General features: G+C 47.6%; 8 protein-coding genes and 1 long non-coding RNA gene across 22 annotated transcripts; 6 read left to right on the top strand and 3 right to left on the bottom strand.

Moving 5' to 3' along the window:
• Positions 1-14,818: 14,818 nt before the first annotated feature.
• Positions 14,819-128,871, bottom strand: ADAMTS14 (ADAM metallopeptidase with thrombospondin type 1 motif 14). 3 transcript variants are annotated; one of them, XM_061161732.1, is made up of 22 exons: positions 128,784-128,871; positions 109,259-109,701; positions 85,244-85,400; positions 79,798-79,988; positions 48,230-48,313; positions 47,409-47,565; positions 45,317-45,422; positions 43,177-43,320; positions 42,421-42,553; positions 40,776-40,889; positions 38,759-38,907; positions 36,641-36,816; positions 33,625-33,758; positions 33,124-33,247; positions 32,100-32,180; positions 27,593-27,756; positions 25,997-26,165; positions 25,387-25,519; positions 23,207-23,414; positions 19,306-19,435; positions 19,076-19,186; positions 14,819-16,826 (listed from the first exon to the last, which is right to left on the bottom strand). In XM_061161732.1, the coding sequence occupies exons 2-22, from the start codon at positions 109,478-109,480 to the stop codon at positions 16,357-16,359; spliced, it is 3,357 nt and encodes a 1,118-aa protein (XP_061017715.1). In that variant the 5' UTR covers positions 109,481-109,701; positions 128,784-128,871; the 3' UTR covers positions 14,819-16,356. The 3 variants fall into 3 exon arrangements, with proteins under 3 accessions (XP_061017715.1, XP_061017712.1, XP_061017713.1); XM_061161729.1 differs by lacking the exon at positions 128,784-128,871 and adding an exon at positions 111,492-111,663; XM_061161730.1 differs by lacking the exon at positions 128,784-128,871 and adding an exon at positions 111,492-111,663 and having other exon boundaries at positions 47,418-47,565.
• A 21,189-nt stretch (positions 128,872-150,060) lies between these two features.
• PRF1 (perforin 1) lies at positions 150,061-154,681 on the top strand. Its single transcript, XM_061161728.1, has 3 exons — positions 150,061-150,193; positions 151,725-152,264; positions 153,047-154,681. The coding sequence occupies exons 2-3, from the start codon at positions 151,729-151,731 to the stop codon at positions 154,173-154,175; spliced, it is 1,665 nt and encodes a 554-aa protein (XP_061017711.1). The 5' UTR covers positions 150,061-150,193; positions 151,725-151,728; the 3' UTR covers positions 154,176-154,681.
• A 21,201-nt stretch (positions 154,682-175,882) lies between these two features.
• On the bottom strand, positions 175,883-277,010 carry PALD1 (phosphatase domain containing paladin 1). 10 transcript variants are annotated; one of them, XM_061161722.1, is made up of 21 exons: positions 257,177-257,659; positions 251,056-251,164; positions 215,402-215,615; positions 212,717-212,819; positions 211,277-211,456; positions 210,083-210,247; positions 209,065-209,225; positions 208,791-208,866; positions 207,942-208,093; positions 207,500-207,599; positions 207,199-207,291; positions 205,233-205,328; positions 204,678-204,806; positions 204,085-204,201; positions 203,849-204,004; positions 203,358-203,540; positions 202,435-202,575; positions 202,123-202,194; positions 197,491-197,631; positions 179,514-179,669; positions 175,884-177,690 (listed from the first exon to the last, which is right to left on the bottom strand). In XM_061161722.1, exons 3-21 carry the CDS (start codon positions 215,584-215,586, stop codon positions 177,538-177,540), a joined length of 2,559 nt encoding a protein of 852 aa, XP_061017705.1. In that variant the 5' UTR covers positions 215,587-215,615; positions 251,056-251,164; positions 257,177-257,659; the 3' UTR covers positions 175,884-177,537. The 10 variants fall into 10 exon arrangements, with proteins under 10 accessions (XP_061017710.1, XP_061017705.1, XP_061017704.1 ...); XM_061161721.1 differs by lacking the exon at positions 257,177-257,659 and adding an exon at positions 256,777-257,038; XM_061161718.1 differs by lacking the exon at positions 257,177-257,659 and adding an exon at positions 252,000-252,119.
• A 10,329-nt stretch (positions 277,011-287,339) lies between these two features.
• NODAL (nodal growth differentiation factor) lies at positions 287,340-294,278 on the top strand. Its single transcript, XM_061163014.1, has 3 exons — positions 287,340-287,535; positions 291,818-292,509; positions 294,124-294,278. Exons 1-3 carry the CDS (start codon positions 287,340-287,342, stop codon positions 294,274-294,276), a joined length of 1,041 nt encoding a protein of 346 aa, XP_061018997.1. The 3' UTR covers positions 294,277-294,278.
• A 3,177-nt stretch (positions 294,279-297,455) lies between these two features.
• EIF4EBP2 (eukaryotic translation initiation factor 4E binding protein 2) lies at positions 297,456-329,360 on the bottom strand. Its single transcript, XM_061161717.1, has 3 exons — positions 328,987-329,360; positions 304,967-305,152; positions 297,456-303,990 (listed from the first exon to the last, which is right to left on the bottom strand). The coding sequence occupies exons 1-3, from the start codon at positions 329,129-329,131 to the stop codon at positions 303,959-303,961; spliced, it is 363 nt and encodes a 120-aa protein (XP_061017700.1). The 5' UTR covers positions 329,132-329,360; the 3' UTR covers positions 297,456-303,958.
• Positions 329,361-357,268: 27,908 nt separating this feature from the next.
• Positions 357,269-432,469, top strand: LRRC20 (leucine rich repeat containing 20). 3 transcript variants are annotated; one of them, XM_061161714.1, is made up of 5 exons: positions 357,269-357,373; positions 365,640-365,778; positions 397,947-398,096; positions 409,285-409,452; positions 429,982-432,469. In XM_061161714.1, the coding sequence occupies exons 2-5, from the start codon at positions 365,697-365,699 to the stop codon at positions 430,134-430,136; spliced, it is 555 nt and encodes a 184-aa protein (XP_061017697.1). In that variant the 5' UTR covers positions 357,269-357,373; positions 365,640-365,696; the 3' UTR covers positions 430,137-432,469. The 3 variants fall into 3 exon arrangements, with proteins under 3 accessions (XP_061017697.1, XP_061017698.1, XP_061017699.1); XM_061161715.1 differs by lacking the exon at positions 409,285-409,452; XM_061161716.1 differs by lacking the exons at positions 357,269-357,373; positions 365,640-365,778 and adding an exon at positions 397,577-397,664.
• An 18,020-nt stretch (positions 432,470-450,489) lies between these two features.
• NPFFR1 (neuropeptide FF receptor 1) lies at positions 450,490-469,801 on the top strand. Its single transcript, XM_061161317.1, has 5 exons — positions 450,490-450,554; positions 450,743-450,804; positions 463,674-463,988; positions 466,754-466,853; positions 468,937-469,801. Exons 1-5 carry the CDS (start codon positions 450,490-450,492, stop codon positions 469,799-469,801), a joined length of 1,407 nt encoding a protein of 468 aa, XP_061017300.1.
• Positions 469,802-483,667: 13,866 nt separating this feature from the next.
• On the top strand, positions 483,668-515,846 carry PPA1 (inorganic pyrophosphatase 1). Its single transcript, XM_061161713.1, has 11 exons — positions 483,668-483,869; positions 486,078-486,136; positions 496,629-496,682; positions 497,509-497,628; positions 499,906-499,992; positions 500,857-500,983; positions 508,811-508,938; positions 509,341-509,426; positions 513,639-513,708; positions 514,724-514,766; positions 515,503-515,846. Exons 1-11 carry the CDS (start codon positions 483,806-483,808, stop codon positions 515,532-515,534), a joined length of 870 nt encoding a protein of 289 aa, XP_061017696.1. The 5' UTR covers positions 483,668-483,805; the 3' UTR covers positions 515,535-515,846.
• LOC133070068 (uncharacterized) lies at positions 483,879-484,529 on the top strand. The gene is made up of 2 exons (XR_009696068.1): positions 483,879-484,214; positions 484,317-484,529. It is a non-coding gene; the product is annotated as an uncharacterized LOC133070068 (long non-coding RNA).
• Positions 515,847-523,907: the final 8,061 nt, after the last annotated feature.

The following is a 523,907-nucleotide window of genomic DNA, read 5'->3' as shown; positions in this document are numbered from 1 at the left end:
CAGAAAAAGAAGTAAAAGGAATCCAGATAGGAAAAGAAGTGAAACTCTCACTGTTTGCAGATGACATGATCCTCTACATAGAAAACCCTAAAGACTCTACCAGATAATTACTAGAGCTAATCAATGAATATAGTAAAGTTGCAGGATATAAAATTAACACACAGAAATCCCTTGCATTCCTATATACTAACAATGAAAAAACAGAAAGAGAAATTAAGGAAACAATACCATTCACCATTGCAACAAAAAGAATAAAATACTTAGGAGTATATCTACCTAAAAAAACAAAAGACCTATACATAGAAAACTATAAAACACTGATGAAAGAAATCAAAGAGGACACAAACAGATGGAGAAACATACCGTGTTCATGGATTGGAAGAATCAATATTGTCAAAATGGCTATTCTACCCAAAGCAATCTATAGATTCAACGCACTCCCTATCAAGCTACCAACGGTATTTTTCACAGAACTAGACCAAAGAATTTCACAATTTGTATGGAAATACAAAAAACCTCGAATAGCCAAAGTAATCTTGAGAAAGAAGAATGGAACTGGAGGAATCAACCTGCCTGACTTCAGACTCTACTACAAAGCCACAGTCATCAAGACAGTATGGTACTGGCACAAAGACAGAAATATAGATCAATGGAACAGAATAGAAAGCCCAGAGATAAATCCACGAACCTATGGACACCTTATCTTTGACAAAGGAGGCAAGGATATACAATGGAAAAAAGACAACCTCTTTAACAAGTGGTGTTGGGAAAACTGGTCAACCACTTGTAAAAGAATGAAACTAGAACACTTTCTAACACCATACACAAAAATAAACTCAAAATGGATTAAAGATCTAAATGTAAGACCAGAAACTATAAAACTCCTAGAGGAGAACATAGGCAAAACACTCTCCGACATAAATCACGGCAAGATCCTCTATGACCCACCTCCCAGAATATTGGAAATAAAAGCAAAACTAAACAAATGGGACCTAATGAAACTTAAAAGCTTTTGCACTACAAAGGAAACTATAAGTAAGGTGAAAAGACAGCCCTCAGATTGGAAGAAAATAATAGCAAATGAAGAAACAGACAAAGGATTAACCTCAAAAATATACAAGCAACTCCTGCAGCTCAATTCCAGAAAAATAAATGACCCAATCAAAAAATGGGCCAAAGAACTAAACAGACATTTCTCCAAAGAAGACATACAGATGGCTAACAAACACATGAAAAGATGCTCAACATCACTCATTATTAGAGAAATGTAAATCAAAACCACAATGAGGTACCATTACACGCCAGTCAGGATGGCTGCTATCCAAAAGTCTACAAGCAATAAATGCTGGAGAGGGTGTGGAGAAAAGAGAACCCTCTTACACTGTTGGTGGGAATGTAAACTAGTACAGCCGCTATGGAAAACAGTGTGGAGATTTCTTAAAAAAACTGGAAATAGAACTGCCATATGACCCAGCAATCCCACTTCTGGGCATACACACTGAGGAAACCAGATCTGAAAGAGACACGTGCACCCCAATGTTCATCGCAGCACTGTTTATAATAGCCAGGACATGGAAGCAACCTAGATGCCCATCAGCAGATGAATGGATAAGGAAGCTGTGGTACATATACACCATGGAATATTACTCAGCCGTTAAAAAGAATTCATTTGAACCAGTCCTAATGAGATGGATGAAACTGGAGCCCCTTATACAGAGTGAAGTAAGCCAGAAAGATAAAGAACATTACAGCATACTAACACATATATATGGAATTTAGAAAGATGGTAACGACAACCCTATATGCAAAACAGAAAAAGAGACACAGAAATACAGAACAGACTTTTGAACTCTGTGGGAGAATGTGAGGGTGGGATATTTCAAAAGAACAGCATGTATACTATCTATGGTGAAACAGATCACCAGCCCAGGTGGGATGCATGAGACAAGTGCTCGGGCCTGGTGCACTGGGAAGACCCAGAGGAATCGGGTGGAAAGGGAGGTGGGAGGGGGGATCGGGATGGGGAATACGTGTAAATCTATGGCTGATTCATATCAATGTATGACAAAACCCACTGAAATGTTGTGAAGTAATTAGCCTCCAACTAATAAAAAAAAAATAATAATAAAAAGAAGACATTCTGGGTCTGGCTTCTTACCTGTGTATTTTGAGGGTAGACTGTGAACAGATGAGATCTTTCTCAGCAGCTCTGCAATCTGTTAGGAGAAAGATAAGGGAACCGAACTGAACCAAGTGCACATAGAAACACTGTGGAAATAAACACATGACATGCAAATGGGAAACTGCTCTGTTGCAAAAACACAGATGGCTAACCTCTGGTTGCCTGGAATGATCTGATCTCATTCAGGGCTCACAGCGACCCGTGGGTAGATTTCACAGGTAGAAAAATCCAAGGCTCAGAGCAACGGTAACATCAAAATTCACACAGCCAATAAGTAATGGATTCAAACCCAGAGCTTTGGACTCCTCAATCAGTGCCCCTTACATCCTGCCAGCTGCCACCTCCCAGGCTTACCCCAAGGCCCACTCGTCTCCAAAGAGAGAAGTGGACCCATCCCTCACTTCTAGTCACTTCACTCCCTCTTCCTCCTGGTCCCTCTTCCTCCATCTCTGGAATATGGAGCTCAGCAGGGTTTGCTGACTTCCTGGCCCTCTTTAAAGTCCTCCAACAGGCTTACCTACTTTCTCCATGTTTTAAGGGAGTTACTGCTGACTGCCCAAGGGGCAGCTAGCTGGGGGAATTGGAAGGTTCCAGACATCTCACAAAGCACAGTCGTCACTGGCCTTCCTGGAAATGCAAGTGGCATCAGGCCTGCCTGCATTGTCACTTGCACAGAGCACCCTCTTGACCTCAGGTCCTGGGCAGGGTGGAGGCCAGGCTGGTCACTGGGCTGTGGTGTGTAAGCGTGACTTGTCTTTGCAGAGCCTCTGTGCTCTGCTTAGCAGTGCTCTCTGTCTGAGCCCCTGTTTGGCCATCAAGGGGACTTCTGCTGGGTGTCAGGAACCCATGGCCACTTCTGAGTCACTTCTAAATTTTCTTTGGCTCACGCCCTGGAATTTCTCCTCTCCCTACCCTCTGCTGCTCTGACTGAAGCAAGAAGACAGATTTTCCCTTCCAATCTTCTCTGCTATTAGGTCCTCCTTGGGATCCAGTCTCCTTACCCACTGTGGAAGCCCCTGTTGGGGTGCCCAGATGTCCCCTGCCCTCCTTCCAGGTGGGCCTGAAACTTAGCTCCATCCAACTGAAGTATCACATCCCTGGGCATAGGGACTGGCTCAAGGATTGAATAAACATATGACCCAAACTGGAATAAACACTGTCTGTTCTTGGGATTTTTTTGTTGAGTGGGAAGGAATGTCAGCTTTTGAGATGATACCATCATTGGTCATCATTTTTCCAAGAGGCAAAGCCATGGATTCAGTCTCACTTGATGATTCTGATCCTCCCTCATTCTTCCCCATTACTTGAGAATAAAATTACTTCTTAATAGAATTGATTGTTACGTACTTTTAATATAAACTTACCGTTTTAACCATTTTTAAGATACAGTTCAGTAATATCACTCATGCTCAGTGACTCAGTGTCCGACTCTTTGCAACCCTATAGGCTGCAGCCCATCGGGCTTCTCTGTCCATGGGATTTTCCAGGCAAGAGTACTGAAGCGAGCTCCCATTTCCTTCTCCAGGGATCAAACTTGCAATTTCTGCATCTCCTGCATTGGCAGGTTTCTTTACCACTGAGCTATCTGGGAAGTGACATTAAAGACATGCATATTGTTGGGTCACCATCATCACCAACCATCCACAGAACCCTTTTCATCTTGCAAAACTGAAACTCTATACCCATTAAACCATAAGTCCCCATTCCCTCCTCTCCAAGCCCCTGGCAACCTCCCTTCTAGTTTTGGTCTCTACGTATTTGACTGTTCTAAGTACCTCCTATAAGTAGAATCAGGCAGTATTTATCATCTTGTGACTAGCTTACTTCACTTACCATAGTGTCCTCAAGATTCATCCATGTTGTAGCAAGTCCCAGAATATCCTTCCTTTTTTAGGTTGAATAATATTTCATTGTATGTAATACTCCATTGTGTTTATCGATCCATCCACCGATGAACATCTGGGTCCTTTTGCCTTTTGGCTGTTGTGGATAATGCTGCTAAGAACATGAGTGCACAGTGGGTACAGCATCCCTGGGAGGTGTGTCGGCTTCAGCAGCACAGCCACGACTCAGGTTCCAGGTATGACCTACTGCAGGCTCTTATTCACTAAGACCATCACAATCACTCACTGACTCATTCATATATACATTCATTCAAAACACACTGTTTAGTTTCTCCCCTATACCAGGCACTTCCTGTGACCATCCGTTCTCAAGGGCTTCTCTGCTCTCCCCCACTGACCAGGTGGATACACTGTACGCAGACAAAGCTGGCAGCTTCCAGACTCTGGATCTGGCCAGTCTCCATCAGATGCAGCTCGAGTCTGAGACAGCACGGGGGCAAGGGTCAGGAGTGGTCAGCAACACCACAAGGCCTCCTGCCTGCCTGCCGCCCAGGAGATGCTCTGCCGCCCTTGGCAGAGATGGGAGCCACAGAAGAAGGTAACCTCACACAAGACTGCCCTCTCACAAGAGTCCTCAGATATAAATGGAGGAGCTTGGCCAGGTGATTTTGAAGTCCTCTGAGAGCTCCTGTTCTCAAAAGTTCTAGGCTCTCCTGAGCTAAAAGTTCTAGGCTGCTTCACCTCTCTGGGAAGGTTGGTGTCTTTTTCCTAAGATTCTACAAGTGCCAGACTTTTATATTTTGGCAACTGATTTAAAAATCTTCTTATGCTTCAATACTTTTGCATATCAGGGGGAAAAAGGACTGCCCCAAACAAAAGGACATAATTAGCCTCCACTCAAGTTACAAGAGTGTACTGCCTCTGGTGATAAGAGGCAGAGTGCTATTTTCACATGTTATTTTTCATTTTAAAAATAACCCACGCTCATTGCAAATATTTGGAAAACAGAGAAAACTGGGAAAAGTAAAAATAGAGTCAAAACACTAAAGAAAACTACTAGTATATTTTTAATGTATTTTTTCATTCTCCAAGTCATAATGGTAAATAAAAGAGCATCGTGCATTAAAACGCGCTTTAAAATCTTACACTCCGGTGATTTCCAGAATCCCAATACCAAGTATTTCTGGGATCCTATGATTCAAACACCCTAAGATTTCACAATTTTAAGATTTCCTGGCTTCAGGGAGACCAGAGTCCTCTTTTCATGCCCTTGTGAGCTTCCACTTGTGCAGAAGGGGTAGAGAAAGGGTCATTCCATCCTCACAGCTCCCAAGAACTTGGTCAGGTTGTCTAGGCAGCTCATTCATGCCCACACCACCCCTCTGAGGGCCCCCCACCTCCTCTGCACCCTTTCCCCACGACTCACTGAGGGTGGGCTCTGGTGCTTGCCTCTCATAAAGTGCTTGAGGGAGCTGGCTGCTCTGGCGCCTCAGCCACCATGGCCTTGGCAGAGCCTGACCCCTGAAGCGCTGGCCCAGGAGGACCACACTCTTTCCTTCACTCACCCATGGGGGCTAGAGACACCTCCAGGTGGATGCTGCCCACCAGAACCAAAGGTCTAGATTAGGCTGGCGGGGCAGGGGCTCTGGGCAGACCGAGAGGACTCACCCAGGAGCTCAGGCTTTGGGCTTTCCTGAGGTAGGGTCAGAGGACTGGCGGTGGAGGAGGGTCTGTGCAGGCTGCAACCCACCTCCCCATGAAAGAATGTCATCCTCTGCTAACAGCTAGGGTGGCAGCGCTGGGGCTGGGGGCTGGGGGTGCCTGATGGGTGCCTTCTCTCTGCCGTTCTCCATCCAGGCAACACCCAGAGCTTGTCTCTTTATCTGGGGCCAGCTCAGTCAGGCACCTCCAGGCAGAGCATGCAGGAAGCCCTGGCAGCGACTGGGCAGCTCTCCCCTACCGCCACCACCAGCCAGGCACGAGAGGCCCAGCCGCCTTCCCACCCCTGGTGTTATCTCGCCTGTCCCTGCCACCCCAGCCTCTTCCTCACTCTGGGTTAAGAGCCACCCAGCTCTGCCATAGCCCACTGGGTGACCCCGAGAATGTACATACTTCCTCCCGGGGCCCATCACCCCATCTGCAAAGTTGAAGGTCCAGACAATTTTCAGGCTCCCTCCAAGTACACAAATGCTTACCCTGGCTCCATGGGACAGGAGTGGGGTCTGCTTGCAGGGAGGCCCTACTCCAACTATCCCAGCACAAATACTTGCCTCATCAACAAAGCTGCTAAAGCAGAGGTGACTTCTCTACTGCAACTCAGATGTCAGTGTGTGGTTCCCGCTCCTTGAGCTCCTCACTGCCTACAATCTCTGAGCAGTTTGGTGCACTCCTCAGAATTCCTGTGACTTCCTGGAGTGTGGGGGGGTGGGGGGGCCACTTGCTCAGCACCTCATTCTCTGCCCTGTCCCCCTCCTACTTTCCAGGGCTTTGCTCACTATTTTATCTTCAACTGTGCATCGTTTCGTTTTTCTCAATTTTTACCAAAATAAACACAAATCCTGACTCCTGCAAAGTCCTTAATGTGGGGGGGGGGGGGGTGTGGACATTCCCCAATGACTGAGGGGACAATGCCAAAAAATAAACTATTAGACCCATTAAGCAAACTGTATCCCCCAAAGTCCCCATCCAGCCATTCCTCACTGTCCCCACTGCCATCTCGGTCTTGTGGTTCCCTCACCCCTTCTCTACAGCTGTTTTTTCTCCCCATTAAGGGTGCTCCCCATGGTTACAAAGGGCCCCTTCTCCAGCCTCACTTTCTCCAGTGCCCCCAGCAGCACAGACCTACTTACTCTGTGATATAAATTCTGCTGCTCCCTTAGAAGGCAAAAGCGGTTGCAGTCATTTGCTCTCAGTGACGTTGCTCTCTTCTTCTGGTCAGTGGTGATCACTTCATCAAAGCCTCTCAAGATTCCTTAGTGAGCTCCCCTAGTTACATTTAGAACAGCATGATGTTTTCATACATTTGAATTCCAAAGAGTTTTTTCTTTCCTGCAGCACCACGCTGAGATAAAGCACAATCCTGCAATTCAGGGCCTCGGAGAAGAGTGAGATTTATTAACCTGCAACCTGATGGAAGCCTCATGCCAGCCTGGCAGCGCCCAGCACGGGTGGGAAGGTCGAGGGGCCACAGGAGGAATAGTCTACCCCAGGACAGTGAGTTGAGACCAGTGCACCCTGAAGCCCCAGCCCTCCCAAACTTGGGTGCGAGGCTGCCTCCAGCACCCCTCTTCTCCCTGCCCCAGCTCCAGCATGCCCCCTCCCCACACCAGCAGAGGCTGCCATGTGGCGGCTCTATTCAGGAGCCTGCAGAATTGAGGGACCACCTCTCCTCACTGCTTACCCAGCAGATGCCCCTCACCTGTCTCTGCCTGACCCAGGGTACTTGGCCACGTCCCTTCACTCACTGGCCTCCTGGGGGTAGAGTACAGATGCTCCGGGACAGAATCCCCACCTGGGCTCACATTCCAGCTCTAGATGCCGTCCTCGGGCAGGTCTCTTGACTGAGTGCATCTGTGTCCACGTCTGTAAAGCAGAGGCAAACAAAGAACGTGGTTACCTAGAGAAAGCACCTCACAAACTGGCCCTCTGCCAGTGTCAGACCCGAGCACAGTAGCAGCGAAGGACATCATCCCAGCTCCCGGTTCAGGTCTCCTGCCCAGTATTGAGTCCCCTGGGACTCTGGGACCCTCTATTCCCCTGCCCATGGCTTCTAGGTGAGAAATCCTTGATCTGTCCCAGTTCCCATTGTCTAAAGATTTCTGGGGCTCCTGGAGACATAGAGACTTGGGGGGCTTGCTGCCTCTGACCCCAGCTCTGCCCCTCATATCAACCCAGATGCAGAATTTGGCTCCTGCACAAATCACCAGGAGGGATCCAGTCATAATGAGCATTGGGGATTTCTGGAGATTTTGCAGTTTTGTGGGTCCTAGGGAAGAGCTCTGCTGTTAGTCCCTGGCATTCTACCACTAGGTGGCCCCCCCATCTCTCTTCTCCCATTGCCAGAAGCCCCCAGATAATACCCTCGCTCACAAACCATCATTCCCAACCTTCGGCAGTGTTCATACTAGGGGACCCTTGCCTTGAATCAGCATCTTCCCAATGGATGTTACCAAGAGCTCTCCCTGAAAGGAACCTCCCTCCACCTAACTGCCCAGAAATAGACGAACCACTCCCCCCAGTTCCCTCTGCCCAGGAGAGGACCCCAACCAGCATCCCTGTGCGGCTGAAAGCCTCTCTCACCCGTGCCCTCCTTCTGCTTTCTCAGTCTGCACAGTGTGACCCGGCCCGCGCACACCCCCACCCCTTCTCAGGCTGCCTCTGCTCAGTCACGCAGGAAGTTCCCGGATGTCAGCAGCCCGCGGCAGGACAGCCTGCTGGAGACAGACGTTCCTGTGCCCCCGGCCATCTCTAGTCCCTGTGAATCTGCTGCATGGGACCCTCACCACCACTCTCCCCTCAGGAGGCTGGGGGAGCGGGGAGTGAGACTGGAAACAGCAGCTAACACTCATGTAGCACTTACCATGTGCATACACTGTCCTAAGGGCTTTGCATGGACCGCAACTATGTATGCAATGCAGGCAAAAATAAGCCATTTAATACTCACTCTAACCCTGTGAAATATGTATTATTATCCCCATTTTATAGATGAAGAAACTGAGGCTCAGAAAGGTTAAATAACTTGCCAAACGTTACACAATGAGTGACAGAGTTGAAGCTAGAACCCAGGGACTTTTCTGGTGGTCCAGTGGTTAAGATTCATGCTTCCAATGCAGGAGGTGCGGGTTTCATCCTTGGTCTGGAAGCTAAGATCCCACATGACTCACAGCCAAAAAATCAAAACATAAACAACAGAACAATATTGTAACAAATTCAACAAAGACTTTAAAAATGGCCCACATTTAAAAAAAAAAATTTTTTAAGAGGTAATCACAGTGATGCTTCTGTTTAAAAAAAAAAAAAAAAAGAACTAGAACCTAGTAATCTGGTCTCTGCTCTTTTCCACAGGAGACTCCTGAGGCCACACCCCCATCACCTCCCCAGGCCTATGCTTCTCCTCCTGCACAGATAGCACTTAGACTTTTGATGGGACAAAGGGTGGGAAATTAGAGCCCAAGAGACTTGAGATCTGTCAGGAACATACTGCGTGACTGTAGGCAAAACTTGACTCTTGGCCTGGGCCCTGCCACCACTGGCGTGGTTTGGGAATAGCCATTTGCTCTCTCTGGGCCTCAGTTTACCCATTTGCACAGGTGGGTCAGACATCTATACACTGTCTCCTGCTGCTAATCCTATATGAATGGAAGGCCTAAGCTTCCAGTCACTGATCCAGCCAGTGACTGTGTTCTCCAAGGAGACATAACCTCCAGCTGCAAGACCCAGTGGGCTCCCCACCCCCACCCTTGGCTTCCTGCTGCCTCTTGGTTTCTAGGGCCTGGCTCCCACGGAGAATTTCGGGAGCCCTGTGGGGCCCTGCAGGGAGGCAAAGAACCTACCACCTCTGTGCATCCCTATTTACTTATCCTGCAAATGCTGCATTTATTAAAAGCAAGTCCCACTGTCATTGGCTTATGGTCTAGGGGGAGGACAGGCCTTATTCAGTCACTATGGAGATCAACCCATAAGTGCACCAAGTTTCCTGAAGCAGAGGTGGAGAAACATCCCCTGAGGAAGACCACCAGGGCCTCAGCAGCCAGAGGAAGGATTCTGGTCTCCTCCCTAAGGGCGATGAGAGCCAGCAAATGGCTTTAGGCAGAGCCTCTGTGAGGCAGAACTGAACCAGGCCCCAGTCCAACTCCCGGCTCCCTGCAGGTCTCTTTTATGTTACTATCCATCACCAGAATTTTAGTAGCAACCATAATCCCTCACTTGCTAAACACTTTCATAGACATTGTCTCCTTTGCTCTAAACCAACCTGTGAGTCATTTCATATTCCCTTTTTGCAAATAAGGGAGCTGAGGCTGGAAGGGGGGTGGTGACTGGCAGCCTGCACATGAAGCCAAGTGCTGGTGTGGAGCCTGAGCTTGTCCTGGGCCTCTGAGCTTAGGCGGGTACCCTCTTGCCTCCACTTCTCTGGGATGAGGCGCTGCCAGCCCTGGATGGTCACCTGCTCCCAGGGAGTCCTAGCAGCAGGAACAGGTCCCTTGCCTAGGAGCCGAGGGCTTGGCCTGGGTACCTCTGGCTGTCCTTACAAATTACTTGCAGCATCATGCAGCCAGGAGTCCCAGAGGCCTCTATTGAGGCCCGTTGGGAGGCAGGGGGTGAAGAGAGAAGGACACAAATAAGAAAAGAATTGTTACTCTCCTCCTGCAGCCTACCTCCTAGGTAAGCAGAGACACAGCACTCAGCACCTCCAAGAGTGATGAGCAATTCTGATAGAAAGAAGTATGCCCATTTTACAGATGAGAGTCTAGGGCTCAGAAAGGTAAAATAACTCTTCCAATTCCACCCAGGTGGTAAATGGTGATGCTGGGAATCAAATGGGAGAGGGGAGCAGATGTTTTCTCCAGGAAAACAGTACAGTGTATTTGCAGAGATCTTGAGTGAGACATCTCCCATTACCTTCATTATGTGATTTAATATTCTCTACTGATACAGAATTTGCATATAGGAGAATTCACTTTAAAATTAGTGTGACCACCACAATCAAGGTACCTCTACATGTCTAGTTCTCCACAAAGTCCTCCCATGCCCACTCACAGTCAATCCTCCCTCCCACTCCCAGCGCTGGCAACCAGTGATCTGTTTTATCTTTTCCAAAATCTCCTATGAAGGGACTCACCTGGTGGGTAGTCTTTGGGGCCTGTCTTCTCTCAGCAGAACGCTCTGCAGATCTGTGCATGTTGATGTGTGCACGTACATATGAGTGGTTCATACCTTTTTGTTCGTGAGTAGTATTCCATTCTATGGATATGTCACAGGTTATTTATCCATCCACTATTTGGTAAATATTTGGGTTGTTTCCAGTTGAGGTCTATTTTGAATAGAGTTGCTAAGGGACATTTGCATACAGGTTGCTTTGTGGACAAATGTTTTCATTTCCCTCATGTGAATACATAAGGCAGTCATCACTGAGTTGTAGGTAAATGTATGTTCAACTTTATAAGAAGCAGACCGAATGTTCTAAATGGATGTACCACTTTGCATTCCTACCTAAAAGAGTGAGAGTTCCAGAAGCCCAACATCCTCCCAACACTTGATGTGGCCAATCTTGTTAATTTTAGCTGTTCTGTGCTGTGCTTAGTCACTCAGTTGTATCCGACTCTTTGCGACCCCATGGACCATAGCCTGCCAGGTTCCTTTGTCCATGGGGATTCTCCAGGCAAGAATACTGGAGTGAGTAGCCATGCCCTCCTCCAGGGATCTTCCCAACCCAAGGATCAAACCCAGGTCTCCCACATTGCAGGCAGATTCTTTACCATCGGAGCCACCAGGGAAGCATTTAGCTGTTCTAATGGCTATGAAATAAAATCTCTTTGCCATTTAAATTCCCCTTTCCCTAACAACCAGTGATGTTGCATATCTTTTCCTGTACCTATTTGTCATTGTACATTTTCAGTAAAGTGTCCAAATCTTTTGCGCATTGGGGGGGGGATTGTTTAAGAACTCTTTATATATTCTGGATACAAGTCCAGGATCAGATATATTATGTGAACGTATCTTCTCCCAGCTTGTGTTGTTGGTTGGTTTTCTCCCATTGTTGTTTTTGGGGTTTTTTTGGTTTGTTTGCTTTTTGTTTCTTGTTTATTTATTTATTTATTTATTTATTTTGCCTTTTCATTTTCTTACCACTGTCTTTTGAAAAGTAGAAGTTTTTAGTTTCGATCAAGTTCAACTTGTCAACATTTTCTTTTATGGTTTGTGCCCATTTAGTGCCATCTTTGTCTAACCCAAGGTCACAAAGATTTTTTACAAACATTTTTCCTCTGTAAGTTTTGGTTTTAGCTCTTACCTTTAAGTTGATCACCCTTTTTGACTGAGTCAATTTTCACATATGATATGAGGTGAAAGTTGAGGTTTCTTTCTTTCTATACAGAGCTTCCATTTTTATAACATCATTTATTGAAAAGACTATCATCCTGACTGAATTACTTTGGCATCTTGTTAAGAACTCATGGTTGTGTGGGTCTATTTCTGGATTTTCTATTCTGTTCCATTGTTTTGTGTATCTATTACACCAATGCCAAACCATCTTAGTTAATGTAGCTTCACAATCAGTCTAGAAATCAGGTAGTATAAATTCTCCCACTTTGTTCTTTTTCAGAATTGTTTTGAATATCCTAAGTCCTCTTTATTTCCATAAAAATTTTATGATCAGTTTGCAATTTCCAAAGAACATCCAGCCGGCTGGAATTCTGAGTGGAACAGCATTACCTTTACAGGTCATTTTGAGAACTTGACCATACTGAGACTTCCTTTAGCTACTCTTACACTTCTCTGAGCAAGACTTTCTAGTTTTCCGTGTACAGGTAGCCTGCATCCTGGTGCACTGTGAATCGGAACTGCTTTCTTAATCTGCACTCTCAGAGTTAGTCAGAGCCCCAGAGGGTCGACTCAAGGCTCACCTGTTCTGCCCCAGATCGTCCTCGTGTGCATCCAGCTGAGGACCATGGACAAGATTGGATGAGTAGGTGCAGGCTCCCCTTGGGCACAGAGCTCCCAATGATTCCAAACTGTCACCGTAACCTTTAAAAGTGGTTTAAAATTTCAGTTGCATTTTCTTACCTGCTTCTCTGTTGACCACTTCCTTCCATGCTCTGCCAGAGGTAGATGAGCATGTGGAGCCTCTCTTTCTTTCAGTCACCCTCTGAAATTTAACCCACCTGCTTACCTTGAAACCTCAGCCCCGTAACAGGCTAAAAGAGGCATGACACTGCAGCTTACTGGCTTCTTATTGTAAGGGTAGAACTTATGTCCTCCTGTAGTTTTCTACATCCTAAGCAGGGTATGGGTAACTTTTGGTCGGGGCCGTGGCCTGGGTTTCCAAGAGCAACAGGACCCACAGGGATGAAAGGGCTACAGGGAGACTGGGAAAGCGGCAGGATTCCACAGGTGGAGGTTGGGGACTTCCCCAAGCCCTGACTCTGGTCTACTGTGGCGCAGCAACAGCTCATCCATCCTCCACGCTGACTGGATCCCTCAAGCCCATTCCAGGAATAACCCAGTGACCAACGTCACCCCCAGGAGACCCCTCATCCACCATCTCTTGCATTTTCTGGTCACGTTGTTTTCACAGGTGGGCAAGGCAAATGCTTTCACTGACACTTTTTCAGATGAGCAGAAGGGCTGAGGGCCCCACAGAACCTTAGAGCGCACAGGCTCCCTAGAGCTGTGTCGTCCACACACAGGACTCTGTGGGGTCCTTGAGGTCAGAGGAGGGTTCTTGGGGCTGGTTTCTTGGTCCCTCTTCCTCCACTTGGGCCACTGCAGTCCTGCTTTGAGATGCTGAGCCTGAACAAAGGTTCCCAATGGTGTGAAGGTTTAAATTCACTGACCCAGTCTAATATCACTGTTTCTTGTCCTGGCCATGGCAACTCATCGGAGGTCAGTACCTGGAGCACTATGTGAAGGCCTCCAGGGGGAGTCTGGGCTCAGTGGGGAAGAGTGCAGTGATGGGTTGCCAATATCTGCCATGGGCACAATACAGGGCAGCATTGGCATTTTCCATGTGCTATCCCTGCCCCACAAAATGTGCCAGCACTGCTGTTAGAACTGGGGTGTTGGAGATCTTAGAGGGCCCCACTCCACCCATACTACCCACCATGGCAAGGTGGCTTGCACCAAGGTCAGGTACCCTCCCCCAAGGTCCATGAGTCCCCTCCTGCAGGCTACACTCTGAGCACACTGGCCTACAGTATTCCTTACCCCAACAGTCCTGAGTGTGGTTCCAGGGACTGTGGTAGCATCTCCCTAGGCAACCCCTATGTGTGATTGGGTCACCACGTATGCACCCCTAGGTCCAAGTGACAGAAGTGTTTAGAAGGGCTAGTTTCTAAGGGGAAGCTATTTGCACGGGGATAGAAATGGAGCTTGGACTTGAAAGCTAGACACATGTGGGCATGTGAGGTCCCTGGATGGGGCCTCTGGGCCCCACAAATGTCAGGGAGGGGCCTATGGTACACTGTGGTAATGGATTAGTGATGTCTGTCATGGGCAAGGAGTAAGGCATGGATCCATATTTTAAATTATACAGCAACCTCCACATGAGCCCTCCCCGCCCAATAAGACCCATCATGTTCCTTCTGCCTCCTGTCCGACATCCATGTCCTGCATGGACTTTTCCAGGGAAAGAGTACTCAACACCTTGCAAAGAAGCCATCCCCCATGTGTTTGAATAGCTCTGCTCATGAGCACGTCCACCATATGCAGACCCCAAAGTCCTCCCAGGTGCTTCCACCCTTTGGGCCAAACTCTGGATAGTGACTTGCCCAAGGCTACACAGCTACTTGATGGAACAGCCTAGGTGGGACCCCCAGGACCCCAGCCCTGCTCTTACCTCTCCACCGAGGTGATGTTCAGAGGAGCCCCAGAACAAGTGCAACCAAGGTGAGGAAGCTGGGGGCCAAGTCTTCTTGTGGCTCCGACCCCTCCCTGTCCACCCGCAACCCCAATCATCTTACCCGCCCAGAACAGTAGAGCTCTGACTCTGCTGTCCCTTTTTTGCTAAAACGGAGAGAAAAAGAAAAACACACCACAACTTTCTCTGGTCCAAAACAAACACCAAGGACAATGTTAATAAATACGTAAAAATTTAAAGATCTCGATCTCAAAGGCACTTGACATAGGTGGGCTGGGTCGCACAGGAATGGGTCAGTGTGTGTCCCAGATGCCCTGGGAGGGGTAGGCAGCGGGTGGAGAGGGTACCTGGGGAGCCCCTCTAGGGCCTCCATTCTCCAGGGGGTTTCAGGCCGGGGCCCGCTGTCCCTATTCCTCTAGCCTGGCTCAGAATGGCCCCTTTGCCCTGGGAACAGAAGAACTGGCCAGCACCTTACGGCCTGCTGAGGAGTCTGGGAGACCCTCTGCATGCCTCAGAGTGAGGACCCCTGGGAGAGGTCCTGGGAACTGGGTGGCTTCCAGAGAGCCAGAGGGTCCAAGGAAGTTACCTGCCATTGGAGATAACGTGGGGTGGGGGGGGGGGGTGGCTGAGCCCCTAAGCACCGTGGGCCAGTGTCTCCATGGGGCAGAGGTTCATGTCCTGCCCTGGGGCACTTGGCTCTTGTCAACCCAGAGTCTGGCTATGGGTGGACTCTGGTTCTCAGCCTTGGAGTCTGGTCACCCTCCTACCCCTACCCAGCACCACAAATACACCTCTGGCCCAGCTTAAGCCAGGTGGGAGAAGACCCTTGACTCTAGCAGGAGTGGTCTTTGATAGAGGGCAACGGCGGATGGGGCTCAGCCTGAGAACTCATGTCTCCGCGTGCCCCAAGTCACCTTCCAGGCCGCGCTCCCTTCATGCACCAAAGCGATGACCACAGTTGCCATTCCTGGTCCAGCCAGGGGTCTAGCACCAGTTGGGAATCCCCTGGATGGTGAGGACACATGCTCCAGTGCGTCCAGAGCTCCCTTCTCAGGGGGTGGGGGCTGGGGTGAGGTTAGGAGGCCCACCTGTAACCTGGAGGCACCAGAGTCACAGGAAGTGCCATCTGCAGGTGCAGACGTGGCCACCAACACTGCCCTCCCGCCCGCACACTCAAGCTGGACTCTGCTCCTTGGCCTTGGCCGGAGGAGCTGTCTGGAGCTCTTGCTACAAAGAGCTGAGTCTGAGATGAACTTGCCTCCCACCCACCCTAGGCCTGTAGCTGAATTCCCCCAGCCCGCTTCCTCTCAGACCACCTCCGAGTGTTCCCTCCACCCTCCCTGTCCTGCTTTGCCTCTCTGGGCAGAGGGGCCCAGTAGACAGGGCCTCCACCGGGGTCCTCACAAGTCCTGGCAAAGGGGTCTGGTGTGGGGCCCGGTGGCCAGGGGTGAGGGAGGGGTGGTAGCAGGCCCTCAGTCCCGGCAGGAGAGACAGACAGGAGCCCCTGAGAGGTTCGGTTCGGTCACCTGGGCTGCTTGCTGAGGTATCTCCGGTTAGGACTTTCCCTGATCTTTTTCTTCCTCATACACCCATTTCACAGGGTGCAAAGTGTCACAGCCCCAAACTAGAACGACAAGAAGGCAAATAATTTAAAAGGCAGTCCGTGCAGGCCCCTGCCCTGCTGTGTGTCCTCTGAGCCGGGGGTCTTGGGGCAGCACAGATTGTAAACTTGACTGGCAGGAAGGGCGAGGTGGGGCTCATGTCACCGGGGCCGTGGAGGGAAGGCTGGTGCCTGGGTGCTTCGGGTCTTCCCTGAGCTGCCCTTTGTTTTCAGAGGCTGGGCTAGGGGCCCCGGTCCAGCCCCAGGGAGCACTCGCGGAAGTGTCCCGGAATGCGGTAGGGGTTGGTTTCTGGGGAGCAAAGTCGCTTTGGGTCACGGGGGCACTGGTGCCCAGAGGTCCTGGGAGCGGTGTGGGTTGGTCTCGCTGACGGTGGTCTGATCCCGTTGGCCCCACAGAGGGCTCCACAGCATCTGGAGGGGCCACGGGTGCTGAGAAGGGGCTCCCAGGAGTGGAGAGGGGTGGTGGTGAAGCCAGGCCAGGGTCTAGGCTCAAGGTCTTCTTGGTGCAGGACTCGCAGCACAGCCGGTGGAAGCCGGGGATGGAGCAGTAGCGATCGAGCTCTTCCGTCTGGCAGAAGATGGACCTGTCCCGCACGCAGAGCTCCGCTGCACACACAGCACAAGGAACCGATGCTGGAGGCGCCCATCCGCCAGGTCCCACCGCCTACTCAGTCCTCCAGCACCCACCTCCAGTCTCCCAGTCAACCCTGAGGAATCTGATCCGCTCCAGCCAGGCCCAGGCAGCTGGTAACCCAGTGTGACAAGCAGCCTAAACGTCCTGCCACCAGTCAGCACGCATGTGAAACACTAAGCCCCCTTACCACTAAGTGTGGAATCAAGCCAATCTAGGTTCCATTCAGGGCTCTACCACTTAAAAGTTGCGAGGCCTTAAACTCTTCAACCCTCAGTTTCTTCTGTAAAATGGGGATAAGGCTGACACTTACCAAATAATAATAATATTATTATTGAAAATAGCATTTTAAAAGTTTCTGGCATAGAGGGGTGCTCACTATATTAGTTTTGTTTGCTTTGGCTTAAATGTCATCTAAAAATGTTTTTGCATTTCTGTGATAACTTCAGGTAGGTCTTTCCAGACAATGTGAAGTCAGGAGCTTAGCTTTCTACTAATTTATGCCAGGGAAAGAGAAAAGGAGGAGAAGGAAGGGGAAAGGGAGGGGACAAGGAACAAGAGGGGATGGGGAAGGAGAAGAAGAAAGGAGAGAAAAGGTAGGGTGCAGGCTAAGGGGAATGAGAAAGATTAGAGAAAATGGAAAACAAGTAGCCTCTAGATGGCGCCAGAATTCTAGGACCAGAGTAAGAGCCTCCCTTCGCTCCCAAGAGTGAAAGGAAAGGAAACCAGACACTTGCACCACTTGAGCCTCAGCAAAGGAGCAGAGCAGCACACACACATTAGTAGGACACCCAGTACTAGTCATATAATTTCATAAACTGTGGACACAGTAATAAATGAAAGAAAGGATGAAAATTAGTATCTTCTTATATAAGTGTCCATTTCCTTGAGCATTCATGAAACTAAATCAGGTTTTTTTAATGTTTAACTATTAATGTTCTGTAGCTTGCATATTTATATCTTTTGCACATTTTACTATTCAAAATTTTTTTTCCATGGCTGATTCATGTCAATGTATGACAAAAACCACTACAATATTGTAAAGTAATTAGCCTCCAACTAATAAAAATAAATGAAAAAAAATTATTCATTTATTTATTTTTGACTGCACTGGATCTTCACTGCTGTGTGTAGGCTTTCTCCAGTTGTGGAGAGTGGGGCTACTCTCTGGTTGCAGTGCTTGGGCTTTCATCGCAGTAGCTCCTCTTGTTGCAGAGCACAGGCTCGAGGGCTCATGGGCTTCAGCAGCTGTGGCCCACAGGCTCTAGAGTGCGAGCTTGGTTGTTGTGATTGCAGCAAGACTAGAGCCAGGAGATAACCTGAAGACATTTAATCAGACCCCTTTGTTTTACAGATAAAGTTGCTGAGCTCAGAGAGGTTCACAGATGTGCACAAGGTCACACAGCCAACCAACTGGTCCTCTCACTAGGAGTCAGGGTCTGGGATCTTTCTGCTACTCATCTTGACAGACCCTGGTCCTTGGGACAGTGAGAAAGGGAAATAGAGAAGAAACCGAGGAAGGAAGCACAGAACATAAAGCCTGGTAGGTTCTTGGTCAATATTTATTAATAGATGGATAGGTGGATAGATGGGTGGACGGGCAGATAGATGGAAAGATGAGAGGATGAAAGATGAGAGGCTCAGGATCATGAAGCAGAGATAAATGACTGCTACTGTTTTTGTTGCTGTTAGCTGACAGCTAGTCAGGAATGCATGCTTTATCTCATTTAATTCTCTCAAATGCCCTATAAAGACAGCTCAGAACTACCACCGCCATCCCCAAACCTTGGTACCAGATATGATTCATAATTCAGAACTTTGGAAGTTAGAAAAGTAATCTTCAGTGTATTCATATTATATAACATCCCCGGTGGGCCTGGGAGGTCACCTTGTAACCAAATGTGGCAATGTTTCTGTAGCAAAAAAATAATCTCTTGTTGGTCCAGTTTAGATTTTGCTGCCCAATGAGTCTGCACCAGATTCAGGGAGACATCTGCAGCTTTCAATTACTTTGGAACAGCAGATAAGGAACTGTGGACCAATACAAGCATCACCCCCTGCTCACAGCTGAAGAATCCAAGGCTGTGAGGTGGTGATGGTCACCTCAGGAGGCTAAGGTCATACGGACAGACTGGAAGCAGGGTCTGCTCCACTGCATGGCCCATGCTGGTGATGCCAGACACTGGGAGGCTGGGAAAGGGATAGGGTCCAGAGATATACTTACTGGATGATATCTTGTTGATGGGATCCACGGGCCCAGACTGTGGCACCCACTGCCCCTCTGGGGTCACAAGTTCCCGGGTGTCTGCCTTCACTGTGGAGTTCTGGAGGTTTCCTGGGAGAGGTGGGGAAGAAGCGCTAGTACTGGGGGGTACCAGTGGGCTGGGAAGCCAGTCAGGCTGGGCCTCAGGTCCAGCTGACCTGAAGCTGGCAACCCCCATCACCCCGGCTCACCTCCGCAGGCGGGCAGGCTGCAGGCCTGGACTGTGTCCGGCTTGTCCCCCTCACACTGCCCCAGGCTGTTGGCGCTGGCCCGGCACACCACCTGCCGCTGCTGGATGCCCTCTCCGCAGGTGACGGAGCACTGTCGTGGGGGGTGGGGGCAGGCCGGGGTGGTGGAGAGACACAGGAAGGGGATGGTGAGCTCCGAGGCCCAGCCAATGTGCAGGACAGAAGTGTACAGAGGAGGGTGCCAAGTCTCTGCTTGACCAAGGGGACGTGCAAGGACCGCACTCAACAGCCTCTCCAGGTCACTGCAGCAACCTCAAATACTCCTCTGCTGCTGCTGCGGCTTAGTCACTCAGTTGTATCCGACTCTTTGTGACCCTGTGGACTGTAGCCCGCCAGGCTCCCCTGTCCATGGAATTCTCCAGGCGTGAATACTGGAGTGGGTTGCCATGCCCTCCTCCAGGAGATCTTCCTGACCCAGGGATTGAACCTGGGTCTCCCACATTGCAGGTAGACTCTTTACCATCTGAGCCACCAGGGAAGCCCAAATATTCCTCAACTAGGTGGGAAAGAGCCACTGTCCTGATCTTAGACCACCCCGAACCTCCCCACCTCCTGGAGGGGGCCTGTGGGACCCCCTTCTGGCACTATCGCTTATGTTCATTGTGTCCGGTTTCTGCCTGGGTCCTCAAATAATTTGTGTATCACCCTGGCACACTCCCTGTTGCCATCCACCAGTCCAAGGGACCTGGGGCAGGTCTATGCACTTGATGATACCTTGTCAAGGGGATGCAGGAACCCAGACTGTAACACCAGCTAAGCCAAGAGAGCTAGGTGTCAGGGTCCCCATGGACCCCTCTAGCTCTGACATTCACTGACTTTGCTTTCCAAAACTCAGCATGCAGAGACATGCTCAAAAGTATCCTGGCATGGGTGCCAGAAGCAGAAGGCCATTGGTGAGGACTGCCACACACACCATCTCCTGGAACCCCCATGCTCTAATAGATCAGTAGGGTCACTTCAGGAAAAGCAAGGGAGGGTGCCCCATGTGACCAGGCTTGTTTGTCTTGGGCTTTCTTTTTGGCCACTCCACACGGCATGCAGAACTTCCCCAACCAGGGATCAAACCCATGCCTCCTGAGGTCACTGGGTTTTGCGAGCACTGAGCACAGCCTCTCCTAGTGGGATGAAAGGACTAGCAAAGGTCTACTTTGCATACTGGGGGCAGGTGACAACCCAGGGAGACACAGGGGTCACACACCACACAGAACCACAGGACAAAGACAGTTCATCTCCCAGGATGAAGAGCTACAAGCACCCACAGCTCTGGAATGTTTCTGCCAGTCTTACGGGGGCAATGATCTTCCACCAACTGTCACCTCTGTTTTATGTAAGGGGTCCCTTATGGACCAGCAATCTGTCTGTTTAACAGTCAAACAAATAAAGCTATATGTTACAGAGAAGAATATAAACCCTGCATGGGTTGTGTGGGGATTTTTAGTTAAAGATAATCTGTTTTGGACTTCTCTGGTGGTGCAGTGGATAAGAATCCACCTGCCAATGCAGGGGACATGGGTTTGATCCCTGGTCCAGGAAGATCCCACATGCCTCAGAGCAACTAAGCCCATGGGCCACAACTACTGAGTCTGAGCTCTAGAGCCTGAGAGCTACAACTACTGAGCCCTTATGCCCTAGAGCCCGTGCTCTGCAACAAGAGAAGCCATCGCAATGAGAAGCTCATGCACCACAACTAGAGAGTAGCCTCTGCTCACAACTAGAGAAAGCCTGCATGCAGCAACGAAAACCCAGCGCAACCCACAAAATTAATAATAATAAAAATAAAATACTCTGTATTGTGTGATATTTCAAGCCTGCAGAAAAGTATGAGGAAGTTGGTCATGAACGCCTGTTCAAACAGCCCACTAGCAATGTTAATAAATCAGCATTCTGGCATATTTTCAAATATTGTGCTGTGTCTTTTTAAACTGTACATAAATGGTAGCCCCATTGGAAGTGTTTTTGTCCTTCATATGTCAATGCTTTTTCTCACCTATTTTTCTGAGGTTTGTCTATGTTGATAAGTACAGTTCAAGCTTATTTATTTTTCTTGCTGTATAGTATTTTATTATGTGAACAGACCATGGGGGGTTTTTTGGTATAATTTCCTATGAATGGATATATATATATATATATATATATAATATTTCCTGGTATTTTTCTATTGAAATAAGCATTATTGTGCTTATCTCTGTGATCAGTTGAGGTTTCAAAAATTATAGTCAAACATACAGACCATACAATTTACATTGAGACCATTTTTACATTCATGGTTCAGTGGCATTGAGTGTATTTACACTATTGTGAAACCCTCACCACCCAGGTCCAGAACTGATTCTTCTTCCCAAGCAGAAACTCTGCGCCCATTAAACATTAACTTCCCACCCCCTCTCCCCCAGCCCCTGGCAATCACCCTTCTACTTTCTGTCTCTATGGATTTCACTGTTGTGGGTATCTCACGTTAAGTAATCATACTGCTACTGCTACGTCACTTCAGTCGTGTCCAACTCTGTGCGAGCCCATCCCTGGGATTCTCCAGGCAAGAACACTGGAGTGGGTTGCCATTTCCTTCTCCAATGCATGAAAGTGAAAAGTGAAAGTGAAGTCGCTCAGTCATGTCAGACTCTTCACGACGCCATGGACTGCAGCCTACCAGGCTCCTCCGTCCATGGGATTTTCCAGGCAAGAGTACTGGAGTGGGGTGCCATTGCCTTCTCCGAAGTAATCATACAGTATTCATCATTTTGTGTCTGGCTTATTTCACTCTACGTAATGTCTTCAAAGCTCAAACCCAATGAATTTTTAAGAAAACACAAGACCCCGTGGTCCTTGGACCACTCCACAGCCTTCTTATTGTCTCCCTTTTCTTTTGCTGACCTCCCAACAATGAATTTGCTCCAGAGCTGCCAGAGTGATCTTTAAACCTGAAAACAGAGCTTGTGATACACGTTAAAACCTTTCAAGATTCCCACTGCTCTTAGAATAACTAACTCTTCATAAAGCCCTGCAGCATCTGACCCCTGCCCACCTCTCCAAAGCCATCCTACAACCCCTGCCCCTCCCATTCAGCTCTAGTCCCTTTCTGTTTCTGGAATATAACAAGGTCGTTCCTGCCTCGGGGTCCTCCCATGACTCATACCTCGGGTCACAACTCAAATGTCACTGCCTCAGAGAGGCCCTCCCTGATATGTGACCCTGCTTACTTCTGCTCAGATCCAACTGCAGCTTGTACACGCTTTTGTCTCGCCCCATGTTTCCCTCACTGGACTGTAAGCACCACAAGGACACGAATCAGGTCTGTTGGTAACGGGTTCTAGGCCTTCTTAGCACAGTAGTTGGCACTCAGTAAATATTTCCTGAATGCAAGAATGTGCTTCAGGGACTTCCCTAGTGGTCCAGCGGCTAAGATTCTGTTCTCCCAATGCAGGGGGCCTAGCTTCCACCCCCTGGTCAGGGAACTAGATCCCACATGCCACAGTGAAGATGGAGGATCCTGGTAAGACCCAGGACAGCCAAAGAAAAATAAATATTAAAAAGAATGTGCTTCAATTTGCGTATCTAAAATACAGGGATATTAGCCCAGGCCTCCCAGCTCTCAGTGAAGGTCAAAGCAGATACTGAATAATACAAAGGCCAAGCACAGACCCATGTCCCAGCATACATGGAAGCTGTTGGACTTAGTTTTGAGAAAAATCAAATCAGATGTGGGGAGAGAAATTCAGTCAGAAACTCTGCCTGCATGGACAACCAGAACTCTCGGCAGCTCCCCCTCCCAGACCCACCTCTTTCTGGACTTTCCAGGGTAAGTGCCTATCAGCCCAGCCCCTTGCACCCTCTGAAAACAGCTCACCTGGGACCAGGCTCCTGTCCGCCACTGGAGTGGACAGGGCACGCGGAGGCAGGGCCGACGGGCCTCAGGCCGGTCCCCGGGGCAGGCCTTGGCCGGCATGGCCTTGTGAGTACCGTTGGTGAGAGGCAGCAGGCACTGCACACCCCGAGTCTGCACCCCGAGCTTCCCACAGCTCCGGCTGCAGGTGCCCCACTCCTCCGTCACCCACCTGGAGACAGACAGGGAGAAAGGTAGCGGGAAGGCAGGACTGTGGCATACTTTCTCCCAGAGCTGCTCCCACCCTCTGAACCACAGGAGGCAGGAGCCAGAGAGAAGGTCTGGGCTTCAGAATGCTTGGGGCCCAAGCCACCCACCTGACTCTGCAGCCGCCAGGTGTGTGGCCTTAGGGAGGTCACCTACTCCCTCCTCAGCTTCCTCGTCTAAAAAACGGGTATAATGCCTATTTAAATCCTGCCACTCTGCGTGTCCTTGCACCCTGTAAAGCTTTTGACTGCTCTAAGTCACAGTTAGCCCACCTTTATATCAGGATTGTTTCAACACTCGATTTTCCTGGTGGCTGAGTGGTTAAGACTTTGCCTTCCAATGCAGGGGACATGGGTTCAATCCTTAGTTGGGGGACTAAGATCCCACATGCTGCAGGGCAACTAAGCCCATGTGCTGCAAACCACAGATCTCATGAGCTCAGGAGCCCACACTGCAACTAGAGAGTCTGCGTGCCACAAGAGAAGCAGAAGTACCCCCAGCCTCCGGGGACTCTTGGACAGTTAAGGACATGCATACGTAAAGCATGTGGCAGGGTGCAAGGCACACAGCAGGTGTATCATAAATGCAGGCACTGCCGCTATCACCGCCTGCAGAGCTTTGGCTGATCAGCCAAGCTGGTGGTCTCCGAGCATATTTCAGCCACAGAGCAACTTCCCAGCGGCATCTTAAGCAGATGCCCACTGGAAGAGTTAGACCAAAGCAAAACTGCGCTTGTCTAGAAAGAGAAAATGCAAGACCTGTGGCAGGATGGAGGGAGGGCAGCCCCCAAATGCCACTCCTCTATTTCCTGAGGCATTGTTTAATAAGCCAGGGATTTCAATCAACCCCTTCATTTAGAAAACAAAACCAAAAGCCCTCTAACTTCACTTGGCATTTAACACATGAAGAGACAAGCCATGTTTCTGGCGGGCAACCTGCTGAGGGTCATGAAGGCGTTAGCCCCACACACTCTGTGCCCACCAGTGTCTGTGGGGAAAGCGGCCGGAATAAAAAGTAACGCGTCAAAGAAAAGCATGGAGGGCGAGGGGGCTGGGGACCATGGCCTAGAACTGGACACGAGGAGGCCATGGCAGGCTCTAGCACCAGTCACCAGCTCCTGCCCTGGCCCCAGGCCCCTCCAGCCTACAGGAACAGAGCTGCTATAGGTCAGCAAGGATGAACTGGAATCCCTTCCCTAACCCTGAGAGGACTCCAGGGAGACAGGAAGGCGGACTTGGTTCTCTGTGGTTTCCTGCTGGCCCACTAACCTCGGCCCTGCCTGAGGGTCACTAAAGAAGCCTGCCAGGGGCTGACGGGGTGCTAGGCAACAGTCTCAGAGGCCAGATCTCGATGCTACACCAATCACGGCTCTTTTCTCCCCTTAGCCCCAAGAGAAGAGAAAAAAAGCCTCTCTTTTCTCCAAATAGCCCCAAGAACATGACCCTGTTATCAAAAGAGCTAGGAAATCCCAATCAGGGGCTAGAACATGGCTGGGGGCTGGCAGGCTGGGCCGCATCCCTGGGCCCCAGATGACTGCCCAGAGGAGCTGATGGACATGCCCTGGCCTAGGCCCTAGAAGCACTGAGCTCCTCTTCACCTCCATGGACCCCCTGGATCATGGAGAGAAAGCTGGGTCCACAGATCGGGCCTCAGCCTCTCCACCTGTAAAAGGATGCTGGGAGGGACAGAACAAAGGTGACGTCTTCCTCTTTCTGGGAGTGAAAGCTAATCTAGAAACCTCAGAGGGGACGGATGGGCAAGGAGGGCAGTGCTGGGCAGGGGCAGAGTCTTGTGTGTGGGTGCCCTCTGCTCAGAGTCCCGACTGCAGGGTCTGTGTGTCCCCACACTCCAGTGCTGGAGGAGCACCCCTCATCCTGAGGTCAGGACTGCGGGACGTCTGTGTTCAGCCTCCTCGTCCCTCCCCTGGAAGCACTCACCCAGGCTGGGCGCATGGGTGCTGGTTGCAGCGCCGGCGGATCGGCTTGGGCCTCTTCCTGTGGTCACACAGGTGCCGCTGGACCATGTGGTGATCTCGTCGGCGCCGGCAGCCGTATTTGGTGAACTGGATCCCTGGAGGGAGGGCAGCCTGTTGTGGGGGCTCGGTTCTGCCAGGCCCCCCACTATCCTGGCCCAGAGCCTCAGGGACTGTGAGCTCTGGAGGGCCAGGAGCTAGTCCTCCCTCCCTCTGTGCCTTTGCAACATCTCCTCCCAAAGTCACTTTCTAAGGAAGCCACCTGACCAGCCCATCTCAGGTGTCCCTGCCATAGTGCAGGTGGGGATATGGCTCTGCACCACAGTCCCTCTGCACAGAGGGGGGCCCTTGCAGGGCAGAGACCCTGCCCCAGGTTTGACTCTAGCACCCCCAGCCCAACCCCAAGGCCCTACCCAGGCAGGCTGGCACACCCCCAGAGACCTTCAAGAAGAAACTGAGGCATGAGCTGGGGACACGGTAAATGGAGACAATTTCAGGCCCCTGACCCCTCCTGCTCCTCTCCCGAGAGGCCCCGGGCTGCCCCACAAGGGCACTGCAGTCAGGCAGGCTGGTACCTCCTCCACAGGCCTTGGTGCAGGGTGCCCAGCTCTTGAGCGCCCACTCGTAGGTGTCTGTCTCCTCCAGGAGCACGTTGTTGCTCCCGATAAGGGGCAGCAGGTCCTCGTGGATGATGTACTTGTAGGCCAGACTGCTGCGGGGGCCGCTTTCAGCGGGGGGGAGCACCTGAGGGAAGACGGAGGAGGTGGCACAGAACTGGAGAGGCGGGGAGCAAGGCCAGCATAGGGAGACCAGAGAGGAGGAGTCACCCCGGAGGATGTGGGGTCAGAAGCAGGACCAGTGGAAGCCAGGAGCGGGCAGCACCAAGGATGGCCTGGGGAGGACTTTCAGACCCATAGCCACAGGGAAACTCAGGCCAAGCACCTACTGTGTGCCTGGCCTGAACAGCCTGTGTGCCCATCGGTGATTCTCCTTCCCATGCTCCTAAGTTCCAACAAGGGCAGGAACCATGTCTGCTGCTCTGTCCTGCTCACGAGAGCACTCACACTGCTTGTCTCCAGAAGATATGGTCTACGATAGAGACTCTTATCAGATATATGATTGCAAATACTTTCCCCTATTCTGTTCAGGTTATCTTCTCACTTTCCTGAAAATGTCTTTTCATGTACAAAAGCTTTCAATTTCCATGAAAACCAGTTTATCTCTCTTTTTTTTTTTTCTTTCATTGCTCATGCTTTTGGTATCATATCTAGGAATCCAAGGTCATGATTTATCCCTCTATTTTCTCCAAGAGTTCTATGGCTTTAGCTCTTGTTCTTGGGGCTTTGATCTATCTTGAGCTGATTTTGGTATATGGTGTGAGGCAGGGGTTCAACTTCATTCTTCTGCCTGTGGATATCCCGTTGTGCCAGCATCACTAGTTGCAGAGATTCTTCTTTCCCCATTGAATGTTCTTGGTATTCTTGTTGGAAATCAATTGGCCATAGGTGTATGAGTGGGCAGTAAATAGAGGGTGAACAGGAAGCACATGTTGGACTGAATTAATATATTGACACCGATTGGCTTCAGACCCTGTCCTCCAGGACCTCCCTGACTAGCAAGAGTATCACCAAAGACAAAGCATGTCCAGGGTCTCCCTGCCACCAGCCGGTGACAACAGAGCCTCTCCTGGTCTGGTCTCCCAAGTTAACAATCCCTGATCCATAAGCTCTGGCTTATGGCCTAGGAAGAGGAGGTGTGGGCAGAGGTGGGCCCCAGCTGGGACAGTAGCTGGCAGTGTCAGACAGCACCCTTGAGCCACAGGCCACTGGATTCACTTGCTGGCAAAGTCACAATGCAAGTGAACACCAGAAGATGGTAGAATAACAGTGGGAACCAACCCAGGTCCTCCAGCTCCTCCTGGGCCCTACCTCTGAGTCTGCATTATGGAGAACAGGCTCCCTGAAGGGGTGTCTCTGATCGGACAGTGAGACAACAGATTCTTTTTCCCTTCTCACTTTCCATCCCACCAGCCTGGAAGTACAGAGGGCAACTTGGCCTGACACCTGAACAGGAAGAGGAGTGTTGGCTCGGCAGCAGAGACAGTGAGCTAGGGGACTGGGCTGTGGCAGCAAGGGGAATGGGCAGGGGCCACCACGCAGGCGAGGGCTCACCAGGACAGTGACGGCTTCGGGCAGGGGCCCGCTGGTCTTGAGGCTCTCCTTGGCATCCTCCACCGCGTACTCCCACTCCAGCCCCATTGCGGTGAAGGTCCGGCTCGTGGCTTCCTTGCCCTTGGGGTTGAGGATGAAGCTGCCTGTGACCTGGTTCTTCACCGCTGGCCATGGGGAGAGGGTCACACAGATTTCTATCCCCCTCCACAGGAGCACGAGCCACACCTCGGGGCTTCAGGGCCGTCCCCGTGGGCCCCTCGGACTCTCTGCCTACCTGTCACTCCTTCCCCACCTGAGCCTTTTCCCAGTCAGATGGGTCACCCCACTGCCCCCACACAGCACCCCTGCCTCTGGACCCTGGTGCACACCATTCCTCTCACCTGGTCTCCCCTTCTTTCTGCCTGACAGATCACCCACATTTAAGGTTCAGCACAGTAACAACCTCTATGCTGCTGCTGCTGCTGTTAAATCGCGTCAGTTGTGTCTGACTCTGTGCGACCCCATAGACAACAACCCACCAGGCTCCTCTGTACCTGGAATTCTCCAGGCAAGAACACTGGAGTGGGTTGCCATTTCCTTCTCCAATGCATGCACGCATGCTAAGTCACTTCAGTCATGTCCGACTCTGTGTGACCCTATGGACAGCAGCCCACCCGGCTCCTCTGGCCACGGGATTCTCTAGGCAAGAATACTGGAGTGGGTTGCCATTTCCTTCTCCAAACAACCTCTATAGCAGAGCATAAAGGCTAATAGTATAGACTCTGGAGTCAGATTGATCTGGGAAAGTTACTTAGCGTCCTTGTGCTGCCTCAGTTTCATCATCTATAAGTTGCAAATGCCCTCTGAGGATAATCACAGTATCCCATGCTCACCTACCCTGCCATGGGGCTCTTGGGACAATTAAAGTTGATATATATAAAGAACGAGGCAGAGTGCATGGCATGCAGTTGGCACATAATAAATGGTAGGCACTACTACTGTCATCAAAGTGGTATCTGAGTTATAGTTGCAATTACAGACATCCTGTCTCTCCCACAGCCTGTCAGGATATCTCCTCTACCTTGGTGTCCCTGGCCCAGAACAGGGCTGACCACAGAGTGGGTGGATTAAAAAAAAATCTGTAAATGTCTACCCTTTACAGTCCAAGCCAGTGAGTAACTCACAACCTATAACTGGAACTGGCTGGCGGGCAGGAGGTGTGTAGGCTGCAGACACCCCAGCAAAGGCCCCGGTTCACAGCCTTATTCACCCTGGAAGCACCAGGGGTTGGAGAAGAGCTGCACCCTGGGACCCAAGCCCCCAGTCAGGTGGGGAGGGCAACGGTTCTGGAGCCCTGGGGTGTCCCCACCTGGGGTAATTATAACCTAAGAGCCAGGGATCCAGGGCACCAACCACAGGCTGGTCACTCTGCCAAAGTGCGACCCTCACATGCATTCTGAGGTTGGTGCTGTTATTAATCCAGATGGGGAATCAGAGGCTCCGAGATGGGCAAGGGTGTGTCCTGGACACGCAGAGGCTGCTGGTCCAGCTCTCAAGAGGGCCAGCCTCTTTGGTGAGCAGGGGGAAAGATGCCCCTACCACCCCCCCCAACCTCATCTCTTCCAGCTCCAGAATGGTCAGACCCTCCGGGCTAGTGCCAAGTATCGCCTTAGGCAGGGCCCCTGTCTGTCCCCACAGCTCACAGCTACTATCGTCCCCCAGCCCCTGGCTGTACACCCCACCTTCCAGGGGATGGTGGGCTGGACTCTCCACCATCCAGATCCTACCAGCTCTGAGCCCAGGCCCTACGACTGACCCACTCCATACTTCCAGCAATTCTCTTAACCTCTCGGGGCCTCAGTTTCCTCAACTGCAAAATGGGGTAACAAGAGGGTTGTCATGAGGCTTCAAGCAATGAAGAGTGCCAGCTTCAGGCCCCGCACACAGTGGATGTTACCAGCATAGCTTCTCTCCATTCACTTCCTTTCAGAGTCCATGCCCCTAAATTCCAGGAGTGCCAAAAGTGTTTGGACAGGGCCTTGGCCTTCACTGCCAAGGCGGCCACCTGTCCCAGGCTTCTCCAGAGAGCACACACCCTGTCAGCACACATGTGCACACAGGGGCACATGCACACAGACTCACACATACATATTGTGCACATTTTTCCCAGGGTTGCTGTGGACCTCACACATTTAATAGTCACACAATCTGTGCCAACTACAGGTCTCAGTTCTGCTTCCTTCCCACCCAAGCTCCTGGAGAGCTCTAACCCTCAGAGACTCCCCCCACAAACACATAGTGAATGTGCCCACCCCGGGCCTGCCCTGGATGCCAGGAGCCTCTACCCCAACCTCCGCAGAAGCCCATCTGCTACCTGCAAGCCCATTGAGCTAGCTCCCTGGGAAGGCTAGACATTTGCACAGGGTAGGGAGGGATGGCAGGCGCTGTGCAGGCAGCCCAAGGGGCTGCTGAGAGTATGGAATCATTCGTAGGGCTGCAGTAAGAAAAGTATTTGTAACCACCGTCTTTCAAGGGTAAATGACCTTCTCTCCCTGCCCCTGTCCCTCCCCAGCCCCTGTGCTGGCACAATTCCCCAGAGCCACACAGGCAGGTATGCAGGGAGATGGCCAAGCCAAAGCCCTCCTATCTCACAGCCAGAGTTGTGGCTGGCAGGGGCACACGGCTGGGAGATGGGAGACCAGGGTCCAAATAGGCTCATCCTGCAGGTGAATGAGGGTACACAGATCGCCCACAACCTACTTAGGGCCTCAGTTTCCCCTTCTGCCTTCTGCCTACTTCAACTCCACTCAGGTGCCCTCCAGAGCAGGTGAGGAATTTCTACAGTTGGGCTAATGTAGATGCACAGGGAGTACAAGTTCTCCAGGAGACTTTTAAAATGTTTTCTATTATTTTAATAATAACCTAAAAATACAAACGTTGGCATTTTTGTAATATATGAACTTTCCCAGAGATATTACATTTTGTGTTTGTGTTCATGATGAGCTGGTAATAAGCAGTGCATCTTGGTGGCTGTGGTAGGTTAAGAGGGGGTTCTGGGACCTGCCATGGCCCAGGGACATCACCACCATGCACCCTCTGTAAGGAGTCTGAACACAGACAAGTGTGGGGAACCCAGCACTGCTCAGTGTGTGGGCAGCAGCCTTCTGCCCACCTGCTCACCAGGAGCCTGCTCCAAACCAAACTAATGTGCTTTCAATCGAGATAAAATTCACATGGAATACAACACTGCCTTTTAAAGGGTGCGATTCTGTGACTGTGTAATCATCACCACTATCTAATTCCAGAACATTTTCATCACCCCCAAAAGAAATCTGAGACCCATTTGTAGTCTCTCACCATTTCTCCCTCTCTCCAGCCCCTGACAACCATTAACCTACTTCCTGTCTCTATGGATTTGCCTATTCTGCACATGCTCATTTTTTGATGCCAATTTAGTTTCAGCAAAAACAGAACGAAGCAAAAAAACACACAAAAATCTCCCCTTCTTACATTTATGGTCTTAATTTTAATTCTACTGATTGATTTGGGGGTCTGTCATTTTTAATGTCTTGGTTTTATAGCTGTATAACTGGTGTACATATAAAGGGTCGGCATCTAGCTTAGAGATTATGTGTTTAAGCATCATTATAATAAGAATAATTGAAGGGTCCCTTTGATAGACTGCAAAAACAGCCACAAATACCTCCTATTCCTGTTGGTTCACCTCTTTGCACTGTGACGTACCACATCTCCCATTAGGAGATATTCTGTTTCTACCTCTTGAGTCTGGGTTTGGCCATGAGGCTTGTTTAGACCACTCGGACATGAGAAAGCAGGACGCAAGCAGAGACTTGAAATGGGCTTGCACACCAGGGTTTGCCTGCTCTTGCCACTCCTGAGGACCATGCAACAGATCCCACGTGCATAATCCCAGGCTAGCCAGCTGGGGACATGACCCTGTCACCCCTGTAACCCCTGTAATGCCAGCTGACAGCCAGTACCAACCAGGTCCCTACAGACCCACCAGCTGACTGCACTTGGGTGAGTGAGTTTCCAGGAGGATGAGTTAGAAGAAGTACCCAGCTGATCCCCAGCCCAAACTGGGGATCCACAGAACTTATACTAATTAACACTTGCTGCATGAAGCTGCTAAGTTCAGGGATGATGTATTATACAGCAAACATTAACTAATACATTCTATGAAAATGGGTTACCTTTAAAAGGTACCTATGTGCACAAGAGATGAACAGTGTTTGCCCCTGGGGAAGGAAAATGCTCCTGGGGTAGAGGGTAGAAGGAATCTCCCCTGGATCCCCTTTCATACCTTCTGAAATCTGAAGCATGGGGCCTCTTTCCAATTCAATACAAATGAAAAATCAACCAATCAACAAAAAAGCATTCTCTCACATTATTCAAATTCAAGAAATGCCCCCTACATTAGAATCTTCTCTTCCATTCTCCCAGCTCCCCCACAACTGATGGCAGGTCCCAGGGGCTGGCTGCCTATCACCCAGCACCCCGTACTCACCAATGTGGTGGGGGACCTTCTCCAGCTCCTCAATCTGGATGTGCCTGGCACCTGCTGGGATCTGCACCAGTTTGAGAGTCCCTACCACAGAAGAGGTTCCAGAAAAATCATGAGCATCCTGAGCTGGGAACACCACGCCCAGCATCTCCCATCACCCCCACTCCTCATAGGTACCCAGGAAGCTCAGTTTCCTTATCTGTAAATAGGAATGGGCCCTTCTTCACAAAGTGCTGAGAGGATCACAGTTTACATAGCTTAAAATGCTCTATAAAATCTATGGACTCAGTGCATGTGTCACTTGCTACTATTTCCCACTGTCTTGACCCTCCTCTTCTCTCCTGAGGTTCCACTCTCCCATTCCTTCTCACACTTAAAGCCACTGTAGGGATTTTGATGAAACAAGCCATGAAGATCCAGCATTAGGGGGTCCCCATGATCCTCCCAATCCAACGCCTGAAAACTAACCTTTCTCAGAACCATCAACATTCCCCCAACAAGGACAGACAAGGCAAAGCTGAAATACTCCCAAAGAGGAAATGAATCTAATTCAAACTAAAGTGTCAAGGACTAATATCTGGCCCTTTTCAATAACGGTATGGAGAGAAGTCAAAGAACTTAAAGGACCAGGAGTTCAAAGCGGGAAGCACTTCAGTTAAAAAAAACAACAACAAATGAAAAAACAAGGTAAAAGATGAGGATGAAAAGGAAAATTGCTAGTCCAGCCTGGGCCTCATCTTTAGACCTATCTCACCCTCACTCCCACCAACAGGCCCAGGCCAAGCTCAGTTCCTATGACCCACAGCGCCGAGCAAGAAATGGTTCTGAGCTCCTGAGCCCAAGCGCAGGCACACCTGGATGGTGAGGGACCACAGTCAGGGCAGAGGCTCCAGGACCCCCTCTCTCCGCCTGAACTGTGGCGTGGCTCAAGCCGGGAGGGGCTCATCTAGGGATGGCTCATTCTCTAGGGCCCTGGCTGGACCAGGACCCCACAGCTCCTGGTCATCCGCCACCCCCACCTGCTCACCTGCCTGCTTGGAGGCCTTGCCCAGCGTCCCCTTCACAGTCCTGCAGTGGGAGTTGTCGCCGCCACAGACCCCACACTTGTCATCTGCCTTCATGGACCCCACTTCCTTGTCACAGCCGACGGGCTGAAGTCAGAGATGGGGTCAGCAAAAGAAGGCTTCCACACCCACACAGCCACATGTGGGCCAGCAGCCCCTGGCCCGCTCTCCAGTCCCCAGACATGAAAGGACCGTAGACTGAGACACATTCCTGGACGGGACTCTGCCACAAACATGCTATGTGACACAGTCAAGCTCTTAAACCTAGCCACGACTCTCTCCTTGAATGGAGTTGGGCAGTGACCCCTTTCCAGCACCCCAGAGTTATGCTGAGGACAAGAGGTGTCATGGGTAGGGAAGGTGAGGTGATGCCTGTCTTCCCAGGGAACAGAAGGAGGGGGAGGCGCTGCAGCCCTCCAGTCCCCTGGGGCAGGCAGAGGGTGGGTCCAGAGGGGGCCACCTACCACACACTCGCCGCGGGCACAGACACTGTAGAGGTCCCGGTAGCTGCAGCGAGTCCCATCATGGACCACCTGGTTCATGAAGACCACATCCCCTGTGTCCTCTGACTGGCAGATCAGTTCACACTTCTGGGCGTCTGTGGGGAAAGGGAACACACTGAGTCGGCTGGGCTCGCAGAAAGTGGGTTGGCTTAGACCAACACTAGCGCATGACCTGGACGGGAAGTCCCAGGGGCCAGCTCTGGGCAATGCAGGGTGAACTAGGTGTGGAGCTGGGCATAAAAGCCCTGCTATGGCACTTAGGAGCCATGTGACTTTGGGTAACTTATCTGACCTCTCTGAACCTCAGTTCCTTATTTATTACCCCCATCAGTAAATGCCACATCACACTGTTAAGAAACAGCATGTGATAAAACAATAACAACAACAATTAGCCAACACTTAATGAAAGCTTACTATGTGCCAGACTTCAAAAACCTTTATACATTCTTGACATACAACTTTTTTTTTTTAAATTTTTTTATTAGTTGGAGGCTAATTACTTCACAACATTTCAGTGGGTTTTGTCATACATTGATATGAATCAGCCATGGATTTACACGTCTTCCCCATCCCAATCCCCGCTCCCACCTCCCTCTCCACCCGATTCCTCTCGAAACATCCCACCCTCGCCTTCTCCCACAGAGTTCAAAAGTCTGTTCTGTATTTCTGTGTCTCTTTTTCTGTTTTGCATATAGGGTTATCATTACCATCTTTCTAAATTCCATATATATGTGTTAGTATGCTGTAGCTTCTTGAGAATTAGCTAATTTAAACCTCTCAATACTCCCCAGGAAGTAGGTTCTAACATTACAGAGGAGGAAACCAAGGACCAAAGAGGTTAAGGAATTTGCTCACGGCTACTCAGCCACCCAGGAAGTGGCAGAGCCAGGATTCTAACCCAGGCTGTCTGTTTTGGGCCAGACTCTGCTCTGATCTCTACATACACATCACCAGTCACACATATGATAGTGAATCTCAGCATGTTTGTGAACATTAGAAGGCTTCATAAAAGTAAGGCAGAACAGTGGTCTGGGTTTGGGCTTACAAAATGGAGCAGCAGTGATGGAAGGAAGGAGGTCCTTTCCGGAGGTCCTTTCTAGTTTTAACAATCAAATGTTCTCTGTCTTGGAGAAGGCAATGGCACCCCACTCCAGTGCTCTTGCCTGGAAAATCCCATGAACAGAGTAGCGTGGTAGGCTACAGTCCACGGGGTCGCAAAGAGTCGGACACGACTGAGCAACTTCACTTCACTTGTTCTCTGTCCAGGCTATTAATGTCCTATAAAAGTAGGTTCTGGAGAACATATAAACACTTGCTGTGTTTCTTAGAAAAAGGGAGGTTTGGGTTTAGCTAACTTCCTGGAATTTGTGTAAGAGTCCTGGGAAAACCCAAAGTCCAACTGTCCCACTGACCTTACAGCCCTTCTCCACCCCATGTTACAACAGCCTGTGTGGGTTCTGGATGGATCTGCAAAGCTTCCAAAGCAAAATTTGTCAGGAACCATCTGGCTCCTGGCTCCTCAACCCTAAGGTCCCTGTTGCCCAGTGACATCACATCCCAGCACTCAGGACTTGAGTCTAGAGACAACATCCAGTATCATTTTGGATCTCACACACAGGAGCAGCCATACTTCCAGTGGGACCTGGGCCAGGGGCTGAAGGGTACAGAGCTTTCACCCTCCCAAAAAAAGGTAAGACCCTAACCAGTACACCTCAAGCAAGTGGATTTCCAGGCAGCCCTGAAAGCCAGCCAACAGTGGCATGGAAGTGGTGAGCTCCCCAGACTAGGGGGAGTCTAAGCAGGGAGGAGACACTCCCTGCAAGCACGTCCTAGAGGGATCTGTGCGCTGGGGGGCAACACACAGGCCCTCTGAGGTCCCTTCCAACTTGAAGACTCTCATTCTAAATGAGAGCTGAAGAATGGAGGGTCTTGCCGTGGATGCTTTGAAGCCAGGGCTACAAGGAGGAGGCCCTGGGCTCAGAAGAGCAAAGGCCATTCTGATCAGTACTGCCTGAGGCTGAGGGCTGGGTGGTAGGGGGTGAGCATCAGGTCATGGAAGGACCATGGAGAGGCCTGGCCAGGTAAGGGAGATTCAGAGGACAGCTGAAGGTCCTTCCAACCTGAAGGCACTAAGATGGCATGAGTCCCAGCCCTTCACTGGCTTCTCTCTGCCGCTACGAGTTACTGTTGGTCAATCACTAAGTCATGCCCGATTCTTTGAGACTCCATGGACTGCAGCACACCAGGCTTCCCTGTCCTTCACTCTCTCAGTTTGCTCAAATTCATGCCCATTGAGTCAGTGATGCTATCTAACCATCTCATCCTCTGCCACTACAAGAGACATCACTAAAAAAAGCTCCAAAACAGATAGGCACTGGCTTAGCTCCAAACTCCTGACCCTCTGCATGAGTCCCAAGGCCTGTGTCCAGGGTAGTTTGGAGGGGCTCAGTGGGAGGATCTCACAGGCTCCCACTGACCTGACTTTCCAATCATTTTCATTAACGCCTGAAACAGTAGTACAATCAGTAAAAACCTAAAAACATGGTCAGTTACAGGACTGAGCTTCTCTGGACACTGGTGATGCAACACGAGGAAGCACCTGTACCGGACCTTCCGCACATGCAGGACAGGTCTGAAAGCACCCGCCCCGCCACCAGCACTGCTGCCAGCCTCAACGGCACTTCTGGGCCAAGTGACCCCTGCTCAAGACATTGCTCTCACATCTGCCAGGAAACAGCATAAGAATTCAAATCCAGGATGATTTTCATGAGGATGGTGGGCCCTCAACATATACAGTGCAAAGGCCTGCACAAAGGAATGGGCAAACCTGCCACCTGCAATGCCCCTTTGGGTGCCGCCACTGTCCCTCCACCTTCACTGGTGGGCCAGGCATAGAAGGCCCTGTCTGGGAAGATAAGGACCCAGCAGATGTCCAAGGCCATGGGGCGGGAGGTGGAGGGAACAGGGTCCCACTCACCATCATCCGGCTCATAGGGGATCCAGCTGTGCTTGGCGTTCTGGTGGACGTAGTAGGAGTTGCGCTTGGCACACTGCTGGGCCCGGAAGTCCTCGTAGGGCCCCGGACACTCCTCGCTGTTGCAGATCTGGTACTGGAACATGGGCCCTGAGCACATGCGGCCTCCGTAAGCTGGGCTGGGACAGGCATAGAGAGACCGTGCTGGCTGGAAAGGCTGGACGGGTGGCAGGCTTTCCCATACCCACCTGGGAGACTCAGCCCTTTAGAGGAGCATAAAAAGGGGCCCCACTAACTTGGAAATTGGGGGGAGTCCCACTGTGAGGGCTGCTGAGCTCAGAGTCTTCTGGTCCCTTCAGGCATATGCCACCTATTTTTGTGTTTGTGTTTGTGTGATCAGGCAGAAGAGAGAACGAAAGAAAGAAACGGGGCAAGAGATGGGGTGGAGAGGATGAAGACAAGAGGGAAAGACTAACCGCTCCAACTGGGCTGGAAGAGAAATCAGTCTTACTCATCTTCGCATATTCTTTCACCCGTTGCACAGGCCTGACATACAGTAGGCCCCCAACACACGACTCAACTGCTCTCATTTGCATCCACCTCCATTTACTATCACCACAAACTAAGGAGTGGGAAAAGAGACTTGGGTTTGGAGTCAAAAGATCTAGCTGAATCTACACCCAAGTCCTGCTATGCCTTAATTTCCCCTTTCAAGGAGGGACCATAACACCTCTTATTTTATCTACCTCCTGGTGTGTCTGTGAAGAATAAATTTTAAAAAGGTATCCTTAAGCAATCTGTACTCTGGTCCCCATTAAGTTAAAAGGATTCGGTAAGATTACGGGTACAAAGTATTCAAGTGAACGGGGTTACTGGAACTCTGTACAGAGGTGCTGGGAGGGTTATATGGGTTTATGCACAGGAGTGCTGAGCACCCCACCTGGTGCAGAGAAAGCGGTCCATACACTGGAGTAATTAGAACAGAGGCCGTCCTTCATTAGCGCTGAAACTGTGCCGGGCATGGTGCTGAGAGTACACACAATGTTTCATTTAAGCCTTATAAAATAAAAATAGTTATTTCAGAGCAATTCAATAAACAGGAGCTTCAATCAAGGGAATAACTATGTGCCATGACCAGGAGGTGGTTTATCCAGAGTGGGCACCGCTGGCCCTTTCTCTAACCCAGCTTTCATACCCTCAACAGGCTGAAGTTACAAGGCTGTTCTCTTTGGCTCCTACTTGTAAAGGGTCAGTACAGCTATCTGACACGGGAACAGGCTGCTCCAGGAGGCACTGAGAGTCCCATCCCTGGAGGGATACACACAGCAGAGTAGGAAGGACTGCTCCTGAAGATGCTGGAGAGAAGATGACAATCACTGAGCCTCTGTGATCCTAGGACGCTGCCGTTCTGAGGTCCCCATCACATCACTCATTGCTGTGAGGGCTAGGCTGGCCCCGCCCCACAGAGGTTCTGCATCCCTGGTTCCTGGGACCAGCAGACCCACAGGGCCAGACTGGGCCAGCCCCCAGCTCCCAGGAAGCGTTCTAAGCAGACTGCATCAGCTTGGGAGATGGAGGCCATAAAAAGCTGATGCTCAGAGGTACTAAAACCACTGGAGGGGAACCCCATGGAGAAGATAAAAGGGAGAAATAGATTGCTCCCCCAGAATGCTGAAAAATGGGGGGTGGGTAAGGAGAGGATTTGACATTAGAAAGAGATAAGAAAAATTGAAGGAAGTTTTGCTTCATGTAGTAGCAAACAGATTTGGGGAATTTATTCTCCTAAAACATGGCTAGTGAACAGTGTTTTTTCAAAGTTTAGCTGGAGGATCAGGGTCACAGAAGGGCTTGTTAAACTGACCAAGCCTTGGGCCCACCCAGACTCTCTGCACATGAGATACTGAGAATCACCGGCTCAGACCCGTTCTCAGATGTCAGACCCAAAGGGAGATGTCTGACCGAGGTGGAAGTGATTTGGTGCCCGCAACAATTTTGGGTCCTCATCCACTGGAATACGTAGCTACCTGCAGGGGACCTTCTTTCTTGGGCCCTGCCCCCCAGCGCCTCCCCCTCCAAGCCCCTCAGGCCCCTGCCCTGCCCACCTCAGCCAAGTGCACTCACGGGGGATTGTCACAGCTCCGGCTACGGGATCGAACCCCGCCCCCACAGGACCGTGAACACGACCCGAACTTGGTCCAGGAGCTCCAGCCTCCGTCCTGGCCATAAGTCTGCTCCGGCGACTTCCAGATGCAGTGACCTTTGAAGCACCACTGGGATGGAGCAGAGGGTATGAGGTCACCCTGGAGCCACTGCCATAGAAAGTGCCCAACTGGGCACCGTGGGTGAGCCCAGAGAAAGGAATGCTAAGAGCACCAGCTGCGGGGTCACACAGAATCCAATGCCTCCTGTGAGCTGAATGACCCTCAGCAAAGGATATCCCTTTCAGAGCCCACTCCTCAGCTGGACAATGGGGATAACAGCACTCACCCACAGGGCTGCAGTGAGCACTCACACACAGCCCTCCAATAACAGCAGGTGATATAATAATGATGGCAGGAACTGCAATTATTTGGTTTACCACCCCCAGAGGCACAAAGAGCGGATAAGGGAGAGAAGACACAATCTTCCCACACAATCTAGAGTTGATCTTGGCTCTGTACCTCAAAATCACCACCTGGGACCCCAAGCAGGTATGTTCATGGGAGAGAAAGCCAGCTACCCGGGAGGTCCAGCCACACAGTGGAGGGTGTGTGCCTCCAGTTCAAGAAGCCTGGGTTTGAATCCCGGCTTGGCCATTACTAGCTGTGTGTGGCTTTGGCAGAGCTTCACCTTACTTCCCCTGTGGCTCAGGCGGTAAAGCGTCTGCCCGCGATGTGGGAGACCTGGGTTCAATCCCAGGGTTGGAAAGATCCCCTGGAGAAGGAAATGGCAACCCATTCCAGTATTCTTGCCTGAAAAATCCTGTGGACGGAGGAGTCTGATAGGCTACAGTCCATGGGGTCGCAGACAGTCGTACACGACTGAGCGACCTCACTTCACTTCAACTTGCTGAACCTCAGGGTACTTGCCTGTTAAATGGGACTGTTCTCAGAACTGAAGGCAGCCACACTCACAAAGGCCTCAGCACAAGGCCGGGCACAAAGGAGAGCTCAACCCAGGTTAACCCCCTTCCCTTGTCCTGTGGGGCCATAGGTAAGAATTACAGTAAAGCCCTCCAGGTCATTTTCAAGAGAGAACTCAGTGTTTCTCAGCCTCAGAGTCACTAGGGGAACTTTTAAAACTCCGGATGTCTCAGCTGCACCCCCAGACTGAGTCAGACTCTGCAGGGATAGAGATTTTTAAAAGAAGCTCCACCCATCTGTGAAGGGACAGACCATTTACAGACGCAAGCCTGCTGAGGGCCGAGGGTGAAGGGCAGAGGACAGGCTGGTGGGGGCAGCACCCTGCTTCTTCCCAGTGCCCTCATTTGCTTTGACAGGGCTCCTAAGTTCACAAGAAGCCGAGGAGAGGGACGTGCTTAGTCAGAGGATGGCCCAAGGTCACCACACAGAGCTGCGGGGAGAGGCAGGGCCAGTGATAGAGCAGAGGTGGGTTTCAGACCTCAGCTCAAGACTCTCAGACCTGGGGACGCCTGAACACCCCTCCCCAACACACACACACACACACACACAAGAGAGAGTGCAAACATACACCAGAAAATAGTGAATGGGCAGCTTTGGGGGGGGGGGGGTGGAGTGGTGACAAACAGTATGGAAAGCAGTGAGGAGGTGAGCAGGCAGAATACCCAGAGCCTTGCCTTCACCTCCCTCTCTGCTAATCACCTTCTGTCTGACCTTCACAAGTTCCCTAACCAGTCTGGGCCTCACTCTCCTCATCTGTAAAATGGGAGTAAACATGCCTGTTGATGCACTATGAGACGAGGCCAAACTCTTGCTCTCGGTAGAAGCCAAAGACTGTGGTCCCGGGGAGGAGAGGGGGTGTGTGTGAGTTCATGTGAGGACTCCACACCCATCTGCCTGCACGCAAGGCTCACTCTTGCCCCACACTCCCACCCCACCCACACTGGCCAGAGGGGCAGGTCCCCCCGGGGGCCGGCACCCAGGAAGGCACTCTGCCTGCAGCCCCAGCCCACAGTTACCTTGCCTGGCGCGCACTCAGTCCCGTCCAGTGGGGGCCCCTTCTTGGTCTTGCAGAAGTATGGGTTGTCGGGGTGGCTGCACCATAGCTGCTTGCAGGCCTCGAAGGTCCTGAACTGTGCGGCAAGGGGGAGGGGATCACCGGGCTAGACTGGCCCTCCAGCTCTGGCGAGTTGTCCAGGGGAACCGACAGTGATAGAGAGGGGGCAGGGTATGGGTGGGCACTGGGGCCAAACACCACCACGGAGGCAGGAGGGGCCCATCCAACCAGAGCCCCACATGTCCACCAGCTCAGCTCCCCGCCAAGTGCCAGTGGCCTCCAGCCACCCCAGCGAGAAGGCGCCCCCCACAACCCACATGCCTCTACTCTCCCCTCCAAGGCCTCCGTCCTTGTCTTGCAGAGGCCGCTCTGTCGCTGAGCAGGGACCACGGTTTGAGGCTGTGGGGAGGCTGGGTCTGCTGATGGTCCCTGAACGCTGTGCATGTGGGGGGCTTGGAGGGAGCTGCCAGTCTAGCCCAGACCCTGAAGCACCCAGACAAGGTCAGGACTCCCATCTCCCTCTCATATAAGGTTGGGGTGGTGGTTTAGTCACTAAGTCATGTCCAATTCTTGCGACCCCATGGACTATAGCCTGCCAGGCTCCTTTGTCTATGGGATTTCCCAGACAGGAATACTGGAGGGGGTTGCCATCTCCTCATATAAGGCTGGTAACCTTATAGTTCACATTGTCTAGGAAAGCCCCAATCTCCTTTTCTCTCCTATCATCCCCTGCCAGCCAGACTCATGTCCTACAAACACAGCCTCTGGGCACTGAAATCCCATTTCCCAGCTGCTTCTCCACCCTCAAAGTGGAGACCAGGTGTCCCAGTGTGGCCTGAGCCATGCACAAGATGGCCACACACAGGGCCCGCAGGTCCTGCAGAGCTGAGGAGGGGGCTGCGTTCCTGGATGGGGGAGTATGACGACGTACTCAAGGCACCAAGGCCTGACCCCTTGGGACATCCTCCTTGCCCTGGGATGTCCCCTTCTCTGAGCCTCTGCCTGGGCCCTGCTCAGCAGCTGTTTGATTCTCCCCTGGGAGGCTCAGCTGACTGCCAGGCTCCAGGCTCTCCCTGCCTTGTCCTGCAGGGAAGAACAGGACTCTGCTCCCTTGTATCTACCATCTCAGGCACAGGGCAGAGGGTGGGGGAGCATGCAACTGACCCCCTGGAGAAAGATTAGGTGGGACACAGGAGAACTTCACCAGGGTGGGAAGTCTGCCCCAAACATTCTGCCAAACACCCATACAGGAGAAGGTAGCAACTATTTCTCTACCAGCCCAGAGCTAGTACCTGATCTGACACACGAGCCACCTGGCAGATAAACTCCCCCAGTTGCCAGCCTGGCCCGCCAGGACCCCATTGGTGGCCCACTCTCTGTGTTCTATTCTGTTCCCATCCTTCTAGGCATTTTCCAGCACCCCCCCGCCCCCCACACACACACTGTCTCCCACCCCTCCATGGGACTGGGTGCAGTGGGGACATAGCAGAAGGTGGCAGGGCCTGGACCCTGGTCATCCTGTATCCCCCTATGGTGGCTCCATGAATGACTAGCTTGGGACCCAGGAGGCTGACCTGGCATCCCAGCTGGCAGAGATGGGAACTCACCGCCGAGCAGGTGTGGTAGCCGGTGCCAAAGTCGAAGCGACACTGCTCATCCATTGAGTAGTCAATGCCAGGCAGCTCCGGGGGCTGGGGCCAGCCAGGCGCAAAGGGGTCGTCAAGGAGACAGTCGTAAGAGCTGCCGGCAGAGGCAAGGAGGTGAGCCGGGTGGGGCAAAAACGCCCCAACTCTCCCTTCACAGAGGAGGGGGCAGGAACCAAGCTAGAAAGGCCTGCAGGAACCCGCCTGCTGCTCTGTGCTAGCTGCTGCATTCTCCAGGAAAAATGGACTACCCCGCAGTTGCCCCTGCTTCCACTCATGACCATGTCTGGGCTCCAAGGCAAGGGCACCAGGACCAGCCTTAGGCAAGCAGCTCGTGGCTTTCTTATAGGGCCCATTTCACCCACATTACAGAGTTCATGCCATGGCCCAAAATAAGGGCTGGATCTCAGACAGTTTGAGGGCTCACTGCACTGAGAGAGGAAGACAAATCAGCCCACCATGCAGGACGGACGCTGGGCCCTGGCTGATTGCTGCAGAGGTTAGTGACAGTATTTCTGCTGGCACCTACCCCACCCAAATCTACTCAAGGCCATCCTTGGCCTTGAGCTCCAGAATCCAACACTCGTCCTGGGCCTCCACATCCCCAGAGGCCCAGGAACTGACCAGCAAAACCAGACTGGAGCTTGTGTCAGGGATGGGATGGTGCTGGGAGGGGAGATGATGGGGGAGGCGGAGAGGCAGAGGGCGGAGGTGACCTACGGGAGGTAGCGGCTGAGCTCCAACTTGCTGCAGCGAGACCAGTGGAAGCGGTGGAAGGCAGCCTGCACCAGAGGCGCCATGACGCTGCCCAGGCTGGTCTCATCCGCGCAGCCGTTCGCCTGACCGTCGTGCTCCATGCCGAGCCTGGAGGGGGGGGCGCAGAGAGGGCAGTCCTGAGTCACACCCAGTGAGCCTACCCCTGGGAAGATGAGCAGGTGGGCTGGAGACTCTGCCCTGACCAAGCTTCAGACTGTGCCTTTTGACCTCAGTTTCCCCACTGTGCAGTGGGGAGGGCCACCCCACTGGATGGAAGCTGAGGCCACACACTGCCCCTCAATGGGGCTGAGCTCATTCTGCCCTCCAGCCCCCTCCTCAAACCCTCCCTAACGTCCTCACAGTGTCTGAAACCAGCTCAAGCCCCACTCTGGCCCCAGGACACCCTTCCTAGCCACCCTGCCCAGGGGCTATCTGCCCACAGCAGGGGCTACCTGCACCAAGGTTAACAACTCGCACACCATGCGCTATCTCCCCTCCAAACCTGAGGCCTTGTGCGCAAGGACCAATTTCATTCTGTTCAGTATGACCTGGCTTACGGCACTCTCCCTGTGTACCAGCCTCTTTAGCTTCTCCTAGACCTGGCCTTACAGAGCTATGTGTGTGGTACTCACCTGCCATAATGATAGTTTAAATGTAAAAGTTTGCTCTTTATAGTTAGTGTCCATGCTAAGTCATATCAGTCATATCTGATTCTTTACAACCCCATGGACTGAAGCCCGCCAGGCTCCTCTGCCCATAGGATGCTCCAGGCAAAAATACTAGAGTGGGTTGCTGTGCCTTCCTCCAGGGGATCTTCCCAACCCAGGGATCGAACCCACATCGCTTACGTCTCCTGCATTGGCAGGCGTGTTCTTTACCACTAGCACCATTGGGAAGCCCTTTATAGTTAGTATCTAACACTGAAGGCCAAAGGTTCTAAATTCTTACACATTCCCAGACGTCTGCATCTGGCCTTGACCACTAGACAGACACCACTAGACAGAGCCTCTGGGCCTCTGGGGATGTGGAGGCCCAGGACGAGTGTTGGATTCTGGAGCTCAAGGCCAAGAGTGGGCCTCTAAGCTTGATCTTGTCTCTCTGCAGGCAGCGGCTCTGTGAGTGAAGAGTACCCCCCACACACAGGAAGACAAACTCCTGGCTCTAGAGTATGTGTAAGTATTGGCCGCCAGGGCAGGCAGGGCCCTCGCAGATTTCCCCAGTGCCAGCCTCTGTATTGCAGCTGAGGAAAAGAAGGCCCTAGAGAGGAGGTGCCACCCACTCAACAAAGGGTACGGCTGGGGTGAAACCACGGGGGCAGGCAGATGCAGAGAGGGGCATGGCTGACCATGGGCGGCAGGCTCACCCTTGCAGCTGGCCCACTCCTTCCCATGTCCTTCCAGCTGCAAAAAAATGGCCCTCACTCTACGCCTTGGCGGGGGACAGACAAGCTGGGGGCATGTCCCTAAGCTCTGCCCTGTGGACAGACAAGGTCAGGAGGCGTGACTGTGACAGGTGTGCATCACCACTGGACACTGGATGGTGGATTATTTGTTTTTCCTAGCACATAGCGTCTTGCATGCTTTTGTGTCCCGTTCTCCACGGAAGCCCTATTTCTAGAACAGGGCCTGGCACACAACAGGTGTTCAAGAACTACTGGTTGATTGAATGAATGAATCCCCTCTAAACCAAATCCAAGTCCGAGGATCACGTAAGCCAGCCACCGGCCTGGCCCGAGTCCTGGATCTACATGCACCTGTCTAAGATGGACAGCGCTCCACATGCAAGCAGCAGGGAGGGCCTCGAGGAGTGACTGGACAGAGGGACAGAGGCCACCCAGAGAGCACAGTGCTGCCTCTGAGGGGACACTCACTGAGCTGCCAAAGGCAGGGCCATGTCTGGTCTCCCACAGCCCTGGGATTTGGAGGCTGGGCCCAAGGCAGACTCAGAATTGCTCTCTGGGCCCCGGGGCTCCCTGCCCCCCAGGGAAGCTCCTCTGGCATCTCCCAGGAGCCTGGGATGGGAATCAGAACTGGGACAAAAACCTCCCATACCCACAGACCTGCTTGGAGTTCAAGGCACAGCCCGCCCCCACGGGGCCACTTACACATGGCCGGTCTCATGGGCCACCACAAAGGCCGAGGAGAAGCCGTCTTCGTGGTTGAGGGCACAGCTTCTCAGGGGGTGGCACATGCCAGTGACAGGCGCGTACCCTGCCGGGGATGGGGAGAGAGGGCAGAGAGAGGTCACATGCAGGTGAGGCAGGACGCAACGAGGTCTGTGCTGAGCCAGCCACTGCAGGCACACCTGGATCGGGTCACTGCCAGAGGGTCCCGGGAGGAAGAAGGATTCTTGCAACGTCCCGCCCTCTATGTATGCAGCTGCAGTATGGCACCTGGGCCAAGCTGCCCCCACATCCTAAGGCATGATGCCTTCCCTCCTAGCCTGCGACTCCCTGCGCCTGTCAGCCCCTCCTCTAAACAAGGCAGCGTGCCCAAGCCTGCACACACCCAACTTCCAAGCTGCAGCCTTCCAGCCAGCCAGTCGGTCAGTTGACAAGCTCCACATATCTGTGCAGTGTGGTAGCTGGCAGTGTGTTAGACACTACGGGGAGAATAGAGGAATCAGGGGCCAGCCCGCACCCCCATCTTATAGCGCATCCACACCCGTGAGCAGCAGACAGCTTTGCAGGCAGACCAGGGTCAGCAGGTTACTTAGGGGTGGGCCTGGAGGGCCAGAATTCCAGGAGCACAAAGGGATGTGTGGGGATGACTGGGAGTCACCCAGGGAATGGGTCGAACAGAAGGGGTTGAGGGGACCAGGTAATGACTTATGAGGGGCCTAGAGCTGGGGCTGGGGGAGAGGTGAGAGACTCTGGGGAGGTGGGGGTGGACACGTGAAGGGGAGGACATGGGCAGAGTGAAGACACGACTGTGCAGGCCTCAGGAGACGCGGGCAGTGCAGGGGGCCAGCACATGGCAGCCACGGTGAGGCCAGCACTGGCTGAGTGGCTTTGTGTGAGAGGCCTGTGATCTAGGGGGCTGCATCCCCCACTCCGTAGGGCCTGTAATCGGCTGGGAGAGCAGCCTGGGCTGGGGAAGACCTCTGAAGAGGGGGCAATGGCAGAGAACGCTCCCTGCCCTGGGCTTTCAGCCAACCAGGGCCAGACACTATTCTCTGTCTTCAGAACTGCCAAAACCCTTTCCTGAGATGGTCCTTGGGGTATAGAGGTTTCTGGGGTCCTACCTGTCCTGGAGGTCTGGATGTGCTCAACAGCACATGCGAGTACATACGTGTGTGGGTGTCTGTGTGCACGTGTGCCTGGGCAAGAGTACATGTTTGTCTGTACATGTGTGTGTCGATCTGTGTGTGTACAAGCTCGCCTTGAGGATTTCATGGATTCAGACAAGCAGCCCTGTTGGGTACAGGCTGACCCTCTTCTAGCATCAGACCAGAAAACACTAAGAAGCCCTCAACTTGGTGTCTGGAGATCCAGTCTGAGTTTCAGCTCTGTCTCCTCTCTGCAGTGGGGCCTGGGCAAACCTTGTTGCCACTCTGGACCTTAGTTTCCCCTCACAAAAAGCTAGAGGTGGGGGGAGGTGATCCAAGCTTCCTGAGTTTGCAGAGCGCACTCAGCCAGCCTCTATCACAGACACTGTTCATGCATCCTTCGGGCCTTTTAGCAGCCTGGGAACAGAGGAGCAAATATACAACTATTTCCTCCACTCCACAGTAGGGAGAGTTCTGAGGATGAGTAAGCTCAGCTCACTGGGCTGCAGAGTCATGGATAAGCAGGGAGAGCAAGGCCTTCCTTCCAGAAGACCACACTGGCCCTGTTGCAGGTTCCCCACCACCAGCTTCTGAAGACGGAAGGATATAGTGTGGGCAGGAGCACCTTGAAGGTCACTGAGACCTTCATGCAGCCAAGTCCCAGGATGGTGAGCACAGGGCCAGAGCCTGATGCCCAGCCAACTGCAGGTTCAACCAAAGCAGCAGGGACCAGAGTGGGACCCCTTCACTCTCCCTAGTCCCTAAGAAACCACTGCAAAGCTTGCCCACCTGTCCGGCCAGGTCCTGCTCCAAAGTCCCAAGGATATTTTTGTTGAAAAAAATTCCTCCAGTCCTCCTAGGGCGGCCCCAGAGACAGCCTCAGCCCCTGCCCTGCAGCTGCACACACCTGGCCATGGCAAATACAGTACCTTGCATACCTGAGGGTCCGAAGTCCTGCCGAGTGAGGAAGACGACGTGATCATGGTGCTCTGCGTGGCCGGGGTCCTGGCGCTGCTGAGAGTGGGCCCAGCGACACACCTGCTCCAGGCTGCGAGAGGGGTTCCCTCGCTCGATCAGGCTCAGGGACTGTGGGGCCAGAGAGCGGGGTGGGTGGTCAAATCCCGCAGACGACAACAGGCTCCCATCAGCAGCGGACACCAAGGCCCAAGAGATAGCAGTGCCTTCCCCAGGGTTACTGACTCTGGCTGCCGCAGGCACAGAGTCCAACCCTGCTTCAGGGAATGTTCCTGTGCCAAGCCCTGTGTCAAGACCCCTATCTGCTGAGAACTGATGATCTCTAATCCCTCGACAGGCAGGTGCTGTTCTGAGCCTTTCCTCTCTACATTCATTGTCACTTAATCTTCACAGTAGCCTCTAGAAGAAAACCCTGTTTTCACTCCCACATGGGGAAGAACAAGCAACAGAGCCTGGGGCCCAACCCTAGCAAGACTCATCTTGGTCGCTGTTGCCTCTCTAAGCCCCACTATCCCTATCGATTCAAGGAATGGGACCTCCAGGTATAGGGATCAAGGATTGTCCATTTATCTGACTAGGGAAACTGTAAGTCCCACTGAGCAACCCCAGATGCCTCTGCCACTGAGACCTCAACTCTCATGGTCTCTGGGCTCTGATTCTGGAAATAAAATGTTTCCTAGACACTGCTCTCCCTTCCCGACACCCTAGCTTGTCTGATGTTCTTGCCTCACATGCCATCTCCCTCCCAATCCTGCCTGCTGACAAAGAGGTTTACCTGTCGGTAGCCAACCATGATCAAGCGGACAAGGGCGATGTTTATGTGGACCCCAAGGGACTCATCGTGGTAAATCTCATCCACCTGCAAGAAGAGACAAGTATATGGTGTTGGGAAAAGCCAGTGTTCATTAAAGGCCCACTGAATGCCAGGTACCTGACATGTTATCCTACTTCATCCTGACCATGGCCTTATTCAGCAGGCATTCCTATCCTCAGATGAAGAAACTGAAGCAGAGGGAGGCAAGAGAACCTGCCCAAGGACACACAATTAATGAGTTGCAGAGCTGGGATTCAAATACTGGCTGGCTGAATTCCAACACTGAGCTCTCTCCATAAAGCCATAGTGGGAAGTGGCCTGTTCTCAAACCCAGCAACTCAGACTCTTATCTTTTTACATCTCTGAAGAGGCCTTTCAGAAATGCCACTCAGCTCAGGTCACTCATCCTCACAGCCCTGTTTACCTTTCCCGTGACCCCTGGCATCATCTGCTTGCTCTGTAATACCTGGGCACTCCTCCATAGCAAATCCAGGGGGAAAGTGCTTCAGGGCCTTGGACCAGAAGCTTCAGCATCACTTGGAGCTCATTAAAAATGCAGAGTCTTGGGCCCACCTCCTGAATCAGAGTCAGAGTTGGAACGAGCTCCCCAGTGATTCTCAGGCACGGTCAAGTGTGAGGAAAGGAGCAGTGCATTGGATTACTCCCTTCTCCCACAGGCTTAGGGACCTGTGGGGCAGTCCCGACACAGTTCATCAAAGAACACAGCCCCTGTCCACTCGCCTGTTGAAGAAGTCCTGGAACCATGTCCATGACAGATGGACACCACCTCTGCTTGTCCATCTCCAAGAACAGGCAGCTCACCTGCTCCTAAAGTTGTCCATCTCCTGAGTGGTCCCACTAGACCACTCCAGCTTTTTTGTCTTAAATAACTTTTATTCCTGGATGTAAAATATTTCACTCTAAAAACTCTGAAAAGCAACTCCCCCCGAAAAAAAAGAGAAGAAAAAAGTCAGAGGTGATCCAGAGATGGAATAGTAAGATGAAGCTCACCTCCTCCCATAAGTACATCAAAAATACATCTACATGTGGAACAATCCTCACAGAATATCTACCAAGCATTGGCAGAAGACTCCCAGCCTCTGAAAGAGCAAGACAGTCTCATGCAATTGGGCAGGACAAAAAAAAAAAAAAACTGAGGAAGGAAGTAGAATTGGACCTGTGCCCCTTGGAGGAAGCTATTAAAGAAGGAAGGTTCCTGCACCTGGGAAGTCCCCTCACCAGCAGGGAAGTCAGCTGGGACAGAGGGGAAGCTTTGGAGCCTTGGAGGAGAATGCAGCAACTGGTTTGAAGCAGCTAGAATGGAAAGAAACCTGTACATACGGTCAGTACCATCACTCTGCACTCCCCAGCCTGAGACACGTGGCCACCAGCGTGGACAGGGGCTGGGTGCAGAAGCTTGGGCTTTGGAGATTGGGCCTGGGGAGGGGACCACGGTGGGCTATGAGCAAAGGGGCAGGAGTTTGGCGTGACCCCATCTGAGGGTTTATGCAGAGGAGGCCTGGGCTGCCTTAGAGACCAGGTGCCGCTGTATGGGCAGTGCACAGAAGCAGGGGCAAAACTCAGCAGTATAGCCTTGTTCCCTACATGAGCTCTCAGGTGGCAGGACACTACCTACAGGCGCTCCAGGCGTGTGTATGAGCTGCCATTATTGCTCCCCTCCACCCAGAGACTTCAGGTGCAGTCACACGCCTCTACCATCCTCCCCAACACCTTGCCCCAGGCTTCAGGAGCTATCTCAAGCCACTGCTTTCACCTCCTCGGCTCCAGAAGTGGTCGCAGACTCCCTCTGCTCCCGTGGCATGCTCCAGGGGCACACGTGAGCCGCCACTGCCACAGAGAACCCCATGACCGGCACCAACTGCTACATCTGCACATCCCCATCAAGGGGATCCTCAACACACACTGAGGACAGAGGCAACAGGCATCCCTACTAAAAGCAGCCCTCGCACCAAAAATACTAAGCCCACACAAGCTACACAGGGATAGTCCTACCTATAAATGGCCCTCTAAGACCACAGTAGACAATTGTTTCTCCTAAACTCACAGAATAAGAGAAATATAAGCAAAATGAAGAAGCAGAGGAACCATTCCCAGTTAAGACCAAGATAACTCCCCTGAAAGAACAAACAATGAAACAGACCTTGTGAGTCTAACAGACATTGACTTCAAAAAGGAGATACTGAATGAATTAAGAAAGACTACTGACAGAAATTCAGAGTACTGTAAATAGGAACTAGAAACTATAGAGAGGAACCAAGAAAAATAAAGCTCATTTGCTGAGATGAAAGTGAACTAAAGGCACTGAATAGCAGAATAAATAATGCAGAAGAACAAATAAATGAGCTAGAAGACAGAATGATGGAAATCACCCAATAAGGACAGTAGACAAAAAGCAAAATGAAAAAAAAAAAATGAAAGCAATATAAAACAACTATGAGATAAAATAAAGCATGCCAACTGATACACAATTCTGATTCTAGAAGGGGAAGAAAGAGAAAAGGGGATTAAAAATGTACTTGAAGAAATTATGACTGAAAACTTGTAAACCAAAAGACAGAAACAGATATCCAGGTATAGGAAGCACAGAGGGCCCCGAACAAGGTAAACCCAAACATACCTACACAAAGATATAATAAAAATGGAAAGAGTTAAAGAGAGGATTCTAAAGGCAGCAAGAGAAATAATTACAAGGGAATCCCCATAAAGCTATCACTTGATTTTTCTACAGAAATATTGCAGAACAGAAGGGAGAGGCAAGATATATGCAAAGTCCTGAAGGGAAAAATAATCTGCAATCTACAATACTCTACCCAACAATATTATCATTTAGAATAGAAGAAGAGAGAAAAAATTTCTCAGATAAGCAAAAACTAAAAGAATATAGCAACACTAAATGTATTCCAAAGGAAATATTAACAAGTCTTCTCTAAATAGAAAAGAAGTAAGAATATACAGGAAAGATGGGACTTCCCTGGTGATCCAGTGGCTAAGACTCCATGCTCCCAAAGCAGGGAAACTGGGTTCAATCCCTGGTCAGGGAACTAGATCCCATATGCTACAACTAAGTCCCAGTGCAGCCAAATAAATAAATATTAAAAAAAAAAGAATATACAGGAAAGAAAATCACAATTGGAAAGCAAATCACCTACATAAGACAGTACACAGATTTAAAAAAGAAAAAAATTTCTGTGGAAGCAATGATAACCACAATTAACAGCAAAGGGATGAACATGAAGATGTAAAAAAGGTCATCAAAGTCATAAAATGTGGGAGAGGAGAGTTAGAAATGATTTTTTTCATTTCTTAGAATGTGTTTAAGCCTATAAGACTATCAGTCTAAGGCAAGTAGATATAGGATGGAGTTAATATACTTGAAAAAGAAGGGTAACCACAAATCAAAAACATGCATTAGATTCACAAAAATTAAAAAGAAGAGAACATGAGTATAATACAAAAGAAAATCAACAATCCACAAAAGGAAAAACAAACAAACAAAGGGATAGACAAGAAATATAAAATCAACAGGAAAACAAGATTTAAATGGCAATAAATACATACTTATTAATAATTACCTTAAATGTCAATGGACTAAATGCTCCAATCAAAAAATACAGACTGACAGACTGGATAAAAAAAACAAGTGCTACAATATGCTGCCTACAAGAGACCCACTGCAGGGCAGAGGACACACATAGATTGAAAGTGAGGGGATAGAAAGAGGTATTTTTTGCAAACAGAAATTAAAAGAAAGTGGGGGTCACAATACTCATATCAGACAAAATAGACTTTAAGGCACAGACTATAAAGAAGAACAGCAGATAATGACAAAAGGATTACTATAAGGAGAGGATCTTACACTTGTCAACATATATGCACTTAATATACGAGCTCCTAAATGTGTAAAACAAATAGTAACAGACCTAAATGGCCAAATGTGTAAAACAAATACTAACAGACATAAATGGAAAAGAAGACAAGAATAAAAAAATGGTAGGAGACTTTAACACCCCATTGACATCAATGGACAGATCTTCTAGACAGAAAATCAATAAGACAGCTCATATCCTAAATGATACAATAAAACATACTTAATAGATATTTTTAGGATATTACATCCAGAAAAAGCACAGAATACACATTCTTTTCAAGTGCATATGGAACATTCTCTAGGACTGACCACATAAAAGGGTACAAAACAAGCCTCAACAAATTTAAGGATATAGAAATTATCTCAGGCATCTTTTCTGACCACAATGGCATGAAACTAGAAATCAACCACAGGAAAAAAGTGAGGAAGAAACAATTACATGGAGACTAAACAATATGCTTCTAAAAAAATAATGGGTCAACAATCAAGTCAAGGAGGAAATTTAAAAATATCTTGAGACAAAAGACAATGAAAATACAACCATACAAAATCTGTGGGATATAGCAAAAGCAGTTCTAGATGGAAGTTCATAGTGATATAAGCTTTCCTCAAAAAAATGAGAAAAACCTCAAATAAACAAGCTAATCTACCACTATAGGAATTAGAAAAAGAAGAACAAACAAAACCTAAAGTCAGAAGAAAGGAGGAGTAATAAAGATCAGAGAGGAAATAAAACAGAGAGAAAGGAAAACAATAAAACCAAGAGGTAGTTCTTTGAAAGGGTAAACAAGATTGATAAACCTCTGCCCAGGCTCGTCAAGAAGAAAAGAGAGAACTCAAATGAACAAAAAAGAAATGAAAAAGGAAACTAACAACCAATACTGCAGAAACACAAAAAACCATATGATAATATTATGAACAATTATATGCCAACAAATTCGATAACCCAGAAGAAATGGACAAGTATCTAGAAACATGCAGCCCACCAAAATTGAATCAAGAAGAAACACATAATTTTAAAAGACCAGTCACTAGAGGTGAAATAGAATTTTAAAATTGTAATTTTAAAACTCTCTACAAACAAGAGTCCAGGACCAGATGGCTTCAAGGCAAATTATACCAAATATTCAAAGAAGAATCTATATTGATCCTTCTCAAACTCTTTCTAAAAAGTTGAGGAGGAGAGAAAACTCCCAAAGACATTCTATGAAGCAACCACCACTATGATTCCAAAACCACAAAAGACACCACCAAAAAATAAAATTATGGGCTGGTATCATTGATGAATATAGATGCAAAAATTCTCAACAAAATATTAATAGGCTGGAGAGGATGTGGAGAAAAGGGAACCCTCTTACACTGTTGGTGGGAATGTAAACTAGTACAGCCGCTATGGAAAACAGTGTGGAGATTTCTTAAAAAACTGGAAATAGAACTGCCATATGACCCAGCAATCCCACTTCTGGGCATACACACTGAGGAAACCAGATCTGAAAGAGACACGTGCACCCCAATGTTCATCGCAGCACTGTTTATAATAGCCAGGACATGGAAGCAACCTAGATGTCCATCAGCAGATGAATGGATAAGGAAGCTGTGGTACATATACACCATGGAATATTACTCAGCTGTTAAAAAGAATTCATTTGAATCAGTCCTAATGAGATGGATGAAACTGGAGCCCATTATACAGAGTGAAGTAAGCCAGAAAGATAAACAACATTACAGCATACTAACACATATATATGGAATCTAGAAAGATGGTAACGATAACCCTATATGCAAAACAGAAAAAGAGACACAGAAGTACAGAACAGACTTTTGAACTCTGTGGGAGAAGGTGAGGGTAGGATGTTTCGAAAGAACAGCATGTATACTATCTATGGTGAAACAGATCACCAGCCCAGGTGGGATGCATGAGACAAGTGCTCGGGCCTGGTACACTGGGAAGACCCAGAGGAATCGGGTGGAGAGGGAAGTGGGAGGGGGGATCGGGATGGGGAATACGTGTAAATCTATGGCTGATTCATATCAATGTATGACAAAACCCACTGAAATGTTGTGAAGTAATTAGCCTCCAACTAATAAAAAAAAAATATTAATAGGCTGAATCCAGAAACATATAAAAAAATTATATACCACAACCAAGCGGGATTCATCATCCCAAGTTCACAAGGATGGTTCCATATATACATATTAATCAATGTGATATGCCACTTAAACAATAGACAAAAACCACATGATCATCTCAATAAATACAGAAAAAGCACTAGACAGACCACTCATGATAAACATCCTTACCAAGGTGGGTACAGAGGGAATCTCTCTCTACATAGAAAAAACTATTTATGATGAACCCACAGTGAAAAGCTGATAGCCTTGCTACTAAAATTTGGAACAAGATAAGGATGCCCACTCTCACCTCTTCCACTCAACATAGTATTAGAAGTCCTATACACAGTTTTAAGATAAGAAAAACAAATAAAAAAATATCCAAATTGGAAGGCAAGAGGTAAAACTGTCATTATATGCAGATGACATGATTCTATATACTCTAAAGACTCCACACAAAAGCTACTAAAACTGATAACTGAATTCAGTAAGGTAGCAAGATACAAGATTGACATACAGAAACTGGCTGCATTTCTTTACATTAATAATTAAATATCAGAAAGGGAATATAAAAAAAAACAATAACTTTCAAAATCACACCCCCAAAAATAAAATACTTAGGAATAAATATGACCAAGGAGGTGAAATAATTATATGCTGAGAACTCTAAATCATTAACAAATGAAACTGAAGATGATTCAAACAAATGGAAAGATACACCATGCTCTTGGATTGGAATAATTAATATTGTTAAAATGGCCACACTACCCAATGCAAACTACAGATTCCATGCAATCCTTATTAAACTACCTATGATGTTTTTCACAGAACTAGAACAAATAATCCAAATTAAACTTACATGGAACCATGAAAGACCCGGAATTGCCAAAGTAGCCCTAAAGATAAAGAACAAAACAGGAGACATAACCCTCCCAGACATCAGACAACACTATAGATTTACAGTAATCAAAACAGCATGGTATTGGCACAAAAAAGACATACAGATCAATGAAACAGAATCAAGATCCCAGAAACAAACCCACATACCTATTGTCAATTAATCTTGAACAAAGGAGGATCCTAATCAAACTTACAAGCTTTTGCACAGCAAAGTATATTATTAAAAAAAAAAAGAAAAGACAACCTATAAGAGAAAATATTTGTAAACAATGAGATCAACAAAGGCTTGATTTTCAAAATGTACAAACAACTCATACAACTCAACAACAAAAAAACTATCCAAAAAATGGGCAGAAGACCTAAACAGACATTTCTCCAAAGAAGAAATACAAATGATCAATACACACATGAAAAGATGCTCAACACTGCTAATTATTAGAGAAATGCAAATCAAAACTACAACGAGGTACCACCTCACAACAGTCAGAATGCCCATCAATAAACAGTCTACAAATAACAAATGGTGGAGAGGATGTGGTGAAAAGGGAACCCCCCTCCCTGTTGGATGGAATGTGAGTTGGTACAGCCACTATGAAAACAGTATGGAGGTTCTTAGAAAACTAAAAATAGAACAACCACATGATACAGAAATCATTTCACTCCTGGGCATGTATCTGGACAGAACTATAATCCCGAAAGATGCATGCACCACACTGTGTTCATAGCAACACTAATCACAATAGCCAAGACATGGAAACAATCTAAATGTCCATCAACAGATGAGTGGATAAAGAAGATGTGGTACACACACACACACACACACACACACACACACAAAGGAATACTACTCAGCCATTAAAAATGAAATAATGCCATGTGGAGCAACATGGATGGATCTGGAGATTATCATTTTAAATTAAGTCAGACAAAGATAAATACCATAGATACCACTTACATGTGGAGTCTAAAATATAACACAAATGAACTTATCTATGAAACTGAAATAGACTCAGAGACTTAGAGAACAGATTCGTGGTTGCCAAGGGGGAGGGGGTTGTTAGTAGATGTAAGCTATTATATATGGAATGATAGACAATATCCTACTGTATAGCACAGAGAACTATATTCAACATCCTATGATAAATCATAATAGAAAAGAATATTTTAAAAAAGAATGCATATATGTGTGTGTGTGTGTGTGTGTGTGTGTATAACTGAACCACTTTGCCATACAGCAGAAATACAACACTATAAATCAATTATACTTCAATTAAAAAAAGAAGCTCCCAAGTTATAAAAAATAAGAAAAAATAGTTAAGTCTCCTATTAGTATCACCCAGATATATAGTAAGTGCCATTAACACAGCTTCCCGTCAGCCATGTGTATGCATGTGTGCCATTTTACAAAATTAGAATAATACTGAATATACTGCTTGCAATTTTCTTATTTCACGAAACATCATTCTGTGGATTTAAAAGCATCACCTCTAACGTCTACATGTGATGAGCCATCACTTATGTAACTACTCTCCTAGGAGAAGTGGCTTATCCAGGACGAGAAATGATGTGTTCACTGGGTCAGTGTCAGTACCCAGCAGTGCAACTGCCAGGAGTCAGAGTCCTGGGTTTAATCCCCAGCACTGCCCCTTAGCAGCTGGGTGGCTTGGGGCATGTCAGGTGACTCCTTAGAATCTCTGTTTCTGTAGAATGGGGACCACAATGGCTGTCATGGGCTGGCATGTGGATACTCATGCCAACTCAATATCTGGGGATGACGAGTGAGCACCACAGGCAGAGAGGCCCATGGGCACAGTCAGTGATGGAGCAGAAGTGGAACCCAGCCTCTGACTCTTGCCGGCACGGCTTCCTGGGAGTGAGGATGGAGATTTGTGCATGACCCTGTTCGCACCACTTTACCCCGCCATGCCTTTCAGCTCATGAGCAAAGGAACCAACCTATAATCCACAAAGGGATTGCTGTCCAGCAGATGGAGGAGTAACGGCATGGCCAACCCTACACATGAGAGTCCCACGGGGATGGGAAGGTGGGGACGGGGACCAGAGATCTGTTCCTGTGCTGACGCACCCCTCCTGGGCCAGCAAGGACAGAGCCTGTGAGCACAGGGCTGCAACAGCAGAAGCCTGGGCACCATGGAGTCCCAGCCCATTCTCCCAATCATAAGTGTGTAGACCCCAGAGGGGCCAGCATCAGGCTTCCGCCCTGCCTGGCACCCAGGTCTGGACCCAATTAGGACCAGAGACCAGTGCCTGCTGTGGGACAGCAGGCCCCCCAATGCCCAGCACACATAACAGTGGACAGCGTGATGGGCAGGGGGCCCTCCCTCCACCCTCCTTCCCTCTCCGGTAGGAGCAGAGACATCATGGGAGCCAAGTGCTCAAATGCATAAACAGATTAACATCTGTCTCTACCGCCTGCCCATGACTCATCCTAGAAGACCATGCACATGTATTCTACCTCACAGGATTCCACCCTGAGGACTCTGATGACCTGCTGAAATGATATTCAAGCAGCAGTAGGATGACACAAAGAACCCCAACATCTCAGCCCCTCCAACACCGCTACAGGGTCTTCCTGCCACACAAGGGCACGGTGGGTGTCTCAGATCCCACTGATGTGCACTGTAAGAGTGCAACCAAGGATGGGGTGACAAGCAATGCACGCTCCACACAGCCACATCTGGGCACCTCGTATACACATGTAAACCCACCAGTGACCCCAGGACAGGGAAAGCGGAACTAAGATCCCGCATGCCTTGTGGCATCATGGCCAAAGGAAAAACAAACAAACTAGAGTACCCAGGCCACTGCCTTCCTGCCCTCCTCTTTCTCCAAAGTGGACCAGGCAGAGTGCTGCCAGAATCCTGCCACGTTACTCATTTGTGTCCCTCACGCAGCAGGCCAAGCTCGCCGATCAAAGGCCGCAGTGAGCCCTGCTCTAACACTGCATCTCCAGGCTGGCACACTGGGAGAGAGGGGGCTGCTGTTCTCCGTGCAGGAGGCAGAATCAGAGCCAAGTGTTTGATACAGGTGGGAGGTTGAATGGTACTTCCTGACGCAAACTCCCAGTCCCAGGTTACTGTCCTAAATGCAAATACAGAGCTACAGAGCAAGCAGGAAGGGACATGCCATCTGGAGCGACCCCTCGGTGCTCTAAAATAATCTGGACACTAAAGGGACAGACAGGTGTACCAAGCCCTTGGTGCAGACCCCTCATGCCCCACCCCAGGGGTCAGGAGAGAGGAGGACAGTGAGTATGGGAAGGAGAGGTCAGACAGGTCTTACTGTTGGATCCAGAATAATCCTTGACTGAGAAGGTCATCAACTCTTCACAGGAGATGGGCAGAGGCTTGATGTAGGGGAGGGGAAGTCAGGAACTACATGAAGCCACCATGACAGTCCCGAACTTATTGGCAATCAAGGTAACTCAGGCCACCTCCACAAGACAGGGAGTTTCTTCCTAGCCTATCAAGGCACTCTTGGCCCTTAGAAAGCTCCCCATGCCATGAGCCCCATTCATTCTTCCTGTGCACCGCCCCCACTGGCCTCAAGTCTCCCTCTTGAGTGCATCGGCTCCACTCCTGGGGACAGACAGTGACCACAGTCTCAGGAATTTCCCTCCAAGCTCACATCAGTCAAAGAGAATGTCTTGTAAGACATCTGTAGGCAGCAAGAGAGAAAGAAGACAAGTCACTCACCAAGGAAGGACCACTGCCTTGGGAGTAGGTTTCCAACAGTGACTAGGGAGACCCTGAGGTAACACCATCAAAGCACCAAGAAACCATCAACCTAGGATCCTGGACCCAGTAAACCATCTTCCAAGAACCATGATGAACTGAAGACATTAGCAAGTAAAAGAAAACTGAGACAGGCACATGGAACCCACTAAAGGATCCATAGGAAAGGAAGATGGAAAATGAACCCTGTCCCCGAAGACAGCCTAAGTACAAGACTGGATGAAGGGTTTTGAGGCTGTGATAGGTGCATGGTTCAGCAATGAGAGAAAGTCTGATCTTTTCTTAGATTAAATAAGGATAATGAAAAGAAAGCACTAAATTTTCTCTCTTATTCCACCCTCCAAAAGTAGGGTTGGCCTTGCCATTTCAGGTCCCCCAGTCTGACTGTCTCTGGGGCTCTGGCTCATCTATACACACCCATCTTGGCCCTTGAGTGGGACCTCAGTGGCTTTGATTCAGCTGGAGCTACAATGACACTCCACATAGGACAAGGAGGTGGCTGGACATGACTGCCATGCTCAGCAGAACTGCAGAGGCTGCCAGGCACACAGGTTCCACCCACAGCCCTGAGCTGGTGCTGGAGCCCCAGAGAGAGGGTGAGGCTGCCTGAGTGGCCCAGGACCCCAGCCTTCTGGCACACACACAGGGCTGCTGCCCAACAGGCTCTGGCCTGGCTGTGCACTCAAGGCCTGGCTCTGTTGGCCTCCGCCCCCCACAACTACTTCTCAAATGCCAGAGGTGAGGTCAACGAGCCAGCTCAGGGGAGATCAGGAATTGCTTCCCGTGGTTGTACGCACAAGCATGATTGCTCCAAGACACACCCATGGGGCAGAAAAGAACACTGTGTCTGGTCTCCCTGCTCCCCGCACCTCAGCCAAATTCAAGGTCATCTGCCAAGACCCCCCAGGTTAGAGTTCCACATAACATATTGGCCTGGGATGGCTATTGGCTGTGTACCAGAAAAATAAGCAAAGGTCAAGACTCTGATCAAGGGGAGGCAAAACCACAGAAGGGAGACAGTGGCTAGAGAGAACTAGGGTTGGAGGCAACTCTGGTCACGCAACACATACAATGTATCAGGCACCCTGCTGAGGGCACTCTTATGGAGGGAGGAATTATTCTTGTTTCACATGTCAGAAATCCAAGGCTCAGAGAGGTTAAGTAAGTAACTCGCCCAAGGTCCCAGCTAGAAAGTGGGAGGGCTGGGATCAAATCTTTGTGGCTCTTAGCCACTATACATGGCAGCTATCCAGAACCAGTTTCAGTGGCAGGCTGGCTGGGGTGGTGGTGAAGATGAAGGGAGGAAGTTTCTATGTCCAGTGAACAGTCATACAATCCAGTGAACAGTCAGGGATTGTTGTAAAAACTCTTTCTCTGCTCTCCTGTAACGTTGCATGGCCAGGCCTCCCAAGGGCCTTGTGGTCAAGCCCAGGGAGAAGGAAGACGGGAAGGAGGGTCTACTGGGTGGGAGCTCTGCCTGAAGGCAGGGTCAGACTCAGGGTGCCTGCAGCAGAAATGCCCATGTTTCAGGCCATGGTTGGAGGGAGAGAGCTAAGCCTTGGGGAGCCCATGTGAGTGGGCCTTCCCTTCTGGACCAAGCTGGCAGCTGGCAGCCTTCCCTTCTGGACCAAGCTTAGATGGGCTTCTTCTTGCTTCCAGCAGAGACAGTTCCTGGCCAACCCCAAGGGGGCCAACCTCACTCCTAGGGACCATTGCTTCTGAGGGGCTACAGAGCACAGTGTTCACCTACTGCTTGGCAGCTAGGTCCAACAGGGCTCCACAGGGAGTTACAATGTGGAAAAAGCCAGTCTCAGGCCCGCCCTGTGCTCAAACATGACAGGGCATACACTGCCACCCAAGGGCTGACACAGCCCACACTTCCCAGCATCATCTCCATAAACCCTCCCAGCAACCTGCCTAGAAAGAAGTTATAACCCTTCTCTCCTTTTAAATCAATATACTTCAAATTTTAGAATAGCTTCAGATTTTCAGAAAAGCAGCATAGAGAGTGTGGAGTTCCCTGTGATTAATATCTGCCATGACTATGATACATTTGTCACCATGCACGAACCAATACTGACACACTCTGTGTGTGTGTGTGCTAGTCGTTCAGTCGTGTCCAACTCTTTGTGACCCCATGGACTGTACCCCACCAGGCTCCTCTGTCCATGGGATTTTCCAGGCATGAGTACTGGAGTGGGCCACCATTCCCTTCTCCAGTGGATCTTCCCAACCCAGGGATCAAACCCGGGTCTCCTACATTGCAGGTAGATTCTTTATCACCTGAGCTAACATGCAGGTACTTACTAAAGTCCATATTTTTTCCAATTTTCCTAATTTAGGGGTGTTGTCCCTTTTTTGGGCTCCAGGATCCCATCCAGGTCAGCACATTGCATTTAGTCATTTTATCTCCTTCTCAGACAGCAAGGAGATCAAACCAGTCAATCCTAAAGGAAACCAACCCTGAATATTCATTGGAAAGACTGATGCTGAAGCTGAAGCTCCAATATTTTGGCCACCAGATGGGAAGAATCAACTCATTGGAAAAGACCATGATGCTGGGAAAGATTGAAGGTAGGAGAAGGGGATGACAGAGGACAAGATGGTTGGATGGCATCACCAACTCAATAGACATGAGTCTGAGCAAACTCTGGGAGATGGTGAAGGATAGGGAAACCTGGCATACTGCAGTCCATGGAGTGGCAGAGTTGGACACAGTTTGACCACTGAACAACAACAATTAACATCTCCTTTTGCTGCCTCAGACTGTTTTTCCTCTCTGATTTCCCTCACACTTTCCTGGTTTTTGATGGCCTAAATGGTTTCTAGGAATATTGTTAAGTATTTTGCAGCTGATCCTTCAATTTGGGTATGTCGGATGTTTTCTCCATGGTTAGACTGAGGATATGGATGTAGGGAAGAAGACCACAGAGGTGAGCACCCTCATCACATTATGTCACAAGTCCATGCTATGGGACTTGCCTGGTGGTTCAGGGGTTAAGACTCTGTGCTTCCACTGCAGGGGTCTTGGTGGGGGAACTAAGATACCACATGCCACGTGGCATGGCAAAAAAAAAATAAATAAGAGTGCGTGCTACAAACATGACATCACTGTTGATGTGGACCTTGACCACCTGCAGAGAAGCTGCTTGCCAGCTTTCTCCACTGCAGAGTCACTACCTCCCCCGCCACTCAGTCCGGCTTCCATGCTCTGCTCTTTAGAAGGAAGTCACTATGTACCATCCACACTTGAGGAGCAGGAAGTTAAAATACACCTCCTCGAGGGCAGAGGATCTATGTCAGTTATTTGAAATTCCTCTGCAGAGATTTGTTTCTTCTTCTCCATTTATTTATGTATTCATTCATTTATCAGTATGGACTTGTGGATATTTATTTTATACTCTGGGTTATAATTCAACACCTCATTGTTTATTTTATTGCTGGAATTGTCCCAGCTTTAGCCATCAGGAGCTCTTTCACTTGGCTCCTGTCCTTTTAACACATGCCTATCATTTTTGGCTTGGGGGTCTTGAGGGGTACTTCCTTACTTTCTGGTATTACAAGATACTCATCTCGGGTATTCCCGGCCCTAATTCTAGAGTCAGCCATTCCTCCAAGGAGCTCCAAGGAACAAGGTATGCTATCCATGTCCTCATGGCTAGAAAAGCAAGCCCAAAGTGATGGAGGCATTTGTCTATGGGCAGCAACTGTAGACAACACACAACTGTAGCAACCACAGTTGAAATTCGAGGCCAGTCATTTGCCTACCTGGGCCCCTCAGTGCCTCTGAACCTGAAGAGATGCAAGCAGCATTGCTTAAAGTCAGGGGAACAGTGACAATAACACTTCTGGCCCTTTCTCAATCCTGGGCCCTGGGGCCAGCCCTACTGTCCCTCAAGCTCTAACCTTTCTAGCAAAAGGGCATGTGGTAACTGCAGATGAGGCGCTTCAATGTAGGCTGCATCTCATGAGGCTGGGATGCTTGTCCTCCCTGTTTACGGCTGTAGAAGGCCAAGTGGCAGTTCTGGTATATTGCTACTGCCTGTTCTAGCAAGAGTCTTTTGTTATTCCCGGTGGCTTCATAGTATACTGCAATTCATCGACATTTCAGATAATGAACTGTTCAGGAACTATCTGAGGAAAGTATGCAAACCATAGTTGTCTGAAAACCTGCACTGCTACCTTCCAGTAGGATGAAGAAAACACCATGTGGATTTATCTCTGGGCTTTCTATATTGTTCCATTGATCTATATTTCTGTCTTTGTGCCAGTACCATACTGTCTTGATGACTATATCCTTGTAGTATAGTCTGAAGTCAGGCAGGTTGATTTCTCCAGTTCCATTCTTCTCTCTCAAGATTGCATTGGCTATTCGGGTTTTTTTTGTCTTTCCACACAAATTGTGAGAGTATTTGTTCTAGTTCTGTGAAAAATACTGTTGGTAGCTTGATAGGGATTGCATTGAATCTATAGATTGTTTTGGGTAGTATACTAATTTTCACTATATTGATTCTTCCAATCCATGAGCATGGTATATTTCTCTATCTGTTTGTGTCATCTCTGATTTCTTTCATCAGTGTTTTATAGTTTTCTATATAAAGGTCTTCTGTTTCTTTAGGTAGATTTATTCCTAAGTATTTTATTCTTTTTGTTGCAATAGTGAATGGAATTGTTTCCTTAATTTCTCTTTCTGTTTTCTCATTGTTAGTGTATAGGAATTCAAGGGATTTCTGTGTGTTAATTTTATATCCTGCAACTTTACTATATTCATTGATCAGCTCTAGTAATTTTCTGGTGGTGTCTTTAGGGTTTTCTATGTAGAGGATCATGTCATCTGCAAACAGTGAGAGTTTTACTTCTTCTTTTCCAATCTGGATTCCTTTTATTTCTTTTTCTTCTCTGATTGCTGTGGCTAAAACTTCCAAAACTATGTTGAATAGTAGTGGTGAGAGTGGGCACCCTTGTCTTGTTCCTGACTTTAGGGGAAACGCCTTCAATTTTTCACCATTGAGGATAATGTTTGCTGTGGGTTTTTCATATATGGCTTTTATTATGTTGAGGTATGTTCCTTCTATGCCTGCTTTCTGGAGGGTTTTTATCATAAATCAATGTTGAATTTTGTCAAGGCTTTCTCTGCATCTAGTGAGATAATCATATGGTTTTTATCTTTCAATTTGTTAATGTGGTGTATCACATTGATTGATTTGTGAATACTGAAGAATCCTTACATCCCTGGGATAAAGCCCACTTGGTCATGATGTATGATCTTTTTCATATGTTGTTGGATTCTGTTTGCTAGAATTTTGTTGAGGATTTTTGCATCTATGTTCATCAGTGATACTGTCCTATAAGTTTTCTTTTTTTGTGGCATCTTTGTCTGATTTTGGTATTAGGGTGATGGTGGCCTCATAGAATGAGTTTGGCAGTTTACCTTCCTCTGCGATTTTCTGGAAGAGTTTGAGGAATATAGGTGTTAGCTCTTCTCTAAGTTTTTGGTAGAATTCACCTGGGAAGCCAGATAAATCCACACACCTATAGATACCTTATCTTTGACAAAAGAGGCAATAATACATAATGGAGAAAAGACAATCTCTTTAACAAATGGTGCTGGGAAAACTGGTCAACCACTTATAAAAGAATGAAACTAGAACACTTTCTAACACCATACACAAAAATAAACTCTAAATGGATTAAAGATCTAAATGTAAGACCAGAAACTATAAAACTCCTAGAGGAAAAATAGGGTGAACACTCTCTGATATAAATCACAGCAGGATCCTCTATGACCCACCTCCCAGAGTAATGGAAATAAAACCAAAAATAAACAAATGGGACCTAATTAAACTTAAAAGCTTTTGCACAACGAAGGAAACTATAAGCAAGGTGAAAAGACAGCCTTCAGAATGGGAGGAAATAATAGCAAACGAAGGAACTGACAAAGAATTAATCTCAAAAATATACAAGCAATTCCTGCAGCTCAATACCAGAAAAATAAACGACCCAATCAAAAAAATGGGCCAAAGGACTAAACAGAGATTTCCCCAAAGATTACATACAGATGGCTAACAAACACATGAAAAGATGCTCAACATCACTCGTTACCAGAGAAATGCAAATCAAAACCACAATGAGGTACCATCTCACACCGGTCAGAATGGCTACTATCAAAAAGTCTACAAATAATAAATGCTAAAGATGATGCAGAAAAAAGAGAACCCTCTTACACTGTTGGTGGGAATGCAAACCAGTACAGCCACTATGGAGAACAGTGTGGAGATTCCTTAAAAAACTGGAAATCAAACTGCCATATGACCCAGCAATCCTACTGCTGGGCATACACACCAAGGAAACCAGAATTGAAAGAGACATGTGTACCCCAATGTTCATCGTAGCACTGTTTGCAATAGCTAGGATATGGAAGCAACATAGATGTCCATCAGCAGATGAATGGTAAGAAAGCTGTGTTACATATACACAATGGAATAATACTCAGCTATTAAAAAGAACACATTTGAATCAGTTCTAATGAGGTGGATGAAACTGGAACTTATTATACAGAGTGAAGTAAATCAGAAAGAAAAACACCAATACAGTATATTAACGCATATACATGGAATTTAGAAAGATGGTAATGATTACCTTATATGCAAGACAGCAGAAGAGATACAGAGATAAAGAACAGACTTTGGGACTCTGTGGGAGAAGGTGAGGGTGGGATGATTTGAGAGAATAGCATTGAAACATGTATATTACCATATGTGAAATAGATTGCCAGTCCAAGTTCGATGCATGAGACAGGATGCTCAGGGCTGGTGCACTGAGTCGACCCTGAGGGATGGGATTGGGAGGGAAGTGGAAGGGGGGTTCAGGATGGGGGACACATGTACACCCATGACCGATTCGTGTCTATGTATGGCAAAAGCCACTACAATATTGTAAAGTAATTAGCTTCTAATTAAAATAAATAATTTAAATTAAAAAAGAAAACACCATGTGGAAGCTTGAAGAATGGGTGTTGGTGCCTTGGATGACATTTCAGAGGAAGAGTGGAGTGCTTCTCCCTCATCACTCATGCTCCTGATGGCACAGGGGACAATACTGTGCTAAAAAGCACAGATTTTGATGATCCTACACTGAAAGTGACTTAGACAAGTAATACTCTAAATGTGAAGAAACTATGGGAATACTTTACTTCCCCATATTGTCACATCTATGTATGTACAAGAGTAATGTATGATCAAGGGGACTTCCCTGGTGGTCCAGTGGCTAAGACTCCATGATTCCAATACAGGGGGTCGGGTTCAATCTCTGGTCAGGGAAGTAGATCCCACATGCTGCAACTAAGAGTTCCCGTAGTTTATGCCACAAGATCCCATGTGCCATATGAAGATAGATGGTCTCAGTGCCACAATGAGGACACAGTACAGCCAGATAAATACTCAAATTATAAAAAAATGAGTAACATATGATCAAAATCTAAGCCTAAACAAGGCTAAATAAAGAGCTCTTACAATAAGTACAAATATAAATGCTAAGTGATAAGAAAGCATTGTGTCTGTGTGTGGTGTGTTAGTTGCTCAGTTGTGTCCGACTTTGTGACCCCATGGACTGTAGCCCACCAGGCTCCTCTGTCCATGGAAATCTCCAGACAATAATATTGGAGTAGGTTTCCATGCCCTTCTCCAGGGGATCTTCCCAAGCCAGGGATCAAACCCAAGTCTTCTGCATTGCAGGCAGATTCTTTACTATCTGAGCCACCTGGGAAACCCAAGAAAGCATTATATCAGAATTTAATTAGTAGTATTTTTCCTCTTCCTCAAGTTCATAAAATAACAGAGCATCTGACAATTGATGGGGTGTTTGATTTCATCAAAATGGTAATAGGCATGTGTTTACACAGATGTCTAAACTCATCTATGTGTGCACATGTGCATGCATTTGTGTCACACACATAGATGTGGGCACATGTACATGCACGTGTGTAAACACTTGTACTGTACATGTGCTTGTATGCATACACATGTATGTATGCCAGTGATACACTGCTGCCCGCAGCCTGAGGTCCCTGTTCTCCCCCAGCCCTCAGACGCTGACTCACTCAGGAGCCAGAGCTGGGCCCTGCTGTGCCCTGGGCTAGCACTGAGACCTCACTAGGGAGTCACACCGACTCATATGCCATGTTGGGAGGCCCTGCCTTCGAGGTCACCAGTGAGATCTTAGAGGTGAGGCTGCTCTCTGGGAGGTGGGAAGAGGGTGCTCAATCTCCTGTTCCTTTCTCAGCTTCTCTATCCCCACCCCACAAGTTCACGATCACAGGCTGGTGTGGACTACAAGCCTGTGCTTTAAGCTACCTTCTAACCAGCACACCTCTTCAGGTGCTACTGTCCCCGGGGTTCCCAGCACCTCCTGGACCCATCCATTCAGGTCCAGGCTGTTTGTGCAGGCTGATTCCAGAGTGCCTAGGGCCTGGCCTCCCAGCCCAACAGAGTCCCTGTTACGAGTCCACAATATTCAGCATTTCTCTCCCATGACTTACTCCAAAATGCAGGGGCCATTATGGACTGCCTGGTTGGACTGCCTGTGAGGGAAGAGGGGCTGTGAGGGGGCCTGGAAAGACCCACACTCTGAGTGTGTGGAGGCCTGAGGACAGAGGGTGGGGCAGAAGTCAAGTGTTTAGAACAGCACCTGGGACACAGCATGGGCTCAACCAACAGCGTCAGCTATTTAGTTTTAAATGGCTACCTCCCACTTTGGGGACTGACAAGCAGCCTAGGAGATCACCCCAGAATCAGGATTTCAGGAGTCTGGCCTCCAGAGTGTCCCATACCTGCAAAGGAGAAGCTGGACACGAGAGCCTTTGGTGAGCTGTCAGGCTCTCTTCACACAGGAGCAGTCCTCTTCATTACGTCTCTACCAGGAGTGCCTGCCAGAAGTTACAGCACTGGGCCTGTGGGGAGCACTGTTCTCTACCCAGTGGACTTCTTGTGTGGGGCAACTGGAGATCATAATCCAGCCCCCTCCCCGCACCCCGTTTTTTTGCTTGCATCACATGGCTTATGGGATCTTAACTCCCTGACCAGAGATCGAACCCAGGTCCTCCGCAGTGAAAGCGTAATTCCTAACCACTGGACCACCAGGGAACTCTGGATTTATACTGTAGGGTGAGGGGGCGGGGGGCAGTTCACACGTGGTCACTAAGGTCACTCTGATGCTGATGGTTCTCTCCTGTGGGGCATCTTGTGCACTGGAGGGTGCTTGGCAGCATCCCCAAGCCCCTCCCATTAGATGCCAGGAACACCCCACCTGTTCCAGCTGTGACACCCAAAACATTTCTCCAAACCCTCCCAAGTGTCCCCTGGGGAGCAAAATTGCCTCCAGTCAAGAACCACTACCTTAAAGTGAATGAATTTTTGCTTTTTCGGGGGGCGTGGCCTCTGAGTGCCATCCAAGCACTGGGAAAGCTCCTTGGGGAAAGACAAAAGAAGAGGAAGGACATAAACCGAGGGAGGAAGGGGATTTGCATCCTCCCAGTGAGCAGGGAGCTGGAGCTGCTCACATATCCCTGAAGGGAAGAGGTCTGGCAGAGCAACACTCTGTCAGCAGGAAAGAGGTCTTTGTGCTGTTCTGAACCAGCTGGTATGATGAATATCTAACATAGTTAGTGACAACAGAAAGCCATGCTCCCGGGTGAGGCACCAAGGTCTAGGTCTGACAGCCAAACCTCCAAGATCTAGAAGAGGCACCAAGCTTCCAAGTAGGGCATCTGAGAGGCCTTGGTGCTCTGCATCTTTGTAGTATCATCTGAGTGGGGCAGGTAAGGATCGAGGTGGGCAGGGGGCCTACCACCCAGACAGAGGGGATGCCAAGAGAGGTCCGGCCACAGACTGGCTTGGGGAGGAGGGATGAAAGGGCCTCTCTGCCTTCTCACCTCCCTCTGCTCTTGTTCTGGGCCTGAGGAGGATCTCTGAAACTCATATCCACATGATTCTTCATCCCAGAGAGGATTCGGTGCATCACCCCAGGCAATGAGAGGGTACCTGACGGCACCAGCCAGTCCGGCCACAGTCAAGATCAAGAATGTCTCATGGTGAAGCTCATGATCCTGACCCTGCCAGGGAGACCCAACTCAGGAAGTGGCTCCTTCTGCAAAGGGGCAGCGTGCTTCCCACCTCCAGGGCTGGAAGCCCAGCAACCCTCCCACCTCAAGGCCTGCCTCAGCAGCAGTGGAACAAAAGAGCTAACTTTGGAATCAGACAGTGAAGAGTCTGAATCCCAGCATGCCATTTGTCACTTGGCTTCTGAGACTTGCAGAACATCACTTGCATAAGGCATCAGTGAGGATTCAAGGAGCCTGCCTGTCAAGTCCTCAGCCCTGCATCTTACATGCAATAGGAACAGGAATGACACTGTGATATTTGAGATACTCACAATAGCTTGGAGTCCTGGAGTCCTGGTTCTTTCTGCTGCCCCATCACAGCCTCAGCTGGCCTCTGGCATCCATGTGCCCCTGTCATATATCCACCTGTGTGCCACCATCAGGCACTATTCTTCATGCATTCTCTCCATCTGAGAGTCCATGCTACTGCCTGATGGACCATCCTGCCATAGCTACCCTCCCGAGAGTTCTCTGCAGGCATTTGCCACCTCCCCTTCACACTGCTGCCACCATTCTTGGCCTGTAACACTCTTCACCTTACCAGACCTCTCTCTGCCAAGGCTGGCTCAGCACCAAATGCCTCCAGAAAGCCTTCCTGTTTCCAGAAGTCCACAGGGACACCATCTCCTTCTGCACTGCCCTCAAAGGTCCCCTAGAACAGGAGTCCATATGTAATACTATGTACACACTATGTGTGTACTGTCTACACACTATGTAGATACTCACTAAATGCTGAAAACTGCCCCTTACATTTCAAGTGATTCCCTTGGTCAACAAATCTTAAGAAAGAAAAACAGAGCTGGAAGAAATCAGGCTCCTTGACTTCAGACTATACTATAAAGCTACAGTAATCAAAACAGTATGGTACTGGCACAAAAAGAGAAATATAGACCGATGGAACAGGTTAGAAAACCCACGCATTTGTGGTCAATTAAGAAGGCAAGAATACACAATGGAGAAAAGACAGTCTATCCAATAAGCAGTGCTAGGAAAACCAGACAGCTACATGTAAAAGAATAAAATTAGAACATTCTCTAACACCATACATATAAATTCAAAATGGATCAAAGACCTAAATGTAAGGCCAGACACTATAAAACTCTTAAGTGGAAAACATGGGGAAAACACTCTTTGACATAAATCACATCAGTATCTTTTTTGATCCACCTTCTATAGAAATGAAAGTAAAAATAAACAAATGGGACCTAATTAAATTTAAAAGCTTTTGCACAGCAAAGGAAAACATAAACAAAGTGAAAAAACAACACTCAGAATGGGAGAAAGTATTTGCAAACACGGCAACTGACAAGAGATTAATCTCCAAAATATACAAACAGCACATGCAGCTCTATGTGGGCAGCTCTAATAGGCAGAAGATCTAAATAGACATCTCTCAGGAAAAGCAGAGACATCACTTTGTTGACAAAGATCCACATAGTCAAAGCTATGGTTTTTCCAGGAGTCATGTACAGATGTGAGAGTTGGACCATAAAGAAGGCTGAGCACCAAAGAATAGATGCTTCTGAATGGTGGTGTTAGAGAAGACTAACACCACCTTGAGAGTCCCTTGGACTGCAAGGACATCAAACCAGTCAATCCTAAAGGAAATCAACCCTGAATACTCATTGGAAGGACCGATGCTGAAGCCGAAGCTCCAATACTTGGGCCACCTGATGGGAAGAGCTGATTGGAAAAGATCCTGACACTGGAAAAGACTGAAGACAGGAAGAGGAAGGGACAACAGAGGACAAGACGGTTGAATGGCATCACTGACTCAATAGACATGAGTCTGAGCAAACTATGGGGGATGGTAGGATAGGGAAACCTGGCGTGCTGCAGTCCATGGGGTCACAAAGAGTCAGACATGACCAAGTGACTAAACAACAACAAAAAAGGAATTCCCTGGTGGTTCAGTAGTTAGGACTACATGCTTCCACTTAAGGGACAAGGGTTCCCTCCCTGGTCGGAGAACTAAGATCCCACAAGCCCCGTGGTATGGCCAAAATATATAAATAGATATTTCTCCAAGGAAGACATAAAGATCACCAAAAAAGCACATGAAAAGATGTCACATCATCACTAATTATCAGAGAAATACAAATCAAAACTACAAGGTGTTATCACCTCACACAGGTCAGAATGGCCATTATCAAAAAGTCTATAAACAATAAATGCTGGAGAGGGTAGGAATGTAATTTTAAATAACCACTATGGAAAACAGTATGGAGGTTCCATAAAGATAGTTCCAAAAAGAACTATCATATGACCCAGCCATCCCACTCTTGGGTGGGTGTATATCCAAAGAAAACCATAATTCAAAAAGATACATGCAATCCATGGCTGATTATCCATACATGATATCAATGTATGGCAAAAACCACTACAATATTGTAAAGTAATTAGCCTCCAACAAATAAAAATAAATGGAAAAAAAAAAAGATACATACACCTCAATGTTCATTGCAGCACTATCTACAATAGCCAGGACATGGAAGCAAACTAGATGTCCATCAACAGAGAAATGGATAAAGATGTGGTAAATATATACAATGGAATATGATTCAGTCACAAAAAAGAATGAAATAATGCTATTTGCAGCAACATGGATGGACCTAGGGATTATCATACTAGGTCAGACAGAAAAAGAAAATATAGAGAAAATATCACATGATATCACTCATATGTCAAATCTAATTTAAAAATGATATACATGAACTTACTTACAAAATAGGAACAGACTCACAGATTTTGAAAACAAATTTATGGTTACCAAAGGGGAAACATCGGGTGCTAGGGAGGGATAAATTAGGAACTTGGAATTAAACAAACATACTTTACTATCAAATAAAATAGATAACCAACAAGCACCTACTGTATAGCACATGGAACTCTACTCAATATTCTGTAATAAGCTATATAGGAAAAGAACCTGAAAAAGAGTGAATATATTGGGAGCTTCCCAAGTGGCTCAGTGGTAAAGAATCCACCTGCCAATACAGGAGACAAGGGTTTGATCCTTGGGTCAGGAAGACCCTCCCCCTGCCCCGAGAAGGAAATGGCAACCCACTCCAGTACTCTTGCCTGAGAAATCCCATGGACCGAGGAGCCTGGCAGACTACAATCCATGGGGTCACAAAAGAGTCGGACACAACTCAGTGACTAAACAACAAATAACTGAATCACCATGCTGGACACCTGAATCTAACACAACATTGTAAATCAACTATATTCTAATAAAAGTTTTTAAAACATGATCCCTTGCCCTGAGATTTAAGAAGCCTTAAGGAAACATCCTCTACACGGATGGGTAAACTGAGGCACAGAGAAAGCCAAGTCCATCCAGGGCACAGCAGCATGTGAGGGAGGGCTGAGAAGGAGTCGTTGCCCAACATCTGAAGCTCTATGAATATTTATGGTACATCCCCAGGTTGACGCAAAAGAAAAGTGAGAGGCAAGAAGCCCCTGAGAGCCGCAGTGACTGGGGCCTGATCAGATCATTCTGAGTTCCACAAAGGGCTCTGCCCCTCCTCCCTGGGTTAGCCCCATCCACCCTGAGAAACAGATCTCTTCTCTCTGATCCCGCCAGGCCAGCCCTGGCCCTGGAAACCAGGATCAGAAATGGTCACAGGCAGACAGGTGCCGTGAGGGAAGAGCAAAGGGACACCCCTCTTTTCCCAGCTTCACGAAATCCTAAAAGGAAGCGGGACTTTGAGGATTCCAGCCAAATACAGGTTTCCACACAATGGACAGGATGAGCTGCTGGTCTCCTGGGAGGGAGAGGTTGTCTGGGCCCCTCCACTCATGGTCACAGGTGGGATTCTGGCTGGCTGGCTGCTGTCCCCTAGGAAAGTCAGAACCCCAAACTTCGCTTTCCCCCTGTGGCAGCCGAAGGTCTGCAAGGCAGCAGCTCCTTAAGCGAGGTCCATCTCAGTGCCCTAAGCCTCTCTCCCGAGAGGAAGGAGCCCCTGTGGGAAGCTGCACCCCTCTGTTCCCATACCCACAAGGGCAAGGCAACAGTGAGCAAGGAACCAGCCTCCAACAGCACTGCAGAACCTCTGAGAAGACACAGAACCGAGGCCATGGGAAGAGGCTCCACGGCAGGCCCCCCTGCAGGGTCTTCAGTGCCCGTGTGTCTGGTGGGGGCCTTCCCAAGGGTACACAGTGGTACAGAACCTACAACATGTGAGTTTCCACCCAAGCAGGCACCTCACGAACTGGCCATGGTCCCTCCAGGACACACACACATCCAATCACTCACTTCCTGGGGTCACTCCCAGGGTCCCACTCCTGGCCTGGGTGGGGACCCACTCAGAACTCAGAGTTGGTATAAATATTATTTTAAGCTGAAGACACTTGAGATTCAACAGATGTGGAAATAAAGCATCTCAGAAATTCCCGGGAGGGAGATGGGAGGGAGTTTCAAAAGGGAGGGAATATATGTATAACTATGGCTAATTCATGATGAGGTTTGACAGAAAACAACAAAATTCTGTAAAGCCATTATCCTTCAATAAAAAAATAAATTATATATATATATATATATATATATATATATAAAGAAACTCCCTTCTTTGACAAAGCAGTAACTCCTGAGAAAATGAGCTACTATAAATCCTCTCCCCAGGGGAATTTCATGGCCATTAAAACTAAAAAAGAAAGACCACTTGCACCGGAATAAACATGTATCACCACAAACTTTCTTATTTTCTACTTGTTCTCCTAAAGTCCACTTGTCTTTCCTAAAGAAACCTATCTGCCCTTCCCATGGAGCCTCTTCTCCCCTCTCTTTCCTTTATTAAGTTAAGCATCAGTTCAGTTCAGTCGCTCAGTCGGGTCTGACTCTTTGCAACCCCATGGACTGCAGCACACCAGGCTTCCCTGTTCAACACCAGGGACCTTGCTCAAACTCATGTCCATTGAGTCAGTGATGCCATCCAACCATATCATCCTCTGTTGTCCCCTTCTCCTCCCGCCTTCAATCTTTCCCAGCATTAGGGTCTTTTCAAATGAATCGGTTCTTTGCCAAAGTGTTGGTGGCCAAAGTATTGGAGTTTCAGCTTCAGCATCGGACCTTCCAATGAATATTCAGAACTGATTTCCTTTAGGACTGACTGGTTGGATCTCCTTCCAAATTGGGAAAGGAGTACCTCAAGGCTGTATATTGTCACCCTGCTTATTTAACTTCTATGCAGAGTACACCATGTGAAATGTCAGGCTAGATGAAGCACCAGCTGGAATCGAGATTGCTGAGATAAATATCAATAACCTCAGATATGCAGATGACACCACCCTTGTGGCAGAAAGTGAAGAAGTAAAAAGCCTCTTGATGAAAGTGAAGGAGAGTGAAAAAGTTAGCTTAAAACTCAACATTCAGAAATGAAGATCATGGCATCTGGTCCTATCACTTCATGGCAAATAGATGGGGAAATAATGGAAACAGTGACAGACTTTATTTTGGAGGGCTCCAAAATCACTGCAGATGGTGACTGCAGCCCTGAAATTAAAAGATGTTTGCTCCTTGGAAGAAAAGTTATGACAAGCCTAGACAGCATATTAAAAAGCAAAGACATTACTTTGCCGACAAAAGTTCGTCTAGTCAAAGCTATGGTTTTTCCAGTAGTCATGTATGGATGTGAGAGTTGGAGTGCAAAGAAAGCTGAGTGCCGAAGAATTGATGCTTTCGAACTGTGGTGTTGGAGAAGACTCTTGAGAGTCCCTTGGACTGCAAGGAGATCCAATCAATCTATCCTAAAGGAAATCAGTCCTGAACATTCATTGGAAGGACCGATGCTGAAGCTGAAACTCCACTACTTTGACCACCAACACTTTGGCAAAGAACTGACTCATTTGAAAAGATCCTGATGCTGGGAATGATTGAAGGTGGGAGGAGAAGGGGATGACAGAGGATGGGATGGTTGGATGGCATCACTGACTCAATGGGTATGGGTTTGAGCAAGCTCTGGGAGCTGGTGATGGACAGGGAAGCCTGGTGTGCTGCAGTCCATGGGGTCACAAAGAGTCAGACATGACTGAGTGACTGAACTGAACTGCAAATCTTTCACATGACACCTGTTTTTATTTTTGTATGAAAGTCATGATTTTGCTTTTTTTCTGAAAATTATCTTTTAGCAAACTCTGGGGCTGTGAATAGAGCCCATTCATACTCCTGGGGTCTTCAGGATCCAGGATGGAGGATCCTAACACTGAGGGCTTCCTAAGCGCTCCCCTGGCCCCTTCCCCACTCCCTTCCCCCCACTCCTGTTCTCCACCTGCTGGCTCCAGGGGCCAACTTGGCTCTCTGACTAATGGGATTAGTATTCAGCTGTGTGGTCTTAAGTCAGACTAGCAATTTATAGAGTCTGGGTGGGTGGTCAAGTGCTCCAATGAAGTGGGTGTGTTCATATACATAGTTACCCTCCCTCTCTTTCTCAAAGGGCACAAGTGGTAGCCTTTGCTCTCTGCATTGCAAACCACAGGCTGTGTGTATGTGTGTTATTCGCTCAGTCATGTCCAACTTTTTGTGGCCCTATGAACTGTAGCCACCAGGCTCCTCAGTCCATGGGATTCTCCAGGTAAGAATACTGGAGGTGGTAGCCATTTCCTTCTCCAGGGAATCCAGGGATCGAATCCCAGTCCCCAGGAATAACAGGATTAGTATTCAAACAAAGAAGTGGCAAGGGGCAGGCTTCCTGGCACTCCTCCCCTCCCTGGGGCTCCTGTAATTGGAGCTGATCTCTACCCTTGCCCTTTTCTTAACAGTGGCATTGCAGACAGAAGTATACTGTTTCCCCCTTTTCCCATGCTGGCTCCCTGCTTCTCCCATAGACACCATTCACTTCTACATTTACTGATCACCTATCAGGTGTTGGACTAAATACCCATGCTGTGTGCTCTTGGGGATTCAAAAAAAGTCTAAGTCAAAGTTCTCACCCTCAAGGACTCCATCTTCAGAGACTTAGACAAAGAACTACACACACTCACAAAGACAATACAAGAATACAAAGACAATGTAAAAATGCAGAACACACTGCTTGAGGACTCCCTGAGTGCCGAGGGTGTGCTAAAGACTTTATACACAGTCAATCCAAGAGCAGACAATATTATGAAAAATGGAGGCTTTCAGGGATTAAATATTCTTATAACAGACACCGATTGGGGTGCCTGGTGAGCTCAGAACAATTTCTTCAGGGCCCATGCCTGTGTCCAGTCCCTCCTGTCCTTTGGGAAACTCTGTCTCCTTCTCCAACATATAGTGATTGGCCCAAAGGGTGGTCGTGTGACTCAAATTTCAGAGTCCTGCTCCAGGAACTTTTGCCTGAGAACTCAAGGGGAAACTTCTTTTGTCTCTGGTCAGGGAGCTATAGCAGTAAGAATCAGCTTCACTAAAAAGATCCTCAACATTGCTAATTATTAGAGAAAAGCAAATCAAAACTCCAGTGAGGTACCACCTCACACATCATTAAAAAGTCAGCAAATGACAAATGCTGGGAAGGGTGTGGAGAAAAGGAAACCCTCCTACACTGTTGGTAGGAATGTAAGTTGGTGCAGCCACTGTGGAGAACAGTAGGGAGGTTCCTCAGAAAACTAAAAACAGAATTACCATGTGATCCAGCAATCCCACTCCTAGGCATATATCCAGACAAAACTATCAGTATAATTCAAAAAGATACATACAACTCTATGTTCATAGCAGCACTATTCACAAGAGCCAAGACATGGAAACAAACTAAATATTCATCAATAGATGAAGGGATAAAGATAATGTGATAAATACGTAGAATGGAATATTACTCAGCCATAAAAAAAAGAAATAATGCCTTTGCAGCAACATGCAACTAGAGATTACCATACTAGGAAAGAGAAAGACAAATATCATATGATATCACTTATATATGGAATGTAAAATATGATACTGATTCATATGTAGAATGTAAAATATGACACAAACAAAGCTATCTATGAAACAGAAAGAGAATCACAGACATAGAGAACAGACTAGGGGTTGCCAAAGGGTAGAGTTGAGGGTGAGATGGAGTGGGAGGTCAGGGTTAGCAGATGTAAGCGTTCATATACAGGATGGACAAACAACGAGGCCTACAGTAGAGCACAGAGAACTATATTCAATATCCTATGATAAACCATGATGGAAAAGAATATTTAAAAAATAATGTGTGTGTGTATATATATATATATATATATGTATATATATATATATATATATATATGTATAATTGAATCACTTTGCCATACAATAGAAATTAACACAACATTGCAAATTAACCACGATTTTTTTTTCCATTTATTTTTTTTTTTTCAGTGGGTTTTGTCATACATTGATATGAATCAGCCATAGATTTACACGTATTCCCCATCCCGATCCCCCCTCCCACCTCCCTCTCCACCCGATTCCTCTGGGTCTTCCCAGTGCACCAGGCCCGAGCACTTGTCTCATGCATCCCACCTGGGCTGGTGATCTGTTTCACCATAGATAATATACATGCTGTTCTTTCAAAACATCTCACCCTCACCTTCTCCCACATAGTTCAAAAGTCTGTTCTGTACTTCTGTGTCTCTTTTTCTGTTTTGCATATAGGGTTGTTGTTACCATCTTTCTAAATTCCATATATATGTGTTAGTATGCTGTAATGTTCTTTATCTTTCTGGCTTACTTCACTCTGTATAAGGGGCTCCAGTTTCATCCATCTCATTAGGACTGGTTCAAATGAATTCTTTTTAACGGCTGAGTAATATTCCATGGTGTATATGTACCACAGCTTCCTTATCCATTCATCTGCTGATGGGCATCTAGGTTGCTTCCATGTCCTGGCTATTATAAACAGTGCTGCGATGAACATTGGGGTGCACGTGTCTCTTTCAGATCTGGTTTCCTCAGTGTGTATGCCCAGAAGTGGGATTGCTGGGTCATATGGCAGTTCTATTTCCAGTTTTTTAAGAAATCTCCACACTGTTCTCCATAGTGGCTGTACTAGTTTGCATTCCCACCAACAGTGTAAGAGGGTTCCCTTTTCTCCACACCCTCTCCAGCATTTATTGCTTGTAGACTTTTGGATAGCAGCCATCTTGACTGGCGTGTAATGGTACCTCATTGTGGTTTTGATTTGCATTTCTCTGATAATGAGTGATGTTGAGCATCTTTTCATGTGTTTGTTAGCCATCTGTATGTCTTCTTTGGAGAAATGTCTATTTAGTTTCTTCGGCCCATTTTTTGATTGGGTCATTTAGCAAATTAACCACAATTTTTAAAAATTGGAGGAAAAAAAAGTCAGCTTCATAATGCTCATAGCCAGAATCTGTCTTTTTGAGAAGTTGGTCAAGAGAATTAGAATGTCAGACAGAGAAGAGGACTTGAAGAGTCCATGTAGGCCTCTAGTACCAATTACACTTAAAACAGTTCCATCCTGTTCTCCCACAACCTGGCCCATATGTTTAGCCCTGTTTTCCTTAGTCTAGTTCGAGTTTGTTTTGCATCATTTGTAAGTTACAGAGTCGGAAGGATACAGGTCCCTTGCCTGAGGTCACACAGCTAACAAGGGACTGGCCGCATGCCCTCCCAGCAGCTACCTCACCTCCCATGTGGCTGGATTATGGACACCAGACAGCACACGCAGCATCACACTATTTTATTTTACTATAAATGTTGCCGGAGGATTGGCATGACCGTGGGGTTGACACTTCTGCTCATCAACTGTTCCATTCCCAGAGATGTGTTATCACTCCCCTCATGAAAGTCACATTATCATCAATGTCCACCGTTGGCCCCACTTGCACCTAGACTGGTCCCCTCTTCCCAGAGCCACAGCCACAGGCACTTCCGACAAAGGCCTCTTGTCAGAAGAGAACCCATGCAGAGCCCACCTCTGATGTTTTGCACCTCCCTTTCTTTCTGGTCTCCCTCATCTCTGCACCTTTAGGTCAGAGCTGCCCATCTGTAGCCCAGAGGCCAAATGTGACATGTAGATAGGTTTTATTCAGCATTCACAGCATTTTTATTCTAGCATTTTAAAAATTAGGAGTTTCACTTAGATATCACAATTTAAATTTTCCATATAAAAAGTTAAAAAAAAAAACTATCTGCATTTCTGACTTTAAAAAAAACAAAAAAATGGGCCTATCCATGACAAGAGCCCTGCATCTCTGCATGAGCACCTCTGGCAACAACTGAGCAGTAAGTAACCACTCACTGTGAACAGTGCATGGCCTCTCTGCTTCACCTGTCTCAAAATTTACCCAGAACCCTCATTTTCCCTGCCTGCCTGATCTCTGTGAACATCCAGGGCCACACACTGGGGGGCTGGGATCTCTGCTAACACATCGACAGCCCAGTGGCCAGTCTCTCCAGGCTAGGATTGGGCATTTTCCCCAGATGATGAATCTCAAGGAAATCCCTTCAACTCTAAGACAAGTGGGACCCCTGGCCTCACCTAACCCAGGCTCTGAATATGTTCAAGCCCAGAAACCACTGACCACAAGCTCCAGTTTGCCTGTAGGTACCTCAGCACAGTCACATGCAGCTGACACCAGGCCAAGGTCCAGGATGGACACCAGGCCAGCTCAGGCTCATCTTAACATGGAAACCATTCAGCTGGATGTGGGAGCAGGCAGTGACTTCCCTGAGCCCACCCGGAAAACCAGCGCCACCAAACCAGTGGCCCCCACCGCAGCCCCGGCACCCAGCCCCGGGCCTTGGGCACACTCACGATATTCATGAGGGTGAGGACGTAGTTCTGCACGTGCTCCTTGCCGTGGAAGCGCACCACTGAGTCGTCCACCACCAGCAGCACCTCGATGCTATAGCTGCCCGGCGTGGCGTGTCGCCGCTTCCGCTCTGCTTCTCCCAGCCGGTCCCCCACCAGGCCCAGCAGGTTGGGAAGGTCGCCCAGGCCAAAAGCTGGAACCAGGACGGGAAGAGACGGAGGTTCAAATCCACGTGAGGAACTGTCACCATGATGCCGCCCGCTGAGCGACCCCTGCCTCTGACAGCATGAGGGTTTGTGCCAGGCCAGGTAATGGGTGGGCATGAGCCCTCCCCCTGACGTGAGGATGTGGCAAATCTCTGAGGCAGTGAGGAGCGGAGAGGTGAGAACTGGCCCAGGCTCCAGTTCCCGCTCAGTTCTATCTCCCTGTCACATCCCAGCCCAAGCCCCTCCACCTCTCTGCGCTCCCCTCCCCTCCTGTGACATGGGAAGGAATAATCCTTGATCTCCTGCCAGACATGCTTGCTGTAAAAATCAAAGATGGCAGTGGGTAGAAACATCATAATACAGGAAAAAATGTTTTGTGATATTACCATGGCCTATGGAGGGCATTTTAGGGACCCCTGGAGGATCCCCCATGCCCCTCAAATCCCTCTCAATCATTGCCAGCAACTCCAAATTTCCCCATCACAGCTTTGACCTTTTAGCTAAGGTTATTTATTTAACCAGCATTTATTAACTTGTATGACATAATCTAGGAGCTGTCAAACCTTTTCTGTAAAGGATCAGATAGTAAACATTTTAGGGTTTGTGGTTCATCTGGTCCATCTCAGCTCTTCAATTTGACTACTGAAATATAAAAGCAGCTACAGACAATATATAAACAAATGAGTGTCTCTGGGTTTCAATAAAACTTTATTTACAAAAACAAGTGGTAGGCCTCATTTAGCTCATGGACCTCAGTTGGCTGACTCCTAATCGAATCCAATCCAATCGTTAAAGACAACTCTGTCAGATTATTGACTCCATTATACAAATAAACAGGCTAAGGTTCAAAGTAGCCTGTCCAGGTCTGTCTGAATCAAAAGGTCATGCTTTGAGACATATGGCTATTTAGAAAGGTAACATCTCAAGCAGTTATCAGTCATTTACACCATAGCCCGAATAAGGGCTGGAGCAACATTTGTTGGGGCAGTGGAGTGAGGAGTACATGAGGACAGCATAGGGGAAACTTTGGAAGCAGGATAGGAGGCAAGGGTCTCTCAAAAAAGCTGCAAATGTCTTAATGACTTTCCTGCCATCCCGCCCTGAAGCTATGATTCTTGTGCACTGATTTCTAAGAATTTTCATTTATCCACAGTTATTTGAAAACCCCTCTGCCTGCAAGATGGAGCTGAGGCTGTAAAGATGCCACCACTACAATCCCAGCACATATCCAGAGGTGTGGCTGCTGAAGGGGCCCCATACTTACTAGACAGGAGGGTTGACTAGGGCAGTCTTCCACACCAAGACCCAAACCAGGATTGGGGAGCTGGGAGAGGCTTCTGGAGGAGGGCACGCCTGAGCCTGAGCCGGTCGGAGGGGGAGCAGGAGACCTGCTGCAGCATGGGGACCAGAGGGTTCTGAGAAGAGGGAGATGCAACTGCAGGACCCATTGTGAGTGAGGGTAAGGAGCTACCGTCCACAGTGTGGTAACCCTCAGGGATGACTCGATGGGTGCCCAAGTTCTGCTTCTAAGCCTCCATGCACATGGGTACTCCAGGGACTGAAGGCTGAGTGTGGAGCTAAAGGAAATCACAGTGCTCACGCTGTTTCTATTTTCCCTTTGGTTAGTGGCACTGCCATGCAAAGGAATCTGCCATGCCCTAGATTTAAGAGTTGGGGAATGTACGGCCACTGTGCCTAGAGGAGAGAGCAGAAATGGGCAGCTGGCCCTCTGAGCAATGCACAGGTTGGTGAGCAGGGCTTGGGCCAGCGTCCGCCCTCACTGCCCCTCAGGCCAGTGCCTCTCTCTTTGCAGATGACACTGCACCAGAGCTCCTGGGGGCCCTGCTATCTGAGCCCAACAGTGAGCGCAGCAGCCCAGAGACAAATTCCTGGGGGAGAGGGGAAGAGACTCCCAGGATGGGAGGAGGAAGGTCAAAGGCTCTCTCCATGGAGTGAGTTAAATCATAATAGCCACTCCCAACACACGAGCAGTGCCTCGAGGTTTCAGCACTGCAAAGGAAAAGGGGAACTCGACTCCTCACAGCTCTCTTTACCAGGTCTGTCAAAGACAGGCTCAGAGAGGTCACCTGACTCATCTCAGGTCACACAGCAAGTTCATGGCAAACATCCAGAAAGTAAACCCAGGCCTGCCCCTCCCCATTATCACACTCTAACAGGGTCCACCCAGATTTTTCTCTCAAAAAACCATGAGAGGCACTGGGGAGGGCCTGCTGACATCAGCCACAGACCTTGGAGATGATCCATTCACACCCTCTTCTATGTGTCTCTCATCTTTCAGGCCACATATAGGGAATTCTCAAAGCAGGAAGGGTGGGGGCAGGAGGTCACCAGAAACTTTCAATGAGCCCACCCAAGAAGCCTCAAGAAAATGTAAAATGGTGCAACTGTTTTGGAAAACAGTTTGGCAGTTCCCCCAAAAGTTAAACACAGTATTACCATAGGACCTACATCTTTACAGCATCTTACGTATATACTGAAAACAATGGAAAACATGTTCGCATGAAAATTTGTACATGAATGTTCACAGCAGCATTATCATAATAGCCACCAAATGAAAACAACCCAAATGTCCACCAACAGATGAACAGATAGACAAAATGTAGTCTCTCTATGGGGTGGAATATTACTCTGCCATGAAAAGGAGTGAAGTACTAATACATGCACCAGCAGATTGACCTTACTTACTCAGTGACAGAAAGCCAGTCACAAAAGGCCACAGACTGTACGATTCCATCTGTAGGGGATGCCCAAAAGAGACAAAGCTCTAGAGAGAGAAGGTCGATTAGTGGTTGCCAGGGAGCTGAGAAGGGGAAAATGGGAGTGACAGCTGATTCATCGGTATGTGGTATTTTTACAGGAGCGATGGAAATGTTCTAGGATTAGATAATGGTGATGGTGATCCCATTAATGTGGGATGTAATTGTGATGGTGTTCACAATAATGGTGATCCCACAAAACTGTGAATATAGTTTAAAAAAAAACTGAATTGTATACATTAAAATGGATTTTCTCCCAATTAAAAAAAGGCAGCAACAGCAGCCTTAAGCCCCAGGCTGGCTGGCTGCCTGCCCTTGAGGGGATGAACTGTACTGGTATTTGGTAGCCCCGAACTCCAGCCAAAGAGCCAGAATTCTGGCTACAGGCACACAAGCATCCAGGTTCCAGTGACCTAGATGGTGGGAAGGGGGCTACAGAGCAGGACTGTGGATTGAGGGAGGACAGGACAACATTAGGAGCATGGGAACATCCAGGGCACAGCCTTCGAGGTCAAACCTTTCATCTTAACCAAGAATGTTAAGTGGAGACAGGCACACTCAAAAGAACTTCACATACCAGGTTCAGACCCACTGCTCGCCTTAAAATAACAGAGTGAGTCACAGGTTTTCCAGAAAGTCCCCTGTCACCCTTGTCTTCCTAAGGAAGAACCCAGATGGGCCCAGGGCACAACGCTGCCCACAGGAGGCAGAGCCAGGCAACCCGACAAGGGGAGACAGAGCAGCGTTCAAGGCGTGAACCCCACCCGGAGCTCATCACGCTGATGTCATCAGTTTCATTACGTGATGTCATTACACTCATCAGTCGCTGAGCATGCTGGCTGGCTGTGGGGCTGGTTCCAGGCTCACAGCCCTGGAGCAGGACTTCCCCAAGGTCTCTCTCAAAAGGGAGGATTTGTGGTCTTTAGATTCAGAGCTGGCCTCAGAAAAAACAGAGCCCAAGGGAGACTCCATTCCCTCCAGCAGTGGTGGAAATAACAGTGCGGGTCACCACCGAGCCCCTGAAACCCTGCCCAGCCACCCGAGGCTCCGCCCAACCCCCCCGTCATAACATAACTGCAGAGCCCTCCCCCATCATAACATACATGTGGCATCACTTAAGAGCAACATGGGGAGAGCAGCCGAGGCTTCAAAGGACACACTGTATGTGGGGACAACTGGTTTCCAGGCATTCCTTCACGCTGGGCCCAACTCTGCCAGGACCCAGGCAGAAGGGCGTGTCACTCATGGCTAGATTCCACCCAGGAATGAGGGTGGAATCCACGCATGTCCTCATGGCCAAAGGGGCTTTGAGACAAAGCTCAGCTGGACTATGAAGTTGGCACAGGCCTAGGACCAGCACACAACGCATTCACCACTTCACTGGCTCAACCATGGGTCCTGCGTACGGCTGGTGGGCAGGCTCCGGTGCCGCTCACCGGCTACATAGGGGCCCCTCTCAGAGACTCTCACCCCAACACGGCAGCAGTTACCTTAGAAACAAAGCCTTACCAAGAGCAACCATTCATCAAACACCTACCACACGCCAAGCTCCATGCTGGGAGTTCTATACACATTACAACATTTATAACATTATAACACATAAAACCTCAGCATTAGCAATGATCACCCCACTTTATAGATTAGAAAAACAGGTTCAGAGATGTTAAGCAACTTGCTTAAGGTCACATAATAAACAATATTGGAGGTAGGATTTTTTTTCACATTTAAGCTGTTTTTTTTTTAAATTATTTATTCACTTATTTTTGGCTGCACTGGGTCTTTGTTGCTGCTCATGGACCTTCATCTAGTTGCAGCAAGTGGGGGCTACTCTCTAGATGTGGTGCACAGGCTTATCATTGCAGTGGCTTCTCTTGTTGGAGAGCACAGCCTCTAGGGTGTGCAGGCTTTAGTAGCTGGGGCACATGGGCTTAGTGCAATCTTCCCAGACCAACAATTGAATCCATGACCCCTGCATTGGCAGGCAGATTCTCAGTCGCTGGACCAGAGGGAAGTCCCTGGAGGTAGGATTTTTAAATGGTCTTTTGGACACAGAACTGACTCTGGTGGCCTGACCCCAGGCAGTCTCCCTACGAGTGCCCTAAGAACCTCCTTCCTGTGGTTCCCAGGGGTGGAGATGATTTCCAGGGCGAGAAGCTAACTGCAGTCATCCCACCTTCTGTCCTGGCAGAGGAATAGCCTTGCAAAGCAATGCTGAGCCGCTCCGAGACTCAAGGACCACTGTTCAGGGGCTCAAGTTGCTCTTCTAGCCCCTACTCCAGCCTGCTGTGGTAGCCCCTAAAATGGAGGGCAATTTCCCTGCTGGTACAGTAGATCTATGTGGCCCAGACCCATTACACCAAAGAGAAGACTGAGGCCAGGAGTTGAAAAGCCCAGGCCAGAAGTTACCTGAAAACATCCCTGCAATGTGGAGGGAGGTAGACCTGGCACCCCTGACCACAGCCTACCTTCATTGTGAAGGTCCCCGAGGGGCTCTGTCCATGGCTGCCTGACAACTTCCCGCCGGTACACCACGTGCTTCCTCCCGCCGGCCTCCGTCTCCTGCTGCCCGCGCTCAAAGGGCTCGATGAAGTAGTCAGTGCTGTCCGTACGGATGAGGCCGGCCTGAACCAGGGATGCAGCAAGCAGGGGGGAAGAGGGAGAGAGCAGAGATGTGAACACACAGCAGAACAGGTGTGCGTGTGTGTGCAAATGACTGTGACCACACAAGAGCAGGCTCTTCCTCTAGAGGCTTGGGGGCCCTCAGATGCCAGCAGGGAAGTGGGAAGAGGGTGTTAGGCCGCCAAGCAAAGGCCCGCATGCCCATCACAAGCAGAGGAGAGCCACTTTTCTTTTTCTTTGATTGATTTCTAATTGAAGGATAATTGCCTTATAATATTGTGCTGGTTTCTGCCATACATCAACATGAATCAGCCATAGGTATACACATGTCCCCTCCCTCTTGAACCTCCGGCCCACCTCCCTCCCCATTTCACCCCTCTAGGTTGTCACAGAGCCCTGGCTTGAGTTCTCTGAGTCATAGAGCAAATTTCCACTGGCTATCTATTTTACATATAGTAGTGTAGATGTTTCCACGCTACTCTCTCCATTCGTCCCACTCTCTCCTTCCCTCCCTCCCTCCCATCATGTCCATAACAGATCCACTTTTACTGTGCTGTGCACTCATGGGGTTCCATGTAACATTTCCTCTAAACAAAGGTGCATGCATGCTAAGTCACTTCAGTCATGTCCAACTCTTTGCAACCTCATGGACTATAGCCTGCCAGGCTCCTCTGCCCATGGGATTCTCCAGGCAAGAATGCTGGAGTGGGTTGCCATGCCCTCTTCCAGGGGATCTTCCCGACCCAGGGATTGAACCTGCATCTCTTATGTCTCCTGCATTGGCAGGCGGATTCTTTACCATCAGTGCCACCTGGGAAGCCCCCCTAAGGTGAGCACTGGACCCCAATTCCAGCAAAGAGTGCTGTTATTTCAGATTTAAAGCATGTGTGTGCGCAGCTCGTGTTTGCTGACACTAAACGAGCAAGGACAGTGCCCCAGGAGCGTGTGCTTGATGTTTTAATCTGATTTTTCACCTGCATCAAAATAGTCCCTTAAAAATATCAAGTGCTGGCTTTGGAAATAAAAAAACATAAAAATATAACCTGGGCCAAGCCCAGCCAACATGTTATTAGGTCCCAAAGAAGGCAATATTCACAGGGGTAAATGAAACATATAACGAAATGTGTGTGAATACATGTGTAGCTATACAGTCTCCCGCCCCCACGCACACGTCAGCTCTATAAAGCAGTGAGGGACACCCACCACGGTGCCTGGAAAATAGGAGGCAATCCTTAATAAATACTTACTTGTTGAATTCCTTCACTCATTCAACAAACACCTATGGAGTGCCTACTACATACCAGCCCTGTGCCAGACACTGGGAACGCAGCTGTGAACACAAAACAGGGAATGAAGGAAACCATTTTTATAAATCTATTGGGCCTTCCTGTTTGAATAGGAGCTGCCTCTTTTCAAAGCAGTCATTACTTTACGCAACTAAATTCCACCAGTTTTCCCACCTCAGCCTGTTTTGAGCTTGCTTCTTAGGGAACTCCCTTCAAGGCTTCCCGCACACACGACATCGAACCTCCCAGAGCAGCCCATCTTCCTCCTGTCCTTCCCAGCAATGTCTCTTCATCAAACTGCCAACACCGTTTTGGATCAAAACCAAGAGAGCTGCCTTCTGCACCAATCGGGAGGCCAAAAAATGTTCTAGGGAAATTAGCAGCATTACCGGAGTAAGTCTGGAGCTCCTCAAGGTAACCATTTTATCAAGAGACACTCAACTGTCTGCAAAAGCTCCAGTCTGCTTATTAAAATGTCAACGTCAAACTCTATATTAAGCAGGTGTGCTTTCTTTGAAAGTGCTCTCTCAACTTCTGTACCTGCCACGTGCCCAGGGCAGTGAAAAACAGATGATGAGGCCCCGCCTTTGGCTATGAGTTGTTCATCATCTGGACGGAGGAGACCACAGAGAAGCAGAAGATGGCCAAACTGCTGGGCTTGGTGGTCTGGGAGGTGTCCCTGATGGACAGGGACCCACCAGGCTCATGGTTGCAAGGGGCAGAAATTCAGCTTGCACCCTCTTGGACCAAAGGGGAGCATGTAGGTCCCTGGACAAACCATGGCAGGTACAGGCGCTCGAAATGAGGGGCCCAATGCCTTGGCTCTCTCTGCACCCTCCTCATGGCTCCTCTGCATCAGCTTCACTCCCCCAGACAAGGTATGTTCTCACAGGTACATCTCTTCTCTGACCCCAGAGATAAGAAGGCTTTCCTTGCATAGTCCTATCTGGTACAGCCCAGGAGACCTGTGGTCAGTCTGGCCTGACTCACATGGTCACCCTGGGATTGGTAGTTCTTGCTCGATCCCCATGGCCAGAGGGAGGGTAATTACTATGGTGAAAGAAGGAGAAACTGATGGGGTGGCAAAAGAAACCCACATGAGCTGGAAAGGACACAGCAGGTAAGGGACCTGGATGCAGATGTAGGAGCAGGAAGAGCCGTGTGGGGTTGGGGAGGCATTCAGGCTCATGGGCAGAGGCTACGCAAAAACCTGCACAGAAAGTGTGTTAGTCAGTCGGTCGTGTCTGACTCCATGCGACCCCATGGACAGTAGCCTGCCCAGCTCCTCTGTCCATGGAATTCTCCAGGCAAGAATACTGGACTGGGTAGCCATTCCTTCTCCAAGGGATCTTCCCGACCCAGAGATCAAACCCGGGTCTCCTGCACTGCAGGTGGACTCTTTGCCATCTGAGCCACCAGGGAAGCCCTGCATAAGTGATGGCCAAGTCGAAGAGCCTCTGCCACTGCACAGCCCCTGAAGGAAGCCAGTCTTCCAGGGTACACAGGGCAGCAGGGCCCAGGGCTTTCCACCAAAAGCCACTGCAGCTCAGCTGCCAAGAGAGACTCTCCACCAAGGCCCCCACCCATCCATCCCATCCTACCTTCTGTACGCCCGTCTAGTCCCCAAGGTCAGTGCTCCCACCCCACTGAACCCCCATGGACCAGGCAAAGCAAGAGACCCTTAAAGCAGTAGTCAGATGACCTGTGCTTCATCCAGGCCAAACTCACACAAACCCAGGCTCACCGAGTGTTGCAGCTGCTCTCTCTCTGCCCATCATATCTCTCCTCTAGCAGAGAAGAGTTCTCTAGACCAGGGGGGCAGAAGACTCCATTCAGCGATCCCCCCGCCCCACACACACACACACTGGGTCACTTCACCGTAGCCTCCCCTATTCTGGAACTTGGTTACCCCACTGCCCCAGACGATTCTTCAGAATCTGGCATGCCCTGTGCCTCGCCACCCACTGAGTCACCATGGCCACCAGACCTCAGGGCCTCCCATGAGGGTTGCAGGGTACAGAAAGATGCGCACAGAATGGGCTGGGCTACAAGGCACTCCCTTCCGGCTCATGTTCCCCGTTCAAGATCACCAATGTCTGCCCCAGTCTCAGGCCTCAATATCCTAGTCAGGGGACCTCTGATATTTTCCTGGATGCCTCTAGTGACAGAGAGCTCCTCCTCTCAAGATGTAACCTGTTCTCTGCAGGGACACTCTTACTGTCTTACTGAGCTGAACACACTTCCCCGCATTCTGCCCTTTGTGAAGTCTTATTACCATCGCTAGTAATAAGTTAGATAGCATCACTGACTTACCGGACACAAATCTGAGCAAACTCCGGGAGACAGTGAGGGACAGAGGAGCCTGGTGCGCTATGGTCCATGGGGTCGCAAAGAGTCAGACACGACTTATCGAATGAATAACAACACTAAGAGTGTCTGCCACTCACATTTACACATCTTAATTCATCTTTACAACAACCCTATGAGGTAGGCACTGATATTAGACCCATCTCATGGATGAGGAAACAGAGGTACGGAACGATTAAATAACTTGCCCAGAGTCACTCATTGAGTCAGGGACAGCACTAGAACAGAGCTCAGCTCCATGTGGCTCTTCACCACTAGGCTCCATCACCTCAGGCCATCCCGGGGCTCCCTCCTGACCTGGGGGCCCATTTGGAGCAAGGAGACGTTCCTCTCATAGTCCCATCTGCAAGTCCCTGGGCCTCTGATTCTGACCTTGCAGAGCAAGCAGGTTGTTCACTTCCCACCTCTGGGCAAAAACACTCGATGGAAACCAGTCCACCTTCTACCACTGCCGTGAGGATGAGCAAAAGCTTCAGCATTCAGCCCTAAAGGGAGCCAACCCCGCCCACTGCCCAAGTGACTGCTCCCCTGAAAGGACTCCCACCTCACACACCAGCTCTGCTCCACCAGACAAGGAAGCCGGGGATTCCTGGAACTAGCCTAGTTCCCCAGGGAACAGCTAGACGAACCCCTATTTTCCCACCACAGTTAACTGTTTAGGGAGAAGACCCAAGGCCCTGACATGCAGCCTGGAAAATAAGCTTCAAACCTCTTTGTAACTGAAGGCAGTTACACTGCCTGGCACTGAAGGCAGACCTCCTTAGTGATCATCTTCATGTATTTTGGGCGTCACGCCCAGGTCTTGACAGGCAATTCCAATCCAGGTCTGGGCTCTCTCTTAGTGTCTAAGACCCTCCTGCTGGAGAAGGGATGGGAAGGCAGGCCCAGCAACCAGATCAGGAGGCAGCCTGGGCTGGTCCCTTCTCAAGACCCTCGGTTTCCCTGTCTGCACCAGGAGAGGTTTGGCCCATGCTCCCCTTCAGCACCGCCCTGGCCAGGAAACCAGGCACCACTCAGGGCAGACAGACTGGCAACAGGAGCTTTCCGGCTCTCCTCCTCCTCTCCAAATTACTCCTGTCTCTCAATTTATAAAATGTTTATACTTCTGAAAAGTGGTAGCTAATTTTAAGACACTAAAATCAAATCAAATTTCTGTATAAGAAATCAAGAAAGGGGGAGAAAATAAATCCTGGTAGAATGGAAAATAAATGTCAGCCGTATCTGTTTGCACCCATAATTTATTCTTCTGGAAACAGTAAGCAGGAAATATATACTGGAAAGACTTCATGCAATAAAAACAACAACAACAAATAGCTGATTCTATCCAATTGGGCCACACATTGTACAGGCCCTCAGGCAATTTCTCCAAATAGAAACCCACCAGTGGGCAGGCCTGGCCCCGCTCTGCCCTGGTCTGGACCCTTTAACACGGCTGCTTCTGAGGGCCCTTTCCTGAAAGGTGCGTGGCCAATGGAGGGGCCGGTTTGAATTTTCTAATATGGCTGTGACATTTTTTTGGTTGCAAAGGTGACACCTGCTGCTGCAATCTTCATCCAGAGGCCTTCAGGTCATGTTAACTGTGGTTTTCCAGTCCGGTTTCCCCTCAGGAAAAAACCCAAGTCCAAAGCGTAATTCCTGGTCACCTGAAGGAGACAGGTGATGCTTGGGTAGGTGACTTCTGCGGGTCATAAATGAGTTCACTCGGTTACCAGCAGCTATCTGTCATCAGGGTGAGGTCTCAAATATTTTAGCACATAATTGAAGTCACATTATTTTGAAATTAGTACGTACATGTTAGAATAACATGTTTATTCTAAAATTGCACATACTTGCATGTAAACTGGGAGGGGAGGGTACAATGAGCTAACAGACAGATCTCCAGGGAGGCCACAAAAAGAGATCCCCAAGGGATGCCTTGGACAAGGGCAAGGGTCCATCTGTGCTGAGTCAGGTGCAGAGACAGTGAGCAAGGGTCAGCTTGGGTCCAGGCAGAGCCAATGACTTGGCTCTGAGAGGACAGCTGCAGGTCCTCTGGGAAAAGGGAATCCTGAGGTCCCTTGCTGCACCCTCAGATTGGCTAACTTGTGTCAAATGCCCAGAAGGAGGACCCATTTCAAGATGGAGTAGTGGGCCAGTCTTCCCTTCCTTCTCCTTCCAAAGCCAGTCTCTGTGGGGCCTGCCCAGAAGGGAATCAAGCAGTGCAGGCCACCCCCAACCCAAGCATCCTGCCACCTCCCAAGGAGAGTGTGTTCTCAGGCTTGAACTTGTTCTGGAAATTCCATCACGAGGCTTTTACTGCCAGCTCTGCTGCCTTAGGTTCTAGGCTTCCAGCAAATTTAACCTGAAACTATACCACTGGAGGAGACAAAAGATAACCCAGCAAGTGAAGGCTGGGGTGACATACACAACTAGGAGTGGCATGAGAATCAGAAGTGGCTTCCACCAGGTTCTCCCCCAATATAGCCACCTGCTTCTATCCCCGGTCACTGCCAGCCAGGCTCCTGCTGGCTACAACCTCAGAAACTTTGACTGTGGGTATCTCCTTCTCTCCCTCGATAACTCTAACATGCTGGCTCCATCTACCATTAAACTTCATTAAGACTTCCAACACATGACCCCACCATTCCACCACTGTCAATCTCCCCTCCAAGTCCTTACTTCCCTTCTTATAACCTTGGACTTCTCCATCATGATACATAGTAGTTCTGCAAACACTCATAACTCTCTCCCACCCTTCCCTCCATCCTGCTCTCCCAGAGAAGCCTCTCTCCTGATTCAAGCCAAGTCTCCACCCACTCCATGTCTGCACACTGACAGAGGAAATGCACATGGTGCCCATGGGTCTCACTTGAAATCAGTGGCCAGAGCTCTCAGGTGAACATGATGCCGACTGGGGAATCCGCAGCACTGCCCAGTTACACTGGTGTTCTCACTTTCCCTTGGGCTTGCACGTCTAACACTGTCCCCACCCCCACCCTCTCCTGTTTTCAAGGAGAAAACAGGCACCATCAAGCACACTCTCCCATCGCAGCATGAACTCCCATAGCCGTGCCCTCCCTCTCCTCCCACCATACACTGAACTCAGGACCATCCCCATCTCACCTCCTCAAGACTTAACTCCTGCAATTAGCATCCCTCTTTACAGCATCCAGGTCCTCCCTCTCTCCTGGATCATTTTGCTGACACATGAATGCACCTGATCTCTGTGAAATTCCCTCCCAGCTCTGCCCAGCTGTTGCCAGGGTCTCTTTTTCCCTCCACAGCATAGCTGTGCACACTTCTCACTGCCTCCACTTCTGTGCCTTGTACCTCTCCTCTATCCACCCCACAGGGGCTTCTAGAACCACTGCTTCCAGGAAACTGCCCTCATCATAGTCACCTGAGACCTCACGTGTTCAGAGCCAGACATCATTTCTTTGTCCTGGTCTCTCTCAGCTCCTCCAGCCACACACATGCTCCCTGGAGACTTCCCCTGATCCCATGGCTTTACATACCATGTATTTGCAGATACCTCCCAAATTACATCCTCAGCCCTGACCCCTCCCAGAATTCCACGGAGGAATGTCCAACAGCTTCCCTGATAGAGACCCTGGGCTTCCGCTGGGCACCTCAACCTTTAAAGCAGACCTGTTCCTCCCCTTGCCTTCCCCATCTCAGCAAATGACACTCTTTTCCCTAGCTGCTCAAGTCAAAAATCGAGGGGATGGGTGGACCCAAGGATTAGGTTTTTGCAAGTCTTCCATACTCCCTCATGGTTTTGTTAAGTCAGTTGGACGAAAGATGCATCCAACATAGCCTGCAGGGACCAGTCCCTCTGAGAGGTCATCCTGGGCTATTGTCTCTGATTCACGACAAGTGTTGGGGGGGCAGCCCTACCCACAAACCCCTAAACCCTGAAGCCATCCTTTCCTCCCTCAATAGGTCCTCGTTTTCATGAAGCATCTACTGCATGCTGGGCTTGATGGTGGGGGTACAAAAACATAAGAAATCCACCTCAGCTCTCCTTATGAGTGACATATCTAACATATATAAAGAACACTTACTGCTCAATAATAAAAAGACAGCCCAACTTAAAAATGGGGATAGAGGGACTTTCCTGGTGGTCCAGTGGCTAAGATGCCATGCTCCCAATGCAGGGGGCCCAGGTTCAATCCCATAAGCCACAACTGAGATCCTGCTTGCTGCAAATAAGACCCGGCACAGTCAAATAAATAAATTAATAAATAAGTAAATTTTAAAAACAAAAAATAAAGCAAAAAAAAAAAAAAAAGAAAGAAAAATGGGGAAAGAATCTGAGCATTTCTCCAAGGAAGATATACAAACGGCCATTAAGCACGTGAAAAGATGCTCAGCATCATTAGTCATTATGGAAATGCACATCATAACCACCGTGAGATACTACACACCCACAAGGATGGCTAGAATCAAAAAGTCAGACACCAACAAGTGTTGACAGGGATGTGGAGAAATTCTAACCCCCATACATTGTTGCTGAGAGTATAAAATGATGCAGCCGCTTTGGAAAACAGTCTGGCAGTTCACAAGATATTAAACAGAGTTTCCACACGAGCCAGCAATTCTACTCAGTATAAACTCAAGAGAAATGAAAACATAAGTCTACAAAAACCTTTACACAAATGTCCACTGCAGCCAAGACATGGAAACAACCCAAATACCCATCAGCAGATGAATGGATAAGCAAAATGTGGTGTATCCGTACAATGGAATGTTATTCAGCCATAAAAAAGAAAGAAATGCTGAAAAATTCTACAACATGGATGAATCTTGAAAACACTATGCTAAGTAAAAAAAGTCAGTCATAAAAAGTCACATATTACACAATTCCATTCATGTAAAAGTCTAAAACAGGGAAATCTATAGAGACAGAAAATAGATTAGTCGCTGCCAGGGGCTGAGGTAACGAATTTGGGATTGGCGGGTGCTGATAAAAGACACAGAGCTTCTTTTTGAGATAGTGAAAATGTTCTAAAATTGAACATGGTAATAATTACATGGGCTTCCCAGGTGGTGCAGTGGTAAAGAATCTGTTTGCCAATACAGGCGATTCAGGAGACGCAGGTTCCATCCCCGGGTCAGAAAGATCCCCTGGAGGAGGAAATGGCAAACCACCTTAGTATTTTTGCCCAGAAAATCCCATGGAGAGAGGAGCCAGGTGGGCTACAGTTCATGGGGTCGCAAAGAGTCAGACAAGACTGAGCACACATACACGATAATTACACGGCTCTGTGCATTTAATAAAAAATCCACTGAACTGTACACATTAAACGGGTGATTTGCATGGTATGTAGATTGTATCTCAATAAAGCCATTAATAAGGCTGGTATACACAGAGAGATACGAGACAGGCAGAGAAAGGACATATAGACATGGAAACAAGGGACATGCAGCCCCCGGGGCACAGAAAGGGACAACACACGGAGACACAACACACATGCCCTCAGCCGACTCATGCTGGAGGCATACGGGCTGCCTGCTACCACGGAAGCGTGACTCAGCACAGCCAGGATGAAAGCCTGCGGACGCTGAGGTTCCACATAATTCAATCCTGATGTGAAGCCCCAAGCCACAGGAGCTCTGCTGGACGCTGGGCTGCCAAGGCCTCAGCCCAAGCCAAGGCGAGTCTGAAAGCTGGTTCACGCCGAGCTGCAGCCCTGGGGACAGGCCGGAGGAAGGCACCCTCGGAGGATGGAGCCGGGAGCCGCCAGGCTTGGCCCCAAAGGGCTACACACACCCCACATGGGCGGCATCAGAGCTCCCAGAACCGCCGGAGGCTCGGAAGAGACACGGGAAGCAGACAGCCTCCACCAGCTGGAGGCAGTTATCTGGGAGGAACGCTTGTGGGCTCGGCCCACTCCCAGGGTCACAACCTCTGCAGGCCCCATACCATGCGAGCTGCCGGGTGAAAGGCTAGGGAAGCTGTGGTGGGCCCAGTCCATTAGCAGCAAAGATCCTTCTCAAGGAGAAGCAATGTGGTGGGTGTGCTGGGTCAATGCGGAGACCCTAGAGCCAGGACCCCTGGGGCCTGCCATGGCTCAAACCATGGAGTCCTGGACAAGTTACTAAACATCCCTGTGCTTCAGGACTATCAGGGCACTGATCTTATGAGCTGCTTGGAGAAACACACATGGAGAATCTAGAACAGTCCAAGCCAGCAGCAAGTCTGTGTAAGTGTTAAGAGTTTGCTGCCATGATTAGCACAACTATGATTCAAAGTGGGCCTGGGAGTACCAGTGGCTCATGAAGGGAGCAACATTCTGGAACTACGGATGGTTCGCCCCTAAGTCCTGGCTCCATTGCAACCTGGCTTTGACCTGCTCAGATCCCCTGTCTGTACACAGGAAGAAATCCCTGAGAGAAAATACCAATGGTTAAGCATCCTTAAGGAAAAAGTCGTCACTAAGGAGAGGCTGGTTCACAGGAATTGTAAATGTGAGAAAGAACATGGGCAGACAAAGAGTCACAGACGCAGAGAGCAAACTTATGGTTACCAAGGTGGGGAGTAGAGGGGGGGATAGACTGGGAGATTGGGAACATACACTACTATGTATAAAATAGATAATTATTTATATGATATAAAATAGATAACGAGGACCCAATGCTCTGCGGTGATCTAAATGGGAAGGAAATCTAAGAAAGAGTGGATATATGGATAGTATAACAGATTCACTCTGCAATACAGCAGAAACTAACAAGACACTGTAAAGCAACTATACTCCCAACAAAAATTTTTTAAAAGGAACACAGGCAGACAAAAGGTTAATGGAAATGCACCACCCAAGTGTGCAGTTGTAGGCAATTTCCTTCTCTATAAATGTTTAGGTGTCTTCTAACTTTTCTGATTCCCCTATCTAAACAGGAAAGCTGATTCTGCACAGAACGCTTGCCTGCTACAATGAGCAAGTAAAAATTACATAACAATGATTTTAAAACAAAGTTTAAAAGGAAATAAACCCAATGTCACCCCTATCTTCTATCACCCAACCTCCTTGTAAAGGACGTAGCAGCTACACTTGGCAGTGAGACACCTGTGGCCGGGACCCAGCCAGCACCCTTCCCAGCTGGGTTGCTGTTGTTCCGTCGCTAAGTCGTGTCTGACTCTCTACAACCCCACGGACTGCAGCACACCAGGCTTCCCTGTCCTTAACTATCTCCCGGAGTTTGCTCCAACTCAAGCTGCTGGGTGATGCTTTCCAAGCCTCAGTTTCCACTCCTGAAACTGAAGGGAATGACATAATGAGAGGAAAATATGCCCTCCTGAGGCCCAACCTAATGGCAGGCAAGGCAGCCTTTCCCTTCCCTTCCTTCTTCAGCCTGGCTCTCCTGATTCCTCAGCTTTTCCATCAAACACAAAGCAGACTTTGCCAGAATGCTACTGCAACGGGTCTTACCCCTTGATGCCCATTAGTATCACCTGTGGAATCTGCAGAACGCCTGATGCCCAGGCCACAGCCTAGACAAATGAATTACATCTGTGGTGGGGTTGGGGGAGCAAGCATCAGTAGGGTCTCAAAGCTGCACAGGTGATTCTAATGTGCAGCCAGGGCTCGGAACCCCTGGCCTCAATTCTGGAAGCTTCCAAATGGTGTAATGGTACGAAATGGATGTTTAAGTGATCATCCATGTTTCACAAAGAGAGCAGTAGCAGTAGGCAGGGTTCGACCAGAATTATTTTGCCATTATACAGGAAATGGGCAAGAAAGAGAGGGGACACAAGACAATGAGTCCACACCCTGACCGAACGGGATGCGGGGAAGGGGAGTCGGGACAGGCTGGGTGACTGCATACCTGTTACACCGCGAGCATCTCCCTGGGCTGAGCACAGCCAAGGATCACCTGGACCAAATGTGATTTACGCCTTAGGTGCTGTCTCAGAACCTCACCACCCTCTCCCCTCAAGGTGCCACTCCACTGTGAGTGAAGAGTGAGTTGCTAAAACTGCCCTGAGCTGAGAGCGTCTGGGAAGCAGGGAGGGAATCTGTGACCTACTGGTGTGGCCAGTGGCCAGCCAGTGATGTCACAACCCCCCCAGCTAGGAGCCCACGGTGCAGAGATTGAGGACAATTGTTATTAAACGATATCTTTTCTATGATGCTGCTGCTGCTGAAAGCAGTGAGTGATTCTGTCTTCTGGCCCCATGGAGAACAGAGTTGCTTAGATCTTCTTGCAACTTTTTCCAGCTTGGCAAATGTGCTTAAAACTGAGGGCATTCGCTTTTTATGATACCCCTCCTCCCAGCAGCAGGGGTCCTGGCCCAGCGACAGGGCAGGGCCTCACCTGCAGGTGCTCAGAGAGTCCCCTTGTGCAGCAAACCCCCACCCTGGAGCCCAGCCAGAGTCCAGGGCAGACCTTGCCAGGCTGGCAGCCGCCACCAGTTTCCATTCCCCGTGCCCAGGAGCCACGTGGCTCTGAGGCTTACCCTTCTATCACCACCATGGATGGCCCACCAAGCTTGGGCTGGGAGCTCTGCCTGGCCCCCTGGTTGGCCCAAAGTCCTGGCAGCAGTGGGGGCTTCAAGACGAGAAGACAGGAACCAGCCCTCAAATGCCAGGAGGCAGTGTGGCTGCCAGGCCCTGAGCTGGGGAATGGTTCCCCGCATCAAGGCCTGAACCCTACAGCTCAGAGGCAAGCCAGAGGATGGCGGGGTGGCACCAGGAAAAGGTGCGGCTGCAGCTGAGGGCTGGGCCCCAGCAGGTCACTTGTCCCAGCCAGGGCTCCCCTCTGATCCACCCTGATCAGCCTACTCCAGAGGGCCCTACAGAAGGCACATGAGCACAGGAGAATGGAAAGATGACTGGACCTAGATGCCTGAACTCCTGACAGGCTCCTGACAACATTTAGGCATCACTGCCTTCCTCTACCGGAGAAGGTAATGGCAACCCACCCCAGTACTCTTGCCTGGAAAATCCCATGGATGGAGGAGCCTGGTGGGCTGCAGTCCATGGGGCTGCTAAGAGTCCGATACAACTGAGCGAAGTCACTTTCACTTTTCACTTTCAAGCACTGGAGAAGGAAATGGCAGCCCACTCCAGTATTCTTGCCTGGAGAATCCCAGGGAAGGGGGAGCCTGGTGCGCTGCCGTCTATGGGGTCACACAGAGTCGCACACGACTGAAGCGACTTAGCAGCAGCAGCAGCAGCCTTCCTCTACAGAGGGGACAAGTGCAAAAAGCCACATTAGCTAGAAAGTACCATCAAATGAGGCCCATTGTTATCTTTAACCCTGCCCAGGGCCTGGCACCATTAGCATGTTTTCCAAATCTTACAGAACTCTGACACTTCCCCAGAGCTTGTTTGTGTTAACCCCTATTACTAGCAGTTCAAATGCCCACGTCCCAGTCACTCAGGCCACTCACCAGGTTCCCCACTCACTCTACATGTTCACTTACATCTCTGCAGTTTACTTCTCCTAAACCTCTGTCTGTAATACTACTCATTCATTCCTCAGATGACTGCTGAGCAGACCCCATTCCAGATGTGCAGAGGACACAGCCAAAAATCCCTCCTCACCTGGGGCCGACCTTCACCAGAGGTGAGACAGGCGGTCCATAAGAACATGGCACACCAGTAGAGAAACAGGAAGCAGAGGAGAGAACTGGAGGTTGAAATTTTAAATAAGGGAGTCAGGGAAGATGTCACTAAGAAGGGACCCCAGAGGACAAGCAAGGGGTGAGATGAGGGGTGGGTGCATGCAGCATCTGGGGAGGGAGGAGAGTGGAGGGGGCCATGGAGGGATGGCAGGGGTGTCACAGGCAGCCTGGAAGGAGGGAGGCCGCCCAGGGCCTGCTTGGCTTCTCCGGGAAGAGTATCATGGGGAGGACTTGGCTCCCACAAGACTGCTCTGGCTGCTGATGGTAAAGAGATGGCCAGGGGCATGGTTCCTGGCAGATGCTCTATCCCTCCCAGATAAGTCTGTCTGTCCCTCTTCTAGATGTTAGCTTCTCCACAGAGGGGACAAATAATGATCCACAACACAGGACCAACTTCAGAACAAAATCACCTTCAGCAGACATCCTTGAATCTAAGTTTCCAAAATGAACCCTCTTGGGCCCTTAATGAGAGATCTCTCTCACAAAATGTGGCTGTGGCTCAGGGGACAGCCTCGGGACTGTGAATTATGAGGTGACGAAACATCAAGGGCTCAATGAGGTTTCTTTGGACTGGAGGAGCTAATTCAGAGTGTAGGTTCCTGCCAACCTCAAGGGACGGAAATGAACCTCTGCTGCGGGGCGGGGCAGCCTGGGGGTACAAGTGTCTTCTGGACAGATCAAAGGTACAAATATTTGGCTGGCTTAAAAGCAAAAACTGACAAAGGGCTTTAAGTAACCCGTTGGGAATAAGGTTTGCATTCAGAATGACCGTGCCCTAGCAAATACTCCTACCTTCAGACGTTTCTCTAAAAGGGCCTGTTCTACTGACCTCTCCGCCACGTTATGGAAAGCAGAAGAAAAGGAGACCTCAGGGTTTTCATGTTCCATGACAAGCAGTGTGTGCAGAACAGCAGCCCACTGCCCTCCAAAATTATGAAAATAGATAAAACAGTGGCAATGGCCACTTGGAGCTGACAAGCACCAGGAGGTTTCATTTGAGCTTAAAATCCTGCTAACAGGGAGCCTGGCATTTTTTTTCTCTTAAGGGGCTTCCCAGTATTCAGGACAATGACTTGAAGAAGGTGAGCCACTCACATTTACAGTGGGAGCCTTACAAACACCCCCAATCAGAACCCGGGCACAAGGACTCCCAGGACGCCCCCCATGGGGCAATTGATGGACCAGTCCCTTAAGCATCTGTGTTCTGAAGTCGTTGTCATGGCCACCGAGTCCTGGCCTTACAGGGTTTATGACCTTGAGGAGCAATTCCTGTTTACTAACTCAGGAGAGGCTATGCGGGATCGTGGCGGGGTGGGTGGGGAGCACTTGACTGGGACTCAAGGGCCTGAACCCCAATGGCCCTGATGGTAACCACTGTGTGACCCTGGGGGAGTCTCCATTCCCTGAGCCTCAGTTTTCTTGTCTGGAAAGTGAGGAGGGGACCGAGAGGCTCCCAAAGTCTCTTCCAGTTATAGCTGCCCACACTCAGGCCAAAATTAGGGTGAACTCTGGCAATGAAGCTGAGCTGGAGGTGTTCATAACATGAGGGTTATTTATGCTGATAGGGAGCTCCTTGGAGCTGCCAGAGATGAGGCAGTCTACAAATATTACTACTCTTCTTCCTCTTGTTGTTGTTCTTGTTGTTTCTAAGGCTTTAGAGGCAGGGGAAGGCCTGCATGCTGAAGATAGAAGGCCAGGCCTGGCAGATGCTTTGGGAACTTTCCACTGCAGGGTCCAGGGAATGCGGAAATTCCCCGAGTCCTCACCAAAAGCCCACCCCTGGGCCTGGACCACACTGAGGCTGGAAGGCAGATGGAAAGCAAGCGCAGCCCCCATCACACTCACCAGCCCACAGAGCAACCCAGAAGCCACCCTCCCTCCAGCCAACCTGAAGATGCCAGGGAAGAAAAATAAAACCAGCCCCCAGACCAACCCTCCCTGGAATGGGAGGCCAGCTCTGCTTGGAAGGAGTGGTAGTGAGCTGATGTCTGGCTTCTACTCCATATCCTACGTACATTATCAACCCAGGGCAGACAGCAAGGCACAGCCATGGGAAGACTAGAAAGATGAGACTACAAGATCAGATACCTTGAGGAGTAGAAAACCACCCAGGACCCAGACCCTGGGCCACTCAGACAGAGGGCCCACTGGCCTTCTGGGAAGCAAGAGCACTAGAATGAGCATCCAGGGGTCAGGGAAAAAACCCACCATGGAACCTGCCACAGTTTTTGTATTTATCCCAAGAGATCCACAATCATAGTGGCAAATGCTACCACTTACTGTTGTGGGCACTGTGGCACCACTTTTAAGTGCCTGATTTCTAATCAACAAAACTACAAGGTAGGGACAGCCACTTTACAGATATGGAAACTGAGGCTCAGAGAGATCAAGCCACTTGCCTAGGGTCTGTATGGGAGAACGACTGCAAAGATGGCTACACAATTCCTCCTGTCCCTGAGCCCAGGCACGCTGTTCCTCTCTCTCTGTTGGGGGTGAGAAGATGCCAACATGAGCTTTATGCTGCTTCTGAAAGCAAGACGTCCGTGTTCCCTCTCCCCATCCGTCGGCTCACACGGCATCCACTGAAGGTCTACCCTGCGGCAGGTGCTGGGGTCGCAGAGACACACAGGTCACTAGGCTCAGACCCTGGCCTTCAGGAGACTGATGGGAATGTTGCAGGGGAAGAATGCAAACTGGGGCAAGGAGCAAGCTGCAGCCTGAGGAAAAATGAACAGGCCTGAGTAAGGCTGGGTGCAACAGGCTCTGCCCTTCCAGCTGAAGGCCCAGAGACCCCTCTAGGGGTGTCACACAGAAAACTAGGGTGCTCTTGACTTCCTCTCCTCTTCTTTCCCACACCCAATCCCTCAGACTGGCAGACTCAACCAATAAATCCACATCATTCAATAGCAAGGGCTGAAGCCTATCAGGTACTAGGCAAAAAGAGCTCTTTGCACACATGACAACTCTTATAGAGTGACTAATATTATCCTCACTTTACAGATGAGGAAATGGAGGCATAGAGAGGCTCAGCAATTGCCAAAGGCCACAAAGCAGGGAAGAGGTAAGGCTGGGATTTCAACCAAGGCAGTCTGGTTGCAGGGGTCATGCTCTCATACCCTGCATGTACAGCACACTGGCCAAAAAAAAAACCTGCCATATTGCTATACTGGGCCCACACCCTGTCTTAAAATATAGAATACTTTGCTTAAAGATCTCTATTTCTGATTTCCCCTTAAAATACTCAAATGTGAGAGCAGACTGGCACTCCCTTCAAACAGGAGTTTGCCGCAGCCCCACCTCTCCCCTGGCACTTGGCCCTCTTCTCTTTATTGTGTTACGCCCTGCTCCTGAAGCATGACCTCCCTTGTATCATGAGCCCAGCCCTGTGCTCAGCATGCAGAGAAATCAGACAGTTCCTGACTTCTGGGAACCGGGTGGCCAAGAAGGCAGACGCCTCAAGCAGAGGGAAGGGGAAGGCAGTGGGAGGTGTGAACAGAATGAGCAAAGGCAGGGTCTGCAGAGTGAGGTGACAGCACACCAACCCGGCCAGGAAGGGTTGGGGGTCTGCAGAGCAGACGCCACCACCAAGGCTGGAGAGGCACATGGAGCAAGGGGACAGTCTCTGCACCAGTGTGGGGCCGGATATCCTCTGCCCCTCCCATGGCTGTTGGCACGGACGTGTAGAGATAGGCAGCCCGCAGGTCAAGATGTATGGGGACAGGCATGCTGGACAGTTGGATGAGGGCTTCTCTGAAACTCCAAGCCTCATACTCCACATCCCAGGACAGGCACAGACAGCAAGGCAGGGCCAGGGGCTTCCCAAGGAGCTGTCAGGAAAGCTCGCTTAACCCCTAACCAGCAAGGAGCAAACCCAGGGCAAGGATGGATATTGGCACAAAGACACTGATGAGCCCCAGGCAAATCTGCTACAATGGCATTGTGCTGGGATGCAGCTGGAAAGATTATCATCTTCCCAAAGTACAAATATGACTCCTGCTTACAAACCTCCCATGGCTCCCTATGGGCACAGGGGCAAGGCTAAGCTCCACAGTGAGGCACAGCTTCTCTAAACCACATTTTCATCACTCCCCTCTTCCATGGAGAGCTGAGAAGACTTGCCATTTCCTGAATCCTATGAAGACACAGGATTTCCCTCCCTATGAATGCCTACAATTCCTACCTCTTGGCTTTAAAAGCTCTTAGTGATGCTTTGCGACCCCATGGACACCAGGCTCCTCCGTCTATGGGGTTTTCTAGGCAAGAGTACTGGAGTGGGTTGCCATTTCCTTCTCCAGGGAATCTTCCTGACCCAGGGATCAAACCCAGGTCTCCCGCATTGTGGACAGATGCTTTACCATCTGAGCCACCAGGGAAGGCCTTTATGCTTTTATACTCAGCCCAAAAGTACTCCCCACTGTGAAGCCTTCCCTGAGTTGAGTTAGTCACTCAGTCATGCCCGACTCTTTGCGACTCTATGGACTGCAGCTTACAAGGCTCCTCTGTCCATGGGATTTCCCTGGCAAGAACACTGGAGTGGTTTGCCATTTCCTTCTCCAGGGGATCTTCCCAACCCAGGGATCGAACCCAGGTCTCAGCTCAGTTGGTAAAGACGCCTTCCCTGAGTACCTCTCTTTACTACTCACCTGCAGGCCACCTACCAAGTACCTTATGCAGAACTTTTTTCATGCTGTCCACTGTGCACATTTGTCTTCTCTTTAAATGGTGGATTCTGGAGTACACGGAGAGTGGTGTGAGTTCCAACCCTGCATCAGCAGAGCCTGGTCAAGAACCTGGCTGGGGGAAGGGGCCCACGGATTGTTAAGAGAATGCTCCACTTGGCACCTCTCAGTATCTGCCTGCCCTGGAAAGTATCTGTCCAGATACTTTGAGATCCGACTAAAAGTCGGATCTATCCAGATAACGACTGGTATTACAGACCAGTCGTTATATACTCCCATGCACTGAATAAGCACCGTTTGACTCATTCTGCAGAGAAAGTTGCTGTAGCAGAGGGCAGGCCGGGCTTGGCCAACCTGGGAACCAGAGGTAGCCTAGGGCTCAGATCAGAGAGCAGTGATAATCTACATACCGTTGCAGTACAAGGGACTTTAACAATATTTACAGTTATTTCTCTCCATTAATGATAACTGTAATTATTGTAATTACTATAAAAACAATAAATGTTACTATTAACAATACCCATATTTTAAGGCTGCACATGTATCAGACTCTTCGCTTTTTTAGTTATCTTATTTAATCCTCTGAACACCTATAGATGACTATTCTCCTTGCCTCCTTACAGATGAGGAATCCCAAGCACAGAGAGATTTAGACATTTATTTAAGATCACGCAGCTAATCTGCACTAGAGTAGAACAACCCCACAATTTCTGCCACCCTAAAGACTAAAAATCATTTTTTCTTCCTAATGACTAAAAATGTCTGTTACAGGGCTTTCTATAGGCCAAGTACTATTGGTAACAGCTTTATTGAACCATAATTCATGTACCATACAATTCACACACTTAAAGTACAGAATGTGATAGTTTTTAGTATCTGCATAAAGTTGTGCAACCATGACCACAATCAAGTTTAGGACGTCTCATCACCTGATTAAGAAATTCTGGACCATTTAAACTGTCAATCCCCAATACACACTCCCTCTACCAGGCACTGTGATTGCATTTTAAAGACAAAAGGACTGAGGCTCAGAATGCTGCTGGGACTTGCACATTAGGCAGAGGCAGGAAGCAGAGCTGCACCGGCCTCCCCTGCCCTCTCCCCACCCTGCCTGCCAGGGGTCTGTCTCCTCTGTAACCCGTTAAAAATGCACATTCTACAGAGGGTGGAAAACAGAACCAGATGGTGACAAATCTCACACGTGCGGCTGCTTCCACGCCAGGCCCGTGACTCACAGGGGCACTGAGGGCAAAGGCAGGACATGAGGCCGTCCGGCCCCCATCACCCAGTGCAGAGGTGGCAAGGCTCAAGCCCAGGAGGCAGAGACAGGAGTGGGGAAAGAGGCCTTCAGGAGGCTGGCTGCCTGGGTTCCAGATGGTTCACAGGGGCCCCACTCTGCTGACCCCATTCCTGCAACCCACAATCCCTCCAGGACTCACAAAGTGGCCCCCACCCCAGGCTTTCACGCGCTTCCCAGGACTTCAGAGGCACAGTTGCTAGCACAGGGTCTGCACCTGCTCCCAGCCAGGGGTCCTGAGATGACCCAGGCCCTCCCTGCCCACAGACCCTGAGGTTTAGGGTCACAGAAGCATTGAGGGGACTGTCGCTTTGATTGCTCAGGCTCCCCAAGGGAGGCCCTCCAGAATGGTCCAGCAGGTTGCTGCCACTGCCTGGGCCCACCCCCAATCTGGGACCCCAGTGTCTGACAGCTGCCCCCCACCCCAGAGGAGACCCTCTACAGGTGTGACTGGGCCTCCCCACATCCCTTATTCCCTTCCCCTACACATCCTCAAGGCTGCCCTGGATCAGCAGTTCTCTCTTGCTGACCAAGGGCCTGACACTTTCTTTTGTGTTTATAATGTCTGAACAGTCTAGAGCCAATGCCACCTCCTCTAGGAGACCTCCTTGATGACCTAATGAAAACAAATAGGTCTTCCCCCTGCTGCCTCACAAAAGATTGCAATCTGTCTGCTTTTATGTCTGAGTCCCATTACCCTCCAGATTCATCCAGGGCAGGGATCCTAGCTTCCTCATTCTTGGGTTCCTCCTCTGACCCCCTTCTGACTCTGACACGCCAGGTCTCCCAGCAGAGCCAGAAGGAAGTAAGATAAAGTGCCTGCTCCTCAGTTTCAGGTATGAATTTAACCGCAGTGCACAGAACCCACCTATGCCTGTCCTGGTGCCCATGGTGAGTGACTCTGGGATGACAGAAGAAGTGGAAGAGGTCACGGTCACTGCCTCCCACTGCAGATTCCAGCTGGAAATGAGGATCAAGTCACCCATTTAGACAGCACTTCTCACCAGAACAGCTCAAGGCCAAACGGCTGCAAGTCTGTCCACGCAAAGGAGGGTTTGTTCAGAACATTTACAACTGGAAGGTCTGCCCAGCCATGAGGGCCAAGCTCAGGACTAATGTCCTTCATCTCTGCACCTGCTGCCCTGCCCAGACCTGGTAAAAACAGGCCCCAGGCCCCGCCAGGAAGGGGCAGTCAACTACAGACTTACAGCAGCCTTGCTTCAAGCTTCTCCAGCAAGGCCTGCCTGTGCCACAAAGTACCAATGCCAGAGGCGGAAGGGCTCTGAGCTTATCCAGTCCAGGCTCCAGGACTCACCCAGGAGGCAAGGGAGGCCCAGAGGGCAGTAGCTTGCCAGGGATCACACAGTCATGTCTCCCAACACGTGGCCCAGACTCTTCTCAGATGACAGATGGCCACATCGCTGCCCTGGGCCCCTCTCCCAGTCTGTGCTTCCTTCAAGGTCAGAGCAAGGCCCACCTGCCCAGTGTGTCTTCTAGGATCCCCTCCCTGGCCCCACCACATGCTGCTCCCTCACTGGCAAGCTCTTTCCTCTGCCCAGAACGCCCTCCTCACCCACTGGCCCTAACAAACTTCTAGGCATCCTTCAAGGCCCAGTTCAAATACCATCTTCGCTAAGACAACAATAATAGTCACTCCTACTTGCCAAGTATCCATCCCCACTATGTTATGGAAAACCAAAAAGTTAATGTTGATGCTATTTGTGGGGTACCCCAAGTTCCCTAAGGGCAGGGACCTAACTCTGCAAGGCAGGGCAACAACACTATATGCATACACAACTCGTACAACTGAAAGTTTTACAAACTATGAAACCCTGTGCCAATAGAAGCTATCTGTATTATCTCCATGTCTCCTCCCCATGACTCAGTTTTCCCGCCTACGTAACAGATAAGCTTAATGAATGCACACGACAATATGTGTGCTGCACCTGGGCTACGGCTATGACTTGTGACTGTCACTGTTCTTCTTTGTGTCACTTGCACTTTCTTCAGTCTCCCTGTGGACCCTGCCTGTGGCCAACTCTCATTACATATTTTTCTGGAATGAATGACTGTATTTAGTATTTAAGATATGGAAGAAGATGGGGTTAAAATCCAGAGGGCGCATAAAGATTCAGAGTTAAATCTGATCATCAGAAGGACTGCACTGTGGCCTCTGAACCCCAAGGTGGCTCAGCTGGGTGAGGGCGAGTAGCATCTGATCTCATGGGACACAGGGCAGTTTTCTGGAAGGGACTGGAAGTGAGGAAATTCCTGCCTGGGCAGGGGGGCCTCTGTGCTGGACCATGATCCCTGTCAGGGAACCGGGAGGGGAGATTCCCGAGAGCTGGACATAGGGACTGGTCTCTGGGGACAGCTGAGGGCTATCAGGGACAAGCAGGGGCCCAGCCCATGACGTCCACTCCTTCCTCCCACCACAGGAGAGGGGACCAGGCATGCCACTCCCAGAGCCTCGGTTCTACTGTGGAACAGGCTTCCAGAAGCCTACCTGTGGACAGCCTCTGGCACCGGACCCAACTTCTGCAAATGTCATGCAGAATTGATTTCCATCTGCCAGCAAGCAGCGAGGGCAGCCCCTCTTTGGACAAATGAAAAGAATAAGCCCAGAGAGGGGGAGTGGCCTGCCCCGGTCACACAGCCAATGAGAACGTTTACTCAGAGGCCACAAGTCATCAATGTCAGCATCCACTGACCACTTGTCAACAGTGGCTGAGCTGGTTCAATGACAAGGTTTCCAGAGTGCAAAGAGGGTGAGTAGCTATCTATTACTAGCAATGATCACCACTCATGCCTTTGTTTAGATGCCCACAGACATTAATCAAGGTGGTTAAGGAGACCATCTCTGTCACCGAACAGCTTACAACCCATGTGACTGATGACTTCAGGTAACCTTGTCATTCAGCCCAAGCCACCGACGTGCACTGGTGCTTTTGTCTGTAAAGACACTGCATCTCTGGGTGACTTCCCATGTCACTCTGGCTTTTCAACCAAAACCGGTGGCCACAGCATGGTGCTAGCCAAGGCCGACTGAGGGCTCCTGCTGAGGAGAGTCCCTGGACTGCTGAGCCAGGGTGGGCCAGCAGCCAAGCCTCACCCTGGCAGCAGGACAAGGTCTCAGCCTCCTCCAGCTGGCCTTCCTGTCTGGGTTCCTCCAAGTCTGCTCCACAGAACCCTCACATTCCAGGTGATTCTGGTGTACACTCCACTCTAAGAAACAACCACTGCCTAGACCATGCCTTTCAGTGGGGGCTCTGGTGTCTCCAATGGGAAAAAACTGATTCTTTGGGAAGCAAAAAAATTCACTCATTTCATACATAAAGCATAGATATACAGAGAGTTTAAAGACATATTCAATATAGTTATGGTATTAGGGTTTCATCGGGGAGCAATTAGAGGAAACGTATCTAAAAGGCTCCTCCGGAGGATGATAATGAATAAAAAGATTGAGAAACACTGATCTAGACAAAGGAGCCATGACATTGAGCAGGAAGACACTTCTTAAGAATGGGAAAATGATAAGAAGTGCTCCCAGCCCTGCCAGTGAGGAAAGAACCCCCATTACAATTGCACCATCTGATTCATCCCTCTCTTAAAGCTGAAAGGCAGAGGGGCGAGCAGGTCCTTTCCTGGACACATCAGCCTGTGCCTGGTAAAGCACAGACCATGAAAACAGCACCCATCCAGGCCCTGGGGCTGCAATGGAGGCTCGCAAGGGCCTGACACACATCAGACAGAGCAGCGAGGGAAATGGGATCCAGCAGGAGTTGAGTGTGAGGAGGACAGAAGCCACCTGTGGTTTTCTGGTTTGCAACATGGAACCAACTAGCAGGAGGTTCCCTTGCCTGGGAGGACGGAGTCCTAAGAAAGGGAACTCAGAGCAGAGAGCCACGGGAGAGCAGGCTGGCTTCGGGGCCAGAGACAGTGGGGCACGAGAAAGGACAGAGTAGTAAAGATAGTAACAGCAGCTGATACCGACAGCCTTGACCATGTGCCAAGCAGGTGCCAACCACTGGCCATGCTGCCTGGTGAGGTCAGTCATATTGTCATCACCAGCACTTCAGGTCCCGGAGGGCAGGGGCCATGTCTGTCTTAGGCAGTGCCATATCTGCCAGGCTGGACACAGGAGCACGCACAGTAAATATGTGCAGATTAAACACTGCTCCACGTGTAAGGGAAAGGACCACCAGAGGGCAAGTAACATATCCAAAGCATGGTGGCTCATGAGTGGCGCATCCAGGACCCAACCCCAACAAAACCCACCTGCCTCACATCTGCATGCGTCTGTACTCAGATCCCTGACAGGTAAGCTGTGGTCCTGGTGTGTCAGTAGATGGTGGGGGATCAACAGGATAAGGTACAATCCTATCTTGGCCACTTTAAAGCCGACAGAGTGTGAACCTGGTGGCCAGTGGGGTATGTGGGGTTCTCTCTGAAAAGCAGCACAGCCCCCAGCTTGGCCCAGACTTCAGGCCATGCCCAAAGGAATCCCAAACACATGGGAGCCAAGGAGAAAACCACATTGGTCTGGCTCATGGGTGGAGGGGGGGACAGCGGGAAGTGAGGGAGAGGATGAGGGGGTGGAGCTTGATGACAGGCTTGTCCCTTACCAATCCATCACAGTTGCTGATGGCGACAGCTGCCCCTGGCATGCCCGTGACACCCCCGGTGTAGACACACTCTCTCTGCAAGGGCTGCCGGAACAGCTCCTGAAAATCCTCCTGCCACTCCACTGCGGCTCCAGGCACAACCAGCCGCCGGTTGGGCCGCAGGTGTAAGTGCAGTTCCTCCCCGAACACAGTGACATTGAAGTAGAGGGAGGAGCGTCCCATCCTGCCAGGCTGCAGGGTCACTCCCTCAGGGCGCAGTGGGCTTCGAGCCACCCGCAGGTGACTGGAGTGTGATGGTGGGGAGGGCCGCCTGTCCCCCTTTATACTCCCTGCAGAGGCTGCCGCTGGTCCGGACACCACATGGGAGAGGAAGCGTCCCTGAGAATCTGTGCTGCAGGGCACTGTCACACCATAGTCACTGAGTTTTCTTGAGAAGCGCAGCTCTGTTGGAAATAAAGAAAGAGTTACTGGATGGCTTGGCAGTAAAGAATCAGCCTGCAATGCAGAAGACACAGGAGATGCAGGTTCAGTCCCTCGGTCAGGAAGATCCCCTGGAGAAGGGAATGGCTACCTACTCCAGTATTCTTGCCTGAAAAATCCCATGGACAGAGAAGCCTGGCAGGCACAGCCCATAGGGTTGCAAAGCTGGAAACCCCATGGGGACAGGAAAGGATCTGCAACCTTGACTGTCACTTTGGAGGGACCCCTTTAGCCCAAATTCATCCATTTCTCTCCCAGTGCTTCCTCAGCTCTTGGATCTCTGCACTCAGATGATCAATGTTCAAGTTCATAAATTGCCAGACACAAGTTGCTCGCAATAATCCCCAGGTCTTTGTTACAATTAGCAGAGGAAAATAAATGATGCCAAACAGAATCCTGTCACTCTAGCAACAAACCTTCCAACTTTGGGCACTACAAAGGAAATTCCCCAAAAGCCCCTGGGCAAAGAGAGGGGTGGCCGGATGTGCCCAAACTCCCCAGGGAACTGAAGTCACCAGCCCAGCCTGGGGTAGGGCCCTCCTCCATGAGCTCCTGGAACACAGCTGGCAAAACAAACACACCTAGAAACTCAGGGCATCCTGGGCACGCATCAAGGAGAAAAGAGGAGCTGGAGAGGGAAGGGAAGGAATACAGGTTGTATGTTTTTCCAAGTTTAGAAAGGAAACTTTTTTAAGCAGCACAGTGGCTGCCGAAATTTCTACATGGCCCAGCCCCAAGCTGGGTAAATATAGATCTTCAAAAATAAAAGGAGACGCACGGGTGACCTGCCCACTCGGGCTGAATTAAGTGTGAGGTCATGGCCCCATGCTCCAGGCTACGTGCCAGCGGCCCGTTCTTACACAGCTCTCGCTAAGCCCAGCCAGGCCGGGCAGGAATGACAGCTCCCTGGCTTCCAGGCCGAGTGATTCATGGATAGGAGCTTGGGAGGAATTTTCATTTCCACACGGCTCTATCTCTTGCCTCCCAGCCCCCTTCACGGCACTGATAAAAACCTAGAAAATAATGTGTCCTGAAAATCCCTCATGCCCAAGGCAGTTATGAGGGGTGGGGGACAACGAACTCTCCTCTGGTTCTACCCAGCCCAGCAGAAGACCCTCAAGACTTCAGCCAGAGGGATCCTGTTTCCTACATGAACAGAGCTCAGACAAGCAGGCACTCTGTGGGGGAAAGACCAGAGCCCCCTCCCCATGCTCAGAGACACCAGAAGGGCACCCCATACTGCACGGGTGATGGTGGAGTGCGTCTGGTATCCTTGAGAGAGTGTCTGCAAGGCACAGGGTGACAATACCGGGGGAGAGAGATATGTGTGTGTTTGTGCAGGAGTGTGAGTGTCTGGTGTTCACTGGGGTGCGGGGCAACTGCTTGACACACACCTACACGCACTTATCTGTACACACATGCATACAAGCTAGAGACAGAGAGGGCAGTGAAAGAGGAGAGAGAGGAGAGTGAGAAAGAAACGCTGAGACAAAGAGACAGATACACGGCCCCTCAGAAAAGGCTTCTATCCCCCAATCCTCTCCTGGGGGTCTCTTCGGAGTCTCGCACCAGAAAAGGAGAGAAATCCCCGACAGCTTCGGCGGCACTGGGGGAAGAAAAGAGAGCACTGCCAGAGTGTGCGCACAGCCTCCCACCCACTTCAACGCTGCGGGGCACCTCGGGCACCCTCGGGCCACCCCGACCCGCGTGCATACCGAACCGGTGCGCCCCCGCGCACCCCACCCGCACGCACCTGGAGTCCCGCTGCCCGCGGCGGCGCAGAGCGCACACTGCAAGAGCAACAGGCAGGACAGCCGTGCGCAGAGAGGAGCCATGTGGCTGTGGGCCGCGCGGGCGCCGAGCCCCAAGCTCTGGGCTGCAAGCGAGGCTGGGGCGCGATAGGGGCTCCGGCCGGCCTCCGCCTCCTCCGCCGCCGCCGACTGCCGCCCGATCCCGGCCCCCTGCGCGGCGCCGCCGCCTGGACCGCTGGCTCCGGGCGCCCGAGGCTGCCGGCAGCAGAGCGGAGCAACCGACGCGCCAGCGTCCCCAGTGCCAACTGCCGGCGGGTCGGTCCGCCAGCGCCTCGACGCTCCGGGACGCTCCGGGATCCAGGCGAGGGGACTACGGGGCGGGCCGGGGGTGGGCACACTGGCGGGGCGGGGCCGGGCGCGGGTCGGAGCAGGGGGCGCAGAGCGCCCGTGGGCGGGGCACAGGGCGCGGATCGGAAGTGCCACGCGGAGCCAGAGCTGGGGCTCCGGGCGCCCGGGGCGAGTGTCCCCTCAGCCTCCTTGGCTCCACCGGAGTGACGGCCCTTACTTTCCTAGGCTCCTCCGCGCCACTTTACTTGACGGCCCCCCTTACTTGTTTCCAGAGCCACTGGGCCGACGGGATGTCCACTGCCTGTGGATTGGAGATAGTGAACACCCCACCCCACCCCCTGCCCCGAGAGGGTCTCCTTTCTCTCCTAATGGTCTTGATGCCCCCAGTATTCTTCCACCCTTTGAATCTATACATTTTGGAGTCTAGTCTCCTGCCCACAAGTGCAGTGACTGATCTGTGTCCTAGTCCAGAGCCGGGCTGAGCAAGGTGGGCAGAGAGCCCTGCCTTTACAGTCAAACAGCCCTGATTGAAATCCTAGCTTTGCACCTCAGCGTCCTCATCTGTGAAATGGGTGTTAATTATAGCACATAGTTAGGTTTCAGTAAATGATAACCATCCTCTGCTTCCAAACTTAGCACCCATGTACCCGCCAAACAGCCTTCAGTGGGAAAAAATGAGTCTAAGAGAAAAGAATGGGTGCTGGTTTTGCAATGTTGCTGAGACCCGTTCAGTAGTCAGGCAAAAAGCCCAACTCCTGCTTTCTTTCCTGCTTTACTCTATAAATGTGCTGCGAACAATTTGTAAATGCACGTGAATCCAGAGATGGGAATTGAAGACAGCAGTTTTGGTTTTTTGTTTTGTTTTTAAGAATTGCCAAATAAAAGAATTTTTCTGTAAAGTGTATAAAGACCCCGAATCTTTCTGCTTCTGAGTTCAGACATTTTGTCATAGGGCTTTCTTAAAGGGAAGCCAAAATATGGATGGAAATTCTCTGACCTGACTTCTCTTAGGAATTTCCGGGTCCCCTGAAAGAGAACTTGGGTTCCTGCTGTTTTCTCCCCACATGAGGTTTCCTAGTCTATACCCTCCCTGGGCTCTGACTATGTTCCCGATTTGTGGGCAGAGAGCTAGAAAACTCATCCTCACAGCTCCAGGACCTGACTCAGGGCCTCCTCAGAGGCAGCACTCGTGGAATGAATGAAATGACATCAGGATTTTGGAGGGCCAGTACATTTATGAAGCAGGTTCAGAGAGCTGAAATGACATGTCTCAGGTCACACAGCTCATGTGCAGCTGAGCTGGCATTAGAACCCAGAATCTAGTGCTGAGTGGGAGAGAGAGACAAGGGTAGGGGTCAGAGACTGTTCTGGGCTAGACTCTGCCCAACACAAAGTGACCAAGGGCAAGTCATTTTTCTCTGTATTGCACTACCTCATCTGTCAAAGGTGAGGTCAAAGGGTGAAGATACTGGGAGCCACAGACATAAACTCTAAAGTCCTGTGGAAATGCAATGTGTGTTCTATTCCACGCAACATCAGAGCATCCAGTTATTTGAAATGTCATTACCAAACTGATCTATATTAAGTCTGGGATAGAGTTCTCTTTCTCCTCTTTCTGGTTCTTTAAGATCTGTGAAGTCAAGGGCCAGAGTGTGGTTTTGTGTGTGAAGGCTGATGAAGCAAGAGTGTGAGGGGGACCCATATGTTAATGGGAGCTTGCAGGAGAGGCAGTGAATTGTCTCCATTCCGGCCCTCCAGGAACTCAGCAGGGGAGCTCAGGATAAAATGGCCTGCCTCCCTTCTCGGGGACTCAGTTTTCCCAGCTGCAGAGTGGGGGGCCCTGTGGTGACATAAGGGAAAATTCATAGTATGTGATTGATAATTTTCTCCCTCTTTGGGGCCATCCCAGAGAAGCTTGCCTAGAAACCTCAGGGGCCCAAGTCTCCTCCCTGGACTCCACCCCCTACTTCCTGCCTTAGACTTGGTTAAGTCAAGAAAGAGAGACTACAGCTGGGACCCCAGCAGCCTGACTCATGAACTGTGGGCTGGGGCCTTCCCTGGAGCCAGTCTTGGCAAGCAAAGAGCAAAACCTCACCCTGGCTCTCTACCCCAACCCCCTTCCCTGGGGCTACAATGGTTGCTTGTGTTGGCAAACAATGTATGTCCAAGCTCTTTTCTACTGAGGAAGCCTTTGTTGGGAAGAGGGGACATTGGAGCAGAGTGCAGTCTGGGCCAGACAGTGGGGGAAATGGCTGGGTGGCCAGCCCTGTTTCTGGAGAAGATCAGAGCCAGAGCAAAGCAATCTACAGGCATCTGCTGGCACCCCCCAAGGAAGGCAAGTTCTGGGTCCCCAGTCTCTCACCTGAGATCCTACACGGGTGGGGCAATGGCTTGGATGTTTCTCGTGCTCACAGCCCTCCGACACTTGCCCAATACTCCTCCCATCCAAGGCCCTGGCAGGGGAAGAGGAGATGCAAACAGCTCGCACTGAACAGTCAGCGACCCCCTGGAAGATGTGACAGGTGTGTGAGAAAGCCTGACGACCAGGGGAGACGGGGATGGCAAAGTGGCCTGTGGATGAAGGAGCAGGGTCACCTGGGAGCAGCCCCTGGGGAGGAAGGCAGCCTGTTCTCCGAGCACAGACAAAACCCCGGAGACTTGAGCTGGAGATACCCAGAGACAGTCTCCAAGCCAGTGCCCCACCCTCCATTTCACAGGTGCCCTCTAGAGAGGGAGGGGACCTGCGTCTACTCACCCAGCTAGAGGGAGAATGGACCCCGTGCTTCAGAACCCAGGCACCTGCTCGCTCACTAGCAGGAACACAGCCTCTCTCCTCCAGGCACCAGTTCTTTCCCTCCCCTGCTCCACCTTCCAAAAGGAGGAGGAAGTGGTTTGCAATTGAGACAAAAACATCTCCCCTCACAGGGGGAGTCACAGATGCCCCCTAAAACAGTAAGAGTCTCCGCCTGAGACGGGTCTCCGCAGCAAGAAGCCAGGAAGCCCCTGGGAGGGGGGAGGGGGGACAAGAGCAAGACACAGCGGAGGTGCGATGTTGTCACAGTTCAGGGGCGCAGCAGGGGGCTGCCGATTGTTGAGTGCCAGCTGCTGTGCTTTAGATGTTACCCTGAAACACACACAGAGCATCCCTTTCTTATAACTCCTGGTGTGACCAGTGACCCGCTGGGCTCCAACACACTCAGGCGAGGAGAGAGGGAATCCTGCCCTAGTTCGGTGAGAGCCGCCACCATCCACCCAGTTAGGAAGCCCGACAGCCAGGCCACCTTAGTCACCAACTCAACTCCAAGCCCTGTGGAATCTACTCCAAAGGACTCCCAAATACAGCTACTTCCGTCTCAAACGTGCCCCCCAACCCCAGTAGGTCACCAGCCACTGTCACCATCAGTCACCATCAATCACCACCAGTCACCATCCCTTCACTGGCCACTGCTGTAAGTTTGTCCGAACAGATCCTTCTCCCCCCAGCTCTGCCCCCTGAAACCTCTACTCCAACTGCATCCAAGGACATATTTAAAACACACCATAGGTCATGTAACTAAGTGCCTCTGCTATAAACCTCCAGAGGCTCTCTTACTCTGGGGATGAAGACTAGACACCCTAACACAGCTTCTGAGGCTCTGCACAGGGTGGTCCTGCTGACCCTCCTGCCTCTATATCCCCCCTAAATTCAGATAGAAATGATGGTTGCACAATTCCATGAATATAACAAAAACGCTGAACTGTACACTTTGGAAGAATTAATTTTATGGCATGTGAATTATACCTCAATAAATCTGTTTTAAAAAAGAAAGAAAGAAAATTTGGAGAGTTTAGTATTTCTCAGAATAATCATTCCAGGGGGAAACCCGAGACATATACATTCACAGCCCTCCAGCCTCGCTCCAGGTATGCACCATGCTCGTCTCGCCTCAGGGCCTTTGCACAGGCTGTCTCCTCTGTCCTGGATGCTCTATCCTGCCTCTGCCTAGACAATCCCTGTTGTCACTGACTGAAGCCTGTCCTGCCCTCCCAACTAGGTCACGTCTTCCTGTTATGTATAACACCATCTCTGTCTTCTTCACAGCACTTCTCACTGTTACGTTTTACCTCTTCGGAGTGATTCACAGATAACATCTGCTTCCCCCCAGATCATGAGTTCCACAGGGAGCAGGGAGCTTGTCTGGACTTTTTTCCATCTTGCATCTTCAGTGCCTGTCCTGTGTTTGGCACCTAACGGACCCTCAATAAATATTAAATAATCAAATGAAGGGGAGCTGGAGAAGGAACAGTTCATAGAAAATTTGGTGAGATATATATAAAAACTGGCTAGAACAGATAAATCTGTATAGAGATACTAAGTAGGTTATCTGCTGCCAGGGGTTGGGGAGGAAAAGAATAGGGAGTGACTGCTAATGGCTATTTGGGACTTCCATCTAAATTCAGATAGAAATGATGGTTGCACAATTTTGTGAATATAATAAAAACACTGAATTGTACACTTTGGAAGAACGAATTTTATGGTGTGTGAATTATATCTCAATAAAGCTGTTTTAAAAAAAAGAAAGAAAGAAAATTTGGAGAGTTTAGTATTTCCCAGGATAATCATTCCAGGGGGAAACCTGAGACATATGCTTGCAAGTTCTGATTCCACCATCAACATGAAGGTCACTAGGCTCCAGGAAGAGATGGGAGAGAAGAGTTGCCTTTGTGTCTCCCCCAAGGCTTGAAAACATATTAAAAATAAAGTAGTCATCACAGCTGCCACTTACTGACCAGGCACTTTGCATACTTGCCTCCATTCTCACAACTGCCCTGGAGTCTATATCCTCAACCCCCTTGAAAACTGTAACACATACAAAAAAGTGCCATCTTCTCATTTTATAAAGCACTAACCTGAGGCCCAGGGAGCAGACATGATCTTTTCAACTCACGCAGCAAGATGACTCAGAAGCAAAATGACACCCCAGGATTCCAGGTTCCTGGTCAGATGATTTTAGAGCATCACCACTCTAGGCTCCTCCCACCCTGGATGAGCCTTCTCTGGCCATTTATCATTGGTTCCCACCTCAGCCCAAAGTGACGACAAACAAAAGTTCGACTGTCTTCTTCCTGATACCTGAGGCCCACTGTCCTGTCAAGGTCTAGGCCAGTGGCTCTCAAATCAGGGTTCCCCAGAGCAACAGAAGAGGCATCACTTCCGAGTCCATCATCAAGGCAGATTCTCAGGCCCTGGACCTGTTCAATCAGAAGCTCAGAAGGTGGGGTCAGATAATCTGTGTTTTAACAAGTCCTTCAGGGGATTCTGATGATCCTAGTTAAGAATCACTGTTGAGGGCATTCCCTGATGCTTCAGTAGCTAAGATGCCACACTCCCAATGCAGGGAACCCTGGATCAACCCCAGGTCAGGGAACCAGATCCCACATGCCACAACTAAGATTTCAAATGCTACAGTTAAAAGATCTTGTGTGCTGCAACTAAGACACGGCACTGCCCAATACATACATATATATACATATTATATATATATATATATATATATATATATATATACACACACACACATACACACATGAGAAGACTCTTGAGAGTCCCCTAGACAGCAAGGAGATGCAACCAGTCAATCCAAAAGGAAATTAGTCCTGAATATTCACTGGAAGGACGGATGCTGAAGCTGAAGCTCCAATACTTTAGCCACCTGATGCAAACAGCCATCTCATTGGAAAAGACCCTGATGCTGGTAAAGACTGAAGGTGGAGAAGAGGGTGACAGAGGATGAGATGGTTGGATGGCATCACCGATTCAATGAACATGAATTTGGACAAACTTGGGGAGACGGTGAGGGACAGGGAAGCCTGGCGTGCTGCAGTCCACGGTATCTCAAAGGGTTGCTACAGTCCATGGAATCACAAAGAGCTGGACACAACTGAGTGACTGAACAACAAGATATGTGTGTGTGTGTGCGTGCGCGCGCTTGTGTGCTTAGTCACTCAGTCATATCTGACTGTTTGCAATCCCATAGACTGTAGCCCGCCAGGTTCCTCTGTCCATGGGGATTGTCCAGGAAAGAATACTGGAGTGAGCAACCTATCCCTTCTCCAGGGGATCTTCCCGACCCAATGATCAAACCGGTGTCTCCAGCATTGCAGGCAGATTCTTTACCAGCTGAGCTACCAAAGAAGCCTACAGTCACTGTTGTAAACAAAGCCTTGAAAATCAGGGCCAAATTGGGGCTGAAAACAGACTCACTGAGGACTTGGGACCTGTTCCTTATAGAAGGCTGCCCCCCTCACCTCCCATCCCGTCTCCAAAGCCTGGGCTTGAGTTTATGTGACCTCTGAGTCCTGGGCAGAGCTCTGGGGCATCCAGAGGAACCAGACACCGTGCCTTGTGGCCCTTCCCCACATCACCTTCTCCTTTTATCCCCCAGAATTCCCTCTGCATATTTCTTGGCAAATGTCTAATGACCATATCTAGGAGACCCGGATGGGTTAAGTTAACCACAGTGATTTGTCATACATTACAGAGCAGCTGATACCCCTGAGACCAGCTGAACCATGAGATCAGTTAGAAACAGTGCTGTTTGTGCCGTGTGTGTGGACGTTGTGTGGTTGTGGTTATTGTGTGTTGAGGGTTCAGGGAGAAGAGCTCTCTCTGTCCCTGCAGGGAAGGATGCCAGAAAGGCCAGCTGTCCTTCAGTAACTCTGCTTCTGCCATTTCCTCTCCAAAAACTGGCAGTCTATGATTGAAATATTAGCATCCCATCCTTCTGGCCAAAGCCCAGTGCAGCTTGACATTGGCCCTTTGGGGTTCAAGAGAGGTAGGTCACAAGCAGAGACTGCTTCCATTTCCTGGAGCCACTTGGATCTGCTAGAAGGACTCAGAGTTTTGGCAAGGACCCACTTCTCACAAACCTTTCTCACAACCCTGGTGTGCCCTTAGATGCCATGGTGGCTCCCTGCAGCAGAGAGGAGCCAGGCCTCCATTCTGTTCCCCTTTCTAGATCAGCAGAGTTACATGTAACAATAACAAAATTAAATATAGCTTAATTTATTACCCCACATAATATGGAATACTGAAGCAGGCACATTCTGGGCTGGTTAAGCTGGCAACCCAACAGAACCATCCAGCGCCCTGTTCCTTCCTCTTTTTACTTTGCCAAGCTTGGTGGTTAATCTCATCCTCAGGCTTGTCCCCTCTTAGTCACAAGATAGCTGCATTAGCGCCAGTAACATATGTTCACCAGATGCAATGATAACCAGAGGCAATGGAAGAGGGTGTTCTTTCTTGTCCCAACTTTTAAAAAATTTTACTACCCAAATTTTCAAACATACACCGAAGAAGATAAAATAGTATGAAGATCCCCACCCTATTGCCTATAACCCAGCTTCAATCATTATCAGCACACGGATGGTCTTGTTTTCTTTACTCCCTCTCTTCCACACCCTAGAAGGTGGTTGGATCTCAGGCATAATCTCCCATTTAGTATCAGAAGTTAATATAATAAAGACTCTCTCTTCTTTTCTTCCAAGGAGCAAGCATCTTTTAATTTCATGGCTGCAGTCACCATTCGCAGTGATTTTGGAGCCCAAGAAAATAAAATCTATTACTGTTTCCACTTTTTCCCCATCTTGGAAGAAAGGCTATGACAAACCTAGACAGCATATTAAAAAGCAGAGACATCACTTTGCCAACAAAGGCCCATATAGTCAAAGCTATGATTTTCCCAGTAGTCATGTATGGATGTAAGAGTTGGCCCATAAAGAAGGCTGAGTGCCGAAGAATCGATGCTTTCAAATTGTGGTTCTGGAGAAGACTCTTGGGAGTCCCTTGGACAGAAAGGAGATCAAACCAGTCAATCCTAAAGGAAATCAATCCTCAATATTCATTGGAAGGACTGCTGCTAAAGCTCCAATTCTTTGGCCACCTCATACAAAGAGCCGCCGACTCATTGGAAAAGACCCTGGTGCTGGGAAAGATTGAGGGCAAGAAGAAAAAGGGGCGACAGAGGATGAGGTGGTTGTATGGCATCACTGACTCAATGGACATAAGTTTGAGCAAGCCCCAGGAGATAGTGAAGGACAGGGAAGGCTGGCATACTGCAGTTCATGGCGTCCCAAAGAGTTGGACATGACTTAGTGACTAAACAACAACTCTCTTCTTTAAAAACAAAAACAAAACAACATCAACAACAAAAACCATCATGTCTCTGTCACACCTAACAAAATTAACCACAATTCCTTAAACTCATCCTAAATCCAATCATTGTTCAAATTTCCCCAACTGTCACAGAATTTTTTGTTTTGTTTAGTTTTACTTTTAAGATTTGGTTTGTTCAAATCAGGGTCCAGACAAAGTCCACACAAGGCATTTGGCTGATGCGTCACAGAAGAGTCTTTTAATCTAAACCAGGGACAGGCAAACTACACCTGTGGCCAAATCCCGCCACCGCTTGTTTTGTAAACACTCCCAGCCACCTCCTCTTGTTTACATGTTCTTGGGATCATTTCAAGCTACAAAAGTGGAGGGGACTGGTTTCTCAAGAGCCAGCATGGCCCACAAAGACTGAAATATTTATTACTTGGTCTTTCCAGAGAAGTTTTGCAGATCCCTTATCTAAACAACTTCCTTCTCCTTTTCTCCTCTCCATTTTTTCAACTGAAGAAACCAGCACATTTGTCTTGCAGAATTCTGCATTTTCTTATGTCCCTTTTGAAGAACAAGGTAATGGCTTCCAGAGGCCCCCTTGGCCCTCAGGGTCCAGAATTTCCCTAAGCCTGTTCCTCAGTCAGTCCCCAACAAGGGCCAAGGCCCTCCTCGGAAGACACAGCTGCTCTGAGGAAGATGGACAAATCAGTTTTCTATGAGAAGGAGGGAGGGGAGTGAATGGTTACTAAGGGGGGAACTCAGGATGATTCCAACCTTCCAAAATGGGCCAGATGAGCAAAGGGCCACAGCTGGTCCCACCTCCCTCTGTGGCTCAGAGCAACCTCCCTCACTCCCAGGACATGGATTCTCATTGCTCCAGCTTCCAGCTCATGGCCAACATCTAACCTCCCCCTGGCATACCCACATCCCAGCTCTGTGCTGGGCACCAGGGGTCCAGAAGTGACTGTGGCAAACCAGTCTGGGTGTTCTGTGCTCACCGTCGAGGGCGGGGCAGACAGACAAGGGGTGACCCCAGGGTGACCTGGGCAGTCCAGGTCGGGGGGTGACCTGCTTGGAGGGGTGTGGACACAAATGCTTGGGGGCACACAGCAGAGACTCCAAACCCACAGGTGAGCCTTCGGAAGACGTTTCCTGGAGGAAGTGCCCTGTGGCTGGTGGAGAGAGGTGAGCAGAGCTGACCTCGAGGGGCCTGAAAGGTCATGTCCAGGGATTTGGCCCATCCAGAGGGCTCTCAGCAGCCACTAGAAAGTTTCTACGAGTGGACAGGGGCAGCGTTAGGATTTAGAAAGTCAGTGAGACTTAAAAACTGCTCTCAAATTCCTCTCTTACACTGTGGCACTGAGTACCTGAGGGTTTAGCGCCCAAAGGGATGAAAACGTTAAGATACAGTGGAAGGGGGTGCTTATCACAGTATCCTCTTTCTGAAATGTAGCAGATATACATATATTAAGGTGTAGATCTTTACATTATAGTTTATATTTTAACATATAATTTATATAATATACACTATAAAATGGGAGATGGTGAAGGACAGGGAAGCCTGGTATGCTGCAGTTCATGGGATTGTAAAGAATCAGACACAAGTAAGCAACTGAACAACAACAATAAATATTACATATCTTATATACATATAAATTTATGATATTATGTCATAAGCTATTATATTAAATGCATAACTTATATTTAATGCATAATATAATTTAGTAACATGTGTTATATAATTATATATCAATATAAACTATAACATAAAGATATACACTTTGGTTTGCATATTTGATACACCTTAGAAAGAGAATACGACTCAGTTTTTATATGTTATCAAAACAGTGGAATAGCAGTCTGATGGTAAAATTGAGTCTCTCAAACACAATTTAGGCAGTGGTGATTTCTCTCTCCTTACCCAAAGCCAGCTTTGCTCCAATAGGTTACCCCAGGCTGTAGCACCTTTGAGTTTCAGTTTTCCAAACTTGGACAATGAGACTACAAATATCTATCTCCCGTAAGAATGGACACACACCATACCAGTCATGTCTGAAAGCTCTTTGATAACGAGGACAGAGAAAGCATAATATTACTGGCACTTCTGCTGCCTTCTTAGGCCCTGAAACTGAAAGCCCTGTGTCACTGAGCAGGCCTCACTCCCTGCACCACTCAAAGGGCAGAGCAGCTGGAGGTGCATCTATGTTCGCTCATTTCCAGGATGACCTGCCCCCTTTCAAACTGAGGGCAACTCAGGTGCTCACGCTTGGCCTGTGAAATTCTTGCCTTTGAGTGCACAGAGCGTTCCCAAGCCCTAGCTTCAAGCCATCATGAGTTGAAAGCTGTCATCGTGTGCCCTCCAAAAGAGGGAGAGGCTGTCACCCACCATCTAGTCATGGAGCAGCCCGCAGACATTTACTGAGCACCAACTCTGCAATGAAAAATTGAGGGCAGGAGGAGAAGGGGGCAACAGAGGATGAGAAGATTGGATAGCATCATCGACTCAATGAACGTGAGTTTGAACAAACTCCAGGAGGTGGTGGACAGGGAAGCCTGGTGTGCTGCAGTTCATGGAGTCGCAAAAAGTCGGACATGACCGAGAGACTGAACACCTCTGTACAAGGTACCGTGGAAAGCACTGCACAGACCCCAGTAAACGTCAGCCCCTCCAGTTCTGCTGTACAAACTCTGAACTAAATTCAGATCACCTGAGTGCATACCCGCTCATGATTCAAGTCAGGAAGATGATGTTTTGTACAAAGCCTAGTGTTTGCTCAGCAAGAGGAAACACTTGGCAGGAAAGTTAGGAGGCCAGGTTCAGAACACAGCTGCTGATTGGCTGGGTGGCTCTGAGCAGTCCCTGACCCCTCTGCACCAGGAGTGGGGGGATGAGGTCGTCTTCGTGGTGCCTCTGAGCCCTGACTATCCCTGATTCAGCCCCTAGGCCTTTGCACAGGCTGCTCCCTCAGCCCGGGGAGGGTGGGGTGAGACCTTTGGCCCATCATTCCATCCCGCAGGCCAAGACTCTTCCTTCAAATCCTGTATCAGCAGTCACCTCCTCCATAAAATGCTCCCAGAAACAAAACTACTCCCACTCTCCCAGCTAGCAAAACATCTAATCACTCCCTCTTCTGCTCCACATCTTTATCTTGGAAAGTCCCTATGCTGAAAGCACTTATCAGTTTAATAACTATGAACTAAAAGTCTCATCCCACCTTTACTTACTACCTAGCACATAGTCTGAAACGGTAAATGCTTTGTAAATGTTTGACGAATCAACGAATGAATGCATCAATTAGTCATTAGTGCTTTCTAAAGTCTGCTGTGGTGTTAGGAGATTCCTATCGTGGTCTGGAAAAAGACACCTATTTCTTATTAAATCATTTCTTATCAACTTCCTAAGGATGGAGCAATTCTTGGCTCAGGTTTTGTCTCAGCAGGGCTTGGCTCCCAGTAGATGCTCAATGGATGTGTGTTTCATGGACCAGCATCAAGGTCCCCTCCCCTCAGCCCTCCACACTGGGTGAGCTGCACTCTCCATGGGGCTCAGTGATTTCTCTAAGAGTATGAACTCATTGCCATGAAGGGCATGTGGATTCATATTAGATTAGGATAGAAAATATCTACAGTGGCAGCAGTGTAGGGAGGTGCAGGTCAAGCTCCCATTGGCTTGGTGGATAATTGCAGAAGAAAACACACCAGTTCTACAGTGTGCCCAAGAGGACCATCACCACCATGGTTTATGAACCTGGGCTTAAATAAAAAGTCCCCAATGAGAGAGCCTCTCCTATCTCCTGTTACTAAATAATAATGATAATGATATGTTGGTGGCCCAAATCGTGGGTACCACAGGCTGCTGTTAAGGGCCGGGCTAGGTCAGCTCGGCCTTCAGGCAGGGGGATGTTGGGGGTGGGGGTGGGGTGGTGGCTGCATATTCTAAGTGTGACCCAGCCAGGGATAACATCTCCTTCCCATAGGACCCAATGTTGGGTTAAAATTTATTTTACTATCCTGATTCATGTAATCCCCGTTGGGCAGGGACTGTTCCACTTACAGATGAGACTTAGGTTGAGGTCCAGAGAAGTTAATAACCAGCCCAAGTAAGCAACAGTGCTGGGACCTGGAGTTATCTCTTCAGACTCCAAAATCCACCCTCCCCAAGCTCCTGGGGGTTCTGCAAGCACACCACCTCTCACCAAATCATTAGGGTCACAATGGCTCCTCCTTGCGCATGGCTTCCTACGGTGCCTAGAACAGGGCTGCACCCATGGCCAGCTCTCAGTGGCTGTGGCTCTGCAGGTCACTGATTAAGTTCTACGCCTCGTTGAGTTCTGCGTGTTGATTAAGCTCTCAGTGGCTTAAGCAACCCCATTTAGAAGTTGAGAAAGGCTATCGGCCTCCAGGGACACTCAGGCCTTGGGAACTGAGTAAGGCTGAATACACATCATCTCACAGCTGACAGCCACACCCCCAGCGGTCACCATTAGTCACCCCAATGCCACTGGCACTTCTGTTCTTTTTATAACTCCTAGCAGCTGAGGCCAGTGAGCCCCACAGCCAGCCGTGCACATTTACACTCCGCAAGCCTCCAGGATATGTTTTTTGGCAAGGCCTCCAGATCAATTAGCCAAGTCAGCCTGGGAAACTGGGAGGCTTGTAGGGGTGGGAACCGGGTCAGAAATCCCTCCCAGGGCCCCTGACTCAGTCACCACATGGTTACTTGGGGTCAGTGGAGCTGTGCCTGGGGCGGAGGGGTAGAGACACAGAGAAGGTCGTAGAGAGAGCAAAACCCAGGGAGAACTGAGGTACGGAGGGAAAACCCAGATCCACAACAGGCTAAAAGCGGACCCGAGATTGTACAGTCCAAGCTGCAAAACCAGGGCTCCCGAGCCACGCACTTCCCTGCATCCACTCCAGCGGGCCCAGAGAAGGCTTCTCCCACTCGCAAGTGACTGACCTCCACCAAGTGGTCAGAATATGTCCACACATCCCTGTAGCCCCGTGGTCCGGAGAGCAGCTGAGAAATGAGCCCTCTCTGGAGGCAGCCACACCCTAACTGCCTCACGGAGGGGAGAGCCCTCCCTCTGTCCCGAGGGAGCGGCTTTTGGAAGGTGCACTGCGGTCATAGGGCAAATGGCCCAGGAAGCAGGTGGGTTGAGCCATCACCGGAAGAGATGCCCACAGCTGCGGTCCATCCCACACTCTGGGTTTGCACCAACACTGCAGCAGCCTGGGCTCAGATAGGATCCAGCCAGCGCTGTCTGCCAGCCTCCGGAACTCCTGGCCCTCCTTCCTCCTGGCTGACGGAGTGTGAACAACAGCCAAAGTGACAGGCAGAGAGCACACTTCCCTCCTCCCTTGAGCCCTACGGCCTCATTAACAGGGAGGACAGTGAAGGACCTTCACTCCCCAACCAGCTGCCAACACTTGGAGAGCCTCTGCTACCACATCCATGGGGTACATCCCCAACTCTGCCTTCATCAGGCGCTTAGCGTTTCCTCTGTGAGAAAGACATGTCTCCATCTTTACCATCCTCATCACCAAACCTATGAAGAGCTATTAAGGGTCTGAGATGTCACCCTTCTTGGAGGCTAGTCCCCACTTTCTTGGCATGCTAAGTCATTTCAGTCGTGTCCAAGTTCAGAGTAGCCCGCCAGGCTCCTCTGTCCATGGATTCTCCAGGCAAGAATACTGGAGTGGGTTCCATGCCCTCCTCCAGGGGATCTTCCAGACCAAGGGATCAAACCCACATCTCTTATGTCTCCTGCATTGGCAGATGGGTTCTTTACCACTAGCGCCTGGGAAGCCCCTAAACTCCTGGGTTGAAGACCAAGAACCTGGCTGCTCATGGCATTCTTAGCAGCATGAACTTCACGTCCCCTCGTCCCCAAGCCCCACCAGGTTGGACGCAGGCCTAGATGGATACTGTGCCCACAGAGGCTTGTTCACAAATGAGGAACCCTAAGTTTAGGGAATTCCAATCTTACAATAAGGGACTACTAGCAGGTCTGCCTCATCATTGCTCTGGGGGCACAGTGGACAAATATGCCCTCTGCCCTCGGAAGAGATAAGATCTTCATCTTGTTATACAGAAATCCTCGAAAAGACAGTCATATACAGATACTCGGGGCTTCCCAGTTGGTACGAGTGGTAAAGAATGCACCTGCCAATGCAGGAGACTTGAGAGAAATGGGTGTGATCCTTGGGTCAGGAAGATCCCCTGGAAGAGGACATGGAACCCACTCCAGTACCATTGCCTGGAGAGTCCCAGGAACAGAGGCCTGGCAGGCTACAGTCCATAGCATCACGAAGAGTTGGACACGACCGAAGCAACTTCGCGCACACGCGCACACACACACACACATACAGAGACCCACAGACATCTCCCTAAAGATACTGTGGGGGCTATACAAGACTATAAGCTAAGCAAGAGAGCCTACCTGCCTCGTAAGTACAAGGGCAAGCCATGAGCCACATCCTTTTCTTCCCTTGGCTGAGCTCTACCTTGGACAAGAGCATCTGGAAGCAGAATCCAAGACACTCCAGGTGACAGCTGGTGGTAGAGCCAGGTGACTGCAGTCTAGGAGAGGGAAGGAGCCTAGAGACAGAGTGGGCACTTCCTGCACCACATCAGACTGATAATGGAGCCCCTGGAGTGCAGCCCCTGACTTACTGCCAACAAAGGACTTCTACAGTGGGACTTTTTTCCTACTTGATTCGAACTACTTCCCTGACCCTAGCAAGAGAGAAAGCCCCAAAGGAACCCAGATCTCATCCAGCTGGTAGGAACCTGAGGCCTCCACACATTTAGCCCAGAGGTTAAAGTTTTGGGCTCTGGAACCAAACAGACCCAGGTTTAAGCCCAGTACATCACTAACCAACCACCCAAGTGACCTGGCACAGGTCACTTCACCTCTGAAGTGTCTCACTTCCCCTATCTGTAAAATGAAAAGTAAAAAGGTACTTACTCATGAGGGATCTTACAAAGATTAATCCGATAACCCACAGAAAATGCTAAGCTGTCACAAAGTAGCAGCGCTGCAAATGATGACTACTAGTAGGCCAACAATTTCTCTGGTGGGAAAACTGAGGGCAGAAAGTGGAGGTGAACTGACCAAAGTCAAGCCTCAGGAGAATGTAAGTCTAATATTCCAACCTGGGTTCCCCCCTCATCCTGCCCAGGGCACCTGCAGTAACTGGAGGTACCTTATCAACCACCTCCACCTCTTTCTTTCCATCTTCTCTCCAACCTCAGCAGCCTGGGGCTCCCAACTCAGGGAGTAGATACTGTGGCAGGGGGATTCTATGGACTGTTACTGGTTTGTCCCTGTCAGATGCAGGATCCAGAAGGGCTTAATGAAAATAAGCGATGCTGGCTCACCACTTACCAGCTCTGCGACTTGGGGACTATTTCTTGAACAATCACCCTGCCATGTCTCAGTTTTCTCATCTGTAAAGTGGGAAAATCACAGAGCTGGTTTGTTGGACCGTCACTGTATGCAAAGTACCTAGCAGAGTGCCTGGCACATCATAAGGACTTGATAAATGTCCGCTGTTATTCTGATTGCATTTAGTATTCTTGCTGTAAATGAGGATGACAAAATACTCAAATATGTGGGTCTGGGGGCTTTGGTATAGTCTGTGCTCTGTAAATGAAAAATTGAGAAATTACCAAATAAAATTGAGCATGGATGTGAAAGCCCCTTTAAATTGTACTAAGCTGTACAAGAGAGAGAGGCAATGATTAAATGGCCCACAAACATGCTTCCATAAGAAAGGCCTGGAAGCAGAGCAAATAAACAGAGCTGCAGCAGGGTACGGACACGGTGACCACAGGCTGGGCTGAGTTTTCTAAGCTCTCCCCACTGAAATGAGAACAGGGGTGAAGATAACCAGAATGCCAGCAGCCACTCGTCAGAGGTCCCCATGAGGTCCTTCCACATCCACAATGATCCAGTGTGATTTGCTGGGCAAGTGTTTATCAGTGCTCCTGTTTACAGACATGAAAACAGAGGCTCTGGCCCACGGTCACAGAGCCAGAACTGGAACCCATTCAGCACAGCACCCAATGTCTCAAAGATGCAGTGATCACAGTGGGGCCAGAGCCACGTGGGTCTAGAGGGCCTCTGCCCTACTTCTCACAGATCAAATGTTGACTGAGTGGGTGACAAGGGTGAGCAACTCCTCCTGGTTTGCCCAGGACTTTCCCAGTCACAGAATCAAAGTCCCTGTTGGGCAAACTGGGATGGTTGGTCATGAAATTGAGCAGGACCAGTGGTGCCTTCCCAGGACAAACCTCCCCTGTCCCCTGCATCTTGCTTATAGAAAGGCATTCCCCAAGTTCCAGAGAACAAATGTAATGAGTTAATAATTAGAGGAGCACAAAGGAAAGCAGTCAAACAAAACACAATAATAATAGCTTAGCCATAAAACAAAGTCAAGGACACTTAGTTCCTCCTCAAGGGCTATAGATAACATCCCAACACATATCCTTGAGTTGTTTTGCAGAAACTAAGACTCACCCCCACCCCCTCGCCAGGTAGAAGAAGTTAACTGCATGATGACCACCAGAACGCAGACCCAAGACTGGCTGGAACTAGAAAATTCACGATTGAGCTTCCCGAAACAACACCCTGTCACCTCTCCACCAATCAATCAAAAGAACGTCCTCGAGCTGATCAACATACCCCGCGCCCCTCACCCCTAGTGTGCCTGTGGAAACCCTGGCCTGAAAGCCATCAGGCAGTTTGGCTGTTTTGTGCGTGAGCCGCCCCTTCTCCTTGCTTCGCTCCCTGCAACTCACGCTGTATTTTCCTTCACCACAACCTGGTGTCAGCCGATTGACTTCACTGCTTGTCGGATGAGCAGACCCAAGTTCAGTTCAGCAACAGTAACCAAGACCCGCTGGCTTCAGAACGGGGCCTATTTCCTTTCAGAGGGCCCCGAGAACACTCTGCAGAGCCACGCTCAGCTCCTGCTTTGCACCCGACACGCGCTCTGCTGTTGCCAAGGAGACCTACCCCTGCTGGAGGTGGAGGTGCTAGAAAGAGGGCAGGTGTGATTGAGTCAGTGGTGCGTGGAGAGGCTGAAGAGGGAGGGAGGTGAGAAGCACAGAGACCTGCTCTTATACTTCCTTCTCAGGCTCAGCTCCCCGTGAGCTGGTGACCCTGACTCCACAGCTCTTTCAGGCACCCACCTCCTGCTGTGACCCTCGGGCCCAGCTGTGGCTGGTGGGGAAACACATGGATGTGACCAGCCTCTGACACCTGGGCTCCTTCCTGGAGGACACATAGCACTTCTTGTGGCCCAGTGGCACACGCACCCTCTGGTCTGATGCCCTGCAGCAGGCTACGCTACAACACCTGCATTAGGCTGTCACCCACTGGCCTACCCAGGGCTCCAGCTCCCAGCATTACCTGGCCAGGGCCAAAACCAGCTCTCCCACTCTCCCGAGAAAGTGACGCAGGGCTTGGCCGATGTTCCAGGACCAATACAGCGTCTGCATGCACTCGGTAGAGTGCCGCTTCTTGCAGAGGTGAGGCCTGTTGGGTGGGGGAAAGGGCAAGGAGAATGTAATGCTGGGGAGGAAGGAGTAGCCATGTTCCATTTGCAATGAGAAGCATAGAGACAGAGGGGGATGAGCAGAAGCCACTTGGGAGGTCTCAAAGGAGCCTTCCTGGGATAGGATTGACCCCACAGTGCTAGCTTACTAAGAGGGGAGTCAGTGATGTGGCTGGAGATGGAGATGGAGAACTCTGCTGAGAGAGCATTTACTATGTTGTTTGAATAATTTTTCTATACTTTCTAAACTTTTAACATGAGTAAGTATTGCTTTTATAGTCAGAGGGAAACATTAAACAAAATCAAAGCTATGAGCTCATCCATACCCACTGCCTCTTGCACAGAGCTTTTTCTGGCTCCTGGAGGGACAGTGGAAGAACCCCAGTGACCTCTGCCAGTGTGTGTGCCATGGCTTGGTGGCCACCAACCAGGACTGCTGTCCCCAGCAGAGGGGCCCGGACTGGTGGGAGGTCATGAACTTCCTGATGACAGGTCTGCAGGGAGACTGGTTCAGTGCCACGGATGCCCATCTGAAGGTCTTCTTCAGTGGCCAGGAGCAGAGAACCATCACACTATGGAACGATAACAACCCCAGGTGGACAACATGGCTAGACTTTGGGGACGTGCTCCGGGCCACAGGGTGGAGGGAACCTGAGGGTGCAGGACTCTGGCTGGGACAATGACTGCCTTGGCTCTTGTGACCCCAAACTTACTGCCCAGAAGCCAGAGGTCAAAGACTCCTGTTCCCTCAGTGAAGGGTCTCTGGAGTTCGTACCTGAGGTTCCTGGTGCCCCACACCCGAGAGTAGTGGGTGACTGCACTCCAGCCCTCAGGAAGTCTGGGGGGAGCTCCCAGGAACTGTGGTGGGGTTTATGGGGAGGGTTCATCCCACTCAACCCAAAGGCTGGGCCTGCTGCCTTTCCCAAAAGCAACCAGGAATGCCTGGGTTCCCAGGAAGCTCCACTGAGGTCCTTTGTCCAGGAAAGAAAGAGCTAGGAGGTGGCTGACGGGGCAGATCAAGAGCTACTGGGAGGGGGTGGGTTGGGGGGTATGACCTCCCTTGCTTTTTATTCTACCAGGTGCTCTGTGAAGGTGCCCTGGCTGTGCAATGAATTCATGGCTCATTATACAGCCCTTAGCTGGCTCCTCCAGTGCTCTACCAGGCACTGAGATCCATGCTCCTGGGCTCTGAGAATGAGGACAGCCTGCTGTTAAGTACACGGACCCTGTAAAGTGGGCTCTGGGTGGCTCTCGGGCCTGACCTGTCCTGCTCAGAGCCCCTTGCTGCACAGGGAGTGAAGGGGCTACAATGAACTTGACTTTGCTCTAGTCCCAAATCTTCTCAGACCACTTAGGGGCCTTGTTTCCATCCTCCTCATCCTGGAATGGGAACGAAACAAGGCTGTCCTAGCCTCCTCCTCACCCTGCTCAGTCCTAACCACCTGTCCCAGGTGGTCAATTCATGGAAAAGTTTCATATACCTCTGAAATCAGTAGAAGCTGCTCTGAGATTCCAAGGAACAACAAACATGCCTGTCATGAGTGTATTTCTTTTGACGGAAATTCTTTTCAAGGAGAAGAAAGAGATGTACCAGTCACTGGGCTGCTAACGCTCAACAAAACCATTTTATAATTCTCCAGAGGGCCTTCTGCTACAGCAAAGACCACTTTCAAACCGACACTGGCCTGTGGACTCTGCTGGCCGCCTCTGTGGAGGCTCCTGACTTCCTGTCCCTCAGATGTCCTCTGCTTGCTGCCATGTGGTGGGTTGCCCACCCTGGGTGGGACTGGAGACAATCACACTTCCAACCCCACCCCCGGGGCCGGGCTCTGAAGCCTCCTGTGGGTCTCAGTCAGAGGGAAGATGACTCCATCCCTCACTGCCCACCTCAGGCCCATAGGCCTGATCCCAGGGCCCCTCAGAATCTGATCCATTCTCTTCCTCTTCTCCAAAGGCTCATTGTAAAGTGGATTCTCTTTTTAACCAAAGCTCCATCTTTAACCGAAAGATAAATTCAATCTTTCAGTTCTTTTCCAAACCAAATGAAGAACAAAAACAGTAAAAGATCTGCCAGTCAGAATGGCCATCATCAAAAAGTCTACAAATAATAAGTACTGGAGAGGGTGTGGAGAAAAAGGAACCCTCCTACGCTGTTGGTGGGAATGTAAATTGGCACAGACACTATGGAAAACAGCATGGAGGTTCCCTTAAAAACTAAAACTAGAGTTAGCATATGATCCTGCAATCCCACTCCTGGGCATATATCTGGAAAATATGGAAACTCTAATTCAAAAAGATACAAGCACCCCAGGGTTCACTGCAGCACTGTTTTATAATAGCCAAGATATGGAAGCAACCTAAACATCCATCAACAGAGGAGTGCATAAAGAAATACGGTAAATATTAATATATACAATGGACTATTACTCGCCCATAGAAAAGAATCTAATAATGCCATTTACAGCAACATGGGTGGACCTAGGGATGATCCAACTAAGAGAAAGATAAATATGATACCACTTATATGTGGAATCTAAAAAAAAAAAAATGATGCAAGTGAACTTATTTACAAAACAGAAAAGAACTCACAGACACAGAAAATGAATTTATGGTTGCCAAAGAGGAGAGGAGCAGTGGGGAGATAAATTAGGAGTTTGGGATTAACATACACACAGTACTATATATACTATACACTATACTATACTGTGTGTATATATATATGTATATGTATATATATATATATATATATACACACAGTACTATATATATATATTACTATTTGTAAAATAGATAAACAACAAGGACCTCCTCTATTGTACAGGGAACTAAGTTCAATATCTTATAATGTAAAGGAATCTGAAATATATATATACATGTAAGTATGTATAAGTAAATCACTTTGCTGTGTACCTGAAACATCATAAATCAACTATTCCTCAGTTAAAAAAAAATCTGCTAGTAAACCTAAAATAGCATTTTCCTCACTCCTTGACAATAAACTTTCAAACATAGCAGGGTCTGCCCCCAGAACTCTCTTTGCATTGAGAAGCACAGCCTTTCAGAAAGCTGGACTCTCAAAATGAACTGGTCTTGGAACTGAGATGACTCATGTCTTGTCCACCCCAGGGCACACTCTCTATCAGCTGCTTGCCTCTCCCCAGGGGTGGGAGCTCACTACCTCTGAAGGATGCTCATTTCATAACAGGATGATTCTGACTTGTTAAGACAGTCGTTTCTCACCTTAAGCGCAAGACTGCCCTCCTCCCTCATGGTCTAATCTTTTCTGCAGGCACCCAGACGCCCCCTTCCCTCAGCATCACGGGACAGCAATAAGGACCTCTGACGTTTGCTCACCAGCCTGTGTTCATGCATAGCATGCTCCTGCTCCCTGGAGTGCTAGACCGGCTCTAGCTCCTTGGGCCTCACAATAGCCCTGGCAGTAAACAGGGCTGGCTTGAGAACACATGAAGAGGTGACACCTTCCCATCACCTCCAGGTTATGCATACATGGGTGCACCAGCCTGGAAGCTGGGCCTCCCCGTTCCTCGATCAGGGCTACTACCTTCATCACATCGGATCCCCCTCCCAGGAAGCTCTGAGGTCTGATGTTCTGTGTCAGTCCAGCTCTGCTTTCTGCTGGCTGAGGGACCTCTGAGTCTTATTTTCCTCATCTGCAAAACGAAGAGCTGGACAAGAAAATGCAGGGTAAGAGGATGAGTGACTGTTCAGGCAAGAATTACTCTCCTCCCTGGTGTTTCACCCCAGCTGCTGTGGTGCAGGACTGGCTGCCCACAACCCTGCACGGAAGCCATCTGGTGGTCAAGTACAGGGTTCAGACCCAGCTCTGCTGCCTCCTATGTGACCTGATGTAAAGATTAAATGAGATAATGCACATTAAGGGCTTAACACAGTGTCGGCCCCAATAGAGGCTCAAATATTTTTAAACTCGATCTTTAATCCTCCACTATCCACAGTATGCACCCTCCCCCACTGCCAGCTCCTCTGCCTCCATGATTCTATCTGATTTGCCTCTAGATGCCTAGCTCCTATTTGGCGTCCCTCCCAAGTTGGATGTTTATCCCTTAGGTGGTAGGGGGCATGGAAGGTGGTTGGATAGGGGAGCAATCTGTTTACCAGGAGTGTATCTGAGCACATGAGGGGCTGTGCAATAAGCCACAGGCAAGATTTGGAGGCCTGATCCTATTGTCTTTAGGTCTAGGAAAGGGGACACAAACCTGAGAAGATGAGTGACTCTACATTGTTATTGATGGATTGGAGGGAGGGGTGAAAGGAGCAGCAAATAAAGATGATTCCATTGGTTCTTGCCTTGGTGATTGATAGCCGGTGGCAGTCATCCCCTGAAACGAGGAAGAGAAGTTCAGAAGGGAAAGGGAAGAGTTGGTTGGGACAAACGTTTGAGGTTTCTGGAACTCAGTCAAGGGAACCCATCCCAGCTCCCTGGGCGGCGGAGAAATGTGAGGCTCATCAGCCTCTGATGGCAACAGAAGCCACAGGAGAGGGTAAGCTGACTCCAATGCCAGTGCACAGTCAGAAGAGAAGCTTGATGATAGAATTAAAACACTAATAGTAACGGAGGTCTTGCTCTTTGAGAATGCCCTTCATAAGGTTCTTAGGTGTAGCACAAAGATAGACATATTATCAATGAAATAAAATTGAGGACCCCAAAATAAACGCATGCTTTTTTTTTTTTTTTTTGGCCATGCTGTGTGACTTGGGGGATCTTAGTTCCCCAACCAGGGATCAAACCTGCACCCTTGGCAGTGAAAGTGCAGAGTCCTAACCACTAGACCACCAGGGAAATCTCTAAATACATGCTTTTATAGTCAATTGATTTTCAACAAGTGTGCCAAGATCAATCAATGGAAAAAAATTAGTCTTTTCAACAAACGTTCTGGAACAACTAGCTATGTGTGTGTGTGTTTGTGTTAAGTCATGTCTGACTCTTTGCAACCGTATGGACTGTTGCCTACCAGGCTCCTCTGTCCATGGGAACCCTCCAGGTGAGAATATTGGAATTAGGTTGGATTCCTCCTCCAGGGGATCTTCCCCACCCAGGGATCGAATCCATGTCTCCTGCAGCTCCTGACTTGCAGGTGGATTCTTTACCGTTGAGCCAACAAGAAAGCCTCAACTAGCTATACATATGGGGGGGGGGGGGGGCGCGGAGGAATGAAGTTGAACCTTTACTTCACATCATTTATAAAGTTAACTCAAAATGGATCAAAGGATGCTAACCTAATCATTTGTTTGAAATGTGGTAATCATTTCACAGCATAGGCAAGTCATTACGCTGTACATACACCTTAAACTTACATAGTATCTCAATAAAATTCAAAGGGAAAAATAATAGTAAGTAGGAATTCTCTTATTCCACCATTACATCATTCAGACTGTATGCGTTAGGATTAGATTTTTCATATCCATACTGTCTTTTGATAGTAACCATGTTTTTCTCACAGTGGAGATTTTCTTAGGATATTTAGCAAGATTAATTTATCACCTGAAACAAAGTGGATCAAAGACCTAAAGGCAAAATCTGATACCACAAAATTTGTAGAATAAAATACAACTGTAAATCCTCATGGATTAGGCAATCCTGCCTTGTATTGAGCAACTGTCTCTTAAACTTGACACCAGAAACATAAGCCACAAAAGAAAAAAATAAATTGAACTTTATCAAAGTTAAAAACGTTTGTACTTCAAAGAATACTATCAAGAAAGTGAAAAGGACAACCCACAGAGTGGGAGTGAAGTTTTGCAAATCATATATCTGAAGAGAGTCTAGTATCCAGAATATATCAAAGAAATTTACAACTAAATGGTAAGACAAATAACTCAACGCCACTTAACATGCACTAGGATGGCTATAATCAAAACAACAGATAACAGTAAGTGTTGAGAACACTGTTGGTGGGGATGTAAAATGGTGCAGCTGCTTTGAAAAAATAGTTTGGTAATTTCTCAAAAAGTTAAACATAGAGTTACAATATGACCCAGCAGTTCTACTCCTAGGTATATGTCCCAAAGAAATGAAAAAGTATGTCCACACAAAAACTTGTACCTGAATGCTCATAGTCCCATTGTTCATAATAGTCAAAAAGTGGAAACAATCTATCACGTGATAATTTGATAAATAAAATGTGGTACCCATAACTATGCGATGGAATATTACTTGGATATGAAAAATATAGAACACTGGTAAATGTTACAACATGGATAAATTTTGAAGGCTCATGCTAAGTGAAAAGCATCCAGACACACAAGACCACATATATACATCACATGATTACATTTATAAGGAATTTCTAGAAGAGGCAAATCCACAGAGAGAGAAAGCAGATTAGTTGTTGCCAGGGACTGGCACTGGGAGGGGAGGAGAAATTGGAGAGTGACTGCTAACGGATACGGGTTTCTTTTCAACGGTAATGAAAGTGTTCTGGAACTGATCATGGTAATGGTTGCACCACACTGCGCATATACTTAATGCCACTAAATTTTATACTTTAAAAGGGTGACTTTTGTGGAACACAAATCTTAATTATAAAAAGGAAAAACATTTATTTTCTAGGTATGAGCTTATTCCAGTTTTTTATTTCTTTCCATGTTAGCTTTAGTAAGCTATGGTTTTAAGAAAAGTATTGATTTTTATCTAAATTGTCAAATTTATGGGCATGAAATTATTCCTAATATCATCTTATGATCTTTTTTATGTTCATAGGCCCTGTAGTGATATCACCTTTTTCCATTCCTGATCTTGTCAATTTGTGCCTTCTTTCTTTTTCTATATATCTTGCTAAAGGTTAATGAATTTTATTTGTCATTTAAAAAAAAACTATAGTTATTGATTCTTCTTTATAGCATGTTTGCTTTCTAGTTCATTAATTTCCCCTCTTTATTATTTCCTTTCTACACTGGATTTAATCTGCTACCCTTTTATACAACTTGAAATATATACCTTAAGTATTGATAATAAATCTTTCTCCTTATCTGATATATGCATTTATGACTGCAAATTTCCCTCTAAGCAAGACTTTCATCATATCCCACACATTTTAACATATTATATTTTTATTATCATTAAGTTTAAAGTATTTTCTAATTTATTCTTTGTCTTAGGGTCTATTTGCTGATTTCCAAACATCTTGGGATTTTTTTGTTGTTGTTCTTGTTACTGATTTCTAGCTAAAACCATTAGATAACAGTAATCCCTGTAAAATTTCAATCCATTGAAATTGATTCCATTTCTGAGACTTACTTTATGGCCCAACAGATAGATGATTTAGAGCAATGTTCAGTGTACACTTAAAGAAGATGTATTTCTTCAGTACATGAGTGCAGTGTTCTATGTATGTTAACTGGATCAAGCTTACCAATTGTGCTTTTCAAATCTTTTATATCTTTACTGATTTTACTGTCTATTTGTTTAATTAGTTACAAAGAGAAGTAAATTAAAGTCTTTCATTGAGATTGTGTATTTACTCTGTTCTTTTTTCTGTTTCTTTGCTTGAATTTCCCTCAGGTTCTCTTTTATACACAGATTGGATCTTCTCTTCCATATCTATAATTTTCTCCCATATCCTTTTTTTTCCCCATTCTCCAGTTTATTTTTTATTTCTTTTTAACTTTCCTCCTTTTTAATCTTCTGTTTCTCTTATGATGTTATTTGTGTTATTTACTCCCTCCTGTATTCTCATGCTTTCATTTCTGAGATGGTTTTTCTTTTTAAAGGAGAAAAACAGTTTTTCCTTACTGGATTCTACATGAACTCCTCTTTAGTCTTTCTTTGTCCCATCATCTCATTTATGAATTTTTATTATCCTGTTTTATGCTTTCATTTCATACTTTTAGTCATTAAAAATTTTTTTAGCTTATTTTGAAATATTAAATTACAATTTTCGTTAGTTTTATAGGCATGCTTTTCTAGAGAACTTCATTGTCTGCTGGCCTGTTATTATGCTCATCAGCTCCTTTTCTTATATAAGAACCCTGAGTTTCTCCCTTCAGCCCTTTGCTGTTGCCCATGTTTTAAGTGGGGCAGATTTCCCTGTGCTCCTGAATGGGAAGAATGGGCAGATTTCTTGGCCAAGATTCATGTCTCTAGGGCTCCCCCTTCTGTTGTACTGGAAAATGTCTTTAAAACATGACAGGAATTTAAGAACTGCTTCCTGTTGTTCAGTCACTCAGTCGTGTCCGACTGTTTGCCACCCCATGGACTGCAGCACACCAGGCTTCCCTGTCCTTCACTATCTACTGGAGTTTGCTCAAACTCATGCCCATCGAGTCAGTGATGTCATCCAACCATCTCATCCTCTGTCACCCACTTCTTCTGCCTTCAATCTTTCCCAGCATCAGGGTCTTTTCCAGTTGTTGGTTCTTCGCATCAGGTGGCCAAAGCACTTGACTCTTCACTGTCCCATTTGATTCATATTCCACTCCTAACCATTTCTCTTCAGTATATCACTTTGTCCTAAAAGAGGTATTTGGCTGGCAAGTTTCAGCATTTCATGGGGATACTTCATGTGGTATTGGGAAGATTAATTTACATCATAATTTTAAAGTACTTCTCAAGGTGCCTGGCAGATAGTGAGTATTAAATGTGTGATATTTATAATATTTATAATCATTAATACCTACTTATCTTTCCCCTACATACTAGGCCTACTCATAAACACAAGCTATTTCCTTGATGTGAGTCTTTTTTCTGCCATTGCTCCTGCTATTCCAGTCCCTGAAAACCTCTGCAAAATGTCTGTTACCTGCCAATCCTTCAAGAGCATCTTAGTCTAGTGACATCAGTGGGATAACAGAATCTAAAGCCACCACTCCAGACTATTCTAGCTCCTCATTTCTAAGCCATACATCCAAAACCCTCTTTAAGATTTTATGCCAACAACCTACCTTTTATTTAGATATTTCACTCTGTGCCAAGCCCTTTACATACATTACCTTTTAATCTCCATGGCAATACTCTGAGTTACAGGCACAGCTGAATAGGAACAATCATTGGCCTTATTTTACACATGAGGACACTGAGGCTGAAAGAGATTACTTATCCAAGGCTGACTGTCAATTGGGATCGAGCAGTGGTTTTTGACCAGGCAGTTCACAAGACTATAAAGTCAACTAGGGTGCTAAAACTTCCCTGGACTATAGTCTCCATTAAAGATAGAGTCTTATCTTGTATGGTTCTATTGCTGCCAGCACCTAGTTTATAGTAGGTATTCAGTAAAGACTTCATCATTGAGTTACAATAGATGACTGTGCACAGTACAAAGTTTTGAGATGAAATTTTTCTTGCTGAAAGGCACGTGGAAAAATCTCAGACACTGTTCAATTTCTTCCACAGAGCCATTAGTCAGACTCTTACTCAGAAATTCTTTTTTTTTTTTTTTTCCATTCAGGTTTAAGCTCAGTGAGACGTGTATATTTTCACAAGCCCTTGGCCACTAGTAACCCACTGCAAAACTCCCAATACGGCCAAGCATAGCCCTCAAGACATTCACTAAACCCACACTGGTTTTCTAAACTCTATAATCTGAGGCCACCATTCTCACAAAGAAATCCCAGACCTTCTGTTCTTTAACAGAAATCTCAGAAAATTGGGAGCTTCCTGATGAGTTAGAAATTCAATTTTTCCAGACATTGGAATTTCATTTGGATGTGGACTTACCAGGCAGCTGTATATGAGCTGGGCTCCTGAGAAAGACTTGGTCTCGAGCCAGAAAACCTGGGTTTGGTCCTTGCTCTGCCAATTGTTGGCTGTGTAATGGTGAGCAAGTACTACTTGTTGGGTTTCAGTTTTTCATTTAACAAAATAATTAGGAGAACAAGATTCTGCTTATGTCACAACACTGTTAGGTATAGATTCAATAATGTATGTGACAGTCTTGGTAAGCATAAAATCCATGCTTACATGGATCAAAAGGATGAGCCCTGGGAGCCAACTGGGAAGGCTGGGCTGCCATGTTTGCCGGCTGACCCACCAGGCTTCCCAGGGCTGCCATGTTTAAACAGCCATGATGGAACCACTGAAGCAGCTGAGTGAGCCAAAAAGGCACCTAATGAAAGTGAAGAGCGGAGCAGAGAAACAAGAGGAGATGAAAGAGGTGCAAAGTCTGAAAGAGAAATGCAGAAAGGACGGGAGAGAGGAAGAGCCTGACGTCTTTGTAGTTTCAACATTCTGAGAGATTGCCACAGTAACATATCTTTAGAGCAACCTTCATTATCTTCAATGATTTTTTTTTAAGGGACTTTCCTAGCAATCCAGTGGTTAAGACTGCACTTCCAATACAGGGGGTGGGGGTTCAATCTCTGGTTAGGGAACTAAGATCCCACATGCCACATGGTAGAGCCAAAAAATAAAAAAATAAAAAAGAATTTTTAAAAGAGATTCTACTTTTACTACTCATTTGTGTGATATACACATTAGCATTCTAGATTCCTAGAATGTTTTATTAACATTGTTTTATTAATAGAGATTTATCAGTAGAGATTAGTGTGGTGGGGTGAACCTCAAACAAGAGTGTTACAAATGCCCTCTTAGTGCTATCCAAGTTGGGTTGACTTCACATGAAAATGTCAACATCCACCATGCTTAGATCTCTTTGTTAAAATAGGAAAGAATTTCCCGTTAATTTAATAGTGTATGAATTAGCTGGTGGTTGCTATACTAATAAACATAATCTTTTGAACCTTTTGGAATTAAATAGAAAAAATAGAATAGCCTAGCACATGGTAGGTGCTATTTTATTTGAATAATATGAACATTTGAATACTTACTAAATGAATATTTGTGAGATCAAATATAGAATAATTATCCTTAAAATTTCCCCTTCTGCAAAACACCAGAAAGGCCAGAGTAAATATAGTAACATGTATTAAACAAAGATGAAATGGACAATAAGTAAGAGAAATCCCAAGGTGCCAAAAACCAAAGAAGTAATAATTAGGGGGAAAGCAGGCAGACCAGCAGTGGATGCCCTGAGGGCATGTGTCTCTCCAGGAAAATCAGAGCTTAAGTTACAGTGACCAGAGCTGTAAAAGGCAACCATGTTTTTGGGGGGGCGGGGGGTGGAGGTAGAGAAGCTGAAATCATCTCACATAAAACCTAAATAAATGCTCAAACGGCTAATAATGTAAATGAAAGTGTAGACTAGAAAAAGAAATTTATTTACTGGGAAAGGGAGCCAAGAAAGATACTTGTTTGTTTCACTCTAAAATCTGAGTGGAAAAACACAATCTCTCCTAAAACATCATAACCACAGATCTACTCTCCCTTCATTCGAGGTTCACATTTGTGCCACATGTATGGATCAGAATATGCCAAGGCCAAAAAATAAATACAAATAGTTGGGTTGGTCAAACTGGGAAGTGCCTCACAAAACCAAATGCAAACCTAATTTGGAGGAATTTTTCAACCCAGGTGAAGACAGTCGAGCATGAGCCCACAATCTCAACTTACAAACAAAACATTCAAAGATAAAAGCCACTAAGAGGTGAGATTCAGCTGACATAACAACACAAAAAAGTTGATGCACCAAGGATGACAGGTATTGGCATGACTTGACATAAAATTTTAAATGAGTATGTGTGAATGTTTTAAAATTTTTGTAAAGGAATGGAAAACATTATCACAAAAGCTGGAACAGAATGAAACAGAGTTTATAAGTAAAAAATAAATCATTGAAAGCGAAAAATGAGGGACCTGGCAGTCTAGTTGTTAGGACTCCATACTTCTCCTGCAGGGGAATCAGGTTCAATCCCTGGTCATGGAACTAAGATCCCACATGCCATGTGACATGACCAAAAAAGAAATTAAAAATGAACTGAACAAAAATCAGGAAGTTTGAGCACATATTCTATAGATAAGAATAAGGAAAACAGGCCTACATATGCATTGCTATAAGAACAAAAATTGATGTCAAACCTATGGAGGGTATATATATATATATATATATATATACAAAAATTGATGTCAAACCTATGGAGGGTATATATGTGTATATATATACATATATATATATATATATATATGTATATATATTGTTGTTGTTTAATCATTCAGTCTTTGAGACCCCATGGACTGCAGTCATGTGCATATATATATATATATATATATATATACACACTCTATATGTATATGTGTAATATATGTATGTATATGTATATGCATGTGTGCATGTAAACATAAAATGAACATATATAAGTTTCTGATCTAGCAATTCAACCTCTGGAAATTTATACACAGATACACCTACAAATATCCAAAATGAGATATATACAAGATTATTCACTGCAGCATTGTTTGTAAGAGCAAAAGACTATAAACAACTCAAATGTCCATCAACAGGAGGCTGGCCAAATTATGGTTCATCTACATAATAAAATACTATGCAGGTGTTTGAAAAATAAAAGAATGAGGAAACTCTCTATATGCTGATATGTAAATATCTTCAAAGAAAATTATTTAATAACAAAATCAAACTGCAAAGCAAGATGTATAACATGTTTTCTTTTGTATGAGAAGGAGAGAAAATAAAAAATTTTACAAGTATTTGCTTATATTAGTGTGGAAAAAAATCTGAGAAGATACCAAAAAAACTCAGAAAATAAAAAAGCGGCACCTGTGAACATAAATTAGAGGGTTAGGCAGGTGGGGAAAGGATCATGAAATTTATTCACTGTATATCTTTTTATTGTTTTGATTTTTGCATCATGGTGAATGTATTACCTAGGCTAAAATCTCAGTTCTAGATATCCCCACAGGCAGTGGGGACTTATCATGGATTTTAGATAGTAGCTGATATTTTGTATGTTATACCTGGTATTATGTTATGTGTTTTTCATGTGTTATTTGGTCCCTAAAATAACTCTGTGAGCTACATGCTACTGTTACCCCATTTTTAAGATGAGGAAACTAAAATTGACTTTACTCCAATAATATTTTTTTTAATTTTGAAATAAATAAATTTCACTTTTAAAATGTTAATTTAAGCAAGTCATAATAATAAGAAAAAGTCAAATGTTTACTGAAGAAAAAATGTATATTCATATCTAACTTTTGCTCTTGTAGGTTTTTTCCTTTTCTTTTTTTTTCAGATCTCCACAGCTCTCCAAACTAGAATTCTTCCTCACCTGCCACAGTCTCTAGAAGTTTTGCTGATGTGACTGTAACAGGCTTCTAATCCTTAAACATATCTCATAACACAGTGGAGTAGTCCTTTTACTCAAAACTATAGATTACACCTCAGGACATTGGTATTTAATGATGAAATAACATTAATGCATCAATTTTATCTTTTTAAAAAATAAGGAAACTAAAAAGCTTAAAGAAATTAATTCACTTGCTAAAGTTGAATCACAGAGCTGGGTTCTGAGCTCCAAACCAACTCTAAAACCCATACGATTTATCAGTTCAGTATACCTGTGGTCCTTTAAGAAAATATGAAACTTGTCCAAACTGCCTTCTGAAAAATAAAAAGAGAAAAACCTAATAAAAATAAATAAATTCAGCCATACCTCAAAACAAAAACTTGATGGATGAATTAAATAGCAAATTAGACTAAGCTAAAGTAAGAGTCAGTGAGCCGAAACAAAGAACTGGAGAAAAATAATGAGAACACAGTACAGAGAGACAAAAACTCGACAATAAGAAAGAATATAATGGACCAGGAAGAGAGAATGAAAAGGCCTATTCTGTTGCTAATTGGCATTCTAAAAGTCAAAAATAGAGAGAGTGAGGGAGATGGGATATATGGGATAACAGCCAAGATGATTTTTAGAATGATGAAAGATGTGAATCCTCAGGTGCAGGAAGAATAAATCCCAAACAAGATCAATTAAAAGCAATTCATATCTGGATACATACTTTGCTGTGCAATTTCAGAAAATCAAAAATGAAAAGCTCTTAAAAACAATCCCTCCCCTGCACACAAAAAAAGACAAATTCTCTATAAAAGGAATGACAATTAAACTATAGCAACAATGGAAGCCAGAAACAGTGAGAGAAAAAAAAAACTTCAAAGAGCTGAGAGGTGCCAACCAGCAATAACTTCAAAGCATCAGTCAGCCGAAATTGTGATGCAAAAACTAGGGTGAAACAAAGACATCTTGGGTAAACAGAAACTGAGAGTGTGTACCACCAGAGACCCATTGAAAGCCCTCCTAACGGGCACACTTTAAGGAAAAGCAGAATTATCCTCAAAGGAAGCCCAGAGAATAATGAGCAAAGAAACTGGCAAATGTGTAGGGGAATAGAAACAAACTTTGAGTGTATTAATAGTGATTGATTTAGTAGAGAAAAAGTAAGCTAGAACTAAAATACTGGGAAAAAAATAACCCTCAGAATGAGAAAGGGTGATTTTAGGTAATAGCATACTAAGTATCCCTAGAAAGAAGAATAACAGTAAAGAATGTTAGATCTTGCAAAGAATGGATGTTATTAGCATTTTTATTGGTAACCACAAAAAATCAGGAAGATTTTAAGAGCTAAACCACTAGAGAAAAAAAAGAATGTACTTTTTCTTTTAAAGTTTAGTCAATCTAAAAGAATTGATTGGCAGGAAAGGAGTGGGGAAAGGGAAGCAAAGAAAAAACAGTACAAGGAAAAGAAATATAACCCATGATGGTAGAAATCAACTCTTAACAGAACAATAATCACAATAAATATAAATGGACTTAATGCAGTTATGTAGTTACTCAAATTGGATGACAAAACAAAATCTAATTATGTTTAGCAGAGACCCACCTAAAACATAAGAATACAGAGAGTTTGAAAGTTAAGATAGAGGATCTCAGTGTGTGAGTGTGTGGTCGTTTCAATTGTGTCCCACTCTTTGTGACCCCATGAACTGTAGCCCGCCAGGTTTCTCTGTCCACAGGATTCACCAGGCGAGAATACTGGAGTGGGTTGTCATTCCCTCCTCCAGGAGATCTTCCCAACCCAGGGATCGAGCCCACGTCTTCTATATCTCCTGCATTGCAGGAGGATTCTCTATCACTGAGCCACCAGGGAAACCCAATCTCCATAGTGAGTACTAATCAAAAGAAAGTTGATACAGTTAAAAATGATTAAGAGGGTAAATTTTATGTTACATGTAATCTAGCACAGTTAAAAAATATAATTTTTTAAAAGTTGGGATAGTTTTATTAATATGAGACAAAATGGATACTGTGGCAAAAACATTATTTGGCATTAAAAGGGCAATTAAACAATTAAATTCACTGAGAAGATGAAATGACACTACACTTGTTTCATAAAACAGCCTCAAAACATAAAGCTAAAATTGACAGAACTCTAGATGCAGGGAGAAAGTTACAGACTGTCTTCACAATGGGAGATTTTAACATGCTTCTCTCAGTAATTAGTGTTATCAACAAAACCAAAGATTTGAATATAGAACCCTATATCCAAAAATTAGCAAATAGATATTCTTCTCAAGTACACAGAAACATTTACAAAAACTGCATATTTAGTAGACCACAGAGAAGATTTCAACAACCATCAAAGAATGGTTGTCATATAGACAACATGTTTCCAACTACAATGCAACTATGTTAGAAACCAATAACCAAAAGAAAGCATTTAAAACTCCATTTTCCTGAAAATGCAAAAAGCACACTTAAAAAAAAACTCATAGGTCAAAGAAAAATCATAAGGAAATTTAGAAAATATGAAAAAACTAGGCAATAATGAAAATACTTCAAAACTTTAGAGATGCAGTTAGAAAGATTCATTGAAGCTTAAGTGCTTACATTAAAAAAGAAGAAAGTCTAATCCAGTAATTCCACTTCTGGGTATTTGTTCAAAGAAAACAAAAATACCAACTTGAGAAGTCATCTGCATGCCCATGTTCATTGCAGCATTCTTTACAATAGTCAAGATATGGAAACGACATAAGCGTCCACTAATGGATGAGTAGATAAAGAAAATCATATATATAGATAGATATAATTTTATATACATATATAATTATTATTTAGCCATAATGAAGAAGGAAATTTTGCCATTTGCAACAGCATGGATGGATCTTAAGGACATCATGATATGTGAAATAAGTCAGAGAAAAAGACAAATACCATATGATCTTATTTATAAATGGACTCCTTTTAAAAAAAAAAAGCCAAATTCATATATTCAGAGAATAAACTGGTAGGGGTTGGAGGGTCAGTGAGATGAGTGAAGGAAGTTAAAAGGTACAAACTTCCAGTTATAAAATAAGTAAGTCATGGGGATATAATTTACAGCATGGTGACTACAGTTAATTGTATTATACTGTGTATTTGAAAGTTAAAAAAAAATAGATCTTTAAAGTTCTCATCACAAGTAAAAAAAGATTTTGTAACTAAGCAGGGTGACAGATGTTAATTAGACTTAATGTAGTAATGATTTCACAATATATACACATCAAATTGTTATGTTATACACCTGAAACTAATGTTTACATGTCAATTATACATCAGTTAAAAAAAAAGACTGAAAACTAATGAGCTAAGGATGCAACTCAAGAAGTTAGAAAAAGAACAACAAAAGTCCAAAGAATACAGGAAGAAGGAAGCAAATAAAAAGATAAGAATAAAATGAACAAAATGGAAAATAATGATACAATAAAGAAGATGAATAAAGCCAAGAGCAGATTCTTTGAGAAAAGTAATGAAAATCTTTAATAAAACTGATCTAGAAAAAAGAGAAAAATCATAATAAAAATTATAATCTTTTAAAGGGGTATCGCTGCTGACTCAAAAAAAGGTTTTAAGAGAGAGACAATTGTAAACAACTTCATGTCAACAAGTGTGAAACTTTACAGACGAAGTTTCCTAAAAAAAATGTAACTTGCCAAAACCAATACCAGATTAAAAAAAAAAAAAAAAAAAAGCCAGAAAACCAGATAGAGCTATTGAAGACATGGACCCTACAGTTACAAATCTACAAATCTACCCAACTACAATCACTGAGCCTTCTACAAACTCTGCCACAGCGTGGAGAAAGTGGGAAAAACTCGAATTTATTTTATGAAACTAAAGGTGGTAATTCGAGCATAACTATGGATAACTCATTTGAGGAAGAATCCCAAAATTTCACAAATCTGTAAAGAAAAGGGAACAAAGAATGACAACAGGATGAAGTGAACAATATCTGGGACTATATTTTGGATCTCTAAAATAAGCACAGTAAGTAATCTAAACACTGGATTTGTTCAAGGATCTCCGTCTTTGATTATGGTTCATGTCTACTGCAGGTATAGTTTATGCAGGCAGATACCATCAAGATCAATATCTTTCTCATGCATTCTACTAGAGTATCCATGAAGTTTTTCTGTCAAGAGTAAACATTTTGTAACCTTAATATATACATGTATACATATATACACACACACACATATATAACATAGATAAATATAAATATATATAAATAAATATATAACTCCATGAGAGAGATGAGATGATAGTCATTAAGTCGTGTCCGACTCTTGCAACCCCATGGACTGTAGCCTGCCAAGCTCTTCAGTCCATGGGATTCTCCAGGCAAGAATACTGGAGTGGGTTGCCATTTCCTTCTCAAGGGGATCTTCCCAACCCAGGAATCAAACGTGGATCTCCTGCATTGCAGGCAGATTCTTTACCAACTGAGCCATGAGGGAAGCCCATATAAATCCATATCCACATGCAAAAGAATGAAGTTGGACAATACTCCAAGTAGATCATGGGCCTAAATGTTAGCTATAAGACTCTTAGAAGAAAACATGATTAAATCTTCATGACCTTGGTTAAGCAAAGATTTTTAGATACAACATTAAAAGTATAAACAACAAAAGAAAAAATAGGTAAGTTGAACTTCATCAAAATTAAAAACATTCGTGCTTCAAAAGATACCATCAAGTGAGTGAGAAAACAACTCATAGAACAGGAGAATATATTTGCAAATCACATTCCTGAAAAGGGTCTAGATGCTGAAGTAGAAAAAGAACTATTATAAATCAATAATAAAAAGACAAATAACCCAATTCAAAAATGGGCAAAGGACTCAAACAGACATTTCTCCAAAGAAGACACACAAGTGACCAATAAACAAATGAAAAGATGCTCAACATCATTAGCCGTTGGGGAAATCCAAATCGAAACCACAATGAGACAACACTTCATATACACAAGAATGGCTATAGTCAGAAAGTCAGATAATAACAAGAATGTGGAGAAACTGGAACCTCATTCGCTGCTAGTGGGAATGTAAAATGGTGCACATAGGAAAATCGTTCCTAAAGAGTTACTATAGACCCATCAATTCCACCCCTGCAGGTAGATCCAAGACATATGAAAACATATGCTCACACAAAAAAATTTGTATGCAAACGTTCATAGCAGCATTATTCACAATAACCAGAAAGTGAAAACAACCAAAACATCCATCAAATGATAAATGGATAAACAAATGTGGTATGTCCATACAACGGAATATTATTCAGCCATAGAAGGCAGGCAGTTTTGATACATAGGCAGTTTTGACACATACTACATCTTGGATGAACCTTGGAAATACTATGTGGAATAATACTACAGATACAAAAAGTCATACCTTGTATGATTCAGTTAAAAGGAAAATCCACAGAGCCAGAAAGTAGATTGGTATTCGGGGAAATTAGCAGTGACAGCTAATGGGTACATGGTTTTTCTGACAATGATGAAAATGTTCTAAAATTGATGGTGGTGATGGCTGCACAACTCTGTGAATACACTAAAATGCACTGAATTATATACTTTAAATGGGTGCATTGTATGGTATGTGAATTATATTTCAATAGAGTTGTTAACAATAAACCATACAGATGGTTTCTGAAAATTGCAACTTATGTCTCTCGGGACAAACTGTGATTAAAACACATTTCAAGTGAGAAGTTTCAGTTGGAGAGGACAGCTGTCATCAGAAGTTGCAAATGTCAATGTCATCACTGCTCTTTCATGGACTGCCCCTCACCAGTATCTCTTGGACATTAGCTACTTTATATACCAGATGAAAACTGCTAAATGCACATTTCATCATTAGGAGCCTAAGGATCCCTAGAAACTTCAAAGTCCTCCCTTTGATTTTATAGATGAGGAAACTAACCTAGAAAGGTGTGAAAACTCTACGGTCAAGAGTCACACAGCAAGCCTGCACTGAAGTTGGGATTGGAACCAGTCTCCCCATCTCCCCTTTGTCTTCCTACAGATTTTCTACAGGGTTCCACGCTCTTTGAGCTGGTCTTCTGAACACAGGCAAAACTAAACTCCACAGCCTGGATATCTGATCTTGGCTGCGGGCAGGAGCTAGAAGGGGGTCAGGAGGCTGCAAATTCTAGGAGAGAAAGGGGGACATTGTGGAGAGGAGATAGGGTTGGGTTTCGAGAAGACAGCTTAAGCCCTAGTTCCCGTAAAAGCAGGGGACGCAGCAGGGGGCATAAACTCAGAGGAATGAGCCATCCCGTGGTGTCACACGTGGTCTGGGGCCTGTGGCTATTTTTTCCTGTTACTGATGCGGTTGGAGGGTGAACTCACAAGAACAGCCCCCCACTTACCGAGCTATCTCCACCTCAGACAACTATGATGTTGCCCCCCACCCCCAGAAGCTGCTCTGTGAGTCACTCAACCCATGGAAACCTCAGGTAAAGACAAAAGCTGGAGAAGACCCCGGGCCCCTGGTCCCACCCACATCACTCTCCCCAGCAGGGTCACACAGCTGTCCACCCATCCACGCTATGGGTACTATACCAGACCAGGGCTAGCGCGCAGGCCGGAGATCAGCGAGGCCACTGCTTCTCCTCACAGACTGAGGAGCAGGAGACGCTGTCCTGGCACATGTGTGTGAGGTCCAGAACCTGGCCCTGGGGCTGGGCTTCAGGTGTGGGCAGCAAGTGGGCAAAGAGGTCTGAACAAGAATTTATTTTCTCCCCACTGCCCCAGGAGGAAGGAATGGCCACATGCTTTAATATTCACGGAGGGCCAGGCTCTGGTCTGAGCACTTCACACATAGTAACCCTTCAAATCTTCATAACCCATGGGGTCTACACTAAGAGTACCCCCATTTTGGGATGAGGAAACTGAGGCACAGAGAGGCTAAAGACGCTGACCAGGCCACACAGCTATCGGGCAACCGAGCTGGCCCAAGCCGAAGTGGCCTGGTTCCCAAGCTCCTACTTTATACTGCCTCTTACAGCTCACACATGCGATGCTGCGGGGAGAAGCAGGGAAACTGTTCCTGCTGGCCTGTCATCAACTCCGGAGTCGAATCTCAAAGCTCTCAGACCCCTGTGTTCTTGCTCCACCCGCAAAACCCCACCTGTTTGCCCCGGGTCCCCATGCCCCAGGCAGCGCTGCTTGGCAGATGAGCCTCTGGCCCTCACCACTTGTTTCCTGAGGGCTGTCAGCAGGCCGGATGAAGAGGTGAGGACAGGGTGGGTGCCGGTGGGCGGGGGGGAGAGCACAAGGGACCCGTGACTAGAGCTGGTGGGGGCGGGGCAGGAAGCAGAAATGATGTGAGCTGTGGCCTGGGTGATGAGCTGTGTGGTGAGCCTGCCTGGGGGGCTGCATCACCATTTCAGGAGCTGTCCGTGGGGAGAGAAGGTGTCTGCATAGGAGCATCTCAGCACAGGACTCCAGGTAGGGAGGAAGCAGGGGGCCAGGGAGGCTGGGAGCCCCTGGGTGGGGACAGAGGGGCACAAGAGCCTGTCTGGGGAAGAGCCTGATGTAGCAGGAAGTGCTGTGACCCATAGACAAGAGGCCTGTGTCTAGACTGCGCTCTACCACTGACTCACTAGGCAGCCTCACGCCCTCCCAGGGCTTCAGTTTTCTGTTATACAAAATGAAGGCCCCTTCAAATGCTTGTTAAAACTAAAAAAGCCCAGAAACAGGCTCGCTGGGAAATAATATGACGAGGGTCAGGGTGGAAATGAGTAATAATTTTTTTTTTTTTTTGCCACGTCACGCAACATGTGGGATTTTAGCTCCCCAGCCAGGGATGGAACTTGCACCCCCTGCAGTGGAAGCACAGAGCTTTATCTGCCGAACCACCAGGAAGGTCCCAAGACTCAGTTTTTTAAAGTTATAAACCATGCTGGCTCCCTAAGTGAGATGATCTGAGGGCATTCCAAAGACTCCCCTTCTCCTGTTTACCTCCCCGGGGCCTGCTGTGTTGCCTGGAATTTTGCCACTCCTTTGGGGAAGGCATGGGAGGCTCCAAGCTAGAATGCAGGGCAGATTCCTGCCCTCCATAATCCCCCGGACCTCCGACAAGCTGCTGTCCCTGGTAGGTGCTAGAGGAGAGCGGCCTCTGAGGAGCTCAGTTTGGACAGGGATAGAGTGGAGATTCCAGTTCATAGCAGCCCCGGTGAGGCTCCTGAGCCACCTCCAATTGAGGAAGAACCTTTTAGCTAAGCATTTAGTGATAGGCAGCTCAAAGATATGAGCAGAATTCTGCAGAGCGGGGCAGGGAAGGCCAAAGACGAGACGAGCAGCAGGAGGAGAGCAAACTGAATGACTCCTCCCCACACTGGATCTAGGCACGCAAGTGCTCAGGCAGCGTTTATCCTAGAATTCAGGCTGATGTTCTTCCATGAGCTCAGAGAGAGGCCCCCACTGTGCAACGGGGAGGAAGATGGTGATGCACAACCTCATTTCTTTCCCAATACTGCTAAGGGCTTAATGGGTGAGTGGGGCAAGGGGCAGTGAGAAAGGTGGGGTGGGTAAAGAAAGCACGGCTTGTTCTTGAATCCAAAATGATCCCTCTCCAGAATCCAGGCTCCCCTAGACTCCCCAGATTCCTCCTCAAATCTGCTCCAACTACTCTCTGCCCTCTTCCTCTGCACGCAAAACCCCTTTCCACCAACAGTAGCTGCGGTCCCGGGGACAAAACCACCCATCTGGATTCCTATTCGAAATCCTAGCAAGGGTCTCCGCCTGGCTGTGTGACCTTGGGCAAGTCCCTTCCCCTCTCTGGGTCCAGCTGGACAATGCAGGGGGTGGACCAGACTTGTAAAGGCCATACCAGCTCTGACATTCAGTGACTTGAGGATGTACCTCCATCCCTCTCTACTGCATATGTCCTGATAACCTACAGCTGGAGAAAGCGTTGGCCACCCTCCATGCCCCTGCCCACAGCTTCTGGGAGACCAAATGCCCCCTGTCTCCACAGCTCCATGGCCGCCCGAGGGCTCCTCCTCGGCATCCTCCTGCTTCTGCCCACGCCCGCCCCTGCCCCCTGCTACACGGCCGCACACTCTGAATGCCAGCGCGCCCGCAAATTTGTGCCAGGCTCCTGGCTGGCAGGGGAGGGCGTGGACGTGACCACCCTCCAGCGCTCAGGCTCGTTCCCAGTGGACACACAGCACTTCCTGCGGCCCGACGGCACTTGCACCCTCTGCCGCAATGCCCTGCAGAAGGATGTCCCCCAGCGCCTGCCCCTGGCGATCACCGGCTGGCGTGCCCACGGAGCGGGCTGCAAGCGCAAGGTGGTCAAGTATGAGGGCCGCTCCACCGAGGATGTGGCGGGGGAGGCGGCCAGCAGCATTCGCAACGACTGGAAGGTGGGGCTAGACGTGTCTCCCAAGACAGACACTAACGTGCGCGTGACCGTGGCGGGCTCCCACTCCCAGGCTGCCAACTTCGCCGCCCAGAAGACTCACCAGGACACGTACCGCTTCAGCCTGGACTTAGTGGAGTGTCGTTTTTACAGGTGAGCACTGGGGGTGGAGGGGACTTGAGAAAAGGCATGGGAAACTCAGGGTGATCTGGGAGTCCTGGAGGTAAGGTGGGGACCGGAGGGTGCTTCCACCAGGAGGAGATGCCCAGCCCCCTCTTTCTCGGGCATCGTCACCTTCCAGTGGCTAGGAGACCCAGCTCAGTCCTTCTCTCCTCTGGGCCTGTTTCATCCACTCCAGCACTCTTCATTTCTGCCTTCTTAGGCTCTGTGCTGGGAATTATGACTACAAGTTGAACAAAAGTAGACACGCCCCAAGTCCTCAGGGACCTCGTCACCCTGAGAAAAGCATGTCTCCATGGGACCTAGAGTCACTGACCCTGATTTCTCTCATGGAAGGCCATGTTTCCCACACAGTGAGAGAGGGCACCTCCTGACTGCCTGGCCAGAGCTGTCAGGAGCCTGGGCACACAGGACCCAGTCCAAGAGACAGACAAAGTCCACAGGACTAGGTTCCAAAGCCAGAAGGTTACCAACAGTAAGGTATCATTGCTTTTAAAATTAGAAAATAAAGAGAAAAAACAAACTTTTCTGAGTAAGAAAAACAGAAATACCTATACAAACTATCTAGGTTGCCAAGGGGCAATGGGCAGAGTGGGTTTCCCTGTGGGATTGGTGATTCAGAGTTTGGGCTTTGGAGCCAGGCCACCTGGGTTCAAGTCCTAGCTCTGACACTTAATACGACCTTGGGCAATCTCAAGGGGGTTGCTGAAAGGGGCCCACCACTGGGCTCACCTGCTGTTTTCCTCACCTCTCAGTTTCCACCTGGTGCACACTCCCCCAGTACACCCTGAGTTCAAGAGGGCCCTCAAGATGCTGCCCCCCCACTTCAACACCTCCACCGAGCCCGACTACCGGAGGCTTATCTCCAGCTACGGAACCCACTTCATCCGGTCCATGGAGCTGGGCGGCCGCACCTCAGCCCTCACTGCCCTGCGCACCTGTGAGCTGGCCCTGGAGGGGCTCACGGCCAACGAGGTGGAGGACTGCCTGGCTGTCGAGGCTGAGGTCAGCATAAGCAGCCATGCCAGTGCCTCGTCATCGTTCAAGGAATGTGAGGAGAAGAAGAAGCAGCACAAGTTGGGGACCTCCTTCCACCAGGCCTACCGGGAACGCCATTCCAGTATTGATGGTGGCCACCACTCAACCATGCATGACCTGCTCTTCGGGAACCAGGCTGGGCCCGAGCAGTTCTCAGCCTGGGTGGCCTCATTGCAGGACAGCCCTGGCCTGGTGGACTACGCGCTGGAGCCTCTGCACATGCTTGTGGAGAGCTACAACCCACGGCGGGAGGCCCTCAGGCGGGCCGTGAGCAAGTACGTGACTGACAGGGCACGCTGGAGGGACTGCAACCGCCCGTGCCCCCCGGGGCAGCACAAGAACCCAAAGAACCCATGCCAGTGCATGTGCCCTGGTTCAGCAGCCACCACCCAGGACTGCTGTCCCCGGCAGAGGGGCCTGGCCCACCTGCAGGTCATGAACTTCAAGGCATCAGGTCTGTGGGGAGACTGGATCACTGCCACGGACGCCTATGTGAAGGTCTTCTTCGGCGGCCAGGAGCAGAGGACCGCCACAGTATGGAACAATAACAACCCCACGTGGATGACACGGCTGGACTTCGGGGATGTGCTCCTGGCCACTGGGGGCCCCCTGAGGGTGCAGGTCTGGGACACAGACAATGGCTGGGACGATGACCTGCTCGGCACTTGTGACCGCACCCCAAAGTCTGGCTCACATGAGGTGTCGTGCCATTTGAACCACGGTCACCTGAAATTCTCCTACCAGGCCAAATGCTTGCCTCACCTGATGGGGGAGAGGTGCCTGCAGTATGCCCCCCAAGGGCTTCTGGGGGACCCTCCAGGAAACCGGAGTGGGCCAGTGTGGTGAGAAGCGGGTCCTGAGAGGACCAGTGTGCAAACTGGAAAGGTTCCATGCAGGAACCCAGAGGGCCTGTATCTCCATTTCTCCATTAGACAGATGGAAAACCGAGACTTTCTTTTTTTTTTTCCCAGTGAGGTGGCTGAATTTACAGGCCAGCCCTCAGACCTGTCCAAACCGCCTTAGCTCTTCAATATTCTCGAGCCCAGGAAAGGAGGTGGAGCTGAGTTAGGCCCTACGGCCATGCTACACTTCCCTACAGGTCAGGAACAGGGCGGAAAGCCAGGAGGGCTTTCCCGCCAGGCTGCCTGGTGTCATTTGCACCATTCCCTTGCAGCCCCTCTTTTAGCATGGTGAATTCTTCATCATATTAGACCTAACCTCTTTGGCCCCAGCTGCTCCGTTTACTCTGTTTTCTTGGCCCACCGAGCTTTGCCTCTTAGCCAAAATCCAAGTCTGTCTTGACTCGTCTCGTTGTGTACACAGTCTGACCAATAAATGTGATGTGATGGTGACCATGATGGTGGTGGTGGTAGCAGAGGAAAGGACAGAGACCAGACACAGCCTTGGAGATGAACTTCGACCTTAGCAACCCGACCCAGCAGAACAGGTGGTTGACCCCAGGGGCAGGCAAGTAATATAACTGTTTTCCCAATTTTGTTGGAAATGGGGAGGACCCAAAATATCTGTCTCCTCATAACTCTCTGATTCGAGAAAGAGTAGCGTAAACAGTAATAAACACAAGTGGATGTTCAGCTCTAGCAGGGAGATATGAGGGAATGGTGAAGACTAGTATGAGCTGAAGGGCATGTCTTATCCAGGGTCAGGGGAGGGGAGGGGCATCTCTGCAACAACCAAAGGTTCCCAGGCAGGAATGTGAACCCGGTGATGCCAAGTTTTCTAATTCCTTAAAGTAACCAGAAATCCCAGCTTGACTTCTACGTGTTGGCAATTCACTTCACTTTGTAAAAATAAACCAACATGGGCAAGCAAGCACAGTACAAGCCAGGGGACATGTACGCAGGTCATGATTGTTCCAGAGCAATCGTTTGAAAATTCTAATTTCAGAACCTGGCTGACTTAACAGCTCTCTGCATCCTACAATTCTATGGGAGAAGGCAGTGGTTTCAAGGGCTCCTGGTCTTGGCATGAAGAAACCTTCAGAGCCTCAGGCTGTGATGTAACATGACCTGGTCTTAGTTTCATGTGCCTGGAACACAGGCCTCAGAACACAAGCCCATGGGGTGGGCGGCCTCCTAGACCTGGTAGGATTTGGCTGTGCAGGGCCGCTATCAGTGGGGATCAGAGTTGCTGGCACAGGCCTCCTGGATTTCTTTGAAACTCCCTACAAATTAAGCCCTTTGAGCTCTGTGAACCCACAGGCTCAAAAGCCCAGCAGTGACATTACACTGACCCTGAATCCCCAAGTGGGGCAGGGGGATTGGCAAGCTCTAGAAGCCTGGTTGAAACTGCTGTTCTTACACCTTTCCCTTCACAATCACACACACACACACACACACACACAAGAGCACAAGAGAAATCATGCAGCTTCACTCTGGCTGCTCTAGTTGTTGAAAATAAACATGGCTATGGGCCATACCCTTGAAGAGAGTGGGGCCAGGGCAGGTCTGGCTCCGGAAACAGCTCTGACCAGAGATTGGCAGTCTGGGTCTAGGCCCCACATGGTCAGTGCCCTCCAGAAAGTCCCCCTGAGCCTTGGTTTCTCTGAAAGGACGATCTGCGTTTTACTCCCTTCCCAGGACTGTTTGGAAGGGGGTCGTGAGCCTTCCCAGAAGGTCAGTGCTATAGAAGTGATCCTGGGAGGTCATCTGATTAACCCTTCTGGTTTTGCATTTAAGGAAACAGAGGCTCAGAAGAAGCGTCTGGGCCGGAGCTGCAGAGGTCAGTGGCCAAGCCAGGCCTCTGTGAGTTGTGGGCACTCCATTGGAGTACAGCTCTGGAGAAACCAGCGGGACTCAGACAGAAGGGCCCACAGGGAAAGGGGTGGTGTTACCAAAGGAAAGGAACGGTTGATGCTGTTGCGGGGCAGCCAAGAAGCCCTCAGCTCCAATGCAACACTTTAATTGACATTCCACTGACACTTTGTCACACTTGGGGCCCCTCGCTTGTTCAGGAAATTCCTTGCTGTGCCTGATGTCTCCCATCCGCCCTCCACATCTCATCCTCACCCTGCTCCATCCTGCTCTGGCCCAGAGGCTGGCCGATCTGAGCCTGTCAGTGGGCAGGAGATGGGAGGGAGTGAGGTCTCAGAGACAAATGAGGTGGCCTTGGGCTAACTGTCTCTGTGTCACCACTCCTCTCTGGGAGGTCTGTGCATGTCTCCTTCTGTGTTCCAGACATTGCTCCCTCCCCTCATCCCTTCAGACCTAGGGATGGTGACTGCTCCACCACTACCATTCCTGAGTTATTACACTGTCCCTTCGGCTTCTTGACAGCCCCCTACACCTTTGCCAAGAGGCCCTTTATAAATACATATGCACATGCTTAGTTGCTTCAGTCATGTCCGACTCCGTGACCCTATGGACTGTAGCCCACCAGGCTCCTCTGTCCACGGGATTCTCCAGGCAAGAATTCTGGAGTGGGTTGATATGCCCTCCTTCAGGGGATCTTCCCAACCCAGGGATCGAATCCTTGTCTCACACGCTCCTGCATTGGTAGGCGGGTTCTTTTACCACTAGGGATACCTGGGAAGACCCCTTTATAAACCCTCCTCAAATTATAATTTGAATATGCCCAGGCTATAGTCTAAATGTTTATGTCTCCCCACAAATCATGTATTGAAATAGCAATCCTCATGGTGATGATATTAAAAGGTGGGGCCTTTGGAGGCAATTAGTCATGAGGGTGGAGCCCTCTTAATGCAGGTTAGTGCCCTTATAAAAGAGGCCCCAGAAAGATCCCTGGCCCCTTCCCCTATGTGAGGACACAGTGAGAGAATACCTTCTATGAACCAGAAAGCAAGCCCACTGAATCTGCTAGCACCTTGATCTTGGACTTCCAGAACTGTGAAAAATAAATTTCTGTTGTTTATAAGCCACCTGCTTGTGGTATTTTGTTATAGCAGCCAGAACAGACTAGGACAGCTTCCTATAGGGGCGCTGATGACATACCAGTGAGTCTGGTAGGAAGAAGGACCACTTCGCCCCAGAAGCTGAAAATGCCCTATTCTTTCTTCTCTAACCTCCCCTGCAACTAGAAGACATGTGACTGGTTTACCAGTTGGATGCAACTGGCTCTGGTATGGGATTCCTACAGAAACTGATGCTGAGACCAGGCAATTATGTGGGCAGTGACCCCAGGGAGCCCAGTAGGGCAGAGGGGTAGTAGGCCAGGGGAGGGATGGTGGCCATAAAAGAGGCATGATCCAGCAAGTTACTATGTGGGCAACCAGAGCCAACGAAGAGTTATCCCGGCTGGGAGGGAGGGAGCTGGGCTTCCATACATCACCTCCCACCCACCACTGGTTAGGGCTAAATTATTTCCCTACTTATTTCATCCAGACTTGGCTTCTATTTCTGGCAACTGAAAACCCTGGTGATGACACCATTCCATCTTCTCCCTTGCTGCTTCAACACGCCACCCCCTTTCCCAACCCTCCTCCCACTCCACTCTGTAGGCTCTTGTCCTTAGAGTCACACTCAATTGCTCCCAACACTCCCTTCCCCAGGGTATGGAGCACAGAAGAGCAGGGACTATTCACAGATTCCAGCATTCATCCACGGTTACTGAGCATTTTCTGTCAACCGGGTCCTAGGGCCAGTGAACAAGCCATGCGGAGCGTCTGTCTTCTCATGGCCTGTGTCTGATGGGGAGATGATGCGTGCGTGGAAGTGATTCGTGGAGCAGGGCGGCACTCTGCTGGTGGCACTGGAGTCCTTCCCCCCTGTCCCTGCCACCTGGGCCCAAGTGATCTCTTCCACGACTCGGGGCTCGGGTTGACAACAGCCGAGGTTTTGTTTTCTAAGCAGTTACCACAGCACACTTATCTCCCTGCAGACACACTTCGTGGTCTCTGAGGTGTGGCCCCAGCTGGTGCGGCGACCGTGTCAGTGTCTCTGACATGTGTGAGCAGGGGAGGATCTGCTGGAGAGCAGCCATGTGGGGGTGGAGAGAACCCGATGGGAGGCACAAGGGCCCCTTGCAGCTTTGAGAGGCTGTGAATCCTCTCTACAGTGATCATTCCCCCACATCTGTCACCAGAGTCAGCCAACTCAGCCTCCTGGCACGCGCCCCCTTCTGCTCACAGTCACAGCCTCTCCAGCCCAGGCCATCCACATCTCTTGCTTGGACAAGTCTTCCTGTGACCTTCTCACTGATCTCCAGGCTCCTGTCTACCCCTCATTGTCCCTCCAGCCGACAGCCACAGTGATGCCGGCACCCTGCCGGATCCCCCGAGCCCCACTGCAGGCTGGCCCTGCCTCTCTGCCTGAGGGCTCCAGGGGGAGGCCAGAAGTGCTGGGGAATCATGCCATGCCCCACTCAGCCCAGAACAGCCCTCAACCAATGCCTGATGGGAGGTGGTATATAAATAACCCAGCTCCCTCCATCTCAGGGCTGGAGCGGAGGTGGGGATAACTCCAAGGGATATAGTCAAATTCAGCGACTCCCAGAGTTTCCCAACAGGGTTAGGCTCCAGTATCCACAATGGTGACCTGCTTGGCTGTCTCCCTTCCCTGGCTCAATTCTCCACTCCCCTATGGGGTATTTTCTGGGATCACTTCCTACACAAACAACTCATTGGCAAATCCCTGTCTCAAGGTTTGTCTCGGGAAACCCAGCTAAGCAAACCACACCACTGCCTCACTTAAAACTCTTCATTGGTTCCTTGTGGCTCCTGGGATAAAGTTCAAAGCCCCTAGTGTGACCCACATTCTGCCCTGATCAACTCTGCCCCCACCCCGTCCCCCACCAAGCCCTTCCTCACTGAGCAAGTGAGGCACTTGCCCCCTTGGGGCAGCACTTTCTCTGGGCACAGCTGGTACCCACTTGGTCTAGGCAAGCTGTGATCCCAGAAGGGCCAGGCCCACCACCTTAATCTGCTCATGGAGTTCTCCTTCCCCCATCCTCCCCTGCCTAAAAAGGTCCTTTCCAGCCAAGACTTCCACAGCCCAGGCAGCCACACGCACAGACAGGGGCAGAGTGGGCATCTGCCTGGCTTCTCACTGTTAGGGAGGGGGTGATAGGGTGGCGGGTGGGTGTGGCACAGATGAGACCAGGGTCACAGGTGAGATTCTCACGGGGTGATGAGGGTTAGTGTTGCACAGAAAGAGACCAACCTCCATCACAGACAGGATCCTCAAGAGCAGCCAAGGACTGACAGCCAATCCAGGCGGCACTGAAATGACTCCAGTCACAGGTTCGCCCCAGACTGGCCCTAGAGACTCAACCATATGAACCTTGGCTTTGACCCAACGCTGAGCCCCAACCCCAACCAGTTCTCTTTTGTACCTCATAATCACATAAAACTCCTTCCAGGCCCCCAGGTCCTAGCTGTAGAACAAGGTGCTAGAACAATGATTTCTGTGTGGTTTTCCAGCTAGGAGGGACTTGACCCTAAGTCCTCAAGTTGGCTGTTCCCTGACACTCAGTGGGTGTGGCTGAAGAACCCGAGAGCCCTGTTACCCCAAATCTGCTGGGTGGGCAAACCCCACAAGCACTCCCCCCACCGCCGTTCCCCCCACCATTCCCGCCCCCCCCCCCCCCCACCAATTCTCAGAAGTACTGCTCCACAGGCGCTTCTCTTCACAAAGCCAGATTTGCAACCCTGGCCGGCCAAACCAGAACAGCTGCTATTGTTTTGCAGACTATAATGGCAATCTGTTTACTGCAGAGCTTGACTGCACATCTGGAGCTCGCAGTTAATCTCCACAATAGCCGGTCCCCTGTTTCTTCTTAAGAGGCCCATGATGTCAGCTTACTGGCAGGACACTGACTTTCCCCCGGGAGACCCAAACTCCCCATGAGACCCATCACCATGAAAGAAGGCTGGCCCCCCAGGAAAACATATTTGTCTCCCTCTCTATTCAGAGGAATCATCACCTGGTGGACGGGGGACCTTCCCCCAAGGTCCCGCCTCCATGGAGGCCGTCACTAAGGATGTCACTCCCACCTCTGCCAATCCTTTTCCCACGGGAATGTGGGGCTTCATGAAACTTCATTTTGTGAGGCATTTTTCCAAGTTGCAGTAATTGAGAGACCCCCTACTGCCTCTCCTTGCCTCTATACTACACTTATTTTTCTCTTACTAACACTACAAGTAAAATACTAATAAGTGCTTGAGTGCTTATGGTAGAATTTTGATGGCTATACGTGCATTAGCACATTTAATCTTCCCAGCAGCCCTACAAAATGTATGTATTCATCCCTGTTTTATAAATGAGGTCTCCCAGAAAGCTGAGGAGCACGCGTCTCTGGCTGTCCCACTGTATGACTCCTGAGATGTCCAGAGTGTATTCTGCACCATCTCTCCTAACGTCTTGTCCTCATAGTCTTCCCAACCATCACCACACAAAGCCCTCATGTGAAGAAGACTCACTTTAGGGGGATGCTCTCAGGAAGAGCAATTCCCTGATGCTACCAGCCACTCACTTTTTTTTAAATTTAATATGATAAGACAACATACAGAGCATAGTAGGGCTTCCCTGGTAGCTCAGACAGTAAAGAAGCTCCCGGAGACCTGGATTCTATCCCTGGGTTGGGAAGATCTCCTGAAGAAGGAAGTGGCAACCCACTGCAGTATTCTTGCCTGGAGAATCCCATGGACAGAGAAGCCTGGTGGGCTATAGTCCATGGGGTCCCAAAGAGTCGGACATGACTGAGCGACAAAGCACGCACGTACAGAGCATAATATTTATCATTTTACCCATCTGAAAGCATACAGTTCAGTAGCATTAATTACATTCTCAATGTCGTGTAAGCACCACCTCTATTTTTTGTTGTTCAGTTGCTAAGTCATGTCCGACCCTGCAACCCCATGGACTGCAGAACACAAGGTTTCCCTGTTCTTCACTATCTCCCAGAGCTCACTCAAATTCATGTCCATTGAGTCAGTGATGCTATCTCACCATCTCATCCTCTGCTGCCCCCTTCTCCTTTTGCCTTTGATTTTTCCAGCATCAGGGTCCTTCCCAATGAGTCTATCTATACCTGAAAGAAAGAAAAGTGAAAATGAAGTTGTTCAGTCGTGTCCAACTCTTTGCAACCCCGTGGACTGTAGCCTATCAGGCTCCTCCATCCATGGGATTCTCAAGGCAAGAATACTGGAGTGGTTTGTCATTTTCTTCTCCAGGGCATCTTCCCGACCCAGGGATCGAACCCGGTCTCCTGCACTGCAGGCAGACGCTTTACCCTCTGAGTTACCAGGGAAGCCCATCTATACCTGAAACTTGTTCATTATCTCCAACAAAAACTCTGTTCCCATTAACAATAACTCCCCCTCCCTCAGCCTCTAGTAACCTCTATTCTATTTTCTGTCTCTATGAGTTTGCCTACTCTAGGTACCTCATATGATTGGAATCATACAGTATTTGTTTATCATTTCTGGCTTCTTTCATTCCACATAATGTTTCCAAGGTCCATTCATATCGTCAGCTGTGTCAGGCCTTTATTCTTTTATGGATGAGTAATATTCCACTGTATGGATATTTCACTTTGTTTATCCATTGTTCCATGGATGGACATTTGGGTTGTTTCTACCTTTTGGCTATTGTGAATAACGCTATGACGAACGCTGGGTACAAGTTTCTGTTTGAGTCCCTGCTTGCACTTCTTTTAGACAAACAACAAGGGGTGGAATTGCTGGGTCATATGGTATTTCTGTGTTTAACCTCTTGAGAAACCACCACTCTGTTTCCTGCAGCCCGCCACTGGCTTCTCAGCTGGCCTCTGCCTTAACCTTCCTGTGTCTACCTTCCCATCTGTCAGGTCAGGACCTAAAACAAGATCCAACTCAGCTCTCCACCATTAGGGAGACCAACCTCACGCTCATGGTAGGGTCATGAGACTCCAAGCCTTCCAAGCACCAAGGACCTAGCCCCACTCACTGCTCCGCCAGCCCTCCCAGAACTCCCTGTTAGAGCAATGCTCCGCCCCGGGGTGGGGGTGGGGGCGCAGTGAAGAAAGCCAAATGGGTGGGGCTGTCACTAGGTTTTGAGACTCTTTTGCATGGTACTGTCTTGATATCACTGCCTCCATGTCTCTAATAGGACCTGGCACTTACCAAGTACTCAACAGATACTGCTGAATGAATGAATGTTGGCATATATTCCCCCCTGCTTCATGTAACTATGAGCTTGTGGGGTGAGGGGGAGACAAAGAGACCAGGGAGGATGGGAGAGCGAGCACTGGAGCCTTGCTCCTGGAAAAGAAGAGTTGAGGGTGGGCTGGAGAGAAGGCTTCTGCTCCTCCCTTCCCACTGGCCCCCATGGCCCCAACCTCCCCAAAAGGCCAACTCCACCTCTACTCTTCCTCCTTTCACCTTGAAACAACTTGAGACCCCCAGTGTGGGGAGCCAATATTTGGGAGGAAGGGACTTCCAACCAGAGCCAACCCCACTCTCATGCACAAGCTCATGACAAACACCAGGGTGAGGATGAGACTTCAAGGTTTCTAGTTTGGTTTTAGCTTTATCGACCACTTCTTAAAGTGCCTACTATGAGACACGTGCTGTGTAAACATGCATGATTTATTTTTTCTAAGAGCCCTACTTTATAAGTGAGGAAATCGAGGCTAACCAAGATTTGAGAACTTGTCCAAAGTCTCCCAGTCGCTTATGCTGGGAATGGAGAGATTCAAACCAGGGGTTCTGCTGCCAATGGCGCTGGGCATGTCCTGCTTCTGCTCGCATTTCCCCACCTCACCATCTGTCCTCCCCGGGCATCCACCCCTCACTACTGCAGGCCTGGAGCAGTGCCCAGGTGCTCTCAGTCACCGCTCCTGTCCTGGCCGGGGCACAGGGCGCTCACCAGAACCCCTCCCCTCTGGCTCCTCACTCCTCCACTCTGGTCCACATTACACCGGAGCCTCCTGGCCCACCCTGGTGTCCCCTGTTGTCTTCCTGGGCATTTGGAAATGACACCTGCAGTTTTGTACATCGCTTCTCCAGGGGCTAGAACGAGGGGTGCACTTGGTTCCCCTCCCTGGGGCACTCAATGAACCAGACCCCCAGCTCCCACGCCCACCCTCTGGACCAGAAGAGGGTGGGGAAGGCTGGCTGGGGGTTCCCGGGAGCCTGGAGGGAAAGCAGGGGGCACGAATTTCCTGGGCATCCTTGTGTCAGGCACCGTGCTTCTCCGTCACTCTAACCCCCTCGGCTGCCAGGCAAAGACCCCACAGACAGGGCAGGACTGGGACTTGCTCCAGGCCACATACACTGACCTAGAAGGCCGCAGTCCTCATCAGCCGCTCCCTTCAGTTCCTACGACCCTCGCCTGTCCCAGGAGGCCAACTGCTAAGGGAGCAACCAGTTGCTGAAGGCAGCTGACAGGAAGGGCCCAGGGACAGGACTCCGACCCAGCTAGAACCCCCCTCCCTGCCCCTTAAAAGCAAGCTGGGCAGAGAAGAAACAGAAAGCCTGTGTTTAAGCTGGAGCCAGCAGTCTAAACATAAGCATCTGTTTATGATTTCAAAAACAAAACAAAAATACAGTTTGCTGAATCAATTTGCAGGGCGAATGACATGGCGGGGGATTCTTTAACTTTGTTAAGAACGCAAACTGCTTTCAAGTCCTTTGGAAACCATTTAAAACCATGTAAGCGTGCTTATTAAGCAAACCGTGCAAATCAGCTTACAAACCACGAGTAATCCTGCATGATTCTTATCTGGTGTTTAAGCAGGTGCTGCAGGGCCCTGGCTGGGTCCAGACAGTAGTTTATTCTTGGTTCTCATCTGTAGTGTATTTGAAAATAACACTAGGGCTTTCCTTGAAAAAGTTCAATGATTTAGATGCTCTGGTCCATTCTTCCCTAATTACGTCCCCCAACTGCTTCCAAAAAGCATTTGTTTACTGTTTCATTGCATCAACAAACTGGGCAGAAGGGCCTTTATTGGTACCACCTGGAGTGAAGCGCATTTTCACAGCCCTCCCAGACCAGATGTGTGTGGCAGGCTACACCCTTGCTTGCTACGTGACCTTGAGCAAGCAGGTTCCCCTCTGGGTCTGCTGTTCCTCACGTCGCCTGGACACACTGACAGCTCGGGCAGGGTCTAAGATCACACGTGGGCTCCTGTGAGGGAGAGGACCGGATGTAGAAGCACCTTACAAACACGTCGGGTGCAGCAGCAGTATCGGGAAGGGGCCCAAGTTACAGGTGGATGCCTGTCCTGCCCCAGATCCCACAGGCAGCTAGGGAATCCTGCTGGCGCAGCCAGTCAGGGTGCGGAGCAGGAGAGCACTGTCAGCTCCTTTCAGAGACGCAGGAACAGGGCTGCAGCCATTTGTCAGATACACAGGAGATGCTCAATAGCACCTGTCACTCAAGAAACACTCACAGAGATGCTACCGAGTGTGGTACCACAGGAACCACAGAGCCACCACCAACTGCAGCAGCCTGTGCTGCTCCCACCTCTGCCCCGAGACACTCCTGCTTGCGGCCAAGTCCCTCCTCAGTATACCTTCCCTGGAAAACCTCTTCATGAAGCCGCAAGCCTGCCCGTCCAGCCAAGGAGAGGGTGCACCTCGCCAGAGAGAACACCACCCAATGCCCTGATAGAGGAATCTGAGGCAGGAGGGACAAAGGCCTGGCTCCTGCATCAGCAGAAGATGGACACAGGGACCCAGGCAACCCTAAGGGAGCAGGGTCATCTCACATGGCCACAGCCCCCCGCCCCCACCCAGGGCTTCCTTTCCCAGGGAACTGGGGACAGATTGCTTTTGTCACTTAGAGCATATATTCTTCAGAATTTCACCCAAAACTCTTGTGAGAAAACTTAAGCCAACAGACAATAACATAACCTCCCCATGTGACCAGAGTTCCTGTCAATTGGCAGTCAAACTGGTGGAAATGCCACCCAGGGATCCAACAGAACCCACGCCCAGTCACCTGTAGGGGGTGCCTTTCAGGAGAATTCTACACAGCCACCAGTACACAAGCTCTAAGCAGCTGCTTCTCGGGGGAGGGCAAGATTTCCAAAGGCTGGCCCACACTGACTTCAGTCAAGAGCAATGTGAGCAAAATAAGGGCTATGTAGGGTGTTACAGCTATTGCATCTAATTGGAAGGCCCATGATATTTATCCCCCAGAGAATTTGTCCTTGTTTGGAGGGGTTAAAAATACCCTTTTATGATATGACAGTGTTGTAAGAGGGGTTCATTCCTTTTTAGTGGGGCAACTTTGCGAAAATTTACAACCTAATATTCTTTGAAAAATTCTATTTGTCTCTGCAATCAAGAAGTTGGGGGGAAAAAAAATAAAGAAGTTGGGGAACCACTGAAGAAACACATAAAGGAGCCCCCACCCACTTTTGGGGAGTCACAGTTTTTGTATTTGCTTTGAAAGCCTGCTACAAACACTGGATCCCCTCCTGAGCTAAGTATATAAACAGAATTTCACACACAACTTCAAGCATCTGAAGCCCATGGGGATCTTCAGTGAAGAAGAAGAAAGACAGGCGCTATGAGCTAGGGCCTGGGAAGCCTTAGGAAATGTGGCTTCTGTGGGTCTCCAGGCCCTGGGTTAGTGAGTGGTACCAATCCAGATGCTCAGATAGATCTGGAGAGGAAGGGAAAAGAAAGAGCACTGCAGGGAGTCAGCACACTGGTCCCTGCATGACTTTGGCTGTCATTGCCCTTCCAGCCTCAGATCCCTCCTTTGCTAAGTGAAGAGGTGTACGAGCTCCCTTTAGGTGTCATATTCCCATGGCGAATGAATATCCAGCAGCGAATGACATATTCCAGCAGTATGAAAATACTCAGGAAAGGTTCATTCATTCTTTCTTTCCAAAAACATTGAGTGTACCTGCTAGTTGCCAGGTCCTGGGACATTCAGCAATGCACAAACACAGCCCCCAGCCCCAGGCAGCCTCTAGGCTACAGAGAAGGCACTGAGTCACCAGCATGGGTTCGAGCGAATCTTGGTGTCCTGAATCCCAGATCCCTTAGGGATATGACGTGAGCCTTGAGTAAATTACAGAACCTCTCTTGGTCTCGTAAAACAGAGATCGTAATCCCAGCCTCGTCTGATTTGGGCGGCTCTGGTGAAATAATGAATTCAGTGCTCCAACATGATGTATGAAAACCACCCATAGGCATTCAATAAATAAAACTTTCCTTCCCTTTTCCTGAGAAACACCAAATGCCTTGTGAATTATCAACTCATCAAATATACACTGACCACATTTCGTGTACCAGGCCATCACAGACCCAGAGATACAAAGAGTCCCCAACCTCCGGGATCTAATGCCTGATGACCTGAGGTAGAGCTGATGTAATAATAATAGAAATAAAGTGCACAGTCAGTGTAACGTGCTTGAATCATCCTGAAACCATTCCCTCCACACCTAGTCCATGAAAAAACTATCATCTGTGAAACCAGTCCCTGGTGCCTGAAAGGTTGGGGATCGAAGCTTTAAGGAATTGACAAGTTAGAGGAGGTTTAGACAAGTTGATGGACAATAGTGTGAAAGTGTTTTTGAGAAATGGGCACAGAGGTACAGACTGTTCTCCATATAATACTTCCAACCTGACTGTACTTTTGAAATTTTTGTAATGAAACGCTGGAGGTAATGTGTGCACAACATCTTGAGAAGTCAGAATCCTTTCTCTAGGTGTCTTAAGGGCACTTAGATGGCAGGGGTGAGCAGACCTGAATCAAACTGAACTTGAACCGTAAGGAGCAGTGGGCTAGAGAAAGGAGGAAAAGCAAAGGGAAGAGCAGAAGGAAAATACCTCCAGATCAGGCACTGGATCACGGTGCCTGAGCTTCCTCTTTTATAAAATAAGGAACGTGCCTACCTCCTTGGGCTGTCGTAGAACTACTGGAGGTGATGGCATATAGGAAGCACTTGGAAGAGGCTGCACTGGCCCTCCTGTTTGTCTCTCTCCACTCCCTTTCTCCAGAGGCTGACCCACCCTGTGGACCGTGTCACTGGTGCCCCCTGCAATCAAAGGAAGGTACTGATGGGAGATCAGAGGACAGGAGAGCATCTGCCCCTCTCCCATCAGTCGCACGTTCAATGATGCTGCTCTGGCCGTGGTTACCCGCTCCTCAACTCAGTTTGTTGGATGGTCCCGAGTCCACTGAAGATGCCTGTGGCAGGCGCAGGTAACACAGTGGCATCCATTTGCCCCCTTAGGTCTAGGGACAGTTACAGCTTCCCCCTGTAACTAGTTCCTGAGCACCTTAACCCTGCCCACACCTCTGCAAGTGGTCCTTTCATCAAACTCTCTTCACAGTCGGACCTAAGGTTTGTTGCCAGAATCCTAATTGTTACAGGGCAATAGCTACATAGTATGAGTTATTTTTATACATAAATTATGATTGAGCATATGTTCTCATTTCCCCCTCCCAACCCACAGTCCTCAAAATATCATTTAAAGTATTTATTTGTTAAATTCTATGCCAGTGCTCGAGTAAGAAGGGGTCAGAAATGGTGAGGAATCCCTGAGAGACAGAGGTTGACGGAACTGGATGGGCAGGGGAGATGACAGCCCACAAGTCATGCAGGTGAAAGCCTCTGAGAGAGGAGGAACCAGCTTTGAAGAAGATTTCGGCTCAGAGATGCCAAGCCAGGAGGCAGGAGGAAGCCTGAACTCCCATCAGGACATAGGTTGGAGCATTTCAGCAGAGGTGGCTGGAGAACTTGGCTCTCCTTGTGCCCCCTGAGGAGCCCAGGTCAGGTCAGGGTAGTGTGACGTCAGGTAGCAGCAGTGAGTGGGGCACTTGGGCAGCAGCCCAGGGCTGATACACACCCTCGGCCAGAAGGACAGCCACCAGCACACACTGTCACCAGCACCACTCATCCCTGCCCAGTAGTCAGTCGCCTGGGACATGCTAAAGAGTCACAGGTTTCACAAACAGGATAACCTCAAATCTCAAGACAAAGATGAGCGCACAACCAAACTCAGCAACCACTGAGGAAAACCAGCTACATGAAAAACAAACATCAAACTCAACAAAGAGAAGAAGTAACATCCAATAAAACAGAGCTAACAGAGTAAGCCTTCAAATACAAATAACTAATGTCTTCAAGGGGATTCCCAGGTGGTATAGTGATAAAGAATCTGCCTGCCAATACAGGAGATGTGGGATCCTTGTGTTGGGAGGATCCTCTGGAGTAAAAAGTGGCAACCCACTCTAGTATTCTTGCCTGGAAAAAAAAATTCCATGGTCAGAGGAGCCTGACAGTCCATAGGGTCACAATGAGTCGGACACAACTGAGCATGCATACAATACCATGCTAATGTCTTCAAAGAGATGAGGCTTATAGTGCTTTTAGGCTTCCCTAAGAAATGAACTGAAAATCTTAAAAATTAAAAATGTGACCTGGGAGGGTGGTGGTAGGAAGTGAAGTGAAGTGACGTGAAAGTCGTTCAGTCAAATCCAACTCTTTGCAACCCCATGGACTATACAGTCCATGGAATTCTCTAGGCCAGAATACTGGAGTGGGTAGCCTTTCCCTTCTCCAGGGGATCTTCCCAACCCAGGGGTCAAACCCAGGTCTCCCGCATTGCAGGCAGATTCTTTACCTGCTGAGCCACAAGGTGGTAGGAAACATACCCATTACACACCTATTAGAATGACTAAAGTTAAAAAGATTGACAATCCCAAGGTTGGTAAAGGTGTGGAGGCACTGGAACTCCCAAGTGCTGCTGGTGGGGATGAAACCATCTGGAAAATAGTTTGGCAGTTTCTTGAAAATTTAAACATACATACGCCACATCATTCATTCTCTAAGTATTTATCCAAGAGAAATGAAGACATATGTCCATACAAAGACCTCCACATGTTCATAATAGCTTTACTTGTACTAGCTAAAACAAATACCCAGCAACAATTTGGATTAACAAGGTATGGCCATATGATGGAATACTATGCAGCAGCAAAAAGAATGACCAATTGACATATATTAAACATGGATGATTTCAAAATAATCATGCTGAGCGAAAGAAGCCAGATAATAAAGAGTACAAATTGATGATTCCATTTATATAAAATGCTGGAAAAGGCAAACAAATCCATGATTTCAAAAAGCAGATCAAAGTGTGCCTGGTGAGAGGGATGGGGAAGGGGGAAAGGAGGAATAACAAATGGACCTGAGCAAACTTTTGGAGATGATGGACATTGTTCAATAACTTGACTTCATTAACTTGAGGATCATTTCACAGGTGTGTATATATGTCAACACTTAAAAAATTATATACTTTGTGGTTTAGTGTATGTCAATTATACCTCCATAAAGTTGTTTTTAAAACTTAATGGAAGTGTGAAAAAAGAAAGATTGGAGTATTTGTAAAAGAGGTTTTAAATGAACAATACTCTTCTCATCTATTTTGTGTATGTTAATTTATATAGGGTGTAGGGTACCTCAGAGTGAGAGATATAATTAGTAGTCACTTGACAAATCTTAATAAACTTTTCAAAGCATATTTTCCAGAAAATGAGAGAGTTAAACCCAGGTTATAGATCCTTTTGCAATTCAGGTGTTTTCCAATTCTCCGCTTATAAAAAAAAATTACAGGAAGGCTTCCCTGGTGGCTCAGTGGTAAAGGATCCGCCTGTCAATGCAGGAGGCAGGAGTTCGATCCCTGATCCAGGAAGATCCCACCTGCCATGGCACAACAAAGCCTGTGCACCACAACTATTGAGCCCATGCTCTAGAGCCCAGGAGCTGCAACTTCTGAGCCCACCTGCCTCAACTACTGAAGCCAAGAGCTCTATGGCCTCTGCTTTGCAACAAGAGAAGCCACTGCAATGAGAAGCCCACACAGTGCAACTAGAGAGTAGACCCCGCTCGCTGTAACTAGAGAAAAGCCCATACAACAATGAAGATCCAGCACAGCCAAAAATAAATGGCTAACAAACACATGAAAAGATGCTCAACATCACTCATGATCAGAGAAATGCAAATCAAAACCACAATGAGGTACCATTTCATGCCAGTCAGAATGGCTGCTATCCAAAAGTCCACAAGCAACAAATGCTGGAGAGGGTGTGGAGAAAAGGGAACCCTCTTACACTGTTGGTGGGAATGCAAACTAGTACAGCCACTATGGAGAACAGTGTGGAGATTCCTCAAAAAACTGGAAACAGAACTGCCATATGACCCAGCAATCCCACTGTTGGACATACACACCGAGGAAACCAGAACTGAAAGAGACACGTGCACCCCAATGTTCATCGCAGCACTGTTTATAATAGCCAGGACATGGAAGCAACCTAGATGCCCATCAGCAGACGAATGGATAAGAAAGCTGTGGTACATATACACCATGGAATATTACTCAGCCATTAAAAAGAATACATTTGAATCAGTTCTAATGTGGTGGATGAAACTGGAGCTTATTATACAGAGTGAAGTAAGCCAGAAAGAAAAACACCAATACAGTATACTAACACATTTTTATGGAATTTAGAAAGATGGTAACAATAACCCTGTATTCGAGACAGCAAAAGAGACACAGATGTATAGAACAGTCTTTTGGACTCTGTGGGAGAAGGCGAGGGTGGGATGATTTGGGAGAATGGCATTGAAACATGTATATTATCACATGTGAAACAAATCGCCAGCCCAGGTTCGATGCATGAGGCAGGGTGCTCGGGGCTGGTGCACTGGGATGACCCAGAGGGATGGGATGGGGAGGGAGGCGGGAGGGGGGGTCAGGATGGGGAACACATGTACACCCATGGCTGATTCAACTCAATGTATGGCAAAACCAATACAATGTTGTAAAGTAAAATAAATAAATTAACTAATTAAAAAAATAAAATAATTATAGGTGTACTCCCTTGATTGACAGCTAATAGAAAATTTTTTTAAATGTTTTAAAGAGATATCATGATGTGATTTTTGGCACATTACTTAGAAGAGGTTCGCAGAATCAAGCAGCATTACTATAGCAAAAATTCACCTCTATTACACTTTATGTGATCACAAATTCTCAGTGTTCACATTTATAAGAATTAAAATAGCTTATTTGAAAGCAACAATTGAATAGAAAAACCTGCAAATGTAACCAAGAAAAATATGTAAGATATTCACAAATATTAAAATTGAGAAAGAAGATAGTCACAGATGAGACTCTTTGTGACCCCATGGACTGCAGCCCACCAGGCTCATCCATCCATGGAATTCTCCAGGCAAGAATGCTGCAGTGGGTTGCCATTTCCTTCTTCAGGGTATCTTCCCAGCTCAGGGACTGAACCCAGGTCTCCTGCATTGCAGGCAGATTCTTTACCATCTGAGCCACCAAGGAAGCCCCACAGATGCAGAGGAGGCTTTTAAATATTTAAGAGGATATTACATATGACTTTACATTAATAAATTTGAAATTCTTGACATATGTCCATATGTTATTCTGGGAAAATGTTGGTGTTTTACCAAAATTGACCCAAGAAAAAGTAAAAGGCCAGAAAATAGTAATAAAGATTTAAAAATTAAAAATCCAGTCAAGATTTTTTAAAATTAGGACGGAAAGTTAGAAATGGTGGCTGGATGATGAACGAATGCTACAGGCAATGGTAACCACATGTCTATCATACGGACCCATCAAATGACGAGGACTGCAGTTCAAGGAGTAGAGAACCTTGGCTACTCAATAAATTAACGTGGGCCAACTGGAAACCCATTTTAAAAAAAATAAATTATATTCTGTACCTCATGTCACTCACAAACATTTATTCCAGATCAATTAAAGAATGAAACATAAAGGACAACACTGTACAAGTGATCAAAGAAAAACAGAAATTAGATCAATAATCCTGGGTAGAGAAGGTCTGCTGACACAAGACACAAAATACAAAAATTTGACAAAAGACACTCCAAAAGAATTACGAGACCAGATAAACTAGGAGAAAGAACTGGCTGTAGATCTAGCTACCTACAAATGAAACAGATTATGTTAATATCTTATGCCTATTAATTTTTTAAAAACCCAGTAGAAAAATAAGCAAACATATAAGAGAGCAAATCCAAATGGCCAACAAAGGACTAAAAAGATGTTCCATCTCATTTGTAATTGGGAAAATCATATTAAGATAAAAATAAAAGTTTTCTCCCTTATCAGATGGGCAAAAATTAAAAAGACTGGTGACCTCAAATGTTAGGGTGGGAACAGAGAAATGGGTGTTTTCATAAATTATTGGTGTCTAATTCAGCCCAGAAGACCGTCTCATTTAGTTCAAAGAAAGAACGAAAATTACTTTTGGATAGCATGGCCACTCTGTCATGTACGGCATGTCAATGGGTGAGGTGGGCAGATGGTAGGGAAAAAAATACGCTAAGGGGAGGCACAAAATGAAACTCAAAAGCCCCTGTAACAGATAATCTATCAGAGTGACTCATAGGAAACAAGCCCTTCTTGTGGGTGTTGAGGGGAACCTCTTGAAAGGACACAAGGGTTTGAAAAGCATCGAGTCTGAGAACCACAAGACCTCATGGGAGGGTTTTCAAAGAAATCATTCTTTCCCTTCATCCCCCTCCTAACCCGCCCCAGCAAAGGCACGCTTCCAGCAGGACTGACATTTCTCTCCATCACTGAGAATGTCAGAGGATTCCAGTACAGAGCTGGCACCAGTATCCATCTCTAAAATGAGTGCAGGCTTGGAGTCAGACACTCTCTGGGCACACAGATGAGTGGGACAGAACAGAGAAACTAGAAACAAACTCAGGCACTTACGACCGATCAGTCTTCAACAAAGGGGGCAAAACTATCCAATGTAGAAAAGACAGTCTCTTTGATAACAGTATGGAGGGTCCTCAAAAAACTAAAAATAGAACTACCATATGATCCAGCAATTTCACCCCTGAATATATATCCAGAAAAAGAACAAAAACACTAATTCAAACAAATGTACCCCAATGTTCACTGCAGCACTATTTACAACAGCCAACACACGGAGGCAATCCAAGTGCTCGTCAACAGACAACTGGACAGAGAAGATGCAGTCTGTGTGTGTCTAAACACACACACACACACACACACAATAGAATGTTACTCAACCATAAAAAGAATGAAATTCTGTCATTTGCAGAAACATAGATGGACCTAGAGAATATTATGCTTTGTGAAATAAATCAGATAAAGAAAGACAAATAGAGTATGATACCATTTATACATAGACTCTAAAAAATGACAACAAACCTGTGAATGTAACAAAAAACAAAAGCTGACTCATGGACGTAGAGAACAAACAAGTGGTTACCAGTGGGGAGAAGGAAGTGAGGAGGGGTAATACAAGGGTAGGAGAGTAAGAGGTACCAACTACTAGGTATAGAAAAAGCTACAAACATACATTGTACAACACAGAGAATATGGCCAATATTTTACAAGAACTCTAAGTGAAGTATAAGCTTTAAAAATTATGAAAACTAATATAACATTGTGAAGCAACTATACTTCAGTTAAAATTAATTTTAAAAATTATGAATCCCTATATATCTTAAGTGTCTAATACTGTACAGCAACTATACTTCAGTTTTTAAAATAAGTAAATAAACAAAATATAAAATTAAACATGTATGAAATTCTATTTTGAGCCACAAAACCATTAAGAACTTTTAAAATAAATGTAATAGACCTGGATGGGAGGGGAGCTTGGGGGAGAATGAATACATGCATATTCACGTATGGCTGAGCCCCTTTTGTCCACCTGAAACTATCACAACACTGTTAACTGGCTATACTCCAAAATAAAATAGAGTTAAAAAAAAGAATGTAATAGCAGTGCTGGCCAGGCGGGAGAAACATTAAGCTCATTAACTGCTATTTGAGACCATCAAAGAGGACATTTCTGGAGGACAAATGAGGTGCATCTTGAAAAATCTTCATAATGGGCATTCCCTTTATTTAGAAAATAATCAGAGGTTGGCACTGCCATATGCAGATTTGGGGGTGATCCACCCAGATCACACTGAGCGCCTGTCCTGCCTTCCCCACCCCACCCTCATCTATAGGGAAGATGAGCAATCATTTCCTGCCCTTCCAGCCACAGTCCACAGGCTCAGTGGCCCCACACTTGAGATGGAAGGGCAGGGTGGTGCAAAGAGAGAGAAAGACAACTGATTCTGGCTGGAACTATACCATATGAAGTTGGAAACTGGGCTGGTAGCTTCCCTAAGCAATGCCAGAGAAGGCTGCCTTCACCAGAAAGAAAGACAAAGCAGCTGCCCAGAGAGACAAAGATGAGGGTGAGGGTGTGTCACTCAGATCCTAGAGCAGCAGACACTAGGGTGGGATTAGACTTGCAAGAGATTTATTTGTGGAAACCCCCGTGAAGGATGAAGGAGGAAGCAGAAGAAGGCAGGAAGAGCCTACAGAACCACGAAGCAGGTCTGACACCCATGAAAATAGAGGGGCAAGGAAGAGCCCCACATAGCAGGGTGGTCTGAGAAACGCCCAACCAGACCAGTGGGGAGGCTCCAGGCAAGGCTGCCAAGGCAGAAACAGTGTAGCTAGTAGCTCAGAGTCCTGCCAGGCTCAGTCATCGTCTGGGAGGGCCCAGTGGGGAGAGTGCTGTACATGGAGCGCAGCCTTGGCAAGCGCTGGATCGAAGCTGCAATGGCTGGAGGTTGTGCCGACTGCTCTTGCAGCTGGTCCTCCTGAGGGGGGACCAGAGCAGTGTACCCCATGGATGCTGCAGAGGGCTTTTGGGGCTCCCTGGGCAGCTCTCCAGTTCCCAGTCCAGGTCGTCCCAAGAGCCTGCCGCATCTCTGTCAAGAATCTTTGTACTGATCATGTTTTTATAATCCCTTCATCCCAGGCAGAGAAGTGCAGAACCACCTCTCACACTTACACACACACATGGGTATACACACCACTGTACTCACATTCAGAAGCCACACAGAGCATCCTTGGACTCAGAGCGCTGGGAAGTAACCCCAGGAGGCCTCCCTTCACCCAGGCTGGGGAGAAAACCAACCCTAGTGCAGTAGGGGCTCTGGATTCCATTCTGACCTTGGAACTTCCATTCCAGCTAACCTCAGAATCACAGGCCAGAGGGTCTGATTCCCCCTAATCCTGGAAGAGCCTAGGGAGAAGCCTGGGTCTGCACTCTGCCTGCCTCACTCTCCCTCCTGCCTCTTTACACATCCATTTCTCAACACAAATGTGTTCGAGCCTTTGGGGGCCTAAACGGACTAAGAAGAGCCTGCAGGGATGTGAAAAGGAAGTAGAGGCTGAGGACCACCCTGCTTTCACTCTGCTTCATAGCCCATGAAATTCAATTTTGTTCCATCTGCCTAACTATAACAATCCTTCACACTTTAGTGTGAATTAGCCTGTAACATTACTTTCTTCAAGGAGGGGCTCCTCAGCATGTCAGCCCTCGGCATCCAGAATGAGATGGGCATACATGTGAAGGAGAGAGAATGATATCCAGGAAAACCCACCTTCTCTGAGAATCAGGCGCACAAAGGGCAGGTGCTCTTGGCTCGCCCTGCCCTCCTACCCTTACTCTGAGGGAACAGGGACCCCAGCTTGATCAGTTCTGTAATACCTGCCCCACACAAAAGAACACTGGCAGCCAGGTGCACTTCACATTTAGCCATTTTTAATGCTCAAAAGTTCTGTAAAAAAAAAAAAAAAAAATCACGAATGAATCCTCACAACACCCCTGTGAGGTAGGTAGGCAAGTATTATTCTCCCATTTTACAGATGGGGAAACTGAGGCAGAGAGGTGATGTGACCGGCCAGTAGTCCCAGCACAGCTGAAAGTCAGGGCCAACACAAAGGATCCCTCTCAGTTCAGCCCTGACCTCTGACCCCTCATCTAGACCTTGTCTGCAGAGAAATTAACACTTTTTACTACATGCAAAAATAAAACCAAAAACAACAAATCTAAAAAGGTAGTGAAAAGACATACAGTAGATTTGCAAAATAATTCAGCCAAAATGGTCATAAATTTTCCAATGCTAGGTAGACATGAACAACTTTGGCCTCATCCGCCTTTCCAAAATACCACGACCAGTGATACATCATCTGTTTTTCTGCCCAAGTGCTGGTGTCCAACCAAGAGAGGCCTGCCTGGCCCCAGTGAGCCAGGCCAGGGGGACAGTGCCCACACCGTTCAGCCCCTCCATTTTAGGGGGAGACCAGTCCCCAGAGGGAGAGCCACAGGCTCAGCTCAACACCCACCTGCCTGTCCGAGCAACCCTCCCACCATCCACACAGAGTTGGTCCCAGCAGCTGCCAAACTGGCAGGGCTTGGCCTCTTCTGCTCCCATCACAAGGCAACTCGAGGGTGCTCAGCGAGGATGGCCTGCAATCCAAGTGCCCCCTCGTGCCATCCCTGGCCCACCTTCACACACCCCACTGCTCACTCAGGGTCACCCAGGAGTCCCCACGGCTTCTGCCACACCAGGTGGGGGCTCAGACCACTGTTGGGGGGCCAGGCAGGGCAGGGAGGAGGTGCGTCCCCAGACCTCCCCCCCATGCTCCCAGGGAAATGGAGCAGGCCTCTCCCAAAGGGCGGCATGCACCTTCTGGGAGCTCTTTCTTGCCCCCTCCAACCCCAAGAGGGATTCCCTTTTGTTTTTGGCTCCATGGAAACCTCTACAGTCCTGCCAGCCCAGGAGAGGGGAGGGGGCAAAGGCAGGAGGGGCAGAGGCCTCCACTGAACCCATAGGGAATGTGGTTGTCCTTCTTCATGGCTTGGGGTTGAGACAAGGAATGAGAGGCAAGAACCCTGGGGAAAACTGCATTTAAGGTAACACATCTAGCCAGAGTGACGTCCACCTCCCAGGGAGCCCAGGGCCACCAGGCAACGCTCAGGCAGCAAAAGGGGAAAAGCCACGTGGGAGAGCTTCGAGAAAGGAACCAGCACTGGCTGGGGCTGCTCTAGGCCAGGGGCCATCGGAACTGCTCAGGGCAGAGGGGAGGACAGAAGTGGCAAGAGGTTTGGCTTGGCAACTTGGGGAGTGAGCGCCTTGGAGAGCTGATGCCACCCCAGGCCTTCCTGCGGGCCCTCCCGGAGCGGCCATCCACAAGGCATCACTGTGCGCCAACTATCCTATAATAACTCTTTCAAAAAGGGGATCCCCACCCACCCTGGTCTCTGGGAAGCCGAGGAGTTGTTTTTCAGGGCCACTGCCAGCAAAGAGCATCGGGTACCCCCAGACCACGTGGGGAGGGAGGTGGCCCTGCGGGAGGCGGTGATAGCAGGGGCAGGGGGAGCGCACCCCACAGGAAGCCCCCTTCCTACAGGAAGTCCCCTGCGGCGGAGAGCTCGGGGCCACGGTTCTGCTCCTGCCACCGGCAGCGCAGCCTGGAGAAGGGCTGGTCCTCCGCGCTCTCGAGCTCGGGGAAGCCCAGCTGGTTGAGGATCTCGTAGACGCCGGCCTTTGCTGCCACCTGGTGAGGAGAGGAAAGTTTGGGGCAGTGCTCGCGGGGAGGGAGGGTGTCATCCGGGTCCCGTGCCCTCCTGTCACACCCCTCATTGGGCTCCGCTGACACATGTGTGAGTCTGGGGCCCAGCGCTGCCTCCCACCAGCTCAGCCACCTGCACGAGTTTGCATCTCGATTCCTATTAACTACTCCGAGCTCCCATTTCCTTGTGATGGCAGGGCATAGCGTGGAGGGCTGCACAGAAAGCGCTCGGCAGGCAGTAAGAGCAGGTAGGAAGCGGACAGCAGAGGGGGAGGCCAAGCACGCCCCGTGCCTTCAGCCCCGGTGCTCCCAAGGGCACACTCAGGAGCACAAGCCCAGCTGCTCCTGGTGTTACAGCTGGGCCCGCGGGGAGCGCTGGGGAAGCCAGCGTGGAAGCAGCAGCCGGCAAGAGCCCTTTTGCTATGAGTTCCGACTGTGGACCCAGCAGGCCCACCAAGGGCCTCAGCTCAGGCCGGTTCACTGAGGCCTCCCTAGACACTCTCCATATAGCCGTAGGGCCCGGGCCCTGGCCCTAGACTCAAACCACTCAACGACCAGCCTTCTTCTCTCCCCACCATCCTGGGGATGGCGAGGATGCAGGCTCCACTCCAAACTAACATCCCCAGGCAACCCTCACCCCCTGCCCCTCCGCTCATCCCCCGAGGCTAGAACCTCTACATCTCCCACGACCCACCACCCAGGTTCAGCTGGGGAGGGGATCAAGCTCCTTCCCAGCCCCTGTCCCACCCCCCTATTTCAGCTCTCCAAGCAGAAGTGTCCTAGGTCCCCTACTACCACCAAGAGGAAGCTGAGCCCAGGCCTGCTCAAGAGGGTGGCCCCACATCAGGACCACCAAACACCCAGCAGCCACCTGTGCGGGCACTGGGCCCTGCAGGGGCCTCCCGGCCTCTGTCCCCTCGCAGCTCCGACCCCACCTGCACAGCTCCCGAAGCCCCACACCCTCCCTACGCCTGTCACTCCTGCCTTCCCGTCCACCCTGCCGACGGGAGCTAATTCCAGCCTGGAGTCCAGATGTCAACCACCAGGACAGGCCGGTGAGGTCAGCAGGGGCCAGCGTCCCAGTGGAGGGGTAATTACAGGCCCCCCTGCCAAGCAGGAAGGGAGACCTTTCTCTTACCCTAGAGGTGCCGAGGCGGCAGCTCTGCCTCTAAAACCAGCCAGGCCGGGAAGAGCCAAGTGGAGGGGAGGGAGCAGGTGGCCCGAGACATGTCTGTCCCAGGCTGGACATGGTGGGCTCTGGAGCCAACAGCTCTAGCGCTGACTATGAACACAGCACTGAACCCCTCCGCGCCCAGACTCCTCCTCTGCAGAGCGGGAGCGTGCAGTGGCCACGTGAGGCAGGCCCGCTGACGCGAGCTGTGGCAGAGGCAGTGCCCATATCTCAGAGTCCCCGCCACGGCCTCCTGAGGTGGTGCCCACTGCGCCAACAGTACTTCCGTGGTGACGCTGAGGACAGCGGCTCAGAGGGGCTCAGCGCCTCGTCCAGGGCCACGGCTGGAAGGCGGCGGGGAGCAGGAAGCCAGGGCACAGGTGAAGGATGGACACAGCGGCGGGCGTGAAGCACCCCGGTGACACGGCCTCGGGGACGCAGGGAGCAGGGGCCCAGTCCAGCCCCCACCCCGCTGTCTCCTCCTCCTCATCCCTCGCTCACGCCTGCCGAGCGCGGACGCTGTGTGCGGGCCCAGAGCTGAACGGGACACAACCTCGGCCGCGGGGAGGAGTGACATGGGAGCTGTGCCCGCTCGCCGGGGACGCCAGGGAGCCTGTCCCCGGCTCCCCGCCCTCACCTCCCGCATCCAGGCGCTGAAGGGCCTCTGCCAGGAGCCGGCCTTCTCCAGGTGCAGGTACGCACTGAAGAGCACCAGGTAGACGTAGCGCTCCAGGTACTGCAGGCTCCGCAGCCGCAGACTCCGGGCCTCCTGCTCCGACTTGGCCGCTTTCGCCTGGAGGACGGACGGCACGGGACGGGGGTCAGAGTGGGGGCTCATCCCCACCCCAGCACACTGCACACCCACACGCTCTACACAGGTACACACGCAACATCCTCACACCACACACGCTCTACACAGGTACACATGCCCCCCACTCACACACACACCACACACGCTCTGCACAGGTACATACACCACATCCTCACACCACACACAACACACACGCTCTACACATGTACACACGCCCCCACACTAACACACACACCTCACACTCACACACACACCACACACACTCTACACATGTACACACGCCCCCCACACTAACACACACACCACACACGCTCTACACATGCACACACGCCCCACACTCACACACACACCACACATACCAAACATGCTCTACACATGTACACATGCCCCATCCTCACACCACACATGCTCTACACAGGTACACACGCCCCCCCCACTCACACCACACACCACACACATTCTACACATGTACACATGCCCCCCACTCACACACACACCACACATGCTCTACACAGGTACACACGCCACATCCTCACACCACACACCCCACACTCACACACATACCACACACGCTCTACACATGTACACATGCCCCATCCTCACACCACACACACCCCACACTCACACACACACCACACATGCTCTACACATGCATACACGCCCCATACTCACACACACCACACATACCAAACATGCTCTACACATGTACACATGCCCCATCCTCACACACATACCACGTACACCACACATGCTCTATACATGTACACACGCCCCATCCTCATACACACACCACACACACTCTAAACATGTACACACGCCCCACACTCACACCACACACACTCTACACATGTACACACACCCCACACTCACACACACACCACACACATTCTATACATGTACACATGCCACATCCTCACATACACACCACACACGCTCTACACATGTACACACACCCCACACTCACACCATACATTCTACACATGTACACACATCCCATACTCACACAAACACATGCTCTTCACATGTACATATACCCCACCACACATACCATACACATGTACACACGCCCTATCCTCACACACACACACTCACTCTACTACATGTACACATGCCCCATTCTCACACACACTCACACACACCACATACCACAGTCTACACATGTACACACATCCTACTCTCACACACACACCACACACTCACAGAGCCTCATAGTCACACACACCCCACACACACACACCCCCCACAATCACAGACTCTCAGTCCTTTACACCATACACTCCACATACTCTACACATATACAAACACACCACTCACACACTCCACACAGACTCTCACAATCACACACACTACACATACACTCATACACGCACACCACTTATACACCACATTCTCATATACACACCACACTCAGATCCTCACAATCACACACAACACACATACACTCATACAGACACACACCCCTCACACACCACATGCACCCAGTCACACATACCACACACACTCACAGACTCTCACAATCATATATACACTCTACATATACATTATACACACTCTACATATATACAAACATGCTACTCACATAACCTCACACACACTCACTCTCATAATCACATACCCCACACACTCAACACACATACACACATCCCACACACACAGACTCACAGTTGTACACACCACACCCACACTCATACATATATATGTATACACAGACATACCACACACCCTCACACACACCCCACACAACCACACATACCACATACCCTCACTCACACCATACCACACACCCTCACTCACATACCACACCCTCACTCACACACCCCACACAACCAGAGTCACACACACACTGCACACATACACACACACACACACAATCTCTCTCTCACACACGCACTGCACACACACACTCTCCCCAAGGCTGGGGACAGGTCATAGAAAGACCACAGAAACAGAATTAGCAAGAGGTACAGTGCTTCAGGGAAGGAAGAGGCTGGGATGGGACACAGACTCTTTTAAAGAGTGACCCCCAAGCACAGTCTAGGAGAAGAGCATGAGGCCCCTGCTAAAGGGAAAAGAGACAGGCAAAGGATTAAAGATAGTTTCCCTGAAAGCATGGATGCAGCTGGACCGTGAGGGCTTCCATGGACTTGGATGGACAGTAAGCACCAGAAAGGGAAGACAGAGGTGAAGGTGGTGCGAGGCAGGTGGGCATCAGGAAGGGGCCAGCTTGGCTGGAAGGAAGGTGCGAAGGGATGGGTTGGCACCCACTGGAAGCTGCCCTGGGCTGAGACAGCCGCCCTCTAAATAGCTACCCTGCATGCAGATGCCTGGGCCCCACCCCAGACCAGACGAGCATCTCCATAGGCTGGGCCTGGGCTTTGGATTGTGAGAAGTTCCCTGGGCAGTTCTACAGAGCTAGGGTTGAGCTCTGTGGCTTCAGCACTGGGGAGCCACTGAAGGTCTGAGAGTAGGGGTGACCTGTTAATGGAGGACTCCCAGGAGACTGATGCTCAGGAGGAAGGAGGCTTACTTGAGGGCCTCTCCAGGTTCTCCTCAGCACGGGGCTTGGCGGGCAGCTGGGCCACAGGCCCAGGACATACAGGGCCAGCTCGCTCCCTGTAGGGTGTCCACCCCAACACCTGAGTGTGCCCCTTCAGCCTACCACAGACGGATCACCACCCAGGGGGAGCCCCGAGGACTGAACGCCACACCTCACCTCGCACCCTCCCTCTTCTCACCACCGCGCCACCGTTCCAGGCCTGGCCACCATCCAGGGCCCACAGCAGCCCTCTCTGCTCCAGAAAGAGGGTGCGGCATAGTGGCTGTACCTTCAGGCACCAGGAGCACCAGGGGAGGGCATAGATGACTCCCAGCCCCCAGGAACCAGGAAGGACGGTCTCCTAACAGCTGGGCCACAGCTGGAAGCCTTCCCATGCAGGCACACAATGTCAGCCTCATGCATCTCCTTCGGGAAGGCTCCCAGGCGGGCCCTTACCCAAGACGTGACACAACCCACAGCACCCTGAACAGTGAGCCGGAGCAGACCTGCTCACGGGGCCTGTGGCCCCTCCCACTTCTGCCTCAGGTGATTCAGCCTTTGGGGCCTCTGCCCTCATTGCTCCCAGGGTCGGGAGTGGATGGTCACTTGCACAGCTGGCCCCTCCCATTACCTTCCAGAAGCAGCTCTGGAGCCTTGGGAACGGAGCAGGGGTGGAAGGCAGACAGTGAATGGGGCTCCACTGGGGCGAGGGGACCACAGCCAATGCCTTGACTCCCTAGGAGATGGGACTGGGTTCTGGTCCCAGTTCTGCCATTTAAACTCTCAGCCCCACATCACCAGGGGTCAGATAGCTCAGTAAGGTATGGTACGAGGAAACACCTATAAGCCCTGGGGAGCCACATGGGTCCAACCATTCATGGAACAGGGGTGGGGGCCTGGCACAAAGGTGGGGCACACACAGGCCCTACCTACAGAGATCCTGTGGTCTGGGGGAGGCAGAGGACAATCAGCAAACACCCAGCACAGCCGGATGGCAAGATTGAGGCAAGACGGGTGCCTGGAAGAGGAAGGGGCTCTGCCCAGGGGCACAGCCGCACCAGCCCTTATCCTCTTGGTACCCTCTGCGGCTGGGGGGAACACAATCCTGCTGTGCCCTGAAACTCCAGCAAGGACTCTGAGGACCATCTAGGGTGGAGAGGTCAAGTGATTCCTTCTGAGTCCTACTGGGAAGGTAGGGTAGAATTATCTCTAAATTCAGACCACTGGGTCAAGGTGACGCCTGATACCCGCCGGAAGGTTCCTTAGGTGCATCCTGCCAGACCATAGTCCATGATTTGAGACAATGACTCACCTTCCTTTAGCAAAGCCCTGGTTTCCTCAAAATCACCCCATGTCGGCACTGTCTGGGGAGGAAGACAGGCCAGCTGCCTTCAGTAGATAAAAATAGTGGCTGTTTTTAAGTGGCCTGGCAGGCCAGGCTGTCATTAGCTGTGGCGGAGCAGACAAGGTTTCTTCGTCCATTGGGGACTGAGCACTTAAATAGACAGGGCCCAGGAAAGCTGGCCCAGGCGCTGGGTAGGTCAGGTTTCTCACGCCTCCATTCTACCCAGCATCAGCACGGGCCCAGGGGCGCCTGCAGTGGCTTCCCTGAAGTTCTGGGGCTCACTGGACCCCCTGGGAGAGCCCCACAGAGGCAGGGCCAGAAAGCCTCCCCAGGTGCGTACAGGGCCCCTGAGTGCAGGTACTGGGTTGAGCATGTTCATGCAGATCTGATGATGAAATTCTGATATGCCCTGCAGCGATCCCATGAGGGAAGAGGGACATCTCATGTTGCAGATGGGGCTCAGCAAGGTCGCAGCGTTCTAAGCTGGGACATGAATTCCAAAACTCCAGCTTTCCTACCAGCACCCTAGCCCCCTTCACCACAGTCAAGTTCAACCACTCCCTGCCTCACTCTTGCAGCTGTACTTTTACCCTCTTTCTTCCTCTGTCTGAAATGCTCTCCCTTCGCCTGGCCAGGTGATGTTCATCTTGTCCCTCCAGGCCCTGGACAAGCCCCTGTTCTCCCAAGGCTCTGAACCATCCAGTCCCACAACCTTCCCTTCTTGGCTCCCATTCTCTGCACCAATTCATTAACTACTACAATACATTCCATCATGAGGGTTTCTCTTTTTTTTTTTCCCATAGGCCATGTCATACGACATGCAGGATCTTAGTTCTCAGACCAGGGATCAATCGAACCCATGCCTCTTCATTGGGAGCTCAGAGTCTTAACCACTGGGTCGCCAGTGAAGTCCCATCATGAGGGTTTCTGACTGCTTCTCCAAGGCATGACTGGTCTCCTCAAGACAATGATAAGCCGGGGAAGACATCAGATTATAACCAGGTTTCCATCTCTGCCTCCCTACCACAGCACCAAGTGTCTGAACGGGGCCCAGTGTGCAGAGGGTGCCTGACTAGTCAATGGACACTCACTTCCTGGTCTTGTCACCCTTTCAGTGTCACCTAGGACCGAGAGTGCAGGTAGGACCCTGGGGACTCACACACACACACACCTGCATCGGGACTCAGACATGCAACCGCTGCTCATGAGCTCCACGTGGATACAGTTCAGACTCCACAATTCCACCCGCACCCCAAACGGACCTTGGGAATCCTCCCCAAACCTGACCCGCCCATAACTTGTCCTCTTAGAGGAAACTCCATCCTTCCTACTGCTCAGGCCTGAACTTGAAATTCCTCCTTGACCTCTCCCTTTCTCAGCCCCAGTTTCGTTCAGTTCAGTCACCAAGTCATGTCCAACTCTTCAAGACCCCATGGACTACAGTACACAAAGCTTCCTGGTCCCTCACCGTCTCCCAGAGTTTGCCCAAGTTCACGTCCATTGAGTCAGTGATGCCATCCAACAACCTCATCCTCTGTCACTCTCTTCTCCTTCTGCCCTAAATCTTTTCCCAGCATCGGGGTCTTTTCCAATGAGTCGGCAGGTCTCAGCCCCACATCCAACCAATCAGAGAATCACACCGACTCTCCATCAACACACCCCCAGAAGCTGCCCACCTCTCATGCTCCAGTAAAGCCACCACATCTCAGGGACAGCTCCTGCTGGCCTCCCTGCCGCTGCCCTCACCCCCGTCCCTGCCATCTCTTCTCCCCACTGCAGCAGAGTGAGCCTGCAGGAACGTGGAGTCATTACCAGAGCCCCCTGCTGCCCTCTCCTGGCCTGCTCCCCAAGAACAAGCCCTCCTTTGGTAACCACTGCTCTCCAGTTGAAGCAGGGTCCAGGTTGGTCAGGTGACTGACAGCCCTCAAAGATGGTCAGTTTCTGGACTTCCCTGGTGGGCCAGTGGCTAAAACTCCAAGCTTCCAATGCAGGGGGCATGGGTTCAATCCCTAGTCAGGGAACTAAAATCCCACATGCCCAAATATGCGGCCAAAATATTAAAAAAAAAAAAAAAAAAGAAAGAAAGAAAGATGGCAGTTCCTAAGGGCAGGGTTCCCGAGTTCAGACCCCACCCTTCTTCTCCAAGTTCAATACTACCCTCTCCTTGGGGGCTCCACATGAGTCCCTACAGACTCCATCCTCAGGCCTGTGGGGAAGACAGGGCTCAAGCCCAAGGAAGCTTTCCACACCTAATCCCCAAGAGGGATTAGGCCCTCAGCCCAGATGTGGGTAACTGGCTTTCTGAAGATGTCATATTTTGAGCAGCACTTTCAAAGCATGAAGGAGCTAAACTTGGCACTATGGGCTTCTCTGTGTGCTGTTCATTCAATAAAACACTGTCACCCGTAGGCGAGGTTCTGGGATTCAGGGCTGACCAGATACGGTGCCAGCCTCAGGAGCCCACTGTCCCTGCACACGACCCAGGGAATCTGCCTGGTGTCCCAGCTACCCTACAGCCCACCCCCACATCGCCCATACCCAGGCTGGGGCTCACCACCACCCCTTAAAGCAGGCTGGGCAGCAGTAGTGAACCCAAGTGACAGATGGAAAAACAGAGATCCAGGCAGGTCAAAGCAATGGGCCCAAGGTTGCACCGGAAGTTACCAGCAGAGCCTGGGCTAACACCCAGGTTACCAACCCCCACTAGGGCTCTTTCAGCCTCTGCAGAAGAGCGCCCTCTCCTGGAGACCAACAATGTGGACAAAGAACCAAAAGGTACAGAGATGGTGGGGGCCAGTTTCCTATTTAATCACACAGTGACTATTCCTTCTTCCCCCTTCCATCCACTCATGGGCAGACGTTCATGGAGTCTGCTCGAGCCAGGCAGGGTCTGAGTCAGAGTTTCAGAGATGAGCCCTTGTGCATGGAACAGAGACAATCAGCAGAAAGAGTAACAATCACAAACTTGACAACAGCAGCTGTAGGCACACAGGCTAGGTATCAGGAGAGGGGGGAATATCCTGGGGTTGAGATGTGAACCCCTTCTAAACCACTGAAAACCCCAAGTCTGATGGTGCCTGCTCGAAAACCATGCCTGATACATCATCAGTGCTCACTGGATGGACGCTGTTGAAGAAACCAGGAAAGTATGCCTAGAGGATGGAAGCAGTTCCAGCTCAGCCACATGATGGGAAAGAAGGAAAAGCAAAAGAGGTCTCAGACTGAGAACATGAGCCTACTCACACTCATTCATACATTCACGCTTACACACAGACTACAAACACCCACTCCATCTGAAAGCTGCTCACCAATCCATTGGCTCTATTTTGGGCCGATGTTAAACAGTCTCAGGAACAATCCTTCTGTCACGTTTTACGTGACAGCTCACAGCACTCCAGGACTGCTCTAACTGCACGACCTGAGACACTTTACCTACCGGAATGAGGTCTCCAAGGAACAATTTTGGCCAAGCCAGAGTCTTGGAGAGACTGAGAGAGACCCCATGTGGGGGTCAGGGCCAGAGCTGTCTCTCTCTACATTTTTCTTAAGAAATAATCTTAGTCCTTGGGTGCTGAGCTGGACCTCTCTGACCTCTTAGCAACCCAGGGTGGTGCATCCAGAAAGGGCTGGTGGCTTCCTTGCCAACGCTTTTATTCTGCCACAAGAGAACCATTCCCTGGGTTGTGGCAGTGAGGGAAAGGAAGGTGGGCCGAGGAGTTGGGAGACAGGTTCTGATCCTGCCTTCAGCTGGTCACAAAACTTCATTAGGCCTTAGTGTCTTCCTCAGGAAAACGGGTCTAATAAAACCCACCCTCACCTCCTCACCAGCTGTTCTGTGGACCCAAGGAAAGAGAGGGAAGTTCTCAGGAAACTCAAAAGAACAGCTCAAAGTTAAAGCATCAGTCTATAAAAGAAACCTCAATTTGAGACCAAGGGACGTTTTACATCTCCCTCTGTGGCTACCTTCACCTCAGATTTTCCTCAACCTCTTTCTGAAGGGACAGAAGAGAGACACACCATACTGCTTTAAACACAGAACTAATACAGAATTAACATCACTAGCCAAGGCTAAGGAAAAGTACCCCTGGCATTAATGATTCTAACAGGACTTCCTGCAGGAAGTTTTCTGTCACAAATATTGTGGTTTCTGTCACAAATATTTTCCCTTTCCAGGCCCAGCAGGAAACAACTCATTCAGCAGATGGTGTCACCACTATGGGATGGTGGCCATCTTGGATTCTCCTCAGTCAGGGGCCCAGCCTTCTCACCTCTACCCCAACTTCATGAAGTGGCTTAGCTCAAAGGATTTTCTCTTTAATTTTTCCATTTGAGGTACTCTTTTTGAAACACCCTGAGCATTCTGGCCCCTTCACATACGTGGGGTGATCGGGCCCTGACCCAATCTCACTGACGCTCTGGAATGGAGGAGGCATCATGAGCTGCAGCCCAGAGGCCCGGCAGCCTGAAGCAGGCCTCAGTGGAGAGAGTTGCCCCGGCTGCTATATCAGGGAAGGTCTGTCTCTATGGAAAATGTGTGTGCAGGTTTGGTCCCATGCCCTTCTATAGCCATGACCTGAGTCTGAGATGGGTTCTTGTCTTCTGGCCTCCTTCCCCTACTCAGGAATACAAGGGCCGGGGCCGTGGTTTCCAGGTCATACTATTCTCCCAGTGGGGCTGGAGGCGGGCAAGGGAGGGGAAATGGTGCCTTCTCCTCCTTGGGTAGCAGTGGGGCACAGTGGACAGGGCCTGACCTGGGAATCAGGGGCTGGGGTCTCGCGCTCCTCCCACCGTCATCTACCAGCTGTGCGTTCTTAGGCAAGCCCAGTGCCTCCCCTCCTCAAACAGAGGTAATGTTACAGGCTGCCTTGGTCAGGCACAGCCACACAGTGAAGCCTGAGCCAGACCATGGATGTGAAAATGTACAGTCAGCTTGGCAAGGATACCTCCCAGTCGGCCAAGGACACATGGGGCCTGGGTCCTCCCACCTCTAGCAACTCCCAGCCTCCCGTCCACCTCCCCTTTCTCAGACCACCCCCACCTAGTCAGCCCCAGACCCTCAACACAGACTCCAGGGCCATCCGAGTCTGCAGGAACATTAGGGCTCACCAAGTCCCTCCCTTCGGCTTCAGAGAAGCATCTCCCAAAGCTCCTCTGGGAATGGCAAATCTAGGGAAAAGCAAGCACTGGCCTTGCCTTCCCGCCCTCACAGCATTTGCGGGGAGTCCCTTTCTGGAAGCACTGCAATCAATTAATGCAGAGGGAACGAGAGAGCCAAGATATCACCGTTGTGTAAACCCTCAATAAAATAAGGGATCCAGAAGATGAGCGCCAGAGGCTGCCAGCTCACAAGAGAGACCACAGGGCCTTCCAGGGCAGCGGCAGCACACAGCATCACCCACGACTGTGCCGGCCAAACACCAAGCCAAATCTGATGGAGCCAATTTTCTAGGTTTACAGGAAGCACAGAGACTGCAGCACAGGCTCAACCAAACCCTGTGGAGCAATCAACAAGATCTAGACTATGGGATGCCCGGGAAGATAACCGGTTACCTCATCACATTCACTTCAGGGGAGGGAAGGAGGGGAAACGTTCTGTATTCATTGAGACTTAGGTCCCAACAGATAAATGCCACCTGTGGATCTTTTGGGTCCTGATACAACTGCAGAAAGACCTTGGGAGACCAGTAAGAAAATCTAACACCGACTAGGTATTGCAGGCTGAGAAATCACTGCTGTTTTGGGTGTGATAATGGAATTATGATGGTCTTTTTTAAAAGATCCCTTCTCTGATGTATATGCTGAAATATTTCAGAGAAAGTAATATTCAGTCTAGGACTAGCTTCAAAATAATCCAGAGACTGTGGTAGGCGGCATTGGCAGGGCCTCAGATGAGATAAGACTGGTCTTGATTCCTGAAGCTGGGAACACAAGGGTTCATGGAATTATTCTCCCTACTTTGAAATTTTCCAAAATAATTACAAAAAATAAGTTCCTACTTTTCAATTCAGTCAATAATCCTACTTCTAAGAATCAGCCTACAGAAACAAGCCACGTGGATGAAAGAGCAGCACATGCTGTTGATCCACGGTACCATCACCTGCTCAGAGAACAACAGGACGCAATCTCATGGGCCACCTCCACAGGAAGAGCAGGGGATGCTGGGACATGTCCACTCCACCACGTTATCGTGCCGACATCACATATGGGGATATAATGGCTATTAACAGACAGGCTAAAAAGTCCATGAGCCCCAACTATTTATTAATGAGCCTCTCCTCATTCTACCAGAAGGTAATCCCAGTGAAGCTTCACTCACTACTCCATCCCCAGATACAGGACAGGCACTCAGTAAGCATGTGCTAACTGAGTGCACATTTCAATTCAAGAACATCATCCAGGTGAATACACAGGACCGCCTGGGCACATATCACGATCCTCCTATTAGAGGAAATATGTGCACAGGCACAAAGGCTAGAAAGGGAAGGCAAACTGAAACCATTCCAGGGAGACTGGGTAATGGTCTGATATCATTCCCATAACCACAAAAAAAGCAACAAACAGTCCTCCTCACTGTTGTGTGACCTCACTGCGCAGAGACTCACACACGCTCCAAGCCCTCCCTCCTGATCCTCAACAGAGCAGCGACTTCCACATCCTCCTGCTTGTCTCCAACGAGGGCCCTGAAATGGTTTTACTGCCAGTAGAAGTGCACTCGCCAAGTTCCAGGAGCTGTTTTCTTACTTGCTTGGGATTAGGGTGTAAGCCGACTGTTGGACCTGGCACGGAAGGGAAATGCACTGTTTGGGGGTTCTGGGGTGCAGGGCAGGAAGCCGAGGAGCCATGTGCTGCAGAGGGTCTCAGAGTCCCAAGGCGGTGGGCTCCTGGGAGGAAACCTTGAGGTGAGCAGTGTGTGGACTGGACCTGGAATGTTCCCAGGCAAGTGGAAAGCTGATGTAGGTGGTACACCCATTGCCAGGCAAAGGTTATGGGGCTCTAACTGGGCAAACAAGCATATACTTGCAGCACCATGGCCTGCTCTGAGCAGACAACTGTGGTCTCCATTGGAGCGCACCTCAGGGCTTCCAGCTTGAAACCAGAGGGCAGGGATCTAAATACAGAGCCACGTACCAGAAGTGAGACACAGCTGCCAAATTCCAGAGGAGTTAGTCCATCAGGGGGAAGGCGAGACGGAGCAGCTGCCTTCTGGAGCCTCAGCAAGCCCCCACAGCCCACCAGGGCAACAAGGACCAAGACTGGAGGTCAAGGGCATCAGGGGAGGGGCTCAGGGCTGGGAGTGAGGGTCTTTGCCTCTCACCTCTGCTCTGCCTATGATAACTCATGTGGGACCCTGGGCATGCCATTCCTCTATTCATCTGTAAACAAAGGGTTCAGATGCTCTCTAAGTCCCCTTGGCACCAAAATCTGAGAGTCTGTTCAGGGGGTTTAAAGCTAGGAAGAACATCACAGGATACGCTGCCCCACAAAGATCCTTGGGGCTCCCTTTCTGGAGCATTTACTTTGTACCAGCCAAGCCCTGTGTGTCCAGTCCCCTTGCCACTCCCACACACAGCCCTACCAGGAAGCAGCAACAGTCCAGCCTGGCAGGTGGGGGACACAGGCGGCCAGAGAGGATGAAGGCGGCCCTGTCAGAACCCGGCTCCCACCAGCTCCCACATCCTCATTCCTTCCGCCAGTCCACCCAGGACAATCTCACTTGCTTCTTTCCCAGCCACACAGGGATTGACGTTCATAACTAAGTTCATTCCAGGGTGCATGCACACACGCGCGCGCGCGCACCCACACACACACGAGCAGGAGGCCAGATGCTCCAAGTCTGGAAGCCACTGAGACAGCTCAGGTCACCCTGCCCCCAGGCAGGACAGGGACTCTGGGTCCAGTCCGGCCAGGGCAGGTACAGGGTGACCCTGGAGGAGGCATGCTGCCTTTCGAAGTAAACAGCGGCCTCGTTGCCAAAAGCTGCAAGTCCCAAGTCTAGGTTTGTGACCAGTTCCCCAAGTCCACAGGCATTTAGACATACAAATCTCTTCAAGGCCTGTCCTCTATTCTGAGAACACTCACTCTACTTTTCTGGTATTAAAATAACCTTTCTTTTATAAAACACCAACCATGTTAGATAGTAGTTGGGTTTTTTCATTTTCACTCCTTTCCTTCCTTTCTTCCTTTAAAATGAACACATTTAACAACATCACGTGTTGGCAACCCTTGAAAGGTCCTTCCCTTTGTTTAAACTGGTGTGTGAAATAAGGAGTAAGGTCTTCCGGCCCTGTCTTTTTTCTGTAACAGCACTTCTGGAGTCTATGATTAGATGGCCTCTGAGATTAGCGTCCTTATAAGAAAGGAGACCAGAGAGCCTCCTGCCTTCCCCCCGTCTCTGCACACACACACAAACACACACACACACACACACGCACACACACGCAGGCCATGTGAGGACACAGTGAGGAGGCAGCTGTACGGAAACCAGGATGAGAGCCCTCACTAGAAACTCAATCAGCCAGAATCTTGGTCTCGAACTTGCCAGCCACCAGAACCGTGAGACAGGAAATTTCTCTTGGTTACGCCACGCAGTCTGTGGGATTCTGGTATGCCAGCTCAAGCTGACTAACACACTTGGGATACCCTCTCTCCCTCTCTAGGCTACTGTATCCCCATCTGTAAAAGTTAGAGGGTAGCATTGTATAGGTGTCTTGCCTGGTGGCTCAGACGGTAAAGAATCTGCCTACAATGAGGGAGACCTGGGTCCAATCCCTGGGTCAGGAAGATCCCCTGGAGAAGGAAATGGCAATCCGCTCCAGTGTTCTTGTCTGGAGAATTCCACAGACTGAGGAGACTGGCAGGCTACAGCCCGTGAAGTCACAAAGAGTCAGACATGACTAAGCAACTAACACACACACATACACAACATTGTATGAGGCCAGCATCACCCTGATGCCAAACCACACAAACACATCATAGAAAAAGAAAACCACAGATCAGTAGTTTTTATTAATTTGATGCAAAAATCCTCAACAAACCAAATGCAGCTATACATAAAGAAGATCATACACCGTGACCAAGAAGGACTTATCCCACAGATGCAAGCTTGGTTTAAAAACCAAAAATCATTTCCAATAATACACTCCACCAACAGAATAAGGGCAAAAGCCAAAGAATCATCTCAATGGAAAGAGAAAAGGCATTTGATAAAATTTAACATCTCTTCATTAAAAAACACACTCAATAAACTAAGAATGCAGAGGAACTTCTTCAGTCTAACAAAGGATATCTGTGAAAAACCCATAGCTGACATTATACTTAGTGGTGAAAGACAGAAAGCTTTCCTCTTTAGATCAGAAACAAGACAAAGATGTCTGTTCTTGCCACTTCTAGTCAACATTGTACATGAAGACCTTACCAGGGAAAATTAAATAAAAGGCATGTAAATTGGAAAGACAAAAGTATATATCTCTGTTTGCTGATGACATGATCTTGTATACATAAAATTCAAAGAAATTCACTAATAAAAAGTATTAAAATTAATAAATGAGTTCTACAAGATTGCAAAATAAAAGATCCATATATATATATTTACATATAAATACCACTTATATTTCTATACAGTAGCAACTAAAAATAAAATTTTTATAGCAAACTAAAAAATAAAATTAAGAAATCAATTCCATTTATAATAGCATAAAAATAACACACTTAGGAATAAAATTAGCAAAGGAAGTACAAAACTTACACTCTGGAAACTGCAAGACATTGTGTAAGAAATTAAAGAAGACCTAAGTAAATGGAAAGATACCTCATTTTCATGGGTTAGAAGAGTGACTATTGTTAAGATGGCAATACTCCCCAAACTGAATCCCTGCCTCTTCCCAGCTGACTCTGTCAGCAAGAGCACCCCACTTCCCCTTCCTCTTGGATCTGCTTGACCCCCACTCATGGACCTTAGGGAAACCCATCACTCCACACTGCCAGAGCACCCAGTCACTGCCTCCTAGAGGGGCAGAGAGACGGACAGTCTCCCATACAGGAGGCAAGGACTTCAGGTCCTATTTCACTCACAAAAGTCCGCAGTGACCAGGTAAGAAGCCACCTAATCGTCTGGACCACAACTATCATGGGTGGCTAGACTCAAAAAGGACAATTTCCAGGGAATTTCCTGGTAGTCCAGTGGTTAGGACTTCATGTTTTTACTGCAGAACATGTGGGTTCAAGTCTCTGATCAGGGACCTAAGATCCCACAAGTCATGCAAAGGAAATATGCCAATATGGCCAAATAAATAAATAATTTTTTTTTAATTTTAAAATAAGGCCAATCACCAGTAATAGTGAGGATGCAGTACATTGGAACCTTCACACACTGCTGATGGGAATATAAAATGGCACAGCCACTTTGGAAAACAGTCTGGCAGTTTCCCCAAAAGATTAAACCTAAAGTTATAATATGACTCAGCAATTCCACTCCTACAAAAGACGTCCACACAAATACATGTCATAGCAGCTTTATATTCATAATAGCCAGAAAACAGAAACAGTCGATGTCCATCAACTGATGAAGAGAAAGACAAAATGGGATCTATCCATACAACAAGAAGAAGGTTTAGTCATAAAAAGGAGTGAAATACTGATACATGCTACAGTTTGAATAAACCTCAAAAAGACTATACTCAGTGAAAGAAGCCAGTCACAAAGGACTAAATATTGTATAATTCCAAGTATATGAAATGTCCAGAATAGGCAAATGCCCAGAGATAGAAAGCAGACTGGTAGTTGCCTAGAACTGGGGGAAGGGAGGAATTGGGGCAATGATAACTAATGGGTATGGAAAGTTTCTTTTTAGGGTGATGAAAATACTCTAAACTTGATTATGGTGATGATGATTATACAACTCTGTGAATACACTAAAAACCATTGACTTGCACACTTTAAATAAGTGATTTGTGTGGTGTATGAGTCATAGCTCAAAAAAACTGTTACGAAAGGAGAGAGCAAGGAAACTACAGCTAATATCTTATAATAACCTGTAATGGAAAATAATCTGAAAAATAATATATATGTACATGTATAACTGAATCACCTTGCTACGCACCTGAAACATTTTAAGTGAACTATACGTCAATAAAATATATATATTTTTTAAAAAGCAAAGGACAGAGCAAGAGGGCAAGACACGACATGTTAGACCCCCCGTGTGGCCCCCGCCCAAAAGTAGCAACAGCATCTAGGAGCTTGCTAGACACCCAGACCTACAGAAGCAAAAGGTCAGGCTGGGCCCAGCAACGTGCATCTAACATCCTCCAGGTACTCCGGAAACTCCTAAAGTTGGGGGCCCTGGCTTAGAGTATGCAGTGCTCAACCTTAACTGCTCTTCGGAATTATCTAAGTTACTTTAGGAAAAGATCCATGCCCTGGCCACCCCATCCCTAGTAGACCAACTGAATCAGACTCTCTGGGGATGGAACTCAGGCATGGGCCTGTTTTAAAGCTCCCAGGTGAATCTATTGTACAGCCAGGGTGAGAAGAATTGAACTGGAGGGTGTCAGGCCCCTCGAGGAGAAGGCAATGGCATCCCACTCCAGTACTCTTGCCTGGAAAATCCCACGGATGGAGGAGCCTGGAGGGCTGCAGTCCATGGGGTCGCTAAGAGTTGGACAAGACTAAGCGACTTCACTTTCACTTTTCACTTTCACGCATTGGAGAAGGAAATGGCAACCCACTCCAGTGTTCTTGCCTGGAGAATCCCAAGGACAGGGGAGGCTGGTGGGCTGCCGTCCATGGGGTCGCACAGAGACAGACACGACTGATGCGCCTTAGCAGCAGCAGCAGGCCCCTCAGCTCTTCAGCTCTTGAGTTTAGCCCGAGTGCAGCTCACCGGGGCCACCTGGTGGCCACATTGGGGAATGACTCTGTACCCTGCTTCTGTCCCAGACCCTTATCCCCCAACCACCAACACCAGGGATGGGGTTCAGGGGTTCCCCTCTTCCCACAGCAGAGGTTGGCACCATCCTGGCCTTTGGAATAGGGGTAAGTGGCCAGATCTGATGGGGAGGGAACGAGAGTCCTCCGCTGGTTCTGTTTCCATTAAAACACCCCAAACTCCAAAGGCAGCCAGAGCATCTACTATACTCAGTCCCAGCCACACCATCCTTCCCTCCCACTACAGACAGAGCAGAGCCAACTTACCCATCCAATCCCATCTCTGACAATTTCCAACACAACTGTGTTCGTGGGCACCGAAGCACCATCACCACCTCTGAATTCTCTCTGCACTTTTCCAGCTCCTGGTCTTTGCCCATGCGGTCCCTCCCATCTGAAGCAACTTCCCCTGACTCTCATTACATCAGGACGGTTCCAGGCCTGCTCTGTGGGACCTCTCCTCTCTTCCCGAGGCTCATGCCCCCCGGATGCCCCCTGCTGCACCCTCTGTGCGCCCCACAGTGAACATCCATGACTGCAGAGCTCAGAGGAGGGGAGGGTCTATCAGCTTTGGTGGGGTGGGCGGATCCCTGGATTGCCCGAAGGCAGTGAAGAGCTAGCAGGGCCAGAAGGAAGAGGCTGCGAAGAGGGGTACTCTGACTGAGTGTGGTCAGCATCGGGAGGGGACCTACGGTACTTTGAAGCAGAGCTAGGCATTCCCTTCCTACGACTCAGGCCTCTGGCTACAGACAGAAGTGGAAGCTTGGTTCTCTGCTCTCTCAACGTCTCCGGAGCAGCTCAGGCTCCCAGCTCACTGCCGCCACCTGGTGGCAGAGTGCCAGACCGCCATGAGGGAGACCCACAGGCGACTCCAAAGGGCGGGGCTGGCAGTGGGGAAACCGAGTCCATCTTTCAAAGCTCAGCAAAGGCTGAAGCTCCTTAACCACTTTCCCCACCCCAAATTTGGTATCCCTTCCAACTGACCGCTGACCCTGGGCATAACCTGACCCCAGATGGCCTGCCTCCAGACAAACACCCTTTTCCCCCAAATGTAGTCTGATCTGTGACCCTGAGCAAAAGTTGGCCTGGATCAGACATTCACAACGCGTGCCCAGTGAAGGCCGAGCGTGGGGCTGGCTCAGAGCCGCCCCTTCTTGGGGACCGCTGCCCCACCGCAGGTCAGCACCCAGGGGGTGCTCACTCACTTGGGGCACAGTCTTCTCAAAGCTACTCCCTTCACAATTGTCCCCTCCCACGCCAGCACCCACCTCTGCCCAGAAGACAATCATATTCACTGGGTCAGAGAGGAACAGAATTAGACAGGTCAGTATGCTCCACACAGAGACCAGGGGCCCCCGAGTCTGATGGCCAGAGCAGCCCCCCTGGGCGGGGTAACTGCACCAGCCAGGCAACGTGCGACAGAGTGCCTGGGACCATGGCTGCCGAGAGGGCTTGTTTTTTCTAGATCAGCTAAAACTCTGAATTTTTATATGAAATCTGGACTTTTACAGAAAACTTCTGATTTGAATAATTGAATGTTCAGTCCCTCAAGCAGCATCAGCTGTGAAAACACTGGATGGCTTTCCTGCCGGATATTAAACAGCTGCTCCCCAGGACCCCATCTACCCACCTGCGTCCTCCCTAGGACCCCCAGGGCCTCCTGTGGCCCAGAAACTGGAGGGTGAATGCCTGGCACTACAGGGATGAGGACAGGGTGTTCTTTCTAAGCACTCACATCCTTGACGGGTCCCAGGGCCACAGCAGCTGCCGAATCCTCTGAACCTCACCCCTGCACACACCCCACCGAACACTGCGGAATCCAGTGGGGAAAGTCAGGGCTGGGCATGCTTCCATGTCAGAGATCACCCTGACTTCCAGGAGGCGGAGGAGGGGCTGAGAGCCCCGGAGGGTCCTGTGGGGCGCCCTAGCCACCTCGCACGCAGGTCAGCCCCCTCCTGGGCTGTGCACGCGGGGACGGCACGTGGGCCGGGGCTCACCTGGCGGTAGGTGCAAATGATGATCTCACGCAGGTGGTAGTGCATGGGCGTCATGGTCTCGCTGACCGTGTCCAGCGCCGCGTCCACCTCCCTCTTCACCCGGTGCCCATCGGGCAGCAGCTGTACCACCTTCATTACCACCTGGGGCCAGAGGCGAAGGATGAGCCAAACGAAAACCAAGTCGGGGGCCTCCAGCACCAGCAACTGGCTCGCCCACACTAAGGGCCGTGCTGGCCTTAACGGCCCCTCACTTCTCAGACAGGGACGGGGCCCAAGGGTGTTCCTGGGTATCTCGGAGGTCAGGGCTCCCAAGGGGCTTATTTTTTCAAGCAGTAGGAAACTTGCCTCAAATGGAGCTTTAGCCAGGACTCTAATCCATAAAATGGATAACTGTCATGTAACTGGGGCTGGCGGGACGACCAGCGGGTGTATGATAAGCCTAAGATGGGGCCCCACGGGCTCTCCTTCCACCCTGCAGGCACTCTGGGGACACCCAGCTCTGGGAAACCCAGTGTGGACAGCGTTCCCTTTACCTGGGGAGGCTGAGGCCAGTTAAGGACGCTCTGCAGTGCAGGGCTCCTCCCAGCTACCCTCCCAGTCACTTGCTGTGGATCTTGCTCTGACTGTCTACCCTGCACCCCCACACCCTGCGCCAGCAGCGATCCAGGCCTCCAGCACCCCCAACCCACTGCAGCAGCCCGGCCTCCTCCCCCTCACTGGTAGCCAGAGAGGCCTTACAAAAGTATAAATGTGAGAGCTTCCTATTTGGGCACCTTCAATCTCTTCCTGGCTCCCTTACACTCAACATAAAAACCAAAAGCTCCCCCACGTCTTACAAGGTCCCCCAGTGTCTGACCCCACCTGCCTCCCAGCCTCACTCAAAACTCCTCCTATGGGTCCAATGCCTTCCTGGAGCCCTCTGAGTCTACCCACCCCAAAAGCCCACATAGTCCTTTCAGAGCCCCAAAGTCGACCGCCACCTACTTATCCATCTCATGCAGCCACGTGCTCACTTGCTCACATCCACTCCCCACCAGATGAGAAGCTCCCTGACCCCCCCAAGAGCAAGATTTTCCACCTAGGAGGTGTTCCGTGGATGATGCTAAATGAACAAAAGACCAAAACCCGACTAACTCAGCTCTTCAGCTCTTCTCTTGATCTGACCCACCTCCACAGCTGCATCCTAGTGGGATCAGAGTGGTGGTTGGGCTGGGGTGTGGAGGTAGATCTCCCTCATCCCTGTGTTTCTCAGAGGGACTGGCCCTGAGCTGGCACACTGGCGGGGGTGGAGATACAGCCCAGTGGGAGGAGAGGGAGGACCTCTGGGCTAATCCACGCCTGGATTCCGAGCTCTGGGTGGGACACTTCACTGGAGAGGAGTATGGACCACAGGCAGACCCCCAGCATGACCCAGGGGCAGCTCCCCAGCAGAGGGCTGCAGCTTTTTCAAATGCAAGGCACCAAACTCTTAGCCTCTCCTGGTGAATCGTTCCTCCCCTTCCTCTCCTTGGCTGTCACCAGCTCCAGCCAGAAACCCAAGGTCATCCTGCTGCCTCCCTCTTTGCCCCACCACTACTGGTCCTCAAGACCAACCAGTGGTAACTGGGCTCCTGTTTCACTGGGCAGGCCCATCCTCACTTAGGCCCCAGCTTCCCCTCCCCATGCCTTCCTCCACACACTGGCCCTCCAGCATAAGACTCTGATCCCGACCTCCCCTACTTCCCTGCTGGCCTCGAGGTTAAGATCAAACACACAGTAAGGCCCTCCAAGGTCCTCACAATCAGTGGCCCCCACCTCAAACCCTTCCATTCTGCCCAACCGCAGCTTCCCATAGTCCTGCCCTTTCCAGACGCCCTCCTCTGCACACTTGATCCTCTCTGCATACTACCCCTCCCCACAGCCCCAAGCAGACTCATTCGTCCTTCTAAAATGCACTCAAATATCACCTTTTCCACGAAGCCCTAATGGACTCCCCCAAGCTATACCCTCAGCCCTCAGCACCAATGTCTATTTCAGCCCTCTTCACACTCTATTAAATGCTCCCCACTGGACTGTGGGCTTGACAGACCTGAATTAATCACAGAGGAAGTTGTCTAGACATGAGGATGCTAGAGATGGGTGAGGGTGGGTACAGAGTATCCTTGGGTCACAGGAGGCTGACTTCCTGGCTATGCTCTGGTCCCATCCCATCTCTGATGCGGTTCTAGGGTGATGAGCTTGGCTCCCTGCATCAACTGGGAGTAGCCAGGGCACCTAACCCATGGGGGCTGTAAAGGGTGGAGAAGGAAGCACATACAGAGCTCCTGGCATAGGACTGGATGTGAATGGAGACAGTTCTAACTATCACATCTGAAGGACTGGCAGACTTGGAAATTAACCATCGTATATACGGTCAAAAGATTTTTGCCAAACCATTAGGTGGGGAAAGGACATTCTATTCAACAAACGGTGCTGAAAATACTGGATATCCACATGCAAAAGAATAAACTTGGACCCTTAACCTTATACTATACACAAAAATTAATTCAAAATAGATCAAAGGCCTAAACTTAAGAGCTAAAGCCATAAAATTCTTAGAAGAAAAGCTTCATAATACTGCACTTAGCAATGACTTTTTGGACGTGACATCAAAAGCACAGAAAACAAGAAAAAAAATCTAATTTGACTTTTGGGACTTCCTTGGCGGGCCAGTGGTTAAGGCTCTACACTTCCACTGCAGGAGGGTGCAGATTTGATCCCTGGCTGGGGAACTAGGATCCCTCATGCTGCATGGTGTAGTTAAAAAAAAAAAAAAATTGAAAACTTTTGCATGAAAGGACACTATCAACAGAGTAAAAAGGCAACCCACCAAACTATCACATACCTCATAAGGAACCGATATCCAGAATATATAAAGAATTCCTACAACTCAACAACAACAAAACAACTTAAATAAAAAAAATGAACGCAACAGACATTTCTCTGAAGAAGATAAACAAATGGCCTTAAAACAAATGAAACAATGTTCGACATCACTCGTCATTGGGGAAACACAAATCAACACTACAGCGAAGTATCACTTCACACCTCCTCGGAAGGCTATTAAAAAAACACACAGAAAACAACAAGTGTTGGGAAGAATGTGGAGATGCACACTGGAACCCTTGTACTTGGCTGGTGGGAATGTACATGGTGCAGTTGCTGTGGAAAATAATATGGCAGTTCCTCAAAACTTAAGCAGTGAGTTACCAATTGATTCAGCAATTCCTCTTCTGGAATTGAAAGCAGAGACTCAAACAGATATGTGTACACCCATGTTCACAGCAGCATTACTCACAATAACCAAAAGGAGAGGACAACCTAGGTCTCCAGAGACAGATAAATGTATAAATGAAACGCGGTCAGTACTTACAATGGAATGTTATGCAGCCTTTTGAAAAAGGAAATCGTGACACATGCTACAACATGAATGAACTTTGAAGATATTTTGTAGAGTGAAATAAGCCAGTCACAAAAGGACAAAAGCTGCATGATTCTCCTTATAGAAAGTACATAAAATAGTCAAATTCATGGAGAGAGAAAGTAGAATGGTGGCTCCCAGGGGTTAGGGGTGGGATGATGGGGAGTTAGGGGATATGGTGAATCTGGCCTGAGGAAAAAGTTCTTGTAAATCCATGGCTGATTCATGTCAATGTATGACAAAAACCAGTACAATATTGTAAAGTAATTAGCCTCCAACTAATAAAAATAAATGGAAAAAAAAAGTTCTGGAGATGGTGGTGAAGGCCATATAATAACGTGAATGTACTTAATGCCAGAGAACCGTATATTGAAAAATGGTTAAGAAGACACATTCTATGTTATGCGTATTTTACCACAATAAAAAAATAAAAGGAAAAGAATCTGTGAATCATCCAGGAGAAAGAAGAGAGAAGTGGTCCAGGGCAAGAGAAAAGCATATGCAAAGGCCCAGAGGCTGACAGCGCCTGGTGAGTTTGAGGAGCTGCACGGAGGCCGGGGCGTCAGGATGCAGGGAGGGGCAGGGCGGGAGGGGGCACTGGCGAGGCTGGCCAGGCAGGCAGGCGCTGAGCACCATGCTGACACTGGGCGGCCCCGTGCCCGCCTGAGTCCCACATGCCCCATCTGCAAGAAGGGAGGGACACTGCCATGCCTGCAGGGTGTCAGGAGGGACGACACGTGGCAGGGGTAAGTACCCGGGTGGCTAAATGTGCAAGGTCAGTGCGTCTATCCAGGACCCCGAACTGAAACGGGGTGGGGTGGAGTATGGCCCTGCACAAGGTCACCAGCCACAGACGGGCCCCAGATGCCTGTGAGGCAATCGTCAATGTTACCCAGACTAGATAGTGGCCAGTGGTCTCCCCAGTGCACACAGCCACCCAGCAGCAGGGCCAGGAAGAAAGGGGAAGGGGCCAGCGCCCACTTCACACAGCCATCTGCCAGGGCCCAGAGCCAAGCTACCCTGTGCCCTGGTTTGCTCATCTGTGAAATGGAGACAGGGAAGTACAGATACGAGGAGGTGGAAGAAGGTGATGGCCTTGGGAGGAGCTTTGAACATCCCTCCAGACCTGCCAGGGAGACTCATCCTCTCTCCTCCCGCAGGTGTCCCCCGGGGACCCGAGGGGACACACTCACCTCAAACTCGCCCTTGGTGAACTTGGCATCAGGCACGCTCACGAGCTCTTCCTCGCCCACCTCAGGGAAGCCCTGAGAGAGGACAGCCGCTGGGACTGAGAGCCAGCTACCAGACTGCACCCTCCCACAGCCCCGTGCCCAGAGCCCACGCTGGGCGTCTGCCAGCCCACATGTTGTCTGCCCAGGGCTAACGGGAGGGGCCTCTGGGACCACACCAGGCACCAGCTCAGCCCCCAGACCCTCCTGCCTTCGCCGAGGTCCCCAGGGACCAACTGGCCCCCGCTGCCGGAGCAGACCCCTGTCCTCACATACTCTGATGTGCCAGAAGGCAAGCACAGCCACCACCATGGCGGTCGTGGTCCGGCCCTGGCCGCTGAGGCAGCTGAACACGAAGCCAGTACCCGGATCCTTGGCAAGGGCAGCCTGCAGGGCCCCCAGCAGCCGGTCAAAACCCTGCACAGGGAAACCGAGGTTGGAGTCAGTGGGTGCTCCTGCTGCAGATTCCCAAGGCGGCCTGTCCCTCCCAATGGCAACCCCGGCAGCTGCCCTGGGAGTGCCCATCCAGTGCCTGGTCATGTCAGGCTCATAACCTGGTATGCACACACTCAGCTCACTGAGGTACCTTGTGCGTGTAAACAGCCACACCCCCATGTAACCTGGCATTGAACAGGTTAGCGCACACAAGCACACACCTGAGGCTCCAGGTGCTACCACCCGCCAGGGAGGACGTACATATTCCCAAGCGCTGTGACCCCAGCCTGCATGTGGACCCCCAGCCCTACTGCCACCCAACCCAGGTCCCAGCTTCAGGGCAGTTTGGACCTCAGCCAAGCACTGCAGCACATGACCACTAGGGGGCAACAAACTACAGGCAACCAGACCACAGAGCCAAGTGAGGGGGACACACAAGCCCATCACAGACACAGACCCACCACACACACACACATACACAGTCCACAACCACACTCACAACCACTATGAACACACACAGACTCCACCAACAGCACAGACATGCTAACCCACCCCACAACACTTATATCACAGAAAACACACCCACACACACATAAACGCAAACCCTGGAAGGCATGAATAAACCACGGAGGCCACTCTGAAACCGTGCAGAACAAGCTCTTCGCCCCTCCAGGGAGCTGTGCCCACAGCCAAGACCCAGACCAGAGGGAGACAGAGAGGGCGTCCTCCCCGCCCCAGAGGCCTCAGCCGCTTGGCCCTCTCACCTCCTCGCGAGGGGCGCAGAAGTCGGGCAGGGGGATGCGGTGGTAGGTGAGGCCGGGGCAGGCCCCACGGTGCTGGCTGAAGACCTCCTGCATCGTAAGGCACGTCTGGAACCTGTGAGTCCGCGGGCCCTCGGCATCTGGGGGAGGCCTGGTCAGGTGGGCCTTCAGCTGGGTCTCCAGGTTCTAGGGGAGGGTGGGACAGAGTGCTCAGGCCACAAGGCAACCCCCAGGCCAGCCCTGAAAGACCAGAGCCGGCTACGGCCAGGACAGTCCTGGCTTTTGGGCCTATCACTGCCCCTTCTCGAGCCTCCAGTTTATAACCAGACCCGGGGCTAGCATGACAGCCTTGAATCAGTCACTCCCTGAGACACTCCTCTCGGGGTGTTTTCCCCAACTGTACAACAGAAGCATACAAGCTTCTGAAGACCCTTTCATGCCAGCTCCCGAGAAGGCCTCCAACATAGGGGTGGTAGAAGGCAGGAGAGCCCCACCTCCAGCTGCTCGGGGGCCATGGGGGGCCCAGGCCGCCGCAGACTGTGGGTTCGCCCGTCACACTCCAGCACAGCCTCCTCCCTCAGGTTGACCCACACGACCTGCTGCAGCTTCCTCTTGGAGTCGGTCAGGTAGGTCAGGATACTCCCCAGGGCCTGGGGGACAGGGGGGCCATCAGTGAAAGGGCTCAATCACCTTCCCCCGTCCCCACAAGTGTGCCCCCCAGGGCGGTCACCTTGGCACTGGGCTGGGCCGTGCCATAGATGGGCAAACGGGGCACCCGACGGAAGTTGGCCACGTCCATCTCTCTGACGGTGCTGAGTGCATCCGGGGAGACGAGGTCATCTGCCCCCTGTCGGGACAGCAGCAAGCCTGGGACCCACAGCAGCCACTGAGGCTCAGAGCCTGGCCCCAGGTAGGCGTGGGGGAGGGGGGATAAGACCAGCACTTGACAGTTTACAAAGCACTTTTGCACGCTTGGAGCCTTATGACCACCCCGGCATGGACAAGAACAATGGTGCCCACTCTCCGGATAAGCAAGCTGAGACTCAAAGATGCGACACTGGCGGCAAAGCTACCAGAAACGGCTCTCCTCACTCCCTGCCCAGAGCACTCGGGTTTGAGAATGAAGAGCAGGCACTGAACAGTAACCAGAGCTGCAAGCACTTCTTAAGGCCTGAGAATGGTCCCATTTTGTTCCCAGGCAGATCCCATCACCCATCATCATCGAGGGCAATGCTTAGCCCGACCCCACAGGAATCAGGGGTGTAACCAGCCCCAGGGCCAGCCCACACCATTCCCACTTCCCCAGCGGTCAGGTACACTCACCAGGGAGCCCAAGGTGATGAGATCCCTGGGGGCCACAGGCCCCACTGAGCTGAGCGTCACAGGCAGGCGGTACAGTTCAGGATGGACACACAGCCAGCGGCTGAAACTGAGGGCAAAAGCCAGCGGGTACTGCAGCCCAAGGCGGAAAGAGATGGGAGTTCAGGGGCACAGGGCCATCCCAAACTCTTCCTGCCTACCCCGTGGTGAGGGACCCGGGAGACACCCATCACGGCCCAGAGCAGGGGCAAGGGGGTGAAGAGAGAGGAACAGGATGTCCAGAGTGAGATCCCTCCAGGCCCCGATGCCCTGGCTAAGGACACAGAGATGGACCCAGAGGAAAGAGAGATGGGGCCTCTCCTGGGCTGACCCGCTCAGGGACTGTCCCTCTATCTGGGTCCCTCTTTGCTTCCCCCATTCCCACCTTCCTCTGAAAGCAACAAACGTCCCCACTCCCCTCCCCAGCCCCACAGAGCGACCCCATGCCAGTCACCGAGTGGGGAGACTGGAGGGGCCCCAGGAGAAGGGGGCGTGTGTCCGCTCATCCCCCAGCCCCACCTGCTCATGGAGATAGTAGTTAAACAGGATCAGGTAGAAGTACCGCTCCAGGCTCTGAAGCGCCCTCTGCTGGACACCGTGCTGGCTGCTGCTTCCCTGAGAGGGAGGGACCCGGAAGGGCCAGCGGTAAAGATGGGGCAGTTCAGGCCACCCAACCCCATCCCTGGAAGTTAAGCCTCAGAAATCCCTAGAGGGCAATCTATCCTGCCCTTCATGACACTGTTTTGCCAGGCTGGAAGTTCCTGCAAGCATCTAACTCTAGCCCATTTGCTGTGGTTCATCCGTGTTCAGAGAGAGCTGCTGGTGACCACAGCTGCTGCTGGACCAAGCATTCCAGTTCTCGATGAGGCTGTGCCCAGAGAGGCTGGGCCTCACTGCATGGTCCCAGCACCACCCACACAATCCGTGCTGAAGCATCAAGTGTATAAACACCCTTCCCTGAGCCAAAGGCCCCGCCTAAGAGCTGTGACCCTCCCCGCCCCAGCATTTACTGGGCAGGGGGGCTGTCAGAGCGAATTCCAAGGGTCCTTCTCTTCACCTGTGGATCTCAGGCTTCTCCTGCTGGGTTGGCACCACCTTCTGGAGGGCAAGTGAGATTCGTATAGGCACAAAAAAAGAGGCCATGCCCTTGGATGAAGATTAATCCCACCTCTGGGAATCTAGGCCTGAGTTCAGCAAACTTTCATTTCTATAAAAGGCCAGACAGTAAATATTCTAGGCTTGCGGGCCACCAGATCCGTGTTGCGACAGCTCGATGCTGCCAAGGCAGCACAGGACCACTGCAGACTGTACATAAATGGATTGGCGAGACCTCATGTCAACCAAACTTATTTATCAAAACAGGTGGTGGGCTGGATTTGGCCTGTGGGCCATAGTCTGTCAAGCCCTAATCCAGACCTTATAAGGGGAAAAATCCTAAATACGAAGAAGCCTCATTTGCATGAAGCAGTTCAATGCAAAGTAGGTACACTGGTGACCCCACTGTGCAACAGGAAGGGGCCTGTACATCACAGCAGGGGAACGCCCAGGAACAGCTGCTCTGTCGGGCTCCCTTCTGAGACTTTATGGCCTGAGCTCACCTAACTCACAACAACCCTATGGAGCAGTTATTGTTCGTGGCCCCACTTTATGTGTGGGGAAACTGAGGCACAGAGCAGTGAAGGAGGTTGGCCATGCCCACATGCCTGTAGGTGGCCAAGCCGGAAACAGAAGCCCGGTAATCAGGCCAAGGAAGGCTGGGCCTCGCAATGGCTTTGGTTCCACAGCAATAAATCTCAACGACGACAAGCAGGTATGACATGGAAAAGACAGGGTTACATGAAACAAACAGGATGCAAATGTGCCTGGACAAGCTACAAAAGAACATCAGAAATACGAAAACTGAAGGAAGCCAGCCCAAAATGCTCAGAGTAGCTGTGCTTGGATGATGGGCAGTTTTACTTCTTCTCTAATTTCTCAATTTTCCATAGTATTGCTTTTAAAAGATATTTCTTTAAGCATGAAAGAAGAAAAAGGCTCTGTGGGCTTTAGATTCTTTCCATGAGCTGTGTGCAAACACTGTCAAGCCAGCCTCCTTTCTCTAGAGCACCGGGACAGGCCTGCTGAGACAGCCCAGAGCGCATCGCTCTTCTAGAAGATGGGCTAGACCTAACCCCAGTCTTCCCAACGAAACAGCAAGTGTTTCATCTGCAGAGGGGGCCTGGAGCAGCCTGGAAAGCGTCTGCAGTCAGAAGTCTCCAGCACCTCGCCAGCAGCCCCTTCCTCCATCCTGTTTATTCTGCAGCGAGGGGTCCCAATCAGGAAAAGTAAACTTCCTCTCTTCCTGCAGGCCCAGCTCCCCATCTCCCCTTCCTCTGAAAACTGCTCTCTACTCATGGAAGCAGCAGCAGCAATCAGGAAAAGCCAGGCTGAAAGGGGCCAGTCAACAGGCCTCACCCAGGGAAAGCAGCAGCTCTCTGCGCCTCACCTGGGCCCGGCTGCCTTCCAGCTCCCTCTGGTTTCCCAGGACTACTTCCTTCAGGTCGTGCAACTCTGCACAGGCGGCGATGGCTCTGTCCACCTGGAGCCAGGGACCGGGGCAGGGGAGAAGGGACAGAGACAGGGAGGGAGCAGGGCCAAGGAAAGACGGCAGGAGGCAGAAAAGAACAGAGGGGCAAAGAGAATGCCTGGTCAGGAAGGGAGAGCTGAGGAGGAGAGATCCCCAGCAAGGGCAGCGAGTGCTCCCCCACCACCCCACCCCCAGCTCTTCATCCAGTCCCCTCGCTCACCTCCTCCACCATCCTCCTCCCTTCGGGCACTGTGTGGAGAAAGTTCTGGACCACCTCGAGCTGCTCCATGGACAGCAGCTTGGTCTTCATAGGGGCAGCCCTGACAGGCAGGGACAACAGCATAATCAGCAGTCCCGAAGGCCACGTCAGCACCCTCCCATTCACCGGGACTGTACTGGACTACAAGCTCAAGTTTCCCTTCCAAATCAGGTAGGGGAAACAACAGGCCTTTGCCCCACTGGGGAAACTGAGGCCCAGAAAGGTCAAGTGACTTTCTCCAGGTCACCCAGGGAAGTCTATGCGAACCAGGAAAGGAGCTGCCGATGCCCAATATCCAGCTGTAGCTCTGGGTTTCTGATGTGTCCCCAGCATCCTGGGGCGGCCCGCCCCCTCCTCCCCCATCCCCGCAGCCCCTTGGGGCACTGGCTTCCACACCACTCACTCCGGCCTCAAGGCGGTCCCACCACGGTGAAACAGGAGGAGTGTGCCCAGAACCATGCCCAGGCTGGCCCTGCCCACGCCCGTCTGGCAGCTGAAGAGGAGAGCAGGAGGAGGCCCGTGGGCATCTTGGAGCAGCAGCAAGCTGGGGGTTTCCTGGGAAAGGACCACGAAGAGCAGGAAACGGTGTGACCGGAAAGCCCTCAGCTGAGGGCCAAGCTGGGATGCGGGTGGAGGGGCATCATGACATCGATGCCTCCCCCCTAGTCTGTGGCAAGATGGGGACAGACCAGCAGTCGCTTCTGCCAAATCCCACAGCTCGGTCTGCTCCACCTGCCCCAGGAGCACAGACTCTGCCCTCTTTCCAGGCTCCAGGGGGCTCAGCGAGGCCCTGGAGGTGAGACCTACTCAGAGGGGACACACGGCCACAGCCACACTGCTATGCAGTTTACACTGCAAATTCAATAAGGCCGCCTCCCGGGGGAGTACAGACCGAAACACAGGTACTCAGGAAGTATCAGCTGAAGACCTGAGGGTAAAAAATTTTAGTTCTAATAAAGAAATGAGCAACCTGAGACCTAGAAAAGTTAGGAGAGTCATCCAGGATCACACAACAAAGTGAGGAGCCGAGCCACAGCCAGAGAGCCCAGTCATTCAGACACTCCGTGCCGGGCTCTGCCTTTAGACAGCACACAACTGCACACCCACACAGACACACACCACCCCCTCGGCCTTCCTCCAGGAGACACGGCCACCCAGGCATCTCCAAGGAGACAGGGCCTTGACACAGACCCCCTCTCCAAGCACCTGCGCACCCCACCAAGCTCCCACCACTCCTCCGGTCGCCACTTACCCGGAGGACACTGACAAAGGCATCAAACTGGGCTTCCAGGGGGGCCCCTTGCTCTGGCAGGGGCAGACGGTGGTACCTGCCGGGTGACAGGGAACAGCCCATCAGGTAAGCCACACACCCCACACCCCAGACATCCACCATTCCCGGGGGAGACACAGGCATGGCGGACTCAGCCCAACCTGCAGACGGTGAGACTGAGGCCGCACCAGGAGAGCAGGCCCAGCGAGCACCCACGCCCAGCACGCTGCGGCCTCCGCGCAGGCCTGGCCAGTACCTGTAGGAGGGCTGCAGGAAGAGGGGCCTCTTAAACACCTCCTCAGTCACATGCACATCATCCTCGCCCCGGATGGCCACGGCGTGGGGCTCCCCCCGCAGGTCCTCGGTGTTGTGGTACACGTAGTACTTGTTCTCGCTCAGCTGGGCAAAGTCGTGGATCTAGATGGAGGCCAGGGGCCAGAGGGCCATGATGGACCTTGCTGGCTCAGCTCTGGAGGCACCTAAGCCACACGGAGGCCATGGACAGGCTGCTTGCCCTCCAGGGAGAACTACAGCCAGAGGTACCTTCTGTGCCCTGGGAGTGCTAGAGGGACTGGGGTGACCGCTGGCCCGAGGGCAGCCACCCACGCCTCAGCTGATGCGTTCCACACCGCAGTCAGGCTGGAAGGGCTCTGCCCGGTGGGCAGCAGGAATTGGCCAAACCACCAGACTGAAGGACAGGAGGAGGCTGGTCAGCTGGGACCTGGAGGGGACGAGGCCTGAGAAGGAGGTGGGGAGACGACCACAGCCAGCGCGACCTCTGTGCCTGTCTGGGGAGGTCTCGGAGGAGGGGGGACACATGACCCCTACACACTATTTACACAGCTCTATGGTGTGTGAACAGCCTCAGAGACCTGGACAAGTCCCCACGCTGTGAAGGAGGAGGTCAGAGGAACCTCAGAAACAGAGGCCCAGGGAGAGAGGCGGCCCCGCCCAGGCCTCACAGCTCATGGAAGGCTGAACCTGTCTTGGGACTTTCAGTCGAGTGCTCTCTGCCCTCCACCAGACCCTTTTCTAAATAAGAACACTGAGTTTGGAGGAGAAAAGCGGGGTGGGGAAAGAGCGGAGGCAAACAGAGCTGAGAAGAGAAGTTCTTACCCTGGTGCCCCGTGAGCTGGCCTTGCAGCAGCCACTGGCCCAAGTGGGACAGCAGAAGGGGCAAGCATGAGCCAGTAAGAGCTGAGCGGGCTGGGGCTCAGCTAAGGTGTCCAAGGCTACCAGGAGGGCGGCCTCCCACCCACACAGGTGGCCCTCACCTCCTTCCGGATGGCCAGCTCCAAGCGCTCCGCCGGGACCCCGGGTCCAAGGCCCTGGAGGTTCTCATGAAGATTCTGCTTGTCTCGAGGCGTGTAGGATACAAAGTCCTCAGCAGCTCGCAGAAACAGCACAGGCTCCTCCCGCACACAGAAGATGACACACTCCTGCCGGGTACCCAAGGAGGAAGAAGCCATCACCACTATCCGGCATGGACACCCACTCCACCGCCCCTTCCCTGGACCTCCTCGAGGGCCCATCACCCCACTCTGCCCCTGCAACCTGAATCTTACCCCAGAAACAAAACTCAGGCCAAATGCCACCTGCTCCTGACCCTCCCTCCTCTTTACATCTTTCTCCCTTTGTGGACTACAGGGCCCTTGCAGGTAGAATCATGTCCTGGTGATTTTCATGTCCCCACAAAGCCTAGCATAGAGCCCTGAGTAAATCAGGTGCTGGTAAACATCAGCTGAAGACATGAATGCCCACCACCACCATGCGATCGCTTAGCCACTGATCACCATACAGACGGGGGCAGCTAGGTGGGCAGGCTCCACCCTAGAGAACTTGCTGGGACGATGGAATGGGATCCACGCTCAGCTAACACCCCCTCTTCACTCTGGTTCACTAAAGCCTCTCCACCTTCACCCAGGTTAAATCAGACTGCCCACTACGAGCCTGCAATGCCAGTGGACCCTCCACCTCTGTCCTGGAGATACTCAAAACCCCGTCTCCACAGCAGGCAGAGAAAGGAGTCATGTAAAGCAGACACGTGGAGTCCAGAGGTCTGGGTTTGGGTCTTAGGACACCACTCAGGGGCTGTGTTTCTTATCCGCTGTGGCCTCAGTTTTCTCCTCTGTAAAATGGGACAATATCTCCCCACCCATGTAGGGTCAACATGAGGATGTAAGTCTTGGCTGTAATCATCACTCCATGGTGTACAGAGGGGCTTCTGACCTCAGGGCTCCCATGTCCATACAGGACAATGCAATAAACATTTGCCCAGAATTTCCCAGTCATGCTGAGCACAATCACCATGGACTTTCAGGGCCTGGCAGGGCCTGGCCCTGGTCACCATTCACCACCTCCCCCATAACATGGCCAGGGCCCTCCAGAGCCTCTGCAGTTGCCGCTCCGGGAAACCCATTTCCCCAGATTTGGGGACTGGTTCCTGCCTGGGAAATGGCCATGCTTACCCGGTGTCCATCCTTCTGGAGTTTCTGGAGGACCTGCCTGAACCCCGAGAGGCTGGGCTGTCCCATGCCGAACACAGCGAGCCCGCCCCGCACCTGCCGGAAGTTGGGGGCCCCACAGCTCTGCAGGGTGCCCAGCACGTCCGTCTTCTCAGTGACATCCCGCACCAGGAAGTAGCGGCCCTGGCAGGGGAGAGCCACAGGGTCACTCAGATGACGCAGGGACAGCTACAGACAAGGCTCTATCCCAGGCCCCAGAGGATGGGGAGCAGGGAGCCGGGGTGGGGGACATGGTCCTCAGGTTGTCTGCAGACTCGTGGGAAAAGTAGACAAAATACTATTGATGCCAGGAAGGGTGTCATATAGTGTGGGAAGAGAGAAGACAACTCTTCCTGAAGGAGAATCAAAGAAGGCTTCATGCAGGAGGTGGCATCTGAGCCAGGACTTGAGGAAGGAGAGCAGGGAGAAGCACTACCGGGACAGGAAACTGAAAACCAAAGCTGCCTGTAGGGTGTGCCTGCAGCTCCCAGGGCAGAAGACAAACATCTCTCACCCAGAGAGGAAGCTCATGGAAAAGAGGTTCAAGTAGGGAACCACAGCTGGGGCGCCAGTAACCAACTAGGAGAAAGGTGTGAGCCACTTCCCAGGGGCCTGCTGTTCTGAGTATGGGCAGGTCTCTCCCTTCCCCAGCTGGGGACAGAGACCACAGAGAAAAAAGCGATCAGGTGAGAGCAGGGGGAACCAGGAGATTCATTCCCGGGCAAAGAGAAACCATGAAGTCATCTCATCTACCCGTTCACCCACCTACCCATCCACCACTACCTCCCACCCAGACCCTCTTTCAACAAATACAGTTTAATCATCATGACTACCATTAATTCATTCCCTGACTGTTTTTGAGCACCTACATGATTACCCAAGCACTGTTCTAGAACCTGGGACTATAGCAGTCAACAAGACACATGAAAACTCATCTGCCCTTGGAGACTTTACTTTCCAGGGGGTATTTTAAGGTTAAAAAAAAAGATAGATCTAGATAGATGTACATCTATGTCTACATCTCTATCTATGCACCAAAGAAGTCCTAAAACTTCAAAAGACAATGGGATGATGATTCTTAGCCTGAGAAGAGCAGTCTGGGGCCCCAAGCCCTTCAGGTTTCCATGTGTGTCTTCCTTGGTGCTCAGAGGGAGGGGTGTGGCCAGGCTGGGGCCAGGCAGGGGACACATGGGGACAAAAGAGCAGGGTCTCCACAGGGCAGCAAGAATAGGCCCTAGGTATCAGAGAGTGAGATCAAGTGGGATCAGCGTCCCAGAGGATGGGGTGAGGCAGAGAAGGAGGCCATGGGGAAAGCAGGGGGAGATTAGGGAGGGAGCCTGTGAGGAAGGAGGGCTGCAGAGGTGGGAGGCAGGAAGGGAGAGAGAGGGGCAGGCCTGACCTCACCTGTATCAGGTAGTGCTCAGGGGTGGCATCTGAGAGCCGGCCCAGTGTGTAATGGGCTTTGAGTAGCTCATCGTGGATCTGGAACTCCTCCTTGCAGTTGTACCTGGCAGGGGCAGGATGCAGATGGTGTCAGGCAAGCACGGTGGCCAGGATACACTCCACCCTCACCAGGCCCACAGCAGGACCACCCCGTCCCACACACGCATTTATGACAGATGCTGCCTACTGTCCCCCAATATCCACTCTCCCCTTCTTCCTCAGCAATAGTTCCCTGAAATTGTGACTGGGCCATCCAGCTGAAGACTACAAGTCCCTGCCTCCCTTGCAGCTAGTATGATCATGTGATTCAGTTCTGGCCAATGGGATGTGAGGAGAAGTATGCAACTTCTGGGCCATTCCCTTAAAGGAGAGAAGATGTATGCCTTCTACTCTTCCTTCCTCCTCTCTGGAAAGCACCCTAAAGTGATGGCAGGAGATAGATGCTGATGATGGCAAGGCAACAAAAGTAGGAGCCTGGCCAATTATGGAGCAGTCATCCCAGCCTGCAATACCTCCTGGACTTTTGTGTAGAGAGAAGCTTCCGTCTTGGTTAAAGCCTCCTTAAACAAGGCTTACTTTGGCCCCAGATGGTCCCTCCATCAGACTGTCTCTGAGAAGAGACCCCACACTGACAATCCCACAGTACAGTGCAGTGGTTCAGGACACAGGCCTTGGGGCCTGGGTATGACTTCAGCTCCACGGCTTTGAAGTTGCTCGGGTCTATAGTATCTCCAGTAATTCCCACGTCCTAAGGGCTGCTGTGAGAAGACAAAGCACTAATGAAGTAAGTGCCTCAGGGACTCTAATCATCTAGTAATCTAATTACTATTACAAGCAAGAGTTCTACCTCCACCCAGGGCCATTTCAAACAAAACAGAAAGATTTCTGAAGATGCTAAACCTGAGGGAGGGCTGTGCATTCCAGACCCAAAAAAACTTCTGTGCTGATTATAACAATGAATCAGACACAGCCTCCCAGGGCTCACGATCTGGGGCCTGACATCTCTTTACAAAACGATAGGCAGGGTGATGGAATGAGTAGGGTGGGGAGCAGTAGACAGGAATCATGAGACCTGGGTTCCCTCAGCCAGCTCTGTCTCCCTCTCACACACGACCCATGGCGGGCAAATCCTGCCTTCCCAAAACTCAGTTTCCATATCTGACCTAAAAAAGCGGTTGATTAGATCAGGAGTCAGAAAACCTTTTCTATTAAGGACCAGACAGTAAACACTTTAGGCTTTGTGGGCTCCCCGCAGTCTGCTACAACTACTCAAGTCTACCACTGCAGCCTTAAGCATCCTTTGATGATATGCAAATGAGTGGGCGTGGCTGTGTCCCAACAAAGACTTCTTTACCAAAACAGCGGTGACCTGATTTGGCCTGAAGGATACAGTTTGACAGCCCCAGTTTTGGATGATCTTCTAAGGTCCCTTCTACCACAAACAAGCTACACCGCAAGGATCACTAGGTCACAGTTGGCTCTAGGAGGCACGCACAATACCACTGAAGTGGGTTTTTACAGCAGGCCAGAGAATGTTGAGCCATGCCATGCTTAAATTTTTTAATGTCATCCCCATATATCCTGATAAGGGAACTAAGCCTTTATGAGAGGGAAAAGGATTTGCCCAAGGTCACAGAGCAGGGGAGAGGCAGAGCTGGGCCCAGGATTTCCAACACATATGCTCAAGACCCAAACTGAGTTCTGCCGTGTGCTAGTCAAAAGACTCCATATCAAGTCCCTTTTACTTAACATCTCCTTCCTCCCCTTATCATGAGCAAAGTAATGTATTATGATTACAGCTTTCCTGTCAGGCCCCAAAGCCAGCAGGCCGGATTTATCACTCCTTCAGGTTTCCTTACACAGAAGGCCCCATCTGCTAGGCCTCCACCAAACGTCACCACATGGAACACATCCAGTGCTTAGCTAATCATGTCTACCTTCCTCCATCCTGGAGGGGTCCAAAGGCAGAGCGCTCAGTGGGAGGATGCGAGGAAAGACAAGGCTTCCCAACTCACCAGGAGACAGAGCCAATGTCCCTCCGGCTCCCTGGCCTCAGGCTCTCGGCACCCGCTCCTTCCCTGGGCCCACAGGACACACGCAGGGTGTCCAGGTCTCCCAAAGTATGGGGCCAGAACAAACCCTCAGTCGCCTCTGGGAACGTCCCTGAAAGGCCTAATTAGGAAAGTTGACCAACAACAGCTTCCAGCTTTTTCAGCCCAAGGCCCTCTAACAGCCTGGTGTCAACCTCAGTTTTGAACCATAATTACAGACTGTGGGGGGGGGGGGGGGGGAAATATCTAAATGTTATGTATCTAAGTACATAAACTTCCTTTTAAAAAGTTCAGTGAAAAATTACTCTCAAAAATGCGTCCCAACCTCACCCCAGCCAGCCACTCTTCCCTTTCCTACACTCCTTGGCAACCACGACATGATAAGTAATATGGGCTAAGAGAACCCCAAAGGACAGCAGTTCTGCCACCCACTTGCTGTGTGACTCCAGACAAACTGCTTAACCTCTCTGGGCCTCAGTGTCTTCCTCAGTGGAAGCAGATTGGAGACGTTAAGTGCTGTATGCCACCACCCCTCCAGGCAGCTCCCTCTGGCCAGGTCTTCTGGGAAGAGGGTCATACTTGTCCTGCCACTCACGTGATCACGACGGGGGCCACCTTGTTGGGGATGATGGACTTGGCCTTACTGTTGTGCAAGCCCGTGGTCTGGAAGGAGTGGACGCTGAGTGAGTGCCGACCATCCATCGAGCCACCGTCCTGGAGGCCCTCAAAGGGTGCACTTGCCGAGACCGTCTGCTGGGCTGTGCTGGCTGTTGTACCCATAGTCTGCTGGCAGCCTCAGGACCCAAGACCTGTGGGGTAAGAGGAGGTGCGATCAAGGAGGGGATGGGAAAAGTCACAGCAGGAAGGGACCCAGCCCACCCCTCACCTCTGCCCTGTGAACAAAGTCTGAGGCCCAGAGAGGGCCCACTCACCCCGCAGCTGTTGTTCAGCAAAGCACATGTTGGCTGAGGCCTACCATTGTGCCTGGCCCTCTGCTACTGCTCTGGGGAGAGTTATGGACATGGACAGACAAGAAGACACAACCCTGACCCCTTACAGTTTACCCCTCCCTAGTGAAGATAAGACAGTTAGAAAGGAGTTAACCATCCCCACCAAGTCAGGACCCAAGGCTCCAAGTACCTGGGTCAGGCCACATGGAGACCAGGCCTTCCAGACCAGGAGAACGGGAAGGCTGTCACCAGAGGCAGAGGGAAGCCTGGAGATGGCTTTGAAGGGTTTGGATGGGAACAGAACATAGTTGTGAATGTCACAAAAGAGGCCAGGGAAGTCCAGACTAGGTGAGTTCTCAGCAGATCAAGGCCCCTGAACTCTCCATCAACAACCTCAACATCAACAACGTCTACATCACCAACATCTCAACAGCCAAAGCTTTTGCCCGACATCCAGCATGCCGGGCCATCCTTGTGGTCTGACAATTCCCACTGCAGGGCTCTCTCCTAGGGAAGTAGTGAAGGATGTGTGCAAAGAGTGGGCTACAAGGGTGTTTTGTTGATCGCAATGTTATTTATAGTAACAAAACACTGGAAATGGCCTGCAACAGGGGATTTGTCGAATAAATTATGGGGCATCTCTAAGGTGGAATGTTAAACAGCCTTAAAAATATATTGACTGATGTGGAGAGATAGCTAGGCAACCAGAAGGGAAGAGGAACAGGCTGCAAAGCAAGCACAGGATATAATCCATTTTAATACGTGAGCACAAAGCAGGAGAAAAGTCTGGGAGGGCACACACCAAGACGCTAACCTAGGTCATCAGCTGGTGATGACATTACAGACAGTTTTTATTTTCTCCTTTTTCCTTATCTGCATTTTCTGAACACTGGGTAGTAAAACCTACTTAAAACAAAAAGGCTGGAGAAGCAGGCCAGGAGAGCCACTAGCAGCTGGCAGAGGGTGTGGGGGAGACTGGCTCAGGGGTCCGAGAACCAGGGCTGCTGGGAGGGAAGGGGCTGGGAATTCAGGTGACAGACACAGGAGACAGAGGCTCACAGAACTTTCTCAGAGCCCAGCAGCAGCTGGTCCCCACGGCACTGATGGCCCAGGACTGGGGAGGGGAGGCGGTTCCCTGCCCCGCTGGTTCCCACTCCCACCTGCACCCTGAGTGTCAGTCACTCAGTTGGGTCCAACTCTTTGCAACCCCATGGACTGTAGCCTGCCAGGCTCCTCTGTCCATGGGATTCTCCAGGCAAGAATACTGGAGTGGGTAGCCATTCTCTTCTCTAGGGGATCTTCCCAACCTAGAGATTGAGCCTGGGTCTCCTGCATTGATAGGCAAATTCTTTACCATCTGAGCCTCTAAGGAAGCCCTCCATTCTGAAAGCACAGGGACAATACAGTCCTTAAAACCGGATGGCTCCCCTCTGCTCCCCTCCCCAAGCTGTCCTAATCTGGGCATGAGCTGCTCCCCATCAGTGGGACCACCTGCTCCCCACCATCCACACACTCCCAGCCCTCCCCCCTCTCATAAGCAGCAGCAGCACCTCAGGAAGGGGATGGTGGGGTCAGGAGTCAGCATGAAGGCCAGGAAGCAGGTCACTCTGAAGGCTGAGCTCACCACAGCCTCACTCCTCCAGGGGTCAGAGTTCCCGGTTCCAAGGTAGTGCTCCCCCAGCCTTCCAGGGCCGTGCCCTCAGTCTCCCTCTTCCCAGAGTCACCCAGACAGAATGACTACTCATTCCGTCCCTCCCAGCACCCCAAACCACCACCTCTCCTTCTCCAGTTTGGAAAGGGTCCCCTCTCTCTCCAGCCCAGCCTTGTCACCCTTGACAACTCCCAGCAGGCGTGTGACAGCTCTGCTAACAGGCACACCTTGTGTTTATAAGAGCCTCGTCGCAGCTCTCCACACCCGGGCCAATCTCTCTCTTTTTTCTCTCTTTTCCTTTTCTTCTTGGTAGAAGGTGGAAGGACGAAGGCTCTATTTCCAAACAGAAACTCAGGCGCTCAGAGAAGGTGAGGGGCTCCACAGTGGATCTCCTGCTGACTGTCAGCAGAGCCAGAACCTTCTCTCCATGGCTCCCCAACGTTCCCCAGACCCCTCGCAGCAGCCTGGGTCAAAGAGGCATTGGGCAGGGGGGGTGGGAAGAGCCGCCTCCAAGAATGGGCTCAGTGGCTGTCCCAAAGGAGGGAGTGACGGATGGACATGGGAAAGAACCGCAGGAGGCAACAGCTGGCTTCAGCTGCCAGGCCAAAGCCGAGCCCTGCTCCCACGGGGTGAGGCCGGGCCTGACACCCACCTCGCCGCCCCCACAGCTCCAGCTCTAGTGTCTCACAGGCTTCAGAGGCGATGACAGGCCCCAGCCAGTCCCTGAAAGGACAGCCCAGACACAGTACAGATGTGCACAGCTGTAGGCTGGAGGAGTGGGGGAAGGACCGCGGCCTCTGAAAGTTGACCTGTCTCCAAAATGTCTACAAGAGGGGGAAACCCCGGACTTCCCAGGTTTATCACTCTGCAACTCTCCCCCAAAATCTCTTTCAATTCGGGCTAGAGTGAGCCTCGCCAGTACAGGGCCCTTCACCCTGCAGGCCCCATGCTCTGGGACCTTCAGCAACTTACTTCTCCCCCCTGGGCCTCAGTGTCCCCATCATAAAGTGACAGTGAAGGATGAGATAGTCTGAAGGCCGCTTCCACAAGCGTCTGGCTCCTAAGATTAGCAGTCCTAGCAGTGACACCACTGCTGTCCATGGCCAGGGCCAGGGGCCAGCAAGGGCAGATGTGGGGGAGGTCCCTACTGCTCAATTCTCTGCTAGAAGGAGAATCGGGGGTAGACTAGGATAAGACTAGACAGTAAGATAGGAGGGTCTATGAGCCTGGACGGTTTGCAAACATTTATGCCTTATTTTCCTAACTTCTGACTAAAAGCAAGCATTTCCTTCAATCACGAGTGAAGGCTGCCCGTGTCGTGTCTCAGAGCCCAGGACATGGTCACCACTGAGCTCAGAGATGTTTTCACATCACACAGCGGCTCTGCAAGTATCTAGAAACGTGGCTTGCACTTATCACTCCCTTCATACCACCACATAATTATCAGACCAGGGACCACTCTGGTCTCAGTCTAATTCAAACCACCAGCTCCCCTCTATCCTTTGTCCTGGACATGATACAGAAACCATGATCTTCAGCTTGTCAAACCCTGTGAGCTTGGAAAAGATGAATGGTGGCTATTCCAAAGCAGAGTCTGGCTCTTCCAACTGAAGCAGAAAGCTGGACATCTGCTCCTGAGCCAGCCATCATTCTGCCCCATTCCTTTCTTTGCCTTTCCTGCCCACCAGACCCTCTTGCAAAATCCCAAGTCCTGCCTTAAGGAATGCTATGACTACAGGAACCTCCACAAATGGCCATCACCAAGCCACCTAGAGCAGAGATTCAGAGTAGCTATATCCCTGGAGTCAACTAGTCCAACCTTCTCTTTCTACAGATGAGGAAACTGAGGTCCAGAGAGGAAAAGTGATGAGCTCCAAATCATAAAGCAAGAGGTCATAAGGACAGAAGGGGGACCCAAGGCTCCCAGCCCCCATCCCAAGTCCCCTGGCTGGGCGTGCTGACTCCAGCCTGAGGCAAAGGGGGGCCTTTGTTGTGAGCACAGGGAGATTGTACTGAGCAGACACTATACTTCTGGCCAAGTCAGGGGTTGTTGGTAAGTATGTGATTCCCAAGCCTACCTGGGGTGAGCAGAAAGGGGAGGGTTTAGCAGGTACCTGAGATAGCCAGTGATCTTGAGTACTGACCCAGGGGCATGCCAGGAGGACCAATGGGTGGACCTCTGACAGCAAAGCAGCTAACATATCTCATTTATTCCCAACCCGATACGAAGAGCCGACTCATTGGAAAAGACCCTGATGCCGGGAAAGATTGAAAGTAGGAAAAGAAGGGGACAACAGAGGATATGGTTGGATGCTTGAGCAAAGTCCAGGTGACAGTGAAGGACAGGGAAGCCTGCCATGCTGCAGTCCATGGAGTCACAAAGAGTCGGACGTGACTTAGCAACTGAACAATAGCAGCAACAAAAAAGAGGTGTCGACTCTTACAGCTCAATGTTAAGCCAACAAAATACCCAATGTAAAATGGCAAAGGATCTGAAGGTCTATACAGATGTCAAACAGGCATATACAAGTTGTTCAGCATCTTACATCATTAGCAAAATGCACTGGAATGACAAACCTGAAAAGACCGACAACATCACGGGTTAGTAAAGCTGTGGAGGAACTGGAGACATGGTGCTTAAGTGTAACATCACACAGCCACTTTGCAAGACAGCTCGGTAGTTTAATTTAAACAGACACTTTAAATTTAAACAAACATTTACAAATTTAAACAGACACTTACCACGTGACTCAGCACTTATACTCTCAGGTAGATAACTACCCAAGAGAAATGAAACCATGTCAGCATTATTCATTACAGCCCCAACAGAAATCAACCCACAAGTCCATCAACTGGTGAACAGATGAAAAAACTGTGCACGTCCATAGAATGAAATTGTTGTTGTTTAGTCATTAAGTTGTGTGTGACACTTTTGCAACCCCGTAGACTGTAGCCCACCAGGCTCCTCTGTCCGCAGGATTTCCCAGGCAAGAATACTTGAGTGGGGTGCCATTTCCTTCTCCAGGGGATCTTCTCAACCCATGGACTGAACCCACATCTCCTGCATTGGCAGGCAGATTCTTTACCATTAAGCCACCAGGGAAGCCCACAATGGAATACTACGCAGCAATTTTTAAAAAGGAAAAAGTAACTGATATACACATGACATGGGATGAACCTTGAAAATATCACACTAAGAGAAACACACCAAGCCTCAGAGACTTCAAACTCATAGTCCCATTTGTATGACATCAAGCAAAGGTAAAACTCTAGGGGCAGAAAGCAGATGGATAGTTGTCAGGGACAGGGGAGTCTAATACACAGGGCCTTGAGGACACCTTTGGGAGATGGAATTGCTCCATATATTGAATGTGGCAGGTATACAACTACATACATTAGCCAGTGCTGAACTGTATACTTAACATGGGCAAATTCTGTTATATGAAATTTACCTAAGTAAATCTGTTAAATACAAGAGGAGCTCGCTCCTTCCCATCACCTCTTCCTCCTTAACTCCAGAACTCACCCACTGTGAAACCTCAAAGCTACGTCTCTGGACCTTAGTTGCCACATCTGTGAAATGCCACATCTGTGAAATGAAATCCACTGTGGGGTTGCCATGGAGGGTAACAATAGAGTTGATCCCTGAACAACACAAAGGTTAGAGACGCTGACCCTCCGTGCAATCTAAGGTATGTACCGGCAGTTCCGAGTATATGGATCCAACCAACCACAGACTGCGCAGCGGCTATCTATGAAAAAAACTCACACATAAGCGAACCCACGCAGTTCAAACCTGTGGGGTTCAAGGGTCCACCGTGTAATTAGACAAGCCTGCAGAACAGGGCCTAGTCAGTGAGTGCTCCATAAAAATCAGCTGTTAGCCTGCATGTCAGACTAACACTCATCAATCAGACTCTGGAGCTGCGCTGTGCAATACAGTAACTGCCAACTGGGATGCACTGCAAGTGTAAAATATAGAGTTCAAAGACTTAGTACCAAAAAAAGTGAAACATCTCATTAACAATTTAGTATTATTGATTATATGTTTAGTTCAGTTGATTATATGTCAAAATTATAGTAGTTTTACATTTCTGGGATTAAATAACATATGTTACTAAAATTAAGTTCATCTATTTAGTTTTACTTTTTTATGTGGCTATTTAAAATGACATGTGGATATCCCTGGTGGTCCAATGGTTATAACTCTGTGCTTTCACTGCAAGGGGCATGGGTTTGATCCCTGGTCAGGGAACTAAGACCCCCATATGCTGTATGGCACAGCCAAAAACTTAATCAATTAAAAAAAAATGACACATATGATGAAACTATCACAACACTGTAAACCATTAATTGAAAAAACATGTGGCTGACTTTATACAGGTATTCCCCCATCTTTTTGAAAGTTCGCTTTATGCCACTTTGCTCTTCCCAAAGACCTATATTAATAACTGTTTTCATAACCATAAGAAATCCAAAGAGGATTTTGCTTTCACACACACACAAAAAAAGTGGAAGATAAAAACAGCATTGAGACTTGTCTTGCAGGAGACACGACAGAGGCAGCGCACCCCATGCAGGAAGAGTGACCCCGCCAAACTCCTTCCCGGCACCACTCTCTGCATCTCAGCATCAAGCTCCAGAGCTCTGATCTACAGGTCAGCATCTGTGCTTTATATCCATTCATTTTGCGCATCCATTAGCAAGAGGTGTCCTAAGGTAATTTTGTCTCCGCTTAACGTCATTTCAGCTAACAAAACTTCCACAGGAACACTCTACTTTCAGAGAGCAGGGAAACCCATATTCCTGTTGGACAATGCTGCTGAGTCTCAAGTCCTCCATGGTCCCTGAGGGTCCCCTGGGTCAGCTCAGATTCCTCAGAGTTGAGCCCAGTGACTGCAGCAGGTATGAATTTATAAACTTCTGTGTGGGGCATGAGCAAACTCCAGGAAGGCAGTGCTAGCATCTCCATTCAACAGACAGAAAAGTGAGAACTCCCCAATATCCTCACACCTAGTTGGAGATACAGTGATTTCAACTCAGTGTGATGGCTCAGACAGTAAAGAATCTGCTTGCAAGGTGGGAGACCTGGGTTTGCTCCCTGGGTTGGGAAGATCCCCTGGAGGAGGGCATGGCAACCCACTCCAGTATTCTTGCCTGGAGAATTCCATGGACAGAGGAGCCTGGCGGGCTACGGTCCTTGGGGTCACAAAGAGTCGGACACAGCTGAGCAACTAAGCACAGACACAGACAGAAAACTTAACATGAAAGGTGGACTCTGGGGCTGAAATTCCCATCCCTACCGCATACTAGTCACGTGGCACATGGCTTAACTTCTCTGAGACTCAGTTTCCCCAACCATAAACTCTATAACCCCAACTATAACTCTGCCTCCCTAACTGGATGATCTGGGGATGAAGTAAGTGAATGTGTTTAAGGTGACACCTACCCAGCCCAACACACAGCGAGGGCACAGCTCACTAGCTGCCCTTCGCATCACCCCAGACCCCAGGCTCCCTGCACTCTCTCCCTACCTTCTCCATGTTCCCTCCCTGTAACCGCAGACTGGTACCAGGTCTAAACCTCCCCGGCCAGGACCAGGGCCCCATCCAGACACTGCCTATTAAAGGAAAGTCCGGAGGAATAAGTGGGCTCAGTAGTGCCCTGGCACTCATCCTGGGCAAACAATAGGGCCAAGCGGGGTTGGGCCACAGCACCTGCCCTGCTGTAGAAACACACAGTCGTTAAGTCTCCCCGTTTCACTCTGTTTTGGTAAGCCACCTAGGAAAGTTTCAATCTGCTTCTGGTCTTAATCAAAAACCAAGAGAGGGGATTCCCTGGTGGCTTAGTGGTAAAGAATCTCCCTGCCAACCAGGAGACACGGGTTTGATCCCTGGTGCAGGAATATTCCACACGCTGTGGGACAGCTAAGCCTGTGCACCCCAACTCCTGAGCCATTATTCTAGAGCCCGGGAGCTGCAACTACTAAGCCCACATGTCCGAGAGCCTGTGCCCTGCAACAAGAGAAGCTACTGCAATGAGAAGCCTGCACACCACAACTACAGAGTGGCCCTCACTCGGTGCAGCTAGAGAAAGCCCACATGCAGCAATGAGGACCCAGCACAACCAATAAAAATTTTAAATGTTTTTAAATAAAATTATTTAAAAAAAAAAAAAGAAAAGAACCGAGAGTCTAGCTCTTCTCTGGAACCTTGGGTAAGTCCTCTCTTTGCTCCAAAAACCCACCCACATCCTTAGTCGGTCAACTGCTCTGCCACTGCTGGTCACTGGCCCCTGACTAGTCCAACGATAGCAGCCTCCAGGAAAGAAGGCTTCCTCCTTCTCTCTGTCCCCCTGCCACCCATCCTCTAAGCAGCAGCCAGAAGGATCTTTAAAGCCCTAAATCATGTCGTTCGCCCTACTTAGCTGCTTCCTCTTCTGTAAAGTGGGAGTCATAAACCCTGCCTCACCTCCCTTAAGGGTTGTTGTCAGTAGCACAGATAGAAAAGCCACAAAGACACAGAACGGCCCCAGTAGGCTGCCCGAATGGAATGATTACCACGGGAACACGGACGGCCACAGGCAGAGGGCACTCAGGCGGAGGTCGTGTCACTTCCATCCATCATGCAATGACATGCAAAGCCCTCACCCCCGCGGACAGGCCCCCACCCCCTCCCCTGGCTCTGACGCTCTAGCCGCAGGCCATGTCCACCTCCTCCTTCCAACACCACAGGCCCTCCTCCTCACGGCACCCACCACTCCTCTGCCTGGAACACTGTCTAGCTTGTTCACGTGGCTGCCCCTTCCCCTGGTCTTGGCTCAAATGCCCCACCTCAGAAGCCTCTCTGGGGTCCTGGCAATACTGGCTGTCCACACCCCACCCCCTCAGCACTTCTCCTGCTCATGACCTTTTACTTCTCAGTTGCCTCACTGATGGGATTATGTCTACAGTAGCAGCCTCCTCAACTTCCCAAGAGCTGGTTGGTGCCTGATGTGTCCACGGCTTGGCCCCAGCACCAAACCGCACATGGGTCCCAGCAGATGCTCAGGAAACATTTCTGAAATGAACACGTGACAACTTGGGGGCATCTTTCAGGACCACAGAAGAGCGCCTGGCATCAAGGACCAGGTCTCAGCCCACATAAGAGGGTGTGGGGAAAGATGCTCCCACCCTGCACTCTCACCAGGACTGCCCTCCTCCCCACCCTTCCACATCCTACCTGCCAGCTCCTCCAGGAAGCTCTCCCTGACTACACACCCACCCCCATCTCTCAGCTCCCACTGCCCATTGTGAGCATCACAAAATGGGACTCTCCATTCTCCTCCACGGCATGCTGTTCCCAGCAGTGGGTATCCTATGTCCTGGGTCCCACTGCCTGGCTCTAGGGAAGAGCCAGACACATACTTGCTAAGAGAACAAATTGGCTCCATCACTTCACCCTCTCACTCTGGCCAGCTCCTTGTTGATGGGACCAAGGATGGTACTCAACAAGCAGGCACACAAGGTGGAAAGATGTCTAAACATTATAGTACTTATTTCTGAGCTGAGGGACTGAACATGGTTATCTTCTTTTTTGCTTATTCACCACTTCTAAATCTCCTACAACAAACATCATTACTTTGGGAATGTTTTTAGCTATGGTCATTTGCAGTAGTTTCAAAGCTGGACAAAGGCCACCCCCACCCAGTGTAGCCCCCACCTCACCCACCCCTAGTCCCCCTGCACACCCTCAGCTCGATGCCTTTGCCACCTGCGCCCCCTCTGCCTGTGGTCATTCATGTTCCCATGAAAATCACTCCATTCCTACAGCCTGGCGGGGTTTTCTGTGTCTTTGTTGTTTCTCTGCCTTTGCTCCTGACAACCCTCGAGGGAGGTGAACAGGGTTTATGACTCTCACTTTGCCGAAAGAAAACCGCTAAGCAGGGCCGGCTATGTTTATTTCCCCAGGCTGCCTACAATGCGGGAGACCCAGGTTCAATGCCTGGGTTGGGAAGATCTCCTGGACAAAGAAATGGCACCCCACTCCAGTATTCTTACCCGGAAAGTCCCATGGACGGAGGAGCAGGGTAGGCTACAGTCCATGGGGTCACAAAGAGTTGGACACGACTGAGCGACTTCACTTTTCTTTTCTTTCACTTTCATATGGCTTTAGCAGAGGCAGAAATCTAGTTTCTGCTGCGTGGCCCATCACCTCATGTCTTTGGCTGGTCACCCAGACCCATCCCTTCACACAATCTCTGCTCCTTAGCCTCTTTAAAACTAGGATGAGGTCAATTTAAAAAAATTAAAAGGGGCTTCCCTGATCCAGTGACTAAGACTCCGCACTCCCAATGCAAGGGGCCCAGATTCAATCCCTAATCAGGAAACTAGTTCCTGCATGCCCCAACCAAAGATCCCACTGCTGCAACGAGGACCCAGTGCAGCCAAATAAAGAAGTAAGTATTTTAATAAAATTAAATGAAGCTATCTGGGATCTGAGATCACAGGAGACCTTCACCAGCTGAATATCTTTCTGAAATGTTTCCATTTTTTCTAAAGTGAAAAAAAAGGTTAAAAGTTAAAATCAGAAGGTGAATGAATGTTTGCAAATAAAGCCATGTGTTCAGCAGTGGGCTGCCTCTGTGAGGCGGGCCTTGAGTTCCAGACTTCAGCCTGCAAATGACGGGGAGCCCCCAGAGATGGAACTCGAAGTGGGACAAAGGCAGGTGGGGCAGAGCAACTGGGCAGCCCGCTGAGGACCTGCAGTGAGTAGGGGCCAAGGTCAGAGGAAGGGGATCACCCTGCAGGTGGACCCCTGGGCTGGGGGAAACTGCAGGTGAACCGCGGGCCCCCACTCTCAATGAGGGGCAAGCGAGCCTCCCTCTCAGCTCACCTGACAGGTGGAGAACAGAGAGGGGGCTCCTGCCTGCCCTGCGGCCAGCAAAGACCCTGGCACGTGTCACCAGATGCTCCAGTAGGGCCTGCAGGCTCCTGGAATCTGGGACACTCAGGAAGGAAAAGGGCCCTTTCCAGCACCCCTAGTTGTCTGCCTCCAGGTTTAGGGAACCCCTACCTCAGGGGCTCCCCATGGTGGGCCAGTTGTCCTGAGAGGATGCTCTGCTGATGTGGTGGGACCTTAGACTGGAGATGGGGCAGGGGACTACAGTGGGCATCCTGAGGAGAAGTCAGAAAATCTGAACATAGATTATATTTTGTTGGATAAATAAGCTCACTTCCTTGGATGTCAAAATGTGGAAACGAGGAGAATGTCCTCATTCTTAGGAGACACAAGCTGAAGGGTTTACAGGTGCAGGATCCTGACATCTATGAATTTCATATGGTTTAGGGAGTAGGGGGAGAGGGAACAAATACTAGCAACTGGTGAGGAGGGACTTGCGTTCTCTTCTTTCAACTTTTCAGTAAGTTTGAAATTTTTCAAAATAAAAAATTGGTATTTAAAGTATTTTTAAAATTAAAACATGTTTAAATATTTAGCTACCTTATAAGAAGCTACTTTTCCACACATTCCCCTCCCTGAAGCCTCAAAGAAGGCATCTCATCTGGAAGGAGAAAGTCTTCAGTCCGCACATGCAAAGTACTTGGGCCCTATGGTTTTCTTTCTTTCCATTCTCATTAGCCGCTAGGACCTGAAAGTCAAGGAATTTCCAATCCAACTGCAGATCTCCAGAGAACCCAAATATGCTCAACAGGAGGGTGCTGTGGGACGCCCCTGCTACCCTCCAGGCCTGTGGACCACGTGGGGACAGTACTCCAGGTTGAGCCCTCGTCCTGGGTCAGCCCCACAAGTGCTGTATCCGGTCCACTTGTGTCCCAGCACCTGTGGGTCTTCCATCTTTCCCAAGCGTGTCCTCTTCCCCCAGGCCCCAGCAGCCCAGATAGGGCCACACTGTCTCAGCACACACCGACCCTCTGAGAAGAGGGTGGCCCACCTCCCTCACTGTGACCACTCCATGGGGCTGGCTCCAGCCCCTGGAAAGCCTTTCTCTCTTGGGCTCAGCACCTGCTTCCCTTCCTGTCCTGGAGCATGTATGTGGCTTTCTGGTCCCAAGGCAGGACTGGCCTCCTCCAAAGAAATCTCCCTGGTGGAGATTCTGCCACCCTTGAACCACTGGCCCAGCTTCTCAGCCTGGGAAAAACCTCCAGTAAATGCCCACAGTGGGGACTTCCCCGGTAGTCCTATGGTTAAGATTCTGTGCTTTCACTGCAAGGGGCATGGGTTCAATTCCAGGTTGGGGAACTAAGATCCCACAAGATGCATAGCCCCCCCCAAAAAAAAGGAATGCCCACACTGCCTTCAGGCCCTCTCCCTCCCTTCATCTGTATTAAACAAACCAGACAAGGAATAGGGCAGCTAGCTGAGAGTGTGGCTGCCTACAGCAAGGGCCACACTCCTAATCTCCCCCACAGCTACTTGGGACAGGTGACTAATCCTAGCTAATGAAACATGAGGGACAGTGTCCTTTGCAAATTCCAGATCCTTCCCTATGAGCCCCCTTTACTCCTTTCCTCCAGCCTGCTGCCTGGAACACAGGCATGATGGCTGACATTTAGCAGCCGTCTTGAGCTGTGAGCACATGAAGCCACACCCCGGGAATCTGTGTAGCAGAATCACCACATCATGGCCTGGACCGCAGAGCTCCGGGCTCGGACAGGACACAGAAATAAACTTCCATCTTGTGTAAACCACTGTCATTTGGCTTTTCCTATTCCTCGCAGCCAAATCTAATCCTGACTAATGCACTCTGTTATTTTTAGGGATGGCCCTCAATGACCACAAGCCGCAAGGCACAACTTCCTTCTTCCTCCTTTCTCAGGAGAACATCAAGTTCCCTCTGGTCGTGCTCAGGCAGGTCAACAACACCAGGATCCCGTGAGTCCAGCCCATGCTGGGGCCACAGCAGCTCACGGAATACAGAAGACGCTGTCCATGGCCACCAGGGCCCATGGGGTAGCTGAGGATATGCACAAATGTCACGCTACCATTGACTGACAGACCATGTGATGCAGAAGCCTTCTCCAAATCATCTGCAGAAATCTAGAAGGTTCCAAGCTGCTAAATGTTTGTTCCACCCTGTAGATAGAGGCTTGGGCTCCACTCCTCCAAAAAGGAAGACAGAGACCACAAGTGTCCCCATCTGGAGTCTCTCCAAGTCCCTCTAGAGGCCTTTCTGATGAGGAGAACTCTGCAGAAAACAAACAGGTATTATCTGGCTGGGAGGCACCCTGCCTATAGATTCTGTCAAGCAGGAGGGGAGTATAGACATCCCCGGGGAGGTGTCAGTCAACCCTGGGAAGGACATTCCTTCTGTGCCTGAAACAGGCTGAAGCTTCTCTCCATCTAGGATTAAGAGTAGTGGGAGGGCCCCGGAGAGAGCAGGGTTAGAAGCACCTGGATACCCTCACATGCCCAGTAACGATGCTCCAAGAAGCTGGCCATTTGGGCTTTTCAAGGTCAGCAGAACCTACAGTCTCCTGACACCACACCGAGGGCCCTGACCCTGCCAACACTCTCCTGGCTGCTTGCAGGGACTGGGCTCCAAAGGGCCAGTGGGAACTTACACTTGAACCCCATTTCTGACCTCCAGCAATGCCACAGGGACCTGAAGCATCATTTTAAGGAGCTGGTAAGAATGATGACCCAATTCTGGGGTTTGTCCCCACCCGTCCCAGCCCTATGGCCTCCAATCTAGACTCCCTTGCCTAGCCTTCCAGCCTCCCGTTTCCACCCTCACCATCCCCTATTTACCCTCCACACCCCTGACACTCCAGGCAAAGCCAAGGTCTCAGCTGCCCCATGGGAAGGAGCAGGTCAAGCTGCAAGAGATGTTCCCCTCCAGCACAGGTTCTCTGAGAAGCCTCAAGTTCCACCTAGTCCTCTGTGGGTCACATTTGATGTCCACCTAGGAAGTAGGAGGGCTGGTCAAGATTGGTAGGACGAGATTTTAGCAGCTCAACCCTCTGTGCAAAATCAATCTTTCACAGAAGTTCAATGTATAAAACAGCTAGAAGCAGAGCTGCTGTGCTGACCGCCAGCCCAGGAAGAGGGCTGCCAAGCTTTTGGTCCCCAGACCCACTGTGGGGCCCCTCCTAGGGAGGAGCACCACCAGAGCTGCTGGCCAGAGATGCTCAAGGCCCTTGACTGCTGGAATCTCCCAGCATGCATCTGGCCCTTCCCTGCCTCCATGCCTCTGCCCTCCTGATTCTACCACTAGGAATGCCATCCAAGACCATGCAGTGGAAATGTCCCCTTCCCCTCCAAACCTTCCAACACACAGCCTGGACCCCAAATGACCCTGACCTTGAACCCACTGGACTGGTGTTTGGTAAGTACAAGCCTCATCTCCCCACTCTGGATCTGACGCTCCTCCGCACCGCCCCCCAACCCCCCACCCAGGGTAGAATCCACAATAGTTGTAGGTTCCGAATGTCACTGTGCTAAACGAATTGCACATCTACTATCATTTCAGCTTCAGAACAACCCTATGAGAAAGGCAGACACACAGGCTTTTGTGCCATTTAACAGATGGAAAAACTGAGGCTCAGAGAGTTCACTACATGACATAACAGAGCCAGGCCTCTGGTTCCGCAGCCTGGGCCGTATCCACTGCACTGTCCACCCATCACGCTCCCATTTCCCCTGAAGCCAGCCTCACTTTCCCAAAAGACACTGGGAAGCTTAACCCAGGGACCTGGCAGCAGGCAGAGAACAAGCTGGACCCAGGGAAGAGTGCCCCTTTCAGGGCCACAGCCTCTCACGGACCCCTGGCAGCCAGATGCCTGGGGCGGGTAACAATGGAGCTAAAAATAGGGCAGGAGGCTGAGTGGCCAGCTGCAGGAAACATCTGTCTCAGCCGCAGAACAAACACAGAGGAAGTCACCATGCTCCAGGATTCCCCTACTGTGGGGCCAGGGGAGAGCTGGGGAGGAGGGGAGAGAGTGGGGTTTCAGATTTTCAGTTGGGCCCAGGGCAGGGACTCACACCAGTCCACCCCCAGCCCTGGGTCTCATCCCCCAACATCCAGCACACACACACATGCAGACATGGGACAGGGTCTAAATTCCGCTTAAGCACCAACATATATCTTAATTTAGAGTCACACCCACCTCTGAGACTCCAGTCTGTCCCTCTCATTTTACAGGAGAGCCAGCTGAGGTCCAGAGACCTGCCCGGTCACAGAGACAGTGGAAGAAAGAGTCAGGACCGGGGGCATCCTAGCCTTCTCCCTCACCTCCCTGTGCACCTGCCTCACTTTCCTGAGCAGGGAAGACCGTGACCAGGAAGAACTCTCCTGCTCCAATGAATGAAGCGCAAGGTCAAAGTGTTCTCAGGTACTAAGACATCATTGCCTGTCTCACCATGAGGAGCAAAGGCCACAGTGGGTAAAAGTGCTAGACACTCAGCAGGAGGCTCAGCAGTGGCCCCAGACTGGGCTGGTTGTCAATTGTGATGACAAAATACACCAGCGTGTTGCTTAAGGATGTCCTTGATAGAGCAGTGAAGTACATATCTTTTCAATAATGCGGGTAATGACCTGGGAAGAAGCATGTGGGCTGGTTACCAGCACACGACAGCTGTCTGCAAGATAAACCCTCATGAACTGGTCTGCACTGTCGGCTGAAGCAGCCCCTTTGTCCATGGAGCATCCCTTTTACACAAAAGAATGGATGACAGACAAAAAAATGTATTCAGAACTGGGTATCTGGTAGACATTTTCTCCAGAATGAACAAAGTGAGACTATCCCTTCAAGGAAAATAACTGACAGCATTTGTTGCCAGTGATAAGTTTGAACATTTAAGGAAAAATTAGAATTCTGGAAAACCTGAATCAGTCACTGTGAATCTGAAAGCTTCCTAAAACAAAAAGATATTGCAATGATATGATTGATGATGCTAACACATGCAATTGTGGGATATGATGAAATGAACTGTCCCACATTTGGAAGATCCAAACTCAATGAACCAGTATTTTCCCAATCACTGATAAATGTTACCAAACCACACCTGGTCAAAGAGCCATTCACAGTACCAGAGAGTCCAATGAATTTTAATGTAACAAAATATGAAAAGTTCATCAATGTGCTTTCAGATTCTATATTCCCTTTAAGAAATTATTACTTTTATGTAGCGTCAAAGGAAAATATCCTCAGGCTAACAAAATACTCCTGCCTTTTCCAATGACTTACCTGTGTGAAACTAGATTTTCTTCCTATACTTCAATTGATCAACATATCATGACAGACCAAATGCAGGAACAGATATCAGAATCCAGCTGTCTTCTAATCAATCAGACATTAAAGAGATTTATAGATTGGCCAAACAATGCCACTTATCCCACTGTATTTAAAACATAGTTATTTTTCAGAAAAAAAAAATTGTTTATGTGTAACATATAATGGGTTTGCTATTGTTATTTTGAAATGAATATATAAATATGTCTTTAAATATACTGTTTTAATTCCTAATATGGCCAATATCAATTTATAAATATATCACCCACATAAACAAGAGCTCTTTGAGGCTTCAATTTTTAAGAGTATAAAAAGGGTACAAAAGATGGGTATAAAGAGTATAAAGGAAGTAGTATTGAGACTAAAAAGTTTGCAAATAGCCATGGTTTCACCCCCACCATAACCCACTGGTTATTGTGGCCTAGCATCCCATTTTTTGCAGGTACAGACACTGAGGCACAGAGAGACTGCGTAATCTGCTCAAGGGTACATGGGTGGCCAAAAGCCTCCAAGCGCATGCATGCCCTTAGCCACTCAGCTGTCCGTCACCTAACATCACGCTCCCAAGGTGAGCAGAGAAGGATGAACAATGACACACTGCAACGGGAACCAGAGAAGTGAAAAAGGAGAACATGAGTAAATATTTACATAATCCTGGGGCGGCAAAGAACTTCCCATGCAAAATGCTAGGGGATAAATATCGTAAAATATTGACACAGCAGACTACATTATAAAATAGTCAGCTTTTTAACAAATTTGAGTCAGTTGAACTGAGGTGGACAAACCTAGAGCCTGTTATACAGAGTGAAGTAAGTCAGAAAGAGAAAAACAAATATCATATGTTAATACATATATATGGAATCTAGAAAAATGGTACTGATGAACCTATCTGCAGGGGAGGAATAGAAACGGAGACATAGAGAAGGGGCTTGTGGACACAGCAGAGGAGAGGGTGGGACTGGGCTGACTTGAGGGATACATGACCAAGCGTAAAACAGGTAACTAGTGGGGGGTGGCTGTGTAACACGGGGAGCTCAGCCCGGTGCTCTGTGATGAGCCACAGGGGTGGGATTGGGGGTGGGGAGGGAGGCTCGGGGGGGGGGGGGATTATAAATGTATACTCATGGCTGATTTACACTGCTGCAAAGCAGAAACTACACAACGCTGTAAAGCAATTATCCTCCAATTAAAAATAAATTTTTTAAAAAATGGTCAGGTTTCATCTAACACAGAAAAACCAGAGTTATAGGACAACTGACAAATTGGATAAAAATATTTTCAACATGTTTTTATTATTATCATTTTATATAGAGGAATTTTTTTTTAAATGAGACAAGTATATCTTAAAAATAAAGCATACAAAAAAAAAAAAAGAGAGAGACAACAAAGAAGAAATACAAATGACTGATAAATGTGAGAAAAGATATTCACCCTAAGCTGTAATTTTTAAAACTGGGAGTGGCTGCCACGTGTTGCCTTTCATGGCCTCACAGGTTCAGCAGGGTGAAAACACCTGGTCTCTGCAAGGGTGCCAGGGATGGGCGCCCTCCTAAGGACGGGGCAAGGTGTAAACTGGCATTGCTCCCTGGAGGACAAACTGGCAATAATGCTAAAGTACCTTAAAAATGTACAACCCTTCAGCAATTTTTCAATTGAGTCACAGGAAATACTCAAAGATATGGCCACAAAGGTGTTCAGTACAGCTTTGTTTACATTAGTCAAAGACTGGAAACATCTCTCACATCAACAGTGGTCGAAGTTGAACATACCACAGACGTCATCACATCATCATTCAAACAGATGGAACCTCAGATGACCGTCGCTAACAGACTGTGGAGCCAAAGAAGCCAAACTAAGCAAACACTATATGATTCCATTTATCTAAAACTCAAAATCAAGCCAAACTGGTGCATGGTGCTGGAAGTCACGTCTGGAGCAGGAAAGAGGGGGTGGCGATGGGGTACGGGGCCAGGGTGTTGCAGGAATTATGTTCTTTGACCTGGTAAAGCTCTGAAGGCTGTGCTCAATTCATATGACCATCAAGCTGTCCATCTGTGATGTGTTGTTAAACTCCAACTTGAGAGTTTCAAAAGAAAGGAGGAGCCCCTTATTTACTGATAGGAAAATATCTACTGTATGTTTAGTTTGGGGGGGGAAAAAGACACTAAACAGCAATTTAGAGCTTTGTCCCATTGAAAAGGAGAGAGGGATCCTGTACACAGCACACATACTCACAATACACAAAGAAAAATGTCTGGAAGAACAAATCTCCAAACATGAATGGTCAACTGTGGTTATCACTGGGAAGTGGGACCACAGATGATTTTCCTAACCTTTCTGCATATCTTTTATTTCTCTGATTTTCCTATGTGAACATAGACTATTTACAGAAAAAAAAAAAAAAGAGGGGGGATAAAAGAACATTCACAGTACGCACACTACACTGATGCCAGGAACCAGAGTTCTCTGTCAACTCTACAGCCCAAGAAGACCATGATCCACAGGAAAAGGTCAGAAGAATGAGGTTGTTGCTGAGTTGTCATTGAGGAAAAGATAAATACCTTCCCTGGAAGATGGAAGAAACCAGGATTTTAGAGTCAGAAAGACCTGGCTAGACCCTCAGCACCATTCCCGACAGAGACCCAGGTCAGTTCCTGAACCTCTATGAGACTCAGGGTCTCTGCAGCGAAGTGAGGGCTAAACAAGGTCAAGGATGTCCGGGGCTGACCAGATCAGTTCTCGAGGCAGATCTGACAACAGGCTCCCCCAGGTTCTGCAGAAGAAGAAAAGGAGGCCCAGGGAGGCTGGGCCTGCCTTTACCCTGCAGGCCTGCGACCCCAGGGGAAACCCACAGAGGCCCTACAACTGCAGTGTGGTCCAGAGTCCTGACCTCAGGAAGTGCCCTGCCCTCCCTGGGTCTCAGCGCCCCCAGAATAAAAGGCATCAGCTGGGCATTGAACTTGACCTCAGGTAGCCTCCCTTGGGCCCCACACTCATGATTCCTGTGAAACCCCCACATGGAAAGCTGTGGCAGGAAAAGTGGCCGGCTTATCCAGACAGGAAGTGACCTCGCCGGATGAATGACAGGCCAAACACTCCATGGGGAGCCCTGCCTGCTGATGACCTTCAGGGCCCTGGGAGCCAGGAGTGGGTGGGCACAGAAGCCCAGGAGGAAACCGGATTTACTGCGGAAGGCCAGGCACACGGCAGACCCCCAGGCGGGGAAGTGACTTCACGTCACACTCAGTCCTCCTCGCTTCCGCCCCTGGCTCGGCAGAGAGTTAACCCTGAGGCGGCCAAGCTTCACTGACCCCGGCCACCTTTACACAGGCCAGGGCATGAGAATGAAGGCTTTCTCCTCTCCTTCTGTCCTTTGCTCCCCAACCTACAGATGAAAAGTGAGGCTCGGAGAGGCTGACAACAGAGGAGGGGCTCTGAGACCTTTCCCATTGCTCTGAGCTGCACAGAGGAGGGAGACGCTAATTCAGAGTTGGGAACTCCGGGAAGACTTCTTGGAAGAGGAGGCCACTGAGCTGGGTGAGCTGGGCCTTGAATGATGAGCAACATATAACAGATAAGAAAGTCATTCGGCACAGAGGGAAGAGCATAGAGAGAGAGATGCTTGGCACTGTGCAGAGCCTCCTAGGAAGTAATATCATTCTGGCCTTGTGAGGCCCGAATACAGGATAGGGTAAGGTTGATTTAAGTCCCCAGTGTCTTGGGGACCCTGCCAGAGAGTAAGAATATTGCTCTGTGGGGTGAGATGGGCTGTCCAGGCCAAGGCAATAGGATAGAGCCATGACAATGCCCTGTGTCAACCCAAGATGGCTGCATGGAGGAGGCAACCTAAGGGGAGCCAACTTAGCAAGGGGGATGTCTGGGGCCTAGAACTCAGCAGGCTTTACTCCACCATGCCATCACACCCAGTTCAACTTGATTTCTCTGTAAAAGAGAACGGAAAGGTATTCATACTACCTATAGTCCAGTGTGCCCAGGTCTGCACCAGATGCCAAACTGATAAAATAGCAGGGGAAATGGCAACCCACTCCAGTATTCTTGCCTGGAGAATACCATGGACGGAGGAGGCTGGTAGGCTACAGTCCACGGGGTCGCAAAGAGTCGGACACGACTAAGCGACTTCACTTTCTTTTCATGTACATAGCCACTTAGGTTCCTGTGAGCTCCACCACCCCCACCTGTGTGACCTTGACAGAAACACTTGACCTCTCCACTTCAACAGATGTCACACCTGCCCCACTGTGAGGACTATGAGGATTAATTGAGATGATAATCCTTGTACACGCCACTTGAGCACCCACAGCCCGTGTTCAATGCATTTTCAGTTTGTTATCTCTCCATTCTGACCTACAGTGAGGTGGAGTGACTTAACTTAGATCACATGCCAAAGACATCGCAGAGCCAAGATTCAAACCCAGGCCAGACCCAGGCTTAGCCCAGCCCATGAAGCCAAACAAAACCTGAAAACCTAAGACCTAAAGCTTGCCAGCCTCTGCTCCCCAGCCTCAGTGTGGTTTCTGAGAGGTGAAGAGTTCCACCACCTCAAATTTCCAGTGGCCAAGGAAAGAGTGGGGAGCAAACACCAGAGCACAGAAGGGGAAGAAAAATATTTCTAAGCTTCTCCCTCTTCCTGTTTATCTATCCTATCAAACCCAGAGCTCCTGGTAGCTATTTGTCCAGAGCAAGATCTGCCAAGAGAGACATCCTGCTGGTGACTGCCCGGCCAGGCTTGTGCCGGATGAAGTGCAGGGGACACTGAGGCCCACACCCACCCCTGCAGCTCCCTGTCTGGCCCAAGAACGCTGCTTCACAAAGGGACTTTCAACAGAAGCCGGGGCCCAGGAAGGGGGACCCAGGCCAGGGAGGAGGGGCCCTGCCACTGCCTCCGCAGCGCCAGCTGGCACCCGCCGGCTCCACACTCAGCCCCCATCAGCTGATGAGAAGGAGTCAGGGGATGCCTCTAAGCCTGGGCTGGGCGCTGCCCTGGGTGCTGGTGGGGACTCAGATCACAGGCTGTGCAGGCAGGCAGACTCAGCATCCAATCCCAGCTAACCAACGACCTGCTGTGTGACCTTGGCCAAGTTACTGAGCTTCCCTGAGCCTGATACCCTTATCTGTAAATTGAGGATAATATTAGTACCTATTCCATAAGGATGTGGTGAGGATTACATGAGACAACAGAAGGGAAGGGCTGGCGCCTAGTAGATGCGAATAAATGTTATTTATTTCTCACTCACACTGTCAAGTTGATCCCCTGACTCAATCCTAAAGATCCGAGGTGCCTTTAAAATGTGCTCAAAAGAACAATTAAGGCCTTCAAAAGGAATGAAATTTTGACACATGCTCCAACCTGGATGAACTTTGAAGACATGCTAAGTGTGTAAAAAGCCAGACACAAAAGATTCCACTTTTACGATTCAACTTCTATGAGGTACCTAGAGAAGTCAAATTCGCTGAGACAGAAAACAGAAAGGAGCTGCAGGGGATGGGGAGTTAGTGTTTAATAAGCACAGAGTTTCTGTTTGGGAAAATGAAGAAGCTCTGGAGCCTAAGAAGTTCTGGATGATGATGAGCGTTACACAACAATGTGAATTGTACACTTTGAAACGGTTAGAAGGGTACATTTTATGGTCTGTATATTTTACCTCAATAAAAAATTTAAGACCCATTAAGAAAATTTTTTGTGAATGTTCATATTCCTTGGCGAGCTCAGGATCGAGAGCTGGAACAGGTATGTGAAAAGCTAAAGGCACCACCTGCCAGGAAGTTAGTAGCACGGACCTGAGTGGAGGAAGCGAAACAAAAAGACAAAAGGCTGCCTGGGAGGGCTGAGAGGAGGCAGCCTCAGCCAGGCTCTTTCCTGTATGAGTTGGGGTCTGACCAACACCCACCAAGGCTGGGAAGAAGCAGGCCAGGGGTAGAAAGTGGGTAAGACCATGGGTGAGAGGCCTTGGTGGGGTGGGTGGATAGACTGAAACTTCCCCCATGAGTCACCATGTGACCTTGAGCAAGTCATTTCCCCTTCTGGATCTTCTGAAACATCCTTCATTGCCTTCCTTGTAAAACCAGGATTCTACCCCATCACCCAGCAAGCACCCCTAAATCTACATCCTAGAGAAGCGAGTGTTTGTGCCCACCAAGAGATGGCAAGAGTGTTCAGCAGTTTTTCTCAGAATCCCTCTGAAACTGGAAACAAGGCAAAAGTCCAGCTACATTAAAAAAAAAAAAAAAAATATATATATATATATATATATATATATAGTGATACATCCACACAATGGAATACCACACAGCAGAGAAAAGGAACAGGCTGCAGCATCACTGATGAATCGCAGGGCTCATGTTGAAAGGAAGAAGTCAGAAGAAGCCAGATAAAAATACCTCATACCGTCTGATTCCATTCACATAAAGTTCAAGAACAAACAAGACTAGCCCTTGAAATGCACTTGGAAGCATGGCCACTTGACAGAATGGGAGGGTCCAGTAACTGGCTGGGAAAGGATTCCAGGAACCTTCCAGGCCACTGATAATGTTCTACATCTTGATCTGGATATGGGTTGCACAAGTGATACACCTGCAACAATTCATCAAACTACACCCTGATTTACTGTCTGAAAATTATATCTCAATTTACAAAATAAAACACAAACAGCTAGTAACTCATACTGTCTTGAGAACGGCAGTGAGATGACTCTGAGAAGCCAGAGGTGGAAAGGTTATAGACATGTTGCGTGGGGCATAAGAACATGGGCTGGGGGTCAGAAGGACCAGGGTTCAAGTCCTGAAGCTCCCTCTGACTGAATATGATTTTTTTTCTTTTGTGATTTTGTTGTTGGTGACTAAACTTTTCATCATGAAATTTGTAATTAATGCCACAAGTCAAACAAGAACACATAAAGAAAAAGTCTATGCCCTTCCCCTCCCCCTCTAAGCCCAGCACTTAAGCATCCTTCTATAACAAGACTTTTTCCCTTAACATCACAACACAAAAACCCCTACAGTTAATTACACAGATCTCTAGCTCTGTCTGTTTAATGGTGACGTGCCATTTCATTGTATCACTACTCATTTAACAGATAGTTACTAACTATTGACCCTGTCAACCAGATAGGCATCTGAGAACAGACATTCCCACAACAGAGAAAAAGGATGGGAGGGAGGAAATCAACAAATAATACACTAATGACACGCTGTGTACACTATGATGAGGGCTCCAAAGGCTGAGATGCTCAGCTAGAAAATAAGACAGGAAAAGACATATTGAGCTTCAACTTACAACAGGATTATGTCCCAATAAACCCATCAAAAGTTGAAAATATCACAAATCAAAAATGCACTTAACATACCTAGCCACTACACATTGTAGCTTAGCCTAGCCTACCTTAAATATACTCAGAACATTTACATCAGCCTACAGTTGGGAGAAGGCAATGGCAACCCACTCCAGTACTCGTGCCTGGAAAATCCCATGGGCAGAGGAGCCTGGTGGGCTGCAGTCCATGGGGTCGTGAAGAGTCGGACATGACTGAGCGACTTCAGTTTCACTTCACTTTCACAGTTGGGCAAAATCATCTAACACAAAGCCTATATATTTTATAACAATGTCGAATCCCAAATCCCTCGTGTAATTTATTCAATAGGGCACTGAATGTGAAAAGTAAAAGGGTTGTGTGGATGCAGAACAGCTGTTACATGCAGGTAACATATGTTTTGATTATTCACCCTCCTGAGAGTGTGGCTGATGGACCTGCCGCTGCTCAACATCACGAGAAGAGTGCACTGCACATCGCTGGCCCAGGAAAACAATCTGAACTCAAAATTCCAAATACAGTTCTCCATGGATGCACCACTTTCACACCATTAGAAAGTCAAAAAAACCTAAGTCAAGCCACCGTAAGTTGGGGACCATCTATATTTGAGATATGATGGTCACAGAGATATGATGGTCACTGGCATCCAAAGAACAGGGAGGTTCAGGCCACATGAAAAGCAGGCCAGGCAGAGCATGCAGCCTGTGCCAGGGTTCTGCCGTGAGGAGGACACAGAAGTGAAAGGAGACAGTGTGGTCTCTGGAGCAAAGTCTTATATCCTGATAGTTCTACTTCTTTAGGATAGGCTACCGAAATTTGGACTCCTTTGATGAAAAGGCACGTGCATTTTAAAAACTAGAGTAGATCCTGCCATATTACTTTTCCACAAGGTTGTAGGAATCCATAGAGCAACCAGGATCAGTTAAGAGGGCCAGTTTCCCCACAGCCTCACTGGTTCAGAAAGTTACAGATCCTCTTCATTTTTGGCCACATGAAAGCTCTCTACTTCCACAGGAAAACTCTCCAGGCCCAACTCACAAGAAGGTAAATGACAAATCCTCCTCCTCAGGATGCTGTGAGGTTTAACTGAGAAATAAATCCATCCAACCTGCTGAGCCCAGGGCCTAGCACAGAGTGAGTACTCAACAAATGGGGCCTGCTGTTCCATCACCTACATGAATGCCAACTCCATAGTCACCATGCTAACACAGGGAGCTTCCATGGGGAGCCTGGAAGCCTCAAACCCAAGAAGCTTAGCATGGCTGTCCCTGGAAATAGGGCTACAGGGAGAAGGAGGTGGAATTATGGTTCAGCAACAGAGCAGTGGGCTGGGAGTTAAGAGACTAGGTTCAAGTCAACCTTTCTGAGACTCAGTTTCCTGATCTATAAAATGGGCCATATCACTCCCTCTTGATGCAGCCATTCTACCAACGTCTCTGGGGCATCTACAAGAGATGACTCTACACATGGACATCACCAGACAGTCAATACCAAAATCAGACTGATTATATTCTTTGCAGCCAAAGATGGAGAAGCTCTATACAGTCAGCAAAAACAAGACTGGGAGCTGACTGTGGCTCAGATCGTGAAATCCTTATTACCAAATTCAGACTTAAATTGAAGAAAGTAGGGAAAACCACTAGACCATTCAGGTATGACCTAAATCAAACCCTTTACAGTGGAAGTGACAAATACAAATACAGTGGAAGTGACAAATAGATTCAAGGGATTAGACAGGATAGACAGAGTGCCTGAAGAACTATGGACGGAGATTCATAACACTGTACAGGAGATGGTGGTCAAAACCACCCCCTCAAAAAAGAAAGGCAAAATGGTTGTTTGAGGAGGCCTTATAAATAGCTGAGGAAAGAAGAGAAGGGAAAGGCAAGGAAAGATATACCCATCTAAATGCAGAGTTCCAAAGAATGGCAAGGAGAGATAAGAAAGCCTTTCTAAGTGATCAATGCAAAGAAAGAGAAAAAACAATACAGTGGGAAAGACTAGAGATCTCTTCAAGAAAATTAGAGATACCAAGGGAACATTTCATGCAAAGATGGGCTCAATAAAGGACAGAAATGGTATGGACCTAACAGAAGCAGATGTCAAGAAAAGGTAGCAAGAATGCACAGAAGAACTATACAAAAAAGATCTTCATGACCCAGATAACCACCATGGTGTGATCACTCACCCAGAGCCAGACAGACATCCTGAAATGTGAAGTCAAGTGGGCCTTAGGAAGCATCACTACAAACAAAGCAAGTGGAGGTGATGGAATTTCAGCTGAACTATTTCAAATCCTAAAAGATGATGCTGTGAAAGTGCTGCACTCAATATGCCAGCAAATCTGGAAAACTCAGCAGTGGCCACAGGACTGGAAAAGGTCAGTTTTCATTCCAATCCCAAAGAAAGGCGATGCCAAAGAATGTTCAAACTACCACACAAGTGCACTCATCTCACACGCTAGCAAAGTAATGTTTAAAATTCTCCAAGCTAGGCTTTAATAGTATGTGAACGGAGAACTTCCAGATGCTCAAGCTGGATTCAGAAAAGGCCGATGAACCAGAGATCAAACTGCCAGCATCTGCTAGATCAACGAAAAAGCAAGAGAGTTCCAGAAAAACATCTACTTCTGCTTCACTGACTACGCTATAAGCCTTTGACTGTGTGGATCACAACAAACTATGGAAAATTCTTGAAGAAATGGGAATACCAGGCCACCTTACCTGCCTCCTGAGAAACCTGTATGCAGGTCAAGAAGCAACAGTTAGAAATGGACACAGAACAACAGACTGGTTCAAAACTGGGAAAGGAGTATGTCAAGGCTGTATATTGTCACCCTGCTTATTTAACTTATATGCAGAGTACAACATGCGAAATGCCAGGCTGGAAGCACAAGATGGAATCAAGATTGTCGGGAGAAATATCAATAACCTCAGATATACAGATGACACCACCCTTATGGCAGAAAGTGAAGAGGAACTAAAGAGCCTCTTGATGAAAGTGAAAGAGGAGAGTGAAAAAGTTGGGTTAAAACTCAACGTTCAAAAAACAAAGATCATGGCATCCAGTCCCATCACTTCATGGCAAGTAAATGGGGAAACAATGGAAATAGTGAGAGACTTTATTTTCTTGGGCTCCAGAATCACTGCAGATGGTGACTACAGCCATGAAATTAAGAGACACTTGCTCCGAGAAAGAAAAGCTATGACAAACCTAGACAGTATATTACAAAAGCAAAGACATTACTTTGTCAACAAAGGTTCATATTATAGTCAAAACTATGGTTTTTCCAGTAGTCATATATGGATGTGAGAGTGGGACCATAAAGAAGGCTGAATGCTGAAGAATTGATGTTTCTGAACCGTGATACTGGAGAAGACTCTTGAGAGTCCCTTAAACTGCAAGGAGATCAAACCAGTCAATCCTAAAGAAAATCAATCTGAATATTCATTGAAGGATTGATGCTGAAGCTGAAGATCCAATACACTGGCCAGCTGATGCAAACAGCTGACTCACTGGAAAAGACCCTGATCCTGGGAAAGACTGAAGGCAGGAGGAGAAGGGGACAACAGAGGATGAGATGGTTGGATGGTATAACTAATTCAATGGACATGAGTTTGAGCAAGCTCCAGAAGAAGGTAAAGGACAGGGAAGCCTGGCGCGCTGCAGTCCATGGGGTCTCAAAGAGTCAGACAGGACTGACTGAACAACAACTATTATATAAAGGGCATTGTTCTAGGAGTTAACAATACAGAATAAAATTTCTGCTTCATACATGCTAGCTGGACACACAGAAATAAACTATAAATTAGTAAAATATATGGTATATCAGGGGGTGATGAGTGATTTAAAAAAAGGCTCTGGGGATGAGGTATGAAACTTTAGTGTATCCAGGGCAGGCTTCACATTTGAGTAAAGAGGAGAAGGAAGTGTCAAGGCAAGCTTTGTGACGCTGGGGAGGACAAGCATCCCTGCTCAGGGTCAGCCATGCAAATGCCTTGTGGTTGGGGTTCCCATTTTGGTGAAGGAGCCATGTGGCAGCCAGTCGGCTGGAGCCAGGTGGGAGCGAGCAGGTGAGTACCAGATGGAGAACACAGGAAGAACACTGGCCTTCACTGCAGGTAAATGAGGAACTACTGGGGCTCTTGGGGCAGAGAACTGTCCTGATCTGACTTTGACATTCCAACAAGGTCACCCTGCTGCTGTGTTAAAACAGTCTTTTCAGCAGACAGGGCAAAAGAGAAAGGCAGAACCCAACAGCCTGTTAGGAGTCCACCACAACCACGAAGGTGATCCTGATGGCTCGGACCTGCAGTGTGGCTCTGGACCCATTCTGAAGGTGAAGCCAAGAGGACTTACTGAGGTGTGACAGAAACAGAGGAACCATGGGCAACTTCAGGTTTGGCCTGAACAACTAGAGGACAGGCCCGCCACTCCCTGAGATGAGACATAGGGAAGCCACGGGCAGCAAGGAGTGAGCGGACAGATAGGGGTGCGGGGCTGCAGTCCCTACTTCAATCTCAGATGGAAGCCACAGGGCCTGGGGACCTGAAAAGAAAGAAGAGCTGATCCAGAGGCCTGTGTAGCTCCCTCTGGGAAGCAGTGTGAAAGCCAGAGAGGGGAAGGGGGGCCAGAGGGAAGTCACGGCAGCATGTATGATCTGCTACAGGCCTTGCTGCCCATAGAGCCCGGGCCACGGCCATGACTGGCTGCTCACAGACCCATTTCACAGGTGGGGAAACTGAGGGAACTGAGTTTCACAGTGAGCACCTCTCTTTTAGAAGCTGGAAAGTGCCAGGACGAGGTAAGGCGGGGTGGCAGTCGGCTCACACCAACCATTCCAATCAGGGACCAGGGGGCTGAACCCACTGTCCCCACCAACCAGGAAGTCTGCAGGATCCCAAGAGGTGATGAGGACTCCGGGTTCCTCAGAGTTGAGACTATGACTCAAATCCAGATTCCAAGGATATCTGCTTTGGGACCCAGGAGCTCTTCCCTCCTTCACCCACTCCCTCATCGGAATTTAATTCATGCCCCCCAAAATTCACCCTTATAAAATATACAACTCAGGAGGTGCCCCGGTGGTCTAGTAGCTAAGACTCTGCTCACAATGCAGGGGTTAGGTTCCTGGTCCAGGAACTAGATCCCACACACCACAGCTAAGAGTTCGCAGGACACAACTGAAAGATCCCGCAAGCTGCAATGACGACCAAAGATCCCACGTGCCACAACTGAGACCTGGCATGTGCTAAGCCGCTCGGTCATGTCCGACTCTTTCAGACCTCATGGACTGTAGCCCACCTGGCTCCTCTGTCCATCGGGATTCTCCAGGCAAGAATACGGGAGTGGATTGACATGCCCTCCTCCAGGGGATCTTCCCAACCCAGGGATCAAACCCAGGTCTCCAGCATTGCAGGCAGATTCTTTACCACTGAGTCACCAGGGAAGCCCTGGCATATCCAAATAAATAAATAAAAATATTAAAACAAACAAATTATACCACTCAGTGGTATTTAATACATTCACATTATTGTGCAACCATCACAGCTACCTAATCCCAGAACAGTGTAAGTGTTAGTCACTCAGTGGTGTCTGACTCTTTGTGACCCCAGGGACCTGCCAGGCTCTTCTGTCCACAGGATTCTCCAGGCAAGAATACTGGAGTGGGTTGCCATTCCCTTCTCCAGGGTCCCTTCCTGACCCAGGAGTTGAATCCAGGTCTCCCACACTGCAGGCAGATTCTTTATCATCTGAGCAAGCAAGGAAGCCCCAATTGAGGAATATCAAACCCAACAAGTTAAACATACAATTATCATATGACCCAGTAATTCCATTCCTAGGCACATACCCAAAAGAACTGAAAACAGGTATCCAAACAAATACTTGTACAGAAATGTCCTAGGTACAACAGCTGAAAGGGAGGAGCAATCCAAAGTCCATCAAATAATAAACTGATAAACAAAGCATGGTATGTTCATACAATACAATCCAAACACAAAGAGTCACATATTGTATGATTCCATTTGTATGAAAAGTCCAAAATAGGTAAATCCATAGAGAGAGAATGCAGATTAGTGGTGCCAGGGGCTGGGGGAAGCGGGTAATCAGGAGTGACTGCTTTATAGATACAGAGTTTCCTTTGAGGTGATGAATATGTCTCAGATGTTGAACATTACTAATCATCCAGGAAATGCAGATCAAAAGCACAATGAGATATCACCTCACACCTGTTAGGATGGCTATTATCAAAAAAAGAGACTACAAAATGTTGGCAAGGATGTGGAGAAATTGGAACCCTTGCACACTGTCGGTGGGAATGGAAAATAGCACAGAGGTTCCTAAAAATTAAAAATATTAATGGAACTTCCAGATGATCCAGCAATCCCACTTCTGGGTATTTATCCAAAAGAACTGAATCAGAATCTCAAAAGAGGTATCAGCATAACACCCATGCTCACTTCAGCACTAGACACAACAGCCAAGAGGTGGAAGCAACCCAAATGTCCACTGATGTAGGAACGGATAAAGAAAATGTGGTACATATACACAAGAGAATATTGTGCGTGTGTGCCAAGTCGCTTCAGTCGTGTCCGACTCTTTGTGATCCCATGGACTGTAGCCTTCAAGGCTCCTCTGTCGATGGGATTCTCCAGGCTAGAATACTGGGGTGCGTTGCCATGCCCTGCTCCAGGGGATCTTCCCGATCCTGGGATCAAACCTGCGTCTCTTATGTCTCCTGCATCGGCAGGCAAGTTCTTTACCACTTTACCACCAGTTCTTTACCACTTTACCACCAGTTCTTTTTTTTTTTACCACCAGTTCTTTTACTACTGGCTTTACCACCAAAGCCAGTCAGTGCTTCCCAGGGGAATATTATTCAATCTTTAAAATGAAGGAGATTCTGCTGTGCTCACTTTGGCAGCACATATACTAAAATGAAGGAGATTCTTCAGTATGCTACGTGGATGAAACTTGAGGTTGTTATGCAAAGTAAAATAAGCTAGTCATAGAAAGACAAATACTACATGATTTCACTTACGTGAGGTATCTAAAATAGTCAAACTCGGGACTTCCAGGGGTGGTACAGTGGATAAGAACCTGCCTGTCAATGCAGGGGACATGGGTTCGATCCCTGGTCAGGGAAGATTCCACATGCTGTGGGGCAACTAAGCCCTCAAGCCCCAACTACTGAGCCCGTGCTCCACAACAAGAGGAAGAGGAGTCCCTGCTCACCTCAGCTGGAGAAAGCCCCCGCGCAGCAACAAAGACTCAGCCCCGCCAAAAATAAATAAATAAAATAAAATTGTTTTAAAATAGTCAAACTCATAAACTCAGAGTGGAATGGGGGTTGCCAGGCGCTGGACAGAGGCGGAAATGGGAAGTTAGTAATCAACAGGCACGAAGTTCCGGTTAAGCAAGGAGAATAAGCTCTAGAGATCTGCTACACAACATTGCCTTTATAGTCAAAAATGATATTATACACTGAAAAATTTGTTAAGAGGGTAGTTTTCATGTTAAGTATTCTTACCACAATAAAATAAGAAATTTTTTCAACGTTTTGGAATTAGGTAGACGTGACATTTGCACAATTTTGTGAATACACAAAATACCACTGAACTGCACACTATGAAATAGTTAACTTTATGTTATATGAATGTCACCTCATAGGAAAAGTACTGAGAGCATGTCCATGCATCCAAATGACTATCTCTCCCAAGCAAGTGCTTCCGTGCAATCTAGGGCTCGAGCCTGCTCCTGCGTTCACGATTCAGTTCCTTCTTTGTGAATGCCAAATGACATCACTGCACAAACAAAGGTTGTGGTTCAAATAAGAGAAGGGGGGTAGGGTGGAGAACTGAGCCACCTCTAGCCCATAGCAGCCTGGACATGCCCAGTGCAAAAGCCTGGTCTCTTGGCAGTCAGGACTATGCTCATCCACGTCAACAGAGCAAAGCCCACCTCTGTGCCAAGTTCCCACAAGGAGTGGGTTGAAGAGCCATAATGCGTAGATTTCGATAACACCATTATTTCAGCCTTATCTTTGATCAAACGAGCCAGCATTCCAGGTTATCAAGTGATGCTCTATTAAAACAGACAGTTGGGGATTACTCATTGGCAGTTCAGGCTCAAATGTTAGTACAGTCAGCCAGCCATATCTTTGGGTTCTGCATCCTCGGAAAATATTTTGAAAAAAAAAAACCTGAAAGTTACAAGAAACAAAACTTGAATTTGCTGTGTGTTGGCAACTTTTACATAGTATTTACATTGTATTTACAACTATTTACATAACATTTACATTATATTAGGTATTATGAGTAATCTAGAGATGATTTAAAAGCTAGGGGAGCATATGTATAGGTCATATGCAAATACTATGCCATTTTACATAAAGGACTTCAGCTCCTTTGACTTCAGAATCCAACTTTGGAATCGGTGGGGGTCCTGAAACCAATCCCACCGCCAAAGATGCTGCGGAGGGACAACTGTAATCAGAATTACCCCAAACCAGCCAGCCAGCCCCTTTTTTAAGGCCCCTCTGCACAGCAGGCACAAGAGACAGAAGCAGGGGAAACAGAAGGCGCCAGCTCTCTGCCATCAACCCAACAATGGCAATTTCGTTTCAGTTCACATCCTTCCAATTAAATTAACAATGTTCATTTGAAATGGGTTGGCTTTCTGGTTTTATTAGTTTCACTCTGGTTTTATCTCATGCTCGCTTTATAGTTATGTAAAAACCATGTAAACATGTCTAAGGCACTTACACCTAGTTTTATATTTGTACCTTTAAGTTATATTCTAAGAAAATTCAAATAAACAGTGAGGCTTTTTTTCCTTTAAAAAGCCACAAAAAAACCACATACTTATGATTCCATTTATATGAAATGTCCAGAATAAGCAAATCTATAGACAGAAAAAGTAAACTTGTAGGGTGGGGAGTGATGACTAATGGGTACAAGTTATCTTTCTGAGCTGATGAAAATATTGTAAAATGAGACTGTAGTGACATATGTACAACTCTGTGAATACATTGAAAGCTACTGAATTGTAAACCTTAAATGCCTGAATTGTACAGTATGTGAGTTAAATCTCCATAAAGCTATTTTTAAGAGCGGGGGAAGGGGAGTCGACCTATTACCCAGGTTTGAACAGCATTAGGCTGGAGAAATCAGAGAAATGAACAAATCCACCTATTCATGGCTTCCTTGCCTGGCCCACTCCACATCTCCCTCCCCCTATACTGTCCCCAAGGGCTCTGGAGCCAGAAGAGGCTAAGAGGGAACCCTAAGTCACAAGCTAAACCCTCCCTAGGTGAGCAGGTGGCTGCCCTAGGACACCACAACTCAAGATCCCTACCTTCTGAACAGTATGAAGGCACTGTTTTGAATTATTAAATTGGGAAAAACTTAAAAACAATGAATACAACCAATGTCACTAAGTATGCAGGGAATGTGATTCTTGTATACATCAAAGGCAGCGTCAAGGGAGGATGCATGACAATAAAGATTCAGCACCTCAGTGACCCAGCTGGCTGGGATGTGGGTGGAGGCAGGAGCACTGGCAGCCCCCCTTCCTGGGGAGGCAGCTGCCATCCCCGCCCTCCACCCACACACGCCCAGCACAGCCTGCAGCGCAGGAGAGCGTCCCTGTCCAAGCATGCTGCCTGCAGCCAGCCTCAGCAAGGGGCAACTCTGCTGCAACAAGAAGGGAGGCCTCAGTCCATCTTCTGTCCACCCGGCAAACCTCCCTCTCCTTCGGCCTATCCCTTCCAGCGACACTTCACAGAGACAGGAAGAGGAAGCCCCTGCTGGCAGCTGCTGCGTAGGAGGCCTGGTGAAGCCAGCGGGAGTGCACGTCTACCCATAACAGGCTGACCCCTTTTGTCCCAATGCCTTCCTCCTCTAGAAACCTGCCTGGAATCGACCACCTCCACAAAGCCTTCATTCTGTCTCCCCTAAAGGCTGATCGAGCCCCAGCTTGGAGCCAGAGGAGGGGGAGGAGTAGACACCTGTTTGCCTGGCCCAGGACCCCAGCTCTGGGCCCTCAGCTCAGGGATGGCTCCCAGGGAAGGTGTAGAACTTGGATAACTGTGCTGGCAACACTCCCAAGACAAAGCGCTAAGTGAAGAAGTGGGCCCCAGAGCCATGGACCAAGTGCAATTCTGTCTATGTCCCCAAATAAAAACTACACAAATGCACACAGAGGCACGGAAAAGATGACTGGGGGATATCCACAAACTGCTGAGAGAGATGCCTCGGGCCAAGAGAGGAAGTAAGGAAGGGAAGGGCTTTCACATTTCACTCCCTCTCTCTAGGAAGCTACTACCCGAATCCTTTGTAAAGATAACTACTTAATTTTTTTTTAACCGAAAACATTTTCAAAAGCAGGGTAGACATCCATCAGCTGGGAACTTGGTAAGCAAGCTATGGGCCCTACACACACTGGGATACATATCCAGCAGCGAAAAAAGGAATACACTCCTAGAACACATGACATGACACTTGAGAACATCACGTTGAGGACTTCCCTGGCGGTCCACTGATTAAGAATCTGCCTGCCATAGAGAATAGATATATGGACGTGGGGAGAAGGGAAGAGAGGGTGAGATGTGTGGAAAAAGTAACATGGAAACTTACATTACCATACGTAAAATAGATAGCCAACGGGAACTTAATGTAAGGCTCAGGAAACTCAAACAGGGACTCCGTATCAACCTAAAGGGTTTGGATGGGGAGGGAGATGGGAGGAAGATAAAAAAGGGAGGGGATATATGTATACCTATGGCTAATCCATGTTGAGGTTTGACAGAAAACAACAAAATTCTGTAAAGCAAATATCCTTCAATAAAAAATAAGTTAATTAAAAAAAAACAAAGAATCTGCCTGCCAGTGTAAGGGATAAGGATTCAATCCCCATCTGGGAAGATCCCATATGCCTTGGGGCACCTAGGCTCCAGCATCACAACTACTGAAGCCCTCGAACCGTGAGGCCGTGTTCCACAATAAAAGAAGTCACTGCGATGAGAAGCCCAGGCACCTCAGCTACAGAGAAGTCCGCACTTACTGCAACTAGAGAAAGCCCACACAGAGACCCAGTGCAGCCAAAAATAAATTGAAAAAAAAAAAAAAAAAAAAAGAACATCATGTTGAATAAAATAGGCAGAATTTTAAAAAATACCTATTAACTAGATGAGTCCACTTACATGAAAATCTAGAAAAAAGCAAAACCAGAGTGACAGGAGGTAAGTGGCCTGGGACCAGGAATGGGAGTAACTACTGGCTGCAGGGGAGCCCCAAAAAACTTCTGGGGGATGGAAGCATTCCCACACTTGACTGGGGTGGGGGCTGCATGCCCATGACACTCACCAACACCCAAGCCAGCTGCACCTGTAGGGTGGGTGAATGTTATGGTATGCACACCCCAATAAAACTTAAGTGAGGCAGGAGGAAGGGAGTCAGCACTTAATGGGGAAGGGGTCTCCCTTGGGGTGATGAAAATGTCCTGGAACTTGACGGAGGTGGTGCCACAACATTGGGAATAAACTCAATGCCACTGCAGCTGTACTTCAAAATGGTTAATTTTATATCAAGTGAATTACACCTCAATTTTTTTCTTCATTTTTAAGTAGACAAGGAAAATTGTTATGCCCATTTTGCAGATGGAAAAACTGGGCTCAGAGGAAGCAGTCAACTGCTAGTCCCGGGTTTATCCACCTGCACCTCAGACCTGATTTAGAGCCCAGGAGAGGTGAGAGACCTGCTCCGGACTTCCCCAGAAGGCTCTGCAATGCTGGCCCTCTACCTCCAGGGAGGCCTCTGGGCCTTTTTCTCTGGGGCAATTGAAAACCAGAGCTTCCCCACAGGCCCCGGAGTGAGCCAGCGGAGCAGCACCTGCAGGGACTCCCGAAGGCTCTGAACTCCATCAACAGACAGGGCTGCAGCCGTGGCAGGGGCCGAGCATCAGCAAGAAAGTGGTCAAACCAAGGCTAAAGCCAGGATGGGGGTGGGGATGGGCCCAATCAGATCCAGGCTGGATGAGGTCTTCTGGGCCCTGCCAATCAGGGCCCTAGGGAGATGAGGGGTCAGCACCAACCTCAGGGACCCAGGAGAAGGACTCAGCAACTACAGGACAGCAGTCAGAGCAGACACATCCACCAGCCTCTTTGTGACTGGCAGGAGAGGGATTCACGCCTTCCTGAGCTCTGCAGGAAAAGAAAAGAGGAGGAGAGGTTCCCCTCTGTGCTTTCTAAACAGAATCTTCAAAAACACCCAGAGGCCCTGTCCTCCACTCTGGGCAGGGCCCAGAGAGAGGCCACTGCCTGCAGACATGCAGAGCCTAGGTCCCAGCAGCATGCAGAGGCCGGCAAAGCCCAAGGTCGTCTGAGGGCACCCACTTCTCTCCCCCCTAAATGCCCCTGCACCAGCCTCTTGGCAGTGGGGCCTGTTTCTCATGGGCAAGGGCGGGAAGCCCAGCCATGGACCCACAGCCGTCCTAGCACCACACCCTCCCTCAGCCTGGAATTTCCGAAAGCCCTACTCCCTGGGAGCCCACAGGGTCAGGAGCGGCACACCCAGTTCCCAGATGCTCCCTACTGCCAGCCATGGGCATGGAGGTAACCCCAGATGCCCCATGTCTCTCCTTCATCAGCATGCTTCAGCTCCAGCCCAAGCAGGGGCTGAAAATCCAGTACACATGTCAGGTACAGAAAATAAAACAACTTCCAAGGTCCAGGAATTCCACTATTAGACATTCACTCCTTAGGAGAGGTTTCAAAGGCCTCAGTTCATTCCTGAGAAAGGGGATCTGTTAACCTATAGGAATCTCAGCTAAGAGCAAAAACAGCCATGTTGATGCTGCAATGGGGGCAGTTTGGAGCCCCCAGCTCAAAAATGAGGGGCCCCAGGGAGAGCTGGCAGGGCTTCCCCAGTGGCTTAAATGGTAAAGAATCCACCTGCAATGCAGGAGACCCAGGTTCAATCCCTGGGTCAGGAAGATCTCCTGGAGGAGGGAATGGCTACACACGCCAGTATTCTCACCTGGAGAATCCCATGGACCGAGGAGTCTGGCAGGCACAGTCCCTGAGGTCACAAAGAGTCGGACACGACTGAACAACCAACACACACACAGGGAGGGCTGGCAGGCATTCATTAGAGGCCAGGGAGGTCCCCTGGAGAATGGGGAGACAGACAGCAAAGGCGATTCCTTAAAGTAAAAGGAGGGGCCTCCAGGCCTCTCTTGTCCTAAGGAGGAGGCCAGGACTGCCTCTGAGCCCAGTGTGGGAGGGACAGCAGATCACAGACCGGGAATGCTGAGCCTGGCCACCCACCCCCCCCCACCCCCAGGTCTGTGGATCTGCTCATGTTCCCTAAACATGCCAAGATGCCACATCTCTGCATGGGCTGCTCATTCTGTTTGGGAAGCCCTGCTCATCCTTGCAAACTCTTGGCCACTCTTCAAAGTCCACCGGAAGCATTACCTCGCGCCCAGCCAAGCCCTTCCCTCCCTTCAGCTCCAACCACAGCAGACACAGCCCCCAGAAGGTACCAATGGTAGAATGTACCCGGGTGCCTCTCTCACCTGGCAGGGACCGAGTCTCACTCACCTTTGGTCCCCTGCACCTCACACTGAACCTGGGGCATGAAAGGCCAGGAATTGGAACCAAGATAGCATCCCAGCACCCTCCCACCTTGAGGCACTGTGCAAACAGCCTGGCCCCTGTGGTTTCACAGGCCTGTCGCTCTGGTGAAATCACTGTAATCATGGTAATAGCAGCACCGAATGTTTACTGAGCACTTACTATGAGCCACACATTGCCGCGAGGGCACTCCATATGCTACCTCTTTTCATCTTTGTGGCATTCTTCTAAGGGCATTACTATTATTAATCCTGTTACACAAGGGAATCAGGCACAGGGAAGTTAAGTGAGTTGCCCAATGCCACAGAGCCAGTGAGAGCGGAAGCCAAAATTCAGACCCTAGTGGTCTGGTTCCGGACCTAGTAATCTTAATCACTAAGATGTATTGGAGGTATGAAAACAGTCAGTTGTCAGGACAAGCTCTGAGTGGAAGAGGAACTCGGGGATTTTAAAAGCTAGTTCTCCCTGGGCCTTCTCTTTCCCCGGTCCCAGCAGAAGACAGGAAGAACAGCAAGGCCTCTGCCCAGATCCAGCCTGCTGCTCCCAAGCTCATCCCTGAGATGAGTGCCAGTTACAAGAAACACAAAAGGCCCATCTGCCAGCCCCTTGGCCCAGACTGAGGAGGTACACAACTGTCCACTGGGAGGCAGAGCCATAATTTGGGGCTATTCTTAGCAAAGCACTGGCTCCCCTCCCAGAGGCCAGCAGGCCAGGCCCAAGCTTCATACAGCTTGCCTCCTGCAAGCGTGGAGCGGTCCCACAGGGCTGGGAGTAAATCAGAGGTGCTGGCCTGCTCACCCTCCCAGAGCTTGGCCACCTGGCTGCTGACCAGCTCTGGGGAGTCCTGGTCACAGAGCAAGTCCAGTCACCAAAGTTCCACCAACAGTGCTCCCTCTGTGCCAGACCCTCGGCCACACACTTTCCACTCACATTAAACCCTCACCGCACCCCAAGTGTGAGAGGTTACTGGCCCCATTTAAAGATGAGGGGTTGCACCTTAAAGATGAGTTAGTTAAGACATTGAGTAACTTGCCCAGGTAACACAGTGAGTTAGTGTCAGCTGTATCTCCCATCTCCAGGTTGGGCAATAGCCAAACGGTGGGGCGGGGCCCTTCCCTGAACAAGTCCAGGGTTTGGAGGAAGGGCAGTCCACACTAGTAGCAAAGGTCTCACCAAAGAGCCAACTGCAAGTCTACTCTTTCTCTCCCCTGCTGGGACTGTCCCTTCCCTGCAAGAAACCCTCAGGTTTGGGCCAAGGAGAGTCCCCAGCAGGTTCCTCCCCTACCCTGGCCACACGGTCTCACTTCAGGAAGTTCTGCAGACCCAGAGGAGATGAACCTCAAAGTTCAAGGAGCCCCTGCCGGTGCTTAAGGCATGCACCCTGCCCTACAACTTAGGGGATAGGGAGGTCAAAGAATTCTCAGGGTTAAACAGAGGATACTGAGCCCTTTGGGGTCTCCAAACCCCAAAGTAGGAGTCTAGAAATGAAGCCACACCACTCAGCTCCTGCACAGCCACTAACCCAAACAAGTCAACTTTCACACAGAGTCACAGGAATAACTCAACAGTGCCTGCCTTGGACTACACCTTGGTTGTTGCTGTTTGGTCACTAAGTTGTGTTCAACTCTTTGTGACCCCATGGACTGCAGCACGCCAGGCTTCCCTGTCCTTCACTATCTCCTGGAGTTTTCTCTAACTCATGTCCATTGAATCGATGATGCCATTAACCATCTCATCCTCTGTCACTCCCTTCTCCCCCTGTCCTCAATCTTTCCCAGCATCAGGGTCTTTTCCAATGAGTCAGCTCTTCATATCAGGGGGCCAAAGTAGTGGAGTTTCAGCTTCAGTATCAGTTGATTTCTTTTAAGATGAGCTGGTTTGATCTCCTTGCTGTCCAAGAGACTCTCAAGAGTCTTCTCCAGCACCACAGTTCTTGGTACCCACCTCTGATTGTGTTCTGCCTTCTGCTGCCAGGTGACTCAGCAGGTCTAAGTGTCTGAGTTCCAAGTGCTCACAGCCAACTCCATGTCTACCCAGGGATTCAAGTCACATTTTTGTGGCTCCATGTCTCTCGTCAGTGAATGTCAGCTCACATCCCTTTCTGTGCTCCTCTGGGCCCAACAATACATCTGTCCACTTGTGCCAGGCAAGTCTCCATGATGGTATAGATCTGTCCATGCAGTATCTGCAGCCCATTCGTTGTCCCCGCTGTCTGCCCCTGCACGTGTCTGTGCCCTGAGTTGCTTGCCCACCTCCACTGTCTTCCTGTGTCTGCTCTCATGTCCACTATATCCAGTTCCTCACCATCCCGGCCCACGCAGTTATAAACCTGAACACGTTCGCACACATCTCTGCCCACGCCAGCATTCCCCACCTGTTCCTGGGTGACCCCGTGGGCGCCACCTGTTTGGAGGCAGGTGGGTATGTGTTCACCCAAGTACTCACAGTGCCGGCCAAGAGCTAAAGGGTAAGCTCAGCAACTCCCACTCCCAGAACAGTGTCCAAGGCCACAGGCACGAGTTCACTGTCACCTCTGCAAAGTGTTCCAGGACATCTTGCCAGGGATGATGGGGGAGGGAGCAGAGCCCAAGGCACAGGAGAACCTCAGAGGTGAGGTCAGAGATGCCCGAGGTACCACTAACCTCAAGCCAGTTCTGCCGGGCCTGTCCACTTCCAACACCCCAATTCCAACCCCACTGGCCAGTGAGAGGAAGACTGTCCGTCTGCACTCACAGGAAACAGTGTCTGGCTCCAGCCTGCCAAGCTCATCCCCAGCCCCCAGAGACAGAGGCTCTTCAGAAAGGAAGTGAGGATTCCTCTTGTAAGACTGGATCTAGACCCCAAACCTCAGAAGCCCCAAGGAAGCTAGGAACGTCCTATGGTCAGCCTGACCCCAGAAACCAAACGTACTTCTCCTGAAGTCCGGAATAGCTTCAGTCAGCAGGGAAAAAAAAAAAACAACTGGGAGTGGGGCTGGGGCACACTCCTGTTGCTCCCTGTCCCTGGAGGTGGTGAGAGGTCCTAAGCAGCAGGGTAATCAAAAGGAGGGGTATGGAGGCAGAACAAGAATATCTCAAACATATTTGCATGGCTGCATGAGAACTGCATCCCAGCTTCCCTGGCAATTACAGCCTGTGTCCCTCATTCAGCAATTAATCATGTGTCTTCTCTTGGTATTTCCACTGTTACTATTAGTCCAGGACTGGTATGGAAACCCTATAGTAACGAAATTTCTCTGTGTTTATGCCTTGTGTCCCACCCCCCTCACCGCCCCCCACCTGGCCGCACCCGTGGGGCAAAGCCACCTAAGGGGAGAACCCCCCAACTCCTTCCACCACTCCCATCCTCCTTGGCAGAGCCCAGTGCCTGGCATTTAAGAGATGCTCAGTCACTGGGTCCAGGTTGCTCTGCAGGAAGCCAAGGAGTTGTTGCTTGGAACTCTGGTGGAGAGAGCAAGAAGCTGGAAGCTTCCTGAAGTCAGGGGAGCTTTTCTTCCATTTCTGACTCCCTAAGAGGTCATAACATGTTCCAACCATCCTGGCTGCTTTTAAGAGTCCAGGGCAGCAGTCTTCCTGACACTGCACTCTGCTTTCTGACAGGCCTCCTGCCCCTTCAAGAAAAACCTTTGAAGATGAAAAAGGGGCTCCCCTGGGAGACCCAGGCCTACAGAAGGAAAGAACTAGATGGGGCCCAACATCAAAGCTTGCACCCATTGGGATCTCTGGACTCTTCCCGGTTCCGTGGACCTCAAATGCCTAAAGAGGAGCCCAGGGACCTCAGGTGTGGAACATGAGACGGCTTGCCTCGCCGCAGCTGCACGGGAAGCCCAGCTTTCAGGTCTCGCCCGAGGACCAGCCATCAAGGGTGGAGGTGTCGCCATCCCACATCTAACCCCAGTCGGAGAGAAAGCTCCTGGAGAAAGTGCGTAGCCCAGAGCCAGACAGACAGACGACTCAATAACTCCTGTTTGATATGTGTGGTTCCGCTTCTCTCCCAGGCACCGATCCCGTGCGGGTTTCGGTGGGAGGGGCCAGGATCTCTCCTCTCCACAGAGCCTTGGGAAGCTTGTGATCTAGGGAATGGGGAGTGGGTGGTCGGAGCAGCCCCGGCCCGGGAGTGCCCAGAAGAGTCCCTCATCAGACCTCCCTCGCCCGCCGCGGGTCCGGACGCGTGGGTACCTGCCAGCCCGTGGCTCCGGGGGGCATCCGCGCTCCTGCGGCAGGCGCGCGGCGCCCGAACTGCGGGCGCCGAGTTAGGCAGCGGCGGCTCGCGCCGGGTACTGACTCCGGCTCGCTCCTCCCAACTTCCCCAGCCCATCCGTGGGTAGAGGCGGCTCTGGAGGCTGGCAGGCCGGGCGCGACGAGGCGAGGGCACAAGCGCAGGAGGCCGCGCTCGCCCGGTAGAGAGCCGCGCACCCCAGCCGGAGCGCGCAGCTCGGCTCCGGGTGCCCCGCGACCCCCACGCCGAGGGCGGACCCGGCGGGGCCGCCAATCACCGCGCCCGCCGTCGCCCAGCCAGCCAGAGCCCCGGCCCCAGCCGCCGAGGGGGCGGGGGTCTCAGATTTAAAGACACACTCACCAAGCAGCGTCCGGATTGGCGTTCCAGAGCCGCTGCTGCCTGGTGGAGAGGGAACGGCTGGCCCCACCTTTTTCGGCCCCGCTTCCTCCCTCCGCCAGCCCACCCTCCGCCTAGGAAGAAAAGTTTGGGGCGGGGGACACTGCCTGGGAAACCAGTTCCGCTTCCCTTGTCAAGAGTTCGGCTCTTTCTGGAAAAAGCCCAAACCCTACATCCAGCCTCCCTGGCAGGAGAAAGAAGCAAAAGCTCTCGGCGCCACACCCCCGCCCAGACTCCAGCTCCCCGGGAGATCGGCGGGCCCTCGCCGCTTTCTGCTTTTTAAAGCCAAGCCAAGCCTCGGCGGGCGCCGGAAGAATCCTCGCTGCGCTGTGCAACCTGAGCTAGGCGACTGCTCTCTCTGGACCTCGCCGCCACTGGAGTTAACGGCTGAGCCCTTAAAGAGCAGACTGTCCGCTCAGGGGTGGGCTTCTCCCAAACCTTGGACACCCTCAGTACCCGGAGACAAAAAGGGAAGAACCCGGCAGAAACTTCGCAAGGGGAGACGTCCCTTTGTCCCCGCAGTGACAGGCACAATCCCAACCCCCAGGAGGGCCTGTCTCCGCCTCCGCTGACAGGGGGAGGCAGTCCAGCCCTGCCCACCCGGACGCCCCAGCAATCCCTGCCAGCCCTCCGCTGGAGCGCGCCTCCAAGGGCACCCACGTGCGTTCACTCTCTCACCACTGTTTTTCTGAGGGAGACGAAATTTGTTGTGGTTAGTGAGTCACTTCCCCCTTCTCTCTGCCCTGCACTGGGGACCTGGGCCTTCCTCACCTGTGGCTACCTGCCTGGCCCACAGTCAGGGATGGAGCGGGAGTCAGTGAAGTCCAGGTCTGCCCAGTGATGAAGGCAGTGCAGGCCTGACCTCTCTCCAAAGTCAGGCCAGAAGGCACGGGTCTAGGAGAGGGACATGCAGCCTTGCAGCCCCTGTGAGCCCTAAGAACAATGACACGAGGAATGGCTGTTATTTATGGTGCTCTTACCGGGCCTCCAGCACCTAGGTCTCAAGTACTTCACTGGATGATTCTATGAGATGACTACTTTTATTACCCCTCTTTTAATGCGTAGGCTTCCTCCTGTCCCATCCAAGGTGTGTGAAGAGGAGAGGAGCAGAGGAAGCCCAGAAGTGGCCTTGGGAAGCAGACCTACCTTCAGAGACCAATAGAGCAAGGCTCAGGCTGATACATACCTTACTGCCTGTGTGGTCTGTGACATAATCTGTCTTCAAGTTCCTCAGCCAGAGGACAGCCTGTCCTCCTTCAAAGAAGTGTTGACAAGTCAGGGAGCTGGGGTGTGTGATGCCCTGGTGTGGCACGTGGCACACTATAGCTCCATCCTTAGGCACTGCTCCCTTCCTTCCTCTTCTGCCCAACCCCCCGCCCCCTGCCCCTGCAGATTCCCCATCCGATGCCCTGCCATTCTGAGGGTGCTGCTGCTGCTGTTCAGTCGCTAAGTCATGTACAAAGTTGTTGCGACCAACCAAACATATAAGTCCATGTTGCGACCCCATGGACTGCAGCACGCCAGGCTTCCCTGTCCTTCACTGTCTCCTGGAGTTTGCTCAAACTTATGTCCATTGAGTAGGTGATGCCATCCAACTATCTCATCCTCTGTGGCCCACTTCTCCTCCTGCCTTCAGTCTTTCCCAGCATCAAAATCTTCTCCAAACTTTGCATCAGGTGGAGGGTGCTGAGTTCCAGGATAATGTGCCCTTGCAGCAAGGACCTTGGTAGGGGTGCGCATGTGTACTAAGGCTGTGCTCCAGCGCACACCTATACACATACACACATGCACACACATCCCTCCTCCTCCCTCAGGTGCTGGGATCCGTGGCTGGCTGCCTCTCTAGACTGAGCTCCTGGAGGATAAAAGTCCATCTCTGAACTGTCTTTTGGTCCCTAGCACAGTGCCTGGCACATTGGTGATTCATTTATTTGTGTTCACCATGCACACAGTAGGTGTTCTTGTTGAATCAAACAAAAAGCCCAGGACAGAGATGTCCCCAGAAGAGCCAGAACTACAGCCCTTCTGGCTCCTATAGAGAGCCTCCGGGCTCAGCTGATAGACCCCAGAAGTAAAAGGATGAGGGTTTTGAGGTTATCTCAGAGACAAGTACAGATGGTGTCCAGACCACAGTGTCCAGCCTCACCAACCACCCTCAGCCTCTAAGGTTCTGCCAAGTCCCTGCTCACAGCAGCATCCTAGAGGTTCCCCCCAACCACAAGAGAGCCTGCAGGCTTTCTTCCTTCCCCACCCCCTACCCCTGGCACCTGGGAGGGGGACAGGGACTGAATGTCGAAGAAGAGAAAAAGGAAAAGGACACGGCAGCCCTAGGCATACCCACAAGGAGCCACTCTGCCTTCACTCTCCAACCCCAGGCAGAAGGGAAGCATCAATTGAGCCAACACTCTCAGTGCAAACTGCCACAGAAGCCCCCCGAGTGGTCTGGACGCTCAGAGCAGAAGCCCAAAAGTCCCCTGATAAAGGATCAGTGGTCCCAGAACAGGATCTCAGAAACTAGATGGCTCAAGACCCACCCTTACTCACTCGGCACCCCCACCATCACTGTCACCACCCACCCCCAGATACACAAACACCCAGAATACCCCCTTATCATCTAAAGTGGTGGCCCTGCAACAACCGTGTGCTTGCATGTGAACACACGTATCCACACATACATACTTGTGTTGCTCATGTATGTTTGCAGAGATGTGAATGAGAATGTCCATGTTTGTGTGGGTATGTCTAGTGGGCATGAGTGTGGTTGTCCAAGTGAGCATGAGTGTGTATGTGGGCAAGTGTAGCACACACACAGAATCACTCACCACCATCCGAAAGCAGGCAAGCTGCGACTGCAGAGGATAGTAAACCATCCTATTACTCACGCTTCCAAGAGAATCACCAGTGGCCATCCGCAGCCCCTCTGCCCAAGCAAGCAAGTCCCAAGTTCAGTCCCTACAAAGAACCATAAGCTGTGCAAACATCCAATTCCCTTGTGGGAACACTCAAGCCAAGAATTATTTCCTGACAGGCAGAAACAATTCGCCGGAAAGCAGAGGAGCTGAGTTCAAATCAACAGAGATGAGACTTGACAAAAGATGAGAAACAGACCCTACTGCTCTTTCTGCTCCTCCCTGCGCGCCAAGCCCACCACAAGCTGGAGTACACTCGGCCCAGGGAATGGACAAAGTCAGGGACGGTGCTGTTCTGGCTCTGCTCCCCCTTGTTGCCAAGACTGCGACCCACATGGGCCCTCCAGGACAGGTGTCTTAGAACCTGCATCCTTCCCTGAGAGCCAGGAAGTCTCTGAGCCTCAACACAGAACCATTCCCATTTGCCCTGGCTGCCCCTCCAGACCCACTGTCCCACCACCAGCATGCAGCAGCCCTCAGTTGTTCAGGCCCTTCCCTCTGCAGTGCAAGGCTGAAAGACCCAGGCTCCAAGGAGGGCTGACTTGCCCTGGACCTAACCTTGGCAGTTTTACCACTATGAGACCCCTACCGTAAAAGTCACCATATTTCTCCAAGTCTTCTTTTCCTTGTTTGTAAAATGGTATGAAGAGCTATTCATGCCTCCAGAAAATGTCTGGAAGATTAAAGGAGTGCCTGGCACTCAGGCAGAGCTCGCACTCGGCCAGAGCTCACTGACTGAATCTATTGTTATCATTATTGTTATTGCCACCTGAACTCACACTCTGACCCAGTCCCAAACCTGACAGGACCAAGGGGTTCTTCGAGGCTGAGTTCAGGTTTTCCTCCTCCAGACAGCCTTCCTTGTTCCCAGGATCTTGGTTTGCTCCAGACTCCTTCCCCTCACCTCTGTGCAGGAAGCTGGGACCTGAGCACTCCTGCTTGGCACAGGATACATGGCCAATAATTGACATCATATTAATAATTACCAGCAGGATTATTAATTTCATTGGTTGGCTTTCCTTTGGGTCTGGGTCCAAGGAGAGCATCTCCTACCTCCCAAATTCACACAATAGGTTCAAACTTTTTTGACAGAGATTCAATGTAAGGGTATAAATCCAGAAAAATCAAAACTCTAATTTGAAGAGATACACACACCCCAATGTGCACAGCAGCGCTGTTTACAATAGCCAAGACATGGAAACAACTCAAATGCCCATCAACACACACTTAGGGACTTCCCGCATGGTCCAGAGATTAAGAATCCTCCTGCCAGTATGAGGACACGGGTTCAATCTCTGGTACAGGAAGATCCCACAAGTTATGGAGCAACTAAACCCTTGCACCACAAGAAGAGAAGTCCCAGTCACTACAACAATGAAGACCCGTATGTGCGTGCTGTCACTCAGTCGTGTTTGACTTTTTGCGACCCTGTAGATTTTAACCCACGAGGCTCCTCTGCCCATGGAATTTTTCAGGCAAGAATCCTGGAGTGGGTTGCCATTTCCTCCTCTAGAGGAATCCCTCTTCCCGATCCAGGGATTGAACCAGAGTCTCCTGCATCTCTTGTTTGGGCAGGCAGATTCTTTACCATTGAGCCACCTGGGAAGCTCGACAAAGACCTAGCACCGTCATAATATAAACTCAAAAAATTAAATTTAAAAAAAAAAACATTTGGCTTAAGAAGATGTATACTTATACAATGGAATATTACTCAGCCATAAGACAGAATGAACAATTGCCACTTGCAGCCATGTGGATGGAATGTTATACTTAGTGAGGTCAGAAAAAGACAAACCATTTATACATGGAATCTGAAACATGATACAAATGAACCTATATACAAAACAGAAACAGACTCACAGACATTGAAAACAAACTATGGTGGGGAGTGGGGGGGAGAGAGGGACAAGTTAAGAATATGGGCTTAACAAATTCAAACTACCTTACATACAATAGATGAGCAGCAAGGATCTACTATATTCAATATCTTATAACCTATAGTGGGATAGAATCTGAAAAAAAAACATATATATAGATGAATCACTTTGCTGTATTAACACAAGATTATCATGGCCTATAACCAACACAATATTGTAAATCAATTATACATATATATATATACACATACAAATATATATACACATATCTATGTACTATATATATATATATATTTTTTTTTTTTTTTTTTTACTTTGGGACCACCAGCTACACAGAGACATAAATATATTAAAAATGCTTAGCTTTACTACATGTGATGCACGCTGATACTTTGTAATCTATCCTATCCTATTTCTTTTTGTTTTTACTGATTACAGTGTACAAAACTGATTTTATCTGTGACCTGCAGTTCAAAAATGCTTCAGAGAACAATGAGGTCCCAAGGGATACCTCAGCACCACTCAGAGCCTGACTAAAGAGAGCCCAGGACAAGTGAAAGGAGGGTGATTCTATCTCCAGAACATTCCTCAAGTACTACAGGGAGAGTGCTCCATCAGAAGAAAAAGAGAGAAAAGGGAGAAAGAATCCTGGTTCATCCATTCAACAGATATCCCATTCATTCACTGTCAATCAACGAACATATACAGAGCCCCTTCTATATTCCAAAACCTTGTCCTTGAGCAGTGAATGAGGCAGACAAGGTCCTGCCTTCATGAGGCTGACATTTTAGTAGAGTGGGGGTAGGGGATACAATAAAGAAGCAAATATTAATAACAACAGAAGCAAGATCATTCCTAAGTGACTTAGCTAGGAAGAAAATACAATAGAATAGTAAAGAAAAGTGTACTGATGGGGCCGCTTTGGAAATGATGGGAGTCTCTAACCCTCAGGTAGCCCATGATGTATTCCTCACTCACCTGAGCTGGTGGTTGGCTGAGGGACCTAAATGGGATGATGACTTCAAAGTACTTGGCACTGTCCTGGCACAGAGTAGCTTTTGTACTCATCGTTATTAGATGGATAACCGTGGTTGAAGGCAGGCTGTGATAATGTTCCACAAAGTGTAAGGTTGCACTGGGGTTCAGAGGAGGATGAGGGGACAGTGCTGACTACAGCATAAGCCCAGGACCCACGCATCTGTTGACCTGTCCCTCTGCACAGCTCAGCTAGCTTGTCTCTCCCTGTTTCCCAAGCCACAGCTCCCTACTTCCACCTCCCCACACAGTTCAGCCCAGCCCAGTTGAAGCTGTAACCTCAAAAAGTTGGGGCACTGAAAGAGTTAGCTTCTTTCCTTCCCAAGCCACACAGGGACAGATATCTAGCAGCCTTCACCACCCTACCCTACACCTCTGTAGATGCCTGCTGATCAGGTCACACCTGCCCGGGGAACATGGGTGCTGACTCCCAGCAAGACCGCACAGGAGTAGAGATCTGGAGCCCAGCCCCAGGAAATGCTGAAGGCTCTGGGTCTGTTCAGTGGGAGTAGAGAAGGCTCAGTGGCAGGACACTGTCTCCTGGTCCCCGCAAGGCTATCAGGAAGAGAGTGAGGATTTGTCTCAGGTGAGCTGCTCAAGCATCTGAGCTCCAAGCAGCAATGTTGAGTACCTACTGTGTGCCTGAACCTGGGCTCAGGGAGAAGACCCACTTTGCCAGAGGTACTCACAGGTCTGTAGGGCAGGCAGACCAGGAAACTGATATTTCAAAATGATGTGTTTCCTGCAGAGTGGAGTGGGCACTGGGGTACTGGGGGATCAAGTTAGTTCAGAGTGGAAGTGGATGTCCTACCAGCTCATTGATGTAAAGAGCTCTGTTTTAACTTTGGCATCAGACTTGAGTTTGAATTCCAGTTCTGCCACTTCTGAGCTATATGAACTCAGGAAAGTTTCTGAGCTTTACTGAGCCTCTGTTTCCATATCTAGAAAATGAGGATTGGGACTTCCCTGGCAGTCCAGTGGTTGAGACTCCGCACATCCACCACAGGAGACTCGGGTTAGATCCCTCGGTTAGGAAGATCCCCTAGAGAAGGAAATGGCAACCCACTCCAGTACTCTCGCCTGGAAAATCCCACACCAGGTTCCTCTGGCAGATTACAGTCCATGGGGTCACAAAGAGTCAGACACGACTAAGCAACTTCACTTAAGATTAGGTGAACTATGGAGAAGGAAATGGCAACCCACTCCAGTATTCTTGCCTGGAAAAGTCCATGGACAGAGGAGCCTGGTGGGCTGCAGTCCATGGGGATACATGACTGAGCATGTGTGCATGAGGGTGGAGGGAGATGGGTTGGTAGCAATAAAGTGGTAGAACTAAAAAAAAAGAAAGAGAAGATTAGGTGAACTAACAAATTTAAAGCCCTTACTAGCTGTCCAAGAAGAAGCTCAGTAACATAACAGTAGTTATGGCTGCTAGTATCATCAGAAGATCCCCTCCAAGGACTTCCCTGATGGTCCAGTGGTTAAGACTCCAAGCTCCCAAGGCAGGCAGCCCAGGTTTGATCCCTGGTCAGGGAACTAGATCTCATATGCCGCAACTAAAACCTAGTGTAGCCAAGTAAATAAAAAATAAATATTAAAAAAAGAGAGGGAGAAAAGAAGACCCCTCCGAGGTGTCTTCACCTCCTCCCTTCTCCCCCTCCCCTACTTGCATGCTGCTGCTGCTGCTAGTGCCTCCCAAATGCAGAGAAGCCCCTCCCCCACTGCTATCAGTAAGAAGTGCCCGGTGGCCTTCTGCTGGGTCTCACTGCAGAATCCCAGGCCCTGGACACTGAAACTAATGAGGCGGGGTGGGATGGGGCGGGGGCGCGAGGGGGTCTGCCAAACCTTGCAGCAGGAAGACCATCCATCCCTGAATAAACAGGCTGTCACCCCTTCCCTCCCACTCTCCCTCTCCCTTAAATAACACAGATCTGTTGCCCAGTTGTATCCAAGCAACACCACTCAGGCTCCCAAGGATGTCTCACTCTGACAGAGCCATTTAAGAAGATGCTGCAGGGGAGGGCGGGCGGGGCAGGGGTCAAGGGAGCCACAGCAGCCAGACAGCGTCTTCCCAAGGTCTTCGTATGGTGACGAGACCTGGTCCCCAGGAACAGAGCTCCTGGGCTGACCCCTCACCAGATCGGTGGGCAGGGAGGTGTCTTGCTTACCAGAAACATTCCAGAAGAGGCCAAGACCTCCCAGACTTACAGGGAAGATCCCAGTCTCCCCAAAGCCTGGGACACATGGGAACCAGTGAAGTGCTTTGGCAAGATAATTGGCCCAGAACCAGCCTTCAAGGTCTAGTCTTGGTGCCAAAATTCACAGGCTGTGTTTTTCCAACCAGGTCACCCACCCTCTCTGAGCCTCAAAGAAATCTTCCTGCCAAAAGACGATAGGAAAGGGATGCGCTCACACTTTCTGATAGCGTCTGTCCACATGTCACATGCACAGACTCTGCACCTCAGCAATTCCATTTCTAGGAATTTAGCCTAGAGATGTGCCCACACAACTGGCAGATTAACAACCACAGAGGGTTATTCCTCGTTTGAGATGGTGCAAGATTGGAAACAAGCGAAAAGTCTGTGGACAGAGAGATGACAGGCTAGAAAAACTCTAGAACATCCAGGAAACTGGAAATGCCACACGGATATTTGAAAACACAAGGCAGATGTATGTGGACTGACAGAAAATGATCTCTAGAGCTGGGAGCGAAGTTCAGGAGTGGACACTGACAGAGACAGTGGGGGCACTGTGGTCTGGACAGGTGCTGGAGCCAGCCCTGGCATCCATCTCTAGGGGAATAGATAAGTCACGTGGATTCCAGCCACAGAATCTCACTCAACAGAAACACCCAACAATCCAGGTGCACACAGAGAAATGTGGAACGAGCTTGAAAACACAGTATCCTGTGATAAAATAATAGAGCTAGATTAGCCATGCAATACCCATTGATGTAAAGTAACCACAGTCATACACAGAAAAATCACCACAGTTTTTTTTTTAAATGAGAATGTGTGCATTATGCAAAAACGTTTATCAGACATGCTACCACGGGTGCCTATGAGAAAAAGGAAAGCGATGAAGGGGAAATGAAACAAAGAGGACAATGTAAGAGAAAGGCCTTGCATGTACTGATGATGATATTTTAAGGAAAATTATTTACTCAACTCTGCAGCTGAGGTGAGAAGGAAGGAGAGACGGGGGGAGGGAGGAGAGAAACTTGCAGGACAGAGTCTCTCATATTCTAGCACTTAAGGAGCTGCATAGATACTGTCCTTCAAGGGGATTGGTTCCAGGACCCAATGGGTATCAAAATCTGCAGATGCTCAAGTCCCTTATATAGTAACAGCCATATCAGCTGTATATACAGTAGTATCAGCTCATGTGGATATGGAGGGTTGCCTGTATATACCGGAGAAGGCAATGGCAACCCACTCCGGTACTCTTGCCTGGAAAATCACATGGACGGAGGAGCCTGGTGGGCTGCAGTCCATGGGGTCGCTAAAAGTCGGACACAACTGAGCGACTTCACTTTCACTTTTCACTTTCATGCATTGGAGAAGGAAATGGCAACCCACTCCAGTATTCTTGCCTGGAGAATCTCAGGGATGGGGGAGCCTGGTGGGCTGCTGTCTATGGGGTCGCACAGAGTCAGACACGACTGAAGTGATTTAGCAGCAGCAGCCTATATATACATACACACATAAACTACAGTTGACCATTGAAACAGGGGTCTGAACTGCAGGGCACCACTTATATGCAGATTTTTTTTTTCCATGAATACATACTACAAGATTCATGGTTGATTGAATCTGGAGATGGAGAACAGGGGATACCGCTAGGGGCCGGCTATAAATTAATGACACTATGATTTTTGACTGCATGTAGGTGGGCACTCCTAACCTCTGCAATGTTCAAGAGTCAACTGTACATTAAATGTCTCTGAAGGACAAATAAGAAATTGGTGATTTTAGTCACCTCCAGGGATCTGGGGCTTCCCAGATAGCACAGTTGCTAAAGAATCAGCCTGCAATGCAGGAGACCCCAGTTCAATTCCTGGGTCAGGAAGATCCACTGGAGAAGGGATAGGCTACCCACTCCAGTATTGCAGGGCTTCCCTTGTGGCTCAGCTGGTAGAGAATCTGCCTGCAATGCAGGAAACCTGGGTTCAATCCCTGGGTTGGGAAGATCCCCTGAAGAAGGGAAAGGCTACCCCCTCCAATATTTTGGCCTAGAGAATTTCATGGCAAAGAGTCATTGTACACATGGGGTTGTACACATGGGGTTAATCTCTGGAAGGCTACCAAAGATGCTGGGAAGAGGGCTCAGCCCTCGTAGGATAGTTGAGGCCTGGGGAAGGTAAGGAGGAGGCTTGGGGAGGGGAAGCAGCCCTGCCCTCCACTCACTATCCTTTGGTACAGTTGTTTTGTTTTTTTTTAACCCTGGGCATCTATGATAAAGTCTAGTAATTGTCATTTTCATAATTTTTTTTTGTATGTGCCATGCAGCTAGTGGGATCTTAGTTCCAAGACCAGGGATCAAACCTGGGACCTTGGCAGGGAGAGTGCAGAGTTCTAACCACTAGATCACCAGAGAATTTCCTCATAAATGCCACTTTAAATTTTCATTTTGAACACTTTATATATGCACAAAAGTAGAAAACAGCATAATCGACTCTATATACCCACTATTACATATGACAGTTATCAAGATTTTGCCACACTTGCTTCATTTACCATTACCTTTTTTTTTTTTTCCTCTTTTGGTTTTCTTTCTGGAGTATTTTAAAGCAACCCCCAGATATCATACAATTTCACTCCATCCTCCATCAGACTATGATGGATGTAATAAACACATCTTAAAGACATGAAGTCTCCGAGACCAGACCTAGAGGGACCCGCCCATACAAGATCTCTGAGGGGTAGTGGTCCCTGTCTCTGCTTGACTGTCCCCAGAGACGAGGAGCTAACTCCTGACCCAGTTTCCTTCTTTGTCCTAACGGCCTAGAGTTAGGCTTCTCAGAAATGGCAGACACCTCCCCCCTCCACACTCCCTCTATTGTCTTGGAGGCACCCAGCCATGAGCAGGAGCAACTCGAAGCCACAGAGTAATAGCCCAGCTCATTAGAGTCCCTTCCTTTCCAAAACAAACTCAGAAGCATAATGGCACACTACACACAGTTCCGTTAACTGGAGGCCACTGAAGACCTGCTGGTTTAGAAGGCCTCTCCGGACACCCCCCGCCCCCCACAACCGCCCCTTCCAGGCCATCCGAGACAGACATTCACTGTCTGGGCAGTCAGGGGTAAAGCTGGGACCAGAACTAGGCAGGTGTTCCCAGCCAGCCTACGTGTGCGTTTGAATCACCCGCGGGAGGGGCTTGACCACAGATTCCCAGGCACCACTCCCGCCCTCCTAAGCCAGTGCGTCCAGGCCTGGGGCCTGGGAAAGCCCCCCAGGTGGTTCTAAGGCAACAGTCAACTGTCTGGCGTCTGGGAACCACTGGGGCAAACGACTCCTAGGCCTTCTTCCACTTCCATGGGCCAATCCAACTCTCAGCAGCCTGCCTTTGTACTGAGATTCTGGCCTGCCCTCTGACCAAGCCAGGATGTAGTGTTCCCACCTGCATACGGCAGGGGAGCAGGTGATGCCATCCATTCTCAAGAGTGTGCTGACCAAGGCTCAGAGGGGCATAGACAATCCCCCCAATCCAGGGTGTTTTCTGAAGCCAGGAGCACAGATTCAGAGACGGCAGTTGGCCACCGTCCCCGCATGGTCTTTCCCCTACAGGGGAAGGGAGACGCTGAGTGTCCCTTCGTGCCACAGTTCACATGCGCGAACCCACTGCAGCCTCACCCCACCCCATGAGGCAGGAGGCGTCTTCTCCTCCTCCTTCCTTACCTCCTCCTTAGCAGGTAAGGAAATGGTGGCTCGGGAGGGGCAATGATCTGCCCCAGGGCACATGGCCGGTAAGGGACCGAGCTGGGATTCACAACAGGCAACCCAACTTCAAAGCTCCCCTTTCCAAGTGGAGATGTGTCTATGACCAACTGATCTACTTTTCTGCATAGCAGAAACTAACGCTGGAGAAGGAAATGGCAACCCACTCCAGTGTTCTTGCCTGGAGAATCCCAGGGACCGGGGAGCCTGGGGGGCTGCCATCTATGCGGTCGCACAGAGTCGGCCACGACTGATGCAATTTAGCAGCAGCAGCAGCAGCAGCAGAAACTAATGCAACATTGTACATCAGCTATTGCTAAATCCCTTTAGTCGTGTCCGACTCCTTGCGATCCAATGGACTGTAGCCCGCTAGGCTCCTCTGTCCATGGAATTCTCCAAGCAAGAATACTGGGGTGGGTTGTCATTTCCTCCTCCAGGAGATCTTCCTGACCCAGGGACTGAACCCGCATCTCCTGTGTCTCCTGCACTGGCAGGCAAGTTCTCTACCACTAGCGTCACACAGTCCACGGGGTTGCAAAGAGTTGGACATGACTGAGTGACTAACACACACACACATACACTCCCATAAAAATTTTAAAAAAATGAAGTTCCCCTTTCCTATCCCCAACAAAAGCTCAGGGACCCCACTGGGTTCAGCCACTGACCAGGATCCCAGGGAGGTGGCGGCCTCCGTGTGAGCACCGCAGTGGATCCCAAGGGTGGGGGGTCGGGGAGTGAGCTGAGGGCAGTTAGTTAACTGCATCCTGCAGCAAGTTCTCTGCAAGGAGCTCAGAGCGACGCACCTCGAGGCTGCCACCCCTGCGTGGCCCGTCAGCCTGCCTGTCCCCTCCACCACTAGGCAGTGAGCTTCCAGAAGGCAGAGGAACACCTACTGTTCATCACTGTGTCCCAGCCCAGGGCACGGCATATGCTGGGAGCTTAATAAATGCTTGTATAATTGGCCAGGCCAACCCTCCAAACACTTCAGGACAGCTGCTTCCACTGTGAGAGGTGGCCTTGGGCAGAGGAAGCAAGAAAGTCCAGTTCTCTGCACCACACCATGCTTGGACTCAAGTCTGCTCTGGGTTACAAACGGCATGCTCAGAATCACGGTGCTGGCCATTTTCAGCCACCCTGAGAGGTAGATGTCCCTCCCATCTCCCCAGGCACTGAAGCTCAGAGTGGTGATGTCACACCCTCCCAGGGTGGCTCTCCTGACCCCAAAGCCTGCTGTGCCCCGTCCCCTGTAACAAGTCCACAAGACGCCCTGGGCAGGGACCTCTCTGGGGGCAAGAGCAGGAAGGGGGGCTCCACACTTGGGCCTTGAGGAAAAGAAGTTCCTTAACCTTGCCTGGTACCCCTCACCCCACCTTCTTTCCAGCAAGACAGGCAGGCAACCCCTCCAACTGAGCGGAATGCCTAGAGGCCAGGCTTGGTAAGGGCTGTGACCGGGCAGGTGGGGGGGACAGGGCCCCTGACCAGGCTTCTGGAGATTCAAGCCCTCATCAAGATGCTGCCTTACCAAGTCTATACTGGGCAAGTCGAGGAGCCTCTCTGGGCCTCAGTCTCCTCATCTGTAAAGTGAGATAAATAATTCTTCCTTGCACATAAACACAGGTACTCTTCCCAGAGCCCATCTGTGGTGAGACAAATTGCCCGTTTAGTAGCAAGCGACAAACTTCAGACAGCTCTAGGGCACTGACATGATTCTCCTTCCACAGAAAAACAGGGCTAATGGGCTCTTCGTAGGGATTAACCCAACTCCCCACCTCACCCACAAGTGCTCTCCACAATACTCCAGTCCTTTACTGGGTGATAAGAGCTAGGTACTATATTGGACTTCAGATCCACAATCCCATGCCTCACTGTAGAAAAGCATATTCCACCATCATCCTCATTTTTTGAATGTAGCAACTGAGGCACAGAGAGGCTGAGGAACTTGCCCAGTGTCCCCCAGCCATCTTTGACTCCAGAGCCCTTGAATTCAGCCTCCTGAGTACTTCCTGACTTTAACTGTCCCAGGGACGGGAGCCCATTCTCTAAGGAGACTTCTCTGCAGAGCTATGCTGGCCTTAAGAGCATCCCTCCTCCTCCTCCTAACATGAATCTGACAATCCACCTCCCAGCCAGTCCCCAAATGGTCCTGTCTCCCCAACCCTGGGACACCAGTACACAGGTACATAGCTCTTCCTTTCAAATGTTTAAGAAATGCCATCTCAGACCCTGACCACAGACTTCTCCAGCTAAACAACTCCAGGGCTTTCAAAGGTCCGTGGGAACTTCCAAGACCCAAAAAGGCCTTGACTATTATTCTACCTCCAACCCCCCCACCCCAGGGCTTTTTCCCAAGGGAGTCCAGAAGAGAATGAAACCCTTCTCTCTCTCTCTCTCTCTCTCTCTCTCTCTCATCACTCAGCACCTCCCACTCCCCCACCCCCAAGCTGGTCTCCTGGCTCTGACTTCACACCTAGCTGATATCTGAGGTCAGAAACCTGCAGACAGGTCTCCTTCTGGAGCCTCCCCTTCCCCACACTTTCCAGCCTGTGACCACCCCCTCCTTCAACTCTCTGAAGGGGGTGCAGCCTGAGCTGCTGCTGGCAGGAGGCAGTGAAGCAGTTTAAAATGCCCTCTATCTGTAGAGAGAGAGGGAGAGGCCAGGATGTGGGTGGTGCAGGCAGCTAGAGGCTGGTGGGAAAGAAATAAAGCACCACCTCCCTGCTCCCAGGGCAGGAGATCAGGACAGCAGGATCAGGACAGGGCAGGGTCTGCTTAGGCGCCCCAGTTTCTGCCACAAATCCCTGCCTTCCTCACTCGTTTGTTCCACATTCTCTTTCTTCCTCTCACAGCTCCTCCCTGGTCACTCAGAGACGCCGACCTCCCAACTTCCCTCCAAAAACCACTATTCAAAATGTTAGTGTTTAACGAGTACGGAATTTCACTTGAAAGTGAGGTATTAGTCGATCTGTTATGTCTGATTCTTTGCGACTCCATGAACTATAGCCCATCAGACTCCATGCTTCTGTGAAATGAACATTTCTCCTGCCATATCAATATACAATAAATGTTGTGTTCCACCCTGGTTAGGGAACTAAGATCCCACTTGCAGCGTGGCCAAAAAACAGTGGCTAAAATGGTTAATTTTATGTTATGTATATTTTACCACAATAATAATAAACACAGAATGGGGAAAATAATTGCCCCATCCCACCCCTCCCCCACACACACACACAAAAGGGCTTCCCAAGAAGCTCGAGGTCATCATTTGAGTAGGAAGACCACTGTATGGGAGACAGAGACCCCTGGAAAAAAAGGGCACCTGTCAGGCCAGTGAAAGCCTGGAAATCCTGAGTCCCAATCCCTGGGCAGGGTAGGAAGTTACCAGAAGCACCAAGAGGCAGTGCCTGGCCCAAGATCACAGGGAAGATAACCATGGAGTTGGGGCTTGAGGTCTGGTGATCTGACCTAACCCTGAGCTGTCCTCAGCAGGGAAGTGCAGGCCAGCTGGGGTCTGCAGGGGGTTTAAAACAGAAGGCCCTGGGCTATTTCTCCCCACTGCTTCCCATCCTGCCTGGCACATCCTGCTGATGTGAGGAGCTCCCCCAAGTTTCTCATTTCTGCAGGTTCTGCACTTGGCCTTTGCAGCCCTGCCTGGCACATGGAGCTTTCACCACCCTGGATGGTGGCATGCCATGGAGGAATAGGGCTTCAGCATCAGACAAGCCTGCCTGAGTCCTGATTCTGCCTCTATATATATGCTTCTAGACTAGGCCCCTCATCTGTAAAACGGGCACAATAATGTCTAATTTGTAAGGTTCTTTTGAGGATTAGCATAGATGATATAATACATTTGAAGGGCCTAAAACATAGTGGGTGCTTGAAAAATATTTTTTCTCTCCTCTTCCCCACTGGGCGCCCAGAGCCTTCTGTCTAGCATGAGTGGTGAATGGTCAGCAGGAGGGCTTCCCTGGTGGTCCAGTGGCTAAGACTCTGTGCTGTCACTGCAGGGAGCCTGAGTTCAATCCCTGGTTAAGGAACTAGATTCCACATGCTGCAACTAAGAGTTTACTTGCTGCAACTAAGATCCAGTGCAAAAAAAAAAAAGATCCAGTGCAGCCAAATAAATATTTTAAAAATAAATAAAGCTACCCTTTAAAAAAAAAAAAAGTGGTCAGCAGCATTCCCCACTCACCCACCCTCCCACTGATTGCCTGGTGAGTCCATTCCCTTCTCTGGGCCTGTTTCTCCACCTGCAAAATGAAAGAGTTCACTGACCCTTCACCAGTGTATATGACATCCTGAAAGGATGTATATAATACCTGGTTGGGCATGCCATTTACAAGAATGTTCCTAGCAGCATTATTCAGGATAGCCCCAAATATTCATATGTAAACAACTCCAATGTCCATCAAGAGAACAGTGGATGAATTGTGGTGTGATGGCATAAGGAAGACTTCCTAACAAGTAAAATGAATGACCTACTGATACACCAGCATCATGGACGAACATCAGACTTGAGAGTGAAAAAAGCTAGATCAAATGAAAAAGGTAGCATAAGATTCCATTGTTTGGACAAACTCCTAGGACAGGCAAAACTAGCCTATGATGATCGAGGGCAGAAGGGTGGCCACCTCTGGGTAAATATCAACAGTGACTGGGCAGGGGCCTGCGGGCACCTTCTGGGGTGCTGGGAATGTTCTATATGTCTTGCTCTAGATAGGGGTTACACAGATGTATACATCTGTGAAAACTCATCCAGTTATGACTTCACATCAGTGCACTTTATGTGTTATGTTTCATCATCCCCTTCATCCACTAAGTTCCAGCCTAACTTCTTTCAGTTCCTCAAACTGGCCAGCTGTGGTCCCTCCTTCGGGTCTTTGCACTCACTGATCCCTCTTCCTAGGATGCTCTTCGTCCTGATCTTCCTTCCTTCCACGTAGGTCTTTGCTCACCTGTCATCTCTTTGGAAAGGCCGCTCCTGTTGTCTGCACCTAGAGCAACCTCTCATTCTCTTGCTATTTCGTCCCCCTGTTAAAATTCTCAGCCCAGTACCCATCACTGATACTTTCCTTGTTCTGGCTGTTTGTTTGTTTACTGACTTTCTGTCCCTACTAGGATGGCAGCACCTGACAGCAAGAACGTGTCTATCTGGGTTCAAATCTTGGTTCCATCCAGAGCAATGGCTGGCACACAGTAGATATGAAAATTTGTGGGATGACCAGGCCATTTTCAGAGAAGGTCAGATTATGTCTCAAAAATTTACCCTTCAAGGTGGTGAGAGGGAATTCATTTCTGTGTGTTTTCATTCACCCCACAAACAGACAGAAGCCAGCGAGGAGCCGGCACGACCCTCCAGGGCTTCTGAGGGAAGACCCAGGGTGAGCGGCTGGCTCAGCCTCCCAGTTCCCAGGGCAAGGAGACTGGTGGGCTCTGGGTGTGGCCATGGCTGCTCATGCCAGCTGGACGTCTGAGCAGCAGGAGAGCCTGTGCTTTGGCAGGAAGCCACCCCCTTAAAGAGCCAGAGAGCTCAGCCAAAGCCCAGCCACTGTCCCTGCCTGCAGGCCTGGTCACTTGCTGCCATGGCAACTGTCCTGCCAAGCCACTGGCGCTGAATGCGGGAGGCAGAGTGCCAGGAAGACGACAGGGCATCTGCTGGGTTCCCCTGTCCCGGCAAAGGAGGCACCATGGCCTGCCTGAGCCCACAGCTGGAAGAGGTGTGTGTTGTTGCTGTGTTTTTCCCTGCATGTGTGTGTGTGTGTGTGTGTGTGTGTGTGTGCACGTGCTATGCACAAGCATGGGCAATCTCTCCCACATCTGGAATGGGGATTCCATAGTGGATAAAGAATTGTTCAATAGTAAAAACTGTCACTCACTGAGCATTTACTACACACAGGTACCATCCTAAATACTTGCTGTGTATTTCCTCATTCTAGTCTCAAAACACCCTATGAGGCAGGAACTATTCCCATTTTTACAGAGGAAGAAAAGAAGGCACAAAGTGGTTAAGTAATCCACCCAAAGTCTCACACTAGTCAGCAGTAGAGCAAGCATTGGAAACCAGAAATCAGGTGCCAAAACCTTAACTTCCTATGTGGCACTAGTGGTAAAGAACCAGCCTGCCTTTGCAGGAGGCATAAGACACGTGGGTTCGTTTCCTAAGTCGGAAGATCCCCTGGAAGAAAGCAGGGCAGCCCACCCCATTTTTCTTGCCTGGAGAATCCCATGGACAGAGGAGCCTGGCAGGCAACAGCCCACAGGGTGGACTGAAGCAACTTGGAACGGCAATCAGGCTCCAAACCGTAATGTTCACCTCCAGGGGCACCCTCTCTCCATGGGATTGAGTCATTTGCTTTTCCCACTGGTCATTCAGTTTTCTGAGTTCTGCGGAGGCATCAGGGGAAAAGAAGGGGGTTTGATCTGGCCTCTGCAGGAAAGGCCTCTAGCAGGAGAGTTTCCACTAGCCCCCTGCAGGAGACGAGGGTAAACTTAACCACGACTCAGAGAAGTGAGCGGAGTTCCGAGGGCTCTGGCGGGGCGGGGGCGGGTGAGATTGGAGGATGGAGTTGGCAGCTCCCGGAGGCAGGGGACTGGTGAGGTTCGGCCCTGGAACGCCACCTGCTGGGAAAATGGCAGGCCTCTTCTCTTCACGACAGTTATTTCCCGGGTGTTCTAGCATCACGCTAAGTGCAGGGGTACAGAATAACTCAGATGGTAAACCCAACACCCTTGGTGGCGCTTTCAGTCTTCCGGGAGAGGCAGACATGAACCAAGAGCCACCCGAGGAAAGGTGTAACCATAGCTGACCATAGTGCCCTGAAGGAAAAATACAGGGCCGTGGCAGGGGAAGGCTTCTCCAAGGAGGTCATATTTAAGCAAAGACTTGAAAGCTATTTGGTGTCTGCTAGGCAGAGTGGGAGAAAGGGCATTGGGGCAGAGGGGAAAGTGAGGGCAAAGGCTCATCAGATTCCAGGAACTCAAAGAGGGCTGAAGGCAGCTCAGGTTGAGGGCAAGGGGGCCTGAGACCCAAGCTTCGGGAGCTTGTATCTGATCCCAAGGCAGCGGGAGCTCCGGGGGTTTTACTGAGGGAAGTGCTGCAGTCCTGTGCGCACCTCTGCCACTCCTGGGAGGACTGGACTGTAGGAACCAGCCAGGAGGCCCAGGCGAGAGATGAGCCCAGCTCCAACAATCCTCCACCCCCACCGCCCTGGGCAGTGTGGCAGAGGAAGCAGACAGATCACTTGTTATGGGGCCTGAACCTTAAACGGTCAGGGGAGGGGGTTTGAAGGAAAGAACACACAAAAATACAAATACAACTGAGGGTACACCCTTGAAAGGGTGTGCAACTTACTCTTCCTTAGCTTCAAGGTAACTTACCTCCAGCTGCCTTCACCTGTCAGTACTCAGTACCTGCCCTGCACTAAAGGAGATAACGGTGCAAAGTGTTCTCTTGGTGGGTCTCCAGGTGAGCTCTGACAAACCGTGGTGGTAGCTAATGTCAACCGGGCTCCCCTGGGGTCGGGAGTCTCAGATGACCCACCCCACTGGTCTCGCCCCCACCCCAGAGCCAGCCTGGCACCAAGTAGGGGCTGTGCAGACGTCGCTGAGCCGTCACTTCCTTCCAGGGCCCCCAGCTTGGAGAGTGGGCACATGCCGCCCCCCACCCCCCACCCCAAAGCAGGAGAATTGGGCCCAGAGAGGGGACGGGATAGATGGGAAGAGGACACATCCCGCTGACCCCAGAGCCTCGACCACTCGGCCCAGGTGGGGGCTCACTCCGGAGGATCCCTCTTTCGTGGGGCTCCCGTCCCCGTCCGGGACCCCAGGATGAGCAGAGCCAGGGACCTGCCGGAAGCGGCGCCAAGTGGTGGACCCGAGGCGCTCAGAACCGGGCCTAGGGAGGGGGCGCCCCGCTGCTCGGCTCACCTCCGCTCACTCACCGCGGCCCGCGGTCTCCTTTCTCTTCGCTCCTTTCTCAGCCGCTCTGCTCGCTGGCTGCCTAGCCTTCCTCCGGGTCGCCTCCGCCGGCTTTCCCGCGAGGGCGGGCGCAGCGGCCAGGCTCGCCGGCAAGACTTGGGCACCGCCCCGCACACATCCCTTTATGACCGTCCTCCACGAACAAGAGAGCAAAACCAGAGGCAGGCACCCACGGTAAAGGGCGCGGCTTCGAAGCCAAGTCCAGTACTCCTTTCCTTTGCCTCAGCCGCCTCCCAGTGACGGCAAGCAACCTGTTTGGGAAAGCAAGCTCTGTTAAGAAAAGTACTCTATTAGTGCCTGTTGTACACCGGGCACTGAACGCAGGGGTCCAGAGGAGATTTCTGTCCCCTAGAAGCTCATAATTTAAGAGGAGGTGGGTAATAGGTGGCATGATATGAGGGTCCTGAGAGAGGGCTGATCGACTGGAGAAATCTCAGCTGGCTTCCTGGTAGAGGCAGTCTTTTAAAGTAAGCAATATTTACTTCTAGATAGTGGTGAAGGATGCCTGTTGGCCTGAAAAGATGTTCAGATTACATGAAAGAAGCTGTTTACAGAACAGAACAGTTCACACAGTGGATTGTTCTAAGTAAAAGATATATGTGTACATAAATGCCTGAGGTGGGGGTAGGGTGGAGGAGGACCAGAAGGACATACCCAGAATACTAACCAGGGTTACATGTGGATTGCAGGATAAGAGAGGAATTTTCTTTTTCTCTGTGTACTGTTATGTAGTAAATTTTCTTCAGTGACTATACATTAGTTAACGTATATTACAAGTACAATATATAAGAAACAAGGGGGAAATTTCTGTTAACATTTCATCAGCTGATTAGGATGAGGGGAGGAGGAAGATGCTGCAAAGCCCCCAGGGCAGGACCTGAATGTCAGGAAACTCTTTCACCCACTGGGCTCAGAGCTCCACCAAGTCCAGGATGGCCAAGTGGGGGACAGAGTCAGGGGCCATCCCAGATGTAGAAACTGAGGCTCAGTGAGGCCACCTGGCCATTCGGCGTGGCCAAGGTCACATGCTGGTCCGGCTTGAGGTGAGAGGAGGGCCTAGTCCCCCCCCTCCACACACACACACACACACACACACACACACACACACACACACACATCTGTCAAGTCTAAATGGTACTGACTTAGTCCAACACCCTCTCCCCCTCCCACCCTGCTCTCTGGGAGTTTTCTTGACTGATCTCCCAGGCTGAGCAGGGCCCTCTTACCAGTGGGGAGGAACACGGTTCTGAGGGGTATAGTCCACAGGGAGGATGGAAAAGGGGAGCTGAGGGCTGGGGTAGGAGTGGGGAGGGCAAAGTGCTGGAAGCCAGGAGTAGGCCGGGAAGGGGCATCGGGCCAGGGTCTCCCTGGGAGGGGAATCAGTGTGGCCAAGACTGGATCTGGGGAGTCACAGCCTCCCTCAAGCCACATGACCCTGGCCCTCAGGCTCTGAAACAGCAGAGGGGGTTGTCAGCTCCCTGTCGAGGGTGATTGTGGGATGGAGAATGGAGAGAAGAGCCACAGGATCAGGTAGGGGCATGGAGGGAATCGGGGAGCTTGTGCACGTAACATCTCGAATCATGGGCACACTCTCTCAGCACTGGATTGCCCAGTCAGTCCCTGTTCTCGAGATGTGAGTGTGGTAAGTGGGCAAACCAAAGCACTCTCTACACCTCCTGCCCTCACACTAGAGTGGAGGAAAGATGAGGACACCTGGGGCCGCAGCTATTTGTTCTCCTCTGAGTGACAGGGAGGATAGTGAAGGTTAAAGTCAAAACAGATCTGGACTCCAATTCCAGCTCAGCTGCTTGGCACCAGCTTGACCCTGGGCTTCCCAGGTGGCACTGGTGGTAAAGAACCTGCATGCCAATGCAGGAGACATAAGAGACCTGGGTTCGATCCCTGGGTCAGGAAGATCCCCTGGAGAAGAGCATGGCAGTCCACTCCAGTGTTCTTGCCTGAAGATTCCCATGGACAGAGGAGCCTGGCGGGCTGCAGTCCTTAGGGTCAAAAAGTAGGACATGACCGAAGCAACTTGGAATGCACACAAGTGTTTAAGCAATTCAGGCCTCAGTTTTCTCATCAGTAAAATAGGAATCAATAAACCTACAGAATCCATCTACAATGCAAGAGACCCGAGCTCAACTCCTGGGTCAGGAAGATCCCCTGGAGAAGGAAATGGCAACCCACTCCAGTATTCTTGCCTGGAGAATTCCATGGACAGAGGAGCCTGGCAGGCTACAGTCCATGGGGTTGCAAGAGTTGGATACGACTTAGCGACTAAACCACCACCATACCTATAGAACACAGTGTGAAAGGAATTCCTTAGAGCTGTGCATAAGGCATGAGTCCACAGCACTTAGCACTGTGCCAGGAACAAAGGTAACAGCTGACTTTCGACGTGGTTTTCCCTCTATGAAATGGACACATATCTGGCACATTTCCCAACTCACCCCCAATTCCCAGGTGTCTGGAGGTTCTGTCAGTAACCACAGAATGAAAGGCTTGAGGGTGAGAATGGATTCAAACTGCTTCCATTGAATTATCTGCCCCATTGGGTCTCTGGTTAATTGTATTAGCTCTCTGGGGCTCCCCTGCATGCCCAGCCAGGTATGTGCATCTCCCTTCAAGCTGCCTTTGAAGTCTGGGGTTCTTTGATGTGAATGGGGGATGGACCAGCCTTGGGTCCCTCCAACCCTGAGGTTAGTGGCTAAATGATTCCTTATACCCAGTCGTATATACAACTACCACTCTAATCAAGATGATGATGATATGATTGGAATCGTTCTAATTAAAAATATATCACTAAATTCACAAAACTAAATAAGTGTAAAAGGAATTTTTTGAATTAAACTATCAACGGATGGTTTTTGTAAGTTTCTATCACTTAGACTTTTGAGGCTATTACAGCTTAAAAGAGCGTTAAAAATAGTACATAATGCCTTTTGGACTCCCTTTCCTTTTAATAAGTGCCCCAGGAGATTATTATGGTCAAGCGATTTGGAGAGAGACTGAGCTCATAGTGCACATAAATGCTTGAGCAGAATCAGTACTTGGCCTGCTCTAAGTACTCCCCAAGAGCACCTTACTCCCACAGTAAGCACTCCCCTAAGTGTTTGTTCTTAGTTGTGATTCTTTTCCTTGCCCTCTATCCACACACACACACACGCACACACGCACACAAGCACAGAGCCTTCTCCCAGCACGGGCTCAGCTGAGTCAGCAAAGTCAGAAGCCTTGAGTGTCTATGGAAGGGCAGTCGGGCGGTGGGAAGGCAGAGGCAGGGGAAGCGGACTGTGCTGTGGGAATCTCTGAGAAGCTCCTGGTGGTCTCCCTGTTTGCTTCCCAGGGCAGGCTGAGCCTTCACCTCCTGACCCTGTGGGAAGCACAAGTTGGGCCTGGGCTCCACCCAGGAAGGGGCCTGCAGGAAGGGGCCAGGGATGAGAGTCTGGTCACGGGAGCTGAAGGGAGCAGGAGCTTCAGGCCTGGCCCCTACCAGCTCCACCATCTACAGCCAGCACTCTCTCAGAGGGTTAGACCAGCCTGCAAGGATCAGGGGAAAGGATGGAGGCCAAAGGGCGGCATGAGCAACGCACACAGAAGGTGTAATGATGTGAGTTGTGTTCATAAGGAGTCCGGAGCGCTAGGGAAGCGTTCTCTCACTGATGTCAAGACATTTGCATGCCAGAGCAGGTGTACTGAGCACTTATTGAGCACCTACTATGTACCCCACATGCGTACAGGAGAGTGAAGAACTTGAAACCAGAGAAAGCTGGTAACCCTCGGGGCTCACATTGTCTTGATGGCCACTGGATGGAGAAAGAACTCTCTTTCGCACCTCCATGTCCCCCAGTCCAGGGACTGGGTTAAAAGTATTCATTCAACAAATACATACCGAGTTCTTTTATTGAGGACTGAGCTAAGCATTGGGAGTTCAGTGTTGAACTGAATAGACAGGAGTCTGGCTGAAAGTCCAGTGCTGGGGGAGGGGAACAGACAAAAAATCAACAAACAGTATCAAAGTAAACAATGTAATTTCCAGCCATGGAAGTGCTGTGAAGGAAATGAGCAGGGTGACGTGACAGAGGGCAGGAGGTCCATTTAGACAGGAGAAAGGCCTCATCGTGTGAGGGAGGTGATAAATGACCGTACTGGGACATGATAATATCTGGTCTGGCTTCCAAAGTCAGAAAGACTTAGTTTCCATCACAGCCTTACCATTTGCAAGGCACTCCATCCTGGGCAAGGTGACGAACTCCTCAGAGCCTCAGTTTTCACACCTGTAAAATGGGAGTAAATATCCAATCTGTTTAGTGGGAGTGATAGGAAGGGTAAATTAGATAATTCAAGCAATTATGGAAAGTACTTATTAAATAAGAGATTATTTCTATTTCATCCAGCTTGGGCCAGGTACCCACAATCCATGGGTTAGTCTCTGTGGAAAAGGACAATGAGGTGGACTACTCCCGAGTCTACAGTTCCAAACTGATTCTGGACTATCTTTCTCTCATCCAACATACAGCAGGGGTCTCAAAGTAATTTGTCTTTAGGCCAGGCACATGGGTGCAGTATGTTAAGGAATGGCGGGGGGACTTCCCTGGTGGTCCAGTGGTTAAGAATCCGCCTGCCAATGCAGGGGACATGGGTTTGATCCACATGCCATGGGGCAACTAAGCCCGTGTGCCACAACTGCTGCTCTCTCACACCATAGTGAAGACCCAGCACAGCCTAAATAAATAAATGAAATTATTAAACGAAAAAAAAAAAAGAAAAAAGGCATGGTGGGGACTGTGGTGCTCTTTAGAGAAGAAACCCTGCCTAAATGAAGTAGCTCCTATTCAACTTAAGGGAATACTTGCCTTGATAAAATGAGGGCCTAGACCTTTCCATTTTTTAAATGATGGAAACAAACTATTGGGTTGGTCGAAAATGTTTGGGTTTTTCCCTAAGATGTAATGGACAAACTCGAACAAACTTTTTGGCTAACTCAATATTTTTTGCAAAATCTTATGAACTTTCAGCATTGGTGATTTAAATGAAAAACCTTTCAGGGCTTCCCTGGTGGTCCAGTGGTTAAGAATCCACCTTGCAATGGAAGGAACACCGGTTCAATCCCTGGGCCGGGAAGATCCCACATGCCTAGAGCAACTAAGCCCATTATGCCACAACTACTGAGGCCCTCACACCTACAGCTTGTGCTCTGCAACAAGAGATGCCACCAGTGAGGAGCCTGCACATTGCAATGAAGAGTAGCCCCCGCTTGCCACAACTAGAGAAAGCCCACATGTAGCGATGAAGATCCACCACAGCCAAAAACTAAATAAAAACCTTTCAAAACACTGTTATGAGCAGGCAAAACACAGCAAATCAGCCAAGGTGGTTTGGTGGCAGGTTTTCAAGCTCCATCTACTGAGGCCAGGCCCTTGGCTGAGCAGAATACAGAGCCAGCTGACAGCAGGTTCCTGGTGGAAAACTCCTAGGGGCTCCAGGGACCAGAGCCTAAAGGGGGAAGGAGACCACGTAGGAGAGGAGACCCTTGAGCTGGATTCTCTGGGATAACTAGGTGTAGCTTGTGTGAAGGAAGAGGAGGCAGAAGCATCCTGGGCAGAGGAAGAACCGCTTTGAACTTAGGGGAAGGGTAGGCATTTCCATGGGGCCAGGGTGCACTTGGGGTACAAGGGAATTGTAGCAGAGAGCTGAGGTCTTCAGATCACAGAGAGACAGCCAAGTGTGCCCACAGAGGCACCTAGACAGTCCCTCCAAGACCAGCAGTGTGGGGTCCAGAAAGTACTGGAGACAAGTACTAGAGGTGGACGCCAGACACCTGTGCTTACTCCCACCTCCACATCTGCAGGACTCCATCCATTCATTTAAGCTGAGGATCACAGCAAGCAACAGTCAATTCGGAACCAGGAACCGGAGCTTCAGAGAGTCAGGAGTCATCCTGCTCACAGAAGCTCACAGTCTGGTGGCAGCTATTCACGAGAGCTTGGACAACTGCTCCATGAAGTTAGAAGAGGACTCTGCCAAAACCTGGGGAGCTAGTGACAGGTTTGTAGATGAGGTGACAATGTTTAAGCCCTGTCTTGATAGGTGAGAAGGAGTTTATCAGCGATAACAGTGGAAACAGCAGGAGGTTGCATGGAGAAGGAACACATGAAAGGCAGAGTTGTGATTTGGGAACCTGTTTCGGGAATCTGGACCTCCTTCAATCATATGACAAATCCTTACTGATTTCTGTGTACCAGGGACTGCGCCTGGCATGGGAGGTGCATCATAAAGCAGACACCCTCCACCTTCAAAATGATGATGCTATTTAATTCCTATGTACTTCAGTTTCCCCACCTCTGAAATACCTTATATGCCTTAGAGCTTCAGGGAGGGGTGACTAGGATTACATGGGCTTCTATAGGCTACATATATGCCAAGACAGTCAGGGTCACACTGACATATAGGAAATGCTCATTAAATATGTGCAGAGGGACTCCCCTGGTGGCGCAGTGAATAAGAATCTGCCTTCTAGTGCAGGGGACATGGGTTCAATCTCTAGTCTAGGAAGATCCCACATGCTGCAGAACCACTAAGCCCATGTGCCACAACTACTGAAGCCAGCACCCTAGAGCCCGTGCTCTGCAACAAGAGTAGTCCCTACTCACGGCAACTAGAGAAAGCCCACGTGCGGCAATGAAGACCCAGCACAGCCAAAAATAAATAAATAGGGGGAAAATATGTGCAGACTGAAATGTCTTCCTGTCTTGACTTCCTGAGAACCTAACACCTGCAGTTATCTTGCTGAGACTCCTAGATAAGTAGGTTTGTTCAATGAATGAATAAACAAATAACCAATCTGCCACTTTACACACATTTACTGCTGACAGCATTCCTGTCAAGTAAATACTATTCTTTGTTTCCATTTTACAGCTGACAAGCAAAATCTTCAAGATGGTAACTGATCTAATATGTCCAAGATTTTGCCTCCTGGCGGCCTGACCTCAAAGCTCCAGCACTTAACCCAGCACACTGTTGCTCACAGGGAGGAAGGGTCCAGAAGGTCCGATGGAAAGCATTTGAGAACTTCGAGGGTCTTGGCTCCTCACCCTCCAGCTAGCTGGGCTGACCCTCAAAGGTTATCTCCCAGGTCAGGTGATCTGCCGGTCAGTTCGTCTGGGGCAGGGGAAGCAAGAAGGTGTCATTCCCCTCCTGGGAAGAAGGCACTTCTGGTCCTTCTTGCAGGAAACAGGTTCTGGATGAACAAATACCTCTTACAAATGAGAATGACTGTTAACCTCTGTCCTGAAGAGTGCCCCAGCTGGAAAAATCCAGTGATGAACGGGCTTTGACAGAATCCCTCTTGCAGGTCCCCACACGGCTTTGGGCCAATACACATCAGAAATGAGCTCTGTCTGCAGCTCCCAGACTCTAGAAAAAACAAAACTTTGAGAGGCTTTCTTTCTTCTTAAGTCTTAGTACAAGGCCCAAGGAGGGCATGGCAACCCATTCCAGTATTCTTGCCTGGAGAATCCCCATGGACAGAGGAGCCTGGCAGGTTACAGTTCATGATGTCGCAAAGAGTCAGACAAGACTGAAGTGACTGAGCGCTCACACACACACACACACACACACAAGCCCATGTCCACCTTGTCATCTTTGGGAAAGCCAGAGGGCTAAAAGCATGGGTTTGGGTAACCAGCAGAGCTGCCCTTCACAGACTGGCTGTTCTGTTTTCATCTGTAAACGTGTGGCCTTGAGCAAGTCACCTGGTTCCCTCTGAGCCTCCATTTTCTCATTTCTGAAGTGAGGATGAGAATAAAATCAATGCAGTATTTGTCAGGATGCCTTCTGTATTTGGTGCTCAGTAAGTGTTAGCTATTATTATTATCATTTATTTTAACTGAAATATTTACTGAGCACCTACTAGGTATCACATAGTATGAGGGGACACGGAATGAATAAAGCTTAATTTCTTGCTCCTGGTCCAGTATGGGAAAGAGATCATCTGTTTTGTTCTTTCCCAGTCCTGGTGCTGAATGCCCCTGTTGAAACAGGGGCCACCTGGATTCTAGGACACGTGGGGTTTGAGGCAGGCTGACCATTATACCTCTGTGTAACCACAATCTCTCTCTTTTTTTCTCCAGCCATGCGGGATCTTAGTTCCCTGACCAGGGATAGAACCTGTGCCCTCTGCACCAGAAAGTCCCTTATTGCTTTTTATGTATTCATCACTTGGGTGAGGGCATCTTTTGCTTCTGGGGACAGGTCTGATGCAGAGGAACAGGGCAGACAATCCCCATCCTGCAAGCCCCCAGGCTGGGGAAGTTGAATGACAACCACAGAGCACCCATAATAATATCTGTATGCTTAAGGCTTTACAAAAACAAGGGCTTGCAAAGGATTTTACCATTTGCTTTATTGAATCTGCATGGAAGGAGGTATCTCCAGTCATAGTTTATAGATGAGGAAACTGATTGCAGAGAGGTCAGTTCCAAACTGCAACAAGATCTTAGACTCATCCAGGTTCTCAAAGTTGTCTGGGAAGAATCAAGGGGGTGTTTGTTAAATATGTAGATTACCAAGGTCTCTCTCCAAGTTCTAATTCTGAAGGCCTAGCTGGGACTCAGGAATCGGTAGTTTACACACACCCCAGGTGATACTTATCTTTAGGAAAGTCTGGGCACAGTGCCATTCACTGATTAATTTACTCAGCTAAGATTCTTTAAAATCTCAAATATGACATCATGATGAGATCATGATGAACAAGACATTCTCTAGCTTTGAAAGGAACTAACAGGCATCTGGTTAAGAAGATTGTCCTGGTCCCAAAGTCAGCAAGGGTCTACAACCCATGTCTCTCCTAGGTGAGACCCTTTCCTGCTGGCTAGGCCGGCTTCCACCAGACTTGGGTTTAGAACTCCTAGCTGAGCCTGCTGAGCCTCCTTCCACTGTCTCATACCTGCTCAGGGCAGAGCCTGTGGCTCTTTGGAACTGAAGGCATCTTGTGAAAGAAGCCCACGTGTACCTGGCATGTGCTTAGTTGCTCAGTCATGTCCAACTCTTTGCAACCCCAGGGAGCCCCGCAGGCTCCTCTGTCCATGGTGATTCTCTAGGCAAGAACAGTGGAGTGGGTCACCATGCCCTCCTCCAGGGGATTTTCCCAACCCAGGGATCGAACCCAGGTCTCCCGCATTGCAGGCGGATCCTTATGGTCTGAGTCAGCAGGGAAGCTCACGTGTAGTTTCAGTAACGCACATCAGGGCTAGGAAAAGACCAGCGGCCCAGGGCAGATGGGGGAGGGGAGGGCGGGGAAGGCTTCCGGTGTGGAGAACAGCTGGGTGCAGAGATTTACATTTCTTTACAGGGAATTCCAGCTGAACAGACGCCAGACAAGGACTACTCTAGTGTAGAGGAAAGCAGGGCCCAGAGAGAAAAAAGTGAGGGTCCCTGAGCTGAAATCGAGGTCTCTGGGGTAACTGAGTCCCCAGGGGAGGCAGGGACTGCAGGACATTGACAACACAGGCAACACCTTTTTCCTGAAATCCCTGGGGTCAAGTGCATCTGTGAAGGAAGATCCTGATGCCATCACAGACACTCCCCTAGAGTGGGCCAGGATCACCCTGTTAGCTGTGCCCCATGCTCCAGCTTCCGAACACTTTCTTTTCCAATGGAGAATTCCGTCCTTCATCCTGGTCACTCCTGCCCTCTGTCTTCTCCAGGAGGGAGCTTCAGTATTTGAAGCAGGTCCCCATAGACTTCCATTGGCACTCATCCTTTTTTGTTCCAGCAATTCCCAGTACCCAGTACCTTTTCAGAGGCTAACTCTCCAGACAGGCCCTGCCAGATAAGGCCAGGGGTGCTCCCAGAGGCCATCTGGATGTATCCTGGAAGCCTGCGCAGGGCCAGGGGAGCTGAAGCCTCCTGGGCCAGTGTGGGGCCGCACCCTGCCTGAGAGCCGCTGGTATCCACAGCTTCCTTTCTCCACCTGCTCCTGATTGAGCTAGATGTCTATCTGGAACCTGGAAGAAGAGGAAAGGGCAGGGATCCCAGGTGGGGCAGAGTAAGGAAGCCATAATTCTGACCTGGGAGTGTGGACAAGCCGGCCGTATCTGGGAAACAAAGCCGAGAGTAGCCCCGTGCCAGGGCGCCCAGCCTAGGCAAACTAGACGGTCCAACAGCTCCTACAGTTTTGGAGTCTCCTCCCTACCAGGCTCAGGTCTCACCCGCCCTCAGCAGGTGGTCCCTGCGGGGGGCCACCCCGGGTGACGGTGTGGGGGCGGGGTGGGGTAGGGGTGTTATACGATCTCAAAGCTTCCCCCCAGGGAGGAAGGGCAGGGGCGGGGCGGCCGAAGGCCCAGGATATAAGGGGCGGAGGCTGCCTTTGGGGACCAGCCAGCCCACCATGCACGCCCACCGTCTGTGGTTGTTCCTCTTGCACGCCAGGTGGGCTCTCCTCCAGGCGGGCGCCGCGATGGTGGCCCCGGTGCCCCTTCGACCGTGGGGACAGCCCTCGTCGCCATCCCCCCTCGCTTATATGCTGAGCCTATACCGCGAACCCCGGCCCCGGGCGGACATCATCCGTAGCCTGCAGGCGCAAGGTAGGCAGCCCCGCCCCGCCCTGCTTCCTTCGACACCCGGGGCGCCTCGGGCGCTCCCTCCCCCAGACTCCCGGGGGGCGCTTGAGCAGCGGGGGCTGCGGCTCGGTGCGGGGGACTTGCCATTTGAGGACGTACCCGCACGCCTGAAGGGCACGTCCAGGGGCTGGGCTTGAGGGTCTCTCAGCGTCCAAGTTGTCTCGAGGCACAGGGTTGGCGGTATCCGGGGTGTGTCCCGGACCGGGAGCTCAGCGTTCCGGTCTTGTTTGGGGCGGGTGGAGTGCGGACTATAGGGTGGGAACCTGATTGTGCCACTTCGTATCTGTGCGGGCTTCAACTACTGTAATCTCCGGGCACCTCAGCTTGCACATCTGTAGAACAGGGATGGGGCTTCCCAGGTGGCTCAGAGATAAATAATCCGCCTGCCAAGGCAGGAGACTTCCTTGGGTGGGGAAGATCCCCTGGAGGAGGAAATGGCAACCCTCTCCAGTATCCTTGCTTGGGAAATCCCATGGACAGAGGAGTCTGACAGGTCGCAAAAGCGTTGAACACCACTGAGGGGATTAGCAACAACACAGAATAGGAATAATAGTGCCTCCTTTGTAGGACTGGCGAGGGCTACTGACAATGCACATGAAATGCTTAACACATAGTCAGGAACAGTAACATATCGTCCTGATTATTGCTACAATTATTTTGTTGAATTTTTTTTTTCTTTTCACTAGTAAAGGTGAATGCCATGGAGAGTTTCTCAGGCTGAGACCGAGCTTGGAAACAGGGTGTCAAGCATGAACATCAGGGATTAGGTTTCAGAAGTTAGGGATTAGAGATGAGGTGCCCCGAAATCGAGAATCGAGGCACGCTTGGTAGGTGTCAGTATCCCAGGTGACGCAGGGCTCAGGGCCTAGATTTGGAGGGATTGAGTCACTCCCACGGTGCTTCGGGACTATGGCCGTCGGGGATGGGGCAGCGTGCCTTCTGCGCACTGGATGCAGGTCGATGTTGAGAAGGGGGAGCCCTTCCCGCGGGGCTCTCTACCCTGGGCAATCCACATCCTAGCGCGGGGGGTGGCCCCTGCCTCCCTGCACCTCGCTCTGACTGCTGGGGCCAGACGGCCCTCCCCAGAATTCCGGCGAAATCCACATCCGATAATCTGATTTGACGGCCACCCGCCGGCCCCCTGTGATCCGAGGATGGGGGCTCCTAGTTCGCTGGCCTGCCGCGTCTGGGGTCAGACGGCCAGTGACCCTGTCTAGAAGGGTCGTCTGGGGACCAGCCAGACTGGGGACACCCCGGGGGTGGAGCAGTTTTAAAATTACTGGCGTGTTCCGCCCCGCCAGAAAGGTGGGGGTGGGGTGGGGGTGGGGTTGGTGGCCGCAGAGTAAGAGGTGCACTTTTCCCTTTCTCTCCCTCCTTCCAGAGTTCCAGATTTGTAGTAACGTGACAGTCTGGGAGTCTAGAAAACTAGATTCTGGTCCCACAAACCCTGCTTCCCCATTTACCCCTGTGTCACTGGCGTATCAGTTGACTTTTCTAGTTTAGTCTTTTGTAGAAATAAAGGGCCTGGCTTTCTTTCTACCTCATTTGTGTGAGTGTGGTGTAAAATACATAAAAAGGGTAAAATCACAAATTTTGTTATGTGTACAGTGACCTTAAGTATATACACACTGTTGTGAATTGGTTTGTTTTTCAAAAGCAGCAAGAGCCTGCCTGGAGGGAGCCTGATGGAAAGGGATGTCCCACACTGTCTCCTTTCCATCTTGGGTTTATTTGTAAGCTGCACAGGATAAGGGGAAATGGGTGTTGGAGTCTAACTAAATTAGGTCTTTCACTGTTTAACCATCTTCACCTTGGACCTTAATTTCTTCATCTGAAAAACGGTGATAATGGTGGGGAGGATTTAAGGAGACAATGCTTGTAAAATACTTGGCATGAGGGAAGCAGTTAATAGTAATTGGCCTCACAATTTATAATAATGTAGGGTGGGAACCCGGTGTCACACCCACCCTCTTTTTCTACAGAGCCCCTAAGTCTAACTCAAAACCCAAGGTTATGAACCCAACCACTCCTTTCTTTAGAATTGGAAATGGGTCAAGATTTCCAATTCCAAGAAATTGGAGCCCATGTGGCCAAGTCTGCATTCAATTTCAGGGTGTCCATGAACCCCTTCTTTATAATCACCCTCCAATCACATTTATTGTGTAAGTAGGAAATACAGTTTGTTCTGGGGACAGCATTCTTAGCTTTTATCAGCCATTGGTGATCCTCAAAGATTAGACACCCTATTCTTCTAAGATGAACCAAAGCTAGATCTAAGAGAACCTGCTAGCATTGTGTCCTGGGGAGCCCTTGGCTGCAGGGTAGGGTTGTGGGGTTGCAGACACTTCCAGCAGGAAGGAGTATGCTCCTCCCCACCCGTGCATCTGCACTACCATCCCAGCAACAGATGATTTTTTTCCTCTGCCCTGGCCCCTCACTGCCTGGACATCTTCATTTCTAACTTGGACCTGAGTAATGAGACAGTTGATGATGGCCATTTATTGCACTTTGGTGGTTGCACTGGGCAGAGCACTTTACACACATTATCTCAGTAAATCTCAACACTCCTGTGAGGTGGATACTGTCACCATCTATCTCCCTTTTACCCAGAGGGAAACTGAGGCCCAAAGATTGCAGCCCAGTCTTAAACAGCAAGTGGCAGGATTTAATCCATCATGGAAGACACCAGGCCCCTGCTCTTAAACACTGAGCTGGAATACCTTCCTCTAGAAAGCCATTTGTGGGTACTTGAGATAATAAGTTTTAAGTCCTGGTGTAGGTGGAGTTATAGAGAAGTTGCTACATGTCCCACCTAATCCCCAGGTGGCCAGGTGGTGCTGAGATGGGCAGTGGGTAATGTCAGCCTCCAGCCAGACCTCTGGGGAGTTGCTAGTCAGGGGCTGGTTATTGTCCCCTGCAGGTGCTAATGAGAAGGGAAGTGGAGATTAAATGAAAAAGAACAGCTAGGGATGGGCTGGGAGAAGCTTCAGGAGGCTGAAGCTGGGAATTAACCTCCCTCTAAGACAGGCTGGACTAACCAGAGAAATCCACTTACTGACCAAAGATGTCCTATGAGACAATTAAAAAAAAAAAAAAAGAAACAACTGTTATGTGGCCTGCCCAGAGTGGACCTAAATCAGAGATCACTACCTTCAGGATGGATTCACAAAAGGGTGTCTGTTTTTATATCTAATGAATAACCTTTGCCTTTTATTTAACAATAGACCTTGAAACATCTTCATTTCCCTGGGTCCGCATGTCATGCAGGGAAGGGTAGAACATTACTGTTCCCATTGCAAAGAGGAAACTGGGTTTGAAAGAAGTCAAAGATGACTTTTAGGTGACCTGAAAGATCCACCATGTGTGCTATTCCCAGACATCAGACCAAATTGATCCAGGACCAAAATGAATGGAATGTGCTTCCCCATTCCATTCCTTTTCATTCATTTGGGGTTTCACTATGCTGGGTGTGTGATTGCTGTCTGTCCCAGATGCACAGATGATCTGGAGCAGGAAGGCATGAGTGCCCTGCTAGATAGGAGAGACCACTGGGTGGAAAAGTACAAGATCAGTGCACAGTCAAGCTTAGAGTGTCTTTAGAAATCTATTTGTAAGGTTGCCAAGAACTCTTAGAGTGTCTGCCTCTGTCTTTAGGAATTGGTGGGGGAAAGGGTAGCCAGTCTTTGGCTTCTGTTGCCTGTGCCTTCCTGCAGGTTCCAGTCCTTTCCATGATCTGTGTAGCAACCTCATTGTGCCTGTGAAATAGGCCACCCTTTCCAGTGAGAAGACAAAGTCAGGAAAGCTGACTTGCTCCAGGGTCACAGGGTGGGCGGAAGCCCCGCGTTTCTGTCAGAAGGCTCAAGGTTTGGCCTTAGACTGCATGTGTGAGGGGAGAAAGGAGGAGGCAAACTCATGCAGTTTTTACCAATTGTTCTCTAGAGTGTCTGAAGCGGGAGTGGCAGAACCGTGATTTGGAGATTAGACTTTGCAGTTGGGCTTATTCTTGGCTTTGCGACCTTCCAACAATTGACACCTTGGGCAGGTGATTTAATCTCTCTGAGCCTCAATCTTGCTCATCTTAAAAATGGATTCAATACTATTCCCAGCTCATAGGGTTGGGGTGAGAATTAAGAGAGACAATACATATAACGTAAGAGCTCAATCATGAGCTATGGTGGTTGTTACACCAACTGAGGCTGCAGGAGGCCCCCGCTCACCAGCTTCCTTCTGGTTTCTTCTCACCCAGATATGCAGGTGGATGGGCGGAACTGGACTTTTGCTTTTGACTTCTCCTTCCTGAGCCAAGAAGAGGATCTGGAGTGGGCCGAACTCCGGCTGCAGCTGTCCAGCCTGGTGGCCCTTCCTCCCAACATCCCGCTCTCCATCGAGATTTTCCACCAGCAGAAGCTGGATAAGAACCCACCTGACTGCCTGGAACGTTTTCGGATGGACCTGTTCACTGTCACTCTGTCCCAGGTTACCTTCTCCTCGGGCAGCATGGTCCTAGAGGTGACCAGGCCACTCTCCAAGTGGCTGAAGCACCCAGGGGGACTGAGGGAGAAGATGTCCAGCTTGGCTGGAGAGTGCTGGCGGCGGCCTCCCACCCCACCTGTCACCGACGTGCTCCTCCTGCTCCATTCCAACCTCTCCCCGGAGCAGAGGCGGCTGGGAGGCTCCACCCTGCTGTGGGAAGCGGAGAGCTCCTGGCGGGCCCAGGAAGGACAGCTCTCCCGGGAGAGGGGCACGAGGCACCGCCGGTATCACGTGCAGGACAGAAGCCAACTGTGTCGGAAGGTCAAGTTCCAGGTGGACTTCAACCTGATCGGATGGGGCTCCTGGATCATCTACCCCAAGCAGTACAATGCCTATCGCTGCGAGGGCGAGTGTCCTAACCCCGTGGGGGAAGAGTTCCACCCGACCAACCATGCCTACATCCAGGTGCGCAACCAAGGCCTGGGCAGGGGAGGCAGTAAGCTGTGGGGGTGAAGTGTCCTTTCTTCAACATCAAGAGGACAGGACTCCAGCTTTAAATTGCTGTCAAATTCCCATGTTCTTTCATTCACAGTTATTCGAGCACCTGTAAGGTTCTGTGCTAGGTTTTAAGGACAGAGAGATGATCAGCGACAACATCCTCAGAGAGCCTACGAGGAGTCATGCCCCGTTGGGTGACCTTGAACACCTAGCTTTTCTGGGGCTTTCTCCTTCTTTCATAAAATTACGGGTGGGGTGTGTAGATTGGAGTGTCTCAGCTCCTTCCCCTGCCCTGACCTTCCAGGAAAGGAAGTTTAGGATTTGGCATTTGGGTATAGATAGGTTTGAATCCTACTCACTGGCTATGTGATGTTGATCAAGTCGCTTACTCTGTCTGAGCCTGTTTTCTCGCCTGTAAAATGGGGATAGCAATGCTATATTCTGTATGGCTGTTGTGGGGTCACAGGAGATGATATGTATACCGCATGTTAAGTTAGTAGGTAACAGGTATGATGTTATATGATCATTACTAGAAGACTGTGATTCATTGATGCAATGGGGCCATGGTTATGAGTCCACGTTAGAGATAATACTGTTCCAGCCACTGTACTTTGCTGCCTAAAAACAGGAGCTGACCACCTCTTTTGCAGGAGTAGTAAAGCCGGAGGCTGCCACCAGGTGCCACTAATCAGCCTATATGGTCTAGAAGGTGGTGGAGGGGGAGGAATGGAAGGAAAATGAGATGGAAAAAGCAGGGCAGAGCCTAATATGGTGGTCCTGACCCACTCTTTAAGGTCATACGGGACCAAAGTGTTTTTATTTTACTCTATGAAGCCTAGACTGAGACTCTCTTGGACCTGTAATACATCCTCCATGCCAAGCCTCAGGCAGAGTTCAGAGGCTCTGCGCAGCATGTGAGCTGAGTTCATTCAAGGGAGGCAGTGGTAGGGGCCACAGCCCTAGAGGACCTGTCCTGGGCACAGGCCCTCCCAAGCCTCTCTCAGAGCCCCCTGCAGTCCGCCAGTCTACCTGTAGCAAGATCAGAGGAAACTAGAGACTCAGATAACCGCCAAGCCACCAAATCTTAATGCTGATCTGAAAAGCCACCACTGAACCCGAGACAGGGCCCAGTCCCAGAATGCCAAGAACTTATTACCTTTTCTCCTGTTGACTCTGTTTGCCCTTCTCTGGGCAACAAAGCAACTCCCATGTGAATTTCCACATGACTGTCTTCTGCTTCATATTTCTGGAACTAAACCAGGAGTTTCTTGGAATATTTTTAAAGATGGTATTCATCTAGACTAGAACAATAGGAGAACATATAAGTTAGCTGCTGCTTCACCCAGACACAGCTTTCAGAGTCTTCTGTTTAAAGGCTGTTTTAAAAGAATTATTTTAGCAAAAAAGAAAAAATATTAGAGCTGATGATGTAGTGGCATTCTGATTCCTTTATGAAGAGTTTTCTATTTTTGCACATAGAAACTGATTTTAACTCTGTAACTTCACGCTTTACCTAGAAATGAGACTATGCTGACCTGACCATTGGGATGTGAATTGACCTTCCTCTCCTCCCTTTCACAGAGTCTCCTGAAGCGGTACCAACCCCACAGAGTCCCTTCCACCTGCTGTGCCCCAGTGAAGACCAAGCCCTTGAGTATGCTGTATGTGGACAATGGCAGAGTGCTTCTAGACCATCATAAAGACATGATTGTGGAGGAATGTGGGTGCCTTTGAGGAGCTCCTGCAGGTGTGTTGTATTTGCCTGTATCCTGGAAGGTTGGGAAGCTCCTGGAAGACCTAGCAACCATCTAATCTAATGAGGAGAAACACAGAGGGGGGAAAAGTTGCTCTGTCCTCCAGACCTGAGGAGGGATGGCTGCTGCTGTGTCTATGAAGGCTCTGTGGAGTCCGGGTGAGCACAGAGGAGAGGGAGGAGGAAGCCTGTGCAGCAGCCTTGCTGGGTTTTCTCTCTGCTGAACAGATAGTGACACGTGAAGGCACTAGTGCAAGAGTCCTTTAGCGGATTTTTTTCAACCTCTGAACCCTCAGAAATTGTATGCAAGAGTTGAAGCATATATGCATGTATTTTTGAGGTGGAACAAGTTGTCTGTAACTTTTGTGTATTCTCAAACATAGCCTTTGACATATACCCACCCTCGCCGCCCAAATATTATCACTATGTAAAATTAAAAAGAGTCCATTGGCTCTGGTTGCCTCAGGCTGGGTCAGGGAACCCCTGCAGCTTTCTGGCTGGCCTGTAGCAATCTTGTCCAGAGGCTCTCTGGAGTGGATCTCTGCTAATGAGTTATACAAACAATAAAGCCATTGTATAGTCCTCCTAGGCCAGCTGGTGCCTTTGAAGGGTGAGGCAGGAACTCGTCCAAGAGAACTGGCCACGTTGGACTACAGAAGCTGGAGCCCTGGGATGTTCCCAAGTTAGTCTGCTTTGGCAGGCACAATCCAAGTCTATTAAAGTTGGTGACAGTTCACCTCAGTTTGGTCAGTGCGTGTTATTAATGAGAGCCCTGAGTTTCCTATCCACAGAGGTGAGGACCCTGCCCTGGGTGGCAAAGTCATGAGTTATGGTCGCAGCTTAGCTGCTGAGCAGCTGTGACCTCAGGTGAGTAATTCACTGCTCAGCCTCGTCTTGTGACATGAAAGCAGGTGGATCCTAGTGCGTCCCTATGATTCTACGTTTCCCTTACCAGTTGGCCTCACTGAGCACTGCCAAAACAGGGGCTGTTTTTTCCTTTTGTTGGCAGGGTGAAGGGGCCATTTTATCAGAAATATCAGTCCACAGTAAACCTAGCCTGCTTTCCAAAGAAGCTGATTGACTAATGCTTCAACCTTAGGAGAATGATTCCCATCATGTGGGAATACTTGTTGGGTTCAGAGGTGACTCAGATTTGACTTGGTAAGAGTCAAGGTAGTCATCCTGGTCCAGGCAGGGTTGTCTAGGCTTGAGCCAGGCCTGGGCTTGAGAAACCTCAATGCCCTGATTCAGCAAAAAAATTGATCTGGTTGCTCATTCCCTGAAATGGAAATAGCCCACTCTCCCCACAATTCAGAATCACAATAGGATTCTGCATTGGTCTCTACTTAGAAAACAGTAGAGGTGGGAGTCCTCGCGAGGTCAACTTTTGTCCCATTCTCTTTCCTAAATGAGAACCCAGTGAGGCCTACTGGCCTGGTGCCACAGCTAGGAGTGGCAGGGCTGAGAGCTGAGCTCTGGTCTCTGGAGCCCAGAGGCACCGACCTTCATAGTGCCTAGGGGTCTTTACTCCCTGAGCTTTGGGTCAAGGCCTTAGCCTTTAGAACAGGATGTGTGAAATCCTGGTTCCACTACCAAACTTACATTCTTGGGAGTGAAAATCCCACGCCAGGGCTTTAGGGCATCCCCTTTACCAAGTGGGCGCCTAACTGTTCTTCTGTGACTGGGGCCAGGAAAAGTGAAAGGTCAAGCTATTTGTGGCTACAGCCTGTGGGAGTGTTTACTGTTAGCAGCTCCACCAACTCACAGAACAAACCCCACTGGCGGGAGGACAGTGCCTCGTATCAAGCAGAAGGTGCAGGCACAAGGGCGTGAAAGGACACTTTGCTGACCTCTGATGAAAGCTGTGCGTCAGCATGGCGATCTGCTGCCTGGTCAGAGGTGTTTGGGGCCCAGCCTGGCAGCAGGGCTGTCTTCTGGACTCTGCACGCTGGTGCAAGCTTTGAGTCTGGGGAAATGCTGCCTTTGGGCACCAAATCCTGCCCTACGCTGAGGGTCAGGAAGGGGCTTTCAGAGGCCAGTCAGATGTATTTTAACTTGGTTTCTAAGCAGAGGTCTCCTCCTACTGTTCCTGTAGCAGTGCCAAGTCAGTAGCCAATTGGCGGAAATTGGATGCATTATTCCTTGGCCTGGGAAGTGGGGGGCCTGGCCCAGGAAAGAGTGGAGAAAAGATAAAAGCAGAAACTGGGGAGCAGTTGTGACTCACAGCAGCAGTCGGGTTAGTCTCCATTCTGTCCAGCCTCTCCTTTACTAGCAGTAAAGCCTTATCCCTGCAGCCTAAGCTGCCTTTTTAAGTTGATATCCTGTTTGCCTCTGGGGCGAAGTAAAGGCTGTATGAAAGCACTTTCCAAATTATTTGCCCCAACTTCCCATGAAGATTACTTAGTCCTAGGGGCTGCACGAACATGCTCCACCCCAAACTTGCACATCCTGGGGAATACAGACCCACCTCTGCTTGTCACACCAGCTGAGCTGTTACTGAGCTTTAGACCTACCGGCCACTGGGTTAACTGCTTTCCATAGTTACACCTGAGCTCCACAACCACCTCGGTAAGACCTACTTATCTTAACCCTATTTTAGAGAAGGAAACCAAAGCTTCGAGAGTTTGGCTGCTATTAAGTAGCAGGGCAGGACTGCAAGCCTACCTCACTCCAAAGCCTGAGCCCTCAACTTCCCTGCTCCTGTTGACATCTGAGACATGAAAGGACAGGATTCTTGCTCCCAGTATTAACATGTGGGCCTCCCTGGATTAATAATAGCAAGGAATGTGATGCTTACCCAGCACAGTGTAGTTTAGTTTAAGACTTCAGCTACGATGGATTTCTAACAAGTGTTCCTGAGGGGCAGAGGCAGCCTTCACCAGGAAAGCTGTGGCCTGGGCTCCCTGCAGGCCCGGTGAAGGGCCTTCTCAGGTACCTCTGGCCCCAGCATGTACGTGTTCACTTCCAAGCTCCTTGGGGAAGGGACACATCACCTCCTGGCACATACAGGGCCAGACGGACAAAGGAAGTGCTCTGTAAATGATGAGAACTGACACATGAAGTGGCCAACTGCCTTTGCCTATCTTCCTTATCAGCCAAGATGCCCAAAATGTGTCAACAGGATTTCACCTGAAATTTAAAAAACAAACGAAACACCAAGTTGATACTCAAGATCTTTATTGATTCAACTGTAACAGCAACCGTTGGTGAAAATTTAATTTTTTTCCGTAATTTCCAAACACTTGCTGGTTTGTAAGGACAGTTGGGAAAGTCAGAAACACCTGACCGTGGAGTCACACAGGGCTGCCTCGGGACCACACGGCGCCCTCTGCTCGCCATCCACGACAGCGAGATGGGCGGGGGAGGGACACCCACATCGAGGGGGACGAAGGGAAGACCAAGGAAAGCACTGGCAGTCTCCACTCTTCCACTCAGAATGGATGGAGCTGGGCCACTGGTGCACAAAGACAGGGAAGGGCATTTCACTTTAATATAGAAAGTATTTCAAAGATGCTTAAAATGGACACCCGAACATGTGGGTGTCCTCTGGGCTCTCTAAGACACCCTCTTTAAGGTTTACCCCTGGGCAGCAGAGGGTCTCCTCACCCAGGTGAGAAGAGATGGGTTCCGTCTCCAGGTGAAGGAAAGGCACTGGCTCGCAGTCTTCAGGGACTGAGGCAGACACCAGGAGCAGGACGCCTCACCACACAGCTCACCCCTCAGCGCTACTGTTCCTCCCCGTCTCTCCTGGTTTCAAGTAAAAATGACCCTTGGCCTGGGCTTGGTTTTTTTTTTTAAAGATTAAGATGGGAGAGGAAGAGGGTACACTGCGGGCAAGAAGAGAAACTCCGCTAGATTCACGCAATCTCAGATGTCCAGAAATTTTGGTTTTAAGCACCAGCAAGAGCTCCCTTTGGAAATTTCAATGTGGCCAAATTTCAAGCATTGCAGCATCTCCCTGCCAGCCTCCCACTCGTTGAAAGGTGGCAGAGTGAAAGTTTAAATACCCCAAGAATGTGTTTCATCTCAGTACTATTTTCCATTCAGGATCCAGGCAGTATGGTCTGCCAGGGCTGCAGGCTGCAGAAGCAGAGAGACCACACATCATCTGAAAAGGGACTTGAAAGACTTCTCCTAAATCTAAGCTTTGCCAAAAGGTATCAACTTCCAGGCCCATCCAGAGAAAGAAATGTCAATTCCACAGGGTGGAAAAGGTGACATGTACTGACTGTATCATTCCTTAGACTGCAATCAGAAATGTCATGAGCTAGGCTCAGGGAAACTCCAATTCTCAACAGGGAACACATAACTAAAACAAGAAATGTGCCCGGGGTGTAAGCATTCTAAATAATTGTGACCCAGGTGCCTCAAGATCTGATGTCATCTTTTATTTAAAGCTGGGAGGTAAAGAAGTTGGTGATGGTAGGGGTGCCACTGTATTGTAACTATGCCCCCTGTGAAGTCCAGACAGAAACTGCCCTCCCAAGTAAACACTGCTTCTTTAAAACAGACACTAACCCCTCCTAGATGCCATGTATAGGTAAGAGATTGGGTTTCGCAGATTAATAAATAGCTGCCCATGTGCATATAGTCCAGAGACATGCTAAGAAGAGTAAGTTCTGACCCAGAAAGACAAGGACTGGGTCTCCTGTCTGCAGGGGAATGTAAGGGGCTGAGGGCCCTGGCTTCAAACAGCCAGGATACTGACACCCCATCAAGTCTCCAAGGTAACAGAAAAGGATTGTTTCTGGAATATTGCTCCCAATTCAATGAGCACCTTACACCAGGTGCCTTGATGCAAAGCAGGCACTGGCTAAGCAACAGCCTCTGGGGTAAAGCCCACATATCTAGCAGGAAATGTCTGAACTGGGAAGTTGAGGTCTGAGAGATGCAAAGAGCTGGTAACCCAGACAGCAAAAATAAAGACCATCTATTTTGACTCCACCTTAAAATCAGAAGTAAAAAAATTTCGTTTGAAGGTGCTTTAAAGACAAGTTCCTTATTCTAGAAGTACCTTTTCTTCTTTTTTTTAAATAGCTGCCTTAGCAGCATTGCTTTTTATTCAAGTATACTCTAAAGCAAGCAGGGCTATAGATAAGAAAATGCTGGGAAATGTCAGAGCGTAAATCTAAAGAATTTGCATCCTTAAGATGTCTGAAATCCCCAAAAACTTGGCATCGGTGCCAGGGACACAGGACATTCACTAAAAATGTGCTATACTGACAAGCTTCATCGAAGCTTCTCTCAAGGGTGAAGACACGATTAGTTCTAAGAACCTGTTTCCATCAGGAAGCCCAGGGTGAGGCAAGTGTGCAGAGTTAACTTTTACTGGATGTAAAGATCAAGCACAGACAGCTATCTCTTATTCCCAGATGTCCCCCCATTTACTGAGGTGGCTTTTTGGGTGGGAGACCTGACCCCAGTCTGCTTTAGTCAGCGTGGTTTGAGAGAGCAGGTGCCAAGCATCAGCTGGTGGGGACCTGGCTTCTGGATACTATCAGCTACGTTACTCTGAATCTGAATGGTTAGCTATTCTTCAGCCCAGTAACCCACCTTCTAATTCACGTTTGCTGCCTTTGTTTGACAACCCCGACTGATCCATCTGAGTGGCTCAACGAGAAGGATCCAATGCCCTTTGCCAATTCCTGGCTAAAGGAGAAAATGAGCAAGCAGTATTGTCTTTTAGAGGTTCAAGTCAAGGACTTAAGCATCCTTGGGCCACTGGTAGTATACAACAGGAAAATGTACAAATATGACCCTATAAATTGCCATTTCTTGCCAACCCTCTGAAAACTGGCAGGTGGTTATGGACAGTCCATTTTTCATCTGTTTGTTGATGTACATCTTAGAGAACTATTCTCAGCAACACCACCATCAGTATAGCATCTAGTTTAAACCTAGCCCTTCTTGCTGACCGAGTTTCACCCTCTGTTGGGGGAGGGGTCGTGTTAAGGTATATCCACAAATTCTCTGACACTGCTCCATTCCCTAGGTGGGGTGTAACCCCAGTTCCCCTGAGTGTAGCTGGGCTTAGTGGCTTGCTTCTAAGGAACAGGATAGGAAGGTATAATGATTTGAATTCAAAGACTAACATAAAAGGCACTGCAGATTCCTCCTTGCCCACTCTGGGATTGTGTGCTCAGGGGAAGACAACTGCCATGCTGTGAGGACACTCGTGCTGCCTTAAAGAGACCCACACAGGGAGAAACTGAGGCATCTTGCTCACAAAGAGAGCCTGGAAGTGGATTCTCAAGGCCCAAGTGACTGTAGACCCTGTTGAAGTCTTGACTGCAACTTCCTATGGTGCCAATATCACCATGCTAAGCTGCTTTCCAGGTCCTAACCACAGAAACTGACAGATAATGTCTGCTCTAAAAGAGATTTTAAGTTTGGGGATAACCTGTTAAATAGCAATAGATAACAAAGATAAAGGATAAAACTCTTGGCTTGGAAGCTTAATAGGTAGAAGCTGGCTTCTCTACACTGTGCTTTAGAGAACACAGTGGCTATTTACACAGGATACGAGAGAGTGGTGAACTCAAGTCACCACACTATGAAGGAGGTAGAACCATGACAATGCACATCTCCTGCTGGAATTTGGAGGGAGGAGGTCATTTCTCATTAAGATGGATTGTCCCCAGAAGTACAGAAACATGGTTTTCTCCTAAGGAGAAAAGTAAAAATAATTAGTAAGATTTTAAGAACCATCTCACTTAAATGATACCCTAAGGGTGTTCCCTCTCCAGGAAAAGGCCCAGATAGATTATTCATTTAGGGCTTCAACTCTTAAATGATTCCTTCCAAATACTCAGGAGGCTTCCCAGGTGGCTCAGTAGTAAAGAATTCACCTGCTAATGCAGGAGACGCAAGTGATGTGGGTTCAATCCCTGGGTCGGGAAGATCCCCTGGAGTGGGAAACGGCAACCCACTCCAATACTCTTGCCTAGGAAATCCCATGGATAGCGGAGTCTGGTGGGGTCACAAAGAGTCAGACATAACTGAGCTATTGAGCATACAAACGCACCCAGGAGTAAACCACCTACTGGATTCTGACTTGCCCTGAAAAATGAGTCTATGAGGCATGGCACAAAGGTTTCATCTGTTGAAAGTTTATCTATTACCTTGTGAGATTATCTTTAAAACGCCGATTTATGGAGGCCAAGGTAAATCTAGTGGCCTCCAGGAAAGAGCTGCGCCAAGCACTGTGGAGATCCTTACAGAGACGGGTACAGGATGGGCAGCTGCTATGTTATGCAGCTGATGCTCCCAAGACATACTGGAGACACAGCCTCTGACTAGGAGGCCACGTGCGGACTCCTCAAGATAGCGAAAAGGGGATCGTGGTGTCGTGAGACTACTCAAGCTGGTGTTTTAATTACCCATTCTTCAATGAGGGAGCCAAGTTTTCACATGCAGCAGTAAAGACCCAGCAGGGCACGCACTCTGCTCACTGACAGACTGACTACGCACTGTAGTGGAGTCACGTTCCAGAGGATGTGGAGAAAGCAAGCTTCATTCCCAAAGAATCAAGCTCCCAGGGGACAATGAAGTCCTGTGCAAGCTTGTCATGGAAATTACCAACACACCTTAAGTTCTTCAAGAGTAAGTAAAGTGAAATTTGGAGTTTAATAAAAATCAGAACAGAGATACATTAAAAAAGCACGTAAGAAATCTTTTTCTGATCATCAATTCTTGAGACTGAAAGCATCTCCAAAACCATGGAGATCCAGCTTATTCCTGAGACATCAACCATCACAAAAGGTTTCACTCTTTGAACTATTCACATTTTGTAGCAGAAAACAGAACAAAGTTCCTCAGACATCCTCCCTCTCTTCTAAAATGTTTGCACAAACAGGGTCTTTTCAAGAGTTCAAAAGAAAAACAGCTTTCCGTCTTAGTGAATTGGCCTGGTACTCTCACCCTGGGATCTGATCTCTTAAAAAGAGGGTTCGGAGCACCAAATCCAATCAGAAATTCCCAGGACACCAGTGGCTATTTTACTTGTCTTTCGTGAGGGGAGTCACTCTCCCAGGACTCCCATGCCAGTCAACAGTCAGGACCATGGGGTGGGGAACGAAGCAGCAGAGGGTAAAGGGAGAGAATGAGGCGACCATGGACAACCCAGGGAAGGCAGAATGGCCCAGTCTCACAGTCCATCCACTACAAACTCCAGAGGAGCACAGCCAACGCTAGAGCAAGAGGAACAAGCTCACACGGGACCGGGGGAGGCAAGGGCTAGTGACATGGAGCAGCAGACTCGCCAAGGAACAGTTCTCACCTTCCTAACACCGGAAGATGTACAATTAAAAAGTTGCTGTTCAAAATTGTACTGAAAACTTATCTAAAAATAGGTCTGTACTCATCTTAAAAATAAAAGGTCACTCCTCAGATAAGAGGAGTGACAGATCTTATCAGATACCAACAGGTGAGGTATCCTGGATGTACATTTGAAAAATGGCCTGGCAGAGAAAAAGGAAGGAGGAAGGGAAAGACAGGGGAATTCAGAGTACCATGGGAAAGGTAAGAAAACGGAAGGAACACATATTTTTAAGCCCATGCTTATCTATCTCAGCAGCCAAAGAAAGCAGGTCCACAAAGGAAAAAAGAGTAGTTCTTTGCTAAGAGCACTCTCAAAGTCAACTTTAAATTCAAAGATCGGAGACAATAAATATCGCAATGCTCACTGGACTGAGAAGCAATGACGACTGAGCCTGGGTAGGGTACTCAAACGGTTCAGCGTCTGCCGAGGTCGTTCTCGGGCATCATCCCGCAGAGTGTACTGTCAGGCCTTATCCAAAGTGCTTCTGTCCCGGGGAAGGGATCTGCTCGGGAGCAGGAGAAATCACCTGGATAGCTCAGGGAACAAAAGGACCACAGGCAACAAGATGTAAGCAGGGAGGGATGGGAGAAGGGGAGCAGAGAACAACTGGTGACAGGGCACTCCCTTCTGACGCAGAATTAAAAAATGTCTGCACAACTGTGTGAAGTAAAGGAATGGGAAGATGAACTATCACACTAAAGACAGAGTACGTTCCTCCCAGAGGAAGCAGGGGAAGTGGACCTCAAAACAGTGCCCCAGGGTAATGCTACTCGAGTTGTACCAAGTGTGTACTATCCCCAGGGACAAACACCACAAGGTAAAAGGGAAAGCAGCTCTCTTCCTGTTTACCATTTCCCTCCAATGGTTTTCAAGACCCCCACACCTAGGCTCTTGCAAGACTGAAACCTGGGCAGGACAGTGAGGAGAGACAGTAAGAACAGGAATGATGCCAAACCCATCAAACCTCTGTATCACTTCCCCAGACTTCCCAGCCAATGAGTTATTAGTAGGTTGATATGGATTTGGGATTAAAAAAAAAAATGGGTGGGGGGGACCAGAGTTTAACTGTTTTCCTCTATGGGCTGCTTAGTTCTACAGAAATATGTCAAGAGTCTTCAATCTAACTGTCTAACTGGGAAGGGGAACAGGAAACAGGGAGAAGAAATGGTCAGATGCAGCTCATCTTTGCATCCTTTGGCACAAGGGGGAGGAGGAGAGGGAGGAGACAGCAACGGGGATTGCTGGTACTGCCTCTTCTGTCTTTGCATCGATGATCCTATCAGCCAAATCAGGGACACACATATATCAGTGTTGCTGCTTTTCTTCTGATCCTCGAAGGACAATCAGATGTCCATCTCAAACTGAGCATCATCCCCTGGTTAGAAAGAAGAAAAGGAAAAGTTGGGCACAAAAAGGAAAAGCAAAACAATTTTAACCAACATTCCCTCTGCACAAGAGTCAAAAAAGAATTCAAACTGTCCCATTTCCTGTAGCCTCGAAACAACTATTCTCTGCCTTGGCTGGTCTTTTTAATCTGGGGGTGGGGGAGGCCAACAAAAGAGTGGCAGTCAATATCACCCACAGGCAGGAACAATTATGGGAAAGAATACAAGTGAAAACTTTCCAAGTTTCACTCTCCTTTGTCCGAGGTTGACCAAACAGGAGCTTCTAGAGAACTCTTGGCCATTTATCGAGTCAGCACACTCTTCTGGAAGCTCTGAACTTTTAGCCCTGCTCAGAATGACACACGGTCCATCAAAAACTCCTTTGGAATTTGAGAAAGTAGAAAGTTGGCTCATGTACAGGGGTCATGGAGTGCAACCCAAGGTGTACTTCAGGAGCTGGCCATTTCCACAGACATGGATAGGACTTATTATTAATGGTAAACATGTGTGTGAGTGTGCGGGGCGTGGGAGGGGGGTGTGTTTACTGAAATAGGCTATCCTGAAAATAGGGTGAAAAACAATACTGCTTTTCCCTACACCATAAAAAAGACATTCTCTTTATAAGAATTAAGGTCTATTTCCCGAGGGTGATGGAAATGGGAGTTATTAAATTCTGCTTTGTGTGTGTTATCCCTAGTCCAACAAAGTCCAGATTCAAGAAGTCATCTTTGGGATTTACCATTCCCTGATTTTGGATTCTTCCTCACTCCCACCCCTCTCCTAGACTAGATTTGGCTATGGTTTAGAACTCGAGTTTCCAGAACATCTCAATAAGTCTTGGTGAGGGCAGGGGGGGAACCTCAGAGATGTATAACTGAACATCAGTTATAACTAAAGCATCAACATTTCTTCAGACTACTTGAATCACAGGGCTATCTCTTGGTCCCTAACACCAGCATCTCTTACCAACTGCATGCTTCCTGTCATGATTGTTCAAGTTGTTCAAATTGTTTACTTCTACTTTGGAGTCTTCAATTAAGGTGCCAGGGCTGGTGACTCCTGGGATATTGGGCAGATGGCAGGGCGGGGTCTGAGCCATGGGAGAGTTGCGACGATCCAACAAAAACTTTCGATCATAAATGATTCGAGTTCCTGGAAAACAGGGTTTAAAGAAGACGGAAGTTGTATATACTGTCTCAAATATAATTTTACACCAATGAAAGTAGAAAGTTACCTTCACTTTCTTTGCTTTGAAAAATAAGAACTAGTAACAGTTCAAAAAGGCAGCTGAAATTATGAAGAATGAATCATTCTGGAGAGCAGAAAACTTAGATCAAGGTGGAATTATTTAGGATGGAAAGTTTTCTAATACAAATTTTAAAACTTTTTACTACCTTAAACAGAAAACAATCCAACCCTTTCTTGATGAATCAGGGTGATTACGAAATTCATTTATTATACTATGTTGTGACCTAGGAAGACTCAGGGCCTATTCAGTTGATGATCTATATTCTCCTTAGACCGAACAGGATTCAGGTAGTCAAGGCTGTGCTTGTGGCCCTCCCCACCACAGTTTCCTTGTCTCCTCCTTCACTCTTTGGCTAAGAACCATCTTTTTTCCATGTCTTAAGTTAGTTTGGCTGCCATAATCAAATACCATATATTGGACTGGGTGTCTTACACAGAAATTTATTTCCTCACACTTCTTGAGATTTCCAAGACAAAGACACCAGTTTCATGTGTTTCTGCTGAGTGCTCTCTTCCAGACGTGTAGACACCTTCCCACTGTGTCCTTTCATGAGGGAGAGGGAAGCAACTGTCTCTTCTGGTGGGGCACTAATCCCACTGTGAGAGCCCCACCCTCAGGATTTCACCTGAACCTAATTACCTCCCAAGGCCCCATTTCCTGGAGAAGGAAATGGCAACCCACTCCAGTGTTGCTGCCTGGAGAATCCTATAGACAGAGAAGCCTGGCGGGCTACAGTCCATGGGATTGCAAAGAGTCGGACATGACTGAAATGACTTAGCAAGCAAGCCCCACTTCTAAATATCACATTGTGGGTGTCAATCACATTGTCAGCGTGTCAATGTATGAATGGGGAGAGTGCAAGTCAATCTATAGTACATGCTTTACACTCATTCTAACTTAATATGTCTAATCTGCTGGGTTTGAAAACTGGTGATTTGATTTTAACACTATGTAAAATAAGAGCAAAGAAATAGAGGAAAACAATAGAATGGGAAAGACTAGAGATCTCTTCAAGAAAAATCAGAGATACCAAAGCAATATTTCATGCAAAGATGGGCTCAATAAAGAACAGAAATGGTAGGGACCTAACAGAAGCAGAAGATATTAAGAAGAGGTTGCAAAAATACATAGAAGAACTGTACAAAAAAGATCTTCACAACCCAGATAATCACAATGGTGTGATCACTCACCTAGAGTCAGACATCTTGGACTGTGAAGTCAAGTGGGCCTTAGGAAGCATCACTACAAACAAAGCTAGTGGAAGTGATGGAATTCCAGCTGAGCTATTTCAAATCCTGAAAGATGACGCTGTGAAAGTGCTGCACTCAATATGCCAGCAAATCTGGAAAACTCACCAGTGGCCACAGGACTGGAAAAGGTCAGTTTTCATTCCAATCCCAAAGAAAGGCAATGCCAAAGAATGCTCAAACTACCACACAGTTGCACTCATCTCACACGTTAGTAAAGTAATGCTGAAAATTCTCCAAACCAGGCTTCAGCAATACGTGAACCATGAACTTCCAGATGTTCAAGCTGGTTTTAGAAAAGGCAGAGGAAACAGAGATCAAATTGTTGACATCCACTGGATCATCGAAAAAGCAAGAGTTTCAGAAAAACATCTATTTCTGCTTTATTGACTATGCCAAAGCCTTTAATTGTGTGGATCACAATAAACTGTGGAAAATTCTTCAAGAGATGGGCATACCAGACCACCTGACCTGCCTCTTGAGAAACCTGTATGCAGGTCAGGAAGCAAGTTAGAACTGAACATGGAAAAACAGACTGGTTCCAAATAGGAAAATGAGTACATCAAGGCTCTATACTGTCACCCTGCTTATTTAACGTACATGCAGAGTACATCATGAGAAACGCTGGGCTGGAGGAAGCACAAGCTGAAATCAAGATTGCTTGGAGAAATATCAATAACCTCAGATATGCAGATGACACCACCCTTATGGCAGAAAGTGAGGAAGAACTAAAGAGCCTCTTGATGAAAGTCAAAGAGGAGAGAGAAAAACCTGGCTTAAAGCTCAACAATCAGAAAACTAAGATCATGGCATCCAGTCTCATCACTTCATGGCAGACAGATGGGGAAACAGTGGAAACAGTGGCTGACTTTATTTTTCTGGGCTGCAAAATCACTGCAGATGGTGATTGCAGCAATGAAATTAAGAGACATCTACTCCTTGGAAGGAAAGTTATGATCAACCTAGACAGCATATTAAAAAGCAGAGACATTACTTTGCCAACAAAGGTCCATCTAGTCAAGGCTATGGTTTTTCCAGTGGTCATGTATGGATGTGAGAGCTGGACTATAAAGAAAGCTAAGTGCCAAAGAATTGATGCTTTTGAACTGTAGTGTTGGAGAAGACTCTTGAGAGTTCCTCTTGAGAGATCCAACCAGTTCATCCTAAGGAGATCAGTCCTGGGTGTTCATTAGAAGGACTGATGTTGAAGCTGAAACTCCAATACTTTGGCCACCTGATGTGAAGAGCTGACTCATTGGAAAAGACCCTGACACTGGGAAAGATTGAGGGCAGGAGAAGAAGGGGACGACAGAGGATGAGATGGTTGGATGGCATCACCGACACAATGGACATGGGTTTGGATGGACTCCAGGAGTTGGTGATGGACAGGGAGGCCTGGCGTGCTGCGGTTCATGGGGTCGCAAAGAGTCGGACATGACTGAGCGACTGAACTGAACTGAAAATAAGAGCAAACAGGCTGGGAAGGAGCCTGATGGTTTTCCAACGATCTAAGGGAAGGAGCTTCAGTGGATGAATTTTGTTCTGTCACCAGCGCCCCCAACCTTTTATTCATGGCTAAGTTTCAGAAGGGTGAGATTTTTACTGTGAGATGTTCTTACTAACATTCATGTTGCAAGTCAGAACAAGATTATTTTTACTTCTGTAGTATACTAAACTCAGAAACTCTTGGGGTGAGGTGGTGAAAAAAGAGCACAGGGTAAAAGCAAGCTTTCTATTTCTAAGTTGTATATCAACAACAACATAAACATGACAGCGTTATAAATGAACCAAGTAGAAAATTAGTAGTAGAGATTCAACCTAAACATGTCAGGTATAACAAAGTTTGAAAAACTCCTATTACTGTGCAGAGGCAATAAAAAATATTTTTTACTGCCTTAAGATATAATTCATGTACAATTCAAAGTGTGTAATTCAGTAGTTTTTAGTATACTCCTGGAATTGTGCAACCATCACCAGTTTTTTTCTCTTTTGCTTTTGAATGCACCACATGACTTGTGATATCTTAGTTCCTCAAGCAGGAACTGAACCCGGCCACAGCAATGAAAAAGCCAAATCTAACCACTGGACCACTAGGGAATTCCCACCACAATCTACCTTAGAACACTGTCATCATCTCCAGAAGATAACCCTTAAACATTTAGCAGTCCCTCCCCACTTTACTCCACCCTCGCCAGCCTAGGCCACCACGAATCTGTTTTCTGTCTCTATAGATCTGCCTATTCTAGGCATTTCATATAGGTGTGATTATGTAATATGTGACCTTTTGTGACTGCTCCTTTCACTTGCAGGTTTTTAAGATTCATTCATGTTTGGCATTTATCAGTACAGCTGATCCTTGAACAATCCAAGTTAGCACTTTTTCAGTTGTAAGTACTACAGTACTATACAGTCAGTGTTGGCTGAATCCATGGATGCCAAGGGCCAATGATAAGTAACATGTGGATTAGCCCCCATGTTTTCCAAGGATCAATTGCACTTAATTTATTATTATTGACAAATAATGTTCTGTATGTATTCATGTATATCACATTTTATCCATCTGTCCATTGATGTGACATCTGGTTTTTTTCCACTCTGAATAATGCTTCTGTAAACATTCATGTACAAGTTTTTGTGTGAACTCCTGGGTATATAAGAGAGACCTGCTGGATTATATGGCTTACCTTTTGAGGAACTACCAGACTTGTTTTCCAAAGTGGTGGCACCATTTTCCATTCCCATCAGCAGTATATGAGGGTTCCAGTTTATATACACTGTAGCCAACACTTTCCTTTTTTATTTTTCACTTTTCCTTTTGGCGGTTCCCCAGGGCATGCAGGATCTTAGTTCCCCAAACAGGTATGAAACTCCAGCCCTCAGCAGTGACAGCATGGAGTCCTAAGCACTGGTCTGTCAGGGAATTCCCTTTTCATCTTTTTTATTACAGCCATCCTAGGGGGTGTGAACTGGTATCTCATGGTGTTTTAATTTGTATTTCCCTGATAGCTAAAGGTGCTGAGCATCTTTTCATATATGCCTATTGGCCATTCCAACAAATATCTTCTTTGGAGAAATGTCTTTAGTCCATCTTTTAATGGACTTTTTATGACTGCACTGTACGAGTTCTTTATACATTATGAAGACAAGCTTTTTAAAAAAAATTTTATTTTATATTGGAGTATAGCTGATTAATAATGTTGTGTTAGTTTTGGGTGTACAACAAAATGATTCAGTTATATATATACATGTATAAAAGCTTCATATTCATAGATGATTCAGAAATATTTTCTCCTGTGGGGTGCCTTTTCAATTTTTTTCAAAGTTTTAAATTTTAATAAAGTCCAATTTATGTCTTTTTCTTTGGTTGCTTGTGACTTTGGTGTCATATCTAAGAAACTTGCCTAACCAAGGTTTTCATCTAAGAGTGTTACAGCATCAGTTCTCACATTTAGGTCCTGGAGTCATGGGGTCCAACTCTGGTTTTTGTTTGTGGACATCCAGTTGCACCAGCATGATTTGTTGAAAAGACTATTATTGAATATTTCCCCATTTAAATGTCTTAGTATCCCTGTCAAAGATCAATTGGCTATAATTGTGAGGGTTTATTTCTGGGCTTCCATCGATCGATGTGTATCCTTATGACAGTAACACACTCTCTAGATCTGTAACAACTTTTGAAACGAGGTGAGTCTCCTAACATTGTTTTTCTTCTTCAAGATTGCTTGAGGTTATTTTAGGTCTCTTAAAGTTTCATATATGCATTTTAGGGTCAGCCTGTAAACTTCTGCAAAGAAGCCAGTGGGGATTTTGATGGGGACTGTGCTCTGAATAGATAAATTTGGGTAGTACCACCATCTTAACAATATTGAGTCTTCCAATCCATGAACATGGACCGTCTATTTATATAGACATTTATAGATAAATCTCTGTCTGTATTTCAAGAATGTTATACAGTTTCCATAGTATAAGTTTCATGCTTTTTTTGGTTAAATTTATACCTATGTATTTTATTATTTTTATGCTATTGTAAGTAGAATTATTTTATTTCATTTTTGGATTGTTTATTGAAAAATACAAACACAATTGGATCTTGTATACCAATCTTGTATTCTGAAGCTTTACTAAACTCACTTATTAATTAATTTTAATAGTTTTTTAGTGAATTTTTAAGTTACATTTGGTTTTAAATGGACACAAAGTAAACAATTCAGAAGAGAAGCCATCCTGAAGAATTACAACTTTAATGATGCTGTTACCGTTCTCAAACATGGCCAGGGAAAATACGGATACAAAACCACAGTATTTCATGTGTTCGAATTTTAGATCACTGGAAGCTAAAATAATTGTTGCAGATATATGGCAAAAAGAAGGTATTAACCTGTCAGTGACTAAGGATTCTATGGTGTAATTCAAAAGCATTTAATATTCAAAAAACCAAAACTATCGAAAGAAAACATTAAGACTTGACTATAAATAAAATGCCAGGAAAAAACCCTTTTTTTCCTTTTTTGATATTGTGCACACTGTGAAATTATATAAATTCCAAGACAATTTAAAAACCTAAAATATTCAGGGTCTCTTAAAAATGTGCATGTATAGACACATCTTATGAAGCAAGAACTTCCAGTAATTCAATTTCAACTGCCAGTCACATTTATGTTAGCCCAATTCAATGTCAACCAACGCATGCATAACTAGAGAAAAGTTAACCATACATCTCTAAGGGAAAGGCACACATACCGGGAAGCAGAGGCAGACAGGCAAAGAGTATCATCTCACATGCTGCTGCTGCTTAGTTGCTTCAGTCGAGTCCGACTCTGTGTGATCCTATGGACTGCACTGCAGCCTGCCAGGCTCCTCCATCCTCGGGATTCTTCAGGGAAGAATACTGGAGTGGGTTGTCATGCCCTCCTCCAGAGGATCTTCCGCACACAAGGATCAAACCCGGTCTCCTGCATTGCAGGCAGATTCTTTACTGCCGAGCCACCAGGGAAGCCCCATAATCTCATGTGGTGGAGAGCTAAAACTGACAGACTGAGACACAGAGGTTTAACTAGATTTATTTAGAGTTTTAAAGGTAACTACCCAGGGCTTCCCTGGTGGCTCAGTGGTAAAGAATCCACCTGCCAATGCAGGAAACATGGGTTCGATCTCCAATCTGGAAAGACCCCACATGCTGCAGACCAACTAATCTCATGTGCCACAAGTACTGAGCCTGTGCTCTAGAGCCCAGGAACCACGACTGAGCCCTCATGCCTCAACTACTGAAGCCTGAGCGCCCCAGCGCCCATGTGCCACAATAAGAGAAACCATTGCAAGGAGAAGCCCACGCACCGCAGCTAGAGAGTAGCCCCCACTTGCTGCAACTACAGGAAAGCCTGCACTGCAATGGAGACCCAGCACAGCAAGAAATAAATACACAAACACTAAAAATAAATACATAAAGGAAACTACTCAGAAGTGCCAAAAAACAGTAGAACAATTTACAGAAACTGGTAAATGGACAGAGGCGAGCGGAAATAAGAAGTACAGAAAGTAATCAGTGTCCCGTATCCCTCATTTTCATAACAGGGAGTCAACACTAATGTTAAGACATCAAGAAATTGTGGTATAAATATATATTATTTATAGCAACAGTAGCTAACCAGTAAAATCACTACAAACAAACTGTTAAAAGCAGCAGTCTATTGTCATTTTACTTTACATTTTAGATGTTTCTGTTCAGTTTTCCTTTTTCTATTTTGTTTTAAAAACATGCATATCGAGGGAGGAGCCAAGATGGCGGAGGAGTAGGACGGGGAGACCACTTTCTCTCCTACAAATTCATCAAAAGAATAACTGAACGCAGAGCAAACTTCACAAAACAACTTCTGATCGCTAGCTGAGGTCATCAGGCGCCCAGAAAAGCAGCCCATTGTCTTCGAAAGGAGGTAGGACAAAATATAAAAGATAAAAAGTGAGACAAAAGAGCTAAGGACGGAGATCCGTCCCGGGAAGTCTTAGGCCGCATTGCTTGGGGTAGGGTCCGGGCCTGAGTGCCCTGAGGACAATCGGAGGGAGCTTCTGTGAGTTGCCAACTTGAACTGTGGGAGACCAAAAGAGAGAGAGTAAATTAACCCGCCCGAACACACTGCCGGCCGTTCGCAGAGCAAAGAGACCAAGAAAGTCCAGAGAAGAGCTCACAGGCTGTGGACCGGCCCAGCCCGGCCGGAGGCAGGAGGCAGGGGGGAGGGGAAGGTCGCGGCGAGACGCAGGGCGCAGGCACCCGGCCGGCGCAGGCGGGACTGGGGCTGGGGACGCGGAGGGCAGAAGGCGCGCGCACCCGACTGGCGCCAGCGGAAACTGAGACTGGGTCCGTGGAAGGGAGTGGGCGCGCCACACCTGGGGAGAGTGCGCCCACCGAGCCCCTGGCTGCCTGGACCGCTCTGACGGGGAAGGCACTGAGAGCAGGCTCAGCTTTTCGTTCCGCGCTTTTGTGGAATACCCGAGGGCTGGAACCTCGCGCAGCGCGGGGCGCGCTCCATATAGAACAGCCGGGAGCCTGAGCAGCACGGATGGAGAAAGCAGCGCCAGCCCCTCCCCACAGAGCGATGGAACTAGCTACCTGAATAAGAGTCCACCTCCGCCCGCCTGTGTCAGGGCGGAAATGAGGCTCTGAAGGGACCCGCAAACAGAAGCCAAATAAACAAAGGGAACCGCTTCAGAAGGGACTGGTGCAACAGATTAAAATCCCTCTAGAAAACACTGACTACACCGGAAGGGGCCTGTAGATATGGAGAAGCCTAAGCTGGAACGAGGAGCTATCTGAAACTGAGCCGAACCCACACTGACCGCAACAGCTCCAGAGAAACTCCTAGATATAATTTTACTTTTTTCTTTTTCTTTTTTTTCTTTTTAATTTTTTCTCTTTTATTTTCCTTTAAAATCCCCTATTACTCCCCCATTACTCCTTAACTTTCATTTCCATAGATTTTTACAATTTTTTTAATTAGGGAAAAAAAAATTTTTTTTTCTTCTTTTTTTTCTTTCCTTTTTCTCTTCTATTTTCTATTTTTCTTTTTCTCTTATTTCTTTTAAAGTCCTCTAGTACTTCTCTACTACTCCTTAATTTTCATTTTCAATACACTATAACCTTACAAAAAAAAAAGAAGAGAAGCCCTATTTTTAAACCGAAGATTATTCTCTCCCAATCTTGACTCTCTGTTTTCTACCTCAGAACACCTCTATTTCCTCCTTTCCCCTTCTCTTCCCAATCTAATTCTGTGAATCTTTGTAGGTGACTGGGCTACGGAGAACACTCTGGGAACAGACAGCTGCGTAGATCTGTCTCTCTCCTCTTGAGTCCCCCTTTTTCTCCTCCTGCTCATCTCTATCTTCCTCCTCCCTCTCCTCTTCTTCATGTAACTCTGTGAACCTCTCTGGGTGTCCCTAACGGGGGAGAATCTTTTAGCCATTAACCTACAAGTTTTCTTATCAGGGCTGTATAGTTGGAGAAGTCCTGAGACTACAGGAAGAATAAAACTGAAATCCAGAGGCAGGAGACTTAAGCCCAAAACCTGAAAACACCAGAAAACTCCTGACTACATGGAACTTTAAGTAATAAGTGACTGTCCAAAAGCCTTCATACCTACACTGAAACCAACCACCACCCAAGAGCCAATAAGTTTTAGAGCAAGACATACCACGCAAATTCTCCAGCAACGCAGGAACATAGCCCTGAACATCAACATACAGGCTGCCCAAGGTCACACCTAACACATAGACCCATCTCAAAACTCATTACTGGGCACTCCATTGCTCTCCAAAGAGAAGAAATCAAGTTCCACGCACCAGAACACTGACGCAAGCTTCCCTAACCAGGAAACCTTGACAAGCCAATCATCTAACCCCACCCACTGGGCTAATCCTCCACAATAAAAAGGAACCACAGACCTCCAGAATACAGAAAGCCCACTCCAGATACAGCAATCTAAACAAGATGAAAAGGCAAAGAAATACCCAACAGGTAAAGGAACATGAAAAATGCCCACCAAGTCAAACAAAAGAGGAGGAGATACGGAATTTACCTGAAAAAGAATTTAGAATAATGATGATAAAAATGATCCAAAATCTTGAAAACAAAATGGAGTTACAGATAAATAGCCTGGAAACAAAGATTGAAAAGATTCAAGAACTGTTTAATAAAGACCTAGAAGAAATAAAAAAGAGTCAATTACAAATGAATAATGCAATGAATGAGATCAAAAACACTTTGGAGGGAACCAAGAGTAGAATAACGGAGGCAGAAGATAGGATAAGTGAGGTAGAAGATAAAATGGTGGAAATAAATGAAGCAGAGAGGAAAAAAGAAAAAAGGATCAAAAGAAATGAGGACAACCTCAGGGACCTCTGGGACACCGTGAAACGCCCCAACATTCAAATCATAGGAGTTCCAGAAGAAGAAGACAAAAAGAAAGGCCATGAGAAAATACTCGAGGAGATAATAGCTGAAAACTTCCCTAAAATGGGGAAGGAAATAGCCACCCAAGTCCAAGAAACCCAGAGAGTCCCAAACAGGATAAACCCAAGGCGAAACACCCCAAGACACATATTAATCAAATTAACAAAGATCAAACACAAAGAACAAATATTAAAAGCAGCAAGGGAGAAACAACAAATAACACACAAAGGGATTCCCATAAGGATAACAGCTGATCTATCAATAGAAACCCTCCAGGCCAGAAGGGAATGGCAGGACGTACTGAAAGTAATGAAAGAGAATAACCTACAACCTAGATTGCTGTATCCAGCAAGGATCTCAGATATGAAGGAGAATTCAAAGGCTTTACAGATAAGCAAAAGCTGAGAGAATTCAGCACCACCAAACCAGCTCTTCAACAAATGCTAAAGGATCTTCTCTAGACAGGAAATGCAGAAAGGTTGTATAAACGTGAACCCAAAACAACAAAGTAAATGGCAACGGGACCACACCTATCAATAATTACCCTAAATGTAAATGGGTTGAATGCCCCAACCAAAAGACAAAGATTGGCTGAATGGATATAAAAACAAGACCCCTATATATGCTGTCTACAAGACACCCACCTCAAAACAAGAGACACATACAGACTAAAAGTGAAGGGCTGGAAAAAAATATTTCATGCAAGCGGAGACCAAAAGAAAGCAGGAGTCGCAATACTCATATCAGATAAAATAGACTTTCAAATAAAGGATGTGAAAAGAGACAAAGAAGGACACTACATAATGATCAAAGGATCAATCAAAGAAGAAGATATAACAATTATAAATATATATGCACCCAACATAGGAGCACCGCAATATGTGCGGCAAACACTAACGAGTATGAAAGAGGAAATTAATAGTAACACAATAATAGTGGGAGACTTTAATACCCCACTCACAACTATGGATAGATCAACTAAACAGAAAATTAACAAGGAAACACAAACCTTAAATGACACAATGGACCAGCTAGACCTAATTGATATCTAGAGGACATTTCACCCCAAAACAATCAACTTCACCTTTTTCTCAAGTGCACACGGAACCTTCTCCAGAATAGATCACATCCTGGGCCATAAATCTGGTCTTGGAAAATTCAAAAAAACTGAAATCATTCCAGTCATCTTTTCTGACCACAGTGCAGTAAGATTAGATCTCAATTACAGGAAAAAAAAATTGTTAAAACTTCAAACATATGGAGGCTAAATAACACGCTTCTGAATAACCAACAAATCATAGAAGAAATAAAAAAAGAAATCAAAATATGTATAGAAATGAATGAAAATGAAAACACAACAACCCAAAACCTATGGGACACTGTAAAAGCAGTGCTAAGGGGAAGGTTCATAGCATTACAGGCTTACATCAAGAAACAAGAAAAAAACCAAATGAATAACCTAACTCTACACCTAAAGCAATTAGAGAAGGAAGAAATGAAGAACCCCAGGGTTAGGAGAAGGAAAGAAATCTTAAAAATCAGGGCAGAAATAAATGCAAAAGAAACTAAAGAGACCATAGCAAAAATCAACAAAGCTAAAAGCTGGTTTTTTGAAAAAATAAACAAAATTGACAAACCATTAGCAAGACTCATTAAGAAACAAAGAGAGAAGAACCAAATTAACAAAACTAGAAATGAAAATGGAGAGATCACAACAGACAACACTGAAATACAAAGGATCATAAGAGACTACTACCAGCAGCTCTATGCCAATAAAATGGACAACTTGGATGAAATGGACAAATTCTTAGAAAAGTATAACTTTCCAAAACTGAACCAGGAAGAAATAGAAGATCTTAACAGACCCATCACAAGCAAGGAAATCGAAACTGTCATCAAAAATCTTCCAGCAAACAAAAGCCCAGGACCAGATGGCTTCACAGCTGAATTCTACCAAAAATTTAGAGAAGAGCTAACACCTATCTTACTCAAACTCTTCCAGAAAATTGCAGATGAAGGTAAGCTTCCAAACTCATTCTATGAGGCCACCATCACCCTAATTCCAAAACCAGACAAAGATGCCACAAAAAAAAGAAAACTACAGGCCAATATCACTGATGAACATAGATGCAAAAATCCTTAACAAAATTCTAGCAAACAGAATCCAACAACGTATTAAAAAAATCATATACCATGACCAAGTGGGCTTTATCCCAGGAATGCAAGGATTCTTTAATATCTGCAAATCAATCAATGTAATACACCACATTAACAAATTGAAAGATAAAAACCATATGATTATCTCAATAGATGCAGAGAAAGCCTTTGACAAAATTCAACACTCATTTATGATTAAAACTCTCCAAAAAGCAGGAATAGAAGGAACATACCTCAACATAATAAAAGCTATATATGACAAACCCACAGCAAGCATCACCCTCAATGGTGAAAAATTGAAAGCATTTCCCCTGAAATCAGGAACAAGACAAGGGTGCCCACTCTCACCACTACTATTCAACATAGTGTTGGAAGTTCTGGCCACAGCAATCAGAGCAGAAAAAGAAGTAAAAGGAATCCAGATAGGAAAAGAAGAAGTGAAACTCTCACTGTTTGCAGATGACATGATCCTCTACATAGAAAACCCTAAAGACTCTACCAGATAATTACTAGAGCTAATCAATGAATATAGTAAAGTTGCAGGATATAAAATTAACACACAGAAATCCCTTGCATTCCTATATACTAACAATGAAAAAACAGAAAGAGAAATTAAGGAAACAATACCATTCACCATTGCAACAAAAAGAATAAAATACTTAGGAGTATATCTACCTAAAGAAACAAAAGACCTATACATAGAAAACTATAAAACACTGATGAAAGAAATCAAAGAGGACACAAACAGATGGAGAAACATACCGTGTTCATGGACTGGAAGAATCAATATTGTCAAAATGGCTATTCTACCCAAAGCAGTCTATAGATTCAATGCAATCCCTATCAAGCTACCAACGGTATTTTTCACAGAACTAGACCAAAGAATTTCACAATTTGTATGGAAATACAAAAAACCTCGAATAGCCAAAGTAATCTTGAGAAAGAAGAATGGAACTGGAGGAATCAACCTGCCTGACTTCAGACTCTACTACAAAGCCACAGTCATCAAGACAGTATGGTACTGGCACAAAGACAGAAATATAGATCAATGGAACAGAATAGAAAGCCCAGAGATAAATCCACGAACCTATGGACACCTTATCTTTAACAAAGGAGGCAAGGATATACAATGGAAAAAAGACAACCTCTTTAACAAGTGGTGTTGGGAAAACTGGTCAACCACTTGTAAAAGAATGAAACTAGAACACTTTCTAACACCATACACAAAAATAAACTCAAAATGGATTAAAGATCTAAATCTAAGACCAGAAACTATAAAACTCCTAGAGGAGAACATAGGCAAAACACTCTCCGACATAAATCACAGCAAGATCCTCTATGACCCACCTCCCAGAATATTGGAAATAAAAGCAAAACTAAACAAATGGGACCTAATGAAACTTAAAAGCTTTTGCACTACAAAGGAAACTATAAGCAAGGTGAAAAGACAGCCCTCAGATTGGGAGAAAATAATAGCAAATGAAGAAACAGACAAAGGATTAATCTCAAAAATATACAAGCAACTCCTGCAGCTCAATTCCAGAAAAATAAATGACCCAATCAAAAAATGGGCCAAAGAACTAAACAGACATTTCTCCAAAGAAGACATACAGATGGCTAACAAACACATGAAAAGATGCTCAACATCACTCATTATCAGAGAAATGCAAATAAAAACCACAATGAGGTACCATTACACGCCAGTCAGGATGGCTGCTATCCAAAAGTCTACAAGCAATAAATGCTGGAGAGGGTGTGGAGAAAAGGGAACCCTCTTACACTGTTGGTGGGAATGCAAACTAGTACAGCCGCTATGGAAAACAGTGTGGAGATTTCTTAAAAAACTGGAAATAGAACTGCCATATGACCCAGCAATCCCACTTCTGGGCATACACACTGAGGAAACCAGATCTGAAAGAGACACGTGCACCCCAATGTTCATCGCAGCACTGTTTATAATAGCCAGGACATGGAAGCAACCTAGATGCCCATCAGCAGACGAATGGATAAGGAAGCTGTGGTACATATACACCATGGAATATTACTCAGCCATTAAAAAGAATTCATTTGAACCAGTCCTAATGAGATGGATGAAGCTGGAGCCCCTTATACAGAGTGAAGTAAGCCAGAAAGATAAAGAACATTACAGCATACTAACACATATATATGGAATTTAGAAAGGTGGTAACGATAACCCTATATGCAAAACAGAAAAAGAGACACAGAAATACAGAACAGACTTTTGGACTCTGTGGGAGAATGTGAGGGTGGGATATTTCAAAAGAACAGCATGTATACTATGTATGGTGAAACAGATCACCAGCCCAGGTGGGATGCATGAGACAAGTGCTCCAGCCTGGTGCACTGGGAGGATCCGGGGGAATCGGGTGGAGAGGGAGGTGGGAGCGGGGATCGGGATGGGGAATACGTGTAAATCCATGGCTGATTCATATCAATGTATGACAAAACCCACTGAAATGTTGTGAAGTGATTGGCCTCCAACTAAAAAAAAAAAAAAAAAAAAAGTTTACTTACTTTTGCAAATGGTAAAATAAATGCAAGTAGTTTTTGCACCAAAAAAAAAAAAAAAACCCATGCATATCTTAGTCTTCATGTTTGGATTTCAAAACAAATAGGAATCTTTAGATCTAGGTTAACATTAGATATCTACACACATTCGTGATTCCTTGGTGACCAGTTATTTGGATAAATCTAGTACCCTAACCTAGCACTTTCTAAATGCTGACATTACTAGGAAAACATGAGAGTAAAACTGAGTCCTTTTGACGGAGAACAGAGTAAGGAGAAAAAAGCTTCTACTTTTCGTTCTAGAAATTAGTGATTTTCAAACGGCAAGAAAAAAGAGGCAAATAAATGAGATCCAAAATTATGCTTGCCAAGATCAGAAGTGGACACAAGATGAACAAGCAGCGTAAGTGCGTATGTGCTAAGTTTCTCAGCCGTGTCAGACTCCCCACAACCCCATTCATGGACTGTAGCCTGCCAGGCTTCCCTGTCCATGGGATTCTCCAGACAATAATACTGAAGTGGATTGCCATTTCCTTCTCCAACCAAGCAACAAGTGTTTCCAATATACTCAGAAAGGTAGTCTGCCTCTTTCCCTCTCCCCCCAGCTCCATCCCAATAGTAAGAAGAGAACATAAGAAGTGAAAAATACAGAAAGGACTTACAAAGAAAGTGGTTTTTTCTGTTTCTTATTCTACCAGCTTAGGGGGGTGATTAACAAGGTCTGTGTTTCACTATGTTAGAGAACATTTTAAATGCATTTCAGTTTTAAACATCTGTTCTTCATGGAGGCTCCGGATGGAACAGACAGACTCCTGAAAGCTCTATGCCAGATAACCCAGACAGGCTAAAAGTTGCTTGACCCAGTATCCTCCAGGGAGGCTGATGGTGGCCAAATCACGTTCAGTGTGTACAATCATCAAATCTCTAAAGTGCTAATAAAACCAAGAAAGGGACAATTTTTACATCAGCAAAAGGCACAACCAGAGCCAGAGGATATTATAACTTAGTATGGCTAAATAATTATGGCAAATGGAAGACATCCAAGGTTTGTGAAAAGTCAATTCTACTGTCCTTTGATTAACTCCAATTCTCATAACCAGGAGCAAAGATTTCCAAGACATTAATGTCAAAGGAAGGCTCCCTACCCAATCACACAGGACTCTGCCAGAGTAGAACACACACCCAGGCTGAAAGGGAAGTTGATAATGACTATGCTCCTATTCACAAGGTTCTGTTAGAAGAGGCCTCAGACAGCATCTGGTGGAAGCTGGTCATTTTACAGATGGAGAAAACAACATCCAAAGAAAGATCACACAGTGAGTGCCCCAGGAGTCAGGAGACCAACACAAATAACCAAGGCAGTCTGAGCAAATCTGCCTTTCTTGAGTCTGGCCAAAAAATGGTTGGAGACAAATGACTTTTTTAGTTAGTACCAGGTACAAAGTAGTATACAAACCAGAAACTAATCTCAAATAAATGCCAATTGATTTTAAGACTATCAAAATTAAGTACGTCAAATATCCATATCTGTCTGGATTTGAACACTCGTCTTGAAATAAATTTTCTTCACAAGAACTACCTGGTTCTGGTTCCAGGAAAATGCTGGTTGGATGCGCCAGACTGTTGACAGCATCCTGGATCAATTCTTTGGATTAGATTCCACACATGCTGTGGTTCAGCCTCTGTAATGCTAATGATTAATGAGGGCTCACTGCTCTGGCATGGGGAAAGCACTCAGAGTCAAGCCTGACCGTCATTCCCACTTCTTGTTTTCCTCCCCGTTGATTCCTCTTGGGCACTTAAAAAATAAAAATAAAAACAATGCATAATACATATCTACCAATATCTTCTACTTACAGGAAGGAACTTGAACTCATCAATAAACTTCAGAGGCAAAAGCCTACTGAACATCACTGTTCTAGGTCACTTTATTTATGTGCTGCCTCTTCATTATGGTTCAAGGAACTTATCAGACCAGAGAGTGGTTTCATTTCAACGTAAAAGCAGCCCAACTCTAACATAAACATTCTCTGGTGATGAGATGAGCACCTCTCTGAGGCCCAAAGAATGAATTACAACATCTTAAAAATGAATCACAGGTCTGGCAAACTTTTGATAGGTACCTCTTAGAATGGACTCTGCAGGTGGCACAGTGGAAAAGCATCCGCCTGCCATGCAGGAGACATGGCTTTAATCCCTGGGTCAGGACAATCCCGTGGAGTAGGAAATGGCAACCTACTCCAGTCTTCTTGCCTGGAAAATCCCATGGATAGGAGCCTGGTCTTAGAACCTAGAGAGTAATCAATGGTCTATCTTCACCAATTCTCACCTGCTATAAACATCAGACCATTTCTTAAAAAAATTAAAATTGAATGAGGTATTACACTGATACTAAAACCAAAGATACCACAGGAAGAATAGACAAGTATCTCTTAGGAATATAGATGCAAAAATCCTCAACCAAGTATTAGCAAGCAGAATTCAGCAACATATAAAAAGGATTATATACCACAATCAAGGGTACTTACTCCAGGAATGAGAGGCTGGTTCAACATCTGAAAATAACTAACACGATACATATAAGAACAGCATAAAAAACAAAAATCATAGGATCATTCCAAAAGATACAAAAGAAAAAACTGCCTTTGATAAAATCCAACACCCTTTCATAATAAAAATAATCAACAGACTAGGAATAACAGGAAGCTTCCTGAACCTGACAAAGAGCATCTATGAAAAACCACAGCTACCATTTTACCTAATGATAAAAGACTGGAGGTTTTCCCCAAATACTGAGCACAGGTCACTGGTATCTGTTCTCATTCTCTTGCCATGTTTGTTCAACACTGTACTAAAGGTTCCAGTTCTAGCCAGGGCCATTAGGTAAGAAAACAAACAAAAAAGGTACCTAGATCAATAAGGAAGAAGTAAAACTATCTTTATGCATATGTGGTCTTGTGGTCTTGTATATAGACAATACCAAGGAATCTATAAAAATTGTATTTTCCAGTTACTGATTCTTGTTTACTAAGCATTTTACTTTTTAAAACAACTCAATGATATGAACAGCTTTAGTTCACCAGGGCATTTGTCCTCAAGATCTAAAAGACAATTTATTTAGAAACAAATACTCACAAATTTCTGAGCTTTTGGCTTCAAACTGTGGCCTGAGAACCAGGTGAAAAGGGCCTTTAAAAATTAGTCCTATATCACATAAATCAAAGCAAGATTCTCTATGACCCACCTCCAGGGTAACAGAAATAAAAACAAAAGTAAACAAGTGGGACGTGATTAAAAGCTTTTGCACAGCAAAGGAAACTATAAGCAAGGTGAAAAGACAACCCTCAGGATGGGAGAAAATAAAAGCAAATGAAACAACTGACAAAGGATTAATTTCCAAAATATTCAAGCAGCTCATACAACTCAATGCCAGAAAAACAAACAACCCAATCAGAAAGAGGGGAAAAGACCTAAACAGACATTTCTCCAAAGAAGACATACAGATGGCAAACAAACACATGAAAAGATGCTCAACATCGCCCATTATTAGAGAAATGCAAATCAAAACCACAATGAGATATCACCTCACACGGGTCAGAATGGCCATCAACAAAAAGTCTACAAACAACAAATGCTGGAGAGGGTGTGGAGAAAAGGGAACACTCTTGCACTGTTGGTGGGAATGTAAATTGATACAGCCACTATGGAAGACAGTATGGAGATTCCTTAAAAAACTAGGAATAAAACCAACATATGACCCAGCAATCCCACTCCTAGGCATACACCCTGAAGAAACCAAAGTTGAAAAAGACACACGTATCCCATTGTTCACTGCAGCACTATTTACAATAGCCAGAACATGGAAGCAACCTAGATGTCCATTGACAGATGAATGGATAAAGTTGTGGTACATATACACAATGGAAACATTACTCAGCCGTAAAAAGGAACGCATCTGAGTCAGTTCTGATGAGGTGGATGAACCTAGAACCTATTATACAGAGTGACGTTGAGTCAGAAAGAGAAAGATAAATATTGTATTCTAACGCACATACATGGAATCTAGAAAAATGGTACTGAATAATTTATTTTCAGGGCAGCAATGGAGAAACAGACATAGAGAACAGACTTATGGACATAGGGAGAGGGGAGGAGAGGGTGAGATGTATGGAAAGAGTAACATGGAAACTTACATTACCATATGTAAAATAGATAGCCCACAGGAATTTGCTGTATGGCACAGGAAACTCAAACAGGGGTTCTGTATCAACCTAGAGGGGTGGGATGGGGCGGGAGATGGGAGGGAGCTTCAAAAGGTAGTGGATATATGTATACCTATGGCTGATTCATGTTGAGGTTTGACAGAAAACAACAAAATTCTGTAAAGCAACTATCCTTCAATTAAAAAAAAACAAGTCATATATCAGATAGATAGCTGCTGGGTTGTTAAAACACAGATTTTAAGGGGTCTTCACAAAGTCTGTGATAAACAAATTTGAAAATGGTAGCCTAGGTCTTACTTATTCAATAAGCTAAATGATGGAAAGTTTCAACTGACTTTTGTTCTATTGTAAATAGAGCAGCAAATATCTTTGAAACAGTAATTTTCATCTAAAGACTTGGGAGTCAAGAAAAAGTTCTATCCTTTACCAACAACTATTATTCTGCTTGGGGCTCTCTTCCTTCCAACCAGGTGAACTAGTTTTCCCATGTTAACTTTACCCTGTCTGATCAGCAAATCTTATTTTTTTTTTCATCACTTCACAGCCTTTACTGCTGACTGGCAGTGAAGAATCTCCGATATTCACTACTGTAGCTATTTGAGTTCCCAAAATTATTTTGGCTGATTCCATATAAAAATAGAAAATCTGACATTCCTTAGTTATTGGTTATGACATGTCTACATACCAAAATATTTTTTGTCCATACAAATCCAAGAAGCCTAAATTTTACTCAAGATAGAATATCAAAAAATTCAAAGGACATGATCTATAACTTTTTACACACACACATGTAGTCAAGCCTACAGTTGTCTCCAAACAATGCAAGACCCCTCCCATAAAATCATTTTTAAGACTCCAGTCCTCAAAAAGTCCTTGCGGAACCCTAGTAGTGCCAGTTTACAGACGCACGTTTCACCCGTAGGCCTTGGGAGAGTAGAAGGGAGTTGCGCACTACCCGCCTGGACGAGCTCCGGCTTCCCTCATCAGGTTGCGTCTAACCTGGAGCAGGCAGAGGCGCTCCATGCCACACAATACACTGCCGCATGCCCCGCGGCCGAGGGCTGCTGCCTTCCTGGGCAGTCTCTCACCGGCAAACATGGACCCAACACAAAAGTGCACCCACCGCAAAACTGAGCTACATCTTCTGGTACATACTTTGGTGGCTGACAAATATGAGACTAAAGCCAAATCTCCTTTGGAATGACAACACGTTAATTTTTGTTACTCTGAGGTAAGTAAATGCCATCTTCCTTAAACACAAGGCAAAGTGACTGAACAACTTTCAATGTGTTTTTCGTGCACTTCTTACATGTAATCATGAAGTCCTTCAGCTAATAACTGAAACTAGAGAGCCAAACAAGTACATTTGCTGGTTCAGAAATTTTTGGCTAGAATAAACTCAGGTCAGTGTATTAGAAATATTGTAACAGTGAGAAATTGGCCTTTCTTCCCCATATCTACAGGGCTCTATTCACTTCTCCCAACAAAACTAGATTAACACTCAGGACTCTCTCCAAATATTCTTACTTTATTATGGCTCACACCAAGTGGATTCTTTTCCCTTCTTCCTGTCTTCTCCTTTATCCCCAAACCCTTCCAATGGCCTTCAGGGAACCAACCAATTAGAGCAACTCTTCAGCTGGCAGAAAGGATGCACAAGGGTACGAACAAGATTTCATACTAACAGTTCTCCTCTGGCGCTCTTGTTACGGCAACAGCATACTTTTCCACAGCTGAGGAGGATGTTACGCAGGAAAAGTAAGGCAAAAAGAAAGGCTCAAAGAGGTCTCTTTGTTCATTCCCCAGAGCACAACCCTCTCAACAAGGAGACAGTTCAAAACTCATTAAAAAATAAATAAATAAATAATAAGGTAGCAAAAAGCATCATATTATCTGGCATTCCAGAGGTAGAAGAGTCTTCTTAAATGTTTGCAAACTTCCTTTCCTAGGAAAATATGCATCTTAAGACAGCAGAGGAAAAACCTGAAATAGGAATCAGGACACTAAGTTTGAGACTACCAACTGACATTAATTAGCTGTATGACACTAACAAGTTACTTAATTTCTCTCAGTTATAGAAGCAAAGCATTAGGTCCCTTCCAGCTAACCATTGTTACAAAAGTAAAGCAGACTATAATAACTTTACTTTTCACTGAGGCTAGAAGCAGCTTCTCAAAGGATGAACCAAATGTCATGCCCATTCCCCCAGAGGCAGACAAAACAAAATAAAAACCCAAGGGTGTTTTGTTCTGAATTTGTTCAAAAATTTTGTTCTTCCTTAATAATGAGAAAAAGGTACACTTCTAATAATATAAGAAATATAAGAGGTTACAGAAAGTTTTCATTTCCCAACTTTCATTTTCCAACCACAGAAGGCAATTTTGAGAAATCTTTTCAAGGGTAAGTTGTATCCTCTGTGGGGAGATGGCAAGTTCATTATGTTGTCAATGTCTCTGCCCAGTCTGATCATATAGGGCATTCAGCACATCAACGGTTATCTGGAATGCTCTGACCTGTGTATGACACTCTAGAAACTTGAGACAGGAAATTCTAATCCCCTTCCTTCCTACTAAATAGAGATTACTCATACAAGCCTACTACCACTTTTCTAAATGTTTTCAAGTCTGAAATATGTAACTTAGCACTTGACTCTTTACAAGTTTTTTATTTTAGAACTAAAAAGCTTTTCTACCCAGCAAGATTTTAAGACCACTGAGAGTAAAGACTGCATTTCCTACCTTTGTCTGTGGTCCCCTTCTGTGCAAAGCACTGCCCTGGACCCACAAAACTCACTGAAGATACCTAACCACATCAATTCAGGTGCCTAAAGGTGACCAAATAACAATCATCATTCAGGGAAAGAAAATTACATAGAAGAGAGGGAAATGTAACAAAAGAAATGAACAAATCATCAGAAAATTGGAAATTTTCCAAGGTGGGGGGATTAAATCAGTAAGTACTGCATATCTAGGTGGCACTGAGGTAACTGCTATAAAATAGTGTTTAAATCCAACCGCAACAGTGCTACATCTTATAAACATATTAGCTAAGTCTTTGTGTTAAAAATTTATGACAATGTGCTTTACTAATAAAGAACAGCTCTGTAAAATAGATGAGCTAAGATGTATTTAAATCTGCAATTAAAAAGCAGAAACCATCTGGAAACAGGGTGACATTTGAGAAAGTAGCTGAGGACTATGTATGTAGGGAGGAAGGATAAATGATTTAGTACTTCCGGCAGAATCTTTCCCAACACTGTAGGAACTAATTCAGACTACCAGATAGGCTTGTATCTTTAAGGCACACTTAAAGACTATGCCCTTACTTTAAAAGCATATAAGCTTGGGTATTTGAAATATGTCTAAAGGTGACCCTGCAGTTTTTCCCTCAAAGGAATAATGATTAATATACAGCTGAAAGTTTAGTTTCTTCCTCAAATAAATAATTATCTGCTACTATGACATTGGTTCTAAACTGCTGGAAGCACAGGCATTACAGAATTCACAAGGAATTCTGGAAGAAGTTATAAATTTCTTTCCATCACCTTGGAAAACAACATCCATTTCTTAAAAGTTGTCAGTTCAAGTTCAAGACAACCTATGGAGAACAGATCCTGGTTTGCCAAATCTTTCAGGATTAAAAGGCAAGAAGATTTCAGCATGCTCAGAGGCTGGCCTTGACCAGATGAGGTCAGGAGGGAGGTTATCTCCAATGAGGTAAGCCACCTCACTAGAAACTCCACTGTTCCACAAAGTTACAACTTCCTTAAGCCCAGTTCTCCACATATATCAAAGAACGTCTCCTGCCTGGATCATTTAAAAGTATTCCAAGGCAGCCACGCCACCCCTAGAGTCGCCTGGGTGGATTCCTCTGTAGAGCTCTCTCCGAGATTTTTATTCCTTGTTGGCAAGATCTTCTTACTCTACCGTCTTGATATTGTGCAACGATTAAAATATGGCCCAGGCCTAACGGCAAGGGACTGGTTGGAGCACAACTGGTGAGCCCAGCCCACAGGAATCAAGCTAGCAATCCCGCAGACGGCAAGGGCTGCCAGCAAAGTCCCAACCCTTTAGCCAGAGGCCACCATCAAAAAGCTAAGTAACCAAATTAAAAATGAAGCACCATTCCCTTCATGAGGTCCCTCAAGATCGCTCTCCAGTCTTCTCCCACTGGATAAAAGCCCAGTCAGGGGACAGACAACCTTTGAGCTCCCTTTTCCCGTGACCAATTAATGCCACGCTCTTCACCTCTACCCCAGTATTCTTCCTTGTAAACAGTCTTGGTCGCACTCTGAAAAGTAGTGCCCAGGGACCCCGCTCTGCACGGCCCCTTCCCCCGGTGAGGCAGTCCCGCCGGGGAGGGTACCGTCTTCCACCTACCTCCACAGGCGTCGCCGCCAAAACTCTACCCTCAAGGCTGCCAGCGCTCCTTTCCCTGGGCTATTACTTGAGCATGATTTTATCACTCCTCCTCCAGCCTGGGGACTCCCCCCACCCGTGGGGCCTCGTCCAGCAAAGTAAACAATGCTGTCAAAGCAGGATAACACTGGGCGAGGCTTCCAAACTCCGCATTCCAGCCTCCCCCCTCCTGGAGTTCTAGAAGCAGCAAAACAAGTCAGCGCAGGGTCCCAGGAGCAAACTACTCTCCCCAACTTCCTTTCTAAAAAGGCCGGGAGACAGCTCCAAATGTCAATGTGCACAAAGACACTATATGTAAGAGGCAGAGGGAATGCGGAGCGAGTGCAAAGCCAAGTGTAGGCGAATTTGCCCTGGAGTCCGAGGGCGGGGGAAGGAGAAAACTGGGTCGAGTGCGTAAACCTGCCACGAAGCGGGAACAGAGGCTTTTTTTTTCCACGAGAGGAGAGCCAGTTACGTTCCCAGAGCGGGCACGCGCTGAATAGAGTTGCGGGAGAGAGAGAACGCGAAGTTAATGTCCTCGAAAGCCGTCTCAACGGGGTTTCGGGGGAAGCCCCAGGAAAGGGGCTTTGGTGGAGGCGGGGTGGCCCGAGCGGCCCAGAGTGCATACGCCCTGAGTTAAAGGACCGCGGCGGGAAACTGCGGGGACACCGCGGAGGTTAGCGGGGGCGCGCTCGGGTGCCGGCCGCGGGCTCGGGTGAGGGCGGCGCGGGCGCCGACGCTCACCTCCCGGTGTGGTGGAGAAGAGCGTCCCCCCGGGCGTGGTGCAATAGTCATGAGGTAGCTGCGCGGCGTCGCTGATGGGCACGGTGCGGGTGGGGATGGCGCGGCTCTGGCTGGGCTGGTGGCCGCTGCCGGCGGACGAGGACATGGCTCTGGGCGCGGACTCTCGGGCTTTGTCCGGCGGGCGGGCAGGCGGGCGGCGGCGGCGGCTGAGGGCCCGAGCTGCTCCAGCTGCTCAGGCGGGCTGAAGGGCGGGCGGGGCTAGGCGCACTCCGCTCGCTCCTCGCTCGCTTCCTCTTGCTCCCTCGTCCCGCTCCGCTCCCGCCGCCGCCCTCTCAGCCGCCGCCGCCGCCGCCGCCCGATCCTCCGGCCTCCGCCAGCAGCCTCAGCAGCAGGAGCAGCGGCAGCAGCGGCGACGACGACGACGACCGGAAGCGGGCGAAGGCGGGAGCCAGAGGGAGGTCGGGGTAGCTGGTCGGCCGGACGTGACGTCACGAGGGCGGGTCCTGGGTGGCTAGGTTGCTGGCGGGGCGGGGCTTATGCCCTGAGGGCGGGACGCGAACCGGTCTGAACCTACGCGAAGTGTTTGTGAACTGAACGTAGGTGTGCTTGGAAAACTTGTGTGGGTTTTTTATTATTATTATTATTGTTATTATTATTGTCAGTCAACACTAATTGAGTTGACTTCTGTTTCCTATATCGAGGCAAAATGTTATTTTACTTTTAATTGTTCATTATTAAATAAAAGGAATGCGTGCATGTATTAAAAGACGATCAGAATGGTTTATGGTGCCACCGTGCTCAGAGGGTAGCAAATTTTTAGGATAAAAAATTTAGCGAGAAAGCAGCCTTCGACAACATGTAAATAAATACGCGTGGATCCAACAAGACTTTATTGACAAAAACAGGTGACCAGGTGGATTTGTCCTGTGGGCCATGGTTTGCAGATCCTGTCTTTGTTTTTGTTTCGTCCAGGTGCACCTCTTGTGGGATCTTAGCTCCCCGACCAGGGACTGAACTTGGACCCAGGCAGTGAAAGCACCCAGTCCTAACCAGTGGACCACCAGGGAATTTTCCTGTCTTTGCTTACATTATACATGAATTCAACAAATCTTTTAACAAGCACCTACTGTGTGTGTCAGGAACTTTCTAGGGGAGAAGGTATAGCAGTAAACAAGACAGAGGCCCCCCGCTCAGTGGAGTGAACATTCTGCTTGGAGCAACGGGGCTCTCCTCCCCACCCTCCCTCTCTTACCTAACCCAGACTCCTATTTAATACTTGGTGTGGGTGGCACTGGGCTTTCCAGGTGGCTTGGTAGTAGAGAACCTGCCTGCCAATGCAGGAGACATAAGACACATGGGTTTGATCCCGGAGTCGGGAAGATCCCCCGGAGGAGGGCATGGCAACCCGCTCCAGTATTCTTGCCTGGAGAATCCCGTGGACAGAGGAGCCTGGCGGGCTACAGTCCATGGGGTTGCAAAGAGTCCCACATGACGGAAGCAGCTTAGCACACATGCGTGTGGGTTGGCCTGCCTTGACTTTCCTTGCACTGTCAGAGGTGGTTCTTCCCCTGGGAGCTCCCACAGTGCCTTGTTCACACTGACATCACTTGTACCAACCGTGTGCATGAGTGTTATCTGCTTAAGCCTCTGGCTCCCTCCAAGGCTGAACACTTCAACGGCACGGGCTGGGCCCGTTCTCCCCTCATAGTTTGGGGCCTAGCTCAGAATCAGCCTGTGGTCTGCGGTATTGAACTGACCTTAGGAAGTCTTTGTGGAGACTGAGAAGGAAACATTAGACATAGCTGTGGGCAGTTCTGCCGTGGAGGGACCTATTCAGCTGAGAAGTTGTGTTTATCTTTTATGTGTCCACGAATTTTGACAAATGTTTATTTTACATCCTTATAAACACCACCCCACTGAAAATCTGCAGCATTTCCTCACACCCTTTGCAGTCATCACTTCACACCCCAAGCCTCAGCCTGAGATAATCACTGATCTGCTATCACTGCAGGTTAGCTTTGCCTGTTCTAAAACTTTATAGAAATGAAATCACACTGTGTATATTGTTTTACACTTGGCTTCTTCACATAGTACAATGTGTTGCTATATTAGTAATCCACTCCTTATGGCTGAGTAGTATTCCATTTATGGATATACCACAGTTTATCAGATGAGAATTTAAAGGAAAAATATCCATTGTTCCCTTTCCCAGAACCTACCATGGGGAATCAAGAGGGTCTTGGGTGGTGGCCTCAAATGTGCAGGCTGTGTATTATCTCTTATATTAAGAATATTGTGGTTTATATTAGGAAATATGTATTTGTCCTCAGTCCCTGTTCCTAGCACAGAGCTCCTAAGACCATTAAAATTTCCTGAGGGATAAGAGTGATCTAGGTGTCTTTTGTGATGTCAAGGTGAGTTTTGAAACGCCCTTAGGTCACCCAAGAAGGAGAACTGGTCACCAGTGAAACCAGCCAGGTGATTTGGAGAGCTAGAACTTTCATTGTCACCCCTCTGACCTCTGGGGAGGGAAAAGGGGCTGGAGAGTGAGTTCAATCACCAATGGCCAGTGAGCTAATCAATTATGCCTGTGTGATGAAGCTTCCATAAGGACCTAAAAATGATGGCCAGAGAGAGGCTCAAAGAGCTTCCAGGTTGGTGAACATATGGAGATCTGAGGAGTGTGGTGTGCCCAGAAAGAACATAGAAGCTCCACTTTCTTTCCTCGTACTTTGCCCTATACATCTCTTCCATCTGGCTATTCTTTTTTCAGTAGTGTTTTTTTTTTTCCTTATTGGAGGATATTTGCTTTACAATGTTGTGGTGGTCTCTGCTGTACATCAATGCAAACCAGTCCTGATTATATACACCCCCTCCCCGTTCAGCCTCCCTCCCACCTCAGTCCACTCCGCTAGGTCACCAAGATGGCCAGGCTGGGTTCCCTGTGTTTTACTGCAGCTTCTCACTAGTTATGCACCTGGCTGTTCTGAGTTATATCCTTTTATAATAAACCAATGGCCTAGTAAATAGCAAGTTTCTGAGTTCTGTGAGCCACTCTAGCAAATTAATCAAACCCAAGGAGTGGGTAATTGGAACCGCTGATTTATAGTCGGTTGGTCAGAAACACAGGTGATAATCTGGACTTTAGATTGGTATCTCAAGCTGGGGGGTGGGGAGCAGTCTTATAGGACTGAACCCTTAATCTGTGGCATCTGATGCTATCTCCAGGTAGTGTTAGAATTAAGTTGAATTATAGGGTACCTACCAAAACAAAAAACAAGTGTAAAAAAATAGGGACTTGCCTGGTGGTCTAGTGGTTAAGACTCCATGCTCCCAATGCTAGGGGCATGGGTATGATCCCTGTGGGAACTAAGATCCCACATGCTGGGGGGTGCAGCTAAACAAATGAAACAAAACCAAGTGTATAGGGCACCCAGTTGGTCTTGGAGAATTGCCTGGTGGTGAGGGAAAAAAAACATTTTGGAATTGGGGGCAGAATCTTATCTCTGAATGAGGTTATCTAGATAGGTGGTGATTTGAAAGTTGCTGATGCAATTGTGACCTCTGGATCCATACCTGATGTACTGCCAGGATAGAATGTCCAATATATACCACATCTGGAGAGCCCTTTCTTGGAAATTTTAATGTTAACTAATATAACTTGGGTTTCAAATAGCAGAAGTGACCTGGGTGTCCCCAAATTAGGGGTTCTCCGTCTGTAGCCTATTATTCCAGTGTTTAGCTAGCAGGCCTTCCCCAAATTCGTTCCTTTTAACTCCCCTGTACCTACCTGCTGTCACCTTTCTCTCTGGTTTCATCTTTCTCCGGGGCAGAGAGAGGCTTTTTCCCCCGCCCTCTGTATTGAGGCCACCCACACTCGATCTGTATCATCATAAGAATAATAGCCCCTTATCTTTAGATAACACTTTTCCACTTTAACAAGCACTTTAAGACCATTATCTCACTTAAGCTGAGCCACAGCCCTGTGATGGAGGCAGCCTGCTTATTATTCTTTTCATTATTATTATTGATATTATTCTTACATTTCACGGATAAAGAAACTGTGACTCAAAGAGGTTATGACTTCCTGAGCTTCTGGTTGGCCATTCTATGTGCTTCTTATTGTGCCCACAGGCCTCCTGCATCATAAAGAGGGTACTGTGCCCCCTGGGTACCCGTTCTTTATTGTCATATTTGCTGAACTCATGGAGGGATAAGCAGTAGCCATTTTTGAGCTCCTGACACATAAAATACTGAATGTGTTCAGATGGTGATAATAATCATAGATAACTTTTATAGACAGTGAGGCTGAGTCACATGCTGTTTTAGGCCTTCTAGAGATCTTATCTCTAATACTGCAAACTTCCGTACAAGGTGGATATTATTATGCCTGTTTTACAGGTAAGGAAGCAGCCTCAGAATCCACCTGCCAATGAAGGAGACAAAGGTTGCAGGTTGGATCCCAGGGTTGGGAAGAACCCCCAGAGGAGGACATGGCAACCCACTCCAGTATTCTTGCCTGGCAAGTCCAATGGACAGACGAGCCTGGCGGGCTACAGTCCATGGGGTCACAAAGAGTCAGACACGACTTAGGGACTGAACCCACACAGGCACATTCAGAAAGGCTAACTTGCCTGACGTCACCTGTGTCTCTGAAAATTCTCTAGCCTCTCATTGTGGTTCGGAGATGGCAATGGCAACCCACTCCAGTACTCTTGCCTGGAAAATCCCATGGATGAAGAAGCCTGGTAGGCTGCAGTCCATGGGGTCGCTAAGAGTCGGACACGACTGAGCAACTTCACTTTCACTTTTCACTTTCATGCATTGGAGAAGGAAATGGCAACCCACTCCAGTGTTCTTGCCTGGAGAATCCCAGGGATGGCGAAGCCTGGTGGGCTGCCATCTATGGGGTCACACAGAATCGGACACGACTGAAGCGATTTAGCAGCAGCAGCAGCTCATTGTGGTTTGGAACCCTCAACTGTGACCTCGCATGTACATTGGTTCAAGTGCTGGGTCTCCCACCTGCTTGCCATGTGACCATGAGTCTCAACGTGTTCCCTCATCTGAAAAATAGGATGGGTCCCTCATTTACAGAGTGTTCTTCTGAGGATTAAATGTCAGGTCCAAAAACCCAGCCCAGTTTGGCAGATGGGAATGATGATTAGGCACAATCCCGGTCCAAGAAGATGATGGGGGCCTGGAGGCTAGAAGGCAGAGTGTCTGACTGTCAGGGTCCATGTTTCAGTCTGGGTATTGCCTCCTTCACAGGCTTTGTCAGGTGATGCCAACAAAAGTCTGCAGTTGTAGATGTCATGAGGTAGGGTTTGTTCAAAGTTATTAGGTATCATAAAGTTCTCTGTTGAAGCTGGTTTATTATCTGCCTGTTTACTACAATTCAGCACCTGTATTCATCATTTTCTCTCCATCTCAAAGTTTGGTAGAAGATTCTTCAATGAATACAATCTTTCCTCTATCAGCTCTGGCCTGCAGGGTGAAAGCGGACAGTTCCCTTAAAGCCACATCACATCCAGTGGTGTGTTCTGGATTGGATGACTTGAACTCCAACCAGAGAGAGCACTTGTAAAATGGAAATGCACTGTCATCCAGAATGAATGGTGTGCCACGCCCTGTGCCAGCCACAGCCCAAAGGCAAGGCACACAGTGTTTGGAGCCTGGGAGCTAAGAGTGGGTGCTCACTAAGTTGAGTCAAGAGGCACTTCTGCCCTCTCTTGGGTGGAGGCTAGGGTTTCCAACGGGAATCATTTAGCAATCATTGGGTGGTGCTCTCGGATTCAGAGTGGATGACTTAACTCAGTTAGGTGATCTGATTCTCCCTATGGGCTCTGGACAAGTTGCCTGGCTTCCATGTCTCCATCAACTCTGGGTTTGGGATGAACAGGGCAGACCTCATGCAGCTTCCATGGGAGTCATTCAAGTCCTTGTATCCAGGTCTTCTGGCTGGATTTAAATGGGGCCATTCGTCTTTCCACACTGAGTTAGGTCAGAAACCCTAAGTAGCAATGATTGGCATGTGTATTTTATTGTCAGTTCAGTTCAGTGCAGTTGCTCAGTCATGTCCGACTTTGTGACCGCATGGACTGCAGCATGCCAGGCTTCCCTCTCCATCACCAACTTCTGAAGCTTGCTCAGACTTATGTGCATCAAGTCAGTGATGCCATCCAACCATCTCATCCTCTGTTGTTCCCTTTCTCCTCCTGCCTTCAATCTTTCCCAGCATCAAGGTCTTTTCAAATGAGTCAGTTCTTCACATCAGGTGGCCAAAGTATTGCAGCTTTAGCTTCAGCATCAGTCCTTCCAATGAATATTCAAGACTGATTTCCTTTGGGATTGACTGGTTTGATCTCCTTGCAGTCCAAGGGACTCTCAAGAGTCTTCTCCAACACCACAGTTCAAAAGCATCAATTCTTCAGCACTCAGCTTTCTTTATGGTCCAACTCTCACATCCATACATGACTATTGGAAAAGTCATAACTTTGAGTGGATGGACCTTTGTTGGCAAAGTAATGTCTCTGCTTTTTAATATACTGTCTAGTTTGGTCATAGTTTTTCTTCTAAGGAGCAAGTGTCTTTTAATTTCATGGCTGCAGTCACCATCTTCAGTGATTTTGGAGCCCAAGAAAATAGTCTGTCACTGTTTCTATTGTTTCCCCATCTATTTGCCATGAACTGAAGGGCCGGATGCCATGATCTTTGTTTTTTGAATGTTGAGTTTTAAGCCAACTTTTTCCCTCTCCTATTTCACTTTCTTCAAGAGGCTCTTTAGCTCCTCTTCACTTTCTGCCATAAGGGTGGTGTCATCTGCATATCTGAGCTTACTGATATTTCTCACAGCAATTTGTACCACCACCCTGTGGCTTCCCGTACCTCTTAGGATCCTGAATAAGGCCCTCCATGATCTGGCATCATCTCCTGTCTTTCTCCTCCCTTCCTGTGCTCCTGTTCCTCAAACGGACTATATTTCCTCTCATCACAGGGCCTTTGCAAATGCTATTCCCCACACCGGGTTGTTCTCTGTGATGTACAGACTTTAAGGTGACCCCCACAACCCCACCCCATGATCCCTAACTCCTGGTGTTCACACCTTTGAACACACAGGGACCTGTGACTTGCCTGTAACCAATAGAATATGGCAAAGGTGACAGAATGTCACTTTTGTGATTATATTATGTAAGGTTCCATCTTGCTAGAGCCTCTGACCCTTCTCTAGTCAGGTCTCCATGTCAGAACACAGCCCTGCCTCACCTCCGAAGAAACTGTGAGATAGAAAAAGTATTCTTTTTTTATGGGGCGGGGATACTGCACAGCTTGCAGGATCTTAATTTCCCAACCAGAGATTGAACCTGGGCCCTCAGCAGTGAGAGCGCTGAGTCCTAACCACTGGACCTTTGAGAAACTCCCTCAAAGGTCTTCTATTAAGTTATGTTTGTTGTTTAAAAAGAAAAAGCTGGGTAAATGCATTACTATTTTCTATATGCAGCACAGAAAACCAATATATTCTCTAATATTCACCTAGTTTACGCCTACTCATCCCTCACCATTCCCACCCCACTGAGATTTCTCATCAGCCAAGATGCTAAGGCCAGTCTCCTTATTAGAGGTTCTCGCCATTGTGTGCCTCGCCACTGCATGACTTACATAGTTATAAGTGTGTGATTATTTAATGAATAGCTGTCCCCCTCCCCCAGATTGTAAGTGCCAGGAAAGCAGCCTGTCTGGTCTCTGTATTTCCCAAGAGACTAGCACGGTGCCTAGCACAAGTAGGTGCTCAGTAAATATCTGTTGAATAAATAAGTGATTTGTAGAACATTCAGGGTCAAAAAGGGTTAGGGTATAGACAGGGGCTGGATTGTTCAGTGACTAGAGGTTAAAATGACTTGGGTGGAAAATGGATTTTGTAGTACTAAAAACTCACTTTGGGGATTTCCCTAGTGATCTAGTGGCTAAGATTCCAAACTCCCAATGCAAAGGGCCGGGGTTCTATCCTGGCTCAGGGAAAGAGACCCGGCATGCTGCAACAAAGACTGACGATCCAGTGTGCCAAAACTAAGACACGGTGCAGTCAAGTGAATAAACAATTGTTTGTTTGTTTTTTTTAAATCTTGATTTTATTGTGATGGAGCTAGACAACTGAAGCTAAAAATGCATTTGGGGGACATCTTTGTTGGGAATAATATGTGTCCATAAGATAGTCACATGAGCCACCCCATGGCTTGGCATAAGGATGTTTCTCTTCAAAGCTCCAGACTCCCTTCTCCTTCCAGAAGAATATCTTGTATTTTGATCACCAGGCAACTCTCTTGACAGTGTCCTTCCTATGAGTTTCCACCTTCATGGTCAGAGAAGGGACAATGCAGGGGGAGGAGGAAACGGTGTGACACTCTGGCTGATCACATCTAATTCACAAATGTTATTATTTGGCTCACATATCATTCAAAATCACCTAATGAGTTTCCCACATTAAAAACCTGGAGATCCCTGTGCAGAACAGCCAGACAGGCTCCTTGAGGGGGACAGGATCACCAGGACTCGCCAGCTCTGTTGCCTGGACCTTCAAGGAGCAAGGAGGCTGCCTTTTGAGGCCAAATTGGGGGGGTGGGGGGGTGCCCTCTGCCTGTGCTCCACCCCCCTTCACCAGCGTGCATGCCTCTTCCCTAGAGAGACTGTGGTAAAACAGTATATGAATCAATAAAGAAGTGATGCAAGATGCTAGCCTAAGGAAAAAAAGCAAAAACCTGGAGATTTCAACATAAAAAGTGGATTTCTGGCTCTTCCTGAAAAATGAGATTTAATAATTCTTGACCCAGAGCAAGAGCATCTAGACTGGATGCTGATTTACAGCTGCCCCATGTGGTGGGCCATTATCTAGTCTCCCCCTGCCTGCTTCAATCACTCATGCTGCTGCCTGGACCCCAGAAGCATCTGAGTTTGCTATACTTAAACTAGATATTCTCAAGTTTTCATCCAGCCTGAGATTTTTACATGACTGCATGTAAGCAGTGGAGGAAATTCCCTTGGGGCTTCCTCTAGGTTCCCTCTCTCACTGATCCCAGTAAATCCACCTTCCCACGTCTCCTCAGTAAGAAGCGTTACTAAACCTATCTGCTTTTTGCCTCTTTTCTCACTTCCCTGTCTCATCTACTCTGTCCACCCCATCATCATCATGTTTCTAATACTCCTCTGGTTCTGCCTTTAGCTATAAGGCCCCTGGCATTTCAATAGTGGGGCTCCTCACAGCCCAGCCTTTTCAGACATTTCCGTAAAGACTGTGTGTGCCTGTGCCTTGCTGTTGCTCTGGAGGTGACATGAGCTTTAAAACACCAGAAGACAGATGAGTGGGATGTTCTTCTATAAGACTCTGAAGGTCCCCTAACAAATACAGATGAGCTAAAGAGAGTCCAGGGAGATGGCAGTCCAGTTAGAAATTCATTCCTGCATTCATACCTGCAGATATTGGGCCGGCCAAAAAGTTCATTCAGGTTTTTTTCTGTAACATCTTATGGAATCATTTAAAAATAATAATAATAATAATAATAATAAAAACTTTTTAAAAGCCATGTAATAAGAACTCCAGGGAGTTCCCTGGTGGTCCAGTGGTTAAGAATTCACCTCCCAATACAGGGGACATGAGTTCAATCCCAGGTTGGGGAAATAAAATCCGACATATGATGGGGAAAGCCCATGTACCACAACTAAGACCCGACACAGTGAAATAAATATTTTTTTAGAAAAAGAAGTCCAGAGCTCTGAGGTTATTGGAGTTGATTCAGTGCCTCTCTGTCATGGTCAGAACATGGTACTCAAGGCTGCAGCTCCTATATTTACATTTAAGGCAGGAAGAAAGTTTGTCTTATTGTATCAGGAAAGTGAACATTTGCAAAATACCCCCAGCTGACTTATGTTTTTATTTCATCAGTGTTAGGGGTTCACTTATGGCCTTCCCCAAAAAGGTATGTTGGAGTCCAAACTCCCAGGACCCCCAGAATGACCTTATTTGGATTGTATATACATACATACATATATATATATTTTGCCACACCTGACCAGGGATCAAAACAAAGCCTTCGGCAATGAAAGCTTGGAGTCAGGGCCGCCAGGGAATTCCCTGAAGACTGTATCTTTAAAGAGTTAAGCAAGTTAAAATGAGGTCATTAGAGTGGGTTCTAATCCAATAGGGTGTCTGTGTAAAAAGGAGAAACTTGGACACAAAGGGAAGACAATGTAAAGAGACATTGGGAGAGACTTGCCTGGTGGTCCAGTGGCTAAGAGTCTGCCTTCCCAATGGAGGGGGCCCAGGTTCGATCCCTGGTCAGGAAACTAGATTCCTCATGCCACAACTAAGACCTGGTGCAGCCAAATAGGTAAATATTTTTTTAAAAGACAGAAAGAGAGACATTGGGAGAAGACGGTCATCTGCAGGCCAAGGAGAGACACTGGAATAGATCCTTCACTCCCAGTGTACTAAAATTGCTCTCCGAAAGAAATTGCCCTGCTGACACCTTGATTTCAGACTTGTAGTTTCCAGAACCGGGAGACAATACATTTCCATTGTTTAAGCCACACAGTCTTTGGTACCTTGTTATGGCAGCTCTAGGAAACTGTTACAATTGACCAAACCACAACACTAGGTTTTCCCTAGTTTCAAGAGAGGGCAGGGAAAATGAATGTGTGGTTGGTCTGTTGTTGTTCAGTTGTTAAGTCATGTCTGACTATTTGCAACCCCGAGTACTACAGCACATCAGTCTTCCGTCTCTCACCATCTCCCAGAGTTCGCCGAAGTTCTTGTCCATTGAGTCAGTGATGCCATCCAACCATGTCATACCCTTCCATGCTCTTCTCCTCCTGCCTTCAATCTTTCCCAGCATCAGGGTCTTTTCCAACAAATTGGCTGTTCGCATCAGGTGACTAAACTATTTGAGCTTTAGCTTCAGCATCAGTCCTTCCAGTGAGTATTCAGAGTTGATTTCCCTTGGAATTGACTGGTTGTATCTTCTTGCTGTCCAAGGACTCTCAAGAGTCTTCTCCAGCACCACAATTTGAAAGCATCAATTCTTTGGCATTCAGCCTTCTTTATGGTCCAGTTCTCACATCTGTACATGACTACTGGAAAAACCATAGCTTTGACTATACAGACCTTTGTCAGCAAAGTGATGTTTTTACTTTTTACCCTGCTGCCCCAAACAAAAGTGAATTCTACTGATGAGAAAAAAGAAGAAGGTGGATGTTGGAATAGCAGCCGGTAGCATCAGCCAAAGTCCTGGGGAGTCAGAGGCAAGAAAAGCCAATCTACAAGAAGGTGTGAAATGAATGGATGAATGACTGATTACCTGGCCTGCTGATAAATGGACAATTGGTCAATAGACAGTTACTAAGCATGTGGGGTCTCAGTCCTATGCCATGCAGAGGATACTTGCACAGTCAGTCTCGACTCTTCCCTCAGTCAGCTCATAACTAGACTGTGAACATAAAATCTTCATTTATAAACCATATTTTCCTGGACCCCAGCAGTTTGAGCATGAAAGCGACTTAGCACACATGTACACCTACATTTTAATAGGTGGAGACTAAGCTAAATAAATAAATCTTATTTTTCTTGCTCAAACTGCTGGTGCCCAGGAAAATATAGTTTATAAAATGTAGGCACTCCTACCCTAAATCCTTCCTTTGGGCAGAGATCACTAATTGCTCCCCAGTATCCATTTTCCCCTTCTTTATAAAATTCACAAGTTTTAGCTGGGCACAAGAACACTCAGCCATGGACTACATTTCCCAGCCTCCCTTGTAGTTAGGTGTGGTCACATGACTAAGACCCAGCCACAGGATGTAAAAGAGAGTGCTCATGTGGGTCAGCTCCTTAAAGGCAAAGTGGCTTGCTCCAGACACTTTCTTTTCCTCTTCCTGACAGCTTAGAACTAGTATAACTGCAATAGTAGCCTTAGACCCAGAGAAAGAAGGAACGCATTGAAAGTGACAGAGTAACTGGCCATCTTGATTTTTAGATGATCTTCTGGAGCAGAGCTTGCCTAGACCACCTTTTTCATAGGAGAGAAACTATCTTATTTAAGCTGAAGTATTTGGAGGTATTTTTTTTTCTTTTCTTTTTTTTTTCATTTATTTTTATTAGTTGGAGGCTAATTACTTTACAATATTGTAGTGGGTTTTGTCATACATTGACATGAGTCAGCCATGGATTTACATGTGTTCCCCATCCCGATCCCCCCTCTCACCTCCCTCTCTACCCTCTCCCTCTGGGTCTTCCCAGTGCACCAGGCCCAAGCACTTGTCTCATGCATCCAGCCTGGGCTGGTGATCTGTTTCACTATAGATAATATACCTTCGATGCTGTTCTCTCGAAACATCCCACCCTCACCTTCTCCCACAGAGTCCAAAAGTCTGTTCTGTATTTCTGTGTCTCTTTTTCTGTTTTGCATATAGGGTATCATTACCATCTTTCTAAATCCCATATATGTGTTAGTATGCTGTAATGTTCTTTATCTTTCTGGCTTACTTCACTCTGTATAATGGGCTCCAGTTTCATCCATCTCATTAGGACTGATTCAAATGAATTCTTTTTAACGGCTGAGTAATATTCCATTGTGTATATGTACCACAGCTTCCTTATCCATTCGTCTGCTGATGGGCATCTAGGTTGCTTCCATGTCCTGGCTATTATAAACAGTGCTGCGATGAACATTGGGGTGCACGTGTCTCTTTCAGATCTGGTTTCTTCGGTGTGTATGCCCAGGAGTGGGATTGCTGGGTCATATGGCAGTTCTATTTCCAGTTTTTTAAGGAATCTCCACACTGTTCTCCATAGTGGCTGTACTAGTTTGCATTCCCACCAACAGTGTATTGGAGGTATTTTTTTACAGCCACCTAGATGAACCCTTAGTGATATATTCCATGAGAATAAAGTAGGGGTGACCCATGCGTATTTTCAGGTATACTTGTCCTTCTGCACAGTTAGATGGCATACTCTCCACTCTGTGATTTGATTTGATTGCAAACCAGTCCTGTCTCTAGTTTTCAGTTTCTCACTGAGACCCAGAAGCTAGGGGCAGGGTTTGGGTGGGGCAAGACCTAAAGAGGCACTTTCAGACCTGTGTAGGATTGGCAGCGGTGAGTGAGTGTGAAACCGAGTCCCCCTAAAACTGAGTCCCCTTCCTGAGTTTTATGATTAATATCTCTATCCAAAACTTTACACTCTTGCTTGCCTCCTCTGAACTCAATCCCTTTCCTGTCCCCTTTGACCTCCATCCTGTGGTAACTGAACACCCATTAACCAGAGTCAGATGACTAAGACTGCTGTTGTTGATAATATCGTTAATGTACTAAAATTGCTGTTGTAGAAATCATTAGCGTACAAATTCAGGCTGTTTTTCCAGGGCAAGATGAGCTCACAGACCTCTTAGCCATGGGCCAATTGGCTGAGAACTGTAAACTGGAGACATCCTGACTCTTGAAACCGTGATTAAGAAATGTCACAAGACGATGATTAATCCCAACCTCTTTGTTCTTCCCCCTTAAAACATCCCTCGCTCAAAGACCGAGTTGAACTGTATATGAGAATTGTCTCCCACTTCTTAGCTGCGCATCCTGCAAATAAACCCTAACTTTGCTGCAGATACCTGCCGTCAGGGTTTGGCTCTCTGTGGCTGTGAGCACAAGAGCTCTCCTTAAATTTTGCATCACTGTGTTCCTAAGTCTCCTTAGGAACCTTAGTTTTCCTAAACCACTCTAGTCTCAGCCCTGCCAGAAGTCATAGCATTTTCATTTAAAAACTTAAATATATGCTTGTTCTTTGTCCTAATTGCTAGGAATTCTTCCTTTGGAAATAAACAGGGTTCTAAACCATATGTTCAAAATGATCATATATATAAGACAGGAAGGACATGCACCCAAATGATAACAGAGGTTATCTCTGAGAGATAGGATTATAGATTATTTTTTCCATTGTGCTTGTGGGTTTGTGTGTGTGTGTTTACATTTTCTGCACTTGACAAGTATGTTTTTGTGGCTAGGGAGAAATAATGTTATATTTAAATACGACCCATTTTGCTTAGGCTAAGCACCTTACTGCCCTCTTTCCTTCTGGACAGCACTTTCCCATTAGGCTCTCTGATCCCTCATGCAAACAGCCCCACAGAGTCTCACCCCACAAACCTCTCAGACAGGCATACACATGTCTGAATCTACAGAGAGGCTGGGACAGGCCTGCTGGGGTGCGGTCTTCTCTGAGGGCACTGTAGGACGGGATATGATGATTTAAAGGCCCCTCCCCAACTTCTACCTTCTCTCCTAGGGGTTGTTCAGGGAATCCACACCCTCGTGGAAGGAGTCAGATGGACAGGATTTGAATCCCTGAATTTGCCAGGTACAAGCCATGTGACTCTGGGCAAGTTATTTCATCTCTCTGCTCAATCTTCACATCTCCAAAATGGAGATAATGCTGGAAGTTATAGCACAGTAATCTTCTGGAGCCAGTAAGAAGATGCATGTGAAGTGTGGACGCCAGTCTGGCATGAGGTGACTCAACAAGAGATAAGTGGTGGCATTCTTATTGATGTCCTGGTGGCTGTGTCTCCCTCATCTCAAACACAGTACTGGACATGTTGAACTCTTAATCACCCCCATCCCCAATCTGTTCCTTTCTAGGCCTGGGTCATGGTAGCACCCAGGAAAGGCTCACCTCTCTTTCAGTCTCTCAGTTCAATCCACCTCCATTTCCTGATGGTTCTGCCTTCTAACTATCTTAACATCCTTCTGTCTCCTGTCACCATTCTCTCTCCACTGGAAGACTGAATGCACCTCCTAATTATTCTTCCCATGTCCACTCTTGGCCCCCTCCAATCCTTCTCCACATTGCAGCCATAGGAATAGTAAAATAGAAATCAGCTCTTGTCACTCCCCTGTTCAAAACCCTTTTGGACTTCCAATTGCATTTAGACCCTGCAAGGCTACCAAGCCCCCCCAGTCTGCCCAGTCTGCTCTCTGGACCGCTCTCATCCTTTGCCCTGTCTCCCACTGCAGGCCAGCCTCACAGACCTCTTGGTTTCCTGGAAACACCAGTGCTTTGTAGCTTCAGAGGCTTGAGCTTCAGAATACCTGCCCCAGATACTCTTCTCCCCTTCTTGGCCTGGCCCTGCTCACCCATACTGTTTGTTCAAGCCCCAGCCTAAAGGCGGTTTCCACAAAGAGCCACCCCACCCCACAACACCCAGTCTAAAGCAGGCCCTCCTGTTGCTCTCTTCCCCTGTACTCTCCTTCAAAGCCCTTTTCACAAACTACCCTGGTCAGCATGTATTTGAATGTCCTTTTAATGTCTGTCTCTAATACCAACACTCCAGGAAAGCAGGGACCATATTTCTTTTGCTGATTACTGTTTCCATAACACCCAGTGAGGTACCTGGGACAAAGTGCATGTTAAATAAAATATTTTTTAAAAGAATTAGTTAAATATCAGAATAAAAAAATCTCTGAATGTTAATATATGTGCTATATAAACTCGAAGCAAATCATATTGGAATTTGGGTCAGTGAGAATTTATTGTGGGCTGGTTTGGCCTGATAAATCATCTTGGAAGAGGACGTCCCTGCTAATCCAGTGGATAAGAATCTGGCTGCCAATGCAGGGGACATGGGTTCAATCCCTGGTGTGGAAAGACTCCACATGCCTCGGGGCAACGAAGCTTGTGTGCTGCAACTACTGAGCCCATGCTCTGGAGCCTGAGCTCTGCAACAGGAGAAGCCACCACAGTGAGAAGTCCTTGCACCACAGCGAAGAGTAACCCCTGCTTACCACAACTAGAGAGAGCCCACACACAGTGAAGAAGACCTAATGTAGTAAAAAATAGAAAAATGAATACATTTTTAAAAATCATCTTAGAAGAGCAGTAAGCATCCATCTAGCTATCCATATACCCATAAAGTGATCCACTCATAAATCCATTCATTCACTCAACCATCCACCCACTTGCCCAAATGTCCATCCATCATTTCACCCAACATTCATTGAACACCACTCAAAATGTTGAGAGGTAAGGATCTAATATAAAACATGATGATAACACTATATTGTAAAATTAAAAATTTCTTAAGAGAATGTCCTCACAAAAAATAAGGTAAATTTGTGAGGTAATGGATATGTTAATTAGCTAGATAGGGGGAATCCTTTCACAGTGTATATTTATGCCAAGTTACCACGATGTGTGCTTTAAATATCTCACAATTTTATATTTCACTTATGCTTTAATAAAGCTGAAATTTGAGAAATGTTGAAAGAGGGGAGAGGGAATAAATTAAGATTTTGAAATTAGCAGATACAGACTACGATCTATAAAATACATAAATACAAGGACCTACTATATGGCATAGGGAATTATATTCAATATCTTATAATAATCTATAATGGAAAATAATCTGAAAAATTATGCGTATATAATAATCACTTTGATGTACCCCTGAGAGTAACACGACATTTTCAATCAACTATCCTTCAATTTAAAAAGTGCTGACAGAGCTGAGCCAGCATCTAGGACAGTGGCTGATAAGCATTTCTGACATTGATTTACAGTTAAAAAGCCCCACACTTATTATCATGACTTGGTACGTTCATTCATTTGTATAAAACCGAAACAAACATTTTGTTAAATAATACCCTTATCACATGCGAACCTCCCTGTTGTATTCTATCCCGTTCCATTCTATTCTATCCCATTCACAAGAAATGTTAGTATTACCCACTGTGGTTGGCAGTTTCTGAAATGGCTCCCAGTGATTCCAACCTCCTGATATTCATACCCTATGTAATCCCTTCCCTTTGAGTGTGGGCTGGACCTACTGACCGGCATCTAATCAACAGAACACAGCAGACGTGCTGAGGTGTCAAGTGACAGGAAGTCCTGGATTAGGTTACAGAAGACTGTGACTTGTGTACTGACAGCACGCTCTTGCTGACGCTCCCTCTTGCCCTCTTCCTTGCTTGCTTAAATAAAGCAAGTTCCCGTGTTGAGGGATGCTCTGTGGAAAGGCCCATATGGCAAAGAACCGAGGGAAGTTCTTGGCAACAATTCATGAGGATTTGAGGTCTTAGTCCAACAGCCCATGGGAACTGGATCCTGCCAGCAACCCTGTGAGTGAAGCAGGAAGAGGGCTCTTTTCAGTTTAGCCTCCAGAGACAGTGAGAGACTCAGAGCCAGAGGACCGACCTAAGCCACGCCCAGATTCTTGCCCCACAGAAACCAGGATAGAATAAATGTTATTTTACCTACTAAGTTTGGGGTAATTGGTTATGCAGCAATAGATAATTAATACCGTCACTAAACTGGCTTCTCAACTTGCTGATGAGTATTGATTTTCTAGATGCAAGTCCTGTTCTGGGGCGGGGGGGAGGGCATCAAAAAGAGATTGAGGATGAATAAGGCCCGGTCATTGCCTTCAAAGAGCTTTAACTGTTTTTTGAGGATCCATAATTTAATAGGATGCATATATTTGTGGGGCAAAGTTCAAAGACAGAAGAAGTAAGTGAGAGGTTCGCCCAGGCTGAGACAGACCACTGTGATGAGCACAGAGATATCTTGTTTGGGGATTCCTTATAGGGGGAAATACAGCCTTCACAGAAGGATTCTTCCACACTCAGAAATGCTTGGAAGAGGAGGATGTGACCACGAAGAACTCTACTCAGGGGAAGGATCAAAGCGGCCACAAACCATGTCTTACGTCTACTGTGGTTAGAGTCTGAGGATTACTCAGGAATCTGAGAGTAGGGAAGGCAGGAGGAGGACAAAGATGTCATAAGGCGTACATAAATAAATATGTGTAAAATGCTAAGAATGGTGCCTGATGCATACTAAGCGCTATGTGGTGTTATTCCTGTGGTTTTGTTATAGTTGTCTGGTCCTGCCCCTAGCAGTGCTCATCGGCAATGTCTAAATGATCAAACTCAGCAACTTTTCTCAGTTCTTCCCTCCTCGCCTCCCTGCAGCATCTGACTTCTCTGCTGCCCAAGTTTCCACTGAAGCTCTCCAGACCCGCACCTTTTATGAGCCCTTTCTGCCCTCTCTGCCGGGCTGACTTCTCTTTCACACCCAGCATCCACCTTCAGATGTTGCTCTAGTGTCCATTCTCAGACCTTGCCAGTTCTCACCGTGCCCTCCCCTCTCTTCCCTCTGAGGATCCTTCTCCTTGCACAGCTTTCAGCCAGGACCTCTGACCTATGAGACTGCAGCCTTGACCTCCAGCCCTGGTCTCTCTCTCCACCTCCTGACCTCTACTTCCAAGACTTTGTTGGACAGCTCCAAACGGACATCCCCTTAACATTCTTCTCAGCATATTCTACATCCTCCTCCTCTTTATTCACCCTACACCAGGAAGACCTCCAGGTACTTTAATCCCGTGCAAGGCACAACCTAGTCCCCCACACCTGACACCTCTCCCATACATTTTGTTGTCGTTTAGCTGCCAAGTCGTGTCTGATTCTTTGTGACCCCATGAACCGCAGCACACCAGGCTTTCCTGTCCTTCACCATCTCCCAGAGTTTGTTCAAATTCATGTGCATTGAGTCAGTGAGGCCATCCAATCATCTTATCCTCTGTTGCCCCCTTCTCCTCTTGCCCTCAATCTTTCCCAGCATCAGGGTCCCTTCCAATGAGTTGTCTCTTCGCATCAGGTGGCCAAACTATTGGAGCTTCAGCATCAGTCCTTCCAATGAGTATTCAGAGTTGATTTCCCTTAGGATTGGCTGGTTTGATCTCCTGGCAGTCCAAGGGACTCTCAAGAGTCTTCTCCAGCACCACAGATCGAAAGCATCAATTCTTCGGCATTCAGCCTTCTTCATGGTCCAGCCCTCACATCCCATACATTTCCCCCCACATCAGTTTCCAAGTGCTGCAGGGTCTATCTCAGAATTATCTGTTGAATCTGTTCTTTTTTTTTGTCCCCTCTACACCTGCCCTAAATTTGGCCCTTCCCTTCCTCACATCGACCATCAGAAGGGTTTTCTCTTGAGTCCTTCCATAGTTTTGAGAACTAAACTGTTGTCTGCCGTATCAGTAAACAAAGGATATTACAGCCAGCAAGCCATCACATTACGGCCACCTGGATGGTGAGCCCTGAGAGAGCTCAGGATGGAGACAAACAGGCAGCCCGTTGCCAAGCCCATCTAGCAGTCACCCCCATCACCACCACCCCAGAGCGCACCTAAGGAAACCTAGGATGGGGAAACACAGGACACTGCCCCCAGATAGCTGAGGTGCGTATCAAAGGAATTATTTCAGTGAGCCCAGGCTCTTGCATCTTCCTATATACAGAGAAGTGTTAACTGCCTTAACTAGAGATATCTGGTTTTCTTTTATTAACAATAATCTTTTGATGTTCTGACTACCTGGTTTTGCTGCAAAAACTCCTATATACCCTGCCTTCCCCTTTTATTCTTTGGAGCAGTCCCTCAGTGCTGTTTGAGAGGTTGTCTCCTGGGCTTGAAATCCTAAGACTATCTGACAAATAAAACATAACTCACAACTTTTAGGTTCTGCATTTTCTTCAGTCAACAGTCCAGTAGTTATACATGCAGAGTTATAGAGCTAGGCTACCTGAAATGGAATCCTAATGCTTCCGCTTAGTAGCTCTATGACCTCTGACAAGCTCTTTATTTCTTCATGGCTTGGTTTCCTCATCTTTAAAATGGGCTACTAACAGGTGTGTGTGCCTGTGTAAGTATGTATGTATGTATGTAAAGACTGAATAAAGTAACAGCTTAGTAGAAAAAGTGATATTTTAGTATAAATCATCATTGTTATTATTATTTCAAATCATCCCATGCTCTGTCCCTTCCTCCCAGAGTGTTTCCCTAGTCACACCACTCCCTTGCTCAAAGGCTTCCAGAGATCTTCTGTTACCTATTATGGGAGACTGATGCCTTTACAGTGCCAAAATGTTTACTCCTCCCTCGATGCACGCTCTTGGTGCCCTTCCGTATGGACTCCAGGCTTGGCCATGTTTTGGTTAATCAGGTAATAGAAAATCTGTGCCACTAGCAGAGGTTTGAAAAGTGCTTTCACTCTGGGCTTGCTTTTCAGGCTGGGCTGACCCCCTGGGCAATAAGAGACCACGGGGAGCAGAGGCCCGTCAGCCAACAGCGAGCCCTACTGACAGATGCAGGTGTGAGTCTGTCCTAGATCATCCAGCCCCAGCCAGGTGCCAGATGATTATAGAGACCAGCTAAACCAGTTCAGGTGGAACTGCCCAGCTTAACTACAGAACTGAGAGAAATAATACACATTTATGGTTGTAAGCCACTCATGCTCAGTGAGGTTTGTTGCAAAGCAACAGCTAAGTGAAACATCCAGTAAGTAAATCAAGTATGCCCTCGTCATTTTGGCAGTGAAGGCTCTCACGGGCAGATCAGTGCACCCTTTCCTACTATTCCCATTGTTTCCTTCCCTCCAACCCCCAGCCCAAGCCTCAGGCAGGAATACACTGAACTTGCTGACTTCTGAACTTCTGCTCAAACTGAGCCCTCCTCCAGAAATGGTCTTCCCTGTCCTACACCTTTCCTACCCTCACTGGCTTCTCACTCTTCTTCTGTGCCTATTGAAATTTAACTCAACACAAGATTTATTCAAGTACCTTTTTTTTTTTTTTTACCCCCTGCAGTTGGTGGACACATTGGGAGCAGCCTGTTTTTGGAACTCTTTACTTGGTACTGCTGAACTCAAATTTCTCTTTATTGCAATATGACAAGTCTTTCCCAAGGAGCTGATTCCTGGAGCTCCAGGAACACTGATGTGAAAACTATTCCCTTTTCAAATCTTGTTCAATCATCTTGAATTAACCAAGGCACTGGTATGCTTTACCATCTCCCTAACATTTGCTAGACTCTTTTATAAAGAGAAAAAATCTTTATAAGTCCCAGAAGCAGACCTTTAGCAGGCAACAATAATTTGCTACAATTTAATAACATTGATTCATTTTAATTATATTTTAAAATGCTTTCCACTTCTATTGAGATACAATTGACTTATTGTTTATTTTTAATGTTACTTTCTATAGCAAATGATATGAGTTTCCACTTGTAGTAATGATACAAAGTTTCCTTTAAACTAAAAATTTTTTTAATTTGAAGTATAGTTGACCTATTACTGCAATGTTGTGTTAGTCACAGGTGTGCAGCAAAGTGATTCTCATATATATGTATATATATATATATATATGTATTTTTTCAGATTTTTTCCATTATAGGTTATTACTGGACATTGAATGTAGTTCTCTGGGGTATACAGTAGGTTGTTATTCATTATCTATTTTATATATACTAGTGTCTATATGTCAATCTCGTCTCCTAATTCATCCCACTCCCTCTTTACCCCCTTGGTAACCATAAATTTGTTTTCTAATCTGTGACTCTGTTTCTGCTCTGGAAATAAGTTCATTTTTCTAGATTCTACATGTAAGTGATATGACATGATATTTGTGGTTCTCTTTCTGATTTATCTCACTCTGTATGACAATCTCCGGGTCCATCCATGTTGCTGCAAATGGCATTATTTTGTTTCTTTTACAGCTGAGTAATATTCTGTTGTATATAGGTACCACATCTTCTTTATTCATTCCTCTGTTGATGGATATTTAGGTTGCTTCCATGTCCTGGCTATTGTGGATAGTGCTGCAGTGAACATAGGGGTGCATGCATCCTTTCAAATTACCATTTTCTCCAGATATATGCCCAGGAGTGGGATTGTTGGGTAGCTCTGCCTATTCTGTATATAATAAGATGTATCTGTTAATCCCAAACTCCTAATTTATCCCCCCTTCCCTTTTGGTAATCATAATTTGTTTTCTAAGTCTGTAAGTCTACTTCTGTTTTGTAAATAAGTTAATTTGTATCATTTTTTAAAGATCCCACATATAAATTATATCATATGAAATTTGTCTTTGTCTAACTTACTTCACTTAGTATGATAATCTCTAGGTCCATCCATATTGCTGCAACTGGAATGATTTCATTCTTTTTATGTTTGAGTAGTATTCTATATATATATATATATCACGTCTTCTTTATGCATCCGTCTGTAAATGGATATTTAGGTTGCTTCCATGTCTTGGCTATAAAATAAACTTTTAAGTTAAAGGAAAAATGAATTTAAAGGAGTACTCTTGCCTGGAAAATCCCATGGTCGAAGGAGCCTGGTAGGCTACATACAGTCCATGGGGTCAAGAAGAGTTGGACACGAGTGGGCAACTTCACTTTCACTTTTCACTTTCATGCGTTGGAGAAGGAAATGGCAACCCACTCCAGTGTTCTTGCCTGGAGAACTCCAGGGACAGGGGAGCCTGGTGGGCTGCTGTCTATGGGGTCGCACAGAGTCGGACACAACTGAAGCGACTTAGCAGCAGCAGCAGCAGCAGCAAGTAAACTGTATTACCACTTCCCTCCAAAAAAGTCCTGATTTGTAGTGTGTGCTGGTTTCCACACTGTAAATTTTGTCACCATGCTTATTTCCAATAACCTACATGATGCCACTAAATGCAGGGTTGGAAAAAGAAGTGTAGGATGCACCCTCTGGGTCCATACAAGTGACTCAAGCTCATTGTTGAGTGGCTCAGATATTGCAAACATCCAGAAAGTGCTATGGCAATGCCTGAAGCTTGAGAAGCACTTTGTTATAGTCACTTTTTGTATTAATCTTATTCCCCATAGCAAACAGCAAGCATCTTTAGTGAACTGACTGCTTCTTGATCATCTTTGCAAAGCCTGCACTATCTACAGGGGGGCTCATGGTGGGTATCTTTCACTAGGCTAAGCTTTCTGGAAGAGGGACGGGGTGAACCACTCTTCTGTTTAGGATGGTAGTGACTTGGAGTGACCTTCTGTCAATGGTAACTTGGCTCTAGGCAGAGGTGTGGCCCCAGATGGACGACTTAGGGAGGCAAAGGATGATGCATGGGTCTGCCTCATCCATGTCACTGAGACTTCATGTTTTGTTTCTACCCAAAAGTACTTTTCCCTCAAGGGGTGTATGATAAGAACAAATATGAGGAGAACAGAATGGAAAAGGAGAGACTGAAGGCCTTGTATCACTTTTATAACAGACGACCACAAACTGGATGGCTTAGCAACAGTAGTTTACTATCTCACAGTTCTGGAGACTGAAAGTCTGAAACCAGATGTTAGCTGAGTTGACAAATCAAGACGAGAGTCATAAGGAAAGGATCCGTCCCAGGTCTCAACCCTTGGCTTGATTTGTAGATGGCCCTCTTCTCCCTGTGTCCCTTCACACTGTCTTCCCTTTATGCTTGTCTCTCTGTGACCAAATTTCTCCCTTTTACAAGGATATCAGTCTTACCGGATTAGGGTCTACGCGGCTCACCTCATTTTAATTTATTACTATGAAGACTCCATCTTGAAACAATGTCATCTGAGGCACTGGGGGTTAAGATTCCAACGTATCTTTCGGGGAGGATGCAGTTCAAACTGCAGCAGGCCTGGAGATTGATTCTAGTGATTCTCTGATGGGAGTGTTCCCCATCAGAGCTCTCAGTCATAGGAGTTGAGCTCTTGGCTCTATGCACAGGCTATGTCCCCTCCACAAGTGCCCTGAGAATTTATTCTGCTCAGTGGAGGGGTAGACACTCCAGGAAACAGTCAGATAACAATTTTTTCATCACACAAAATTGTTTCCTATCTGGCAGGCAGCTTGCTAGGCTATCAGGCTTAATAGGGACTGTGTGCACGCCCTGGCTAACATCTAATTCTCTCTCTATTCACAGGTAAAGATGGATGGCTTTCAATCAGGTGACCAGGTTTGGACCAGGTCCCTTGGGGACCCAGTTCTCTAAAGATGCTCTGGATCTCTTCAGAGGAGGCTATTTGGGGCCAACCGAACTTCTTCCCTGAGAAGCCTCAGTGGGACTTCCCCTCACACAGGCTTGTCTTCCTGATGACCTCTTTTGCTATTCTGAAACCGAAGGTGGTAATGGATAGCTTATGAGTGAGGGCTAAAATTTTGCCAATTAATTGCATTGAATGAAGTTTGTAAACATTGTGATTGGAAATTTTAGCACTGTCAATAAGTATTTACTGACTACTCACTACGTGGTAGATATCGTGGGAATATTTTTGAGTACAGCAGTAGGCTGCAAAACTAGCCCCAGCTCTCTATCCATCCCTGTGTCTGTGTTCCTTGCAATGTGACTTTGCTGCTCCTGCCATCAGGAGATTGAATCAGGGTGTTGCTGTGACTTAGTTTAGTCAATACATCTATGGAAGTGACACAGTTCAGGTTCTGACTTCGGCCTTAAGAGACCTGATGATTCCAGTCTTGCTCATCGAACCCTGCAGCTCCATGTGAACCAGCCTGGACTAGCCTGCTGATGTATGAGGAACACGTGGCTTCATGTTACCTCAGTTGATAGCCACCTGCAAGAAGCAGAGCCTCTGGCTCCCTAGCAACTACCCCAGAAGCATGAGCAGGTCCAGCGGAGACCAGAAGAACTACCCAGATGAGCCCAACCTAAAATCCTGACCCACAAAAATCAGTTTATTAAACTAATATATTTTAAAGCCACCTCTAAGTTCTGGGGTATTCTAACATGCAAGAAAAAAAACAACTAAAGATGTACTGACTGATACAAGCACTTACCACACGCCAAGCCCTGGCTCTGGTCTACCTGAAAGCACGCAGAGTCTTGGGAGCAAAGGCCTGTGCAAATGTGCCATACTGGGTGTGATGCAGAAAGTGCTGTGGAGGGCAAACTCACCAGGAATAGAAGAGATGGCATGTGAGATGGGGAGGCGTCATGTCCCTGTGCAGTAGGCTGGTCCAGGATGAAATTCCTGAGAGAGGAGAATGAGTGAGGTAAGGCAAGAACATGGGAAATTCCAGGCTGGGGCCATCGGTGGTATTTACTGAGCACTTACCTTGTGCATGGAAGCATTACACAGGCCATCCCAGGTCTGCATGAGGCCTAGCAGGAGAGAGAAGACAGCCGTATTGCTGTAGCAGAAATTAGTTGAGGCAGCCCCATTATGTAAGCCCTTTTTCAGCTCTTACTCTTTCTGCCCATACAGTCTCCTACAGATGTTTTGTTTCCCCCTCTCTTGTTTAATTGTACTCTGAAAATGATTGCTTTCTAGCCAAAGTTGTACTATGTACCTGATGTTTACTTCTTGAAGACAACACTCCCTAACACTCCTTTTCTTTGTGAGTATTCTTCATGCCAGAAGGAAGGTCACAGAATGATGACCTCAAGGACCACCAGAACCTGTTCTGGAACCACTTGCCACCAGCCCTAATGATCTCAATGTCTCTAGGAGGAAAGAAGAATGCAAGACTACATCAGTCCTGATCCTTATCGACAGCCTATTTTCCACTCTGAAGCTACAAGACCATTTCCTGTTTCCCAGGAAGTGAGGCACAATCTTGAGGGCCTTAGCCTGCCGTGCCCCACTCTGCCTGACAAAGTAATAAAGCTACTCTTAAAAGAAAAAAAAAAAAGCTGCTCTTTTCTGCTCCTCCAAAGTTCAGTCTCCACGTTTCTATTCGGCACCAGTGAACAGAGGCCAAGTTTTTGGCAACTGTATGTAGAAGTTGGCCAGAAATGTCAGGCTGGTTTTAACTGAAACAGGAGCAGCAGAGTCTGCTTTGTCCAGGGTAGTGAGAATCTTGGCTTGGGCAGATGGGACTTGATCTGTTTGTTATTTATATCTGGTTCCTGGCATGTGTGTGACAGGGATGGGGTGATGACGAGGGTGGGGAGAGGCCTTTGTAATCTTCCCAGGAAGGCACAAGGAGTCAGAAAACCAGCTGCTTGCCACCCTCCCCCCAACCCCACCCTACGAGTGGCAATCTCTTGAGGGCAGAGTCTGTGTTTGATTCACATTGGTCCACCCTATGACACAGGGCCTTGCATACACTAGGCATTCAGTTTTGCAAGACATTTTCCACAGGTGTTTTGCATTCCCTTCCCTTTATTCCTACTCACCCACTGAATTAATTTCCCATGGCTGTTACAAGAAATTGACACAAGCTAGGTAGTTTAATATGAGAGAAACTTATTCTCACAGTTCTGGAAGCTAGAAGTCTGAAATCAAGGTGTCAGCAGAGTTGGTTCCTTTATGGAGGCTCTGAGGGAGCACCCGTACCTTGCATCTTCTTAGTTTCCAATCCTTGTCCACAATCCTTGGAATTCCTTGGCTTGTAGACACATTATTCTACCCTGCCTCCATCTTCACAAGGCCTTATCCCTTTGTGTCTGTGTGTTTCTTCTGTTATAAGAACACCAGTCATGCCCTATGCCAGTATGATTTCATCTTAACTAGTTATATTTGCAATGACCTTATTTCCAAATCAAGCCACATTCTCAGGTACTGGGAGTTAAGAATTCAACGTATCTTTTTTCTTTTTTTGGTTGGGGGGAGATGCAATTTAACCAATAACATCCATCAAGACCCTGGTGAATGTATATTCCTTGTCTAACTGCCCCAATCCCCAAGGGCAGAATTAAACATTATTTCTTCAGGGCTCCCACACATTTACACACACGCTTCTGTTTATTGGAGCATTTGACTCATTGACCACCATGGCTGGTTGAGTTTGGGGCCTCATCTCTTTGGTCTTCCTCACAGTGCCTAGAAAAGAATATATGGGAAAGGACTTCCCTGGTGGGCCAATGGTTAAGAATCTGTTTTTCAATGCAGGGGAGGTGGGTTTGATGCCTGGTCCAGTAACTAAGATCGCACGTGTGGTAGGGCAACTACTGAGTGCCCTGTGATGAAAGATCCTTCGTGAGGCAAGGAAGATCCCTCCATCCCCAACAAGACCTGATGCAGCCAGGTCTTGGTTTACCTTCAAAAAAAAAAAAAAAATAGAATCTATAGGAAATCCTCTGTAAACTTAGGTCTATGAAGCAGCCACCCTTCCCTGAGCCATCATGCCTGGCACCCCACTAAACTTTTCATGTGTTAACCCTCACAGTGACCTGTGAAGTAGATATTTATACATTTTAATTTCTATTTTATAGAGAAGAACATTGGGATATAGAGGGGAGAAGTAACTTAGCAGTAGCCAGAATTAATTGCCTCTAAAAAATCAATAACCTCAGATACGCAGATGACACCACCCTTATGGCAGAAAGTGAAGAAGAACTAAAGGACCTCTTGATGAAAGTGAAAGAGGAGAGTGAAAAAGTTGGCTTAAAGCTCAACATTCAGAAAACTAAGATCATGGCATCTGGTCCCATCACTTCATGGCAAATAAATGGAGAAACAGTGGAAACAGTGGCTGACTTTATTTTTCTGGTCTCCAAAATCACTGCGGATGGTGATTGCAGCCATGAAATTAAAACACGCTTTTTCCTTGGAAGCAAAGTTATGACCAACTTGGACAGCATATTAAAAAGCAGAGACATTACTTTGTCAACAAAGGTCCCTCTAGTCAAGGCTATGGTTTTTCCAGTACTCATGTGTGGATGGGAGAGTTGGATTTTAAAGAAGGCTGAGCGCCGAAGAATTGATGCTTTTGAACTGTGGTGTTGGAGAAGACTCTTGGGAGTCCCTTGGACTGCAAGGAGATCCAACCAGTCAATCCCAAAGATCAGTCCTGGGTTTTCACTGGAAGGACTGATGTTGAAGCTGAAACTCCAATACTTCGGCCACCTGATGCGAAGAGCTGACTCTTTGGGAAAGACCCTGATGCTGGGAAAGATTGAGGGCCAGAGGAGAAGGGGACGACAGAGGATGAGATGGTTGGATGCCATCACCGACTCAATGGACATGGGTTTGGGTGGACTCCGGGAGTTGGTGATGGACAGGGAGGCCTGGTGTGCTGCGGTTCATGGGATCGCAAAGAATCGGACACGACTGAGCGACGGAACTGAACTGAACTGAACTGAAAATCCTTAATGGGCGCCATGAGGCATTACGAGAAAAGCTTCCTTGTCCCTATCTCCCTGATCTGGCTAGTTCAACTCTGCTCCCTTGAGAAAAACAAATCCGGACACTCAGTCTTATGGATCCTGGAAACTGTCGCGCATTCGGGTCTACACTCCGGCCATCCAGAACGTTTTTGCTCCAGAAGTCGAACACAAAGCGGACCCACCCTGCGGACGCGAGCGCGCGGGCCGCCTTTTCCCGGCGCACCGCTGCCGGGCGCGGCGTGGGGAACGGCACGCTGATTGGTTGCACAAGCCTGCCTGCTCCCGCCTCGCGGCCGCTCCTGACACAACTATTGGCCAAGCGGCCGCGCGCTCAGAGCCTGCAGCCCCTCGAGCCCCTCCCGGCCGGCTTCAGCTACCCGCTGTTGCATGGGGCGCCGCCGGCGGCCGAGGGAGCGTGACTGCGCTGCGCAGGGCGCTAGGAGGCATTGTCGCCGTAAGTGGAGCAGAGATCGGCCCGGAATCGGGCACCACTTTCGTGCCCCGCAAAGTAAACGTAGTCTGAGGTTAAGCGCTGGAGGGGCTGGGGGAGAGAGGGAGAGAAATGCCCCTGTTTTTGGAGAGTACCCTCCCCTCCCCCAAGTCACCCGGTGGAAGGAGCATTGGTGCACCCGTTGCGACTTTAGCAGTGCCAAGGGGCCCGACGCCAGGCCGGTTCTGGCTTGCAGACTGCGGCTGGACCGCAGCTGGCTCGGGGGAGCGGGCGCCGCGGTACCAGGAAATTGGGAGCCCGGGGAAGCCGTTCCAAGAGGGCCTCCGTTCCCCGTGGGAGGCGCCCCTGTTCGAAGAGGCTATTGTAAATTTCGTCCCTCACGCCACACTTTCAGGATTTGCTTCCGCTCTGGGGAACTGCCTGTCCCAGAGCGTGCTTCTCGGCCTCGGGGTACCGCGGGAGTCCCCGGGCCCTCGGCGATCACCAGCGTTCTACCCCTCTGCCGGCTTTATTCTTCCCAGTCCCCGCCTGCCGAGCGAGCGGAGGGCCGGCGACGAGAAGCCATTGGCTGCGGGCGCCGGGGGTGGGGAAGACGGTGAGGCGGGCCCCTAGAGCGAGGCTTGGGGACCCTGCCCTGGCCACCGCGCTCAGTCCTGGGAGGTGCGGCCCGTGGATGCTTAGATGCCCTTACAGAAGCGTGCCCCGGGCTCTGCGAACTCCGTGGCTCAAAAACAGGGCGGCCAGCCCGTCGCGTTGTCGCCCCAGCGGGCTTCTTCCCTTGGGTGGAGAAGTGGGTCAGCTCTCTCTGGCCTCGAGTGGGCCTTCGGGGCCACTTGGGTCCGAACCAGCCGAGTTCTTCTCACTTCTCCAGTGGCTTCTTAACTTGGCGAGGTCCAGAGGACCCGCTGCAGCCAGCGGTGGTGGGGAGCTTGCACCCATGGCGCAAGAGGCTCCAGTTGCCCTGCGGGGCGGCTGCCAGGCTCTAAAGTTCCCAAGTGACCACAGCAGTAACTAAATATAGGAGCAGCTGGTGCGCACGGGGTGTTGCAGCAGCTCCTTTGCACAGATCTCGGGGCTTCAGATAAGGTAGAACTCTCACTGATGGGGGCGGGAGCCCTGGGGGAGGGCTGTGGTCAGTGTTTAAGCAAAAATCATCTCTTCCCAAACCTGTATCCAGGTGAAACCAGATTATAGATACAAGAGGGCTCTTTTGCCAGCACTCACAAAGGAGGACAACTTCTTTTCTGGCATTACATTTATTATATCCTAACTTATCATCTGAAGTGGTTTAAGCACATACTAGTAATGTCTTAGTGTGGGAAGTGCTTAACAGTTTGCAAAGATTTCTCAAAAGTTATGTATCATTTACTTCTCAAAACAACCCAGTGAGGAGGGTGGTATTTCCAGCTGACAGATGGGACTGCTCACAACAGTGATAATCTCCTCAAAAAAACTTCCCATAGTTGCCTGAAGACTTGTAGGATGGGCTCCAGCCCCCTCCCCCCAGAATCAAGGGACAGACTGGCTGCCTCTCTCCCTCTTTCTCTCGTCATTTTGGGTCCCTCTGCTCACTCCCTGCCCCTGTTTCTTCTTCCCACCCATGGCCTGTGCCCTCATGGCAGAGGACACACTTGCTCTTCAGGCTGGCGTTGTGACCTCCAGCACGTGCCTCCTCCCACCTTTTGTCACTGAGTCTCTCTTACCTGATGGGCCGCTCATCCTGGGCCATGTCCTGTCTCTGCACCTTTGCTCCTCCATTGTGGGCCTAATACAAGGGCCCAGGTCACATTTGTTGGATTGAACATTTACTAGGAATGGTACACACTCTGAGGAAAGAGGAGCTGGAGAGGGATGTTTTGCTGGAACAATGGTGTGAGTATGAGTTTGGACCTTGTGCTGAAGGGTCTTCAGGCTTTAGAGCACTTTCCTTGAAATTTTCTAAGGCTACCCTCTGGTCTTGGGACCCCAAGCCCAGAATAGACCTGTGTGGGCTGATGGGTCCTGTTTATCTCCTTTGGGACACTCTTTGATTTTCAGCTACCACTTCCCCTGCCTGTGGGGTTGACCAGATGTCTCAAGGAGCCCAGAACTTGAGCCTGTGTGGTTGACTTGTCTTGGGGTGCTGTGGTTGGGGTCTAGTTTTGGGAGTGCTGCCTTGCACACTGATTGTTCCCGCTGGCCAGCATGATCTTCCTTTCATGGAAATGAATGAGAACGGGCAGCCAGAGTGGTGGTGCTGACACGAAGATTTTGGTTGGCTCCAATTGTTTATTTAGTCAGGGGCCCCCTCACATCCTAGGGCGGCCGGGGCTTCACACTTAATGAAGAGTGGGCCCATATCTCTCTCCGTCACTCATGTGTGACTCAGACAATTCTCTATTTTTCTTTAAAACAATTTAAAACCAAAAAGAAAAGTGCAGTTTGCTTTATTCCACCTACAACCCCCAACCCCCGGCCTAACCCCTTTCTCTGTTGGCTCCTGTTACATGCTCAATAAATTCTTGCTGCTTTTTGGTCAAAGAGGTTCAGTGTTGCGTTGGTGCTGAAAAGGAGCTGTCAGCGAAGTTGGGCAACCTTGTAGGGTCGCTTTTGGGGACACACTCTAGACTCTCATCATCTCAAGTTTGTTCTTCCTTCAATTCTGGGGCCCTCCTACCCCATCTTGGGTCTCATATGCCTGTGGTCCGGTAACCCTCCGATCTCAGCCCTGCCTGTGCCAGAGAGTAACAGGCCTTGGTCACCTGACCTGCAAGAGGGACTGTCAGCTGGACTTTATAAGGAATTCTCTCTTGGTGGAGGGGTGGTTTTAGGTGAAGGAAGTGTGGTTTCCTACCCAGATAGTGGAGTGGTGATTTTAGGCAGTTGGAACCTCTTGGGAGTCTAGGGCATATCTGCGTTGTATGCAAAGCATCCTCTGGAATGTAAAGGGCCTCTTCTAGTCATTTACTTTGACAGCCAGATTTTACAGGCTGTTCCTGTTCCTGCTTTGAGGTCCATTCTCTGACCCACATTATAGGATGTCTGAGCTTGCCACCACCTGGTGAGGTTTTTAATTTGACTAGTTTTTAATCAATGGGTTCTGACGTAAGGCGCTACTGCTCCCACCTGGTGGCAGCTGGTAGAAATTGTAGGTATAGTGCCTGATGGAAAGTAGCCTAGACAATCCCACCAGGATTAGCACAGACCCTGGGTAAGCTTGGAGATTTACCTTCCCTTTACCCTCTTTTGTGAGGCCAGGATTGCCTTGGTGATGTTCCTTAGGAAAGCCTTCCTCATCAGAATCATAAGTCAGAGCTATTTCTTGTATTTCCTTCCTCTCTATGCTTTCCCCCTGTACCTTGTGTGTGTAAGTCACTCAGTGGGGGAGTCGCTTTTTGTGACCCCATAGACTGTAGCCTGCCAGGCTCCTCTGCCCATGGGATTTTCCAGGCAAGAATACTGGAGTGAGTTGCCATTTCTTTCTCCAGGGGACCTTCCTGACCCAGGGATCGAACCCAGGTCTCCCACATTGCAGGCAGACTCCTTACCATTTGAGCTACCAGGGAAGCCCTAACCTATGCTCAATACATGTTTGTGATTATTAATGATGAACACTGTAGATAAGTAAAGAAGGGAGAATGGTATGTAGGAAGAAACCTAGTCTGGGAGTTAGGTTTTTTTGTTTCTAAGCCAAGAAACACCTGGAGTAACAGGCAAATTTGGCCTTGGAGTACAGAATGAAGCAGGGCAAAGGCTAACAGAGTACTGCCAAGAGAACGCACTGGCCATAGCAAACACGCTCTTCCAATAACACAAGAGAAGACTCTACACATGGACATCACCAGATGGTCAACACCGAAATCAGATTGATTACATCCTTTGCAGCCAAAGATGGAGAAGCTCTATACAGTCAGCAAAAACAAGACCGGGAGCAGACTGTAGCTCAGATCATAAACTACTTATTGCCAAATTCACACTGAAATTGAAGAAAGTGGAGAAAACCACTAGGCAATTCAGGTATGACCTAAATCAAATCCCTTATGACTATACAGTGTAAGTGAGAAATAGATTTAAGGGACTAGATCTTATAGACAGAGTGCCTGATGAACTACGGACAGAGGTTCGTGACATTGTACAGGAGACAGGAATGATGACCATCCCCAAGAAAAAGAAATGCAAAAAAGCAAAATGGCTGTCTGAGGAGGGCTTACAAATAGCTGTGAAAAGAAGAGAAGTGAAAAGCAAAGGAGAAAAGGAAAGATATACCCATTTGAATGCAGAGTTCCAAAGAATAGCAAGGAGACATAAGAAAGTCTTCCTCAGTGATCAAAGGACTAGAGGAAAACAACAGAATGGGAAAGACTAGAGATCTCTTCAAGAACATTAGAGATACCAAGGGAACATTTCATGCAAAGATGGGCTCAATAAAGGACAGAAATGGTATGGACCTAACAGAAGCAGAAGATATTAAGAAGAGGTGGCAAGAATACACTGAAGAACTCTACAAAAAGATCTTCACAACCCAGATAATCATGAAGGTGTGATCACTCACACTCACCTAGAGCCGGACATCCTGGAATGTGAAGTCAGGTGGGCCTTAGGAAGCATTACTATGAACAAAGCTAATGGAGGTGATAGAATTCTAGTTGAGCTATTTCAAACCCTAAAAGATGATGCTGTGAAAGTGCTGCACTCAATATGTCAGCAAATTTGGAAAACTCAGCAGTGGCACGGGACTGGAAAAGGTCAGTTTTCATTCCAATCCCAAAGAAAGGTAATGCCAAAGAATGCTCAATCTACCGCACATTGCACTCATCTCACACGCTAGTAAAGTAATGCTCAAAATTCTCCAAGCCATGCTTCAGCAATACGTGAACCGTGAACTTTGAGATGTTCAAGCTGGTTTTAGAAAAGGCAGACGAAGCAGAGATCAAATTGCCAACATCCACTGGATCATCGAAAAAGCAAGAGAGTTCCAGAAAAACATCTATTTCTGTTTTATTGACTATGCCAAAGCCTTTGACTGTGTGGATCACAATAAACTGTGGAAAATTCTGAAAGAGATGGGCATACCAGACCACCTGACCTGCCTCTTGAGAAACCTGTGTGTGCAGGTCAGGAAGCAACAGTTAGAACTGGACATGGAACAACAGACTGACTCCAAACTGGGAAAGGAGTACATCAAGGCTGTATGTTGTCACCCTGCTTATTTAACTTCTATGCAGAGTACATCATGAGAAACGCTGGGCTGGAGGAAGCAGAAGCTGAAATCAAAATTGCTGGGAGAAATATCAATAACCTCAGATATGCAGATGACACCACCCTTATGGCAGAAAGTGAAGAAGAACTAAAGAGCCTCTTGATGAAAGTGAAAGAGGAGAGTGGAAAAGTTCGCTTAAAGCTCAACACTCAGAAAACTAAGATCATGGCATCTGTTCCCATCACTTCATGGCAAATAGATGGGGAAACAGTGGCTGACTTTATTTTTTCTGGGCTCCAAAATCACTACAGATGGTAATTGCAGCCATGAAATTAAAAGACACTTTTTCTTTGGAAGGAAAGTTATGACCAACCTAGACAGCATGTTAAAAAGCAGAGACATTACTTTGTCAACAAAGGTTCATCTAGTCAAGGCTATGGTTTTTCCAGTAGTCATGTGTGGATGTGAGAGTTGGACTATAAAGAAAGCTGAGCGCCAAAGAATTCATGCTTTTGAACTGTGGTGTTGTAGTAGACTCTTGAGAGTCCCTTAGACAACAAGGAGAGCCTACCAGTCCATCCCAAAGGAGATCAGTCCTGGGTTTTCATTGGAAGGACTGATGTTGAAGCTGAAACTCCAGTACTTTGGCCACCTGATGTGAAGAGCTGACTCATTGGAAAAGACCCTGGTGCTGGGAAAGATTGAGGGCAGGAGGAGAAGGGGATGATAGAGGTTGAGATGGTTGGATGGCATCACCGACTCAATGGACATGTGTTTGGGTGGACTCTGGGAGTTGGTGATGGACAGAGAGGCCTGGTGTGCTGCAGTCCATGGGGTCGCAGAGTCGGACATGACTCAGCGACTGAACTGAACTGAACTGAGCTGATTTACCTCTCTTCTTGGTTCCTCAGGATTCTCATTCATAAAGGCATTCAACTGAGTCCACAAGTTTCCAGCAGCATTGCTGTGACTCAGGCTTAGGAGGATGGTCTTATAGGTAGCAGGGGGAAGGTGTTGAGTCCAGTTTGCCATAGTCTCAACTATTCCCTTCTGTTCTACCCTGGCACATCTTATGCAAATTGCCCACCTGGCCTTGTTACGACTCATGACCCTCCTATTTAGACAGTATCTTTGTTGTAAGAGTTGGTTCACTTGTATTTAGATTTGAAACCCAAATGATGGCTGTTGATTGATGTTACCATTGGGGGATACCAACTGAGCATTTTCTTAGTATGTGGTATAAAGTGTAGGGGGAAAGCACAGTATATAGCTGCTCCCTGCCTTAAGTTGCCTGCAGGCCAATTGGGGGGACAAGTATGTATACTTTTAAAAGCTCATAAATAACCCAGGTTTGTGCCAAGGCTTTAAGTGCTACTGAAACTCAGGGAGGAGAGAGTGCTGAGGGTTGGGGCAATCTGGGAAGATTTCCTGGAGGTACAGAGATGAGAAGTTCTACTCATTCCTTAAAGATGAATTCCACTGACTTATTCATTCAGAGTCATATGGATATTTAACTGGGATTAGGTGCTGGCGTCACGTCTGCACATGTCCTGCTTCATCCTTTCAGCTAGCGTTTAGGAAGTAACTTACGTGTCCTGAGCCCTGATCTAGAAAGGTATGTATTTTTTGTTCAATCCTCATTTGAACCCAGGGTGGTAGGTATTACTAGATCTCTTACTCAGATGAAGAAACTGGGGCATGGAGTAGTTAAGAATCTTTCTCAAGGCTTCTCAACTAAGAACGCCAGAGCTGGGCATTAGGCCTGTGTATATCCTTGGCGAGATACAAGCACACACTGAACTCATCACTGACTCTCCCTAAAAAGCTGAGTGGGCTTGACTGGGCCTCCATGTCCAGTTAAGCTCATGTGGACTTTTCCATGGTGTCTGTTGGCAGTTCTGAGCAGTACCCTCACCTGCTTCTCTCTGCCCGTCACATTGTCCTGTCTTTGACTCTCAGATGTGTTCATTAGAGCTCCTTGAGCTGTCTGTGGATCTGGGATTGCAAGCCAGGAGCAAAAAAGGGCAGCGACCTTAGCCTCAAGTTCATTTTCTCCATGGGGTGCTACCGCTGGCGATGTGAGTGACTTTTGTAAAGAAGAGAACACTGGATGTGGAGTTCAGTTAGATTATTGCCCTTTACTTACTTTGTTTGACCTTGGCAGCTTCCTTGAGTCTCTCTGCCTCAGTTTCCTTCTCTGTAATAAAAAGGAATTGGAGGCATTTCCTGAGTCCCTATTGTCTTCAACACTTGATCATTTTGATTGTGTCCTCATTCTTTTTTTTTTTTTTTTGGCTCTGCCACACAGCATGTGGGATCTTAATTCCCAGACCAGGGATCAAACCCACACCCAGTGCAGTGGAAGCACGGTGTATTAACTACTGGACCATAGGGAAATCCCATCCTCACCCTTCTTTAACCCTCTTCTATGCAGTGATCCAGTCTCCCTCCTCTCATTTTCCTGCCCCTATTTCTTTTCCCCTGGGGTCTTGCCGATAAACTCAGGGTGACAATTAGGTCTGCGACTAAAACTGTAACCTTCCCTCCTTACTGCCTCATGGGGAGGGAATTCTTAGAGACCACCCACTCTCCAAACGGTGAGCTCCGACCCAGCAGAGATTTTGTGTCCTCACTTCCGGCTTGTGGAAGGAGCCTGGCAAAGGTGGGTGAGGAGAACTGGGAACTGGAGGAGTGGACAGGGCTTTGAGGCTGTGGGATGGAGGGACAGGTGTCTCTCCTTGCACCTGGCTGCACCCTGCCTCCTCCCCACTGCCCTGCCAGTTCAGTGAGTCACAGGCCAGCACACACCAGAGTCCTCACACCTGCCTGGACACGGGTTGAGGTCTTGGCGAGGTCACACATGTTAACCCTGCCAGGAAGCTGGTAGGGCCGGGCTGATGGGTGGATCAGGCACTCTGAAGGCCGAGCTAGATGTCGCCTGTGCTCTGGGCCCCTCAGGAGGAGGTGAGTGGCCTGGGGCCCTCCCTGCAGACTTCCTGCAGCCTGGGTCCTTGGGTAAGGCGGGTCAGGGGTGGGTCCTTGGCTGATTGTGGGTGGGCACTTCATGGCCCTGTGTCTTCCCTGGCGCAGGTTCCTTTGTGAGCAGCAGACCAGCCTGGTGGCTGGCGACAGGATACCCGCATCTGCATGCTGAGGAAGATGGGTGAGGCTGTGGCCAGAGTTGCGAGGAAGGTCAACGAGACCGTGGAGAGCGGCTCCGACACCCTGGGTGAGTGAGGGCATGACTTTTCTAGCTGCAGGGCCCCCTCTCCATTGTTTATTGAATCGGGCTGGAAATGAGATAGAAGGAGAAGGTGAAAGACACAGTATCAGTATGCACCCTTCGGCAAAAAGGGCAGTGTTCCATGGACTTTTATTGTAATTGTGTTCGATTTGTATATATGGGGTCCCAGCATAAGACATGTTTCTTGCTATGGGTCATAATCAAAGAGGTTTGGAAAGCGCTGAGTAGGGGTGTCATCTGCTGGGAGCCTGTCTGCTTGCCCTCAGACTATTGACAGCTGCAAATATGTATGTGCCCTTGGACCAGGTGATGGTAGATGACACTCCAAGTAGCCCCAGGATGTGCACAAGTGCCTCATGAGTGTGACCTTGCTGAATCTTCACAGCCTCCCCGTGATGGATGTTACTCACCAGGCATGACTATCCATAGATTTCAGATGAGGAGATGGAGGGTGAAGGCCAAGTGGGCTTTTTCCAGGTCACCCAGCCAGGAGGCCCCTTTCCACTCCACTGTTTTAATTGAATCATGTCATATATATTGTTGAACTGGTCATAGCATTTTAGCTCATGTAGCTACCCTAAGGCTGTCAGCACATAGGCAAACCATCCCATTTAATTGAATTCAGTAGATATTTATTGGGGATTCTCTGGTGGCTCAGATGGTAAAGAATCTGCCTGTAATGCAGGAGACTTAGGTTTGATCCCTGGGTCGGGAAGACCCCTTGGAGAAGGGAATGGCAGTCTACTCCAGGACTCTTGGCTGGAGAATCCCATGGACAGAGGAGACTGGCGGGCTACAGTCCATGGGGTTGCGAAGAGTTGGACACGACTGAGTGACTAACTCATTCACTTTCAGATATTTACTGACTTTCCACCATATATAAGAGTGTGTGTGTGTGGTCTCGGTGTGTGACCTGCTGGGACCTAAGTGCCCCCTTAGAGTCACAGGTGTGTGGCAAGAACACAGAGGAGGTGAGTGCAGACCTGCCCAGGGGATGACTGTACAAGTGGTTGGATTGGGATCTGAGTTGGGCCTTTGGCACACAGAGGAATTTCATCAGCAGGTGGGCATGTGTGTTCTTGTGTCTGTCTGTCTGTCTCATGGAGGAGCATTTCCGAGAAAGTTACTGCCTGAGAGATTGGGAAGGTGGAGTGTTTCTGCTAGCAGCCTTTGGTCAGATGTCTCTGAGGGTCTTAGGGCAGGGGGTGGTGGCCCAGAAAGTAGAGGGATACTCAGCCTTCAAGACGTACTTGGTCACCACCTCTTCCAGGAAGCCCTCAGCCCTGCCTGATCCACCCCTTGCTCCCTTCCTCCTCTGGAGCACTCATTCAGTGTCCCTGGAGGGCAGAGATCCTGTGTCCTTTGTCCCCCACCTGCCAAGAGCCAGAGCAGTGTCCGGCACTTTGTAAGCATATAGTGGTGTTGGCTGAACTGAACAATGGTGAGAGAAACATCTCTGCCAGCAAACAGACTTGAAGATGGCCATTGGCTTTTTAAAAAAATATTCATTTATTATTAAAATTTATTTATTTATTCGTTTATTTGACTGTGCCATCTCTTAGTTGCGCTGCACATGGGATCTTCGGTCTTCATTGTGACATGTGGGTTCATGTGGCATGTGGGATCTAGTTCCCTGACCAGGGGTCAAACCCAGGCCCCCTGCATTGGGAGCATGGAGTCTTAGCCCCTGGACCACAAAACTCAGCCTTTGATTTGGGAGGGAGGCCTGGCAGGGGACTGTGTGGAGTGGGGGAGGGGAGAGCTTTTGCGTGGGGAGCTGAGGGCTGAGGGCCCTCAGGAGAGGAACTCTGGAATCCTGTGCTGGTCACTCACATGGTTGCATTTACCTGAATGCTCAAGGCTCTCCTCCACTGACATGGCCTGGGTTTGAACCCCCAGGCTGCCACCTACTAGCCTGCTCCCTTAGCAGATTGCTTTACCTCTGGGAGTCTTGGTTTCTTCATCTATAAAATGGGGGTGATAACTGTGCCTCCCTCATCAAGGTGGCAGGAGCAGTTATTAAATGCCAGGCATCGCTGTCAGCTCTTTACAGGTTTTGACTCATTTAATTCTCACACCTGTAAGCCAGAGGTGATATTAATATCCCCATTTTACAGATGAAGAAACTGGAGCATGAAACTTTTTAATGCAGTGTTTCTAAGTGTTCCTTAGCATTAGGGTATTTGCCTTGTCTCCTCTGCTCTATTTCTTTTGAAGTAGGAGACTTCCCTGGTGGTCCAGCATTTAAGACTCTGCCTTCCAATAAAGGGGGTGCGGGTTCAATTCCTTGTTGGGGAACTAAGATCCCACATGCCCAAAAGGTGAAAAAAAGAAATGAAGTAGGAGCTTCCTCTGTTTAAGAGGTGCTGGAGCTGAGGCTGAGGGTGTGGATGACCTACTAGTGACACAGCTGTTCAGAGGTGGAGCCAGGTTCAGCACAGCGCTGAGTAGCTTAGCCCTGCCTTTCCCGTGCACCCCTGCTGCCCCCATTGTGGGGAGGGGGCGGGCAGGAAGAGGAGAGCTTGGAGACCTGAGCAATCCTCCCTCCTTAGGTTGCCTCTCCTCCCACACCATTTTGGAGCCACAGTCAGCCTACCTTGTCCTTTGAAAGGAGGAAAATAATGAGAGTCTAATATCTGCCTGGCCATTTAAGATGTCAGGTGATAAGGAGAAAGGGGCCGCCCTCATAGGCTGTATCTGCTTACGTGCAAACCGTAGACCCCACTTTAGAGCTTTCACAGTGGAATCTCAGAAGGTGGGCGTGATGACCTACATGTTAACATGAACTCTGTATGATTCTTCCCTGCCTTGAATTTGGGGAACCACTGGCTTACTATTTACAATCTGGAACTTTCTTTTCCTGGCATGTTATAGGGTACTGGCCGGGGGTTGGAGGTATTATCTGGGTAGGTCTCTAGATATCTGTGTGTGTGTGTGTGTGTGTGTGTGTGTGTGTGTATGTGAGACAGAGAGAATGAATATGAACATGGACTTAACCCGTCCCCAGGGAACTGAGGGGCTAGGCTGGTGCTGTGAGATAACCAAGTGGGGAGACCAAGACCTTCTCCCCCTTCCCCCCTAGCCCTCCCTCTCTCCTCCCAGGCTCAGACACTTGGGCCACTTTTCTCCTGACTCACCAGTAGATGGCACCCTGTTACCAGCTGACCTGGTGACAGGCAGCTGAGCCCAGGCCTTGGCCAGGCTGTCTCTGGGTGTGAGCGCCTGGTCCCGACAAGGGCTTCCCCGCCCAGGCCAGCTCATATTCTGTGTCTCCCGTCCTAGCTGACTCCGCAGCCGTCTGATTTGACAGCTCCTTTCTTGAGTAAGGGTGCTGAGGAAGTGTCAGGAAGCACTCCGTACATACTCACTGGATCAGAATAACATCTTCCCTTGGGTCAGACACTGCCATCGGCTCCTTTGTCAACAGACACACAGTGAGCACGTACTCTATGTGCCTTCCCCGGAGGACTCAGTGCCCCAGAAGTGCCCAGTCTAGAGGAGGAGGCAGACGCGCACACACCCCGCGGGAGGGGGGCAGCCAGGGCTTGTGGTGGGAGCAGTCTTTCTTGCCCCAGGAGGGACTTGTGGGTCTACGGTTCCTAGCCTAGGGCCCAGGAGGCTGGTGGTGTTCGTGGGGGAGGGGTGTGTGTTGTGTGTTTTGCTGCTGTGTCACCGGGCCTGGGGAGTCCTGAGGGTCAGCTGGGTACAGGTCAGCTCTGAAGGCGTGGAGTGGGGCGCCGGCTTTCACAGGGCAGCCCCCAGCCTGGCTGGGACTGCCTGTCTGTTTATCATGAAGGCTGGAAGCTTCAAACCTGCCATCCTCTACTTCTTGCCTCTCAAATGGGGAAGCGGGCTGGGGTAGGGTTTGCCAGGGGAGGAAGGGATAACCCCTGCTGCTCTCCCCACTCTGTTTCCTAAGAGGAAAGCCCAGCCATGATGTGAGGGGTGACTCAAAGCCTTCTGCCTAAAACTCCACCTCTAAGCTTGGTCTCTCTGGATAGGGGGTCCTGGGAGGCTGAGAACTGACCTTGATCCTCCCCTCCCCTTTACACCCCTGAGCAGAGGGCTTTTCTCCTCGAGGGCTCCGCACTACTTGAAACGAAGGCTTTATATCCCTCACTGGGTGTTTCTCAGTCTTGGCACTGTAGACTCTGGGGGCTGGATAAGTCTTGGTGGGGGGCTGTCCCGTGCATTGTAGGGCATTCCGCAGCTTTCCTGGTCTCTCCCCACTGTATGCTCATAGTCCCCTCCGCTGCTCTCCCCCCAAGTTGTGACAACCGTGTCTCCAGGCCCTACCAAGGGTCCCCTGGCAGCAGAACTCCCCTCCACTGAGAACCACTGCTCTAGGAGGTCATGCCTGTAAGTTGTTGAGGCTGATGGCCTGTACAGTCAGCTCTGCTGCGGCAGGACTGGAGCCAAGTGGAGTGTGGTCGGTGAGCTGAGAAGAAGATGGGAGCTCTGTTTTGTGGAAAGGGCTCTGATCCAGAAATCAGGAAGCTGGGGTTCTGGATCTCACCTAACCCCAACTATGGGTCAGTTTCCTGTCTGTAAAGGTGAGGCTCCATCTCTGAGCTTTTGTTTAAAAGCTTTTCTCTTTTAAACCCTCATTGGCTTCTACCTGCACAGAGAGTAAAACCCAGGCCGGTACTGCAAACCTGGGAGTGACTGACACCTGCCAATTTCTCCCACTGCACTTTGGGCCCCTCAGGGCTTCTCTCATCATATCCAGCCGTATTGGCCACCTTTCAGTTCCTTGGACTGCTAAACTCCTTCCAGCCTCAGGGTCTTTGCACATGATGTTTTCTTTGCTGGGATGCTATTCCTTGTTCTTCATGGCTGGGCCCTTCTCATACCTTAAGGTTCAAACTAAATGTTTCCTGTTTAAAGAGGTGTCCCTGGCTTTCTTTTCTAAGTGGCCTTCACACAATCATTTTTCTTAAAAAAAAAAAAAAAGGGCTGTGAAAAGGTATACACAAATAGCAAATTTCATAAGATCATATATAGTTAGTTCAGCAGACATTTATAAATGAAAACTCATCTAACTACCACTGAAGTCTAGACATGGAATATTGTCCCTCCCACCTGAGAGGTAACCACTGTCCTAACTGTTGTGATGAGCTTTTCCTTCCTTTCTTTAGTTTGATCTTGCTCTTCTTTAGTTTTTGGCCCTTGGGTTCTGGAGAGAGCAGGATGTGGGTGCTGGTCGGGGGGGATCAGGAGGTCTTGTGTCAACAGGATGTGCTAGTGCAGAGAAAGGGGTGGAGCTGAGACCCTGCTGGGGGGTTGCTGTGTGAGCGTATCATTCAGGGGTAATCAGTGTGGAAAGGAAAGCCAATAGAGCTTTCAGAGCGTTTACGGGTTTCATTGGCACAAGGCAGTAGCCTGTGGTGCAGAAATGCAGGGCCTGGGCCTGGGCTGCCCTTCTCATTTCAGAGATGAGGGAGTGATGTCAACCCAGCCCAGCGTGCCTGTGGCATTCTGGCTTCTTCTGAACTGACCCAGAGAGATGGAGAGAAAGGGCCATGTCCAGGTGGGTGGGACTGAGCTCACTGTTCAGGCAGGCGAGGAGGAGCTCGGGTAGGGATTTCTGGCTATCCTTTTGCACCATGCCATGGTCTGGCATTGCCTCTTTGCACTCAGATTGGTATGGACTCAACTGTGGCCTTTCTGGAGCTCCAGCCTTGCGTATAAAAGGGGCTGTGAGGGAAAGGGAACAGCTTAGTCTTGGAAGACCGCTCTTAAGATGGAGAGAGAAATGTGTTCTGTGGCTCCAGCCTGGGCATTTGCACTCTGAGAAATACTTTTAAAACTGTATATTGTTAACTTGTGGAGGGGACGGGAGTTGGGCTTCCCTGGTGGCTCAGATGGTAAAGAATCTGCCTGCAGTTCAGGAGACATGAGTTTGATCCCTGGATCAGGAAAAATCCCCTGGAGGAAGGCTTGGCAGCCCACAGCAGTATTCTTAACCTGGAGAATCCCATGGACAGAGGAGCCTGACAGACTATAGTTCATGGGGTCGCAAAAGAGTTGGACACAACTGAGTGACTAACACTTTCACTTCACTTAAGAGGGATGGGAGGAAGGCTCCAGAAGGAGGGATATGTATTTATACATATAGCTGATTCATACTGTACAGCAGAAACTAACACAAATTGTAAAGCGATTATACTCCAATTTAAAAAATCTGTGTATGTTTAACCTAGAACAATAAGTTTTCCATGTATCTAGTGCACAAAACACAAGGCCCACAGAGTAAGCAGAGAGACTGGGCTTCTCCCCATCTGTCCTCTGGTCCGCTGGGTACCAGTGGGTACCACCAGTGTGCTGTGGAACTAGAGGGGCTGTTACGATGTTACCCTGGCTGGCTCTAGAGTGCTAGAGATGAGGATGGGTCCTGAGGTTGTTTCAGTTTATAGCAGTGGTGGGACAGGATCCCAAAGCCCTTTAGTTGTGGCTTAAGTCTCTCTACTTGGGGGGGGGTGCCTGAGTCCCCATCTCAGGGGAAGAAGCTCTAATGGCCAGAGCCCCAGCCCTCCCCTCCCAGCTGTGCTGTAGACCTCAGACTTCTGGAAGGAGGGAGAATAAGGGTTGCGGGCCGTGGGGGTCTGTGGAGGACACTCAGCATAGTCCCCCTGTTCCTTGGGTCCCCGTTTGCTGGGATGCTGCCTGACACGGTGCTGATGCTCGGAAGACATGGATTGAATGGATGGAGGAATTCCTTCATCCTGTGGGTACAAACTGCTCAGTCTTCTCCCCTTAGCTTTCTGTTCATTGCTCAGTCTACAGAAACACCCCAGCTATGAGAGCCAGTCTAGCCATGAGGGGCCTCCAGGGAAGCCCAGTGGGAGGTGGAGGTCTCATCACAGTGGGGACACTGGGACCTAGGTGGAGATGCTGCAAGTCCTGGAGGTGGCCGCCGGGCAGCCAGCCAATTGCATGGCGTGTCGAACACGTGCAGAACCTAAAGTGAACTAAGTAAGGATGAGTTCCCCTTCTATTGTCTTGAGATGTGTACGCACTGGGCAGTAGTTTAGCATACGTGCTGAGGGGGTTGCACAGAAAAGGCAGCATTTTAGCTTCACCTAAAGGATGGAGCAGGTTTAGGGATGTAGGTGTGGGATGGGAGTGAGGAGAGGGGTGGTCTCTGAGCTTGTCTGAGCAAAGGTGGGGCTGCGTGCAGGTAGGTGCTGGTGATGAGAATAGCAAGACTGAGACACGGGAGAGCCAAGGGAGCTGAGCTGGGAGAGGAGGTAGAGGGTGGCTCAGACCTCAGAAGGCCTCTAGTGCCACCGTAAGTATTCCTCCAGGGACGCTTCTGTCTTACACAGGGGTTAAGTTCTAAAGAGAGCCTGAAAAGTGATCTTCAGAGTCAAAATGACTCATGACAGATAATAGTGACCTTCCGTGTATTTTTGATTTTTTTTCCTGCTTGCACGGTGGTGCATGCCGGATTTTAATTCTCTAACCAGAGACTGAACCCATGTTTCCTGTATTGGAAGTGTGGAGTCTTAACACTGGACCACCAGGGGAACCCTTGAGCTAACAAGTATTTAATACCCACAGCTCATTCAGTCCTCACCACTGCCCTGTGATTTAATTGTCACTCAGCCTTAGGAGGTAACTGCTGTTATTGTCCCCATTTCCCACAGGAGGAAACTGAGGCACAGAAAAGCTAAGCAACTTCCACAAGTCTGGGGAGTTGCACCAGGCACTGAGACTGCAGAGCCCACGTTCTTACCCTTGTGTTCACCTGCAGCCTGGGGCAGACTGTTCTGATGGTTGGGTACCAGGTGACATTGCCGGCTTGTGGAGAGCCGTCCCACACCCTCTTTGTAGGAAACATGTCCCTTGAAAAACACTAGTGTCACGCTCAGCATCTGAGCTCAGTAAGTTAGATGGGGGCTCCATCTGCTGGTCTGGGCGGCAGTGGGGAGCCCCTGGCAGGTTCTGAGTGGGGAGTAGCGTGAGGTGATCCCAGCTGGGTTCTGGTGGAGCAGTGCAGGGCATAGGATGGATGTGAGATCGTGGAAGGGATAGCAAGGAAGAGGCATTTCCCATGGCTGGACCTATCCTGGTGTGGTCTTGACCTGAGAGAGGGAGCTGGCAGGAGGGTGTAAGGAAGGAGAGGCTTTGGATGGGGCTGGGCAGCCGACTGGTTGTGGGGGGCATAGATGGTCACGATGTAGCTGAAACAGGGACACCCGGGCCGTTTGGGTGGATAAGGGGACTCTGATGAGTCAGGGTCCCCAAGGGACACCCCTGAAGAAGCACATAGCAGGGAAGTAAGGGCAGAAGTGCTGCTGCCCCAGAGAGGCCTTACTTCCGGTGTCCCTGACAGCCCCAGTGTATCTGTCATCCCTCCCACCAGGACAAACCAGCAGGCATCCTAAGAAGCAGGTGGTTACACAGGCTGCCTGGCTGCCCTGTGTCCTTGGCACTGGAAAATGCATTTTTTTGAAGACAAAGAGGAATATCCTTTGAAGCCACGTGGATAATTATGCAGCTTTAAAAAATGTATGTTGGTTAAAAAAATGAAAATGTTCTGCTCAGAAGGATAATCAAATAGATAATTTTGTGGCATCAAAAGCTTGCATTACTTAATTTTTAGACTTGGGGAGGTGATTTAGCAAGGTTGAGAAGGTTATTAAAATGAAATGCTTTCAGAAATGCAAGCATGGCTCTGGCTGACAAGACAGCTGGGAATCAGGGGAGGTGGGGCAGGGGCCTGGCAAAGCCAGTCCTGTTGGAATGGAGCCCTGACACATCCCGAGCTGTAAGTGTGGCAACCCAGGCTGAAATGAGTGGTCTGTGTTTGCCTTTAAATGTTAGGAAATTGTAGTTTATTCAGAGCTGTTTAATTATGAGCTGCTTAATTGGCATTAGCCTCATCGTGGTTGACTGTGTTTTGTTAGGATGCATATATTTGTCATGCTCCAGTTTGTCCCCAGAATTTTATAACTCTGTCAAGTTCATCTTGGCAACATGTATTCACTGTGTGCTGCGTTTATCTGTGTAACGCTCTGCAGAGGATGGAAAGGTGAGAGGCGGAGTAGGGGGCTGATTGCTGAGTTATAGCAGATGTAGCGTTATTCTATGCACTTGCTGGTCTTGCTGCCTGGATCATCCTTTGCCCAGATCTTTGCATACCCTGCTCCTTCTTTTTAATTATCTCAGCTAAATGCCACTTCCTCCAAGGAGCCCTCCTTGACCACCCTAATGAGGTTGCTGCCCTTGCCTCTGTCTCAGTTACCTGCTCTCCCACTACACCAGTTTATTTTTTTTTGAGAGCAGTGTCACTGCCTGACGTTCTTTCAGTATTTGCCACTGTATTTACCACTCTAATCCCCAGACTGGTGTGTAAGCTCCTTGAGGCCAGGGACTCTGTCTTGCTCATCACTGTATTCTCCCTAGCATGTACTAGATACACAGGAGATCTTTGTCACATAAATGATTGCATATGATATTCTCAACAGCTTTGGACGGGTGGTGTTTTCATGTCACTCATAGAAAGGGGAAACTGAGGCTCCGAGAGCTGCAGTGGTTTACCTGGATTCTCACAGCCAGCAAATCTTACACTGGAGTTTGAACTTGAGTCTGTTGGCCTCTCCTGCCTCAGTGGGATCTCATTAATCCTTGCTCTCAAGGAGCTCTCCACCCAGCCAGGAAGAGTGAGACATACACGTTAGTCATTCCCACACAAGACACACAGGCGAGGTGCCCTGACAGGCACACACACACAATGGGAACGTAAGGGCAGGAGCAGTCCCATCACATGAGGATGTGGGTAGAGGCTTCTTGGAGAGGTGATATTTAGACAAGACCTTATAACATGGTGTTGATGGGAAAGAAAGATTTTGAGGATAGGGGAGCACATTCTACTCAATGGGAACAAAAGCAGCGGAAATACAAAGGTGGGAAAATAAAGGGAGTTTGCCAAAAACAGTCTGGGTCAGCTGGACGGTGGCATTACTCTCAAGCAGGGTACCTAAGAGGGGAGGTTGGACCCAGATCCCTTGGTGGGAATGCCAGGCTGCAGAGATTGGGTTCATCCTGTGTGGCTGGGGAGGCCTGCAGGTTCTTGAATGGAGAGAAGTATTCAGGTGATGGGGGTGGAGGGCTGGGGGCAGGGTGTGGAGGCTAGGGAGAGTTCTCAGTGAGAAAGCAGCCATGGTCATGGTCAAGATGGATTTCAGGGTTAATGAGCTGGTTTCTTTCAGTTAACCGTAAAACCATAATAGAATAATCACATCTTTGCCACTGACAGGATGGTTCTTACCATGAGTTCAAAGCCTAAACAGATATTAGCTCATTCTTTTCTTCATTCCCTGAAAGGGTATTTGAACCCCCATTTTATAAAGGGGAACCCCACGACAAAGCTTCCTGGTGGTGAGGGGTATGGTTAGGTCCCGAAGTGTTTGCCCAGCTCTGTGCTGGGCCCAAGGGGTCGTCAGCAGGCAGACCCATGCTCCTCCAGTCAAATTCACTGCTCATGGACCCTGAAGGCGAGTCTGCTGATGTTTACCAGTTGGGAGACGATGGTCTGGCTTAAGCACTCAAGCAGTGTCCTGAGGCTAGAGGTGAGGAGACTGGGGCACCCTTCCTGGAGGAGGTGGGGCTGGGCTGGCAGGAGGATCTTTGGAGGCAGAGAGGAGAGGGAAGGGCATTCTAGACTGTGGAATGGCATGAGCCCTGTCTGGGCGATGAGTGACGTCAAGAACTGGCAGGCGGGTGGTGGTGGTGGGGTTGGAGCTGGCAGCCAGGCACTGGTGTTTGGCAGGGTCAGATGCTGAGCACGTGGAGGCGTTTGCTGCCACTTCCTGGGTCTATTCGGTTGTCTAGCTGTGACCTGAGGAAGCCCACTTACTGCTTCAAGAAAGCATTCCTTCCAGGGTAGGATTCCTCATTATTTCAAGCCTGAGAGACAGTTTGAGGAGGAGAAAAGGCATTGTTAACGTCTAATCAGTTAGTAACTGCTGCCGTGTAGTGCCCAGGGCACTGCCTTTGTTGGGTAAGTGCAGTTTCCCTTTCTGTCAGCTGCGGCCCTCTTGTCCTCTGCCCTGCTCGGAAGCCAGCTCCAAGCTGAGTCGTCTGGCCTCTCATCACCCGTGGAGATGCCCAAACACACACGTGAGCTCTTGCCCTGTAGCCAGCAGCTCCAACTATAGCAAGAGTATTGTCAGATCGCCTCTGCCAGTAACACAGATTAGGAAAATATATTCTGGGATGTGCACTGACTCTTCCTGTGGGCTAGGCAATGTGCTGGGCACTGGGGGTGTTGAGGAGGCTAGGAGGGGAAAAGGCACTGCTTCTGCCTGCAAGGAACAAGTGTTTACCTCCCTTTAAACATGTACATGTGGAGGAGGAAATGGCAACCCACTCCAGTATTCTTGCCTGGAGAATCCCATGGATGGAGGAGCCTGGTAGGCTACAGTCCACAGGGTCGCAAAGAGTCGGACACGACTGAGTGACTTCACTCACTCACTCACTCAAACATGTACATGTGATGGTCATGGTTTTGACTATGTCAGAGGGCCAGCTTCAGTTCAGTCGCTCAGTCATGTCCGACTCTGCGACCCCATGAACCGCAGCACACCAGGCCTCCCTGTCCATCACCAACTCCCAGAGTCCACGCAAACCCATGTCCATTGAGTTGGTGATACCATCCAACCATCTCTTCCTCTGTCGCCCCCTTCTCTGGCCCTCAATCTTTCGCAGCATCAGGGTCTTTTCAAATGAGTCAGCTCTTCGCATCAGGTGGCCAAAGTATTGGAGTTTCAGCTTCAACATAAGTCGCTCCAATGAACACCCAGGACTGATCTCCTTTAGGATGGACTGGTTGGATCTCCTTGCAGTCCAAGGGACTCTCAAGAGTCTTCTCCAACACCACAGTTCAAAAGCATCAATTTTTCGGCGCTCAGCTTTCTTTATAGTCCAACTCTCACATCCACACATGACTACTAGAAAAACCATAGCCTTGACTAGACGGACCTTTGTTGGCAAAGTAATGTCTCTGCTTTTTAATATGCTGTCTAGGTTGGTCATAACTTTCCTTCCAAGGAGTAAGCATCTTTTAATTTCATGACTGCAATCACCATCTGCAGTGATTTTGGAGCCCAGAAAAATAAAGTCAGCCACTGTTTCCCCATCTGTTTGCCATGAAGTGATGGGACCAGATGCCATGATCTTAGTTTTCTGAATGTTGAGCTTTAAGCCAACTTTTTGACTCTCCTCATTCGCTTTCATCAAGAGGCTCTTTAGTTCTTCTTCACTTTCTGCCATAAGGGTGGTATCATCTGCATATCTGAGGTTATTGATATTTCTGTCGGCAATCTTGATCCCAGCTTGTGCTTCATCCAGTCCAGCATTTCTCATGATGTACCCTGCATAGAAGTTAAATAAGCAGGGTGACAGTATACAGCCTTGATGTACTCCTTTTCCTATTTGGAACCAGTCTGTTGTTCCGTGTCAAGTTCTAACTGTTGCTTCCTGACCTGCATACAGGTTTCTCAAGAGGCAGGTCAGGTGGTCTGCCCATCTCTTTCAGAATTTTCCACAGTTTATTGTGATCCACACAGTCAAAGGCTTTGGCATAGTCAATAAAACAGAAATAGATGTTTTTCTGGAACTCTCTTGCTTTTTCGATGATCCAGTGGATGATGGCAATTTGGTCTCTGCTTCGTCTGCCTTTTCTAAAACCAGCTTGAACATCTGGAAGTTCACGGTTCACGTATTGCTTAAGCCTCAGTCATAGGCGGAGTAACGTGATTGACTAAGTCAGGCTGCCTTGGTTTGAAGCCTGGATCAGCCACTCATTAGCTGTGTGACCTCGGACACGTTACTTGATCTCTCTGATCAAGTGAAGTCTGATCTAAGCCTCAGTTTTCTCATCTCTAAAAGGTCCTTGCCTTCTAGAATTGTGAAGATGAAAATTGTGTAATGCACATGAATGTTTAGAGTGGTGGTTGGAGTATGCTCAGTGCTGTAAGAGTATCAACTATGATTATTTTTATTTAACATCTTTTTTTGGTAGGGTGAAGTAGCAAAGGATAGCTTTATTGCTTTGCCAGGATTAACAGTTTTCTTTAAATAGATTTAGCTTGTATATTAATTTAAAAAGAACTTAAGTCATTACTATAAATGAAAAGTCAACATAATTTTTCATTAATAGTTGATAACCATAAAAACAAATATTAAAACACAGCACTGTTATGAAATCTCAGGTTAGGCTTGAATCTGCTCCCCGACTAAAGAGGAGGTAAAGCAAGGACTTCCAGTAGTCATGTATGGATGTGAGAGTTGGACCCTTAAGAAGGCTGAATGCCAAGAATTAATGCTTTCAAATTGTGGTGCTGGAGATGACTCTTGAGAATCCCTTGGACTGCAAGAAGATCAAACCAATCAATCCTAAAGGAAATCAACCCTGAATATTCATTGGAAGGACTGATGCTGAAGCTGAAAGTCCAATACTTTGACTACCTGCAAAGAACTGACTTGTTTGAAAAGACCCTGATGCTAGGAAAGATTGAAGGTGGGAGGAGAAGGGGACGGTAGAGGATGAGATGGTTGGATGGCATCACCTACTCAATGGACAAGAGTTTGAGTAGGCTCCAGGAGTTGGTGATGGACAGGGAGGCCTGGCGTGCTGCAGTCCATGGGGTTGTAAAGAGTTGGACATGACTGAGCGACTGAACAACAAAAGCAAGTCCTGGAGGACTGAGAAATTGAAATGGGACTTTCTTGCTGTGTGTCTGATTGTTATTTGCACAGTGATCACCATCCACGTCCTTCTCAACGTGTGGTCTGAGGACCAACAGCATCAGCATCCCTGGGGGGACTTGTTAGAGATGCATATCCTTAGGCCTCATCCCAGACCTCCTGATTCAGAACCAGCATCCTGGCAAGGTCTCCAGGTGACCCATGGGCACATTACAACTTGAGAAGTCTGTTCTTTTGTTGCCAGATTTGTACATTCCCACCCTTGGAGAGAGATGGGCTTTCATTTTCTGTATTTTACACAAAAGGAGATTAAACTCCAAGAACGGCCTGCACAAGGTCATTTGATGAGTTAAGAGCAACAGCAGATCAGAATCCAGTTCTCCAGACTCGCTCTGCAGGGCGACGTCCTTGAGAGGAAGCTAAGCTCCACTCCATCCTTACTCACTGTGTGACCTTGAGTGCGTTCTTAACCTCTCTGGGCCTTAGTTTCCTTACCTGCAAAAGGGGACTGACAGTACTGCCCTTCATCAGGGGTTGTAGTCAGGATTAAATGAGGTGATGCTCAGTCAGTGTTGCCTGCTGTTGTTTTTGTAGACGACCTCAGGGCTGGCCCAGGCCTCCCCTAAGTCTGACTCAGCAGCTGACCTCTGCTCAGCCTGGCTGTGACCGCCTCAGAGCTGTTGGTGGCCACGCTGTTGGCATCAGCGTGGCTCCTGTTTCTATCTCCTTTTGTTCTGCATGTTAGCGATGAGTCATTGATTGAACAAAGTAATTTAATATCTCGAGTCAGTGACTGTGCATCACTTGGTTGTATTCTGTGTGGTATTAACTTTTGGTTTTAATTAAATACAGGGTTTTTTTTTTTTTTAAGCGATTAGCTGGCTTGCCAAGAAGAAACAGGAATTGTTTTGGCAAGTCCCAGATTCCACAATAACACACACAGTTGTCTCTTTGCTGTGAGATTTTTGGAATAAGTGACTGCCAGGGGCCTTCTTCCTCCTTCAAGGAACAACAGAGCTGAAGCACTTCCTGGTAATGAATTCTCACATCAAAACAATGTCTTTGCAGCCTTGTAACAGGATCTCTTGTTTACTGAGTACACACTGCCTGCCATGCTGTGCTTGGCCCCTTGTGGACATTTTCTTTCATGTTCGGAACAACCCTGTTGGTTAGATAGATCATCTTGTCCTCACTTTTTTTTTAATTGAAGAATAATTCACATATCACAAAATTCACCATTTTAAAGTGTAACATTCTGTGGCTTTTAATATACTCACAGGTTGTATAACCATCGCCTTGATCAATTTTGGAACATATTCATCATCCAGAAAGGAGCCCTGTATCACTAAGCAAGAACTCCAGATTTCTCAAATCTCCCTCAGCCCCTGGCAACCCCCAGTCTCCTTTTGTCTCTGTAGATTTGTTTATCCTAGACGTTTTATGTAAAGAGATTCATCCAGTATATGACCTCTTGCGATTGGTTTCCTTCATTAACATAATTTTTTTGAGGTTCATCCTTTTTTTTTTTCCCCTAGCTGTGCTTGGTCTTCGTTGCTAAGGGCAGGCTTTTCTCTAGTTGGGACGAGTGGGGGCTACTCTTGGTTGCGGTGTTTGGGCTTCTCATTGAAGTGGCTTCTCATTGCAGAGCACAGGCTCTGGGTTTGCAGGCTTCAGTAGTTGCAGCACGTAGGCTTGGTAGTTGTGGCTTGCGGGCTCTAGAGCACCGTCTCAGTATTTGTGGCACACAGGCCTAGTTGCTCTGTGGCATGTGGAATCTTCCTGGACCAGGGATTGAACCCTGTTCCCTGCATTGGCAGGCAGATTCTTATCCACTGAGCCACCAGGAAAGTCCCAAGATTCATCCTGTTGTTATCGGCACTTCATTCCTTTTTAAGGCCAAGTGATATTCCAGTGTATGGAGCTACCACCTTTTTCTTATCTATTCCTCAGTTGGTATACATTTGAGCTATTTCTACTTTTTTGAGCTACTTCTACTATTGCAAATGATGCTGCTGTGAACATGCATGTAGAGGATTTTGTGTGAATTTTTGTTCTCACTTTATGGAAGGGGAAACTGAGGCTGGGGCTAAGTAACTCCCCTGAGAACCCACAGCACGAAAGCCTCGGCCCAACAAAAGCCTCAGTTTGGATCTGGAGGAAGAGGGAGCTCTCAGACACCTCTTCCTTCTTTACTACCTCTAGCTGTTCTTATGTGGTTGGAGCATCTCCCGACTGTTGGGTGTGGTGGCCACTGGCTGGGGGCCAGAAGCTCAGCTTTGTTTTGGGAGGCAGACACTCTGCAGTCCCATCATGTCCCAGAGAGGCTGGAACTCCTGCAGGAGGTAGAGAAAGCACTTCTGAGCTCCAGAGCCTCACGTGTGCCGTGTTTGTGGTTGGGCTGTCGACTGTACTCTGCGGTAGCCCTTCTGGGCTTGGCCTTTCAGGATTTTAAACCATTCCCCCCGTCCCCATCAAGAGAGATCTCCACCAACCCAGCCTCCTTAGCCTGTTCCCCATGGGTAGCTGGATGTTAGGGATGTTACTTTCCTTAAACTGAGGATAGTTGTAAGAAGTAACTTTGTAAAAATATCACATAATACAGAGATCTGTAAAGTACATAGAAGAAACAACAAGCCCATGGTCATGCTCAGGTTCAGTGGTCTCCCCCTGTCCCCAGAAGATGCTTTGCACCTTGCCCCTTTCCTGAGGACCTTTCTGCTCTTCTCGAACTCCCTACCAGGGCCCAGTATGACCGCTATTGAAGTGGAATTTTCCGGACTTCGGCGATTACTAAATGAGCTCTCCTGTGACCTTTCCTTTCCAGGTGGCATGAGGCAGATGGGGAAAGGCCAGGAAAAGCCTGCTCTAGGGACTGGCAATTAAACACCAGCAAAATCCCCGAAAATGCCTAACGTGGTTGTCTCTGGAAAAGGGGGTTTGCCAGGAGGCAGTTGTCCAGGGCTCCTTTTTGGCTTAAACCTTCTACAGCTAGTTAGCTCTGTCAGTGCTGTGTGCAGATAACAGGATACAGCCTAATTGAGTGCAGTGGTGCGTTGACGCCAGTCCTTGATGACTTGTTTCACCTGCTCTCTGCATCCCGCACCTCCCAGCTTTAGAGACCAAACGGTGTTTCAGAGGCTGGCAGCCCTTTGCTTCTTATGCCAGGATGCCAGCTTCTAGCCCCAGCCCCTGAATACATGCGAAGGTGCTGGAGTTTGATCTTCTGGAAGGAGTACTGACTCTTGCCAGTAGGCCCATGTCTAAGTTTTCATTTTCATGTTTCAGAAAAATCTGTTTTCTTTATCAGTTCAGTTCAGTCGCTCAGTCATGTCCGACTCTTTGCAACTCCTTGGACTGCAGCATGCCAGCCTCCCTGTCCATCACCAACTCCCGAAACCTACTCAAACTCATGTCCATTGAGTCGGTGATAACATCCAACCATCTCATCCTCTGTCGTCCCCTTCTCCTCCTGCCCTCAATCTTTCCTAGCATCAGGGTCTTTTCAAATGAGTCAGCTCTTCGCATCAGGTGGCCAAAGTATTGGAATTTCAGCTTCAGCATCAGTCCTTCCAATGAATATTCAGGACTGATCTCCTTTAGAATGGACTGGTTGGGTCTCCTTGCAGTCCAAGGGACTCTCAAGAGTCTTTTCCAACACCACAGTTCAAAAGCATGAATTCTTGGGCGCTCAGCTTTCTTTATAGTCCAACTCTCACATCCATACATGACTACTGGAAAAACCATAGCCTTGACTAGATGGACCTTTGTTGGCAAAGTAATGTCTCTACTTTTTCATATGGTTTTCTCTATACCAGCCTCCTGAATGAGAGTCTCCTCCCACCGAGGGCCTCTGGTTTGAGTTCCTCACACCATCCCCTGTGCTGTTCCACTAAACTGCACTCTGTCAGGGCAGACTGCCCGGGTCACATTGCAGCTCTTCTGTTCAGCCCCTGTTTCTACAATGATGCCTGGACGAGGAAATGACAACCCACTCCAGTATTCTTGCCTGGAGAATCCCATGGGCAGAGCACCCTGGCAGATTACAGTCCACGGGGTTACAAAGAGTCGGACACCACTGGGCGACTAACACACATTCTACAATGATGAAATGAGAATGGACTTAATACTACCTTCTTCATGGGGTTGTTGTGAAGATTAAAGTGGACAAAGTGTGTCAGCTATTTAAAGTCTCAAGCAGAGGGAGGTGGGAGGGGGTTCAGGATGGGGAACACATGTAAATCCGTGGCTGATTCATGTCAATGTATGGCAAAAACCACTACAATATTGTAAAGTAATTAGCCTCCAACTAATAAAAATAATTGGGGGAAAAAATTAAGTCTTAAGCATGTAGGTGTGCCACATAAGGGTAAGCTATTATTGTATTACCTTTGGGTTTTTTTTTTTTTTTTTTTTGGCCATACCATGAGGCATGTGGAATCTTAGTTCCCTGACCAGGATTTGTACCCATGCCTCCTGCAATGGAAGTGCAGAGTCTTAACCACTGGACCACCAGGGAAGTCCCCATGTTACCTTTTTTAGGACTATCTTCTGATTGTGGTAGGAGAGAGAGTGGTGTGGTATACTCATGTGATGTAATGTTGTGGAAAGACCGTGGGCTTTTGGAGTTGGGTTTCTTGGTTCAAATCCCAGCTTTCTACTCATGGGCCTGGGTGACTTGAACCTCAGATCCCCCTATTATAGTACATGTTCCAGCATGTTCTAAGGCACGGACAATTCTGGAACACTTAGCTGCAGCTTGCAGCCTCTCCTCTTTGACAGGAGCACTGGCCAAAGGTCGTTGTTCAGTAGACTCATAGAGTCACAGAATGTCCAGCCTGATTGAGACTCCCCAGATCCTGTGGTCTAAATCCTCATTTACAGAAGAGAAAACAAGGCCCCTGGAGAAGTCTTTTCCCTGAGACCCACAGCTAATAGCAGGGGGGCTGGGACAAGAATGCGGGCCTCCTGAGCCCAGCCCAGCTGCTTCTACACCAGAGGTCACCTGTGCCCCTGTCAGAGTCAGAAACATGAACAAGCAGGAGAGATGGATGAAGAGACAGTGGCTCTGTCTTGAAATCCCCCAATCTGATGAGAAGCAGGAGGCCCGCAGGGCGAAATAACATTCCCCATGTGAGCAAACTTAAAGCCCCCGCGCAGGCACAGACCAGGCAACACTTAGTGAGTGTGAGTTGCTTTCATTGTCACCTTCATCACCAACCATCAGGGCCAGGAAACAACAGCTGGGGGAAGCCCAGTCTCTCTAAGCCAGGGTGATTCTCACACTCAAGTTGGAGAGCTTGTTAAAACACAGATGGGGCTTCCCTGTGTGGCTCAGTGGTAAAGAATCCACCTACCATCGCAGGAGACATAGGTTTGATCCCATATTTGGGAAGATCCCATACACCGCTGAGCAGCTAAGCTTGTGCCCCACACCTGTTGAACCCATGCTCTAGAGCCTGGGAACCACAACTGGAGAGCCTGCTCACCACAGTTGCTGAAGCCTGTGTGCCCTCGAGCCTGTGCTCTGCCACAAGAGAAGCCGCCTCAATGGGGAGCTGGCTGCTGCAAGGGGAGAGTAGCCCCCACTTGCCGCAACTATAGTAAAGACCCAGCACAACCAAAAATAAATAAAATTTAAAAACCACCAGCAGGTGATCAGTGATAACAATAATAATAGTAAATAAACATCTTAAAACACACACACAGGTGGCTGGGCCCTTCCCCGAGAGCTTCTGATTCTGTGGGTCTGGAATGGGCACTGAGAATGTGTATTCACAATGGATTCTGGGGAGATGCTGTGGTGCAGGGGCCCCGCTTTGAGAACCACTGCATTGGACTAGTCCTTGCTACTGAGAGTGGTCCTAGGACCTGCCTGGTAGAAATACAGGGTCTCAGGTCCCGACACAGACTTCACCATCAGAAGCCTTATCCTAATAGGAACCCTGGGTAATCTGTTAGTACAGTAAAGTTTGAGAGGTGATGGTGTAGTGCAGAGTTCTCTACCCTGGCTGTGTGTTAGGATCACCAGGGGAGCTTGAGAACCCCTGATCCCCAAGCCCCAGCTCACACTGTTTAAGTTGAAATCTCTGTGAATGAGACTAAGGGATCGAGAGTCTCTAAAGCTCCCCAGGTGACTGGCTCGGTGTGTCACCAAGTCTGACAACCACCAGCTAGATTTCACAGTGGCAGCCATGAGGGGTCTCAGAGTTGATCAGCTCCAACCTCGGCATTTACCTGAGACACAGAAGACCCAAAGGGCCTTGCCCGAGGTCCCAGAGCCAACTTACTGACACATCCAGGCACTGGATAATTCTTTCACCAGCTCTTTCAACTCTAAGCCTCCTTACAGCTCCATGGTAACTGTAATATACCAGTGTCCATAGCAATCCACTGTAAATCTTGTAAGATCTGTCTGCTCATTGGAACTCAGAATCTCTTGTTTTATTTCAGAGCAGCTGACCATCCTAAGTGACACATCCTAGGGAGGCTGTGTACATAGCGATGCACCAGCTCAGGGCCAGCTGTGCCACTTACTAACCAAGGCCACAGGCGTGTGTCTCAGATTCTTCTTCTGAAAACAGAGATGGTGATAACAGTTCCCATCTCATGGAGCTGTTGTGAGGGTTGAGTTAATATGGGACATGGGGCCAGGGAAGGGGAGAGTGGGACGATTGGGAGATTGGGACTGACATGTACACCCTACCACGTGTGAAACAGCTAGTGGGGAGCTGCTCTATAGCACAGGTGCTCGTCATCAGTGCTCTGGGATGACCTAGATGGATAGGATGGGGCTGGGGAGGCAGGTTCAAGAGGCAGGGGATACATGTATACATATAGCTGATTCAAATCAGCTATTGTACCGCAGAGACTGACAACTTTATAAAGCAATTATACTCCAATAAAAATAATAATAAAAAGTTAAATGAGATGAAATACTGAAAAAAAATGAGTAGATAGAAACAACAACCCTCTCCCCCAAATAGTTAATATAATACCACTTAACCATAAAAGAGGATGAAATTTTGCCATTTAGGACATGGATGGTCTTGGAGAGTATTATGCTTTGTGAAATAAGTCAGAGAAACACATGCTTTTGTATGATATTGCTTATATGTGGAATCTGAAAAAATCAATAAAATAAACTAATGAATGTATGGGCTTCCCGGATAGCTCAGTTGGTAGAGAATCCGCCTGCAATGCAGGAGACCCCAGTTCAATTCCTAGATTGGGAAGATCCGCTGGAGAAAGGATAGGCTACCCACTCCAGTATTCTTGGGCTTCCCTTGTAGATCAGAGGGTAAAGAATCCACCTGCAATGCGGGAGACCTGGGTTTGATCCCTGGGTTGGGAAGATCCCCTGAAGAAGGGAAAGGCTACCCACTCCAGTATTCTGGCCTGGAGAATTCCATGGACTGTATAGTCCCGGGTCGCAGAGTCAGATATGACTGAACGACTTTCATTTTCTTTTTTTCAATGAATATAACACCACCAAATAAACCAGACTCACAGATACAGAGAACAAACTAGTGGTTACCAGTGGAGAATGGGAAGCTGGGAAGGAAAAGATAGGGGTAGTGAATTAAGAGGTTCAAACTACTATGGATGAAATAAATAAGCTACAAGGATATATTGTATAGCCAGTACTTTATAAATACAGATAGAATATAACCTTTAAAAATTGTGAATATAGCCAGTACTTTATAAATACAGATAGAATATAACCTTTAAAAATTGTGAATCACTGTGTTATACACTTGAAACATAAAATATTGTACATCAACTAAAACTCAATAAAAAATAAAAAAACTTAAAGGTAGTATGACAACGCTAAGTGGCTTGCATGTAGAAAGCCCTTTATGAATGTTAATTATTGTTTAATTAACTGGGTGACCTTGAATAAATCACGCAACCTTGAACAACCCAGTCTTTAACTTCTCTGTGACTCAGTTTCTTCCTCTGTTGAATGGGGGTAAGTATAGAACTGACCTTACAGAGTACCTGTGAGGAGTAGATGAGATTGTAGGTCGGGGGCCCTGGGAAGTTTTGGACGTGCACCTGGTGTCAGTGAGTGGTGGCTATGGTCATGTATTACAGACGGGAAGCCTGCACAGGCATCAGTTCTGGCTTTGGCAGGGTCTGAGCTGGGCCAGTCCCGACTCTGAAGAGAGCATTGAAAACCGTGGGATTGAGGTTTCTAGCTGCTTTGCCTGGAAAAAAGCTTATCATGTCCTTCATCCTTATGTATATAAAGCATTGTCACTTGGGGGCAGATAGCGATATGTAATCCAAGAAGGCAGAAGGACCGCTGGGTAGTGGCAGAGTAACAGTTACCATATAGTTCATGAAAGAAGTCTCTAACAGTTAAAACCATTCTGTGAAAGGGAGGTGAGTGCCCCATCATCAGAGGCATTCAAGAAGAACTCTGTGCCCTCTTGTGGAGACAGTAAGAGAATTTCAGGTCTGAGGTGGGAGGCTGTGTTACTCAGTATTCCCCAAGTTTGCTTATTGGTAACTGTCACCTAGGAATACTTGTTAAAAAACAAATTCCTTGCTGCCATTCTAGACCCACTGAGACAGAATCTCAAGGGTAGGTTCCTAGGACCCACCTCTCCAAGTGGGAAGTTTGGAAAACATGGGTTAAATGACTTTCAACCTTCTAATCCTGGAAAAAAGATTCTATGAAAAAAAAGACTTTGTGAAAAGAGGTATTTTGTGAAAAGAGATACCCTGGGTGGGACTGGTCACACTGGTGGCAGTTTTCCTTCCACAGCCTGGGGAGTCTTGTTTGTTGATTGGGCTGAGGAGCCCATGCACCTGCCGGCCTGAGTCCCTGACACTTCCTTCTCAGGCCCTGTGGCTTGGTTACCCTCTCTGCTCCCGCCACAGAGTTCTGTCACCAGGCCCACCTCTCAGCAGGGACTGAGCTGGGTCAGTTCTGAGTTTCTAAGGAACAATACAAGCTTGACTCAGCCCTCCTGATTTCCCACACAGTGTTCTGTGTACTGCTGGGATTTTGCTTGTTTTGCCCACCGGTTACTTTTCACCAGGCATTCATTAGAATTTACAGGATAACCTTTAATGAAGGACCCACGCATTTTGAATTAAAAAGGTTCTTTATTAACACAAAACGCTATCCTAATTAGAGATTTGGAGACATGCAGTTTGACTTTCTTGCAATGATAGTTATAATTATGAGGATAATTATGCTTTGTGTTTATTACAGTGCCTTCTGCCTGAAGATCTCTGCTCTCTGCTATAGTTTAGGAGTCAGGGACAAGGGCACTAAGGAAAGGCACACTTGAATCCAGCTGCCATTCAGATGTTGATGGAGGACCCCATTGTTGGTATTCCCAAGCCCCTGATGGTGTCTGTGGGATTGTATGCACCACTAAGGAGCCTGAAGTGTTTTCGAGACTGGAATCTTCCAATCTCCTGAGCTCTAGGAAGTTACAGGAGGAGGTGGGGCTCAAAGGTTGAGCTCCAGAGAAATGAAGGTCTTTGCTCATGCCATGGCTCACGTTAAATTGCCTTCCCCCCTCCTCTCTAATTCTAGTAATCTCTCATCCGTCAGCATGTAGCTGACTTTAGGGTGACCAGTTGTCATCTGGGATTAAGGAGGGGTCCACCAGGCTGTCAGGCTTTCAGTACTAAAATTGGGAACATCTTGGGCAAACTAAGACAAGTTGGTCACCTTACAGGAATCTTTGCATTCTCGTTCTTTGTACTCCACATCATCTCCCTGAAATGACCTTGGACAATTCACCTATCACCACAGACCTCATTTTCCACCTGTGAGGGTGACTTAGGGTTATGGGAATGTAGCAAGTTAATACATAAAAGGGGCTACTACTGTGCCTGGCATATAGTTAGTACAAGTAGCTCCACTTGTTTTCTTTTGATTGAATGAGACCTTTGAGATCGCCTGGCCTCCATCTGGTTTAGGAGTCCTCTCGGTGGTAACCCTACCTGATCTCCCCATGATGTTGCACTCACTTCCTCACCTGGAGCCTTTTCCTTATGACTGCTGAACTAGCCTCCATCCTGTCAGCTCTGAGCACTCATAGAGAATGGGACTCTTGGTGACCTCCTGTGCCACCTGGAGGACGACTCGCCTGTCTCCAGCCTGGGTTTTCTTTTCCCTGGTCCTCCTCCTTTAGTGCGACTTGGCCCTAGCTATATCCTGGCTGTATTTTCTGGATGTCATGCTATGTGCCCCTGTGAATGTTGAATTTGACTCAACCCAGGGGCCTGTCTCTACCTCACACAGGCATAATAGGTATAAAGGGTGCCTGGAGGTAATAAAGACCTGGAGAAGAAGTTCCTAAGGACAGAAGGCTCATGAAGAAGGCTGCGAGGCCTCTATCCCTGGATTGTGGGTGCTAAACTGGAAAGGCCTACAGGAGTTTGTAGCCAAGGCCCTGGTTTCCCCCTGAGCTGCTCAGCAGGGACTCCCCTTTCTCTGGCCTAGATGCAGACACCTGGGCACACTCTTGACTCAGCAGCGCAGGATAGCAAAATGGTTAGGACCCCTGGTTGCCTGATCAAGCTGCATCGAAATCTTACACTACTTTTAGCTGAATGACCTTGGGCAAGTCACTTGTAGTTTCCTCATGTGCACAGAGAGGATAGGTCTGCCAGCCTAGCTTATGTGAAATAGTGAGTGCTGCTATTTATGGTTAATATCTCCACCCCCAGGGAATGGACATGAGGTGTTTTGCACCTTCTGTACAGATGGCAAGGTGACCCGGCAAGGCTGCGACATGCTCACACATGTCTGGGTACCTGGATCTCCATAGTCTTGTCCCAGTGACCATGGAGAGCTGTGCCTGAGGTCACAGGCCTCTCCTCCCCACAGGGGAGGGGACTTCACGGGCCGTGTTAGTGGCTGGTGACATGGCCTGGAGGGGGTGTTTGCATCACATCCCAGCAGGGCTCTTTGCAGGTATCCTTGGGGGCCTTTACCATCAAAGGCAACTAGACTGTTGTGAGCAGGAGCATCGTGGTGCACCCTCCTACCTGTGCACCAAAGGATGGAGGGAAACAGACAGAGTCCCCAAGAAGAAAATAATCATAGGGAAGCCACGGGGCACACAGAATGGTGCCTGGCACACAGTCGGGCCTGGATAGCTATTTGCAGAGGATAAATGAAAGCAGCAGGTGTGGCTGCATCCGGGCCCTCAGCACCCCTCAGGTGCCGGGCCATGTGCTTCTGTGACTATTCGTGGGCAAGAGAAGCTGTGGAGGCCACGTGTTGCTTGCACTGGGAGTGGGAGAGTGGGGTGGTGTGCGGTGGGACGGCATGTGGACAGCCCAGGTGGGAGGAATGAGGCTGTGGGTTGGGTGTTTCATCTTCTTGAGAAGACAGCTGCTTTGAGCATTCTTGGGAATAAGTTGAGTGGCTTTGTGGCTTTTCTGCCTTCATCGAGAACACATTCTGTCCCCACTTAGGAGAGCAGGGTGCTGTGTATGTTTCTTTGAGTAGTACTTGAGTCCTGAAAGCTCTATCTCATAACTTCTACTTCAGTCCAGGACAGAGAGCTACTATCTTTTTTTCATGAGTCTGCCCTCTCTGTTTTTCGTATTAAAGAGCTGGCTGACTTCAGTTTATCCTTGAATACGCCAGGTTATTTTTTCCAAAAAAAGTTATTTTTTATGATGCATTTATTTTTCAATTTTAAAGGTAGAGTATCACTGTATATGCTGAAAATATTTTTATGCAAATAAATAGTGGTACTTATTTTATACAAAATAAAAAGCAGGGCTATAAATAGTAATAAATTGCTCTAATCCTTTAAAATAACTGTTTAACATTCTGCTTATATTTTTCAGTCTTCTTTCCCAGGCATGTATACTTTCATACATAATTGAAATTATTGTGTGCATATAATTTTTATATTCTGTTTTTTAAAAAAACACCTAAATGCTGTAACTTGAACTATTAAACAAGAAAAACAATGGACAGATGTAGGTTGATAATATTATTTAGGGAGCTCTACTAACACCTGGAGAGGGTGTGAGGCATGTGGAATGCCAGAACTCCAAGTAGGAAAACAGCCAGAGACCCAAGCAAGATATTCCATCAAGGAAATAAAAATGGTTAATTAATCATAAAAGATAACCAGTCTCATTATGACAGCAAAGGATATAATTTTCACTGATCATATTAGCAAAGATTTTTTGATGGTCCTCTTATTTGTTGGCCAATGAGTGAGGTCGCTCAGTTGTGTCTGACTCTTTGCGACCCCACAGACTGTATGTAGCTCACCAGGCTCCTCCATCTATGGGATTTTCCAGGCAAGAGTACTGGAGTGGGTTGCCATTGGCCAGGATATATGTAAATTGATGTAAATATTCTGGAAAGCAGTTTGACAGCATATATCAGAGGCTATATATTTGTTTATTAATTATATTTTCTCCCTGGCGAATTATCTATCATCTGGTGGATTAATTTTTTTAATTGAGTTATATTGAGTTTTTAAAATAATCAAGATAACAACTTATTCGGTTTATAGATGCTTTCTCACAATCTGTTGCTTGCTTTATCTTCTTTTAAGCATCCAGGTTTGTTATCCTTTGTAGTTCTTTATGGCTCCTACGTTGAAAGAGTCATCCTCAATTAAGGGGCTGTATAAATGTTAAAGTCTGTTTACTTCTGATATTTTGATTTGATTTCAAAAAATATTTAAAATGTAAAAAAAAAAGAGTTTTATTTTCTTAGGTTAAGAGTCTTTCTCCTATTTTCCCACAATTGTTCATTGGCTATTCTGACATCAGTTATCAACCCTTTTCTTCCCTAATTTATGTGAGGCTTCATTTAGCACTTATTAGATTATGACAGAGATCAAATTGCCAACATCCATTGGATCATCGAAAAAGCAAGAGAGTTCCAGGAAAACTATTTCTGCTTTATTGACTATGCCAAAGGCTTTGACTGTGTGGATCACAATAAACTGTGGAAAATTCTGAAAGAGATGAGAATACAGGACCACCTGACCTGCCTCTTGAGAAATCTGTATGCAGGTCAGGAAGCAACAGTTAGAACTGGACATGGAACAACAGACTGACTCCAAACTGGGAAAGGAGTACATCAAGGCTGTATGTTGTCACCCTGCTTATTTAACTTCTATGCAGAGTACCTCATGAGAAACGCTGGGCTGGAGGAAGCCCAAGCTGGAATCAAGATTGCTGGGAGAAATATCAATAACCTCAGATATGCAGATGACACCACCCTTATGGCAGAAAGTGAAGAAGAACTAAAGAGCCTCTTGATGAAAGTGAAAGAGGAGAGTGGAAAAGTTCGCTTAAAGCTCAACATTCAGAAAACTAAGATCATGGCATCTGGTCCCATCACTTCATGGCAAATAGATGGGGAAACAGTGGCTGACTTTATTTTTCTGGGCTCCAAAATCACTACAGATGGTAATTGCAGCCATGAAATTAAAAGACGCTTTTTCCTTGGAAGGAGAGTTATGATCAACCTAGACAGCATATTAAAAAGCAGAGACATTACTTTGCCAACAAAGGTCAGTCTAGTCAAGGCTACAGTTTTTCCAGTAGTCAAGTATGGATGTGAAAGTTGGACTATAAAGAAATCTGAGTGCCAGAATGATGCTTTTGAACTGTGGAGTTGGAGAAGACTCTTGAGAGTCCCTGGGACTGCAAGGAGATCCAGCCAGTCCATCCTAAAGAAAATCAGTCCTGCGTGTTCATTGGAAGGACTGATGAAGCTGAAACTCCAATACTTTGGCCACCTGATGTGAAGAGCTGACTCATTTGAAAAGACCCTGATGCTGGGTAAGATTGAGGGCCGGAGGAGAAGGGGACGACAGAGAATGAAATGGTTGGATGGCATCACCGACTCGATGGGACATGAATTTGGGTAAACTCCGGGAGTTGGTGATGGACAGGGAGGCCTGGCGTGCTGTGATCCATGGGGTCGCAAAGAGTTGGACATGACTGAACGACTGAACTGAACTGAACTGAACTGAATTTAGGGGCTGTATTTTCTGGACTGTAGGTTTTCTTTATATGATCTCTTTTCCTATTACCCTCTGTTTTAATCCCTGCAGCCTTATAAAACTGTTTATCTCCCTACTTTCTTCTCTTTTAGAGAGTCTTGCTTGCTTATTCCCTAGTTGAAATTTAAAACCATTTCATCAAGTTAAAAAAAAAAACTTTTTGGGATTTGAGTCAGAACTGCATTAAACAATCTATAATTTAACTTCTTAAAAAAAATCACCATTATTACAGTATTTTGACTTGTTGTCAATGAATGTTATATATCTTCAGTGTACAAACCCATTTTTAAAAATATATTTGTGAACTTTCCCACTTTTTTTAATATTGGTCAGATGCATTTTCCATTATGATTAGCTCTATGTTTTGTTTTATTTAAAATTTTTATTTTTATGTATTTTTGAGCTCTATATTTTATATTATATTGCTGTTTGAAATAGGATCCTTGAAACTATATTTATTGTAGGCATATAGGGATATTATTGAACTTTGCATGTTTAGTTTGATTAGCCACTTTGCTGAGATCTTTTTAATTTGTGTACCTTGTCAGACGACTGCTTTGTTGAGGTTATGCAGTCATTTCATATATACATAATCATCATTTTATCTGTTTCTGATGTTTATGCTTTCTATTTCTTTGGCCAGAATGTCTATGACCATATTTAGGGATACTGATGATGGAAGACATCCTTATTTTGCTCTTGGTTTTAAAGGGAAAGCTTCTGATACTTTCCTTGATGTTGTTCCTAGCAGGTCTGAGATCCATTGATTTTATCCACAGGGGCTCTTATGATTTATAACCACAACAAGAAACCTTTCTGGACCTTTGAGCATCTGGCACAAAGCAATAGGGGGCTCATTGTTTGGAAGGTTTGCTTTTTCTAGAATCCTCAACTTGCCCCAAATTTCAAGCCTGCAGGGCTGATCCAGTCCTCAATCTCTTTTTACTGGAAGTCTGACCTCTGGGTATTCATCCCTCCCCGTAAGACTTTGCACTCTCTTCTGCAAACCCCATCTTGCTGATCTAAGAGCAGGTTCCTGACATTGGACAGCAGCCGGGCTGGAGTCACCTAGCTTAGCCCTGGACCAGAGGAAACAGTAAAGACACTTTTTTTTTTGACTGAGCCTCGAGGTTTGCGGGATCTTAGTTCCTTGACCAGGAGTTGAACCTGGGCCCCCTGCAGTGAAAGTGCACTCTCAACCACTGGACCGCCAGGGGAGTCTCTGAAGACACTTCTTAATGGGATGCCCTACCTCTCTGGTTCCTCAGTCTTTTGGATTTTTGCCCTTACCCCCATCTGTCCCCTTTCTTTCCTCAGACCAGCTCAGTGAGGTCACCAGTAACTCTGTCCTGCCGCTGAGCCTGGTCCACTTCTGCTGGTAACATTCTCTGGGGGTCTTCCTACTCCACTGGGAAAGTAGATGCAAAAGGAGGTTAATACAGTAACGGGTGAAGAGGTCTTTTTCATACCATGTAAGACTCAGGGACTGGAGCTTAGGGTTGTCAGGGAAGGCTTCGTGGAGGAGGTGACATTTGAGCTGCTATTAGAGGCAGATAAGGATGAAGGGCTTTGGTTTTGATTATTTCTATAGACTTTGCATTCTTGCTGCTGTTCAGAATAGGGTCTTTCTTCTTTCCCCCTTCCCTCCCTCCCTTCCTTTCTTCCTATCTTCTCTTTAGCATACTTTAAAATATTTAAAATACGAATTAAAAAATTTTTTATTGGAGTATAGTTGATTTATAATATTGTCTTAGTTTCTGCTGTACTGCAAAGTGAGTCAGTTATGCATGAACATATATCCACTCTTTTTTGGATTCTTTCCGCATATACGCCCTTACAGAGTACTGAGTAGAATTCCCTGTGCTATGAAGTAGGTCCTTATTAATTATCTCTTTTACAAATAGTAGTGTGTATATGTTAATCCCAATCTCAATTTATCCCTCTTCGTGCCCCTCACCCCGTAACCGTAAGTTTTTTTTCTACATCTGTGACTCTATTTCTGTTTTGAAAATAAGTTTATTTGTACCATTTTTTTTAGATTCCACATATAAGTGATATCATACTCTTATATAACTGAGAAAGATTTGTTCTCTGTCTGACTTTCTTCACAGAATAGGATCTTTAAAAGCTATATTTTATTGTTGGCATATAGGAATGTTATTGAACTTTGTGTATTAATTTTGGAACAAGCTTCAAAGGCTTAGAGGCCTGGGGAAGCCTGGCCTCTTGAGGGAAAAGACCACAGTTTGCTGAGAGATGGATCAGTGCCGTCTGAGTCAGTGAGTGCTCCTGGCAGGGACAGTCACCAGCAATGCGGGCATCCAGAACGACTTCTAGGAGAGGTGGGATGGGACCTGGCCTTGCAGCATGGACAGGTGTGGGTAGGATGCGAAGGGGAGGGAAGCAACATTTGTAGTAGCCCCACTGTTTACCTGCGAGGCACTTGGTTAGTATATTGAGTACTTTATTAAAATATAATTTTATTTATTTTTGGCTGTGCTGGGTCTTCACTGCTTCAAAGGCTTTTCTCTAGTTGCGGTGAGTGGGGTCTACTCTCCAGGTGCAGTGCACAGGCCTCTCTGTGGCGCTTCTTTTGTTGCTGAGCTCAGGCTCTAAGGTGCACCAGCTCCACTAGTTGTGGCATATGGGCTCAGTAGTTACAGCTCCCGGGCTCTCAAGTACAGTCTCGAGTTGCGGTGCACGGGATTAGTTGCTCTGTGGCAGGTGGGATCTTTTCAGGTCAGGGATGGAACTTGTGTCTTTTGCTTTGGCAGATGAATTCTTTACCACTGAGCCACCAGGAAAGCCCCACTGAGTACTTTTTATTATATTTACTTTTCCTGACAGCTTACTAGGTAGACAATGATGCTCCCATTTTAAAGATGAGAAAACTGAGGCTCAGCAAAGATAAGTGACTTAGATGAGCTGGATAGATAATTTCTGAGCCTCCGTGCTTTCAGTGTCTCTCTGCTGCCATATATATGAACCAGCTTTATTGAGATATAATTCACATACCATATAGTCCATCCATTTAAGGTGTACAGTTCAGTGGTTTGAGTATATTCAATGTGCAGCTATCACCACATTCAACTGTGGAACATTTGCATTACCCCTGCAAAGAAACCCCTCACCCCTCAGTACCCCCAGCCCTGGGTAACCAATAATCTACATCCTGTCTTTTCTTTTTTTCTTTTACATCCTGTCTTTACATTTGCCTATTCTGGACCTTTCATGTAAATGGCCTCATCTAGCATATTGTCCTGGTGATTGGCTTCTTTCACTTACCATAGTGTTTTTAAGGCCCGTCTAATCCTCCTGCCAACCAGGAGATGCGGGTTCAACCCCTGGATCAGGAATATCCCTGGAGAAGGAAATGGCAACCTTTCCCTTGCCTGGGAAATCCCATGGACAGAGGAGCCTGGTGAGCTACATTCCATGGGGTCGCAGAGAGTCAGATATGACTTAGTGACTAAACAACAGCAGCATTTTGTAGTATATATTGGTATTTTATTCCTTTCTGTTGCCAAACAAAATGAATATACCACATTTTATCTATTTGTCTGTGGATGGACACATGAGCTGTTTCCATTTTTTTTTTTTTTCCATTTTTTGGCTATTATGAATAATGCAGTGGATGAGATGGTTAGATAGTATCACTGACTCAATGGACATGAGTTTCAGCACACTGTTAGTGAAGGACAGGTGAGCCTAGTGTGATGCAGTCCCTGGGGTTGCAAAGAGTCAGACATGATTGAGCAACTGGACAATAACAACATGAGTAATGCTGCTGTGAATATGTGCACTGTTTTGTATGGACACATGATTTCATCTTTCCCATATATACACCCAGGAGTGGAATTGCTGGGTCATGTGCTAACTAGGTTTAACCATTCAAAGAACTACCAGACTATTCTTCAGAGAGGCTTCCCTGCTGCCTCTTAGACAGACCTATTTTCAGAGTGACAGGACAGGGAAGAAGGTCAAACCACAAAGTCTGTGTGAATTACCTCTTTTTAAAGAAGTAGACTGTTATAAAGCACTCTGAAGACTGCAACTTCACTGTCGAGTCTGATGATCCCGGAGGGGCTTGTGGGTCCTGCAGGGCCTCAGGCACACAGCCGTGTGGCCTGGTCATCGGTGTGCTGGCAGAGCTCTGCCTTCTGCATTTTGGCTAGCAGGCCGTGCTATTAGAGATTGTGCTAGAATCAGCCCTAAGTTCAGGGAGCTAGATGGGGACAAGTGTGGTGAATGGTAATGAAGGCTCTTGGAGGAGTGAGGACAAGGTCTTGAGCCTGGGACAGGGAAGATGGGTGGGGAAAAGGGAGGCAGTAGGAGAGACAGGGTCAGGTTCTTTGGGGTTGGGGGCAAGTCCATGGTCAACTGTGGCTGCTAACTCTGGTCTTTGTCCTTTGATTGCAGACCTGGCCGAGTGCAAGCTGGTTTCCTTCCCCATCGGCATCTACAAGGTCCTGCGAAATGTCACCGACCAGATTCACCTCATCACGCTGGCCAACAACGAGCTCAAGTCCCTCACCAGCAAGTTCATGACCACATTCTGTCAGCTCCGAGGTAGGCCGGGAGGGCATTCTGGCTCTCACCCTGAAGGCTCCGACCCTCTCTGGGGACTGTCACCAGGGCTGGTGCCCTGGTCAGCTAGTCTCAGGAAAGAATTCCCAAGGAGGGCCTTTAAGGATGTCCTCCCTGCAGCCTGGATATCTCCCCTACCTCTAGCTGGCTGTCAGTCAGATTGACTCATGGTTAAGGCCGTGGGTCCTGGAGTGATTGTTTTGTTTTGAATAGAACAGCAGGGTATCTGGGATCTTGCAGCTCTGGAGTAGTCTTTTCTCGGTAGACTTGTTAGCAAGCCCCCTTCTGCACCCCACCAATCTAGCGCTGTTTTCAGCTCAGGAGTGACATGTCAGGGATGTTGTTTTCTCTGCTGTGCCAATGCAGAGCAAGTGGACTTGGGTGCTTGGCAGAGATGGGCAGGAGGCTGACAGGTGGGCGTTGTAGATGCATATGAAATTTCTCCTCCGAATGGAGGAGCAGGATGCAGTGGCCACTGTGTGGCCACTCCCCACTCCTTTATCCTTCTGCGAGTCCCTCATCCTTCCACAGGAGTTCACTGCTGCTCAGCCCAGTGACCTGTGGGGTGGAGCTGCAGCCTGGGTGCTTGGTGTGTGTTTATGAAATGGTGGGGTGGGAGGGAGAGTTGGGGAGGGCACAGGAGAGGTAATTCCTGCCTTCTGGAATTCTCTGTCTGATAAGGGCATGAAAGGGGTCTTAGAATCTGTTTAGAGAATCCAGTATGTAAAATGCTGCTGATGGAATCTGAGGGACCTGAACAGCCTATTTCCTACAGCTTCCCAGAGGAGATGTGGACTCTGGTGGAGCCCAGAAAGGAGAGGGAAGTGTGAATTGGCAAACCTGGGCCAGGGATAGGAAGCTTCTTGGACAGTGGCTTGGGAGAAAGCTACAGGCAGGACCTAGACTGGGTGCAGACACAAGGGCCAGGAGGAGGGATTGATCTGTGTGGTCGTTTCTGACTGAAGCTCACAAAGCTGTTTGCATTTGTGCCTAAAATGTTAAAAGTGCTTATGATGGAGGATGAGTCAAGGAATCCCAGGGCAAGACATGTTTCCCCGGGAGCATCTGTGAATGGTTTTCACCAGGACCATTTTACCATCCTTCCTTTTCTTGTGCCTGCTTCTTTACACAGGTGAGATGGGTCCTCCCAGCCAGTGGGGCCCTTGGACCAGCAGTTCTCAGCCTGAAATTAGAATTAGGCTGAAATTAGAATCAATTTGCTGCAGCTTTACCCCAAGACCCATTGAATCAGAATGTCTGGGTGTGGGTCTGGGTGTAGGCATCTGTTAAAATCTAAATCAATTGTTCTAAAGTGCTGGCAGCTAAAATTGAGACCATAGTTCAGGAGTTATAAATGCAAATGCCGAAGAGACTAGCATGAAGTTATGAGTGACTCAGATTGGTAATGATAAGGAGTGGTGGGGGCTGTGGCCAACTGGTACCTGCCCTGCTCAACTTCTGCCAGATGTGCCATGGAATTGTTCTTATTTTCCCATCTTCTATTTTTTGTCCACATCGTGCAGCATGTGGGAACTTAGCTCCCCAACTGGGGATCAAACCTGTGCCCCCTGCAGTGAAAGTGTGGAGTCTTAACCACTGAACCATCAGGAAAGTCCCTGGGATTGTTCTGATTATTTTATTCAATTGAAGCTAGAAAGGTGGATCTTTATGTGAAATTTATCCATTTTCACTTTAATGTGGAAGCCAATAAAACACATCTTGCAAGTTAGACTTAGCCTGTGGGCCACCAGTTGAGAGACTCTCCCATAAAATATTAGAGCTGTTTCTGCCATCTCATCTCACAGTGGAAAAGGAAGGTCAGGGAAAGAAGCGATGTGGCCAGGGTGTTCTAGCAGGACACTCATGTTACCCACTCTGCAGCCGGGATTGCCTTTCCAGACCACCTGCATTAGTTAGCTCAAGGGCCTCCTGGAGAGGACTTGACATTTGGCAGCACCTTGTGGAATGAGTGAGCAGGCCCCTTCCAGGGGACACAGGAGCAAGTGCCAGAGAAATACATTTAGGGTACCTATATTTATGCCTCAGTCGTGAAAATATACTTACCATGATACCCTTCCATCAGTCAGTCATGAAAATATACTTATCATGACATCCTTCCATCAGAGGTCTGTAGAAGGATGCTGTTTGCCCTCCCTCCTGTGCCCTGGTACTCCTGTCTCCCCTATACCACCTTGGATTACAAAGAGAAGGCCCTGGTGTGCCCAGTGATTGGATTTCACAGAGGCAGCAGTGGACCCAGGGAGGGTGACCAGGAATAGAGGGGCTGGAGTGGAGAGACTCACCTGGCTCCCACAGTGATGGCTCTGGGTCCCAACCTTTATTCTGGTTTCTCCTTCAGATAGAAAAACCTTTTCCTTTCAAGTGTGACGAGGAGGCTTGAATAGTCTTTGCTGAGCTCCTTACCGCCTGCTAGCATCCTCTTGTGGGTCCTTGACAGAGAAAGTTGGCTGCCTCAGTGTTGCGGAGAGAGTGGCCTGCTTACTCCCCTCCTGTGCCTGGCAAGTGGTCTCCTGTGGGTACCCTGGACACTTTCGTTTGCTGGAGTCATGGCCTGTTTGAAGTTGGATGGTCTTTTTTTCACTTTATTTATTTATTTTTTTCACTTTATTTTTTTATTTTTTAGCCACATCATGCAGCATGCAGGATCTTAGTTCCCCAATCAGGGATCCAACTTGTGCCCCGTCTTCTGCCCTCTGCAGTGGAAGTGCTAGGTCCTAACCACTGGGCCACCAGGGTCGTCTTTATTGGTTACATCCCCTTGACATCTTTCACCCAACTTATAGTAGGAAAAAGCAAGATCTGAGATGGACAATGGCACAAACTGTATCTGTCCCAAGGGCAAGTAGGCTCTGCCGAGAGTGGGTCCCTATGTCTGCCTGTGGCTCCTCTGGCCTGTCTCCTCCTCCCATGTTCCCATCTCTCCACTTCCTCCCAATGCAGGTCATTCAGGTGTTTTTATTGAGTGTATCCTGAGTCTGCCAGGCCAGAGGTGTCCAAGACACACCTGCAAAATAGACAAAGACCAACCAAATGAGAACCAGCAGAGGTGTTTCATTCAGAGCTTGCTCTAGCCAAGGATTCAGCCACTGTCACTTGCATTTAGCAGGGAGTCAAAGGCAGTCAGAGGAATGGGAAGGCTTTATAGTGGATGAAAGGGAGAAGGCCTCAGGTATGCCTGAAGGCAGGCTGGGAGTCCAGGGTACCTGGAGGCAGGCGGGCCAGCTGGCTGCAGGGCGTCCTATGTGATTGCTTAGGATGTACTTCTGGCTGTCTCCAGTTGGTCCTAAGTGGGATATTGGGATAAATATTAGGGAAACTCAGTTAGTAATCAGGTTCTGGCCATTTGAGGCCAACTGTTACAGAGGATGTTATTTGGCTTCCTGGATAGTTGATGGAGATGGTAGTCTGACTGCCTACAAGTCTGACTTAACAGGAGGCTAGCTTCCTAGGTGGTTGCTTTACTAACAGGATGATTTCCTGGACAGGATGCTGCAGGTTGTGGGTTGCAGACTTATTTTTATACTTGGTCTGGCCATTGTCTGTGTGTATATTCAGTCTCACAGCCTGCTTTTCAGCTCAATTCACTGGCTTCTCCTGAGCACCTGTTCTGGGCCTGGCAAGGGCATGAACAAGTGACTAATAACACTGGACCCAAATTCACTGGGCACTTAGCATCCCCAGCTCCACACTGAGGGTTTTACATGTGTCATCTCATTTAACTGTCATGGTGTTGCAGGAAGGGGGACCCCTTCCAGGGCCCAAAACTAGGCTCTTGTCTAACCCTCAGAAATGAATTGTCCGAGGAGACACATGTGCTGACAAAGCAAGAGATGTTATTGGGAAAGGGCCCCCCGGGTGGAGAGCAGGAGGGTAAGGGAACCCAGGAGAACAGCTCTGCCCCGTGGCTGGCAGTCTTATGGTGATGGGATTAGTTTCCGGGTTGTCTTTACCCAATCATTCTGACTGAGAGTCCTTCCTGGTGGTGCACGCCTTGTTCAGCCAAGATGGATGCCAGAGAGAAGGATTCTGGGAGGTGGTCAGACAGGTGGTGTCTCATTTTGACCTTTCCTGAACTCTTCCAGTTCGTGGTGGCTTATTAGTTCCGTGTTCCTTACCAGGACCTCCTGTTGTAAAAACAACTCATGCATATGGTTACTATGGTGCCTGGCCAGGGTGGGCAGTTTCAGTCAGTGTGCTTCCCCTAACAATAGCAGCGACACTTGGGAAGGATAAGAAAACCAAGAGCTAGACCCGGTCCTTGAGGAGCTCACAGTCTCCCAAGGAGGCAGGTGTGTAAGCACAGAACCACATCATAATGTGAGGAGATGTTTACTCCAAGTTTGGAGCCTCTGGGAAGTCAGTACGCCTATTATCTTTGTTTTCCATGAGGAAACTGAGGCACAGAAAGCTTAAGGAACTTGCCCGAGGTCACACAGTGAGAGGATGGGGTCAGGACTGTGGGTCCAGATCCAGAGCTCCTTAATAAACTACTGACGGGAGTAAGTGTCTGCACAGTTTTGCAACTTGCCGCTTTTACTTGGCGATAGATTTTAGGAACTGGTTAATGTCGGTACAGTGAGACCCACATTATCCTTTTCATGGGGGTGGGACGATTAACACTTCAGTTTAGTCTGTCCCAGACTCGTCAGTTAGAAGAGTTTTCTCCCCCTTCTTTCTGTCTACCCAAGAAGTGGATGTGGCTTTCAGAAACTTCACTCCTTTCCCCTCTGTCCCCCACAGGCAGCAACTGTCTCTGTGCAAAGCATCTTCAGTGCTGAGTATGGGCCATTTGAAGAACAATCATTGTCCCACCCAGCCCACTGACTCTGCCCTGCAGGAGGGCCCTTGCAGGCAGAACAGTAATTGCTCAGTGATGCAGGGTCCCAGCAGCCAAGGTGCTGATTGATCCTCAGTGGGCGGGTATTTTTGGAGCTGGCACATTCCTTTACCACCAGACTGAGTAATTACTACAGGCCGGCCACATCTGTCCCTTAATGGAATCGGCAGGGTTTGTCTCTCGCCTGGGGTCAGTCTGAGGCCCCTGACTCAGCCCTGACAATTGTCCAAGATAAAGATGATGCAGAAATAATAAGAGGAGCTTGTGGGAAGGAGAGATCCATCTAGCTGACACCAGAAACCACAGTTCAGAAGAGATAGTAAATAAGTGAATGTCAGGCCTGTCTGCTCTCAGGCGGGGGACAGTCTGGGGAGTGGGATAGAGGACGTTCTCCCAGAGCCCCTGTCTGTCCTGAGAGCCCAGGTTGTTTGACTCTGAACCCTGGCACAAGACAGCAGGAAGAAATATGTGGAGCTCCTTGAATATAGCTCCCTGGGCCAAAAGGGTATTGAGACCCTGGGCATAATTGTGAAAGTCTGATTGATTTTCCTGGAAGCCATGTGTCCCAGCTGCAACCACCTTTTCTTCTTGTATCTTTTGATTCTCTCCTTTAATGTTAGCTTTTAATTTTTTTTCCCCGCAAAAAGCTCAATAATCCAGTAATTAAGTCTTGTGGATCTCATATCCCTCTAACAGAAAACAGTTCCATTTATTGAGTGCTTTTACTTTTCAGAGATTATCCTTTTCATTTTCAAGTATGGGACCGAGCACGCAGTAGGTGCTTAATAAATATCTATGTTTTGCCACACATCCTGCTTTTCACAAGACTCACAACTCATTCTCACAGCCATGCTGTGAATGGGCAGGGAGGACCTTCTCATGGAGGCTGTTCAGGGAGAGGATGGGCCTAAGGACACATGATGAGTTAGGTCAGTACTAGGTCCTCTTGGTTTTTATCCCATCATTCATTCACCACTAAATTAGCAGAGACTTGCTGAAGATCTGCTCTGAGGACAGGTGCAGCAGGAATTAGGCACGCAAAACTGGAAGAAGAAGGTCCACTTTTCTTGGGGAAGCTGGCTGGGGTTTGCATCCTAGTTTGGGGATTGGGAGAGGAGAGTCAGATTAGCTAGGGGAGAGGTTGGGGTTCTGTGTGACCTTGAACAAGTTATTTCATCTCTCTGTAAATTGGAGGTAACAGATTATAGTAAAATGAAAATGATGATTGTGTGTAAACCCCAGAAAACAAGTGCCTGGAGCAGAGTGCTACTCCTTAGATGTTAGCCATCATGATTCCTCTTTGTTTCAAGCCCCATATCCTGAGACGTTGGGTATCTGGCATAAGAGCTCTTGCCTGGAACACCCCCCATCCAATCCCAGCACTTCAATACTTTGTTAACCCAGCAGGAGCCTGACTCACTGGCTTGGGTTCACATTGCCTTTCTAGTGCAGATCTGGGCCCCTTTTGAAGATCAGTAATGGAAAACTTTCCCTTCCTTCCCAGTTTCAGCACAGCCCCTCTGATTACCCTAATGCAACCAAGGAGCTGAACGCCAAGGGTGCAAACCCTGCTTTCCAGCCACAATTCTGTCTGCGCCTTTTGCTTTTCAATGATGCTTCTGAGCTGGTGGGGAGGCTGCCTTTCAGGCAGCCTCAGCTCCTCCTTGCAGCTGAGCATCGCCTTAGAGCTTGGAGCTGAAAAAAAGGCTGGACTTCAGAGAGCAACCTTCCCTGGGGAACAAGAAGCTGGGCAGGGGTGTGATTTTGTAGCCCCAAGTCTCAATCTTGACAGCAGTGATATCTAGAGGAGTTTACACCAACCGATGATTTGGAAAGCTGCCTTGGCTTTATTGAGTAAAAATGCAGGAATCAAAAGAGTAAATATTCTATGATTCCATTTTTAAAAAATATTTATTTGGGTGCACCAGGTCTTAGTTGAGGCATGTGGGATCTTTAGCTGTGGCATGGGAACTCTTAGTTACGGTATGTGGGATCTAGTTCCCTGACCAAGGATTGAACCTGGGCCACCTGCATTGGGAGCATGGAGTCTTAGCCACTGGACCACCAGCAAAGTCCTCCTCCATTTGTTTTTAAAAGGTAGTGTTGCAGGAAGGGGGACCCCTTCCAGGGCCCGAAACTGGGCTCTTGTCTAACACTCGGAAATGAATTGTCCGAGGAGACACATGCTGACAAAGCAAGAGATTTTATTGGGAAAGGGCACCCGGGTGGAGAGCAGTAGGTAAGGGAACCCAGGAGAATTGCTCTGCCGCGTGGCTCGCAGTCTTGGGTTTTATGGTGATGGGATTCGTTTCCGGGTGGTCTTTGGCCAATCATTCTAATTCAGAGTCTTTCCTGGTGGCGCACGCATCACTCAGCCAAGATGGATGCTAGCGAGAGGGATTCTGGGAAGTGGACGGACAGGCAGTGTCTCCTCCCGACCTTTCCCGAACTCTTCCGGCTGGTGGTGGCCTATTAGTTCCGTATTCCTTATCAGGATCTCCTGCCATAAAACAACTCATGCAAATAGTTACTATGGTGCCTGGCCAGGGTGGGCGGTTTCAATCAGTGTGCTTCCCCTAACAGTAGTATCTATCCATCCATCTATCTATTAGTATGTACGTAGAAAAATACAGACTAGAGAAAACCAGACAACTGTGGTTCTAGGGTTGGAAACAGAATTTTCATTTTCCGTGTTCCATATTTTGTGATGTCTCTATTTTTACAATGAGCACTCGTTGCTTTTTATCAGTAGAAGATGTATTTAAAGTGAAACAAACTGTATTGGTTATGATAGGCCAGTTTTGGATTAAAGTGAAAGTAAAAGTCACCCAGTTTTGTCTGACTCTTTGCAACCCCATGGACTGTAGCCTGCCAGGCTCCTCTGTCTATGAAATTCTCCAGGCAAGTATTCTGGAGTGGGTTGCCATTCCCTTCTCCAGGGCATCTTCCCAACCCAGGGATCAAACCAGGGTCTCCTGCATTGCAAGTGGATTCTTTACCATCTGAGCTACCAGGGAAGCCTTAGTTTTGCATTAGGAACAAATAATTTTAAATTTCAATGGCTTCAAACAACAAAATTTTGTATTTACAGTTGGGATAGCATTGACTGTCTCTGATGGTTATCGGCACTGTTCACACAACTGAGTGCTAGGCGACTTGCTGCCTGCAGTGGTGATGGAGGACTAGACCTGAATTTTCTTGAGAAGATAAGTCAGCACAAATATGGCCCAGGAGGGCTGTGCACAGAGTGGGGAAAATATTAAAACGGTGACAACAATAATCTCTCTTGATGATAGTAAATTTCAGCAAGAACATCTAACTTTAAGTAGTGCATCTTTCTGAAGCTTCTCTTGGATAAACCAGCTGCAAACGTTGTCCATGGTAGCTAGCCAAGTGACCCTGTGTGTGTGTCAGGAGGGTGTGGAGAGTCAGTAAGTGGCATGACTACAATTGCAGAACCTAGAACCACACTGGCCTCAGGTCAGAACCTGGCTCTGCTGTTGCTAATGTCCTGATCTATATGATGCTATCCATTCTATGCCATTTCAATGGGTCATCGTAAGGATTAAGTTGAGGTAAAACGTGGTAACATTGAAAAGATAGTACCGGCATGTAGTGAGTGTTCAAGATGGTTTGCTCTGTCGATCATTATGTGATCAGTCCCCTTGTGCAGTCATGTCCGGATCCTGTCTGTTCCTCCCAAGAGGACCTGAGGTATCCAGAGGTGTCAGGAGGATCTATTGTACCTTTGGGATGGACGACCTAGTGAGAAAATAATCTGTAATTTGATAGGAGTGAGTGTTGCCCTTTTCTAGAATGGGGTTTGACCAGATGGAATCAAGCCAGAAAGCATGAGGAGAAAAAGAGCTTAGGAAGAAGAACTTGCTGCTCAGAGTGGTTCTTGAGCAAACATTCCTGAAACAGGAATGCCTTGTTTGGCTTGGAGTTTTTTCTAAAATTTTTATTTACTTATTTTTATTATTTATTTTTGGCTGTGCTGGGTCATCCTTCCACGTACGGGCTTTCTCTAGTTGTGGTGAGTGGGGGCTACCCTCTAGGTGTGGTGCACGGGCTTCTCACTGTGGTGGCTTCTCTTGTTGCAGAGCTTGGGCTCTAGGGCACTTGAGCTTCAGTAGTTGTGGCTCACGGGCTCCAGAGCACAGGCCCAGCAGTTGTGGTGCATGGGCTTAGTTGCCCCGAGGCACGTGGAATCTCCCCAGACAAGGAATTGAACCCGTGTTGGCAGGCGTATACCTAACCAAAGGACCACCAGGGAAGTCGTAGCTTGGGCTTTTTAATTAACCTCACTGATGAGGGAGCAGTCTTGACCTTCTGACACCCGGGTGTTGGGATATGGGCAGTTGATGTTGGTTTGTAAAGCTTGGAAGAGCAAGCCTCCCACGGGTCTGTCAGGCTTTGAGCCTGAACAGAAAAGATCCCTGCCCTCCTGCTTCTCCCCCAGCCCTGAGAGGAGAGGACATGATGATGCAAAAGCCTGGGGATGATGTTCATTTTAGCCACACATGATGGCAGGGAATTTAAAGAGCCTTTGAGTCATGAATGCAGCAAGACAGAGATGTGGAGAAAAGCTATTGAACAGCAAAGAAACAGAGCTGGCAGGTCACGCTGTGCTTTCATTAAAACGCTGTCAGTCACATGAAAAGGTTTTCAGCTTCTCAACTGCGGAGATGCTCCCGGCTGATCCCAGGCACATCTCCCCAGCAGGACTCACAGACTGTGCTCTGCACGGAGGTGTCTCCAGCCTCCCTCAGAGGCTCTGCTCCCTGAAGGCCCCACTCAGCCCTGACCTGATATCAGTGCCTGGATGGACCCCTCCCCGACCCCACTTCCCTGTGGAAATGAGACTGTCATTCCATTCCTCCCTTCCTTCTCTTATCCGTGAATCTCAGGGAACATGGGGGACATCTGCCAGGTGTGTGCACCTTTGGGCAGGTTCTTTGACCTCTGTGATCCTCAGTGCTCTCATCCATAAACTGGGAGATATTTGTGAGATTTCATGAACAACTAATACATTGCCTGGGACATAGCATCACTCGTTAAATATTCACACCTGTCTCCTGTCACCTTGGTCATGTTTATCCCATGTTTGGTGACCAGTACCAGGGCATCCAGGCCATTCCAATCCTGGCTTCTCTATCTTGGGCAAATTGCTTAACCTCTCTTAAGTCACCATTTCTGTTTCCATCAAATGGAACAGAGTAAGACAAATCTTGCAGAGCTGTTTTGAGGATCAAATGAGACAATAAGTGTCTGCTCCTGGCGGCGTCTGGGACTCATAGTAAGTAACAGGAAAAAGGAGCTCTTGTTACTGCTTCTTTAGTACCGCACTGAAGTCCAGCAAGATGATGTTGTATGACTTTTCGTGTGTTGTGTGAAGATCACCCCAGAGGACATTCCAGGGCAACCGGGGCCCAGACCCGGATGTGAGTGCTGGACCTGCAGATCCTTGGCCTGATCATAAAGGGCCTGGATTACCTCGGGGAGGAGGCCTTGCTGCTGCTGCTGCTGCTGCTAAGTCGCTTCAGTCGTGTCCGACTCTGTGCGACCCCATAGATGGCAGCCCACCAGGCTCCGCCGCCTCTGGGATTCTCCAGGCAAGAACACTGGAGTCGGTTGCCATTTCCTTCTCCAATGCATGAAAGTGAAAAGTGAAAGTGAAGTCACTCAGTCATGTCCAACTCTTCGCGACTCCATGGACTACAGCCTACCAGGCTTCTCCATCCATGGGATTTTCCAGGCAAGAGTACTTGAGTGGGTTGCCATTGCCTTCTCCGGAGGAGGCCTTGGGGGTGTACTGAAGAGTTACAAGCTCAGAGCTGTGCTCATGAAGTGAAATAGGTCCCATTGTGCAGTGTTGATTGGAAAGGGGCTGGAGGCAAGAGTCCAGGGAGGAGGCTGCCAGAGTGGTCCAGGTGAGAGGGACTGGGGGGAACAAATTCAAGAGCCTGTTTGAGCTGCAGTAAGGAAAACCTGTCTGGTCATTCTGGATACCTCAGTGTAAGGATGCTGTCGCCCCTAAACCAACCTCAGGAAGGACCCCAGATGTGCCATCCTAAGCAGGGGTGAGAGCCTTGCTTCCCAAAGCCAAAAGCAGGGCGCCCAGCTGGAATGATGGGTGGCAGTGGTCAGGGTTACCCCTCCTTGTGCATGAATATGGAATGTACCCTTTGGAAGGACTTCCTTTGCATCTGGGTTTCCTCGCAGCCTTCCTGGCCCAGGCAGCCAGCAGTCACTGTGGGCTCTGGGTTGTTTCTGCTTCCCCCCTCCTTACTCTTCCTTCCCACCTGGCAGAACTCCACCTGGAAGGGAACTTCCTGCACCGCCTTCCCAATGAGGTCAGCACCCTGCAGCACCTCAAGGCCATTGATCTGTCCCGGAACCAGTTCCGCGACTTCCCTGAGCAGCTCACCACCCTGCCTGCACTGGAGAACATCAATCTGGAAGAGAATGAGATTGTGGGTGAGTGGACCCAGCCCGTGGCCCTGCCCCTCCTCTGTCTACAGAGCCTGCCCTGAGCTCCCTTGCCTGAGTTGAGGCTCACAGGGCCTTCTGGGGCACAAGGCATGGGGCTCTGGAGGCAGAGTTTCATAGACAAGAGTGCAAGGTTGGGCTCTCTGGTCTGAGTTTCCTGAGTACAGGGCATTGAGCCTAGAAAGGTAACTATTATGAGGTCCTGCTGCCTGCCAGGGGCCAGGCTGGATGCTTACTTTCACCTGGCAGGTAGAAGGTCTTGGCTTTTCACACTGCGAGCCCTGAACTAGTTGGGCCATCTTGGACCTCAAGCTCTCCTTCTCTTGTCTCCATCTGCCAGCCTTGGCTGCCTTTACAACCCTTCAATTCAGACCTTCTATGTGTTAACTCCTGCCTGAGTCCCTGGCTCTCCCTCCCTGGCTTCACAGGAGCTCTTTGCCATTATTAAGCAGGAGCCCCTAGGCAAACATGTTCAGAACAGCCTCTCTGTGCCTTCCAGTACAAATATGCTCCCCCTCAGGGAAGCAGAAGGTCTCTCCCTCTGAGTCGGAGGTGTGCCTCCTGCAAACAGCAGACCCCAGCAAGCTGGGTTCCTCTGAGGTAGAAGAGGGGTTCCTTTCTTCCTTTTGTAACACTTGCATACCTCCTGGTCTCATTTGGCCTGAGCATCCTCTCCGACTGCTGTCTAGCTTCCCCAAGAGAGAGTCCGGCACTCACAGGGTCCCTCGGTACCCCTCCTCCTCGGCTCCTCCTGCAGCTGCTTTGGCAGGCTCTGGAAGCCCATCTCCAGCTGCATGTTGCCTTCTCTCACATTGCCTCTAATGTTGATGGTTAATAATAACCCCCTTCAGTTATGCATTCATTTTTGTAAGCTCTTTTACAGGCATTATGCTATTAGATTAAAAGCAAGAGGTCTCTGGTGGTTTGGCGCTGCCTAGTGCACTGGTGAGCCTCCCTTCTATCAAGGATGCTGCCTGCAGGGCTCAGGCTCTGGCTGAGTGGGAGGGGGAACCAGCTAAGCTCTGAATTTTGGGGTCCATCCTTTTACAGATGTGTAAACTGAGGCTCAGAGAGGTTATGAGAGAGCATGGGGTTGCACAGTGAGACCACAGAAATGCCGGGGTAAGAGTACATGATTCTAAAACTCAGCCCTATGCCTGGAGAGGGCTTCCCTTGTCTGGCCTCTGGGAAGGCCCTAGGGGTGGGCTCTGGTTCAGACTTGCCATCCCAAGACCAGGATCACTGAATGTCTGGCCCCTGGGTTGGCAACCCCTGGCCTCTTGGGCCTTTGTGCTGTCTTTAAACAGAAGTGCCTGTTTACTGTATAGCTCCTGACCACTTAGGGCTTCCCTCATAGCTCAGTTGGTAAAGAATCCGCCTGCAATTCAGGAGACCCTGGTTCAATTCCTGGGTTGGGAAGATCCTCTGAAGAAGGGATAGGTTACCCACTCAAGTATTCTTGGGCTTCCCTGGTGGCTCAGTTGGTAAAGAATCGAACTTAAATGCCTGCAGTGTGGGAGACCTGGGTTCGATCCCTGGGTTAGGAAAATCCCCTGGAGAAGGGAAAGGCCACCCACTCCAATATTCAGACTTGGAGAATCCCATGGACTGTGGAGACATTACTTTGCTGACAAAGATCCGTCTAGTCAAAGCTATGGTTTTTCCAGTAGTCATGTACGGATGTGAGAGTTGGACTTTACAGAAAGCTGAGCATCGAAGAATTGATGCTTTTGAACTGTGGTGTTGGAGAAGACTCTTGAGAGTCCCTTGGACTGCACGGAAATCAAACCAGTCCATCCTAAAGGAAATCAGTCCTGAATATTCATTGGAAGGACTGATGTTGAAGCTGAAACTCCAATACTTTGGCCACCTGATGCGAAGAATTGACTCACTGGAAAAGACCTTGATGCTGGGAAAGATTGAAGGTAGGAGGAGAAGGGGAAGACAGAGGATGAGATGGTTGGATGGCATCACCTACTCAATGGACATGAGTTTGAACAAGCTCCAGGGAAGCCTGGTGTGCTGCAGTCCAAGGGGTCGCAAAGAGTCAGACATGACTAAGCGACTGAACTGAACTGTATAGTCCAGGGAATGCAGAGTCAGACACGACTGAGCGACTTTTACTTTCCAGATCATTGGGGTCTTGTCCTGAGCTCTTCATTCTCGGCCAGGCCCTCCTTGCTGGGCCCTTCCTCTGCTGCCTTTTGTTCTTCGAGGCATTCCTGATTGCTGCTTTTCCAAGTGGGGCAGTAACCAAGAAAGGGCTACTTGTTTGGGCTAATGTCAAGACCAGAGCTGGGTGGGTAGCTGCAGGCAGGCAGGTCAGGATAAGTATTGGCCAATGGCTTCCTCACTTACTGACTGTATCTTTGAAAGACTCGCATCCTTTCTCTAAGCTTCTGCTTCTTCTCCGCTTTCACATGGTGGTTCTCCGACCCTCCCCAAATCCCTGCCCCAGAAGGTGGCTTTTCCTCAAGCAGGAGAGCAGGGTGAGTGGGCATCTCTTCTGGCTGTAGTATAAGGAGTGACTCTCCCCAAAATGAGAAGTACAGGGTGACAGATCCCCTAATCTTCCTCCCTCCAGCAAGGTTGACAACATTCCTTAGCAGCAACAGCTCCCAGAACCTAGATCAGCTGTTTTAGCTTATTCTTTTGTACACATATCTCTTCCTTTCTACAGTGACAGTAATAACTCTGCACATGGAAGCATCTTGCAGTTTACTAGGAATGCTCATGTGCAGGCCCAAGACAAGAGGGTGATCATCCCATTTGATAGATGTAGAAACTGAGGCACTAAGATTCCCCCGGCCTTCATGGTCAAGTGTCTGTTGCACACCTGGCCAGGTAACAGGGACTTCAGCCACTGGGCTATGTTCCCCAGTCAGTTCAGTCTGTGACAGTCTCCTGCTGCCCAGGCCTGGGGGTCATGGGGATACTGGGGAATGCCCTTGCCTCCAAGTTTTCCTCAGGTGCCCAATGGCTCCTAGAGATGCTTGGCTGATCCCAGGACTGCTCCACTGTGGGATGCCCTGGGCGTTCTCCCCACACCAGATGGAGAGAGGGGCACATAGGTAGAGAGGGGCAGTGGTGGTTCCTTGCCGGAATCTCCTTACTTCTACGTTCTACCTCTCTCCAGCCCACCCTAGTTACTTGGATGGATTCCTGACTCCCAGACCAGTGCAAGACCAGGCCACAGCCTTTACAGCCCAGGTTGGAGGGAGGAGGGCTGTAATCACAGTGAAGTAGGTGAGGGCTGCATGCTCCTTCATTATGGAAATAGCTTTGCACTGTTGGCTGGTTGTAGACAATCTCCCGCAGGAGCTCATTGGGATAATTGTGGAAGGAACTTAGGATGTCTTCAGTTTGGCTTATTTTTCCCCTCAGAGCTCTCAGAGGGGATTGGAAGATTTTCAAAAAAATGTTTTCTAAAGCAATAAATTGGAGGTGCATGAATCTCCTTAAAGCTTTAGTTCAGTAAGTAAAGAACAAGCAGCTCTGAAACAAGCTCCAGGTGCATCTGAAGGGACCTCTTCAAAAGATGCCTCTGGCCCAGCCTCAGGAAGGCCTGGAAGCTTCCAAGAGCAGTGGCATCATCTTTTTTAAAAATTTTAATATTTATTTATTTTTCCATTTATTTATTTGACTGCTCCGGGTCTCACCCGCAGCACACAGCATCTTCAATCTTCATTGCAGTGTGTGGGATCTCCAGACAGGGCATGCTAAGACTTTAGTTGCAGCTTGTGAACTCTTAGTTGCAGCATGCAGGATCTAGTTCCCTGACCAGGGATCGAATCCAGGCCCCCCTGCATTGGGAGCACCAAATCTTAGCCACTGGACCACCAGGGAAGCCCCTAGCAGTGGCATCTTGTTTCTGAACAGTGCCACTGGCCAGCACTCTCTGGGCCGTGATGCGGAGAGAGGCTCAGCTCAGGTCCATGGAGGGGAGAAGACACAGGGCCTCATCAGCATATGCAGGCTGGGAGAGGCAGGGACACTGCCCTCTGCTTTCTGGTTCAACTGCGGGTGATGGGAGGATGCTCATCCTTGGTGCTCACTGGTAGCAGGAGGCCCTCAGGTTGAGGATCTGGGTGGCACGTGGAGGCCTCATTGCTGCTGCCTCCTACAGACAGTCCTCTGGATTGTGTGTGACTTGGCCTTCAAGTCCTGTCATGTCCAGAGCCAGCGTGAGCGCGGTGTCTGCATGCAGCCAGCTTGCAGCTGGTTGGGAACACAGTGCAGAGCAGGCATCCCAAAGTCTCAAAGGCTCTCTGAAATGACTGATACTGAATAGGGCTAGTTGTTTCAAGTTGCCAGCTGTGACCCACTAGTAAGCTGTGAGACCAGCCTGTGCCAGGGTACCTCACCTGTAGCATGATACAAAACCACTTTGTGACTTTATTTCAGTTTTTCTATATGCCTGCATAAATATAGGTACTGGGTCATGATGTAAAATGTATTTTTTTTTTTTTTGGCCACTCCACGAGGCTTGTGGGATCTTAGTTCCCTGACCAAGGATCGAACCCATGCCCCCTGCAGTGGAAGCGTGGAATCCTAACCCCTAGACCACCGGAAGTCCTAAAATGTATTTCTTGCTGTGAGTCACGATGAGAAAATAACAAAAGCTGCTTCTCTGAGTTGTCCCACAGTGACTGGGGTCTGTGCTCAGCTGACCTAGCTCCCTGTCCTTCAGCTCTCCTCCCTCAGCTACGCTACATTCTTCCCTCCTCCCATCTCCACCCACATCTCTGTCCATCTTGGTCACCACCACTGCACACTCCTGGCGAGTAGTTGTTGGGAGTGTTGTGAGGATGGGCTGTGGGGCCCCAGCTGAGGGGATGATCTCAGCTCTCCTCTTACCTGAGTATGGAGCCAGGTAGATGGTAGGTTCAATGATACCTGACCCTCTACCCCATCCCACCTCACCTCACACACCCTGCATGGCCTGAGCTCATAGTCCAGAAGTCCTGCCTCTGGTCTTATCATTTTCTCTGCCTCTGTCCTAACCCCCCAAGTGCAGGTCCGGGCCTGGTGCAGATGAACAGGAAGTGGTGTAGGTGACAGGACTCTCCCTCCCCCACTCGCTGGCTCCCAGCACACACATCGCGAGTGCCCCCATCCAGATGGGAGGCTTCCTGGGTCCTTGGAGACAAGCCTGCCAGGACATGGTGGTTTCCCCCAGGCACTCCCAAGAGAGAGAAAAGGGTTTGTAGCTTAGAGTGTTTATTCCAACAACAGTGCATCACAGGTTTCTGGGATATGGGATGGTCCTTATATTTTCCAAACCAGAAAGAGGTATATGGAAACTTCTGAGTGTGTATAAACAAGACTGCTTGGGGAGAGAGAGTCTCTGCAGAGGTAGGGGCTACAGAGATGAAGGAGATACAGATCCTGACCTCAAGCAGCTTACAGACGGTAGGGGAGGTCTGAGTGGAAGTGGAGAGTAAGCTGCTAGATAAGACATGGTCGGGGGACTTCCCTGGTGGTCTCGTGGTTATGACTCCATGTTCCACTGCAGGGGGCATGAGTTCAATCCCTGGTCAGGAACTAAGATCCTGCATGTCTTTTGGGACAGCCAAAAAAAAGACCAGACATGGTCGGAAGGGCTGAGAGTGGCCATCCAACTATCCTTGTGAGGTGGGGTTCCCAAGAGAGCCCTGGGAAAGCTTTGGAGGAGGTGGAGGCATTTAGTCTGACCGTGAATGCTGACATGAGGAGAAGATGGGTCACTCATCCTATGAAAGCCAGGGAGTCAGTGCTTTACCCCGGCAGCCGTAACAGAGGGCTTGAAGGTGGGTGCTGAAGCAGTGTTCACGCCTAAGAACTTGGAAGTACTTGATGCTGCAGAGCAATTCAACACGGCCCTAGAATGTGTGGGGGGTGAAGGGAAACCAAGTATTGAAGAACCTTCATTTTGCTAAGTAGGAGACTATTTTGGCTAAGCTAGAATTTCACTTTTTGTCACCCTCAATTCACTGTTTTGTTTTTTTTTTTTTTAACCTGATGCATTCACTGTTCCAGAGAGAGCAAGAGATCATAGGAAAAGAAAATCTTGCTAAGAGTTTAACAAATAGAGCAATGGTACTTGTAAAAGGAAAAGTACAGCTATCCTTGGTTTTTTGAAGGTTTGCTTTACACCTCTTCACTTCACTTCACTTTGATTTCACTAGTCAAAGAAATCTGAAGAGGATTTTCACTTTTATGAAAAACTAGGAAAAGTGCAAACAGCATTCAGCATTCATTTTGCAGCAAGTGTTAATAGAGGAAGCTCCTACCCTGAGCAGGGAGAGTGGCCCCGCCAAGCTTCTTCCCAGGATCCCCACTCAGCATCAAGCCGCCATTGCTTTGAATTGTGTCTGTGAACATCTGTGCTTTATCTCCATTTATTTTGTGTGTCTGTTAGTAAGTGGAAGTGAAAGTCAGTCAATTGTGTCTGACTCTTTGCAACCCCGTGGACCATAGTCCATGGAATTCTCCAGGCCAGAAAACTGGAGCGGGTAGCCTTTCTCTTCTCCAGGAGATCTTCCCAACCCAGAAATTGAACCTAGGTCTCCTGCATTGCAGATGGAGTCTTTACCAGCTGAGCTACATGGAAAGCCCAAGAATACTGGAGTGGGTAGCCTTTCCCTTCTCCAGCAGATCTTCCCAACCCGGGAATCAAACTGGGGTCTCCTGCATTGCGGGCAGATTCTTTACCAACTGAGCTATCAGGGAAACAAGATGTGTCCTAAGGTGATTGCTTCTTCACTTTGTACCATTTCTGCTTACAAAAGCTTTCATGTGAACTCTCTGCTTTTGGATAGCGGGATACATCTGTATCTGTATTACACAGAGATGCTTTGGGCTGCATTTGCTTAATTCTGCCCAATACAGTTTCACTTCTTACTGTTGAGGCCAACAGTTCTCAGAGTTGGTGGGGGTGGGGGTGGTTCCAGGACCAGCAGCATCACCTTAGAACTTGATAGAAATACATATTTTTAGGCCCCTCCCCAGACCTCCTCAATCAGAAACTGGGGGAGGGAAGTGGACAGCAAATGGTTTTGTTTTCTTATTTTGACCTTGCCACGTGGCTTGTGGGATCTCATTTCCCCGACCAGGGATTGAACACAGGCCATGGCAGTGAAAGTGTTAAATCCTAACCACTAGACCACCACCTGATGTGGAGAGCTGACTTATTGTAAAAGACCCCAGTGCTGGGGAAGACTGAAAGCAGGAGGAGAAGGAGACGACAGAGGATGAGATGGTTAGATGGCATCACCAATTCAATTGACATGAGTTTGAGCAAGCTTCGGGAGTTGAAGGGCTCACAAAGAGTCAGACACAACTGAGCGCCTGAACAACAACAGACCACCAGGGAACTCCTTGGCAATTTATATGAATAATCACTGACCCTGCCCCCAAATGATGCAGATGCATGCTGAAGTTTGACAACCCCTGTCGAGGCTCTGGCTTCTCCAAGTGTCACCCAGGGGCAGGGTGGATTTCATGTTAGAAATTCAGAACCATGGACAGAGGAGCCTGGTGGGCTACAGTCCATAGGGTTGTAAAGAGTCAGACAAAGCTGAGTGACTAACACTTTCTCTTGAGTGTGGCTCAGTTTGTAAAGAATCTGCCTGCAATGCAGGAGATGCAGGAAACGTGAGCTCAGTCCCTGGGTCAGAAAGATCCCCTGGAGGAGGGCATGGCAACACACTCCAGGATTCTTACCTGGAGAATTCCATGGACAGAGGAGCCTGGTGGGCTACAGTCCATGGGGTTGCAGAGGGTTGGACATGACTGGTGACTGAGCACACACAGGCTTCACCTCCAACCTCCTGAATCATAATCTGCACCTGAGAAAGACACCCAGGTGCCTTCTGTGCACAGCAGGACCTTTTTCCTAAAGCCCCCAGTGCCTGCTAATTGGCCCTGCCCTCCTCCCAAGCACAGTGCTCCTTGAGCCTCATGGAATTCCTCAGGGTACCTGCCACAGATCCCCATTTGGATCCCTCTGGAGCGCTTGTTAAAAAGAAAGGCTCCTGGGTCTCCTCTCAGACCCACCACATCAGATTTTGTGTGGATGGGACCCAGGAATCTGCCTTTCTAACACATGCCCTGGGCGAGGCAGTGGTGTGTTGATCGAGAATCTGTGCAACTGATGTCTATCATTCTCTCCTTTCCTCACATCCATCCAGCTAGTGCCTAGTACAGCCCACTCTGCTTTCTGAATCATCTATTGCAACTGGTTCTTCCTTTCATACTTCACAACCTCCACCCCTGACTCCCAGTCTTCATCATAGTTTATCTGGGCCATGGCACCAGCCCTCAAACATAAGGTTTCCACAAAGCACAGGACCCTCATCCCCTGGGATACAAGGATGACAATGAGGGGGGCACTGTTGAGACTTGGGGGGAGCACTCCTGCCCCAAGGGGACACCTGCACGCCTGCCATGGCCCAGTGTATCTCTGGGGGCCCAGGCCCTCTGTCGCAGTAACTTCTCCCTCCTCTGGGAAGGTGGTGGGGTGAAGAGGCAGATCCCTGCAGGGAACCACAGCTTCACTGTGGTCTCCATCAATAGAAGAAAGTCTCCAGGGTGTCCTCCCTTAGCCTGGGGCACAGGTGCCCACTAGGGCCTCAGGATTGCCCTCCCACTGCATTGATGTCAGTATGCCAGCCTCACCCTGTTTCACAGAATGAGTTAATCAGCATCACAGGAGCAGAGAGGCATGGCTTTATTTCACTCTGGGGCTCTACCATGCTGCCCCTCAGTGGGAGGTTCTGCAGGCTCTGTTTGTTTGTTCTGGAAGCTCTCGAGGGGGCGGGGAGATGAGCCACTAGCACTGAGTACCAAGTGCTAAGTGAGAGGGCCACATAGCAGCTGAGCAGGGAAGGGCTTCCTGGGGAGCAGGAGTGAGTGGGACCCAGTCCTCTTGTTCTGAAGCACAGCCTCTCTGTGCCTCTTGGGGGACAGAAGGAGACTTCTTTCATAAGAGCCCAGGAAATAGTTTTTAAATAGAGGAAACCCTAGAAAAGCAGAAGTGAAAGTAATGTTCCATTTGATCTGAAAAGATAAAATCGCACCGATTTCAAAATCTAACAGCCATGGCTGCTTGACACTGCTCTTCTGTAATTCTCATTTAATTTGCTCAGGCCTCTCTTCTGGATAGGAGGTGTTACCTTCACTTGACAGCTAAGAGACAGGCTCAGAGATTAAACAGATTGCACAGGGGTGTGTGGTGGAGGCAGGATTTGAACCCAGTTCTTTGGCATTCCTGGGCCCACATTGTCTTTGGTGTTCCAGAGCTTGCCTGGTCTACATGTGCTGGGTGTGGAGGGTGTGGGTGGCACCCAGAGAAGCATGTACAGGTGCCACATGTCTGGTAGCACCAGTATGCTGTTGGCCAGGTCACAAGGGGAGAGTTTTCCTACCCTGGTCTTGCTCAGCCCTGGCACTATCCCTATGGTGGCAGAGAAGGGAGCTCTCCCTGCAAGGAGTCACACTACAAGGGCTTTTAGCTGCTATTAACAAGGGGCCAATTGGCAAGCACATTTCCTGTAGCTTCCTGCCTGCCAGAGAAGGCTGTTAACTTGTGCATGTGTGTGTGTGTTAGCCGCTTGATTGTGTTAGACTCTGCGACCCTATGAACTTTGGCCTGCCAGGCTTCTCTATCCATGGAATTCTATAGGCAAGAATACTGGAGTGGGTGGTCATTCCCTTCTCCAGAGGCTCTTTCCAACCCAGGGGTCGAACCTGGGTCTCCTGCTTTACAGGTGAATTCTTTACTGTCTGAGCCACCAGGGAAACCCTGCTAACCCCTAAGATGTGTCACAGCAGAGGAGGTCTGGGAAGACAACGTCAAATCCCTGACACTATCCTCCTGCCCCTGGATCTTGGACTCTAAGCCTGTCTGAGGGGACTCCTAGGCACTGGGTTTGAATCCCCACCCCCCCACCCCACCCCCGAGCATACAACAGTCTGAGCCTTGCCCTACCCCTTCCACCAGGCACTAAGTGTTACAGGGCCCGAGAGAAGAGAATTCACCCTCCAAGGTGGCAGCCGTCTGCGTGGCACAGTGGACTCATGCCCTCCGCCCAGTATGTCCTTGTTCAGCACCAGCAGAGTGCTGCCGCGTACCCCACGGTCAGTGAGAAGTCAGTGCATGCATCGATCGTGAAGCCATCGTTAGACACAGTGTAGGAGTGCTTGCTGGCCGTGGAGCCCCTTGAGGGAGAAGCTTGGAGTAAACAAACAGTCTTCAACATCAATTAGACTTGGCTTCCAGACGTGGAGGGGAGGAAAGCTCTTGCTGCAGCTCCTGCACATGTGTGTCTGCCTGGAGGGAACTAGCAAGCCAAGCCTCTGGACAGAAGACCTTTCACACACCTGGTCTCTGCCCAAATGGCATCCTCTGTGCCAACCAGTGAGTGGTAAAACCTTGATTACCCAGAACCTCCAATTATCCAGGATGCTCGTCACGCTCTGTCGGTAGCACACAAGAGAAGAGCAAGAAAAGTTCTCTGACATTTGCTTAAAACAAAGCACTTCCATGCTGCCTTAGACAAGCCGGCCTAAGAGACGGTCTGTCCCTGTCTCTGTCCAGAGTGCTGGAGAGCACCCCAGATGCTCTGACTCTCAGAACTCAGCCTTGCAAGGATCTTATTCAGGGAGTAAGAGGCTCCCAGGATCACAAACACAGACTTAGGCAATGGGGAAATGTTCATTCACCAGCTGTTTTTTGACTGGGCAGCTTGCTCTTCACTTGGCACTGTGCTGGAGATGGAGATGGACAAAACACGCTCCCTGTTCTTGCAGGGTCGTGGCATGTCGGTTACCCTGGCTGATACTTAGTGACTGTTTACTTCACATCTGGATCTTCTCTAAGTATTTTCAAGTGTGCGTTTGTTTAACGTGGGTGACAGCCTTATGTTGTTGTTGTCTAGTTGCTAGGTCATGTCTGACTCTTTGCAACCCCATGGACTGCAGCACGCCAGTCTCCGCTGTTCTTCACTATCTCCCGGAGTTTGCTCACATTCGTGTCCATCGAATCAGTGATGCTATTTAACCATTTCATCCTCTTCTGCAATCTTCTTTTGCCTTCAATTTTTCCCTTATGAGGCAAGTATTATTATTCTCTCCAGGTGAGGAAACCATGGCTCAGGGAAGTTAAATAAATTGGCCAAGGTCATGCTGCCTGGATAAAACCAGGATCCCAGTCCAGACAGTCTCTCTCCAGAAACCCAGCTGTTGAAGACAGTGCTTTGCCTAAGAAGAGGGACTATAGCTGGAGGGAGATTGAAAGCCATAGGAAAATTATGGCTGAAGCACACAACTTTGGTTGGAGGGAAATTCCCTTGGGGTGGAGAGAATGGGGGTAAGGTAATGAGGCAGGATTTCCTAAGCCATGAATTCAGGCAATCAGCCTGGCTGTTGATGGCTCCGCCCCACACAGTGCAGCAGATGGGCAGCATCCTAGGATGGAAGTGCTAGATGAGTGTTTTCACCAGATTCTCTCATTAAGCTTCACAGGGAAGACCAGTGGTATTCAAACTAGCTCTGCATTCAAATCATCTGGGAGATTTCAAAATACCTGTGTCCAGGCCATACCCCATGCCAGTTAAGTCAGAATCTCTGATGGAGGGTTTGGGGCTTGATAATTTTTTTTTAAAGCTCCCAAATGATTCCAATGTGCAGACAAGGTAGAATCACTGAGCTAAACCAGAACTTTCCAACAACATACATTCCATCCCTCAGGAAACTGTAACCTCCTTCCTTCTCCTCCCTATGTCAGTTGTATGTGTGTGTGCGTGCGCATGCTTAGCTACATCAGGATGGGAAGAGCAATCAGCCCAGCCGTGAGAGCTGACAGTTGGCTGGGAGGGTGACAGAGGTGAGCTCTGTGGACTTGCCTCTTGGCCTCTTTTCCCACTGACCCTACTGGACCCTGGGCATGGTCCTCTGCTGTCCCACAAACTGCCCCTCCTGATTTCCTTGTCGCACACCTAGCGTTTTCATTTATAAATGAACCAAAGGCAACTGAGAACGTATAGATAGCAAAACTGTGGGCCAGTTCCCAGAATTCAAGTTTATTCCAAAGAATCATAGTGTAAGTAGACAGGAATGGGCCAGAGCTCCCGTGTGCTCGGGAGCTTGTGGTCCTGCCTGGGTGGGCTACTTGACTTGGCTCCCCAGTACTGGACATGCTCACTCAAGTTCAATGACCTCAGCTTGGTAGCTTGAAATTGACCATGGTAGGAATATTTATACTATGAAAAAATTGGCACATGCTGGGAATTCCCTGGTGGTCCAGTGGTTAGGATTCAGGGCTTTTGACTGCTGAGGGTCTGGTCAGGGAACTAAGATCCCACTGTGTGTTAGTCTCTCAGTTGTGTTTGACTCTTTGAGACTCCATGGACTGTATGTAGCCTGCCAGGCTCCTCTGTCCATGGAATTCTCCAGGCAAGAACACCGGGATGGGTTGCCATCCCACTGTGTAGTACAACCAAAAAAAAAAAAAGAAAACCTTGGCAAATGCCACAAATCAGGGATGTTTCCCTCCGGGAAGTGGAGTATTAAACCTTAGCCAGCACATCACTTCCTTGTTGGTGCCCTCCCACCCCTCCCACTTCGCCTCCACCACCACCTGTAACTTATTTTGTTTTCTAGAAGCTGGTTTCCCTGGTGAGGCCCTCCCTTACTCATTCCCACCTAGTGCTTATCTTAAAAGCGTTTCTTCCTATTTTTCCAGTTTGTAAAGGAGGTCTGACAATGATCTTAAGTCTGAGAAGAAAGAGTTGTAAAGTTGGTAGCAGTGAGCTTAGGTTTTGACCACGGAGAGGATTTACAAAGGATTCACAAAGGAGCCATTCACACGTCCGCCCCCACCTGGGAGAGGAGCTTTCAGGAGGCCATTCCTTTTCCATCCCACGTGTCCTTCACCCCTCACTTCCAGACTCTTGCTTTACACACAGCAGATGAGGCGGCTCTTGTCCTCCATCCTCCAGTACAAAGGAGGGACCGGCAGACACTTAATGGGAGGTCACAGCAAAACTGCCATTGTTTCCTGAGGCCCTCCCAGAGCTTCTCACTGAAACAGTTGGAGGAGCAGAGAGGTGGGGGTGGGCGGGTGCAGGGACTTCAGTGGGGAAGGGGAGGGACACAGGAGAGAAAAAGGGGAAATCTGCCCTGGAAGACAAATTGCCAGGCTTGGGCCAGGCAATCTGAGTTACTTACTTGGCTGTCTGCAGAGCAGCCAGAAATAGGACTATGTTATTTCTTTATTTTTAATTCCTTATTTATTTATTTTGGACACAGTCTCCAGCATGCGGGATCTTAGTTTCCTGACCAGGGATCGAACCCATGCCCCCTGCATTGGGAGCACAGAGTCTTGACCACTAGATCTCCAGGGAAGTCCCAACCGTGTTATTTCTGAAGAGAATTGTCATGACCTGGCTTTGACTGCATATCAGATCTGGGCTGGGGAGTGCCTCTGGCAGGCAGCCGCACTAGAAGTCCACGGGCTCACCTTGCTGGCCAGCCTGTGATGAGGAGGAGGGAATCACAGTGGGGCTTTTCTCCTTCTATGTTTTTCTTTCCCCGGAACCCTGCCCTTAGGGAAACATAGTGTCTCAAGGTTCATTGGTGGATTCCTTAAAACACTGTGCTCCCCATCCTCTTGATAGGGTTGCCTGCCATGCTCTCTGTACCTTCTTGGGGAGCACCATCTGGTCCCTTCTGTGGGCCTCTGTAGCCTCATGAGGCAGAGGACCATTTAAAGATGAGAGATTGAGGTTCAGAGAGGTCAGGGGCCCACCTGAGGTTGCACAACTCCAAGTGGCAGATCTGAGGTCAGGGCCCGAATCTCTGCCCCGTGCTCTCCCGCAGATGGCCTGTCTTCACCAGAGGGCTTAGAACTGCCCGCACACAGCCTCCCCGAGGGACTCAGCCTGCAGGCCTGGCGGGTGCGTGCGGTGTCACCTGTGCCGCCTGAGCACGGGGCAGCTTCAGCCTTCTCCCTGTGCCGCGCCCGCCCCACACACCCAGGGCTCCGTCCAGCGCTGTGGGGCGGAGGAGGCTCAGTCACGGCCCCCACCCCGTCTTCTGAAGGGACAGCCCTGGCTGTCAGTGTCCCTCCTTGTTACAGGCACGATTCTCTGTCCCACCAGTTTACCATAGTTTGCCTGCTTGTGTCCTGTGGCATTTCAAGAGGGGCTGGAAGCTCGGTATCCTTGATTGTAGTTGTTGCAGGCTCCAGGCATCAGGAGCTGTGTCAGGGCTGAGGTGTGGGGTTGGCTCTGGCTGCCAGGCCAGCCTGGATTCTCGAGCATGAATGTGCCTGCAGCCCCCCACCCCCACCCCGGGGAGACTAAGATAGCCCTCATGTGCTGCCCACCAGCCTAAAGCCCAGGACTGGGGCGCCGCCCTGCATCTTTACCCAGCATCCCAGGTCCCACTGAAGGAGGCATCAGGCTCCATACTCACTGCTCGGGATTCCTTGGGGATTGAGGCAGAGATGCTGAAAAAAATCCTGAAAATTCAGGCATTCTGGCTGGAAGGGTTATCTTCTGGATCAGAAGTGAGACTGCCAGCCATGTGTAAGTGTTGCTTACAGTGTTGATCTAGCCTGGGCAGCCCCCAGGGCACCATGATTTGTGTCTAAGCTGCCAAGAAAACTGGCAGACTGGGGCCCTAGGCCACCACGCTGGGGAGCCTCTGATCCCAATTCTGGAAGGGACCAGAGGGCCTCAGCTCCACCCAAAGTGGGAATCAGAAGTCCCACTGGCCTCTGCTGTGACTTCTGGAGCTCACTCAGTAACACTTGCCACTTCCCTGGGCTCAGACTCCTTCTCCTGTCAGCATCCTTTTAGACCAGAAGTGCCACACGTATGAAGAATCATGCTGTGGAGGGACCATTTTTATCATCTTGAGTCTAGCTTGTGCCCCTGGCATGAAACAAGTTTGCCAGTCAATAGTGCCCATGATTAGTGAAGAGAATTCAAGCTAACCTTGGAGAAGTAATTTTCTCTAAACACTGTCCATTCTGATGCTGCTATTATTGATTATTTTAAGCTTCCACAGACATAAGCAGGAGTCTGGGAGGGCGGTCTGTGGTGGAAAGAGGGTTGGAGTCATCTCTCATTTTCTGGAATAATGAAAGTTGGAAACAACCTGAATGTCTTTAACAGTAGAGAAATGAGCCACAGCGTGATTGCTCCATTCTTTGGACCACCAAATGGCCATAATACTGTCACTGACTTGTAACCTGAAAAGATGTTTACAATGTGTCATCAAGAAAAACTATGTTATGGCATAGTATCTAGGAGGCCATTGTTGAAACATAGTTGTGAACACACATACATACACACACATACAAGTATAAAAAAGTTGGTAAGACCATATACTTCACATTAAGTAATTGGTTCTACATGGTGGAACATGGGTGATTTTATTTCTGCTCATCAATATTTTCTCATTTTCCAAATTGGATTATTGTGCTAAAGAACTAGTAACCTATCACAACCTTGGCCCACAGAGGCCTGGCCCTGACTAGCAAAAGTGCCCAGAGTGGGTCAGGTCAGAGGAAGGGTCCCAACTCTTGAACGTACTGAAGTTAGAGTTGTTTAATCAAATGGTGTTGATGGTGGGTCCACTGTGTGCCCAGCTCAGGTTGGTTTTGAGCCTGAAGGAACTTATGATCTAGTTCAGGAGGTAAAATGTTCATTCATTTATTTGTTCATTCCTTCATCCAACAAATAGCTATTGAGCACCTGTGGGCACTGTGCTAGGTACTGTACTTACAGCATGAATATAGTCCCAGAGTGTGATGTAAGATATGTTCTCCTATCAAGTGGTACGGGAGTTTGAATGGGGACCAGAGGGAGAGACAGAGGAGGGGGCCTTTGAGCTGGAATATGAGGATCCACAAGACTCAGTGAATGGGGATGAGGGTATGCCCCACGGGAGGGGTGGGCTGGGGCTCTTCTTCCTCTCCAGGTGTGCCAAAGTCCAAAGATCTGGCTTCTGTTAGCAGCATGATGCCAATGTACCATGTAGCCCTAGGGAGCTTATGTAACCTCTCTAAGCCTAAGTTTTACCACCCACAAAATGCAGATCATTTCATATCCTCTTCTTCACCATCCAGCCACGTCCCTCTCTTCTTAAGATGCTTGGAGACTGAATGTTCTCCTTTGTGCTTTATCCAGAAACTCTCCATTTGCCTCTTGGGCTTATTGTTTGCTAACTTGGCTAGGCCAGTTGTTGATTCTGCCAGCTTTAATGCAGTCTGTTGGCCCCATTTCTTCTTCCTCTAAGCTGCTCAAATGACCTTCATGGTTAAACCAGGGGAAAGAAATACACTTAATCCCACGCTATCACTCTCCTCCAGCAGAGCCATTTGGAGAACACTGAAGACTCTGAAGAGGCCAACTCCGTGGGTGGTACTTGGAAATGACAGGCTGAGAACTCAAGGAGCACTGAAAACTCAGGGAGCGCTGCTCTCTCTAGGCCTGGAGTCAGGCAGATTTGCTCTAAGGCTGGGCTGCAGCAGGTCTTCATGCCATGCCCAGCAAACCTCCGCAGGGGCATCACAGGGAGACCCTCCTCCCCATCTCAGGAGCACTGGCCACTTTGTAACCCTTGCTGCAGGATGGAGGAGTCATATAGTTCAGAGAGAGAGGTCGTTAGCAACCCCTAGTTCTTGCTTGAAGGCAGGCCAGGGTGAACAGACATCACTTAGGGGATGGTGGATGATGGGAAACCTGATTAGGTATTGAGAGTGAAACTTTCTGGCTCAACCAACTTAGCAGAATTCTTGCTAACATTGAACATGAGAGACGAACACACAAGTGCAAAAGTCAGGCCTAGATGAAAAATCCAGGGGAGCTAGAGTAGAGTCAGAGAATCGTTGTCAGCATAGAGACTCTGTGATTCAGTTTCCCTATCTGCCAAATGAGTCACTATGAAGGACCATCTAGTGCAGGGCCTCAAATATCAATTCTCAGAGTCAGCCTCTTTTCTGGGACCCATTTTATGAACAACAATGTGTTAACCTCCCTGGGCCTTGATTATCTCCTGTGTCACCTGGGATAGAATGGTAAATACTCTGTGAAATGATCTGAGTTTTTAAATAATTAATTAATTAGTTTTAATTGGAGGATAATTTCTTTACAGTGCTGTGATTATTGCTATACATCGACGTGAATCATCCACAAGTGCGCGTGTCTCCCCCCCCTGAAAGCCCCCCCCACCTCCCTCCCCACCCCATCCTTCTGTATTGTCCCAGAGCACCAGCTTTGAGTGCCCTGCCTCATGCCTCGAGCTTGCACTGATGACCTGACCTTTAAAAGAAAATTATTTATTTATTTATTATTGGCTGAGCCAGGTCTTTCGTTGCTGTGTGCGGGCTTTCGCTAGTTGTGGTGAGTGTGGGCTGCTCTTCCTTGCAGTGCATGAGCTTCTCATTGCAATGGCTTCTCTTGTTGCAGAGCACAGGCTCTAGGGTGCAGGGGCTCAGTAGTTGCGGCTCGAGGGCTCTAGAGCACAAGCTCAGTAGTTTTGGCACATGGGGCTTAGTTGCTCCAAGGCATATGGAATCTTTCTGGACCAGAGATGGAACCTCTGTCCCCTGCCTTGGCAGGCAGATTCTTATCCCCTGTGCCACCAGGGCGGTCCATGAACTGACTTCTTAAGAGCCCAAGGCAAGAGGATTTTCTTATCTGGGCCATCAGGGGCAAGAGAATGATGTCTGTCACACGTGCCCAGCTGCTGGCTGTGCTGTTGGCCATGGCTGTTACAAAGCTGGTGTGCCAATACAGAGAAGGGGAAGCTTCCAAGTCATTAGTCCTTCTCTTCCCAGCCGTTGTTGGTAGGGCACTTAGGAGCTCACTGTGCGTGAAGAGAGACGAGGAATTCTACAGGCAGCCCCTTCCTTTGGCTCCCACTCCTGCAGCCCCGCCGCCCAGCAAGGAGCATAGGGGAGCAGGCTGCTAGCAGCTGGCTAATGTGACATTAGCATGCGGATGTGCTCCAGAGAAAGCAGAAGCTGAGTGGGCATTGACAGCAGTTGATCTTGCTTTTCCTCCACTCTCAGGAACAGCGTCTGCTCACAACCTAGTGATCTGGAAACGCCTTATCTCTGCTTCTTTTCTTACCTGAGCCTCATGATTGCCTTGGGCTCTGGGTCCCTCCCCATCACCTCCTTCATGCCTCCTGTCCTCTCATCCATCACATAGGTTCCTGTCTGTCAAACGGAGCCCCCTGGCAGCCCTCTAGCCAGTCTTGCTTGGGACCCAGCCCCAGCCATGACCCACCCTAGTAACTCCATGCCAGCTGCCCAGAACATGTTCTTGTGCCCACCATGTCTATGTGCCACCTATGGTGTTTGGCCCTGGGGATTCAAGGACAAAGAAAAGACTCTACACTTAGGAGGTTAAGAATTTCTTCTGTCTCCAGCACTAGACCCTTGGTCTAATTGATAGAGCCAGTCCCCAGGGAGCTCAGAGCCAGTGCCCCCAGGGTACTAAAGGGAGAGCAAACTCCTGTGACCTGTGATCAGTGATGTTTGATGTTACTATCCCCAAAAAGATTGTGACTTGCTGAAGGCTTAGATGATGGGGAACATTTTTTTTTTTTAGCAATAAAGTATTTTAAAATTAAGGTACGTGTATATATTTTTAGACATAATGCTGTTGCATATTTAACATACTACAGGGTAAGGTAACAACTTTTATATGTGCTGGGAAACCAAAATATTCAGATGACTCCCTTTGTTGAGATATTCACTTTGTTGCAGTGGGCTGGAGCCAAACCCACAGTGTCTCTGAGGAATCACTGCACAGATATTCTCTTATTCACACTTAAACAACCATGTGAGGTATATACTGTTATTATCCTGATATGAAGTTCATTTTATTATTTTTTAATTAAAGTATAGTTTTAGGTATATAGTGAAGTGATTCAGCTATACAAATATAATATATACTTTTTTCAGGTTTCTTACCCACATAGATTATTACAAGATATTTAATATAGTTTCCTATGCTATACAGTAAATCCTTGTTATTTTTTTATATACAGTGGTGTGGATCTGTTAATCCCATACTCCTAATTTATCGCTCCTCCACTCTGCCTTGGGAGTCCCAGGTGGCTTGGTGGTAAAGAATCCAGTGCTAATGCAGGAGACACAGGAGACTTGGGTTCCATCCCTGGGTCAGGAAGATTCCCCTGGAGAAGGAAATGGCAACCCACTCTGGTATTCTTGACTGGAAAATCCCATGGACAGAGGAGCCCGGAGGGCTACAGTTCACGGGATTGCAGAGTCAAACACAACTGAGCACACACACATGCACCCCGCCTTTCCCCTTGGACAGCCATGCATTGCTTTACATGTCTGTGAGCCTGCTTCTGTTTTGTAAATAACTTAATTTGTATTATATTTTAGATTCCACACACAAATGATATATGGTATTTGTCTGTCTCTATCTGACTTGCTTCACTCAGTATATTATTCTTTAGGTCCATCTGTGTTGCTACAAATGGCATTATTTCATTGTTTTTTTATGGCTGAGTAGTATTCCATCGTGTACACACACACACACACACACACACACACACACACACATGACATCTTTATCCATTCTTCTGTTGATGGACACTTAAGTTGCATGCATGTCCTGGCTATTGTAAATAGTGCTACTATGAACATTATGGTGCATGTATCTTTTCAAATTAGAGTTTATGTCTTTTCCGTATATTTGACATGAAATTTAGTAATTTGCTTTAGGCACACAGCTGTTATGTGGCTGACCTGGGACTTGAGCCAGAGACCAAGGGATCCTAAAGTTTAGGTGTGAGGAACTGTAAATGTTACCAAGTTTTAGTATAGCTTTAAAGAAAATGTGATAAAATTAGCCATTTTAAAATGTACAGTTCAGTGGCATTTGATACATTCACACTGCTCTGCAACTGTCAACTCTATCTAGTTCCAAAATACTTTATCACCCCAAAGGAGGCCCTGCACGGTCCCTCTCCAATCCTTCCTTCCCCAGTCCCTGGCAACCACTAATCTACTTTCTGTCCCTGTGGTTTTGCTTGTTCTGGACATTTCATAAGAATAGAATCATGTACTCTGTGAGCTCTTACGTCTGACTTTTTTCATTCAGCATAACGTTTTTCAGGTTCATCTATGTTGTAGCCTGTGTCAAGCTAATAGTCCGTGGTTTGTCTATACTGCTTTTTGTTTATCCATTCATCAGTGGACACTGGTGAATAATGCTGCTGTGGATACATGTACACAAGTGTTTTGAGTACCTGTTTGCAATTCGGTGAGTTCCACTCAGGAGTAGCATGGCTGGGATAAGTAGTAATCCTGTGTTTAATAGGATGCTTTCCTGCCTGTGGTTGTATCTCCCTGGTGGGTCCCAATGGCCCCTCACACGGGGCCGGGTGCCAGGCGCTGAGCCCACATACAGTGAGTGAATCCATCTTCCTTCTTCTCTGCCCGCGTGTCCCCGACCACCTAACCTGTCCCCTTCTCCCTGACAGACGTGCCCGTGGAGAAGCTGGCTGCCATGCCTGCCTTGCACCGCATCAACCTGCGCTTCAACCCGCTGAACGCCGAGGTGCGGGTCATCGCCCCACCCCTCATCAAGTTCGACATGCTCATGTCTCCAGAGGGCGCCCGGGCCCCCCCACCCTAGGCCTGCCTCCTCATGCCCACCCAGCAAGGGACGGAGGCCACCTGGCCTGGCGCCCTAGGGGAGGGAGTCCCATGGGCCTGTGTGAAGCCAAGCTTGGGGGGCTGGGGGCGGGCGGGCTGAGTAGCGCGCGGTGGGAGGGTGCGGCGGTCCCAGGTAGATAGCGTAGAGCGGTAGTGGGCCCTGGAGTACCTGGATGGAGGAGGCGAGGAGGGGCTTGGAGCCCAGGCAACCGGCACTCACAGCTCCTGTGCAAACCTGGGCAGGTCCTCTGAGCCGTGCAATTTGAGAAAGGGGGCAATGGCAGGGGCTTTTGCCTCCTTTTGGCTCCTTGAAGGCTTTTGGCAGAACACATACCTCCAAGTTACCTGCAAGTCGTCAGTACCTTCTGGGCCCATGGATGAGCATTGCTGCGTACTTTCCGGGCCCTTGTGGGTTTGAGGCTTTGTTTCTAGTGCTGAGAGCCAGCAGCTGCCTTGAGAGTGACAGAAGACAACCTCCATCTATTAATTGTCTCCTGAGGACCGACCTGGATGAGGCCCTCCACTGTGCCCCGTCCTCAGCCCTCTGGGCCCCTGGATTGGCGCGAACCGGAGCTAGGCTTCACGGGAAAGCTGCAGAGAGAGTGTGGCCCAGCGCTGAGGCGCGGCTGAGAAAGTTTGTGTAGGGGCCCAGGGACCGGCGGGGGCATATCCAGTAGGCCCTGTGCTTCCCCATGACTAAGAAGTCAGCGGGGCTGGAAGTCCAGACTGCTGCATCCCTCCCCCGTGGTGACCGGGTTTGCCTGGCGTCGGTCCTGCTGCAGGAATGACGGCCCAGAGAGAAACACAGACATCTGCACCTGTGCCACGCTCAACACAGTCGCCCTCAGACAGTTGTCTGGCTGCCTTGTCATTGGTCCACGTGGCGGCAGAAGGCACCATGGACCCCTGGATTTGTGACCAGTTCCCAGGCCGCCACCACCCAGAGCCCTGATGACCTAGTCATCTCTAGGCCCTCCATCTGGAGTCTAGGGTGTGGCCAGGAAATTGTGTGACCAGCCATCTCTGTGTGCCCGGGACTGAGGGGTTTCCTGGGACGTGGGACTTTCAGCGCTAACACTGGGACAGCACTCAGCAAATGGGCAGCTTGTCCCTCCATGGGGCCTGGGGCTCTGGCTTCCTGACCACACCTGTGGTTTGGACAGTTGCTGACCCCGTGGTCCCCAGATATATCTACCTCCCACCTTCTCATCCGTGCAGCAAGCATACTCAGAGCCCAGAGCCCACCTGGCCTGGTCTACAGGAGACAGCTGAGGCCTCAGGAGTCTGCAGCAAGCCAGACTACCCAGACCCTACATCTGTGGACTAGTGGCCCTCTTCCTGTCCTGAGGTTAGGCTGTTCACAGCTCAGACCACTGCTCAGAGCACTAACCCTTTCTCAGAATGCTCCCAGGCCCATTCCTCCTCCCCGGCTCCACGGCCTGCCCCTGCCCAGGCCTTCGGTCTCGGCAAGAGGCTGACTGGTTGGGCCACTGTTGGCCCATTGATGAATGATCAATGTTCGCTGTGCTCATCTTTCAAGGCCTGGTTGGTGAAGCTCTGGGAGAAAGTGTTTTCAGGTTGAGGAGGCTAAAATGGGATCTTCTAGGGCTTTGGAGTTCAGCTGTGGATGGTGGGGACGAGTGAGCCTGTAGTCCAGCCCAGGCTGGTTGGGATACCCTAGACTGTGTCCTGGAGTGGGGTTTTTCCTTGTCAAAGAAGGGATGCACTTTTCCAATATGCAGGAATACACTGTATAGCCAGAGCCTTGCAGCTCAAGTGTGGTCTGTGGGCCTGCAGAGTTGGCATCCATGGGAGCTCGATAGAAATGCAGAATCCCAGGCCCTATTCTAGACTTCTGGAACTAGAAACTGCATTTCAGAAGAGCTGATTCCCACAAGTAGGGGCCTGGGGCGATCCTAGGGACATTTTCAGAGAAGAGGGTGAAGGTTCTCGGCTCTCCCTCTGCACCATTGATGGAGTCTAAGTCTGCTCATGTCCCCCTAAACCAGCCCCCAGAGACCCTGGGCCCCTTCTATCTTTCCAGAAGCTGTGTGGTGCTCCCAGTGAAGGGACTGACCCAAAGCCACCAAGAGAGGAGAGGTGGCTTTGCCTGGCCTTCCTGGGTAACTTCTACTGCTTCCCCAGGTTGTCACCTAAAGCCCTTAGATGGGGTGGCTTCTGGAAGCTGTCTTCTACTCTGCTTGGAGAGTTTGCCCATGCCTGCTGGGAAAGCTTGGGCACTCAGAGAAGGCCCCAAATCAAAGCCCACTGTGTGAGTGAGCCCTTCGCTTCATTCTGCAATAAAGAATGCATTGGTTTCATCTGCCTGTTGGTGTTTGATTCATTCTCATGGCACAGATCTCACATGGCCCGGGTGGTGACCCCATCCATCGGCAAAGAGGAGGGGCTGCCCCTCTGGTTGAAATTATGGGGTAAAGCAGCTTGACCCGAGTGTGGCTTGGAATATTCACAGTGGGCGGAGGCACAGCCAGGCAGAGTTGATGCCTGCTGACGCTGTGCGGTTTCAGAGGTCTAAACATCAGTCTGGGGGGACCTGGTACCCGCAGAAGGATGAAGGGGCCCACTGTCCCCGCCTTGCCGTCTCTCCCTGACTGATGCCAGAAATTACACCCTTAGTGGTTCATTTCTCAGGGTCCAAAGTTCTCAACGAGGGGTCTCAGGACCAGCCGGGGAGCTGGTTAGAGATCTCACTCCAACTCCACAGCTACAGAATCAGATGCTCTGGAGGTGGAGCCCAGCACGCCACTTTAGTAATCTTTAACTCCAGCTGTTCTGATGCACGTGAGAAACTGCTCCTGGCTTTGAGGTTTAAGTCAGTTTTTGTTTCTAAATCTGGGAGATCAGCCCAAGTTTGCCTTGAGTTTTAGGCCAGCCTTGCCATCACTTTTGTTTTACAAACACATATAGAGCTTAGGGCACACCAGGCAGTGTCTAAGCACATGATGGATATTAACTCGTTTAATCTACCAACAAGTGCAGTGAGTTCTGTGCATTGGGCAAATTCCTTTCCTCTCTCTGGACCCTGTTTGCTGTCTGTAAAGAGAAGGGGCTGTAAGGAGATCCCCAAGAGACTTTCTAGAACTCACCCTGTCTGTGGTTCTGGGGGGCTTCACTATAGCAGTGTCTTTTGGACCAGCCTGGACTCAGGCTGCCACGCACCCCGCCCCAAAGGTCAAACAGAAGACTCCCCCGACTCCATTTCTTCTTGCTGAATGCTGGTTCACCAAAAATATCACAGGCTGAGAGCTGTTCGCCAGACAGAGCCGAAACAGCTCTTCTCCGGGTTAGGGAGATCTTTACCATGCCTTCCCAGCGTGCCAGTGTAGGGAGGGCACAGTCATGAGAAGGAGATTTCCAAGTCTGTTTCAGGTGGGGCTTTCTGTGCAGGGAAGGATGCCTTGACTAGGATAGCATAAAGATCGTGATAGAGTTTAGGATCGGTGGACACAACAAGGAGACGTTTTGAGGCGAGGAGTTCAAAGATTCTTAAGATGTAAGCTCTTAAAGACTTAAATGTAAGACCAGAAAACTATGAAGACTATAAACACTATAAAGACTATAAAACTCTTAGAGGAAAACATAGAACACTCAATGACAAAGCAATATCTTCTATGACCCACCGCCTAGAGTAATGGAAATAAAAATAAAAATAAACAAGTGGAACCTAATTAAACTTAAAAGCTTTGGGACAGTAAAGGAAACTACAAACAAGGTGAAAAGACAACCCTCAGAATGGGAGAAACTGACCAAGAATTTCCAAAATATAAAGCAGTTCATACAACTCAATACCAGAAAAACAAACAACCCAATCAAAAAGTGGGAAAAAGACCTAAACACATTTCTCCAAAGAAGACATACAGATGGCTAACAAACACATGAAAAGATGCTCAACATCACTCATTAGAGAAATCCAAATCAAAACTACAATGAGATATCACCCTGCACCAGTCAGAATGGCCCATCATCAAAAAGTCTACAAACAATAAATGCTGGAGAGGGTGTGGAACAAGGGAACCCTCTTGCATTGCTGTATCAATGTAAATTGATACAGCCACTATGGAAGACAGTATGGAGATTCCTTAAAAAACTAGGAATAAAATCACCATATGACCCAGCAATCCCACTCCTAGATATATACTCTGAGAAAACCATAATTGAAAAAGACACATGTACCCCAACGTTCATTGCAGTGCTATTTACAATAGCTAGGACATGAAAGCAACATAGATCTCCATCAACAGATGAATGGATAAAGAAGCTGTGGTACATATACACAATGGAATATTCAGTTCAGTTCAGTTCAGTCGTTCAGTCATGTCCGACTCTGCGACCCCATGAATTGCAGCACGCCAGGCCTCCCTGTCCATCACCAACTCCCGGAGTTTACTCAAACTCACGTCCATCGAGTTGGTGTATCACTCAGCCATAAAAGGGAACACATTTGAGTCAGTTCTAATGAGGTGGACAAACCTAGAGCCTATTACACAGAGTAAAGTAAGTCAGAAATGTAACTATCATATGTTCTCACATATATATGGAATCTAGAAAGTTGGTACTGGTGAATTACTTTTCAGGGCAGCAATGGAGAAACAGACATAGAAAACAGACCTAAGGACACAGGGAGGGGAGGAGGAAGAGGGTGAGATGTATGGAGAGAGAAACATGGAAATTTACAATACCATGTACAAAATAGATAGCGGGAATTTGCTGTATAGCTCAGGGAATTCAAACAGGGACTCTGCGACAATCTAGAAGGGTGGGATGGAGAGGGAGATGGGAGGGTCCGGAGGGAGGGGACATGGGTGTACCTGTGGCTGATTCTTGTTGATGTGTGACAGAAAACCACAAAATTCTGTAAAGCTATTATCCTTCAGTTTAAAAAAGTGAAAAAAAATGAAATATTTATTAAAACGAAAAAAGACAGAAGTTTTTTCTTTCTTTCTTTCTTTTTTTTTTTTTTGGCTGTGCTTAGTGACATGTGGGATCCTAGTTCTCTGACCAAGGATTGAAACTGTGCCCCCTGCATTGGGAATACAGTTTCTTAACACTGGATGGCCAGTGAAGTCCTTGTAAGCTCTCTTTTGATGCTGTTTACTAAAGAGTTAGGCAGTCTGATGTTCCTTTAAATGATGGTTTCAGGGATTTCCTAGAATGAACAATACAGTGATTTATAACTTTTACTCTCTGGGCAAGAATTTCCTGGATTACTACTGCTGTGTTGATTATGATAAGATACAAAGACTTAATAATGTTGACAGTAAGATGTGTGGGGCTAGAGGGTTGCTTTGCTTGAGAATACAGCTGACATATAACATTATATTAGTTTCAGGTGTATAACAGTGATTCCCTATGTGTATAAACTGTGAAATGACCATCACAGTAAGTCTAGTTAACATCCATCACCACACATAGAGGGGTTTGGTTCTCAGTCTCCCCCAGATTCAGTGTTGGACCCTAGGCCTTACTTTGGAGCTACCCTTTACTTTACTGAAACGTGCCTGTCCCTTCTCAGAAAGCTGGCCCTGGGGCGGGGAGCAGTTCCTGGAAGAGAGCGTTGGCAGGGGCCCAGAAGTTCTGGCCAGAGTGCTGGGAGAGATGCCAAGGCCAAGAAGGGTGGGCCTGTGAGTCTGCATCACTGGGCCACTGGGCAGGACATGAGCTGGGCTGGGTCCAAGAGCAGTCAGATCACTCTGTGAACATGAGCCTCAGGGCTGAGTGGGCTAAACCTGTCCCTCAGAAAAGGGGCACAAGCCCAGCTGCTCTAGGTCCGAGCAGGAGCACTCATTGGGCCCCAACTGTTTATCAGCTCTGGGCAGCGCTTCTCTGTCTTCTCATTTACTATCAGCAACACACCCTTGGTCCTCACTCTGCAGATGAGGACAGCCTTAGGGCCTAGGCCTAATGTGTTCCTCGGAAGAAGCAGAGCTGGAGTTTGAGCTGGAAGGCTGGCTGGGATGGGAGATGCCATTGCTTTTTTTCCAACTCACATGTTCTTTCTCCCATCACATTCCTGTGAAGAGCCCCTGACCCTTGCTTTTCTCATCCATAAAATGGGTGCTAAGACTGCCTCCCGTCACACCTCAGGTGGTAGAGGTAAGTAGCTCTTGGCAGTCAGCATTATGCCCACTTCATACACCTAAGAGCTTCCTCATCCTTCTGCTTACACCAGCCTTTGTGTGGGCTCAACTTGAGTGCCCTGACAAGAACCTGTCTCTCAGGGAAGCACAGAGCTGTTTGTCACACATCCCTGGAGGACATCTGGATGCTGATGGGAGATTTCATTCCACAGGAAATGACAAGACTGACAGCTCACTGGTCCCCCATCTTCACAGCTCAGGAATCTAGGAGGTTCTGTGTTGGGCCGCCAAGGACAACTAATAACTCGTATGACTCAGAGCCTTGGCCAGGAGTCAGCTGAGGCTCATGCTACTCTGTGTACATCCAGGTTCTCACCAGCCAAGGGTACCTGGACACCCTCTCTCCTCTAGAAGGAAAACACTTAAATTAGGGTGTCTTCAGGGGTGGACCATGCAGAACTGCCACACAACGCGACTCCGATGGGTGCCAGTCATGATGCATTCTAGCTCATTGGCACCAATTACCTAGAAAATGGGTTCCCAAGTGGTTCGGTGGTAAAGAATCCACCTACCAAAGCACGAGATGCGGGTGCGATCCCTGGGTCAGGAAGATCCCCTGAAGTAGGAAATGGCAACCCAGTCCAGTATTCTTGCCTGGGAAATCCAATGGACTGGGCTACAGTCTCAGTCAGTCAGTCATTTCAGTCGCTCAGTCATGTCTGACTCTTTGTGACCCCATGAATCACAGCACGCCAGGCCTCCCTGTCCATCACCAACTCCCAGAGTTTACTCAAACTCATGCCCATCGAGTCAGTGATGCCATCCAGCCATCTCGTCCTCTGTCATCCCCTTCTCCTCCTGCCCCCAATCCCTCCCAGCACCAGGGTCTTTTCCAATGAGTCAACTCTTCGCATGAGGTGGCCAAAGTACTGGAGTTTCAGCTTCATCATCAGTCCTTCCAATGAACACCCAGGACTGATTTCCTTCAGGATGGACTGGTTGGACCTCCTTGCAGTCCAAGGGACTCTCAAGAGTCTTCTCCAACACCACAGTTCAAGAGCATCAATTTTTCGGTGCTCAGCTTTCTTCACAGTCCAACTCACATACATACATGACCACTGGAAAAACCATAGCCTTGACTAGATGGACCTTTGTTGGCAAAGTAATGTCTCTGCTTTTTAATATGCTACCTAGGTTGGTCGTAACTTTCCTTCCAAGGAGTAAGCATGTTTTAATTTCATGGCTACAGTCACCATCTGCAGTGATTTTGGAGCCCAAAAAAATAGTCTGACACTGTTTCCACTGTTTCCCCATCTATTTCCCATGAAGTGATAGGACCAGATGCCATGATCTTAGTTTTCTGAATGTTGAGCTTTAAGCCAACTTTTTCACTCTCCTCTTTCACTTTCATCAAAAGGCTTTTTAGTTCCTCTTCACTCTCTGCCATAAGGGTGGTGTCATCTGCATATCTGAGGTTATTGATATTTCTCCCAGCAATCTTGATTCCAGCTTGTGCTTCTTCCAGCCCAGCGTTTCTCATGATGACAGCCTATGGGGTCACAAAACAGTCAGACATGACAGAGCATGCAGGTCACGCCTGGGAATGAACCCTTCAGTGAACCTAGAAAATAACATGCATGGGCCCTGGGGGTTGGACAAGGTTGGTCCTGGATCTCTGGACTGTATAAGAGACTAAGTTTTAAGATGCAGATTCCAAACCCACCAGAACCCCAGTAAACCAGACTCAAAGCAGGGCCCCCACCTCTGCACCCTAAAGAGTCTCTGTTTCTCCCCCACACAGCACCAAGAGGATCCTTTTATTATTTAAAAAAAAAAATTTTTTTTTTTAGCTGTGCTGTGTGATTTGTGAACAGGGATTGATTAGTTCCCTGATCAGGAATTGAACCTGGGCCCTGGTGGGGAAAGTGTGGAATCCTAACCACTGGACCTCCAGGGAATTCCCCAGAGGATCCTTTTAAATCCTAAGTCCCTATCTCCCCACATCCTCCAGGGTCTCCATGGCATTTCAGTGTAAAAGCCAAGTCCTTACAGCGGTCTCTAGGACCAGGTGTGATCTTCCCTTCATTACTTCTCTGGTCCTTTATCCCCCTTTCTTCACTGCACTTCACTGCACGGGGCGCACACTGGCCTCCCACTGTTCCTCCAACACCCCAGGTGTGCACGTGCCTCAGGGCCTTTGTCATCCCAAGGACTGACAAGCGGTAGGAAGTCTTTGCTTTGATCTTTCATCCCTCACAAGCAGGGCTTCCCTGGTGGCTCAGCAGTGAAGAATCCACCTGCCAATGCAGGAGACACAAGTTCGATCCCTGGGTTGGGAAGATCCCCTGGAGAAGGGCAACCCACTCCAGTGTTCTTGCTAGGAAAATCCCTGGACAGAGAAGCCTGGTGGGCTACGGTCCATAGGGTTACAAAGAGTCGGACACAAGTGGAGTGGCTGAGCACACACACACACGCCCTCACAAGCCATGGTGTTGTGGCTGGGCTTTTCCTAATGGAGTGCCAGGTGGCCAGTATGCATGATCTGAGGGAGGAATCCCCTGGTCTCCCCCACTAGCCTACCACTGTGACCATTGCTTTTGGTTTAGCATCACCCTCTCTCTGTGATCCTATTGCAGCCCTTGATAGGATTTCGAGGATTCCTATACACAAAGTTGAGAGGCTGGATGGGGCTCTTGCTCTTGGTGTGGTCTTCAGATGAGCAGCATCAACAGCACCTAGGGGGATGTTAGACCCAGAGGATGGGTCCCTCCCCAGACCTTCTGAATCAGAATCTGCAATTTTTTTTTTAAGAAAATTCTGAAGTTTTGATCAGCATTCATTAGTTCTTCTATTCACTAATATTGAAACTTGCAAGTAAAAATTACAAGATTCATTTCATTATCTTATCTGATGACCACTTTAAAGGAAAATGACACATTTCTCATGTGATAAATTTCATACTGCTCAAGCTGCTAAAGAAGACTAAAAAATTAAGTATCTGGAAAATGGAAACAGGATTACCAAGAATAGTTTAAACCAATCCTCTTTCATCTCCTGGATTGGAAACTACTTTGACCCTTTACAGACCCTTTATAGATGACAGAAAAATCAGCATTTTTCTGTCATCATAACATTGAACAGACAACAGGGCTGTGCATGAATAGGATAGATAAGCATTAGTGAATAAGGGGAGGAAGAAAAAGTATAATTTGCAAAGCATTGTCTAGAGTGAATTTTTGAGTGAATTCTCTGAGAAAAGCTGGGCACTCAGAGATGAGTAAGAAAGCCCAAGGTCCCGGGAGAAATGGGAGAGGAAACAGTTGGAGAAAACTGAAAAAGGGAAGTTCAAGGAATAGGTGAGGTTGTTGAATAGGTAGGTATTTATCTAACAGTAACCACCACACGTCCTGCCTCAAGCACTCAGTTTCTTTCTGAGGAGGCAACACTCTTTAACAGTTTCCTGTTTACTCCCCTAGACTCATTTATACATATTCACATTATATATAACTTGTTAATGTCTTTACCCAAATGGCAGTATATTATACACACTGATAGCTCTGCACTTTACTTTTTTCATTTAACAAAATAAATTGAAGACGTGTTCCATTTTGGTATGTAATAAAGTCACTTGCTTCTTTTTAATGGGTGAAAAATATTCCAAAAATATGCCATCATTTATCCAGTCCTCAGCCAACCCTGACAGAGATACGGAGTTTAGTCTAAAATGTCAAATATAAGTGAGAAAACGTATTCATATATATTCCTTTTTATATACAAAATGAGGATCACTTTGGATCTTATATCTGATGAATCAAACTGGATATTCATAGGTCCAGGATTTATTTCATTATCTACCTCAGTGATGAGAAGATGCCTAGAATCACTATCCATATTTGCCATTTTTCTCAGACTCTAAGAACAGTTCTATGAAGACCTACAAGACCTTCTAAAACTAACACCCAAAAAAGATATCCTTTTCATTATAGGGGACTGGAATGCAAAAGTAGGAAGTTAAGAAACACCTGGAGTAACAGGAAAATTTGACCTTGGAGTACAGAATGAAGCAGGGCAAAGGCTAATAGAGTTTTGCCAAGAGAATGCACTGGTCATAGCAAACATCCTTTTCCAAGAACACAAGAGAAGACTCTACATATGGACATAACCAGATGGTTGACACTGAAATCAAATTGATTATGTTCTTTCCAGCCAAAGATGGAGAAGCTCTATACAGTCAGCAAAAACAAGACCGGGAGCTGACTGTGGCTCAGATCATGAACTCCTTATTGCCAAATTCAGACTGAAATTGAAGAAAGTGGAGAAAACCACTAGACCATTCAGGTATGACCTAAATCAAATCCCTTATGACTATACAGTGAAAGTGAGAAATAGGTTTAAGGGACTAGATCTGATAAACAGAGTGCCTAATGAACTATGGATGGAGGTTTGTGACATTGTACAGGAGACAGGAATGATGATCATCCCCAAGAAAAAGAAATGTAAAAAAGCAGAATGGCTGTCTGAGGAGGCTTTACAAATAGCTGTGAAAAGAAGGGAAGCAAAAAGCAAAGGAGAAAAGGAAAAATATACCCATTTGAATGCAGAGTTCCAAAGAATAGCAAGGAGACATAAGAAAGCCTTCCTCAGCAATCAATGCAAAGAAATAGAGGAAAACAATAGAATGGGAAAGACTAGAGATCTCTTCAAGAAAATTAGAGATACCAAGGGAACATTTCATGCAAAGATGGGCTCAATAAAGGACAGAAATGGTATGGACCTAACAGAAGCAGAAGATATTAAGAAGAGGTGGCAAGAATACACAGAAGAACTCTACAAAAAATATCATCTTCATGACCCAGATAATCACAATGGTGTGATCACTCACCTAGAGCCGGACATCCTGGAATGTGAAGTCAAGTGGGCCTTAGAAAGCATCACTATGAACAAAGCTAGTGGAGGTGATGGAATTCCAGTTGAGCTATTTCAAATCATGAAAGAGGATGCTGTGAAAGTGCTGCACTCCATATGCCAGCAAATTTGGAAAACTCAGCAGTGGCCACAGGACTGGAAAAGGTCAGTTTTCATTCCAATCCCAAAGAAAGATAATGCCAAAGAATGCTCAAACTACCGCACATTTGCACTCATCTCACACACTAGTAAAGTGATGCTTAAAATTCTCCAAGCCAGGCTTCAGCAATACATGAACCATGAACTTCCAGATGTTCAAGCTGGTTTTAGAAAAGGCAGAGAAACCAGAGATCAAATTGCCAGCATCCTCTGGATCATTGAAAAAGCAAGAGAGTTCCAGAAAAACATCTATTTCTGTTTTATTGACTATGCCAAAGCCTTTGACAGTGTGGATCACAATAAACTGTGGAAAATTCTGAAAGAGATGGGAATACCAGGCCACCTGACCTGCCTCTTGAGAAACCTGTGTGCAGGTCAGGAGGCAACAGTTAGAACAGGACATGGAACAACAGACTGGTTCTAAATAGGGAAAGGAGTACATCAAGGCTGTATATTGTCACCCTGCTTATTTAACTTATATTCAGGGTACATCATGAGAAACACTGGGCTGAAGGAAGCACAAGCTGGAATCAAGGTTGCCGGGAGAAATATCAATAACCTCAGATATGCAGATGACACCACTCTTATGGCAGAAAGTGAAGAAGAACTAAAGAGCCCCTTGATGAAAGTGAAAGAGGAAAGTGAAAAAGTTGGCTTAAAGCTCAACATTCAGAAAACTAAGATCATGGCATCTGGTCCCATCACTTCATGGGAAATAGATGGGGAAACAGTGGAAACACTGGCTGACTTTATTTTTCTGGGCTCCAGAATCACTGCAGATGGTGACAGCAGCCATGAAATTAAAAGACACTTACTCCTTGGAAGGAAAGTTATGACCAACCTAGACAGCATATTAAAAAGCAGAGACATTACTCTGTCAACAAAGGCCCATCTAGTCAAGGCTATGGTTTTTCCAGTGGTCGTGTATGGATGTGAGATTTGGACTATAAAGAAAGCTGAGTGCTGAAGAATTGATGCTTTTGAACTGTGGTGTTGGAGAAGACTCTTGAGAGTCCCTTGGACTGCAAGGAGATCCAACCAGTCCATCCGAAAGGAGATCAGTCCTGGGTGTTCATTGGAAGGACTGATGTTGAAGCTGAAACTCCAACACTTTGGCCACCTGATGGGAAGAGCTAACTCATTTGAAAAGACCCTGATGCTGGGAAAGATTGATGGCAGGAGGAGAAGGGGATGACAGAGGATAAGATGATTGGATGGCATCACCAACTCAATGGACATGTGTTTGGGTGGACTCCGGGAGTTGGTGATGGACAGGGAGGCCTGGCGTTCTGTGGTTCATGGGGTCACAAAGAATCGGACACAACTGAGTGACTGAACTGAACTAAGCACTAAAGGAGGGTGTCCTAAGCAGGCCAAGCCCAGAAACTCAGAGAGCTCAGTGGGAAGGAGAACACCCCTTCCCCAATCTTCTCGACTTGTTGCAGCCCAGAGTCTGTATTTTAACCACCAACCCCTCTCCCCCAACATAATTTACAGGGGCTTCCCTTGCGGCTCAGCCGGTAAAGAATCCGCCTGAAATACCTGCAATGTGGGAGACATGGATTCGATCCCTGGGTTGAGAAGATCCCCTGGAGAAGGGAAAGGCTACCCACTGCAGTATTCTGGCCTGGAGAATTCCATGGTGTCGCAAAGTGTTGGACACGACTGAGTGACTTTCACATGATCCATGGGCATATTCAAGTTTGAGAAGCTTGATTTTGATGACTCTGAGATCCCCTCTCATATTCACAAAGTCCCTGTGATAGGCAGTGCCAAAGTGTAATTTTCAGAAGCTAAAAACATGACTTTTATAAATACAGGATGATCATGTGTCAAAGATTTTATTCAGCTCATTAGTAAATGAGGGAACCAAGACAGTAAAGCTGATTCCCAGGGCATTTGTATAATCCTGGAAGAAAAAATAATGTTGCAATATGATCACTGTTACATGCAACACTGTACAAAGTACAGTGTACACAGTGTCCTACAAGGCAATAAACAGCCAACAGTGGGGTTGACATTCTTTTCTACTGGACACAAATCCACAAATTACCATGTAACCTCTCAGCATCTGTGCCCTTAAGTAATGGTAACTGACAGAGCCACAGGGGAACATTTTGTGGTCAAGCCCTTTAAACAGAGTTTCATGCATACATGCAGTTACCATCTTGGCCTCATCTCTAGGTTTTGGGTACTCTTTTCTAATGACCGATTCTCCTGCAAGGATGTTAATATTCCTGGGACCAAGCTGAACCAAACTGAACCACCTGCTCTGTTTCTCGTAAAGAATGGGGAACCATCCACAGCTGGAGGGGAGAGGAAAGAACCAGAGGTACACAGAGGAGGTGAAAAGTAGCTAAAAGAAAATCCATACCAGCAGCTCACCACACGTCTGTGACTGTGCAGAGTACTTCCCCACAGCTCGGGAAGGAGCTACTGTTTTAATTTCAATTTTCCAGGTGAAACACTGAGAACTGGAGACGACAGAGAACGTGGTCAAGGTCAGACATTAATTGGTGGGGCAACCGAATCAAGTCCATATTTCCAGGGATTGGTGACCAGGGCCTGGGAAATGGTTTACAAAAGGCTCTATCTTGTCTGAAGGAGGCCCCGCTGCCCCCAGAGAGCTGCCCACCTCTCCCAAAAGGCCTTAACACTTTGCCATTATTTTTCTGGTCCTGTGATGCTGACCTGACCCCGCCTTGACCTAGAAGCCTTCAACCCACCCCCCTCTCCTCAGGGCATAGGACCCCAGCCAGAGAGCTGGAGTTCTTTGGTGTGGCCCCAGCCCCTCCTCCTGAGGGGACTCCTTAGCCTGGGTTCTCAGAGAAGGTAGACCCCAGAGTGGGAAGTTCTTCTGGTCCACAGCTCTCCCACTTTATAGATGGGAACACTGAGCTCCAGAGAGAGTGTTCCAGAGGGCAAGTGGAGCCCTTACCCAGCGACATGCAGTGCAGAGCCCAGAAGAATGCTCAGGCTTCTGGCTCCGGCCTTGGGTTCTTTCTGGGGTCCTTGCTGGCTCCTGAGCTCTTCTGCTTGGCACTTCTGGCCTCTCCTTCCGCCCTGGCTGTGCTGTGGGAAGTGAGTCAGCCATTAGCACCTTGGCTTGTCATTTATAAATGCAAATAACTCTTCCTTGGGGAGAGCTCATTAATTAGCATTTTAAAGCAATTTGAAGGAAGTGTTGGCTGGTGAAGGAGAGAGGGGCCCCTCCTAACTCCCAGGAAGGGAACCCACTCTGGCCCAAACCTCAGTCTCTCTGAAGCTCCCCTGGCCTCACTCTTCACAGGGTTAGTCCTGCCCCCATCACCAAACAGATGCTGAAAATGCTGGCAGTGTCACTGTTTCCTGAGAGCCATGTTGCCGCCAGGCTGAGACCCCCCCCTTCCCCTCCCCTGTGGATTCTGATCCTTTTCGAAATGGTAGCAACACCAGTGGCCTTCCTCACCCCAAAGGCCTGGATGCATTTCCAGCCAGGGAGAGAGATCAAGTCTCCCACTGGAGATGCTGACTTTCCTGCCACTGGAGAGACATCCTACAGGGCACTCTGCAGCCTCATATCAGCCCTCCGCGTGGGCACCTCCCAATTCCCTTGGGCATCTCAGAGCACACCTCTATATGCTTAGAGGACAGGGGCTGCCCGGGAGAGGCCAGCACAGGCCTCGTGCACCCCACCCACCAAGGAAGGATGCTAGGGTATGGCAGCAAACAACCAAGGATCTCTGCTCCTGGTTGGGACAGAGAAGGAGTGGTTATAGGCTAGTTAGGGAGACAGGTGTGGGAAGGGAAATAGTACTTCAGTATCAAGACAGTGATTCTCATACTTTGCTATACAGTAGAATCACCTGGGGATCTTTAAAAACTATTATCTGGTGATGTAATTGGTATAGGGTGTGGCCTCAGCATGGAGTAGGTGGGGCTTAAAATCTCCAAGGTGAGACCTACCGGGAAAGGTTGGTCTAATAGCTACTCTAGAGATGTGGGAGCAGAGAGGATGGGACAAGGGACTGGCTGATGGGCAGGTGAGGAGCGATCAAGAGTGGTACACCAGGAGGTAGCCAGGCAGTGGGAACAGCACAGCAAAGGCATGGAGCACTTAAACAGGAAGAGCAGGGATGCTCGCTGAGGGAAGCACGGGTGATCAGGGGAGAAACAGTAGGACTCGAGGCTGTGGGTTGTGAGGGGCTTGTATGGCATATGGAGGAGGTTTTGTTTTGTCTTTTGGCCTCGCAGAATCTTAATTCTCTGACTAGGGATTGAACCCATGCCCCCTGCAGTGGAAGCAGAGAGTCCTAACCACTGGACCACTAGGGAGTCCCTGGAGGAATTTAGGTTTACTCTGGGAGGTACCTGGATGTCTACAGAAGGGGCACAATTAGATTCATGATTTGGGAATAGTATGGGGGTGAACCACAGACAAGGGGATCATTCATTCATTCACTCACTCACTCATTCATTCATTTCTCCCCATAGCTGATGGTGAGCTCCATGAGACCAAGAGCTTTGTGGAAGGGGAAAAGCCAAGAAGGGGCTTGCAGTGGGTCTCCACCTTGCCCACGTGTTAGAATCACCCAGAAAGTTTTGAAAAAGTACTGATTCCTAGGCCCTGCCTGCCAGAAAATTGATTCAGTTTGTCTGCACTATGGTCCCAGCACTGGTGATTTTTTTTTGGTAAGTTCCTGTGTAGGATTCTAATGTGCAGCCAAGGTTGAGAACCACTGGCCTGTAGAGATTCAAGAACTTGCAAAAGGGCCTTGAGCTGAATTCAGTCCACAGATGTATTTTGTTTGGCCTGCACAATGTTTAAAAGTAATTTTGAGTTAGTTGCCCAATCATTTAAAATTGAGAGCTGAAATTCATGAAAAATATCTGGGTTTCTGGCTTCTGAAAAAATCAGAAAAACTGGCAACCCTCAGCCTACATTCTGATGGCAGCGATCTCCAGGAGCTGGGTGGCAGAAGCCAGGCAGGAGTACCCTTGCGGCCATGGCCATTTATGCATTGGCCTCCCCTGTCCAGCCCCCGTAGGGCCCTGAGTCTGTCACCTGGTTAGTGTTCAGGCTGTGCAGGTGGGGGTCTTTCCCTGGGAGGACAGCACAGCAGGAGGAACAGACAGCAAGGGATGGGAGGGATGATGAGCCGATTTGGAAAGAGGCAGAACTTTCCCGTCTTGTGTTCACTGGGAGCTAGGAATGCGAGGACTGGGAGACCAGATTCAGTTCAGTTCAGTTCAGTCGCTCAGTCATGTCCGACTCTTTGCAACCCCATGAATCGCAGCACGCCAGGCCTCCCTGTCCGTCACCAACTCCCAGAGTTTACTCAAACTCATGCCCATCGAGTCGGTGATGCCATCCAGCCATCTCGTCCTCTGTCATCCCCTTCTCCTCCTGCCCCCAATCTCTCCCAGCACCAGGGTCTTTTCCAATGAGTCAACTCTTCGCATGAGGTGGCCAAAATATTGGAGTTTCAGCTTCAGCATCAGTCCTTCCAATGAACACCCAGGACTGATCTCCTTTAGGGTGGACTGGTTGGATCTCCTTGCAGTCCAAGGGACCCTCAAGAGTCTTCTCCAACACCACAGTTCAAAAGCATCAATTTTTTGGCACTCAGCTTTCTTCACAGTCCAACTCTCACATCCATACATGACCACTGGAAAAACCATAGCCTTGACTAGATGGACCTTTGTTGACAAAGTAATGTCTTTGCTTTTTAATATGCTACCTAGGTTGGTCATAACTTTCCTTCCAAGGAGTAAGCGTCTTTTAATTTCATGGCTGCAATCATCATCTGCAGTGATTTTGGAGCCCCAAAAAATAAAGTCTGACACTGTTTCCACTATTTCCCCATCTATTTGCCATGAAGTGATGGGACCAGATGCCATGATCTTAGTTTTCTGAATGTTGAGCTTTAAGCCAACTTTTTCACTCTCCTCTTTCACTTTCATCAAGAGGCCTTTTAGTTCCTCTTCACTTTCTGCCATAAGGGAGACCAGATTAGCAATCACCAAATGATTTGCTTCCAATCCATCTCCCTCTTCATGCTGATGCCCAGAGAGGTTGAATCACTTGCTCGAGGTTACACAGTAAGTAGAACTTGCTCTAGAACCGGAGGCTCTTGACTCCCAGACACAGCGTCACACAAGCTAACACAGCGCACTGTCAGCCTGAACCTCAGCCAGGCTGCTGGCTAAGCCCCCACATTCACCTAGCCCATTAAACCCTCCCTCCCGTGGCTGATGGTTACTGCTTTCTCAGGCTCTTGCCTCTTTGACTTCCCTCAGTGTCCCCGAGAAAGCTTGATTTAAGATCTCTCTCTATCCCCTCCCCCTTCCCTTCAGACCCTTTCCCAAGCAGGTGTCCACACAGGTTCCAGTCAGCACAGGAAGCTCTTCTCCCTTCAAGGGCCTTCTCAATCCCACGGCCCCCTGCCACCTCCTGGCATCCAGCTTTTCAGATGAACATCAGTTCCCAGGAAGGTGGAACTGATTGTTAGAACACTCCCGGGGATACAACACAGGGGTCCAGCTACAGCTATTGGGGGTGGGATGGGATGGGGAGCAGCGCCTCTGAAATGAAGGGCTTGACCAGAATGGGTAGAGTGGGAAGCCCTGAAAGACAAAGGGCTCCCCAAAGGAGCAGGGGTTGCTTCTGAGCCTTGGGTGACCACACTCATAATTTCTCAGATGCTCCCAAATGGGCAAGACCCTTGAAGGTAGGCTCAGGTGAAGGGCAACAGAGTCAATGCACTAGGAGTCCCCAGGAGCGCTCTCTTTCCTCTACTGTCCAGCTGTGTCCTATCAGGTAAGGCATTAACCTCCGTGGTTTCACGTGTTAAATAAGAGTGATGATGCTTTGCTTGGCTGAAGGTTCAAGGCTGGCAGTACCCCAGACTGACAGTCAGGTGACCCTAGGAGGAGGCATGATCTGAAACAGAGAAGTGGTAGGCAGGTTTCCTGGGAGACTCTTTGGAGTAGGGAGGGGAGTGGAAGGTGACACTTTTAAAATTTGCATGGAAAGGCTTTTACTCAAGCTATCTGTTTCGCCTCCATCCATAACTTTGGGGAGAAGGAAGGACACTGGGTCTGTGGCCCTTGGCTTTTAATTCTCACAGCAGTCTTGAGAAGAAGATGATAAATTCCTTTTTAAAGATGTGGAAAATGAGGTTAAAGGGCCTAAACAACTTACGCAGGGCCGCACGGGTAATAAATGGTGGAAACTGAATTCACACCCATGTGTTTCTGTCCATGGCACTGCCCTCCCTGGTCCTCAGAGGCTGAACTGCTGAGTTTGTTTTGAATGGTACCACTTGTCCTTGGGCATGGCACAAAGATTCTGATGGTGAAAGAAGAAGTCTGTAGACGAGGAGAGAGAAGGTCGGGAAAGTGGCTCTGATTCAGAACCACTCAAAAAAAAAGAGGGTGAGTAGGGGGGAACTGATTACGAGCTTACCTTAATGCACTAAAATGATGCGGCTGCTAAAGAAAGAAGAAGGTGAGGGGAAAAAGGAGGAACCAAAAAAGGTGAAACCGAAGTATTAAAAGCCCACGTAATAAATGTAGCTCACATTTATTTAGCACCAGGCACTGTTTTAAGTGCTTTACTATATGGTAGACTCAGCTGTTAAGAATTTGCCTGCAGTGCAGAAGACTGCCTGCAGTGCAGGAGATGCGGGTTCCATCCCTGGGTCAGGAAGATCCCCTGGAGAAGGAAATGCAACCCACTCCAGTATACTTGCCTGGGAAATCCCATGGACAGAGGGGCCTGGTGGGGTCGCAAGAGTTGGACATGACTTAGCACCACCAGGTGCTATTATCATCCCTCTTTTGTAAATGAAGGGAAACTGAGGTGCAATGAGGTTATATAACTTTCCCAAAGTCACACATAAAATAAATGGCAGTGCTGGAGTATGCATATTTTATAGCCGTTTCCTGAATTCTGCATTGCTCAAAAGGGCCCGATAAGACCTGTCCCAGTTCTGGGTCCTGACTGTCGGGGAAACTTTGAGCACTTCTTCCGGAAGGTAGACTCAAGATAGTAATGATATAACCAACTTATATTGATCTCTTTTGTCAAGTGCTATTCCAAGAGCTTTACACAGAGGAACTTCTTTCATCTTCACAACTCTAGGAGATAGGCTATCATCCCTATTTACACATGAAACTGAGGCAAGTCACAGGAAGCCAAAAGTCCAAAGAAACTCAGATGTTTCACCTGCAGAAAAGCAGACCTGAGAGGGCGCCCTCCCTCCTGCAGGCTCTCTGAAGGGCTGTCCTGGGGAAGACAGAGCGAGCGGAAGACAGAGATACCCACTGCAGGCCACTAGGATCAAGACACTTGTCCAGGTCAGGGTTATACTCGGTGTCCTCTAAAGGCCCCTCCAGTCCTGAGACTCCTCCAGCCATTTGGGTCAGAGAATGGGCTAGAGGGATAAGGGAGGCTAGGAAGTGGCCTGGCAGAAATCGTTTCCCCAGAGTCCCTCCAGAATAAACCCCAGAGCTCCCCGCTAAAGGGAAGAATGGGCCATTCACTCTCTTCCATCTGCCTGGAACCTGGGATCTTCATTCAAATGACAAAAGTCTATGGTAGTGCCTGACCAGGGCTGGAAAGGTGGGAGGGAGGTGGCCTCCCATCCAGCCCAAGGGACCACCTATTGGGCATCTACTACATGCTGGGCAGAAACTTTGACATCATCTCATTTACTTCCCTCAAAACAATTTCACAAATGCAGAAACTGAGGCTCAGCTGCAGGTGAGACACTTGCCCAGGAGTAGACATCTGGTGAGCGCCTGGCCAGTTAATTCCAGAGTCGTGGAATTAACTGTCTGCCGACACACTGTCCCTTGCTCTCCGCGCCTTTTGGTGTGTGACAGCTGCCTCTCATCCCCTTCTCAGGAGGGCCTCAGGGTCCTGGCCACCAGGATGGTTGGCTGGGGGTCAGACTCCTCTGCGGCGAGGACAAGGAGTGGGGGCCAGGCGCTGGGATGGGGGTCGCAGGGAGAGGGACACAGAGTTCTGTCGCAGCCAAGGCTGCAGTGGTCAGTGGCTTGTCCTTTTCTTTGGAGGGGTGCTCCGTCCCTGCGGAGGGAGCCACATCTGGGAAGAGGCCGGGGACCGGGCGCGTGGGCAAGGGGGCGCTGTGACGACGCAGGTGTGCCGGGTGCCATGACGACCGCATGGCCCGGCGCGAGCCCCCTCCCCCGGACCGGGAGCGCGAGCGGCTGGCCGCCGGCAGCGGGCGGTAGAGCCTAGAGCCGGGCGGGCCGCGGCGCGGCTCGGGAGCCTTCCATCCCGGCCGCTGCCCGGTCTCCGCGCGGCGAGAGGAGGAAGACCCGGCTCTGGGCTAGGGCCTGCGAGCGCGGGACTGTGGGGCAAGGGCGCGCGCCAGCAACCCAGCACCGGAGAACCGCATTCCTTGCCGGTTCGTAGGGGCCGCTGCCTCCCTCCGTCGGGGACCGTCCTGGAGCAGGGCAGAGTGGGCAGGATGGACGGTGAGTGACCCCGGGGCTGAGGCTGGGGCGAGTCGATGGGTACTGAGGAGCTGTTAGCCTAGAGAGAGGCGAGGGGAGGGGGTGTTCTGATCGCAGAGGGCTGTCCAGAGCCCAACACTGTGACTCTGAGTGTGTGTGTGTCTGTGTGACAGTCAGACACACACTGAGAGAGGGAGAAAGACCTAGAGTGCTTTGTAGAGTGTGTGCCTGAATATGTGTGTGAGACAGAGAGAGAGGTAGGGGAAAGACCCGGAAGCCTCTATGCCCCGAGTGCCTAGCACACTCCCTCCTGCCTGAGAGGGGGCTCCTTTGAAATCAGGTGAGGACAGCTTGCCTATTGGCGTTAAAGGAATTGTCATTCCTTCCAGGCGGCAAAGTCGGAGAGATGGAATTCTAGACAAGGTCTCCTCCATGCAGAATTTCCCTCCCTGGGATAAAGGAGAGGGACCTATGGACCTGACCTCCAGAACTTTAAGGCAGGGGTCCCCAAACTCTGGGATCTAATGCCTGGTGACCTGAAGTGGAGCTGATGCAATAATCATAGAAATAAAAATGCACAATAAATGTAACACACTCGAATCATCCCCAAACCATCCCGCCCTCCCACTCCCCTTACCCCCCTACCCCCCCACCCCCGTCCTGGTCTGTGGAAAAATTGTCTTCCATAAAGCTGTTTGCTCCAGCCTTACCAGGTAGGGGGCCAGACCCCTGTCTCAGCCGTTGTGGGCAAAGGAAACCATCTTTCAGCTAAGAAACTGGAGAATCCAGGGCTGGTCCACTGGCTTGCTGGGTGTCTTTGGGGTTTTGCCTAAATCTCTCTGTGCAAGGTGGTGCTAGTGGTAAAGAACCTGCCTACCAATGCAGGAGACATAAGAGATGTGAGTTTGGTCCCTGGGTTGAGAAAATCCCTTGATAGAGGAAATGGCAACCCACTCCAGTATTCTTGCCTGGAAAATCTCATGGACAGAGGAGCCTGGTGGGCTACAGTATATAGGGTCACAAAGAGTCAGACATGACTGAAGCGACTTATCATGCATGCACTTTTTGCAACTGGTTACCTATCTCTTGAATGGAGAAACTTACATTCAGCTGGACTCACAGTGTGGCTGTGAGGGTAAAATAAGACAAGATGTGTTGAATAAAATCATACCGTAAAAGAAGGCTGCTCCAGGAGGTAATAAAACCCGGAAATTCCAAGCCAGTAGAATTGCAAACATGGCTGGCCAGAAAGAAAAGGGAGTTTTACAGAACATTATGTGCAGCTGCACTTGTTGCTTTCCAATGAGCTAGGGTTGGAAAGTGCACGCACACAAGATGCAATGAGAAATGCAGAACTCAAGATGCATCTAGAAGATTAGTGGGATCTGAAAGAATAGTGTTAGCAAAGCACCGAAGCTTCAGTGAACAGAAGCCAAGGAAAACTGGTAGAGACAGAGCAAAGTGCTTTCAAAGTTTGCATAAGGATAGCAGAGGAACCTGCGTCGGGCTTGGGCTTGTGGTGCATGTAACATTAATATGCAAGGGAGGGCAGCCTAGCAGGCCGCACAGGCAATTTTGCTTCAAATGGTGAAGTGAGGGACATAAGGGGGAGATTGAAGCCCAAGATAAGTGATTGGATAAGGCATCAAGCCACATATAATCTAAGCTCATACAAATAACATCCCAGGGACCTGGAGGCATTCTCCGATGTAATCTTTGCCTTAGAGGAAATGACAGAGAATGAGGTGCCAGAAGACTGAAGATGGGCAAATGTCCTGATTTTCAGAAAGGAAGAAAGGGTAGATCAAAAACAAGCCCTAAACTGCTAAGAAAAATATTGACCTGTGTTTAAAATTTCAGAATAAATTATCAAACACTTAGTGAACACTTGTTGTTCAGTCACTAAGTAATGTCCGACTCTCTGTGACCCCTTGGACTGCAGCATTCCAGGCTTCCCTGTCCTTCACTATCTCCTGGAGTTTGCTCAAACTCATGCCCGTTGAGTCAGTGATGACATCCAACCATCTCATCCTCTGTTGTCCCTTTCTCTTCCTGCCCTCAATCACTCCCAGCATCAGAGTCTTTTCCAATGAGTCAGTTCTTTGCATCAGGTGGCCAAAGTATTGGAACTTCAGGTTCAGCATCAGCCCTTCCAATGAATATCCAGGGTTGATTTCCTTTAGGATTGATTTGTTTGATCTCCTCATTGTCCAAGGGACTCTCAAGAGTTTTCTCCAGCACCACAGTTCAAAAGCATCAGTTCTCTGGCACTCAGCCTTCTTTATGCCACCTCTCATATCTGTATATGACTGCTGGAAAAACCATAGCTTTCACTATACAGACCTAAGTTGGCAAAGTAATGTCTCTGTTTTTTAATATGATGTCTGATTTTGTCATAGCTTTCCTTCCAAGGAGCAAGCGTCTTTTAATTTCATGGCTGCGGTCACTGTCTGCAATGATTTTGGAACCCAAGTAAATGAAGTCTGTCACTGTGTCCACCTATTTGCCATGATGTGGTGGGACTGGATGCCATGACCTTCGTTTTTTGAATGTTGAATTTTAAGCCAGCTTTTTTACTTTCCTCTTCCTCCATCAAGAGGCTCTTTAGTTCCTCTTTGCTTTCTGCCATAAGGGTGGGGTCATCTGTATATCTGAGGTTATTGATATTTCTCCCAGCAATTTTGATTCCAGCTTGTGATTTATCCAGCCCAGCATTTTAAGGAAATGAGAACCCACTCCAGTATTCTTGCCTGGAGAATCCCAGGGACAGAGGAGCCTGGTGGGCTGCCGTCCTCGGGGTCACACAGAGTCGGACACTTAGCAGCAGCAACTCTGCATGTAAGTTAAATGAGTAGGGTAACAATATACAGCCTTGACATACTTCTTTCCCCATTTGGAACCAGTCCACTGTTCCATGTTCCATGCTAACTGTTGCTTCTTGACCTGCACACAGATTTCTCAGGAGGCAGATAAGGTGGTCTGATATTCCTATCTCTTTCAGAATTGTCCACAGTTTGTTGTGATCCACATAATCAAAGGCTTTAGCATAGTCAATGAAGCAGAAGTAGATGTTTATCTGGAATTGTCCTGCTTTTTCTATGATCCAACAGATGTTGGCAATTTGATCTCTGGTTCCTCTGCCTTTTCTATAATTCAGCTTATAAACCTGGAAGTTCTCAGCTCACGTACTGTTGAAGGATTTGAAGGATTACCTTGCTACCATGTGCAATGAGCACAATTATCTGGTAGTTTGAACAATCTTTGGCATTGGCCTTCTTTGGGATTGGAATGAAAACTGACTTTTTGTAGTCCTATAGCCATTGCTGAGTTTTCCAAATTTGCTGGTGCATTGAGTGCAGCATTTTAATAGCATCATCTTTTAGGATTTGAAATAGCTCAGCTGGAATTCCATCACCTCTACTAGCTTTGTGTGTAGTAATGTTTCCTAAGGCCCACTTGATTTCACACTCCAGGATGTCTGGCTTTAGGTGAGTGATCACACCATCATGGTTATCTGGTTCATTAAGATCTTTTTTGTACAGTTTTTCTGTGTATTCTTGCCACCTCTTCTTAATCTCTTCTGTTTCTGTTAGGTCCTTACTGTTTCTGTCCTTCATTGTGTCCATCTTTGCATAAAACATTCCGTTTGTGTCTCTAATTCTCTTGAGATCTCTAGCCTTTCCCATTCTATTGTTTTCCTCTTTCTTTGCATTGTTCACTTAAGAAGGCTTTCTTATCTCTCCTTGATATTCTTTGAACGGTGCATTCAGTTGGGTATATCTTTCCCTTTCTCCTTTGCCTTTTGCTTCTCTTCTTTTCTCAGCTATTTGTAAGGTCTCCTCAGACAACCATTTTGACTTGTTGCATTTCTTTTTCTTGGGGATGGTTTTGGTCACTGCCGCCTGTACATTGTCACGATCCATCGTTCTTCAGGCATTCTGTCTACAAGATCTAATCCTTCAATCTATTTGTCACTTCCACTGTATAATCATAAGGGATTTGATTTAAGTCATACCTGAATGGCCTAGTGGTTTTCCCTACCTTCTTCAATTTAAGTCTGAATTCTGCAATAACAAGCTGATGATCTGAGCCACAGTCAGCTCCAAGTCTTGTTTTTTGCTGAATTAGAAGACAATAAAGTGATCAGACATCACAGAATTTTTTCAAAGGAGGCATCCTGTACACTTGCAAAGATATGTGCACAAGAATTTTCATCACAGTGCAAAATTAGAAATCATCTAATGTCCCTAAGTTAAGTAAATTAAAGGATGAGAGCACTTGCAACAGCATGCTATATGAGTTGTGTTTAGGATTTTATTTACTGATATGAAAATATATTTACTACCTACTGTGAGTAACTTTTTAAAAAGCAGGTTTTAGAACACATGTGTAGAATGATCCCCTTTATGCAAAATTAAATAGGCTTATTATTGAATGTATATGTAAAATACATGCAAAGAGATGGTCACTAACATCTTTGGGTGCTCCTGCTTCTGAAAATATACCCTGAGAGAAGGAGCTGATGCCTGAAAGCAGAGGTCAGGAGACTGAGATGGGAAAAGGAGAAAAGGCAAGAACAGAACTGAGTGTGTGGATGAACTGGGCTTAGTGGTGGTCCACTAGGGCTCTATTTCTCTGGACGCCTTCTGAGAAAAGTGCAGAAGGCAGCCAAGATTTTCCCTACAGTGATGGGTAGCTGACATCTGTTTGTTCCTCTTCACTGGTTGAAGGTTGCTCCACTCCCACAGTTCTAGGCTGATCCCTTTTGTGGCTTCAAAGAAAGCAAAACAGAGAGCCCTGGTGTCGGCTTGATGAGATGCTGGAAATGCAGGGTACGGTCAACTTGGCCAGAGCCTTTGGGATGTGGCTGGGAGCATCACAAAGGCAATGGCCGTGGGGGCATCTCTGGGTGTGAAATTTCAGGGATGTTTATTTCACTCTTTTCTTTTGTAGTGCTCAGAACTGCTTTATAGTAAACATGTTGCTTTTTTTATAAAAATAAATTTTTTTTTTCCAAAAATAAAGAAAAACATGTAGTGATGTAGTAGTCATTAGGGGCCAATATTAGTGCTAAAAACAACTCAGGCTAAACCTCCCACGTTTCCTCTTTCACACTGGGTTTCTAAGAGGTAGAAAGATGAATTACAAGATTTCAGCAGGACCCTGCTAATATCTCTCATGAGAGAGCCCTGTGAACTGAGCTGTGGCAAGGGGGCTGGAGGACTGATGACAAGACTTTTTATTAACTTTAATGCAGCTTAGAGGTCCCTCAGACTTTGACCTTGACATTGATGTCAAATAATTGAGAGGGAAGATAAAAGGCATGCTCATCAAATCTGTGGATAAGAGCCATAACACCCACAAGCAACACGTTCGAAATTTAAATTAGGGTATCTTAACATTCTGGAACACTGGATCAAAACCAAGAAAATGAAATGTAAAGTGAATTGCAAAGACCTGAATTTAGGTCCAAAAAAATCAATTGCTTATATTTCAAATAGAGGAGATCTGGCTTGTAATATTGAGGAAGGTTTCTGGGGAGATAAAATCAACTGACTGACGGACGTGGGCCCAAAACTCCCACTTACTGAAAAGACCCTGAGATGTTCAGAGTGGGGAAAAAAGGCCGGGAGAGGGGGATGACCTTGGGGACAGGGTCCTATTCTTGTTCAAGGAGCAGAACTGGAACAGGTGGGGGACAAGTTGCAGTAAGACCACTCAACAATAGGAAGAACTTTCTGTCACTCAGAGTTGGCCTAGAAGCTGTGTCCTTGCCAGGTCTCATTAAGCAAGGGTCACTGACTGGCTGGATACTGACTGGAGGGCAGAAGGAGGTATTCTTGGGTGGCTGGACCAAAAATAGGGCCTGGAGGGTCTCTGAGGGCCGCAGACAGACACCGCAGTCTGTCCGTCCTCCTGCAGAGTTGCTGGATCACCTGGGCAGTAGTCCCTCTCAGGCCTTCCCCACCGGGCCTTGGCTGGCGGTGTGCTGTGCAGTGAGTCGGCAGAGGGCACGGTTCCCACCCCGCTCCCAGCCCAGCCCCAGGCTAGCAGCTTCCTCAGAGCCTCTGGCAGCCTCCACGGCTGCCTGCCCAGCCTGGGAGCTCTGTGGCTGAGGGAGGCCAGAGGCAGGGAGTCTGCTCACACTGCCTGGTGGTGGGTGACCTGTGGGGAAGTGGCCCACGCAGGGGAAGGCTGCCAGAGAGAGGAGCAAGCTAGCTGGTTTCCCTCCAGTGCAGGACCCAGAAATTTCTTGGAAATCCAGGTGGGTTCTGCTTTCCCTGCCCCCAGAAATGCTGCCAGCGGCGCTGTCAGAGTTGAGAACCACTGCCGTCATGAATATTTTAATTATATTTATCAGAGCTTCCTTCTGATTATAAAGGTTAGATCTCAAGTTCGTGCAAAGGAAAAAGAAATACTTAAAACACACTCTGTTACACACTGTTAACGTCTTTTGTTCTGGTTTTTTTTTTTGGTCATTTGTTCACACACACACACACACACACACACTTTTATATGGAACACAGTTTATAATGCTTCTGCCTACTATTTTGTAACCATTACCACCTTGGTCAGCATTATCCTCCCACCATTAGAACTTGTTCTATTTCTTAAGTAAATCCCTAAAAAGGGACTGGCTGGCTCTGGGAGTGCGTCTTGGATCAGGGTGCTGGATGGATGTGCCCTGTTTGCAAAGGCTGAGCTGATGTGTGTCCTTCCAACCCCCACAGTGCACAGCCACCCTCTGGTGTCCCCAAGCGCTTTTCCTCTCTGCCAGTCTGGTTGATGGCATGCTTACCCAGTGTTCTATTAAAATTGCATTTCTTTGATTACAAATGAACTTTTCGTTTCATGTGTTTATTAGCCGTTTGTACTGTGTTGTGTTGTGTTCTTCAGCAGGTCAGGCTGTGTTCACCCTGAAGCTCTCAGGAAGTGGGCGCTGAATGGTATAGTTCAGTTCAGTCACTCAGTTGTGTCCGACTCTTTGCAACCCCATGAACTGCAGCATGCCAGGCTTCCCTGTCCATCACCAACTCCCGGAGTTTACTCAAACTCATGTCCATTGAGTCAGTGATGCCATCCAACCATCTCATCCTCTATTGTCCCTTTCTCCTCCCGCCTTCAACCTTTCCCAGCATCAGGGTCTTTTCCAATGAGTCAGTTCTTCGCATCAGGTGGCCAAAGTATTGGAGTTTCAGCTTCAACATCAGTCCTTCCAATGAACACCCAGGACTGATCTCCATTAGAATGGACTGGTTGGATCTCCTTGCAGTCCAAGGGACTCTCAAGAGTCTTCTCCAACACCACAGTTCAAAAGCATGAATTCTTCGGCGCTCAGATTTCTTTATAGCCCAACTCTCACGTCCATACATGACCACTGGAAAAGCCATAGCCTTGACTAGACGGACCTTTGTTGGCAAAGTAATGTCTCTGCTTTTTTTTTTTTTTTTTCTTTTTTTTTTTTTTCTAAGTCGTGTCTAACTCTTGCGACCCCATGGACTGGAGCCCGCCAGGCTCCTCTGTCTGGGATTTTCCAGGCAAGAATACTGGAGTGGATAGCCATTTCCTTCTCCAATGTCTCTGCTTTTTAATACGCTCTCTAGGTTGGTCATAATGGTATAACTGGGTTTCTAATCTAGGGCTGAGCTCCATGTGGTACCAGGGCAGACCAGTAGGTGGCGCTAACGATGCAGTTATTAGTAGGAGAACTGTGAACTTGGTGGAGTACCCAGCTGGATTCCACGCTCTGAACTTTCATTTTGGTGTTGCTTTCTCTCTCACACATCTTCCCGGCTTTTTAGGGAGGCCCACAACAAGAGTATTATAAAATATTATTCTCGGATCCATTGTGCAGTTATAGTACCATCAGCTCAGCTGCTGCTGAGTTAACACATATTGAGTGTTGTGTGTCCCACATTGCGTCAAGTTTTCTTCACATGTTATCTCACTCTTTTCAGTTAGTGTGAGCTTATCTCCATTTTGGGTTTCCCTTGTGGCTCAGCTGGTAAAGAATCCGCCTGCAATGCAGGAGACCTGAGTTTGATCCCTAGGTTGGGAAGATCGCTGGAGAGGAGAAAGGCTACCCACTCCAGTATTCTGGCATAGAGGATCCTCTTGTTGGTTTTTACACAGCTTCCTGTGTCCTTATGTGGTGGAAGGGACAGGGGCGCTCTCTGCGGTCTTTTTAAAATAAAGGCACTCATCCCATTCATGAGAGATTGTCCTCGTGACCTAATTAGAGTTGACCCTTGAACAACACGGATCTGAACTGCACTGCTTCATTTATACACAGATTTTTTTCCATTAGATGCATACTACTGTACTACACAATCTGAGGCTTGTTGAATCCATGGATGTGGATTCAGGGCTGACTGTAAATTTATATTTAGGGCTGACTGAGCTGAATTTAAAGTCATATTTGGATTTTTGACTGCACAGGAGTCAGAGCCCCGAACCACCTCATGCATTTTTCAAGGGTCAGCTATGTCTCCCGAAGGCCCTACTTCCAAATACCATCACATTGGATATAAATTTTGAGGAGACACAAATATTCTGTCTATTGCCTGAAGTCAGGAGAAAAGAGAGCTGGGACTTAGCAGTCTGTGTGCATCCACTACCTCCAGGGTCTTTGGTCTAAGACCTTCAGCTCTGTGGTTCCCAGACTGGAGTGTCCATTGGAATCATGGGGAAGACACGTTAAAACAGAGATACCTGCATTTCTGGTTCCCTAGATCAGGGGTGATTCCTGAGAATCTGCATTTCTAGCAAGTCCCAGGTGGGGCTGATGCTGCTGGTCAGGGACCACACACTGAGAACCAGGGCTTCCTCATCCTCTCTGCCCCAAGACTTTCTGTGGCTCAGAGCGTAATCTCTGAGAGCATCAGAATTCCCTGGAGGAAAGGGGAATGGCATAATTGGGTCCAATGGATGAAATTTTCACAGGCTGTAATGTATCCACAAGGGCACCAGGCAGATCCCCAGAAGGAGAAGTCCAGGTGTTAATGAGGTCTCCAGCTGCTGGTATGGGGTCCAGATGGGGTGGGAGGCCTGCCTGCCTCCAACCCATCTCACCACCAGCCAGGGGAATTGCCAGGAATAGGAAGGAGTTTAAATAAATTGAGAATAAATCAGTCTACAGTGCTGGAAACTGTCCTAAGTGTAGAGACTGATGCTCAGGCTCAGCCAAGGGTCCAGGGATGGGCAAGTTTGCTCACAGACATTTCTCAGGGCCAGCCTTTGGAATATGAGCTCACTAAGCAGTCCCTTGAAACCCAGTGAAAGGCAGTGGGGCAAACACACAGGCTAGAATTTAGTTGAGCAGGTTTTGACAATTTCCTCTACTCATCCACACCCACAGATTTCCCCAAGTTATTCAGGTCGATTTTGAGGCTCAGCAAGAGTGAGTTAACTAAGGAGGCTTCCAACAGACTGTGATGGGGGTTCTTTCCAGAGGATCCTGGAAAAGGCCTCTCAACACTAGCAATGCCAGCCTTGAGCAGGACCCTGTCACCTGACATCAGGATCCGCCTTTCCTTCCTTTTTCTCTTCATACACGTATTTATCCACTTAACAACCATTTAGTAAGCCATTTATTAACACAATGATCAGGCCCTGCTGAGATGCTGAGGATATCTTCCCATCAATGAGAAAGAAAAGATCCTTCCTCTCCAGGAGCTGATTTTCAAAGCTGGAGGGAGAAAAAAAAAGATCCAATAAACCTGGGAGCAAAGAAAATATTGGCAGATGGAAGAAAATAAGCAAGATACTATGAGAGATAATAGTGGGCACCTAAATTAAATAATCAGGACATGCTTCTCCAAGAAGGCAGCATTTAAGTTGAACGCTAAAGGAAGGGGAAGGGCAGAGGGACTAGGAAGAGATAAAGGCGTTAAGAGTGCGTTGGAGGTACCATGAGGGGACCAGAGCAAAAGAACAAAGGGGAGGGTGGCAGGGGTGTGAGGTCAGATGGATGGTAACAGGAATCAGACCATACAGTAAGGAGTTTGGGTTGTATTTGAGATGCAGTGAGGAGTCTAGGCAATAACTGTTAGTGGCTCCTGCTGAAAACATTGGTGAAAAGCTAATGGGGAACTTGAGAGAGGAGGGATCAAGCTGACATCACTTAAGCCCACTGTTCAACCTTAGCATTAAGAAAGAGACCAGCAGGGAGTTCCCTGGTGGCCTAGTGGTTAAGATTCCAGGTTTTCACTACTGCAACCCAGGATTCTGCAAGCTGCAGCCAAAAAAAAAAACAGAGAGAGAGAGTCCACCAGACATAATCAGATCAAGCCTCTAGATCTAATTGTCATTTACAGGAAATACAGCAGACAGAGAGCAGAACGTGTAAAATGACATCAAGAGGGGGCAATCAGTGAAATCCAGTATGAGAGATAGTCTACAGACAAATGACCCAGACATTTATATAATCCCAAGAGAGACCTGCAGAAGGGCCACTCAGATAATGAAACCACAGTGCCATGTCACTAGATTTCGGGGTGGTTTGCCACATAATAATACATAATAGAAATGGAAATCTCATTTGGATCCTCACCCAGACAAACCAGTTATTTAAAAAATTCTGTAAATCCTTCAGTAAAAAATAAATTAGTTAAAAAATCTAACAATGAAAAAAAAAAATCTAACAATGAGCGAATTTTAAATGCTAATTGATAATTAACACAATGGTTAATTTTGATACTGGGTTATGGATTTTTTTGAGTCCTATTTTTTAGAAACAATCTGAAATATTTGTGAATGAAAGAGAAGTGATTGTGCTTCCAAATCATCCAAGGAGAGGTGTGGGTATGGATGAAGCAAGATTGGCCTTGAGATGGCAACTGTTGAAAGTGAATAATGTACGCTTGGAGGTTCTTCTTACTCTTCTCTCTTATCATGGTTTATTAAACTATATACTGTTATATACATTCACTCTTACATTCTCTCTTGTGCATGTTATTAAAATAAAGATGTCTGGGCATAATCGGATGCCCCTGGAGGGCCTAAGCAGAGTAGTATCATTTCCTCCTCTCACTGTGCACCCGAGACTTCCAGCGTCTCCTCCTCCACCAGCAGACCCTTCGCCCCTCCGAGTGCCCCCCTGCGCCTGCTGGTCCCTGTGGCCCCACCGTGCCAACTTATTGGCCGTGCTAGTCTCTGGTCCTGAGCCTCCTGTGGGCCTCCAGGCCAGTGGCTGAGCTCTGTATGCAACAGAAGATGCCCCAGAGACTCCTTATCTCCTGAACAGGCCCCATTCAGTCCCAGAGGAAAGCAGGAGGAGAGTTTATAAGACAACATCATGAGTCACCACAACTAATGACTCCCCAGAAGAGCTGTGGTTGGACACTCAGCTGCTCCTTCCACAGGTGCCTGGAGAAACACTCTGAAGCCCGAGACACATTAGAGACACAGAACCACACCAGCTCAGCTGCAGAGACCAGTGTTCTCCTGAGCAAGTCTGGGAACCCCTCTGGTCACAGTCCTGCCATTTCAAATGGAGTTAATACCTAACCTATTTACCTCATGAGATAGCAGGAAGGATTGGATCAAATAACAGACATGGAAAAGTGAAAATGTTAGTTGCTCAGTCATGTCCGACTCTTGGCGACCCCTATATCCTGCCGGGCTCCTCTGTCCATGGGATTCTCCAGGCAAGAATACTGGAGTGGGTTGCCTTGCCCTTCTTCAGAGGATCTTCCCATCCCAGGAGTTGAACCTGAGTCTCCTACATTGCAGGCAGATTCTTTACCATCTGAGCCACCAGGGAAGCCCAGGAGATATGGAAACTCTTGGCTAAAAGCTGTGCAAATGAAGCAGCTGATACCATGATAGGAGAAGGTGAAGGATGGGTGGTGGCCTTGGCTTTGGATGGTCTGAAGAATTGAATGTGCGCCTTTGATCCTCAGCCCTGGTTCAGAGTCCCCTTTCAGTCTTCCTCCCTCTACTGCCTTCTTGTCTTCCACAGCTAAAGTCTGATGATGATGGGGAGAAGGGACATCAAAGATATTGAGGGTATAATAGTCAGGATCCCAGAAGAAAACAGGTGGTGCACTCAGGAAGGGTTTAACTGAAGACAGTTTGGTAGAGAGACCTGAGAACAGGGAGAGGAGGGCAAGAGAACCAGCATGGGATGGTGATGCACACAGGGACTGGCAATCACAGGCAGCTGTCGCTGCAGAGGGGAACCTTGTTATTGCAGCCCTGCAGGAACTGGAGCTGTGGAAGAGGAGTGACCCAGCCGGAGCTGCACCCATAAAGACAGCCCCATGGGCAGGCCTGGTCCAGGCAGGGAGGAAAGCAGGAGGTGAATACCCTGACCTCTCTCTCCTCCACTCTTTCAATCTCCTTCAGTGCCTCCCATTGGCTGAAACCCAGTTAAAAAACCAGAAGGCAGGGAATAGAATCTAAAAAAGAGTGGAGATATATATATATATATGCGTTTGTATATATGTATAACTGACTCACTTTTGCTCTGTAGCAGAAACTCAACACTGTAAATGAACTGTACTCCAATTTAAAAAAAAAAAAAAGACCCAGAGAGCAGGGGAACCTGGCTGATACAGGTTCCTGAGAGGTCAGCCTCTGGGGCAGAGAGGAGGGCTGAGAAGTATGGAGCCTGGATGCAACACAGTGGGACTGTGTGCAAATGGAGAGTGACCAACATTGGGAAATGACACGAGAGGTGGACAAGTGGGTTGGGAGGTGTGAGATCAGGGTCTGAGTGGCTGTGTTGAAAGTCTTAGATTGGTAAATCCAGTTGCAATTGGAGTTGAGCTCATGCCCGGATGCTGGGCATGGTCAGGGTCTGGAGCACAGAAGGATCTCCCAGTGGTGAGAAGTCAGTCATCTCTTCTTCACCTAAGATCCTGACCTATGTGCTCCTTTGCACCTAGGGGAGCCCTCCCAGCCTTCCAACAGCAGCTGGCCCCCAAGCAAGAATGGGAGTGATGCTGAGGCCACCCCGGCTGCAAACCTCACCTTCTCCTCCTACTACCAGCACTCCTCCCCAGTGGCTGCCATGTTCATTGTGGCCTACGTACTCATCTTCCTCCTCTGCATGGTGGGCAATACCCTGGTCTGCTTCATCGTGCTCAAGAACCGGCACATGCGCACTGTCACCAACATGTTTATCCTCAACTTGGCCATCAGCGACCTGCTGGTGGGCATCTTCTGCATGCCCACCACCCTTGTGGACAACCTCATCACTGGTGAGTAGAGGCAATGGAGGCAGCTTCCCCCTGAAATCACGGCTGGCCTGATCTCCTGGCCAAGGTGCCGTTGTCTCAAACTCCCCAGTCTTATGGCTGAGGGATTAGACTAGAAATAACAGATACAATGAATTAATCATTTGCTTTGTTCCAGGCTTTGTGTGACTTATTCTTCCTGCATTATTTTAGCTAATCCTCACAACAATCCAATGAAGTATGCATTATTGTTATCCCCAATTGATGGATGAGGAAACTGAGGCTCAGAGTGATTAAGGGGCGGTTCTATAGTTTACACAACTGTCAAGTCCCACATTCTCACATCTGTATTTCTAACCACTGCACCTTTCAGTGCTACTCTCCCAGGGAGCTTCCATCTAGTTCTGGGCAGAACTAGAACCAGCAGGAAGAAGGTAAGGAGGCAGGTTTCCTCTGAATAGGGACCTAAAAACTAATTTGAGATGTTCTCCACCAAAGGGTTCCTGCCTACAGGTATTGTGCTCCTTGTCACTGGGAGTGTCTAAGTAGGGACTGGCTGGCTGCTTAGCAGGGATCTGGTAGAGGGATTCAAGCAGAACTAGGCCACCCGACTTCTAAATTCCTGCCCAGTATCTAGAAATGTCAGAAGGATCCCACTATCATCTACCTTCTCCCAGGATTCACTTTTCTTGTTTCAGAGTAAGGCGCCGCAGAGTCTAGGTGGGAAGGACTAGTTTCCAGAGCTGGGGAGACCCCTAGAGGCCTGTGTCTGCAACTTCTGAGCTCAGAGCTCCCAGAAACAGGATTCAGAGCCTGGACAGCCCCGTTTGGAGTGACTGTGGTGTCTCTGTGGTATAGCTGGTTAGCACGTTGGGCTGTTAACTGAAAGGCTAGTGGTTCAAGCCCACCCAAGGATGCTCTCCCTTATGCCAGCCATTTGGGCTTCCCAGGTGGCTCAGCAATAAAGCACCTGCCTAGAATGCAGGAGATACAGGAGATGCAGATTCTGTCCCTGGGGTTGGGAAGCTCCCCTGGAGGAAGAAATGACAACCCACTCCAGTATTATTGCCTGGAGAATCCCATGGACAGTGGAGCCTGGCAGGCTACAGTCCATGGGATCACAAAGAGTCGGACATGACTGAGCACACACTACCACACACCACAGCTGATGTGAGGTTGGGGGACTCACAAACCCAGAAAGTGAAGCCAAGGCTGTCACTTTCCCCTTGGCTGTCCTCTGGCTAAGCCTGGTGGGGTCTTTAATCACAGCTGAATCACAGGTTCTTTCAGGGATGCTGAACAGAGGCCGTGCATCCTTCTTCCCCAAACACACACAAACATATGCATGCACACACACATGCACATGTGCATACACATAAAGGTGTGCACACATGCTTGCACACTCACCAGTTAACAATAGTCTGGTGAGGTCACTAGTTGGTTACAGTAGTGTCTGCCAGTCCTTTTTTATCTGTATAAACCGTTGTTTATTTAACAACTTCTTAATGTGGGCATTTAGAGTTTCTCTGATATTTTGCAGTTACAACAGTGCTACAATGAATAACCCTGTGCATATGTATTTTGTGTCATCAGAGGTGTATATTCAGAGTAGAGTGAGATTGTTAGATCAAAAGACAAGTGCATAAATTAGGCATTGCCTAGTTCCCCTCCAGAAGGACTGTAATGATTTGCATTCCCACCAGTGATGTCTGAGAGCTCCTGTTTCTCCACAGCACGTATCATTTGCGTTTTTTTAATTATGAATGAGGTTTGAACATTTTTTCATGATTTTCCATCTACTCTCTACAGCAATATTGACTTTCCATGACATTTAAACTCCCTGGCACCCAGATCAAACTCTCAGCACTGATCCATAGTGATTTAGAGACAAAGAGACTGTAAATGAATCTCCCCCTTCATTTTCACATCTGTAAAAAGGAGACAGTAATGGGGCTGTGGTGAGGACTGAGCGGGCCAGTGCCTGGTACCTCATAAGGGTGCAGACAGAAAATCAACATGGCAGAGGCTGTTGGTGAAAGAAGACCCCAGTCTTGGGAGATGACCCCTGTCCACAGGCACAACAGGCAAGAACAAGCTGCCCCTCCCCATCCCAAGCCTAGAGGGTTGGAAACACCAGGTAGTTACCAACACAGAGCCTCAGGTAGCCAAGATGTGAACCTGGCTACCAGTCTTGAAAGCATGTGGGACCCAGGTCTCATGAGAAAGCAGAAGCTCAGGGATCAGAGTGAGGACATCAAGTACGATGGGCTAGAGCTGCTTATACCTCCCCCAACTTGTGAGTCAGGATGGATCTGTCCTAGTGGGTCTCCACTTTGGCTGCCACTTAAATCTCCTGGGTCGATTTGGAAAATATGGTAGTTTGAGTCCCACCCTTAGAGATTCTGTTTGTAACTAGTCTGGCATGGTCCTGGGCACTGATCCTTTTCCAAGCTCTCAGTTGATTCTAATGAGCAGCCAGGTTTGAGAACTACTGGCCTAAAACTTGGAGCTGGGCTATGGGAGCAGAAAGCCAGACAGGGCTGGATGGTTCTAAAGCTCATGGAGAAAAATTGTTGGTCAGTATAAAGGCTGTCTCTAGTAGGACTGTCCACAGAGATACCGGCCGGTCAGCTCCTCACTCCTGGAAGCGTGTAAGCAGAGGCGGAATGACAACCTAGCTCGACTGGAGGAAAGATACAAGCCACAGAGGGGACTGGCCCGGATGGCTGAAGGTCTCTGGCTTTTTGTGGATGAGGCGTCTCTCACTCTGATGGCCTCTGTCATTGCAGGGTGGCCCTTCGACAACGCCACATGCAAGATGAGCGGCTTGGTGCAGGGCATGTCTGTGTCTGCTTCCGTTTTCACGCTGGTGGCCATCGCTGTGGAAAGGTGAGAGGGTTCCTGGCTGGGTTATCCTGGGCTGACTGGGACACAGCATGAGGATTAGCTGCTGTTTCCACTGCCAGGCCTGCAGAAGGCCAGGACTGCTCTGTGGTCTGTGGTCCTGAACCACAGAGGGAAGGGTGGTGGGGCTGCCTGCCCTCTAGAATTGGGGGACTGCAGAGGATACTGCCACCTCCTTCTGGAAGACCTGGAGGCAGCTCCTGAGGAGCTGTAAAAGGTATTCCTGGGCGCTAAGAGGAGCTTGGGGACAGTCCTTGTCTCCTGAGCGGTAGACCTCCTTGCTGGTCCCTGACTCCCCAACTCCACCATCTTCTGCTGCTTCTGGTCTTGCAGCCTCAGATTCCATCAGAGTCTCTGATAAGTGTGGGTCTGCTAATAGAATGGAGCCAGGGACCAAGCAGTTTGCTTTGTAAGCAACACAACTGACCCAGTTGCAAGGGGGTCCTCTTCCCTCTCCATGAGCCCTTTCAATAAGGGTGCTTATCCCAGAGCAAGGGAGGCAGGAAGGTAAGTTGGAGGGCTGCCTAGCTGGATGACCTTGGGTAGGTCATTTAACTACGCTGAGCCTCCGTTTTATCACCTGTCAAATAGTCCATACCCTACCGGGTGGCTGGGAGGCTTCAGTGAACTTCTGTTTGTAAAGCTGATACATAGTACCTGGTACGGAGACCATATGTCAGCAGTTAATAGTATTCATCTTTACACCCACACCCTCCTCCTTGTCTTCTTCCAAACTCAGGCACTACTAGCTCCACCCTTCCTAGAATCTAGTGTCCTCATCATCCCTCCACTTCTGCCCTCATCAAATCCAGTCTTTTGTGACCCAGTGAAGAAGGCAGCTGGGGAGACAGAACTGGGTCCCCATCTGCAAGGCCACTAATTAGCTGGGTATTTGGGGGAAGTCCTCCTTCATTGGTCTTCATTTTGTTGTCATTGTTAACGATGACAATGTCTCCCAGTGGTGTTTGGGTATTCTTCAAGTTCCTATCTCCTCTGGGAGCGCTTCCTGGTCTGTCCTAGGATCCTTCTCCATTCATTAAGTGCTATTGCACTTAGAGCCAGTACTATGTGCTTTAAGAATTATTTGTTTTCTGGCAGTTCCTTAAATATTTGATGTCATGAAACCAGGAGGCCAAAGTCAGGTAGGTTGAGAAAATAAGGCTTGAGACAAGCTGTGGGAGAAGTGGCAAGTGCTGTCAGGTGGGGAAAAGGATAGGAGGGAGGAGAGCAGGACAGTTTGGTGAAGTGGAAAGAGCAGTTGGCTGGGAGTCAGCTGTGTTCTAGCGCAGGTTTAGCCCTTAAATTGCCCCACGACTTTCCTAAACTAGATGGGCATCTTTGACCAGGAGAACGGGGTACATGTATTTTTTGAAATGCTTCAGGAAATTCTAATGCACAGTGAGGGTTTACGGCTGCCAGTTTATATGGCAGAGTGGAGCAAGACAAATCTGTATTCAAGCCTGGTCCTTGGTACTAGCTAGGTGTGTGACCCTGAGCCAGTTACTTAACTCCTCTGAATCCCATATGTAAAGTAAGGGTGTAATAATAATCACAGTTGAGACATCCTAAGGAGGAAATGGTGCAGAACTGTCTTGATACTATGGAGGCACTGTTGGAAGGATGCTGGCTAAGATGACATAGGGAGAGCCTGTCACATAGACTCCACACCTGAACTCTCAAGGTTTTCTGGAGAAGCCATAAACAGCTAAAATACACCTACCCAATCGGCCTACTCAGGGACAGAATCTGCCAACTAAGTCACTGCTTGCTGCCAGCTACTCAGTTTATCCTCCAAAATGCACAAACAGGATTCAGTTCTTGTGAAACCTGCCCTTTCGTCTTGTTCCATGGCCACCCAACCTTGGAGTTGATTGCCCTACAGGTGAGAAACCAATTTGCTTGTCAACGAACATAATTAACACCCGAGCCTTCTTTGACACCGCCTAAGGTGCAATGGTGGAGGTGAAGTGCCCCAGCCCCGCCATCCCCCAGCCCTCTGCCCTCCATGGGGTTGGCACTCATCCCTGGGGCCCCCCCAGAACCCCTGCTTTTCTTTCCTCCGTCACAGGTTCCGCTGCATCGTGCACCCCTTCCGCGAGAAGCTGACCCTGCGGAAGGCGCTGGTCACCATCGCGGTTATCTGGGCGCTGGCCCTGCTCATCATGTGCCCCTCGGCCGTCACGCTGACCGTCACGCGCGAGGAGCATCACTTCATGGTGGACGCCCGCAACCGCTCCTACCCGCTCTACTCATGCTGGGAGGCCTGGCCCGAGAAGGGCATGCGCAAGGTCTACACGGCCGTGCTCTTCTCGCACATCTACCTGGCGCCGCTGGCGCTGATCGTGGTCATGTACGCGCGCATCGCCCGCAAGCTGTGCCAGGCGCCGGGGCCCGCCGGCGCGGGCGGCGAGGAGGCGGCGGGCGAGGGCGGGCGAGGCGCGCGGCGCAGGGCGCGGGTGGTGCAGATGCTGGTCATGGTGGCGCTGTTCTTCACGCTTTCCTGGCTGCCGCTCTGGGCGCTGCTGCTCCTCATCGACTACGGGCAGCTGAGCGAGCCGCAGCTACACCTGGTTACCGCCTACGCCTTCCCCTTCGCCCACTGGCTGGCCTTCTTCAACAGCAGCGCCAACCCCATCATCTACGGCTACTTCAACGAGAACTTCCGCCGAGGCTTCCAGGCCGCCTTCCGCGCCCAGCTTTGCGCGCCGCCGTGGGGGAGCCACCGGGAGGCCTACTCCCAGCGGGCCAGCCGGCTCCTGCGCACGCGAGCGTTCGTGGAGGTGCAGCCCAGCGACTCAGGCCTGCCCTCCGAGTCGGGCCCGGGGCCCGGCCGTCTCCCGCTGCGCAATGGCCGCGTGGCTCACCATAGCTTGGCCGCCGAGGGTCCCGGCTGCTCCCATCTGCCCCTCACCATCCCAGCCTGGGACATTTGAGGGGGATGCGGAGCGCAGGCCTCTGAACCCGAGGGCCACGACCGCACATGTGACATCCAGGCATGACAGCGTCTGGTGTGGTGTTAGGAGAGGCTGCCATATGTCTCCATCTCAGACACAAGGCAGTGAACTGTTGTTAGTGGAATCTTCTCCATCACCTTCCCCCTCAGACAGAGGCAGAGGAGGGGAAAGAGAGAGGAGCTGTTTCCCTGAAACCCTCTGCAGCAGAAGCCACAGGGATCATTAGGCATCATCTCACTGAATTCTCACACTTTGGGAATAGGGTTTCTTATCCCCCTTCTGGGGCTTCCCTGGTGGCTCACTGGTAAAGAATCTGCTTGCCAAGAAGGAGATGCCAGTTGAATCCCTGGGTTGGAAATATCTATGGAGAAGGAGATGGCAACCCACTCCAGTATTCTTGCCTGAGAAATCCCACGGACAGAGGGGCCTGACGGGCTACAGTCCATGGGGTCGCAAAAGAGTCGGACACAACTTAGTGACTGAACAATAACATAACTCCTTCTACCGGTGCAAAACTGAGGCTGGAAGAGGAGATGAGACTAGTCTGTCTCTCAACTAAAGCCTGCATGACTTCAATGCCTGCCTGTCTGGTATTGACCATCTCCAGCTGCCTCCAGCTGCCTAAGCTGTGCTTAGGGCGGAGCACAGTGAAAAATGTGAATCCTAATTAGACATCTGGGAAGAAGTGAAAAGCAAGGCTGGCCTGTCCATCTGATGCCTGGTGTCCATGTCCTGGAGTCTCCTATGTATGACTGAAGCCACTCCCCTGATCCCTTCCCAAGAGAACACAGTGTGTTCTGTGTAGGTTTGTCTTGTTTGTTTCAAGTGTCTGGGGCCATTCTCTTCTCCCCAAAGTACCATTAACAGGATGTCATGCCTGAGCATGAGCTCTATAAAGAAAACTGAACACCGAAGTATTGATGCTTTTGAACTGTGGTGTTGGAGAAGACTCTTGAGAGTCCCTTGGACTGCAAGGAGATCCAACCAGTCCATCCTAAAGGAAGTTAGTCCTGAATATTCATGGGAAGGACTGATGCTGAAGCTGAAACGCCAATATTTTGGCCACCTAATGTGAAGAACTGACTCATTGGAAAAGACCCTGATGCTGGGAAAGATTGAGGGCAGGAGGAGAAGGGGATGACAGAGGATGAGTTGGTTGGATGGCATCACTGACTTGATGGACATGAGTGAGCAAGCTCCGGGAGTTGGTGATGGACAGGGAGGCCTCATGCTGCAGTCCATGGGGTCGCAAAGAGTTGGACACGACTGAGCGACTGAACTGAGCTGAACTGATGCCTGAGCAATTGCGAACAGTCCCTAGGGAGCCTGAGTCAGTTGCAGATACTCTGGATCTGAGCCTAGAGAAGAGGGTGTCTGTCCTCCCTCCTCTCTCATAGAACCCACCACCATCACCCAGACCCAGGTCAGAGCTCACAGTGTGACAGGCAGCGGCAGGGTCACAAGAAGCATCAGTTTATTTATTCACAGACAGGAGGAAAGGAGGGCAGAGCACCCACTTTCAGCCTTCCAAGACGCATCTGCTCACTAGAGCTGCAAGTACACAGCGTTCCCAATGCCCTTCCCCTGCTCCCTCCAGGGCATTGTGGAGGCGAAGTTGGCCAACCAAAGCTACGGTGTCCCCTAAGGCCTCTGGGATGACAAACACTAAACCTCTCCCCAGCATGGATAATTCATGTGCCCTAAAAAAGGATGGGATCCACCCCTTGTTTGCTCTGTCTCTCACGCAGCATGCCTGCATTACCTTGAAGAGAGAGGCTTCTCTCCAGGAGGTGGGAGGAATCGGGGTTATCCTGTGATCCTTGCATGGCCCCAGTCATCTGTAGTTAACTGGATACTTCCCCTTCATCTCTATAGAACACACACTGTTGCCAGAATTTTAGTAAATAAAAAAGAAACATTTCCAGGGCAGAGAATGTGACTCTGAGGCTCCACTAGTTTTCTTAATTGACGCACAATGACTTAACCCTGTTGACTCCACTCTAAGTACTAGATATAGGGGCAGAAGAAAACTCCTAAGCCACTGTACAGTGTTTTCTACAAGCATGTCCCCAGACATGTTTGATCCATGCAAAGGGGCTGAAGGTGATGTTGCCATTCTCAAAGTAACTAAGGCTCAAAAGGACCAAGAGGGGAAGGGCCACAGCGGGGCAGGGTTTGAGTTAGAATTTGTCTTCTGATGGTTTCTTCCCATGCCCCTTCCTGCCTCTCAAGGAAGGTGGATTGGGGAGGAGAGGTGGAAATTCCCACAAATGCTGTTTGCCTGATGGTGAGCCAGAATACTCACAGAACCAGCAATCGCATCCTCCCTCCCCAAGCTCTTGTTCTGGGAAATGAGTCTATTGTGTTTACTCTTGTAATATCCGGCTTGAGCTGTTCTGTGTATGCAATCTATAACCCATGAACAGAGCAGGCTGCCAAGATCCATCATGACCCCACCCCAGTCAAGGTGTCTAGGAATGATGGAGGAGGGTCTCAGGAAAGGGTGTGCCATCCTGTCCTTCATTAACTAGTACGTGTCTGGGACCCACTTCTGGTCCTCTGTCAGTGTTCTATGTCACTAGAGAAGAGGCTGGAGAATTCCCGGCTGCTTGCCTTAAAGAACTCTGACTCCAGGCTCTAAAAACAGACCAGAGAAAGGGCCATCTTAAATCCAAAGGCTTGTCCCTGTGGCTGGGGGGGAATCTGTTGGGAGACACTGTTTGGTCTTTCCTCTGGTGTGTGTTTTTCCCTTAGCATGGCTTCCCCAACCACAGAATCACAGCCTAGGGGGAGACCAGGGCACTCACCCTAGCCAACCTTCTATCAAGGCCCCTTTGTCTCACTTTTCCCCAAAGATGCCATGCTTTGAAAGACTGGGTTGGCCAAAAGAAAAAAAATTGCACTAGGCCATAATTCATATGTTTGCTGGTATTTTTATTTCTTTTCTAAAAAAATACATCAAAGGCTGTGTCTGCTTGTTCAGATTTGATTTGATTCAGGCATGACTTGATGCTTTGATGAGAGGTGAGGCCTTGTGGGTATCTGTGGAGTGTTTGGTTTCTTGTGTATGTGGCAAAACACATATACAACATAAAATTTATCACGTAACTATTATTAAGTGTACAGTTCAGTGGCATTGAGTGCCTTCACACTGCTGTATAACCATCACTATCCATTTGCAGAACTTTTTTTTAACAGCCCAAACTGCAACTCTGTACCCATTAAACAATAACTCCCTGTTGCTTCCTGTCTCTGGTAACTGCCATTCTACTTTCTGTCTCAAGGAATTCTCAAGGAATTCACTTTCACTTTTCACTTTGATGCATTGGAGAAGGAAATGGCAACCCACTCCAGTGTTCTTGCCTGGAGAATCCCAGGGATGGGGGAGCCTGGTGGGCTGCCGTCTACGGGGTCGCACAGAGTCAGACACGACTGAAGTGACTTAGCAGCAGCAGCAGCAGGCACCTTGTACGGGTGAAATCACACAGGATTTGTCCTTTTGTGATTGGCTTATTTCACCGAGTATAATGTTTTCAGGGTTCCTACATGTTGTAGAACGTGTCATTTTCTTCCTTTCAAAGGCTGAGTAATAGTCCATTGTATGGATATGCCAGTCATTATCCATTCATCCACCGATGGACATTTGGGTTGCTTCCTCATTTTGTCTATTGTGAATAATATGTGGAGGTTTCAGATGCTAGACATAGTTCCTGAAAATAGTGTCTGTGTGAGCCCTGAGAACAGAGGCCCCAGGTGGGGACCCAGGATCTCTTCTGACTTGGCATGTATGGGTGATGAAGCAGTGGTTCAAGGAAAGCTATAATTTGTCTTATTCTCCTAGCCCACCCCAGCTGCTCTGAGCTGGGTTTTACTTCTTGACCAGAGTGGCTAGAAAATTGTATGTTCCCTCCATGAGATGCTATTTTATGAAGATATTTTTCTAAGTATAGCTTTATTATTCTGGCTGGTATCCTATGACCCAACACCTGGGCCCTCTCAGGGGCCTTGCCCAGTTACCCCAGGGTACACAAGGGTAAGCAACGTGGACTTCTGCCCATGTGCTGCCATTTGCTTACAGGTTGGCTGGGTCTCCTAAGGTGACTGCCTTTTCACAGGCAGCAAGTTTGGAAATGAATTGGATGTGTGATGGGGGAAAGGGCCAAAGGCCTGTGGACACTGAGCATCCCCACCCCAGAGGAACTCTTGGAGGGACTCCGTGTCCTGTCCTGCCATTTGCAGCAACGAGCGGTCATTCTAATCATGGATCTCCACTGATGAATGGCCTCTTGACTTCACCAAGGCTACGCAGCACGCAACAGGCCAACGGGAGCTGGAGGCGGGTGCCCAGTCTGGGCCCTGCACACCACAGTCTGCCGGCCGTAGGCCGAGAACTTTCTCTTGGGGCCCAGGGGATGCATGATTTGGGTTGGAATGGAGGGTAGAGTTGGCAAAGTCGGATGAGAGCCCCCCTATCATTAGTCTACTGTGTATTCATCCAGAAATCCAGGTGAGAGCCAAGCCGAGAGCTGGACAGACAAAGCATTGCTATTAAGCACTGTACCTTTTTGCATGTTTCCTCAGCTCACCCCTCAGAAGTGCCACTGAGGAAAGACAAATGAGAAGGAGGTGACCCAAATGGGCTTCACTGCAAGCAAACAATGTTGAATCAACAATAGACTCCTTGTTGAATAACCCAATTATTTATGTTTATGACATTTTATTGTTTCTCTTTTTCTCTGTCTACACAAACACTCCATTGTGGAAATTTTACAAAATTTAGATAAACAAAGAGAAGAAAATGAAAAGCACCCAAATATTGCCACAAGAGATAATTGTGGAATCATTTTCTATGTGTATATATGTTTTAAAAATTTATAACAGCTTTATTAAAGCATACTTTACATGCAGTAAAATTCACCCATCTTAACTGTACATTTTGATGAGTTCTAGCTATTGTATACAGTTGTGTAACCACCACTACACTCAAGATATTTCCAGAATCTCCCCCAAATTCCCTTGTGCCAATTTGTAGTCAACCCTCTCCACTCCTCCTGGCCCCAGATAACCACTCATTTGATTTTGGAAGGTCATCTACTTGTGTAGCTTTTTGATCTGGCTTCTTTCACTTAGAATAATGCTTTTGAGATTCATCAATGTTGGAGCATGAATCAGTAGTTTGTTCCTTTCTGTACCTGAGTAGTATTCCATTGTATGGCTCTATGGTATTTTATTTGTCTATTCATCAGTGACTGGATATTTTATTAACACTTTTTATGAATTTATGAATTATGAATAATGCTGCTATGAACACACGTAAGTCCTTATATGTATATATGTTTTCAGTTCTATTGAGTAACCTAGGAGTGGGTTGGGTTGAGGGTAAGTGTATAGTTTTACTATGCAAGAAACTGCCAAAGTGTTTTTCAAAGTTGCTGTGCCATTTTGCATTCCCATCAGCAGTGTACAAGCATTCTAGTTGTTCTTGCCAACACTGAGTAGTATCAGTGTTTAGAAAATTTTCCTGATGACTAGGAATGCTGGGCATCTTTCTGTATGCTTATTAGTCATTCTTACATCTTTTGTTTACAGTGTTTTCAAATCTATCTTTAAAAATATGATTATGTTGAAATGTAATTATACAATATGATTATATCATAGAGACTTTAGTACAAAAACTTGCCCTGAATCTAAGAGGAATTTGCTACTAATAAAAGATTTTAAAATCTATCAAGAATGGGTCTAAAGCAAGATTTGTTGTTGTTCAGTCGCTAAGTTGTGTCCAACTCTTTGTGACCCCATGGACAGCAGCACACCAGGTTTCCCTGTCCTTCACCATCTCCTGGAGTTTGCTCAAATTCATGTCCATTGTGTCAGTGATGCTATCTAACCATCTCATGCTCTAAAACAAGACAGACCCTTTGAAGGGATCCTCTGGATAGAAAGTGTTTAGGGGTGGAGGGCTATTTTAATAGGTTATTAGGAATGGCCTCTCTAAGGATTGAGATTTGAATATAGATATGAATCAAGTGAGAGACAGAGCCATGGGAATGGCTAAGGAAAGGACGACCCAACCAGAGAATATCATCTGCAAAGGCCCTGAGATAGAGGAGGAACCGGTAGGGAAGGAATTAATGCATATCAAAATGGTACTGAATTTCAAAAATTACATTTCTGGTCAACTCAAACCATTTACTGAGGGCCTGTTAAAAACCAGGCGCTGTACTGAATGCTTTGTGACTGTTATTTATCTCTCACAACAGTGCGTAAGCTCCATGGAGACAGGAGGTATTGTCTATTTCACTCAGTTTTGTGGACTCAGATCTAGGATACTGCCTGGGACATAGGAGCACTCAATAAATGTCTGTTGAATTAATGAAATAATTACATAAACAGGTATTTTTTAAATTAGCCCCATATTATAGACGGAAAAAGCAAGTCTCAAAGAAGTTGAGTAACTTACTGAAGGTCACATAACTAGATGGTGCTGAAGCTGAGACTCAAATCTTGGTGCATCTGACCAGGAAGCCCAGATTTCTGCCACTCTCTCAAGCTGCTGTGAATTCTCCTTCCTATATTTGGGAAACAGGTTCACAATGAAAGAAAGAGGCTTGATGGAAGTCCCCTTTAATCCTAAAAAATAAAACCAGCCAGGTTCCAGACTGCTGTTTTGGCCAGAACACCATATTTTCATCACGTTCAGTGGCTTCCACAGATTTGAGATGGAAGAAATACCAGCAGTTTAAGTAAATGGTGTACATTTAGTCTGATTCAGTGCCATGTCAAGCCTTCATGGCAGCCATGGACTGAAAGAAATTATCCTCTCGACCCCTCTGCCCTGGGGTCATTGATGAGATGAAAGCTGCTGAACTGGCTGTCAGTCCCATCTTGAGTTATTTGTGTTCTCTTGCTAACTGTAGTGCCTAAGCCTTTGAATCCCAACACCAACAAATGCTGCTATTGTCATGTGTAAGCAACCAAATAAATGTGGGTGGAAAAACCCAAGCTTGGTGATTTGAGCAAATTAGTTTATCTGTCACATAGCCAGTGGTGGTGTTAAATCATTCTCTGTTTGAGGAGTAATTAATCCTCACTGCCCCCTGTCTTGCTCTATTCAGGGAGGGTAGAACATGTTGTAGCATGAGTTAGGGTTTCATTCCTTTTTCAGGCTATTTGTCTATTTTAGCCAAGATGTTTTGACTTCAAGCAACAGAAATCCCCAGTTTAGCAGGTTTAAACTCTAAGAAGTTTATTATCTAATGCAATTAGAGATTCAGAGGCAATCTAACTCCAGGCTTAGTTAAGTCAGTAGCTCAACGACATCTTAAGAACTCAAGTTCCTTCCATCATTTTATTTGCTAATCTCTGCATGGCAGCTTGGTTCTCACGCAAACTCTGTTGATGTTTGATGCCTCATAGAGGGCCACAGCAGTTTGAGTTATCTGTATTGGTCAGTTTGGGCTAGGTTGTGATGCTATGCGTGTAGGCATGGGTGCTCAGTTGCTCAGTCATGTGCGACTCTTTGCCACCCAATGGACTCTAGCCCATCAGGTTCATCTGTCCAAGGAATTTTCCAGGCAAGAATACTGGAGTGGATTGCCATTTCTTCCTCTAGGGGATCTTCCCAGTCCAGGGATCAGACCTGTGTCTCCTGCACTGGCAGGTTGATTCTTTATCACTGAGCCACAGGAAGCCCAGATTATGATGTTACAACAAGTTTTAAAATTTCTGTGGCTTCAAACAACAAGTATTCAGAAGTATACTCTCCTTTTAAGATAAAACCTTTCCTGGAAAAACTCTGGGAAGCCTTCCCTTTATCCCATTGGGAAGAATTGTATCACATTTACATGTCTAAAACAAATACTGACAACCTTGATTGTCTTAGCTTATTTAAAATGCATTTCTTTGTGGGCATAGGGAAAGAAGGATAAATTAGGAGTTTGGGATTAATATATACACATTACTATATATATAAAATAGATAAGCAACAAGATTTACTGTATAGCCAGGGAATTATACTCAATATTTTGTAATAATCTATAAGGAGAAAGGACTTTCCTGGTGGCTCAGCGGTAAAGAATCTGCCTGCAATGCAGGAGACTCAGGTTTGATCCCTGGGTCAGGAAGATCCCCTGGAGGAGGGCATGGCAACCTGCTCTGGTATTCTTGCCTGGAGAATTCCATGGACAGAGGAGCCTGGTGGGTGACAGTCCATAGGGTCACAAAGACTCGGACATGACTGAAGTAACTGACCATGCAGGATTGCGTAAGGGGAAAGAATCTGAAAAAGAATGGATAGATATATATGTATGACTGAATCACTTCGCTGTACATCTGAAACTAATACTACATTGTAAATCAACTATACTTCAATAAAAAAATAATAAAATAAAATGCATTCCTTGAAGACAGTGGAGGGGCTGGCTGCCCTGAAGCAAAGGTATGCATAAAGGAATAGATTCCTGAACAAACCTAGGATTCTTTTAGAAAGGAGAAGGTGATATGGTTATTGGGCAGCAACTAGCAGTGTTTCCTATAATATTCAAAAAAGAGAGCTGACTCATTTGAAAAGCCCCTGATGCTGGTCTTTTCAAGATTGATGGCAGGAGGAGAAGGGGACGACAGAGGATGAGATGGTTGGATGGCATCACCAACACAATGGACATGGGTTTGGGTGGACTCCGGGAGTTGGTGATGGACAGGGAGGCCTGGCATGCTGTAGTTCATGGGGTCGCAAGGAGTAGGACATGACTGAGCGACTGAACTGAACTGAAAGTCATCATTTTTCTTACCCTCCATCCTAACCAAACTTTCTCAGTAAATGACACACCATTTAACCAGTTGTTGTAGCCTGAAACCTAGAAATCATCCTCAGATCCATCTTGCTCATCTTCCACTCTGTTCAGCCAGTGATCAATTACACTGAATCTACGTTGAATACAGTTCTGTAATCACTCTTTTGCCACCCAAATCCAGGGCACCACCATCTTTTACCTGGGTCACTGCAACAGACTTCTCATGGTTCTCTCTGTCTGTTCTTGCTAAACTTGAATCCAGGTTTCAAGTTGCTAACAGAGCCACTTAAAAAAATATATATTTTTGTGTTTTATTTATTTATTTGTCTGTGTTGGGTCTTAGTTGTGGCATGTGGGATCTTTGCTGTGTCATATAGATCTTTCACTGAGACGCACAGACTCTGTAATTGTGGTGCTTGGGCTTAGTTGCTCCACAGCATGTAGTTCCCCAACCAGAATCCCCTGCATTGCAAGGAGGATACTTAAACACTGGACCACTAGGGAAGTCCCCAGAGCCACTTTTAAAAGCAATTCTGATCATGTCACTTTCCTACTAAAAACACAAGTTTTTCATTGCTCCTTCAGAAAAAGTTCAATCCTTGTATCATGCCTTCCAAGGCCCTGCATCACTTAACTTTGACCTCTTCTCTGGTTTCATCTCTTAATACACTCTTTCTGGAGACACATGTACCCCAAAGTTCATTGCAGCACTGTTTATAATAGCCAGGACATGGAAGCAACCTAGATGTCCACCAGCAGATGAATGGATAAGAAAGCTATGGTACATATATGCAGTGGAATATTACTCAGCCATTAAAAGAATATGTTTGAATCAGTTCTAATGAGGTGGATGAAACTGGAGCTTATTATACAGAGTGAAGTAAGCCAGAAAGAAAAACACCAATACAGTATACTAACGTGTATATATGAAATTTAGAAAGATGGTAGCGATAACCCTGTATGCAAGACAGCAAAAAAGACACAGGTGTATTGAACAGTCTTTTGGACTTTGTGGGAGAGGGTGAGGGTGGGATGATATGGGAGAATGGCGTTGAAACATGTAAATTATCATACGTGAAACGAATCGCCAGTCCAGGTTCAATGCATGAGACAGGATGCTCAGGGCTGGTGCACTGGGATGACTCAGAAGGATGGGATGGGGAGGGAGGTGCTATGGGGGGTTCAGGATGGGGAACACATGTACACCCATGGTGGATTCAAGTCAATGTATGGCAAAACCAATACAATATTGTAAAGTAAAATAAATAAGTTAATTAATTAAAAATAAATAAATTTTTAAAAATACACTCTTTCTGGCTTCTGTCTTCTCCTTTTTGCTTTATTAACCACGTCTTATCTTTTAGGTCATAGATTAAGGATCATTTCTTTGAAAAGTTTCCCTGCTCCTATAATGCAAAGCCTTGTACCTCCTTTATCACTCTGCTTATCCAAATCTTTTTTCTTTTTTGGCCTTGCCCCCACAGCTTGTGGGATCTATTAATAAGTTCTCTGACCACAGATTGAACCTGGGCCATGGCAGTGAAAGCCTGGAATTCCAACCACTAGGTCACCAGGGAACACTCGCTACTTATCCAAACTTATTGCAGGTATTTGTTGAAGTCTGTCTTCCCTTCAGACTATAAGTTCTGTGAGGCCCACAACCATGTCTTCTTTATTTTTTAATTTTTTAAATTTTTTTAGGTTTATTTTTTTTTCATTTATTTTTATTAGTTGGAGGCTAATTACTTTACAATATTGTAGTGGTTTTTATCATACATTGACATGAATCAGCCATGGATTTACATGTGTTCCCCATCCCAATCCCCCCTCCCACCTCCCTCTCTACCCGATCCCTCTGGGTCTTCCTAGTGCACCAGGCCTGAGCACTTGTCTCATGCATCCAACCTGGACTGGTGATCTGTTTCACCATAGATAATATACATGTTTTGATGCTGTTCTCTCGAAACATCCCACCCTCGCCTTCTCCCACAGAGTCCAGAAGTCTGTTCTGTACATCTGTGTCTCTTTTTATGTTTTGCATATAGGGTTATCATTACCATCTTTCTAAATTCCATATATATATGTGTTAGTATACTGTAATGGACTTTATCTTTCTGGCTCACTTCACTCTGTATAATGGGCTCCAGTTTCATCCATCTCATTAGAACTGATTCAAATGAATTCTTTTTAATGGCTGAGTAATATTCCATGGTGTATATGTACCATAGCTTCCTTATCCATTCGTCTGCTGATGGGCATCGAGGTTGCTTCCATGTCCTGGCTATTATAAACAGAGCTGCGATGAACATTGGGGTACACGTGTCTCTTTCAGATCTGGTTTCCTCGGTGTGTATGCCCAGGAGTGAGATTGCTGGGTCATATGGCAGCTCTACAACCATGTCTTTCAAAGTACTACATCCCTACCACCCAGCAGCAATAATAGTCATGAGTGTTAAATAAAACGTAGTTATAAATTTGAAAGTTTTCCTGTTATAGGACCTATAGGTGGTAGTTGACACCAAACATATTCATGAGATAACCTAGGGAGAGGGTATCTCTAGAGAAAAAGAACATGAGAAGTTAGAAAAATAGTGATGATCCAGAGGAAGAGATGGCTAAAGGGGAGAATGAGAAAAGAGTGGCCGGAGAAGTAGGAGGGATGTTAGAAGAAAATGCAGTCATAAAGCCAAGGAAGAGAGAGGGTATCAGGAAGTTGGAGGTGCCTAACAGGGCTAACAGGATATGGACTAAAAAGCACCATTGGATTCAGTTACAGAGCAAGAGAGACAACATTTGAGAACAGCTGGGTTCATCCTTTGTCAAACTATTATACTTAAAGAAGGTATTTTTGCTCTCCGTTTCATCAGTTCCTCTACCTATTGGTCTGGCAAAGAGTCATTAAACACCTACTCTAGGCCAGTACTGTACTTGGCTCCAGAGAGATATGAGAGAGAGAACAAGGTCCAAAGTGTCTGTGGGGCTCACCGCACCTGCCTGCAGGGGAAAGTTACACAGCACTGACTTTGCTCCAGCAAAGGCAGGATTTGGCTTTTTACTGGGGTTGGTACTGATTGGCTCTCCCAGGACATTCAATAAAACTCATTCAATAAAACCTCGTGTGCAAGTCCAGAGGTCAGCAAGACTTTATTTTCTTGCTCTTAGTAGCAGGAAGCAAAAGGGAAAGTGCATGTGGCACACTATTGCATCATTTCTAGTTGTTCACAAGTCAGGTACATGAGATTCTGGGGTTTTTCTAAGAAAACTAGCTCCATCTGCTCAAAGGTGGAAAACTGACAGCGCAGTTCAATTTCCGCACCCTTTTAAGAAACTCTCCGAAGGTGAGCCTCCTTAGTGTTCACTTCGCAGAGATACCTTTAACTTTCAGTAATGTGTTGCATTACCTACTGCTCTACCATTTTCTTTTTCCTGCCCTTGACCGTACTGTTCCAAGTACGGTCAAGCTGTGTGGTGTAGTGTTTAAAAGGTCAGTGAGTCATGGCCTTCTGAAGATTAATGGGAGTTTGGATGGAGACAAGGGAAGGATACTCCCACTAACTGGAAAATTATCTTACTAGGTTTTCATTTAATACAGAGAACATCTCATTTTACATATTAGACATTGTTTTTTGGGGAAAAAGAGTTTAAATCAAAGTATCTTTGAGGCACATTATATTTAATGTCCTAGAAAAATCAAGATTATTTAAAGAGGCCCAACTCATCAAAATTTTAAATAAAACTAGGCATTCTCTGAAATAATTTTGTAATCAAATTAGTGAATAATTATTGCTTAGTTTGAGGATTTTGAAATTTACATTTAAAACCCAACATACAGAACTGGGGATGTAAGTGATGTAAATTATCTGCCCATAACCTCAATCAGACTTTAGTTTTTGGGGGCTGGCCTGACACCATGAAACAGTGGTATAAAAATAAGCTTCAAAGAGCTTGTGCCTGGGAGAAATGTTCTCAAGGGACTCTGAGTTCAGGCCTGGACTTTTCCAATGCTTCCATTTGAAGTCCTAAGGGCGTGGGGAGGGTTACACAAGCAGAGGGTGCAGACTGAATCCTCTGCAGATAAGGGTGGGAATAACAAGTTACACTTCCTGAGTGCTTACAAGCCAGCTCTTCCTTTCTTTTCCTCATTTGCAATTTTTTTTGGCCACACCACGTGGCACGTGGGATTGAATCCGCGCCCCCTTCAGTAGAAGGGCAGAGTCTTAACCACTGGACATCTAGGGATGTTCCTCCCCCGGATCTTCACGTCCATCAACTTGGTTCATCATCCCTACAACCTTTGAAATCTTTACTCTGACCAGCTCCATTTCCCAGGTGAGAAACTGAGTGAGAGGTTAACAGCAATTTGCTCGATGTCATACGCTAGAAAGTGATGGAGCTGCTACCTAGCTGGGAGCCATTACAGCTTGGTGTCAGTAATATGCCTTGAAAGAAAGTGAAAGTGAAGTCGCTCAGTCGTGTCCGACTCTCTGCGACCCAGTGGACTGTAGCCTACCAGGCTCCTCCGTCCATGGGATTCTTCAGGCAAGAATACAGGAGTGGGTTGCCATTTCCTTCTCCAGGGATCTTCCTGACCCAGGGATCGAACCCAGGTCTCCCGCATTGCAGGCAGACGCTTTAACCTCCAAGATGCCTTAACTTTGCTTAAACGGATCAGAAGACTGCTCCCGCCTGGCACAGATCGTCAGGTAAAGCAGCTGACTCCTATTAAACTTCTTTTGAGATAAGGAATTACTCTGTGGAGAAGGGTGTGTGAGTCAAAGGTGAGCTCCCAGTGTGCGCGAGATGTCGACAGTCAATTCTTAGGTGGTCCAAGCTAAGAACTGGTCACCCTCCTGGATCAGAGGCATAAAGGCCGCCAGGTCAGAAGGATCACGGCCAAAGCCGGCCGCCAGCCACGTGGCCGAGCCTGCTAGCTGAGCGGCGGTCCGCGGAGGCGCGGCCCGAAGGGGTGGAGCTAGGGCGCCGGGACGCGCCAGCTCTACGAAGTGCGCCTGCGCACGGGGTGGCCCGAGCGCGCCAGCGGCGTTAAAGGCGGCTCCCCGCCCTGCTGGCCGCGCCAGTCTCCGCAGTGCGCAGGCCCGGAGCTCACTTCTTGTCATTCGGCGCCGCGTGCGGGCTTGTGGCTCCGTAGCAGTAGCGGCGGCGGCGGCGGCGGCGGCTGGTCTCCGGCAGGATGAGCGGCTTCAGCAGCGAGGAGCGCGCGGCGCCCTTCACCCTCGAGTACCGAGTCTTTCTCAGTGAGTGTCGGAGGCCCACCGCCCTTCCCTGCCAGCCCGCCCATTCATTCCCGGGCCTCGCTTCGGCTCCCGCTCCAGCAGCTGCGGCCCGCGCTCGGCTCGTTGTCCCGGGCGCCGGTCGGCCTCTCCTCCTCCGGTCCCGGGGAATTGGGCGGCGGATCTGGGAGGGCCTCGCCCTCATTTCACACGTCCCGCTCGCGCGTCGGACGGCGTGAATAGGCGTTCCCGTTTCACACGCCCGATTGGACCTGAACCTGCGCCAGGCTAATTTTGCAGGTGTCCGGCTTAGGCAGTGTCTGATGGGAAAAGGAAACCACTGAGCCACCCTAAATAAGGTGTCTTGGGGTAAGCTAATCCCCGTAAGAGGATTATTCAATTCGGAGGAACGGCGTGGGGGAGAGGAGGTGATGGTGGTGACATCCTAAGACCTTAATTCCTCCTCTGTAGCTCAGGTTGTGGGGACCTGGAGGGGTCAAGTCCAGGCTCACGTCCTACAGACGGGGAAGCTGAGGCCCCGATCAGGAGCGGTCAGTAGAGGACTGGACCGGTCCCTCTGAGGTCCCAGTGGCGCTTCTGTCTCCCTGACGCTTGGTTTCCCGTAGCCCTGATGCTGGAAAGATGCCTTATTAAACAGAAAGCTGTTCTCCTCCCGTCAAACAGGTGACGTCAGTCGGGCAAGCATGAGTAAGAAAGTGCCAAATTTTGGCCCCTGGGCCGGGGGATCGCGTCTAAGGGGTACCCACCCAAAATCTGCATTTAAAAGCTGCAGGCTCCGCTTTCCTTTAGCCTCCTAGGTGGGGGAAAGCTATCTGTTGTTTGTCTTTATCTTCTTACCACCCGCCCCCCCCACCCTTCCAAGATTATTAGAGAGAACGGAGGCGTTTCTGTTTGAACTGCTTCACTATTTTGTTCCAAAGGAAATGGGCAGGTGCCCTGAGTTCTATGAATTCCTGGTATGAAGAGCAGTGAAGAGACGGGAAGAGGGGATACATGGCTAATACTGAAAGTACAGAGCTCCTAGCCTAAAGTAGCCTGGTGTTAGGGGAAAAGGAAAGTGAGCTGTTCATTTACACAACTAGTTGAAGTTTAGACTGCCATTTAAAATCCAAAAAAATGTGGGACCTCCCACACCCATTTTATGAATTTCAGGAATCAGCAACAAGGGCAGTGCAGAAACCTTTGACAAATAATTCACTGAGCAGTTTTTCTGCAGTTAGTGTTGGCTCCAGAATTTCTCTGCAGGAGGGACTTAGAGAAGTGACTCTAGTTTGAAGGTTCGGGGATGATTAGGGTAATTGTTTTCAAGTTACAGTTTACAGAAGAAAAACAATTTTTACTCAGATTATGCATAGGTAGTGAGTACTATATAATTTTAATTAAAAAATTATAGACTTCTTAGCATCCTTCTTTAATAGGAGAAGTTTTTACCTCTATAATGTTAATTTGCCAATCTTTTTAAAACTGATAGTGGGTTGGATCACAAGTCACTGTTGACTCTGAAGGGTCATTGGGGGTTGTCACTGCTCAATTTTTCCTATTCCACCTTGATTTTTAATCATGAAGGAATGCAATGTGGACTAAGCCTTAGGTTTCCTAAAGAATAGTGAGGAAGTTTTAGAAGTACTTTTTTGATATGGTAGCTAGTTCTCTAGAATACAGAAATTGCCTGTTAAAGTGTTGTTACAACTAGATTATCCTTAAGAAAAATTATAATCTCAGATGGCTCTGTCTCCCTGGAAACACCACTTAAAGCAACATGGTTTATAATTTGACAAATTGGTCCCCTCCCTTCTCCCTGAACCCATGTATGTCATTAGCTGTGTTAACTGATGAAAGATCAAACAATTTGCTTGCCTTTTGTATACCAGACATTGCAGACAGGCTCTGGGGTACCCAGGTTTATAAAGCTGTCCCCACCCTCACCAGAGAGGTTAGTACCTTTTAGACCCCTAAGGAACAAGTAGAATGAAAACCTAACCTGGTCTTGGAGCAGTCAAGTATAAAATCAGTTTCTCTGGGGTGGGAATAAAATCTGGTGAGTGGTGTTGATTATGGGGAGGAGAGGGTATGTGGGATATCTCTGTACCTTTTTCTCAATTTTATTGTAAATCTAAACATTCTCTTAAAGTCTTGAAAAATGTGTACTTCATGCATCTGGAAATGTAGTTAACGAATAAAAGTAATAATATTTTCTAATTGATTTTGCAGAAAATGAAAAAGGACAATATATCTCTCCATTTCATGATATTCCAATTTATGCAGATAAGGTAAGACCTCATTCTTTGACCATAGTCTCTTTGCTCAGCTCAGTTAGTTTGACATGGGGATTTTCTTATATGTCTTAACAAGTGCTTAAAATGCCTCATTGTGCTATGAGTTAAAGGTGCATTGACTAAAAAGGAGACTGTCTTCGATTCCGATTTTTTGGTTAGAAGAAGCAGCTATAATTTGGAGAAGAAGTAGAGGAACAGAAACAAATGTATTAAACCTGCCTGGGTTTTAAAAAAGAAAAACCACCAGAATTACTGGTAACTCTTTTAGTTTTTATTTTCATTTTTGCCTTTTTATATTTCCTAATCTTTTTGCAAAGAACGTGTATTATTTGTGCAAATTTAAATAGTTTTTTTTTAAAGCCATTGCTTGTTTTATGCTCCCTCCCAATAGGAAAAGTTTATCCTATACATATTTAGGAACTGACACAAGGACAAATATCTGATTCTTTTTATACCTTTAAAGTTTTTTTTTTTTATTCAGCCAGGAAATTTGACCCACAGTGAGTGCAAATCGTTTAGATGTTATTACATAATACCTGTGAATATCACATTCCAGTGTTTGTCTAGAATAATAAAGATGAAATCTTATCCTTATGTGTGCTGAGTCTTACTTTTTTTCTATGCTGGACTATCAGAAATAGATAAGTTCATTGTACTTCTATCGGGAAGATTGCTACAGTTCTGTCCTGACTGCTGGCAGAAAATCTAATCTTGTGTGTTGCTTCTGAGTAGCCTGCCTGAGCTGGGCTCTAACTGGAGGCATTGGAGCAAACAGCTCAAGGCCAATTATGTGGTATAGTTACAGGAGAGACCTCTAATTGGCATGTGTTCTCTGATGGGATTCTCCAAGCTGTACTTATTTAGAACCTTTTAATTTGTTACATTTGATTTCCTGGGAGTTGATATGAACTGCAGAATCCTTCTTTCCTCTTGAATTGGCATCGTTTGGTTGACTTGGCATCATTTGGTTGGCTTGAATTGTCTTGTATAATTAGTAATCAAAGTACTTTGCAGTTACATTTCAGACCATTTTGAATAATCAAGAAGTATAAAATGATGACCCTAAGTTTATTGGTACCTTGTCATACAGATGTAGTAAGGAAGGAAACCATTTTCTTGACATATAGCTGGGTTTGTGTGTGTGTGTGTGTGTGTGTGTGTGTGTGTGTGTGTTCATAGCATCTTAGCCTATTTGGGTTGCTGTAACAAAATACCTAGATTGGGTAGCTTATGAAGAGCAGAAATTTGTTGCTTGCAGTTCTGAAGGCTGGGAGGCTGAGATCAGGGTGCCAGCATGGCTGGGCAAGGGCCCTTTTCTGGTCACAGAGTTCTAGCTGTTTATGTGGTGGAAGGAGCTGGGGGTCTCCCCGGAGCCTCTTTTATAAGGCACTGATCCCATTCACGAGGATTCCACCCTTATGTCTTAAGCATTTCCCAAAGGTCTCACCTACTGTACCATCACTTTTGAGGGTTAAGATTCCAACATACAAGTTTTGGAGGGACAGAAACATTTAGCCCATAGCTGTAAGTTGTTGGACAATATTCTTGCCTAGGACCAGAAAAATCATAGCAGTTATGGTGCCTAATCTTGTTGCTGCTACAAGTTATCCCAAAATAGGAACTGAGATTACCTTTTGATGTTGTGTAAAACATCTTCACTCTGGTTGCCCTGCAACTTGTTGATGTCTTACACTGGACTGGTTGTATGTATAATCTGGGATTATGCAAGTGAAGAGTCCACCTTTGTACCATCCTGGTGGTGGTGGTGGTGTAGTTGCTAAGTCACATCTGACTCTTGCAACCCTGTGGGCTGTATGTAGCCCACCAGGCTCCCCGTCCATGGGATTTCTCAGGCAGGAATACTGGAGTGGTTTGGTATTTCCTCCTCCAAGGGATCTTCCCCACCCAGAGATTGAACCTCATCTCCTGCATTGCAGGTGGTCTCCTGCAGTGCAGGGGATTCTATATCTCTGAGCCAGCAGGGAAGCCCTTTGTACTATCCTGGGCTGGCTCAAAAGCACAAGTTCTTGCAATGACAGTGGATTTCACCAGTGGTCCAGACCTCAGTGAACTCAAGACTCCTGCCTTAGAGGCAGGAAAGAGTCTTTTCTTTTTGTTTGTTTTTAAGGAAGTTTAGTCTATACAAAACATGGGTGTGGTACACATAACTTATTTTGGATTCTAGCCTAAATAAAAGATCTGATTAATTCCATTGGTTACAGAAGAGTGTGATTTGGCAGGGAGGGGGGCGGAATTCAGTATGATTAAGTTTATGTAAATACATTTCTGTGTGGGTACACATAGACTTTAATGTGCCCTGCAGTTTGAGGGATGATAATGAGGGAATGTGCCTTTAACACAACTCATCTCTATAAGGAAAAAATGCCCAAAGGCTTGTATTCTACTCCACTTCAGGACCTTTCAATGTAGATAGAATTTGGGAATTCTGGGGTGGTCCAGTGCTTAAGACTCCTGCTTCTATAGAGACTATAGGAGGCATGGGTTTGATCCCTGGTTGGGGAAGTAAGATTCTGCATGCTATATGGCAAGGCAAAAAAAAAAAAAAAAATGTGGACAGTAAGTATTTGATTTCTTATTATGTGTCATTAAATAATTGATCCAGCCAGTTCTGGAAATCTTTGTGACTCGGAGACCCTACTTGGTTATTTCCAAATCCACTGGGTGAAAGTGAAAGAGAGACTTACTGGATATTTAATTGTAGGGATATCCTTTGCTCTGGGTCTATTTTGGGATCAAATATAAAAACATGTGTAGCTCAAAGTGTATTCTGACTTAAAACTTATGAGATAACAGAAAATTTAAGTATCCAGAACATAATCAGGATAAATGGTGTGAAGCACTGGGTAGATTAAAAAGCTTTATCAAAATCTTAAAGTGCTCAAGTATCATGAGTTGATGTTCTGATTTTAGAAGTTTGGTATCTTCTATTCCATATCTTAAACTTCTATGTTAAATATCAGTTATAACCATATAGGCTTCTGTAATGTTTTTCAGGTGACTGTTGGGAGAATATGTAAATATGGAACTTTTCACCTATAAAAAAAGCCAAGCGTCTAGTCAAATGGGTGGTTGCTCTAGAAATTGAACAGGATATTTTCTGCAGTTGTGTACCATTTTTAACTTTTTAAAGATACTGTCTTACTATACCTGAAATTTCTAGAGGAGATATGCCACCCAAGTGGATGCTTTTTAGATTATTGTTGACCCTTGAGCAATGTGGGGGTAAGGCCCCTACTGGCTTATGATTTACAGTTGGCCCCCTGTATTCCTCCCTATCTGGGGATTCAATTGACAGATCATATAGTTCTGTAGTATTTACTATTGAAAAACATCCACATATAAGTGAACCTACACAGTTCAAACCCAAAGTGTTGTTCCAAGGGTCAGTGGTACTCACTTCCTTACAGGGTTTGCCTTGTTTTGAATTTTCTGTTTGTTTTTATGTTCAGTTTTATAAATGAAACTTTAAAGAATGTCACTAAATTAATAATTTAAATACTGTTCCTCTTCTCCAACATTATATGTATATAGACTAGTTGGAGTTTTGTGTTTCCCAAACCAAAGTTTGAACTGGGAACATAGATGAAAAATGATAACAATTAAAACTTAATTGGCATGCCGTAACTGAGAATAAATTTCCTATTTTTTTCCCCCTCAGATGAGCTTTAAGATGGCTAAATTTAAAAAACAGATATCCTGACCATAATCTCTGGCTTATCAATTTTGTCAAAAAGGTAGAGTTTTTAAAACAAACTTGAAACAGACTCATATAAAGAGAACAAACTCGTGGTTGCCTGAACAGGGATGAGGGAAATAGTTATGGGAGATTGAGGTACAATCTTCCAGTTATAAAATAAGTTATGGGGATGTAGTACAGCATGGGGAATATAGTCAATAATATTGTGATCACTTTTGTATGGTGACAGATGACAACTAGTCTTATCATGGTGATGATTTTATAATGTATATAAATGTCAAATCACCATGCGGTACTCCTGAAACTCGTATATTTTAAGTCCATTATATGTCAATCAAAAAAATAAGTAAAAAGACAAAATTTTTTGGATGATTTGACTAAAAAGTTGTGATGATTAAATATGCATGTAATGTGCATTCATAATGCGTGGCTTATACAGTCTCAATAGACAATAACAAAAAAACACACAAAAAACCCCCACAATAGGATGATGATGTTAACCACAATGACTGGTTCTGTCTGAAGCCTTTCAGAGCTCTATTGTAGAAAGATCACTGAACTGGGAGTAAGAAACCTTGGTTTTAGTCGTGGTTTTGCCACTAACTAGCTCGGTCATATTGAGCAAGTTGCTTCACCTCTGAGCACTGTTGGTCTTAGCAGGTGTTTTAGATTACATTTAGCACTATGCTAAAGCCCTTATGTGGATTATCTCCTTTAGCCGACATTCCAATCTCCAAGCTGGGTTCTTTCATTAACTTAGTTGTCCAGGATTACCAACCAGCATTCATAAGCATCAGTGGCAGGATGCAAACCCAGGTATTAGAACCTGTCCTGTTAACCATTGAGCCACACTGGCTCAAGTGAGAATGGGTGGTGGATTTTCCTCTGTGTTTTTTGGTATTTTCCAGATTTTCTACAGTTGATATCTCTTTGATATTTATAAAGAAAAAAGGGGGGGAGACAGAAAAAAAAGACTTCAGCTTTCTGTCTCTATGAATTCAGCTTCTCTAGATACCTCATCTGAGTGGAATCATAATTTGTCTTTTTGTGACTGGCTTATTTCACTTAGCATAACGTCCTCAGGGCTCATCCCTGTAGTGACATGTGTCAGCATTTCTTTCCTTTTTAAGGCTGAATGGTATTCTGTTGTATGTACATACCACATTTTGCCTATCCATTCTTCCCTTGGCGGACACTTGGATGCTTCTGCATTTTAGCTATTATGAACGATGCTGCCACGAACATGGGTGCACAGGTCTCTTCAAGACCTGCTTTCAGTTCTGGGGGTGCAGCGGTATATACCCAGAAGTGAAATTGCTGGATCATATGGTAATTCTATTTTTAATTTTTTGAGGAGCCACCATACTGTTTTCCACAGTGGCTATACCATTTTACATTCCTATCAACAGTGCATAAGAGTTCCAAATACAATGCATAATGTTTTAACAGAAAAAGTGTTGTTTTTTCCTCCAGTAGCAGTAGAGTGATTGGTTGAATTTCTCATATCAGTTGCCCTGAAAATCCTGAGTATCATCGTGTACCTCGTGGCAGCTCCCTGAACTGTAGACATGGTGTCTAGGAGAAACGAACTGTCCTTTACTAGTAGTTCCTTCTAAAGAATAAGAACATCCCCCCTTTTTAAATATCAAGATAATTGAAAAACACCCTCTTTTGATAATAATCAATGGGGAAAGTAGTGACTGAAAGTTATTACGCATTCATTGCTTTAAAAAAAGATACAGTAATCACTACAGTAGCTACCTACACTTGAAAATACGCTAAACATTCATTTTACATCGTCCCTCACCTAGATGTGTGGACTTCAGGCTATAGCCTGAGGCCTGTAAGCTAAGTGATATGTTCAGAAATCCGAACTCTTAGGGAGTTGAAAAAGATTGAAATATGTTCACTGTTTGTATCTGGCACAAAATAGCGGTGCTCAATACATATCTGTTGATGAAAAATGAATGAATGGTCTCTGAGGCTTCTTGCAGGATACTCCTTGCTATTTTTGGCTCAGCTAATTTCTAAAAAGTACCAAACTTTCAGGCTTTCAGAGTTCTTCTGTTTTCAGTAGTTTTTTCCTGAAAGATGTTCTGTTTCCTGTAATGTTGTTTCTTTCTCTTTCTCTTTCTTTTCTTCTACATTCGTAATAGTTTATGTAGGTTTGTAATGTTAGCTAATGTGGTTTTTGAGGATCTCTATGTATTTATCATTTAGTAAAGCATTCAATGTATTTTCCAAACTTTGAATCAGTGATTTTTATTCACTCCGTTTTTTTAACTTAAGGCGTTTTATTCATTTGTTGATATTTTATTTTAAAAGACTTGCCAGTATCCCAGACTTAGAACAAACTTCTGGTCTCCAGGAAGTAAGAATGAGGGGAGGAGATAGTTAGGGAGTTTGGGATCGACATGTACACACTGCTATATTTAAAATGGATAATCAACAAGGTCATACTGTATAGCATAGGGAACTCTGCTCAATGTTAGGTGGCAGCCTGGATGGGAGGTCAGTTTGGAGGAAAATGGATAAATTTGTACGTATGGCTGAGTCTCTTTGCTGTCCACCTGAAACTATCACAATATTGTTAATCAGATATACTTTAATACAAAATAACGTTTAAAAAAAAGCCAGTTTCCTTGGTGTTCTGGTCTCAGGTGATCTTTTCATGTAGTAACAGCTCCATCTTGCGGATCTTAAGGGTATTACTACTGTACGCTTTTAAGTTCTGACTTGTTTGCGATGTGCAGATCTTTCATTTTGACACCTGAGGTGTAGATGTGGTGCTAGCTACTAGATGCTTCCAATGAGTAGAATGACATGTAATCACATATTGAGTCTGAGGTTTCCTACCCATGAATAATGTGTTACTTTTTCTAAACCACACAGTTATGACTTCAGGGATAGAGCAGTTTTCTGAGTCCTGGATTTAAATAATGTCTCCATTTTGGCAGCTTCCGTGGTAACTCAACTGGTAAAAAAAATCAGCTTGCAATGCAGGAGACCCTGGTTTGATCCCTGGGTTGGGAAGATCCCCTGGAGGAGGGCATGGCGACCCACTCCAGTATTATGGCCTGGAGAATCCCCATGGACAGAGGAGCCAGGCGGGCTGCAGTCCATGGGTTTGCAAAGAGTTGGATGTGACTGAGCGAGTAAGCACAGCATAGCACCATTCTTTGGGTTTTTTATGTCGGAAGGCTTGGAGCAGAAACTGAGGAATACTGTAGTCTCCCTTAGTTTGACCAAGAACTTAAATAAGTGACAGAAGTTTTAACCTTTTGAATATAAATCTGTGTAGCTTTCTGCTTAGCCAAAGTAGCAGCAAGGTAATTACTGTCTGGAAATCTTTGGCTTATTTCATGTACTGATTGTATCAGTCCCTGTTTTTTGATGCAAAGTAGCAAAGAAGTAATTCTAATAAGTATGTCAGTAAGTGATTTTCATTTTAAATCATTGTTTAAAATATGCATTTTTTAAAAGTAATGGCAGATTTGGCATCATGTGTACCCTTTTATAGAAGTTTTAAACTGAAAAACTGCATTTAAAATTTTATTCCTTGGTAAAAAAGAATTTTATGATTATTTAAAGCATAGTTTTATTTAGAGACTCTATTTCAAGGTGCTACTTGACTCTGGTGTACAAAGGAGGTAACAAAATGTGATTTTTCTTTAATTGGGTTTTTAGACAGTAAGCATCTGAGATTTTTTAAAAAAATAAATCATTCAATTTCAAATAGTCAATTTAAGGCTGTAAACTTATTACAGTAGAACTGTCATTGGTTAAAACATTTTTGGAGCATAGTATTTTATCTTCATAGTATTTTATATACAGAATACTATTAAAATACTTCATAGTATTTTATATACAGAATATACATAATATTATATACCAAATATACATAGTATTTTATATACAGAATACAATAAAATAGTTCATAGTATTTTATATACAGAAGAGCCATATAAAAAAGATCTTCATGACCCAGATAACCACAATGGTGTGATCACTTACCTAGAGCCAGACATCCTGGAATGCAAAGTCAAGTGGGCCTTAGGAAGCATCACTACAAACAAAGCTAGTGGAGGTGATGAATTTCAGTTGAACTATTTAAAATCCTAAAAGATGATGCTGTTAACGGGCTGCACTCAATATACCAGCAAATTTGGAAAACTCAGCAGTGGCCACAGGACTGGAAAAGGTCAGTTTTCATTCCAATCCCAAAGAAAGTCAATGCCAAAGAATGCTCAAACTACTGCACAATTGTGCTCATCTCACACACTAGCAAAGTAATGCTCAAAATTCTCCAAGACAGGCTTCAACAGTATGTTAACTGTAACTTCCAGATGTTCAAGCTGCATTTAGAAAAGGCAGAGGAACCAGAGATCAAATTGCCAACATCTGTCGGATCATCAAAAAAGCAAGAGAGTTCCAGAAAAACATCTACTTCTACTTTTTTGACTATGCCTAATCCTTTGACTGTGGATCACAACTGGAAAATTCTGAAAGAGATGGGAATACTAGACCACCTGACCTGCCTCCTGAGAAATCTGTATGCAGGTCAAGAAGCAACAGTTAGAACTGGACATGGAACAACAGACTGGTTCAAAATTGGGAAAGGAGTATGTCAAGGCTGTATATTGTCACTCTGCTTATTTAACATATATACAGAGTATATCACACTAAATGCCAGGCTGGGTGAATCACAAGCTGGAATCAAGATTGCCAGGAGAAATATCAATAACCTCAGATATGCAGATGACACCACCCTTATGGCAGAAAGCAAAGAACTAAAGAGCCTCTTGATGAAAGTGAAAGAGGAGAGTGAAACAGTTGGCTTAAAGCTCAATATTCAGAAAACTAAGATCATGGCATCTGGTCCCGTCACTTCATGGCAAATAGATGGGGAAACAGTGAGAGACTTTATTTTTTGGGGCTCCAAAATCACTGCAGATGGTGACTGCAGCCCTGAAATTAAAAGATGCTTGCTCCTTGGAAGAAAAGCTATGACCAACCTAGCTAGCTTATTAAAAAGCAGAGACATTACTTTGCCAACAAAGGTCAAAGCTATGGTTTTTCCAGTAGTCATGTATGGATGTGAGAGTTGGCCTATAAAGAAAGCTGAGCACTGAAGAATTGATGCTTTTGAACTGTGGCATTGGAGAAGACTCTTGAGTCGCTTGGACTGCAAGGAGATCCAACCAGTCAATCCTAAAGGAAGTCAGTCCTGAATATTCACTGGAAGGACTGGTGCTGAAGCTGAAACTCCAGTACTTTGGCCACCTGATGCAAAGAACTGACTCATTGGAAAAGACCCTGATGCTGGCAAAGATTGAAGGTAGGAGGAGAAGGGGATGACAGAGGATGAGATGATTGGATGGCATCATCAACTCGATGGACATGAGTTTGAGCAAGCTCCCGGATTTGGTGATGGACAGGGAAGCCTGGAGTGCTGCAGTCCATGGGATCTGAAAGAGTTGGACACAACTGAACAACTGCACTGAACTGATTTTATCTTCAGTGTCCAGCTTCTTGTCTTTTTGAGGAGTACCTGATTTTTTAAAAGGGGCTTCCCTTGTGGCTCAGCTGGTAAAGAATCCGCCTGTAGTGTGGGAGTCCTGGGTTTGATCCCTGGGTTGGGAAGATCTCCTGGAGAAGGGAAAGGTTAACCACTCCAGTTCTGGCCTGGGGGATTCCATGGACAGTACAGTCAATGGGGTCGCAAAGAGTCGGACATGACTGAGCGACTTTCAGTGATTTTTAAAAAAGACAAGAAGTTTGACACTGAAAGTAAAATAACTGTGTTCCAAAAATATTTTAACCATACCTGATTTTTATTTTTTTATTTTTTTTATACCTGATTTTTAAAAGGGCTTTTCTCTCTGGTGGCTCAGATGGTGAAGAATCTGCCTGCCATGCAGGAGACCTGAGTTCGATCCCTGGGTTGGGAAAATCCCCTGGGCAAGGGAATGGCAACACGCTCCAGTATTCTTGCCTGGAGAATCCCATGGACAGAGCATCCTGACGAGCTACAGTCCATGGGGTCACAAAGAGTCGGACGTGACTGAGCAACTAACATTTCACTTTGTATTTTATCTCCAGTGCCAAACTTCTTGTCTTTTGAGGAGTACCTGATTTTTAAAATCAGCCAAATTGGGGCTTCCCTGGTGGCTCAGTGGTAAAGAATCTGCCTGCCAATGCAGGAGACATGGGTTTGATTCGTGGCCCAGGAAGATCCCACATGCTGAGGAGCAGCTAAGCCCGTGCACCACAGCGTCTGAGCCTGTAGTCCAGAGCCCAGGAGCCACCATTACTGAGCCCATGTGCCTAGAGCCCGTGCTCTGCAAAAGGAGAAGCCGGAGCACCACAGCTAGAGAGTAGCTCCCACTCACTGCAACTAGAGAAAAAGCCCTTGCAGCAATGCAGACCCAGCACAGCCAAAAATAAATAAAATTATTTTTAAAAACATAAAAACAGCAAAATTGGGAGAATAATGTGGGTAATCAAGCTGATTGATTTTGTCTGTTCTGATTTGGGGTTTGTCTTATAAACCGCCTGTTAAGATAGAAGCTCCAAAAACCTTTTGAGTAATTGCGCTGTCTCTGGAGGAAATGCGTAGCTTTTGGAGATGGTTGCTTTGAAGATGGCCCTCCTCAGAGATATAAGTTCTGCTATGTTTAAAACTGTGTTCTTTATAGGAGCATTCTTTCCACTGAAGTAAGAGGACAGATGAGCCCCAGTGACCCTCTGCCCTTTTCTGTGTTTCAGGAAGTGTTTCACATGGTGGTTGAAGTGCCACGCTGGTCAAATGCAAAAATGGAGGTATGTTTCACCTTTGCTCGTCAGATAGAGGATATCAGTTTTGACGTGGTCACACCGATTTGCTCAAGGGTTAAACAGCTAAAGTCCAAGGTTGTCGTCTTTCTAGTCCCAATTGGTTTTCCATTTGTATCTCCCCTTGCCTGCCTGTCTTCCTTCTGTGCCCCAGCTAAACTCAACCATTTACTGTGTGCAAATATGCTACACTTTTTCCTTTCCCACGCCTTTGCTTCTGGCACTCCCCAAACCAAGAATCACCTTTTTCTCTTCTGTCTTCTTCTCTTTAATTCCTTTGTTGACTCCTCCATGTAGTCAACAGGCTTGCTTCAGTCAGCCCAGCCATAAAAATAATTTTATTGGAATTTCTGTCACATTGTATTAATTTATTCTGATGACACCTAATAAATTTGGCTTTCTGTTGTGGATATCCATAATATTTGCTATCACCTAAGCTTTTTGACAGTAATAAAACTTCACATGTATTAGACAAATATTTGAATAATTCTAAATGCTTTAAAGGAAAGCCGAAGTTAGATATTTTCTCAAATGTTAGGATTTATTCTAGCTGATAATTTACTTTTTGCTTTCTGGAATTCAGAAAAAAGTAAATGTTCTTTTTCCCATCTTGTTCATTCCTGTGTACCTTAAATAAATTTTCCACTTACAGGCTGATTATGATGAAACTTTTATTTTAAATTATGAAAGTGTTCAGGGTAAAAATATGTCATGAAAGTGGAACTAGGGGATGCCTATTTCATAATTCCTTAAATCCCTATTTGAATAGTATTTCACATACAAATATACAATGATTTGAAATTTTTTGTTTCAGATTGCTACAAAGGACCCTTTAAACCCAATTAAGCAAGATGTGAAGAAAGGAAAACTCCGTTATGTTGCAAATCTGTTCCCTTATAAAGGATATATCTGGAACTACGGTGCCATCCCTCAGGTCTGTCTCTATGCAGTTGTGAGAAATGTATTTTTCAGCTTAGCTTACAAAAATTTAACCTACTACTTAAATAAAAGACTTAAATACCTACAAAAAGTTTTTCCTATAGTAGATTATAAATTATATGGGGGTAATTAGCTCATTTTAATACTTCCTTAAATAACTTATTTTCAAGATAAACTAAAAGGTAATTATTTCACATTTGAAAGTTTGTTCTTCTCTGAAATATCTATTTTTTTTTTTAACATGGACTGGTTATAAACTACACAAATTCTTTCATTACAGGTTGAGTAGCAGATCTATTGAGAAACTAGAGCTTAAAAGCACTGATTTTTTTGCACCACCTAGAAGAGGGTACAAATCCTAAGTCTGCCACTTTCTAGATTTTCTAACTTCCTTCTGCCTCTTCCTTCCTGAGATGGTAATATTCCCCCTTGAAATATTCCTAGTGCATAGCTCATGTGGCTGTTTGAGGAATCAAGCACTTAGAACGTGGCACATCTAAGTTCTCACAGCTGTTGACTTTTATCTCTATCATCCAGATTTCTCCTTCTTTGTGGTAAAGTAATAATGGAGTTCTGTTTTCCTAAACTGTCACCCCTTTGACGTGAGGGGATATCTGCATTGTTTACCAATTTACCCCTAGCACAATAGCAGTGTGTATAGGCTCTTATTTCATATTTGAATAAAGAATCACTAGAATTCAGTATACATTACTGAATGTATACTGAATTCTGGTTTGATTAAACCAATGCTGTGACACTTAAGATTTCTAAATATTCAATTTATTTTCTTCCTGCTGATAAGTTTGTTTTTATTAACCATTAAGTCTACTAAGTGGAATCTACTGTGAAACAACCTGAAAGTTACTAAAACATAGGGCAAACCCATCTATCTTGTGAAGTGAAAGTTGCTCAGTCGTGTCCGACTCCTTGCCACCCCGTGGACTATACAGTCCATGGAATTCTCCAGGCCAGAATACTGAAGTGGGTAGCTGTTCCCTTCTCCAGAGGATCTTCCCAACTGAGGGATTGAACCCAGGTCTCCCGCATTACAGGAGGATTCTTTACCAGCTGAGCCATGAGGGAAGCCCCATCTAGCTTGTGAGGTAATCACCAAGTCTAAGCAGAGCGCTCCACCCTGTACTTCAGTTGATTTACTGTTCAGCCTTGAAACGTCGTCCCGCTGGGAAAACATCGCTGAAATGCTTGATTCTTCTGTAGGTTGAATTTGGTTTTGTTGGGTCTGGTCTTCTTTTCCCCATCACTTTTATCTCCCTGCCCTTACTCCAGCTGAGTAAGCAAACAAATCCGAGAAATATGTTCTGGGTTGGGAGGGAAAAGAACCAAAGCGGCATCTGCACTTCAGACTGAACTTCCCGACAAGCGCAGCCCATCCTTTCCCCCGCGCCGTGCTCCGAGAGGACTCTGTCTCACCGTTTAGCAGGAAAGAAGCCCAGCGATTTAACTTTTCAGCAAATCCTGATTAAACTTCTCATTCTTGATCCTGGCCAGTGATGACATTTTTGCCGTCGGCACATGCCATTTCCATCTTGATATTACCACCTACCTAGCTCTGCTTGGAGACATCTTTTAAAGAAAGTCTAGTTAATAGAATAAGTACAAAGAGTTCACCAAAGCAGTTTTCTTTGAATACATTTTTTTAAGTGAACATCTGGGTCTACATTTGTGTTTGCATGTTGTCTCAGTTATTAGATAGTTGGGTTTTTTCTGTTTAAAATAGGATCATTATCCATTTTATTTATTTTTATTTTTATTATTTTTTTACGATTTTAATGGCAGCGTTCAAAGCGGGGGTGTCCTTGCTCCCGAGAACCTGCCTCGGCTAGGGCGCCACCCGGGGGAGGGGGCGCTCCCGGCGAGCCGCCGGACGCCTGGGTCCCCCGGGCCGAGCGCGCGCCGCGGGGCACTGGCCCGGGTCGGGGTTAACCCCTTCGCGGCCGCCTCCCGCCGCTCCCACCCCCGCTCCACGCCGCCCCCGCCGCCGCCCCGCCTTCCGCAGGCTCCGATCATTATCCATTTTAAAGTTTAAATTTAGTTTAGCATTATGTGCTTAACGGGAGCCCAGCATTTAATTAAGATTATTGTGGTAGTAAAGGTATGAATAAAGGATTCATTTTAATGAGAAATAAATAGCTGAAGATTCCTACCTTTGCAGAAAGATCATGGATCTTTTAGTGCCAGCATGATCCGCTTTTGTCGTTAACACATATAGGAATAATACACTCTTAAGTTTTATTTTATTTTAATTTTTTAGACTTGGGAAGACCCAGGACACAATGACAAACACACTGGCTGTTGTGGTGACAATGACCCAATTGATGTGTGTGAAATTGGAAGCAAGGTAATAGAATCTGAAATATTTTTCTTTAATGTTGAGATGAGAGCAATGAAATCTACAAAGTTCTTACTTTAAAAAACATTGTAAATATATGAATATCAGTGAAATAATGATGTCTCTTTGGGTGATAAAAGCTTCCATTCCATTCTAAGCATTTGTACAATATAATTTGTAATTTAAACCTAGCCTAGGAAAAGGTGTATATTATATGCAGGTGTGTGGAAGAACTGGACATGTTCTGCATTGCTTTAAAAGGCAGATGAGGAGTCAGTGGCTGAAGGGTACCAGGAGGCAACAAGGCAAAACCTGCCTCAGGATTTGGAGTGACTAGTAAATTGGCCCCATAGGGGTTAAATAACCCCACATGTTGGGGGTTTATGGTAGGGATTCCTCTATCAAGTAGAGTTGCTCTAAGGTTCTAACTATGGTTATTTTCCTTTTTTTTTTTAAATGGTTATTTTCTTTATGATCTTTCCCAGCCTCAAGAAAAGAGTAAGCAACTGAAAAGAAAGTTGTCATTCAGTTGCTTAAGTCGTAAAGTTCAGGCTTATTGTATGACTTTCCTAACTCAATGACGTCTATAAAATATAAGGTAAAGAGGGTGCATTAAAATAGGTGTTTGAAACAAACTCTGGAGCATTTATTCTTCAGCACAAGCAATGACAGTTTAAAAAACGTGAATCACCCTCAACTCTGATAGGATTAGTGGACATTTACTTGTTTAGCTTTTTAAAAGTTGCTTACAGGAACCATCTTAAGTTTGTAGAAATTTGGCATCTTCCTCATTTCCTATTATCCACCAAGTAAAACTGTTCTTCCAAAGTTTGATTCTGTAGTTTTGACCTAGCTGTGGTTTTTGACTCTCAGGTGTGTGCACGAGGGGAAATTATCAGAGTGAAAGTTCTGGGCATTCTAGCTATGATTGACGAAGGGGAAACTGACTGGAAAGTCATTGCCATTAATGTGGAGGATCCTGATGCAGCCAATTATAATGGTAAGAAAATATGTAGGGTCTGAACCTTACCCAGTACCAGACTTAACCTGTAATGACAGAGTCGTTAAGCCCATGCCTTCAAACTATTAAAGGATGGAGGAGCAAAACATTTGACAGAGCATTGTGATTTCTGCTACTGAACTTCTGTGGTTAACTAAGTAAGCTTTCTCCTTCATTCCAGGAAAGAAGAAATCTGGTAGTTTGTCTCTCCTGTTTTCTTCTTTCCTTTTCCACATGCTAGCACTTACTAGCTGTATTTTTAAAAAAATAAAAAAAATTGAGATATACATGCCACATGTCATAAAATTCACCATTTTAAAGTTTCCAATTCCATGGGTTTGATACATGCACTAGGCTGTTAACCTAGATCATTTTTACCATTCCAATAGAAAACCCCACATGCATTAACAGTCACTCCCTATCCCCGCTTCCCTCAGGCCCTGGCAATCACCTACCTATTGCCTGTCTTTATGGATCTGCTTGATCTGAACATTTCACATAAATGGGATCACATGATATCTGACTTCCTTCACTTAGCATACTGTTTTCAGGGTTCATCTACATTGTAATGTGTATCAATACTTTATCCCTCCCTTTTTTTGGTGGTAAAATTAACATAAAATTCACCGTCTTGACTGTTTTAAAGGGTAGAATTCTGTGGCATTTAGTACATTCACAATGTTGTGCAACCATCACCACTTATCTCATTTCAGAACATTCTCATCACCCTGAAGGGAATCTCTGTACCTTTAAGTACTTAGTCACCCCCTGTTCCCTCCTCCTCTGAGGCCCCGACAGTCACTTACCTGTTTATGTCTGTGAATTTGCCTGTCCTGGATATTTCACATACATGGAATTGTAAAATATATGGCCTTCTGTGTCTGGTTTCTTTTTACTTAGATTTTCTAGGTTTATCCATGTTGTAGCGTGTATCAGTACTTATTTTTTTAATGGCTGAGTTATATTCTGTAGTGTGGATATATATCATGTTTTGTTTATCCATTCATTTGTTGATGGACATTTGGGTTCTTTTTGGCTATTAGGAATAACGTTGCTGCTATGAACATTCCTGTATAAGTTTTCGTGTGGACTTGTATTTTTAATCCTCTTGGGTGAGCAAGCTCCGGGAGTTGGTGATGGACAGGGAAGCCTGGCGTGCTGCAGTCCATGGGGTCGCAGTCAAACACAACTGAGCGACTGAACTGACTGACTGGCTGTATATAGCTAGGAGTGGAGTTTCTGAGTAAAATGGTAACCCTTAATGTTTAGCCCCTTGATGGTGATTTAGTTGCTAAGTCGAGTCCAGCTCTTGCAACCCCGTGGACTATAGCCCACCAGGCATCTCTGTCCATGGAAATCTCCTGGCAAGAATTCTGGGGTGGGCTCCATTTCCTTCTTCTGGATCTTCCCAACCCAGGGATTAAACTGGGGTCTCCTGCATTGTGGGCGGGTTGTTTATCAACTGAGCTACCAGAGAAGTCACATGTTTAGCCCCGTGAGGAACTGCCAGATTTTTTCCAAAAGCAGCTGCACCATCTTACGGTCCTGAGAGGGTTCCAATTTTTCTACTTCCTTGCCAGCACTAGTTATTTATCTTTTAAAAGTATAGCCATTTTAATGGGGTGTATCATCATATTTTTGAGCTATAAGAGTACTTATATATTTTGGATACTAGACCTTTATCAGCTATATATGATTTGTCTGTATTTTCTTCCATTTTGTGGATTTGTACTTTTGTTTTCTTAATGGTGTCCTTTGAAGTACTCATAGTTTTCATTTTGATGTACTCTATTTTTTCTTTTATTTCTTGTGCTTTTGGTATCATATTTAAGAAACCATTGCCTAATCCAAGGTCACAAAGTTGTTTCCTTCTAAGAATTTTATAAATTTAGCTCTTACATTATTCCTTTCTGCTGTTATTTTTACCTTTCAGAGTACCACCTCATATATGTTTAAATATGTGCATATTTGCATATATATATAAACTCATTTAAAAAAGACTCAACACCAACATTTAATAGTGCAATGGGAAAAAAAGATGGAGACTGACTTTTTCTTTCAGATAGTTCTGTATTATTTAAATTGTATACATTGACCTGGAGAAGGAAATGGCAACCCACTCCAGTATTCTTGCCTGGAAAATCCCATGGACAGAGAAGCCTGGCAGGCGACAGTCCATCGAGTCGCAAGAGTCGGATACGACTTAGTGACCAGATCACCAACATTATAGTGCCAAATGTGAAAAATAACTTGAGACTTTTACGCTGCTATTAAAAAATAAATAAATTTAAAAAATTTTTTTAATTAAAAAAAAAATAAATTGTATACATTGAGAGTGCATTGCTTTATTTAGTCCTGATCCTGTTGATCACTGTGTCCATTTTCACACGTGCTATTTACATAAGAGTTCAGTTCAGTCGCTCAGTCGTGTCTGACTCTTTGTGAATCCACCCCAGCACACCAGGCCTCCCTGTCCATCACCAACACCTGGAGTTTACTCAAACTCATGCCCATTGAGTCGGTGATGCCATTCAACCATCTTATCCTCAGTCATCCCCTTCTCCTCCTGCCTTCAATCTTTCCCAGCCTCAGGGTCTTTTCAAATGAGTCAGCTCTACGCATCAGATGGACAAAGTACTGGAATTTCAGCTTCAGCATCAGTCCTTCCAATTAATCTTCAGGACTGATTTCCTTTAGGATGGACTGGTTGGATCTCCTTGCAGTCCAAGGGACTCTCAAGAGTCTTCTCCAACACCACAGTTTAAAAGCATCAATTCTTTGGTGCTCAGCTTTCTTTATAGTCCAAATCTCACATCCATACATGACCACTGGAAAAACCACAGCCTTGACTAGACGGACCTTTGTTGACAAAGTAATGTCTCTGCTTTTTAATAAGCTGTCTAGGTTGGTCATAGCTTTTCTTCCAAGGAGTAAATGTCTTTTAATTTCATGGCTGCAATCACCATCTGCAATGATTTTGGAGCCCCCAAAATAAAGTCTGCTACTGTTTTCACTGTTTCCCCATCTATTTGCCATGAAGTGATGGGACCAGATGCCATGATCTTAATTTTCTGAATGTTGAGCTTTAAGCCAACTTTTTCACTCTCCTCTTTCACTTTCATCAAGAGGCTCTTTAGTTCTTCTTCACTTTCTGCCATAAGGGTGTTGTCATCTGCATATCTGAGGTTATTGATATTTCTCCTGGCAGTCTTGATTCAAACTTGTGCTTCTTCCAGCCCAGCGTTTCTCATGATGTGCTCTGCATATAAGTTAAATAAGTAGGGTGACAATATACAGCCTTGACATGTTCCTTTTCCTATTTGAAACCAATCTGTTGTTCCATGTCCAGTTCTAACTGTTGCTTCCTGACCTGCATACATAGTTCACAGGAGGCAGGTCAGGTGGTCTGGTATTCCCATATCTTTCAGAGTTTTCCACAGTTTATTGTGATCCATACAGTCAAAGACTTTGGCATAGTCAATAAAGCAGAAATAGATGTTTTCCTGGAAGTCTCTTGCTTTTTTGATGATCCAGCAGATGTTGGCAATTTGATCTCTGTTCCTCTGCCTTTTCTAAAACCAGCTTGAACATCTGGAAGTTAGGGTTCACGTATTGTTGAAGCCTGTCTTGGAGAATTTTGAGCATTACTTTACTCAATTGTGTGATGAGTGCAATTGTGCTGTAGCTTGAGCATTCTTTGGCATTGCCTTTTTTAGGATTAGAATGAAAACTGACCTTTTCCAGTCCTGTGGCCACTGCTGAGTTTTCCAAATTTGCTGGCATATTGAGTGCAGCCTGTTAACAGCATCATCTTTTAGGATTTGAAATAGCTCAACTGGAATTTATCACCTCCACTAGCTTTGTTTGTAGTGATGCTTTCTAAGGCCCACTTGACTTCACATTCCAGGATGTCTGGCTCTAGGTGAGTGATCACACCACCATGATTATCTGGGTTGTGAAGATCTTTTTTGTACAGTTCTTCTGTGTATTCTTGCCACCTCTTCTTAACATCTTCTGCTTCTGTTAGGTCCCTACGATTTCTATCCTTTATTGATCCCATCTTTGCATGAAATGTTCCCTTGGTATCTCTAATTTTCTTGAAGAGATCTTTAGTCCTTCCCATTTTATTGTTTTCCTCTATTTCTTTGCATTGATCACTGAGGAAGGCTTTCTTATGTCTCCTTGCTATTCTTTGGAACTCTGCATTCAAATGGGAATATCTTTCCTTTTCTCCTTTGCTTTTTGCTTCCCTTCTTTTCACAGCTATTTGTAAGGCCTCCTCAGACAGCCATTTTGCTTTTTTGCATGTCTTTTTCTTGGGGATGGTCTTGATTCCTGTCTCCTGTACAATGTCACGAACCTCCATCCATCGTTCATCAGGCTCTCTGTCTATCAGATCTAGTCCCTTAAATCTATTTCTCACTGCCACTGTATAGTCATAAGGGATTTGATTTAGATCATACCTGAATGGTCTAGTGGTTTTCCCTACTTTCTTCAATTTCAGTCTGAATTTTGCAGTAAGGAGTTCACAATCTGAGTCACAGTCAGCTCCCAGTCTTGTTTTTGCTGACTGTATAGAGCTTCTCCATCTTTGGCTGCAAAGAATATAATCAGTTTGTTTTCGGTGTTGACCATCTGGTGATGTCCATGTGTAGAGTCATCTCTTGTGTTGTTGGAAGAGGGTGTTTGCTATGACCAGTGCATTCTCTTGGCAAAACTCTATTAGCCTTTGCCCTGCTTCATTTTGTACTCCAAGGCCAAATTTGCCTGTTACCCCAGGTGTTTCTTGACTTCCTACTTTTGCATTTCAGTCCCCTATAATGAAAAGGACATAGTTTTTCAGGTGTTAGTTCTAGAAGGTCTTGTAGGTCTTCATAGAACTGTTCAACTTCAGCTTCTTCAGCATTAGTGCTCTGGACATAGACTTGGATTACTGTGATATTGAATGGTTTGCCTTGGAAACAGTGATCATTCTGTCGTTTTTGAGATTGCATCCAAGTACTGCATTTTGGACTCTCTTTTTGACTATGATAGCTCCTCCATTTCTTCTAAGGGATTCTTGCCCATAGTAGTAGATATAATGGTCATCTGAGTTAAATTCACCCATTCCAGCCCATTTCAGTTCACTGATTCCTAAAATGTTGACATTCACTGTTGCCATCTCCTATTTGACCACTTCCAATTTGCCTTGATTCATTGACCTAGCATTCCAGGTTCTTATGCAATATTGCTCTTTACAACATCAGACTTTACTTCTAGCACCAGTCACATCCACAACTGGTGTTGTTTTTGCTTTGGCTCCATCTCTTCATTCTTTCTGGAGTTATTTCTCCACTGACCTCCAGTAGCATATTGGGCACCTACCGACCTGGGGAGTTCATCTTTCAGTATCTTATCTTTTTGCCTTTTCATACTGTTCATGGGGTTCTCAAGGCAAGAATACTGAATGGGTTTGCCATTCCCTTCTCCAGTGGACCACATTCTGTCAGACCTCTCCACCCTGACCCGTCTGTCTTGGGTGGCCCGACATGGCATGGCTTAGTTTCATTGAGTTAGACAAAGTGTCTTGCTGGGACTTCTCCTTTGCCCTTGGACGTGGGGTATCTCCTCACAGCCGCTTCAGTGCCTACTGTCTTACTTGGGTTTCTCTGACCTTGAACATGGGGTATCTCTACACTGGTATCTCTGGGTGGCTGGCCCCGTGGTGCAAGCAATATATAGCTTTCCTTAAATGTCAGTGTAAGGCAGTGTCCGTCATCTGTTATAACTGGGAGAGAATTAAGTAGAGCACTTGACAAGCCACCACTTGGGGAGGAATATAGAGCCAAGGGGAGGATGGCCTACCCACTAAGGTGACCAGGTTGGCCATGTTGATCCTCTTTGACGTTGTGGGGCCCACGATGGCCAGCCACCCGCCTGCTGCAGTTGTGGGCGTCAGGAAAGTGAGCATTTCTTGCTGCTCATGGTTGTGGGCTGATTAGAGGCTGAACCCAAGGAACAGCACAGAATTGATACATAAAGTACAACATGAGGAACAAAAATTGAGGTTTTTCCTACTTTTTTTTTTTCCCTTGGGTCTAGTGTCCAGGGTTCCCGAGTCTGGGTCCAGCATACCTTTCAATATCTGGTTCAAAAAAAGCCAAACAGTTCATCAGTTCTTACATTTTATTCCTTACTATGATAGAATACAGAAATATGTTAGATCTTTGTCTCTAGTTTTTGGTAAAGAATGAAATCCCTTGGAATTTCCTGAGTGATGAGTGTGTCTTTTATTCACAGTGAGCCCCTCTCATTACACCTGAGTTTGTGCTAATAAGGTGACTTAAGGTGGGGTCCCTAGCTAGCCTCAGACAGGCTCAGTCAACAGAAAAACTGAATGATTAAAGGGTGGGAACTTTTAGCCCCAACCACTGACCCCTGGGACTGGGAGGGGAGGCTCCATGAGGAGTCTGGAATCATGAGATGTGGAGCACTTCTGAGGTGGTGAGCACACTGCAGTGCTGGGAGAGTGGCATGCCTCCCTCCGCCCCGCAGAGGACGTGGGAACTACACCCTGCATCCCCCCATCCTGGGTCCTGTGCATCTCTTCCATTGGAATGTTCCTGAGTTGTATTCTTTATACTAAAGCAGTAAGCATAAGCTCAGTGTTTCCTTGAGTTTTATGAGTTTCTGGCAAATTATCAAACCCAAGGAAAGAGTTATAGGAAACTGATTTATAGCAAGTGGTCATGGCTTGGAATTTGCCACCAACATCTGAAGTGGGATCACTCTTGTGGAACTGAGCCCTCTAACTGTGCGGCCTGACTCCATTAGTCAGTGTCATTATTGAACGGAATTGTCAGACTTGCATTTGGTGCCTAAAGAATAGAATTGGATGGGAAATTGGTTGGAAGACAACATACACTTGCATTTTGGATTTCTGGATTTTCAAACTATTTCTGTATCAGATGATAACTTTTATGTGAATTATAAGTTCCTTGAAATTTATCAGTGTTTAAACATTTCCCAGTCCACTTTGTAAACTTTCCCTACTTTAAGTGGTACTCTTATAATAAAATGCATGATTTTCTTTAACTATATATGTTATAAATTAGGCTTAAGGCAAGTTTATATTACAGAAATATAAATAAGCTGTTGTTGAATGTATTCCTCCTTCCAATTACAATTTTCCTGATGGATTTTTTTTGTACTTGTATCTTCTGTTGTTTGCATGGAAAAGCAGTTTGGTCATTTACACTTGAGTTTGATGGCATTGAGGCTCAGCATTGATAATGACTATACAGAAACTTAGTATCTTTTATCCTTCTCTTTGGAGAAGGGAATGGCAACTCACTCCAGTGTTCTTGCCTGGAGAATCCCATGGACAGAGGAGCCTGGAGGGCTAGTCCATGGAGTCACAAAGAGTTGGACATGACTGAAAACTGAAACACACATCGTTCTCTTAGGGCTTCCCAGGTGATTCAGTGGTAAAGAATCTGCCTGCATTGCAGGAGACGCAGGTTTGAGCCCTGGGAAGTTACACACGCTTGCCAAACTATTCTCTCATGCAGCCCCCAGTCATTTCTCCCTCCTCTTATTTAATAGGAATTATTGTGGTACTGATTGTTCTTTTAGTACTTAATGTCAGAGCTATTCTAAGACACTAGATGATTTTCTTTTAATGTGTATATATGTTCTCTTCTCAAAAAGATATTAGTTCTAACATTATTTGAACTTTTTTGACAATCCATCCTATAGCTCTTCAAAGTACTTGGTATTTTTATTGAATGCATAAATAATTACATATATATCTTGCAATCTGAGAAGAGAAACTTATTCTCTTCTTAGATATTAATGATGTCAAGCGGCTGAAACCTGGCTACCTGGAAGCTACTGTGGATTGGTTTAGGAGGTACAAGGTTCCAGATGGAAAACCTGAGAATGAGTTTGCTTTCAATGCAGAATTTAAAGATAAGGTAAGGTGTCGCTCAGAACTGTAGCTTTAGGCCTATCTGTATTGAGACATAATTTAACCATATTTTTACCATCTAAAGACTATATGACCATAAAATAGATGTTTAAAGACACAAGACAGGCTTTATGTTGATTTGTTCGTTTAAATGGTTTTCTTCCATTTTTGATACAAGGAAATGATTCAGAAGAGAGGAAGCTATCATGCTTTGGTAAAATGTTGATAATAAGAAAAGAACAGGGATGTTCCCTGGTGATCCAGGGGTTAAGATTCTGTGTTCACTGCAAGTACCATGGGTTCTAGCCCTGGTTGGGGAACTAATTCCACATGCCATGCACCGTGCCCAAAATTAGAAAAGGAAAGAACTTGTTTCTGTTATTCTAATGAATATCTCTTTAAATTTTAGAACTTTGCAATTGACATTATTGAAAGCACTCATGACTACTGGAGAGCATTAGTGACTAAGAAAACTGATGGAAAAGGAATCAGCTGGTAAGCATTAACTCTTTTCTCCATGTTAACACACAAAGCAGACTAGCTTACTCCAGATACATTAATAACCTTCACTTAGGAAAGAGATAACTGGTTTTATCAGTACTTAAGTCAATAGGAAGTGTAGACTGAAAGAAAAACCACACAACGTAAAGGTTGTGAATTACAATTTATTTGAGGACTATAGCCCAGGAGACAGCCTCTCAGATAGGCCTAAAGAACTACTGCAGAGATGTAAGGGAGAAGCCAAGAGAGATATAAACTTCTTTTTTTTTTTTTTCTGGGAAAACATGTAATCAAGCATAAAAAGATGACTGCTAATCATAAAGAAGAGGCATCTCAAGTTAAGGATTTCAGTGCTTTTCTATGTATGAGAAGAGGCAAGAATCTGGGGTCATTTGAAATTTTTTCTTAGAAATTCATGTTAACTATCTAGGAACCAGTATACCCAAATCTTTCTTGTTCTTCTCCATCCTGAATTCCCCTCAGGGCACACTGTCAGCAGGTAACTATAGTGGCTAATGGCTTGATCCTTGTAGAACTGGAATATAGCAGGCAACATTTTTTTCTTTGCAAAAAGTTAAAAAAAAAAATGCCATAAAGATACTATGAATAAGTACAAACTAAAATTATAAGGGGGAGTGAGATCAGAGCTTTGTAAGGATAACTGGGGAAAACTGCCTAGCATCAGGGTGCTCAGAATGGGTTGAGTGCAAGGGTTGGTATTCTCTGATGTAAATATGTAGGATCATCACAACTAAACCAGGATCTACCATGCACACTGAATTAACTACTGCTACTACTTCTACGGAGAAGGAAATGGCACCCCGCTCCAGTGCTCTTGCCTGGAGAATCCCGGGGACGGGGGAGCCTGGCGGGCTGCCGTCTATGGGGTCGCACAGAGTCGGACACGACTGAAGCGACTTAGCAGCAGCAGCAGCAACTACTTCTACTGCTAATAACAATAACTAATACTGATTGAGCAGTTAATATTTGCCAAGCATGCAACAGAGATACAGGGAGATTAAACTTAACCAAGGTCATACCACAGTTAAGTGTTTTGGAGTGAGGACTCACATCCAAGTCTGTGTGGCCCCAGCTTATTTTTAGTATAATATACTCCCTCCTTTAAAAGATTATAAGAGAATGGCCACCATTACCATTTAACTAGTGTTGTTCTGAAAATACTAGCTGATGAAGTAAATAGGAGAAAGAAATAAGATGCAGGAATACTGGAAAAGGGGGAAGCAAATCGTTGCAGATGATGTGACTGTGTACCCAGAAAACCCTAGAAAAAAGAATTCCATAGGGTAGATGATTACAAAATGAGTATATATGCACATTGCTAGCTTTGTATATGAACATAACAGAAACTATAATGGAGGAAAAGATCCCATGTCGAATAGTATTTAAGAAAAAAAAGTATAAATAAGAAATATGAAGGACCCAGAAGAAGAAAACTTTAAAACTCTATAGAGAAATATAAAAGATGTTAAATGTAAAGGTATCATATATTCATGAATAACATTCAGTTTCATCTAGAAAAAAAACTCCATGTCAGAATAGTGAGAGAAATCCTGAAAAAAAACAAGGGTAGTGGTGGTGAGGTTTGCACCAAGTGCCTATTTAAGAAGAAAATAAGGATAGATCTTTATCTTGCCCTTTACATTCCTTTCTTCCTCCAGATATGCACACTGGCAACCACCCTTATGCTGTGGCTGTTTTTCATTTCTGAAAGGTGCTGTAACCAGGCAGGTGCTCCACAAGTGCCCTGTACAAATAGCCCAGCACCAACCAGTGTTCTTAACCCCAGCTACTTTATACCCACATGTTAATTGGCGCTGGCTGCCAGCATGAGTTTGCAGCTCTTATGTCAGTGTTTAATTCCAGACAGATAAATTGTAATGTGAGAAAATTCTAGAAAAAGACTAGGTGAATTTAATTCATTATCTTGTAGTAGGGAAGACCTTTCTAAACAGAAGACAGACTCAAAATCCAGAAAAGAAAGATTTACTTATGATTTTTTAATGTATCAGGAGGCAGTTCTTCCCAGTTTTTTCTTAACACCTGACAAAGAACTAAACTTCTTAATTTATAAATAAATTACTCAAATTGATAAGAAGAAGGAATACTAATGGAGAGAAAAAGATAAAGTAAGTTTACATATAAGAAGATGTGCAGCCTCACTTTATAATTTAAAATGCAGCTCAGAAAGATAGTGTTATCCTTCAATAGATCTGAAAAATTTTAAAAAATTAAATGATAGCCTGGAGTGGCAACATTTATATGTAGTTGTGAGAGCTTGAATGGGTACAGCCTTTGTGAGGGCAATTTGAAAGTAGTCAGTTCCTAGTTTTTTGTGTGTCTTTTTTTTTTAATTGGAGGATAATTGCTTTACAATGTTGTGTTAGTTTCTGCTGTATAACATGTAAATCAGCCATTAATCTCAAAATTTTAAATTCTTGTATTTCTTTGTAGCACTACTACTAGGAATGTATCCTATAGACACAGTCCTGAAAGATGTATGTACAAGAATGTTCATTGCAGTGTCATTTATAATATCAAAAAAGTTAGAAACAACCAAATTTTAATGATTAAGCAATTCATAGAACAGTATATGGCACATTATTCTCTGTATGTTGATATGGAATGATGTCCAAAATATATTAAAATGAGAAAAGCAAAGTCCATAGCAGTATACTTATCATAGTGTGACCCCATTTATGCAAGGTAAAATATACATACACACCCCAGCATCTGTTTATATTATAAATTTCTTTTCTGGAGGGAGAAAAGAACTATAGGAAATTTCCAGGAATCTTCTGTAAGTCAGGATAATGTCTTGTAAAATAAAAACATCTGTCTCTCCACACACATAAGGAAAACTGAGCACACACACCTTTGTATGAAAATGTACAATCATGAGACTTTGCTTTTAATAACTTCTCTATTTTGTGGTATCCTGTTATTTGTATGGAAATGGGCTTAGTGCATGTTAAGTAACAGGTAGCTGAATATTTTTTCTTTTTCATAGAATATTTTTGATCATAACCACATAATAGTATACAATAATTCAATATGAAGGAAATTTTGCATCACAATTAACCAAAAGAAGTTTTTAAAAAATCACTTTAATCTCAGTTTTTCCATAGATACTCTTAGTAACATGCAGAGTTTTCTCTTTTTACAGTCCTTTTGAAGTATATTTTCAAACATAATCATATTGTATATATAATATATGGGCTTCCCAGGTGGCACAGTGGTAAAGAATCCATCCACCTGCTAATGTAGGAGACACAGGAGATGTAAGTTTGATCCCTGGGTCGGGAAGATCCCCTGGAATAGGAAATGGCAGCCCACTCCAGTATTCTTGCAGGGATAATCCCATGGACAGAGGAGCTTGGTGGGCTATAGTCCATGGGGTCCTAAAGAGTAAGACAGAATTGAGCGACTAAGCATATGCACATATATAATATATACATTTTGTTTTGTGGTTTAGAAAAGTTAACACTACAAGCATTTGCTATGTCATTATATATATAATATTTTATAAATATTCCATCTGTATATTGTTCTGTCTGATGGATAAATCATTTTTAATCATCTCTGTTGTTGGATATTTTGGTTACTTCCAGTTTTTCAATCTTATCAATAGTGAAATCATGTATATTGAACATCTTTGTACATAATTATTTAAATCTGAGTTTGGAGAGGTGGAATTTGTCTATCAAAGTGTAAGTACTTTTAAAAAGGTTTTGGACACATTTTTTTTGGTGGTAGTTTTAAAATTTTTTTTCTTTTTTTATTTTGTTGTGGATATATTTTACCAGATTATTTTTCAGGAATATTGAACCAGGTGTTGCTCCTGCCAGGTGTCAACACTGATAGAAACCAAATTTTTGTTTTTTTCATTTTATCTAATTAGAAAAAATAGGCTTCTCATTTTAATTTGCATTTCTTAGCTCTTTCAAAGAATTAGAAAGCACTCAATCACAGATTTTAAAATCTGAACTTGTTAAAGTATTTGAGTAAAATCTACCTTAAGAATAGCTGTATCTTGCCAAAATAATCAGAATGTTTAATATAGGTGAGAAATCTTTCAATGACGCCAAATTTGAATCTTACCTAACCTACCAGCTTCAACTTGTTATTTTAAACACCAGTTTTAATGAGAGAAGTTTGTTAGTGTGACACTTTGCCTTTGTGTAACAGCATGAATACCACGGTGTCTGAGAGCCCCTTCCAGTGTGATCCTGATGCTGCCAAAGCCATTGTGGATGCTGTAAGTAAAGGCTTCCTGGAAAAAAAACACATGCGGCGGCCAAAAAATATGGTGTTGAATGGGGAGGGAAAGTATGTTCAATAAATATTTGAGGGTGTCCTGTACATCTGTTATGGTGTGAGGTCTTGAAATTACAAACCATAAACTCAAGTAGACGTTGGACTGAGGGAAACCTGAGGAGAATCCTAGTCAACCCTAACCTGGGCAGATAGCAAGGTAGGACAGTTTGTAAGACTCAAAATGACTCTAGAATGTTCTAAATAACCCAAGTGCCTGGGTACTTATCATAAGCCATTTTTCACAAGAGTACCAATGGGAACTTACTTGGCTTGGTCATAGCAAAGATGGAGAAAGTCATCAAATTTCAGGTACCATTCCAAGAGTGGTTTGTAGTCCTAGACAGACTTTCATGTGAGGTAATAAATCATCCATCAAAGAAATAATCTGATTTTGATTAACCTAAAGACTGAAGCTTATTTAAAATTATTCTCATTTATAATATTAGACAAGAAAAACAAAAGAAAATGAGGTCTGACTTTACTGACTTGTAAACAAGGTAGTACAAGGGAAAAAGACAATTTAATGATGAAGCCAGTACCTTTAGATTTATTTTTATTTGTGTATAAATTTTGGCAAAGTTGAGATAAATTAGAAGGGAAAAGCCATTGGTTAACAACTGTTACTTTTCAATAAGAATATTCTGCCTACATTTTATATATATGTATGTATATATAAAGTCTATATATACGTATGTCTTTTAATTATTTCAAAGAAACATTTTTATTAATTATTCTCCTGTGTGTCATTAAAAGCCAAGAGGTTTTGAATTTGTTAGCATTTCTTAGCAGTAGAGCAAGCTTTGCATTGTTCCCATCTGGTGTAAATTATTTTTAGAACTTAAAATTTGAGATAGTTGTCTTTTGTTCACATTCCTTTTGATCTTTCTGTCAATATACTTTTTTTAGCTTATTCTTTTTCTGGAATTAGGCTAATATATTTCAATACTGTATTTTAGTTACCACCACCATGTGAATCTGCCTGCACAATACCAACAGATGGTAAGATCTGTATTCTAGTAAAATTACATTAAACATTATGCATTAGTGTGGGAAATTACATGTATATCTATAGATACACCTTACATACCACATACATACAGAGAAAGAGGAGAAGGGGGAGAAGCAGCATGCTCAAGTGTTTTGAGGCAGATGTGGGAAAAAGATGGCTGTACGTACCACCTTTAGTGCCGCCCCCAGTGACAGCAGTTTCCGAGTCATGACCCACTGTTCTCCGAGTTCCTCATGGAGGATAGATGCCTCATGGAGGCTGGAGCAGGCTGGGCTCTGCATCCCTGTCTGGCCATAGGCTGATGCACCCAGAAAACAGTTCTTTCCATCTTTAGATGTTAGAATTCTCTGTAAGGTTCTTCTGGTGAGAATTGCCTGTAGGATCAGCCATCAAGAGTAAGGATGTTTAGTTGCTCAGTCATATCCGACCCTGCGACCCCATGGACTGTAGCCCACCAGGCTCCTCTGTCCATGGGATTTCCCAAGCAAGAATACTGGAGTGGGTTGCCATTTCCTTCTCCACAAGAGTAAGGATGCCCCAAACAAAACACTGATAAATTACCTGTTTTGGTTATTTAGTGAAGCTGTGCATGTATATAGATTTGTTTTAATGTAATCCATAGCAGGATATATCAAAGCAATGAATATATTATTCACTGTTATATGTTGGGTGTAATTTTGATTCCTAACAGGGATTCTAATTTGTTTATCTTTTTCCTGACTACAGTGGATAAGTGGTTCCATCACCAGAAAAACTAAGGAAGTTTCTCTGGAATACAAGCTGATACTGCTGCATCCTGCTTGTCGGAAAGTGTTAGATGTCAAAGTAGTAGCTTTTCCAAGCTTTAAATTACAGAAATAATCAGTCAGATTCTGCTGTCACCAATCCAATATATTCATACGTTATCCATCTAAGAGCATTTGTCATGTCAACTAAAGTAACTTTTGGTTCCTGCTTAAATATCAAGGCGGTTGTAGTTTGGAAGTCATCTGTGACTGAGTATGCAAGATAAGTACATATTGGATTATATGTTTGCCATGGGTTAGGAAATAAAAATTATTTTGTTTCAACTTGGTTTATGATATTTTTATTTTAATCTGAAGCCGAACACTACCAAGCAAGCTTGGGTGCTGTTTGGTATTTGCTTTCTATGACTGATCTTATAATTCAGTTTTATTAGACTAAAAACTGACTTTATTTTTTTAGGCACCTGAAAACGAAATCGCTTATATTTACAGTAGTTCTTGATACTCTGCTCTTACCTAATTCCTGTCGTCCCATTGTGAACCATCAGTCAAAATAGTTCTATGATTAAATTTGTGACTTCGGAGCTCCGAAGACCTGAGATTTTAATCCTACATCATCTACTTACTTAGCTCTGTAATCTCAGGTTAGGTACCAAACATCCAACTCCAGCTCCCTCATTTGTAAAAGAGATGCAATTTGTGTAAAGGCATTATTAAGCATTCAGATTGTTTTAATTGAAATTTTTTTTGAGATCATTATAAATTCACATGCAATTGTTAAGAAATAATACAGAGACTTTCTCTATACCTTTTCCCCCAAAGGTAAGAGTTTGTAAAGCTACAATCTAATAATACAACCAGGATATGGCCCTGAGAGTCTACCCATCATCCTCAGATTTCTCAGTCTTGCTTGTACTCATCTGTATGGTGTTTTTTTCTGTATAATAACCTGTGTGGGCTCCTGTGTCCTACAAGATACTCAACACTTCTAATATCACAAAGACCCCTGGTTTTATCTTTTTATAATCACACCCATCTCTCATGTCCTCCCCACTTCCCATTCTTAATCCCTGACAACTACTAATCCTTCATTTCTACAATTTTGTCATTTCAAGAATGTTATATAAGTGGTATCATACAGTATCATATAATACTTCAGGGGATTGACTTTTTTCCACTCAGCATAACTCCCTGGAGATTCATCTAGATTGTCACATGTATCTATAGTTCATTCTTTTTATTCATTCCTTTTTATTGCTGAGTAGTACGGTATGTATGCCAGAGGCTGTTCACCTTGGAGACCTGCATATATGGGTGTGGCCTAGCGTGAGATTTACACTCTCTCCCCCGGATGTATGTACTGTTTTATGGTATGTATAAACTATTTCATCCGTGAAGGACATCTAAGCTCATTCCAGTTTCTGACTATTAAAGCTGCAAGGACTTACCTGTAGTCCAATGGCTAAGACTCCACACTCCAGGGCAGGGGGCCCGGGTTTGTTCACTGGTTAGGGAACTAGATCCCACATGCTAAAGCTCAGGAGTTTGCATGCCACAATCAAGATCCCACCTGCCACAACTAAGACCCAGTACAGCAAATAAATAAATATAAAAAATAAAGCTGCTGTAAATATTCATGTACATATTTTTGTGTCAATATAACTTTTCACTGTAATTGCTAAGTCATCTCATAGATGCATAGATTTTGTTTTATAAAATGCTGCCAAACTTTTCTTGAGCGGCTATACTATTCTACACTTCCTATAGCAATGTATGAGTGATTCATTTTCTCTATGTCCTTGCCAGTTTGGTTTATCACTATTTTTATTTTAGCCGTTCTGTTAGGTGTGTAGTGATATCTTGTTGCAGTTTTCATATGCATTTCTCTAATTGCTAGTTACGTAAAACATCTTTTCCTGTGTTTATTTGCCATCTGTATATCTTCTTTGGTTAAATATTTGTTCCTACCTTTTATGCATTTTCTGATTAGATTTTTTTTTTTTACCATTAACTGTTGAAAGTCCTTTGTCAGATATGTAGTTGCAGACATTTTCTCCCATTCTGTGACTTTTCATTCTCTTTACATGGGCTTTTACAGAACAGATTTTTAAATTTGATAAAGTCTATCAAATTTTCCTTTTATGAATTACGCTCTCGGTATCAAGTTTAAGAATTCTTTACCTGGATCCCAAAGAGTGTCTCCAAATGTTTTATAGCTTTACATTTAAGTCTATGATCCCTTTTGAGTTTATTTTTGTATAAGGTATGGGGTTTAGGGCAAGGTTCTTTCATTCTTGCTACAGATGTCCAGCTGCTCCAGCACCATCTATTGAAAGGTTATTCTTCCCTCAGTGTACTGGTTTTGTGCTTCTGTCGAATATCAGTTGAGTGTATTTGTGTGGGTCGATTTCTGGGTTCTCAGTCTGTTGCACTGATCTATGAGTCTAACCTGTCAGAACCATACCCACTTGGTTACTCTAGCTATATGGTAAGTCTTACTACCAAATAGAGTGCTTCCTTCCACTTTATTCTTTAGTCCAGGGCGTGTGCCTTTTCATATAAATTTTAAAATACATTTGGACCATGCCTATTGTCTATGCCTAGGGAAAAAACCTTACTGGGATTTTGATAGGCATTGCAGTAAACCTACAGATCAGTTTTAGCCACGTGTTTAGACTCCTAATGTGTTTATGTCAGTGATTTCTAGTTTGCTTCCATATGCTCAGAAAACAGAATTCATATGATTTCAATTCTCTTTAATTTGCGGAGGTGGTTTTATGGCCCAGGATGTGGTCTGTCTTGGGGAATGTTCCATAGTTGCTTTAAAAAAAAAAAAATGTGGATTTTGGTGTTGAGTGGAATATTCTATTTAACTAAATCCTGTTGATTGGTAGTATTTTTCAGATCTTCTGTATCCTTGCTGGTTTTCTTCTAGTTTTATCATTTGTTGAAAGGGAGGTGCTGAAGTCTTCAGTTACAACTGTGGATTTGTCTGTTTTACCTTTCAGCTCTATCAGCTTTTTCCCGTATTTTGAGGCTCTGTTGTTTGCTGTGTACACATTTAGGGTCTTTGTCTTGCTGGTGGATTAATCCTTCTCTCATTGTGTAATGTTCTACTTTGTCTGTAGTAATTTTCTTTGCTCCATAATCTACTTTATCAGACACTGATATAGTCACTCCTTGTTTTTGATTGTTTGCATGTTGTATCTTTTTCTATTTTTTTACTCTTAACCTATACATGTTCAATTTGAAGTGAGTTTCTTATAAGTAACATACAGTTGAGTTGCATTTTTATCCAATCTTTGTCTCTTAATTGATATAGTTAGACCATTTAGATTTAAGCTAATTCCTGCTATGGTAATGGTTTATCCTGTTTGGGATTTGGCCTGGTAGTTTCTGTCTTTTACCAAATTTGGGGATTTTCCAACTATATTTCTTCAAATATTATTTCAGCCCAAGCCACACTCACCTCTCTTTCTGAGACTGATAATATGAACAGTGGATCTGTTTCTAATTGGCAATCTAGTCGCAGCTTTAAGATGACTGCTTGAAAATCTTTGTCAAGATTCATCTCAGTATTGGCATCCATTGACTGTTTTCTCATTCAACTTGTGATTTTCCTGGTTGTTGGTATGATGTGTGACTGTTAATACCCTAGGCATCTTGTCTGTTAGGAGATGCTAGGACCCATTTAAATCTTTTATTTTTAGCAAGCATCACCCTATTTAGAGTTAGCACATGGGTCTTGGCCTACTTTGGTGAACTGTGGTTTCGATGGCAGTTTAATTTTCAGCAGCTTTGCAGTGTTATTTTGGTCAGATTGGTTTATCTGCGGCCAGTGGGGTTTCTGTTGGTTCCTGCTGGTGCTGCCTGAGAAGGCTGAGTATCTACTGGTGAAGGAGGAGAGTCTTGGGCTACAGGGATAAAGAAGCTTCCTGAACTGGTATACCTATTACGACTGGATTTCTCCCTCTGGCTCAGTCTACCCACCTACCTTGGTAACTCTTGGTGGAAAAGGGGCGTCTCAGGCCTTGCGGGGAAGGAGAGTGCCTCCCTGGTGGTTTATTTCCACCTGGGTTCCCAGTGACCCCTTTGCCAGGGGTGTCATGCCCACCAGGCAGACCCCCATTCTCTGTGGGTGGGGGCGGGTGTGTAAGCCTGTCTGGGCTGCCTTCTGTTGCTAGGTCGGGGTTTGAGAAGGACTCTCCTCCTGTTGAGCGGTAGGACTGTATGTGCCCTGTCAGTGCTGTTCTCCGGTCCTGGGGTCCCAAACCAGCGAGCCTTCTTAGTACCTTCCAGAGTTCCTTGGTTGTGTCTTGCTATCTCCAGGGTTGTTAGCTGTGCTTAGCAGGAGAAGAAGGGAAAAACAGGTCTATGTCTTCTTGTCTGGACCAGAATCAGAAACATCAGCATTCAGACTTTAGTAGTATTTCTCTTATAAGTTCTCTTAGAACTTATAAGTTCTGTTTCTAAATGCTGCCTCAGTCATGTGGTTTCTGAAGTGATTTGTTAAGATAAAAATTGTTTTCTAGTGAAAGACTATACAAAGTAGGGGACTTCACAAGTATTGGTATAATAAATAGGAAATCACCCACCCCGATTTTATGGGAAGGAAGGGACACAACACTAGTCGGAAGAAATGTCAACAATAGTTTTCCTATTATGAGCGCCTCTGTAGAAAGCTTTCACTCCTCTGTTCAAGTAAGGAAATGTAAAATACTCTTGTACTTGCTTACTGGGGCTGCAATAACCAAGTACCACAAACTGGATGGGCTAAATGACGGAAATGTTTTCCCTCACTGTCCTGGAAGCTGGAAGTCTGAGATCCAGGTATCAGCAGGCCTGTGCTCCCTGGGCAGGAGTTATTCCAGGGCTCTCCCTGCTTTTGGTAGCTCCCGGCCTGTGGCAGCATAACCCTAATCTTCACAAGGCATTCTCCCTGTCTGCTTGTTTCCAATTTCCCCTTCTATAAGAACATCAGGGGACTTCACTGGTGGGCCAGTGGTTAGGACTTGGCACTTTTGATGCCATGGGCCCAGGTTCAATCCCTGCTTGGGAAACTAAGACCCTGTAAGCTGCATGGCACACCATAAACATCAGTCATATCCAGGTTAGGTGCCCACTTGGCTCCAGTATGACCACATCTGAACTAATTACACCTATCATGATCCTATTTCCAAAATAGGTCACATTTTCTGAGGACTGGGTGTTAAGAATTCAAAATATGAATTTTTGTGGGACAGAGTAACCCATAACAACTTCAGGCATCTGTAAAGTTCTTCATCACTGGTGCTGGATAAGGGTTATCTGCATACTAAAACCTCAAAGAAAGCCTAACCCTTGGGACAACAGTCATTTTACAAACATTTCTTGAGATTTGGCTTTGTGCCAGGCACTGTTTCAGATCCTGTGGGGAGAGTGGTAATAAGCAGACTGGTGAGGTTACTCGCATCATCTGGATAGGCCTCCTGTGTTTGGCTATAACCAAATCTCAGTGGCTTAAGAAAACAACAGTTCATTCCTCACTCCTCACAAAGTCGTCTCTGCTTCTGGGCAGCTGTCCACCCTGTGACAGCTCGGCCTTGGCCCACCTTGTTAATGTTTGCTTTCTCCTGATGATCACCATCACACAGAGGGAGAAAGGGCTGGAGCCTCACACTGCTGATTAAATGCTCTGAAGTAAGTGACACACATCATAGATGTTCTTGGTCATTGGCTAATGGAGGCCTCATGGCCATGCCTGACCATGGAATAAAGTGTTACTATTTACATACAGTGGGAATGCAAATACTTTGAAACCTTATCTTATACACAGAGAAGTAATCTTTTTTTTTTTTTTTTTAAGAAAAAAAAGAGACTCAGAGAACCTAAGTAACTCACCCAAGTTCACTCAGATGGTATGTGATGACTTAATCCAGTTACCTGACTTTGAGATCAGGGGTTTTCCCACTATTTTACACTATTCCTTGGTTTTCACCGTCATTATGTAAACCTATGGCTGATTCATGCTGAGGATTGACAGAAAACAATACAATTCTCTAAAGCAATTATCCTTCAATTAAAAAATAAATTTAAAAAATGTGTACTTACTAATCCATAAGCTGATTATTTCCTTAATCATTTCTCTTTTGTTAAACTTCCTTGTTTAGCTCTTTGTTATCCGTATCTTTAGGCATAACTTTTTTCCTTTGGGATTATTTTCTAAGGATAAATTTCCAGGGGTAGATTGTAAGATCATGGAATACAGACATCTTTGTTCCTCTTATTTTGTTTTCTGTAAGGCTTTTGCCAGTTTTCAATGCAGCATATAGTTGCACTTTTCCCCCCATGGGCCTGGAAGTCAAAAGGAGCAACTATATTGCCGTGGCTAAATGATTTAGCTTATTTGAGCATTAGTATTCCCATCTCTAAAATGCTGATATCACCATCATCACAGGGTAGCAGGAAATAGGTGAAGGACTTAGCCCAGTGCCAGGGCTACAGTGGGAGCTTAGTGAAGACTGGTTGTTCATAACTGTACTCTAGAGAAGAGGTTGTGGAGAAAAGGGTACCTCTGATTGGAAATTCAAAATTCATTTTCACCATCCCTGAGCCCAGGCCTGCATATGCTGCACCTGTAATGGCAATTAAGTCCTATCTAATCAGTATATTTGCTACGCACGGGCTTATATTGTGCTTTTGCACAGAATGTCCTTTGCATTGCGAACAGCTGCCCTCACTGCTTTTGGGCCAAAGGGAATTTGCCTTTACACTGACAAGGTGAAGGTGAAGTGAAGTTGCTCAGTCGTGTCCGGCTCTGTGACCCCGTGGACTGTAGCCCACCAGGCTCCCCAGAATTCTCCAGGCAAGAGTACCGGATTGGGTTGCCATTTCCTTCTCCATATACTGACAAGAAAGCTGTGCAAATTGCTTCATGATGGCAAGTATTTATTGAAGAGTTATTAAGTCGAGTCAACTGCCAGAGTTTATTGCTCCCTTTGTCTCTGGGATCTTTCCTCTAGTTATTACAAAACCGTTAAGTTAACAGAAAATATTCACCAGGAATAAGATTAAGCAATAAAAATCACAAAGGTATGTGGCAATCTGAATTTTTCTTAAAAAGTCTGAAAACAATTTGGCAATCTATCAAAATTTTAAAATTGTCTTTACCCTTTGAGTCACCAGTTCTGCTATAAGAATTCATGCTAGTTGACTAAGAATAGCCAGGCATACAGCCTATGGCAGCTTTGTTTCTTATAACGAAACCTGGAAAACATATCCAGCAGTCCAGTTGAGGAATGGCTAAATATTCATGCCATGTAGCAGTCAACGACATCACTGCATGTGCTGATATGGAAAAGATGTTCAAAAAAATCCAAGTGAAAGGAGAAAGTTGTAGTACTCAACAGCTGCCAGCTATGGCCTGGGGCCCAAATCCAGCCTGCTAGAGGTTTGGTAAAAACATTTTACTGGAAGACAAGCAAACCCGTTCACTTATGAATTGCTGTGACTGACTTCTAGCTACAATGGAGAGAGAGTTTAATAGTTGGGATAGAGACCATATGACCTGCGAAGTCAAAAATATTTACTGCTTGACACTTTACCAAAAACTTTTGCCAATTTTTGCTCTATCCTATGATCCTCTTTGTGTGTGTTTTTGTTTTTTTTTTTTACAAAGTAAGTATTGAGGGGGTGGTGAAAGAGATTTAATGGATTTGCTTGTATGGGTATAGACGCTTTCTGGGACAAAGACAAAAATTAACCACAGGCAACAACCATTAGCTCAGGAAGTAGGAATGAGTTCTGTACGGAAGGAGTCAGGCCCAGGGAGTTTCCTTCCACTTTGTAAGCTTCTAGGCTCTTTGGAATGCAAAGAGGTAAAATGGTTGTCTGAGGAGACCTTATAAACAGCTATGAAAAAAAGAGAAACAAAAGGCAAAGGAGAAAAGAAAAGATATACCCATTTGAATGCAGAATTCCAAAGAATAGCAAGGAGACATAAGAAAGTCTTCCTCAGTAATCAATGCAAAGAAATAGAGGAAAACAATCGAATGGGAAAGACTAGAGATCTCTTCAAGAAAATTAGACATACCAAGGGAATTTTCATGCAAAGATGGGCACAATAAAAGACAGAAATGGTATGGACCTAACAGAAGCAAAAGGTATTAAGAAGAGGTAGCACGAATACAAAGAACTATACAAAAAAGATCTTCACGACCCAGATAATCACAAAGGTGTGATCACTCACCTAGAGCCAGACATCCTGGAATGTGAAGTCAAGTGGGCCTTAGAAAGCATCACTACAAACAAAGCTAGTGGAGTTGATAGAATTCCAGTTGAGCAATTTCAAATCCTAAAAGATGATGCTGTTAACGGGCTGCACTCAATATACCAGCAAATTTGGAA

This window comes from Dama dama, chromosome 15, assembly GCF_033118175.1.
Source record: "Dama dama isolate Ldn47 chromosome 15, ASM3311817v1, whole genome shotgun sequence".
Taxonomy (NCBI): Eukaryota; Metazoa; Chordata; class Mammalia; order Artiodactyla; family Cervidae; genus Dama; species Dama dama.
Note: the sequence above shows the minus strand (reverse complement) of the source record. Positions and strands in the feature narration are given on the sequence as shown.

What these genes read in the sequence shown, in the direction of transcription:
- ADAMTS14 (XM_061161729.1), bottom strand. Translation starts at nt 111,573, where the DNA reads ATGGCTCCTCTCTGCGCACGGCTGTCCTGCCTGTTGCTCTTGCAGTGT. An exon ending in CTGAGTGCGCGCCAGGCAAG is followed by an intron (nt 38,908 to 40,775) that starts GTAACTGTGGGC and finishes GCTCCATCCCAG; the next exon opens with TGGTGCTTCAAAGGTCACTG. An exon ending in CAAGGCCTCCAAGCAGGCAG is followed by an intron (nt 32,181 to 33,123) that starts GTGAGCAGGTGG and finishes CTTCTGTGGTAG; the next exon opens with GGACTCTCAAACTGGTGCAG.
- NODAL (XM_061163014.1), top strand. Translation starts at nt 287,340, where the DNA reads ATGCACGCCCACCGTCTGTGGTTGTTCCTCTTGCACGCCAGGTGGGCT. An exon ending in CCGTAGCCTGCAGGCGCAAG is followed by an intron (nt 287,536 to 291,817) that starts GTAGGCAGCCCC and finishes CTTCTCACCCAG; the next exon opens with ATATGCAGGTGGATGGGCGG. An exon ending in CCAACCATGCCTACATCCAG is followed by an intron (nt 292,510 to 294,123) that starts GTGCGCAACCAA and finishes TCCCTTTCACAG; the next exon opens with AGTCTCCTGAAGCGGTACCA.
- NPFFR1 (XM_061161317.1), top strand. Translation starts at nt 450,490, where the DNA reads ATGGCCCGGCGCGAGCCCCCTCCCCCGGACCGGGAGCGCGAGCGGCTG. An exon ending in CTGGCCGCCGGCAGCGGGCG is followed by an intron (nt 450,555 to 450,742) that starts GTAGAGCCTAGA and finishes GCCGGTTCGTAG; the next exon opens with GGGCCGCTGCCTCCCTCCGT. An exon ending in GTGGCCATCGCTGTGGAAAG is followed by an intron (nt 466,854 to 468,936) that starts GTGAGAGGGTTC and finishes CCTCCGTCACAG; the next exon opens with GTTCCGCTGCATCGTGCACC.
- LRRC20 (XM_061161714.1), top strand. Translation starts at nt 365,697, where the DNA reads ATGCTGAGGAAGATGGGTGAGGCTGTGGCCAGAGTTGCGAGGAAGGTC. An exon ending in GAGCGGCTCCGACACCCTGG is followed by an intron (nt 365,779 to 397,946) that starts GTGAGTGAGGGC and finishes CTTTGATTGCAG; the next exon opens with ACCTGGCCGAGTGCAAGCTG. An exon ending in GGAAGAGAATGAGATTGTGG is followed by an intron (nt 409,453 to 429,981) that starts GTGAGTGGACCC and finishes TCTCCCTGACAG; the next exon opens with ACGTGCCCGTGGAGAAGCTG.
- PPA1 (XM_061161713.1), top strand. Translation starts at nt 483,806, where the DNA reads ATGAGCGGCTTCAGCAGCGAGGAGCGCGCGGCGCCCTTCACCCTCGAG. An exon ending in ATGCAGAATTTAAAGATAAG is followed by an intron (nt 508,939 to 509,340) that starts GTAAGGTGTCGC and finishes TTTAAATTTTAG; the next exon opens with AACTTTGCAATTGACATTAT. An exon ending in CTGCACAATACCAACAGATG is followed by an intron (nt 514,767 to 515,502) that starts GTAAGATCTGTA and finishes TCCTGACTACAG; the next exon opens with TGGATAAGTGGTTCCATCAC.
- PALD1 (XM_061161726.1), bottom strand. Translation starts at nt 215,586, where the DNA reads ATGGGTACAACAGCCAGCACAGCCCAGCAGACGGTCTCGGCAAGTGCA. An exon ending in TTCCTGCAGCCCTCCTACAG is followed by an intron (nt 208,867 to 209,064) that starts GTACTGGCCAGG and finishes GTCACCCGGCAG; the next exon opens with GTACCACCGTCTGCCCCTGC. An exon ending in CGGCCCAGCCCAGTGCCAAG is followed by an intron (nt 204,005 to 204,084) that starts GTGACCGCCCTG and finishes CCTGTCCCCCAG; the next exon opens with GCCCTGGGGAGTATCCTGAC.
- EIF4EBP2 (XM_061161717.1), bottom strand. Translation starts at nt 329,131, where the DNA reads ATGTCCTCGTCCGCCGGCAGCGGCCACCAGCCCAGCCAGAGCCGCGCC. An exon ending in CTTCTCCACCACACCGGGAG is followed by an intron (nt 305,153 to 328,986) that starts GTGAGCGTCGGC and finishes CCTGTTTTCCAG; the next exon opens with GAACTCGAATCATTTATGAT. An exon ending in TGACAGGAAGCATGCAGTTG is followed by an intron (nt 303,991 to 304,966) that starts GTAAGAGATGCT and finishes CTTTCTAACCAG; the next exon opens with GGGATGATGCTCAGTTTGAG.
- PRF1 (XM_061161728.1), top strand. Translation starts at nt 151,729, where the DNA reads ATGGCCGCCCGAGGGCTCCTCCTCGGCATCCTCCTGCTTCTGCCCACG. An exon ending in GTGGAGTGTCGTTTTTACAG is followed by an intron (nt 152,265 to 153,046) that starts GTGAGCACTGGG and finishes CTCACCTCTCAG; the next exon opens with TTTCCACCTGGTGCACACTC.